General features: G+C 41.2%; 5 protein-coding genes across 15 annotated transcripts; 3 read left to right on the top strand and 2 right to left on the bottom strand.

Annotated features, from left to right (window-relative positions):
- Nucleotides 1–35,929: 35,929 nt before the first annotated feature.
- Nucleotides 35,930–141,315, top strand: WNK1 (WNK lysine deficient protein kinase 1). Of its 4 annotated transcripts, XM_086479356.1 has the most exons (32): nt 35,930–36,712; nt 71,714–71,886; nt 76,739–76,959; nt 79,009–79,166; nt 95,567–95,655; nt 97,097–97,316; nt 97,531–97,867; nt 98,962–99,149; nt 102,308–102,565; nt 104,339–105,559; nt 108,016–108,087; nt 108,728–108,877; nt 109,928–110,401; nt 111,543–111,824; nt 112,506–112,597; nt 113,154–113,316; nt 113,764–113,880; nt 116,100–116,273; nt 117,045–117,096; nt 117,257–117,394; nt 117,767–119,190; nt 121,912–121,995; nt 126,526–126,612; nt 127,291–127,360; nt 128,860–128,939; nt 129,490–130,148; nt 131,097–131,299; nt 132,527–132,721; nt 133,993–134,085; nt 136,480–136,521; nt 139,667–139,854; nt 140,164–141,315. In XM_086479356.1, the coding sequence occupies exons 1-32, from the start codon at nt 35,930–35,932 to the stop codon at nt 140,476–140,478; spliced, it is 8,802 nt and encodes a 2,933-aa protein (XP_086335482.1). In that variant the 3' UTR covers nt 140,479–141,315. The 4 variants fall into 4 exon arrangements, with proteins under 4 accessions (XP_086335482.1, XP_086335495.1, XP_086335488.1 ...); XM_086479369.1 differs by lacking the exons at nt 102,308–102,565; nt 104,339–105,559; XM_086479362.1 differs by lacking the exons at nt 102,308–102,565; nt 133,993–134,085; nt 136,480–136,521 and having other exon boundaries at nt 104,339–104,767; nt 108,737–108,877.
- Nucleotides 141,316–145,034: 3,719 nt separating this feature from the next.
- RAD52 (RAD52 DNA repair protein) lies at nt 145,035–155,265 on the bottom strand. 3 transcript variants are annotated; one of them, XM_086479407.1, is made up of 11 exons: nt 155,179–155,265; nt 154,494–154,595; nt 153,794–153,887; nt 152,030–152,097; nt 151,639–151,757; nt 151,474–151,549; nt 148,300–148,496; nt 147,953–148,095; nt 146,966–147,046; nt 146,152–146,400; nt 145,035–145,879 (listed from the first exon to the last, which is right to left on the bottom strand). In XM_086479407.1, the coding sequence occupies exons 1-11, from the start codon at nt 155,263–155,265 to the stop codon at nt 145,821–145,823; spliced, it is 1,275 nt and encodes a 424-aa protein (XP_086335533.1). In that variant the 3' UTR covers nt 145,035–145,820. The 3 variants fall into 3 exon arrangements, with proteins under 3 accessions (XP_086335533.1, XP_086335526.1, XP_009945105.1); XM_086479400.1 differs by having other exon boundaries at nt 146,954–147,046; nt 147,953–148,089; XM_009946803.2 differs by having other exon boundaries at nt 147,953–148,089.
- An 18,520-nt stretch (nt 155,266–173,785) lies between these two features.
- ERC1 (ELKS/RAB6-interacting/CAST family member 1) lies at nt 173,786–458,687 on the top strand. Of its 6 annotated transcripts, XM_086467298.1 has the most exons (20): nt 173,786–174,521; nt 229,908–230,324; nt 240,017–240,091; nt 243,506–243,661; nt 245,402–245,485; nt 248,139–248,306; nt 255,648–255,815; nt 275,986–276,123; nt 277,413–277,553; nt 278,688–278,828; nt 283,064–283,099; nt 291,441–291,634; nt 302,069–302,080; nt 323,311–323,446; nt 341,054–341,185; nt 358,554–358,714; nt 406,577–406,721; nt 430,240–430,341; nt 446,368–446,556; nt 458,550–458,687. In XM_086467298.1, the coding sequence occupies exons 1-20, from the start codon at nt 173,853–173,855 to the stop codon at nt 458,685–458,687; spliced, it is 3,402 nt and encodes a 1,133-aa protein (XP_086323424.1). In that variant the 5' UTR covers nt 173,786–173,852. The 6 variants fall into 6 exon arrangements, with proteins under 6 accessions (XP_086323424.1, XP_086323417.1, XP_086323430.1 ...); XM_086467291.1 differs by lacking the exon at nt 302,069–302,080; XM_086467304.1 differs by lacking the exons at nt 283,064–283,099; nt 302,069–302,080.
- Nucleotides 458,688–516,514: 57,827 nt separating this feature from the next.
- FBXL14 (F-box and leucine rich repeat protein 14) lies at nt 516,515–518,381 on the bottom strand. Its single transcript, XM_009949660.2, has one exon. It carries the CDS (start codon nt 518,379–518,381, stop codon nt 517,179–517,181), a length of 1,203 nt encoding a protein of 400 aa, XP_009947962.2. The 3' UTR covers nt 516,515–517,178.
- A 21,028-nt stretch (nt 518,382–539,409) lies between these two features.
- Nucleotides 539,410–555,635, top strand: WNT5B (Wnt family member 5B). The gene is made up of 4 exons (XM_086467270.1): nt 539,410–539,504; nt 540,230–540,477; nt 546,765–547,057; nt 555,177–555,635. The coding sequence occupies exons 1-4, from the start codon at nt 539,425–539,427 to the stop codon at nt 555,633–555,635; spliced, it is 1,080 nt and encodes a 359-aa protein (XP_086323396.1). The 5' UTR covers nt 539,410–539,424.
- Nucleotides 555,636–576,716: the final 21,081 nt, after the last annotated feature.

Raw genomic sequence — 576,716 nt, 5'->3', positions numbered from 1 at the left:
CCTCTTGGGAAATGCCTGGGCTTCCTCAGATAACTTTTATATTGCAAATTTCCCCTCCCTCACAACTTTGTTTCCATCTGCAACCTAAGCTCTGGCTCTACTGTGGTTATCAGACTTGGAGGCAAGATGATGTGTGCTCCCATCTGCGATGGACCAACCCTACAAGGCAGTGGGGGAACATGTCCCAGAATTTACTATTATGGGGGACCCAGCTCTGAGTGAAACTTGTATGTCTAGTGCCATGTGTAGACCTGCATGCATCATCACTGTAGACCTATGTGCAACTGTGGCAGAGCCTCTCATGGAGCCTGGGGGGTCTGGGCATCTGTCACCCCTGAGAGGCCAAAGAGGTAGCACCACTCGTATAGCAGCCTCGCCCTCCATTACAGCGAGCCTGGGGTCTGAATGCTCTGCATTCAGTGTCCTCTGGCAGCATGGCCTCCTTTCTGTAGTTTATAGCACTGGCGGGCAACTCTTCAGGTACATCAGAGGAAACGACTGTTCTAACAGCACGTCATTGCCTTTTTCTTTCTGCTGCAGGGTTATCTTAATCCTACCCTAACCCTAAACCCATTGGAGGAATCCTATTTAACAACAGTCCCTTGTAGTCTTCTGTGGAAGGCCTCTGCTGCCTCTTGTTTCAGTGAGAGCAGATTCACTCACCAATGAGTCAGTCAGGCTAATTCACTGTTTTATATGCTCTCTACCAACAGCCCTTTTGCCTCCTTTCCCTTCTCAGCCTTCACATGCAGGGTTTCACAATGGACATGGCCTGCCCAGTGCACAGCAAGGGAATAGGCTCCCTTTCTCAGAAAGACATCAATTCTTTTCTTTCACCACCCCTTGACAAGGTGGAGTGTGAGGGACCAGATCAACCTCTGGTGTAAGGCTGCTGATTTCCATGGGATAACTCCAAGGATATGTTTGACTCCACATGTGCCTCACTTTCCCCAGATACCCTAAAACCTGGGGTCCAGTTCCTCAAGACAAAAAATACCCTCCCTGTGTTTGGGAAGGACATAAGTGAAAGTTCACCCTAAGTGGGAAGGCTGGCTGTATCCATGTAGGGCAGGCAGGTGGAATGTATAGGGGAGAGGAGAAATGCCACATCTGACTATAGAACAAAGGACTAAATAGTGTTGCCTGTAAGAAAGTCTCCTTCTTCTCAGTGTGTTGTGATCATGCTTTTCTGTCTTGTAGTGTGTTACTGGTTTCTGGGACCAGCACAGGTAATGCTGTGCAGACCTGTAGGTCCCTGCGGTGGGGGCAGAAGCGCATAGGATTATTCTTGCCCCTCAGCATGATATACTATTTCACATTTGTCTTTTGACCAACTCAGGCATAGTGAATCTCTGCCTAAATCTCTAGCTAGCCCTGTAAAGTCTTTACTCTCAAGTAGCAGTCTGAAATCTTGCAATCTGAGCGATGTCCACTAGTGAGAGCAACGATTGCTACTCTTTGGGCCTTCCCTTCTTCTTCCACTGGCTACACCCAGACTTGGACCTTCAGCTAACTGTCCTGAAGAGAGGGGTAGCTGCCACTGAAAGGAGAGGTCCTGCTGCCTCTACATGCTGTCATGGCCATGCAGTCCTGCTCATTGGCATTTGTCTGATCCTCCTGGGAACCACTGCAGGACAGCAATCCAGAACACTAACCCTGCCAAAAAGTGGTTAGTTTTCTCTGAGTTTACCTCTCTGAACTGGATTTAGAAGGGTCAAGTGAATGGCACAGGTGGTGGAGTGCACCCCTGGCAGTGGGGAGTGGGATCCTGTTTGAGAAGCTGTAGTAATTGGGTTAGTTTAGTTAAAAACACAGTGAGACAAGTTCCTCAAATTCTTGATGGCTGAGTTGCACACACCATACAGGAATGTCACAGGAATGGCTCTTTCTGAAGCACTTGTGATTTTCATTCTGAAAGGCGCTTTCTCTCTCTCAATGCAGACCGTCATTAATCAGGCCCAAATTACAGAACCCAGATAACACTACTGAAGCCCACTGGCACAAGGATACTGCTCAGTTAGCCATATTAGACTGCCTCCATTCTAGGAGATCGCTGAAGGAGAGTAAAGGTCCTACAGCATTAGAAAGCACAAGCTGGCTGTTGCTGCAGAAGCAGGCAAATACCTGCCCAAGCCACGAACTTGTGAGCACAACACAGCCTCAAGGCACATGTTAAAGCCTCAAAAAAAACACAAAACCAAAACTCTAACCTGGTTGTGAACACACTGCCTGCATCCTCTCATCAGGACTTGACTGAAAGTGGGATGTGAGAGATGGGATTTACAGTGGTAAGTGGGATTTTCCATTTGTTTCATGGGCATTTTGGAAAAGCCCACACTGTCATGCCTATAGCTAACTCTGTTCATCTGCCTGTCTAAATTCTTCCTGCCATAGATCTGGTAAAAAACTGAGCACTGGAAGTTAGCTATCCAATTATTTAAAATCTTTTTTCCATGCAAGTTTCTTGTAAACCTGTCTTTATTTCCGCAGATGTATTTTGCATTCAAAGTATTCACCGAACAGCTTCTGCCAAAAAAATTCAGTGTAGGGTCTGTTTTCCAGAATGATTATTTTATCTGTTTACTCTTTTTGCTTTTGATGTATGAACGATTCCCTAAATGGTGAGGTATTATTTCTGCTTCTCGTCCCCGAGGATTGTAAATTTTTTTATCCAAAGAGTAAGAAACTATAAAAAGAAAGACGCAACATACAATATATAGCCTCTTGTGCAGTATGAATATGGATGACATTCATCCAGCACACACGCCTTAAACACACATTTATACAGAACTTAACGCCCATTCATGAATAAGAAAATATAAAAATACAAACCTAATAAAACTCTGGAGCCGTTTAGTATCAGCCCCAGTCTTTGCTCTGTTCTGCAATATTCATCTGGGGTTCTGACAGGCTTAGTGGTGGCAATAATGTGTGAGTGTTACTGATTTCAGCTGTCCACAGACTTTCCCCTGGTTACTGCTGCTGTGGTGGAAGTGGTGGAACGGATGTTGTCTCAGTCTCTCCCATTCAAAGCCTGGTACTTTAGCTTAAATCACCAATGAAACAGGGCTGTGTTAAGACGCCAGACTGTGAACTGCAGCAGCTGAGGTACACAGCTAAACAGATTTAATGGGTCTTGTGCTGCTGAAAAGAAGGGTCCTGTATGTCTCCCTCCTCCTCTCCCCCATAAAATCTCTATGGAAGGGTTGGAGGCAAGAGTCAGGGGGAATAATAGCAGAAAGAAGTGCAAATAAATCAGTTAGAGTGTAACTATCAAAGCCATACTTCTGTTCTAATTTATAAACCTTTGTTCCCTGAAGTAAAAATAATTTGGTGATGGGATTTTGTTGGTTATCTTACTTGTTTCTACCCCAAACGTGTTTTTCTGATCCCAGCTATCTCAGGATGTCCTCTGTTGTGTCTCATTAGGTTACCAGTCTGCCCGCTTGGTTTCTCATCAATGGAAGATGCTTAATAGGGGAAGGTGAACATTTCACTTGGAAGCCACAAATAGAGATGTCTGGGAAGAAAAATGCATCATTCAAATTAACCAATGTTAAAGTTCTAACTTTTAATAGGTAAATTAATCTTTTTAATGTAAATATTTTACATCAAGTTTTGTCTTTTGTGTCAGCAGTTGGCTGGCTGGCATAGACCTGATGAGGCGGCTCTACAGCCTTGTGGCCTTTTTTTCCATTTCAGCACCATTTCCTTTTAGCATCTCTCTGTGCACAATTTGAGGTTTTATTGGTCTTCCTAGAAGTCAGAACTGGAAAACAGCCTCCTTTGAAACACACAGAACAAAATCATTTTTGTGAAGGAGAAAGTGGATTAATGGGAGATACTTCCTGCTGTTAAAAAGCAGTCCTAGGTCTCACTTATGGACAGTTGGTGTGTAACATCTCTAATGCAAGATATCACTTGCAGTCTGGTCAGCAATTGTGCCATTGCCTGTAGGGAACTGAAAAGCTTATTTATTTTTATCCTGCTATTGGCTTATGGGATTTGAAAGTACATTTTTAGCTTGCATAACTGTAAATATTGTTACTGGACCTCCCAACCTCTTCTCAATGCTTGCTCCAATATTTGACCTTCTAACCTGCTCCAGGAGATGGCAAATTCCACAGGCTGACAACATGCTGGGTGAGGGAGTGTCTCCTGTTATGGAGACCTTCAATTTTGCTGAGTGAGCTCCTGTTCTCATACCTTAGGATAAGCAAAAGAGTTGGGGACTGATCAATTCTCCTTAGAGCCTTCTTAAATCTTGATCACCTCCTCTAGCTCTCTCCTATGCTAGGCCAGCAGCTCACATTGTTTTCACTCTATTGTTACCTGTCTAGCCTGGCCATGTAAACATTGTATAAGAAATGCTAGTAGGTACTGTGCAACTGCTTTGGGCACAGGACCCCCTCTCCATAAATAAACATTTTTATTTCTGTATCGTATCATAGTTAACTTTCATAGCTGTTCCTGCTACTCCATCCAGGAGCTCTTTGAGGAGGAGTGAGTCATGTATTACCACCCCAGAGCGTGCAGTGTACGTTCCCACAAGCTCTTCATAAACCCACAGCTGGAAACTTCCAAGAAGACACCTGCTCTGCATTTAGTGCTCAGAGCAGGGACCAAAGAGGCTTTTAAATGTAGTCTTTTTGCTGAAAGACTCCTTTTTTTCTCTCCTCCACTGATCACTCCTCCCCTCACCTCACGTTGTGATTTGTCAAGTCACGTCATTGCTAGGACCCTCTGCTTGTCTCAGCTATATGCCGCAAATCCTGATTTAGGATCCTGCCGACTACGCCAATTTGTCACGAACGGGTGATTTAGATCACTTAAAGCATCACCAGCAAAGCTGTTAGTGAAAGTGCCTTTAATATGATGTTGTAAAAATGTGACTTAACAAAGTTTGATGGCAAGGTTCACTCTATTACTGTACGGCACAATCATTTGAACAACGATTAAAAACTAGCAAGGCACAAATCAAAGTTACCAAGGCAATACCAAAGTTACCAACTCAAAATCGTAGTTACTAAGTCAAAATCAAAGCTACCAAGACAAAATCAAAGTTACCAAGGCACAAATCAAAATTACCGTACTACAAGGCTATGCGCAATATTGGTCGCTTACCAAAGATCTGCCGTTGGTAAAAGGTTTCTCTGCCTCAAGAAACAAACTTGAGAGGCGTCCCAGCTCAAGGGGTGACCACCACCATGCAGCCAGGCTGCTTAGCTGGGAGAGCTTAAAAAAGGCTCACTTAGGCTGTCATATTTATGGAATAAAGTGGTTGGCTTGTAGTCAAAATCCATGCAATAAGAAAGGTAAGCATGAGACTCCTTGTACCCACAACTTTCTTTGTTCCTTGATAAATGAGTCTTGGAAAAGCCACCCGCTATTCATCTGTTAATCGCATAATTGGTGTTCCAAGCTCATATGCATCGATGCTCACTGTGTCATTCTGCTCCTTTGTGGGTTTTCAGAGAACAGATTGAAACTAGAGGAGTTATTAGCCCACTTACGGCTTAGACTTTTACATCCTTTGGAGCCTGAACCAAACTACCAAACTAGTTTGGTTAAGGGGTCAAGTTCATCCATCACACTACGTGGTTGTATGAAATGCTCTTTCCCTCACCTGCTAGAACTGTGTATTTCCTGTTCATAAGCATGCAGGAATCTGTGTGCATTCGTCTATATTTTGTACTATCTGGTGGCTTCATGAAATCCCTGTAAGGTGTCGCAAAGAAAATCTCAATAGCATGACTTTTCTTGTGGGCAACCTGTGTAGAGGCGGAAAGAAACACTCCACACCTTCCTGCTCTAGAAAGAGATAGGTGTACTCTTTTCAGTTTTGTAACTCAAGGAACCTTTGACCTTCTGGGTTTATTTATTTGAGTATTGTAAAGGCTGAAGATGTTGAGGATCACTTTTGGCTTTTCACTTGACCTCAAGATGAGGTGAAAGAGAAAAAACTAAACCCCAGATTTTTTAGAAGTTTATGAGCATTTTAATCGGTGAAGCTGTTTTTTTCATCTATGAAACTTGGGCTTCAAATCCACAATAGACCTGAAACTTTCCATTGGATGGAACGATTTAATATACAAGGAGTCAATTTGATTTTTTATTTAGCACAATTTTCTTGCTCTTTTTGCCCTTTGGCCCCAGTTCCTGGCTTACTGATGTCTATGTTTTCCCCCTTACTATCTAGTTCTAGGAAAGCTTAACCTCTCTCTTCCTCAGTCCTAAATAGAGTGCATTTTCACCAACTGTCACAGCTACATGTGTGTCTTCCTCAGTATTCGTGACTCTTATCTGAGCATAACTGTTGCCAGGTCTTCAAATACTGCTCTGCACCTCATATCTCAGTGGAGAGAATTTCTGCAGGATCAAGGAGTCTCAATTCTTCTTTCTAATTAGGGATAACTGTCCTGATTATTTCCAAGGGCACAAACCTTTCCATTTTAGTTTCTTTGACATTGGTCAAAGAAATAAAAATTGAGACCCCAAATAGACTTCCCCACTTTCAAGTCTAAGGACGGTTAAGACCATTACAGACAGAAAAATCATCTGCCAAAGTTGGACTCTGCTGCCAGCCTACTGAGGGCTGGAAGCCGTGCCCTGGGCAATGTTTCATATTCTTCCCTTCTCCAGAGTTGTCTGAAGTGTGGATCTGGACTTGAACTTCTAAAATTTGATGGGCGTTTGTGATCTGGGCTTTTGATTCCATTTAACCTCTAATAGTTTCTTTTTCAGAACACTTGGGTAGTTGCCCTTTCCTAGAACACATGCTGAGCACAAGAAACACCCTTCTTAAGAAACACAAACACGCAGAAAAGGAACACAGAGAACTGAAAGAGCTTCACCAAGAAGTTTTGTTTCTCTATAAACCCTACATAGGAAACCCTGGTCTCTGTGCTCCCTCAGCATTTGCTGTATTTATTTCTCTTCCTCCTCTCCAGATTTGGAGCACTTTCTGCGGAACAGAGAAAGGCTTTGTGAGATGAGGAACAGCTCAGATTTTTGCAGCTTGTAAAGTATGTGCTGCCTCCTTCTGAGAGCTGAAGGCTAACTTCTGCCCCTGCTGCCCCTCCTTCCCCCAAAAAGCAGTTCTTTTTAGCAATACCCCTCTTCTTACCCTCTTTTGGAAAAAGGCTCATAACAGCTCCTGGCAGAAAAAGGCAGAGATCCTGCCGCTAGCTGTTCATCAAAGGAGAACAGAGGAAAAAAGCAGAACTGAGTTTTCAAGTGGAACTGGCTGCCAAAGCTGAGGAGCAAATGACAGGAGTAGTGGATATTCCCCCAAAACTGGGCTCTTCCCTCCCGCTTCTCCCTCCCAAAGGTATTTCCCCAAGACAGACTCACTTGAAGATTGATGCTCTCCCCTTCCAAGGCCATCCTTTTGCCCCCAGGTCTCTGCAGACAGCGCACAGAGCGGGACACTCTGCTCCCGAAGACTCTCTCTTCGCTGGACCGGGACACGCAGCTGCTGGAACAGACCTGCTATTCATCTGCCGGCGGCCGGCCGCCCGCCTTGGCATCAGCTGGGAGTGAGAGAGGGGGTGGCACGCTAATTCTTCATTGTCCGGGCAGTCCGTGGAACAAGCATCCCTCTTAGACTTTCCGTGACAGTTGTGTTCGTTACGTGTCCGTGCTACCTCTCTGAGTCCAGCTGAGCCTCATGAGCTCACTTGGGCTGGGACGCAGTGATGCAGCCAGTGTACCAAGAGGTTCCTGGCATGGGCTGTGCAGCCGCAGCAGCAATCCTGATCTCTCCCTCTCTCACCAGAGCACAGCAGAGCGTACAGATGAAAAACTAACAGCTGAAGAGGTTAGGTCCAGAAAGTTGTGCCTGCTAGTTGCTGCTGCTATCACCGCAAGGATATTACTAAATATATTAAATCTCAGATAAAACTTCCACTTTACTCTCTTTATAGTCCCTTCTTCTTATTTTTCTCCCCAGTCAAAATGCCTTTGCTTTCCCCTCCCCAACACTTTTTTTTAGTTGAATTTGATACGTCTGGTCTTAGCTGAAAATAAATCTTGCTTTTTGCTGAAGTTAAAAGCAACTATGAATGACACTGGAATGGAAATGTACGCAGCCAGAATCAAGTCACAGTGTGGAAAAATACATTCTTATTTTTACGTGGAATCCTCAGGCAGAAAAATCAGTGTAATTCTCTTTTCTAGATTTTAGAGAAACTCTGCTACTCTGTGCTACCTGCAGATCAGGTAGGCATGTTTGGCTTTTGAAGGACAATTTCTGTAGTTACAGTAGCATAGAAAACTTACGGTAAGTAATATATACTGTTTAAACAGTTTAGCCAAATGTATGTTCTAGTACTCCAGCCTGACTAAAAGTGCTGACAAGTCTGTCAGTAGACGATCCTGTTGCATTGATGCTTCCCAGCAAAAGGCCTCATTTTGCAATGAAAATACCAGTGCTTAGTACTGCAAGTTCATTTCAAAGTGCTGATGAATTTAGCCTCTCTGCATTCCTCTCAAACAGCTTGCTTTTTTTTTCAACCTATAGATGTACAAGCTGAAGCAGTGATATGTGTTGAGGGACCAGGCTAATGTCACACAGGAAAGCAGAGCTAGGATACAGCTCATTGCATCTTTAGATGAAATTTGGCCTAAGGCTGAAACCCATCAGGAACCATGAGGCTACCCTCATAGTTCCTGCTTTTGAAAATTAAGATCCCTGTGTCTTCTTATCACTGAAGTGATTGTTTGAATCCTACACAGAAATGGAGGTGAGGGGAAAGAAGCTACTAATTGCTACTCTTCAGTGCCTGTTTGTTGGCTTTTCCTTTTTTTTTTTTTTTAACTTAAGGAGCATTTAACCCAAAATGCAGCCTGCCGCTGCTGCTGTTGAGTTGCTCTCCTGATGGGAATCTGTATGCTAACTAAAAACTCCCTGTAAGTACACTGTTGCACAGATGCTAACATAGATAATTACCTGTTTGAATTTACTTTTCTTAGTGTAGTCTATAAAAAGATGATACGGTTGATTGGTTTATAAATAAATATTGCTTGTAAATACATAATTTACACTGGATGGGTGTCCACTGTGTTTGTTGAGGCACTCCTGGGAGTTAAAAAGGACTTCATGTTGTGCAGGTCCTTTGTGAACAGGCTTCCAGCAAACAAGCCATGAAGTCTGGCCAAAGTTTTTTGAGTTCCTATATGTGCCATAAGCTTAAAAACAAGTCTAAAATATCTTCTAGTGGTCAGACAGGAATGAAGTATCTATTATTTTATTTAGCAGATAAACAAACATCACTAGTATACACATTTCAGACAAAACTGCATGACAAATAACAATGTGCCTTTTAAAAACTATTTTTTTTTTTCAGTATATCTAAATGCTATGCTAGGGGCTTTTTTCAATTTTTACAAACTCTCCAGAGAGGTATTGCAAAGATGTATGTCCTCAGAATACCTACGGGAATCAGCCAAAAGTTATAGAAACCCTTGTGTCCTTGTAGACAGTGCAATCAAACCAAGCTCCCAATGCCTTCTCCCAGGATAACATGAAAGAGTCTTTCTGCAAAGTGTATTAGTAGTAATGGTGGTATCGGCCTCCCTTGAAGCGACTGGAGCCAAACACATTAGAATGACAAAACTTCAAATAATAAAATTTCTCTTGGAAATTAATTTGTCTACATCATTAATAGCAAAGCTCAGAGCCAAAAAAAACATGAGAAGAGAGGGGAGTGGGTTTATTTTAACCTGAATTGTAATAGCTGCCCAAGAAAGGAGTGCCTCAATGAACACAGTTATAACCAAAATGTACTTGTTACTAAATGTGATTACAAAGAACTAAATTTTTCAAACTATCTTTCTAGTAACTATTAATTATGATGCAAGAATGCACTATTGTAATGGTCCAAAGATTAAGGCATAGAAAATGCAGCCTAACTTCTAAAAGGGATTGTGTGACACGAGTGGCAGCACTCACCAGCTTTAGACTCAACAGCCTCTGAACTCTTTTCCAGCCTTTTTTTGTAACACAAGACAAGTGGGAGACCTCCAAAACCTGACTGTTCTAATGGATGCTGATTGATTACAGAGTCTCTCCAGTCATGGATACTAAAGACCGGATGGAGAGAGAGCAGTGTTGCTTGAAGGGAGGGTGGGGAGCATCTGGGGCACAACGAAGAACAAGTATGTGATTTCCCTTGCAAGATCAGCCCGTGCTAGCTGAGAGTGGAGGGGAGGCTCTGTGGATCAGCCTTATCCACTTGGGAGGAGCATGGCAAAGTTGCTTCTTTCCACCCCCATCCTATTCCCTCCCTTATGCCAGCCAAAGTGCTTGTGCAGCCACCCAAGAAACCAGACAGAACTTCCAGATGGAAAAAAAAAAAACAAACAAAATTTGCAGGCTATTTTTTTGGCTGGGATCAGATCGCTGACCTGGTTCTGCACATAACTGCACAAACACTTATGCTGGCAGTAGGGAGGGCGCCCGGCGAGAAATGGAAAAAGCAGCTGGGAGTGGAAAAGGGTGGGGACAAGCTGGTTCAAGCAGCATTGCTGCTGAATGTGTAACCACAGCGTTGCAGTGCTGGTGCCACCAGTGGGGCTGGCCGTTGCAAACAGGACACGTGAAGAAGAGCTGCAATTCTTAGGCTTCAGCACTAGCCAGTAGAGACTGCTGACAGCAGAAAGTAGGCCATGCTGTGTGAAGACTGATGCTCTTCCCCACCAATCTTCTCAGATTTGTTGCGGTACTCAGGAGAGAACCATAACCAAGACTGCAAGAGTTTCTGTAGGACAACTGCACTTCTAACAGAGCTACTTCACTTCTTAACCCTTCCCAGGCTTCAATTTTGTGTTATGAAAGTAGTTCGGTTTTGGTTTTGAGACACCTTTTCTCCACCCAGTCATTTTGGGCCACCTCTTCACTGTATCAGGAAAGAAGTGTGCTACTGATCTATTGTGGGTGCATTCACCTGATTCTCTGAGATGATATGAAAAGAGCTTGTCTAGCCTCACAGAATGAAAACCAAGAGGGATACTGATGCCAACTACAAATCCACTAAACTGGAAAACTCTAGGGAGATGGAAATGCAGTATTCGCACAGGAACTAATTAATAAACTGGCCAAGAAAAAATGCTAGGTTAGAAATTAGGGGAAGGCTTTTGGCTGCCTAAATGCTGATGTTCTGGAGAAGTCAGCCAGTGAGAGCAGCAAGGACAAGCAACAAAATAGGACTGGAGATGCAGTTTGCTGAATTTACCAAAAGGATTACCTGATACAGCTGCCTGTGACAGCCAGGGACTGACCCTGTACTTTCCCCAGGTCCTATTTTCTGTGTTTCACTGGTGGTTGGTTGTCTTTAAACCACAAAACTCAGCAATGCTCTAGTGCATGCTGCCGCAAAAGCAAAGCCAAGTGACTAGGGAGACAAATGCCCATTTTTTGTAATTTCTTTAGAAGCATTAGTCCCTTGACTTTCAATTAATGGTAGGGTTATAGCTCCTGGTTGGCAGGACTAGCTTCAACTTTTATGGGAGAGAACCACAGAGCATAGCCTAGTGTTTGGAAAAGTAATAATCATAAGGAAGGCTCTGGAGATAAAGGACACAAAGATGCAAGTAATATTTCTAAAATTCTCCCAGAGGGTGAGAAATGAACATGTACTTATCCAGTGAATCATTAAAATATATGAAAGCAAGGCTAGAAGGGATTTTAAGGAGTCACCAATTCCTTCTCCTGCTCCAAGAGCACAGCAGGTCAGTGCTACCTGTCCTGTTAAGCACAGACGTTGCTCCAGCCTGCTTCAAAAGCGTTCCAGATGTGGAGATGTCCAAGGCAGCCTATCCCAGTGCTTCAGTAACACCGTCCTAACAGCTAGAAATGGTTTTGCTAATATCTAATAAAAAAATGTCCCTGCTGCAATTTTAGCCTGTTATTCTTATCCCCTCCACGTGGGAGAGAAGAGATTATTTCCTTCCTCTTTGCTGCAGTCGTTTACATTTTTGAGGACTGCTATCATGTCTCTGTTCAGTTTTCTCTTCTCTATATTTAAGAAAACAAAAATTCCTTTGTGGTTTCCTCATAGGTTATATTTCATAGATCTCTAGTGCTCTTGCTGCTCTCTGAACTCTTCCCTGTTGAATTATTGGAGAGTTTTGAACTGTTGGCAGTCTGCATTAGCACAGGTGAAAATGGTCATAGGGGTGCAAGTGTGAGAAATAATGGAGAAATAATCTTTTGTGTATTTGGACTGATAATGGGAGTCTGGAGCACGGACTGTAATTTTTGTGGGGTCTGACTAAGTGCAAGTTTTCTGTCTGTCCTTGAGAGAAAATCAGTACTTCCCATTAGAAGGGCAGGACAGATGCTAGACAAGAAAGATTCTTTTAGCACTCTTCAACTTTTTAAAATGTTGTGGTAAGCCACAGTCTGAGTGAAAATAGAGTAAAGGTGGATCAGGCTGTAGGGAGTCCAAGCTCACCTCCTGAGCATCAGCTGAAGCTCATGTAACTAGCTACTGATACTTCCCAGAAATCCTAGCAGCCCAGACTTGCTTTGGCTCTCAAAGGAAGAATTTGGAGTGATGAAACCACATCCCATTTAAAGAACAGTTTCTGAAGCCTGAACACTCTTTCCTGGGAGCTAGATTGTTGAATTTTGTCTTCCTTAGTCAAACATCTCCACTGGAAAGGTAGATTAAGAACATTAATTAATCACAGGCCTGACAGGAGAGGATATCACTCAAGAAAGAGGGAGCTCAGTCAGACTACAGCCTGACTGGCACTTCCTTGAGCTCTTTGAGAGCTCAAGTGGGCAAATAACTCCGATGTCAATCCTTATCTTCTACATGGGAAGGTGTGAGAGGTTAGAAAAGGGTTATGTGCATTCCAATATACACCCCCTCTCTTTAACACCTCAGCCACAGCCTACAGAAATTACAGGTTGCTTCATGCTCTCTTCTCATCTCATTAGTTCAAGATAGACTGATACTTGAAGCTTTTTCAACACCAGTGGCTCAGGAGGCACACACGTGCATGTGCATACGCCGGCACACCCCCCTTACATGATCGTTGTTAACATTGCACGGTCTTTTAGAGACTCATAATACATTCTTTTTTTCTGAGTCCTCCAGTGATTATCAAAACATCTTCCGTGATACTTCTGAACTTAAACTTGCTGCAATCTGAATTTCTTTGTGGATATTTCTGCTGACTTCAGTGCTTACGACCTTGGTCCATATCTGACTTTGGCCTCAGCAGTGTTTCCCAGCCTTGCTGTGCCTGGCAGCATTGAAAGCTATTTTCCAGGGTAAAGCTTGGAAAGCTCATCGAATTAAGACCCCCTCTTACATGCTCCTTTGCTTTTCTTCTGGAAATGTCCTTTGAATCTGGCCCTTGGGAACTGGGCAAAATAAGCATCTTCCCTTCTTGCCCCTTTCTGCATTGGTACTTTTGCCGGTGTTCCTCTCTGCTTGAGCTGAGTCTTTCCTGAATCTGACCCTGGCAGCAGATCTTGCCATGGGCACATTTCGCATGCTGTGAACAAATGCTGCAAAGTTCCCTATGTGGCATTTCACCTGTATGATGTTTTCCCAAGGATCTAGAATTCGAAGCTCAAGCACAATTATGGATTACTCATATAGACTAATTAATAATATTTGGATTGCTCCCATTTGCTTCAGCCAGAGTTGAATACATTTTGCAGAAAGCGAACAAATCCTCTGCAATGAACAACCCCCAAATTTCCTTTCTTGTACTCTCCCTCCTTCCAGGGCCCACCCCCATCTCCCCACCTACTGCTGCAGAGAACTGACTCAACGTTAAGCTGAGGGGCAGATCTGGAAATGGTATGTTAATGGCATTCCCTTCTGCCACCTTTGTTTATTCCTATCTGAATGCCACACACTAAATATAAAAGAAACCCTCAGCCTTGCTTACTCTGTCCCTTCCCCCACCTCTGCCTTCTTGACAAAGTTTCCAAATAAACCTTGAAACCCATTATCAGTTGTAAAACATCTAATCAATGAAAGACACAGGAGCCAGTAATATGAAACCCTTTGCCTCAAGATCTTAGTATTTCTTACTGAACTTCAGTCTTTAAGGTCAGGCATTCTAGCTGCTGTTTGGCTTGATGTTCATTGAATACAAAGTCAAACAAGGGGCAAGCCTGAGTAGGTTATTCCTCTGTTTACAAAGCAAGCAGCCTACCGACTTTTGGCGAAGTGGACATTATAAGGGCATCCTCACCTAAAGGACATTGGAGGAAAATAGGGGGAGATTTTTGTATGGCAGAACCTGCAGCATCATTCTCAGTGGGCTGCTTTGTCCCCAAGTATTGATGAACCACAGACAGCTCAAGCAGCAATGACTGCAAGACAGTGAAAGACACCATTTGCAAAGAAGTGTTTTAAAAGAAAGGCATATGGAGGAAAGCTAGAGCCCCTTTAAATCCACAGAAAGTCCTCTTGTCTACAATTAGGTTTACAGCAGCCCTGAAGGGAGACAGCAGGGGAGGGAATGATTCCACTGATATTTGAAACAGGAGGGAGGAGGGAAGTTATTTAAGGAGGTAAAATACAAATACAATGGGATGAAATTAAAACAGCAGCACCTGACAATCATACCAAATTTACTGATATTTTGGTATCATGTCTCCAGGAAGAGGAAGACCCACGGTTTTATGATAGTTCTAATTTGATGTGATTTAACTCTCAGAAGCATACAGCAAAAAGACAAAATCATTGATTTTTATGGTGGAAGGTGGGATTAGGAAATTTAATGCAGTTATTCGATCTGTGTCTTGAATATACTTTTGCTTTCTTGCTGTGAGGTTCCAAGGGTAAACAGAATTTTCAGTCTCAAAAACGGTTTCTGTACAGACATTTAGGGATGCATTGTTTCTCTCTGCTAGTTTCTCCCTACAACAAATGGCCACTAAGAGGTTTTAATGTCTGGTGTCTTCAAAGAATTTTGTCAACAAGTAGCTGAGATCTTTACATTTTAAAGACAGCTTATTTAGTTAAATTGCCAAGCCTTGCAAGTGCTGTGGTTACAGCAATGCTTCAGGTCAAGACCAGAAATACAAAGTGCAATAATGTAGATTATACAGAAGGTCATGTTACTGAGGACAACCCACCCTGCAGTCAGTGGAAAGACTTCCTCTGTCTTTAAAGGGCTTAAAAGCAACCATGTACTAATCCAGTAACTATGTGCAAAATATATATTTATTTTCTGTCAAACTCCCTTTTTTATGCTGTAAATTGCAAATCAAAAACTTGTGCTTAATCTGGTTTGACGAGTATTCTACATTACGTGGTGCAGACACAAAGGCTACTAAAGTGTTTTTGCTTTAGCTTTGTCGCTTCCTCAGCATTTCTGATATTTGGAAGAAACTCTTTTAAAGATCTTTTGCAGTAAAATTTCCCAGTGGAATGGGACAATTTCAGGCCTGACAGTGAGTCTTACTCAGTTTTGATTCTGAACCAGACACGAGTATTTCACTGGTGTGGTTCCAAACGCTTTGCTGGAATCCCTCTGATTTACACCCATATGAGATCAGCATTAGGCCCCAGTGTTTTCATTTTTCATTTGTTATTCTTGGCCCTAGTGTCCTTTTACCACTCTTGAATACAATGTTCCTAAAATACCAGATGTGCTTGTGAGATGAGGGAATATGGCAAAAAAAAAAAAAAAAAAAAAAAAAAAGATTGCAGGGATTCATTAAACACCATGTGATCATCTATTGCCCCGCAGTCTGAATTCTGGGCTTTTACACCAGTATAACTGCATTTATTTCTACAGGACTGTTTCTGATTACCATTGGGAAATGAAGTTATAAATCTTTCCTAGTATAAGTACTTTTGTTACAGTAGCTCCTTAACAGGATCATTGTGTTATGCTCAGTGTTAGCTTGCATAATGACTAATGCTTAATATACAGTATTGGCCACAGATTTTGTACAAATTCTGGGTTTCCATTCACTTTTATATTTCAATCACTATATTACTTACTGGTTTCAAAGTATTATGGGCTTTGTTGCTACAGGCCAACTCACCTAGTGCTCATATTTGGTGCTTGGAGATCTTAAGTAACATGACACGTAGTTCATACCAGTTATCACATAGTTTATACCAGTCAAAACTGGTGGGAGATCCAAATCTGCCCCAGTATCCAGCTTCCTTTGATGTGGTAGGAAGAACAGGTTCAAATCTGCAGAGCGTTGGCCACTCCAATCTGAAACAGCGAAGCATTAAACAAAGCGCTGAGCTTTAGTTGAATGAGTAATGTGACCAAACGACCCATCTGCTCTTCTACCTGCACAGCCAAGCCCTGTGTGAACAGGGAAGCCAAGGCTGTGTGTAATCACCTGCACTATTTTGTGCTTGAACCTGAGATCTGGCTGCTACAGCCAGGCTACAGCAAGCTACTCACAAACTCATCTATTTAAAAGGTCTGAGGCATCTTCACTGATTATGGAAGTCACAGGGAATTGTTTCTCCCATCTTGAAGTCATTCATGCCACTGAAGACCAGGCTGTAAGTAAGGGAAAGGAATGAATGGAAAAAAAAAACCAACCGGAGAGCATCAACAGCTTTCTACTGTGCTTCCCACCAGAAATTAACTTTCAGTTTGTAAGGGTGAGATGTTGCTAAATTAGTCTTTTGGGATGACAAATGTTTTGAAACACTTTTTAAAGCATTGACAACCATGCAGGCAGCAACAGTAAATTTAGTACTGTAGAGTCATGTTTTGTTCTCATTTATACTGCAGTATATTTTGAGTTGATCACTTGATGTCAGAAATTTACCTCAAATTAGCACTTGTACAAATGATACCAGAATATATTTCAGTGAGTACATCCTACTTTCTGCTGCAATCACTAAATCACATTGAGATTAAGCAACAGGAGCAAGATCCAACCCCTCCCTGCATGTATGTGAATCAAAGTATTGGTATTTCCAAGTGACAGTGTGCCGTCCTGGTTGAGCCATGAAGCAGGAGTCTGCCAAGACAGAAGAGAGAGGCTGCTACCCTTGATACCAGCCTTGCTTTCTGGGAATCCATAATTGACTCAGATCCTCTGGCAGAAGGCAGAGACATTGTGGCAGACACCTACCAGTGGGATTACATCAGTACGGTCAATTTTTATGTCTGTTTCTCCAGGCACAAATCCTTCTGACAAGGTACTCAAAATGTAGGCAAGGTTAGTCCCTCTTCTCCTAAAAAAAAATTAGAAAACACTAGAAATAGAAAACATTGCTCACAGTACTTTGAGCCAATCTCCAACATGTTATTTAGCTAGCAGAGTGTTTTATATGGTGGTGGCTTTCAGCTCAGAAATAAAACCAAGGACTTAATTAATTGTGTCAGTTAAAATCCTGTATCAGTTTCTCTGAAAATCTCTCCTATCCAGATAACATCCTCAATGGGTAATTAATTAATTTCTGTCTAAAACTCCCACTTAGTTTTATTAAGAGCATGATATTCAGTGCTTTATGCTTAGATCCCTCAGGTAATACATGCTGTCTGCCTAAAACACTGTCTTTCATCCCAGAGGTCGCTGAATTGCAATGGTGACAAAAATGCTCTTGGTGTACACAGTAAATAATCAGGTGGCAAATTTCATTACGTGCTTGGAAATCTTTGGACAGAGGGTACAGCATAAAGTCACTCACTCCTTTGCAGGAGTATATGGGCTCTGGATGATGGGTGAAGTGAGAAGGCCAGGAGTGTTGAGAATCTAACAACATAAGCTGAAGGCTTACAGTGAGCCATCCTTTCTCCTCTTCTCATGCTCAGTTTCGCAGTGTTAGAAAATGAAGTGCATTTAAAAAGGATTTTCTATTGCATAAGTAAAAGGTGTCAAAGACACTAAAAAACTAAAATAATCTCTGTGACTTTAAAAGTACTTCCTCATTCCTCCATCTTACCCAGCATATTTCATCTGGGACCTGGAAAGGTTGCTCAAGGAATAAGAGACAACATCATACCTATGTTCATGTTTAAAAAAGTCTACTAGGTGATGGTTCTGTGACACGGATCTTAGTGACAGGTGACTAAATACCTGTGCTCCAGAAGTTTTAAGGACTTGATCGAAACACACTGAAGGTAATGAAAACATCCCCAGTGACTAAAATTAGCCCCAGAACTCTTCACTGTGCTACCACGCTTGTGCAATTTCAAATGTTTGCTCTTTATGCTGTAAATCCCCATTTCCAGTAGGTTAATTATGTATCAGTACTCCTTTACAAAGTGATTGGGATGCTCCTCAAGGTAGTAAGCAGAGGAAAAATAAATACATGTTATTTTTCAGTCCACCATCCCATGCTTAGTTCTAAGCAAATTTCACGTCTTGAAAAGTGTCAGGTTGATGGCCCAGGCGCAGATGTTCTCCTTTCATCTACAAACACTTACTCCAGCAGCAGAACAAAAGCCTTCTCCATACTGATCCCTGACAGTACATCTTCAAACTGAAGAGACTTCAAATGGCAGGCTCTCTAAGTCCTTGATCTGTCTAGCAGCCTCTGTAACAAAGGGGCAAATTTATGATGGTGCTCTTTATGACACGCTTCTCTAGCAGAAACTCGACTGGGAGTCTCAAATTGTCTGAGAGATCAGTGCTGTCTAATATTATTATTCACTGGTGTTCTAAAAACAGTTCTGATTAGGTTATAATAGATAGAAACCCACAGAAATGGCTGAGAATGCTAACAGTTTATTTTGGAATAAACAGAATTTTTTCCTAGTGAAATCTATCATTACGCTAGAAAAAAATTGCTCCCAAAGGAAAATAGTTTCATTTTTTATATGCCCATTAACTAATATGAAGGGTGGTTTGGTTTGGTTTGTTTTGTAATATTATTTACAAAAAAGGCCTGGACTATGGAAGCCAAGAAATATGATAACAAAAGCATTTCTCACAAACATTACCAGTCTTGTGGAAATGCTGACCGTGATACCTGATTATATCACGCATCTGTGAGTGCCCATCCTGTAGGAGTTACAAGGTCACCATGACCTAAACAGGCAAAGGAGAATCATAGCTCTTTCTCAGTATACAATCCATAGCAAATGCAAAGTGTATTGAGGATTACGAGTTAGCATGATAAAGTAACCATCTTGCTTACAGATGTCTGAAACAGGACTTCCAAAATCCACTATTTATAACTATCATCAAACTTCACTCTGACTCACTTTTTTTTTTCTGTCTTTAGAGCAGAATTACTGTTTAAGGAGCAGTTTCTCTTCCTTGAAAACTGGTTTAGAAATTTCTCCTGTCAAGACAGCACCAGCCATCTGAATGAAAACAGCATCCTTAGAAACTGCTATTTTATCCTGGGCACCTGCAGGCAGAGGCTCTGAGCCTTCACTACCTGTTCCCCAGTTTGAAAGATCACAACCAGATATTTTCCCTCATCACTGACGACTGCTGGCAGCTTGTACCCCTTAGTAAGGAAGGAGAAAAGGGAGGGAAGAAAATGGAATAGCTTTACAAGCAGCTTGGATGGAGTGATGCTGATTCCTGCTCTTTGCCATCACAGGACAGTCTTGCCTCTTGCCAGCTTACGGTAATGAACGCCACAGGGGCACTCACCTGAAAGCGTCTCAATTTAAGCTTTTTTCCCCATAATGAATCAAAGGAAAGGAACAATTCAACGCATCAAATAGGAAAAATCCCTGTTGTGCTTGTGCCCAGGCAGAAGTGCCTGTTGGATACCCTAGGGGAAGGGCTGCCTCTGTGTTGATCTGTTGGACGGGTCTGTGTGTCCATCCCCTACGGAAGGATTGCATCTACTCCTCCCTATTTGCATCTCTCATCTGGGACCTATGCCCTCGGGCGAACTCCCAGCACCTGTGCATTTTTCATTACAGAGCTGGACCAGCTGCTTCTGCTGCCTTCTTAGAGGGCCAGCATACCCTGCTATGAGCAGCAGCAGGGGAAGAAGGACAGCATGTCCTTCTGCCAGCCCCTACCTAAAAAAGAAAGTTGCAATTTACCTTTCAATAGCCCTAAAGTAGACATGAAGGGGTACTTCGTACCCGGAGAGGGATGGTGCTACCAGCAGCACTGGGAGATGGAGAAGCATCTTCGTTGGTGTAGGTGGCCTGCTGTGTGCTGTCTCATGTGTGGAGCAGGGTGTGACAACAATTAGCTTTTCTTTGGAAGTAATGGGGAGAAAAAGAGAAATTCCATTCACATCACAAGATTTTATTCTCATTTTTTTTTGCCTCTGTCTAAATGTATCTGTTTATCTGAGGTGCTCCTGTATTCTGGCATAACAGAGATCCAGTGGATAATAAAATCAATCAGAAAACTAAACCACATAAAAGGAATGTAAGGAAACAAAATAGAGCACAACTAAAATAACAAACCGTATTTTACACTTACAAATTCCCTCTCAGACTAAAGGCTAGCCACAAGTACTTTCAAGGAATAGGCAAAAAGAAAATAAATTACTTGCTATGACCCACAAGTACACATCATGTTGTACTTCAAAGGTGAATAAAGACTGGCCAACAGCAGAGGGATAACCTAACTTTCTAAGGAAACTACACCGTAGTCAGAACTTTGGTTTTGAAAATGACTTTTGTGAGTTCTCTGCCCAGTGAGCTGCATGGATTTATTTCAGAGGGTTATACAGGCCTGAAAGCCTCTTGAGCTTTGGACTGTCTGTACCAGAGTTCTGAAAACTTCTCTCGATTGTTTCAAAGATCCGTTTTATTTGAAATTTTTTATGTACTTTAACTGTTTTCCACCTCTGTAAAATTCCTGCTCTCTCCTCAGTTTTTTCAGCACAATTCAGGAGCAACTCCATAGAAGTTGGTAGTGCTTATTGTAAAACCTGCCTCACTGAAACACTGGGGGTTTTTTAAAAAAATTGTTTTTCCAGCAGCATCGGCATTTCCTCCTCCTCCCCAAACCACCTCACCTTTTTCCAGTCATCTATTCTTTTGACTATTATTTTAAGTACACCAATAACAATATTGATTTAAATTCAGTCCAGAGCGCTTAAAATAATAGAAAACTGCAGGCAAACCCTTTGGCTTCTTTTTTGTACTCAGTGTGGAACTGTTAGAACAAAAGCTGATAGCTGATAATGAGCAACCCTATTGCGAAGGATGCTGGAACACTGAGCTGTTTTTGCGGGCTGATCCAAAGTATAAGGAAGTTAATGGATAGCTTTATACTTCAGGTTCCAAGAAGATGGGCTCGTATCAGGTTTTAAGAAGATATATAATAGGCTAATTGTTCTGAACAGGTAACAGCAATTTGCAGCTGGATGGGTATAATTGGGTATTCATTCTAGAATGTTTTTACATGTGGTAAGCAATTTTTTTACTCTTTATAAACCTATTTACTGAGCAATTTTATACAAGAGAAAATTAATAATTTTGGAAGGGCTAGGTTCCTTAACTGGGATATCCTACCTGCACACCTGACAGCACATTCATCTGCTGATTGGAAGAGCAGTTATACTCAAAACGGTTGCAGAATGTACTGTGTAGTGTTGTGTGCTGCCCACGTTACCTACAGAATTACAAGAAAAGACAAATACAAATATAATCAGAATGGCATGACAATGAGGAAAAAAAACATGCAACATGACAAAAAGAATGAAACTATTCTCAGTTACTTATACACAGTGCAATTGGTCTCTGTGGGGGTTGCATAGTTTTAGTGCACAAGAGTGATATTTCCCTCAAAAGATCTAAAATAAAAGTGGAAGGGAATAGCTGATGACTAATAGGGAAGTTCAAGGGAAAGACCCCTATTTTAATAAGAATTATCTAGAGTCGTTGTACTTGGAAAATGTAGAATGACTGAAAATGAAAGTAATTTGATAACTTTATGGAGAGAAGCTCAGATGTTTAAGTCATCACTGAAGCTGCAGGCCTGAGCCCTGGCACTAGCTGCAGCCTCTGCTACCCTGCAGACAGCCAAAAGGGGAGCTCCAGCTGCAAGCCCAAGAGTCCAAGATAACAATCACTTGGAAACATTTGTGCCAAGAAGTGTGGCTCCATTACTGCTCTCCCACTAATGCAAAGGATAATAGAATCAGAAAGATGCAGGTCTGGAAGAGGCCTCAGTAAGTCCTTTAACTGGGTTCCTGCCCAAAGGCAGAATGAACTATACTTATGCTATTTCTGGTAAGTGTGTCTAACCTGTTCTTAAGGGTCCCCGCTGATGGAGGCTTTGCAGGCTCAGAGGACAGGGCAGGTGGTGATGACACCCAAGGCAGGATGGCAGGTTGGAAAGGCTGACAGAGGTGGAGGACCAGTTAACCAGCAGGAGCCGGGTGCAAGAGCAAGAGCAAGTGAACGTGACAAAGAGAAGCAAAAAAAAAAAAAAAATTAAAAAATCTCAGCCATAACATTTATAGGAAAAATCCAAAGAATGTGGGGCATAGGATATAAAAGGCAGAGCAAGGCTGTTTGTCAGGAATTAGTTGAGGAAACCTGGAGGAAATTAGGTAAGAGAAGAAAGACCTCTGTAGCAGGAAAGTGGACTAATGCCGGATTCCCTGCACATTTTATTATTTGATTTTTTTAAAACATTATTCTTCTTGTTGCTTAGCCAATGTTCCTATGAACATTCATGCAATTGTTACCTTGAAGTCTCTGTAGATACCCAGAGTACACTTTATGAATTGCTGTGATCTAGAGATGGTTGTTATAACTGATAGATCCAGAAGTAAGTGTCTCATGATCAGCACTTAGGTGTTTCTGTGTGAAGGTGAGGGCACATTACAGTCAAGTGTGAAAGCCTAGCTAGCGACAAAAAGTTATTTACTGGACATCTGCCAAATAATGCTGTCACTGAGAGACTGCTAGACCATTAGGGAGAACTTCTTTCTAAGATAACAAATTTGATATATACATTTTTACAAGCAATTTGCATCCACTGAAAACAGTAGACCAGTACCAGACGAGGAGAAGAACGTAAAAGAAAGGAGGAGAAAACGGAGGCTGAGCACTTCACTTGGTATAAATTAGCTTGCTGTGCATACTAGCTGACTTGGCAACATCCATGGAGGGCTGGGGATAAATTGCAGAAAGGCTTCCTTAGGACTTTTTTTAGATACTGAACACCTCTGTGATTCCAATGTGGTTCAACCAATCAGGCTTATTATATGGGAGTGAAAGAACAGGTGTCATTCTACAGCTTGGGTTAAACAGGGTGTCCAGGCAGACTGTGGTGATGATCCCTTTCGGCCTTTAAGTTCATGTATCCTAGAAGTGTCCACAACCAGTTGGCCACCCCGTTCTCAGCCTATGCCTGAAATGGAAATTTCCTCAGAACAGTACTTCAGATGTGAGTACTTCAAACACCCGCATCCCACCTAACCAGCACATAGGCCATATGGCCTTTGTTAGAACAGGAGGCAGATGAAAATTGGGAAGAGACCAAAACTTCCTAAAAAGAGCTGAAGTTACAGCACACAGTACACAGCTATTCGTCATCACCAGACATACTGTCTTGACACTGATTGCACACAGGGATGAAAATCCATGTAAGATAGGGTAAAATAAACAGGGCTTTACTTAGTAATATGCTTTTCAAACACACATCTCAGCAGAAACAGACAAAGAAGCAGCATTTTAGAGAAACTCTCTCTGTCTTAAAGGGACTGCACCATTAATCTGTGTAGGTGTATGATGCATTAAAGGTTCCCCAGGTGAGACAGTGATGACAGAAGCTTGATAATAATGCTTATCTTACTTCTAAGTTAAGAACAGTACTATATTACATCATCAGCTCTGGTTCAAATCCCAGCTTCTTTGACAGTGAGATGATGTAATGGCTCAATCCTGAAATGACACTGAGGAACTATAAGTAAGAAAGGATGCTCTGTGCAGGGCCTTGCTGCCCACATGCAAGAGGCTTCCTAAAAAAAAAGAGTTGTGCTCTGCATAGACAGGATAATAATGGTTGCTTTGGTGGGGGTGGGTTATGCTATAGAAAGCCACCCTCCAGCTCATGCGTCAGGTGTTGAATACATTATATGAGTGCAGCAGAATTACGTGATTATTCAGGAGAACACCCCTGAAGTAACAAAAAGCTTTGAGTGAGGCAGAATCTCTAACAACTCAGATGAAAGCATTGCTTTCCTGTCTCTTCTCCATGCAATGGTGAAATGTCACAGCACATTGGCCAGCAGGCAGCTACATCACCACGGTTCAAGACCTTCTGGCCTTTTCTTTCCTAGAAAGCTTTAAGTTAGCCAGATGAAGAGTATAATGCCTGGACTCTCATAAGCTCAACCTAGGATGAAAACAGACAAAAGTGGTCATTCTGGCCACCTCAGACAAGGGGGATATCTGTTTGCATAGCAGCCAAGGTGAACCTGCAGTCCCTGCTGATGAAACCATCCCTGGATTCCACCCACGTAACTTCACTTGTGAGACAAGTAATGGTTGCATGTATTGCTCTGAGGCCAAGTTTGAGGCAAGAGATTCCTTCTCTGTCTCCAGTGTTATTTTGGTATATTTTATTTGGCCCAGAATTTGGGAAAACAAGAGGGAGGTTTTCCGCAGGGAGTGGAATGAGGAGGCAGGAAGGGCTACCATATTTCTTCAGACGGAAACTCCTACAGTGTTAGAGTCCAGCACTGCTGCAAGTGTCAACAGATCAAATATGATACAGAAGGCCCTCTGCCAACTCTTTGCTACTGCAGCAGCAAACTGGGAGGAAAGCAGAAACTAATATCCAGTACCACTGAGCTAGGTTCAGTCTCTGCTGCAGAGGGATGGAGCAGGAAGAAATTAGTAACTACCTTCTCCTTTCCATGCAGCATGACATGGGCTGGTCCAGGGCCCCCCAGCAGGACAGTGCTGACCCAGAGAGGCTCACAGCCAGTGTGCTAGGCCATTTGCTGAGTCAGATACAGTGGTAGCAGCCTCTGTGATAGGATCTTAATGTATGAAGTCCTTGTCCCAGTTGCTGCCTGCCAAGGAAGACCCTGAAAATCAAGTTGCCCGCAGAGCACCGCACTGCAAACTGTGCCACTCCACGCCAGTAGGTGTGATTCAGACCAATAGCTGCTGAGGGCGACAGATCGAGCAGTAATTAGCTGCTGTTAGTCATCCTCTTCCCAAGTACAAGTGGTATAGCATTTGATTATTTCGACACAGTTGGATGTGGGAGGGAAGGTAGGCCTGGAAACATTTTCCTGACAGCATACTTCTCAGCTCTTTTAAAACACCTCTCATGTTGACACTCAGCGCAGCATTTCAAATAAAATGCTATTTCCTCTTGTAGAGCAGTGAGGGAAAAACGCTGTCACAGGTTTTATAACAAACATTGGGTAAGCAGCAATCATACCCATTGTGCAATCGGGGATTCAGATAGGAAAACAATCCATAGACGGCTAAGAGAGAGGTACCGGGTGTCTCAACAATCTGAGTAAGATGTGAACTGCTTGAGGACCACAGAGAAGGGACAGCGTTGAATGGGTTAGTGGGACAACTTCACACTGGTAAGTGTGGAGAACAAAAAGGCATAGTTTTTAGACTGGAAGCTAAAAACTGGCACTGCTGGGGGAAATGTGGGTTACTTGTGCTCAGCTAAGTTGCTCTGTTCCTTCCTCATGACATGACGAAAACACGCAGTGGTCTGCCTTCAGCAATCTTCTGTCCTTCTGACAGAGATCTCATCCACCATGTAGTGTCAGTGGCGATGTTTATTTGTACTCTAAAAACCGCATTCTCTAAATAGAAAAAATACAAAACCTTTTGTAAAGGTTTCAATAACTTTCTTTTTTTTTTTTTTTTTTACCTGCTGCCTCAGTATTTCAATTTCATCCTCCTCCTGAATTCACAATGCCCTAGAAATTCGAAAGCTGCCTTTCTCCTGCTTTTCTCTTGGGCAGACACGTGTGAACTTCCTACTCATCTCTTGCTATAGCACCTGGAACACTGCACCTCTCTCTGAAGAGCTTTATGTTGGTCCTCTCAAAATCCTGGATGTACAGAAGTCCCCTTGGAGGGAAGCATTTAGGGATATGGGACATCTACAGATCCTGAACAAGAATAATGTTCTCAAAATCCATGGAGTAAATTTCTGAGTGGTAACAGAGGAGTTAACAAGAAAAGTTCCCGTATATAATTTTTGGCTTACCTTGGGATGGCTTAATGAAACTCAAGTAAAAAGTAGATAGGATTATGTTAGGATGCTAACATTCTCAATATCATGTGCCCAGACTAAGAGCATCCCCTGCACAAGTAGAGCCTGCATTGCATACTACAAGTTTAGATAAATGCTGTCTGTCTATGATCAGTTTTTTTAAGGCAAAATATTTCATTTTTACCAAGAGAACTTGAAAGAAAAAGGAATCAAAACAGTAAGCTAAATATGCACTCTGAAATCGCTTAGTCCAACATTTAGAGCATGTTGTTGTCAGCTTGCATTTTTAAAAACTCTGAACCAGCCAGCTGAGTTAGCTGAGCTGCTAACAAGCAGGTCAGAATCCACACCACAGTGGCGGTTAGTTCTCTCTCCTGTACAAAGATTTCAACAGCATTGATAAAATGATATGAACAGCTTAATATCTTGGCCTGGTGTACAGGTGTTACCAGTTTTACAGGCACTGAAGAGGGTGTATGTCTTGGTTTTGAAACAGGAGGTGTGGATGACTGAGAAAATGTCCATAATCAGAGTGTGAAAATTAAGAGATGTAAACCAATGTGGGCTTTTTTTCTCAACCAGGTATTTCCAACTATACCATTTCCTGACAATGATGAACTCATTACTCTTGGTATCAGGGTGATGGACTCTGTGTACAGCAGTTTGTGCAAGTAATCAGTTTCATGTTCTAATGTGTCCCTCATCTTACATGTTTTAACACAGTAAATTTTGAATGCTCTTTTGGGATTGTCACTGAAACAATTGTCAAGCAATGCAGTATCAGCTCTGTCTTATTGGGAGATTATTCCACATTCAAATATATTCAAACTTTTCCATTTTTCCATTCCACAACTCACGCTAGTAGTTCTCATGTTCCTTTCCTGTGTTACATTAACCCTCTCTGGGGTTTAATGCTTTAAATATTTATAGACTGTTACAATGCCCAAATAATCATATTTCTGGTCCTCAATAATAACTGTATGGTAATAATACCTAAATTTTAACAGAACTTCAGGCCCTTTAAGGAGGTAAATAACGGCTTCATAAAGAAGAAATCATCACAGCATTGTAATTGTCCTTGTTTTTGTTGGTTTTATGTTGCAATTGACTGTCAATACATGATCTGTCACGTACGATGTTACATATCTGGTAGAGTGAGTGGACACAAAAGATTCAGATTGAAGGAATAACCATAATTTGTCTGATGTGCCTAATAACATATATGATGTTTGAATTTTGGGCAAGAAACAAAGCATCAGCTAGGAAGAAAGCTCATGCAGATGCTGAGCACAGAATTTAGACAAACTCAGACATTTGTGTGATTTGCGCCTCATGGTATTTTAGTCTGCTGCCAAAAGTGTAAGCTCCTCAGAGACTGTTTCGTTCCCCTGAGATTATATACTCCCTGTAATACAAGATGTTTTTAAAAAGTAATTTACTCAATGCGATATTAGAAGTCCTATTGAGTGGATCTATATTTCCTTCTGGGTCTTTTCTGCTTGAAAATCCTGGCAAACCTTGTAATGAATGTTGTGTAATCTCGGTCACTTGACTGTGGATCTAATTTTAGCTACTGATGTTTGATTTGGGGATTTTTAGTACTTTAGGAGAGACCAGAATGATTTGCATTTCCATGACCTGCACTGTTTCGAATCTAAACTGCTGTACCTGTAATCACATCATCACTAAGATCCTAATGCTTCAGACACTGCTGTGTGCAATGTAAAATGTCAATGGGACTGTTCATAGGACTAAGTACTGTTTCCCAGCTGAAGTGTTTGCAGATTTGGGTCCTGACAACGCACATTCATGTGCCTGTCTCCAGCCACAGCGGAGAGGCTACTTACAGGGGTACAAGGTGCCAGGAGTAAACAGCTCACAGTACAGATTGCAGGTACCAGAAGTTAAGCACTGCATCCCAAAAAGGGTGGACAGAACTACAGGAAACGAGTCCAACACATCAAAAAGTTTAAACAATTTGTCCTTTATACTAGTGTTGCTGCAGACAATCTGTCTACTTAATCTTTGTGTAGCTGAAAGTTTTGAAGCCATGGCTGTATCTAAACATAGCTGTTTCCCGAGGCTTTGTCTTATCTACCTAAGGCAGTTGAGGAGTTGTCTGAGCAGAAAGACATCACTCCCACTGTACTTCATAGTCTGGTCTTTAGTGTGATGTCGCTTGTGTCCCCACAGGGCAACATCTTTGCTTTCTAGCTATTTGTGGCAGCTAATAATTTGTGAAGGGATGTATAAGAAGTGGAAATTATTTTCAGGGAACAAGAATATGAAACAGAAATATTTTAAAACACTGATTTTTCAGGACAGAAACAGCAGAACCACATGTTAGTATCAGAGGTAGACGAACTGGGCAAGCTGTTTCTCAGAGAAAGACATTAAAATAGAGGTGTCACATATATGTATTTGAAATACTTCTAAAAACATTTTTGTCACATCCCAAAGAGAGTTGAACTACTAATTTCTGTTCTGCTTTATTTGGGGCTATTTGACGAGTTCTTGTGTACCTCATTACTTTGGAGAAGCTGGTGCTTTGTGACGGAGCTAGTCATCAACAGTTTGTAACAGTCCTATCAGGGTTGTCTGCATTTAGGTGGTATCACATGGATGCAAACAAAACTGAGACATTTATTAGTTTATATCAGTTTTCAAATACACTCAGATCTCCTCTCCCTTCTCACCTTTAAGACACTCATCAGCCTTCTGAGATCTCTAATAAACATGAAGGAGATTCTCTGGAGTGTTTCACTTGAGATCAAGCGCAGCAAAAGATCTAGCCCTATCTGCGAGGCAGATACAGCTCCCTGATTTTCTGCCCAGCCTGGGACACAGATTTGAGCAACATGAGAGCTGCTCTGACCTACGTCATCTGGCAGTGGTCCTCAAGAGCTTGCTTACACTGGATATTTTTTCATTAGACTGTAATTACACCACTGAAACTACATGAGTGTGAAAATTTTGCCCATATGTAGCAGAGGTCATTCACGTAAGGAGCTTTGTTTTAAGTCATTTGTAATACCAACATGCCTATATCATCAATAAACACTTTCCCTACTGACAAACCACTGTGGTAGGCCATGCATCAGCTGCAGATTGCCAGAACGTGTCACGCTTCAACTTTATGCCTTCGCTCCTCGTCCCCACAGACTGCAAGAAGAGCCAGCTGACTGAGTCCGCAAGTGGATAGCTCTGTAATGTGAACAACATGCCAACCGCTCCTTGTGCTAAGCATTTTGCAAGGACAGAAGTGACCTGAGGAGGTTACTCTAGATTCATATTGCTCCCTTCAGCCAAACGATCACACGTTCCCTTTTTCTTTAGGACTCCTGCCCTATCAAGGGCTCGATCCTGCAAGGTGTTGAGCCCTGCTGTGAAGGGCTGAGTGCTCTTGTTTTCCCTGCTGTCAGTGGCTGTGGAGAGCACTTCAGGAATGCTCAATGCCTTTCAGAAATGATGAGCACCTTCCAGTACTGGAGCCAGAATAAATGACACAGGAACAGACTTTGCATTTGGACCAGACTATGCTTTTGAAGGACATGAGGAAGTTCTTTATGCTGGACTATAAGCCTGTTCCTGCTTTGACTGAAGTGAGTAGTATTTTATTTTTGTGCTTTGATGTAGAGAGGAGCAGGACTGGACCTGCTGTGAGAGTGATTGATTTTCATCAGCTTGTGAGCAGCGAACAGCAAGCAGAGCAGGTTGACTGCTGCACAGCATCACTAACAGATTCAGTCACAAACACAGCATCACCACCTTTTTCACACTTCCCTCCACCCACCTTCATCAAACAGCTCCTCTTCATTAAAGCAGTGCCCCTGCTTCTGTGCTTGCTTTAGAAGTGTTATGACACTGCTGTGAAGCACAGAATTCCCTAAAGCCCTAGAGAGAAAAAAAAGATAAATGAGGCATCCTGAGCAATGACTAAAGACACAGGAAAAGGAAGAACACAATGCTGATTTCAGCAATATCTGTGCTTCCACAACACTTACTCACTGTTAGACTACTTCACAAACTTGTTGTTGTGTGAAGACACGTTGCAACAATAGCCATGAAGATGACATAAAGAATGAAGTGAGCAATGATTTTCCTCTGCCACCAATAGGAGTGACATTGAATTTGGTCACAGCACCTGCCATTATGGCTTGATACAGTTTGAAACAGTGCATGAACAATAACTGAGCCTCATCTCTGATAAAATTCAGTGTTTGAGTTATTGTACATGTCCTTTTATCATGTTGCTCTTGTTTGACTTTATCTGAATGGATTATGTTTGAAGAATGTACATAGATAAATAGATATGCTAATAATAAATACAATAGTTGATTAGATGCAAACAATAGGGAGCCAGCAGAGCAGCCTACAATGAGCTCTAGACTAAAAATAGTCACTAATATAACAGAAAATTGTACTTTGGTCTTTCAAAAACACAGATAACAAACCAGCGATATATCCTTCTACTGGTTCTCTCACTGGTTTACTTTCACATGGCTAGAATACATTTGTTAACGTAGCTCCAGAGAACGGTGAAAGAAGGGAAAGAAAAAGAGTTACGCTTTCTATTCTAGTAGCTAGAACGGGGGTGGATGGGTGGGTGAAAGGGACATGTAGGTTTCAATCTGATGAAGAAGGATGTGCCATGCTGCAGTTTTATGGTGCAGGGTTGTTGCCATTTTCTCAAGCAATAAATAAGATGTATCACATAAATTCATCATCTCTGGATTCAGTCTGTCTTATGCAGTCTGGCTGCCTCTTTCACTAGTCCTTTAGTTAGAGCTCATACTTTGCTCAGGTGTCTTGGCCATAGTGTGGACCTGTCTTCCTGCAGAACTAGCAGGCTCTGCAAGCCAGGAGAGCACAAAGAGGGATGTTTAGTTTTGAGCCCTGTAAGACTTGTAGTTCTTGCTCTTTTTCAACGCCCATGGTCCCTGCTTGTGGAGAGACTACCCATGTTCAGATGTTTTGCCAGGACTCACCATCCAACACCATCTAATGGGTCACCTACTACAGAGTCTGAAGACTTAAACTGCCCATAAATCCTAGAGATGGTTACAATGATTTCATCAGTGACCTGATTTCCAGAGCTACTTGCAAGTACAAAACCTCACTAAAGATAAAAGAATAAAAGAAATGTAAGGTTTTAGAACAAGTTTGCAATTAAATTTGATTTGCCGGGGGGAAAAACAAAACAAAATAGAATATCTGGAAATTTAAATACTCTCATTTCTCAAGCACACTGTCTTGAAACTCTTTATTTCACTAACTTCCAGCATTAAGAAACAGAAGTGAACACTGAGGCAGAAGTCTAGATTCAAGAAATGTCAAGGAAAAAGAAGAAACTGTGGAAGAAAAATTTGGATTGTCACTGTCGTTACACTGCAACAGTTACAGTTATACTGTAACTGCAACCCGGTAATGTGCAATAAAACTGAGACGAACAGTTTGCTTTGAAAAGCACTTTGGTTATGGAATAAAATCACATGCATCAAAATTATGGCATAGCCTTCTGTATTGCATAACGTATTGCATAAGAGAAAATAGAGAATAGCTGTTTTACATTAATACTTTGTCACATGGGCAGGTCGTGAATGCCAACAGTGAATGAATTTTCACTGGAGAAAGCAAAACAGAAAAAAAGTTTGTGATTCAGTCAACTTCAAAATCACACTTCATTCAGAGTAATTTTTTAAACTATTATTGTTCCAAGCAAGATGACTGTAACTAAAAAGGCTTGACAGAAGGAGGATATTTGTACTATGTCAAGTGTCAGCCCTTTGGATTTAATCAAAAGATCGTTTAAGAGTCTTTGCCTGTAATTTCTCAAGTACAGTCAGGCTCCTTATTTCTGTGGATTTTTCTTACAGCAATGGGCGAAAGAAGCATTTTTAATTGGCTGAGGAACTCTGGCACTGAAACTGTTTTAATTACTTGTTTCTAAACATAGAATACATATAGAATTTACTTTAACGCTTTATTAAATCTTGCTGCAATACAGAAATTTTCCATTTAGCCTAAACACAGTTTTACAGATTAAAAGAAATAAAATTGAAGGGAAAGCAAGCCCACACTCTCTATTACATTCATCTTTTTTTAGAATGACAAAATTAAAACAACACCCACATAAAAGATAATTGCCAATATCATTCCACTTCATTTTTCAGAGCCAAAGAAGACAAAATCCATCATTCCCACCTCCACGTCAGCTGCTCAGTTTTTTTTTTCCGCCGAGATAATTGCTAAACCTATCTCTGCCCAGAAGAGGAGCCGGTGGGAAGAGCTGGGTGTTAGGGACCTCGCACTGAACAGGTTGGGCTCAGAGGACTAACATTCTTGAACTTCAAGAGTACTAAGGAATGTGCTGGATCAGACACCGCGGAGGCTTTTTTACATAATTACCACAATTTTTCAGCAGAAGACTGCCTCAAGCCCCTTGTGGCTATGCACTGCTGGGCTGCAGGTCTCTTTTGCAAAGCTTTTGCTTAATTAACTAAGGGAAAATATATTTAACAACAATGGGTGAAAGGCACTTGCGTAAGAGAGGGGCTACGCGCAAGGTCTCATTTAAACCACACGTGTAGGCCGCAGGGCGGTGGTTCCCCAGCTGCAGCCCATCTACCATTTGCAGGAGATCATACGGTACGTGGCTGGGCGCAGACCTGGGAGCTGCTTGCCAAAGACTACTGATGATGCAAGTGGAATTCACCTAACAGCTCTGTAGGCTTACACCACAAGGGCTGATTTATCGCCGTATTATTTTAGGTATATGCTCATGAAGTTGCACCAGGCATCAAGCTGGAGCAAGGTTTGCAATCTACTCCTACTTAATCCCACCCAAAGGGCTAGTAAAAATGCAGCGGGCAGTGGAGAAAAGCAGATCTCTGCTTTAATGTAGCTCCAGAAGGCAACAACAGCAGTGGAAATGGAGTGGCACAGACCAGGGTAGGTAATGGGGCCTTGATTGCCAGCCCTTGCTGAAGCTGTGCTGCTATGTCCTATTAAAGAGTCTAAAGCTAGCATGGATACGTCTGCTGATACTACAAACGAGCATTCATTCTGGTGTCTAGAGAGACACACAAATTCCTGTAGCCAAGTGTGGAGTGAAGCTGAACCCTGCTTGGCATTAGAGATGCTGATGGTCAATTGTGGGTGCCATTGGTCCTGGCGGTGCAGCGGGGATGTGGCAGATTGAATTATGCCTTAATCTGTTTCGATCCAGTCACTCTTTGCTGCTAATCAGACTTCTCTGTTCATCTCAGCACTGTTTTGGAGAGTGCCAATTCTTGTGCCAATGCAGTTCAAGTGGCACAGTAATGAATATACTAACTAAACAAACGCTTTCAGGGAAGGCAAGTTCTAGAAGGCTTAAGCCATGCAGAAGTCCTTACTGATGAGTTGTACAATGAAGCACATTTTGTCCTTTTTGTGAAGACTTTATCATTATTTTTTTTGTTCTTATAAAGAGAAGTAGTACAGAAAGATGTACAGAAAATAAAGGTATTCCAATTACTGCGTGGTATTAAGTTTTATATGTGAGGAATACAAGTATGTGAGAATTGCTCGCGTTGGTGTTTTGTGGCTGAGGGCTGCGGAGCTCTGAAAGGGCCATTTGTGTTATGTTAAGGCCTCACACCAGCAACACACAACTTCCTCTAAACTGCTGTTTTAAAAGTAACTTTTAAAAAAGTATTTGAAACGCCAGTGTGTTTGCTGGGAACATATTATTTACATAGGGAAATCTTCTAATTTTTTTTTTCTTAACACCGCTTTTGATTTGTAGTTGCCTGAAAGGCATGGTACCAAATCATTTGCTCCTCCTTCAGTACATTCCCACTGACTTCAAAAGACTGCTCTCATAAGAAGGAAAGTGCTTGGTTTTGGTTTATTAATACAAAAGAGGAACATGATATAAATACACTAGATGACTCGCATATGCCAATGCTTTGTTAATCTGAAAGTTCCTGATTTGTGTCAGTGTTTGCATGGGCTCTCACTGCTCCTCCGGCTGCTTTACAGCCATGATTCAACTGCAGCAGCCACAGCCATAACTGAAATGGCCATAGGATAATGATCCTTTTCAGGGCAAAGGCTGCAAATCCCGTTTCTTTTAAATAGCGGAGAGCACACATTTACACGGCAGTTATTTGTGTTTCAGGTTCCCCTGCCAATTAATGCCTCTTCAGATGACCGGAACTGAGAAAAAACGCAAAACCTCCCTTGTTCATGCAGTACTCGTGTACACAGAGCTATTGCCCACAATTTTAAAGGCTGTTTGAAAACACGAAGTTAGATATCTGATACATTAAGTAGGTGTAACATAGGGCTTGAAGAAACAAGCAACGGGAGCAGGCACAGCGTCTTTTGAACCTCCTGCGGCCCGACCCAGCCCGCCCCTGCCGGCGGTTCCCGCCCAGGCCGCCCTGAGGGCCGGGCGGCCAGATGACGGGGGGCCGGCAGCGTGCCCCGCCGCCGCCCCGGCTTGGAAAGAGCAAAAGTTGGGGCACAGCCTCGCTCCCCCACACCACAGCGGTCCCCTGGGCACGCTGGGACCCTCCTTACTTCCCCGGGAGGAAGCCAGGGGCAGCTTCCCCGGCCCGGCAAGGCAAGGCCCTCCCGCTCACAGATGGAGACTACAACTCCCGTGATGCTCCGCGCGCGGCGCGGGGGACGACGGGAGCTGCCACCTCTCCGCGGCTGCGGAGAGGGAAGGGGAGCGAGCTGCTTCCCAGCGCGGGCGAGCGCGCGTGCGCAGGGCGGGCGCGGACGGGGGGGCGTGGCCAGCTGCGCTGTCCCTCCCCCTCCTGCCGCTCCCCTCCTTCCCTCCCTCCCTCCTTCCCTCCCTCCCTCCTGTGTGTCGATTTCGGGCTCCCGTCGCCATTTAGCGCGGAGACGTCCCCGGGGCGGCCGCGGCGGCTCCAGCTCCCTCCTCCCCGCCGCGGCGCGGGGCGCCACCCGGACTCGGCTCACCTGTGGCGGTGGCGGGGCGGCCCCCGGTGAGGAGAGGCTGCGAGCCGCGGGCGGGGGGCAGGAGGAGGGTTTTCGGCTCCGTGCGGGGCGGCGGCGGCGGCGGCCGCTGTTGGAAGGAGCGCGGGCCGGCCGCGCGCGCGGGCGGTGGCTGCCTGCCGGGAGGTGGAGGCCGCGGCCGCCATGGGCGCCCCTGTGAGGCGGGGCTGAGCCCCCCGGGCCACCTTTCCCTGCCCCCTCGCCGGGGTGAGGGCGCTGGGCCTGCCTAGGCCTCCCCCGCCCGGTGCGGGTGACTGAGCGCGGTAGCTTCCTCCGCGGCCGGCGTGCGGGGCCTGCCCCCCTTTCCCTACCTCGCCTCCCGGCCCTTTCTCCTCCCCGCAGGCCCTCGCTCCGGGGCACAACCGGACCTGCCCCGCTTTCTCTCTGTCGCCGGGGAATAATTGCAGCGCGCTGCCCTCGCCTTAAAGCAGCTGGGCGAGGCACCGGCTTCTCCCCAGTCGGGGGCCTGCCTCGGGGCGCCTCCCTCCCCGCCCGGGCCCGGTGCTTGGGTTTTTCCTCCCCTCGCCGCCCCCATCCCCGCGCCCGGTCTCCGCTACTAGTGCTCCATGTCGGCCCCGCTGCCCGGCTCCCCGCTGCAGGATGGATGCAGACACTGACCGGGGACCCACCCCGCCGGCCCAGCCTCCCCAGCAGCCGCCTCCCAGCTCCGCCGTAAGGAGCCCTTGGGACCCTCCTCTGTTGCAGCTGCAACGGCAGCTGCGGACAGGCGCGCTCCCTGCTCAGTGACCGGCCCCTTCCCTCGCCTTCCTTTCCCCCCGCCGCCGCCGCCTCGCCCTAGCAGCGCTCCCCCGGAGCATGATGTCGGGGGGCGCCGCAGACAGCGGCACCCCAGCCCCTCGCTTCCTGGCTCCCCCGCCGCCGCCGCCCAAGAACGGTTCCAGCTCGGACAGCTCCATCGGGGAGAAGCTAGGAGCCGCCGCCGCCGACCACGGAGCCTCCGGGGCCGGTGGAGCAGGCGGCGGAGCAGGGAGCGGAGGCCGTAGTGAGGAGTACCGGCGCCGCCGCCACACCATGGACAAGGACAGCCGAGGGGCGGCAGCCACCGAGCACCGTTTCTTCCGCCGTAGCGTGATCTGCGACTCCAACGCCACGGCCTTGGAGCTACCCAGTTTGCAGCCCGCAGCGCCCTCGGCCCCTGTCTCGGGAGGCAGCGCCGCTCCGTTGGTCTCTCCTCCCGAGTGTATCAGCCGGACCACTTGCATCGCTGTCAGCGCCGCCCAGGCTCCCTCGCTGCTGCAACAGCCGCCGCCGCCTGCCCCGCTTCCCCTCGAAGGACAGTCTGCTCAGGAGCCCCCTGCCACGAAGGATGCTGCCCCGCTGCTGCCCAAGGAGGAGGAGGACGAGACAACCGCGCTACCCCCCACCAGTGCCGCTGGCAGCGCGTCAGCTGTCAGCCGGGAATTTGAGGAGCGGAGAACACAGCAGGAAGACATCGAAGAGCTGGAGACCAAGGCAGTGGGCATCTCCCCGGATGGCCGCTTCCTGAAGTTTGACATCGAGATTGGAAGAGGCTCTTTCAAAACTGTGTATAAAGGACTGGATACGGATACCACTGTGGAAGTTGCCTGGTGCGAGCTGCAGGTAAAATAAATAAATAAAGATTGTGAATTGCCAAAGCACAGTCACTCTCCCAGGTGCTAGGCTGTGTGCTTGAAGGAGGTGAAATCCATCAACTCTAGGTCTGCTTTATTCAGGCAGGAACTGCAGACCTTGCCTGAGGCATTCCTTTGGAAAAAAGGTGCAGCCTTTCCTTGGAGTCAGTTTGCCTTTTAAGTCTTTTAAATACTCTGTCCTCTGAAAAATTTTTTAGCTTTATCATCAGAAAATATACTACATTTCTGTTTCTTACAACGCCTTACATTTTACGCCTCCAAAAGGTAGCTTGGAGAATTGTAAAAATACTTGTACACAGCTTCAGGGAGGCTGACAGAAAATGTGTAAGTGAATGTCAACTTGGGCTAGCTTTAATTTTCCAAAATTGTTTAGGTGTTTTTCTTAGAGGAAAAAAAATACTAAAATGTTAATTTCACAGACGTTTCATATGTTTGTGGCAGTGGATTCTTGTAGGCGGTAACTCTAGAATATATGCGAAGTCATGTAGTGGATCGCATCGTTCAGTTTTGCAAAGCTGGTGTTTTCATTCTAAGTTTTAGGCTTCACACCTCATACAGGCACAAGGAAAAGAAGAAAGTAGTTGTCTCCTTTCTGAAGCTTTAAAAAACTCCCTGAAGTTTAAACCAAGTTTAACCTTTCCAAATGACTGGTGGATTAAATTGGCCTACAACACTACTTTTCTGCGAAGTTTCCAGCCTGAGCAGAGGCAGAGCTCTGTAGAAGCCCAGTCTAAGGACGGCAAGAACACCCTTAGTTCCCCGCGAGTCAGAGTTTGTATAATCAAGACACAGGTTGCTGTGCAACAACCTTAAAAGTAGTGGGAAGAACTTGGAGTACCAGGAACAAATACCTGGTGTACTAGTTTATTTTCAAAGCCTCAACGTTAACTGAAAAGGGTAGTGCTTATTTTTTAGTGTTGGGTTTTGCTACAATTCATAGAGAGGTTCATGTAGCATGGCTTTATTATTGTGTGTGTTCCTATCCGATTTAGGGCAAACAAAAGAGCATTGGGTCAAAATCTAAGAAGTCTTTGTGGGGTTTTTAAGCCGTTAGCTGCTCACAGATGACTGATTGCAGTAACTGCACCAAGCTTTCTTCCGCTCAAAAGCAATTTAATATCTATTCCAGTCAAACTGAGAGAATTTATTAAGAGATTTCTCAATTTGTATTCATACTTGCTTTTGGATGGTTGCTCAAGCGTTCTACCAGTATCTTGGTTCATTATGTTATTGCCATTATTCTATGCTTACTGACTGTGGAAGTGAACTTCCAGTTTTCTTTGTGACCATTAAGCATGCCCTGCTCCTATATGCTAGCTACATACTTGCTGTGGTGGTCTTTTGAACATTAATTTTAAATTAAAAAATGGAAATGATCTGCTGTTGGGCTCTGCTTAAGCTTTTCATACGCAGTTTGAACTGAGAAGAAATTAATTAATAATGCACCAAAATTATATGACTTTTGTTTGAAATTTTAATCTTTGCAGTTTTGGAGTTCCTTGACTTTAACCTCTGAAATCTGTTTTAATTTTCACACTTTACTTACTGATCAGAAACTAATGTCAGCTTGGCATCATTCAGTTTTCAGTAATGTTGCCTCTGTTGAGGTGTCTTTAATCATCAGCAGTACCATGTGGACAAACTGTCTAAAGATGCACCTTCTTTGAAGTAATTTAATAAAGAAGCTCATTTATAAAGGGCATGTTGCTGAGCTTTCAATTAATCGAAGAATTTTGTGAGTAGTATTTAAAATGACAGATTGCAAAAAGCATGAATGAAAATATTTGTAAGGGGGAAATATTTGATGTTTTGCTTGGAGGTTAGCTACGTTACAGGAGTGTCTCGTGGGTTAAATTATTCTGAAGGCTGTAGGTTTCCTTTCATAAGGAGACTGTGTACAAAATGACAACTTTGAAACAATACAAATTTTGTAGCTGTTAAAAATATTTGTTAAAGGAACTAGACTCTACAGCTAGTAGAATATTTTAAGATAAAGTCTTGTTTTATTGTTTGGGTCTAGAAATGAAAGGAAGCACTTGGTATTTATTGGTTTGATGGGTACATCTGCTTGCTTCTTTAGGAAAATACAATTGTTGACGGGTTAGTGATATTTGTTATAGGTGATTTGCATCAAAATATGGTCTGGACTCGCAAAGATGGACTGAACCTTAGATGTCGTTGGTTTTCCAGAATGTCATGGTTTGAGGATTGGTGAACCTTCAAAGCATAATTATTTTATTAGGGAAGGGTGAATGATTTTCTTCTGTGCTATATTACACTTAACCATAACTAACTGATGGTTACTTTTAATTGTGTTGAAATAATGTTCCTTGGCAAGAGCAGAGCTGTTGTTCTCTGTGTTCGTGCTAGCAAGCATAGGCATCCTGGGTGTCCCACCTCTCTAGAGTCTTCTAAACAGAGCTGCTGTAGTGCTGCTGGAATGAGGCTGCTTAGCATGATTATGCAGACTTAAGTTGTTCTTCTCATGTCTTGTCCAAAATTGATAAAGGTGTATTGTTACAGTTCTTGATTGCAAGATCTATAACAGAATGGGGCGAGAACAGTTTGTACTTGCGCAGTCTTTGGGCCTATGTTCTTTTACAGCTTTTATAGCATACCTAGAATGCTTTAGTTGCTTTAAAATCTCTGCTGTTTGGAAGAAAGCAAGATGCCAGCTGCTTTCAGCTGAGTTAAACTATAGAATTTCAATATTGGAGCAATTCTGTAGTAGGAATCTTGTAGATCAAGGACAACACAGAAGACTTTGTGATGGTCTCTGTCAGAATGACTTTTTAATGCTGAATACTCCAGCTATACCTAATTTTTATGTGTATGCTCAGTAGCAATAAAGTGTAAAATCTGAGAATATCGATATGCTTCCTTTCAAAGGGAGTTTGGATGGTGTTTGTCAAATGCAGCTTACGTTCCCAAGTTGCTAATGACACTTTGGAGAATATGGCTCCGTATCCTTCAGAAGCCTCTCAAACTACCTTGTGCTTGATGTACTGAACTGTGGAGGAAATAGGAGAAAGAGCTGAAATTCTATGGGCGATCTAATGGTGTTCTTAGTATCTCCAGCAAGGAAGGTACTGGCCAAGACTCTAGTTTTTCTTGATCTGTGAAAGAAGGGAAGATTTGGTTTGAAGGAATTGGGTATTTCAAGGTTGCTTATAGATGTGTAACAACATCCTAACAAAGATGTGACTGATGGGCTGTTCTAGTTTACTTTGTGGCCTGTCAATATGAAGCAAATTGTAACCGAACCTAGTTTAAATATTGGATGCAGGTATTTAAATGTGAAATACCTGATCTTGCCATGAGCATAGTGGAGCCGTGAAGAGTGCACAGTGCTCAGCTTCAGTTACTGCAAGGCAATCGTTAGTGTAGTGTTAGCCTTCAAATACTTTTGTTCCCATTGTATATATTCATCTCGACTCTAGTTTTTCTGAGTCAAGTGTGCCTCCTGCTGTTGTCATTAGCACATCTCGTAAATTGAGTGATAGTAGTTAGGGTTACTGCTTTAAAGGTCTTTAAGTAGGTAGAAGTTGGCAAAAGTGATTACTGCCACTATTTTCTATTTTAGTTTAAAAGAACTCTTCCTGTGCAATCACGTTACTGGTTAGTCTTTCAAAATTATGTTTCTGAGCAGTAAGTCTTGTCACCTCTGTACAGTTCAGGTAACATTGTGGCTAGAATGTGATGCCTCTTCCTGTTGCATTAACTTTATCTATGCAAAGTAATACTGTTATACCAAAGGTAGCAAGAGTCACATAGTTGACTCTAAAAGCCAAATCTTCGGGGTAATGTGTCATCCTCTGAGTCCCTGTTTCAGTGTGAGTTGGTTTTGAATCAAGACTGTCATTTAACTTCTGGTTTACAGCACAATACTGGGTGATAAACCCACTTGCTGGACTGCAAAATCTTGTATCTCGAACTACTGCTCTGGGTTCTGTCATTCGAATTAGTAACTTTTCAAATGTGACGGTGGGCTTGATGACGTGGAGGTAAATTGGGCTCTCTTTTGAGCTGTATTTGCCAGGCGTTTGAAGACTTACTTTCTTTGATTTGTCTTCTCTTAAAGGAAGCATGATTTAGAAGTTGTTATTAGAAAGATATTTGCATTAGTTGAAAATGTGTTCCTAGCAAACTGCGTGCGTTGGAGAAGAGCACCACTTGTCTGGTATGTACTGTATCCCTCCTGTCCTTTGTATTTCTTTGACAGAAAGGGTAGGTTGGTCAGTCAGCAGTTACAGTTCATGAGTGCTTCTTCTTGCTGATATGTCACACTGCCATTCTTACACTGGCTTCAGTGCAGTGTTAGCCAGGTTATTGTGCTTAACGTGAGCTGCTGAAGGGGAAAAGGAGGTTAAGGGCTGTCTCTAAGTGAGATAGAGCCTCTGGGGATAAGAAATGAGTTCAAGAGGTGAAAGTGGTGCAAGAAGAGTATGTTGTACTCGTTACTACTTTGAGGGGAAGCTGAACGTGAATTTGGTTACCTTTTAGTTACAAATCATCTCTGTAATAAATGAGTGTAGGGTACACGTATGCAATTCTGTTGCAGACTGTTAACTACTTATCAAGTGTAGTGTACAAATACTCCAACCTACAGATGGATTTTTCTTCTACATAGGCAGTAGCAATGAAAAAATAGTGGAGAGCAAGCATAATGCCATAACCAAATGTGAACCGTGAGATTCTGTAGTGCACTCTGGTAAAAATGCTAATGCAACTGGTCGTCACTTTATTACAGGAAATAGTGAGGTGCTAAATAATGTTTCCATATGTCAGAATTTTTCTGAGTGTAAGGATGTATAGAAGTTAACTTAAAACTGACAGTACAGGAAGCTGCTTGGGTATGATGGACATTTTCACTTTTAGTGACAGTTCAGATTTTACTATACCTATCTTTATCTTGTAGACTTAAAGCTGTGTTTAATACTGACTTTTAGGTCAGCAGACAACAGTGGAATGTGGTTTCTATACTCTGGAGTATAGACTTCACTGCAGGCTCACCACGATAAGTATCAACTGACTGAAGTCAAAGTATAATTCTTAAAAATCTCTTTGCTCTCTGGACTGGCTGAGCTGGGAACATTTCAGAAGCAGCACGTTCAAGCCTGACAACCAAAAAAGGTCTTGTGTCACGTAACTGTGGCATCCTGTAGTGTGTGTGTTGTTTTTTTTTTTTTTTTTTTTTAAAGCCAGTTGCATATTGCTCACTAGGAGGCCTGACTGCAAAGGTGCTAGCTCTGATGCACGGTCGTATAGCTACATTGATGCAAAATGGAAAACCAGATCAAAACCTTTCTGCAGTGAGAGGAAGCTTAGGAGTGTGGACCTGGAATTCATCTGTCAGTCAAGTGCTGTTGGAAAATGATTACATTCTGCCGGTTCTGGAGGAATAGTCAACATCCTGAAACAAACACATCTTTGAAAGCTCTGACTGTGGTTTCATTCTGAATATTTAAAAAAATATATTTTATAAAACTTCTACTGAAAGATCAAGCTCAAGTCTAATGCAGTATGGTGACTCCCATGCCTATCCTGTACTTCACGTCAGTGTTTAAAATACTCTGCTGGTCTGTGAGCATGACTATGTGTGGCTACAGCCACTGTAACAGCAGCAGTGTGCCTCCTGTTCATGACTACTTCTGGGTCAGATGCATCATTGTCACAAATGTAGATTAATAAAGGTGTGTGACCATCTCTGTGAACACCATTCTGTCCTTACTAGCTCTTTTTTCTGTTCTCAGCTGTAAAAATTCCAAAATACTGAAAGCAAAAAGCTGTAAACCCATAAGCGTGTAATCGGTTTATAGCACTTTCAGGTTACACTGGATTTCCAAGCGTCTTCAAGTGTGCACATGTAGAGAGCTTGAAATCTTGTGCAGTAAAGTCTAAATTTTCTGTTGGTTTTCCATATTATAGGGTAGAACAAGTTACTGATACTTACTGGCTTCAAATCTGTGATGTGAAAATATCTCCTTTGGCTACAGAACAAAAAGCAGCCATATTCCTGAGTGTTTGTGCTGTAATTGATACAATTGACAACTTGATGAATGAACATGGGAAAGGAGCCAGACTAATTACCTGTAAAAGTATAAACAGTGGTCAGGCTCTGTCAGACTTTACAAAGGTGACCCTGAAAAAGAGAAGGGAGCTTTAAAGTACATTCTGGAGCTGCAGCTGTTAGGAGACCTCTACTTAGGAAAATAATCTTACCTCAAAGGGATATCACTTTTGGAGATGGCTGTGGTTCAATTTGTAACTGGCTGGTTGTGAGGCAATAAATCTAATCGGATAAGTACATTCTGAAAATGCAGCATTTATTATGGAAATAAACAGGTTCTTATTTGTCGGTTCAGGTGGGTTTGAGAGCTGCAGAATTAAATCTCTTGAATGAGATTGTTTGGGGCTGTTGTGGTTTAAAATAAAAACACTTAGCTTCATAATAAACTTTTGAGGGCTAAGGAAACGTATCAGGACTACAATCTTTCTTTGAAAGGGGCAAAAAATGCCCACCTGATAAAATTCCCTGGAGACACCCTGTACGGAGTCCCTTGAGAGCTGTCGAGTAGAGTAATAAATAAAACAAGCAGTAATAGATCTGTGGTAGTCTCCATGGATGCAGTGCCTGGTGCAGTGTAGATTCAGTATCTTTTGGTTAGCAACATCCCTCTGGGCCACATGTTCTTTCTCTTATTTTGTCATTGTTTTTTGTTTCATACCAGAAGCTTGTTAAACACCACAGCTCCGACTGTCACCCAGGTTCTCCATACTGCAGGTGACAGAGTTTGTGCTAAGCAGTGGCAGCCTTGATGCTTCCTGTCATGCATCTTGTTAGAAACTCTCATTTCCTGTAAAGATAGGCAACCTTTTTTTTTTTTTTTTTTTTTTTTGAGATTGGTATTTGGTTCTTCCACATCATGATTGAGTTGGAATAAAAGTTGAGCATTTTTCTCTTTCAGTCTTTAAGTTCACATTTTCAAGCTTGTCTTAGTCTGCGTAATGGCTGTAACATTTGGGCTATATGAAAAATACTATCATGCAGGTTTGCAGTGCTTCTGCAGCTGAGCATAGGGCTTTCTCTTGGTAGAGCATGTGGGTGTTTTTTTTTTTTAATGGCAGATGGTAGAAAGTTACTAGTTTTGACTCTTGAAACTTTAGATAATGATTCCAGGGTTTTAACTGGATCATGATGTGCATATACCGTGTCTGGAAAAACAATATTCCAGTATACTTTAAACAATTCCTACTCTAAATAGCGGAATTTGTAGTGCTGCTTGAAAATTGGTTTCTCAGAGTAGTTGAAGGCTTTTATTTAACATGACCCATCTGAAAATCTTTTCAAATATGGTGTTAAAATTCTTGTCCTAACGAATGAGACTATTTGTTTTACTGGCTTCATAAGTATTTTTGTGGAAGCTGCTTACAGTCCCCAGGGCTTTATTCTAGCTGGTTTTGAGAATCATTTAAGCTATGTACTGAACCTTAAACAGTGTTAGAATGTCTCTGGTCAAGATACTACAGTTGGCAGCCTTTCTACTTTGTTCCCAGCTTCCTCGGCATGTTTAGAAATTGTCATGCCAGGAATTCTCAATGAGTGGTTTTGGTTGCCCTCATTATTCCCCTTGGGAGAGCTGGGGGAAGTGAAGAGGTGACTAGGATTGAATCTGTGGCTCACTGGAGGTCACCTTTGAGAGAGGTTCAGTTCTCAAACATACTTCTGAACTTCATCCCGGTTGTCATTTTTACCTGATGGCAGCAGGTGCATTGCACATATCCAGATTATTCTAAAGCACTTCCGGATTTGCCTAGGTAATTCCACGCAGCACTGTGTGTTACTTTGTCTGGATTACTAGCAATTTAACATGCTCTAAGTTTATTTTCCAGCAAAGGAAACTGCAACCTGCTAAAAATTGGACTGTTTGGTGTTGGCATTTTTTGTGTTCCAGAAGTTATTAAAGTATTAGTATGTATCTAAAGCAGTAAGCAGTTGTTATGAGGATAACTCATTCTGAATTACTCGGAGGGACAAACTTGCTGAGTTTGGATTTATCATTTTAGGTCTAAGCAGAATATTTGGGAATGTTCCCTGCATACTTAAAATCTAGAAATCCTACAGAAAGTATGTTTATACTTGATGGCCATCTGCCTTGTAACTAAAATACCTATGAGCTTTTAAGTGATGTGTCAAGGACATGGGAACATGCTTTGCCCAGAGCTGTGTGTGTTAATGTAGGGGATCCCGTTTCTCTTTGCACTCGGTATGCCCAAGAACACGGTTCTGAAATCATCTGGTTACTCTATTGGCAACAGTCTGGGCAGTGAGTCTCTAGAGTATCTGTTCTAAGGACAGGATCACTCTGGTGCTTCTCAAGTCTTCTAATTTTACAAGTGTTTATCAGGACTCCTTCTAGCATGTTACCAGTAAGATTAAAACAAAGAGGAAGCTTTGGCAACTGGTAGCTTGTGATGTGGATACTCTGTTCTGAGCCGTAGTCCAGAACAGCTCTGATCCTATTGCCTCTGTTAATAAGCAGTCATTGATAGAGACTTTTGATAGCTATCCACTGAACTGCTATATTTCTGCTTTGGGATAGCAGATGGTGTGGAAAATAAGCTTTATTAGACCCTTTACATCAGAGAGAAGCTTTGTTGTTTCTCTTTAGCTGTTCTGGATCATCTTTTTCATCTGGCTGGTTTCAGCTATTCCTAATTTCATTGCATCAGTAGTTGAAGATAGTGGGTTCTGATAGCAGATTTAGGGCTAGCAACAGAAAGCAAAAAGCTACAAATGGAAACACTCATTTAAGTGATTGAGAGTTTATTACCACCATTTAGAAGAACTTGAAAAGGAGTACTGATCTCTTTGAATGTAATTGGAGTAAATCTGAAACCACTGTGTAGGAATGCTGAGCTAAATGGAAGATAGTACAAAGCTGATACCAGCAATTATGTGCATTTTTATCTGGTTTTGGCCAGTTAATGTAGTCTCATGATAGTCTAAGACTATCCAACTGATGGTGTTACCCAGTTTTCCTTGGATGTTTTCCTCTCTTAAAGTAACCCTGTGTCTTCTTTCTGCTTTGCTGACTGTTGCTGACAAGTTTGTGACCCTGATCTGAATGTATTTTGACTGCTTGTGCCCTGGCAGAGACTAATGACATACAAACAATAACCCACGAATATTGCTATTAAAAGCTTCAGCAATCCAGGCTGATTATCTTAAGGATCTGCAAATCTGTGTGCACTTATGTAATATGCATCTGTTAATGGCAATTTCTGAACTGTTAGTAGGTTTTGCTTCAATGTTGCAAAATGGTGCCACGTCTGTTTTCAAATCTGCTTCTTTTAACTGAGGCTTTTATTCTTACATATATTTTCCAACATAAAGCTATTTTTGGTTTGTCTCTTTCTTTATTCATCTGCTTACGGTATGCTTTCGTTTGGGAAATGCATGTTGTGTATCTATATAAAAATGCAGGATACTAACTTAAAGTGCTCTGTTTTGCTGTAGCTGATTTGGACTCAGCCTTTGAGTCTTCCCTAAAGAAAAAGTATGATAAGTGAGACTAAACTTGGATTGGAAAGTTCTTGAAATGCAGTCTGTTCAGACAAGTATCCTACAGTAAGACATACTGTCTGAAAAGTGATTGATTTCCGCCCCCCCCTTCTATTGCCCTCTCTGGATGCAGACAAGTAGAGATTGACAGTATGTAGAATGACCTTTGAGGGCATGGGTTTTATTTGCATTTATTGTGACTTGGGGTTTAGTGAGTTGTTAGGTTTGCCAGGAACAGTGTGCTGAAAATGGAGAAATGCAGAAATATCTGATACAAAAGTAAGACTTTAAGTTTAGTTTGAGAGTGTTTTTTTCTGTGGTTTTCTCTACTTCCTTTACATGCAGCTTGAGCTTTTTTTCTGCAGACGTGCGACTCAAAAGCAGAATGCATTTCAGGTTATCTGTACCTGGGGAAAAAAAAATTACACAGGGCACTTGAATTTGATTTTTTTTTTTTTTTTTCCTCTTGATGGCAACTGTGAGCTAGTTCAGGTGATGGTATGATCTCTTTTGCTGATCTCCTTATTCAAGCCTGAACCTATCTGAGACCTTCAGTATTTACACTTGGGAACAACAAAAAAAAAAAAGATGTCTCTGGGTTGATGCTGAAGACTTAATGCTACGGCACTACTAGTACATTAATAGATTGTGCATAGCCTATACCTGAAGATCTGACATAAAAAATTGTCTTTAATACTCAAGCTTCTTCTAGGAAAAAGTGCCTGTGTTTCCTATGGTCTTCATTTGCCTGCTTGAATGTTCAGTACTTCTCAGTGGTTGTGGCAGAGAAAAATAATTGTGAGAAATCTGAGGAGGGAGATCAGGGAATTTGGGGTTTTCAGGTTGTGGTTACCTTGTGCTTGCAGAAAGTGAAAAGATCCCAGAGAATTCTGGCTCAGGTTGCATTTGTACTTGAAGTAAGTTTCATGTGCAGAACAAATATAAGTAGTTAACATCCGATTGTTTAGGGACTGCGTTTTTTTCTGTCTATGTAGGAGAACAAATCTTTCCAGTTGCTTTAGAATGTAATTTAAGAATGGTCCTATAGCATGTTATTTCTCCCTTCTGTCTGGGTGTTAGTAATGAAAACAATTTTGTCCAAATGAGTTTCTTGATTTATTCAGGTAGTATGCCTATAAATTGGAACTTGCTACAGTCAGGTTACACTATGATAGCTTAAGATCTTACACTGTTCACTTCTTTTTTTTTTTTCTTTCTTAACAGACTGGTGATCTTTCTTATAGTTGGTGTCCCTAGAGTTTCCAAGGTGTTTTCATAGATGTATCAAATGGGATATAGGGCTTGTTGTGGAACTGTGTATGTATGGGGAGGGTTAAAAAAAAAAAAGTGCCACAACAGTAATACAGCACAAGTTACAGCATATCAGTGCAACAGAACATGACGAAATGTGTGTGACAGCACTTACTTCAAATAGGAAAAATAGCCAGTTGTCTTGGCTATATCTTGGGACTAGGGTTCAAAAAGAGTATTCTTTTTCCTCGCATCCAGTATGAAATCTTGCTTCTCAAATTTGAGCGAATCTCAGAAAACTAAGCAGAATTGAAGTTTGATTTATTGGTGTTCGAGACTCTTAAATCTGTCATTACTGTTGGCTTCAGCAGTTTCTTCTAAGGAGCTATGAGAGTTGAAAAGACATTTACAGGACAAAGGTGAGGAATAGCAAAAAACCCTGTTTCTTAGGATGTACATGACATGAATTTTAAAGTTTTAGGACCAGGCAAGTTTAAAACAATTAATTGATTCTGAAAATTCCCATTGCTGTGAATGGCTAGTTCATGAAAGTATCATTAATATAATACTTGTGCTGAAGTTTCTGAGTTTCTTCACTGCTTTTTGTCAAAATACCTCCCTTTGTAGTCTTAGTTTAGTAATACATGTAACTTACATGAACATGTGAAGTCATTTTATGCACGTATTTAGACTTTGAGCTGTATAAGGGTAATGATGACAGTTTTGTTGCTATTTGTTGTGGGGTTTTTAGTATTTTGTAATAGACTTGTGAACCTGCACATTTTGTCTCTAAGGTAAAACTTTGTGACTATAATTTGCATGTTTGAAAGAGGGTTTTTTTTGGAACTGGAGAGACATCTATCCCAAACCAGCATCTGTGGCCTAGTTAGTGGTAGATGACTAGCTGGCTGTTCCAGAAGATTTTCTGAATCTGTCTTCTAAGATGTATAGGTGAAGAACTTTAAAGTGTTGAACAAGAGTGAGAGAAACTTTGCAGAGTACTGCTGCCCCAAATGTAGAGATATTGGGAAAACTCTTGAAGTACCTACGCTATGAAAGGTTTCTGCCTGATAAACCCATGTGTAAAATTTCATCATTCCTTGGCATCTGAGATAAAGCATCCTTAGATTCTAAACCATGTAAGTGATAGGGTTTTGGAGGTTGCTGATAAACTGATTCAGAAGAATCTGCAAGAAGTCTGGTAGTCCTTTCTTCACATATGAAAACTAACCCTAGTGCAAACAGTAATTATCTCAAATGGTGAAGCAAATAAATGGTTCAGTTTTGTGAAGAAAGCTTAAGTAGCTTTAGATTAGATTGGGCTAACCAGAGGAAGTAAGCCAGGATCAGCTGGGCTAAAGCAGCTAGCTGTACTTTCAACATCAGCAAAATAATTCCCAAAATTCTTTTTGTGGTAGCCTCTGTTATTTAGTAGTATTGCGAATTGCTGGTTGGCATTCTCAATTGCTTAACTGAAGGTTTGTTTCACTACAGTTCTTCAGTGGTTTGACCTCTGTCAGAAAACAGTTGTGGCTTCTAATGTGGCAGCTTATAAGATAATACTGAATGTCTAAAGTATGCTTGTGTTGTGTGATTTTACTGTTATATCATATCCAAGACTGTATGTTGCTCAATTTCTCATCTTGATAACTTTTTGCAACAGACCACATGGTTTGCGTAAACCTGTAAAATTTGGAGTGCAACTACTTTAACTAAAAATCACTGATAAATACCAGGTAATGATGTAACTGGTAGGCATGTTAACCGAGTTGGTGTGGATGAATGCAGTTAAAAAGCATCAGGCTGTAAGCATAGTGATGTTTTAAGTATATTTTGTCACTTAAGAGGAGCATGAAAGCTGAGGAAGTTGGCATTGGAATTGAGAATGGAAAGAGTGAGTTGGTTGATGCAGAAAACTATTTTCCACTTTCCCTTTGACTTCTGTCCTTATCTTCTCTGGCAGTAATATGCAGGGAAATAGTATCTTTTGTTTTTCTTGTTCCTGTGTGGGACTGGTAATTGTTCTTGCTTCTTACCTGTTCAGGAAGTATTCTCATTCCTCCCCCCCTCCAACAAAACACTGTATCAGTCATTGCCAATGTCGTTTTTTTGCTTTATTTTCTAACTTTGGCCTTCCTGAATCCTACTGTGGTCCCTGTGTAAGCCATCTGGCAAAAAAAGGGAGTTTTTTTTTAAACCCTCCCTCTTTGCACTCTGAAACGAAGCAGATTTTGTGTCTGTGTTCGGCTATCCTGTGTAAAAGAATGATGAGCATGGTTAAAACCTGCATCTAAATTTTGATTCCTGGAGCTGCCTTCTTCCAAACTTAGATTTTCCAGCTGGTAAATCAATCTTATCCATGGAAATATGCTTACAGTTCTCTTGGGAATTTGCCTTATACTCTTGCCTTCTCCCTTCCCCCTTCTCAAGCCAAATCTCTTTCCAGGAAGGGTAAAAAAAAATCCATGGACTAGATTGGACTCCACTGAATAGGGTGTCTCATTTCAGATATACCTCCTGCTGCTTCTCAAATGACCAAAATGTAAGTGACAGCTGAGTTGTCTGTTTGTCGTGGGTCAAGGGCAGTCCAACTCAGCAGTTTCCCTTTCCTCTTCCCTGAGTTTTGTTTGGAAGCAGTAGCGATTTGCCATTCTATATAGTCATCCTCTTGTCAGATGGGAATACGTCAGTTGTTTCATGTATAAATACTCAGTCCAACAGCTGTGAGTTTATCAGGAGTCGCTGGGATCACAAGTTGGTGACGGAATTGTTAGTTTAGAGGGCTGTAAGCATTACTTTAACTTGAAATAAAGCTGTACTACGAAACTGTTAAAAACAGTCTAAGGCTCAGTGAAAGAAGGAGGAATGAAGTTGAACCACTTAAATGTAGATTCCTTTTTCAGGTGAAGTTACAATTCTTTTTCTAGAGTATTACAGAAGTCCTCTTATCCTGATGATGTTTCAGCCACTGATGCTGAATTTTGCTTATGCTGTTCCTAAAGTAGCTAAAAGGATTGCTCTGAAATCTTCTAATTGTCTCCTTTCCTTTTGTAGTTTTATTAAGTAAGTAAGTACATTTGTCCAGACTATTGCCCAGTTGATGATCCTCAGTCTGTGTTTCAACATGGGTTTCTAGCAAAAAAGCTGAGATAACCTGATGTGATCCTAGCTAACAATGAATCAAGTGTAATGAGATTTGTAATAAATCTTCCCTGATAATTAAGGGGGTTGACTTGACTTTGCGGGTTGCAGAGGGTTTTTGCTGCCATCCATGTGCAAATAAGCCTTGATTTATTCCAATAATATTGAGAAAGGGGGGTGGAAGTCTGCCAATGGCCATTGGCTATTTGGTTGCGAAATGCAATGTGTTGTATGGGCTGCTGAGCATAATGTGAAACAAAGTGCCATAAAAAAAACTTAAGTGCTAAGTACATGGCTGAAAAAACACTTTAATGGGAGAATGGGCATGGTCATTAACTTAAAATAGCTTCTCTGCAGAAAGCTAATGTAAAGTCAGATTGTAGTTCTTGACTAGTGAAGACTGCAGTCTATAGGACTGAAACTGAATGAGAAATAAAACAAAAATTTGCAATAACTACAGATTTATGCTAAAACCCCCCCAACAAACAGGGAAATTTGCCATGTTTTAGCTAACCACCTGCTTCTCAAACCTTGAGAGGAGTTGTGCTTGTTGCTCTGAGCAGCTTTCTAGTTCAAAGGGGTACTTAAGATATTTTTTTGTGTCTATGGTTAATACTTATAGACAATGCTACAATAAATGGAATTGACCACACTTAGATCTTAGTCTCTGCAGGCCTCAAAAAAAAAAACACCCCAAAAACCCAACAAAAAAAGGAAAACCAAACAAAAATAAAAAAACCCACCCCAACCCTCCAAAACCAACCAAAAAAAAAACCCCTGCCAAAATAACCCAAAACAAACCACCAAAACGTTGTCGGGTTGTGTTGCTTTGTCTGCACAGATCTCACTTTTGCTTCCAGGTACATTGTGTTTCAGAACTGGTTTTCTTCTGGCTTGTAGAATTCACTAATGCAGTGCCTGTGCAATAGAAGCCCTTGCAGCCAGTGTGGAAGAGGTGATTTGCTGTTCTAGAGGGTTGGGGAGTCTAGGAGTTTGGGAGGCTGAAGCTGTTCTGGAGTCCTTTAATGAGGGTTTTGTGGCCTTTGAATTGCACGTGTCCTTCAGTGAAAACTTCTGTTGTGTTTAAATCCCTGTGGTTGGTCTAGATGATGGGAACAGAGAACATGCTTTTCATTGATGTATTGATGATGTTTATGGATATATATTTTAAAAAGCCTGCAATTTCCTTGCTTTAGAATAATGATGGAATTCAGTTCTCCCTGTTCTGTGACTTTCTATAAAAGAAATTGTCTGGGATAGGTCACATTCTGATAAATGTTGGATTTTTTTCAGCTGTGTATTGGCGTGTGATCTCTTGCTTTGGTGTCAAAGCACTAGGAAGTCTTTCATCTGGAACCTCATCTGAATGGTCATTTTCTAGTTTAGTGTCAGGTTTACAGTTTGAGAGTCTGGGAGTCATCAGTGTGTGCCCTTGCAAATAGCAAGTATAGCTGTTAGCCTAGCTGTCTTTTACGGGTTTTGAACAGTCTGTTAGATGTCGTAGGATAGCAAAATATCTTGAGCCTCAAATGAGGACTTCTGTCAAGCAGAGATGAAGGGTCGTGATGCTATGCACTTTATCACATCTTGAGACACATTCATCAAAGATAAGAGAGGTCAACTGTCTTGTTGGGAAACCAAGCTGAATTAATTTGCCTTTATATCAGTTTAGTTTCACTTTTTTGTAAGCATCTGTGGCTATTGTGTTTGGTTTTTAGTACTTCCTGAATGGTGGAAGCGCAGAGGCTCTTTGTATCTAGCCACATGCCCACATTACTCCAGAGTATCTAATAGCGCTATGACTGGTGATGGTATAACTTGGAGACTCCAAATAATAGCACTTTTTTATTCCTCCCCTGTTTCTATTGAAATACTTGCCATAATTTTTGTTTTCTTCAGTGTTCCCACATGACTCCTGCTGTAGCATCTATGGGGAAAAAAAAGTTTGATTGGATGAGGAGTCTTATTTTAATCTGTTTTATATCTTGGCTTCTAATTCAATATCTGACTATCACTAATGATAATTGTATAAGCTAACTATAGGGACCCAACTGGTTATTCCGTGACAAGTACGCCACTTTCCCTGAAAGAAGTGGTGCAGAGGAAACTGCGGGACAGAAGGCTGCATGCCAGTTGACTTGAGTGGCACTGCAGCTAGTTTCCGTAGTTGTTACTGATGTGCGGCAATATTAGGTTGTTGTTCTGTATAGATTGTATGTCAAGTGTGGTTTTCTTTGACGCTGATGGTCGAGGAGATGATGTGTATTGTCTAGTCTCCTATCTTGGTGTTTCCTCTTATCTTCTCTTAAGAAGTGAACTTACCCCACTGGATTACTTGTGGATCTAATTTGGATATTGCAGCTGTGGATCTTTGGATAAAAAACACCTTCTGGAGTTACTAAACAGTAGTTCAAAGGACTGAGCTTCATGTGTTACGTGTGGAGTGTTGTGCTTTAGAAAATGCAACCTATAGAGCATCAGTAGTTTTCTGATTTTATTCAGAAAAAGATCTGAAAATGGAGCAGTAATTGCTGTTAGCTCTTTTCAGAAACTGTTCTAAAAGCATTAGAGGAGTATGCTCTCATGTGGAGTCAACTGAAAATCCAAGCATTATAGTAGCAGTGAGGTGTTGCAAAAGAAGTAGTTTTGGGGAGTTCTTTGGGTAAAGTGACATGAAGAGACATCTTGCTTACTTTTGCAGCCCCTATGGGCATTGCTGGCAAAAATCCTACCGCGACAACTTAGTATTTGAATGTTTAGTGCAAGACTTGGTGACAAAGCCTAAAATGATGAATAAAATTGTTATTAAGCTGTATATAACTGAATTTCTTTGCACTACCACCCATCAGTTGGCATAATGTGCAAGTCGGTACCTAACTTGCTTCTTCGGAAAGTGTGAAAATTCGCCTATTTGTCTTTCATGTTCATGGTGGGCTGGATTCCTTCAGTAGGACTGCTGACCTTTATCCAAGGGACAATGTGTATCTCTTTCCAGATGAGTTCTATTCTTATAAGTCACTGGAAATAGTCTTGAAATAAATTTTGTCTGATGCTGTGAAACCTTTTGGTTTTAACTTGGACTGTAGTGAAATGAAAAGAGTCTGTCTGAGAGCCCACAGCTGAGAAATCAGTTGTGTATGTTGTTGCAATACTCTTGAGTTAGTGCAGTGTGGGTGATGCGTGTGCTTAACATGAATGTCTGTCAGGTGTTTTCTCCTCATGACAGCGTGAATACAGTTCTCACACCCAGTGTTAGGAAGCTGCTTACTGAACTCAGTTACTGCACTTTTTGGTCTGTACAGTCAATCAAGCAGATTGAGAGGTCAGCGCTATAATATAAGTATGTAGCTTTCCTGGAGTTTGGATCTGTAAAGATCTGCAGTTTTGCAAGCTGTCTTTGGAAGAAATGTGTTGGTAATGCTGTATAGTTATGTGGTGGCCATCTGCTTTTAGGTTCTTTACCAGGACACATGGGACTAATACATTAGGTAGCTCGACTTAAGTTTGATTCCTGTCACAAGATACTGCTTTCAATTGCCCAGCTGGTGTATACCTTAACCACCTGGGCTGCAAGCTTTCAAGCCAAGTGTCTGTCTTGAGCTTAATTGTTTAAGAAGCTTCAGCCAAGATGGTACAGATGCTTCAGAGAAAAGCACTTGCTTTGTTGCATCCAATGGTGCCTTAAGCTTTTGTACTTCAGAATTGTGAAGGAGGTTCCTAAAAGCTGTCTTGAGACAGATGGGTTATCTTTACGCTGAGGAGGTATTTCCAAGTAAATAGTTTCAGGTAATAAAGCTTTAAATTAAGTGTCGTTTTCTAGATTAGACTTGCTTGGAAACTATATGTTTTTTAAAGACTTGATCTGTGTTCTAGCCTGCCAGTAGTCCCTGTTAGCATCCATATGATGCCATATGAAGCAGTTTGTTCAACTTACAATGTGTGTTGGCTTCATGTTTTACAAATGCATAATTACTTTTTGTAATGCATGTGCAAGTCAAACCCTCAGGATCAGAAATGCGGGATAGACAGCTATAAAATGTAATTCGGTCCCCTTGTTTGTGTTGCATAAACAGCTTGCTTCGTCAGGACGTAAGTTCCTCTGGAGCGATAGGAACTGAAGTTTCAAGTAGAAAATCTTTTGTGGAACAGCAGCCTCTCTTTGCAGAAGCAGCAGACTTTGCAGCTATTAACCTCAGTGTTCAGATGATGGAGAGCTAGATTTGGTACTGGTGCGTTGTGGTTAGTCAGATGCAAACATCTATGAAAATATACTGCTCAAATGGCTTTAGTTACAGTAGACTTGGATCTTGCAAAGTGTTTTTTTAAATTATTATTTTAAAAGCAAATGCGCTTGTCAAAAATCTGTCAAAATTGCTTTCCCACAAGCCTTGAGGGAAAAATGGTGTGGATAGAATGGAATATTTCTTTTTTACTGGATTTGGTAGTTATAATTTTCTGTCTCATGTATTTTAAAATACAGGTGTTTGTATATTTATGGTTTGGCTCTTTAAATACCTTGTGGCCTTTTCACATCAAGCTGACCTGTTGATGTTGAGGGTTTAAGTAAAATAGGGCCACCAGCAAACACTGCTGCTATACAGACTGCAGAGTTGGAGAAATGTTTGTGGTGTTCTTTTGTTTTTTATTGATAGTAGTCATGATTGTTCAGAGGGAGGGGAAAAATAAAAATCCAAAGAATATGTAAATGAAACAAGTGCAAAAAATCTAAACACTGTAGACATAGCTATAATCAGAGTAGTACTTGACTGCTTTTAGTTTTGTTCTAGTGTTTAACATTTAGCACATTGTGTGGGAATTTCTTTTTAATTAGCTCAGAGCCAGGTCTGTGCTATGTCTAATGTTGTTTGCCCCTCCTAGGAAGTCGAAACTTGAAAGTGCTTTGGAAGGAAAGGTTGGCAGGAGCTTATAATAGGAAGAAGTACTTCTCCCTTGGAATACTTGGTAGTTGTTCCTTCCATTTTTTAAAATGAAATTGAGTACTTCTAGCCATAGTCTCTTCTATGGTCTTAAGATTTCACCGTGTTCTTGCAATACTGTCCCATTCCACTGTCTGTGTTTGGAAAGAAGATGAATTTTGGAGAAAAGTGTCCTATTTCTACAAAGCTGATCACTGCCAGTAGATCTCTTGAAGTTCTTATTTAGACGGAAGCATACTGAAGTCAGTTAACATAAGAAGAGTTCATAGTGGCATATATTTCGGTTTCTACCTTACAGCCTTATATATGTGACTAATTCTGAAATGGAGTCGTTTGGACTGAGTCAGCAATTTATTATGTTGAAAGTGCTCAGGCTAGCTCGGTTTGGTTTGTGTTGAGCATTAATTTGCTCTGCAGATGTAGAGCCAAACCGATGGGTTATGTGAATGTTCAACAGAAGGTGACCAAGTGTGGACCAGGTCTGTCTGGAGAAGCGTACTTTGAAATGGGAAATTACAAGAAAGTTTCTGTGAGATTCAACATGTGTTGGAAGCATAGGAGAGATTAAAATAGCATCAAAAAAACTAGCGGCCTCTGTAGCTGAAGTGCTCAGGGCAAGAGCAAGTGGGGGGGAACTGCAGTTCTTTGTTTGCAGTGCAGTCTGGATTTTATTACTTGCAAAGTGAAATCACAAGGGGGAATGTCTGTTTCTGATGGACAGATATGTTGCAACTCATTCTGAAGAAGCCTGTTGGTAAATTTTTCAGCCTGCTAACGGCTTTGAAGATAGGACTCTGATTCTGAGACTGTGGTTCATCTGTCTAGCTCCTGCGTATTGGACAGTCTCTTGGTCTTATCCCTCTTTCAGAGTTACAGGATGTTAAGTATCGATGCCTAACAACATAAATTCTGAGTTTTAAAACCTGCTGCTCTGTACTCTAATATTATTACTGGCTACTGAAATCGATTTCAAATATTTCTGAGGTCCTGCAGCAGCAAGTGCTTATGCTTGGCCCTCACTTTTGGTAAACATCTATCTTCCCTCTCAGCCTTTTTTGTAATAATTCAATTTTGTGGCCCAAACTAAGAAATGTGAAGTTCTAAGCACAAAACCCTGTGGTGGTAACAAGAAAATGGTCTTAAGAATTTTCTTGTATTTTGAAGATTTAATACGATCTACTGACACTTCTGCCTTTTGATTCCTTAGCAAAAGAGGTTTAGCATTAGACTCCCAAGTGGCTATTTCACACAGCTGTCTGTTGAAAGTACTGAGGGCTCTATTTGGTTCATAGCCATCCTGTGGAAAAATTATTTTTATATTGTCGTGGTAGGGTCTTAAGGAGAAAAAAATTACAAAGCTACCTGAAACACTTCAGGAGGAATTGGCGAGGTTCTCATCAATATTTCTAGATATAAGCATTCAAACATGAGAATTTTGATTGGAAAGTTCATCTCGGCCCTTGGGATTGTTTCTGAGTTAATTGAAGAAAATGTGGCACAGAGGATGGGCAAAGGAACTGGTTCTTGGGTGCTTCCAGACTGCTGCTTGTATGGACTGTGTCCTGCTTCTGCTTGCATCCTGTTGCCTGGTAGTTGGGGAGAAGGCTCTTATTCTGAAAATGAATGTGGCTGCTCTGTTAGATACCTGTCCAGAGATCTGTCTGGGTCCTGTCTCTGACTGTGAAAAAGGGGTCTTGTGTAACCTTGGTTGTCTCAAGAGCGGGGAAAGATAATTTTTGACTGACCTTTCTAGCAAGAGTAAGCCTGTGTACTTACTAAAGTAGTAACTAGTAGATTTCAAACTAAAACCAAGTCTGACTGACTGTTATCTTTATGGTGCTGTCTTTAATTAAAATTGTTTTTACTGAGATGTTGATTTGGGTTGTGTGGTAGGGCAAGGAATGTAATTTAAACAGAAATACGGAATGTCACAAATCTACTTACCCACTTTTATCCCCACAGAAATGTAGCTATTGCACAAGGGGTGCAGTACCAGAACACTTGTGCAGCTTTTCTGACAAACCACTTTCATTTGAATTCCAGCTTCCATGGCTTCTTGTGTATGCAGACTTGCTGAACACATAAGTGTGCTTCCGGTGGAGCCATGGTGCTAAAAATGTTTTTAGATAACTGAAACTTTTCCAATATTAAATGTGATTAATAATTAATAATTTCGGTATATGATGCACAGAACATCAGATATTTCACTATTTGGAAAGAGTATTTGGGTCTTTTAAATTTTTTTTGGATGGGGCTCTTTAGTTCGCAACTGAAATTAATTTTGAACTGCAGGTAGAGTTCCTCAGTGCGACAAAGTAGGAGGTAACTTGAAAACAAGGAAGCCTGTTTACAGGTTGTGATGACCCATTTAAGATAGGCCTTTTGGACCATGACATCCTCAAGTTTGTCTTCAAGAAATTCCTTCAGTGTTCCCGTTCAAACAATTCAAATAAAGTGGCACCAGACCAGGGACAGACAGTATGTGACTAAAGCACAATATAATGAGAAACAGACTTTTTGGATAAGCTGTAACAGTTTGAGTAGCTGATTCATAGATAGATTGTGGTGAGTATCTGAAGTCTTCTAGGTCATGGTTGATCTTCTGGCAGTGCAGGATATTCCCAGCAGTATTCTTCAGAAAAAAAACTCAGTTTAATTCAGAGTAGCCTTGCTGATGGCAGTACTACCATACGTAGTCCCTAAATTCCAAGAAAAAAGTTCTAAATATTTATCTTAAACTTTCCCTAGCTGTCTGCTTTGAATCATCTTAGAGATTACTCTGTTGATAATCTTTCATTTCAGCTGTCCTACAACACTAAATTTTGGTTGTCAAAGCCTTTTCTTGCAGGTCAATCCCACACTTAAGGCTTTATTTTTCTTCAGCTTCTATAAAGATAGTCCTTTTATGTCTGAGGTGTGCATATTATTACCTTGATTTACTGTACAGTAAAACACTCGCTGTTTTTATGTATTATATCCTGTGTTGCTTGAGATAATAGGAGCTGTCTGGTCCCTCCATCTGCATTGCAATTACACAATGTTTTCTCTTACATTTTAGCTGATTTTAAAATTATTCAGGATTGAACTGTAAAGCCAATTATGCTTCTGGATGCAGAGTATGCTTCATCATGCCAGTATTCTTAGTTGTTCATCTTACCGCTTGCCTACTGTTAAATATTTGAATGTTTTCTTCTGACTCAACTAGGCTCAGTTTTCTTGCTCTGTAAAACATAATGTGCATATTTTTAAATTTACGTATTAGTGGTACCTTTGATATTGTCTGAAATATTTCTGACTTTGTGAGTAGCTTTTAGATTTACAGCTTGTTGTTTGTCAAGGAAGAGGTACACACTGCGTTGTAAACATAGGGGTGTCTAATGTATATGGTATCATTGTGAAAGTCTACAATAAACATGCAAGTGATGCAAAAACCTGAGTCAAAGTCAACCTGTCAGGTAAGCATGGAAAAATTATTACTGCTTCTCTATGAGAAGTCTGAGATGAAGATGGGCATTCTGGTAGATCACAGGAAGACTGCATCATTGATGCAGTGAAGCTTAAAAAGATAAAGTGCTCCTCCACTGTGTTCTAGGACTTCATGTCTGTGAAATGCTTGTACTAACAGTAGTATTTATGCAAGGTATTCCCGGGACCTCATCTAGAACACAAATTTTGATCACCCCATAAAACTCTGTTTCTGGAACTCTTCAGTTTTTCCCTTCATGAGATCCCTTTTTGGATTTCATCTATCTTGCAAGAACATCCAGAACACCTGGCAGTTATTTGAGGGGCTTATGATAAATTCCTGAAGGATCACTGAATGAGAGATCTATCTCTGAATGAGAGATGTCTGGTATGGAGTTCCCTAGTGATTATTGTAAGGATTTTCTGTTGGCTGCCAGTACTTGGCCTACTCTTCATATGTCATCCTGTCATAACTGATAGTAATCCACGATTTTGTAAATTAAATAAAGTACTTTTTTAGGATGTGTTTGCAGAAAAAGAAGCAAAGCTGGGAAGAGTAACTCCTCTAGTGCAATCAGGCTGTATATGCAATATATATGCTGATATATGTAAACATGAAGCTGATGCGTACTGTGGGCCAATGTGAGTTCATTTTACAATGGGAGGAGCGCAGGAGGCAGGCTTGCAGGGCCTGCTGCTTAAATACTTGCCTAGACAGTAAGTTTATTGCCTCTAGGCTTTATGGTGGAATTTTTGCAAGGGAACAAGTCAGAGGCACAGGAACGTTACTCGTTCTTGTATACCTCCTCCTTTGATTGTTGTTAGTGAATCTTTGGAGTGATCTTGACACTTCTTCGTGGTTTCCAACCAGCACATTGATGCAACTTTAGCATACTGATGCAAGCATTTTCAGCATGCTGAAAAGTGCATGTAGCTAACTTTTCCTCTGCCCCAATAGCTTTGAAGTATATAGGATGAAGAACTGTAGTATGTTTTTGATTCTCTAAATTGATTTGCCTTTATCAGAATGGGTTAAGGTTCAGCCTAATGTTCCAGACATGTACCTACTCATAAAAGGACTGTTACAGTCATACAGAAATATGTGAAGCAAAAAGAGTTACAGTTGCTCTTTTGATGCGAAGAGTTAATAGATCTGTAAGGTAACCAGAATGGATTGTGGAGGAGGCTTTTTTCCTGCAATATTGTCACCCCCTGAATGGAGAATTAGATTTTCGTAGTAAAATTAAACTGAGATGATTGGATGTGCCTTCCCTCTTGCTGACAAGGTAATCAATTCAGTGCATAATGAGAATTGACGTGAACTTCAAAACTTTTAATGAGGCATTTGAGCCAAGTGACAAGATGGTCCAGCTGGTTAATAGCTCATTAAGAATTCAGTTCAGCTAACACTTCAGTTCTGTAATAAGCTGTATGTAATAAACATAAGCCTTATTGTGAACTGGTATCAGATAGCAGAATTACCTATTTATCTTCCATGGATCAAATAGCAATTTTAAAGTGCAAATAAATAGATGAGCTCTCTGTTCTAATACTGATTATTTTTTGTGTAGTCCAGCATTTTGATTACTGTCCCTTATGTTCAGCCTCTCAGGATGAATAAATTGAATAAAACTTGTAGTCTTCTCTTTTTTTTCCAGACTTCTGTGTAAGGAAACACAAATGCTGCCTAGAGCAACCCTAGAATAGAAATGACTGAAGCCTAAACAGTTGCTTGCCATTCTTAGACCAGATTCCTGAGGACTTGAGAGATTCCAGGGGAGGTCATGTCTAAGCCATAGGTTTCATATCTACTTTTAAAAATTTTTCTCTTATTGGTTGTGTGGAAAGCAAAGGTAAATATGTAATAGATTTGGTAAAGTATGTGTGTAATTCTTAATTTACTTTGAAGCTGCTATGTAGTTTTCATGGCTGTATTCTGAAAAGTGCAAGTTTCCCAAAGGAAGTTGTGAGATTAGGTAATGTACTGATTAGTCGTAGTCATTGTTTTCTGCGGAAGTGGAATTTGGTTCAGTTCTTCAGTTTGGCCTGCTTGCTTTGCCTATGAATGTTTGTGTTGATGTGAGAGAGTGGGGAGAGGAGTAGTATAGATTTGTATTAATGTGTATATTCACACACAGCCCAGCTCTGGAAGACAAGCTAATAGTCCAATAGCGACTCACAGGTGGTATAATTTTTCTAGTTTGATTTTCCTGGAAAGAGAGAGAGGTGCTTTACTGCCAGGTACATCATGTTCATGCTTTTTAAAATGGAAGTGGAAACCTTAAAGTCTGTACTGGTTGAATTCTTTGGAAGCCTATCAGCAAGACAGACTATTCTAGCTCTCTTGGAGTTGTACAGATTCTCTTCTCTGTCATATCTTTTCAAGAGGGACTTGAGGTATAGCTGGCTGCCCCAGTGTCTAAGCAGCATGATTGCATCTGTCTGTCTCTGGTGAGCACTGGATGCAAGCCTTCCATCTGGTGTTGCACATAGTATTAAGGTGCACTAGTGTAGCAGTGTAGTTATCTTTGGCATTGCTGGAAATAAAAATTCCCACAGTGCTACTGTAACAAAAGATAAACTCTGTTATTGGGAGTCATACTTTAACATTTCTTGTGACCTTATGTAAAGAGGAAACATTCTCGTATACTGGTGTCCTGCACAGAAACAAAAGTAGTTTTCTGCTGCTGTGTTCATGATGTACATTGTGCTTGCATGCTCTTTGCACTTCTGATCCCACTTCTGCCATTTGTTCAGTGTGAGGAAGTGAGGCAGAATGGCTTTGTATCTCACCAAGTTAGTGAGCTCATCTCTGATGCAGTGTTCCTAACTTCCTTTTTTAAAAGCATCTTTGTTTTTGTGTGTTCCAGTTATTCCTTACTGCCTGCTTCCTGTACAGCAATAACTGTATTAACAGTAGGCTTGTTCTGAATGTTCTCATGAATTATGGGATCCTGGAAACATGAGGATTTAGCCAACTTTATTTTTTTCTAGCTGAAGACCTGGAAGGACTGTATAATTGTGACTAGTTACAGGTCAGTTGTGTTTAATGATGCTAGAACTTGGTGCAAGCAAGCACCAGCTTCAGTGCTGATGCCCTTTCTGTTACCAGGAGACCCTCGCTGAGGCTGCCTCTTCAAGCTCAGGTTAAGTCTATGACATTGCTGCCACCAGGTGTCTTAGATGCTGCTACTACTACTGCTGGCAGAGGTGCTACTGTGTATGTAAAAGTGGGAAGTGACCACATCAGAGCAGTATAATTATTAGTGGTGTTCTCCCCCTTTCCCCTGTGGCGATGAATCATAGCTTCATCAAAACTGACAAACAATTGCAGGATAAAAAGAGGGGTGGTGCTAGTATCTTCCAGTCACATAGATGGGCTTTAGTTGCACATACTCCCCGTTCAATGTTAAAACAAAATTGTATTATTTTCTGAAGCTTACTCAAGTATCTACTCTTCCAGGATACCTATATTCAACTGCTTCAGACTAAATCCTGACTGATGAAGGCTTCTGTCTGTTCCCCTTCTGTCTGAGAGTTTCATTTCCCTCCTCTTCCTCCTCCTGCTGTCAGTTTACCCACGTATCATCTCTGTCAAGATAGGTGTAATTTGTTTCTTTAATTCTAAGCTTTGAGCAGCAGCAGTAAATTTGCATGCGTTTGGTGTATCACTTACCCGTGTCAATGGTGACTGAAATGGCAAAAAAGCATTTTTTTGTGTGTGTTTTTAACAACCTAACTGCATCTTCTGATGAATTTTATGCTGTGCTACTATTATTGTGTATTGAAATGCCGGAAGTGAAAATAGAGAAGGAAACTGTACACAAATGTGAATAATACCTCAACCTTTCACTTGGGTTGACTACTTGTGTACTTTCCTGAAACTTAAAGCATTTTGAGTACCTTGTGTAAGAGGAAGCCTACAAAAAATGTTTACCCTTAATCAGGAGCTTGGAAAGGTATGACATCATGTTAGATATGTATGTTATACTTAAGTGTAGTCTTTCTCAAGATACTTGCATACCCCACGAAGACTGTAGCTTGTATAGAACTGATTCTTCTTGGGGAGACTTGCCAAGCAGCAATGTGAAATTGTACTTTTAGTAAGTAAGTGTTAACTTGGCATCACATTTCATTCCGCCACCCATCCTCAGGAACTTTGTCTTCCATCTTCAAACTAAGACTAGGAGGAAAGGGACTGAAAAGGTTTTGGGCCCCTCACTACAAGAAAGAGATTGAGTTGCTGTAGCATGTCCGAAGAAGGGCAGCGAAGCTAGTGAAGGGTCTAGAGCACAAGTCTTATGAGGCAGCTGCAGGAATGGGGTTGTTTAGCCTGGAGAAGAGGAGGCTGAGGGGAGACCTTATCGCTCTCTACGACTACCTGAAAGGAGGTTGTAGTGAGGTGGAGGTCAGTCTCTTCTCCCAAGTAACTAATGATAGGATGAGAGGAAACGGCCTGAAGTTGCACCAGGGGATGTTTGTATTGGACATTAGGAAAAATTTCTTCACTGAAAGGATTGTCAAGCACTGGAACAAGCTGCCCAGGGAAGTGGTGGAGTCGCCATCCCTGGAGGTATTTAAAAGACATGTAGATGTGGTGCTTAGGAATGTGGTTTAGTGGTGGACTTGGCTGTGCTGAGTTAATGGTTGGACTCGATGATCTTAAAGATCCTTTCCAACCTGAAGGATTCTGTGATTCTAAGTACTGGTTACCAGCATTCAGAGTGCAGGAATACTGGGATCGTGAGGTTCACTTACTATTTCTTCTGTATTGATATGATACCTACTTTTCTTCCATTGCAAGTCATTGTTTTGGGACTCTGCAGCCTAATGCAAAGGAGAGGGTATGCGTTCACAGAATCACAGAATGTTAGGGGTTGGAAGGGACTTCGAAAGACCATCTTGTCCAACCCCCCTGCCAGAGTAGGACCACATAGAGTAGATCACACAGGAACGTGTCCAGGTGGGTTTTGAATGTCTCCAGAGAACGAGATGCTATTCCCTTCCCTCAAACCATGTGACTTTATGTCGGGCAGAGATTGATCTTGATTTCTGAATTTTTTAAGTGTGGTTAAGAAAGCAACACTGAAGTGGCAAGCAAGCAAACCCTTTCTTCCCCAAAACTTTCTAGAAGTCTTTGCAGACCTGTTTCTGGGGACATACAACCTGGGAGGTATAGTTCAGGAGTTTCAAGGTTGGGAGATACCTAGCCAAAGAAGCTTTTTTTTTTTTTTTGGTGGGATTTTTTTTTGGTTAGGTGGATTTTTTTGTTTTGTTCTTGGCAAGTAGCTTTTTGGTCGTCGTCTTTTTTTTTTTTTTTTTCTTTTTTATCTTTTTTTTTTGGCTTATCTTTTGGCTAATGCATGTGGTTTGTTGGCTGTTTTTTTTTTTTGAGAAATAATACTTGGTTTATCTAAAGAACAAACAGTGTGTAGTAAAGCAGTGTTTTAATAGATTACTCCATACATGTGTGGAGTGCAGCCTGGGAGCACTGACAGCTATGTTCTGCCACTAGTGACTTCTCATGTACTACTTTGGGGTATCCTAATCTGGCACTCACTGTCCTCAGTAGCAGCAGTTTTAATTTATTGCTTTTTCTAAACTCCTTTTACTGAGCAGCTGGCAATCTTGGCAGCTTATGGTGTTCCCCAGTGTGCTGAGAACCCCCAAATTATCAAGTGCAAATTTTAGAATCAACCCCTACAATCTTGTGTAGAGATTGTAGAGAGATGCCCATGAAAGATTGGACTATTGGAAGGTAAGAGAGCTGTAGTAAGAAGCATGCATGAAGCAGGGGTTGTCTGAAGACTGAATGTCTTCAATTACATGTGCAGACCTGATTCTTAACTCTGTGGTTACCTAAAGGTTTTGGTAACTCTACAAACATTCTATTATACAATTAAGTTCTCGGGCAGGGCACTTGAATGCTCTGAGCATTTGAGAAACACTATTGTCACATGAAAAAACCCTTGCATGCATGCTTTTGGAACAGCAGCTGTTCAGTTCCATTTAATCGTTTTTTTTGTGTTCAGTGGTTTGTAGAGAGGTATACTGGTGGAAGGATCTGTGCAGATCCTTGATCAATTTTCGTGTCTGTTGCTGTACAGGGATGCATTTTGAACAGTCTTTTTTCCCCTACCTTTTTTCTCTCTACCTAGTCTTTTAACACTGGAAAGTCTGAAGTGGTTCATGTGTTGACACAGAAAAGTAGATGCAGTTCTTATGCACTGAGACTTCCATTTCTAGGTACCGACTGTGTAATGCTGCATGATTAAGCTCAGTGAATTCTTTGTTGATATTTTGTTAATCTAGCTCAATGGTCACTGTGCTCATTTTTCCTCTTAACTGCTAGATTTTTTCAGGATGAGAACACTGCAGCCCACAAAGCCTCAGTTCCATTAACAGTGCTGAATATCAGAGCGCAGTCTTGCTAGCTTCTCCTCTGATGACCCCTCATTAACCTTGCCTAAAAGGCTTGCAAAGCCTTTCTCATATGCTGCAGAAATGCACACAGAAGAACATTTGTCTCTTCTGTATACTACTTCTTCCTCTGAATAATAGGCTGGGAGCAGCAGTATCTTCCCCTCAAATTTTCAGGCATTTGGAAAGCTTGATAAAATGCTGCTTGGTGTAACCTCATCACAGATAGATAATTTACCTTGGCTGTGATTCAGACTATCTATAATTCAACAGCACTTTGAAGTCTCTCATGGCTGTTACATTTTCAGATCACACCACTTGAAGACAGTTCATTGCTACTAATTTTTCTAGTGTGCCTTCTAATGCATCTCTTTGGATAAAAGCTACATAATGTTGCTCTAGTGTAGTTTAAAAACAAAACCAAAAAACCCTGAAACAACAAACCACTAACTGTCCCTGCAATATAGCTATGTAAAATTTCTGGATCTAGTGGTAGGATATGCAGAAACCTAGTAAAACCTGTCTGTGGTATGTAAAGCGTCCAGTCATTCTCTTTCCTCTTTATTGATCGTCTTCCTAATATTGTGAGAGAGGGAACAGCTTTCTAAGTTGTGTAGCAGCTCGTACACTGAGCTATTTTTTTTTTTCTTTAAAAAAATCCAGTTTAAAGTTGACCTCTATCACCTGGGAGTCTACTTATTTGTAGATAATGGAGACCATGGGAAGGTTTCTGGGTCAGGTTTGTTTTGTTGTGCATAAATGTTCCCAGGCACTTTGACTATGTTAATTGTACTTGATATTAAGAAACAGACAATCACCTTTGAGGACATAGAGCATGAGTTAGCAGATCTAGTTCCTTCCATGTAGAGTATTTCTGTTATCCACTTGCTTGGTATCATGTAGCATGTGCTTGAGAGCGGAGTGCAGTGTGTGTCTCCTGCATAAGTGTTTCCATTTAATGCCAGCTGAATTCTCCTAGAACTTTGCTCAGTCCACTTGATGTCAGTTAGTAAAAAATGGACAGCAGAGGCAAGACCGTGAGTTGAGCTCAGCCTGAATGAAGAGGAGACTCGAATGGTCAGAGCAGAGTACGATGCCTTGCTAAGGTGGCTGTCCTGCTGCTTCAGGTGTCTGAGCCAGGCTCTGCAACCGCTTGCGGTAGTATGATGTGCTTTGCAAGATGTGTGATTTCTTGTTACGATGTTAATAGGACAGAACTTGGAAGGACTGTGGAAAGTTAAAGGGAAACGTATAAGAAATTACTCAGTAGACTCAATGGCTATGTGAGTAACTAAGTTGAAATTTGAGATGAATTTATGTACCAGAAATGTATTTTCTTTCTTCATGAAGGGTGCTGAATAGATATTAAGACTTGGCTGGAAAAATCACCAGAGGAATATAGGCATTTTTTTGCTGATGAGCTTTTTTTTTTGTGGCTTGGTACAATAGCTCATCTTGGGGATGGGGGGTGGTTTTGGATTGAGGTTTTGTGCATTTATATAAGGCACCTGGGTACAGGGCTAGAAAGGGTAGTAACAGTTCTGAGTGTAATTCATGCCTCTGTAATTAAGCACATTAGTGACAGAGTAAGCCAGTACCTGGTTTATCATGAATGACCAAGATCCCTGTTTTCCACTGAATGGTGTGAACACCTCTGATAGCTCTCTTCTGACCAAAAGAAATCAGAGGGGAAGTACATGGATAAATGCAAACAGCCAAGAAAAGCTTATTGAATCGTTCTGAGCTGAACAATTGTTTCACTTGCTGCCTGTCTCTGTTCAGGCCCCTGGCACTGCAAGACTGCTGGTCACGTGCTGGGAAGCCTTGCTGTTTGTCCTGGCTTGTCAAAACAATTTAATGTAGGTGGAAAGGAATGAATGAAATGAAGAGAGTGGGCTTGATGCATCTGTTTCAGTTTGTTTGAAGGACAGCCCAGTGATTGGGATGTGACACTTAAATCCTCTGGGGAAGCTATCGGTTCAGGAAGAACGATGCTGGCCATTTTATAGGATAGTTAAATCCATTTTAGGAAGCAAGCTCTCCTACAGTTTAACAGCTTTGTATATTTTTAAATATTTGGGCTATATTTGCTCAGCATGTGCTAATCGAGATAGAAGAATGTGATTTGCTAACTTCTAGACTTAGGACTTTGTCTTGTCTGCCTAAAGTTGCTTCATTATGGTGAAAAAAGATGGGGGGAGGAGAGAGGGTGTCCATTTTTAAATTTTGTTAGTAGGAATTCCAGACTAAATTGATCTTGGAAGACTAGGATATCAAGCCTTATATTATTAACTGTTCTTAAAGTAGTGCTTTCTTTATAAAATTGTTCAAGTTTCCCAGGCTTGTGGAAAAACGTCTTGCATATCTTTCTATTTTGTTTTGTTTCTGGCTGTTTAATTTTAAAATAAAATAAAAATCAAAGAAAAAGTTACATTTGTTTAACGAATCTTATACTTTGTGATACTGGAATGTTAAGTTGTGAAACTTCTCTTCCAGATTAAACAGCAAATACCTGCTGAAATGATCCATCTGTCTACCTGTTTAGACTGCGAGTTACAGGAAAAAGACTGCAGGGGATAGATGCTTATTTGATTCACCCTCGAGATGCTTTAATCAAATAGAGTGCTTACTTTGAATGATAGGTCGCAAACTTTTTGCTCCTCTTTAGAGGTGAAGATAGAGCTGAGGGTCTTGCTCAGACCCTACAAACTCCTGCTCAAAGGCCCTGGTAGAATGTGAGTATTGCCCCAAGTAGCTGCCTGGCTGGAAAGACACATGTGGGCTTTTGAGTCTCTTGGAGTATAAGCTTATAACTGAGGATTGTGAAAGCTGTCCCCTTCCCAGATTCTTGAGCAATGCTCTTTTTAATTGTCATTAAGTGATGATGGCTTCTTTCTCTCTGCTACAGCTCTGCTGTACAGCAACTTTGTGTGTAGATTTCATGTGATACCAAGATGTTATCATTCCCCTGCCTTTCACCAAGTATTCATACCTAACATGGCGGGTCAGCACCATTTCTCAGTCTCCCAAATTACATATGGTGCTCTATTTTCTTGCTTATCTCAATGTTTTAGTAGCTGCATCTGCTTAAATTGCATCTTTGTACAGGAAAGAGCATAAAGCTGTCACATTTGCCCATACTGACACCTCAAAGGATGCCAAAATGTGGTATTTGGGATGGGCTTTGTTCTAATCCATCTCTGCAGTCTGGGAGATCTTACGGTCTAATATGTTTTAAAGTTCTAACGTATGGAATACTCAGGTTTTGAAAGTGTACTTCTCATTTTTAAATCACATGTTAGCCTGTAGGCTAACTGCAGGTTGCCTTAGAATATAGTTTGTACAAGTATAACCCATCATTGTGTATACAGATTCATTTTGTTGGTATAATTGTACATGAGATACAATATTTTCCTGTATGCTAGGGTTGTGGGTTTTTTTAAAATATATTTACCCTTTTCTGTTACCTAGCATTAGTGTTCCTATAGGGAAAGAATATAAATAACCGTTACAGATGTGTGTATGGGTTGTGAATCCAAGGAAATGAGGGTAGTTAAAAGTAGTATGCATTGCTAGTCTTACGAAACAAGTGGCCTCTCTGTCTTTTTCTTAAAGCTCTGTTTAATGTTCACTTTTGTCACTGCAGTATGCTACTGAAAGGTGCAATGTTTCCTTGGTTGCAAAAACATAGCTGTCTTCCCTGCGTGAAATTTGTTGGCCTGTGTTTGTGTCCAAACTTGTCCCAGATCATTAGGGCACTGTGACTTTCAAAGAAGTGTTGTATTACTTAGTATGTTGTCATGGTCTTGGTGTTGTTTTTTCTTTTTAATGCCAGTACTGAAGTCTTGAGTGTCTGTTTTAAACGTCACAGATAAGTTTGCAGGAACACGATGCTACCGTTGATATAACCAGAAAGAGAAATAAGTCAAAATACGCGTGCCCGTTAAGTCTATTCATTGGTAAGAGTGATTAGCACATTTTAGTTTATTTGGAGCTAGTGGTACAGTGGTAGGGAAAACTGAATAAGGCCCTTATGGAGTATTAGATTTATATAGATTAAGATGAGAACTTAATGTCAAGTGGCATCTAAAACTGGTTAGTAGTGTTAGCGGTACATAACTTGTTAGAGTGCACAAAATAAAGGAAGCTTGAGCCAAATATGTACCTAAAATCTAGGTTTTGGACAAAAACGAGTGCAGGTATTCGTATTACATAGCTAAATTTAGAAGCGATAGAAAAGTAATTGTTGCAGCCTTGTTTTTATATTACCATATAGAATAATTGGATTTACAGCTATACAGTAGTTTTAAGATGTGGATTATATGGATCAAGTGCAAAGGCTGAGAAGACTCTACTTTATTTTACTGTACGAATGATTGTGTTATTGTGATTTTTGTATTGCTTGAAGCACTACGTGTTTCTTAGAAGCATGTGTGTATGGTCTGATGTACCTGTTGCAGGTCACTGCTTTTCTGTATCACGGCTGTTTGTAGCAGTCAAGATGAACTGGTTTTGAACAGAATGCTTGCTGCCCTGTTTATTGTATTGAAAGGAAAGCCATTAGATGGATAACATAGCTCAAATGGAAGCATTCTTCCATATCAGAAAAAAAGAAAGAAACCCAACACCTGAGTGGGTATGAATACTTAAATGTTTGCAGAGTGTTTCTGCAAACATGTTATATTGAAATTTATTTCTGCAACTATGCTTGTGAAGGTGTGAGAAGAGGTGGTAGTGCTAATTTCTGCAAAGTTAAATAGTTGCAGTTTTGAATGCTTTTGGTGTATGTAGAGTAAATCTGTGAGGCTTAAGAATTTAGCATCTTTTGAAGAACTGTAAAAGTATGTGTGAGTGATATTCTTAGGCACTGAGAAGGTAGTGATCCCTGAGGTAGTTTCAAACCTGTTTTTAAACTTTCCCCTGGAAGAATTTTACTCTCCTGAGAATTGGAGCCTCATCTGGAAACGAAGTTTGTCCATGCCCAAAGATACTCTGTGAACCTCTTAGAAAAGGTTAATTATCTAAGTGAATATCAAATCGTTTAGATATTAGCATGGCTAGATGGTGTTGCAAAAACACATTACCTGTAAATAAAGGAATTAACTGTCTGGAGGACACTGGAGGTTGTGAGCAGTCTAAGTAAACCCTGCAGGTTGTTACTACCTCTTTTTAACTGAAAAGGAAATATGAAATTAATATAAATATAAAATTATTACTCAGATTTGACAAAGTCACTAGTTATTCCTAAATAACCATTAGAAACAATTATTCTAAAATTCTGAGCTTTTAAGTATATCCTGAAATTTTTTTAATGCAAACTGCATATGGATCCAATTTATGTCAGTCGATCAGTCTGACTGGTGCAACCAGTGCATTGGTAAGCTGAGAACACTGAACGACACAAGGAGACTTGTTTTTTCTTGAGATGTGCAGCTTATTCTGATAATAGCTGCTCAGAGTCTTGACAATATCTGATAGCCAGTTGTTGGTAGATAACACAACAGTATTGTCCAGGAGTGCTTTTTCATTATCTGTCTCTGGTCAAAAGATTTTCTTCTGTCTGTAGTGTGAGTTGTGGTTTTGTTTTCCTTAATGCTAGATTACAAGAAACTTGCTCAATTATGAGGTCATGCTTTTAATTAAAGAAAATACAGCTCATTCACTTGTTCTTCTACAGTTGTAAGCACATACTATAAGTTAGAGAGATTTGATGCGCTACCCCCTATGTGGAGGATTAATCCCATCTGTTACTGGTGGTCTGGATGGTGCACATGTAGGAATAACTGAAAATTATTGTTATGGAAACATGAGAAAGATGCTTTAAACGATCCAATTTTATCTGCTCTTGAACACTCGAATATTTGAGGACATTATGTTCCCCTTCTACCTCAAGTCAGGTAACAACTAAAATCTACTAAGAGTAGGGGAGGAGGAGACAGGAAGAGGAGATAATCTACAGCCTCGCAGCTCTTACTTCTGAGAGCAATCAGATTGTAAGGAGAAATATATAATAAAAAAAGACTTTAATAGAATGTCTTCTAAATAGAGTATTTGAGGATAATTGCAAACCGAATGGCATGTTAAGACTGGTGATTCTTACTTGTTTACTGACTGTACCAGATGGTTTTCAAGTTGCTGCTTCTCTCAGTAAGAAATAAAGCTTTCTGATGTACCTTTTCTTTTTCATTAGGATCGGAAGCTGTCCAAGTCAGAGCGACAAAGATTTAAAGAGGAAGCTGGGATGCTGAAAGGGCTTCAGCATCCCAATATTGTCAGGTTCTATGATTCCTGGGAGTCTACAGTCAAAGGAAAAAAATGTATTGTACTTGTGACGGAACTCATGACATCTGGAACATTGAAAACGTAAGTAAATTAAGGCATGTCAAAGCATATAAGAATCATTAGCACAAAACCAGAGCACTAGTAATAGATCGTATTTCAGAATAGATAAGAACGGAGCCCTTTTGCTGAGGGCTGTCCTTCTGTAGGGAAATTTTTGTTTAAGAGGAGTTTTACTAGCACTGCAGGGTATGGTAAAACATCCTTTAAGTCAGCAAGCTTGTCAGATTCTTCCTTGTGGTGTCCTAGTAAGCACATGCAGAAAACTTTCAGGTTTTCAGAGCTCAGGAAGACAACGTTCTGCTTTCACTTCCTAGAATTTTTTGTTTCCCTCTCCAGCTGCTTTCCATTTAGCATGAGCTGGTTTGTAAAATTCAAAGCATGAATTAATTCACCTCTTCTGGAAGGTTTTGGGTACTTACAGTACTTACAAAGTACTATAAAAAGAAAAAAAACCCCCACCACCTATTTGTTTAGCTGAAACTTCATGAAGTAGGACCTAGCAAAAATCTGAAAGTATGCAGATGGCTACAATTTCAACCTGTGAAGTAGCTGAGGTGAAACTAGGTCTGTTTTTAAGCCAGAGTTAAAAGTAGACATCAGCAAATCAAACTGCTGCGAGGGCCCTCTAGGGGTATGTGGAGCCTGCGGGGAGTTACACTGAAATCACCCCTTTGCTTTGCACTGTAGAAACTTGCAGAGCTGTGAGCTTGTTCATGAGCATCCAAGTCACCATTAATCTACTGGAAATAAAACTGCCAGCATGTGAAATTCGGGGGTTGTGGGTCATTGTCTTAACTCAGGGCCCATTTAAGTCTTGGAGAGGCATTCAAATCCTTAGTGTGTAAGCAGACTGTAGGAGCTGGAAATAACTTGCAATCTATTTGGTTAAAATAGCCTGCAACTGGCTTGTGTATTTTACGATGCTTATTGATAGCCACAAATGGACGTATTTAAAGAGGGAAAACATGGCTTTTTGGGAGTCTGAACTGTAATTACAGGGAAGTGTTTGTTTCTCGAAGTAGTACTGGAGGGCTGAAGATACTGTAGCTGTATGTTCAGGGAGGACTTTTCTGAGGCTGTTTAGGGTATTTTAGATAAAATAATAGATCTATTTCTTGTGCTGTTTTCAGAGTGATAATAAAGGTTTTACATCTCTGTACAGATGCCTTTAAATAAAATTACCTAGTTTTGTGCTAGAATATGTAGTGTTAGATTTAACTCTTTTTCTCCCTTTCTTACTCCTTTTTTCCCCACACAGGTTTTAATATTTGGATTGGCTTGTTATGTGGTGGCATAAGCAAGATGATAAAGTAATAATAGACAGTTATAAAGTAGGGTCTTGGTACGAAGAAAGAGCTCAGATTTGCTGGCTATAGGATTATTTTGTACTCTGAAGTATGAAGGTCTTTTTATTCAGAAATATGCTCTTAAATTGAAGATCTTTTAAACTGTAGACCTCTGGGGTTGTGGGTTTTTTTTTTTTCCCCACTATTACATAGTTTGTGTTGTAATTGTGATTTAGTTTATTCTTGTACACTTTGCTTGAGACTTGACAGGTAAACTAGGAAATTTCTGATGGGCCAAATTTAGTATCATTCAGTATTTCATGTATCTGTGTCGTATTCCTAGTTTTACACTGCACACTTGTGTTTGCTTATGATATATGGTTATTACTTCCATATCTTTTTTTTTCAGTATGTTTATATTACCTGCATTTAATACAAGTGATGCCTTCCTCATTTTGAGACTTGGGGCATAGACATTGTTGTCACTTGATGTAAAAAAAAATGTGGTGATATCTTAAAGTAAATTTTCTTTTGTATTTGTATACATTTAGATATATATACATATAAATAATGTTAAAATATTGTGGATTCATACTTTTCAATTTCTGTCTGGGCAAATTTCTAATTTTGCATGAAGAAAAGTCGCTGAACTACTGCATACCAGTGGAAAAGTTTTAAATTTCAATTGTTGTAAAGAATTAAACTGCTTTCTGATATTATATGTTGTCATGCAATTAAAATATTGGAGGAAAAAAAGGAGTTGTCGATTTTAAGTCTGAATTACACTGTTAATGAGGATGGCAATTTTTAATCTGACCTAGGTCTCAGCCACTAGTTTTGTCTAAGGCCATTGCAGTGCATGTTCCTGATACACTTTAAATGAATGTGTGGCTTTCTGGTAGGACACATACCTTCATAACTACCTCTGCTAACTTAGTATGGTTTCCTTTAGCTCCAGCAGCCTTCCTGCTTAAAACAAAACAAAACAAAAAATAAACTCAAACCCCACAAAAAAAACGATAACCAAAAAACCTTCCATCAACCTTGAGACAGAAGGCCAAACTCTAGTTCCTGTTTCTCTCTGTTCATTGAAGCTAACTATTAAGAAGGCCTCGTGTTCTCATCATTGCTTGTATTCTGTGCAAAGATCAAATATCTATCTTTTTAAAAATTGACTACCACCCTGTAAAATAGACAAGAACGCTGTTGATTAAGCAGGAGGGCCTGCTCAAGTTCAGTGGAGGGCCACCAGGATGGTCAGGTGTTGGAGTACCTGCTCTATGAGGAAGGGCTGAGGGAACTGGACTTGGTCATCCTGAAGAAGCAAGTCCTTTGTGGGAGACCTAACAGTAGCCTTCCAGGCTGTACAAGGAAGTCAGTCAGGCTCTTTGCAGGGGTGTGTGGTGGGAGAATTAGAGACAACAGTCATAAACTGAAAGAAAAGAGATTCAGAGTGATGTAAGGAGAAGCTATTTCAGTGGTGATAGTCAGGCAGTGGAACGCCCCAAGATGTGCAGGCTCCATCCTTGGAGATACTAGAGACCTGGCCGAATACAGCCCAGAGTAACCATGTCTGACGTCGTGACTGACCCTACCTTGAGCAGAAACTTAGAATAGAAACCTCCTGAGGTCTCTTGGAGCTTCAGTTATCCTATGGCACTAGGAAAACTGAAAACATACTGGCTAGTAGGGTTGTCTGTGTATTTTTTTTTTTTATTTATATACGCTTCCATTTTAAAATGGTTTCTGCCTCAAGTGACATGTGACTTAGTTTATGACAGTGGTGTGGAAAAATGACAGCAACGCTGCAGGATGCTGGGTGATGGTTGGACCCAGGTCCTTTAACAGTGAGAAGCTGGCAGTAGACTAGCATATTTGAAACCAAGAATGTAATTAGGGATTCCAGATACTGAACTGAAGTGCCCCTGCCATGTGATCTTTGGAACAGGCTCAAGAGAGATGAATGAGGGTTGTGTCAATAGCAAGAATTCAAGTGGCAGCCGATGTGATTCAGAACCTCCTTCGGTTTGTCTGCTTCTTGGCTTGGCTTTTTCCTTGCCTGTCTTTACGTTCTGTTTTGAGACTTGATTTCCTTCTGGAACTGGGCCCCGATTGCTTTTAAAGATCTGTTTTCACAGAAGGGTTATTGCTAGCAACTTGGTTTTTCCAGATCTTTTGAACAGGAGAAATTAAAGTGAAAGGGATTAGTATACTGCATTTTATGTTGGTGTTGATTCAAGTGATTTCATCAAGACTTTCTGCCGATGAAGTGGATATGCAGAAGAGACTGAACGCTACTGAGGAATAGTTGAATATGACTTGGTTTTGTTTTAATATTGTGGTTGCTAGACTCCATGCTGGTCACAGAATTTACTACCAGTCTTGCAGTAGTGTGAAACGGGTCTTAATCTGAGACTGTGACTGAGTAAGATTGGCTGAATAAGAATAAAGTCTTTGCTGTACATAGCATACTATTTTGTTTCTCTAAATCTGTTTCAGCCCATACTTTTTCAAAAGGAAGAAAACAGCAGCTCTTCACTTCAAATCATTTTACCCGAAGAGAGATTGTGAGAATGCACTGCTGGAAAGCATTTTAATACTGTCATAGGTTATTCACCTTGTAGCATCTCTAATCTGTTGAAGTTAAGGGGAGAATAAGATCAGTCTTAAGTCACAAGCATTGGAAAATATTTTTGGTGGTTTACTCTTATCATGTGAGATTTTAAAAAGCAGCAATATTAGAACAATTAAAGTTGGGTCACGTTCTACCTGCAAGGGGATACTGATTTTATGTATGAGTCCTTCCATGTCAATTATTTGGCAGAGCCTTTTTAAAGATGTCCCTGCCCTGTCCATATCTGTCCATAGTTTTGAAGTAGTGAGTCATACCGGTCAGATTCAGGTGATCAAACCCTGTCTTGCACCAGGGAAGCGATCTCTAAGAATTTCTAACATGCTTGGCAAGTCAACGAGTACATTTGAAGCAGGTTTAAAGTGTAATGTGGAAATCTTGATCAGAGTGCTTGGGCTGATAGCGATTACTGAGGTATAATGACTTCAGAGCTCTCACACAGTTTGCAAAGACTCTGTACTTGGTTGTTATTAGTGTTTTGGCTCTGGTGCCCCACCTTCCCACCCAGTTAGATTTAATCAAGGAAAAGGTGGTAACTATTTAAGTCCTTTCAGGATAGAAGGGAAGAAAAAAGTCTCTTAAATGAATAGATAAAGAATTGTTGTAATGTATAAGCCTTTAACTCTTTGTCAGGGAAGCAGTGCATTGAAACTTAGCAAGCCAACTGTCTGATTACCATAGGATGACTTTGTAGACATACAGATCAAACATTTCACATTTATCTTTCAGCATTGTAGTCCCCTGGCTAGAAGAAAGGGCATAGATTTTAGGAGGGAGAATAGTCTTTAGATCCTCTGAAGTCTTGAAATGCTCAGGTAGATTTAAAATAGAAGGTGAAGTTGAAATTTGTGCATCTGTAATTGCTGCTTTTTCACTTCAGAACAGCAACTGTTACAGTACAATCTACTACTTGTTAGCAGAACCTGTTTAACCCACTGTTGCTTTTTTTCATTAGATATCTGAAAAGATTTAAAGTGATGAAAATTAAAGTACTACGAAGCTGGTGCCGTCAGATACTGAAAGGCTTACAATTTCTACACACGCGCACTCCTCCCATTATTCATAGAGACTTAAAATGTGACAACATCTTCATTACTGGCCCCACTGGATCAGTCAAGATTGGAGACCTTGGTCTGGCAACGCTGAAACGGGCTTCTTTTGCCAAAAGTGTGATAGGTAAGCTTCTCCTGTTTCAGAGGCTGATGAGCCGGTCTACCTATTTGGAAACTTGAGTCTTTTAAGAGCTTTCCTTAAAAACATGGTTCTGAGGTACATGGTCAAAGCCTGAAAATGTGTAGGCTTTGCTTCTTGGCTGTTGAGGTCATTCTGTGTTCCTGATGAGATTACATGTTGAAATTTTGGTTCTGCTTTTGATATTTGTACATTAATGTTAACTGTTTTCGAATATGGATTCATTGCCCTGCCCAACAGTTTAGTGCAACATTGTTGATAAAACCACTCTTGACGACATATAAATCTCAGCTTTAATAGGATGCTTTTCCAAGAAATGTACAAATGCATTTTGGTGACCAACATTTTGATATTTAGTGTAGCATTAATTTTTTTGTTGTTGTCACCAAGGCTTAATATTAAATCTCTTACACTTTGTGAATAATCAGAAAGTAAGGTATATCAAAGAAAGTGAACATGTGTGTTTATGTGTATATTTATATAATATCGCAGTCAGACTGTGGTATAATGCCCTTACAGGGAGTTTATAGAATGTGATTTATGTGAGTTAGGAGGATGCATTGGGGAAGCGTTGCCGTATACTGGCTCTGTTCTTGTGTATCTGCTAATAACCTATTTTAAGAAATTGTTTTGATCGAAGAAGAATAGTTTGTCTTGTGAATTCTTGAAAGAATTGGTTTTATCAGCTTTGTTTTTATAGTCTGGTGAATTGACTGCAGGGAATGGAGTTGTTTTCACTCTCAGCATTTAGAGCTTGTTGAAATGCAGTATTACTCAACAGTCCTATACTAGATTCCCAGCTGGGATCGATAGCGCATACCTGTAAATTGTCTTGCAAGCTGTCGCTGAAATATTTCCTGCTTCTTAACCAGGTTAAAGTATTAATAGGAAAGAAAAGTGTACAGTGTCAAAAATTTGTATTTTCTTAAGCATACTCATCTTATCCTCAAATTGATCATTGGAAAATTACCACTTCATATCTAGCTAGCTGTTGTTACAGTTAGTCTTTTAATAAATGACTGCAATTACGTTCTCTTTTTTTGATTTTTAGCGTGGTGAAAACAAGCAATGTGGCTATAGAATGAGCTGTAAACAGTCTTGAATCTGGTATCTGCAGGAAATAATTCTGTGCTTTAATTTACAAAAAGCAAACTTGCATCTCTGGCTTAAAGAAAATCTGATCATACAATGCAGTCGCTTTGCTTACAGAGGGGATGCTGTGATGCTTCACTGGGCAATAATTTTCTGCACACTATTTAAATGGGACTTGTTGAATCTCACGCTCTATGCCTGTAACTCAATCTCTCTGTATTTCTGAGTATTTTTGACTATAGGATGTCCCTCACTAATGCCTGTATCTGCAGTAGGCCTATAAATATACTGCAGGTGGGAAGGTAAGTATATGAAGAAAAGGGCTCTGGTGAGTGGCCTTTGCAGAAAATTACTTTTTATCCTTTTTCCATGAAGGTTTATGTATATAACAACAGAGTTTTTCATTGCAAGGCCTTTTGTGAACCATTCTACTTCAAAAAGTAGATGGAGAGCACCGGGTCAGAGACTAGCTGTGGGCTCTTACCAATACTACTTCTTTTTCAGCAGAGGGCAGTCAGGTAATTTTTGAAACGAGGTTTAATGTGCCTCCTTTCTTAGAGGGAGAAAAGGTAAGTGTCTTAACTCTCCTTAGTATTTGGTTTGCAGCCTATGGCTAGTCTACAGTTTTCCCCTCTTCTTATCCCCCCCTCCATTTGACTCCAGCCTTTTGATACTTTAATATAAGTTAATATACTAACACTCATAAAACAGGAATTGCATCAGTCCTTTCGTGACATTCTTCTTCCATAAAGGCCTTGCAATGGAAGACTCACAAAGTATGTTGGTACAACAGAGCGACTAAGGGTTTCCTCCCTCTTCTTTTTGCCTCCACTTTCTCTTGTCTCACAGGTCTGCCCATCTGCTTCCTCCTGCGGTGAGTAACGCCAGCAGCCTCTGCTCGCTTTGAGACATTTAGAGTCTGAATCGTTCTTTTAATTTAAGGTACCCCAGAATTCATGGCCCCCGAGATGTATGAGGAGAAATACGATGAATCCGTTGATGTATATGCTTTTGGGATGTGTATGCTAGAGATGGCCACGTCTGAGTATCCTTATTCTGAGTGCCAAAATGCTGCGCAGATCTACCGCCGAGTGACCAGTGTAAGTCCCTCCCCACTACTGATTCTAAAGCTACTACTGTTAGCAGCAAAGGAGTACAGCTGAGTAGCATGGTGTTGTGCAAGTGTGTGTGGGGAAAAAGAGAAGCTGACGAGAGGTTTTTGGGGGGTGGCTGGAAAGGTATAGGGCGGTTCAACTTACCAGTCAGTCAGAAGCCTGTAAAATATGTGAATGGACATAAAACTTTGTGTGTGCTTATACTCTTCCTTCAGTATAGGAGAAGATACTGCATAGGGTTAAAAAAAACCCCAAACAACAAAAAAACCAAAACCAAACAACAAAACACATTAGAATAATAACAGATTATTTTTCTAAGCCACTGGGGGGATGGTGGAAGTATTTCAGTCTTGAGGATCAGCTGGTAACTTTGTTCTCTGAAATAAAGCTGGATCACAGATTCAGAGAGCTTTGGCTTAGCTGACTGCCAAGGCAAATCATAAATTGTTACCTACAGTGATTTTAAGTTAATAGTTTACTGAATTCCAATGGCCCTTAGCTACTATGTGTCGGGTGCAGCGGAAATATTCCATAAATAGCAGGAAGGTACTCCACCCTGGAAAGCGCTGGTAAGTGTGGTGGTGGTGGTGGAGGCATTGTGAGTGGAACAAGATAAGGCTGAGAAGGCAAGCAAGAGATGTTGAGTTTGTCCATCTGACTATACTAAGTGGAACCTACAGGCCTTGAATGTAGGAAGCAGAACTGTAGTGCTAGAAATGTTCAGTATGGTTGTATTAGATTTACTTCGTGATTTCTAAAACAGTGTTGTGAAGACTATACCAGTGCAATAAAACAAACTGCACATGTTCAACTTGGTCTCTAAGCATTTGGAAAGAATAGTGAGGTGGACACTTGAGGAAGTGAAAACTTGGATTTCTCAGAATACCTGTGCGGATATGCAAAGGGAGGGAAAAAAAAAACAAAACAACTTACCTCTTTCTCTGCTCTGTAGACAACCAAATTCCTGGTAATCTTTTCGTGTGTGTTATCTTGGAGAACTTGAGGATTGTGTGAACTTGTGATAAACAGCTTGATTAACTTTGGGAAAATAAAATGCACACTTATTCCTGATGCCTCACACTATAAAAGGCAAATATAGTTACTGACTTACAGATGGGGAAGAAAGGGTCTTCATGTCAGAAGTAATAAATTCTGAAGGAAGGCTTGGTGAAATGAGAGACAAGGAAATCTTGTTTTCTTTCAGAAGGAAGGTAAATAAATAAATAAAAGTAAATGTACATTTATCTGCTTCTAGGCAGAGGATGAAAGGCTGTGTACTTTGGTATATTTGGATTTGTTTATTTCATTGTAGTTGCAAAGCAGTTTTTTCAAAAAAAAAAAACCCCAAAAAACTAAAAAACCACCCCAACACCTCCCCCCGCCCCCCCCCCCCAAAAAAAAAAAAAAACCCAAACCAAAACAGCAACAAAAACCATCACAAACAAAACTTGACTAACTTCCAAGGAAAGCTTTCAATGAAGAACAGACTATGTTATCTGGAAATAAAGCACAAACCTGTCTAATTCAGTGTTTCTTTTATAATGTGGAAAGCAGAACCATGTTATGAAACTGAAATAAAATACTCTTTGTATTCTTTTTTACCACTCTGTGAAAGCTCTGTGAACCAATGTGAAAAAGAGCCGTGTAGTTTTCTGCCCTTGTCTTTTGCTCTCTGTTAAAGAAAATAGGATTTTCTTTCATTTCAAAGGACACTTCTGAAGTTTAGAGACAGTGTCTGCTGTTGTGGCTTGAGGGGTGAACCAGATGAGAAATTCAGTACTTGCAAGTACTTCAGTACTTAAATGGTGTGTCAACCATCAATAAAAGAGTGGAGTCAGAGAACCTCCTGTGTCGCTGAATGCAGCAGTACTTACCAATGCATTTCTTCCTTACGTATGTTGGAAGGTGAATGTGGTTTGTGGAAGATGTTTAACATTTCCATTTCAACCCCTTAGTTTGCTACATTTCTAGTCATGTTTAGGAATATTTTGAGGTAGCGACTGTAGGTAGCTGCTCTGCCTTAAATGGGAGGATTATTTTATCTAAATGCATACACAGAGACCAGAGGGAAAGACAATAATGGTCTGCTATTGACAGTCATGACAGATCATGCCATGTGGGAGCTTAAAAAGCACTGAAACCCCAAAGGCAGTAAGATCAAAATGTGCAGCCACCCAGTGCAGGTGATAGGTCTTTGAATGAATTGATTTCCCGCACCCCCTTTGCAGTAACTGTTAGGCTTAGTAAAAAGCAGAGTTGCTCCATTAGCTTAAATCCTTGCTATTGCTCAGAACAGAAGACTGTAAAAGGTGTCTTAATGCCCTGGGTGTCCTCTGAGGACTGGAGTTGGTACTGACAGCTTTACATTCTTTTCTCCCATTTTGGCTCTGCAATGGTCCAATAGTCTCTTTTTTCTTTTTTCTTTTTTTTTTTTTTTTTTTTCCCCTAGGGTGGCCTTTAGCCACATAGCGTTTTTGACTTTACACCTTCTGTGAGAAGGATTGTTCTAGCTGATGCCTGGATGCTGCAGCATTGGTTTGGGGCGTTTGCCAGGATTGCTCAGAGTACTTAGTTATGTGTTCTACTACTTCTCTTCAGGGTCTTCCCTCATGGTTTTAAGCAGTTTTCTGTTTAAATAATACAGTTAGGTAAGCAAAGATCTAGATATCAGATCTAAAGGCTGAAGTTCCTCCTAGAGATGAGACAGTTTTTGGCCCAGGCAGTTATTGTTGCATCACATCTTGGATAGTAGCACAGCTGCATGAGTCTGCTGTGCACAAGATGCCTGTCTGTATTGTCTCACTGGGAAGTTCCTGTTTTTCCTTAAAGAAGTACTGGGGAAAAGTTCCCAAATTTTCCCTGGCCCAAGAAACAGAAGTGCAATTAAATTGGTTTTCTGGCTCACTTTAACTAGAGTAACTCTTCTTTCAGTAGAAGAGTCTGGGTAAATGCCTGGCTTAAAAAGCCAACTGCCTACAGTAGGGCTCAAGGTGTTATGCTGAACTTTTTGTTTTACAGTTCTGGTGAGGAAGTTGGCAGGAGTTTGACACAGAGCATTGTATTTTGCCTCCTCTGGCACACTCACTCCAGACCCTTTCACTAGCAGTTTCTTTAGAATGGAAAATGAGATCTGTGTGTCTTGTCACTCAAGCATAAAGGAGCCTAGCCTTCCTCTTAGGTTTTTTGAGACAAAATTGCAACATTATGATTTAATGAAAATGGTTTTCTTAATTGGAGCTATCCTCTGCTGGTCTCTGGAAATGGTTCCAAATAAATTAATAGTACTTAAAGAAATTGTGACTCCTCAGATTTTTACCTTGTTGAGGGAGTGGGGGTTGGGGTGAAATCTCTCAGTTTTAAGCAGTATGTCTCTTCAGCTGAGACTGAATGCATCAAGTGGGCACTTACTGATGCCTGCTTGGCCTCAGAAAAAAAATATCTAAGTCTGTAATTAATTGAAAATAAGCTGCACTATTAAGGTAGTCTTGCCTGCTCCTGTGATTTATTTTTCTGCTCTATTCTCTTGAGCAGATACAACTGTGTGAAGACTACTAGATCAGGGAAAGGGTGTCCCCCCACTTTTTTTTTTTTCCCCAAGTCTGCACCATATCAAAGTAATACAGACAATTCCAAAACAAAGTGTAATCAAGGTACTTAATTCTGCTTCATATTCACTAGCACAAAGAAAGAAGTGCAAGATCTTGGTAAAATTCAGGAAGGTTTCCCTGTCTGACTTTGTTCCTTCCTGGAAACTGGTATTCTTTCTTCAACCTGTTCCATGCATATTTCAATTAAACAATTTGTCACAGGAGATATTTGAAATGTGCTACACGTGCGTTTAAATGAAAACAGAGATATTTATAGAACAGACATCTTAAGTATGATTTCTTAATTTAGTCTGTTTGGGAAGCAGTGCAGTGAAGGCCTAACTAACTGCAGTAGCTTCGGCTGCTTTGTCTCAGCCTCTGGTGAGAAGGCTGTAACCCATGCAGCTGCCTCAAAAGCGGGCTTGGTTTCTTTCTTGCTCATGTTGCAGTTACCACGGATGTAGTATGGACCTCGATTACTTCTACACTGTGTTTCCTTCAAGCTTCCTTTTTCCAGCACAGAGAATGTTTTTCTAAGTGTGTAGAGGTACCAGTTACTCAATCTCTGATACTGGGATGTCCCAAGTCTTAAATTTTCTAGTTGATTGACTAGTCCCAGACTAGTAAAAAGACAATTAATGGGTTGATTATGCAGATTGATATCATTCTTGCATATCTACCATTAACACAAAAATCCAAACATGTTAATTGCAAAAAAGTTAATAAGACCATCCTCAGTTTCAAATGTACTAATCGTCTGTGTATGAACAGAGAACACCCTGTGCTGTTTCGTGCCCTCCCGTTATATAAACTTACCTTTTAAGTTCTCCTGATGGACTTGTGCTCTATATTTAATTTTCTCCATGCTCACTTTGACAAAGTGAAGTTTTGCACTTGTCCTTGCTTTCACCAAAAGTCCAGTCTGTTCGCTGAAACAAATGTCTGCCTTCTGAGCTGGCCTTAAGATAAGAAGAGGGGGGAAAAAAAAAAGGCATTTTGACTTTTTTTTTTTTTAAAAAAAGTTGTTCTGTACTGAAATGTTCCATAGAATGGGCACAACATTTTTGTTCTCTGTTCTACAGAGCTTAAAAAAAGGCCTAAGGGAACAAGGTACATAATGAGTAACCTGACCAGGCAGTGTCCAACTGGTTTAAAAATCCTTAATTTCCCTAACTGGTGGGAACTGAAGCTCACTGGTTAGAGTGAAGGTCATTCTCTTGCCTGGAAACCAGGCAGCTACAAAGCTCTGCAGTTTGGTCAATTGAGATTAAATTAATCTCTTTTTTAGTGTCTTAAAAGTTAGACATCATAATTGTCTAGACTAGTCAACTACTTCATTTTCACTAGAGATGCAATGGACAAAGTGTCCCAGCTCTCTCTTTCTTCTTCCTGAGGGGTCCTTGGCAGCAAATACAAATGCTTAACCTTTAGACTTATGATTAATTTTACTTGCAGTGCTTAATGAATGATTGTTGATGAATGTCCTCTTTTGCTTTCTGGAAGCAATATGCCACTTTTTTTTAGAAGTACATAAAACTCTGCTGCTTTACCTTGAATAACTTATTTTCTTGGCCTGGTTCAGATAGAGACACACTCCTATCAAGCTTTCAAGTGGAAAAAACATTGGAAAAAAATAAATGAAAAATAGAGGGAGGTAACCCTCAAACAGAGCAAGTAGACTTTTGTTAAAGCAGATACTGAAAGGCCATGAACCTTCAACCAAACCCAGGAAATGTTAATTGTAAGACAGGGCAAACTATTGTATTCATTGAAAGAAGAAACTTCAGGTACTTAAGTATCAAATGGAAAAAACTTGCACATCAGATGCAATTCCTGTGCATCATCTACTGAGTGGACTAAAGAACGCTTAATCTTCTACCACTTGCCTCTTGTAGCTGTTCATTCAGTTGCAAGCATTTTCCTGGAACATCTTTAAGAGTGAAGAATCTTACTGAGTGGAGGTTCAGTCACTGACTCATCAGTTCAGAAATATATAACCTTAGAAATAGAAGATGGGAATTCAAGGTTTTGAAGCATTAATATCTTAAGAAGCTTTGCATGTTAGAAGTCCTCTTTGAGAGATGTCAGTGATCTAAGTAAGGAAAAGTAGGGATCAGCTTGAACACTGAGATATAACATGCTATATGGTTTGCACAGATGATATCTGAAGTTGGAAGGAAAAAGGCTTATTCAACTGAATTCCTTTCTAAAAGTAGCTCACTGTTACAAGTTGATCTTGGAGGCATTTGTACCATTCAGCATCAAAAGCTTCTAGATTACAGCTAAAACTGTTTTGTCAATATTGGTGTTGTAAACCAAACTTGGTTTAAAGTGAAAGGAGATACTTCTTATTTATATTGTTCACTGCTGATCCTGGAATGTGTCTCTTAGCAGTTTTGAATTGGATATGATTTTAAAATGATCAGGAATTAAAAGGGGAGAGGAGTGTGAGCTTTGGTTGAGTTGCATAAAATCAAGATTTAATGTGTTTTTAAAATCTGAAGTTCTAAAATTTGGTTGTATTACAGAGTTTCCAAATATATTCAGAAACCTAAATAAGCTCACAGAATACTGAGTAAACAATGTATGAAAATTCAAGTGGTTCCTTATCTATTAAGACAAGGCCTCTTAAAACTGTGATGCTAATATTTAATATTCTGTCCTGTACTGACATATATTTAGCTCTTACATTAATTGAGGTTAATTTAATTTGACAAGAGATGGGAAGGTGGCTGTCCTTGGGAACAGGGAGATGGTGTTTTTAAAATGCCTGGCTTTGCAGCGTGATGAGAACCATTAATGAATCACTGAAGCATTACTGTGGGGAGACTGATAGCTCAATGTTATTTGTCAGTATAGTGGCACTAGTCAAAAATACTGACACTAAGAATGCATGAGCTACTATTTCTTGTCCTGCCAACTGTGCTGCTAGAGTTGCACAGGGGTAGGAATGGGATAAGTTCACTAAAGTTTAAATATTGTGGAAGCTCATAGGGGTGCCTAGTAATAATAAGTTATTTTGAGATTATGATGTGAATCATAGGCCAGAACTCCACGAAAATTTTACATAAACCCTTTATAGTTACCTGCAGGTTACTCAGAGCTGTTTCCAGAGCAGGTGTGACACAAGGGTATGCGTGCCTGTTCGAACGCTTTTGTTTGTTCCTGTGTTAGAAGAGTGAAGGTCACTGAAGTTGAATGTGAATTGGCAGATGCAGTTTATTCCCCAAAACAGACACAACGGGCTAAAATGTATATATAAGAAACTCTGTTGCTTATTATGCATAATCTTTTTATGCTGAAGAGAAAAAAGCCTGTCGCATCTCTGTCCAGCATATGTATTAAGAGGCTTACTAACACTATGAGCTTGTGATTTTGTTGTAAGATAAACTTGTTTCAGAGACATATTTCTACCTTACCACCCATTAGCACCATCATAAAGTTCTCTGCATAGCAGGGATACTTTTTGGGACCACCCTAGGAAACTGTTGAATCTTGTGTTACACAAATAGAACTTCTTTATTCCTATTAGAGTAAGTCACAAAATAAAAAGGACGATGACTTCTGGTGCATTGTCTGAGTTGTGTGCTATTTTTGGTGTTTGCAACATTATCCTAGGCTTTTTAGTAGGTGTCTTCTTCGAAGGGCTAGTTCTGGTAACAAATGCGTTTGTGGCCCATGTTGGATCGTTCTTTTAAATTCAGTTCAGAGTCCACAGGAACTAATCTGTGGTATTTGAATTACTGTTGCTGTGCTTGAATTTAAAAATGAGTACTAGATGATGTTTTGCTGTTAGAATGGTAGCTGATTAAAGCAGAGAATGCAACTAATATAATCTGATTTTTCAAAAATATATTTTCCATACTGAAAATGGAAGACAGACACTTTTAGTATTGTCTCTGCAGCATTTCTAAATTTATAGCACTGAAATGTGTGTCTAGGCATGTCTGTATTTTTTAAAAGCCATTTCTAGCTGAAGTCCCAGTAAAGCAAAGGGTCATTCAGCTAGCTCAGGTTGTTTACCACTGCATATTCTTGTTTGGATCATAAAGGCAGCATCCCTGCTTCGAAGTATGAGGTTAAAGAACTGTGTGTGATAGATTAAACTGATCTTACCTTTACGATCTTGTGCAAGAGTAAAAACGGAAAAGTTAATGCCCAGTCTACTTGTCCCATCAGACTTTACTGTTGTTTCAGAAGAACTTCTGTCCTCGTACTGTGTGTTTCTAAATAAGGCCCTTTTCACTGTTACATGCACGAGTATCCTGATTGTTTGCCAGCTACACACTAAGGAACTGTGTCCTGCCTTGTAGTTAAAAAATTTCCTGTTCTAGAGTTTGAGTAATTTCTTCTGTTCATTAGGATTGCTGCAGTTACAGTAGGTGATGTGATTAATTCGTCTAGTTTTTAACTAAAACCATCTGCTGAGCTAGTCATAAGGCCTCCAGATTCTTAGGACTTTTGAAATAGGTTGGTATTTTTGTTTACCTGGAGGTGCTGAAGTACAGTGGACTTTCATGTCTAAAGTAAAGACTTAAAATGCCTTGTGTGCTGGGCTGGATAATTAGTCAATGGGATGGTTGTAAGCCATGGTGTATATTCATCAGCAGTGCATAGCATAAGTTGCATTTCAATATTATCAGAAATACAGTGGTTTTTTACTTTATTATAGCCTTTTACTTGAGAATGCTGGAAAGGATCACAGCCAACGATCTCTAGGAATTTATGACTAGTTCTTGTTCAAACTTAAGTGTGTGGAAACAAAGCATCAGAAATGTAGCCTACTATGCTAGTCTTGTAAGGCTTTTAATGCTGTAAATTCTCTGGCTTTAATAAGTAAATATACAGTACTGAGACACTGGCAAAGAAGTTGGTTAAGCAGGCGGTGTTAGTGTCCTGCGGCTCCTGGGCTTGGCAGTGAGTTGTAGAATACAGATGTGGAGGTGATAGCGATCAGTGATGGCTAGTCAAATGAGGAGTCTGTCTTATTCTTTTCACCAAAGATTGCCTCATACAAATGACTAGGTGCTGCTTATAAGCAACGTCACAAACTTCAGGAACAAGCAGTTACTATGGATGCATCAAAATGCAAATATACCTTGTGTGTATAACAACTTCAGTCATGTTTGGGAATTTTTTTTTCAACATTGTGACTGGCCTCTTGTTTTTGATTAATGCCTCAAAAACTGTTCGAGAGTAAATTGAGGAGAAAAAGTTTCTAAATTGTGATCAGTCAGGTTGCAGCAAGCGGGCCTGTATAAATATTACAGCGCCTCTATTGTCTTCATAATGTGTTTGTGAAATTTGGGTATACATGATTATCTGTTGGAAGTCATGAAGACAGCTGAGCGGGAGAAATTTAAGAAACATACGACTTAGATTACTTACACACCTGCATCGCAGAGGGTGAAGACCAACTGGTTAAGCTATTTCAGTGACACAGATCTCTCAAATAGCTGAGATATGAATTTTGATATGGATGATGGAAGATCAGCCAAGTTTAAAAGGTATTGGGTTCAAAATGTGCAATCGTTATTTTTTGATCAGAAGAGAAGAAAACTAGGCCTGTCCTAGTGTAAACAGTGCCTCATGAGCTAACTGTAGCTCTTTGGAAGCTTTCATCTGCTGCTACTGCTTGTATTGCAGTAATGCTATTTACTCTGTTAGGATACTGATCTGGTGCAGAGCTTATTCTGCAGGATTTGCTGATTTAATTCTTGGCAGAATTATCAATTGTCCAGAATTAATTGATATGAAAATACTGAAATCAGAGAAGCTGAATTTTCACTTCTATTAAATGTGTTGCGTTGGTTTAATTTTCTTTTTCCTTGCAGTCTCAACCCATGTCTCTTTCGAACTGAGTAAATAGTAAGCTGAAGTCTTCCTTTTCACAATAGGTATTCGATTGGACTGGGATGAGAATTAGCAAATAGTTGCAGGTGTGCCCTGTGTGAATGGAAGGAACTAAATCTGAAAGATTGTTTCTAGGACAGACAACAGGATTAAGATGAAGGATTACAGATGAAAAAGGTGGTGAAAGGGTTAAATGTATAGGTTTTGAGGGCTGGGTGAGTAACTAATGGCAGGTGGTGAAATTTAGAAGATCATGGGGTAAACCAATTTAAATGCTATATATACCATTGCCTCAGGGCTTCTTTGAGACTTATAGGAAAGGAGGTAGGATTGTTGGCTTGTTTTCCACTGGAATCATATGCTCTGGCTAAATTCCTGGAATTAATGGTTTGTGGCAGCCTGGGACTGGCTCAAACTGGAGTGGTAACAACATAGCAAAAAGGAAAATATAGAGACTTTAATTACTTTGTTTGTGTGATTTGACTTTGCTACTGATTCTATTAGCCTCTGGACTGCAATGTTAGAACATTTTGTTTGAGCAGATTAATCAGTTACGGTAGAATTCCTTTCAAGCTCTGCAATTATAGCACCTTTGAAAAGAACCAAGCAAGAATTGTGGTTAGGACTGGGACAGGTAGACTCTGTGCTTGTTACAAGCTGAAACACTTAATGTTCTTTGCAGGTCATGCAGTGTACCCCAGAAAAGTGAAGCCTTAATTAGGTGTGCAAAATGTAAGATTTTTATTCCAGTGAAGTAGATTTGCTTTGACTGCAGGGTGTCTTATTTGGTTTGAGTGCAACTGTAACAACAAAAAAATTCATAAGCAATGGCAAGCAAATTTCCAACATGTGTTATTCCTGATACCAGTAAGCACTGTTAAAATGGAGATGATAATAAACAGTAGGTTGATTTTTTTTTTTTTTTTTTTGGGGGGGGTGTGTGTTATAAAATGTCTAGCTAAGCAGTTGGATTGCCAATCAACATAGCAGAATCTTTAATATTCCCTTTTCCCTTGACCCTTCTAAAGTTTCACAGCAGCTGGTGTAAAGGGGTTTCTAAAATGTCCAGTTAAAGATCAAAAAGCATTGCTTTTGCAGCATTGATGTAGTATGGTATAACAGCAGCGCTGGTGTAATTGTGGTATACTTGAGGAACTAAGTATGCTATTTTTGGGGGTGAAAATTGATCTTGGTAATTTGAATTTGATTATAAACTGATAAAATTCACTAGTTGGTCAAAATTCATTTGCTCACATCACACTTTAAAATGGTGTACATGAGCTTTCTTAGCATTGCTGCTTATGTCCTTTCAAAAAAAAAAAACAAACAAACAACCCCAAAGCCCGAAGCTGTGTACAACTCATTTTTATTAGTGATCGACTTTTACAATGGCTGTTTGATACCGGGGGGGTGGGAGGGCAAAACGTCAGACTTCAGCTTTAGGTTTGGAGTCTAGCAAGAGGTATTAGAAAATATAACTGTGGATTATTTGTGCACATGTGATGTAAAACAAGCAACAATGCAGCTTTCTGACATTGTCCGGTTTGAAAATCATCTTTAAATTCCTAGTCCCTTACATTAGGCACCCAGTAAAAGGAAACCGGAGGATGTTGCCAATGGTGGCAGAATGCGATTGGCAGGAAGGAGGGAGGTGGAATATATTTTATTATCCTAGTGCTGACTTGTGTTTTGTTAGGATTAAATTGTAGTCAGCTGTATGTGTATGGCTGTAGCTCCATGGAAAGAAGAGGAGAAACAGGAGCTGACTTCTTCCTACTGCCAGCGACCTTGGGTCAGAACCACACGCTGACTGACCTGGTCCCCTCTGTTTAAAAGTCATCTTCTGCAACAGCAGGAGTGAACTGGGTAATGATCCTACACTCATCCTCAAGCTATTGCAGAAAACCTGGTGGAGAATAGGGAGGGCAGCCAAGCCGGGGGAGGGGGAAGGCAGAGGCGGGGACATGTGGAAAGTAAAGGATCCCTGCACTGCCTCCTCTTCTTCCTCCTCCTTACAGCTAGCTAGGCAGGCAGAAAAGGACACGCTTGCCTCTTGCTTATATCGACTCTTTCTATTCGTTATTTGAGTAGCGAAAGCAGATATTAAGCTCGAGTCTCTGCAGCCTCATGTACTGGACTTGGAAAAATACAAGAGGTGTCAAGCAGAAAACAATGCTCCCTTCTAATTTTGATGTCTGCTTTCCTTCTGCTGTGCGTTAAGTCCACAGCCTAGTGGATTCCCATCGGAAACTAGCACCTAACTCTTTGGTGTACGCACCTCTCTCTTCCTGATGGATTTTACAAAAAGAGAGATCTGTCCCATATTTGTAATTGTTAATTCCCACTGTTGCTGCTCTCACAAGGACTGTGCTAAAGAGGTAAGTAAGAATTTCAGCTCTGTGAAGTGTGTGTAGCCACAGGACAGGATTCTGGGGGTGAATCAGAATTCTTGACAAATCTGCTAAATGCTTTACATTTGTATAGCTTGGGTCTTCAGCTCTTAAACTTGACTGTGCTTTTTTCCCTGTAATTTTTTAAAACGTAGATTAAAATCCTGAACAGCAAGGTTAGAACACTTATTGCTTCTGCTATTTTCCACCTGTGTTGTTATTCCAAATTGACTTTTTTTAAATTTAGGATTGCTGAGGGTATGTAACACTTCCTCTGTCTTCATTTTGGTTTGGTGTAAGAGTTATACAGCGCTGATTGTACCTTCTCTTATGAAGTAAATGATATTTTCAGTATCTCTTGCATTACAACAAGATGCTAAACCACTGACCTGGTAATCTGGTGATCTGACTAATGCAAAATACTACGTGTTTCCAGGCAAAAATTGTGAAGAGGTATTCTGGGTAGCTTGTACTTTGGTGTTTAAAGTATCTTGAAAATCTAGTGTTTTTAAGAGTACCTAACTTGCCTTTAATGAATCAAATAACCATATAAATTTGGATGTTGAATTTTGGAACACACTTTTTTCACCTGATTAAGATCTGATAAAATCACAATCTCTACCACATCTAAGATAAGTGAAATACGAAATCTCTTAATACTTCTCTTACAGTTTTCATGTTAAGCATTAGTTTTGCGTCAGTTGTGCTTTGTGCTACCTACATATATGCCCATATTTAAGAGGTGCTCTCAAAATGTAACTGTTCAGTGGGTTTTATTTTAAGTTGGCACTTCTTACAGAAGAAGCAGTCCTGCTCTTGTTAGCTATCGCACTGTCACTTTCCTTCTGTAAGTCTGAGAGCTAGCGCAACAGTGTAGGGAACCAGATTGGGGAGCTTTCACTTGCTGGAAACTCCTGCGGGCTTTTTTGGTCGGATTTGTTTCAAGTCTGATAACCACCATGATCTGGTTCATTATGCAGCTGTATAAATGCGTGTGCTGGCAAAAGGGAGGAAATGACCTGAGTGTGGGAATGGGAGATGGAGAACAGGAGACTTGCTTTCATCAGCACTGCCAGTTCATGCTATTTGAGATGGTAGCTTAAGAAAATGTTGGTGGTTTTCACGTGTGCCTGTTATACCTATCTACACTCTTTCTTTTTTTTCTCTGCAAGAGCTCTTCCTTCTATTTCTTTAGCAAACTCAGAAAAAATGCTAGTGGGATTTGAGTGTTTAGTTCTTATCAAACTGTCCCTGGGGAACAGGACTAGTAGATTAAAAAAATGAGTTGTCCTGTAATTCTTCTAAGGAGTTTGGGGACCAGAAGAGGCATACAAGAATGTGACCATCTTGCAGTAAGTGTGGTGAAACCCAGGAAATACTGAATGGCTTAGTATGTACCTGAGTGCCTTTGGGTTCAGAAACTAAGGATCGTATGCTTGGCTGCACAGCTCATGCGCTCTTAAGGACATGTCAAGGTTATGTGAGTTGCAGGCCCTGGCCTCCCTTTGGTTTCTCTGTGATGGCAGATTAAGGTGTATAGGCAGCTCTAGGTAGAAAAGGGTTCATTGATTTATTGATTTTTATCATTCGTAGTATCCTCTGTCTTGTTATGTAAAATAGTTTGACACTTCCCCTGGTGCTTGAAGGAGGGAAAAACCAAAATGTTTTTAAAAGCTGATGGTACTTAAGTGGCCTGAACTTCGTCATAAAGGGTGCTTGGTCAGCACCTTAGTAGACTAGGCTTAGGCAACCTTTCTCGTGGACTGTGGAACAAACTGAGAAATAGGTAGCTGCTTGAACACAGATTCCTCTGTTGGTTTTAGGCCCTAGTGTGAGGTTCTGCCAGATTTTCTGAGGACCAGTTGGGAACACAGAAGCTATGCTGGAGGAGGCTGGCAGGAGCTTCTCTTGTTAACTGAACTCTTGGTTTGGGATTACAAAATGGGATATTGTAAAACGGCCCTTATGAAAGGTCCTGAAGGTTCTGGATAGCTATTTAATTTCTTTCAGGATAGAGAAACACAGGGTAGCAGACTGAATCACTGATTTTAAAATCTGTTCTTAGCTTTACCTTTTCAGGCTTCAAGCAAGAACAGAGCCTGTGGTGAAATAGTTAAGAAAAAATACTCATATTCTGGCTTCGTTATGTTAATATTTTGCTGTACCGGTTGTCTTACTTCTCCTAGCTTTTAGTTTTTCTGAAATGAGATTGTCACAGATCTGACATTTTCCTTCTGCTGTCACAGTGTAAATGAACATACGTGCAGGCTGCTGCTATGTCTGAGGCTTGAGCTATTTAGGAGACTTAGATGTGTTAAACTTTGGTGGATTTAGATACAAGTATATACAATAAGCAGTTGGATGATTACTGCATCTGTTGTATTTGTGTGTGTATGTGTGTGTATATTTGTGTATATAGTAGAGTATTAAATTATGTATAGAAACATCTATCTCTGTATAAAGGAATCTGAACTTGTGGGATCATTTTAAGCTTGGTCATAATTAAAGGTGGGTGTGTCTGAGTAGTCCGCTGTGTGAGCAGAGACACAACAGGTACTTGGTGCCAGTAGTAAACACTAAAACTAGTTTTATGGATCCCTGTAGAGTGTGGGACTCTGTGGTATCCTGCTAGGAAGCTGGAGATTTGTGATATGACCTGGCTACGGAATTAAACTTACCCATCCAAGCTTCGGTCTGGTGTCTTACCAGCTGAAGCATTGATCTCCAAAAGTCTTAAAGTTCAATGAAGTCTTTAAAAGCATCAAGGTAATGTTCACTGACCAACTGTTTCAGGGCTTATTCTAGTCACAATATATTTTCAGTTCTGTGATTTTTCAATTGCTAGAATTTCATTATAGCAAATTTTAGCGCAAAGAAATAGGTAAGCAGAATGCTGTTGTAACAGGAAGTCTTTCTCAAGTGAAAAACTCTCTTTCTATAGGTTTGGGTTTTTCTGTCCTTTTAAAAATTCCAGATACAGCACCTTTGTAAAATGTAGTGACAAATAGTCCTGCTGTCCACTGAAAGACTGGACTCTTGTGCTTCTCCCAGTTTTGTGTTTGCATCTGTTAAAGTTGATGTTAACTGTGCCCTCTCCTGGAAGAGTGTGGTAGGGAGTATTTTAGGTAGTGAACTTACAAAGTCAATGTACTGCCATGTCTGGCCAAGGCAGAGAAAGGTGTCTAAATGTAGATGGAAATTATTGTCGTATTAAGTCTCCATGTTCAGTTAAATGAAGGTCTATAGTTGCAAAGGCTCTGGTACAGAGACTCGAGCCCTTCTGTTTCAAGACTTGTTTCCTGCTGACAGCAGAGGAAGGGTCATGTTATGGTGTCCCTGTTTGGTGGGCAGCAGTATCATATAGGATATTGGAAGAAGTGCTTTCTGGTTAGGACGTGAATCATGATGCTTGTCCTACTATTTCATTTATTTTTGTACTTCAGACTCCATGGTTTTCACTTTTATTTGTTTAGTTGTGATTTACCAGCGACACAGGGACAGATGTATCAAGTGTGTGATTTAAGGATTGTTCAGCTTGAAAATGTGGGCTCTTCATATAACAGAATTTGAACAAGATGTCTCAATCCTCTCTCATTCTGCTGTCTTAAATACAGACTTTGAAGCTAAAGGCTGAATCAAGTAAAATTGAGTGCCAAATTTTGCTGTTGTAGACAATTGCCCCAAAATAGAGCTTCTGGCCATGATTAAGTGATGGAGCTTGGCGCTCTGCCTGCAATGTTTTGCAGAATTCCCAGATGGTCATATCTCATGGCCTGTTTGCTTTACTGATTTGAGTAGCTGATCATACTTAGATATTGTTTTGCTGTCCCCCAATGGCTTTAGCATGTATTGGAGAAAGGATTGCCATGTGTTGTTGAAGGGCTTTTCTAAAGGTCTGTATTGCTAAGCTCATTTTCCTGGACTAACAATAGCAGTGATGCAGGAGTGTAGTTTGGGTATAATAGGTCTTCTGGGGAGACCTAAAATACAGGGAAGTTTTCTTTTTTAATTTCTTTTTTTTTATTGTTTAAACATTGGGGAAGTTATTTAATGATCCAGTCAGATAATTCTGGGTGAAGATTTTTCCTGTAAAATCAATCTGTGCCAAAATTACTTCATATAATGGCATATTGGAAACATTCTGGGAAGTAGCAGAATCCTTTGGACTGTTAAATTAGTCATGTGAGTTCATGCATTAGTGTTACACAGGAAACATTTCCTTCCATTCTCGGTCCAGTCTGTGTACTTTCCTTTAACCAGCATAACTTCTGTGGAAACTAAATGGTTCCCCTATCATAACTGAGAATCTGACAGCCAAAGCCTTCTGTTATGGAAGTGTAGCTGAGAAGTGGGGCGGGGGGGGGGGGGGGGTGGTTTGCAAAAATCAGTAACAAACAGGTGAACGGTAAGATTGGGGTGAGGTTTCTCTATAGTTTGCGCTGGTGGGGAATTCAGGCCAGTTATTTATTGAGTAGAAATAGTTGGTCTGTAAACACACTTGAAACTTAAATCAGGTGGGCCTTCCAGTTTCTCTGTTGTTGCTTGTATGTTCCAGGGTGTCAAGCCAGCCAGCTTCGATAAAGTAGCAATCCCTGAAGTGAAGGAGATCATCGAGGGATGCATTCGGCAAAACAAAGGCGAAAGGTAGGTACTTTCTTTTCAGACAGAGGTATTACTTTCTGTCTGAGGTTGGTGTTTGTTTTTTGGTTTTGGTTTTTTGGGTTTTTTTTTGTCTGTGGCAATAGCAGATCCAGTTAGTTCCTGAGGTCTTCTGTGTTCTGATGAAAGTTGCGAAGTCAGTATTACTTCTGCAGCTTCTATTCTTTGGTAGATTCTTATTCGATGATTGTTTTAGAGAATTAACAGTGTCAGGAAAAGTGCAAATGCTATAGTAACCATCCATGTCAGTTTATTCAGAAATTCTACTGCTTTTATTAAAACTTTGACCTAGTTAGCAAAATAGTGGAGGACAGTTCTTCAGGGTTCTCAGGTATTTGGATTGTTTGGTTGGTTTGTTATTCTGTAATCCTTTGTTTTTCCTGTCCCTTTGATTTTGTTGGCATTTTATGGTTGATTATTTTGAGGGCTCTTTTTGGTTTTTTTAAATTCTTGCTGCTCATTTTCGTCTACATTTTCTGCAGGATGACTTCTACTTGAAGTGATTAACTTATACCATTACAGGAAATCTGTAACTGCTCTGATGGCTTATTTGTGCCGTTTGTTTTGTTTTCTGCTTTTACATAGTTGTTGCTTACTGAATGTCTGATTTAAAAATGCTTCAACCTTCAGTCCTCCTCTGGCCTCCTGCTATTCTGTTCAGAGCTAGTTTTGTCAGTTCATGGATGCTTATTCATCCCCTTCTATTAACTCTTAAAGTTTTACATCTGATGGCAAGGCTGTGTATTTTTAATTTTTGTTCTTTTTCTTAGTTTTAAACAATTTCATATTTTTTCCCATTTGAAGTTACTTTTGTGGTTGCACATCACTTATTTCTTGCAGTTTAGTTTACATGGTTAACTTTTAGATTACTACTGGTTATGAACACAGATCTTTTTTGTACCTTCATGACAAAGCTTCTAATTGTGCCAAACAGAATGCAAATTGAAGTAGTTCAAAATAGTATGAAGTATGAAAGGAATCATGTGGTGCTTATCTAGTGCTGAATTTACTAGATGAGGCTTTTGATGAGATCTTGAAATAGATTGAAATACACGCTTGGATTACTGTGCTGATTTGGGGACTAAGGGTTGCGTCTTGGATGTTAATGTTCAGTAAAACCAAACTGTTTCTTGAAGTTTTCTTATATTTTAGTTACGCTATATTCTGTTCAGTTGGCTTAAATCTGTTGGTACTTCTGCTGACCAATGTGTGGTATTTTTTTTTTTGTATATCTGTAGCATTGTTGCATTTTGTTTCTCCATCATGCTTTTAAATAGAAATTTGAACGATGGGCTGTCAAATAATTCATGGGAGAAGCGTGGAATGTAGAGAATAAATTTGAAGGATCATCAGGGAAATATACTCCGTAATATTTTATGAAAACCTAATAACTGTGTGCTTGCTACATTCTTTCCCCATATGCTAGATATGCTATTAAGGACCTTTTGAATCATGCTTTCTTCCAAGAAGAGACTGGAGTACGGGTAGAACTAGCAGAGGAAGATGACGGAGAAAAAATTGCCATTAAACTCTGGCTGCGAATTGAAGACATCAAAAAACTCAAGGGCAAATATAAAGATAATGAGGCAATAGAGTTTTCCTTTGACTTGGAGAGGGATGTCCCAGAGGATGTAGCACAGGAAATGGTAAGTGTCAGTGGTCTTACAAAACATCGGAAGTACTGGCGTTCTCTAGCAGTGGAGCTTAGTCTGTCAGCCTCTGCTGTTACTGTCTAGAAATAGAGCAGCTTCAGAAGTTTGTGAATGAGAAGTTAGTGTCAGAGAGTGGTAGCTTGTGTTGCAGCACTACAACAGTGGCTGTCTATGACAGTCTGAATTCTGTGAATATATCCTCCTTCAGGTGGAATCTGGCTATGTCTGTGAAGGGGATCACAAGACAATGGCGAAAGCTATCAAGGACAGGGTATCTTTGATTAAGCGAAAGCGAGAGCAGCGTCAGTTGGTGCGAGAAGAACAGGAGAAGAAGCTTCAGGAAGAAGGTAGTCAGAAGCAGCAGCTGGAGCAACAGCAACCATCAAGTGCTTCCCATGCAGGGTCAAAGCATCCCCTATCTGTCACTGGTACTACTGCTGTCCCCACTACTTCTGCATCGGTTTCTACACAAGTGGAGCCTGAAGAACCGGAAGCTGATCAACACCAACAACTACAGTTCCAGCAGCCCAGTATATCTATTCTTTGTAAGTGTGTCAGTTGGTTTATTTAGGAGCTCTTGCACTTACACAGTTCCCCCCCTTAGAGTCTTAAACTTTTGGTGGGTATAGCAGTAAATATCTTAAGATGTTGCTGTCTGCCGTTGCTGTCTGCTGAAGAACGTTAGGCTGCTAGAAAGCACAGCAAAATAAGGTGCATTCCTGTGCCTTAGCTGAGCCAAGTCTTGGCACAATTCACAGTCCAGTGTCTTAGCACAAAATAATTTTCCTGTGTTTCAAGTTAATACACTAACTGGGGCACCTGAAGCATGAACACATGTCCTAGTTTTTGCTGCCCACCTATAGGGACAGTATATTCTGGCCCTGCAGAAGGCTGTATACTCTTGCCCCAGTGCAGTTAAAGCTATTAGAGACACTTAAATCCTTGTTAACTTACATTTAAGGTGGAAGTCAAATTATTGTCCAAGCAGTTCAGCTCATAACTTTCTGAAAAAAGGTTCAATTTTTTGTTTTACATACTATACATGAAAAGATGAATTAACACTCCTAAGTTTTCCTTACCTGCCATCCCAACATTTGAATGGGTATTTGAGTTGGTATTTGAACAACGATGGTAGATGAGAACTTCTGTATTAGCATGGTGAAGTTAGAAAGCAAATTACTGTCTGCTCTTTAGGTAATAGGGATTTTAAGTTCTCTACTATGCCTACATCAGGTGCGTCTGCCAGCCAGTGCCACAGACCTGTTGTATATGTCTGTGTAAAATTAAATAAAAATAACAGAAACCCCTGAAAGTTCATTCATAATGATGTGGAATTTAAGTTTATAGTCTAGCCTTTCACAGGAATCATAGTTCGCTATTAAGTGTCTTCCCAAAGAATGCCTGAATTTACTGATTTTTCCAGATGTTAGGGGAAGGCATATTGGTAAGGAATATGGAGTATTGAGAAAGAAACAAATTTTTTTTTAACCAGCTTAAATATTACAAGAGGTAAAATGCTGATAAAGTCCACGTGACATGGCACGAACATCAATATAATTTGAATGATTATAATATCTTCAAAGTTGTGAATCCAGAATATAGTTCTTGAAATGCAGATTTTTGTCTTTAACTTCTGTAGCTGATGGGACAGTTGACAGTGGCCAGGGGTCATCTGTTTATACCGAATCATGTGTGAGCAGTCAACAGACTGTGTCGTATGGTTCCCAGCATGACCAGTCAATCTCAACAGCTGCAGTCCAGGGATATGCAGCTTCAGTTGGCCAAGTGCAGTCGCAACAGCATGGAGGATATCAGCCATCTGCAGCGGTAAGCCACAACTTACAGCATTGCCAACGCATGGAATTATTTGATTTTGTATTTCTCTTGAAAGGCGAGAGGAAAGTCTGCCAGGCAATCTTCCACGTATGTTTTGTTTTGCATGTCATCCAAATTCTGCATGGAAGCGGTTAAGGGGCTATTTTTGCAAGGTGACGAGTCTAGGCGGGGAGTGGAAAGTGCAAGAGCGTATTTGTCTTTAAAGGTTTTATTTAATCTCGAGAGCACTTAAGCAGAATGAGGGGTTAGGTTTTTTATGGATGGTAGTAACATCATCAGAACAAGACTATCTCACAAACGTAAACATTTAATCTCACTTGGGAAGTTGGTGTGTGTATGTGAAGTTACCAGGGATCAAGCGGTTGGTTTGATTTGAAGAAGGGTTTAATGTAATTTGGGCTACTGCATAAGTATGAAATTGCTGTGTGTGTTCTGTGAGTCTTTGATTACAGATTTTGCAGGTAAGATTTTGGTTTTTTAACTGTTATAGAATGCTGCATGTGAGAACTCAGACTGAAAAGACCCCACACCCCTGTTCCCAATTTTATTTCTAGCTTGTGTTGATTTGCTCATCAGTTGCCATGCGTATTCCTTTTCCCTGGAAAGTCTGCACTGGGCACAAATACTTTTCCTACTATGTTCATTTGTGTTGCCCTTTTATTTTGGTATGTTTTTTTCCTTGGTATGTTTTAAGATCTGAGTGTGAGAGTTCGCAGAAATCTATTCTAACTCTGGAGTAGAACTCTGCTACTGTTATATTGTCTTCAGTGGTTCCCTTGTCACTAGTTTTTTTACACAAATAAAAATCTGAGGCAGGGACATTATGGTATAACATAGTAATACCATAAGGGAGAAGATTGGACACTTAAGGCTGAGGGTCCTCACTTTTTTTTTGATACCTGTGGTTGTAGGTTTATTACAGAATCGTTGGTGTTACTAGCTTTTTAGAAAACATGCTGGTTTGACTCACAAGCAAAGCATCTCCATCTTTTTCAAAGGCACTGTACCTGAAGTGTGTGGTACTGCTAGTCCTTGATCAAATGGGGTTTTAATTCCTCTAAATAAGCTCTCGTTCTGGGTAAGCCATATTTTGGTATGTGGGCGTATGTTGGACCAGAAGCTGTTTCACTGTCTTACGATGGCTAGTTTCCAGGTTGAAAGACCACAGTATTTTGAGAGGGGATGGGTGAACGAGCATATGACAGAGGTATAGTCAGGCTGCTTCGTTCACTGATAAAATGTGCTCTGTGATGATGACAGTGGTACTAGGAGGTTGACAGAACGGAGTAGAACACCACAGGAACTACCAACAGTTTGTTGGGAAGACAGGATGACAAGTCAAAATAATACTGCCAACTGGAGAAATGTCCTTAAAAAGAAATAGAATGCAGTTCAATCAGGACAAGAACGAGGTTCATGCTTAAACAGGAATGATCAGCTACACAAGTACAGGATGAGCACAACTGACTAGGCAGCAATTCTGCCAAAAAAAAAAAGTCAGGGGTTACATTGGACCACAAGCTGGACATGGTCAAAAACATCATGCTGTTGTGAAAAAGGCAAACATCATGTTATATGAAATAGTTCTTCTGCTCTTAGCCATTGGTAAGTCCATCCTGGACACCCCGCTTGAGTGAATTTGAGGGTGAATTGGGAGAGAATGCAGAGGAGAGTGACAAACCAGCCCCCCACCAGAAATACAGAAAACATGGTTTATGTGGGAAGACCGGAATAGTTAAGCTGAGCCTATGAAAGATGAGCTTGAGGAGAGACAAAGCTGTAAAGGCTGCTGTAAAATAGGAGGAGGCTAATCAGACCACAACATTGTTGTCAGATAAAATAAGAAATAATAAACCTAAATTGCAGTGTGGAATTACTATTTGGGAAGTTGGGTGTTTTTTTGAACCAACAGGGACAGTCAAGTACTGCAGTCTCCATCACTGGAGATGTTTTTGAATAGTTTAGTTATATATGGTTATTCCTGACTCTTAATTTCTAACTAGTCCTGCCTTGGAACAGATGAAGATTGAGTGAAGTATTTATATTTAAACATTTGAGTTCCCTTATGCACCTCTCCCAAATTTTTGAGCAGTCTAGCAAGATTTCTCATATCAGAAATCTTTAAAATAGGATCTCCACTGGTTTCCCCTGGAGGTCTGTATTTGATTTCAGTTATGTTAAGAAATTGTGGATTACATCCATAAGAGGAATATAATATTAGAGAAGGAAAACTTGCAGTTGAAGACTTCCTCTTTTATAAATCATCATCTTTCCATTCACTTAAAAAAACCACCCCAAAACCCAAAAACTAAACCAAAAAACACCACACCAAAAAAGCAGTAACAAAAAAACCAAAACAAAACAGCCCCAAACAAACAGAAAACCCCAAACCAACCAACCAAAAAAAACCCACCCCAAACCCTAATTCTCATTCTTCCAGTTTGCTTGGATTTTGACCTATGGCCTTCTGGATTGTGGCAAGATTACAAAATCCTGATGCTTTTATTGGCCCAGCATCTGGAAAATGCTTGTCTAAGACTAATTTTGCTGAATTTTCCACACATTAAACCAATATTTTTCCACAACTCATGTTGTAGGATGTGTAATGTTTAAATTTTTGTGGTAATGCTTTAGTTAATAAAGAGCCAGTTGCATACAGTTAGTCCACTTAATTTAGGCAAGGAGGTGCCCAAGCAGAGGGACTGGGAGAGGTGATATGTGTAAACACACATCCACTCTCTAAATTAAGAATGAATGTTTGAAAGCTCATCAGTATCTGTTTAGGTTTTTTGTCAGACTACCAGATGCTGTGAGTACACACAGTATGGGCTGCATCAGTGGCCCCAGAGAAAATACCCTTTCCTGTCTGTTCTGCCTTCCACGTGCTTCTTGTAAAGGTAGTAGGGAACTTCCCACACTGCTCAGTAACCGAAGGCAAACTTGGGTCCTCAGAGGTGCACATAGCCTGTTCCCAGTGTGTGTTGGCATTCATTCAGCATTCTCATATCTTCCTGCACACACATTAGTCAGTATTGGGCCTCTCATTGTGTGTCGGCATTTCTTTTCTACCTCATTATACTTTTGCTGGTTTTGCTATTCATTTTTTTTTTTGAAGTATTCAATTCTTAACTTTTGTTTTCCTCCTTTAGCCTCAACGTGGTCGTAGCATGTCAGTTTGTGTCCCCCACCTTCCTGCTCTTCCCTCTATGTCCTGCATCCCTCTCAGTGCTCCTTGCACCCCACCACCAGCGCTGTCTGCACCTCTTTCTCCTTTCTACCTTCGGACTGTCCCTGAAGAAACCTTTGCAGAAAAGCTTTCTAAAGCCTTGGAAAGTGTCCTGCCCATGCACTCTGCCTCTCCACGCAAGCATCGACGCTCCAGCCTGCCCTCCCTCTCTGTCAGTCCTGTATGTGTTACCATTAGCCTCCTGGCGCAGTAAGATAAGTTATCATTAAATACATCCTGGGGTTTGGGCATTTTTTAAATGAGAAAATGAAGAGTTGATTGCTTATTCCTTATACTGTGCTGCTGGAATGTTGTTGTTTTTTTTTTTTTCTGGGAAGCAGTACACTTAAACATCATCAGTGGCTGACCATTTGGTTTTTTGTATTTTAGGACAGTATAAATGTAAATTACCCAGTTGTACCACAGAAGGTAAAGGGAAGACTAGCTGTTCTTATCCCCTTAAGTCAAAAGACCAGCTTTTTATTTTCCAGCTTCTAAGCAAGCACTGAATGTTAATTAAGCCCTGCACAAACCAACTAGCTTTTAAAGCTTTGTTGTTGTGGCTGGTTATTCTAAAAGCTTTGGCTAGCTGTGCTAGGGATACTAGAAATTCAGAGTATGAAAACTTTTGAAGATTTTTCTGTAAGTTTTAATCGGAAATGCCACTTCCGCTGCCTCTTGATGGGAAGAAGCCGCAGTTTATTGTTTCTCAGAAAGTCAGATGCAAGATAGCTTGCAAGACAGAAGGTAGTCTCTTTTCAGTTTTGGGGTTTGATTTACACAAAATAAACTTTGAGAAACATTTCTCTGTAAATGAAGTAAGTGGAACCAGTTTTCAGAACGTAGGAAGAGCTCCTTGTCCTGTAGCGCCTTCTTGTTAGTATTGGTCACTATGGAAATTTGCTGCTGCTTTTCCAGAAAAAAGGGGCTGGGGAGAAAGAGAACAATGTGGAAACAGCAACTTGAAATCAAGTCATAAATGCCATCTGTCTTAAAGACAGCATGTTTGCTACTGACTCTTGCAATTTTTTTCGTTGAGGGTAGATAATACATTGTCTCTCAGCATATAGTGTAGGCAGAGATGAAAAAATGCAGAATTACTAAATTGTTTGGTATTCTTACATAGAACTCTTTAGTGAAATTTTCCCTACAAATCTTAAATAAGATGAGCCTCATCTGAAGTAGTACATCAGATGGAGTGGAATTGCCTGAGGACTCTGCTGGTACCAAACCTGTGAATGTTTTATTGTCCAGGCAAGGGTTACATTTCATTTCAGTGAGTGCTAATTTCCTACGTGAAAAGTCATTTTCTGTGCTCAAAGGTGATCAAAGGGATAAAAAGAGATGATCAACTTTGGCAGAATCTGTAGGCTCTGCAGTTTTATCATACTTTTTTTTTTTTTTTTACTTTCAGCTGTGGGCTGGAACGGTTCAGTTTTGTCTCAAAAGGTTTCTCTTTAGCTCTCTGGTTAGCATACAGGACACTAGCACTGTGCTTTTTGTGTTAGAAGATTAAATATTATTTTTATCTAAGTGCAAACTAGATGCTCTGCATTGTTGCTGCTATCAAGTTCTGGATTTTCATATTCCCTATATGGCAGTAACCTCAGGGGTTTGGTTGGATTTCAAGCACTGATCACAATAGATAGCCCATGACAATAAATCTCATTCCATTGTCAGGAGCAAAACTGGTTTCTTTTTGTGAATTATTGAAATTGGACTGGAAAAGCAGCTCTAACACAAGCAAATGTTTCCATTTGTAGCTATGCCTGCCATGGATGTATTTAATGGATATTTACAACTCACCTAAATTTCCTAAGTATTGTATGTTTTTGACCATGAATTGAGTAGTCATTCTATAAAGTTACTTCACAGAACTGCCTAGTGAACTGTGCATGTTGATGTGCTTTCACTTTTAATGTATGAATTACTTGTCTTGTTCATGTCAATACAGCCGCAGCATCCGCGTGGGGGAACACCAACGTTCCCAGATTCACAGATATTTTTCCCAACCGTTCATGAACGGCCGGTGTCTTTCTCACCACCACCTGTCTGCCCGCCGAAGGTGGCAGTCGCTCAGCGGCGCAAGAGCACTTCATTTTTGGAAGCCCAAACTTGCCACTTCCAGCCATTGCTGAAGACTGGCCAGAGTTTAGTTCCACCCGGTGGTAGTCCCACCAATTGGACACCAGAGGCGTTCGTTATGCTGGGCACATCAGCTCAGAGAGTCGCTGGAGAGCCTCTGCATGTGCAAGTTAATCCCGTGTTTGAGCCAGCTCCTGTCCACAGTGACTATAGATCTGGACCAACACCTCCAGAGGATGCTCACTACAGAATGCATCCGGAAGCTGTATATTTGGTGGGCATGCACTATCCATCACAGGTATCGGAGCAATATGATCAAGTAGCTTATAACCCTCATGCGACTGAACAACATTTGAAGCAGGTCTCTGAGTCAAACCATGGGCAAGGTGGTCCTCCACAAAGCTCTGTGTTCGACTTTCAATCGGGGCAAACATACCTGGCAAGACATGTTCAGAACCTGAGGCTGGATTCTGGGATGGGTCCCCTTTCTCCATTATCCAGTGTTTCAGCTCCTCTGAGTGCAGATCCTGCTCAGATGACATTCCACCAGGTATTTGTTCCGCACTCTGCCCCCGCTGTGCTCTCTCACAGTGGTGATGGCAGAGCAAGCTGTGTCTTTGAGTTCCATGTGCACACACCGACTTCTGCTTCAGCAGAAGGGGCAGTTTTACCCCAGCGGGTCTACAGAAGTCGCCGGGGCTCTATGGAGACCAGTCAAGAGGAATCCACCCAAGGCATAGGGTCGCACGGTCGGCTTCAGCCTGTGACAGAGGAGCAGTGTAACTATCTTGGTCCTGAGTTAGCAGGTCCCAGAGGGGGCTCTGCCAGGCGGAGCTGGCCGGAAGGAAGCCCAGAATACTCCAGTGATTCCTCACAACTGACTTCCTCTGACACTGGCGATTTCCAGTCTCCTCCCCCTACAGGGGGATCATCTTCTGCTTTTGGTTCAGACTTCTCATTGCCCATTGTTCAGCTGCCTCAGAAGGTATTGCAAGAGTCGCAGCTCTTCATCTGCTTCCCCCAGGGAGCCTCGACTCAGCAGGCCTTGTCCACCTCGCTTTCATCAGGACCACCTGCACTCTATCCTCAGGTTACAGGAGCAAACCCTTCCAGATTTTCTCTGCTTTTTATAAGTCGTACCTTGCACGTAAAAGGGAGCCTTGCTCTTAGACTTGCTCCATGTGGTTCTAAGCGTTAGCATTCACGGGGGTGTTTTTCCACCAAGTCAGTAGTAAACTAGGATGTCTGTACCAGGTTGCAATGAAATAATGAGGTGTCAGCAACCACTTGGTCTGTGCTCAGCTTTGGCTGAGATATCGGTAGGCTTTTGTGTTGAGGGTAACAAATGGCCAGTGTTCCTCCTGGGACTAGTTGTTCTTTTGGCAAGACATAGCCGGAGTACCAAATTGGCCCTTCAGCAGTGGGTTTGATGAAATGTATCTTCACAGTTTGAATCAGCAGTGATAGTAAAACTTGCTTTGTATTTTTGTTGCTGCTCCTTAGCTATTTCATGAAATGTGTTATTTGAAGTTGAACTTTCGTATGAATAATGTTTCATTAGACAACAACAAGGCTAATTTGGTGACTGTCCAAAATGTAAGAGCTTTTTCTAGGCTTGTGGAAAGAGAGGAATGGAAGAAGCTATGCTATGTATGTGTATACGGATGTGGAAATGTACTTGCAGGATCACTAAAGAAACTAAACAAGCTGAGTAGTAAAGTAGTGGCACAAACAACTGTTTTGCTACCTTATAAGCCTAGAATATGGTGTCCTTTTAAAAAGCAAAATTTGAGGCCTAAAGGTTAGTTTGGAAGTACATGTTTTATCAGTGTATGTGGTATTTACATGTGCAGTAGTCAGTAATGCGTTTGTACGCTGCGACTGTGAGGTGTATGTGTTTATACATTGTGTCTGCACTTGTAGTCTGAAATTTCTCATAAGATAATTTTTTGTGAGAATAGAGGATTTACTTTAAGTAGGCTTCTCTTACTCCTTTTGTTCTTGGAATTAGAGGCGCTCTGACATTTTAGTTACTGGAGTATTAGCAACTTTGGGATTTGTGGGAAGGAACTGCAGGAGAACTTTTTGCTTTTTTGTGGTAAAATCAAGAACTAAGTAATTAAGGCTTTCTGTATGGGATAATAAAAGTGTTTTATAAAGCTGAAACAGCTTTTATCACTGGTCTAATAGATAGTAATGTTTGTGGTGTAGGAGAACTTGTGGAGTGAAACTGCTACACAAGATGTTTGAAAATGACATGGGGATTGTTTCTCCAAAATCCACCTTTGTTAAACTTCAGGAAGTGAATTCTGGTGGATGTAAAGCATATCTGGAAAACACAATGAGGGATCATGGTTATTTTACAGAATATAAGTTATGGGATAATTTATCTGATTCATTAAAAATCAGAATTTGAAGCACAAGCTGAATCAATATGAACAGATGTTGCGGCAGTGGGATGTAGCACACATTTAGATCCTAGCCAATAAAAGCCTAAAACAGCAAAGAAAAAAATGGTTCTTTTCATTGGCAGGCTGCTTTCCCAAAGCTTCTGTAATTAAAAAAATATGTAATTTTAATAAACTTGCTCCTAATAAGCTCCTGCAAGCTGAATGATTACAGCATTTAGAGATTTTAGCAGATATTTCTGATATGATACTTATGCACCAGATACATTTCTTACAAAGGCAGTTCACCAAAGTGGTGCATGCTCAGAGAACTCATCTGGAGGTCTTTGTCTGGTTTCTCCCAGGAGCTGATAAAGAAATATAATAGTCACAAAAATAATAATGAAGGTCCTGGAATCTGATAAAAAAATGTCAGCCACAAAAATAATGAAGATCCATTCCATTTTCCTCTGCATCTTCCACATTCATTTGTATGCCACTCATCCATTTTTTTCGTTGCTTATTCAGAAATTCTGTCTTAGCTAGAATGCAAACCCCCGTATTTTTCAGTACCCAGTTCTTGGTAGTCTTTGAATGGTTGTGAGTCTGGAAGTGATTTCTAGCTTGTAATTTGACATGCCTCTCAAAGGGAACTCGTAACATGTACATGTACTGAGTACTTTGTTACTGGTCTAGAAATCTGTATATCTTTGATTTATTTTTTTTTTAACAGATAGTTTTATTTCCTTCTAGCCTCCTTCTATCCCCCCACCTAACTGTGTTTAAAACACATGTAAAGGTAAAACTTAATGCCTCTGTTTCCAGTTAACACACCAAAGCATCCTGCTCTTAAAGCATCATCAGCGGAGGAAGCAGCTGGTAGGCTGATCTGTCTCGTGTTCAGGGGCATGTGGGTTGCAAAGACTTTCTGTGCTGGTAGTTTTGGAAAACTTAAAATGGAGTTACGTACTTTTCCAGATTGCTCTGTTTTGTTCTGGTTGTCATAGTGGAATTTGGCCAAAAGGACTGCTTGTCCAAAAGGACAGCTAGAGACCTATTTCAACCAGATCGTTCCAGGCAGAAATGATTTTAACTGCCTGCTGCCAAAACCATAGGGGTTTTTTAAGCTTAGTCTTGTCTTTTTCTTTTTCTCCTCCAGACACAGGTGCAAGGCCAGCCAGCCTCAAGCAGTGCATCTGTGCCATCCCAGCCTACCCAACACACTCAGCAGGTAAGATCACAGCTCCTAAACCCAGGACTACAATACTTTCTGTACAGGATTTTGATGACTGTTTAAGAGCAATTGACTACCTCCGTCCCCCCTTCAACCCAGAGTTTTGGACAAAAGCAAAGGAATCCTCTGGTTCTCACCCAATTTAACATGCTGTGAGATCGACTTAATTGAAATTTAATTCTGAAATTTATTCTTAGAATCATGTTAATGCTTGTTTTCATGTGTCTGTCTTCCCTGACTTCCGCCTGAGTTTGCAGTGGCAGTCCCATTCAAGAGGAGGCATGTTAGGATTTGTAAGTTAGACTGTCTAGACAGGCAGACTTTGTTCTTATGGTTTCTTCTAACTGGAAATACTATCTCCTGCAACATCCTCTTCTCTTAACTGCCTTTTCTTCCTTTATAGAATCTTCATTCTTGTTTTCACAGGTGAAATAATTCTGTTGCAAGATTTGGTGCTGATAATGGAGTTATATTAGTAATGCTAATAAGTAATTGCTAAAGCTTATTTGACTCAGCATATTCAGAAGAACCAGTGATGTCATTTATGAGGGAGTAAAAAAGTAGAATTTAAATAGGATATACTTTAATAACTTCTGTGGGGGGAAAAAATAGCTTCTGCCTCTTTTCCCTACTACAGAATGCACAGCAGCCAGCCTCTTCCCAACAGCCTGGACAATACCAGATGCAGCAGCCACCAGTTTCTGCTGGCGCCACCCCCACACAAACTGTCTCTCAAACTCAAACTTCACAGATTTTGCCAATGCCTCAGGCAGCAGCTGGGACACAGGTAAACAAAATTCTTTCTAGCAGAAGATTTTTTTCCTCTTCTTCACAGCTGACAAATTCAACATGTTGCTACTTTCACTTTTGTCATCTTTTCTAATGGTTCCAAAACATTCATCCAGATAATAGTGTTCTTAGTGTACTACAGCTGTCAATTTTGTTGGAAAACGTGTTGGAAACACTTTCACATGTGGCAGTCGCAAGTAATTTGAGGGAGGAACAGCACTTCCATGCACAAAGATCTTTAAATTGTCAAAAAATACCATGAGACGTATTGATGAATGGTATATTATGAATGGATTTCCAGGAACTTGTCATCATTTCTCTGCTTCCCAACAATGTCTATCTTCTGCACCATTACGTGTGTAAAACATGTTCACTTATTTAGGTAGTGAACCACAAGGACTGCCTGCTCTGTCATCTTACTTATTCAGCTCTTCTCCTTTGCTACCTGGTCAAGAAGCTTCTGTTACTGAGTATTACTTCATTTTGGCTCATATCTCTATCTTGAACATGTGAGCCTTGATTTTGTTTTTAAAATTGTGTTTTGTTGCTTGTTCATCTAAACTGCCTTTCCAGTTGCATCGTTGCTGGCTTTAATTGACATATCCCCTGCCATTCTCTGAATGCTGGCACAGTGGCTTTTCATTCTCCATTGCTTTAGTCCCCATACCCAAAGCTGACAGATTTTTTGAAAGATTTGCACTTCTTTCCTGTAAGAAGGCAGGCTTGGCTCTGGGGACAGAGTTGAGGGGAATTTGATTCTGTTTATGCTCAAGTCAGTGCTTGAGGGTATTAGAACATTGCTCTTTCACCCTCTGTGGGTGTCTGTTTCAAGAGCCTGTTGAGTTCTTCAAGGGAAGTGTTGCGAAGTGAGGACCTTTTGGAACTCCAGCCAGCTTCCCAGCCACTCTGCCAACTGTGCTCCCCACTCACTTTAACAGAGTGCTGTAACTTGAATAATTCTTTCTTTGACTAATGTGTAAAAACTCTGCTTTCTGCAACCCTGCTTTAAAAAAAAAAAAATCTATCTCTATTTTCTTTACCTCCCCAGCTTCCTGTTTCCCAACCAGTGTCGATCATCCAAGGCGAGCCTCAATTACCTGTTGCAGCACCTTCTCTCCCTCAGCCTTCAGCTGCCCCATCAGTCCCCGTTGGCTCTCATTTTCTACCCATGGGACAGCCCTTGCCAACTTCCATGGTTCCCCAGTTCTCAGTCTCTCAGTTGCCCGTAGCAGCTCCTCACGTGTCAGTGGCTCAGCCAGGTTTCCAGTCACTGCCCATTTCAATGGCAGCTGGCATGAATCAGCCATTGCTCACACTGGCGACGTCTGCTGCGGCAACCGCTGTCCCTGTAGGATCAACTGGTGTCCCTAGCCAGCTCCCCACACTGATGCAGCCTGTAGCTCAGTTGCCCAGCCAGGTTCTCCCGCAGCTCCTGCAGCCGGCTGTCCAGTCCGTGGGATTGCCAGTCAGCATTGGACAAGCTGCTGAAGCTTCACTTCCTGCTGGAGATGCTCTTTACCAGGTATTGTTGCAAGCCAGCAGAGCTCTTCTCCACATTTTTACCTATTCCTCTAAGGTACCAGGTCTGAACTGTGTGCCCTGGCCAACTCACTTCTCGTAAGAGAGCCATTAAGCCACCAGGATTATTCTGTTGTGTGGTAAAGGACCATTTTAAGGAGGCAGAAAAAAAAAAAGTCCTTGGACACACTGGTGCTTTGAGTTTTTCATATTTGGCAATGGAATTTGTCTAAAATGACAGAATCATAGTGCAGGACTTTGTTCAGCCACTGTGTGAAGGAGGACAGCTATATATCCAAGAGATCTGTCAACTTGGGGGGAAAAAAATTCAAAAAATTCTGATTTTGAAAATGGGAGATGTATGTTGGAAAGAAAATCAATGGCAGCATATTCAACAATGTCAGTATTTCATTCCAAGTCTGAGATGGGGTGGGGATGGGGGGACATGGATTTTCTAGAAATAAGTCTGATGGCATGGACCTTGAACGTGACGTAAGTACCTGATGCTAGTCATGATATGGTAGACTGGTGGGCATAGACTGCTTCAGCTACTTTGTGTGATCACTGTAAAAATGACAATATGAATAGTGACAAAAATAGTGACTCAGCATACGATTGCTCTTCTAGAACAAAAATTGTATAGATATAGAAATACCTGCACTGGGATTATGAGGAGTGCTGTAGAACAGAAACTGTGTGGGAATGTTCCTTGGTTTCCGAGTCAGCTCATCACGAGAGCACAGGAAGAACACAAGAGCATTCTAGCCACTAGTCTCAAGAATCAGCAGCAGTTGCGTAACATCATCTGTGCAGTAGTTGTTCAGCCTGAAAATTCTTCAAACTCGTTTCACGTCTCAGGCCTTAAAATACGAAGCCAAATAGGCAACTACGAGAGTTGGGAGATGAAAATTGTTTTGCGAGACTTGAGGCTTTGGGTGGGAATTTGCTGGTTCAAGCACGGTGACTCGCAAGCTGAGCTTTGGCTACATGAGCAGTTTGCTCTGCTTCTCTGGGAAGATTTTGGGAGTGCTTGAGCAAGTACAGAAGGTTGGAACATGCCCCTGAAACTGATACTATTCGTTTACTCTCTTGTTTCGTAATTAGCTCTGACATTCGCTAACTTGACTCCCTCATTTCTGTTACAGGGTTTCCCATCTCGGCTGCCGCCCCAGTACCAAGGGGACTCGAATGTTGCACCTTCCTCTGCTGTGGCCTCTGTTAGCATTCCTTCTGCTGTCCTGTCCCCTCCCCTACCCGCAGATGCAGTGGCTCAGCCGGGCTATCTTGCTCCTGCTGTGCAGCCGTATGCGGAGCAAAACGTTTTAGTTCCCATGGGCAGCCTAGGAGGACAGGTTCAAGTGCCCCAGCCTACAGTGAGTTTAGCGCAACAGGCCTCATCTGCCTCCTCGCAGCAGGCAGTTTTGGAGGTAAATATGTTGAATATAATGTAACAATACAATTAGGGTGTTTGAATTATGCAACAGTGTACGTCTGTGGGGAACTAATCCTGTCCATGCTTGTCTTCAGTTGGATGTTAATATTTCAAATGACCTTTTTCTTACAGCAGAATGTCATGCCAATGTGGGGACCTTGTTGCCACTGGCTGTTCTGTTGGGAAGTGAGTGTGCATCCTGCAGGCAAAAACCTGTTAACACTTCACTTCTTGCTAGTACTGTACAACATTTTTGCCATATCAAAGACAAACTGCAACCAATAGTCTGTTGCTAATGCTACTAGTGCTGCAGCCTATTCCCTGCAGCATTAATTCCTGCTACGGAGAATTGGAGTTGTCTTTGTCTTCTGCATTGGCTTGCCTTTTGCACATTCTGCTTGTAAGACTGCAGCTGCATGGCAAACTGTAATGACACGTAGGAGTAGAAAGGATGGCTGTTTTCCTCTCCCCACCCCTCCTCAGATGGTGATTTGCTTTACTGCAGTTTGCTCTAGAATCTTTTGTAAAAAGAGCTGTCTAGATGCGTTTGAAGTTCTAAAAAGGTAGTAGTTTTAACTTCACAACTGATTTGGGAGGAAACATTGAAGACTACTGAGTTACTTGAAAAGGAACAGTATTCTTTGGGGGGGTTCTTGATTTAGGTTTCTATCTGTAGGGTACTCAAGGCATCTCACAGACTGCTCCTTCAGAGACTCTTCCAGCAACACAGCCTGCTCAGTCTACCGCTTTGGCTTCCTCTATGGATAGGTAAGCATTGTTTTCTCTTCACCAAACAGAATTTCAATTTCATGTGTTAGATTATTCTTCCTTGGGTGATCTTCAGGTATCTTTTTTCACCAGGGATATTTTTTTTTCCTTAAGGATGTTCTTGAGGATGTGAGGAAATAAACTTCCTAGAGGAAAAATAGGCTTATGAGAGGTGGAGTAAGTTTTGATTTACAGCAGGCTATGGAAGGAGTAAATAGGGTTGTGTATAGTGATTTACCTTCTAATCCTTTTTTATTTGTAATGTCAAATGGGTCATAAGGGATGTTTTTCTGTCCTTTTGACACTTAAACAGAATTCAAACTCCAAGTAGCTTAAAAACATATTCAGAAGATATATTTGTACAACTTGTCTTGCATGAGATACGTAACTAAATAATTACTATTAGAATTGTTATTCAAGCAACCCTAAGTGTTGGCAGGACTCTTTTTCCCTATTCTGTGACTAACAGAAGAGAATACCATCTGGTGGGGTAAACCATGTGGTTGCAGTTTTGGAGTCCATGGATGCTAACGTAAAGTTGCTTTTTCTTTTTTAGTGCGCATTCTGATGTTGCTTCAGGATTGAGTGATGGCAACGAGAATGTTCCAACTTCTAGCGGAAGGCATGAAGGGAGGACTACGAAACGTCATATGAGGAGGTCTGTCCGCAGTCGCTCTCGCCATGAGAAGACTGCTAGGCCGAAACTGAGAATTCTAAATGTGAGTATTTTTTATTTCAGTGACAGTTTGGTAGTGATTATGCGTTTTTTGAGCTTCAAAAATTTATTTTTTTATGAGGAATGTATGTCTTCTGTGGTCTTGTTCTGTGCTGCCACTGCTCCTGGCCCCCTCCATGAGCACACAAGCTATCCCGTGTATTTCTTCTGCTTCTGGAGTCAGGATTCCAAACATCATCTATTAAGAGCATTTTGGAGCATTAGATATGGCAAAATTGGCTTGCTTAGCCACCAGTGATTCCACAAACTGTACCAGAATATTTGATGTATCCTCAGAAAAAGTGATGCTGTATGTAGCACCATTTATTAGACTTGAAAGAGAAAATGTGTTTGTATTAAACTGATACCATTGGCTTGTCTCTGTGAGCTTTAAAGCACAAGTCTTAGATTCTCATGCTTTTGGTTTGAACTATTGTTTTCTTTGCTTTAGGTTTCAAATAAAGGTGACCGGGTGGTGGAATGCCAGCTAGAGACACACAATCGGAAAATGGTTACTTTCAAATTTGATTTGGATGGTGACAACCCTGAGGAAATAGCTTCAATTATGGTAAGGTGTATTCTAGAATTGAATCCAGTCTCTGTCACAGTAGTAATATAAGCAGTCTTATTTTCTCATTTGTGTTTTGGAATTGCTTTTCCATGTAGCATGGCGTGTGCTCACCTTATTGATACGCGAGCACAACTAGAAACTCTGGGCGGGCACAGAGTGTTATGCCAAATTGACAGTTAATATCACGTGCTCAGTTCACATGAAAAGTTGTCCATTTTTACCTTAGAATTGCGGTTTTATCAAGTAAATCTGCTTTTGTTTTTTTTCAATCTTATTTTTTTTTAAAAACTGCAAATAACTTTTTGAAAGCACCAGGTTTAACAAAATCTGTTTGCTTTTCTGAGAGCAAACATTAAACTTACGCTTGAGCTTTGAGATTTTTTGCTGCTGTTCTCGACTGAAATGGGAATCTCTTTCTGGTTTCTGAAAGTCCAAAATGACTGCTGCTGCTTTTGACTTTCTCAAAGGACAAAACCTCTCCATTCAATGTATAATAGTAAAGCACAGAAAAGAACTTGACCTGCAGAGATACATTTAAATGAGAGTACTGCATAGCATGGAATAGAAACACACCCCTCCACCCAACCCCCACTCCCCCCAGCCCTTTTTTCCTTTTTTTTTTTTTTAAAAAAAAATTTTAAACTCATATTCTTGGGCTGGTACAATCTGAATGGAACCGAGATTGTTCTAGTGTTACTGATGTGAGGGGGTATGACAAAGTAATTTTTTTGCTAACTTCTTGGGCACCTGTTGCAGCATTCATCTTTTAGGTTAGAGAGGTGGCAAAATAGTAGGTGGTGTGTGCAGGATTCATACCTGTCAAAAGGAACCAAATCAGTGACACAGAAGAAATTCTCTTTGCTACTAATGGCTTTCTGAGAAAGAGGAAGAAGTCCTTGGCTATGGACATGTATGGCAGTGTAAACATGTCGATACCATGAATTCAAGTACCATGAAATACAGGGAGAATACACAGGTGTCTTACTTCACCTTGTACCTAAAGTGATCCTGTGGAGGAATAAGCATATTGTTGATTTAAAAAAAAACCCACACACACCAACAAAAACAAACAAACCCCACAAATATTTGAAGATGAGTAGAAGCGAAATAAGAGAACTGTGCATCCAGAATGCAGTCACCTAGCTGGAAATGTGCAACCTAGTTTAAACAAGTGAATCTGGAACTTTGTGCTCATTGGTTTCTTGTTGAATGTTGAGGAAACTTTTGATTGTAAGACTTACTGGCTTCCTTTCAATCCGGATACTGTTAAGCATACCCCATATAGGTGTCTGTCATTGCTCAGCTTAAAGCACTGAAGGTTTCTTTAACTAGTAGGTGTTCTGTATTGCAAAGGCTGATCCAAGCGCATCGTGCTTGTCTTTCCTTTTTCTGAACTAGCATCCCGGAAACTTGACGTAAAAGCAATGTTTCAGCAACGTTTACCTCTAAGGCACTTTCCCAGCAGAGATACTGTGACTGACGGTTTTACTTCTGTTTCATAGACTAACTGTCTTTCAGAGTTTTACTATGCCTTGTTTCAGGAGACAAAGTTTTCTCGTGGTTCAGACCAAACTACAAATGTCTTTCTAAATGCCAAGTATATTGTTTAAGCTTGTTTCCTCCAACATAAGCAGCAGAATGTATTTTTATAAAGCAATAGAATGTATTGAAACTAGATAGGCTGAGCAATCTTCCCCTCCCTGTATTTGGAACATAATTAGTACTTGCATTTACGTATTACAGCCAGACTTTGAGTTAGTGATGTGCGACCTGCATAAGGTAGAAGTTCTATATGGCATGGAAGGAGAGAAGCACAGACCATACCTTGCAATGCAGAATTTTCAATTTTTTTTAAGGTTTTGTTTTCCTTTAAATGTGGCTCTTAATTGCACATTACATTAGATAGGAGGAACTGCAGTAAGACAAGGCTGCTAATTTTAAATTTCACTATGCTAAGCAGAGATTGAGGTGACATTTTGATGAAGTAGTGAGATTGAATGTTTTTCCACAGCAAAGAGTAAACCAGGGCAAATATATCTGAGCTGGAGATAATTTTAGAAACAATTACTTTTCTCTAAGGTGTCACCATTTTTATCTTGCACGTAAGGACAGTGAAGGGAGGGCAAACAGTTAACACCAAGAATAAATTATGGTTATTCAATATATTGTTTTGAAATAATTTGTGGAAAATTATTGTTGCTTTGTTCTCTTTACAGGTGCAGAATGAGTTTATTTTAGCAACCGAGAGAGACTCATTTGTAGAACAGGTACGAGACATTATTGAGAAGGCAGATGAAATGCTAAGTGAGGATGTAAGCGTGGAGCCAGAAGGTGATCAGGGTTTGGAGAGTATGCAGACAAAAGATGATGGCTTCTTTCCAGGGTCACAGGTATGTAAAGGGCAGATTGCCTTAGCTCTTTGTGTTTTCCATTTTGGGTTGTATGGTTTTATGAGTAGAGCTAGGTAGAGACTGAAACATTCTTTCATGAGAAATATCAAAGGTTTTAATAACTAAAAGACAAGACAAGTGGAGAAAACTTCGTATTGGAGTGAGAGCCTAAAATTCATTTAGAAAGACAAATAGTGTAGACCTCTTGCTTTTTGACATGTTTTAACACTTCCAAAGCTGCTGAATGTACTAACAGTCCTCTAAATAGACATCTTAAATGCTGAGGCTTCTTGGATTTGAGGTTATTGTGAGGTAGGACACAAACTCCCAGCCCTGTGCTGCTCACTAAACACCGAGAGCCTGGACTCAGGCCCTCTGCCCACTGAGCTGCTAAGAGATTGGATGGCGCAGTCAGGAAACACAGGTTGAATAAGAAGGGGTTGACAGTTCCTGAATCTCTGCCTTGTTTCCACCCAGAACTAGTTTGAAACATCCATTGATCTGCACAGTGTTTAAGGAACTCGGTTGGACTGCCTGTTAACAAAAGAGTGGTTAGATCAATTTTTTGTCTTGGTGGTCACTAAGCTGAGAAGCTCTAAAAGCAGTGTAGCTGACATTTATCTGGGCAGAATTCCACTACTTAAGTAATGGTGCTTGGGTCCAAGGTACTGCTTACCTTAAATGCCCACATTTCAGTAAGCTAGCATTTTAAGAACTATCTTGTGGGTTTCTGTTTCAGAATAGAACTTTAAATTTTATCTTACTTTACAGAAATTAGAGTTCAAACAGCCAGATCCTACATCTTCCATGCCACAAAGAATAGGTAAGTCTTGTGATTTTTTTGAACAGTTACCTTTTTCTGTTTCAGCGGATGGGTGCAGCCAAGTTTTTTATTTTGTATGATGGAGTGCACATTCCATATTGCAGGCTATGTATTTAGTTACAACCGAGTATCACTAAACTTCTAACTTCTTTCTGTTTAGGGGTTCCTCCTAGCTCCTTTACCCAGGTTGTCCATTCTGCAGGAAGACGGTTTATTGTCAGCCCTGTCCCTGAGAGTCGGTTAAAAGAACAGGGCTTTTTCCCATCTGTTCCTGGAGGAAAAGAAACTTCAGATATGGGTAAGTTATCTGAACTCTTAAAATCTGATGGTTAAGACATGTTCATCAAACCTGTGTAGTTAGTTAACTAAACTGTTCCTAAAGACCTCTTAAAGTACTTGAGGAAGCAAGGAACTGGCTGTGCTGGTAAGAAGTGATTATAATTTGGGTGGTGCTATGCAGGATTCTCGGGGGCAAAAAAGTGTTGATAGGCTGTCTGCGAGACTCTGAAGCTTTAATTTGCATTGTAATGTAATCCTGGATTTGTAATTTTTTTTATTATGCTGAGAAGTAAATGTCTAGGGGAAAAAAATGCTAGAAAAAAGTCTAGCAATGCACAATAAAACTATAATGAACTTTTCCAGGTGGACTGACATTTTTCTGTTCTTCCAGTTGCTGCATCTCCACTACATGGTCCTGGAATGAATCTCTCCCACTCGGCATCATCACTGAGCTTGCAGCAAGCTTTCTCTGAGATGGGGCACGCTCAAATGACAGAAGGACCTAGTACAGCTCCTCCAGTTTTCAATCAAACAATACCACCATTTCCACCTGCACTTTCTACCATGGCAGGCAGTGGTGCACCTCCTGCATCCGTGGCTGCTGCTTCAGTATCTGTTCCCTCCAGCACAGGTGTTTCTCTTCCAGGATCTGTTACTTTGCCTTCAGAAAGTGCAGCTGTTGGAGTTGCACCAAGCACAAGCGTGCCAAGCTCTATTTCTCCACCTCCAGCCTCACAATCTGGACAGCAATCAACTGGTGTCCCTTCCAGTGTGAGCGCCCCTGCTTCTTTCTCCTTGCCTACCACATCCCAGCCTGCTCAACCAGTAACTGGAGACATTGCCCCCAGTATCAGTACACCGTCGTCTTTGGCACTGCCATCAACCCAGGTTCCCGGTGTCACTGGTCTTGGTGTCGCTGCACCAGCTGTGACATCTCAGTCTACTCAGATTGTAAGTAGTATGGCAGCACCACAGACATCTGCTGCCTTGTCTCTGGCTCAGAATACGGCTTTGCAGCTTCCTCAGCTGAGTAGCAGCGGCTCTGTCTCCAGTCTGGCAGAAACAACAGTTGTAAGTGCTCCACAGTCACTACCTGAGAGCGGGCAGTCTATGGATAAATCGCAGCTCTGCAATGCAGCTGGCTTATCTCTTCCAATCTCTGCACCTTTATCATCCTCAGTAGCAACAAGCATATGTGGTTCAGTCGCTCAGCCAGCGATACATCCCTTACTGGTCCCGTCAGGAATAACATCAACGCCCGTCCTACCCCAGATTCCAGGTGCAACATCCATGTTGCCCCAGGTTCCCTTACCTGGTGTCTTACCACAGCCAGTCACTAACTTGCCTGCAGTACAGCAAACTTTGATACACAGCCAGCCTCAACCAGCTCCGTTACCCAATCAGCCTCATATTCACTGTCTGGAGGCTGATGCTGATGCTCAGTCTAAAGCTCCTGGTATTGATGATATAAAGACCCTGGAAGAAAAGCTACGGTCTCTCTTCAGTGAACATGGTAATGTGGGAACAGCTCATCCATCAGTATCTCTGGAGACATCGTTGGTCATGGAAACGACAGTTATTCCTGGGATACCAACTACTGTTGTTGCACCGACTAAACCCCTGACATCCATTAGCACTTGTATACCTCCGAGCAGTTTGCCTCTTGGACCAACTGGCTTGCCAGTGCTGACACCAGTTGCCACTCCTGGGCAAGTGATCACCCCAGCCAGCTATATTTCAGCCTCCAGCAGCATTGCAACAGCAGTAGTGAAACCAGGGACCTCTCCTTCAAAGCCCCCTCTTAGCAGGGTACCGGTAAGAAATGCAACATTTGTGTGAATACTCAAGTATTGTAGGAAACAGCCTTCTTGAGCAAAATCCCTTTTATAAAGCAAAATATTTATTCAGGCAGACATGTCTTAATTTAATATAATATTGAAAAATTATGTCCTGGTTGATTTATGGGTCCCAAGAGGTGTTTTATTTTGTCCATATTGGGGAAAAAAAAAAGTCCAATTCTATTTTGTGCCTCAGAGAGCTCTCTAGTGTCACTGTTAATTTTTCCTACTCCTCAACTACAAAGAGTGAAGCAACTGTGGTTTGGTGGTTTTGTGGGTTTTTTTTGATGATGTTTTTTCTTCAAATAGAGTTTGAAAGGCTTGCTTTAAATAGCTTTTTATCTTGTACATGATCACTAGAATGAGACAGGGTGGCTGTCTGTTTCACAAAGTAGTCAGGATAGCTTAGCTTTGTTCTCATCATTAGCCTGTTCCTTGAAGGCAAGGGTGAACCCGACTGAAAGTTGTGGGGGATTTTTTTGGTTTTTTTTTTTTTTTAAAGTCCTCTGCTGCTTATGTGGTGCCTAGATGCTCTTTTCCTTCCAAATGTTAGCTTTGTGAAAGCAGAATTTTGAGAAGTTTAAAAGATACTAGGACATCCAAAACCAAACCTTTTTTGTTTGTTTACTAAATTGTGCTCTCCAAACAAGTGCTCTTTCATGAAGAGGTAGTCATGACTTGTAGTAACAACTTGAGACACATTGTGGATCTTGTTACTTGCTCACTAACCAGACGTATGGATACGTGAAATTAGACTATCTATTTTCTTTTAAATGGCTCCCTGTGTTGGGGGACAGTGCTTTTCAATGTTTTAAACTATTGGTAGCCCTTTCCTTTTCAAAGTTAAATGGAAATAGGTTGAAGAAACCAAAAACCTTAATACTCCCTACTTTTCCACTCACCAACACTTTGTGTTGGTTGTCTTTTAGCCAGCCTTGTTATTAACCAGTTTCAGGCCATTTGAATTGAGCTAATGCTCCTAGAATCTCCATTCATTAGTAGTCTTTCCCCTGTGCTCTTTGTATTAAAACTAAGTAGAAAATTTCAGCTATGGAGGAGCAGGAATATGTGCCAAGGAAGTTGGGTAGAAAATCTAGACACAGAGCATTCATTTATATTGAAATGAAGCTGAGGATTAGGAAGATTAGAAACTAGTAAAAACTGGTATTCGTTCAGGAACAGTTGGAGCAGTTAGAAACCTGCTAATTGCAAACCTGGAATTACAAAGGCTTGGGTTTAAATGTAATAAAAGTTTGGAGTTTTTGATTGTCAATTGTGGAAAAACTACCTCCTCTCTGAAGTTTTCACTTATAAATTAGTTTGGTTTTTTCCAAAGCTTAATTTTAGTTTCACTTTCTGAGTTGGTTTTGAGCTTGAAGGAGCTTATTGCTTTAATTTTCTGGGGTTTACTAAATTCTGTGTGTAACTCATTTTGTTTGTGGCCAGCTTGTTAACCTAGACAGTTAACTATGTTTTGACTTGTTTTACAAATGTAAAGTATGTTTTGCCTCTTATTTTTAAACTAAATGATTAACTTACCACATCTTAAAAATTTATCGTGCCTCAAAACAGGTAATGTATGTTACCAGTGCACAAAAAAGCTGAGGTAATGCAACTTGGCATAGTTCCTGCTGAAACATTTTTGGGAGGGATAGATAACTATGGAGTGTGTCTTCACCCGGCAGTTATTACTGCAATTTGAACCATTAGTTAAGCTGTGGTAACGTGACTGCAAGCTAGAACTGGTTCTGCTTGTTGAGGACAGGAGTAAACTTTGGGCCGATTACCCATATCCAGCAGTGCTCGCTGTCGTACAAGGGAAGCCAGCGCTATAACTCATAAGGCTATCATGTGTTTCTCCAACTTCAAAGTCATGCTCAAGCCTCAAGATTTCAGCTGAGAATAAGAATTGCCGATTGTGTAATGCATCACTTGATTCCTAGAACTTCCCACTTCCCTAACAATGGAAATAACTAACAGGAATGTGCTATCTGACCTGGCAGGGAGGCTTTGATGTCTCCTTCTAACCTTTCCAGTCTCTCTAACCTCTTCCACATAACCTGGATGACTTCCCCCTACCCAGTTGCATGGCCTAGTCATCTTCTGTGGGTTATCAATACCCTTTGGGTTCAAATAAAAGTGATGGATCAAGAGATTCGTGTGAGAGGTCTATAAATCTGCTTCTCAACAAGTGGAGACATCCTCAGGCATGACAGTTCCTGTTCTCAAATCACGTTGCTTGGAACAGTGTGCCAGAAGCACGTACCTTGCTATTGCTAACGGGCAGTTAACATAGATCTGTTGTAAGGAGAATGAGTGCGTTCTTACACGCTTTTATCGATTAAGCTTCTTGGAAACTTCATTGCTTTTTGGAAGAATTATTGTAGCATTTCTTGCAAACTTGAAAATAATATCCCCAAGATACTTTGCTCCTGGACACAGCAGCTTGTTTAAACTGGAAATTGTGGCTGCTCAAAGATAATCGGGATTAAAAAATAAACCAAAAGTAAACAAACAACTTCCCCCAATTTTGTTGCAAAAAACCCTAAAAAGTCTATGCTAACTCTCCAGGAGGGAAGTCTCTACAGAAAAAAATGTTGAGGCTTCTGTTGTATGACATGACTGACTGTAGCTTGGTATCTGATCCTTCTGTTGTTCCGTGTCTGATGGACTCGCGTTTCCTCCCCGTTATCCATAGGTGCTACCAGTAGGTTCTGAACTTCCGGCTGGCACTCCATCCAGTGAGCCGCTGCCACCTTTTCCAGGACCTTCACTAACTCAGGTGCTACAAGACTTGGCAGATTTCATCTGCTGCTTTTCCTTTCAAAGAGCATGTTTCGATTAAACTCTCCATTGCATGTTATTAATGTCTTTGTTTTTCTTTTCTTTTGACTGAATAACCCCTTTTGTGTAACTGTAGCAGTAGCCAGAGTCACTTCAGCACTGGATATGGAGCTTGTCCGTCGGGTCCTGTACCCAGTGCCTGAAGTACAGGAACAATTAATCAGGCTTGGGGTTTTTTAGTGAGTTAACCTGAACTTGAGAGGGTTTTTCTAAAACACAACACAGGTGAGTGTGTGCATAAAATTTGAACCTGTTTTCTTCTTGAAAATGGTGTAATGGGAACATAAAGCCCTTCAGCGAAGCGGTATGTACTGCAGTTAAATGTGAATGAAAATGCAAATTTGCTGACTTTGCGAGTTGTTCTGGGGTTTTTTGCAGTTATTACTACACTCTAATTTCACTAGGCTTTCAGATTTAGAAAAGGCATTTGGAGCTCCTGGTCATAAACATGAGTTGAAATGTAACAATGGCTTCCCTTGCTCAGATTCTGTCTTTGGATGTAATGGTTAGCTTGTATATTTTGTATGTAAATTGGATCAGCTCAAGACCACAAAGATCAAATCTGTCTCCACTTCTGTTTAGAAAATAGAAAAAAGCCCGCTGTAATTGAAAGAACTGTATTAAGACAAAACTTCTAAATGCTGTGTAATGAGCTGTAACACGGGAACACTGCACTTCAATATGCAAAGAAAAGCTGAAAAAATAACTGAAGGAAACCCTTGAGACCATGAAATAGAGTTGTGCTACTTTGGAAAGAAGTCTGTGAATAAACACAAAGATGGCTTTCTATAGAACTATATTAAAGTACAGTTGGCACAGAATTGTCATCCCAATTTTATATTCAAACCTTTAAAGAAGATATGCACATGGGTACCTAGTGCTGCCTTCTTAGGCTCAGAGTAAGTAATTTTGTCTTAAATCTAGTGTTTCCTGTGTACATGTGCTTCTTATAGTATTAACCTCTTTGGCCTGTGGCTTGAGTCCACAGTGAATAGTCTTAGAATATATGTCCAAAAGCTACACTTGAATTGGGGTCTGTGCTTTTATAGAAAGGAATTATTCACTGAAGTCTTAACTACAATTTTAAAGTAATTCCAATAAAATAGTTACAGTATGAAAACCTGTACAATGCTTTTTAGCATTGTGGCCTGATTTCTTTTTTTGTTCTTGACCACTGAGAATTTTAATGCAGACTGAGCTAACCTTGATAAAGTCCTCTCCGTAACACTTTGGTAATATTCTCCCTCTCATCTCTTGCAATGGAGCTCTTGAATTGAAGTTTCACCTGTGGAAGGGAATTAAAAATAACTTTAAAGGTCATTTTAGTTCTTTGCAAGCTGTTCCTTTTTTGGGATTTACAGTAGCTTGATAAGAAGACTTCTATCTGAAAGGGTTTAAGCTGACTGTCATACAAAGGAATAAGGTTAGAAAATTGCAAATGTAAACTGTGCTAAAGCAACTGCGGTTAATGAGCTGTCATGGCTCATGTTCTACAGCTACAACTGTAGAAACTGAATTACATGTATTAGGGTATTAATCTTCAAAGATGCCATTGGAATAATATTTCTATTTCTGTATTTCAAATGTGAGAACCATGGTATTACTTGTCTCTAAAGACATGAGTAGAGTTGAGCAGCAGGGCACGTTAGCTGCTTTTGTATAGTTTTATGTTGGTTATGACATTAATAGTCCCTTTTTTAACTTTTCTAGCTTTTTTCCCCTCTGGTGCTTTCTATACAAAAGCTCTATGTTTATTCAGCAGTTTCTCTAATTCTCACAGTAAATGTCATTGTTTTGTGGTCTCTTAAGAATCTCTCTTAGACTACGTTTGCATAGGGTATGTCCTGGAGGTTAGAATAGGAACAGGCTAGTGGACCTAAGTTACAGTGTGTCAAAAGCTGACATCTTGTCCTGACTGTTCCTACTGTACCACCTTCTTGGTCTTCATCTGATGGAGCAAATGCAAATCGGTGACCTTAATCGAGGAGTCCTCGCCGGTGGCCTCTGTGTCTAGAACTTCTTGGTTGCCTCTCTTTTTTTTTTTAATTACATCTTTAGTAAGCAATGAGTCCACTGCTTGGAAAGTATCATTCAGTGTGAAATGGAAGAAGTTTATGCTGTTTATGTAAGAAAACTATGAAAATGAATGTATGGCTCTTTAAACCTGTCATGGAAAGGAGTGCTGCTGGATTTAGTTTTATGCAGCTTCTTTCCAGCAGGCTGCAGGAGGGCCATATTCCTGCTCTCTGAGTAATCAGGAAACGGGTATCTTCAGGTTCCAAACTGAGCAAGAAGCTGAATGACTCATGCAGAGCTGTAAGGTGGGATGGTAGTGTTAGCAAGCAATGCTTTTTCTTTTTTTTTTTTTTTTTTTTCCCCCTCCAGCTTCTGGAGGCAGGAGCTAGTTTATGCCTTTCAGCCAGTTCTTTCTGAAGCATGGTTTGGCTGAAGAGGAGGCAACAACAATTTGGTGATCATGCATTCTTACCATGAGCCAGGGTAGCAAATGGATCTGGAGGCAGCTGGTTAAAATCAGTCATGTTAAGTTCATAGTCCTTTATATTGTCATTTCTCGGAACTGGGATATTAGTAATGTTTTCCCCCAAACTCAAAGCACTTTTAGTTAGCCACTTACATGACTTAGGTCACTGTACCACTGCACAAGGCTTCTTCCTGTTTGTCATAGGTATTTCTGGCAGGATTTGCGGTATGGAAGAGGCACAAATATAGATCCATTTCTTCTTGTCCTTTGCAAAGAGCTTACCTAATTTCACTTTGCATTTGAACTCTAAAGCCTGTCTAGGAGTGAGACAAAATTGGAGGAGACCAACTAAATCAAATCTAATTGACTGTTAAGAGCATGTGCTGTTATCAGATAATACAATCTGGAAAATTACTGGCTTGTCTTAGAGTAGATCGGCTTGCCTTCCTTACTGCTGCTGTCAGGAGCTCATTACACAATTTAATTTTTCTTTCCTTAGTACCAGACTCCTAATTTGCAGACAAAGTACATGTCATCTCAAGACCAGTTTTGGACAGTTTCTTCCTTAGTCTTAAATACCTGTTCTGTTTATTCCTTAATTGCTTTTTAAAGTGTATCTAGATTAATTTTTCAAGCTTCATTTTGGTACCCTTGTTCTGTAAGGAAGTCTTTATTTCCTGATCATTCTGATTCTTAGGTCTTTGTTTACTTGAAGCAAGTATCTTCTTGTGAGCATGAGTGCTGAGAATTAGGTAGGATTTCAGGTGAAATGTCCTCTTTATTTTACAATATTACTGAATTAAATTACCTCACTTGTCTACTAAGGATTTGGATTTCTGAATGGAGTCACAGATGTCTGCATCTTCTTGTGCCTTTTTTTTAAAAAAAAAATTTAGATAGAACTGATACAGGGTTTATTGTTCTTGGGTGTTTTGGTTATGTTTTGGAATTCACAACTCGGGAAGGATGTCATCCTGGCAACTTGTTGAAAGCTTCTTTATGCTATTGTGTACCTCCTAACTTTCAGTTTCTTGAAAGTGGAAGGTAATGTTTTTGCCATGACCTCAGCTTCAGTTCTAAAAACAGATCTAGCTTTTTAATATAAAAGACTTGGAAAGATTAATGATGTGAAATTTTGGATGGAAATTTCTACTCCATAGGGTCAGAACTGCAACTTAGTGATATCTGCCAACACTTTCATCTTCCATGTTTCTTATGGGTATGGCACTAAATAATTTTGACTGAATCTGAACTTTTCTTATCTTTACGATATTTTTAGGTGATTCTTCTTCTCTTCCCCTCCCCAATTCAATTGGCCAAGTTTGAAAAACATCTTGGATGCCAACTCAAAACAGCTGAAATCTAAGTAATAAGCGTACTTGAGAGAGATTCTGCATATCTCCCTTCTTCCTCTTGAAGACAGTCCATCTAGATAGCTTCTTTGAGGGAACCTGAAAGTGTTTTGGGTTTTGGTCTGTTTGGTTGGGTTTTGTTTTGTTGTTTTGTTTTTTTTTTAAGTTTGTTAGCCTCAATCTTGCTTTATCCATACTTGCTTTTGAAATTGTGGGCATCTTTTTGAATTTTTCTGTGAATTTTTTTTTTTCTAATTGACTTTCTTCAAGATTTTTAGATAGTCCATACTACAAACTACCTCTGTTATCCTCCAACCAAAAAAAATGTAGAACTTGAAGGCTTGCAGCATCTTTGCTCAGCTCTTAAGAGTGGGAACGCAAACTTCATTCTAACTTCTGGAAAAACAGAAGCACCAGTTAATGCTTCTTTTCTGGTTTTTACCAAATGTGTTGGTTATATTTCTTCCCATCTTACTGTGCTACACATGTTAAATGTAAACATGTAGGAAGGGAATGTGATAGGAATATGGAAGCCATACTGAGTGCTTTAAATTTTAGTATTAAATATGGCTGTTTCTCAAATGTGATGTATTTCTCCTGAGCTGGGACAGCTGTTTACTCTTTCCTTTCTCAGTCCCAACAGCCACTGGAAGATCTGGATGCTAAACTGAGAAGAACCCTTAGTCCAGAGACTGTTCCGGTGACATCTGCTCCTGCCTGTGTACGTTTGCGATGTTGTCAGTTTAGTAGTCTCGAAAAACTTCAGTATTTTCTCAAGGTTGTGCTCTTAGGGCACTGCCTGTAATATCACTACACCAGTCTTTAGACTTTTAAAAATAAAAATGAAGAGTCATCCTTCCAGTTTGTGGGACTGAGTCAACCAAAATAGGAAAAAGCTGTATGTTGCAATGGATTACGTATTTCCTGAGGCTGCTGTCAGTGTTAGTTCTTAATCCAGCTTTTCGGGTGATGTCATTAATGTAACCAAACTAGAAGGGGAAGTGGCTGTGGAATAAGGGGAAAGAGACTAAGCAAGCAGTATGTGATAGATGGGTCTTAATTTAGGAAAGATGTTTAAAGTATGGATCTGAAATTTTACAAGACAATAACAATAAATTTTGATATAAAGTTAAGATAATGATTGACATAGTGATCTCCCAAGTGGCTACTTATGCATTACTTATGCAAAGCAAAAGGGAATGTGCTGACAGCCTCAGGGTTTAGGGTGTGCAAATCTCTTGCTTTGGAGGTTAAAAACTCTTGCATGTGTCTTGTCGTGGGTGGCACTTTGACTGGGGTGGAAACAAAGGATTATGTAATATGCAGTATGGTGGATTTGCTGGCATTCAATGAAGCTGCTCATTTTTGTTTTGTTTTGTTTTCCCCCTTGAACCTGTAGTCTGTGCCCTCAGTAGCATCCACAACGGTTACCGGGCCGGTGTCCACAGCAACACAATCTCTGAAGGATGGTAAGACAGCCTTGGTTATTTTAGATGGTTTCTTGGCATGGCGATAGGATCCAAAATTGAACACACTAGCAGCTTGGAAGGATATAGCCTTTTTTAGTAAGTCGTACAGTGGCAACTCCTTAAAGATCGTATTAATTTTTAGTAACGAGACTTAAATTTTCCACTGTAGGCCAGGAGAGAGGAATGATATGTGCATATTATAGTAACTCATTTAGGATTTAAAGCTGTCCAAAATGCTAAATTAAGACTCGCGAAGAATCTCCAGTATGCTGCTAAGGTACAGCTTCAGGATTTGAAGGAACTGTTTTCTGTCTTGTGTTGTGTTCTTGGCAACAACAGTAAAACTTCTCATTTTGCGTTGTCGTGCTGTGTTCTATATGTAGGACACCTCTTCCTAACCTGAGAGTGTTTCCTTTCTATTTAAATAGAGAAATGAAGGTTAAACTATTAAAAAATTTAAGAAAGGTAGTAGGAAAAACAGACTCCCTTCTGGCTGCTTTAGAACAACTGAAGGTTAGCTACATGGTCAACAGTTGAAGTCCAAATGATCAATGACTTTCAAATGTAAATGAGTTCAGTTGTTGGGGGGGGGGGGGAACGGACACCACAACAACCTGCAAAGCAGTCTGAGACTTTTCTGTCAATATTCCCCTAATTATTTTAATAAATCTTCCTTTTTAAAAAGAAACCGTTAACATGGTACTAAAATGATTTCTGACCTGTCTAGTAAATGTTATTTAACTTGGACGTGCTTCTGAAGTTCAATGACAAACCTTCAAAAGCTAATAAAAGCAGTAGGAAAACAAAATATTCTCGCTTTGGTACGTTGGTCATGAGCTATACTGTAGAACCCATTTGTCTGTTAGAAAGTGAGTTGGGTTTTGCCTGCTTAAGTTTAGAAGGTAAAAGTAAACAAACTGGGAAGTCTCTTAATAAACACAGCAAGCTGTCCAATAGAACTGTTTTAAAAATAGAATGTTATTTCTCAGCTTTGTAACCTTATGCTGCCAGTGCCCACAGCAACAAAATTAGGAGCTGACACCTAAAAATCTAGCTCTGAAAGCTTCAGATAGACTGCTTTGAGTAAATGTGGTTTATACCATTTCTTCAAGTTACGACTTCTCTTATTAATAAATTGTCCCCAACAGTATTGAATCAAAATAAGCATTTTCTTATATAAATTTCAGTTCTGTTTTCTTTATTCTTTGGCTATTTCACATCCTGTTTGAAATCAGTGTGCTTTTTTTTTTTACTGCTATCTAAAAGTACACTTTTAGCAAGTATACTGTGTGGGGAAACTTCATAGAAAAATACTTCATTTTAACATTGCGGTTTGATATTCTGTGTGGTAAAGTTGAAAAAAGAGATCACGCTCCATGAATCCAAAGGCCTGTTAGGAGTTAACTGATAGTTGAGTTTGAAGTAGGTAAAAAGAAGTGGTTGGAGTTAAATAATTCCGTTGCTCATTTTCTTCTTAACCCCTTTCTCCTTTTCCTTAGCTTCAGCATCGTGTGGTGGAGAGAGCAGTGCTATGGGTACCACAGCAGGTGCCGGTGTTCTTAAGATGGGACGGTTTCAGGTAGGAGAGGTTAAACTGAGTTGCTTGTTGATAAAGATCTTTGAGCAGTTCCTGTGTAGTGCCAGCTCGGTGTGCCTCATGGTGGGCCTTTCTGCCAGGAGAAAAGGTCCATGTTGAGCTTGTGAATGCAGTGCTTTGTGCAGATGCTGTTTCATTCGGAGCAGAGATTGCACTAGATGATGCAGGTCTAGAATTGTGATTGCAGCGTTTCATCGTGTCAGGCTTTAGCTGTGTAACTGTTGGCCTTGGTCTTTAGTGTTACCTGCTCTTTGGCTAACAGTGCTGAGATTTTCACTGTATTATGTCCTGTTTGTGAAGGAAGTCCCTCTGAATCTGCTGTGTTTCTTGGAGTTAATCCTCCAGATCGCTTAGAAGTACTATTTTGTGTGGCAGTGCGTTACCTGGAGGGAAGCAGTAGCTTGCTTTGTGGCACACAAAGGAAATGAGTTATTTTCCCCACTCAGATGCATCGTACTATTAAAGTAAATAAAAGCATCACGTTAAGGAAGGAAGAACTAAGAAAGTCTGCATGATTGCATTTCTATTCTAGGTATCCGTGGCAGTGGATGATGTGCTAAAAGAGGGTGACAAACCTGAGACTAAGCCGGTGCAATTTGAAACCACCTCCACTGATTCTTCATCTCTTTCTGGCAGTAGCCCAGAGAGCACACTGGTAAAGCAGGCTGGCAGTCGGAAAAGCGAGGCTGTCGCTGACTCTTCCTTGGATGTGGTAGATGGCATTCCTCAGACAGTTCCTGTGCTGCAATTACCAGTAGATGTTGGTCAGCCTACTAAGGTTGGGCGCTTTCAGGTAACAACAACAACGGATCAAGTGGGGCGCTTTTCGGTGTCAAAGACTCAGGATGAGGTCAGCTATGCAGAGAAAGAGCCAATGACTCTTCCTCTCTCTGTGGGCTTGGAGCAAGTTGCTTCTTCAGCTGCAGCTCCGAAGAAAGAGTTGGAGTCGAGGCAGTCCCCACACATGAACGGGCCATCCTCTGAACCGGAGGCCGCCTTCTTAAGCGGGATGGCTAAGGATTTGGATGACGGCTCGGGGAGCCCAGACTCCCTCCAGCCCCTGGGGTCGAAGATCAGCCTCCCTGTTCAGAGCCTTAGCAACTCGTTCAACTCTTCCTACATGAGCAGTGACAATGAGTCGGATATTGAAGATGAAGACTTGAAATTGGAACTCCGTCGGTTACGGGAGAAGTAAGGCTTTTTTCCTTGCGTGCTTGTGTATGAAATATATGTCACAGGGTTAACAGGAGTTTCATCTGTACTTTACTTCTTTAAAAAAAATTTACTTTTGTTCTCTGTGAAGACTCAGCCTTTGCCAAGTGTCAGGATCTGTTGTCGGTGTTTATGTGGGAGGTAAGATTCTTTAGTGGGCAAGTAGTACACAATTAAAACAAAAAAGGTGTGTATGTTTGTTTGCTGTGCTTAATTTTCTAACCTGTAACCTTGTTGTATGTGTTTCTGTGTAGATTGATTGCTGCACTGTGGATAAGACTGCAGATGTATAGAAGCTTTTGTGTATCACTGAAGTTTAGTAGTCAGTGGGGATAGTTGTGTCTCAACTCTCTGCATTTCTAATAAGCATTTCTGGCATTTCTGATGGTTCTTTTCCTGAAGAATCCTTGTTGGTTAGAAAAAATGTTAGACGTCAAGCAGTGTGACCTACTAATTTACTTATACTGAAAGTTGAACTTTTTTTAGGGCAGCTGGCAATTTTAAATCTTGTTTATGCAAGTGCTCTGAAAAGAAAACCTAAGGCAATACCAGTGTAGAAGTCTCCAAGGCTTCCATAAGTCCCGAAACCTGAGTAATCTAGCTATTCTTGTAGCATTTTAATGCTGAATGATTTGATATTCTACAGTATGTTCTTGTTTGTGCTTCCATTAATCTGGTTTTATGATTACAACGTTGGGAGCTTTGTGTTGGAATTCTAGCCAGGGTTAGAGCACAGTAGAAAATGGCAAGTGTTCTGCCATGGGCTTTCAGTGGTTTTTTGTTGAGAAGATTTATTTCCTCCTTTCTTAAACGTTTTAATGAGTTTAACCAAGGAAGCTGGTCAAGCTTGACTGGAGGGGAGGGATTGTATGTATGCACCTATAGACATGTAATTTTCGTAAGTCATACTCTTTTGTAACTTGTTAGGCACCTTAAAGAGATCCAGGAGCTGCAGAGTCGCCAGAAGCAGGAGATCGAGTCACTATACGTGAAATTGGGAAAGGCCCCGCCTGCAGTAATTATTCCCCCAGCTGCACCCCTTTCAGGAAGGCGGAGACGACCTACTAAAGGAAAAAGCAGCAAGTCCAGTCGTAGCAGCTCCCAGGGAAATAAAAGCCCTCAGCTATCAGGTAAGACTTCCTTCAATTTTTTTGAGCAGATAAAACAGACAAGGTAGCATCTCTCATTTCGAGATCTGTGTCTCTGTCTTGTCTTTTGGAGGAGGGGGAGAGTGTCCCAGTTCCTCCACTGCCTGGATTACTAGGTCGGTTTTGAAATTGCTTTTGCTATTTGCTAGTCTTGCTTGTGACTTTTGCAATCTACTGAAAGATATTGTTACATTGTTCTGTAAGAGCAGTTTTAAAGTGTGATTTGTATTTTTTAGAGGTTTTAGAGAAAAGTGTGAATTTACGGTCTGGGGGGAAATTTTAGGGTTTTTTTTTTTTTTTCAGAACAAAAAAATGCTCTTGTTGCCTCCTGCAAGTGATTTTGCAGAATGGGGCTGGTCTCTTCAGTCATCTTCAGAGATTTTTTTTTTTTTTTTCTACCTTAGTAGCACTTAAGCGTGTTATGACTAATGGCCTTACACTTCAGGAACTTAGGCACAGGTGATGGATGTTAAAGCAATGATCTTTTTTTTAATGGAGTTGCAATTTTTTTGTACTTAACAAATTGAGAAACAGTTTCAATTGTCAAGGCTTCCTTTCTTACTAAACCAATTTTTATAATAAACGTAACTCAGAAAAATAGTTCTGCTTACTGTTTGAATGACAGCTGTCAGGTGCTTGCTGGGTAATTGTAGATGTCTCTCAAATCCCGTAGCATGGAGTAAACAATATTGGAGGGCCAGCACTGCAAGCAGAAATATTTGTTACTGCTTCCTGCACATTCACTTTGGTAATTCCGCGTCGTGACACAGTTTCTGTATCCAGTCACCCTGGCTGCTCACTTCTGTTTTGCTATATGATAGGGGAGCTGTGTGTGAGCGTGTGACAGTGAGCTAACACAGAGTTGCCTTAAAACTTAAGAATATTTCTAGTCTTAGTGCTCACTCGGAAACTGGAGTAATTCCATCCCCCTGCCTCCCTGTCTCTTGCCTGGATTGTCATGCTTGACCAGAGGATGATACCCCTTTTTCCCCCCACCACAGCATTTTTTCCTGTATCGCTAGTGTGACACAGCTCAACTGATCATTTGAGTTACTTGGTAGTGACTTCACTCCCTAGCAAATGTTCTAGTCAAACTTTCTTCTGTTGTTTTTTTTTTTCTCCTGTCCCTTGGAACAATGGCAGAAGCTTTGAAAATGATGTGGGGAAACTGAAACATTGAACAACTTTTTGCCTTCCTTCTTCCTCTAGGCAATCTGTCAGCTCAAAGTGCACCATCAGTCTTGCCCCCGCAGCAGACTCTTCATCCTCCTGGTAGTGTGCCAGAGACTGGGCAGAACCATTTGTTACAGCCCCTCAAACCTTCACCTTCTAGTGAAAATCTCTACTCTGCCTTTACCAGTGATGGTGCCCTTTCGGTACCAAGCCTTTCGGCACCAGGCCAAGGTAAGACTTTAAGGGGAATTAGTGTCAAGTCTTGCACCTTCGTTACTGGTGAACAAGTGATCAACGAGTGATGTCGGTTGATTTTTAATTTGTAGCGTAAAGTAGATGGGTAGTCTCCAGCCTGCGCGTGGAGGCTGGTGAGGGTGTGTTTTGCAACTAGATTTCTACCTTCTCACATAGGTGAAGAGTGAGGTTGTTGAAGTAATAATAGCGCATGGCCCTGTCTGCCGTAATGAAAGCACCAAGGAGGCTGCAAAGGGGGTGCAGTGTGGTGGTGGCAAGCAGTGTTCTGCTGAGCTGGGGGAAAGCTACTGGCTGCGAGGATGAGGAGGCAGATGAGAATCGGAGGTCAAAAATGTGAAGTGAGACTAAGGAAAGGGCAGAGCAGCTTTGATGTTAACAGATAATTGAAATGTTAGGAAATTTGTGAATGCTCAGAGTCCTTTTAGCCTTCCAAACTGCTGTGGCCATTTCTGTCAATGGAATTTTTAACAATAAAAGGTAAAAATGGCTCCTGTTCTGCAATTGAGTTAAAGAATCATCCTGGAAGGGTTAGTGTAGGTGGATGGGGTAGTAAATTGTTATTTACTCAAATTACTCAAGTTGTGGATTGCTTGTTATTAGTATGCTATCAAATAGTTTCTCAAACACAGCTCTGATTTATTTGGTAGAGGGGGCTTTTTTGCTTGCCAGTCATTAAGGGGAGGATAGCTTGCTTCCTTTACCTCTCTGAACGTACCTGTTCTGGTGGGGTTTTTTCCCTCTGAACATCTTCTTGAAAAGCTTTGCCATAGACTGACTGAATACATCCATTCTCCAATTTCAGCAAAAACACACACTAGAAGTACTGAAAGAAGATGGAAAAAGTCTTTTTTGGAAGCATTTTTCATAGAGGTTTTTTTAATGAACTGTTTCAAGTATTTTGGAGCTACTTGAATCATTTCCCTGTATCTAGAGTTGTGCAGTACCCTTTTATAATTGGATACTTTTGCCTTGCCAGGATTTGGCTTTCCTGTAGATTGCAACCTTGTTGTTGGGTTACGTACTGGAGAGTAACACTGCAGACTTGGCCTAATGTCTGGAGGTGCTGGAGGGAGTCTCTTCAGTCCGTATATTGTCTACATACTCTTTGGTCCACACTTTGAGGCTTATTCTTGTGTGTCATGTTAATGCATTTCACCCTTCCAACCTCAAGTTGCTAACATCTTGTAGTGGTGTTCTGTCTCTTCTCCTCTCCTTTCTCTGTTCTTCCCGTTTTTGTTTTCTCACAGGCTGTGCGAAGTTTAACTGTGCATCTGAGAGAGTGACGTTCAAGCCTGGTGGCAGGAGGACCCGATTTCTGAGTACGCCCTGCTTGGCTCTTTGTGTGTAACACCTTTACTCCTTCCTTGTCTGTTTTTTGTTTGGTCTTTTTGTTTGGTTGTGGGTTTTGTGTGTTTTGTTGTTTTTTGTTTTTTTTTTTTTTCTGCTGCTTGGATCCGTTTCATGCAGCCCGTTCTCATCTGCCACCTTGTATTCCCTCCCATCCCATGGCTCAGCTGAGCTGCTCTTAGCACACCTTTAGAAGTTTGGGTTCTCGTGTTAGGTATGCTCCTTTGTTAAACTCATAATAACAAGCACTCATTTTCTCTAAGCTTTTGATGGAAACGTTCAGGACAGTTCAGTGAAATGACAGAAACTGGGGAGAGTTAGCAAGTTGTGGGTGCCTGGGCATTTTCTTTTGGCCTGCCTTAGTAATTATGCTTCAGCATATGTTAGCTGACCTGAGGCTTGGAGGGGAGGTGGTCTTTCTAGCGGAGCAGTGAGGAAGATTTTTTTTCCAAATTATTCCTTTGTTGGACACGACTGTAACTGGTGAGGGCAATATGTTGACTTCCTCTAGAAGTGTGCTTGCTGTGCAAGCTGGATGTCTTTTTCTATGTTCTCAGCACTAGTGCTGAGTACAGTGCAGAGCATTGACGCCACCTGTAGGCAGTTAGTATTGACTACTTCTGTTCGTCAGCAGATGGATAGCTAAAGATTGAAGTGTCGAGGGTTTTAAAAGTACTAGAGAATATTTTCAGGCAAACGCAGAAGATACTTACTTACTAATGGGCCCAGATTTAGCAGTTTTTACTGTGAATTGGAGATATGCTAAATGTGCAACAAATAGCAGTAAAGGTGGGTAAATAGACATCTTCAGGCATCCTGTCGACCCTCACAAGTTACTCTGCAGCTCTTTTTGAAATCCTTTCATTTGTGCTTATATTAGGCCAGACATAGAAGAGAGCCTCAAACTTCTGACGTGATTGAAGTAATGATACGCTTGAGCTGAGGCTGCCAATGTGATGCTTTTTATGGGGATTGCTGCAACACCTCCCATGCTGCTTCTGCAGGCTGGACCCTTTAAATGTCCGACATTTGTTTCCCACCCTGTGGAACGACTTGATATGGGAAAGCTTTACATGCTGTAAAGAGACCTTCCGTTGCTGCGCTGCATGACGGTACCACGCATCTGTAGCGTCTGTCTCGCTACAGTTGGCAGTAGCACAGCTGAGCCAGGGAGTTGTGCGCAGGAACTGGGCCTGGCCTTCTGCAGAGACAGCTGCAATGCAACCAGCTCTATCCTCTGAGCAAGCGACTGGCTCGGAGGGAGGGGAAACTTTTTTTCCTGGCTTTTCAGTTTTGCGATGATACCTCTATCCCACTTCATTAGATTTGGGGCTATGAGTATTAATGGTATTTAATTTTTCAAATTGAGCAGCTTTAAATGTTTTTCCTGGGTATGTTAATGTGCAGATGTGTGCTGACATCTGCAATCTTAAGATTTATGGCTCCTTTCTTCGAAGAAGTTAAATTCTTACCAAAGCTAACTTTCAAAAGATCTTTAGTCTGGCCTGTCCTTTTTTGGGGTAGGGAATACAAAGAACAGCTGTTCCGTTTCTAGAATTGACAATGAACCAAATATATGAGAGTATAATTCTCTTAAAGGCCTTGGCTTGCTGCAAATTGGCTATCATCTGGCTATAAGAGTACTTTGGCACGTATATGTCTTGTTTATGGGACTGGTGTGAAGGGAGATGAATTCCTTTTCAAAAGCGTGTTGTAGCTGTCCTGTAAAAGCAGGTAATACTTGGCATGGCGCAGCTTGGCCTGGCACTTGGCTTATTGCAGGTTGCTTGCTTCCTGGAGTCTTGTCCTTGAAATGCTGTTGCAGACTGTTGTGGAGAGTGACAACTGGAGAAGATGCTGGGTTAGAATCAGCGGTGTTGAGGAAACAGTGCAGTAACTGATGCTTTTAACTGTGCAGTTGGAGAAACAGAGTGGTACAGCTTGGCAGGGAGTGTCTGAACAGCTCCACAGATCTGAGAAAATAGGATGACAAACTAAAAGCGTTTGACCTATCAACTAAATCTTTCTCGTGTTGTAAACCAGTCAAAGTGTGATACTTGTAAAATGCTTCCTCCCTCCTGACAAAATGGAAGGTGTACTCGCTTTTTGTTTTGTGACAGTAATGTTTCCTGACATTCTTCACTACCGTTTGGGAATTCTGAAGAATAAATGTAGGAGGCTTGGGCCTCTTCTGTTTCTGGAAGTACAACTGATGGAACTGTCGGAGCAGTCTTTGGGATTTTCCTAGAATGCCCCAGTAGTGACCGCAAGAGCCCTGCTGTGCTGTCCTCTGTTTCTCACCAAGCTTTTTGTACTGTTTGCTGATACTAAACATTTCTCACTGTTTCTCTTTATCTTTAACAAATTACTCTCTCTTTGTGCTTCAGGGAAGATGGTGAAAAAAGTCTGTCCTTGCAACCAGCTCTGTAGTAATTATCTTATTTCTGTTATCTCCGATTCCTGATTGTAAAGCTATTCATCAGCTTTTTCTGGTCACTGAAGCCTTACCTCCCTGACTCTGTCTCCAGCACAGCATCTGTCCGTCTATGTTATGCCCTCTAATGTGTATTCTGTTGTCAGTATAGTGAATAGTCTGGCTATTACTCTTGCAGACAAGTGGAGGCAGGCAGAACCTCACCTTCACTGTGGAAGTCTTTGCTCATCCCTAACGAATTGAGCATCAGGGTCAGTTGCTCACTGTAATGTGCTAGAGTTGTGCCTTTGAGCAGCTGGTTTGTTTACAGATCTGATGGGGCTTGCCACCTCAGTGATGGATCCAATTGCAGACACTCCTTCAACATTTTAAGAGTAAGACATCAGAGATCTCCAGTGTGTCTCCCAAAGCAAGAGATGTTTAGAAAAGCCTGTGTGTGCTCATGTCACTAAAGACTGTTTTAAAGGTGTCCTTTGACTGCTGGTTTATGGGGGGAAAATAAAAGGGCAGAATGAAGGCACTATAGGTAGCGGGCTGGAGAGAGAGAAGCCTGTTGCACTTCAGATCCTTCCTGTCAGAGCAGAACTGGGGACGGCTGCTGTGACCGAGCAGGAATGTGGGGGGTTGTTTCATTGAACGCTACAAGTTGAAGCACTTCCTTTTCAGACTCTTCTGGATGGCAGTTTCTGCAGACGGTGACTGTGTCAGAGCTAAAATGTGAAATTCCTGAGAAGCTGTTTTTTAAATTGGCATTACGTGGGAGCTTTAGTAATTGTATAGCTCACCTATAATGGCGTGGGCTGGCTCCTCCAAGATAGGAGCTCCCTGACAAAATCACTTTTGGAGGACAAAGCTGTTGCAACCTCCCACCTTTCCTGCCCTGAACCAATCCAGTCCTTTTCAAACACTTAAACTTTCCTGAATGATCCTTCGTATCTTCAGCTGAATGCACTGTAGTATATACCTTGATTAACCTTCTCCCTTCCGTGGCCTGAGGAAGTTCTGCAGTGTAGGTCCAGGATCCAGTGTGCTTACTGATTAAAGTGGAAATGTGAAATAGCAAAAGCAGATACTGGCCATCGTGAAGAGGACGAGAGCAAGTGTGTCAATCCCTGCATGAACCTTCACAGTGGAATGTGATTATTACTGGTTTTGGCAGCATCTCCCAAGTACCTCGTTCTTGCTTTTGCCTCATTTATCTTTAATTTCACCTTTCACATCACTGCTGTTAGTAAATAACTGTATTCTGATCCCTTTCCACATGATGCATGCTTAAGGTTCTCGTTATTTCACTGTAGATTTTCCTTGCCACGTTACAGTGTGTTCCTGTTACTCTTCATCCGTGCTGCAGCTGCACACCCTGGTCAGGGAACCTTATTCTCTCCTCTTGGTGTGTACTATTGCATGCGTCTGCCTGCCTGTAACAACCGCTGACCCACCTGTGGGCACCCAGGCCGGGACCCACTTCCATGCTTCAGCTGGAACTGGTGGGAGGGATACGTACCCTTCCCTCCTTAGCACTACTAGAGGCAGTAACACTTTGCTTATTTGTCCTGCGTAGTAAGTACATCACCTTCCTAATTCACTCCTCAATATGAAACATTCCTGCAGGGGTTTGGAGCCAGTTCGTTCTTTGATACAGTGGTTGCAAGGAATGTGGCTGGTAGCCAGAGAAAGTGGAACGGGTGAAGCAGCTGTCAGGCAAGAGACAGCAACTCTGTCACTTGGCCTTTGCAGTAGAGAGATGATTGTCATTGCTGGCATTTTTGATGCTCCACTTTTTATCAGCTTTCTTCAGAAGTGTCTGCCATAAACTCAGGGTTTCTTGTATTTCCCAGTTGCAGTCTTCGGAGTGAGCAAGTAGAAATGGTTGAGGAACTTTGAGAACCAAGTAGGTGAGGATGTGTGCTTGCAGGGAGCGCTGGGTTTAGCACTGCAGTGACCAGATACTGATTTTGTTGTTTGGTTTTGTATCAAATGGATTTGAAAAAATCTAGATTGATTCTGCATTTACTGTGTCCTTCAGAAAAAGTCTGACCTAGAGGTTAACCATCACTTCCCAGAGCTGTAAATGAGGATACTTTGCAGTACTGCTGGGAATTTAGCAATGGAATACACCATTTCTTTGGTTCCTGTTATGAGGTCTGCCTCTGAAAAACCTAAATTTGAGTGCAGTGGCTTGGTTTTTAAGTGTGAGGGGGATAGTGAGGCTAACCAAAACAAAGCTGCTAGGTTTGTTTGGTTTTTTTCCTACAGGATAATGTTCAGCAAACTTTGAAGCAGAACTGAAGTGTGGTATTTCTGTGAAGGGTTTCTTGTGTCCTTGCAGTCAACTCAGTGAATAGGAAAAACTTGTCAAAGCCTGTCTGAGGAGCTGCTCTCATTTCTGCCTTCTTTAGGCTGTATTAGTTGTTTGCATCTGAAATGCTTGTTCTTCTGACATAGGAAATCTGAACATAATGGCAAAAAAAAAATGCTTTCAGAGGCAAAAAGCAAAATTTAATGCAGTGCAGACTTCCCCTGCTGATCCTGGCTGTTTGTTGGATGAAGACAGTCCCGTCTGGTTACCCTCAAGAACATAAGTATGGCAGCTCTTGGAAACAACAGTTGCTGTTTCTCACTGTGGCTTTTTTGTGTAATACGGGTGAATTTTTCCTCTTCGTTTTACAAAGTGGAGATAATTTGCTACAGAGCAGCTGGCGATGCTGATTGTACTGCTCCTTATTCAGCATCCAGCACTGTCCTCCAAGGTGGAATTGACCTGTGCCGATAGTGGTTGCTGCTAGTTAAAAGGTGTAGGATGGGTGAATGACATGACCATACTGTCATTCAGTGCTGAAATCTAATCTCCTTTTTCCCCTCTACAAAGACCTGTAGGCCGCTACCATTCCCCTCTTAAGATGGCTACTTGCAGCACTTCTTGAAAAGTAAACACATCTATGAAATACTCTTAATCTGAGAAAATGCCTGTAGGAGTCCTTGTAGTTCCCACTTCAGCGTGTCCTGGAATTGAAACTTAGAATTAATCTGCATGGCATTTTAACTGGCTCTATTGATGTACCATTACCACAATTATCAAATTTCTTAGAGAAAGATGATCTTTAACCAGATTATTGATTCCTGTTTTTTTGTATTTGTAGGGACCAGCAGCACTAACACAGTCGGGGCTACAGTGAACAGCCAAGCGCCCCAGTCTCAGCCCACTGCTATTGCCTCAAGCCGGAAAGGGACTTTCACAGATGACCTGCACAAGCTGGTAGATAACTGGGCCCGAGATGCCATGAACCTGTCTGGCAAGAAGGTTGGCAAAGGGCACAGCAACTACGAGGTAAGACGCAACCTGTGAACATTTACGGTAAGAAACCACCAGTGTCGCTGCTATCTCGCGAGGGTGTCAAACGCGGCCGGAGTACGGTTGCCGTGTGGCTTGGACAGCTGCTCTAGAAAGCCGTTGGCTGCGTCTTTTATGCATGCAGGGTTGTGTCACCTGCTACGGAAGGGAAGGGGATAACTAAAAAGGAGGGCCGTGGCGTGTTCTCATAAACATCCCTTGGGAACGGCTTGTGGACCAAGGGGTGAGGCTGCGGTTTTTAAGCGCAGTCGGGTAACTCTTCTTGGGGTTTTGGTTTTCTTTCAGGGCCCTGGAATGGCAAGAAAATTCTCGGCGCCAGGTCAGCTCTGTATCTCTATGACATCTTCCCTGGGTGCTACGCCCATCTCTGCAGCATCAGCTACCTCTTTAGGTCCCTTCACAAAGGCGATGTGCCCTCCGCAGCAGTACGGTTACCCAGCAGCATCCTTCGCCGCTCCGTGGAGTGGGACGGGTGGTCCCGCACAGCCCCCGCTCGGCCAGTTCCAGCCTGTAGGTGCCGCATCTTTGCAAAGCTTCAACATCAGCAACTTGCAAAAATCGATCAGCAACCCTCCAGGCTCCAACCTGCGGACCACTTAGCCGCGCTCGGAGACCACGCTGGCTAGACCTCGGGACAGGACGTGGGGAGGGAGATGGGGCCCTGTATCAACTACTAGTGCTGCAATGAACTGGTAGCTTGCCAGACTGGGAATGAATTTCTCTTTTCCAACCATTGCTGTCAACTCTCTGTAAAGGGGGTTTCCCCACACACTTTCAAGGGGGAGGAGGATGATCAGCATCCTTGCGATGGGACGGTGCTTTTGACCGAGGGGTTCTGCTCTTGTATGGAACAAGAGCTGTGAAGAGAAGCCACGGGGTCAGTTAATGCAGTCTTGCTGTAAGATTTCTCTCTGGTTTGAGGCTGAATCCACACGTGTTGAGGTGGGAGAGCTGAATCCTAGCATGAGGCTTTAGCACACTTCTCATCTCTCCCTGAAGAACCAAGTCCAGGAGAAAAGCTGTCCAAATCCCCCTCCTCTCCCTCTCCCCAGTCAATTGTATCTGGCTCCGAAATGGTGGGGCACACGAATGGACTTGCAGTGCAGCCCGTGCTTGATAGGTCATTACTGCTTTAAGTAAGATATTAACAGCTTTGACTGCAGCATTAGAGCAATTTAAATTGTTTAAAAATTTTTAAAAGTTCCCTGCGGACATGTACTTACCATCAGTTTTGATGTGGAAACACTGTGATATATAAATGTTGTTGGACAACAGTAGTTTAAAAATGAGTGGAATATAGAGGGTTAAAAAAGTTAAAAAGAAAAAAAATGGGAAAAAAAGCTAGCTATATCCTTATACTTATTGGAGACACTTTAACTTTTTCCTTTGTATTTTCATTGTATTAGATAAATAAATGTGAATGTAAAATTGTATAAATTAATGTACTTGAATACTTGTCTGTTCTCCCAGTATGCTTGCTGGATATTTTAGTGCCTTGGACTTCTATTGCTTCTGCAGTTTAGCATCGTCTTCCCAGCAGACCCCAGGTGGACAGAGGGCAAGTTCAGAGAGGGACGGATTGTTTGTGCCCAGTGACCGGGACGTCAGTTTGTTTAGTGACACCGTTACTGTCCAGGGTAGGTGTAGAGAGGGGGAAGTCATTGAGGCGGCGGGTCGGAACAGCGTTCTGCGTGTTGGGGAAGCTTGTCCAGGCGGGCGGATCTGAAGTTGCTGGTGTGACAGGGGCCACGTGGGGGTGGGACGGAGCGTTGTGGGTGAGGCTAAACCGAGACTAACCAATATTGTCTGTGGAGGCAGGAGGTCTGGATCGGAAACGGAGAGAGGATGGGGAGAACGTGTATCTTTGGGAAAGGCCCAACTTAAGATGCAGTTTGACTCCACCTGCGAAGTGGTGAAGATGTTTGGTCAGGATGTGACTTGAGGGAGAGGTGCCATTGCTCGTTGGCATGGGCTTGTCTGCTGGGATTGCTTTTCTTACCTTTTTTTTTCTTTCTTTGTTTTTTCTTTTTTTTTTTTTTTTTTTTTTTTTTTGGTAAAATCCATTGAAGCCAGGAATAGACTGTCCTGGTGCAACGTCCATTGCCGGCAATGGATGTACTTGAAACAGCCGGCATCAACAAGTTTCCTCTGTCTTTACTTGGAGGACTTACGATTTTTGTTCACTCTTAACAAATTTCAAGCTGGTACCAGGACTGTAACTGTCACCTCTTGGTAACTGTACTGTACCTTCTGTTTTGGTCATTTTCCCTTTTCGTGTTTAAAAAAAATACTGGTTTCCTCCTCAAAGTAAAAATAATACCAGCCAGTATTTATGTAGTGCTGCAGAAAGCTGTGAGGGATGAGAGTACTGCTTCCCGGTGCTTGCGCGTGGCTCACTGCTGTCCTGAAAGCTGGTGCGTCACAGAGGTGTTACTTGCCTGCGGTTTTTTCTAGGAGTGCTGTTCCCCCGTGGAGCCTTAACAGGGAGTTTTTCTGCGTGCAGACGTTCTCAGTCTTTTATTTTTACAAAGAAATGGGAAAGATCTGTTCCTTTCCCGTCACTCTTTTTTTTTTTTTTACAGCAGCTTCGGCAGCCAGAGGCTGGAGATGAACGCCCGAGGGCGGGAGCTGGTGACGAGGTGGCTAGGCTCCGAGTTCCTCAGAATTGGGGGTTTATTCTTTGTAACTGAAGCGCAGGCTAGGGCTGCGGAACGGGAGACGGGGCTCGTGGTGTGCGTGCAGCGGAAGCCGGCGAGGGAGCAGGGGTCCCGGCGGCTGAAGTGCAAGGGAGAACCTCTGCTCTTCCGTCCGAGTGGGTGCAGGGGAGTTTCCTGAGCAGGCCCCGTGCGAGGGGGGAGGGAGCAGTGACAGACCTGGGGCAGTAATGAAACACGGGGAATATTCATGACAGGGGAACCAACCAGCTGGATGCAGCACGTGGTTATTTAATTTTGATCTGATAAGTTTGAGGTCGTTTTTTCACTTAATGTTATGCAAGAACTGGTTTTATTTACCATTGATTTCCCTCCCCCCCCCCCCCCCCTCCTCCTGTGGATGAATAACTGAAGTCTAGAGGAATAAACTAATGCTACTGAACTGTTAAATTATTTTGTTTAATATTACACTTTGAGTATCTTTTTCCACATAAAATCTGTTTCTGAATTACAAGCGTTTTCTTTTCATTATTTAACAATGTACACTGTAAAAAATAAAAATAAAAAAAATAAAACGAATTCAAACTTTGGGCTTCCCTGGCCGTAGTTAGTTGTATGTTTTGCACTAAACCCAGGCACTGCGCTTCTTGTACGATTGCGCTTCGTGCTGCAATTTGTTACGTTTGTAGAATATTTAATGAAGTCATTCAAATAAACCAAACCTGCTTTTGTTGAGCTGTGGGTTTTCTTGTTGAACAGCAGGTTCCACCCTCTCTCCGTCCTCTTCCTGGAGTGCTTTAACTGTTGCCCAATTTATCAGTTTGTCATAGGAAAGTACAAGGAACCCATTTACGGAGACCCCTGACTTCTCAAAAGCAGTGATCGGTACTGAGCCTTTGGCCCTGTAATAGAATACTCCGAAACAAGGTGCTGTAAGGAATAAGTCATAGAATGGATCTTCTTTGTGAGAGGAGGGGCCTAAGGGAAGGCAGGGGAGGAAGGCTGGAGGGTAACATGTAAGCAGGGCGATCTGCTTTTATGGCTGAGACTGTCAAGAAGCCGCCAAATTGCAGAGAAATGCTCAGCTATGCCAGGCAACGACTTGGCGGCTCCCCCGTCTGAAGCTGGGGTGGAGCTGCGCTAGCACCGGCTCCGTGCTTCCTGCTGGCGCTCGAGCAGGGTGTGCTGCCAGGGCACGGTGGAGTCCTCCTGCTCCTCTCTTTCCCTTGGGTCCCTTGCTCTCCTCTCCGGGGTGGAAGGGAGCAGGGATGGGCGCCTGGGCTGCTGGGGCGGAGAAACTTGTTGGTGTAGATGCAGAATAGGAATTCCACCTCCAAATTTGTGACGGTACTGGTGAAGCGTGGAACTGCTTTCCAGGGTCATTCTCAAACAGCTGTAGACTTGCAGGAATTTGGTATTTCTAAACACTAATTGCTGCTGCATTTCTTTCCATTTCAAGAACAGCTTCTGTTATGAGTCATGCTGCGCAAGGCCTTAAAGGATAAAAAAATGCTCCAAGTTTTCCTGCCCTTTTCAAAGGGACCAATCCGGAGAGGCTCACTGCGGTGATTTAGAGGAGGCACGGCTACATTTGCGCTGTTTCCATAGAGGCAAGAGAGCTGACGCAGTTGTGTTTATATGAGACTGATTTTTTTTTTTTTTATTGCAAAAGTTTGGAGCGGTTTTGAATACCGTAATTCTGCATGTTCCCTTCCTGACAGGTATCTTATTCCAGCAGCGCATGACTCGGACATGCGGTTATGTATTTCTTCCCGGGGCTGTTCTGAAGGCAGCACTGAATGGGAGAGAAACCAGCACAGTGAAATGTGAAACTGTTTTCTAGATGTAATCGATTACAGTTACTTAAAATTTGTCCTGTCTTTCCATAATGCAGTCAGTCCTTGTTCTTTGTCCTGTTAGGGAGGTAAGTGGGTAGTAGAGGATCTTTTAAGGAAAAAGGACCGATTAAGTGGTGAAGGTAAAGTAGGAGGAACAGGAGGAACTGCTGAATACTTCAAATCTATTTACATTTGGACTGCTTTAAGAGACTTGACCAGATAGAGCAGTGATGGCAAAGCACAGGAACAAGGTCCTGTTTCAAGTCTGACATTGATTTCGGGGTTGCACTGATCAAAGAATTTGAGTAAATTTTGCTGGTCCAGCTCTTAACTTCCAGTCCTGCAGTATCCTCCTCCTCCTTGTCACCAGCACCGCGCTTCTGAAAAATACTGCTGTATCCAGTTTGAAATACTGCTCAAAAATCCGTCCTTTGACCTTCTTACTGGAAGGAACAGCTGTTGCTCTGCTCCGAAGTTTAAATCCCACTTGAAGTTTGCTGTTGCCCATCTTAAAGCCAACGCAAGGCTGTACAGATGTGAGGGTAGTCTCTGTAGCTTCTTACTTGTAACTGGTCAGAGTGTGTTAACTTCTTTGAGCTTGTTAAACTGGAATGAGTTGTAATGGTTTGAAGGGTATAGAGGCAGGAACAGCTACAAGTGTGGCTTGTTCTTCAAATTTCATGTTTATTTCTGTATTGAAAAGGGTTGAAAGCTTATTTAAAAACAGAAGTGCAGCTCCCATCCCCCTTACTTTACAGAGGGTCCAAGGAAACAGTGTGAGGTGCTGCATGCGACTCCCTGGCCGCAGCCCCAGCGTGCTCCTGCCCCTGTGCTGCCCTGTTGTGTGGGCACAGCTGAATGTGCTGCTGCTGCTGCACGGGAATCCCGTGGGGCTGAGGAACAAGCTGAGGAGGAGCGATGGGCTCCGCGAACCCCCTTTGTGCAGCCGCAGGGCAGACGGCTGGGCTACACGTCCGTGTCGGACGCTGCCACAGCTTCGCACCCTCAGCCTCGCTGAATAGGCGAGCGCAGCTTGTAGCCTTCGGCACCTGACCGTAACCCAGCCTCTCCCCATTTCACTGAAAATCTCTTTTCTCTGTGCTGAAATGCAACACTGAGGGAGGCAGAAGCTGTGAATTGCATCTCATGGTAAAGATTAATTCTGTTACCATTTCGGGCAAATTACGTGTAACATCAGCTTGTGGTACAGCCACAAGTCTAGTGCTGCAGAAGCACAAAAGAGTGCTTGTTTATACAAAAAGGCATCTGAAACATGTAATAACTTAAAAGTACATTAAGTTCTTGCTGGCTGTATTAAACTCTTCTGTGTTGCTTTACCATGATATACGGGGAAATCCATTGATGCATTAGACTTCCTCACATAGTTTGATCAGCCACCTGCAGCCTTCTGATGTAATCCAGTATGGAGGTAGTGGTACCACCAGGTGTCTTATGTGGGTTCTAGCCTCCTTTTCTTCAAGCTTTGACTTCTCCTGTGGGGGCTGCACGCTGCCAAACAAGGAGATAGTGAGAAATGGGTTTCTTAAAACTATGTTTCTGCTTCTAGAAGTGCCCCTCAATTCTTTTTCTAGCTCTTCCTTGATAGGACAGTTGGATGGAAAACCCAGATGGTTCTCCTAGCCCACTATCACAGCATCTGCAGCCAGGTCCAAGAAAAGAGGAACGTTTCTCCCACTCCAACTTACTAATCTAACAGTGCTGCTTTCACAGCCAAGAGCCGTTGTTAAGACAGAACTCGGTCATTCCTCGGTAGCACGTACCTGGGGTGTGCTGGTTGGCACAGCTGCTGTTGCTCATGATCGTAGCAGATGGCTGCAGTTGTGCAAGTCTAGCGGAAGCTTTGTGGTAATTCATTCTGTGAGGGGTCTTGTTTCGAGCAGTCATTTGATGATGTTGATGTCCATGGGGCGTTTCAGGTGCCTGGTGTCCAGCTGATGGGTCTGCCGTTTTGTGATCCATTATCTTAAGATCAATGGTCTCCAAGGAAACATCCCAAAGTTCAGGATCATCTAGAATGAATGAAAAGGTGATCAAAGCCAAGGCAGCAGTATTGCACTACAGGAACAACAGTAACTCCACGACCAGCCCACTCTTTTCCTATAAGTGGTGGCCAGGATAAAAGTGAAACTGTAAACTATCTTCTACGTCAGCGCACAGCAGGGAAACTGTACTACCCTTGTGCTCTGGACTTGAGCAATTTCCAAGTACCGTGGTGAAAGTGTGACCCAAACAGCCACAGTTATGTTAAGAAAAGACACATGCGCGTGCCCCCCCCCCCCCCAGCAATGTTCTGTTTCCGTGTAGTACCACTTCAGGAAAACGGTTTACTGAAGAGGTAAACAACTCTACTGAAAAGTGTTAAAATGTTAAAAATGTTAAACCCTTAAACCCCTCCTAGTGATGGACATCATTCCCCTGCCACTCAAGCAAGGTTTGTGGTGTTAAGATCAGATTCATAGTTGCACTTCTAGTATTCCAGCCTCTTCAGAACGGTTACCTTTACGCAAGTACTTTGAAGAGCTGATTTAAATGCTAATGATTTAACATGCTATTACCCATCACTTTTTGGCTGACCTGCAAAGAACTCCTCTTCTATCGCTAGCTCCTGTTGTACTGCTGCTGGAGTACTGTGCTTCACAGGAGGATCGGATGTTGCTGGATGGAGGCGACACAGGAAGAGATTAATAGTGGAAATGCAGAAGAACCCTTTTGCTCTTCCTTCACAGAGCACAAGTCTGCAATGACAACCAGCAGCTGCCCTCAGGTACTCTTTCTTCCTAGAGCTGGTTATGTTTTGGTAGCAGTATGTCAAAGGGTAAGATCCTACACCGGATGATGGCTGACGAGCAACTGCACTATTTTTAAATGGTTTTTAGCCTGTTTACCCCATCCCCAAGTTTCTGCTTACCCCACAGCTGTCCAGACTTCCCCATGAGTAAGGAGCAACATGTTAGCAGCCAATGCAATGTCTATTTGCCTGCAACCACCTCAGTGAAGTGCTGCAGCCTCAGCTCAGCTGCAGCACGTTAACGGCACTGGCAACAGCCGCTGTGCTGCATTGAAGCTTTCGGGTGGATGGAAAGTTGCAGTTCTAGCGATGCAGGTTTAGAGCTGCCATTCCTGCCACTGTAAGGACGTGGCAGGGGGTTAAGGTATGATAATCCTCATTCCTTTGGCCTCAAAGGTGAGTTGACAGCACAGTACAAAAACAAATGAAACTGGTCATTGCAACAGTACAAAAGCGAACGAAACTCCTCAACATGAGGAAAAACTTCTTTACATTAAGGGCGGCAGAGCACTGGAACAGGCTGCCCAGGGAGGCTGTGGAGTCTCCTCCCTGGAGATCTTCAAAACTTGCCTGGACCTGATTCTGTGCGACCTGCTCTAGGTGAACCTGCTCTAGGTGAACCTGCTTTAACAGGGGGGTTGGACTAGATGATGTCCAGAGGTCCCTTCCAACCCCCACCATTCTGTGACTCTGGTGAGGCTCCTGTATCGAGGGCAACACCTGCCTGCCAGTACCTATCAATAAAACTGTCTGTTTTCAATGCCAAGCCTTACCCTGCTTGCTGCTAGGAGCCACCACCGGAACCTGATGCTTTTTCTCCATCTGTTCCCGGAACTGTTGCTGTAGCTGCTTTTGTCGCAATTTCCGCTGGTAAGTGGCATCACACTTGATAGCGAAGGAGTCTGTATCTCTGCCCCTCCCCCCCAAGTAAGCACAAAGTTAAATGGGATTTCAGCAATCACATTTTGTGAAGAAAAAGAATGCATAAAGAACTAACAGCAAGGAAAATCCACTAAACTAGTGTTTTATGGCACCTGCTGAAATGGGCTGTCCGTGTGTTTTAAAAGGTACAGTAACTTCCAACGGAGCTCATAAAATACTTTTACGACAGCAGCCTCACCTGGAACTATTTGGCTGTTTCTGCTCTGCTGTCATGGCAGCAGCCTCTGCCTGACCAGGCTTATAGTTAGATGCCATCTCACAATGTTGTCTCCCTCCTGCGTTCTGCCTTTCCAAGCAGCTACTGTATCTTGCTTTCTCTATTTCAGGCTCGTAGTCCTGTCTTTTAGCTTTAACCAAATCTAACTCAGGGGTTATCTAGTAGAGGAAAAAAAAAGAAAACATATTCAGAAATTTTCTTCATCAAGTTAATGAAATATGCACAGACTTTTCTATACAGTACTGTTGAAAAATCTAGTTTGTTTCCTGTAAGTGGAATAGTGAGTTTGTACTGAAAATGCATTTCAGTTTTCTAAGTCATTCAGTTAGTTCATGATTGAATTCACGCGACTTTGTGTTCGTTTAATAGCTCAGTGCTTCAGGGCAGGTAGCCCATGGCTCCTCATACCCTGCTCTCTGCAAACGAGAACAGGTGCAGGTGGTTGATGCAGAATTCTGCCACATTTCAGCCAGTCTCACCAGTCTGTTACTTTTGCTCGTTGTTTTCACACTTGTATTGAAGGACCTGGCAAACCTTTACTCAGTTCTGCAATCACCAGGTCACTGAGGAAGGTACACCACTCTCTTTTTTATTAGAGATGGGATGGTTTGGCCCTCTGACTTTACAAATTTGTGGCAATGCCACTAACAGACAACGACCCTGGCAAAGCAGAGATCTGTGCCACCTTTACTCGGCGAGGTGTCACTTCGGCTCTGCTCCTGCAGCCTTCAGTTAGCTACACAGAACTGTCTTACAGCTCCAGGCTGGCTAGCGGACTTTGGTAAATCCTCATATGATGAAGGCAACTTTACTATGAAACTCCACAGATCGGCAGCTGTAAAAGGTTTGCTTTTTCCTCAAGCAGCAAGGTAGGTGACTGCCTAGAAGCCTACTGCCCCCAACTGGTACCCATCAGGAGCTAACACAGCTGACGTTGGTTACTGAGGTGCAACCTCAATAGCAGCCAGGACAACTTTAATACTATGAGGACTGCTGTGTTACATCACAGAATCCTTAAAGATAGTGATAGCTCTGAAAGAAGGGGGTTACAGTATGGTTGTCACTGATGAAGGGGCACTTCACAATCTCTTGTCTCCCTCTGGACCGAAGACCTCCAAAAGAGGCATTTCTCCATGGTGGTGTTTGCGTCGCAAGGCTCACTGACCTAGTGCTTCACAGAGGGTAAAGTCACTGCAGCTCTTCCCTTGCAAACTGAAACCTAAGGAGTCTGAAAAGCAAAGCAGGATGTACTGTGGCTTCTTATTGTTCGGGAAGGATAAGAACCATAATTACGGCACGGAAAATAAGTGTTCAAGAACACATCAGTTGTACGTGCTAATTCTTCACACGTTCAAGAGTCACAGTTTGCCAGTAGTAGCATATCAGGAATTTAAAACAAATAAATTGGAGTGTAGATCTTCCTAATGCTATTCCTCATCCTTCAGCAGCCAAATCCAGTACATCCTGCTCTCATAATTCAGCTGCAAAACACAGGTACCAACCCATTTTTGAAGTCAAGCAGAGGACATCTGCAGGGCCACTTGTACACTCCTCATGGACCAAAGCAAAATAGTGTTACCTGTTTTGCTGTTCTGTGGTAAAACTTTGAAGTGACTGGCACCAGCTAAAACTTGTTGTGGGTCCAGTCTAAACAGTTTGGTTCACCCTTTCTATCATAGATGCTTCTAGTAGTTTGCAGTGTTCTTTTCTTTTAGGAAGGGCTCCAATTTGGTTAACTGAAAGTTGAAATTACCTTTGAGACCTCAGTACCAAAACACAGGTACAGAACAGCTACTTGTTAACTGTTCTAACAAGAACAATGAGGGGTGAAATACAGGCACACTGTAAATTTTGTTACAAGGACCATGCTGAGTGTATTCTAGCTGTGATGTGCATTTGGGCCTGGTAGAGTTAGTAATAGGTAGAGAATACCGGTTAGTAAAAGGACAAAGCAACTATCAATGCATATATTGACATCGCTGCTGTATGGATTTTGCTTAAAATTAAGAGAAAGTCCCAACTACAACAAGCAGCTTTGGTATGTGACCCATCTGGTATTGTTTCTAGGATATCCTGGGCTATGCATATTAAAAACTTCATTTGAAGGATGAAGTCCTTCTCATGGAAAAACTTCCTGTTTTCTGCCAGAGCTCCCTAAAGTCTAAAGAACACCCCTTTTTCCTGCTGCCCACTGGCTGACATACAGACTGTCAGCTTGAGAGACTTCAGGACTAAATGAAATAGTCCTGATTTTGCAGGAAAGCACAGAGGAGCTGTACCTGCTTTAGGGTAGGTTATACAGATAACAGATACACTGTCTGCCTGCAGCCTCTGGTTTTATGACCTATCACAGCAATTGGAAACTGTGTCACTGCATGCAGTTATTTCCAATCCTTTTCTTTTTCTATTCCTGAAAAAGTTCAGTAATGAGAGAAATATGAAGGGTAAGTTTGATTTTTAAAATTCATAACAGTAAACTGGATTGTGCTACCATGGACAATGAGAACAAACTGAGAGATGTGTTCTGGGTTTTGCCTTATACAGGGCAAAAGCATACAGTAAAGGAACACCCGTGCGGCCTTGGCAGACTGTTCTCCCAAGGACTTCCATTTCTCCCATTCATGAATACCTAACTTGACACTGGTTATCATTGCTGATACAGGTTTAAAGCAGAAGTGGCTAGATGAGGGTGATGAACTGAGTTGCTGCAACGACAGAGCTGCAGCACATGGAGAAATCGGCATCTAGACTGAGCTAGTCAAACAGTTTAGTGTTTCCTGTGGTAACATTTAACCTGCTGTGAACACAGCTGTATGCATCACTGGCAGTGAACGGAGAGACTTGGACACCACGGCCACAACTGTCACATGAGATCTCAAGTAGGATGCTGTTTCTTCACCACTGGAATCCTGCCTGCTGCAAACAGTCAATATTTAGAGGAGTTGTGGTAGGATGTCAGGGAAGAACTCTGTAACAAACAGTTGACACAAGCAGGCAAAGGCTATGGGTCTCACAGCTGGAAACATTATTCAGGGATGAGATGCATTGATATAATTATTCACAATCTTTTTTATATGAAGGACCAGAGGCAGCAGACATCTTGCAGTCCCTGCTCTAACAGCCCGTGTACTGCACCTGACGCGGAAGCTTATTCACGGCTCGTAGGTAGTCTTTGTCTAGGATGCAGTTCCCCAGAGCATTCCCAAAGCACCTGAGAAACAAGAGAGCTCGCTGTGACTGAAAATAACACTTAATTCTCACCTAACTCCTGAAAATGTACAAGTACTGATCTGCACTTACTTGAGTGCTCTCTTCAGTCCATCTGTTACTGCCTCCTTTCTTGCCTTTTCTAGGGACAAGGCCTTAGACTTCAGGCCTTCACTGACTCCATACCCCACATCTTCATGGTATGACCCATCCTGCAGTAAAATGTTAAAAATACTAAGTATAAGGGAATTTCTGCACATACAGCACTTCTTGTGAGATGCTGTGCTTTCCTAAGCCTGATTACTCGCTCTTAGTTGGTTGTTCTATAGCGAGGTCAAGGTTTTGGACACTACTAGGTTCTCTGGTGTAGTGCAGTACTCAAGAACCACAGTCTGACCTATGCGTGAGCTTCCATTCACAGCTTTAGGCAATTGCTCAACTATAGTCAGAGCAAACAAACAAACAAACAAAAAAATCCACTTACCTTAAGCTGAACTTTCACAAATGCACAGACACCCACATAGAACCTGCCATTGTTGAGGTCGACAAAGTCTGGAGGAGGGAAAAGTAACACCCTAAATAACACAAAAGACCTCTGATCTGCATTCAGATCTTATTTTGTCCTCTGAGGACATTCACAAACCTGTACCATACTTGCTGAATGTGTCCAAAATGCTGTATCATCTGCTATGAAATGGAGCATGACTTTACTACATTAACTGTAGTTTGATAATGCTGACTTGCGTATCTGCTCTGGGCAAGTTACGTGACACTGTCTGGTTGTTAGTGGCTAGGCCTGCCAAGCACTCGCAGCCTGCTATTACATGTATAAACTTCAACATAGGAAAGAGGGAAGAGTTGTAAATGTTACTTCTCATTCAGCTACATATCCTAAATGCTCAAAGCATAACAAATTTTTTCAGCTGGAAGGAAAGATCTAAAGTATCAATTTATAAAAACAGCAATGGAAAATAAACTGTTGTCTATAAAAGTAACTTCTTTCCTATTACGTACTATAAGTCTCCAGTTTGCAAAATTTTGCACAAGGTTTTATCCAGGACAGCCTGCCTGAAGAGCTCAACAAGTTGCAATACAACTTGCAATCCAGAATCTCTAATCTACCTTATTTTACACCAAAAGCAACGCTACATAACATACGCAGGGCACTCTAGTTAGCAGTCTTGCAAGTCTGATAGAAACACGACACACGTCTGAAATGAAATGCTTTGAAGTTCAAGTAACTGTACTCTGGGGTGCAAAAGTTCTTCTGTACTCACCTGGTCTACTTATTTAATTCTTTTGTAAACCTGCCAGAGGTGCAAGCCCTTTTTCTAAGCAGGTATTTAAAACCAAACATAACAGAATCCTCTGTCTCTGAATTTCTAGTTATGGCATTATTTGAAAAAGATACAAGTTTGAAGGATGTCAGTCCTTTCTTGACTGAAAAGGAGGGCGTAGGTGGGAAGCGGTATAGAATAGATGGAAAGCAATGAAGTAATTTGTCTTATGTCTAGAATCTACCAGCCTGAGGTAAGAAAACATTTCTGAAGTCAGGGGGGAAGGAAGGAAGTACATTTAAGCAGATTTGTTGAGCTATTTCAACAACCAGCCTTCAGTCTAAGCATAGCAGACCTACAAACAAGGACAATACTCTGCTGGTAGGAACTATTTCAGCTATCGGGATTGAAGAAGGTTATCTTTAAGATCACCTGAATACCATTTCCTAGAAGAAGATTTTTTCCAAAGCTTTCTACTGTAAAAATCTCAGAACCAGGTATTCACTAGAGGAGGAATCTGCAGAAAAAGATGGGTCCCTGAAGATTAGGGGAATATTAACTGAGAATATGAACTTATCAGAATATAAAAATTACAGGTAAGTATGAAAGTTGGCTCAGGGCTGCTGGATGTTAAATAGTTTAACTGTAATTACTCTCGACTGAGAGTTCCCATAGAGATCAGAACACTTGATTAGAATAGCTCAAGAATAATCATAAACACACTTAGAAGAATGACTATGACATATCCCAGTGCAAGATCTAAAAAGCAAACAGAAGCTCCATTATTATCAATTTCTCTCATTCTTACCAACTGCTAAGATACCTGGAAATTCCACATGCCTCTTCCCATGTGCTTTGAAGTGATCAAGTTCTAGGATAGATACCCTGGTCCTTATCTGAGAGACTTTTCCTTCAGTGCCTCACAGTGAAACAAGAGGAAAGGGACTTCTTTACCCTGAAGAGACACTCACCAACATTCTGCTGAGTGACTGAATGAGCCCAGCCATTGAAGCCAAACATCTCATTGGCCAGACTGATTACCTTGTGACCCTCAATGTAACAGACCTGAAAAGAAAAGCATATACACATAAATATATCTATAAATACATACACACGTGCGTGCATCTATATGTGGTTTATTTTAAAGAGGGATTACGCACATCATCGTAAACACTGAGGAAACCCAGCTAAGTTCAAGGTCCAGATAATGTGAACAAAAGGATGATGATGTAGCGTTAGGTTCACCCTCTTCCAGCAACTGTGATAGGGAGTTAATATGACAACAAATATCACTTTGTCAACGGAAAGCAGAGCTAGCGGGCACCAAGGAGGGTACAATGCATCCAACGTTATATAATGCTTCATATATGCCAGTTCTGGCAAAAAATAAGAAAAACATCTCAATGTTCCGTAAGTAGATAAATATTGCCTTGTAAAGGATGAAGCACTGAAAATTTAAGTCTTTTTTTTTAAAGTGTAAAAGGAACCTGTGGCTCAGTAAAAACCAGAATTTATGCTATGCTGACTTTGCTTTCATATCTGCATATTAAACTACTAGTGGGAAATTAACTCCAAAAAAAAAAACCCAAGGATTATTTCACCTGGTATGTTTTTTAGCCTAGTTTTCCTGGAAAAAACTGAGTTGAAACATCTATGCATGTTTGTTCATACCTTTTGTCCTCCTCCAGCTTGCCGACTGCTGATATATTCTGGACCCAGTCTCTGACGAAGAGCATGCTGGATAGCTTGATACTCACTTGCTGTGTATTGATACTTGATAAAAACAAAGTAAGACAAATGTTTTCACTCTCCCTATTTTAGCTCCCCCTCTTCTCCTAATGTCACTTCTTTAACCCATTTTCCCATGTACAGTCCTTCCAAGAGGTGTACAATCCATCTGTAGAATCAGGATGTGAGAGACAAGGAAAGACCTCAGGGGAGGTCTGTCCATTACACTTGTGCATTATATTGGCTTTTTTCTCTTACTTATTTTTAATTTTTTTTTAAATTATTTTTTAATAGCTGAAAGTAGTTGACTTTTCTGAACCAGCACTGAGAATGTGTCTAAGCACGATCTAGGCCATCCAGAAATAAGAGAGAATAAAACGAACCCCAGTTTTAAGGAACTACATAAAAAACCTTTTGTGAAGAACCCAGAGCAATTTATTGTAACTCGAGGCATGCCAAGGCTATCACGGAGGAAAATGTACCGTACAATTAGGAATAGCATAGCTAGGGGAATGGATATGACTCCAGCCTTACTGTATCCATCTTTAAAATGAGTAAACATGCAAAGCAGATTTCCAGGCCTGCAAGCATAAAGCTTCTGTTTCCCTCTCAGGCAAAAGGAACCGACCTGTCCGAAGTGAGCAACCGAATTGCTCGTGCTGGAGCTGTTGCTGCTGATGCAGCTTTCGCTGTCTTTCCCTTGACTTTCAGGCATCCCTAGAGACAAGAGAAAATATAAACGCTGAAGATTAAAAACTAGCAGTCTGTATGAAGACACGCCAAAATGCTGTTGAAGTCCACTGCCCAGTTAGTGTAAAAATATTCTATAATAGATGTGTTGGACATTACAGTAATATTATACTTCTCACTCCATGGCATTTGCCTTCTGATGCTGTTTCAGAACAGTCAAGACTTTTCTTACATTATAAATACGTTATACTAGAAATGGCTAGCTTCATCCTAGAAGCACAGTCACTGTTCTGGTCTTCCTTCCATAGAACCAGTAAGGGCGAGCCTAAATTAAATTCCATGGCAACAATAAAACAATTATTTTATTTGAAAAACAAAGAAATTATTCTTGCTATTAAAAAAAAAAATAATTCAACAACATCTGGATGCTGCATAAGATCAGAGACCAGAACAAAAAAAATTAATAATGTCTCGAGTCCTTACTCTAAATATTACACTGGTAACAAATCTTTTTTTTTTTTTTTCTTTTTAGGTAAACGTGAATGCATCGTACCATTCTAGCTAAGGAAAACAAAATAAGTTCCTCGTTCAGATTCTTCAGCATTGTCTTCCTAGATCACTTTCAACACCCGGTAATACTTAGATTCTGGTAACAAGCAGAGGCAACTTTCTAAAATTCTACTGGTCTATACCATGACTTGTCAGTCTTTAATTCAGATTATTGTTTTGATTGGAATCACACTGTCTTGTGTTACGATGGCATCATATAAACTATACAGAGTTGTAAACCAAACAAAACCTGTAAGAATTTTAGGAAGTTGTGCCGGCAGTTCAGTAGATGGCACCCTTTTCCAAGGCAGTACCCAGTACTGCACTACCACTCCACCCTGCTGCTGCAGAAGTGGTCTTGCTGAGAGCTTACACAGCAGGCGTGCAAGGGAGCTGAGCAGCACTGCTACGGGAGCCCGTAGCGACAATCTCTTACTGTACTTGCACAAACGCTGAGTACAACTGGCAGTCTAGCACTACCACTTTTGTACGCAATACAAATATGAGACAAGACAATGTACGTACAAGACAGCTGGAGATGTCAAAACCGTTTGAGAAAGTCTGAAACCCTCAGTAAAGAGCGTTATTTGACAGTCAGTCAGACCTGGCTAGTATTGTGCTTTTCTACTGTACTCCAGGTTCAGCACTTTTTAAAACAAGTTGTTTTTCTAGTCTCTAAACAAGGCAGCCAAAGTTTACCGAGAACTTGGCAAAAAGTTTTCAGAAAAAGGATGCTAGTTGTTTCGTTGGCGAGTGTGAGCACTGGTAATTATGCTAGGTGTAGCTAAAATTCTCCTTAATTTTGGTTGGCTATAATTATTCATCTCCAGTCCAAAAGTTGTATAATTATACAGTGTTTATACATTTGGATGTGTTTCAATGAAAAGTCAGCTGCAATTTCTGGTAAACACACTTGGTTTTGGAAGAGAGCAAACAGAAATTAATATTACCAGGAGAAACACTTGTGATTTAAGCAGGCTATTTCCCCTGCTAAGCAGAGAGTTCATTGCATTGTGATGGAGACAATTAAAGAGAAAAAATAGTAGGTGTGGTGAGTGGCAGAGGGAATTAAAGTTTGAAGGATAATACTTCCCCCCCCTACTCTAAGCAGTCTAAATCAGATCTTAATCATTGTAAAGCCCTTGGGGAAAAAACAATGCATGGAATGCGTGCATTTGCCTACATAACCCTATTACCAGTTTGCCACAAATCTCTATGCACAGTAGGTGGGTGGCATTTTGAAGTAAAACTTCTTTAACTGAAACCAGTATGAAGTCCTTGAAGTTTTTCTATGGTGTGCACCATTATCAGTCTAAATTCTCTAAAGAGATACACCTTTAATGAAGCTCTGAATTAGACATGGGAATAGATTCTGAATGAGAACGAGGAAGTACAGAACTCTGCTGAAAACAGCGTCACATCACACAGTTTTAGTCCAACAGATGAGAAGCTGCTAGAGAACCCTGGCAAACACTTCTGTGCAACAGGCAGTTTAAAAACATGTTGGGGGTTTGTATTCAAATTCTGTGTTACTCTGCAGCTTGTGTGAAGGAGACAGATGATGCCAGTTTAGTTTCAGGCTTTGCCTGTAGGAAGAGTTTGCTTCTTCAGCTGTGAGCTTCGTTTAAACCAAACATTCTCTTGGAGCAATGTGGCGGTTTCTTCCAGTCGGTGAAGTGCAGCACAGCAAAGCCCCATGTCTCAAAGCAATTGTCAGAGCATTTCAAAGTGACGGAACTCCAATTTCAAAGTTATTAGAGTAGAAGTTCAGAAGAGAGAAATGTTAATTCTGCACATGGAGTTATCAATACCAGAGCCAGGGAAGTCAGGGCGCTTCCATTCCTCGGTAAATGTCTTTTCCTCACCTCCCCCCTCCCCACAGCGTTTTAAGTCACATGAAACATTAATACTGAAGTCGATAATAAACTATTGACTGGAGTACAAAAGAGCCTCAAACACCCTCCAGGGCCAGGGCACTGCCTGAATCATAAAGTGGTGTTAAAAGAAGCTGTATTTTCAAACCATCTTGAAATACTAAAAATTAAAGTTAAAATATATTTGCTCTGTATGCAGGATGATAAAAGCAGTTTATCACCACTTTAAAGACACCTAGGAATTAGAATTTATTACCTCTGTGATTGTGACCATTATTTATTATTTACAGGGAATTCTTTCCAGTTTAGCTGGTAAGGTTCTCACTGAGAAAAACCACACACAAGACTATACAGGTCTTGCACTGTGCTCCAAAACGTTACCTTGATAGACTAGAACAGGCAAAGAATCTTCACAGCTCTTACTACTGCCATGTTTTGATCTTGGTTTTTTTTTTAAAAAAAATGTCAATAACACAAAAGCTTAAAATTTGACCATATTAGGTACACACGATCAGAAAAATGGCTGGTTTGGGAAACTGGTTATGGAATACTAATTTTCAACAGCACCCTAGAAGTAGGTATTTATTTGTACGGTGGTAGTGAACTGAGCAGCTGCTGAGAAAAATTTGGGTGCATACACAAATTCGCATGTAGGAAATACACCAGTCATCTAGAGCAGATAATCCTGAATTTAATCTGTTCAAGTACAACTACTACTGTAGGTTACGGCAGCCACACCTTCACCTTCCATGCTAGTATGCGCATTTCTCATTTTCTAAATTAACATGTCCTCACACATCTTTCTACCCTACTGTCCCTTACCCCAAAGAGACATTTTGGTCCTAAATCACCTCTTTTCCTATCAGTTCCCCTTTGTCTTGACAAACCAGGTTTTTGAACAGTGCACTGTGCCTTAATCTTGCGCTAGAAGTGTCAGTTCCCAGTTCTCTTCAAACTGGGTAAGGTAGAAGCAGGCAGTTTTGCATCACTTCAAAACAGTGCATATCATGGATTGTGTAAGTACCACAACTTGGGAAACACTCAGCTAGAGCATGGCTGTTTCAAGAAATTAATTGCAGCATCACACAGCCTGTAAGATACGACTTTAACGTACCGTGCAGTTTTAGGGAGATTTTTATCCAATCTCATCCCTCTCTATACATTAAGTTTCCTTCACAGCGAAGCTTTAGTTTGCTGAGCAAAAAAATCTTTAACGTTCCTTCAATAAATGCAATTCTGCTGAGCCCACCAAGAGCAAACAGCTACACATGTAGCAACAAGTGATTCAGCAAGCACTAAATACCATGTATTTAACCTAAGGCTCACATTGCTCCAACATAAAAAAATAGAAAAAACTTCAAAAACTGTGTATTTCTGTGGAGTATTCTCTCCTCTGCAAACTTCAAACTGTAAGTTGATTACCCCATGATGCAAAGGTTGCTTTATCCAACACTGAGCTGAGGTGTACCTCTTTTAAGTATAAGATGTTCCTAACCAAGGCAAGCCTGTGCGACACCACAGTGTAAGGAGCGGAAAACAGATTACGAAACTGCTGTGGGAAAATTGCATACACTATAACTCCTCAGTTTTGCCTTCTGATACTATCTCTAGGCAGATAGCCTTGACGACTTGAGAAAAGTGATGTAATGTTCTGTTAACTTCAACAGGAGAAAAAGATATTCAGTGTTTTAGAGATTAAAGAATGAAATGCACAGGGAGGTCATGAGACTGGATGTCTGTTGTAGACTAAAGGTGGTCTCTGGTGCTTGCCAATACCGTATCGATGCATCTTACTGGCATTGATTCAAGCCACATTCTGTAGTAAAACTGCCCCAGCAAGAGAACAAAAAGGTGTAATGTAGAAAGTTTGAGCCATCTGCAGCAGTTTCGATATATTTGCTTTCCAAGCATACAAATACCACTCTACCAATGTCTCCTCAGTTACAGCACGTTTCGGATTTGACACCCCTTCAAACAGTCCCACTTTTGTTTCAGTGGAATCCAGATACCTGGCTCCAAAAGCAAAAATTAACCCCTAGATTTATCAGGCAGTACTATGTTTACCTTCGGAATGTCTAGGATGATGATACCCTCCCTGCACAAAACAGAAAACACTAATTCTGGTTACGCTTTTTACTGATTAACAATTTAACGAACACTGTGTAAAGCTCTTCCTTTCTTATCTTTGTACAACCTTGGCAGAATAACATAGCGCATTAGTGGAGGAGTGTTTCTATTTAGAATGTCTGAATATATCCAGCATCTGAAACAAAGCCTATCTGATCAGTTCCTGCGTTTTTGGAACACAGGATGGGAAACTCCTCTTCTTACTCCTGATGCTGAGTTCTCTGTCATAACAGCCTTTATGAACTCAATGAACATCACTGTATCTCTGGAAAGCTCCTGATTCCCCAGCAATTACAAATCCCAGTCAGAATGGGTTAGTTTAACGCATGTGTTGCTGTGGTTCAGAGCGCGTACTTTCCAAATTTTGCTGGTCACTCCTCCGAACCTGTTCCTTAATAGCAGTGCCATGCAAATTACTTCTCTCCTACACAATTTTGTTCACTGTTTTAAAATTCAGCACCCATTATCACTTTTGCCTTACAAAGGGTCCACAAAGTTTCCTTAGTTAAAAATGCATCAATAGCACCTCATGAAACAGATAATTCTAGACTGGAAAGACATTTGCTTTCCATGAATCTAAATCCTACTTAATTTCTCGCATTACTTCATTTCTTTGCATTAATCCACAATTCTGTACAGAAAATGTTTCATTAAAGGGATTAAGCGGTACTCCTTCGCAAATAATCTTTCAACGATGCTATTAAAAAAAATCCCTTTAACAACAAACAACGAGCTAGGTTTGCAGTAAGAGGTGCTTTGTTTTATTGCACCAAGGGGTAGAACCGAAGGAAAAGAGAAAGGGGTGGTTTGGCATACAGGCTCTTTTCCAGGTGTGAGACAGTAACACCTCACGGTTACAAAACCAAAAAGTGAACAATCCACCCTCGAACAACAGGTTGCCCATTTCTAAAGACGGAGTAAAAGAAAAGAGCTTGTTCTGGAGAAGACCAGACCTGGCAGAAATATTACTCAAATATTGTAAATTATTTATGTGGGTACTTCTTTCTAAAAGCCTGTCAGATTGATTTATAACCACATCATTTATGTATAAGCCACTTTAGTCATTGCAAGGAAAAGAGGGCAGGCTTTTTAACTCAAGAGTAATGGTTTGGGACCTAAAGGGAAAAGCAGCCTGTCCAACGGTAACTGCAGAAAGCCTGTAGCTTTGCCAAACGCAATTACTAGACAAGAAATTAATCCAGGCTGGATTCTAAAACGTCTGAACCCTGTAAGAGCTGGGGGGAATCTGTCAAACCGCAGATCATAAAAAACCATTGTGATTACAGGCACAGATGACACTTCTGGCAGCAAGACCATATGAAGCTGACACATTAATGAAGCTGCCATGAAAAATCTAATTTAGCTCTCAAGCTCTCTGTTTTGGTTTTGCTCCAGGTTGACACTGTTTATTTTTAAATGGAAAATAATCTACGTTTGAAATTGACAGAATACTTCAGGCATGGGTAAGCCTGTATCTGTCTTCATCGTTCTGCCTTCTTAGCAATGTAAAGGATCCCTTTTTTGAGATACTTTAGGCTTGACAGAAGGGCTTGTATATTACAGCACACACTTACCTGTGTTATGTTATTCTTCAGAAATTAATTTAAAATGGATTCTGTGTTTCAGTTGAAAAGGAAGTTCAGGTTATTGGGACCTCCATCTATGACAGCTATCATAATTGTGAGGGGCCTGAATTACTGTATTTATTTCAACAAAATACTAATTTAAATAGCGAACACTTATATGTCATTAACTGTGTCATTCCTTGTGCAGTCTTACCGATCCATCCCATTTACCGTACCCTCTCACTTCAGCGTCCCCTGGGAGTAATGGCTAAGGAACTCATGGTTGCTTTTTGGCTACTTACACCCTGAAATCACAAAAAAATCGAACTAAAAGTCTCCCGAGCAGGTCACTTGCCCTGGGCAGGGCTCAGTTACAGCAGCCTGGAAGAAGCCTTCAACGGGAGAGGCGTTTATCAGGCAAACAGGAGTTCGCCCAAGGTAAGCGCCGCTCGGGGCTGAGCGCGCCGGCTTTGGCCCTGCCTGCGCCAGAGCCCCGCGGGCCGCGACCGCGGTCCTTCACCCGAGGAGAGCCGCGCTGCCTCCCGCTGCCCCGACACCTTGGCGGGGCTCCAAGGGCCGACTGGCCGCAGCTCGGCGGCTAGGGGCCCGCCGCCGCGACCGGCAGGAGCCCCGCCGCCTCACCGCGGGGGGAGCGGGGAACCGGGAGCGGCGGGCGGGGCCGGCGGGACGGGCTTCACGGCAGGGGGCGCTGCCCCGCGGCGGCGGCGGCCGCCGCCAGCGGCTTCCCGCGGCGCGCGGGAAGCGCGCGCCCCTCACGCGGCGGGAGGGGCCGGCTCCGCTCCCGGCGGCGGCCCCGCCGCCACCGGCGAAGGGAGGGGAGGGGAGGGTTTCCCGCCCATCCGGCCCCGCGGCGGTGGGGCGCCGGCCGCAGTACCTGGGCCGAGGGGGCCGCCTGCGTCCTCCAGCGGCAGTTCGCAGTTCCCGCCCGGGGAGGAGGCGGAGGAAAGAAGGGTGGGGAGGCCCGGAGCGACCGCTACGGCACGGGAGAGGAGTCAAACTTCCTATGGCCGCGCTAGGCGGTGACGCACCGGCCACGCCCACGCTCGCGGAGGGGAGGCGGAAGCGGGGCGGGGCGGTGCCCGGAGCAGCCCGCCCTCGGGGGAGGGGGACGGAGAGGGGCAACCCCGCCCGTGAGCGCGCGCCGTGGGCGGGGCGCCGCCCTGCCGTATGAAGGGCGGGGCTGCGGGGCGTCGCGCTTCGGCGGCGGCAGGGCAGGGGCGGGGCTTGTGTGTCTCGCGCCGGGGGGCGCGGGAGGGAGCGGCGGAGCGGCAGAAGCTCGCGCGCGAGAGGCGGAGGCGGCGGACAGCGGCGGGCACGGAGCCGACCTGACCTCGCCGGGGCGCCGCCGCCGCCCGCTGCCGCCGTGGCGCACCCCCTCCCCGCGGGCTGACAGGCAGGTGAGGGGCCTCGGCTCCGTGCGGGGGGTCGGCGGCGAGGGGGGCGGGTGTTAACGTTTCTTACCGGCCGCTGGGGGGAGCCAGGGGCGGGGCGGGGCCTGTGGGAGCCGGTAGCTGCGGGCAGTCGCCGGGCTGGGTAGGGGTTGCGGCGGCGGGGTAGGGGGCAGGCGGCGGCGGGGCCTGTCGCTGAGGGGGGTGCCGCTCAGGTGGGTCCGGGTCCGGCGGTGGCTTCCCCGAGGGCTGCGTGGCCTGTCGGCCGGCCGGAGAGAGGGGGCGCCCGGGCGCGGCCGGGGGCAGGCGGCCGGGGGGGTGAGGGGCCTCGCCCCTACCGGGCCCCGCGCACGCTGTCACCGCCCGGGGGCTGGGTGGCGGCAGCCCTGACCCTGTCCCGGCCGACCGCGGGGACGGCGGCGGGGACGGCCACATCGCCCCGCCCGCCGCCTGGCCGGCGGTAGGAGAGTGGGCCCGCGTCCTGCCGGGCATTGCTGGTGGTGCTGGGGGTGGCCGTGGTGCGCTGGGGCGGGCTGCTGGGCGCCGGGGGGGGGGGTTGGGTTTGCCTCGTACGGTGGGTCCTTCGTGCTCTTCCCATTCGCGTTCCGTGTTGTGTTTTTCCGCCCCTACTTATTTAGCCTGTCCTTGGGAAGCACACGCTTTTATTGTCTTAGTCACATCATCTGAGGTAACGGTGACCGGTGTCTTTCTACCTAGACCCTGCAGCGATGTTGGTTTTTTTTTTTCCCCCTGTGGTCACATTTCATGTATTTTATTGCATCTACTACAAAGTAAGTGTCAGCTGAGGCGATGCTTTGTTTCTGAATCTGCTGCCATCCTGAAGCATGTGTCAGGAATTGCTGTCTTTCCATGTCTGTCTCGTTCGTAACATGAACTCTAAATCTTAGTTATGAAGCATACAATTTATTTTACGTGGAATGTCGCACGCATGCTGGAAGTTTGTGTCATGGTTTGTGCCGATGTGGTGTTGAAACAGTTTAAAGGGAAACCTCAATAGACATGGGAGAGACGAGGAGATGTGAAGGTATAAAGAAACACCTGTGAAGGTGGCAGTGGGGGAAGCAGTGTAGAAGCTGAAAGAATGAAAGCAAATGGATAGAAATGGAATTGGTCCAGAGAACAGTGTATGTTTAATGTTATATCCAAGCTCATTTTGGGGCACGTTGGTGTATGTGGGGTGATTGTAGCTGGGTAATTTGTTACCTCAAATCCAACAGGTTGCAACCAAAAAAAATTGTCTGGTTTGGCTGTAGGGTTGTAATTCTTAAACAATGGCCAACTTGGTTGGGCTGCCTACAGCAGTAACCTCCACCAGCTGCCTGCCCTCCTTTTCTCCCACAGGTTACTGCATCTATGACAGTAGGTGGCTGAACAAATGCTGTCTCCTCCTGAGCTGCTGTGATCTGCAGCCTGTATTTTTTGTTGGAAACTGTTAGCAGCTCAGGTGTCTGCCCCAATTCAGGGTCACTTATGAGTCAGCACCCTTACAGCCACATCAAGTAAGATTAAAAGGCAAAAATCGCTGTCCTGCCCATCCAGGTATGAGCAGAGTTGGTAGTACAATAATTTACTTTTTCAGAAATGAAGTGTTTGGACTAAACCACTGGTTGTTAAATAGCAGAGGCAGCTGTACTGAATGCAGTTTGTTTCTGGAAGCATAGTTGAGAACTTCATCACAGAACAGTAGTTCCCTGAATAGTCTAGTACCTGACTTTATTGTGTCAAGAAATTTGGAATGGTCCAAATCTACCAAGCTGCAAGAGGGGCTGCAGCTAGAAAAAGTTTGGGATCTGCTGGGTAAAACATGGGTTTATCATAATATTTGATATAATTTGAACTTTCCCCATGTTTTCTGGGAAACCAATTTAGCTGTGATCACATCACTGTGAGGATGTTAGCAGCTTTTCTTCACTTTGAGTTTCTGTTATCTGGGCTATGTTAAAGCATCATGGTTTTTTGTAAGTCTTAGCATTGTTTCTTCAATCACATCACAAGCTTGTATGAGATTCTCTTTGCACAGCTTTTCATCTCTAACATCTGGCTAATGGCCTGACTGGCGAAAAAGCAGGTTTGGTATTTACATGACCTGTACCTTTTTACTGATTTGCAAACCTTGGCTATGAAAGAAACCTAGTGTTTTTTGCTGAATCTGCCACTTTCTCAGTTCCTGGTAGCAGTTACCTGTGTTGCTGTATGAATAGAAATATTTCACTGTGCTATTGTAACCAGTGCTTGAGTTCCTTGCTATTATTCTTTGTTTTGGGAAGCAGGATACTCTCCCATAGTTATCCTTCCTCCCTTCACCCCTCCCTGTTTTCAAACCTATTCCCCCAAAAGCCTCTGTTTTCTGAGAGGTTTGTTACAACACTTACCTGGCTAAGCCACTTGAAATTTGTAGTACGTTTAGAAAGTCTGGCTTGTTTTGGCCGAGTGTGGTACGCTCGGAAACGGAGGATGGGTGGATGCATGCAAGCAACTTTTTAAGTAATCAGACTGATTGCTGGAGTTAAGAACCAGTAATATGCTTTCTTGAACCTTGCTGGCTACCCTGCTGTAAGAGTGCTCTGGGTGATGAGGGTTCTATGAATTAGTGGCTGTTTAAGCCAAGAGTTTAACTCTGAGGCATGCAGTGGGCTGCTGTATGGCAGCGGTAGAGCAACAAGATCCTAGAAAATCCAATGCTGATTTAGGAGAAGTGATGTTTTCTAATATGTGAGTTGTGTCAGTATTGTTAACACAACTTTGTTGTCAGGGTGAGATTATGATGGAGATTCTGTAGATGGAGCATGCTTTGCATTGTGCAGTGATGTTACCCGTGGTGACTTTAGGCTAGCTGTCTGCATGGATTCACTGTGCCTCTAGGTACTTCTGGACTTTTGAAATGTCTTCATAACTCTTAGTATTGTGTTTCCACTAGTGGGAAGTTGGTTGTTGGTTGCATGCCACCTGGGGGGAAGAGAGAAACAACCATGCATACAAGCGTATAGTATTTACGAACTCTATACTCTAAAAATCAGGCTATAAACTCTTTAGCCATACAAGGACAGAAAATTACTGTCCACAGGTCTTCAGTCTCCTAGGTCGTTAGAAGAATGAGAGTTAATCAGTTCATCACTGGGAAGTGCATGTGAGTGTTCTGACTGCTCTTGCTTTTTGTGGTTTTGGACTTTTTTAAAAACGAAAAAGACAGGTGCAGATCTTTGCTGTATGTCTCCTATCTGCTTTAAATTTAGAGATTTATAATCAGCTCCTGTTCCTTGCACAAAACAAATCCTGATGCACCCTCCTAGCCTGCCTGCACATGTTAGTGTTAAGAACGCAGGACAGGGAGGTACCATGTGGGTTGTTTGGTCCAATCCCCAGTAAACTCAGGCAAGAACCAGGAATTGAGAATGGTCCACAATGTAACTGTACCATGTGCAAATCATCCTGTAACAAATTCAATGCTGCCAGTGAAATACTTAAAGCTATCGGAGAGAATAGGCGCTGGAACAGTGTCCAAGACTTCTGCCACACCTGAGAAGGCTCTAACTGTGATGTCCAGACAGTGTGAAGAAATATGTGCCCCGGTCTCTGAAGGATGACAGAAGAATTTATATTGGTACACAGCAACCTGACAAAGGGGAAGAGCTTGCTTGTGCACCCAAATTTAGTGACCAGGTTAACTCTTAGTATACTGCGAGCAGAACCATTTTAGTCTGACAAGTGGGCTGAGGTAAGGCCTTTAAAAATACCAGTAGCACCTCATGTTCTGCCTCAAGTTGAGGCTGACCTCTGGAGCTTTAGGAAGAAATCCTTACAAGCAAGTGGTGTATCGCAGAGTATATAAATATGAGTAAATAAAGATCTAACTGAAATACACACATTTTTATAATAATAGTGAGCCTTTTTGATTTTGTGGCCTCATTTTTTGGGAAAGAAGATTTAAAGGAATGAAGCTATGGTGGTGAAAGTATACTCTATGCTGGTATCAAGACATGGGAATTATAAGAAACAAAACCTAGTGTCAGTTAAAACTGCTTTTGCAAAGAAGCTGCTATAGAGTAGAGCATGTTCTGTCACCTTATTCGTGTCTTCCTTGTGGAGTAAGTACATCTCATGAAAGGAAACGTATACTTGTTGGAGACAAATTACCTAGGAAGCTGATGAATGTTTCTGAGAGACGGGTGGGTAGTGTATTCAGGGTGGGATCTCTTGTAGGAGTGGGAGAGAAGAATGGGAAACAGAATGGTGTCTAAAAAGGACAGCTAATCAGGATGTTTCTATGTTCAGTGGTGAAGTGTATGTGTGCCATTTATGTTAACCTTTCAAATTTAAGAAGTGTGTAACAGGAGTGTCAATTTTTGTTTAGAAACAAAATGCTCCTTTGACAAATGACTGCTGGGTTTTTCCTCAAAATGTTAGGGTCACAGTTGATGGCCTTTCTTTTGCAAAACATGATTTTCAGTATGTCAGTCACCTAAAGACTCTAAGGGATTTTTGAGATATTTTTCTGGGAAGATTTCTCAGTCTGTGTGTAGGGGGGAGAACATACTGGCTCCTATCTTCTCATGTTCAGTGAGGCAGAACAAGGGCATTGTTACTTCCAGTGAACTTGGCAGATGTGCAAGTTTCTGGACTTTAAAAAAAAACCAAACCAAAACCAAACAACAAACAACCTACCTTTAAAAAGGATTGGGCGTAAACAGATGTCAGTACTTGGGCATCTATTCATGTGCTATCTAGCAATGAGACTCAATCATAATATGAAAAGTTCCTTTTTTGTCATCTATTCCATCTTAATTTCATCCCTTTTGCTTTCTTGCTGTCAAGGCTATGAGGATAAGAATATTTTGATATGGATAAACAACCTTGTATTCCATGGGTTCAATGCCTTGTGTTCAGCAGTAGCTGGCTTGCAAACAGTTTCCAAAGTAAACTTTCTTCTGTCGTTTTTATGTGTAATAGTCATTAATTTAACATGAAAAGTAGTGAGCTTTCTTACCTCCCAGAACTAGTCAAACCTAAAATGTACATTATAGTCCTAAGATAGATACTTCACATTTTTTAATGTAAAGTAGCGTAGCAGCCATAGCTTTTGTAATTGCGGTGTGCACCAGAAAGTGACAGGAATTAATTTTTTTTTTTTGGTTGACACACCTCTAAGTTGTTGTGAATCCTGTCTGTTCTGTCATCATGCCCACTATTTGCATTCCAAGGTAAAGATATTTGTCAGGGTTTTACTGGAACATAAGCCTGTTCCTGGTTTGGAATTCCATCTTTTTTTTTTTCCTGGCTCTGTTCTGGAGTCCAGGTCCCTTCATATATTCTAGGGTTTTTTTAATTTGTCATTAACTATTAAGGTATTAATTATGAAAATGTGAACAATTGCTACCTCTGTTAATGAAGTCTAATGTGTCTGCTACGCTGCTTTATCAGATTGAGACTGCTCTTGTAAAGGCTGACTTTTCTGTTGCTGTTACTGAACTGACGTTCAAAGCTTTCCTTGTGCAGACAGGGATTGCGGCTACAAGGAAGTTCAGTCTTCTGGGAGCTGGGTATATGGCTTCCAGGATGCTGGTGGGAGGCACGAGAGGGGTCACTGTGCAGTAAGGTGTGCTTGCCTGCCTAGCTTGCGATCAAACTGCCTGACTATCGGGCAGTGATAGTATCAAGGAGTTCACTCTGTAAACGTTGCTGTCTGTCAGCCAGTGTCAAGCCTGAACAGCAACTCAACAAAAGAAATTCACTGAAATGTTACTTGCTGAAGGCTGCAGAAGTTATTCCAAAGTTCGTTCTTTTTTTTTTTTTTTTTTTTTTAACAAATGTAAGCAGTCATTTTCCTGTGTTTCTGCAGTATGTTTTTCTGTATTTGGTTTGCTCACTTACCTAGGAGTAGTTACTGTGGTATTAGTATTTGTCCTGGAGTAGGGGGAGATACGAAAGGCATCACCTATTTCTACGACAGAGATCCTCCAGAGGTTAACAAAACTTTGTGTTAATGAATCTGTCATTACCTGTCAGCTGCAGTCAGGAATGTCTGCTTTCTGAGCCATTGATTCATGTAAAACACTAGATATAGGGGCTGAGTGTGACAGCGTTGGTAAACACATGTCATTTTATTGAATTCTTTATCCTGAATGTCATCCCTGTGGAATTTCTTACCTTTCTACTGTGCCTGAATACAACTCTTTTATTGAAAACCACCAGAACTTTTGGCAAGACTAGTGTACCTATTTCTGGCCTCTCTCATTTCATAATTACAAGTAAATCTGCATACAATAGTGCAGGTTGCATCTGACTGTTCTTTCAGCATGCTGGGTTCTGATGAAGGAGTTACCAGCTTTCATGCTGCTTTTAATTACCATTTTCGTTGGTGTTTAGTTCTGGTTATCGCTATACTACTCAGAGTGGTAGCTGCCTTGCTGTTTTGAAGGAGGCTTGATTCTCCATGGCTTTTCACTGGCTGCGACTAGGCTATTGTAATGAAACAGATTCATTTCAGTTGCCATAAGTTGCACTGTAGTACATTTAAATGTTTACTGCCAGATTATAAACTTTTTTCACAGTTCATGGTGTCTTTGGTTTTGGACAGTTACCTGTGATCTTAGAAGACATTTTTCTTAGCTGGCACTTCAGGCAGGATGTACTGTTATCTGTCTTACCATTTTCATACAGAAAATGTGTTCATAACTGTCTTTTTTGGAAACCTTTTTCTACAATATTGAATAATTTAATCTATTCTTTTTATGCTTCTGGTAGTCCTTTCAAGCTTTTTCATAGTCGCTAGGTAGCATTTTCAACTAACGCTAAAGCAGGTCGATAACGTGTTTCTGTACTTGCAAAGCTACTACGCTAATCTCTAGGTACCTGTATGAAGTTTCTACTTTGGCTGACGTTATTTTTTTTCGGATTTTTTTTATTTGGCTGGCTGATAGGATGCTCTTCGGAAGTTTTTGTTCTCTTAGTGAGTGGTGAACAAGAGAGTTGTTTCACAAATGTAAAGGTATGCAAGCTACCTTGAGGAAAAATGGTTTAGCACTGCCTTCAGTGGTTTTATTTTTTTGAACACTTGTAGTTTATAGTCTCTTTCGTTGTAATCTTAGGTAAGGGTTCCTGTATAGGCAGAAAAGGCCAAAGGTTTTGGAAACCTGTGGGACAGTTTGCAGAGGAAAAAATGGTCAATACATTCATGTCACTGTTGGACAGTGTTCCTTGTGGATACCACTATCCTGTAAGCTTAAGGGATGATTTATTTGTGACTAAATTTAGGGTCAGAGTAGAAGAGGAAAAAAGTAACAGTGCTGCATGTTGGCCTCATGGAAAAGAAGAGACTGTACTTCTGAAATTCTTAGTAAAATGCTGGTCTGGGTCTGGATATTGAAAAACTTTAACTTTTCTGGTTATGTTGGTATCTGAAAGAAATCTTCCATGTAATTTTGCTTGGACTGCTGGAGGGAAGCTAGAACTCTTTCTTCTTCATGATTAATTGGTATTGCAAATGAGAAAAGACGTCTCTGTCACTTCCTTCACTTTACTGTTTGCAGGATGAAAGATGGTTTTCTTAGTGTGAATTGTCTTAATATGTACTTCTGCTTATGGATTCCTAATAGCAACAGAGTGAAATGGCCGGTGATAAATGCTGATAGAAAAATATCAGGGGAAAAAAAAAAAAGACAGACTTAAGATTTATCTTGTAACATGTTTTTATTTTCTCTGGAACCATGACAAATCCCTCCTGTGTCAGTGAAAATACTGATACTGGCTGCCTGGTTGGAAGGGTGTATTTAGTTAGTGTTTGGAATATTCAGATTTAAGTCTAACAACGGTGTAACAAAAGTTCTCATTTCAAGAGAAATACTGGAAGATTACATTTGCTTGTTTCCAAATACTTTTTCTTAATCTACTGCTTTTGTTTGATTTTGCTCTTGAAAAGTGAGTGCAGTGTAACGCGTGGTGGTGATGTCGGAGTTGTTCTCCCTGGGTTTCATGTGTGCCCGCTCCAGGAATCCTTACTGTAACCCTAATCAACAGCTAATTCTAGCAGTTGGCTTTCATAGCTTGAATTACTTGATTTTTCTGGAGTGACATAGGGGATGGTGCTTACCTATGAAACAAAGCTTAGAGCTGGATTAGCATAGGACTGGTGTTTCCAGTTAAGGTGGACAAGAGCTAACCTGCCTACCCGGTACATTAGAGGATGGCCACTGCACAGCACCTGCTGTGCTACCAGCTCCTCACAGCTGCCTGGGAAGCTACTTTTCTGTCAAGGACATTAGTGACTTTCATTCTATGCAAAGCTATTAATGGTTTAATAAAACATTAGTAAAGCAAGGAGAAAGCAATTCTGTGAGTTTAAATGACACTTTTCCATTTTGGGGACGATTAACTCATTAGAAATGATCTAAAATCTTTTGTGCCCTTCTTGGATGTTGTTAAGCATGTTACTAGGTGATACTTCGGCATGCAACAGTAAAGGACTTCTAGCAACATTTAAACTTAATGTTTTTTGGGGAAAGTGCTTTAACTAAAACACACAGAATAAAATATGTCATCTTTTGGTTCAAGTTAAACTTATTTAAAGCTGTTATGTGAGTGCACTGACTTACTGTGGTGAGTTTCTAGCAAATAAATTAAGTGCTGTGATTTGGATTAATTTTCAAGAGAATCCTCGTGAATGCAAGCTCTCAGTTGACTGTACTTTATGTAGTGTCTAAGAAATCATATCTGACTTGTTTTGAGTGCTCAAGTGGTGTCACAGCAGCATTTTTAGCATTTTGATATCTCAAACAGTGAGTTTAGTCTGAAATAGCTTTTCTATTTGGAAGAAGTGTTTTTCTTCCAGATCTGGGGCACAGTGTCTTGCTTATTGAAGCAACTCCAGTGGAACACTGTAGACTTTGTTACAGAGTTTATATTTCTGTACTGTTTTGCATAAGGATACGTAGCTGAAATAGAAGGAAAGTCTTAACTGTAACTCGTATTTAAAAAAAAAACCCCAACCCGTAGGTGGTGTTTTGGTAGATAACTTCAATTATTAATGCCATTGGCTATCTTTCCTTGGCCTATTTTTCTTTACATACGTGTTTTAAAATATTCCATAGCAATATTGTTGCTAGCTTTGGTTGTCATTTAAAACAAAACAGACAGTGAGAGACAGAGAGAGCAAGCACCTGAACTTCTTGAGGACTGCTCGCAAAACAGTATCAGCTTCCATAAGCTTTGTAAAATTACTCATGCTATTGTATCTTCTGTGAAATAGTGTGAAAATGAGAAAATGCTCGCTTACTCTGACCTTGTTTTCCATTTAAAATTTAGGATTAAACATTTAAAAACTATTCCTTGTTGTATCTTTTTCTATACTAACTTGTTTCTGAAAGGAAAAATGTATTTTTTTTCATCAGGCTTTTACTTTTTTTTTTTTCTTTCTACCCTTTTCCAGTATTTTTTGCAGTATTACTTTTTGGTCTGTTCCCTCCACCCACTTTTACTGTTTCTGCAATTTCTTTTGTAAATGTATTCCTCTTTTGAGCCAGATCTTTCATCTGCTTGCCCAATTATTGTCTCACAAACATGCCATGTTTTTTGGTAAAATTGATTCCTAATATCTGGCAAACCTAACTTCTGAGTAGAAGGTGAGGCTAGATGAAAGCTGGTGTGAAAGGGAAGATGTTGGGATATATAAGATGCTGCAGCTCTTTGGACACTACATGGTATTCTTTCAGCTAATGGGGAGAGGTCAGATCAGGAGTGTTTTAGTGTTCTAGTTTTGATTTCAGTTGAGCCCAACAGTGACTTGAAATAGTTTACCCTGGAAAAAATAGGAGAGAAAAAAAAAAGTGAGAACTGTGTAGTGGGAGTCATTTTACAGTGCGTCGCAAGAGTGGATTTCATCCCTGTTTCTTGCTCCTCTACCAGATCTTTACTACTAACAGTGGTCTCAGCCCAGTGCCCCTGTTCTAAAGAGTTACCTGCTAGCAATTGTAGAACAGCATAATGTTACAGTGCAAAAATAAGGAGTTTGATTGCATATGCTACCAGAGTTCTTGTTTAAAGGAGTAGATGGGAGGAGGACCTGCAATGTGATGATGTCATACGTTCTGTGTTTTAAGAGGTCCTTGCTGTTGGAATGAAGCTGTTTAATGGAATTAATCTGAGCTGGTTAATGAAGAGTGTATTTTGTCTGATGTCTTTGCTTAACCTGAACAAAGATTTTTTAAGTCATGTTTAGGACTGAATCCCAGTTCAAGAAAAAATAAGAGACTGGAATCAGTTTGCAGTGCAGGTGTGATTCTCTTGTTCCTCCTAACCTCATTGGTCCTGTTGCTGTGTGATTGCTGTTCTTTTGGAGTTGTATCTATACTTGCTTAAGCTTTGTGGTCAGTAATGATTTAATGATTCTTCTTATTTCGGTTTGGACTTCTGAGTTCGAAGGAGGGCTGACAGCATCACTGAAGGGACCTGCTAGTTGAGATCATGATCAGAATCATTTCAGTCCATCCTATCTTCCCATTTGCAGGGTTATTTTCACAGCAACAGGGTTTAGAAACTGTGTTCTATGGGAGCTAGCAGTCCTTGAAGGAAAAGAATACTACTGAATGAGCTTTAAATTTTGATTGTCTCTCTTACTCAGAAAGGTAGCAGGTAAAGAATTAGGGACAGTTAGAAATAGGTAGGAAAAAAAGTTAGTTGACTTTTATAGATTTCAGGTCATGACCAACAAAATTATGGCTTGAAAATTAATAGGTGGTTCTTTTCTCTCTCTCTTTACTGTGATAAGGTAACAAAAGAAAAGCAAGAAGTGTACAGGTAATAGGAATACACTTTATTCTAATGTGGGACAAAATATTTGGTGATAAACTAGGTATTTAGTGCTTTATTTTTATTGATAAGGATTTTAACATGTTATTCTTATTGATACAGGTATGGTCCTGAACATTGTGAGCACGTGACTTCGAAGATGGACAACTGGATCTGTAATAAGTTGTGATTGGCCTTAAGCTGACTTACAACCGTTGAAGAACTTAACAGGATTTCTCTCATTCCTGATTTATGCCTATCTAATTGCCTCACACCACCAGCTTAATCATGTACGGAAGTGCTCGCTCAGTTGGTAAGGTTGAGCCAAGCAACCAGAGTCCAGGGCGTTCACCAAGGCTGCCACGGTCACCACGTTTGGGCCATCGTCGAACCAACAGCACAGGAGGCAGTTCTGGCGGTAGTACTGGGGGTGGCAGTGGGAAAACCCTTTCTATGGAAAATATTCAGTCCTTAAATGCTGCCTATGCTACATCTGGCCCTATGTATCTAAGTGACCATGAGAACGTGGGTGCAGATACCCCAAAAAGCACCATGACTTTGGGCCGATCTGGGGGGCGGCTGCCTTATGGTGTTAGGATGACTGCAATGGGTAGCAGCCCTAACATTGCCAGTAGTGGAGTTGCCAGTGATACTATTGCATTTGGAGAGCACCATCTCCCTCCAGTGAGTATGGCATCCACTGTGCCTCACTCACTGCGCCAGGCCAGGGATAACACAATAATGGATCTGCAGACACAGCTCAAAGAAGTATTAAGGGAAAACGATCTGCTTCGCAAGGATGTGGAGGTGAAAGAAAGCAAGCTGAGTTCTTCCATGAACAGTATCAAGACCTTCTGGAGTCCTGAGCTAAAAAAGGAGAGAGCTCTGAGGAAAGATGAAGCTTCAAAAATCACCATTTGGAAGGAGCAATATAGAGTTTTGCAAGAAGAAAACCAGGTTTGTCGTCTAATGTCACTGTTAGTGTAGTAGCACAATTAAGTGAGTTTAATAAACTTGAATGTCACATGTAAGCGGCTAAATTATATTGGTGCTTTTCCCAGATAATTGGTATGAATAAGATGTGTTTTCAACTTGCAAGCCTCTTTTTAAATGTTTCTTGTCAAGTCACGTCTAGAGTGCTCATTTCTCCTTGTGTGTCATGTGTTTTTTTTCCTCGGACTGATGATAACCACTCGGTTTCCTTTTGGAAGTATTTTACTCTGTTCATAATTAATATTTCAATAGTGCTTACCCCTTGAAGCGTTCTCAGAGATGCAGAATGTACTAACTGCTGACCCCAGATACAACTGAACTGTTGCTGAATGTTGACAGAGTGCCAGTAAAGCAAAGTTCACGTTACACTGATCTTATTTTAGAGCTCCAGTTAAAACCTCCAGACCTACAGTTTTCACAAACAGATATAAATTGTGTTCTTGGCTGCATTTGAGTAACACTGTTTAATACCTGCTCATCTATTCTTTTGTCATAAGCTGTGCATACTTTCTTATGCAACTATTGTAAAGCACCCTAAAGGTTTTTTTGTAGTGGTCTGGCTAGTTAGAGAATAGGCAGAAGAACAGAGAATCTTGGGCGTCTAGTTCTTTTGTCGTCTCCCTCTTAAAAGCATCCCTAAATTAGAATAAAACTGAGAGGTCGATTAAAATTGAGGTCTCTTTGTAGTCAGCTGTACTTATTAAAAGCTGCTTTAAAATTTTCCCACCTAGACCTTCTTGCTAGCTTAACCCTGAAGTAACTACTTGTCTTTCAGTTAGCGTCCTCCATTTAGTTTTTCTGGCCAAATGTGAGTTAGGCATCTCTCTGGACACTCTCGTAAGAAACCTCACCGCTCTTGTGGAAAACAGGCCCAGTGTCCAACTCCAAAAGTCTCCTGAACTATAAGTCAGCTTTCACCATGACAGAATTACTTTCCCTATTGAGTTTTTTAAATATCCAAGGAAGTTTAATGAAATAGTTTCCATAATTCAAGCATGATCATGTTATTGAAGCTCTTAAGGTATACTTGCTGGTTTAGGCAGTGTCTTTTTTTTTTTAAGATTTGCTCTAGAAGATGAAAACACAGTCCTGATAGTACTTGGCACGTTATACTCTAAGGTGACCTGTCGTAAAGAGTAGATTCCTTTTGGTTAGTGATAATCTGCTGCACTGAAGGTGTCTGCGATTTTCTTTTTAGTTTTTAAAGAACTGAGTTGAAGAAAATAAATTCCTTTTCCTGAGTTAGTATGAAATAATGTAATGAACTTGTGTGGCTTTATAGCTGTATTCTTACCAAATGGTAAGTATCGCAACATGGGATTTGTTAGTGTGTGTGACATTTTGTATTCATTTTCATATGTCTTCTTGGAGTGAAGAAAACCTAAAGTTAAATAATTTTTATTGCAGAAGTAGGGTTTCCTTAAAAGGAGTAATCCAGTGAAAATTTTGGTTGTAGTGGTACAGTACCAGTATAATGAATACATGGAATACCACTCACTTAACTTTCTGATGCTTTTTGTATTTCAGCTGCAGGTAAGCATTTTAATTCTCAAATTCTTTTCAATTTTAAGCTCTGTGTTTATACTGAAGAGGATGTATTAGAATATAATAACATTTTTTCTGAACTCAGTTTTGACATTTGAGGATGCTGTGGAAGTCTTGCAAGCAAAATCCAATGAATGTATGGTTTAGAATGGATCAAGCGGTTACTAAATATGTGTAGATTGGAGAACAGTAATTCCTCTGAGTTGTTTTTTTTTTTCCTTGTCTTTCCTTTATCCCCTAATTAAACATTTGCAGATATTTCCAGGCCACTGTTCTCTAGGCAATCACTATAATTACTACCACACTGGTAGAATTGTATAACTTTGGTCCAAAAAAAGAAGGGTGCAATTTAAAAGTAAAAGGGTATTATTGCAATGAGCTGTAAAAACTAAGAATGCTAATTAATAGATTATAGTTAGCTAACAGTGTGTCCTAATTAAACTATGAATTCATTATGTCTTCTATAGCTTTTCGGAGTTGGTCACTTCAGCCCTTTATAAGGAAGATCAGTTTAATAGGATTTACTGTAATTAAACAGACTTCTCTGTTTAGACACTGAACAAGGGATTTCTCTGATCTGTTGGGGGACCAGAAAAATCTCTTCATTACCCCTCCAGCCTCCCCATAAAATGACTTCCAGTATAATTGCAGGAATTGGTATGTTGTAGACCTTAATACGAGTATTTCAGCACATTGCTTTTAATAACGACTTCTCACATGTGTAGAAGTTGTGCTTTATATTAAGCTTAGTAAAGGCCAAATGCATTGTTAACAATTGACTCAACTCGTGGAGCCAAGGTTCTGTCTGACTCATGGCATTATCTGATAGTCGTCTCAATCTCTTTGCTGTGGTCTCTGCTCTTTATTCCTCTAGCACACTTGATTGTCCCTGATTGTATTATTTTTATTGCTGTTCTTTTCACCTCAACTTTGAATGATTGAATTGCCTCTTGGTTTTGGAAGTTGTTAAAATATGTGAAACTGTGGGCTCTGGTTGGTTGCTACCTTAGCCTCCTGTGAAAAATACATTGTTGTCTTTGGGTTTTCTTTCCCATTTCTTGGGAACATGGGCAAATCAATCACAATTACTGATGTATCGCTTACTGATTTCTAAGAAATTTCCTGGATTCTGTAAAGATCAGAGAATGAATAGGGAGATTAAAGAGCATGCTACATGTTCTGAGGCAGTCACATCTTTTTGTTTGGTTGTCTTCTTATGGCAATAGGTAGCAGGGGTATCTTGGACATAAGACTGAGAATGTCGTGTGCATGCACCTGTGTAGCTCTCACTTGGGTTGAGAGTGCTTTAGTCTTACTCAGTTGTGGTGTTTCCACAATTGTGTGTGTTTCCACCACTCAGCTATGTTGAGCAAATACTACAGCTATGGAGTGTAGCATATGCTGAACTTTATTTTCATCCTTTGTTATTGATCTTGAAGAGCCAGAAAATCCTTTCTTTTCGTAAATGGGGAATGTGACTGTCATCTCATTTTCAAGAGCTCAAAACTGAACATGGAAAGTATTGCTGTAGTTAAAATAGGTTCTTGGAAAAATACAATAGTTTTCAGTGCAGTGTGGATTAGTTAACCAATTATACTTTGCAAGAAGCCAAAAGCACAAATGATTTCTCAAAGGTTGACAAATCCACGCATATCCCAGGAGGAACTGATGGAGCCAATAAACAGGAGCTTGTTTTTGGCATGGTATCACTCTCCTCAGCATGCTTTAGTAGGAACTGTATTTTTCTGAGTTGAAAATTATTTTTTTTTAGTGTATGTGGTTTAAAGTTTCCCTGGGAACTTCTTCATCAGAAGCAGGAAGGAAAGACAGTGAGTATTTTTTGCATTTTGTTGGAAATAATTTCCCTAAAAACTGGACTGTTGTGGACTATGTAGAACTCAAGAACAAAATAACTCCTCTCAGTTGTTATAAGCAAGTTTCAAGGCGATTGTCCCTTAAAATGAGTAGTGCAATGCAATTTTGGTGTCTAACACCCTGCATTGACATTTCCCACGTTTGACTGATCTGAATTTAAGGCCTGATTTATGTTTCAGCTGAAATAATGCAGTATTGCTGAAAGCATCTTTTTACTTTGATGTATTTCTGTGGTCTTTTTGTGGTTAGAGGCCTTGGATGAGTGAGAGAGTTTAACCAAGAAAATATTTCTGAAAGGAATTTCACCTTGCTTGGGGTAAGCACCTGAAGAACATTCTGCTTCACTGTGATGGAGACGTGTGATGGGTGTATCCAGCATTTCATCAGTGTTCTTCTCCAGAGTTAGAAGTACTTTCCGTTTCAGTGTCATGGAATGAGCGTCTCACTTTAAAATATGGTTGTCCATATGTTGGCCTCTGAAATGTGTTGGGTGCTACTGTTGTGAGACTGGCTGAGCTTTTAGTGACTACATTTTTCTTCTGGAAATCAGATTAATTCTCACTTCTCCATTGATTTAAGCTTTTGTTGTTGTTGGGTTTTTTTTTAATTGTATTTAAAAAAATGTTGATTTGTCTTATGTGTCATTCTAATACTAGTACCATTCATGAGTCGGTTATTAGTTGATAGAAAGCTGAACTTTCTCCTATTATGGATGTTTACTTGTGCAATATGCTGTTCCTTAGTCGTTGCTTAAAGGCATTATCTGTTTCCCACAGCATTACATTTAATTCTTTCAATGGCAGATGTCTGCCGGCTGTCTAGAATGCTGCCAGCTTTAAGGTTCCCTCTATCTTTCCCCAGTTGCAGCATGAAATTATAACTTAATTCTCTTTTAGAATAACTCAAAACTGTCACCTCAAGAGTGCTTGATGACTGAGGTATTTATCAAGTTGCAGCAAGTTGTAGTGACTTCAAAAGTTGTCATATAATTGCCCAAGAGATGGGCCTTCTGTGTTCTGTATTTTTGCAATTCTTTAAGGAAATAAAATTAGACTTTTATACATATCTAGGTTCCCCAATGCTTCTTTTCTGCCATGTTTCCTATTGAGGTAGAATCTAATACCTTGAGTTGCTTTGAACTGTAGCATAGGTTGAACAGCTGGTCTCTACTTGATCCATTAAATGTACAAGGGGAATACTACCAACTTAAAAGCAGCTTGTAATAAAACGGGTGACGTCAGCGGTACTGTTGAACTTAATAGTTTAACTGTGCTTTTACTATTAAACTGGGGGAGGGATTACTTTAAATTCTGCAGGACTTTAAATAGCAGACCCTTTCTCCTGTAATTCTTTGTCCTCTATGCATTGAGACTGTTTAGACGTTACACTCCTAACTAGGGTTGCAGTGTATTATTCCACTGTTCAGCATGTATACTCCTGGAAAGTCTTGTCTGTGTTACTGTATTTCTCTACAAGCCATTGTCTCTTTTGGCACTGTTGTAATTCTGGTGTTTAAGTTACTAACTTTTTCCCTTAAGTGTTCTTACTTTTTGAAGTATGAACTAGGTAGCTTGAAACTGTGTAAGATTCTGATTTGGAACAGGCTTCCTTTTAGTCACTCAGTGAACTGTTGAACAATAATAGATGATAGCAATAGCATAGAGGTACTCCTACATTATAGTTCATTTTAGCAGCGGTCTTGGACCAGTATTACAGCTTTTTAGTACCAAATCCAGTATTCTTGTGTGTCTTTCTTACTCTGTGTGGTATTGATTTAAGTAGCAAGGAGAGGAGCACTTTTGATAGAACTGCTAGTCCATGGGAAAAGGATTGCAGTTGTACTAGTAATATGTATGCCTCCAAGGTCAAAAACTGAAATAGAGCTTTTTTTAAAACTCTTTTCAATTTAGTGATATTAGAAAGCCTCATAGACATGAAGATGCTACAGCAGAGTGGGCCACCATGACTAAACTGTTAGTTGGAAACAATTGTGGGGTTTTTTTCAGCAAAGTAGGTATCTAAGATCCTGTTACAGTCTGTATAATGCTTAAAACATTAGTAAGACAGAGAAATTTCTGTATTTAGGATAAATATATATATATGTATATTCTGAGATAAGAGCTAGAGACCAAAAGAGTTTAGAGGAGATGTTTCTGTACTCTGAAAGTGGTTACTGTCTTGGACAACTTACAAAGAGCAGTCATGCCAGCTACCTGAATTAGTAATTAAAGAAACAACTATTGTGAAATGCTACTTTAGCTGGCAGAAGGGGAAAAAGAGAAGCAACTTGGTAGTGCTCTAGTATTCCAGTGTGCAACTCCTTTGAATTCATTTTATATATACACTTGTGTTTAGTGAACACAAGAAAATACCGGTGTTTTCAGTAATAGTGATTTGTGGTGATTTGAGCTCCTTGACACAAATCAGATTACAATGGTTTGTCAGCAGGTAAGCGTAGCTATTTGGGATTAAGCTTTTTTTTTTTTTTTCCCTGCATGGATAATGCTTTGTAGTTCTTCTGTATAATTTTTGCCATAATCTGATGAGCAGAGGGAAAAATGACTGCTTCTGCTAAGTGTAGCTGATCGTAATTGTATCTCCGTTTTTTTTACCTGAAGATAACAATTACTAGACCTTGAAAAGAAGGTCTTTTCATCAAAACTTAATTTCGTAACCCACAAAGTCTATATATCTTTAGTATTTGCAGATGTATATTGCATCCTCTAGGAAAGACCAGAGTCACCTTTTGTAGTGGAAAAAAATACTAGGACCAAGTGTAGTTAGTTTCCTTCTGTGTTGATACCAGTTGTTATATTGAAGTGATTTGCTTTGTACTTGCAGTAAGAACCTTGGACTGCAAAGCAGAAATTGATTTTTTTGGTTGTATTAGCAGCCTTGAGAAGCAGGTAGCAATGCTCAGTTTTTGTAAAGCTCCAGTCTAACTTGGAGATCATATAAATCACCACACCACCCCCACCTTGAATTAGTGATCATTCTTTTTACACTGAAATATTTGTAACTCAGTCATGTCCTGTTGTTATATTGTGTTTTGTACAGTCACTTTTGCTTCCAAAGAATATTAAATGGACTGTTTTCCTTTATTTATCCTGAGGGAGCTATAGTAATTTTAAATATTTTTTTTCTATTTATAACCTTGGACTAAACACCAAAAACTTTGATACAGATTGTGAGAAATTTGGGCATACCAATATATATCATGTTTTGCAATTGCAGAGTCAGTAGTTACGTTTAAACCATAAAGGAAATAAAGACTCCATAGAAGGATTTGTTATCAACATCTAGATCAGTATTTGAAGAGATGTCATGATAATTTGAATTTTTGTCAGTTGACCTCCATTAAGAAAGTCGTCTTATGGGTTCACCGTAGGAAGAGACTGGATTCTTTCAAAAAAAACCCTGGAAACCAAACCAACACACTAACTCCCACCCACCAAACCCACAAAAAACCCAAACAAAACAAAGAAATCAAACCCCAAACCCTGAAAAGCATAAAATAATCTTCTTATTGCATGTGTGCTCATTGAAATGAGCATGATCAGATGCCAAAATGCTGGCATAGAACACCATGAAGAGTGCTTCTAGTAATCATTGCATTAGAAATCGGAGGAGTTAAACTTATGTATAACAGTTACAGGAATAAATACCATGTGACTGGCTTCTTCAGTTTAATTTTAGCAACTTCATTTGTAAACTGGAATGCTAAGTAATGTACTGTTGTTGGTAGATGCAAGATTTTGATGGCTGTTGCATTATAGTCGTCCATATACAAACGTTTAAATTTTTTTTTTATTTCTGTACTACTACTTTTTCCTGTTATTATTTAAGTTATTCAGGTGTGTGTGCAGTGGACTGCTTTTTCCCTTCCCTGGGTGGGGGCTACTGGTCTAGGATCCCCTTGAAACAGAGAGGAAAAAAATATTTAGTCCTTGCTGCTCTATGTTGCCTGCAGTTCCCGTATGGATTGCTTTTAAAATCTAATGATTGTTGTCACTATTTTGGAAAATAAATACTATAGCCAACAAGGGTGAGCAATTGTTTGGATGCAGTTAGATTCTTCCAGAATTTGACTCTACAACATCAAAAGGAGTTTAAATGTGATATGTGGTTTCCTAACCGTCTTGGGCAGTTCATTGCAAGCACACAAAATAAGACCAGGTCATAGGGGTGATGGCTTTTCTAATCTCATGCGTAGCACAATAAATATATACCTTTTCTTGAGGGAGGGAGAAAGGGATGGAGATCAGCTATCCAATAAAAAGATCTTTTTCAATGCTCTGCAAGTATAGCAGAGGTGGAGAATAAGTTCTGCCTTTTAAAAAGGCGCTTCGTTTAACACCTGTGACTGTGTGATACCTGTATTGTTAATCAGGTTCTGTAGCAAGTTGCTACACATTTCTGTTTCTACAGCGGTACCCTTTCCTGCTTCTTCACTCCTTTTCCTGCCCCTTCACATCCTTGCTCCAGTAGGCTGGGGAGAGAAACAGGGAGACAGCCTCTGTTTGGAAAAACAAGTAATAAATGGTGGTCCAAAATTAACTAAGCCTCACTGGTATCTGTATCAAAGCCAAGTATGGTTGCATTTTTTTCCTGGCTGATACATACTACATCATCACCACATTCTTATGAGCAGCACTATCAAGGAGTAGGCACTTCACTAAATACTCTTTTGCTGCCTAAATGCTTCACAGACACAGGCCTTTACATGAAGAAGTATGCTTGACACTGTCTATGGGGTTTTTTATTTATTTTTGGTCCTTCTTGTCAGATGATCAGGTACCAGCTACCTTGGGTTGTTAAATTTTGAGAACAGATGGTCTTCTAATTATATGCTGTTGTGGATTCCAAAGAATAAAGGGCCATGCATTTCTTCTGATACTTTTTGTCGCTTGTTTCTGAGATTAAAACAAGTAAGCACATGAACTATCACCATTCAGAGATGAAAATCTTTTCTTCAGGTACTGTGTTGTTCCAGAGTAGTTGATTGCTCCTGGCATTTTAAAAAATAAAATGAAATATACAAATCCTGCCTTTTTTTAATGCAGTGTGGTGAAGCTTACATACCTTTTTCTGTTACAGGAGTCATGAAATTGTCTGAGTAATGGTCTGGTTTTTAATGGACTCATGTCTCAGATGAGAAATACTTATTTTTGACTGAGGGGAGGGAAGTGCTTTCTGAATATATGTGTTGTAGCATGTTGTCTTTGAGAACCTGTAAGTGCAAGAATGCTCATCTCAGGCTTAACCTATTGGTAGACTTGAGTTAGTTTGGATCAGTAGGAAGTCCTGACACTGAAGGCAGTGGTGTGTGTCCTACAGTAGACGTTCTGTCTTGCTGTGAGAAAACAAAGCTGCTTTTTTAAAAAAAAATCAAAAAAACCAAAAAAACCCCCCAAAAAACAGAACACCCCCAAAACTATAGATATAATTGATTAGACTTTCTGCAGTATAAGTGGATATCAGTTCTCGGATGAACAGAAGCAAATCGTGAAGCAATAAAAGTAGCTTGAGATAACTAGAGCTTTCTTCGTTAGAGAAGCAAGAAACCCACGCGGCCTATTCCAGCATCTGATCCTGCAGCTGTAAGCCTCCACGAGGCTTATTCTTCTGGCTACGTCTCTTTTCAGAGACGGAAACATTTAATACTAAGCATTTGATTTGCTAAAGGATTCAGGGCATCATACCAAAGCTCTTAAGCTCTTACTAGAAATGTTATAAATGTCAAAACCAACACGGTTAAGAAACACCAACCTGCTTGGAAATTAAAGCTTTACTGTAGAAGATGCTAATCCTCTGTAGTCAATTCATGCCTTGGATCTGATCTAAAGAAGCAGTAGATTGATGAGAAAGACCTTGTCTTTAAGAGCGGTCATAATTCTACAACCAAGGCTAGATCTTTTCAGTGGAACTAGGTATTATGATTGAATGTTTCTATGTCATGTCTATGCTGGACACTTTCTTGCTACTATGCTACAAAATGAAATTACTTTTTCTGCTTTTCAGGAACTGGAAGGTGGATCTCATGCACACAAATGGGAAGCAACTGTGAGGGTTTTCTTTTCCACTTAAAAGATGGTCCTAGTTGCGTTGTAGACTTAAAAAGAGTGAAGAAACATGTAGGATAATATTTGCTCCTATCTCTTTTTAGGTTAGGGTTTGTTTCATGGAAGTCTTATGGGACACAATTGTTTATCTAATCCACAAGAGATCCCTCAGTTCACAGTAAGACTTAATTTTAATTATTGGTCTGGATTTTGCATCAACTAAAAATGTACATATGAAGTTCCTGGAAGTGATTTTCTCTTCTATGGCAAGAGGTTTCAGTATTTCTGTGCTGGATTAGAGAAGTACATCCATGGAGAGGATGACAGAAGCTTTAGGCTGAGGATTTATGCTAATAGGTGAAACAAAGAATCCCAGAATAATCCTAGTAAAAGGAAATGAGCAGAAAGAACAAGCGTAGCAATGCCTTTTAATTAGGTTGTTAGGAAATTCTGTGGCCTGCACTGGAGTCAAAGGAAGTAACTGCCTGATTTCCTTCGATTGGATAAATGTTGAGAATCAGATTGTTAAATGGTTCATTATTCATCTGTTTGGTTTAGGAGTACAAATGACAATGTTGTGTTTACTAGGTAGAGCATAGTTAAACAAAATTCCAGTGTTTTTCTGGTTATGCTGCTCAGTAATCCTGATGAAGAAGGAGAGAAGAACTTTGGGAGAGGGCAGAGGTGAAAATCTAGATAATTCTTTGATCTGACAAAGTATGACAATCTTTGTGTGTTTTATATTAGCATAACATATATGTACTTTTCTGAAATCTTCTTTTTGTGTGTGCGTGTGTTAAAATTAACAGATGTGTTTGCTTGTGGAGATTAACAGTTTATCCAGAGTAATTGTACAAAAGGCTTACAACCATAGATGTGCTTTTCTTGAGGGCAGAGGAATTTCCCAGTCTTCATCAGCCTGCGTATCAGTTGAGTAAAGTCCAATTATTCTGTCTATGGAAGCTTTGATTTGGAGGACAATTTCTAAGACTTTCTCCTTCAGCCAGTATCTGAGGAGTCAGGTTTGCCCATATGGTTGTGAGCCTGTTAGTGTGTAACCATTTTAATAGATCTGTGAGCCTAGTCAGGCAAAGGAGGTACCTTTCTAAAGAAGCAGAGGTATACTTTCATATGAGAAACTAAATAGTGTGCCATATAACAACAGCATTTTTTATGGGTGAAGAAAACTGAAAAAATCAACCGTTTTGTGATCCTTTCTGCAGAGGGTGTTTGGACCTTCTAATCACTTCATCACTTCACCGTGCCTGGGAGGTTCCAAAGAATGGAATTATCTGCAGTAATTTATGGGGGGGGGGGGGGGGGGGGGGGGGGGGGAGAGGGGCGGTGACGACACGACACAACCCCAAAAAACACCTTTCAATAAAATGAGTTCATCCAAGCTTTTCTTAACACTGCATTAATTTTGGTTTGAACTAGCAGATGCCTTTGACACTAAGAAGAGTTTTAATAAGTATGCTTTGGCCATGATTCGTGAGAAGATCTGTGCACATACTTGACCAAACAGTTGAAGTAAAAGTGGATACTACTGTGTGTGATTTGTTATACTTTCTGAAGTTGTGTAATGTGCTAGTGAGATCCTACTAGTAGTTCCACGATTAATCCTTTATAAGCCATTTTAGTTGGAAATAGTACACCTTCTAACTAGTATTACAAAACCCGTCTTACCATTTTAGGGCTTTTTGTTTTAAGTCACTAAATATGTTTACAATTTGACTTTAAAATTTGTCTTAATAATTAACATATAACAGTTGAACAAATGTGGTTGTACTGCTGTTACGTTCTCTCTGGCCCATCCTCCTAGAAATAAGATTCAAGATCCAATATTTGCCATTTAAAGAAGGTTCCACGTTTTCATTTCTATCCACGAAAGCTTTTACTTTTTTTTTTGCTAAGGCTGGAAATGTGTTCAAGATTAGCCTTCTAAAACTACATGCTGTGTTTTCTCAAAGCAGAATCAATTCAGTGTGTACTTATTCAGAAATTATTCCTGTCCTTCTTTCCATTTGGCTAAATCAGCTCAAAACTGTATGCCTTTAAGAGGTTTGAGGTCTGTCTCTCTTTTGACTGTGTGAGAATTGTCATTCATATTTAGCGTCACTTTTTGGTAATTAACTGTTTATAGTGTTTCATGTCAGACTGCTTTAATCCGAAAGACTGGGAACTTGTGGAAGAAATCATTAATTCACTTTCTTTTATACTTAATAAAGTTATTAATGTTTCTTTGAACTGCTGAATGCTAGACAGTCTTTGAAGAGCGATCTGGAAAAAGTAGATCTGTACTTCACAGGTTGAACTTGTTAGCGGGTTATTTGGTGCACTAAGACATGATTATAAATAGGCAGTAGTTGATGCTGGGATCCCTTCATACATGCTCTATATAATTTGGCTGTTTAACTCTTGATTAGATTAGTTTTATTCTATTGAACCAAACATTCCCCTGCACATATGGCTTTATGCTGTCTACAGGAGTGATGCTCGATTCACATCTTTATTTCTCCATTATGGATTGGGGTGTGTTTGGTATGCACATGGAGCTGAGCTTCTGTTTTAGTTTCCTCTGATTTCTATCTAGTTCACACCCACCAAAACTGTTTTGTGAAACCAACCAACATATGACAAACAGGAACTATCTGACGATCTTCCAAACAGTGTTGCTGCTGCAAAATAAAAGGCTGTTGGGTATGTAGTCATGTTTGTACAGCTTCTGATGCTTGAGCCTCTGAAGGAGTTTAAATACTGATGGATTAAACATTTCAACACTCAGGAATATGTGTGTTTATTTCCATAAATGAATGCATATTGTAAAATGTTTCCAAACTGGTAAATTGGGTTAGAGATAATGTGATTATTCAAAGTCATGCAGTTAATAGTTGCTGTAGTTTGAGATATTTTTTGTCAGAAAGTTTTTGTCCTCTGTGTTAACCATTAGAAAGCAAAAATCACCTTCTAATTCAAAAAGTAATTGGATATATTAAGTGCTGTGAGGTCTTTAGACATGTATTCATACAAGCTCTATAGTATGCTTAGGTTAGGCTTGAAGCAAGATATCTTCCATTTTTGCCAACTTTTCTTGAAGGGTGTTGAGCTTTGGCTGTCCTGCACAGTTGACATGTATTTCTCTGTGACTAAACAATCCTGTCAGTAAGTTTTGTTAACCTTCTGTGAGTGAAGGTACTAATTTTGGTAGTGCACCGATAACAAGAAGGATCAATATGCCATATAGGCTTGTATATGACTGAAACGATGAGATGAGATTTTAGTGCTGAGCACTTTAATTTTCTGGACTTCTAATCTGCTCAATTAGAACTTCATGCATAGCAGACTTTACTAGAAAAATGCGGAAGTAATATTTTTTCCATGAAAATGGATCATTTTAACTCAATATTTCTATATTGTCATTGCTTTTTCATTTTAAAAGGGAATATACTTTGTTTTTCTTTTTTTTTTTTAAATTCTCATTGGATGGACAAGATTTCTTCCCCTAATCTTCCCTTCAGTTAGGCTTCTTTTGTTGTTCTTTTAAGCTGTAAAAATAATTGGTTTCTACATTTTTATTCATATTTATGTATACTGCAAACAGAAACTGTGATTAACTTGTAAAACTTTTTACCACATGAATGATTTCTTATAAATCTTAATATTTTTGGAGTGATGGGAGGCATGGTAAAAAATTCCACCTTTAATTTATGGAAGTCACTTGCTTGACTGAATTGGGCAATAGATTTGCTCACTGTAGAGTAACTAGTAAGATATTTTGTAATTCAAAAGGCAGAACATGACTCTGTGAATTTGGTGACTTATGATCTCTAATCCTAAAGTAACTGGTCAAGGTTCTGCCAGGTATAACTGATACTTTGCATCCCTTGGACAGTACGTCATAAACCTGAATTACAAGTAATGAGTGACACTGTGTTAGTACTTCAAGTTACAAGACTGCTATTACTGCCATAAACAGATTCAGTTTCCAGTAGGAAAATTCTTCCCTTTTAACTTGTTTTAACACGTTCTGAATCACTGTCTTGGTTGTTTTCAGAACTTTTGTCTATCACATTAGGTTTTTTGTCATTAAAAGGTGCTGTTAAACAGTGCAACATTAAATCAAGAGAACAGGAACTTCGGTAAAACGTGAAGTATAAAGCATTAGAGATGTATTGGCGTTAGAAGTAAATGATTGGTAATTATTAACAGTACCCTCATATACAATACTTAAGTTAGTAGCTAAAATGGGTGGTTTTCCTTCCCAAAGTATTTTATCTCTTAATTTGTGTTCTTTTGGGGTGCTTTCCTCTTCCTTAAGCACAGTTTCTTTATTTCCCCCCTTCAGTGTTGGGCTGGCTGTTGGGAGATGGCTAGTGTAATTGTTCTTATGTCACTTTCGATGTTGGAATCATTTAAATTGCACAAGTTCAGTTTTGTGCAACAGGTTATGCCCTAAGGCGCACACACATATGTATCCAAGCTTCTCACTTACGCGGCTAACATGGAGACAAGAAGGGCCCTGTTTTTCTTGGAGTTTTTATAATACCTCCTGTTCAAAGCACAGTTTATGTTGACTTGGTAGTTGCAAGTGATTTGTGCATCTTCTGAATGGCCAGCGGTGAGGTCAACAACAGGACAGTGTGGACATGGTAAATTGTAGGGAAATGTTTAACCATTTGACAATCAACATCTGACAGAAACTTGCTGGAAAAAATATATAGCTGTTGTCTTAACTGTATTTTCCACTAATTTTCTGCTTGTTCTTGATGCGTCTTTAATTTCTGCAATAAAATTCCAGATCTGTTAGGCAGTATCAGTAATTACTATCACTGTGGGGTTTTTTCCCCCCTCTAGCACCTGTCAGTCTCTGCACCAAATGGGACACAGTTGGTAACTGTAATAATGTGAGCACATATTCAGCATATGGTGAATAAAGCAAAATCAATTCAGTATGAATCCACTCAAATATTAGGAAGTCCTGAACTTCGCACGTATTTTTAATGTAGTTCTGGGATGGAATTTGCTTTAAAAATGCTGTATTTCCGCTATCATTAATCTCACATAACTGGTCATTGTTGCCCCCTTTTGCGGGTACTAGTTTTGGTGAGTTGAGTGAATTCTTCGGGTGAATTGAGTGTCAGGGAACTGTTCTGGTTAGTGTGGCTTGGCAAAAAGGCTAATTTTCACATGACTTTGTTCCTTAAACAGGAGTGATGAGGGAAAGAATCTTAGAACTGGAAAGATATTTTTATTGCTGTAAAACATGTTTTATAATGAACTCTAGAATGAAATCAATCTTGCTTATGCTGACACTCATGAATCATTTATTTCCTGCTCAAAATGTCTATTTCCAAAACAGAGTTGGACAGAAGTAGTAAATGAGGATTGAATTTTCCTTTCAATTTTATAAACTCACTGAAAATATGCTTCAGTTTCTGAAGATTCTCGTTCTTGGACAAGTATTAAGGAAAGGGATAAAGAAGGTTTTTCTCATCTCCTGCTTGTGGAACTGAGGGGTTTCTTCAAGAACTTTTAATGTGAAATGTAGACTAGTGTTGATCCCCTAGACAAATTACTCAATTTCTTCAGCCTTCCCACTTGGCTTCCTACATTCTCCCACAGTATGCAAATAAAGAGATAACGCATCTGGACAAAATGTTTCATCTTTCTGTGCTGTGCCAATCTGTTCAGGTACTCAAGAAGATCTCCCAGGCCTCTGCAATCAGAAACAGGGTTCAAGGAGAAGAACTACCAGCAGTGAATTGAATGAGGGTTGAGTCAGGGACTACTTGAAATAACTTAATTCATATAAGACCGCAGGATGAAACCGAGAGTGCCGAGATTGCTGTAGCATGCCACTGGAAGGCTTATTTCTATCATCTTTAAAAGACTAAAGAAATTGGGGAGAGGTCTCAAACTGAGGAAAGGCAAATGTTCCACAATGTTCAAAACAGGATGAGCCATGTAATTACAGGGTGGTGCTCCTTGCTTCAGTCACCGGAAATATTGTGGGATCAGTCCTTTTGGAACAGATTTCTGTGTGTGTCAATGACAAGATGATGGTTGGGCACAGTCAGCATGAATTCATCAAGGATAAATCATGCCTGATCTCATTGCCTTCTCTGATAAAATGTCTGTATTTGTGGGTGAGGAAACAGCAGTGGGTATAATTTACCTTGCCTTTAGTAAGGCTTTCATCGCTGTCTCCCATGGTATTCTTGTCATTCTAGTTAGAATGCTATGGTCTAAGTGGTTGGGCAGCCAGATGGGTAAAAAGCTGGTTGCACGATCAGACTCGGAGGGCAGTGATTAATGGGTTAATTGCTGCACAGTTGCCTGTGACAAGTTGAGTCCTGTTTGACATCTTTATCAATGACCTTGATGGAGGTGACATGGTCCATATTCATTCAGATGGCAGATGACAGCAAACTAAGGGGACCTAATTGATATTCTCAAGGGCAGAGCTGCCATGCAGAGAGACCTAGTGGAAATGGGAATAAAAAGCCCCTTGGAAAGATGGAGACTGCAGACTGTCTGGTTGGGGAGCAGCTCTGCAGAAAAGGACATGGTGGGCCTGGTGGACAGCAAGTTGAACATGAGCCAGGGGTGCACCCTGACAGTGGAGATGTTTATTGTGAAGTGATTATCTCCTTCAGCTTAGCACTTGTTAAACCACCTGTAGAGTACTCTATCCACCTTCCAGCTGCCCAGTACAAAAAAGACACTGATAACCAAGCAAGTTCCTTAGTGGAGTGGGCTGAAGTACAGACCTTGTGAGAGGAGGCTGAGGGAATGGGCCTTGTTTAGTTTGGAGAAGAGGAGGCTTTTGGGGAGCCTAATAGCAGCTTTCCCATACTATGAGGCAGTTATGGAGAAGAACCACCAGGCTCTTTTCACGCTGCATGGTGGGAGGGTTAGAAATAATGGATATAAATAGAAATGAGAGGTTCTGGTCGAATGTAAGAAAAACCTTGGAGGGTCTCAAGATCTGACTGGGATAGAGTCCTGAGCAAGTTGATTCATTCTTATAGATGACCATGCCTTGAGTAGGAGGTTAAACTAGATGACCTCCTGCTGTCCTTTCCAACCTGAATTATTCTATCATAATTCTGTTTTGAAACACTGATTGGCATAATGTATTATGTTTACTTACGTTTCTAGACTAAATCATGACCTAAGTTTTCCAGTTGTCTAAGCCTTGATAGTGACCCAAGATCTTTTGTTCTTCTATAGTGACTGGGCTTCCCATGTAGGTTTAGTGGCAAAAACACTGTGTAAAATATAGTAGTACTGAGTGGACTCTCAGACAACCAAAGCATTGCACTCCAACACTATATTGAGTATATAGGCAGTGCCAAAACTGGAACTTGTCTGCTTTTGTGTCTGATATTACTGCTGTGTTCTTGCTGGATGTACCAGTGCCAAGAGAGTATCGGCTGCCCAGGCTTACACTCGCTGCATGTCAGTGGCTAGACTGTTCTCTTCTGGCCTGACAGTGGCATTGATACCTTGTTTGTTAAAACTAAAATGGAAGTGTGTCAGGTATGGCAATTGCTATTGTATAGTTGCTAGCGCTATGCTGATTTTCTCCATCAAGCATGCAGGCTTTCCAGGGAGGAGTCGTAGTCCAGATGCATTAGATCCAGATTGACTTCAAGGCTTATGTTTGACAGTATTCCCATAAAACCAAGGTTATTTTAAAAAAGTATAACTGTTATCTGTGCAAATCCTAGGTTTAGGATGTAGATCTTTTTGATTTGTTTTGTCTCCCACCTTTTCACTAGCTTTGATTCTATTGCAGATTTATTTTTAAATGTTGATTAGTTTCTTTACTAGATGCATTTTTCTCAAATTCTTTATAATTTTAGTGTTAACACCTATGAACAACTTTTTTGTGTTTCAAAGCACTGAACTAATGCTCATGACTATCATTTATTTTTAAATATGTCTTTGAGGGAGGAAGTTATTATGTTACAGATGGTAATGGTACATTTAAAATATTAATCAACATGTAGGCATATCTTTATGAGAGTTTGTGGTGAGCCTTATGTTGTCACTTGATCTTTTTTTAACTTCAAGAAGAGTGTTCAGTCTCCATGACACTTCTGTAGCTGCTCCACCTTTGGCTCGCTGTTCAATTTCAATTCAGGTCAGACCATCTTCATGTTAGCTTTTTCAGCAGTCTTGCTATCCAGGTTTCCTGAGGGTTTTCTCTAGTCTTACAGCTTAATTTTTCAGAGTATAGTTAGCCATTTTATTTTGATCTACACTTTGTAGTTCTTCATGCACTATCTGTTTAACCAAGTTGTGAAATGCACGCCTATGTTCAGGTTTTAAAAGTTAAAGACCTGATTTTTTTAAAAAACTTTTAAAATATTTGATATAAATCTTATATGCTAAAAAAACCTATTGCATCTTGTTAAATATCTAAATTTTAACTCAGGTTTTTTATTTTTTATTTTGCAGTAAAGATTTAGCTGAGTTATCACTGCTTTCTTTCTATGTGTTAGAAAATAGATCTTTCTCAGTGCCCCTGAATGCACCCAATGCATCCAAGATGATAGCTTGTCCAACGCGACAGGTGATAAAATTTTTTTTCCTTGTTTCTAATTTCACAGCCTTCCCATTCCAGTCTTTGCCATGTTCATCAACTCTTGCTGTCACTGGGCAGCATGGATGATATGAACTGTGTTTAACTTGCAGCAAATAAGATGAACAACTCTGAGTCTGACTTGCCTTTGAGTTCTAATAAGGTTTCTCATTTCATTCTTATACTACTAGAACAAGGATAGTGAAAGAAGCTCTTTTTTCACAACCTCTTGTGGTGGGCTGACCTTGGTCAGCTGCCAGATGCTCATGGAGCTGCTGTCTTGTTCCCTGTCCTCAACAGGACAGGAGGGAGAAAATCATAGAATGGTTTGGGTTGGAAGGGACCTTAAAGACCATCTAGTTCCAAGCCCCCTGCCATGGGCAGGGACACCTTCCACCAGGCCAGGTTGCTCAAAGCCTCATCCAGCTTGGCCTTGGACACTGCCAGGGAGGGGGCAGCCACAGCTTCTCTGGACAACCTGTGCCAGTGTCTCACCGCCCTCACAGTGAAGAATTTCTTCCTAATATCTAACCTCAATCTCCCCTCTTTCAGTTTGCAACCCTTACCCCTCATCCCATCACCACACTCCCTCATCACGAGTCCCTCCCCACCTTCCCTGCAGGCCCCTTTAAGCACTGGAAGGCCGCTATAAGGTCTCCCCAGAGCCTTCTCTTCTCCAGGCTGAACAACCCCAACTCTCTCCCTGTCCTCGCAGGTGAGGTGCTCCGGCCCCGTAATCGTCTTCATGGCCCTCTTCTGCACCCGCTTAAGCAGCTCCATGTCTTTCTTATGTTGGGGCCCCCAGAGCTGGACACAGCACTGCAGGTGGGGTCTCACCAGAGCAGAGTAGAGGGGCAGAATCCCCTCCCTCAACCTGGTGGCTGCGCTTCTTTTGATGCAGCCCAGGATGTGATTTGCTTTCTGGGCTGTGAGCGCACATTGCTGGCTCATACTTGTTTTTTCATCCACCACAACCTTCAAGCCCATCTCCGCAGGGCTGCTCTCGATCCACTCATCACCCAGCCTGTATCTGTGCTTGAGATTGCCCTGACCCATGTGCAGGACCTTGCACTTGGCCTTGTTAAACTTCATGATGTTTGCATGGGCCCACCTCTCCAGCCTGTCAAGGTCCCTCTGGATGGCATCCCTCCCCTCCAGCATGTCAAGTGTACCACACAGCTTGGTGTTGTCAGCAAGCTTGCTGAGGGTGCGCTCAATCCCGCTGTCCGTGTTACTGACAAAGTTGTTAAACAGCGCCGGTCCCCGTACCAACCCCTGAGGAATGGCACTCGTCACTGGTCTCCATTTGGACATGAAGCCATTGACTATGACTCTGAGTGTGACCATCCAGCCAGTTCCTTATTGCCCACCAAGTGGTCCATCCATCAAATCCAAAAATAAGATGAAAAAACTCATGGTTGAGATAAAGACAGGGAGATCACTTACTAATTACTGTAATGGGCAAAACAGACTCAACTTGAGGGAAAATTATTTAATTTTTTGTCTATTAAAAATAGAGTAGGCTGGTGAAAGAAAAACAAAACTGAACAACACCTTCCTGTCCCCCTTCTTCCCAGGCTCGACTTCACTCCTTCCTTCCTGGTTCTTCTACCTGTCTGACATGGGTTGAACTCCTGATCTCTTCTCATAGAATCCACCCCTGTGGCCCCCCACTACCAAAACCTTGCCATATAAACCTAGTACACCTATGCATACTTGAGGGTGAGTGCTGTCATTGACTCCTGAGTATTCAAATTTATTACAGAAGACTTACACATTAATAGGTCATTACAGATTTCAGTGGTCTCCCATTACTTTCCAGATAATTAAAGTATTCATGCTGTCAAATACATCAGTAGCAAAAGGAAGACCAGGGAAAATGTGGGCCCCCTGCTGAATGAGGCAGGTCTCCTGGTGACGGAGGATATGGAGAAGGCAGTTACTGAATGCCTTCTTCACCTCAGTCTTTACTGCTAAGGCTGGTCCTCAGGAATGCCGGACCTTGGAGGTAGGAGAGGAAGTCTGGAGGAAGGAAGACTGCCCCTTGGTCAAGGAGGACTGAGTTAGGGATCTCTTAGCTGGACTGGACACTCACAAATCCATGGGCCCCAATGGGATGCACCTGCAAGTTCTGAAGGAGCTGGCAGATGACATTGCTAAGCCACTCTCCGTCATCTTTGACAGGTCGCAGAGGACAGGAGAGGTGCCTGAGGGCTGGAGGAAAGTCAATGCCACTCCAGTCTTCAAAAAGGGAAAGAAGGAGGATCCAGGTAACCACAGACCAGTCAGCCTCATCTCCATTCCTGGAAAGGTGATGGAACAGCTCATCCTGACTGTTATCTCTAAACAGGTGGAGGAAAAGAAGATGATCAGGAGTAGTCAGCATGGATTCTCCAAGGGGAAATCATGCCTGACCAACCTGATAGCCTTCTACGATGGCATGACTGGCTGGGTGGATGAGGGGAAAGCAGTGGATGTGGACTTTGACTTCAACAAGGCTTTTGACAGTGTCTCCCATAACATCCTCATAGGTATGCTTAGGGAGTGCGGGACAGACGAGTAGACGGTGAAGTGGATTGAGAACTGACTGAAGGACAGAGCTCAGAGGGTTGTGATCAGTGGTGCTGAGTCCAGCTGGAGGCCTGTAACTAGCGGTGTTCCCCAGGGGTCAATACTGGGTCCAGTCTTACTCAACATATTCATCAAAGACAAGGGATGGATCAAGGGACAGAGGGGACCCTTAGCAAGTTTGCTGATGATACTAAACTGGGAGGAGTGGCTGACACACCAGAAGGCTGTGCTGCCATTCAGCGAGGCCTGGACAGGCTGGAGACCTGGGCAGAGAGGAACCTAATGAGGTTCAATAAGGGCAAGTGTAGGGTCCTGCACCTGGGGAAGAATAACCCCAGGCACCAGTACAGGCTGGGGGTCGACCTGCTGCACAGCAGCTCTGCAGAGAAGGACCTGGAAGTTGTAGTAGACAACAAGTTGACCAAGAGTGTGGCCAGCAGGTTGAGGGAGGTTATTCTCCCCCTCTACTCTGCCCTGGTGAGACCACATCTAGAGTACGGTGTCCAGTTCTGGGCCCCCCAGTTCAAGAGGGACAAGGAACTACTAGAGAGAGTCCAGCGGAGGGTCACGAAGGTAATTAGGGGACTGGAGCATCTCTCCTATGAGGAAAGGCTGAGACACCCGAGGCTCTTTAGCCTGGAGAAGACTGAGAGGAGACCTTACCAATGCTTATAAATATCTAAAGTGTGAGTGTCAAGAGGATGGGGCCAGGCTCTTCTCAGTGGTGCCCAGCGACAGGACAAGGGGCAACGGGCACAAGCTGGAGCACAGGAAGTTCCCCTTGAACACAAGGAGGAACTTCTTCACTCTGGAACAGGCTGCCCAGGGAGGCTGTGCAGTCTGCTTCTCTGGAGATATTCAAAGCCAGCCTGGATGCAATTCTGTGCAACCTGCTCTAGGTGAACCTGCGTTAGCAGGGGGTTGGACTAGGTGATCTCCAGAGGTCCTTTCCAACCCCTACCATTCTGTGATTCTGCTAAGAATTTAATTTTTAGTGCCACAGATTCTAACGGTGGAAATGCTTGGTCTTCTAAGCTTTTTGTATTAAAGTAGCAGGTTTGATGTATCCAAGAAGTACAATTCCTTCTTTCTGGTTTCATTGCCCCCCCCCCCCCCCCCCGCCCCCCCGTTATAATCCATGTTTGGGAAAGGCTTTTGTTTCAAGAAATTAGACCATTTTTGTAAAGAATTTACTCAACAGAGAGAGTGTATTTGTGTTTGAAGTAACTATGTAGTTTCAGACTCTTAAGTTGTCCACCCCCAGAGACCTTTCTCAAGAGATGAGATAGGATTTGAAAGGTTTTTTTCTCAGCTGTTGCTTGAGAAATTAAAACTTCTTCCTCCACTACTGCTCTAAGGGAAGGGGTATTTGTTCTGTTTTCAAATACTGGAAAGAAAATCTAAGATGGATTACTATCCTCATTTTAAGAGGATTGAGAACCTCTCACTAGCATTTCAAATTCGAAATGATAATATCACCACTGTCAGTGCAGTCCTTCCAATGGAAGGATTGTTTCATTTTTCTCAGCTTGCAGGATGTTTGTTCCTGCATAATGATCAAAGTTATACTAAGACAGTATCTGCAATTATTTACTGTTCAGCATTACAGCTTAACCAGCTCAAAGTGTTTTCCTCCAGCCACTCTGTAACATCAAATATCTTCACTGGAATTGCTGAGTTGCCAACCTGTCTTTGGAGGAGATGATGCCCTTAATGGGTTGACTTCCTAAAAGGGAAACGGCTGATTTTATTCTGCCTTTTGTGTTACTTTGCTATTGTTTAATTCTCCAGGGTCTCACAATCGAAAGTCAGGGACATGGGATCAGTAATCTTCTGCATATAGTTCGTGATTTTTCTATTACTGTGTGTAGACCTATCTGAAGTTAGATATAAAATTCACTGCCACTGTGTTTTATGTCAACCAAGAAAGTGTAGAATCCCAATCTTCGCTGTAGAGGGAGAATCAGTGTTGGAACTAGTGCTTCTGACGTATTTAAAAGCTTGATGTCTCCCTGCCAAGACTTCTGAGTGTCTTATATGATGAAAATTGTTCTGCAAGAAAGGGTCAGTGCCACATGAAAGACGCTGGTGGATATTTTGACATGGATGCTTATTTGATCAGTGTGAATGTGTGTGGGCTATCATTCGAAGCAGAAGAGAGATTCACTCATCTGTAAGTAGATGATGTGTATGTAGGCATTAGCTTTCCTTTGATCTTAGTTCAAGACCTTAAAATTCTGAGATTTGGAGTTGAGGGGTATATGGTTGTACCCTATACCACTTTCTAAATAATCTGTATCTCACTCGCATACCTGCATTCTATCCAACTGTATCTTACCTTGCTATCATATTTTTTTCACTCTGAAATGAATGAAGGGGATAACTGGAACTGTCTGGTAAAAGGGCTGGAAAAAGGCAAATACCATGCCCGTCTTCAAGGTGGGCATGAAACAGGGTACAGGGAACTATAGGTCAGTTAGCATAACCTCAGTCTCTGGGAAGGTTACATAGCAAATTCTTGTGAAAGCAACATACAGGCATGTGAAAGACAAGAAGGTGATTGGGACCACCTTGCATAGTTTTACCAAGGGCAAATCATGCCTGCCCAACCTGATGACTTTCTGTGAAGAGATGACTGGCCTAGTGGATGAAGGGACTGCAGTGGATGTTTGCCTGGACTTAAGCAAGGCCTTTGACGTGGTCTCCCATAGTATCCTTGTTGTCAAATTGGCAAAATGTGCATCAGATAAGTGCACTTGTGTGGCTGGACTGCCAGGCTCAAAGGGTGATCAGCAGCAGAACCACAAAATCTAACTGATGTCTGGTTACTAGCAGTGTTCTTCATGAGCCATGCTCTGGTCAGTATTGTTCAGCATCTACACTAGTGACCTCGATAGTAGGATGGAGCGCACTTTCAGCTGATTTGAAGATACAGTGTTGTGGGGAGCAGCTGATATGTCAAAGGGCAGGACAACTCTTTGCAGGGACCTCAACAGGCTGGAAGAATAGGATGATTTGAACCTCACAAGGTCTTGCACATAGAATGGGAAAAACCCCTCTGCTCAGGCTGGGGTTGACTGGCTACGAAACAGCTTTCCAATAAGGGACTTAGGGGTCCTGGTATACACCAAAGCAAATGTGGATCATTACATGTGCCCTCACGGTGAAGAAGGCCAACTGTATAATGTTCTGTGTTAGCAAGAGTATAGTCAGATTAAGGGGAGCAATCATTCCTTCTGTTCAGCACTTGAGACCACATCTAGAGTACTATATTCAGTTTTTGGCTTTGCAGTACAGGATAGTTACTGATGTCCTGGACTGAGTCTAGCAGGTAGCCAAAATGGTTAGGAGACTGGAGCATATGGCATATGAGGAGAGACGGAAGGAACTAGTTTTGCTTAGGCTGGAGAAAATAAGGCTCAGGGCATCTTGTGGTCCTCAGCTCCATATTGGGAAGGTGTGAAGAAAACAGAGGCAGATATTTCATTGATGTGCAGTAGAAGAGAAGGGGCAATGATCACAAGTCGCAACAAGGGAGGTTCGTTATTATTAGGCACAAGGAACAACATGTTCACCATTAAAGTAATTAAATACTCTAAGAGGTTTATCGGCAGCTCCGGTCCTGGAGATGTTCAGAGTTTGATTGTGCAAACTGCTAAACAAACTGATTTTGTTGCCACTGCTTTGAGCAGATAAATTCTTTGAGTAGATAAATTCCAGGTGTCCCAGCCTGTATTGTTCTATGATTCTCCATATCTGTACACGTAAAATATGTGTGTGTGTTTTCTAGATACAGTCCAATAAAACTTGACTCCCAATTTTAGTGAAGTATGCATACCCAGTGTGCCTGGACATAAAGAGTACTTCTCTCAAAAGAAACTAGTGGTAAAAAAAACAAAACAACTTTATGTAAAAATTGAATTCATCCTTACATTTGTAGTACTACATGTAGATGTTAAACAAGTAACACTTCGGTTTGCTAGAATTTTGCTCTGGTGTAGTTATAGCCTTTTATTTAGGATCAGAATGGTTTGGGTTGGAAGGGACCTTGAAGACCATTCAGTTCCAACCCCCCTGCCATGGGGCAGGGACACCTTCCACCAGGCCAGGTTGCTCAAAGCTCCATCCAACCTGGCCTTGAACACTGCCAGGGAGGGGGCAGCCACAGCTTCTCTGGGCAACATGTGCCAGTGTCTCACCACCCTCACAGTAAAGAACTTCTTCCTCATATCTAACCTCAATCTACCCCCTTTCAGTTTGCAACCCTTACCCCTCATCCCATCACCACACTCCCTGATCAAGAGTCCCTCCCCGCCTTCCCTGCAGGCCCCCTTTAAGCACTGGAAGGCCGCTATAAGGTCTCCCCGGAGCCTTCTCTTCTCCAGGCTGAACAACCCCAACTCTCAGCCTATTCTCACAGGGGAGGTTCTCCAGCCCCCTGATTATCTTTGTGGCCCTCCTCTGGACCCACTCAGGAGGCTCCATGTCTTTCTTGTGCTGGGGCCCCCAGAGCTGGACACAGCACTGCAGGTGGGGTCTCACCAGAGCAGAGTAGAGGGGCAGAATCCCCTCCCTCAACCTGGTGGCTGCACTTCTTTTGATGCAGCCCAGGATGTGATTGGCTTTCCGGGCTGTGAGTGCACATTGCTGGCTCATACTTGTTTTTTCATCCACCACAACCCCCAAGCCCATCTCCACAGGGCTGCTCTCGATCCACTCGTCGCCCACCCTGTTATTTCACAAACCACAAACCTGTTAAAGAAAATTTAGAAATGAGGTGCTTGTATGTTTATGTCACGAGATGAAACCTATGCCAAACTGATGCAAATGTAAAGGTGCCCAATTCCTGTTCATTGTTTATACTAACTAGTCAGATTAGACTAGTGAACAGTGGACAGGTGTCTTGAATGATTTTTGGAGATATTTGCCACAGGCACTTTTCCACCTGCATATCTTTTCTGTGCTGCTTATGCTGTGTGTTTACTGTGAAGAAATTAAAATTTAAATGTTATGGCCCTTGGAGCCATGGCTCAGGGAAGTAATGATTTCACACTAAGTGAGTACAAGCACACCTGGTTTTCTGGTATTCAGTTTCCCCGCTCAAGTATGTATCATCTTTAATGGCAATACTTTTGGTAATAAATTAACGCAATTTGAGGGATAGTAACTTTTGTCCATGTGAAAATTGGGTCAGATATAACAATGTTACTGTTACATCTTAGCATAATAATGTTATAATGTCCCTGTGGTGGGTTGGCCCTGGCTGGCAGCCAGGCACCCACACAGCTGCTCCTGTGGTTCCTGCCCCAACGGGATGGGGAGCAAATAGGGAGAACAGGGGCGAGAAAGCTCCAGGGCTGAAATAAAGACAGGGAAATCACTTACCAATTACTGTCATGGGTAAAGCGGACTCAACTTGGGGAATTTAACTTAATTTATTACAAATTAACATAAATATTTAATTACTGGGAAACAAAAAAGGCAAACATTAAAACACTTGGGGAACATCATCTCTCCTCCTTTCCCAGGCTCGGCTTCACTGCAGACACCTCTCCTCCCCCCTTGCTACCACTGTGGGGTACGCTCAGTCCCTTCAGCAAGGCAAGTGGCGGTGCAGGGGCTTGGAGTCAGGGCATAGCAGTTTTTCTGCTGCTCCTTGTTTTCCTTTGCTGCGGTGTGGGTCCTCCACAGGCTGCTGTCCCTTTGGCAGGGAACCTGCTCCAGCATGGAGCATCTTCTCTTCGTCCCCCTCCTCTTCTTCCTCCGACCTTGTTATTCTCTCATTCTGTCTGTTGTTCCCTCCTCTTCTGGTGTTTTCTGCCCATTCTTAAATATGTTTTCACTCAAGCGCCCCACACCTGGCTGAGGGGTTCAGCTGTGTCCTGCTGTGTCTGTTGTGGAGCTGCTGGAGCTGGCTGTCCAGCACGGGGCAGCCCGTGGCTTCCTCCTACAGAGACCCCTGCAAGCCCTCGCTGCCAACACCTGGACACTGGCGCCCAATACAGTTATGACTGGAACTTCTTGTATTTCTCATTAGTTAATAATATTCTGGAAATGTGGGAAAGTGAATGCTGGGCTAAATATTACTGCTAACTGATGTTGGGTACTTATTATTAGAAGCTAATGTTGCCTTCTGCTTTCTTGCAGTTCCATGTAAGACTGGATTGCTTCCTCAATCTAATGTGTTTTTGATGAACTACTTAGTGGCTTAACTTGTACGGATTCTATTTCTAAAATACTTTTGATGCTTTGTGTTTGCCTGACTCAGGCTACATAAGAGTGGTTTTGCTGCAAACAATATTGTGATGAAATCATGGAATAAGGTGGTACGATCAAGCAAATGTGAAAAGGCAGAATTTGGAACTGTATAAAGAATAATGAATTAGTCTCTGAAAAGCAGCCCAGTACCTCCTTGCCCTTGAAAATAAACTAGTAATTAATTTAATTGTTATCAAGGAATGTAATGGAAATAATTATTTTAAATAAATACATTAAAATAAGATGGAAATAAATCATGTTAAGCCTGATCTGGATTTCTGTGTGCCTTTCATGTTTGTGCTTAATGAAACCTTTGATGCTATAGTAAGACACTGGTTAATTGGTTTCTGATTTAACAAAAAATATTCTTCTTTGTGCTAATTTTTTTTTTTAGTTGATTTTAGTATAATGGCCGTATCCCAAAAACTCAAATGCTTTTAGCCACTGTCATCATTAGTCTTTGTCTTCTAATATGCTGTTAAACATTTAGATGATTCATTATAAAATTAAAAAAAAAAAAAGGCTTAGATAATCAGGCTAGCAGATACTATATGTGTACTGGAGTTATTTTATCTTCAGAATTTTTGCTTTCTTCTTACTTATGTAGCTTATTAGTCTTAAAGTTCTGTTGTGAGTTACTCTGGCAATAGACAGAAATGTTTATATGTAGATTAACTTGTGATTTTATTGTGCCCATACAGAAACAGAAGATTTGAGAAGCAGTTGCAGAATCTTATTGATAAATTAGTGGTAACTACAAGTAAAACATTTACTTTGTGAGCAGTTAATTGGCCAGTCTGTAACTGAGCAATATTAAGCATTTTCTAAGAGATGGCACATCTGTACTGAGAAAATGCTCTACAGTATCTTGTGACCTAGATGTTATATTCTAGAGTAATAGGGACTTTATTGTAGTTACTTTCATTTTTGACAGTTTATCAGTATAAATAAAATCTTATTATAGGTCATATTTAGCTAGGCTGGGCAACTTTGTGTTTTGAATTCAGAGAGGCATCTGAAATTTTAAAAGAAAAAAATTTCCTTGGTAGGAACTGACTGTCCTGAAAATAAACAGTATATTACTGAATATTGCTTTTGATCTTTGAAATTATATTGCAAGAAGAAAACCTTATTTAGCAAATCACTTTCAGGTATTATTTTAAGTCTCAAATGTACGGAGGTCTTGTTTGATCTCCTAGAGGCATATATGACCTCTTAAAAAGTAACAGGGCTGTCTTACTAACTAAATGTTTCACAACATTCAAGATGCTGATTAAAAATTTGAAGGCTTATAAGTAAATTCTCTGCTATGTTATATTTGGAATATTATTCAGATACTCTAAGGATGTCAGTTGGAGGCAACTTTGTGGATATAGAGTTCCCTTTGTCTAGCTCCCGCTGACTTACTAGTTCTGTGTTTCTTTAGTTTTAGGTATGAGTTTTGCTGTTCAAGACTTTTAAAAATTAAAGATCTTCTATGTTAGGTTTATCAGCAATGAAAAATTCCTGACCTGTGTGTCTTGATTTATTGCATAAGGATTTATATATATATCTCTCTCTATATATCTATCTATATATACAAAAGGCAATTTATACTCAAGGTGGCAAAAAAAGTAAATGTGTGAGCATCAAATGCCATTAAGTGTTTACCAGCTAATTCACAAAGCAACAGTAAAATTTCAATGACTGCATAGTCAGAGCAGAGGGTTTTCTTAAGGATATTTGCTCATTACAGTCTAGAAAATGGATTGATCTGTTAGCCTGATGCTGGTATTTAATTAAAAAGGCATGTTTCTTTCAGCAGTTGCCTCTGTAATTATGTTTCATTGCTGTCAAATAATGCTGTACACTGAAGCTTTATTTGAATTATTAGCAAACACCCTTTTGCCTTTATGAACGTCTTTCTCTGGGAGGAACTCATGGTGGTAGAGTGCTAGAATTTAAGTTTTCATAACAACTTAAAGTGTGTTCCACAGATACGGATGAGTCAGAGTGCTATTTGGATCTTGATAAATGCATGTACCCACTGAAAATGGACTGATGCACACCATTATGTCTTACTGGTGTTTCAGGGGCTTAACTGAGTTATTTTCACTTCTTAGTGCTCATACTATTACTCTTAACCGCTAAACATGACTGAGTGACCTGGAAGTTAATGTTTTTTTCATGTCACCCTTGCTCTAGCGACATGGTAGAAAATGAGACAAAGAAAAGTTACATGGTTATGAACAGCAGTAATTAACAAAAAACGGTAAAAAATTAATTATTAATGGACATGTAGGTAATTATAAGTGGTTATACTGAGGCCTAGATTTGACATGCTAGGTACAGCTTTATGAATTATACAGATTTCAGAATATCCATATGAATTTTAAATAAATATATAATGTAATTAGTGATGCAACACTTCAGTTCTTCTCACAGAACTAATTGTTAAACAAAATGTATGAACCTTTCAGCTGTTACCTCCTTCTCTGGTAAGTTAGAGATAAACTGACTGCATGTTAAAAATTAGCTGCTGATGGGAAAGTGATCGAAAGCTTTCCTTCCTATCGTTTCTTGTGTGTCTCTAACTTGGTTAGACAACAGGAAAGAAATAGAGAGATGAGTTGAGTTAAGTGGATTTTGAATGAGGTCTTTAGGGCATGTGGTCTCTCCTGAGTTTGTGTGATTTGGCTGTGAATGGCATTTTTAATTCATGAACAAATCAAATTTAGTTCCGCTTTTTAATGTACAGGCGTTCTCCTAGCTTACCACTAAGTGGTAGTCTGAGTGGTAGGCTTTTCAGCTGGCACCTGCAATGCCAGGCAGCCTCAGTAACAGTATGCTTTAGAAGATCTATATGCAAAGAAACTGATAATGTCCTTTTTTGTGTTTGCAGGTGGGGAGTATGCAGCTGCTGAAATTCAGGCACTAGCTTGCTGGGGTTAGAATTGAAGCGATGAGTTTGTTGTTTGGGTTTTTTTAAACATAGAAATGATACTAAAAAAATCCTGTCATCCAAGTACTTAATCTCACAGAATCAGCTTGACTCAAAAATACCACAGGCAGTAATTCTGAGTTAGTACTTATAAGCAAATGAGTCCCAGCACAGTCCTCTTGTCATTTCTGTTGGAGGAAAAAATGGAGTATTTCTTCAGCTGGTACTTTCTTTGCATAAGCTGTGGAAAAACTAAAGCTTCATGCCTCATGGATAAGGTTAGGAGAAATGAAGGTTTTCAATTTATGGCTCGGCTTACAAAAAATGCCTAAGGTATACCTGTCTGATAGAAGCACTGGAAATTTAGCGTGCGTTGGAACATCATTTTTTAGAAATAAAATTTCTTGAACAATATTTTTTAATTTTATTTTTTATTCGTGTATATATGTGAAGTTTGTTCTTACATATGTGTGTGAGAAAGAGGGGAAGAGTTAAAGAGTTCTTAGAAGGTTATATAGGAAAAGCAATAGATGGTGTAAAAAGATTGAGGAAGCAGTAACAAATGCCTTGTCTACATGGCATTACTCATAGCCATTACTGCTATGAATGTGCATTCACTGGATAGATCAGCTTTCTTGGGTACAAAGTGTCTCAGAAGTAACATTGTGAACTTTTAAAAAGCAGCGTTTTCCTGCAGGGTTACAGTGATGGTGGGAGTCAGATCATTCTCAGGATGGAACAATGTTTTGTATGTGTTTTTAATTGCCTATTACTTACTAATTAACTTCTTCCTGATAGGATTTATGCAGACAGAATATTCACCTCTGATTAGTAAGTAGCTGCCTTGAGACCAGCTTTGTCCCATTTGCACTCTTCGCCTGGCCTGCCAGATTTTCAAAAAAGTTGGTGATATGAAGTATGTTGTCCTCAACAGCTGCTGTAAATAGCTGTGTATAGCCTAGCCCGCTAGATTTCGTTGAAGTTAGTCTACTGCGCCGCAATACAGACTCGGTTCACTTGATGAATGAAAACACTTCTTGAAAAGCCGTTTCGGAGGAGAGAGAGGAAGCAGCAAGGTCTTGGGCACATTATGTTAATCTGTAACAAGAAGCCTAAACTGTTAATTGAAGGAAAGCAGAGATCTTTTCTGATTTCTTGTTAAATTATTTGACTCTTGGTATTGAAGCTTGTATAACTTCCCTTTTGCACTGCCTTGTTTACGGGCACATATATTCCTACAAATCCCAGCGTTGCTGATCATTATTCTAGTAAAGTAATGATTTTTTTTTTTTTCCTTTCAGCTCTTGCCTGTTAGGTTGGCTAAACCTGTCTTTTGCTAAGCTGGTTTCTGTTTTCCATTGCATAGAAGTTGGCTGGTGTTCTGAACAGATAAAGAGAAAAGGAAATGAGGTTGCCTGAGGCCTTTGCAAAAGTAGGAGATGGTGCATTGAAAGATGTGGTACTATTGATCTTTGGTGAAAAGTGCAGCATTGTTGTGGTCTAGAAAGCATAAATCTTTATTAACTAGTGGGATTTTTTCTAGTTTTTTTGGACTGGGGTAGTGCTGTTGCTAGGGTTTTAGGAACATTTTTATATGGAGTATCTTTGCTCCTTTTTCTTGCATTGGTTTAATTTTAATCGAGATAAATTGTGAAAAACACTGAGGGAGAAAAGTAACTGAATCTGAATACTCTGTATTCTAATGTTTTGCTACTTTCATACTCTTTTATGATCGGTGAGAATTTTTGCTTTCTTAAGATGGAGGCAGTTCTGCTGTGGTATAGGCTTTTGTAATACGGGTCTGTAGGATAAAGCTTTAATGTATTACAATTACCTTGAACAGTTTTTATTGAGCAGAGATATGTTCTGGTTAATATTATTTCATATATGCAGTACATACAGGATTTGGAATTCTAGCTTGAATTAGTGCGTGTGCACATGAGCGAGACTGAAATTTTTGTCTGTCTTTGCACAAATGCCGCAAAAGTTATTTTCTATTTAAACAAAATAAAAGGAAAATTCTATTGGCATACGTCAAGGCTTGAAATATGTATGAAGTTGCTAATTCACAGGTTATGGCACAAGGATAAATATTTGAGAGGAGCTGACCTGATATAGTGTTGCTACTAGCCCTGCTTTGAGTGGGAGGTTGGACTGGGTTCTGACCAAATTTTTTTATGGATTTGTAAAGTATGAAAGAAATAGGTAGAGCATCTCTCAAGCACAGAGCTGACACGATATTTTTAGTGGCACAGGTCTGAGCGATAGCTTGCATTGCATAGGCTTTGTTTTTATGCCTTTTAGCTGGTTTTAAGTAATTCTTTCTCTTTGCTTTCCTTTCATATGTCTGTCTCATTTCCTGAAGCTGACATATTTTAAATGGCATCCATTATGCCTTTACCCAGCAGGAGTGCCAAATACTTATGTTTCCTTGGAGGACCACATCCCTGAGGAAATGTCTGGTTTACAAAGGCTTCAGTTCTAATGCCTTTCAAGGAAAGGAGGAGAGACTACTTAATTATTTGCTGGACACATACCTCATCTTTGACCTTGAATCAGAGTGATCTTGAATGTTCGAGATCTACATAAACATTCAACTCTGATTCCTCCTCCAACCCGTAGACAGTGAGTCTAGCATGAAGTTACTCCTTTGACGGTCTCTCCATACGGTTTTGTTCCCAAGACTCGCTCACTTCCAAGGCATCAAGAGAAGATCCCTTCCGCCTTGAAAGACTTCAGCTGCCCTTATGGCTGCCACAGATGAAGGATAATAGAAAGTAGGAAGCTGCTCTTTTTGCCAAATAGTGGCTTCTCGTTGCGTGTGAGCTGCCTTCTATTTCTAGGCTGTCCTCTGCTCTGGAGCAGTGGGATTTTCCTTTCACGAAAGACTGAAATCTCTTATTATCTTTTTACATCTTTTCTTCTAGTCGTCTTGAGTGAAGTGGTGCAGGTGTTGTGCAGGTAGAAAAAGACTGCCTGGTTGTAGGCTTCTACAAACAGCTGAACCTTCTTCCATTCTGTTCTTGATGCTTTGGGTAGTGAGCTTGCTGCTTCAGCCATCTGTCTTTGAAAACCTTCGTATCTCCTCATGTACACGAGCGAGCCCGAAGGGTGGATCAGAGAATATTACTGTGTGTCTGTGTCAGCTTTTCCTACCTAAATTGATGACCTTATTAAATGATAAAGACTATTTTTCTTCTGTGTCCTGGACTTGGGGGATGCCTGTGTCCTCTTTCGTGTCTGTTTACAATACATGGATCTGCTGTGGCAAGCGGTCAGTGGACTCTAGTTACATCAAAGTCTGTGCAGAAACCTGCCTTCTGCTCCTTCTGTAGTGCTCTGACCTATTATGCACATTTTAAAAATGTGTGCTTTACCAGACAATGCTGAAACTGGCTTTTTCGCTGTGAGATATTCTTGCTTCCATATGGCCTTGAGTGGATCAGTGTGTTTGAATCTTGGCATGGAAACACATTTCTTTTTTCCACATCTGTCCTTGCAGTTTTTTGTGGCAGTGGTGAAATTAGAGGGAGTTCACTAGATTTACAAGTCTTATCAGTACGGATCATAGGAGATGCAATATGTAAGGAGTGGAGGGGGAACCCTGTCTTCCAGCGTTATCCTGTGTAGGACTATAAAACATATGAAGCTCTTCAGACCTGTTTATACTTACTTTCAATTGGATAAACTCAAAGCGCTCCTGGGTGGTTCCACTGCTGAGAAAGCTCCTCATAAATAAACTCAAGCTGTGAAGGCTTTGCTCTTGTGAAGCAGTTTTAGCTGGGGCAGATACTGCTATACAGCCTACTGCATAGGGAAGCCAACCTTGTCTCCTACTTTAGCCTCTTAAATGTTGGGCAGACATCACAGTTTATCTAAATGTCATCCTTTGATGGTCTTTGTATGTAGGCTACAAGTTACAGCTCGGTCACTTGCTCAGTCTGCGTTCTCTCATTGGCATGTTTTGAGTGTTCGTTGAGAAGCATATGACTCATTTTGCCTGAACCTCTGTGCCCCTTCAGTAGTCACTTTCGGTTAGTCATGTTTCTGGCTGAAATGCCTTTATCTTGGATTCCTGTCTGCTGGATACTGAGAGTCATCCATATAACATCCTGCTTCTTTCTCACCTTTCTTTTTAATAGACTGCTCCTATCAGTGTACAGAAGTACCATACAGTCAGAATCACATTGTGCATCCTGTAAAAGGATACTACTTTTTACTGGTGTCAAAAGAAACAAGCAACTTGACCTCCTGGCAGATGAGGTCATATTACTTGGGACTTTTAGTCTGCTAAAGATGCTTGTCTTGCATAAATGTTCTCAAGGCACAAGGAGTTTGGAAAACATGCCGTGGGTTTCTTTCTGTCATAAGGCATTGATTGCAGGTGATAACTTAACGTGAGTAAAACAGTTTCAGTAAATAAAGACAATTCAAATTCTCCCTCTTATAACACTTGGAGTTCACTAGTTCCTGACATATCTGTAATTGGAACTAGTGGTTGGCAATCTGCTCGCAGGGAACACTGACTATCCTAGTTGTATGATAAGACATTTTAGGTGATGCATCATGACTGAGGCATTCAGGATGCCATTACTGTGTGCTTTTTTTGTTTTTCCATTTGGCATTTAGGGAGGATCTGAGATAGGCCTCTTTGAGATCCAGCACAGTAATGCCGATTCTTCTGTTTCACAGCAAGCCTACTTCCAGAGTCGTCTGGAGTTTCTCTGTACTGTGGGGCTAACCAGCTAATGTGTCTGTCTTCTGCAGGCCCCTAGGGTGGTGCAGAAAGTAATGCAGATTGTGTCTGATGTAATTTCATCTGTATTGGCATGACTGAGTTACTCATGGATTTGGAACCTTCATCTCTTCATGCAGGTGTCCTGACTATTGCTATCATGTACAGCTTTCCGTTTCAGGAACTTGAAGTGCAGGAGATCTGGCCGAAGGTGAAACATTTGCATCTCATACTGTGTATACTCAAGATTGTAGTAGGATTGTCTCAGAATTCCAGAAAGGGTCCTTCTTTCTTCTTTATGAATGATAGGAAGGCATACATATGTTAGTGGTAACATGAAGTGGTAAGGTTTTCTTTGGGTTTCTGGGCAGGTCTGTCGTTATTCAGGAAGTCCTTCTCTGTATGATTTTAAAGTTGATCTCAACAACATTAACCTGTTGGCTTCCTTCAGCTTCTTTTAACCTTCATCTTAGGACTTCCATTTTCTTTCATTCTTGTGTAAAAGAATTCTTTCACAGTCGTTCTGACCAGCTCTCAGGAAATTTCAGTGTCTATTTAGGTAGGTTCTTCAGCGCTGTGTTATGTGCTGGGGAGCCTTCGTTGTTATCACTGCTCATAGAAGATTTTTCTTCCAGCCCTCTACCTGCATGTTTTGTGAGAGTAGTTGTCATTTGGATGCTCAGAGCAGCGTGCTAAGGGCTGGCCACAAGTTCAATTCCTATATAAAATAGTGTTCTATTTACTGTTGTTACAGCCTTAAAGTGAGGAATGATCTGTGACTAAGCTACCTCTTAGACACATTCAAAAATGCTTTGTTAAGAGTAAATAAATGTTGTGAATAAATATGAAATAGCACCATTACAAATGGCTTATGGAAAGCAACACACAGAATTCTTAATCTGTTCATGCCAAAACTGAATCTCAAAGCTCTTCCACCACACATAATCTTTGCCAAGACATCCAGCTGGTACATTCAAGACCTACCTCTTGGTGAGATGGGTTTCACTGGGTAGTTTGTCTCTGCCTAACTGATGCCTCAGTTTGCATGCACTAAGGAGAAATTCATCTTGGTGTAGCCTAAGTTTTTATAATTGATTGCCTTGTTGAAGTCTTCTGTGCTGTCCAGACAGATTGAAATTTTCCCTTTGATTCTTTCATTCAGAAATTTATTTAGAACTTCTGAATAAGTTCTACTGCTCTAACTAAAATAAGCACCATTCATTTTCCTGAGGATGTAAGTGTTGCTTTTTAGACCAGATGTTGTCTCTTGTTCTGGATTGGTTGATCAACTGATTGACTCAGTAAGAGATACTCCTCCCTACATGTATTTTTGGAGATCTAGCACCTGGTAAATGTCTCCATGCCCTGAAGTTGGGGGTTTTTTCCTATCCCCCCGCCCCCCCCCCCCCTATTCATTAGTAAATGTATTTCATAGAAATATATAAATTATGCTAAATGAATGTAGCTGATTACTGACTCTTGATTACCATCTAGACGGAATTCAGCTATGAAATACCAGTAGGCTTGGAGTAAATAAATAACCTTTGATATTTTTCTTCTAAAGAAGTCATCATCCTGTGCTATTACTTTGTGGATACCACAAGTCAGTGACACAAACCCACAATGGATTATGAAACAAATATTAACAACAGACTAACTGGGGTTATGGTCTTCCTCTGTTTATCAGTCCACAGGAGTGGATATCTTAATAGCTGTTATCTCAGCAGGCAGGGCTGTAGAAATTCAGACACTTGAGACCTGATCCTCTTTTCTCCACTGCCTCGTTCCTTCAGTATACAGTTGAACTTTGTACATATCTGAAGCCATGTGGTTTGAGCTGCATTTTTTGTGGAAGATTGTCCTTTGCTGGTTTTCAAAATATCCCATGCATCCTTACCAGAGACAGCATTACGCAGGCTACCTTCTGATAAGCTTCATCACTTCATTGTCTTATTTGCATATAACCTGTCCTTTTTGAAAACGTGGGGGTTTTGGTTGTTGTTTCCCCTGATGGGAAGAATCTGGGTTTAACAGTTTCTCCTCAGTCTGTTCTTCTGGGTCACTAGGACATGTTGTAACAGAACAGAGGGGGAAACTTCTAGTTTGGGGACAAACTCTGTATCATTTTGGAGAAATTATCCTTCGGGAGACCCGCAAAGCTGCAAGTGGACTTCCATTTATACATTTGTTAAGCATGACTCTAATTGAAGTGTCCAGTCAACACTAAAGCTTCAACTAGCCACAGTCTTTGGGTTTTCTGATAATCCATTCAGCATGCAGGTAGTGCACGCATGCAATGACGCATGATGCAGTAGTGCATGATGCACTGATCATACATATGGACAACCATTTAAAGAAAACCGGAATGTTATGAATGGAGATTATTTGAGAGGTTCAGTCTGTATTTATGTTCCCTCCTGTATGTCTTACCTACTTCTATGGAGCCCTTATCTTATTTTTACAGTATCTCTTTAAAATAGGATATCCATGTAGTTGAGGAGAAAGTGGTGGCTGGGAGGAGTGTGGAAATCCTTCATAAAACAAGTGGTGGAAATGAAGGGATTGGGCATGTACTTATGAGGTTCTGTTAGGGTTAACAGTCTCTGCCTTGAGAGATTTAGACAGTGTTTCAGTGCAAAAAAATTGGTAATAGTGATTAGTCATCCCTTACACTTTACATGCAGAGCTGTGTTGGCAAGGAGCATAAGGAAGTTCCCGCTAATAAAATATGTAGCTATTAAACAAAAAAATTAGTATTGATACAGTGTTCCTGGCAGGGAATAGCACAGTATTTTAGCCTTTACTTCTTTCCTGACAAAACAGAATCAGGTAGAGGAATTCTGAACTCATTGTGTCTTTATACTAATCGGACACTCAGCTGGGGATTCAGCTTTGATAATTATGTTGTTTCTTCTCTTAAACTGCCTATAGGCAGTTTTCTTGTATCATTCTCCTGTAAATAGATGGAAACATATGATCTGTCTGTCTCTGTTCTTACTGACCACATTGTGTAGTTGCTAGACTCATTGTAAGTAAAAGAGAGGTTACTGAAATTTCCAGTGCAAGAGTGGTAGGGACTAAGGCTGAGCAAATTTCTTCAGGGAAGTGTCTACACCAGCCAGAATTGGGAAGTCCAGTGCGAGGCCAACGTTTCTTGTTGATTTTTCCAGTATATCAAAAGAGGTAAGTTGGGAATATTATTTTCATCCTTTCTGGGCCTATGTAAGAACTTCTTGCAGTACTTCCCATAAAAGAATTCTTCTGTTATTTAAGGAGCTTTATCTATGGTTTCTAGAGTTGGTTTTGATACTGAAATTGAGAAACTGGCTTTTAAACCTTTGGCTTTCTCTCTACTTTTTTGTTCCTTTGAGTTATAGCCAGTCTTGCTGCTGAGGAGTACGGCTTATCCATGGACAATGTGCTTACATTACAAATGCTTCTAAAATATATGATGAGGCTGAAACATATGTATGTAGGACTTGGTTTCTTAAGGTTTGGTAGGTAAGCAGGAACTGAGGATATTGAAGTGCCTTTTCTCATGTAAGACAACTGCTGTCAAAGTTTCACATTTTTGTCAAACGTGTCTTTTAAATTTTAAAATTTTTTAAACTTTATTTTTTTTTACTAAATCATTCTTTGCCGATATATTTTTTTCTACATTAATTTATAGAAAATGGCTTTATTTTTAAATTATTTTTAGTTTTATTATTTGTATCTTGGGAAAGGAAATGCTTCTTCATAAATTTTAGTGTTGCCTTCTGAACTATGCTGTGGAAGTGAATAAATGGATTCAGATGGAGTCATTTGTTCAGCTTTGGATTTTCATTACTCAGCTGTTACCTATTTATTTTACATAATTAAATCAACCATCTGTTGGTTGTGAGGGAGTTGAGGTTCTTGTGTTACTTTTTTGAAAGATAAATTTTTCTGTCAGACTAATTTTGGATAATTGTATTTTTTTTCTCCTAAAATCACTTACCAAGAATACTTGCTTTTTCATTTAAGACACTGTAGCAGCATAGTTGTTTATTTTTAGTGACTTATGATTCATGATATATTCCTATCTCTGAAAATGTCTTTAGAGCAGACAAACCAATAAAAAGTTGAAACTCCTTGAAATGTTTCATTGAAAACCTTAAATGTAGTTGGTTAAGACAAGTTTTTTATCTTTTGAACTATGGTCCCTTAAACAAATTTTGCTGTGGGGAAGGAGAGAAATAAGAGAATCCATAGATGTCTTTTTGAAGATTTGAATCACATTTTCCGTTTTATTTTAGTAGTATTAGAATGTAGCCAATGCTTTTGTTTGCCTTGAATAAATACAGTTGCTTTTATGTAATAGAGACAAGATATGGGGTATCATCTTTATTACCTGGCTGTGGATGTTGGGTGTGTGAAACTGAGAGTGTAAACAAGGCTGCTGAAGAAGCGGCGTGCACAGAAGCCTGCATCACAGGAAATCTTGGCCTGAGTGAAGTTGCTGGCGAGTCACTGCCAGTCCTAGCAGTTGAGCAGCACAGGAAAGTTATTGTGTCATGCCACTGCTTGGTGTCAACAGTGAGTCACTGGTACTTCTGCTGCAAGGAGAGTGATGGAAATAGATTTCAAGGGTTAAATTCTTCCTCAGAATAAATTATTAAATGTTCCAGTAAGGCTATCAGACTGTCTTCTGAGAAAATTAAGGTATGTTTAGTGTCTAGGTGCCATTATGCCTTAGTGTTACTTTGTTATTATATCCATAACACACAGATTTGGTTCAAGGAAATCTCTTATTTTTCAGAATAGAACTTGGGAAGAAACTTCATATTAGCAACAGCTTTGAACTATTGTTTTTTCTTTAAAATAGATGCTAGGGATTGTCATAAAGTTGTACTACTCATGTCTGTGTTACTGTAGTACAACCTTTTTTGGGTACAATAAAATATTCTCATGATCTGTATGACAATACCTTCCCCTTTTTTGAGGGGAAAAAAAATCTCCAAGGAGGGGCTGATTACCACAGCAAGGCTTGTAGAGAAATAAAACATCTTGCTAGATCAAATGATGTAGCCAAGAGAAGAGCAGACAAACTTTTGGGCTCAAACCATCTTTTTTTATGGGAGGAAAAGCAGCAGAAGCAGCAACTTTCAAGTTGAGAACAAATTGAGAAATTTTGCTCTGAGTAATGCTACTCAGTTTCAGTAGAAAAAATTCTGGCTGGTAGCTGTAGATAAGGGCAGGGGGATATTATAGAGGGAGTTCATTACAGGAGCTAGCTCCTGTGAGATAGAATTGTCTGTGGGATAGTGAGGAGTTAGCTGTAGGCATGATATGGGAAAAGATATAATATGCAGTAAACCAATACTGAATTCTAAAAATCAGAGACTAGATAAAATATTTGTTTTAAAGACATAATTAAGAGGAATTCACTGTATTTGTTATTTGCTTCTATATAGTTTCAGAGATTTAATACAAAACCAGCAAAGCCTGAAGAAGGATTAGTGTGCTGAAAGTTGTTTTTTGTTTATCAGCTGGTAGAGTTATCACCTCTCCATACAAATCTTGTGCTCAGACCATGAGAATGGTAAATGCTTTCATGAAAGCCTTTATTCATTCATTATTTATTGCTCTCAGTCCTTCTCTGCTTTAACAGTTTGATTCACTATTTATATTGTAGTTGTGTTTAAGGGTTAGTGTTGTATTATTCTGGTTGTTATACCAGCACATACATCAAAATGGCAGTTGCTGCCTGAAGGATTGATAATTGAGGAAAGCAATGGTGGGAAAGTGATATAATCGTGATTTTTGACTAATAGAAATGTGATTGTATCATTTGCTTAGCTGCTCTCCAGAGCTTTTTTTAAAATTATTTTATTTTAATCTTGACTAAGGAAAGGTTACATTTGTATGGTTTTAGCCCCCTAATATATATTCTGTTCTTCTGATGGTAGCTGCGACTTGAGATTATAAATCACTCTTACTAGTTCAAATAGTGATTTGGGGTTTTTTTAAAAGCTTTTTTCCACCTATTCTGCATAATATACCATTTGAGCCCATTTAATAATCGGCTGTTTTTCCAGCTGCTGTCACTTAAATTAAAAGAGTTACGTTGCCACTGATTTTTTTTTCCTTGAATTGTTTGTGGTAGGTTAATTAAGAGGAGCTGCTTGTCCTTTTGTTGTAAAACTAATCAAATAATGGGATTTTATTTTCAGAATAGGTTATCATGTTACCAGGTATCCTTTTACATTTATTGAATGTTGTAGATCAGGATCTTTAATGAGGTTTTTCTCAGAAAACAAAATCAGAATAAAAAAATTTAACAAATTACTAACTGTATCAAAAAATAAAACAATCCCAAAACCATGCCTGCAGTGGAATGATGAACTTTAAAAGTGGCTTTTATTTTGTGATGTAGGGATGCAGATGAGTTAAGAAGAATGATATGAACTACAGTATGTAATCTATGAAATTTTAAGTACAGAAATGTGGAGAGGTGTTCTTTTGTGAAAATCAGATAAATTGAAATAAATATTAGGAAAAGATAAAATTGTAGAAATCTTTTGTGTGCATAGCTAGAAACAGAGAGACAGAGGGCAGACTGCCTCTGAGCAAAGGCCCTCTTCCCCCTTTGAGAAAGGTGAATCCCACCTGACGCCAGCAAGCCTGATGCCATGTGGGCCATCCCATCATTGAAAAACCCAAAATTGTGGTGGTGACACCAGCCTCGGAACCATGTATTAACAGACTGGGTCCATCTGTTTCTTCTAACGTCACTGCTTGCAAGCAGAAGGATAGGGGAAAAAATAACCTGTGCTCCAGATTCTCTCACCAACCATCCCAAGGCCCTGAAGGCTCTTTTGATCGCTCTTGGATTATGTGTTCATTGCCACCCACATGAAAGAGCAGTAATGGGTAATAGTCCGAGGGCCATACCAAGGTAGGGAGTGTCCTAGTGATGGCCTTAACACTGGCCCCAGGGAGGCAACAGACTTCCCTAAGAGGAGGGTCTGTCTGGCATATTAGACCCTCTGTTCCCCTCAGCAGGGAGTCTCTTAGAACTTTAACCCGTCTTTTCTTCCTCATGGAGTGGTCATGATAGCCCCATTTCTGACCTTGGGGACACCTCTGGTGTAGGTGGACTATCATCTGTATCATCCATTAACATTCTACATCCAGAGCCTCGTACCTGTTGTACAGAGGGCCTGGGGGCGGGGGGGCAGGGCACGGGGCGAGGTGAGGTGGGCGAGGAGGGGCCCCTGCCTGCCACCCCAAGTGCAGATTTGCCTCCATTTACCCCTTTCCTTTAATCTCCTGCCTTCAGCCTGATGGGGGGAGGATACAGGGTCCCCTTGATCTTGTGGTTTTTGTTTTTTTTTTCTGGTGGGCGTTCCTGTGTCTCTTTCAGGGACGGCGGAGCACGGCTCCACTTCTCAGCCTCCCTGATGCTCCTTAACCTTTCTACTTCCTCTTGTAGCTCTACCACCAGGCTGAGCAGACCATCCACCTGGTCACACCGCACACAACTGTTCTCACCGCTGCCAGCCTTTACCAGTGACAGGCTCTGGCACTCCCTGCAGCCCGAGGCCTGGATGGCTGCATGTTTTCATGGGAGTTCTGTTCTGGGTTGCCACGTCTATTCTAGCGAGCTCAAAGGACAGAGCCTTCTGCCAGGTGGATGCCACAGCTAAGCTTGTTCTGAGAGGGTGATGACTGGCAATGATAATGTTAGGTGAAATCTAGAAGGAACGCAAGGATTATGAAATTCAGGGTTGTGGGGTGGTTTCTTAGTAATATGTTCAGGGTTTCTGTGTTGATCAGGTGTACAAGTCTTCTGTCTAGTAAAGCTCATCTAGGCATCTGTTTGAGTGAGGGCTACAAAGATGAGTAGGGGACTAGAACACCTCTCTTATGAAGAGAGGCTGAGGCACTTGGGGCTTTTTAGCCTAAAGAGAAGAGAAGACTGAGGGGGGATCTTATCAATGCTTATAAATACTTAAAGGATGGGTGTTTGGAGGATGGGGCCAGTCTTTTTTCAGTGGTGCCCAGTGACAGGACAAGAGGTAATGGGCACAAACTTGAATATAGGAGGTTCCATCTAAACATGGGGAGGAACTTCTTTACTTTGAGTGACAGAGCACTGGAACAGACTGCTCAGAGATGCTGGTGAGTCTCTGTCCCTGGAGACATTCAAAACCTGCCTGGACACTGTCCTGTGTAACCTGCTGTAGGAGATCCTCCTCTGGCAGGGGGTTGGACTAGATGATCTCCAGAGGTCCCTTACAACCCCTGTCATTTTGTGACTCTGTGAAAAAAGAGATAAACTGCTGCATTTAACTTTTATTTAACTTTTGGTCTGTTTCCTGACTAATAAGTACTGTCTGCAAAAGTGACAAGGAAGTGGTGTGGAAGGAGGGGGGGGGGGGCATATGGGATTATTTTTCAGGGAAGGCACAGCAAGTTGTTCTGAAGTGTACCTTAAACTTTGCATTTAAATAAGTATTACCATTGGCCCTTCAGCCTTGCACTGAGATGGAGTAGAAAAAGGAATACCTTCCCTAATTCTTCCTAGGTCCGAGAACATACCCAACAGATGAAGAGAATTTAGGTCTTCAGAAGCCACCTTGTTCTGTTTCCCTGAAATAAAACTCGTAACGTTAGACACATGAGCTTTCCAGATTTTCAAAGCCGTTTCCATTTTTTTTTTAGTTATGAATCAACAGACTGTTATAAAACGTGTAGCTCTGAGATTAATATCTGTGTTCAGACATTTGTGCCATGCTTAAGCTCTTGCTAGAGTTGGTGGATTGATGCCTTGAACTCACAACAGGGAATTCCATTTTCTTTTCTGTCTTGACAGTTGTTCATACAGATGTATCAACAGATTAAAATGCTTCTCTGAATAATTTTTAAATGCAGAGCACTTAGTTACAAGATGATTTGCATGAATGCACTCGAACCAGAACGAAAAGACTGTATTGTACAGCATTTCTATCCACTTTATCTCTATTTTTGCAGATCTTGAACAGTTATGTATTCTCAGTCTGGTATATAAAGGAGCAAGGGAGTTCAGTCATTGCTCTGCAAGAAGCCTAACAGCTGACATACTGCTTGAATGACCATGTAGTAATGCATGAGTAAGTAGTTCCTGAAAAGATTTATTAAAGCCAGTAGTCATTCAGTGAGAGATTTACCCTAAATTATTTTACCAACACAGTCTATACCAACTGTCCATTTTGATCCATGGGCAATGCAAGACTATTCTGCTTTAGATTGTTTTACATTTATTACAGTGAACTCGGATTTCCTTTATGTTCTGTCTATTCTCTTGATTCCTAGAGTGATATGCAAGGTTAGACAGGACAGTATTAAAGCTTTCCACTGACAGTAGTCATTTCAGCTGTCAGTCCTATTGCACATACCCGTTTTAGCTTGTTCAATTTGCATTCTGATCGGATGCATTTCTGATGTAAGCACCCAGCTTACTGCACCTGATGGCTTGAGTGCCTAATGGCATCTAAAGCCTCTTGCTTTGAAAATGCTTGTACCTAGCAGAAAGATGTCTGCAGGGAGTAACCACTCTTGTGAATGGAAAAACTTTGATGTTTTTCATCACATTCTAGGATCCAGTAAAGATTTTCATCAAGAAAATCCTTGACTTTATACTTCCAAAGCAGCATGTGAGCTTAGCATCTGTTGCTATCATGGTACCTCTAGCAGAAATTTGAATGCCTCATTCATGTAGGTTGTGCTAGGCCTCCTCATTTCCAGAGCTATCCAAGTTCCCCTTCATGCTTTCCTGTCATTTACCTCTTGAACTCCCTGAAGGGCGTATTGTGTTGCCTCTTAAAGGTCACAGAAAACTCCATTAGAACTTAGCATAATGTGCCATGTTCCTTCGCCATCAAAGGTGCTGCTGTCATTTCAGCATGAGGCTAAATGCCAGAACATTTTGATCAGAGGTTTTTTCTATGTTCTTTCACAGGGACAATGATTGCTGCAGCCATATTCTAAATTTATGCTGAAATTCCAGTAACACATTTGATCTGCCTGTCTTCCCAAAACTGTACTCAGCCTAAGAGACTTGATGTATCCAAAAAAAAACCCTTTTTAAGCCTGTTCCTTTGTGAATGTAGCCAATATGTCATGGCAGAGAGCTGAGAAGATAACGTGTATGATGTCAAAAAGCCATAGGTTTGAAAAGGCTTAGTTGAGTCTCAGTGATGGTTGCTGCTATTGTAAATTTTATTAAGAATGGATTTCTGTTTTCTTCCTCCTTGCATTTCAAAGAAAATGAGAAAAGTTATGAAGATGGAAGGGATGCATATCTTCTATTAGGCAATAACTTGATTTGCTTGTGAGAACTTCAAGCCCTAATCTTGCAAGGTAGACTTAAAATGATTGCTGCCATTGTGGCTGACTGCTGTGCATTGAGAACTCTAAAAAAGCCCATACTTCATGCTTCAAGAAGGGATAATGAATGAAGGTGTGGTTTTTTTCTGTATATAGCAGGGCACAAATTATAGTCCTCTACAGTGGTTGAGTACCTGGGTACTGCTCTTGTTTTGACTACCATTTTAGGCATTTTGGCTTTTGGGCCAATTGAGTATGAAAGTCTGCAGTTCCTTATTGTGTCTTAAACCAAGAAACCCATGTGCAAACGCTTTTCCAGGAAACTTGTTTTACTTTCCCTGAAGAACTGATGATATGGCAGATGTGAGAAGATGCAATGCTTACAATTATGTATGGGGTAGAAAGCAGTTAGGAAGGCATATTGGAGAGACTATCAACAAGTAAAGCAAGAATTAAAGTGTTACCATGACATATCCAAATTGGTTCCATCTTCTTGTGAAACAGTGGAAAGAGGTGTTAGGCATATAGGGCATCTGCACTCTGTAATCATCTCCCTAAGATGACTTTCGCTGTGCAAGGTTACCATCTAATCTGCACAAGATAAGCAGGGTGGCAAAGACTCATTCTACACATGGTCTGTGCAGCTGAGAGGCAGCAGCTAGTTTTTGCTGGTGATTATCTCCCTGTCATGGTTGAACATTGTGCAAAGACTCCATGGCAAGCACTTCCATCTGTGACAGTACAGCCATATGTTGTTTATGAGATCCTGAATGTCATGTGTTCTATTATTTGACAGATCAAGTCCTTCATGCAGTCTTCTCACATTCATGGCCGTGTCTGGTCATCTGATGGTTTTCTTGCTCAAGAAAATGTCTTTTAAAAGCCAACAAACAAAACCCCAGTAAATTTTCAGTTTCAAAAACCCAGATTGCTGGTGAGCCACCATCCAGGTTTTATAGTTCAGTCTGATAGGGCTAGCAAAGATTTAGTTTCTTCAGCTGAGCAGCTGAATATTGGGCTCTTGAAATCTTATCTGGACGATCTCTGGAGGCACAAGTTTGGAAAGAACACTGTGGTCATCATTCCATAGTCCCTGAGCATTGGGTAGCTCATGAGATCTTCCACTGTTGTTTGCAGGCGAAGGATCCCACTATGCTGCATTCCAGATGGACAGGAAGAACAAAGTATTGTATTGCTTGCTGTGGGCAAGCAGAAGTTGAAATGCTTACTGTTTTATATTAAAACTAATTCTTCAAAATATTATCTGTTTATGTGTTACAGCCTACCTTGTAATTGTTCCTTCAATCCTCAGTAGTCATAAACTTGGAGTATTCAAAAAGCTTTAAAGATCAGGCCTCCTCCATATTTCATATCCTTACACGAGACACATAGGGTTTATGTATGCAGATGCAGTTATTCAAAGTATTCTTGTGGAACGCATGCATCTGTGCATTGATATTTATGCTGTAATCTCCCCAAACCAGCTAGTATAGAAGAAGGCTTAAATCTGGGGGGCGGGGGGCTGGAGGGGTTTGGCAAGGGGAGGGTTATGTGGGTGAAGTAGTCAACAGCTTTCTTTGCATCGATTTTTCATATAGTACTCTTTTATGATAAATCATCAGCTATATTTACTATTCAGAGCATAGTGTTGATGTATGCTCATATCTTGGAAAATACTGAACACGAGATCAAAGGTTGTGTAGCAGAGAACCTTTTATCTTGGATTGATTCTTTGCATCAGCTAATGGAAAGATATATATTTGCTGGCCTCCCTAATAGAGGTGACTAATAAGAATATGTTTTTGCAGGAAAGCTCCTAATCTATTAACAAAATGAGTCATGTTTCATATAGTTGCTATTAATTTGAAAATATTAGACATTTATAGATATGTAAATGTTAAAATTCTCCTTCCCTTAAGTACCATAATAATTTCTAATTACTGTCATGTGATGAGGAGTTCACAAGAGCTGAATTTGGCACTTAAGCACCTATTCTTTCTAAACAGATGGAACGTTTAGAAGTAATATATGCTGTGGATGAAATTGGGTGTGTTGTATACATGTGCATAAAATCAAATTCTACAAGTTCTATCATGGCTGGCCTGAACATAGATCAGTTTGATGTTTGTGTGTTGGCTGCTTTTTGTGGTTTGTTGTTTTGTTTTTTGTTTTTTTTTTACAGAAACCTCTTACACAAGGATCCGTTTTATCAACACAGTTTGTAACAAAAGAAGTTTGTGCTTGCCAGACAGGGGAGACAGAAACTGCAAAGAATTATCTTACTGCAATGTATGAAGCTGCATATATGCAAGGACTTCTGTTTCTTTAGCAGCATAAGAACAAATAATCAAAGCTCCTATTTGTGTGTAAATAAAACATGATGTTTAAGTAGCGTAATGCTAACCCAATTTGAACAGCCTAGTGGGAAATAGAGGTTAAAATCAGTATGGAAATTGTTGATTACGATGAGAAATTCAAAACATTTGCCCTAATCCCAAAATGCCTGTTCTCAAGAAAGATGAGTGGCACTGAAAAGAATCTGGTTTCTGCGCTTCAGGATCATGACATGCTACCACTCAAAGCATGTGAAATATAGATGCTAGGAAGATTTGCATGAGAAAAAGCTTTTGAAGCACACTAAACTACTAATGTAGATGTACCTTTGGAAATTGAAACACATCGTAGCTGGAACTAACTGGTAGGACTTTAGAAATAATTTTCCTTTGAATTTTGTGGCGTACTAGACCATGTCTGGTATCTGCCACAGAGCTCGAATTCCCTTAGGAAGCCAGAGAACTGTCAGAATTATATTAATAGTTCAAAAACTGATATATAAATGGATGTTTTTCAGAAGTTTACTGGGTTTGCCTATGTTTAATCAGAATTTCTAGTCTTAACACACAGGTATGTGCACAAATTTCTTTAGAATAAGCTGTTTTTACTGTACATCAGATATTCTATAGAAACTGCCCATCTACATGCTTTATTCCTTGAAAACAGAAATAGCTTACCTTTTTTCTTTATAAGATAAGCTGCTTCATGTTTACCATAAGTAAAATCTTTCATGTGGACACTTACCACTGAATAACTGGGGTGCTGCGTTTATTCTGTTTTCCCTTGCGGCCTTTTTTATGGAAGTACCAGTACACTTAGTATGAGGTGATTGCATTGCAGTTTTGGTTGTTCTGTGCATACAGGTTTATTAGGTTGTTTCTGATCTGCTTACTTTAGGAGTTTAAATTCATCCCTGCTGGTTTACTTGTGATTGGGTTTTTTTGTACAGAGAGGGGCAAAGGAATTAGGCTGCTGCACACTGCCCCCTTAAACCAAATGAGTAATTTTCTGTGAGTCTGGTTCAGCTGACAAATGTATAACTGACATTAACTTAAGCTCTTTATCTATAGCACTTTTTTACCATCTTGCCCTTCTGCTGTCTCAGAGATAATGCAATGTATGGTTGTCTTTAAAATGCAAGTCTCTTTCTTTGACTCTCACAAATTAAATCCTATTAAAATCATAGCTATATTTTGTATCTAAGCTAAATATTATAAAAATCACCCATTCATTTCCATTTAAATAGGAGTTTTGAAGCCCCTGATCCATCTTACAGGGAACACGTAGCATTTCTGGAATCAGCAAGTTCTGTTTCATCACAACCCTGCTGGACACCTGACATTAGCCCTTTTTTCAGTTTCTTTGCGTGGGCTGCAGCTGAATGTCAGCAGGGACTCCCTCAGACAGCCAGGCCTTTGCTTCTGCCATGCATTCAGCAGAATCTTATTTCCCAGAAACACCGCCAAAACATTAACTCTTTGAGAATGGGAGAGAATGATTTCCCATAGTGACCAAATCCTCTGCTAGCATTTGGCATGTGATCTTCTTTGAGCTGAATGTGGTTTGTCCTCTTGCAAATGTTTCAAACATTCTTATTGTGAACATCATGAGATGAATCATCATAATGCAGAAGCTTGTGCATATGTGGATTTGCTGGCAGGAAAGGTGCCTGTAAGGTCTGTCGTTTTCTGGTGCTGTACATTTGAGGGTAGACCTTACTGAATTGTTCTTCTGACATGAATTTGTTATATTTTTATTGTTATTATTGTATTATGTTGTTATTATTGTATCTTTTCTTTCCAGAGTAGTAGCATTGTAGTCATGATGATCTAAAGATAAAAGTAAGGCAGTGTTTGTAGGTACTACAAGTACATCTATTCCAGACCTGGAAGGGCCTTTGTAGCTGAAAGCTTGTCTCTTTTCCCAACTTTAAAAATAGTTGTCTGCATAAGAGATTAGCTGTAAACTGGCATCTTCAGAAACCTAGTTTTGGTCAATTAACCCATTACATCTGTTTCTTCCTTTATTTTTTTTCTGTCTCTGGGTTGGATCCTGAAAAATAAATACAGAAAATGTGATATGTTATAAAAAATGCAAACCTGTCCTATATCTTTCCAAGTAGTTACTGTGTTCTACATGAAGAACAGCTTGATCACTGAGCAGATTTGCAGAAAACTGCCATTACATGTACATCATAAAGCTGTCATTCAATACAGGGTGTACTGGCATTGTGGGTTAATAGTAGGAGTAATCAGGAAATTCGCAGTAGCTAAGTTTGTCAATAATATTTTTATAAGAAACTTTTATTGGATCTGCTGATTTCAGCAAAACTTTTGTTAGGATAAAATTTCTTCCCTCTGGAGTAGAATTTCTGATTAAAAACTAGAGAAGAGTGAGACAAGATCAACCATTGAGCAGGGAATAGACTTGGTCAGAGATGTTCCCTAGGAGATGCTAAGGGACTTCTTGGCTAATTCAGACAAAGACCTTGAGCCAAGATTCACCTTCTCTTTGTGGCACTGAGATGTGAGACGTAGGTTTAAGTTTCTAAGTCAGTCAATATTCAGATATTTATACAAAGCAGAATCTCTCTCAGTTCTTTCTGTAAGAATATCTTGTTAGAGATCCACCCAAGAACAGCTTATTGTCTACTCACTAGAGCCTCATTTGGGGTGTATGATGATAAGAGCTTGAACCTTTATCTCCCAGGCTGAATCTTTTCTAATACACCACTAAGTATTCTAGTAGGACCTCTTTTTTTCTCCTCATCCTTTCCATCACCCCATGTTCTCTTGCTTATGAATATGAATGTCTTCAATGTTCTCCCAGTGTAAAAGGTGAAGTTTTTTTCAGTTGTTGAGTTTTGCAGAATGTAACTGCTTCCCACTTCATTGTGACACATTTCTGTGACACAGTGTCATATAATTTCATGTTATGTTTTCCCTTGTTCCTGGGAAACAGTAGGTTCTTCTCTTCCTTTTTACTGTTTGTTGACAGGCATCTCTTGAACATGCTGAATTTTTTTCTTGGTATTCCAAAAATTAATTTCCCTGGTTAACCTGCTTAGAATTTAAATCCAGGAGATTAAGGATGACTTAACTACAGAAGGGTTCAGTGCCTAGATGCCTTGCCTCTGTTGTAGAACTTTAGTTTTGATTTAGGCATTTAGACTTCTTGAATAAAGTATGGGATGAGTTATGTATCTGACTACAGTGGTTACAAAGACAATATCTGCAGTGTGAATAGCCTAAATCAGGCAACCAGAAACAAATGGACAAATGCATATTGGGTTCTTAGATACCTCAGTCTGGTAGGTCAAGCTCTGCCTTGCAAAAATGACTGTGGAAATCCTTTTTTAAAAAGTCACAATTTAATTTCTCTCAAAGAAATTTGAGCTTTCTCTCAAAGTCATGCTAGTAGCAACGGCTGCCTCCTTTTGATCTAAAATGTAGGGTTAGAATACAGGTCTTGGCTGTAGAGTATCAATTAGATTCCTTTTTGTGTCTAAGTATGTTAAAATGCACATTATCCACTTCATTTGGAATGGTAAGATGATAAACATCTAAGTTAATTGGAAGTATTACTATTGAGGTCTTTCTGCTCTTATGTGTTCTACCAATTAGAGTAAGAAGCTGTGCTCTCTTTGGTATTTTCTGTCAGGCCTACTGAACCTTTAAATATTTCATGCAAAACAGAAAAGCTTCAACGGGGAGACATGAAAAGAGCTGCCTGCAGCAAGGTTCCCAGACTCACCAGTATAGAAATAGGTATGTTGCATTATCCCGAGACTGCAACAACAGGACTACTTTGTGAACCAAATATAAGGAACTTCCGTATCATTGGCTGTAGTCATACTGTAGGTTAGAAACTCATCTAACCAATCTGCCAAGGTGTGGGAAATGTGAATTTGAATCCTGTTGGGTGGAGGCAAAGATTGAATCATGTTCTGCTACATACAGATGTAGATTTTGTGCTGCTGGATGAAAGGCAAACTCTGTCCCTGCATAGAGCCCAGTTAACAAACTTTAAGTTGCCCCATGGAACTGCAAGCAGAGGAACACCTGGTAAGAGGTTATGTTTGCACCTTGCCCTTTTAGCATTTACATTTGAGGTGGGCCTGAAGGTGCTTAGCTCTGTCAAGAGAAAAGTACGTGGGGCATAACCGTAACCAGCAAGAGACTTGCAAGAGAACTGTGCTCACCAAAATAACTTTGTGATTTGCAGGTGTAGATATAGTTTGTAGTGAGGCTTAAAGGCCAATTTTCATTACTTAGAAAAAACAGGGAATCCTCAAGGTCTGAAATAAGGGCTATAAGCTTCAAGCAAAGTACAGGTTCAACGTAATTGCTTTGCCTTTAATTATGTTACCTTTATTAAACTATTTAAGAAAAGCATGGTTGGTACTTATTCAGTAGAGTATGACATCATGCTCAGTGGTATTAAAAGTATTTTTACTTGTTTAGATAAGACAATTTCAATAGTATTTTTCAAGTTTGATTGAGGTCTCTAGTCAGGTCATAGAAATAGGATTAAGCATCAGTGGCTAGTATTGCGTGAACTTGGAAAATATTTTGCCTTTCTGGGATGGTCACTGATTTAAAAGTGAAGTCTAAGAAATGGATGAGAAGCTAGTAAGACTTGCCTGCTCCTTCAGAAGGAAAAGGGTGGTTTCTTTGAAATGATACATTAGATGAGCTATGTTAACTGAAAAAGTAGTGTATTTATGATGCCAACTAAGAAAAGGTATTGTTCCATTGTTCTAAAAATCATAAAAAATTTTTGGAAAGCAGAGGAAATAACCCATTTTGCATACATCTTGCATATTGGAAAGGAGTGCGTGCCAAAAGCATAGAATAATTTTCAGTGGTGTATTTTCCAGTTACCTTGCACATAATGAAGTTTGTTCTCAGTTGAGCAGTTCAGAGAACAGTAATAGTGCTTCATAAGCTTGATGCTAACTCTTCCTCTCTCCCCACCTCTTCATTTTTCCTGGAAACTGAATTCAAGGCAGTTGTTGACCATTTATGTTGGGTGTTGTAAACTCTCTTGGCCTAACTTAACAGACTGATGGATACCAGTAAAAATTTATCACCGGCACTAAATTTTTTTTTCACATCGTGTTTCTGAATCATGTAATAGATTTTGATTCTTTGACCCAAATGTTGCATGGAGGCTTTTCCGGCTTTGGAGGGGATAACTTCTCTATGTCTGAGACACAGCTTTTCCCTACGTAACCTGAAATGAGATTTCACAGCAGATCAAATGATAAAACTGTGGGAGTTTGGTTGTGGTGATTTAGTCCATTGATGTTTATAAATAACCCAAGTTTGATTCTGAGACAACACTGAGTAGAGGAAGTAAATTGATTTAGTAGATGATGTGATTGTTCAGAAGAAGCTTTTTTCTTGCCTGGGAGAAAGGAAATGCTGAAGCGGCAGTATATGGAGAGGCAGGTGGAAGCATGTGGGAATTTGTTTGTTAGCTGGAGGAACAACACACAGCTGGGCTGTGGATAAGTAGGGCTTCTCAAATACAAACGGAATTAACTCATGTGTGGAATTCTAAAGTTGTATCTAGTAAGGTTATTGCTTAAGTTTAACAAAATTTAAGGATATTCTCTCACTACTGGTGTTGTAGTCCTACTGACTTTATTGCTGTTGTATAGGTACAGATGAGGCAAACCTTTTCACAAGTGTGGTAGGTTTTCTCTTACAGCTTGGTCAACATATATTAATAGAACAGATGTGGTAGTTTTGATTGCCTACCTGCATGCTGGCATGTTCGTGATAATGCCTCAGTTTTAAGGCTTGGAGGTTGTCTGGCGTTCTCACTTTGACTGTGGTTTGGCGAAATGGCAATAAATTAAAATTTAAATCTTTTGTTAAAAAAAAAAAAAAGTGATTTCTAAAAATTTTCAAAATCCATATTTATTCCCTTGAGATACTTCTTTTCTTCTCTTATACTGGTAAATGCTGACTTGGAAATAAATCTGATCATCCACCACTATATAAACACAATGTACTGTTTAGAACAGAGAAGTTAATTATTCCCTCACCTAATATACCTGTGCTGTTACCACACAGATTCTATAACCTAAAGGGTAGGTTTTTATTAATAGAATTAGTAGCTGCCAAGTATTGTGTTACTGAAACAGAAGAAAAGACAATTAGAGCATCTTAAATCAATCATGAAGCTACACATTTAAGCTGATTCCAGTTTATACTGATATTGTAAAAGGGGGCTCCATTTTCTTCTACACCACCTCCTTGACTGCACTACACTTCCCTACTTTGCACCAGAATCAGCATTGGTGTGGTCACACCATCACCTGGATCAGAGATCTGGCTGAAAAGATGCTTTGTTTGGTTTTGATGGGGCTGGTGTTCAGACAGGTGAAGTTTTGATCCAGTTGTCAGTGACAGCCACCTAAGGAAAGACAGAGATCAGGACTGTTACTTCTAGTGGCAGTGTGGACTTAGGTGAACTGATTGTGAAACAGCACCTTTATTTTGAAAAGCTCATCTTGGGCCAGAACACAAAAGGAGGGGAAGCACTCTGTCTAAAGTACTGACCTTTGTGAAGGGATTGGGATTGGACTGCGTTTATGCACCATTCTGTACAACCAAACTAAGCCTTAATGTTCCTGTAACAGGTTAAAGGTAGGTAACTGGGCTGCAAATACTATCTTCTATCTGTTGTCTTTTCATAGAATCAGAGGATGGTTGAAGTTGGAAGGGACCTCTGTAGGTCAGCTGGTCCAACCCCTGTGCTCAAGCAGGGCCACCTAGAGCTGGTTGCCCAGGACCATTTCCAGAGAGCTTTTGAATATTTCCAAATAATTTTACATAAGAATTGTCATAAATAAATTCTTGAAGTAATACTTAAACCCAAATCTTTTTACATCTTCTCTTTTCACAAATATTTGAATGAAATTAGGTACTTGGATTTATGTCAAACATACTAATTTGGCACCATCTTTACATCATAGACCTTAACAGTGTGTCTCTTGCATCAAGCTTGATAATAGTTTGTAACTAATACTAATTAGCTAGTACTTTAGTCCTGGTGAATACTGGAAGTAGGTGTTTTGCAGATACTGATTTTTGTAGTATAAAGGTAGACCCCAGGGATCAGTCCTTCTGACTTGTTCACTTTCAGACTAAATTGTAAGCATGTCTGACACTCTTAAGGGAGAAGAGATGTGTCACTAAGTGTGTTTCTTATCCCTGGTAATCAGGTCTTTGTTCACTGTGTTAGTACTTCTCCATTATTGTCTTATACTTCTGTCTTGCAGAGAAGGAAAAAAATGTTTATCTAAATATGAAGTGAGGACTTTTTTCTAGGCAAACTGTGCTTCTGCTATGTTATCCCACTATATTAACTTACTGTATTCACAGTCATTGAGACAGAATTTATTGTCTTGCACAACCACAAATTACTACCGCTCATTTGATTGACTTCACATTACTCTTTCTAAAGTGGTAATTTCTGTTCTGTACTAAAACCCTCATGCATAAAACGGTATGATGTGAGCCTTCTCTCCATATATTGGCATATATCCATTTTTCTAAAGTAGTTCTTCCTGACACACTGAAGTTTCTTCTGTAAGTCAACTGGGAAATCTGTGCTATGTGTAGTGTTAGTACTGGAGACATTGGGAGCCTTCATGGCTGATTACATTTTATTAGATGGTATGTAAATTCTAATAGTCATGTGTCCTTTTGCTTTGTCAAGATAGTAATTCTGGTCTAGAACTTGTGCAGAATTCTTCTATAGGTTAGGCAAACACTAGGGAAAAAAAATTGTAAGCTCTCAGCTTACTGACAAATGCCTACTGATATTTTCCCATTTGGAACAGTGACTCACACGAGTTGGTGGAAGTGGGAGAGTCATCTGAGTAAGAAGCTTCTAGTGTTAAGCAACCTTTACTATGCATAGAAGGAGGGACTTGAAATTTCTGTAGTATAACTCAGTTCCACTTCAGTTCTGCTTTCAAAAAACAACGTTGATCTGTCGGTGTTGCAGTTTCCTCTTGGCTGGTAGTTCAGGATGACTGACGTGGCTCATACTGTTCTCTTTATTTCTCCAGTGGAGAGAATCCTCTGATTTTATTTATTTATTCTTTTAGCATATGCAGATGACTATCCAGGCTCTCCAAGATGAGCTTCGGATCCAGCGGGACCTGAACCAGCTGTTCCAGCAGGACAGCAGCACTAGAACCAGTGAGCCCTTTGTGGCAGAGCTGACAGAAGAAAACTTCCAACGACTTCATGCAGAGCACGAACGCCAGGCCAAGGAACTCTTCCTACTACGTAAAACCTTAGAAGAGATGGAACTGCGTATTGAGACGCAGAAACAGACCTTAAATGCACGTGATGAGTCCATCAAAAAGCTTCTGGAGATGCTGCAGAGTAAAGGTCTGTCAGCAAAAGCCACTGAGGAAGACCACGAGCGAACAAGACGGTTGGCCGAGGCAGAGATGCATGTGCACCACTTGGAGAGTCTTCTAGAACAGAAGGAGAAAGAAAACAACATGCTGAGAGAGGTAAGTGACCAAGCTCGGGGTTCATCTCCAATCTTAAGCTCTTCCCTGTCTCCTCTCCATTTCACAGCTATAAGGAAAGAATCTTTCACCCTCTCTATAAGCTTTATTTTACATTGCAGACTTGACAGAATTTGTCCCTGTTCTTTGTGGCTCCTTTGCATGTGCTTTTTGGGGTTTTGTGCTTTAGGCCCCACTTTTCCTGTAGTCTCCATATGAAGCTCTGCAGGTGGATTGTCACAGAGAATGTGAAATTCATTCTTCCGTTCTATTTTAGGTTGAGAGAAAGTAGCTACCTGTATTTAGGAGAGAGCTGAGAGGAATCTTTGCAGGAGTAATGGATGATTGCTCTACAGTTTCCATGGAAACAGTCGTCTTGCTGTGAAGGGTATTTGATAAAACTATTAGCTGCCCTGGATGCACAGCCAAAAAAAAGATTACTTAAAGGGACACTGCTGCACACATAGTAACCCCTTTCCCCCATCCCTCTGAAAACAGAAAAGAAAAAACATTGTTATATCTATATTGCCTCTTAGAGGAGTACAGTGGTAGGCATTCTTCAGTGTTAATTGTTCTAAACTAATTATAATAGAACACAGGCTACATATAAGTATTTTAGAAAAAATAAAGGAAAATAAGTGAGTTGTGTAGCCAGGGTCATTAAATTTTTGGTATTGTTAAATGCATTTTTATCTTGTCAGCTAGCCTCCTAAAGTATTCTAATTTTAAAGTCTCAGGGGCTGGTAATTCAGCATGTGTTGTGTACATAACACAGGTGTGTACATATATACGTGTATTCACTAATGATAAGAATTTCTGTAAAGATTATTTTACATACAACTGTAGACTGAATGCGTGAATTGATAGCTATACGTGTAGGTGTAATATGTGTCTGTGAATCTAATGACCTGTTTTGGGCACTGTATGTTTATTTTGTGGTTCAGCATTTTTTTGAAAACCTGACAGATACACAAGATTTAAGCCCCTCTCTAAGAAGCCAGGGAAGCAAGGTCTGGCACAGAGGTTTTTGAGATGAGTATTTGCAGCAAATAAATACTTCCTAATACCTCTTATTCATATGTTTTCCATGCCTGACCCATTGTACTTGTGCTCTTGCAAACATTTATATAAGAAAGCTGGAGCCCATTGCATTTCTGAGCCAGATTTAGGCCAGATTTATTTTTTTAGAGCAGTAATCTCTTGAGTGTCTGGAGTGAAGATAATATGATTCCAGAGTTTCTACACTACAGTTTTTCCTTTATTTAGCAACCAATGATAATTCTGTTCCAATTCTTGTATCTATTTCAGGAAGAGCTCCAAATGGCTTCCATTTGTTTCTGCTTTAAGTCCAGCAACATAAATGAAAAGCTGGCAGGAGCGTGTAATTTTTTAGGAATGCAGTTACGTTTGTTTCTGCTACTGATGAGTAGATGCTGAGAGATAAGAATTCTCATTTCATTCACGCATCTCTGGAAATCACCAATCATTTAAATCCTAGCCTTTACGGTAAAAGATTTCCTGGGGAAGGTAGAGATGACTTGCTGACTTAAGGAAGCATTAGTATCTCAAAGGGATTTGCATTTCCTTGGAGGTCAGCATTTATACTTCATGTTCTAACATATTAGAAAAGCTGAGGAAAACTTTAATAGCAGTTTTGACCATCTTAACTAAAGCAAGTTCTGAGATGTCAGAATCCATCAGTACTGTTTCTGACTTTACAACTGTGTTAGACTTCTGGTAAAAATCTTTGCTGGGAATCATAAAAAAGATCTGCATCTTGAAGCAAAAAGTGTGCTTTTCCTGCCATTTTTCAACTTTGGAGCCTACATGTAAATCAAAGCGTGATGTTGAGACTCAAGGTCATAGATGGCTTCTCATACAGACAGTGCAGGTGCAGTGGCCAGCAGTCTCAACTTGAAAAATAAATATGAATTCATTGATTCCCTCAGCTTTTGCTATTACTGTGACTGTACTAAAGTTTGCACTAATTTCCTGAGGAAAGGAAATTCTTAGAGAGCCCAGATTTGTGGTTCTGTTAAGATCATAACCAAGGAATAGCTGTACTAGTTCAGGCCAGTGATCCCTTTAGTCCAGAATTCTGTTTTACATAATGGCCATATGCAGACACCCAGGAAAGGGTAAGAACAAGGTAAACATGATACTTCTCTGTCATGTTGTCCCATCTTCCCAACTATTTACAGATGAGGGTTTTCTTAAACTTTTTGTGACTTGTCAGTTTAGTATCCTCCATGGATCTGCCATCAGAGTATATGGTCAGTGTCTTCTTAAGCCTGTGTAAAGTTTTACAGGTGTAGCATCATTTGGTAAGTGGTCCTACAAGCCTACTCTCTGTTGTGGGAAGAACCTGCCTCGTTTCTTTTGAGTTTGAACCTATCTCCTAGTAGCTTCATTGACAGCCTCTTGGTTTTACACTGGAAGACACAGTGCGTTCACTGTCACTGTGTCACTGTTGAACAGTTACCCATTGGTGATTACTGAGGCTCTGTGTCACTCACAGTTTTAGATTTGTCACATCCCTTCCACATTCTCTCTTTTTCCAGGCTGAAAAGTCCAACACTACTTAATTCTTCCTCATATAGAACATATTGCATATCTTTGATCATCTCCCAGTGTACTGTCTCAGTCTCCCATATCCAGGCTGTGAAATGGAATCTCCTGCAGATAGTGAGAGGTATCTCTACAAGCAGTTTGACTCTCTAGGGCTTTTTGCAAATGCCCTGAGTTCTGGGAAACTCAAGCAATCTCTCCATACAGGTCCATAGGGAAGATCCTGTATCTAGCATAAGATGTATTTGGCAACTCACTGATACAGAGGACAGTCTCTCATTAGCACAAAATAATGGAAAATTAGATGTCTCATTGAACATCTGAACACAGTCATGGATCTGGATGCCCTGACTTCAGCAGATAACAGTGTGGCTCCATCACATTCCTGTACCCTAGAAAACAAGCCTAAGCTTCATAGCTTATAAAAAGATGGCTGCTATTTTGAATACCCCTTCTTAAGTCATAGTGAAAATTATTCATATTATTGTTGGTATTCTGGACTTAACTTTCAGAAACAAGATTATTATCATACCAGCAAGAAATACTTGATGAAATCCAGCAGCTGGACTACAGCTTCCAGAATAGCTCCCAAGTTACATTAACTGCCTCATTGTTCCAGACTCACCTGTTGCAGAATTATCATTGATGGCAGTGACAGCACATAGCTCTAAAGATAACGAAGCTTGTTGTGCTCTCTTTGACAACCTCCTTGCTCTCCTCCCCCTGCCAACTCCTAGATGTACTGAGTAGAAGTATGTTTTTCTCAGCTCCGCAGAGCAATAGATACACCAAATATCAGTGCAGCTCTTGGCAGAATATGATGTGATTATATCCACATCTGGTGTTCTAGACACTTGGAGTACTTTGGTCAAACTATGATTTGTAAGGACAGCCCAACATCTTTGTACCAACTTGGTTAAACCTCTCTTTTTTTAAAATTTCATTGCACTCTCTCTCTTTAAGAATATATATCTGAAGAAAGAACTGAAATCATACGCTTCTAGCATCACAGTCAATAAATAGGAAACTTCTTGAGAGTTTCTGGAGAAAAAAAGTTTAGGCCAAATTTCTCATTTGACTAGAAGATCCGATAAAACCAAAACTGTCTGTATTGGTTCCACCCAAAGGGAACAAAAAGCTGCTGCTCATTATATATTGTTGTAAAATATTTGCCAAACAGCTCTGGCAGTGTTGTCTGATTTTCTTACTCCTTCACAACGGGTATTAGCACAGACTCTACAACAGTAGTTGATCTCATGACCTGTTTGTCTCTGGGTTACTACTGGACATACACAGTCTGCAAGCCAAATACATTTTTGTTCACAGCAGTGCTATGGCATACAGTAACTGGAGTCTCCAAGATATACTGACATATCACTGCATTTCTCCTGCTCCAGTAGGGATATCCTTTGATGCCTCAAATGTCTTTGATGTCTTCTTTTCATTGGCCGTTGTGCTTATTGGTGTGTACACCATACATCTTATGAAACTGTCAGTCACATCATGCCTTGTATAACATATATCAGAGTCCTGATAATTTACATGGCCCTAATCGTTGTTTTTTTCCTGAAAAGATGCAGTAGAACTTGTGCATAGTGCTAGTTCTTCTTCCTTCATAACAGATTTACCACATATTTATGATGAAGGATATGCAAGTCCTGCAAGTGACTTGTGACTGGCTGTATGTGGCTATTGTCAATACCTTCAACAAGAGGCCAAAACCAAGTCTCCCTTTAAGTCACGCTGATCTTGTAGCTATAACATTCTCCTGGGAAAAGGGAGTGGTTGGCTCAGACTTTGAGGCTAAGCAGGTGAAGTGAGGTGTTCATTGAAATATCAGTGTAATAGAATGGCAACATAGTTCATCATAAAGAATGAAACAGCTGTTTGATTTGGCAGACAAAAACTAGACAGTTATTCTCTGAACTGTGAATCCAGTTCTGGGACAGAAGGCCGACCACAGCCTTTTATTCGGAAACAGAAAGCAAGCTCTTTATCTAGAAGGTTTCTTTGGGAGTCAGGTCTAGGTTCAAGGTTTGCATGTTACAGTAGTGCAACAAGGAAACCAACAGTAGCTTTGCACTTTGTGTCATAAAAACTGTTTGGTAGTAAATTACAGTTTTGATTATTTTCTTTTTTAAATAATTGGGCCCGTTCAAACAAGGTGGATTTTTAATACAACCGAGTGCAAAACTGAATTAAGGAGTTAGGCGTGTAGTGCTTAACAAATAAAGGGTGGTTTTGTACGTAAAGCAGTCCCTGAAATGGGTCATTCATAAGGGCAGTCATTTACAATGAACTTAAGGAAAGAGGCTATGGCAGAAAAAGCTATTATTTCTTTTCATCTTCAGTAGTGTTTGTTGAAATGGCAGCTGCACAAAGTCCTGTTTGTGAACTGTATTACAGTTATCTAGTATGGCCTTATTACAAGAACTAATCCCTGTTTGTAGCTATTTTGAATTGAACAGTGCTCACTTTATTCTAGGCAGTAACGCTAAATTTCTGTGAGCACTCTTTATTATCTCTCCACTCACGGTAGATGTCTGTCACAGCAGCAAGCAGGCGCACTAGGTTCTAACATACGTGTGCTTGACTTAGCTTTAGATTATCGAACTTGATACTGTGATGGCCAAAGAGCAGCAGCAAGGAGCTTACTGAGAAAGGATGGATGTGCCAGATAGATGTACCATCGAAGCACTGCTGAACAATGCCCAGTGAAGAGAAAGGTTGTTTGCCTTATCTGAACAGATTTTAATTAACTGTGACAAGTTCTGCAGAGAAGTTCTCTTTCCATGAGTGTGTTAAAATTCTTACCCTTTTCTGCTCCAGGCTCAGAGAAGGATTTAGAAATTTTCATAGGAGCAATTAGAGCTATCTCAAAGGACACTTTTGTCCTGTTCCAAGATTTTGCAACATAAATAAGGCACACTTTTAGAGACAATTTTTGGGTTTCCTGAAGTAGATTGATTCAGTAACTGGAACTCTTACTACCAGTGTACTAGGGGACATCTTTCTGATGCGTTTAAAAAAATTAAGTTTCTGCCTTTTCTGATGCTGCTTCATTCTTTTGAGCTTTCAGAAGAGGACAGCAGGGAGAAGTTATTTAAATCAAGATAATTTAAATAGTTATATCTTTATTAGAATCACTTGATTTGTCTGGAAATAGTTTTAAAACATGTAGAGCTTCTGTTGAACCATATTTGAGAAATTGGGCTATTGCAACTTGAGAGCATGCACGATATGTTCTATATACATTTTGGTTTTTTAAATACCATTGTAGTTTGGAATGTCTTATATGTTACTTTATAAAAGAATGACAGTAAGGCCTGGACTAAAAGTTGGAGAATAAAACCAAGTATTTTTTAGTTAACTAAAACTACACAGTCCACTGAATGATGCAAAGGTCCTGCACAGAACTTCGTATTTGATCATATAAAGACATGGGTAGGCCAGTTAAGATAAAAAAAGGCAGAATTACAGTAGTGCTTTTAATTGCACATCATTTTTTTGTCAATTTTTTTAAAAACAAATTCATTGTATGGAAAAGCATATTTTTCTTACTCATTATGAGATACTTGCTGTCTGATTATGTAGGTTCTGCAGGAAGTGGAAGGCATGTCCTTTTTTGCTTTGGAAAGTACTTATCTTGTGGTGCTACTGAAAGATAAGTTGCTGCATTTTTAAGCATACAGCCTACTCCATTATAAAATTGTCATTGCTTAAAAGTGTGCCTTCACATCTCTTCCAGACTCCATGCGAAATCAGAGGCAGGAATAACTGAGGGAATAACAACGAATGACATGGGCAGGTCATGAAGGAAGAAAAGGATCGGATTAAATTCCTTCCTTCGCTATTATGCGCATGTGTGTAACTTGTTAATGTTTTAAAGATGTAGCGCTGATACTGCTCAGTATTGAGGACTCCTTCAATTCTAAATTATATTCTCTGACTTCAATTATTTTGGCATTCCTTGGTCAAGAAATAAACCACAAAGTTTTTCATTCTTTATGGTGCATTAAAATCACTTTATCACTGCTATTCTTTACATATTCGATGTTCTTAGTGCATTAGGTGAGCTGTTCTATGTAATTATGCTGACCAGAAAATTACAGTATTGTTTCTTGTTTCCAATAGGGGTACTGTGCACCTCGCAGACTTACTTGGCAGATGTAAGGGTAGTATGATGCACACCTTTAGTTTCCATCTATTTTGATGTAGATTTTTATTTTTTTAACGGAAAATAGCTATTCGTAATGAAAAACTGGTAGTAGTGAAGTACCAACCCCAACTCTGGTTAAGGTGGCCACACTGCTTAAAACTTACGAGTATTTCTAGCCTTCAGTTTCTGGTTGTTGAATCTTAATGAATTTTGGACATAACAACCCATTTTGAGTTTTGGTTGCCTGTGAAGGTCCTTTAAAGTTTTGATCAATTTGCACAATAACTTTTTGGTTTGTTTTTTTTTTTTTTTTTTCTAAAGGCAAATTATGCTTCTACAGTCATTCTTTGAACTTTCTTCAATATATCAATATTGTTTTAAAATTGTTGACATACGAAGTGGACATGGTATCCATGTAGTGGTAGCGCTATTGCCAAACAGGTAATAAGGTGTCCCTCCACGTAAAGTTTTTCTTCTTTATGTAGAAATTCTGCTAACTTGTGATAATGGGGAATTAAACATAAAACTTGGAATAGAAATTGGATAATTCTTCAATACTCTTGTGAATGTTGTGATGATATCTGGTGGCTCAAAGTTCCCACTGGCTAAACTGAAAAAGAAATATGGTGCATATTTTTAAAGTAATAATACTTAACAGTGAAAGCATGGATGTTGCACAGAACTTGGGAACAAATCGCTTTTTTTCCCTTTTTGTTATCTTTTTTAAAATTAAGGCATTATTGAACATATAAAGACATTAAAAACATAAGGGCTGGCTCATATATATGTTTTGTTATAATAATTTAAGTTGCATTCGAAAGTAAGAAGATGTTGAAGTTTACTAGTCTGTTATGGAACAATATCAGTTACATGTGAAAGTTCTTTCTGTATGAAAGTAGAACAAAAGAATTAAGCTTTATTACTTTATTAGAACTGATATCTTGCAAGGAATGAAGGATTAGTTTTGTATTTTCCTGATCCTGATATCTGTGTGTGGCCCTATGCTTTTAATTACTGTGCAAAGTCCTGTTTTGAAGATGAAAAATAGTAATATATTAATATTTCTCCATTCTGCCACTGAAAGATAAGTATGTAAACTGTATTATGAAGGGTATCTATGCACAACCTTCCTTCAGCAGCCACACTTAAATCTGCGTTCTAGGAGGTTCAGCCTGCCTATGGCCCCGTTTTCAGGCTTTTTAGAATTGTAGGCATGTTGCCAAAATTAAGTCTTTACTTACGATGCAGTCGAGAGGTGGGAGGTGTTGTTTTTCAGCCGGTTATGTCATCCAAATCACAGTGGAATTACTTAAGATGATAGAAGTAGGACATTTCCTTTGCTGAAGTACAAAGCGTCACTTCAGACAGTGGAGATACAGGCATTTCTTAGAAGAATTTTCTATTTGGGAAAATGCTGTGCAATGTAAAAAGCAGACAAGTTATCTGTTGACTATGGGAGAAACAAATGTATTTAGAAGTTTTCTGGTTTATTTTTTCAGGAGGGTGCGTTTTTTTTGTTTTGGTTTATTGTTTGTTTGTTTGTTGGTTTTTTGGGTTGGTTTTTTTTTGGTTGTTTTTTTTTTTTTTCAGAAAATACCACCCTACACTGTGATCATACTTGTAAAAATAGCTTCTCAGGAAATGTACAAGTATGGTATTTAAAGACAGACAAACCTTCTACTGGATTTTCTTGTTGTTACCGTGCACAGGCATCAATTTATGTAAATGGCCTTGTGCCAAACTTACGCAAAATTCTTCTTGCAGCCCTCGTCTATCACTACACATTTCTATCTTGCTCACTTCACAGCTATGTAAGAACACTTAACAATCTTACAAGATAAGTAGTGTTTTCAGTATTTTGAAAAGCACTATACGACCCTACCTTTCTCATTCAAATAATCATATGGAGCAAGTTGCATGTATGACTACCATACAAAATGTTATCTCTTCACCATATGTGTTGAAAAGCCATTTGTGGATGGCTTTTTGGATTTGTCTTTTAGGTATTTGAGGGGAGTATGTGGCTAAGCTCTGTGTGTGTGCACGTACACAATTTGTTGTTAGGTTAACTGATGTCACAGTTCATACTCTATGGGCACCAAATTAATTTTATGCCATATAATAATAACATTCTAGTAGTATTCACGTTCCTACATCTAGCATTAGTGTGTGGCATAAGGACAGTACTATTTTAAGACAAATAATGAAAAAATGCAATAGTTACTATATTGTTTCTCCTGGGTTCCCACTTTTTGCTTTGAAACCCCCAACTACTTTACACAGTAGAACAACTTGTTTCAGCTTTCTATCATTTTATTCCTTGGCATCTGAAGCATGCTAGTTCTGTGAATTCACAGCAACAGAAATATCACATGGACTTTTGTGTCCTTCTGTCTGTGTATTCTGAGCTTCTAGAGCAGTGTGCTATCCAGTCATGTACTTTCAGCTACGATCGAGGCCCAGTGGAGAAATATTTTCATCATGCATAATTAAACGTTGGTACTCTAGGGTAAAAAAGTTGGAAGAAGAATCAATGCAGCTGCACCCTATAGCCTGTTGAAACACAAATGACAGCATTATTGTTTTCATTAAGCATCTAGTCAAATAAATTGAGTGTGTGCCTTCCATGAGAAACAGGTAATAGTTTAGATGAGTTTAGCAGGCAGATGATAGGGTTTTTTAGTAGACTCAGCTGTCATTGCAAACAGTTTATTTTGAGTAAGCAGGTAGTCAAAGATGCAGTTTCTGTTGTGCCTTTTCAACTGAGGCTGTGATTCTGTTGAATGACGTTTCACCTATCCTTTCTTTGATATGAGAAATAATAAAGTGTATGCATTGCTAACATCAGAAAGCAGCACTGAATTATGCTATCTGTTAGAAAGAGAAGCTTCTAGTAATTTTGTTTTTATTTGATAAGTTGGACAAAATGCCATTAGGCTAACTCTTGCTTTCTTTTCTGCTGGTATAGGAGATCCATCGTCGATTTGAAAATGCTCCCGACACAGCCAAGACAAAGGCTCTGCAAACTGTTATTGAGATGAAGGTAAATGATTGCATATATGCAGCAGTAGAGTTTGTTCTCTGGAAAATGGGTTTTCATATGAGAGGTGACTCTACCACATATCGTGTAGTTCTGTCAGTCTTCTAATTTAAAATAGGTATATTTATTTTATACTATTTTTTTAGCTATTACTATTTTATTTTTTATTATTGATCAGTGAAGAGGCAGCTGCTTCATGACACAATAGACACCTGCCTTCTGTCTGCCTGCAGCAGCATATGCAGCTTTCTTTCAGTTAACAAAGAGTCTATTGTATTACAAGGATGGGAATGATGAATTAGTAGGTTTTGATGATGATGTGTGTTGTTTTTATAGTATCAACATTTGAAAAACTGCTTTGCGTTCTCTGTGTCAACGAAGTTAGCAGTTTGCAAACTCAAAACCCACTTAAAGAATGGGTCATATAGCTAGAAAGATGTCTGTATGTCATCGTAAACCTATCTTCTCTATATGAATTCGTGATTGAATTCTTAAACCATTAACTCAAGTATCTAATGGAACAATGGCAATTTGCCAAGAGCTCAGGAGCCACAGGTGGAGTGTGTGGTTTACACAGCTTTATGCAGTCATATTTCATGTTGTATGGTCCGTAAAGTACATCAGACAAGGTTTGGACAAATGCAGTTAAAAAATTGGAAACTACCTTTGCAAACTGTTCTCTCCATTTTTGTATCCTCCCTTTCTCCCTTCCTTATCTGTGCCTTTTTATTTTCCTTCTTTTTTTTTCCCCTTCAAAGTCTTCCCATTCAATCTCAATTTTGTATAGTCATTTCCCATCTTTCTACTCTGGAGCTTTTCATTTACTTTCTGTCTTTTATTAGTCATCTTTGTGGTCCATAGTAATGAAAACTAATTGACCATCTGGTAACAATAAGCCATCTTGACTATCAAAAGAGAAACACCGATATTTCTGGGAAATGATGTGAGCGCTGAAACAAAATACTGCTGTAAATTACAACATATCACTTCACCTTACTACCTCTCTAATTTTTTGTTGCAAAAGTCCGCTTTGCCAATTTTAACTTGAGTATCAAAAATTAAGCAGGAGATATGACTAGATCTTCATAACGGTCTGTAATGGGTTTGTGTGCCAAGGCTTTGGTAGCGGGGGTGCTACAGGGGTGGCTTCTGTGAGAAGCTGCCAGAAGCTTCCCCTGTGTCCGATAGAGCCAGTGCCAGCCAGCTCCAAGATGGACCCACTGCTGGCCAAGGCTGAGCCCAGCAGTGACAATGGTAGTGCCTCTGGGATAGGGCATTTAAGAAGGGGAAAAAGTTACTGCCCAGGAGAAATTGCAGCCAGAGAAAGGAGTGAGACTATGTGAGAGAAACGTTTCTGCAGGCACCAAGGTCAGCGAAGAAGTGGGGGGAGGAGGTGCTCCAGGCACTAGAGCAGCAATTTCCCTGTAGCCTGTGGTGAAGACCACGGTGAGGCAGGCTGTCCCACTGCAGCTCATGGAGGTCCATGGTGGAGCAGATATCCACCTGCAGCCCATGGGTGATCCCATGCTGGAGCAGCTGAATGCCCGAAAGAGGCTGCGACGCCACGGGAAGCCCACACTGGAGCAGGCTCCTGGCAGGACTTGTGGACCTGTGGAGAGAGGAGCACAGGGTGGAGCAGGTTTGCTGGCAGGACTTTGGACCCCATGGGGGACCCATGCTGAAGCAGCCTGTTCCTGAGGGACTGCACCCCATGGAGGACCCCACGCTGGTGCAAGGTGGTTGGCCAAAGGAGGCTGTGACCCTGTGGGAAGGCCATGCTGGAGCAGGCTTCTGGCAGGACCTTGGACCCGTGGAGACAGAGGAGCCCACACTGGAGCAGGTTTACTGGCGGGACTTGTGACCCCGCAGGAGATCCATTCTGGAGCAGTCGGTTCCTGAAGGACTGCACCCTGTGGGAGAGACCCACGCTGGAGCAGTTCATGAAGAACTGTAGCCTGTGGGTAGGACTCATGTTGGAGAAGTTCATGGAGGACTGTCTCCTGTGAGAGGGACCCCACATTGGAGCAGGGGAACCATGTGAAGAGTCCTCCCCCTGAGGAGGAAGGAACGGCAGAAACAGTGTGTGATGAACTGACTGCAACCGCCATTCCCTGTCACTCTGCACCACTCAGGGGGAGGGGGTAGAGAAATCGGGAATAAAGTTAACCCCAGGAAGAAATGAGGGGTGGGGGAAGGTGTTTTAAGATTTGGTTTTATTTCTCCTTACTGTTCTCTGATTTAATTGGTAATAAATTAAATTAATTTCCCCAACTTGAGTCTGTTTTGCCTCTGACGGTAATGGGTGAGTGATCTGCCCGTCCTTATCTCAACTCGTGAGCCTGTCATTGTATTTTCTCTCCCCTGTCCAGCTGAGGAGGGAGAGTGGTAGATCGGCTTTGGTGGGCACCTGGCTTCCAGCCAGGGTCAATCCACCACATGGTTCTTTAGAAAAATCTTATCTCATGAATGAAAACCTTTATGTGAAAATCTTTCATGCTTTTTTTCATCTGTGCTTTGATTATTAGACAAAAAAATTATGAAGGATTTGTCTACAGAAGCATGGAGGATAGTTTCAAATCCTGCCTGTATTTCAGGAAAGATGAAATATTTTGGGGAAATGAAATTTAAAAATAGACTGTTTTAAGAGATTACGTTTCATAAATACATATCAATGTTCATGAGTATGCCTGAAGCTGTGTGTGCTGTATGAATCTGTTCTTACTGTTCGTAACACATAAGACTTCTAAAGAAACAGTAAACCAAGTAGACTGAAAACCTCTGATCATCCTGTAAAACTGTGAGGATAGTGGTAGATTGACTTTTTTATTTTTCCAGATGTATATTTTTTAACCATGGAAATGTTTTGTATGTTTTATATATGAGCCAGAGTACTTGAAGGGTCTTCTGCTGCTTTAGCCACTCAAAACTAGATTGTCCACTCAAAACTAGGTTGTTGCATCTTTCTCTCACTTATCATGCTTTTTATGTTCTCCATTTGTGACCTCACAAATTACCCATTTTTTGGTCATTCTTTGCAGGGGTTTTTTTTCCATTTTTTGCAGTCATGTTTTGCTGTTCATTCAATTAGAATTAAGTTTCTCTGTGTTAAGCTGGCTTTGCATTACAAGGCAACCTTTTTTCATGTTCCTTTATTTATTCATCATATACTGTGACCCTGCCCCAGCCATGTTTTCTTTCAGTACTAAACTCTTGCTTTCCTTGAAGGGTATAAAAAATTGAAAAATGAGTACTTGAGCGCTCAGGCAGATGCTGTGTAAAGAGGCGTAGACTGATTTCTGTAGGAGCTTCAGGAGTAAATTTCAAGGGCAGGTATATGTCCAACAAATTATTTCCTTTTTCTTTTACTCCAGTGGTACGTTAACAAATCATCTAACTGTCTCTTCTGATCATTTTCAGGATTCAAAAATTTCTTCCATGGAACGTGGCCTCCGGGATTTGGAAGAGGAGATTCAGATGTTGAAGTCAAATGGAGCTCTTAGCACAGAGGAGCGTGAAGAGGAAATGAAGCAAATGGAGGTGTACCGTAGTCATTCCAAATTCATGAAAAATAAGGTATTGAGAAAACAAATTGCAGTAGTAAAATAAACTGAGCTTAGCAAACAGATGAGAGAAGTTTTCATATTTCAGTAAGGAGTTACGGTCTGGGCACCCATTCAAGTGCTGAGAAACAGAATTTATTTGTATTCTGCTGTGAAGCCACTAAAATAACTTAAAAATATTTAAGAGAATTTTAAATTCAAATTTGAAAATATTATAATGGTGGATCAATAAGGTCAAAGGCCCAAATTCTGCTTTTACTGTCACACCTGACTTTCTTTTATTTCAGAGGAATTTTGTGTTTATCTTAGGCCATTGCTAATCCATTACAGTTTTAGAGTGGGCTTTTTTTGTCCAGAGTCTTTTCAAATGTAGTCTATTGAAAAACGAGTGTTTCTTTTTGCAACTGTTGTACTGTAACTAGTAGTTGTAAAGGCTGAAAAGAGCGTGAACTGTGACCGTAACAGCTTTCCATTACACTCTCCCTCCAGTAATGGAGTCAGAAGGAGAGTAGATTCTACAACAGTGGTGGTGCCAACATTAATTTGTTGGGAATACAGGACAAATACAGCAGTGAGACATGTTGGTCCTCAGGTATAAAGATGGACACTGACTACTGAATTGTCTGTAGCCAAAAGCCAATTCATTCCTAGTTTCTCCCAAAGAAATATTTCTCAGCCTTTTAGTGGCCCCTAACATTTTTCTAATGAAGGTTCAGGCCACGTTGTACAGTAAATTTAAGTATATTGTGAGAAGTCCTGTTTTTCTTAGGTAGCTTTTATGTACCCCCTGCAAGCAGTGTACAAATTCCTGGAACAGAGGTTGAAAATTACTTGACTAGGTCCTGAACAATTGTAACCTACTTCATTTGTCCTGCTTGAAAATATTTGTCAAAAAAAGAATGCTGGAGAAGGTTTCTTGGAGAAGTGTTACTTAACCTAAAGTAGAAATATATAAGAAGCATGTTTTTCTTTCACTTCCCTCATGCCCGCTCACTGATTTACCTTGAGATAACCACATATGTTCTTTTATACTTTTTCCCTTTATCCCACTGACTTGCTTCTAGGAATTGAAAGATACCGCCTTTAAATTAAGAACGAAGAGATGGTGGTAGCACCTCTTCCTTCCATCCTTCTTTCTTTCTTCTTTCCTTTTTCCCTCTTCAGTTTTCCCTTCTCCCTCTATGGGCCTACAGATCTGTTCAGCTACTTAGTTTCTGGATCTCTTCTGTCTGTTGTGTCTGCTGATTTCTTTTCCTGCAGAAAGTTTGCTCCTTTTTAATAACTATTCACTCATGACTCGTAGCCAGCTCCATTCCTGGTATCTTGCTGTCCTATCTTGTTTTGTAATTACATATTATTTGGTTTTCAGTATTGTGTTGTATAGTCGTCTGTGGCTGTGTCTTGACAAGTAACTTAATTTCTCTTAAACTAAAAAAATGTCCCTTTTCCTGTTCTAGTTTCCTCATGAATTCCAGTTTCAAAACTGTGGGTGTAGTGCCCCATACTTGACATATATAAACATAACCTTCACCATAATCTGTGTTTCACTATTGAATTCTTGTCTGGCAGCATATATGAAATTACAGAGACATTAAACTTTTGAGAAGACTTAATGAAGAATGGAAGAGAAAATGAGTGACCAGTGTTGATCCTTCTGTTCAGTTCTTTGTCAGTTTTAGTTACTTGGATTGAAACAGGCTACCTAGAAGCTGACAAATGATAAATATTTAAAAGCATAACAATGTCGTGACAGGTAGAGCAACTGAAGGAAGAGCTAAGTGCCAAAGAGGCTCAAGGGGAGGACCTGAAAAAAAGAGTGGCTGGTCTCCAGGCCGAGGTCTCTGCAGTAAGATTTATCTTTTGTGTGCAGTGGCCATTCACTGGGGCTTGCTAGCTCTCTGGGTTTCGGGATAGCTTTTCTTCTCTTACCTTCTCTACAACCTGATATAACAGTAGAACTAACAGCCTGCTCAGCCTTGTAGCTGCCTTTTTGTTCACACGGTTTTGGTGTCCATAACATCACTCTTCAATGGAACATCTGTATTTGTTTTGTTACTGTTTTTTTTAATGGTTATGAGCTGTTTTAGCAGTAACTTACTCTTCTCTGTTGAAGCAATTTTTCAAAAGTATTCAGCACCCATTTTGGGGCCAGACTTTCAAAGAGATTTGCTTTCCCTAGTAGAACAAAAATAATTTGAAAACGTGTGCTGAACCCTCTTAACATTGTTTCACAAAAAATAACAAAAGCTGGATGCTGAACGCTTTTTAAAACTGATTGTTTAATTTTAGCAGCATGAATTTAGGTTATTCCTTTGCTCTGAAATTAGTGTATTTGCTGGGTGATCATAGTGTCTCACTGAGAAGAGAGATGTGAGCACTTAATGTTGTCTTAACTTCTCTTGCAACTTGGAATGGTGTGCCCTGCGTTCTTCCTAAAGAGCTTTAGCACATTGGCGGTGTGGGCTTCCAGCTCTGAAATGGGGATTTCTAGAAAGAATGATCTTTAAGGTGCTACTTGGGAGTTTTAATGTAATGAAATGTGGTTGTGTTTAGATGAGAACATTTCACCAAAACACAAGTATTTAGGGTAAACATCTTGTCTGAGATGACCCCAAAAAGAATTTATCTTTTCAAAGAAAGACCAAACTAGAAAGTTTTGCTACAATTCAGGCTACCCACTAGTTGAAAATGTTTGTGTCATCTGACATTTTTAAGGAGGCTTATTTGTTTAGAGAAGATAACTGGGAGTAAATAGTTCATCTATACCCAGCTATTCTGCTGTGCCTAGCAATATTGTGCAACTGGTTGTATTGGCCAGTAGCTGACAGCAGAAATAGTGCTGCTAACATCAATACTTTTGTATTTAGTTTAAATAATTGGTGAAATCATTCTGTAGACATACTTGCTTTTAGTAAAAATATGAAAAAAACAACCTAGTATGTTTGAATTAAGTGAACAGTAAACTATTGAGTGGTTCTAGAAATTAAATTCTTATACTCCTTCCCATAATTCCAATTAAAAAAAATTGTTTGTGTGAGGTTTTTTGAGATACATGTCCTCCTTCTTCCATTCCCCTTCTTCCTTATCTCCTCAGGTAGTACGCTGTTTCACGTTGGAACACAGGAGTCCTTGGATATCTTTTGATGCTAGTTTAATACTCTTCAGTAAAAAGTTTTCTTTCTTTAATTGCCCATTGTTGAAACAGTGTTCTCAAGATAAAACCACGTTTACCCAAGCTTTTCCTCTCAGTTATTTCTACTAGCACATGGATTTATTCTAATTAAAAATAAAATTTAGAAACCTAATATTTATAGCTTAAATCAATTTAATTTTGTTCTTGATTCATTCCCAAAAATGGAGGATGACCTAGACAATTTTTTTAGCTTGTCATGTCCTTTAATTTCTGTTTTGAAGCTCTGGACAACATACTTTTGGGATGGAGGGATTTTTTTTTTAATGTCACAAACAAAATTGTTCAAGTTAAAAAAGGGAAAACTGTTTAGTTTTTAGAGATATGTCCACCTCTCCTATGTAATATGTAAAAGCAAAATATTGCTATTTTACTCCGTGAGATGTATCAGAGGCAAATCAGAAAGTTGGTTATAAACTTGGATGTAATTCTACATTTAGACTTCCCTGTCCTCTTTAACTAAAAAATTCTCTTTTCTTCAGATTTACATCAAAATTGTCCTGGGTGATGATTGCAGTTAGAATGAGATTTCCTCTCACTTCAGTGCTTTACTTCTAACAATTCTTACTGTTTGTCTTGTTAAATGATAATCCAATCTACATTTGTTAAAATAAATTGGCATTTCCGTGCTGATTTAATTCACTAAATTAAGTCTAGGAAATTGCTTTCAATGAAGTGCAATTCCATAAGGAGTTTTCATGTTGGTTTGATGTATATTTGCATCTCCTTTAAGAAGCTTCCATAAATTAAAAGGTATTTCTTAGAAGATTGACATGCTGGTTTTGTAAATAGTGGGAAAAGTAAAGGTATCTTTACATACTCTGTAAGCACAAGGATGGATTGTTAGATGGAGAGATGGACGGAAACTCGCTGGTTTGACATTTCAAAGCAAACATCATGCTTCTGAAAGAGACCTGTAGATGTCTCATCTTTTATGATGTTACAGGGTAAGGGAACTTTCTTATTACAGTTCTGTCTTCATCTTCATTAAGAACTTATCCCTGCTAAGTAACTGGTTTTGGTCAGTCATTTGAGAGATGACTAAGAACAGACTGACTCTCTTAAAAAGAACCTCTTGACAAATTGATGCTATTGCTTCCCCTTTTTTTCCCTTGTATCTTTTGCTCATGACACAAATTTTTCCTGGCCTTCCATTCAAGATAACTGGAGGCTTCACAATTTCATGGGATAAGTTTAGAGTATCATACTGTTTCTTGGTAGTTACATGAATTTATACTTGTTTTTGTAAGGAAAGGTATAAATTATTTTTTCCTTTGCACACCTTTTCTTTCTTTTTCAGATCGGTCAGGTGAAACAGGAGCTGTCACGCAAAGACACTGAATTGCTGGCCTTGCAGACAAAGCTGGAGACCCTCACAAATCAGTTCTCTGACAGCAAGCAGCATATTGAAGTTCTGAAAGAGTCTCTTACAGCTAAAGAGCAAAGAGCTGCCATCCTGCAGACCGAGGTGAAATGGACAATTCTGTACTTACTGATTTTTCATAGAGAAAAAGATAAAAAGCGTTATTTCATTTCTTCTTGCTTAGGTTATACAATCCCATAGCCATTCAATACTGCTTGTTCTGAGCACCTTGTATCTTTGAGTATATGTTTGGTTCTCTAGGCCAGGGGATCGATCGTAAAGCCAAATATGTGTAGATAAGTGCACACCTATTCCTGTGGGCGAATACACACTTGTTCAACACGCTCCACTAACATACAGTCACTAATACTATTTTTCCCAGGCACAGCTAAATTGGAAGTTGCAATTCCTGAGCTGGGAGAATTTGTTTTCAATGACGTTGTAGGTAAAAGAGAGCAGAGAAAGGAAGAGCATTCCAGTAGTATATAACTCGGTGAGGCTTCACTACCACTACTGTCAGCATATATGGGAACTCTTCTAAGCCTGTGCTTACACCTGAAATATGGGCTTTCATGCTTTATGATGCATATTCCAAGATAAAGGAAAAATATTTTCAAAACTGTTTTGATAAAAAAAAGCTTGATAAGTTCTCATATTATGTAAGACACGAGTGTATATCTGAACATCAAATGGGTAATAAGTGTAGCATAAATTTATTGCTTCTGGATATTCTTGGAGAACAAGCACGAAATGTGTGAAGACAGTGTTTCAGTCCTCGGGCTTCGAAAATTGTAGTGTTAGTAGAAGTCCAAAAGATGGCGGTCATGCATCAAAAAATATTTGTTACAGCTGTTGTTACAGCTAAAAAGTAAAAAGCCAAACAAGCTGTGAAATAGGCATGCAGAAAATTTGTGGGTAACACTGGTAGAAAGATTCCATATTACAAGAGTGTAAGAGAATTTATTTGAACTTTTTACCCTCATGTAGCTTTCCTTTAGCAATGTTCCGTGAATCTATGGATGCGCATGGCCTTGTCCACATGCAGAAATCAAGTTATGTAATAAGTATCTTTTGATGTGCTAAGATGACTTTTCTGATTATTCTCAGATTTGAGCAGAAATTGAAATTACAGCAGTCACTATAACTGTGAAATTGTGCTAGTTTGCAGTGATAAACTTCTTGTTAAATTCGTTCATTCTTTTTTGCTAGTCAGGAGTGTACTCTAGATTCATATGTGTTTATTTTAAAAAATATTTACATTTCAAAATATAATTGGAAGTAGATATTAGGTAAATAAACATTTTAATATGTAAATTGCAGGTTTTGATCCATTACAGTGATTGAAAAGAACATAGATACATTAAATCACTGTGCAGTATTGTGACAAACCTACAGAGCTAGAAACACATTTTTTGTCTTAATTTTAAGCAGTTCTTTTCTGCCCATGAGAGATGAAGTTCTTGAAAGAACGTATTTTATTAACAAGTTAAAAGGCTTCAGAAGATGGTCATCATTTCAGCTGTTAGGCTAGATAAACAGATTTATTCAAATAGAATGTACAGAATTTAAACAAAATATTTAAAACCAAAAAGGCTTAGTTATATACCATTGATATACTCTTGATAGTTATTCAGCTAAATAACTATCTGAAGGCAAAAGTAGTTTTTTAATATAGAAAATTGTTCTACTCTCTAACTTGTAATATTACTAAATAATCATTGAGAATATTTGTTCTCCACTGGGTTCTTCCAAATGAGATTCTCATATAGCACCACAATACAAAACCAAATTGAATTCTTCCTCCGAAACATGCAAACTCTTTTTTACTGATAAAGAGTGCCTGAAAGGCAGCAGGTGGGGTGGAAGAGGGAGAGATTTTCTGCTTAACTGCTTTTAGGTTATTCATATAGTTTGCTTCCAGGGATCGTAAGTGAAACGTATCAACTACGGTAACAGAGAAAGATGATTTTCTGTGTGTCTTTTGGTAAGGAGTTGCTGTGGAGCTAAAACATTAATAGCACTGTTTTAGAGTAATGTTTTTATGATAGATTTAATGGATTAAATACAGTCTAGCATGCTCTCCACAGTAAGATGTAGCAATTGGTATGGATTTAACACTTTGTGTGTGGTGTTGAATATCAGGCTATTCCATTGTATCAGAGCAGATATTTAGAGTGATCCATTTATGTTCCTGAGAATTTTTGTGTAATTCCAAGAAGATATTTATACTTTTTGAAAGATAATCACATCATTTTCCTCCTTGCTGATGTTCATGACAGAAAGCTCAATTAAATCATCAAACACAGTTACCTTTCTTCTGTCTTCCCAGGTGACCCTTTCAAGTGTAAGATTGAAACACGTTGATAAAATACAGCGTTGAGATGTTTGCCATTGCATCCTGTGATGTATTTGGTTTGAGTTTTTTTGAGGAAAAAGTATCTTTCTATACAAGAATTTTCACTGTGAATAGGGTACGAATGCAAGATCCTGCCTGGCCTCACTTGTTGACAGCACTGGTCAATGTTAAAACGTAACTAGCTTCTCTCAAGACACCTAGAGAGAGTTGTGAGGAGAATGAGAGATGCATTTTCTGTCATATGTTGGCAGACATCTTCATAGGGGATTCGTATTTTAAAGCCATATTTAAATAACCATTTTGAGAGAAAGGAGAATACCTTCATAAGTCTCTGCCTTTTAGTCCTCTGTTAAAGAAAACTGAAGGTATAATATCTCAAACAAAACTGTTGGTATAATATCTCAAAAATGGATTTGTCATCTGCCACACTAGAGGTATGAAGAACTCTGAGCTGGTTGTGGGGTGTTTATCTTGAGGGTTATTGGGTGGAGAGGATATTGTGGTTAACTTTTCAATTTGTGAAGGAACCTTTAAAAATAGTTCTAAAAATGTATGATCTCTTTGTAAACAAAACAAAAAAATTAAATCAATATTTATTTTGGAGTTAAGGCTTCATCCATATAAAGTTTGTGTTTTGCCCAATGAGCCCTTTAGCTTAGGTCAGTGCCAGAAGGTATGTGGCTTTGGTGGGAGGTTAAATTCATCAGTGAGAACATTCCCCTTTATTTTTGTATACTGCCCAAGCTGGCATGGTTCTGCAATTGGTCTGTTCCATATGGTAAATTCAGATTAATATTCAGTAGAAAAATGAATCCAGTCCTCTGGAAGTATTTTATTTGCTCTGAATGTCGCAGTAGAACATAAAATTCTCTAAGGGCCTCTCTTTATTGAGGCTTGTACTGGTGTTTTGAAACTATAGGAGACTCTCCCAAATCAGAGACCGTTAGGGAGTGGATCACCTATAGTGAGCAATGTGCAAATGGGAGGTGGATGTCTTTAACAAGCCTTGTTAACACCAGCTACATGAAGACCTGTGGTGACAGGCACCTGCAAACCTGGAGCTCAGCTCACAGAACTGAGGTCACCATCTTTAGGTATTTGATACCTTGTGCTAGAGATTGTGGAGGAACAGTTGAACTGATTTCTGACCTGAGCAGACCCTGGAAACAGTATATCTGTCCTGCATTGAGTCTATAACCCTAGCGAGAACCAAAAATGCTCTGCACAAAGCCAGGTGTGTGCATCTCTGCTCCATGGCATAGTCACGTAATCTGACAAAGTTGTCCAGATGACTGGGAGCTGTATGTTCATAAAGAATTCACTCTCAATTCTTCTACAGAGTGTACTGGAGATTGCTGCAGTTTGTATAAAAAGGTGAAGAGTCACCTCTAACGTAATTAATAATAAAGATCAATGTCAAAAATAGAGAATTAAGTGTTGTGAACTACCACTGCATTCAAAATCAGTCAGTAAACATAGCTTTTAAGTCTTAATTACAGACTATACGATCAGGAAAACATCTTACCTCTTTTTTGAGTTCATGTGATATGTTTGCAAGATAGTATTAGAATGTCATAAAACATGATCTTTTAAAAAATGTGCTCATTTCAGGTACTTAGAGCCTTCACATAGGAGTATCCACAGTAGAATAAAAGCCATCTTTCACCTCACGTACCAAATATAAGATTATGTCTTCCTCTGTGAATTTCTCAATTATCTTTGTATTCTGAGTGCTGACATAGATAGAATTACTTCATCATCTACTTTAAAAAGCAGCTGGCTCTTGTTAGAAACCGTAGCAAGCTCTAAACACGTATTTCAGGATGTTCCTTTTGCTGCTGTTAATGTAATCATACCAACAGAGAATAAAAATTTTTAATTTTTCCATTTCAAAGAAATTGGGGCTTGGATATAATGTAGGGGAGATTGTACCTTCTGATATAAGTGAATGTACGGCTTGGTTTACTGATCTAAATCAATAGTTCAGCCATGGTTTGAACAAGTGTCGGGTAGATGGGAAGAATCACTCAGTCTCAGGAAAAGAGTAGAGCACTGTTTTTCTAAGCATCACTGACATCTTCCTAAACCTGACTGGGAGACACCAGTGTCATACTACCCTACACTTGCTAGTGTACAGTGGAGAAGATAATAAAAATGGGAAAAAAACACGTGTGCAACCTAAGTCCTATTGACTCAAGTTCCTGAGTCAGTTCTGAAACTCACTGTAGACTTCTGAACATTTTAGTGGTTTCCCTAAGCTATAAATTGGGAATATTCTGAAAGCTGATTACAGAGTCCAAGATTTTGTAAAAGGCTTCAGAATAAATTTAAATGAAATATTTATGTCATTTATTGTGTTTATTCTGGTATTCACTGAAGCTACTAATTTACTAGTTTTTCTTAGAAATTTTGAAATCTACATGCTTAGTGTATGGCTATACATATCAGGAACAGAGTCACAGAGTATTACTTACTGCTGGTGGAAAATTCTGTGAGGACAAGTCAATGGTTCCCAACACAGTTTTTCATATATTGTTCTTACAGTGAAGAAATTTAAGTCTTATGTATGGTACCCAGCGAAGATAGGTACCTGTTGCACCTGTAGCTAGTAAGGCTATTGTGTTGAAGGTGGCAACAAATGTGCTTCTTTTGCTAAAGCTTCATGGGAAATTGGATGGTACATGCAGGTCAAGTTAGCAAGCCCATTGTTATACAAAGGACTAGCAGTTGCCAGAGCTGTACTGTAAGATTTTACTTGCCATGCATAATTAAAGACATGGCAGTCTATTACTGTGAAAGCAGTTAGGTTAACCCAGGGTTAAGATAACACCATCCAAGACGCAGAAGTCAGGAGAAGGGACGTCAGCACCTCAGTAGCTGTTTGCCTAGTCGTTTCCATGTGCAGAGAAAATCTTAAGCTGACTTTGTTGAAGTTGGCATCACCTGACTTCCACAGACCTCAATTCTTGTCACTGTGGGAGGATGCCATACATAAAGTGAGCTGACATGAATAAACAAGTGCAGTGTTCTGCCAGGAATAGTGCTAAGGTGAAGATTGTGTGTCCTGCCAGCCTTTGAAAATACCTTTGAAAGTGTTTTCTGCGGTTTCCTAGGCAGGGACCTCACACAAATAAAACCAGGAATGCAATTTACCCCAAACCGTAAGCTAATATAGAGTTCAAAGAGAATAATCAATCAGAAAATGGAAAGCATTCTGTGGATAAATCTATGTTTGCAGATGTTCTCTTTTCACGTAATACTGTGCTGTAGGCATCTGGACTGTCTCAAATATTTTGCAACACCACTGTTGAGAGTATGTGGATTTTCTTGTGAGAGAGATTTTCAGTTTCTCTTCAAGAATTAATAAAAGTGACTCTTAGCTTTAATGTTAGAGATATCCAGAGAAGAACATACCTAATCAATCTATAAAACTGCATGTTTTTAAAAAGAAGACAAACCCTGATCTACCTGCTAAACTTTTCATTACAAACACTAGCGATCCCATAAATCATATTTGGGTAGTACCTGGTACTCTAATATCACTGTGGAATATACTCCATGCCCCACTTGCTGGGTGAGAGGTCAGGAATGTGATTTTAATAACGTATGTGTAAGTGAGAAGGCTCCAGACATAGAGGTGGCAGCAGGGTTGCAGTGCTGATGGGGAGAGCAGGGCAGTTCTTTTCCCTGCTGGCAAGTGCTTATTGCTCTGTGTAAAAGGAATCAGACAAAACAGCAAAGGATTCTGTGGACATAACATACTGTAAATGTAGAGCCTTAGAGGCAACTTTTCCATTAGCAAATTGAAATAAAGTGAAATTAGAATAATGCGTTAAAACTAAACGTTGCTCAAAATGCCATAAGCATAGGGGCTACCTATCCTTTACCTAGCTGGAGTTGTCCAAGTCACCTTTTCACTTCGTGTCTCTGCTAGCCTGTGATGTGCAGAAGGACCAAGACATTCATTGATCACCCTATTTACTCTGTGAGACTGATGTCCTTTAATGAATTCAGCTAACAGGAAGCAAATCTGATACTGTCAAATAAGATTAGCAACCAAGCTGGCAGATTTGAGCTCTGTCTGAATGCTGAGTGGATAGGGGTCAGTGGGTTTCTTTTGGTATCTTGAGTAGGTTGGTGGTGTTGGATTTTGTATTCCACAATGGTCTTTGAGATTAGTCTGAGCTCTGTGGTGACCTTATTCTTCTCATCAAATTTATATTCAGATAGCTCTGATTCCTTCTCCCGTTTCTTTTGTCTTGTGAGCTCTGTGTTTCATTTGTGTAAGAGAAATGCAGAAGGAAAAGTAAAATCTTCTCAACATGCAGTTTTGGAGTTTGGGGATACCATAGATTTATTGAGGCCATGGGAGCTCTAAGTATGTTTATGTGTCGAAATTGCACGAACAGTATCCTGTATTGTGTCATTTGTTCCATTTTATCTTTAATCCTACTGATTACGCATGTTACTGCATCCTACTGAAAACACATGTTACATTTCAACTACTATGTTGCTATTTAAGCCAGAATATTCTTAGCCATCCTAAGGTAACCCTCTTTCCATGTTTTGATCTGCAATGGCCACAAAGACCTTTGCTTTCATTACCTCCTGACTCAACTAATACTCTGATTAAAACCTAGCATATAAAATGATGGTTAGGTATGTTAGTCAATTTTAAATCTTTGAACATTAGTAATGTTTCAAATAAAGGGGTCGGTTTTCCTACATATGAGAGAACTCAAGAACACATTGTGTTGGCTTCTACTTTGAGGAAAGAAATTCCAGAGTTTTGTCTTACAAGACTGAGTTATATCAGAAGGATGATTTGAGATTTTCCAAGAAGGACCATAAGTCTCATATAATTTGGGAATAAAACATTGGATTATTTTTACTTTTAGTCTCCTACCACTTGTGATAACTGTTTTATCACAAGTTTATGTATGTTTAAGTCTGAAAATAAGGGATGATAGTTTTCTGAATCTATTTGTAATTTGACAGCACTCACTCCCTTGTGGAAATGTAGTTCAGCTTTTCTGAAATTTCTCTCCTTCAGTCCTAAACAAACCCTGTTTCTGCATGTCTGAATCTAGGTGGATGCGTTACGATTACGTCTGGAAGAGAAGGAGACTATGCTAAATAAGAAGACAAAGCAGATTCAGGAGATGGCAGAGGAGAAGGGGACTCAAGCAGGAGAGATTCATGACCTCAAGGACATGTTAGAGGTGAAGGAACGCAAAGTTAATGTTCTTCAGAAGAAGGTAAGATTGTAGAGGTCTGAGTCAGATACACATCTCTGATACATCTTGATTTCCAAGTCTGTCAAAAAGTCTGAACTAGAATTTACATTTTGGAGAATAATGATTGCATCCATTAATGTAATGGGAGATGGTGAATGATTAATTTCAGTTTCAAGTGTCGGAGAAATAAAGGAAAGAATTCAAAGCAGAGGTTGTTACCTTTCAGTGATTGCATGTGCTGCTTCTGCTTACGTTTCGCTATTAACAATGACTGAAGTATTTGTGGGAGGGAACATCGTCTGAAAAATCAATCCTTTCCCACCCACCACCTTAACAAAGTCACGCTGATTTGAAGCATAGGGCACTGGGTGACTACGACTTCAGTATGTGACTAAATGAATGAGGGGTTGTAGCAGTAGAAGCAATTAGGGTGATTCCTTTGTAAATTACTGAGAAAAGTTCAGGAAGAGCTTCGTATAACTTTCATTAGAAACGCTGTTTTATCATACTTAATATTTCTTGGAACTGCTAGGATAGGATAATCAGGGTTCAGACTATCCTGCATATCTTTCTGGATAAGAAAATGTAGACCTTATCAGTGAAATGGGGGAGGTCTGGATAAGGAAAAATAGACTCTGTCAGAGAAACTAGAGAGGTTTCCCAAAGGGCATTGAGTCCTAAGGCAATGAATGTCATTATGGATGATCATTTGCAAATTGCACACGATATATCCCAAATTGCTGCTACACATGGTAAAAAGAAAGAAATGCATGTATCATAATAAATTTTACCTTTACAGAATACTTTTTTTCCTCTGTATCTTTAGAGAAGCTGCTCTTGGAGCTTGTATTCGATGTATTAAGATGCGAATGTGATTTGTTTGGGGTTTTTTCCCTAGACTTTTAAGCGATTCTTGTGATTTTAATAGTTCAGAATATTGATTAATTTCTGATGCCTGGCCAATGCCTTTTCTTCTAGTATATAGTTATGAATCATTAGGCTTTAAGTCATGTTCAGTTCTGTTACAGCAAACATTGTTCAGGAATGGAATTTCAGGCATGGAGTTTAGCCATAAGTCAGTCATTAATAGTTCTAGAGCAGAGCCCTAATTCCCAGTCTTCATGGTCTCATTTTTTGACTATTCATCTTTTTGGAAACACTTACAGATTTCTAATTTTTGTTCTGTGCTTTCTTTTTGTTTTCAAAATTGGTCGTGCATGCTCCAAACATTGATTGAGATCCAAGCGGAATGTTTAACCAAGAAGTGGGGAATCTGACATTTGGGAAAATGTTGAATGTTAGTGAGGTTGTCTTACTTCCATTTACTCTTACACTTTTTCACATATTTTCTTATTTGCTCAACTCTTTAGAATGATCTTCTATTGGTTCATTTATAGACAGTCCTAAAGGTTCTTTTTTACTGATTTTTTTTTATACTTCTTTTCTTGAAACTACTGTAAACCATGTTAAGACAGTTTCACCTTCATGTGGCTAGCCTATTTTTTGAGGTTCGTTTGCTGCTGCTTTCAAGTAAAAGTACCTGGTCTATTCAGATTGGAAAGTAAGAGCCCAGGCTTTTAGATGGCTTTGAGGTCTTGTTGTCCTAGGTAGCTCAACAGAGGGTAACACTACCATCATAAACTGCAATTTGAGTTGTTTTGTAAACCTGTCTCTGAGCTTCTTAAACAAAAAAAAGTGCAAGGTACCTGTAGAAAAGTATCTATTTCCTGCTGCTAACTAGAATCACATGCAGAGATTTGAATTTGCTTCAGCCTTGGAGTTGTTGGAACAATTTCCTGTAACATGAACAGTTAAATTGTGAGATTTTTAAATCCAAAGATTATTTTTTCAGTTCCTATGACTAGCAAACCTAGAATACTTTTATGGACAATAGAGCTGACAATATTTTTACCTGAGGCTTGTGGTGCAATATGGAATTTCTTTTTATTTTTTGTATAGCCTATAGTAAATGAACACAAAATCAGTCCTTTAGAGTTTTAGGATTGATGTCTTTAACTGAATTTTTTAGTTAGTTCTCCAGACCTGGAATCCAAGACTAAGTTTGGGATTTTCTGTAGATTTGGCTTTGCATTTTCTTGTTCTCTTTAGCATTTTTCCGCAGAAAAGCTGAGCTTGAGAAAATACCTAAGGAATGACAGGTCAGTTTTTCTGTATATACTGTGGAAGTCATGAGAACTTGCTTAAAATCTGTTTCAGGTGCTAGAGAAAATTATGAAGTCTCATTTTTATCTGGTACATACGCCTATCCTTTAACTGTACAGATAGGTATTTCTGCCCTCTGCTTGGAACTTTAGAAGCTTGTAGCTCTTCTCATGTAAATGTATTTCTCTTAAAGCTCATAAACTGTGATTTTCTTTTTTGCTTTTCTAGAGTGCACCTTCTTATTAAAGTGTGCAGCCTGTTTTCTGCTTTATCCAAGTGCTGTCTTTCAGACCTTCCAGGACAATTCAGAATTTTATTGTCATTTTAAAAAAATGTGCAGCCTTTAAAATTTTGCCTCCATGCACAATAGTCTTTTTATTCCTCCCTCTGATTACAAACTGGTGTGTTCAGACAGATCAGGTTGTAATCTGTATATTCTAATCAAAGCTCTCGATGGTACAGGTTCAAGTACCTTCAGAGGTCATAGATAGTATTTTTATTTTTTTTTACTGGCTTAGTCATCTGATATTGAACACTTGTTTTAAGTTTATCAACATGATTTGAATGATACTTAGCCATTTTAATTGGATCCAGTGAAAGACTATGAAAGACGTGTAGTAAGAAAAAAAGCTTTTCCTCTTGTGTACTGTTAAGAACTACTTTTCTATGGATATTTTGAAGCAGCAGCAGCAGCATGTTACTGCTGCTTGCAGGTATGAGGAGGTATGGCATACAGGTGTTAGCATGTTGAAGGAATTTAACTAAATTAAGAATTGGATTGTAGATACTATTCAATCAGTTTTTACCAAGTACTCTTCCCTCAGCATATACTCAGATTTGAGGATATTTTTGAAGTGGGTACTCTAATGAACTAGGTTTTGAACACTTAATATTTTTTTAATGCTAGGTAAAAAGAAAATTTGTAACAAAAGCTGAAACCATAAAGATGTTGAAAAGAATTTATTAAAGAATCATTAACTTGCATAACTTACCCATTTAGGAGAAGTTTTTTTACTTTCTTTTGAAATTTAGAGCGATCATCTCTACTAGTAATGTAGCCATAGCCAAATGATATATGGCTATGCTGGGCATTTGGACTTCTGTTCATAGTTTTTTTTAATTTTTGTGGCTGTTCTGGATGTGTAATCACCTATTCTGATGACACTGACAAGACATTGTTTGATGTGGTGCCCAAAACTGTGATATACTACATTTCTGCAATTTCTGTTGTTGAAAAAAAAAAATATTTAAAGTGCACCCTTTACTATTGGGCCCTGTTTGGATTCATTGACGCAGCCCGCTGCATAATTTGCTTTATGAACTATTAGTATCATCATTGTATTGATTAAAGGTGGTGAACTAGAAAGTATACTTCTGGTCGTTCTAAAATCCAGGTGAAGAAAGTAATGGAAGTTTACTGTCTGATTAGAGATCAAATAAAAGACACAGAAGATTATGAGCCACAAAGATCTGAAAAATTAACATGACAATTGGCATCGCTACTGATACCCAGTAGGCACCAAAATACATTTTCCAGGTTGCTGAGGAAACCACATGCTTCACATTTTAAATTCTGGGATCTTTCCAGTTCTAAGCTCCTACAATGATGCTAGTACCTTTATCTGTGACAATAGAAATAGAGCAAATGCTAGAAATTTGGAGACTACAGAAATTATTTTTAGCTTTATGTCTGAACATTTAATGTCAGAAAATAAAGTAGGGACCATGCTGAGCAAATTTGAAATCTGAACCTGAAAAACATTAAACTGTGCTTCATTATTCTCTTTGCCACATCTGTCTTATCTGTGCTGGTAGACCAGGGTGAAAAGGAATAGGAAAAAAAAAGAAAATCAATACTTTGCAATCAAGGCGTTTTAGAGAAATAGCACTTGGGACAAAAGATAACTAACAGCTACCCTGAAAGAACAAAACAAAAGCAGTGAATCAGTCACCTCTTGCTTTGGAGGGAGGTCATGTTTTGTCTTGGGGAGGGGAGTTAACACTCCCTTCATTGCGCAGTGCAGCTGCAGGCAAATAAAATGCAAGTTTTAGTGTCTGAACATAGCAGGTTTTTTTGGTAGCTCCCCATGTACTACGAGGTAATTGACCTGTGATAAAGTAAAGGAAGAACACGGTTTGTTGGGTGCTTGGTTTTTTTGGTGGGTTTTTTTTTGGTGGGTTTTTTTTTTCTTTGTGGCTGTGCTGACTTAGCTAGTATTTGGAAGACTCCAAATGCAATTTGCTGCTCTTTCGGATAAGAAGCATTGTCTTTCTGCAGAGGAAATAAATGTCCTCTGCTTTTCAAAAAGCTTAGAAGGCAAAATAAATATCTCATGCTTAGTGTTAAGAAATACTGTGTGGCAGGAGAGAGGGACTGCAAATGGAATTTATAATTCAGTTGTTTAAAATAAGTAGTGATCATAGTTACTACAACAGCAGTTTTGGTTTAGTATTCATAACTTTTAAAGTTCAGTGTTTATACTTTAAAGATTATTTTCTTTCCATTCCCTCACCTGTGAAGCAGATTTACCTCCTCAGGCAGATCTTCTGCTCCAACCCTGAAGAGATGAGAGAGCACAGAGAAGGAACTGCATTTTCAAACATTTAACTCAGTTTATGGTAGTTTCATCTTCCCTGGTGTGACCTTGAACTTTCCTACTAGATGAATGCATATATGGTTTTCTAAGAATTAATAAAATGCAGGACAGACTTTTAGATATCCTTTTGAGACTCTCTACAATGGCATTTAGTGCTTAAAAATCCTATGGTATTAACACTGCGGGTGATGGCACGTTCAAACCTGCAGCGTGTGTCTGAGTCTCTGGTTGTGCAAACTACACAGAAAAGAACAAAGTAAGACTGTTCCAACAAAGATGGTCCACATGTACCTTTACAGACTGGGTGAGCATACGCCCTCTCATTTAAGACTGGATAATTTTTTGCCTCTGTAATATACTTGTGGGCAAGCTTATTCTCTGCTTTTTACACGCTCAAATCATGAACATTTAAGGAGGAGCACCATGCAGTTGCTCCAGGATCATACTAGTCTGCTCATCAGCCCAGATTCTCTAGGGAGGTAGGAGGAAGGTATGCTGGGCTTTCTGCTCAGCTAGGACTGATGAAATAGCTACTTTTCTTCAGGAACTCTGTGGCTTAACAAGCAGTGCAAATACAAGAGTATTTCTGTAAATATCTCTCTCTGTCAGAAAAAGTGATACTTCTGCTGCTTTTACTCCAGGTCTCAAGGCTTGCCATTGAACTGGTTCCAAACCCAGTTCAGAGATTTCAAACACCACAAAAAAGACCTAACATCCCCACAGGCTTGTGCCAGCTTCTTTATTAAAACTGACAGACATGACCTCGAAGATGTGTCCTCGAGGGTCATGGGAGACTTGTCCCTCCATGTCCCTGAAGGGATATCAGACCTCTTCTGCTGCTGCTTTTTCTTCCATTCAAGCCTTTCTGTTATAGGCTTGCTGACTGCCTCTGAAGGTAACAACAAAGTTGACATCTGTGGCTTTTAGAAATTTCCAGAAGCTGTTCTGTCTAATTTGTTACCCTGTGTCTCCAAGATGCTAGAGTCTCTTCTCTTTTCAGGAATATCCTCTCAGAATGGCTTTACCATGTGGGATGCGTTTTTTAGATAGAGGTGTTATCTTCAGTTAGAGTAATAATAGGAAAAATTAGGCAAGCTTTTAATCCTTCATCTCTATCAAAATACCACTAGATAAAATCTTGTGGTAGCAATGTAAGTGCCAAAGAAGACTGGAGAGGCTTCAGTATGTGAGTTCAAATTCAGCATAATTATCCTATGAAATTTTTTAGTTTCTACCATTCAGGAAGGAGATTAGTTGTTTAATTTCCACATGGGAAATGAGGACACAACACAGAATTTATTTTCGTTTTACAGTGAGCCGTGACCCCTCTGAAAATAGGATCCTTACCCTTCTGTTTTGACTTTCCACTTCTTTGAGAATCCATGGAGACTTTTTAGAACAATTGCAGCCCAGGCCAGATGGTGTCTTTTTTTTTCTTCTATAAGTGTACGGCTAGTAAGACATTATTAGGGCAGGGGAGCACCTTGGTTTCTTCATACCACTTTTCAGCTCTTTGCTACTTTAGTTTTAAAGGTGACTGATTACTATACGGATCTTAGAGTTTATTACAGCAACTCCAGGTTTGGTGTCAGCAAGATCCCTTCTGTCTCAGGAGAGTCTTTAGGTCATGAGATTTTATCTTTTTTGATTCTTTCTGAGCCATATAATAACATCCATTTTTCTGATTTGGAATACAGGTCCTAAAAGGTCCACAAGCTTAGCTTCAGACAGTATTTTCAACGGGAGATAGTCCATAGTTTACAGGTGCTGGTAGAGGTGACAGTGTGTTCCTCAGGGAGTGACCCAAGGAATATACTTCTGATCTTCTTGCCTAATCCAAATCAGTCATGGCAGATGCCTTGTAGCTTGAGGAGCGTGTCAGCATCCTCATTGTAAGGGCTTTTGGTTTCCAAAGGAACACACATTTCACAGCTCTAAGTTAGGTGCTGTTATGGCCCTCACCAGAAAATTCATAGCCTATAGTAACAGGTGTCTTGTGTAGGTTGTAATAAACAGTACACGATCACGTATATTAATTGCTGAAATTCTCTTTGTCTATTGGATGCTTCATACTTAGTTTTTGGAAACAACAAGTTACCTCCTGGGCAGTCTTGGCACTATAGTGGAGTTTGACTTGCTTTATGTCACTAAACCAGAAGTCAGTGACAGTACAGTTGTCCTAAGCACAGACTTCTACTGCTGAAGAATGTAAGATGTTTTTGCATTGAACATCGATAGAGGAAGCATGAGACTCTATTCCTAAGGGTCTTTGTTCAGTTCATTTATAGTTTCATAGCAAATTGTCTTCACAGAGTCATGGAGTGGTTGAGGTTGGAGGAGACCTCTGGAGGTCATCTTGTCCAACCCCCCTGCTCAAGCAGGGCTGCCCAGATCCGGCTGCCTAGGACCATGTGCAGACAGCTTTTGAATAGGATTGAATAAGAATCACTTTTATTAAACTTCAGAGCAGTGAAATCTGTGCATGAATTTACTCATAGGTACCTAACATGCACTTGAAGAGTTTAGTAAATTATGTGGGACGTCTAAACTAGTGGAGGAGGCATAAGTTAAATTTGAAAAATTAATTTTACACAAAATTAATTTTATGCTATTACAGTAATTTTTAGTGCACAGTTATGGCTACCAATGCAGCAGTTATGTTAGAGGAACCTACTGGATTCAAAATAAATTTTTATGCCTGCCTATATTATAAATTAGAATTTGTAAATGGAGAGTATGCTGCTTTATTTTTATATAACCCTCTCTTTTGCTTGGAGCGTTTTGTGACACCACAATAAACATAACATCTGGATCATATGTAGCCTATGTACCTATATTCCCAAATGTACGGTAATATTCTTTTAAAAAATTGAATGTTGTTCTGATTTGTGTGAAAGATATCAAGCCAATTTCTTATTTCGACATCTAATAAAGTAAGGAACGTTCTCTCAGTTTCTATTGATGTTATTAGAGAGTCTTGTCTGTTGCATTTAGTAACTAAAGTACTTAAATTTTATTTTCTTTTTCTGAAGTAATGAATATCCACTCCTCCTTTTAGATAAGTAGGTTCAAACGAAGAAGGAAAACAGGACTGTGAGGTTAACGATGTAAGTTCTGTAGTTCAGCTATTGTAACTGGCTAATGTAGGGTTTTAAACTGATACACATTGCTGTAATAGTGTCACATAAGATTGATAGCAATAGCGAAGTTACAAGAAAACTCCACTGGAGTTTCTGGTATTATCTGTGCTCCAGTGTTCCAGAAAACTGAAACTACAATTCAGCAAATCTGTCAAGTGCAGAAGTAATCTTTTTTTTTTTTTTTGTATCCCTCAAAGAGGAGCAGTCATTTTAATATTGTGTCTTTCTTGTGCCTTGAGATAACCTCTTGATTGGCAAGATGGAACATTACTCATAGGTAGTGGGACTGACAAATTCTGGTTTCTTGAAGGGATCTGGGAAAATGGCCAACTGTGGGGCCTCCTGGCTTCATTATAAATTAAACGTGTAGTTTTTCTGGCAAGATAAAGCTAATAAGCTTTGTTGGTATATTCACTGTCATGCTAGACAAATACAAAGTTCCCTGTGATTGAAGAGGCAGGAAAAGCAAGGGCGTATGCCATTTTTGAGGTTGCTTACATCAGTTTTTTTCACATGGCTTTTCATTGCTCTCTGGGTTGCAAGGCTTCACAATTTCCAGTGCTTTGGTCACCAGGCGTCCAGGCGATTTCTGCCCCTGGGGGGATTGTCTGAGCTGTGTCTGGAAGAGACATTAGTGATTGCGTTTGCCAACTTAGAGATCTTCACTAGAACAAGGAAGGAGTAATTTTTCACTTTAAATCAATAATTTCCTGAATTCAAGAGTGAAGGCTAGACAGCCTTGTAAGCTGGGTCTCTGCACAATATTTATACAGTCATTAGACTGTCATAAGGCACAAGTATATGAACAGCTTTCAAGCCTGTGATTTCACTTGTCCAAAGGATGAGAAAACTGGTCAGTATGGAGTAGTGTCACCAGGAGAAACTGGGATCACCTTATCCCAGAATAACGTGCGTTTGATAATTAGGATGCTCCTCTGCATGATGAAAGGCTTACATACCTTCCGGCAAAGATAGGTGGAAGATAGTTTTAAACACAGAACTTTTGGATAAAGGGGACCACTCTCTGTGCCCTCTAGCCTTTATTTTCAGTAGAAATTGGAGTGTTGATTTGCCTAAAGAGTCTGTGGTATAAAACGGGAAAGAATATACCCAAATGATGGTACTGATTTAATATATTGGGTTCTTAAAATCTTTTATTTTACGAGTACAGGCCATGGAAGAATTTTGTTTGAAAGTTTTGTATTTTGTCACCTATCACAGTGTGTTCTCAAGTAATTCTGTCAGAACAGTGGTAGGTAAATACTGAAGAATACACGCACACACTCTCTCTCTCTCTCCATCATGTTACGTATTTACAGTATGACTACCTAATCCCTTCCTGTTCATCACTCCATATCCTTTCAAAGAGAATGAAACAAGACAATCACAGTTGACTGGGCATGTTTTACACTGGAGTTAGAAGCATCCCTCCTTTCCAGAGCTCTCCCCTCTGGTTTAGGGCAGTTTTACCTTGCAGTATTTCTTGGATCATTTTAATAAATCAGTGATTTGGATAGATTAATTCAATGTCTGAATCGAAATCTCATTTAAAGTCTTGGTTCAAGTTGTGCAGCCTTCTGCTTCAGTGATCCTAAATGATAATGTAAATGGAATTTAGTTTGCTGTGAGGATTTCCTTTGTAGTCAACATTAAATCCCACGTTCCTGTCCTATCTATTGGTCTGCCTCAATGTTTCTGCTCTCTGATTTCCATTCTTGAGTGTCTGAGTGCTGTGATGAGTTAAGCCTTTCCCCTCTTCATGTCTTTTCTCGTCACCCTTTCTTCTGTAACAAGCACTGTACTGCATGTGTATCTAAGCAGGGATGTGTCAGTAGTTATAATAGCCTTACTCTTTGTAGAATCAAAATCTAAAGCAAGTCCAGAAAATAGCATCAGTATTCCTGAGTATATGAGATCGAGTTGTAGAATGAAGAGCGTTTGTTTCACAATAATAGCAAGTTAAACACTGTACTTGGTTTATCCAGGTAGAGAACTTTAATCAATAATAAAGTAAGTTTTTCACTTGACACTTTTTAAGTGTTGTATAACCTTGTGAAGCTTGAGCTATTCTAAAAGACATGTCAGAACTTGGTAGTTTTATTCTGCTGCTTACAAAACGGAATATCAGGTGTAAGTTAACGTTTACTGGTTCAAATTTTTTCCTTTGTTTTATCAGCCTTCCACAATGAAGTAGTTTTGGTTTTCCCTATTTTGAACATTTGGGAACCATCAGTATGAAAATACTCTGAATTATTTTTTTCTGTAATGAACTTTCCTAAATCAAATCTGTGCACATTTATTGTCAAAGTCTGTTCTGGGACTTGGAACAGGAGTGAGCAAATGTCCCAAAATAGTTGCATTTTTTAATCCATTTGCATTTGGTAGGTGTTAGGAGTAAAACTTTAAAAAGCATAGTCACAGAGATTGCTTCAGAATATCAGGACACAGCTGAAAGGAGGATTAGCATTATGTTATTCTACATGCTTAGGCCAGAATTTCAACTAAATTGATGTTATCCATAATTAGATTGTGAAATATATTGCTAGATTATTTCAGTTGTGGTTCTCAGCATAGGTAACATTTTAACATATATGAAATAAATGATTAATGTATAAAGTGACTGTTTCATTGAAGAGGAGAAGCAGAATCTAAATGAATTTGGTTTCCTATTTATGTTAGCAGTGTTCGGTTTTGAATTACTTGGGTGAATGAAAGTATTGCACTCAAGTTGAAATCAACAAATTGTCTTAACGAACAACCCAGGTTGAAATCTTATTGTTGGTGGATAATGGATACCTTCTTTTACCTGATGAATACCAGGAAAAACAAGGGGTAAGCCCGCGAAGGTTTAAGATAAACCAGTGATAGAGGGGGTTTTTTATGGATTATGTAATTAACCATATGTACTTAACAACTGGCTCACATGTTGCTGAAACAAATCTCTTGTGACCAGCTTTTATACTTTTGTTATTTAATTGCATTTTACATAAAGGATTGTCCATTCATATTCAAACGTGAATGCTCTGAGACATAACCAATATCAGTGGGTTGGAAAGAGTGCCTCCTCCAGCGCCCCTCACTACAAAATCCTCTCTTGTATTGGACAGTGTCCATGACAGGATTTTGCAATTCAAAGACTCTGCTTTTGACTAGGTTAGGGTATTGATGTTACTGAACCTTCTCAGAATGAAGCAGTTTCTTAACTAAATTTAACTGTTTTACAGCTGTCTAAGGATGTGAGTCATTGCTAATGCGTAATGGCAAATGCTTTGGAACTGAGACAATGCTTAAGAACATATACATTGGCTCCCCTGAAAATGTGAATTTCAGGTCATTTACCAACTCAAAGATCAGTCTTCAATCATGGAGTCCTAATCTAATGTCTTTTTTTTGTCCTTTTTTTTTTTCCTGACTTGAGTTATGCTGGAGTCTCCTTAGAAGCCTGTAAGGAAAATGCCTTTTAGTATCAGTTTTCAGAAATAGAAAAATTTAGCGATAGGATTGTGTTAGAAGGTTTGCAGGAAATTCAAGCTATTTACTAGCAGGACAGAGAGTAATATTCTGAGAATATGATTTGAAACATCTGGTTTAAATACTGTTTGTTATGGGGAATACGACAGTACAGAAAATATTCTTTACTATTTGGAAGATACAATAATTTCAGTTCATGGTGACTGCTCTTGTTAGTTCCTTTTTGTAGTGATCTGTCAGCAAACTGATGCTACCAGAGGATGATTAGGTATGCAAAAGAAAGGAAGACGAAAGGAAGCAAAGAAATGGAAATAAATGTCCTTAGAGATTATTTATGAAAACATAGATGAACTATTTTTCCAGCTGATATAAATCTACTTGCAAAGCACTTTTGTATGAAAAAGCACTGGAAAGAGAATAGTCTTTTGGATCCGTGTCAATTGTTTGTTGCTCCTTCGTCAAAGGTACAAAATAATTAACTGTCTATACAAGTTAAGTCAATTTCTGTTGTAGCGGCACTTCTTCCTGCGTACCATTCTTTTCTCAAGTCAACCTTATTGCGTAAGTGTGCGTGCAAAGTTAGGTCAAGAGCAAAGCATTAATTGCATTAGGTGTCCTGCAATTCCTAGGTATTTTTTTTAAGCTTTGTTTTCTCTGTGTGCAGTTTCTCCTTTTGAAGCAGTAGCAATGTGCCTGTTTGTGGTCCATGCATTTATTTGACAATTAAGGTATTATTTTAAGCAGAAATCACAAGAATAAATTCTTTGTGCTTTCTAAGCTGCACAGCAACAAAATGCTTTATTTGTAAAACTGAACACTGTAGAACTTCATGCTAATTTCAAAGGACTTTTGCAGATTGGAAAGCATGAGAGTAAAAATTACAAAAATATTTTATCTTTTGAAAAATGAAGCAACTTTTTTTTTTTATGGGAGCTGTTCTGAATTTTAACTAGACCTGAGTAGCAGTAGAGAAGTGTGACTGTGTAAGATGTACCACTATGCTGGAGTTTCTACATCTCAGGTTCTCTTTTTGTCCTGTCCTTCTTGACGCTCTCCCCACCCTATCTGGTGTGGTCCTCTTTCTTAAACCACTGTATGCTCCTCTGTAGCTCGTGGCCACTGAAGGAACCTCCTGGTATAAGATTCTCCATACCAGTTCAAGGTGTTACAGAATCCCCTGTGTTAGGTTCAGCAACATCAGGGCATTTCCAAAGTACACAACGATATTCCAATGTGATGTTGCAAAGACAGTAATGTTCCAGATAAGCACGAAGTGCAGCAGCAGTAAAAAAGAAGAAAACTTTCTTGGGAGGAAAAATAAACATTAATCCTCTCTTCACTGGGTAGCAAAATTAATGTAAACTGAACAAATGTTTATCTCTTAACTAAACAGTTCACCATCTCTACACTGACATGTTAACTGGGACTCCAGAATTTAAAATTCTTTAAGAAGAGAGAGACCACCAGTGCTATCTTGCATTTCGTAGTGTCTTTACTTTATGCTTAATAAACTTTATGAAATTAACTGATATGCAAACTACTTGAAGGTGGTTTTTAGTATGATGATCCAAGAACAAGAATCTCTGAATATAACTTGACAACAATTTAACCATATTTATATCAATTGATTGGATCATAAAGTAAAAAAGAGTATACTGAATGCAACTGAACTTTGGAAGGGACTCTGACTTGTGTTTGCCAAAAATGTTACTGAAAAAAAGGGAAATAATTTTGATCTATCCTGAACTTCAAAACAGCTTGAAAAAATCTCACCCTTGCAACAAGACATGGTATGCCTGAAGCTTCAGCATTCATTCAGCTTCAGCACGTTGTTGCTAGTCTTGGGAATTTACCCTATAAAATTAATGGCAAGAACGTTACTTTCAGTCTAATTGATTCAGTAAGGTAATACGAATGACATTCACTCATGTGGCGGACCTTATTTCACTGCAGACTTTAAAAGCAACACCTGATACTGTAGATTCAAATGGAGCCAACACACATATGAAAGGTGAAATTTTATTTCCACGCATGCAGTGGTGAACTATATACACACACCCCCATGCCCCAAATTTGTTAATGCTTAACTAAACTTAGATTTTTGCATTTCACACAGGAGTGTTGTAGTGATACTTTTGCAAGATCTGCAATAGAAAGACAGTTATAATGATGAAGTTTTTAGCATGACATTTATAAAACTGGAGCTTAATCTTATACAACTGGCTAGTAGTATCTGTTTATAGGCTTTCATTATGGTCTCCATAAAATGACTTTCAGAAACACGGTAATATTTACAAATCCAATAGTATAGCTTTCTTGAGCAGTCTCTCAGGACTTAAGGTGACTGCTCATTAATACGTTTTAGGAACAAAATTTCTTGAATTCAGATCCATCTCAATTTTCTAGAATAAACGTCTTGCCCCTTCTCCTGAAGCAACTTTTTTTAAATTATGTCAGCTAGAGTGTGATCATGTCTATTGTAACTGTTATATTCTCATCCTGATTTTGACGCAAGCCCACCTTTCTCAGCTTCTCAAATACTGTGGTATTCTAGCAAAATCAAGTATGACTGCAGGCTGTCAAATTTTTGTTGTGGTATTATTATTCTTACATTGAAGGCAGTGACAAGTGTCCAGATAGACAGAATTGTAGCTGTTCTGTCATCACGTACCTGCTTACTCGCCCACACTGTCTTCCGCAATAGCTTTTTTTGTCCTCATGTTAATATTCCTGACAGGGACAGAATCACCGCTGCCTGTGATTGGTGAGAATCCATCATCTCCTTGTAGTCGTTGACCCTGGAGCTGATGTGACCAATAGTGCCTTTACAAAACCAAGAAAGAATTGTTTGGAAAGCACTCAGCTTATGTGAAGTTTTTATTTAATTGGATGGCTATGCCACAGGAATAGAACAGAAAACCTCTCAAATCACTGAATTATTTAGATCCTTTTTACAGTACTGCTTCCAGCGGGTGAAAGCTAGGATGGAAAAAGTGGGAAGCTTACCAGTACCCTGAGATGTGCTTTTGTACATCTGCTCTTGTAAGACAATCAAGGAATATTATTGAGTGTTAAATTGATTGTCTTCTGTGTATTCGGTGTATAGTATGATGAAGATGTCACGTTACCAATCAAAACAATCTCTTTGTGGAGCTGCACTGTGGAAGTAAAGTGCAGAGTATTAGCAAATACGTTTTCATCTGTTTATAGAAAAAAGTACAGTGAAATATTTGTCTGCAGGTAAGTAATACAGCCAGTTACTACATATTGGAGATACACACAAACAGTGGAATATGCAATGAACTTTCTCAAGTTGAAAAGTATTTTGAATTTAGAATAGCCATTTTAATTTAGTAGATACTTAATGCCTTCTTTGCCTCAGTCTTTAATAGTCAGACTAGTTACCCTCAAGGTAATCGGCCCCCTGAGCTGGAGGACAGGGATGGAGACCAGAAGGATTCCCTCATAATCCAGGAAGTAGTAGTTAATGACCTGCTATGCCAATTGGACACTCAAAAGTCTGTGGGGCTCGATGAAATCCACCCGAGAGTGCTGAGGGAGCTGGCAGAGGAACTTGCCAACCCACTCTACATCATTTGTCATCAATCCTGGTTAATGGGAGAGGTCTCAGAAGACTGGAGGCTTGCCAATGTGACACCCGTCTACAGGAAGGGCCAAAAGGAGGATCTGGGGAACTACAGGCCTGTCAGCCTGACCTCAGTACCAGGCAAGATTATGGAGCAGTTCATCTTGGGTGTGCTCACATGGCAAGCGCAGGACATCCAGGGAACCAGGCCCAGCCAGCATGGGTTCATAAAAGGCGGGTCCTGTTTGACCAACCTGATCTCCTCCTATGATCAAGTGACCCACGTAGTGGATGAGGGAAAAGCTGTGGATGTTGTCTGCCTGGGCTTCAGTAAGGCATTTGACACAGTCTCCCACAGCATCCTATTGGGCAAGCTGGCAGCTCATGGCCCAGACAGGTGTACTCTTCCCTGGGTTAGAAACTGGCTGGGTGGCCAAGCCCAGAAAATCGTGGTAAATGGAGTTAAATCCAGTTGGTGACCAGTCACAAGCGGTGTTCCCCAGGGCTCAGTACTGGGGCACGTCTTGTTTAATGTCTTTACCAACGACCTGGATGAGGGGATTGAGTGCACCCTCAGCAAGTTTGCAGATGACACGAAATTAAGCAGGAGTGTTGGTCTGCTCGAGGGTAGAGAGGCTCTGCAGAGGGATCTGGACTGGCTGGATCGACGGGCTGAGGCCAATTGTATGAAGTTTAACAAGTCCAAGTGCCGGGTCCTGCACTTGGGTCACAACAACCCCATGCAGCGCTACAGGCTTGGGGACGAGTGGCTGGAAAGCTGCCTGGCAGAAAAGAACCTGGGGTTGCTGATCGACACCCAGCTGAACATGAGCCAGCAGTGTGCCCAGGTGGCCAAGAACGCCGACAGCATCCTGGCCTGTGTCAGAAACGGTGTGAGCAGCAGGAGTAGGGAAGTGATTGTGCCCCTATACCCGGCACTGGTGAGACCACACCGTGAGTACTGTGTCCAGTTTTGGGTGCCCCAGTATAGGAAAGATGTTGAGGTCCTGGAGCGGGTCCAGAGAAGGGCAACGAAGCTGGTGAGGGTTTGGAAAACATGTCTTATGAGGATCACCTGAGGGAACTGGGATTGTTTGATTGTTTGATTGTTTAGCCTAGTGAAGAGGAGGCTGAGAGAAGACCTTACTGCTCTCTACAGCTACCTAAAAGGAAGTTGTAGTGAGATCAATGTTGGTCTCTTCTCCCAAGTAACTAATGACAGGATGAGAGGTAATGACCTCAAGCTGTGCCAGGAGAGATTTAGATTGGATATTAGGAAAAATATCTTTACTGAAAGAGTGTTTAGACATTGGAACAGGCTGCCCAGGGAGGTGGTGTAGTCACCATCTCTGGAGGTGTTCAAAAGACATATAGATGTGCTGCTTAGGGCCATGGTTTAGTGGTGGGCTTGGTAGTGTTAGGATAGTGGTTGGACCTGATGATCTTAAAGGTCTTTTCCAACCAAAATGATTCTATGATTCTATGATTTTTAAAATATTTTGAAACATTATTGACTCTTCATATTTCTAAAAGGATTGTTTCACTTTTCTCTTTTTGACTCGGAGTGAACTAAGTTAAAGGGCTTTTACCACTTCGAACTTTTTTTTCTTTCACCACTTTATTCCTTTTACAAGTCAAACAGAGTAGCAAGAAGAAAATTCAAGTGGGAAATGAAACATAAACACAGTTCATTGTTACAACCCAGGTGATGAAAAAAGTTACCATTGTAAAGTGTCCATCTTTGATTAAAAATAAATATTTTGAAGGAGGAAGAAGGTTCTTTTCCAATAACAGGGTGGGGGAAAAAATGAGATTGAATGACTAGTTTACAAACCCACTTGGTTTATTCTTATTTGGAAGTTACTGGTACAATAAAAATTGTTTTCCAAGTGTTCAATTTCCACATACCCTAGGATTGACGATGGTTCTACAGAAGGATTTCTTGGTCAAAGCATGATATGAAGGATCTACTAGCAACCTCTAACTAGAGGAATTTGGGAATCTAGTGGCTTTGATGGGTATTAAATTAGATGCCTCTTGTTTAAATCCTTGGGCTGTTTTTAATTTGCATTTGCTTGGGGTTTTCAGTGAGACTGGTAATTGCAAAAAAGTAGAATGCTTCCTTGCCTTTGGAACAGAATGCCAGAGGAAACTTCTCTTGCCTCTCTGCTCCTGTGCTTCAGGGCTGGAAGGCAAAATAATTAGTTCCACACAACTAGGAATAAATCACACAGGTTGAAGCACGATAGAGCCTGCAACTGGTAATGTTGGAAAAAAAGTATTTTGGTAAATCATTATTGATGAGAAAATTGGTATGCAGAGCAGACGATTCCAGTATATGTATGTGTACCTTTACAGTAAGCTTAGTGTTGCTAACTTATAGATCGTTGTCCTTACCCTGCGAAAGAAGTGTATATTGCAAGAATAAAGATTGTTAATAATCTAATAATAGCATATATTTTTTCATTTTCCTTTTTTTTAGAAAGAGAGTGCAGTAATACACATATTCCTTAGGTTTGTAGAACATTTCAGAGGAGATTTGTCATCTTCTGAATATTTCAATACTACACAGTGCTGATTCAATCCTTGTCCCTTTATGCTTTCCAGAGGATTTGGAGATTCCGTTGCATTTTATTTCATCTTTTGTTGTGGAGGAAAGACACATTTTGGAGAACCTATAGTTTAGTTGTTGTTTGTTATAGTAGTGCAGGTTTGGGAGAAAAATTGAATAAAGGCAATTATTTTGTTGTTGACTGTGATTTTGTAAGGAAATTTTGCATCTTTTATTGTACAAATGTTTAAATTTTGATACATTGCACCAGTTCCCATTTTCTGTAGTTTAAGGATCATGTCCTTGTTTGGGGGCTTTCAGTTATCTGACCCTGCAAAAGGCACAGTTGTAAGTAGAGTGGGTTTTTTAGGTAGTGCCTAGATGTTAGTATGACTTAGAACATTCCAGTGTTACCTGCTGTTCCCCGAATGATAACAAAAAACATCATTCATTACTCCAGACTGAAAAGTGTGCGTATAGACTGAAGGAACAGACAGGTTCACGCTTTCTACGCGTTACATTACATTATTTTTTTGTATACAGGAGGGTGTGGTTGCAATGGGAAGATGCAGCAGTCATATATAATACTGTCGTACAGCTGTCTTACTCTGGTCACAGTAAACAGCGTTATTGAAACATGAACATGCATGCTGTGCTTGTGCAAATACTTGTGCTGCCTTGGCAAGCATCTTGATATATGCTGAAGCTGAATTATTTAGCTGTCTCTTCTATGTGGTTTGCTCACAGCAGAAAGTCACTGCACTATCCCCTCTTCAGCCAGTTGGAGCCTTTGCAAGAGTGTTTCGCCTCCAGAAGTAAACACGAGTCTAAGAATAGCTCAGCCTTCTTTGTAGTATATTTTCATGGTTGGCTGTCTAAACAGCCAGCCTGTCTAGACAGCTGACGACACTGAAAGCTTGTAAGGTCAAAAGCAGCCACGTAGGCTACTCTTGGGAATGTTGCCTCCTCAGTAGCTGTACGTGTGGGCACCAGCAGAACTTTTCAGTCGGAACTAGTAGGGTTCTTTCTGAAGCTCCATAGGCTACAAGCATATGCTAATAAAGCATTAAATAATAGATAAGAGAAGGAATTTTAAATTCTTACAGTTATTTCTGACTCCTGTGATATGTCACCGGTTATGGTTTTTTGGTGGTCTTTAAAATTTGTTTTGGAGTGTCATTTGTGTTATGCCCATATTTTAATTTTAAGCATAACTTGGAAGCCTAGTACTTTTTTCTAATAGAAACTAATGACAAAGAAAAACCAAAACCAATTTCAGTCCATTCCTTAAACAATAACAAAAAACCTTACATAGTTCTTCTGCTATCAGTAATATATAGAATGTGTAGTACAAAGCTGGATTGAAAGTTGACATGTGCTTGCATAAGAGAAATAAAAAAGACTGGTATGAAGAATCTTATACCAGGACACTCCTTCCGTGGCCATGCGTTACAGAGGAACATTAGCAAAGCTTCCACTTGTAACACATCCACCATTATTTGTGACTAGATGTTCAGTCTCCTGCAAAATCTTTTACATTTATCATTATGGATCTAGACCATTTTCTAAAACTGTGTTCCAAATGTAATTTTAATAGCGATAGCAAAGTAGTAGTAGATGTGTCTAAGTAGCCGTTTGCTCTTATAATCACAGCAGCTCAGTTTTTCCAGGGTTGAAGAGTAAAACCTGGGGGATAGTTGTTGTATTTCCATTAACCGAGGAGCTGCTAACTGCTGTTCAACAGGTGAAGCAAAAAGGCTGGTTAATGCTTTTGTTTAGTGTACTAAATACTGGACTAGATAGCCTTTGGGGTTGTCTGGTGACATTATTTCTTCCAAATGCCTTTGAAAGAATATCTTGTTATAAGTGTTTTGGAGAAAGGTACCTGACATGCCTTGTGTCATTCACCAGTTTATGATGTATGCTTGCTGATACAAGAAGAACTCCTCAGCAACAACAACAAAAAGGAAGCAACTGAGATCTGTACCCAGTTTAAGCCTTTGCTGATAATTTTGTTTTCAACAGGTTATCATAATGTTAATGTGTCTTGTGATGTGTATGTGTGCATAAAATGGGTTTAGCATTAAGGTCTTCTCAGTCTGTCAAAAGATGCATGCAGAACTCTTAAGTTGGTTGAGTTCTACACCCACAGAAAACAAGGCTAATGTATTTCTCTACCCAGGGAATGGTGCTTTGTGTTAGTCTATCATATAGCAAACCACCATGTGACATGAAAAAGCAACATGCCAGTACAGTGAAGACTATGGCAATACCAAAAGAAAAACTTAAAATAATACTTCTTCGCAACTTCTTAATTACCAAGTGCCTTTTTTGGTTTACATATGCAGTAATGTTTTTCTCAGCTTTTTTTCCTTTAGTGTTGTTAGTACATTGATCCTCCTTTAGTCACACAGTGCCAAACACCCTTGGGTATTAGGAATAACACCCTTTCTTTATATTGTTCTTGTAAATATTATTTAGAGTTTCTTGCTCTGAATTCTTCCCTGATTATTGGAAAGGTTACTGATTTATTGTTAATATTTGATGGGTTTGGTTGCATTGCTTGGTGTTTTAATGTAGGATTTCCTCTGCTTTGATAATTTTTTTAAGGGTTTAATGTACTCCTAGATGGTTTTGGATGGTTTCACTTGCTGTTGTCTTAAAATTTATTCCTTTCTTTAAGATTGAAAATCTTCAAGAACAGTTAAGAGACAAGGAGAAGCAAATGAGCAGCTTAAAGGACCGAGTAAAATCCTTGCAGGCTGACACCACAAATACCGACACTGCCTTGACCACGCTGGAAGAAGCTTTGGCAGAAAAAGTGAGTAGGGAAAGACCGAGTCCCTTCCTTTGAAAGGTCCTTCTGCTAATAACCTCTCTAAAGTCGGCTTTTCCATGTATTTCCTGGACGTTGTGTACAAGGCATCTCTAACGCAAGGCCATGGTGACATCCTTTGTCTCTGGCGGTTGAGGAGGGATGAGGAGGAAGCAGAGGCTGCCGAGGGTGTCCCTCACTGGAGGGCACCGCAGGATGCATGGAGCGGCAGCCAGGGCTGCCCTCCCTGAGCCAGCCCAGGGTGCGACTCCTGCGTGGTGAGGAGGGCACAGCGGAAGAGCCGAGCCACAAGCTCTTGTTGTAGTCATTAGCTACTTACCATCGGTTTGTGTGAAAGAAATGGGTGTTCTCACCTTGTCGTCTCTTTACGTGGTGCATCTCTGGTGCGATGCTTTACATTTCAGCTGCGGATTCTTCTGCTTTGTGCACCACACCTGCCCCCTCCCCCATCCCCCATCTTTCTTTTTTAAAGTCTGGCTAATGTCTTCTTTTATTATATCTTCTTTGCTCAGTTATTTTAACGATAAATTTATTTTTAAGTTTTTGCTGTGTGAAATGGACTTGTAGTTCCCAATACTGAATCAAAATGAATCGTTATCCTGATAACTAACATTTTTCTATGCTTGCTTTCTTAGGAGATAACTGACTGAGGGAACAGCCTTGTCTATTCTGCTTTGGTGGGGCAACTTTTTGGAATTACTGTATATTTTTTCTTGATTGCCAGAGAACTGGGGTTTCAGCTCCTTTAGTCTGTCAGTTTCTATAAATGTAAAGCTATGGTAAAGCTGATTGGGGATTGCGTCCCATCAGCTTCCAAGATAGCCAAAGCTCCATCGATGTCTGGTATAACAAACCGAAAATTCGGTGTGTTGCCTTTTCTTACAGCATATTGATCCTTGTGTCACATACACTCTACACCCCTTCCTCTCTGAAGGACCACAGACTTAACTGTACATTTTGGAAAAATAAGATTTAAATAACTAAGGAAGCAATATGTAATGTATTCTGGTCTAGGTTAATTTTGATTATCAGAACCGGATAAATTGTGTTGCACTGTAGCAGTACTGTGAACTTTCAGAGATACAGAAAGCCTAGTATTCCTTATCAATGAACCCATAGATTTCTCAAGTTTCCTCCTTCTTGAGGATCTGGTTTACAACCTTAAAGGTATGAAAATGGCAGTATCCTACGCTCCTTGTCTATAGTGTATAAGAAGTCTCAGAAGTTGAACTGACTAAGAAGGATTTTCTTCACAGAGTGCTTTCTTTTGTCAGGAAAGGACCATTGAGCGCCTAAAGGAGCAACGTGACAGAGATGAACGAGAAAAACAGGAAGAGATCGACAACTACAAAAAAGACATTAAGGACCTGAAAGAGAAAGTCAGCATTTTACAAGGAGACCTCACAGAGAAAGAGGTTGACCAGCAGAATGAATCTATTGTGTTAGACTTGTTTGTGGTATATGTATGTGTTACATTTGAGATTAAAAAAAAAAACCTAATCCTTTGTAGTAATGGTCCTTCAACAAGTTTATCTGGTAAAATATATTGTCTGAGAATTTCTCAAAGCATAAATATTTCAGAACCACCTTTTCATGGATAGCACGCAGTCCCCGTGTTTGCAGCAGTTAATCGCATTAGCAGTGGACGACTGATGGTCAATGATAGCATTTACTGGAGCTGTGCTTATAGACAAATGAAGGCAGAGAACAAGCTTGTTCCTGTCTAAATATAGGGAGGAAAGGACAGAGGTTGATCAAAGCTGTGGGTGCCAAAAGCATGCAGATAATGTTTATTCCTTTATGCAAACAATACAGCTAGTTCTTTTGACTCTGAAGAGTCCTTTTTTGATAATTAAGTTGGTTGTTGGTAATGAGCCAGTTGACTAGATGAATTAACCTAATTATATTAGAGAAATATAAACGTTCTCCATTCCTCTCTTGGAATTGCAACATTCAAGTCTACTTACATCTTTTTTCAAAACTTAATCAAAGTAAAACAGTACAAAAAATATACACCCAGGAAGTGCTAAGACTTTGTCTACCTGGAAGTCTACATTTGACAGTAAAAAAAAACAAACACAAAAATGGTTTGGAAAACAAGAAGTTGAGAAGATAGTCTTTTGAAGATCGGTAGCATGAATCAATTTCACCCCATAGCAGCAGCATACAGAAAAGTTTTGAAGGGTCTCAGTTATAGATACAGTGTCCACATCTGCTAACCACATATGATTTTCAAATACAATTTTATTTAAAACCACTTTTTTCTTAAACAGAACTGTCACTGAAGCACAAGTTCCAGTTTACAGAATCTTCCACATTTTAAAATTATTCAAAAATTAATTTAGACAAGGTTTTATTTTGATCTTGAAAACCTGGTTAAATCAAGCGGTCTTAAGTCAGTGACATGAACATCCTGACAAAACACATTGTTCTAAGTTGGATTCTGAACATAGTGTGAAGGGATAGAAAGAAAATAAAGACAAAAAAGGAGCTAGCTATTGCACATAAGGAGTATTTACTTGATAGTTATTTTATATTTTTTATTTTAGTCATCCTTACTGGATCTGAAGGAACATGCTTCATCCTTAGCTTCATCAGGACTAAAGAAAGATTCAAGACTCAAGACACTGGAAATTGCATTAGAACAGAAAAAGGAAGAATGTTTGAAGATGGAAACTCAGTTGAAGAAGGTAATTTTACTTCATATTTACATGTGTGGTGTAAACATTCGGTGTTAGACAAATTGGCCACGTCTACACAGAAAACTTTGGGTCTTAAGTTTGAATTCTGTGAATTCCTTTTCAGCAAGAACTGTGAAGTTGCCTGTGCTGTAGTTTGGTACTCTGTACTAGTTCCTCAAATGAAAATGAGATCAAATTTTGAGTCATCAGTTAAGACCTGTTTAGGATTTCTGTTGTGTGGGTGCAGGGTGGGTGTGAATGCACCTGAGAACTCTGTGGAAGTGGAACTCCATATATGCCTATCTAGACCCATATTTGCCCTTTTTAATTCTATTACACATAAAAAGAGTTCTGTTACTCAGTATCAACAAAGCACAATAGCAAGAAATGGTAGCTGTGCACACTTAATTGGTCTCGCAGGCTGTTTTCAGTGTACTGTACAGTGAGTGAGTATTTCGGAAGTCCTGAAGGACCCTTTCATTTGAAGTCTCTGTAATGAATTGCAGTTTCACCCTTTGTCATGTGTTACTGATAATGAGTTGAGGAATATATTGTAGCTAAGATTTGCCAGAGATTGTTGCGGCAATTGGATGATAGTATTAGTTTGTAGGTAGGCAGCTGGCGTGGGGAACATTGTTACAATTACTTTTAAGAAAAAAAAAAAAAAAGTACTAACTGGACTAACTGGGAGAGCATGTAACAAATAGATTATGAAAAACCAGTCGCAGAAATTCCATTAATTAGGGAATGTGTCTGTATATTTAGCATTTGTAAATGTACTGCTTTTCACTGCTTCCCCTGAGACCTCTTTCCTCACTATAAGCAGTGAGTGTATCAGTAGTATAAGTGGGTGTGGAGGTCAACCAAAATCTGGCAATGCTAAGAGATGAACATGCGGTTAATTTGCACTGCGATGACAGCTCTTCGGTATAATTCCTTCGGGCCTATCTCTGCTCATTCCATTTTAGAGAGGATTGTGCTTAATAGCTGGTATCCAGGAACATTACATAAGGACACTGAGCCAGTTCTTAAGACCATATATTTTTATAATCTAATCTTTTTTTTTTAGGACATAAATAAGGGGGTGAATTAAAATGGCAAAATGGGTCAAATGTAAAGAGTACTATTAATTGTACAGACCAGCTATGGGACAAATAACGGTATTCTTCAATTGATTCTGAGAAAATTAATGAGTATAAATTCGTCGTATTGTAAACACAAATAGATTCATATCTTCTCATCCAAAGGAGCTACCTAAATAATTCAGTCCACATGGTTTCAGTTCTACAAGCAAAGAAAATTGACAAGCTACCATTACCTATGTGCAGTATAAAGCCCTTCCATAATACTCTAGATATCTGTTCCTTTGCTTCAGGCATTATTGCTTACTAGGGCATTTGGACAATTGTTTCCTGTGCAGAGACTCTAATGTACTCTCTCAAGTCCTACTGAGTCAAAATCATCCATACCTTGTTCCTTTTTTAAATACTGTGTCATGTTGGGCTACTGCATTCTTCTTACTCAAGGGAAAATTTAAATTCAATGGAGAGATTTTAATTTTTTTTTTGGGCTATAAAAAGTCAGTCCACAATGGCTTTTTATAAAGGAATCAAAGCTCTAGGACCCAGGTATGGTTTCATGTAAGTAACTGTGCATTTGCTTTCCCTAAAGAGTATGAAAGAGCCCACTTCTACCACTGATCCTCCTTGCTTTCTAGAACCAAGTCACGGTTACTCTTAGTTACTCAAGACAATATAGTTAGCAACCACTTGAATGTGTTTTATACTTATGAGTAAATTTAGATGTTCTTTAATAACCTTTTTTCCAGCTGTTTTTAATTCGTCAATGTTTTTCTGTCACTTGCAGAAAAGTAGAAAAATGTATTTTTAAAAGGCTTTCCCTCTTTAAATGCATTGCAGATATTTATTCAGGCAGTTTGACATTTTCAAGGTGGATTAGTTCCTTGTCATCCCTGAAACAATTATGATGGATAATACAATTCCAATTTAAAGCTTCTGAAAACTCAGGTTTAGCACCTGCATTGTTAACCATTTCAAATAACTGTCACAATTAACCTTAAAACTTATGGGCTACATGAGGGTGTTCAGTTTAAAATTGAATTAGAGGTTTATTATGTTGAATTTTACTACATTATCTTAGTGCTGTTTTGCAGGAGACACATGCAGGAAGGTCTCTTGTGTAGCTCTTAACAGCAAGTGGCAAAATGCTTTTTCTTTTAAGTTGTTTCCCTTACAGTTTGAACGGAGATGTGTCTGATATCAGTCTTGTTTCCCTTGCCTTCTATTTCCACTGAACAGTTTGAGTATTTTTGGTTAAATCTATTAGCCTTAGAGCTAAGAAGCTGACAGAAGAGACTGAATTGGACTACTGCTAAGCCATTAGATAAAAAAGATTTGGGCAGTCCTTGGAAAAGACTCTTGCTAATCTCTAAACAGTGAGCCTTTAAGAAATCATGAACAGTGCAAGCTTCCGCTTTTTCTGTAGAAGTTATTTATATGAAGAACTTTATACTAAGCTGTAATATAATTAACCAAGTGGAGTGCAGGATGCTGAAAAGTTGCTGATACTATTTTTCTTTCCATGTAAGCAGTCTCCAGTGTCCGACTCAAGGTGTCCACTTCTCATTGTTACTCTTCCTCTTCTTACTAATGACTATTTTATATTGATCTCTGTCTTAGTTAATAAAACTGCAGTGTTTTTCATATTCGGGGTTAGGTTTTTTTAATAACGTTACTATGGTTATGCAAATCTGTGTGCTTAATCTTCTAATTATTCTACTGTCATTGCTTCTGTGCTCAATTGTCAGCCTGCTGCCAGCAGGAGATACTGTGGGAGACTCTGAATGCTGAAAGCAAGTCCTAAATCCCTGTTGAGTTTACATGGCCTGGTGTCCTGCCTTAAATAGTCTCCTTTTTTGCTGAGATGGAATCATTAGAGGGAAATCACACACAAGGGGTTCTCTCTCTGTTTTTCTGTGAAGTACTTTTATGCTGTGTGGGTTTTGTTGGTTTTTTTTTTTTTCCTTAGGAAACTATTTTTTCAAACTAATATTTTAATAGTTTTAAAGTGAAAGTTTTCTTCTAGTTGTTTTTCTTCAGGATACTCTTCCTAGCTTTTTCCATCTTGCCTTTCTCAGCCAATATGCTTTCTTTCATTTTGTTTTTCTAATTGGGAAGAGACCAACTAATATTAGCATTTGTTCCAGCAGAGATGAGAGGATTTTTGTCTGTCTTCATTTCCCGTGCATAGCTTTTTTCCCTATAGATATTTTCCTTATTTAAAAGGGATCAAGGTTAGAGAAAAGAAAGAGTCCAAAACCATATGTTAACAAACTTCCCCTTGGTGCAGTTCTAGGAACTTTTCAGCAGAGAATGTTAGCAGTGATTCCCTGCCAGGAAAATACCTCAAGATTCAACAGGCTCACTCAGAGGATGGGGATTTTTTTCTGCTGTGGTCATCTTCCTTCAAGTTCAGGAGGACAGTATCTTTCAGAAGACAGAAAAAAAATGACTGAATGACGTGTTGACCTAAATTCTATGTTTCCCAAGATTTAGTTCGGCTAGTTTAATACAGGCTCTGGTGATTTTTGTTTTTGTCAACATGGATTTCCTGCCACAACTGACAAATATTACTGATAATATTGGTAGATGAGATAGAGATACTGGGTTTTGTTCTCAGCTGATGATTTATTTTTTCAAAGAAGGGATAATAAATTATGTACTCAGTGTAGCCACCTAGAAAGAAAAAGGTTACCAGGGAGATCAGGATGTAATGTAAAAATAGAAGTAAAAACCCAGCAATTGTGTTCAGTGTTCACATAGTGTAAGTTACTGAATTAGTTTTCTAAACCATTTAGCTGTCTTGTAATTGGTATAAGTTAAGCACTAGAAAGTGCTAGAAGTCGTGCTCAACCTGTTAAACTGTCGTGTGTAAACCCAAACACAGGACTATGTTAAATATTTGAGGACTGGACAAAGCTGTTAAATTGAGAAACAAAGACCAAGTTTGGAACTTGCATGAGGGTAACTCTTCATGTTTTTGACGTTTCAAAAGCTGGCTATTAATGCATGCTAAAATCACAAATTAAGGTTCTGTCATCTTACTAAATTAATGTTGCAGCTATTATTTTAAATTCTTTTCTTGTTGCATCTGTTTTTTTTCTCTCTCACACTGTTCCTATCCCAAATTTTCCCCATCTTTTCCTATCTTCTTTCTCCCTTTAGCACCCTGAAGTTTTATTGAGTCATCCATCCAAGCCAGTAAGTTCCCTGGCAAACTGAGTGGCTATTGCCAACCCCATTTAATTTTTCATGTTGCATGTGTGTTCACCTGTGCTTTTATATTTGGGCCAACACAGAGTATATTGGGGAATTACTTTAGTAGTGGGTGTGGAGAGTATGGATACAAACAAAATGCTGTGGTGTGTCTGACCAGTCATGCTCAAAAAAGCCTTCTAAGATGCTTTTACTTTTTAGCTGTGTTGGTCCAATTTCATTTTTGTTTGGCCAGCTTAATATTGTGGCAATGTTTTTGTTTCCCTTTGCTGCAGTTGCGTGAAGTGTCCTGTAGCTTTTCTTTCATCTGCATTGTCTGTGCATTTTCAGAGCAAGAATGTAGAATTTCCTTGCAAATCCAGCTTCTTGTGTGAAAATAGTCTGTAACACTATGTACGGCAGCGCATTAGAAATAATAATTAAGTTACAGCAAGTAAAAAACTGCTTAAAAACTTGTGTAACCATTAAGCTTACTGGTGCTATGTCAGTTTTAATTTTGGATCCTGTTACCAGCCTTCTCTTTGATGTCAAAGAGCACTCCTTTCAAGAAGTGTTTTTGTAATAATATCTTGACACCATAAATCACATGACCCAAGGTGTTTTTCATCAGAGATTTCTTTTGTGACTGTGTGCATTAAAAAACGTGTTACAAAACTTGCAGGAGGCTGATACCTGTGTTATTCTTGACAATGCTCAGGGTAAATGTAGCTGTCTATCCTGACAATCATTGTCTGAAGGTCAGAAAATTGCTGGTGCTTTTAGTAGTTCAGCTTTTGTGACATCCCACATTAGAAATTATTTTAATAGAGCAGATAATACAATGCATTTATGGGACTAGTTTTGGAAAAAGAGTTCTGGTGTGCAATAAGTGTTTTGTTAGGACTATCAGAAATAACAATGAGTAGTGAACTATGGCATAAAAACTACACTGCATTTTGTGTTGTTATATGTAAAAACCTTCATTAATAAATATTCTAAGGTATTTGGTGCACAAAGATTAGGGAAAAAAACCCATAATTTTCTTAAAGGATATAAGATTAGTGGATATGGCATTTGAAGGATTTCATTATTTGGTATTTGACAACAGATAATATTTTTTCCCCAAAGGTTTTGTTTGTGTGTTCAGTTAAGAAAAACAGTCAAGACTTTTCTGGTAATTTGATACATTCTTCCACTAAAAAATATTTGCCAGCCTCCTAACCCATAGATTACACTGGTACAGCCCATTACTAAACTTGTTTAATGTATCCTATTAAATAGGTTCTTTTATCAATTGCTTACGGTTTTGCAAACCTTTTAAATCTTTTAGCTGAAGTTTCCTGTGCTGTTTGATTCAGTCTGAGACTTTGTTTGCTTTTGTGTCTTTTCGAAACTCTCAGCCATAACAACTCGCTGTTATCCAGAACAAAATATAATAATATGTTGGTTTTAATCTTTTTTTACCACTAAGAATCTTTTATTAAAGAATTTTGTCCTTGTACCAGATATTTTTGATGCCCCTGTTTAAAATCTATCTGGATTGGTTAAAGGTTAAGTCCATTGTCTATTTGTATGTGCTCAGTAGAAAGACAGATTTAGCAACGAAAATTCCCAAAGATTCCACCTGCACTGGTTATACCCCATCCTGAAGAGGGAGGAAAACCTTCCCGTTGTCTCTCTCTGTTGCCACAGCCTCTTCTAGGTCTGGTCATTTGAGCAGGCAGCAGCACTACTAAGTAGACTCTTTACCAAATACCATACTGGTTCCAAGCAGCTGCTTGATACAAATACAGCAGAAGCAAGAACTGGGATCTCAGTGTGCAGAACCTATCAGGACAAATGATCTGTTAGGATTGGAAGCCAATACTAAAAGTTAGCTGTTGGGAGGAGAAAAACAGATTGGGTTTTTCTGGGAGAATAAGTAGCTAGGATTACAAGGAGAACTGTACTGAACCTAGGACTCGGCAAAAACATGGTGTGAGGAGAGGGTTGTATGTGAGCAGAAGACATGGGACTACAGGTGCTTTGGTTAGAACTAACTGTGCAAAAAAAAAAATCCCCCAAACCTGAAAAAAAAGTGGCAGGAGAAGGGTGAGGAGAACTGGTAGATTAGTGGAATCTGCCTGGATAAGAGAACTGGAATTTGAACCTGGCTAAATAATGTTGATAAAAGGTTGGGGAAATAAGATATAGTACAAGAGGATTGTACTTGGTGCAAACAGGCAAGAGAATTTGTGCCCAGGAGAGCATATTCTCTACGAAATCTGTAATAGCATGCAAAATTTCTGAGATTCCTCATTACTCTGACGTCAAAAAATACAAAATGTGGGAACAAACTGTATGTTTTATTCTCCAGTATGATATAGCCAACGTACAGCATAAGGTGCAATAGGCTGTGTGGTGGCTTTTAAAGTTCCAGTCCTGCTGATGGTTCATGACAATGTCAGCATCATCTCATGCAGTGGAAAGTTGGGAGGAGTTTCTCTCTGATTTTCTTATACCTAAAAAATTAAACTTACCTACTTTACCCCTTCCAGAGACCTTGTTAAGGTCTTGTTAACACTCATTTTGAAAAATTAGGTGTCCAAAAGCTAGGAAATGGCCAATGCAGCATTGTGTGGCCTTTCTCATTTTCTATTGGGAGGTAGTTCTTACAACGTTTTATAACTAAATTATCGTCTGTCAGACTCTTGCAGTGTTCAATATTGTGTGAGAAATGCTCCAAGAATGAGCCAGAAATATATAAGGAAGGTGATAATTATCTAGAGAAATTAGGTGATAATTTTTTTTTTATAGTAGGAAAGCATTGAGCAAATAAGGCAGGATATTTCTGCATCTCAGTTTTTCACCTCCATGGCAGGTATAATAACGCATCCTCGTTTCCCACTGGTGGTGTTATGAAGTGGTTAGTCACCATTTGCCAAGAAGCAGTCTGCAGTCATGATTAGCATGATAGAAAGAAAATTAGGAAATTTTTTTTTTTCAGTGTCACTTTGTAATTTGGAGTAAACAAGGCATCGACCTATACACTGAATGTCAAAAAACAAGTAGTGAATATCTGATCAGTACTTGAGTAAATGCCTTCTTCGCATTGAATGAAGCTCTGCTTCTGTAGAACAGTAGCCTGTGGTCAGGTGAGTAAAGCCTGGTTGAGAGGAGGCGTCGGTAAGGGGGCTGAAGCACGCTCAGAAAGACAGCTGTCACCTGGGCATTTCCCTCCTGTCTTTGTATACTGTTTGTTTTGGAGTAAATTCCAAAGAGAGCAAATTGTTAATGGTTAATAACAACTATGGGAACTCATATCTTTCTGAAGAGATCACTTTTTTCAGTAATGGGTTCCCTTGAGGCATCTTCCTCTTATTTAGACTTTCAGCCTTCTTTATGAAATGAGTCCAACCAAATACTTGCTTATTCAGTGTCAAAAATTGACAGTCACATTGACAAAGACTAAACATTATAAAGATTTTGTCAGTAATAACTTCACTTTTTGTGAAGGACTCAAGTTTTACAGTACACAGTATATGAGAAAATTCACTGAGTCTTTCACTTCCAGTACAGCCTTTTTGAAAAGCTGTGTTACAGTACACGGTGTTTAGAGTATTGGAACTAAAGGAGAAGCAAGTCTGTTTTTTTTCAAATCTATAATTTTGTTGAAACTAATAAAAACATGATAGAAGGCGGTGCACATGTTTTATCATTTGAATTGCTGTGGTCACAATAGGAAAAATAAAGAAAATGTTTATATGTGTTTGTCTTTTGCAGTAAATAGTCATCATATGTTTTTTTATTTGTGCGTGCATTTACTATTTTTAGGAGATGTGAGGCACACTTGGAGGTAGGAGGGTGGATTAAAACTGGATTTCAGATTCTTGGGACCTTCTACTTTGTGGCCAAAAGTTCTTGGCAACATTTGTATGTGAAATGTTAAATTGAATTTACTGTCTCAGTTCATAGGTAAAAGTAGAAAGTGTTTGCTGTGAATTATTTGCTGTTTGATTTGGTTAATTTTTTATGAATATTGATTTGGAATCTTAGTCATAATGTTTGGAATTTTTATTTACATTTTAGAACTTTTAAATTAAATCTGTGCTATTCTTTGCTTCCCTGCCTCTGGCACGCTTTAAGCTGGTTAAGATTACCTTTCCTCTTAGTGAAGAGTTTTTTGGCATGAGAAATATCAACTTAGAAAATTCTTTTTCATGTGTTTTGTCTTCCTCTCCTCTCCATCTGCAAATAGTGGTTATTTCTGTGAAACTTTGGTCATTTTTGTTTTAGTTATAGAAGTTGGCTTTGTCAGCTGATTTTCTGTGGAAGCAATAGAAGTTGTAGTACATGTATTTGAGGAACAATCATTCTTTCTTTTATTCTTTAGGTACCTGAAGCACTCACCTCATCACTTACCACATTCCAGATGGGAAATGGTGGCTAAGAGCAGAAAAGCAGAAAGCTGTTAAACCACCTCTTAGTTTATAGTCCCTCTTAAGACCTTTGAGAGCATATCCAGAGTAGTAAGCTTAAACTGAGTAGTAACTTTAAACTATTCTCAGTCCTGAACCACTTAGAATTTGAAATTAAATTCACACTGGCAAAGGTTGATACTGATCAGATAAACTTTGCTAATAAAAGCATAGCTTAAGAAGGTGCTGCTTTCTAGCTAAAATATGACTGTGTTTCTTATGCATATCAGTGCAGAATCAAACATGCAAGTTTGGTCATGCTCTTGAAAGTAGCTTAAATTCAGCTGTTTGACTCCACACTGGAACAAACATGGAGAGGGTCAGATAGGGTCAGCAGTAGCAGTTAAGAAGTTTAAAATAGCCTGTAATCAGGTAAACTCATTGGCCTGCTGGACAGACCTTTTCTTATTTCTTGTTTGTCAGAGGAGTAAGTGCAATGTTCCTTTCACCCTAAGCAAGCTGCTTTTAAAATTTATTTAATTTTTGTCATACTTTTATAGATTTTCATGTTTGTTTGTAATTATATTAAGAGGTTGCAGATTAAGAATACTGTCTCAGGCACAGCTGAAAGTTGAACCTATCAAAATGCACTTCTTATAGTCTCCTAACACAGCAGAAACTGTCTTAGTGCATTTGTCACTTTATATGTCCGTTTTGTTTCAAAAATTAAATTACTGACTTATTTTGGAATTTTTGTACACCTTTGGTGGGTAAGGGAAGCGATATGTGTTTGGGTTTTTTTACTGTGAGTATATGAATTCATTATTCATGTTTAACTTTCTTTTCTGTTAAAAAATACTGCTGAATTATTTTGCACAATGTTGCATTGCGAAGGTAGCCAATTTCATCTGTTCCAGATCTTGATGTGAGTTTGTGGGAAACCTCTAAATGCCTTCGTTTTCTCCCCTATACAGTGAATGAATCCAGTAGGATTTTTAGATATGGTCACGCAACACGTAGTTTGTGCATAACCCACAAAATGGACCAAAGTCACTCAGTCAGTAATTCACAACTCAGGAAGTGGTCTCCAGTTTACACCGTATCACATAACGTTCTCTTTGTGTTAGGTGAAAGTATCCATACTTATGTGCATTTATATACAAATAACACATGTTATGTGTCTCAAATAATAATGTATGCTGTGTAAATAGCCCTTTCATTCTATAAGAACCAGATACACTGACTTGTTGGCTAATTTTCTAAAAAAGAAAATTGATTTCCTTTTCTCAGTAATGTCTCTTGGGTTGTTGTGGAGATGCTTTTATTAGCACAGAGTAATATAAATCAGGACTGTACTGACAGTAGACTTGCATTAGGTCTTATAACTTATTTTGAGTTAGAGATTTTAGTAATCCAGGCTAACAGCCTAGCTTTGGTTTTTTCTAAAGAAGTTTCTTGATTATCTGATTATGTATTTTGGATGACTTTAAAGAGCCTGGAGGAGTATTTGTTAAAACAAACAATTTGAAATGTTGGAAACATACCTCAATCCAGTACAGAAGAATTCAGGCTCTGCGTCTGGTGAAAAACAGAGTTAACTCTATACATGGTGTCTCTTAGGAAAATATAGATACCCTCCAGTAGACTTACAGATGCCTCCCAAAACCAACATTCCCGGTTCCTGCAAAACAGTATTTGGGAGGGAAGGATGGATTTTTTTGTTTGAAATTTAGGTATAGTTGAAGAGGAAATGAAATAAAATATTTCAGATTTCCTGCAGGCTGAAAATCCCAATAGGGCATTTCAGGAACACCCAGCACTCTCCTTCCAAAGCAAAGCATGTTCCCTGATGCTTGCAGCTCTTCATGGAACGAACATGCTTGTCAGTCTCGTTGCTGCAATGTCCTCCTGTAGTCCACATCATCTTGGCAACACATTAATTGGACTGCAGCTTGCTGTAGAGAGCCCTTTCCAAGGCTGTATGAATCAAAGTGCTTGTGGGGCAGGAAGGAATCTGGAAGCATTGACAGCCCGAACTCCAAAAGGCTTCACAAAGCCTCCAGGCTCACCAGGGATGCACTTGGAGCTGGGTGTTAGTCAGAAGCTCAGAAGCAGGATTTTCAGACTTGGAGCTCAGTGACAGGGAAGTGGCAGGGTTTGACTTGAAAGTCACTCAGAAGTAGGGAGCCTTTTGAATCTTCCTAAGTGCATTGCTTCAGGAAAGAGTTCTGTTCTTCCAGGATCTATGGTTGTTGGGCACTCCTGCTGAGATCTGCCTGGGAGACCTGGGGATTGCCAGGCATTTTGTTCTAGGAAAAAATACTATGCAGGTTATGCAGCGCCACCCATCACTCTCAATGAACTTTTTAAAAGTCCAGTTCTGGAATTTCCACTTTAAAAAAAAAAAAAAAGAAAACAGTGTAACATTGACCCTCAGTCAGGAGCTGCAGGGCCAGGGCCTTGCAATATGAAGTGTTCAAGTATTTGGGAAACCCAGATCCGTCCCAAGGTCATAGTCCCAGTAAAGCCAGGCATCAGCATGTTCTTCAGTCCTAGAATATTCTGCTCTGAGATTCTCCTGGATTTCACTAGAATGTTGGCTTTAATGGAGCTAATTAAAAACGGGAGACTTCAAGGCAAAAATGTTGGGGTCAATGGACAGATATTTTCCTGCAGTTTTATTTTACTGAATAACTAAACTGACTTAGCCAAGTGTATTTTTGGTGTTTGGATCTTTGGAAGCAGCAGCTTCTAACCTTGAGTTTTAGGCTGCTGCGGTTCTGTCCACTTACCTTTAAAAGCAACAAAGTACTATACTATTGGATTTAGACTTACAGTGCTTTGGAGCATTGGCAGCTTGGAACACAACTTTCTGCAGCTGCACACAGGGGAAAAAAAGTCTGTGGTCTTTTTCTTCTGTTGTAGGTTTGTTTCAGAGAAGAGAAAGGCCTTGAGTTTGCAGGCAGTCTTGGTTGGCAGAATAGCTCCACCAAACCTGCTATTCACTAAAGAAAATTTGAGCAATTCTGAAATAGCTTTAATTGATATCAAATAGCAGTTCAAGATCCAAGAGCAGAGGGGCAGGGGGATAATGAAAAGATAATCTTTAGTCTGCTTGTTTAAATTCCACCATAAATACTGCCTTTTATTTGTCTCTAATATGCTTGGGAACTGTTGAATTAATTTTACTAATAAATTGGTGATTTTTATAACAAACCAAGCCATTAAAAAAAAAAAAAAAAACAAACAACAAAACCAAAACTCAAACAAAAACCCAAACCTACCAAAACCTCTTAATTAGGGTCATTTTATCCTCACTCCTTGATGGTTTTTGTCCCCATAGCCTGATTTTGAAAAAACGTATTTCCTAGATAACTAGCAAATATAATTTTAGTTGGTAGCCATACTGATATTAGTCCTAATCTATATGGCTCAGATAACTATCAAGGGCTTCAGTACATCAGCACTATCATTACAAATCTATCTGACACTTAGCATACTGATGTAGTTAGTAAAGGCTATTAACCTGTGATTTATTTTTCTAGATTATCTAGGTGAAAAATAACTCAGATAACCAATTCTGCAGTCATATCACTGTTTTAGAAGTGTATTTTAGAAACTTTTATACCCACTCACACTTCTTTTTCTTTCAAAAAGTTTAACTTTTTTCATACATTTACTTCTTTCTTCTGTTGATTCTGTTTCAGATAAAAAAAACACTTATGATTTTTGGACTGATTTAAAAAAATTAAATTTGTTTCTGAATTTTTCTTTTCCTGGAAAGTGTTTCCTTATACTTAAAAGAAGCATATGCACTGTATAGTTATTTCTGTGTAATAATTAATCTTGCCATTTTGAAATAGATATCTAGATAGCATTTTTTAGTTGTCGTAGTATCTGTAAAATGCATATGTGTGAATGAAGGAACCACTTGAACCTTTTTCTTACAGGCTCATGAGGCGACACTGGAGGCTAGGGCCAGCCCAGAGCTGAGTGATCGTATGCAGCAGCTGGAAAGGGAGGTAACACGGTATCGGGAAGAATCTGGCAAGGCTCAAGCTGAAGTGGATCGTCTTCTGGAAATCTTGAAAGAGATGGAAAATGAGAAGAATGATAAGGATAAGAAGATAGCAGAACTGGAGAGGTGAGAGTAGTATAAAGTTACTAGAGGAGCGAAAGAGTTGATTAAAGTTAGAGATAACTTAACTTGTCTTAAAAACCTTAGAATGCCTATTTTGGGAAAGTCTGTTTAGAGTTTTTCTGCCTTCAATCCTTTACTTTGGTAGATTGTAAGCTAAAAGGTGTCTTACTGTGTGCTTTCATTACCTGGTTGCTCAAAAATAGGGCTGATATAGATAGAAGAGTAGATAGAGCTGTAAGGAAATGGAGATGTTAGGAAAAGTTGCCCACACTATGGTGTGTTTGGAGAAAAATTTGTTCTTTGGCCTTAATAAATTCCTCAGGCATAGTTCTTCAAAAAACAACTAAGAAATATTACTTTTAAGAGTTTGTGTTACACTAGTTACTCAGGTTCTTCTGACAAGTGGCATTGAAACTCTTTTTACTGATAGAGACACAGGTAACTTTGGCTCATGTGAGGCCAAATGAACAGATTTGCTTTTGTCCAAACGAAGTGTGATTCAGCACTTTTCAGCATTTTCCGTCTTTCTGTTGGAGCCGCGGTGCTCAGATATTTTTTCTAAACATTTTATCTAAATGTCCCAAACAAAAATTACAATTTGTTACAATTCCATGACATTTATATCACAATTATAAGTAGTTGGTCTTGGGAAAGACCTGAAACAGACTTTGTTTTCTGTCATTTTCTCACCTTACAGTGGGCCAAGAGGGAGTTTCTAGACAGTAGTATCTGTTTGGGGATTTTTGTTTACTTTACCATTCGCAATGAAGAATCACTAACTTGGAACAGCAAAATGGAAATTTCATTATTCCCATTTGCCTTGTGCCAGAATAGTCTTTCTAATTTCTATCTTATCACTATTAAACTGCTCTGCATTTAGTGTCAGGAAGACTAGGGCAACTGAGTAGAGGACATTTCAAATTCTGTGTGATGGCAATAGTTATCATTCATTAGCTTGATGGTAGTCAAATTATGGGCCCCTCTGAACGACTGAAAATCTCTAAGAAGTCCATTTGGGTTTCCTTGAAAGTGACAGAGCTCTGAAAGAGTTAGCTTGTCAGCTGGGTTTCTTCTCTCTTTGTGATTGTAAGCAGCATCCTGTTAGTTTCCTTTAAGTTGTTGTTTTATTTAACCAGAATTCTCTATACCTACGGCGTAAACTGGAACACCCAAAAGTGAGGATGTGTCCTTTTTAACCGTCTTTCCTTTTTTTCTAAGTGATGTAACTTTCAGCCCATTGATAAATGATGTATTCAGCCAAACATTCAGGTGATAGGTTGGTAGAGTACGTGCGTTAAGTATAGACATGAAAAAGCTAAATAGCAGTTACAAGTCGTGTTCTTCTGTGTGATTTTTTTCAGTCCCTTAGAGGTGCCCATCTCTGGCATGAAGTTCACCGTGTCATCATCTTAGGGCATGCAAGTTGACTAGGGATCAGGGTATAAGCAACAAACTTCTATTAAAAGTAAGGTATGGGGAAGAAGTGTGTTCGTAGTGCCTTATTTTTTTCTGTGTGCAGAAGTAGTTACTGTTTAGGAAAAGCCAGTCAGAAGTATTCATCATTCCTCAACCTGATTCCTAGAGGAGATTGGAATGGCAGGAAGAGAATTTTCTTATGCACACTTTAAATGCAAGTTGATTTTTTTATTACATTAGCATTCAGAAACTCTAATCAAGATTGAGGCTTGCAGTGTCAAACACTGAATAAACACATGTAAGTGGCCTATAAACAAAGGAGTTTATACTCTACAAAGCAAAAATAACAAAGAAGAGAAATGAAGGTGAGCCTCCTTCTCTTTTACAGATAAAAGCGTTGGCACCCAATCTTCAGAGTTAGAAAGGAACTTTTTCTTTGAAAAGATGCAGTTCCGGAGATCTGCAAAGCAATTTTTGTTTTTCATGTTACAGTGATAGTTTCTTTCTGTTTCAATCACAGGCCAAACTCTTTACTATAACAATGAAAGCATAAAACCCCTAGATGACTGGACATCATTCCATGACAATCTGGTGAATACTTTGACTATTTGGTGTTATCCATTCCTTCTTACCACCTGATCTTCGCTCTAACAAAGAAAAGTCTCGTCCTCTTCTCTTTCTAACTTGTCTTTTCTACCAGTACTGAGATAACATAGAATATATCTTCTTTTATTTCTAGTAATTAGAACAGGTATTTCAGCTATGTCAAAGAAAAGACTACTTCTGTTATCATGTGATTGCCAGGAGCCGTCTAAGTCAAGCAGAAAAAAAGAATCTAAGAATATTCATGTTTGCTAACCACTGTAAGTGGAAATGGAAAAGGTCTTCAAGATCTAGAGACTGAAGGTGCATCCTGTTAGTGTGGTGAATTAGTGAAATGATGGAACTGTAATATAATACAGCACTGAAGAAAAACATACAAGGTTTCAGATACTTTGTAGTGAGGTTTTGACTAGTAATTTCTCCTTTCCTGAAAAATTGTTGAAATTTCTATTTGGCCTTAGATGTTTTCAATTGCTCCCCCAAACCCTTGTTCTCTGGAAGCTTACTTTGTCCTTGTGAGTTTTTACACAGAGCAGAGATTTTTTAACATGCTCATTAAATGTATAGGTTTTATCTACCATGCTTGTTTATAAAGTATTCTTTCATGGCTGAACTGATATATCCAGGCATGTTACATAGATGTCTTAGAGCTAGAGTCTTGGTTTCCTGAAAAGAATAGATGATTTTGACTTGTATTGATTTGACTTGCTTCCTAAACTGTGATCCATGCAGAGTGAGCTAGAAACTATCTTGACTTCTAAGGCTTCTACAGCTATTCAAACTCTGCTGTGCAAAGCAGAACCCTAGTGCTTGCAGAGGCGTTCAACAGCAAGCAAAAAAAGTGAATATTGCTGTGCCTATCAGGAACCATTATTATTCCATGGAGGGCAAGATGAGAAGAAATAAGTCACATTTAGAGAATAACTGTACTAGCAAAACAGGGAATCTCTCCCTGGATTTTCTCCTTATGCTTGTTATATGTGACAACTAGACCATATGTCATCAGGAGATGAGAAATAGTAACACGGTTTCATCCACAGAAGAGGAGTTGCCTATAAGGGAGGTATGTATAGGGGAACAGAGAAGGAGAAAAGATAGGGGGAGACAAAGATTAAATGAAAAGCAGAAAACTGTTCTCTTAAGCCTTATCAGTGATGTCAAAGCTATCTTTTGTTCGAATTAAAGAGGGAAATGCTTCCGCTTTTCAGTGTTGCAATTACTGGGTGGGGGACGTTGTTTTTCAGCTCTAAATGGTAGGAAAGATATCAAAAAATAATGTGTTAAATATGGTGCATGCTACGCAAAAGTTTGAAAAACACTCTAGAGTCAACATGAGATTGAAAGCACAAGCTCATTAATTTATATTCTCTGTGGGCAAGATTTTTCTTACAGGAAGGTGGACCATAAGTCCGCATTTCTTCTGTGGGTGAACAGTCCTATAAGTTTTGTTTCTGTCCCTGGATTGTGGTGTTGTAGAGGGGTTTGTAGCTGTCTGGCTATTTGTTTTCTTTATAACTAACTGCTTTTTGTATTGCCATTCCATAATTTCCTATCTCTCTGTAACTTTTCATTTTGTGTTTTGTTTCCTTCCTCGCTTTTTCTTTCCATTTATACTGTCGTGTCCTGGTTCCACGAGTTGTTTTGTTTTGTACGTGCGGGGGTTTTTTTGACTATGCTTTTTCTCAGAAAGCACACCTCCCGCAAATTGCACCCTCCCTACCAGGTGTCGGTCCCTGCACCACAACACGTAGGGGGGTTTGTGTGGGACTTCCTGGGAAAGTGAGTGCTCTGTAAGGCTTCTGTTTCCTACGGGGTGGAATGTCACCGCTGGCTGCCCGGCTGCTGCTGCTGCTGTTTGGGTCTGTTGCAATTATGCCTTTTTCCTTAGGTCAAACAGGAACTGGTTATGTCAAGTACAAGCTCTAACAGTCTCTGCGTTCAAATCGTGTCGCAGTGGTTATGACCACAGCCCAAAGGATGTTTGCTGCTATTCTCCCCGATTTAAACTTGATAGAAGCTGTTGCTTTTTATTCTAATTCTCTAGCCATGTGTTACCTTTGGTTCTAATCTCTGCTATCAATTCTGCCTGAACCAGTTAAACTCTAAGTATTCTAAAATATGTCATTGGTAGAGGTCAGTATTGACTTATTCTTGAGTTTTATTGTGGTTGTTAACCTGTAATATGAAAAATTAAAAAAAAAACCCAAAAGCACGTGGCTATCACAGCCTTCAGATGATAGTTTACACACAGAGTTATTTGTGTGCATATATTCTGCAAATAAGAACTGACTTCGTACTTGAGAAGTGGCAGTAAATATATATGCGTATGTTGCTTCAGAAGTAAGCACTGAGTGTATATACATGGAAGTCCTGGTTCCAGTTACAGACTTGAAATTGATTTTAATTTGGCATGCTCGCTATGCGTGATAGGTGGTCCTTGTAAGGACATAGGGCACTACAGGAAGACAGTACTCGGCTTTGGAAGACCAGCAGTCCCGTTAGGGACACATAGAAATGGTGGCTATTTTAAGAGAGAGATTTTGGGGAATTTTTCTAAAAAGAATTTAGGGGTGCCTTGTTCAAGAAGCCTTCAAACTTTTGATGTGTAGCAGCCAAAAGATATAGTCCTCGTCTTAAGTATTTCTTCTCAACAGTAAATAAAAATAAAAGATGAAAAAACATAGGGTCATCTCAAAGGTGTGCTGAAAAATATGGACAGAAGAAGGAAGTATCGTACTCTCTATGTCTTTAAGACAGTGGAATGTTGTGCAACGGTCTGTGAAGGATAGATGGAGGAAGAAATTAACTACATCTTCCTAGATTCCTAGAATACTCTAAAGGAAACTATACTAGTCAATTATGCCCTAAGCTTAAGTCACCAATTTGAAGTTGAAATACATATTTTCAAACGACTACTTGTATCTTATAATAATTGTCTTTGGTTTTCAAGTTATTTATTTCTGTGAATTTTTAAATATTTTTTTTTAGAGAACTCCTAAACAAGAATAAAATCAGGGCATATAAGTAATTTAAAATAAAAGGGATGTTGTCAAATTAAAGAATAAAAGCGGTTTATAAAGTCATAATCATCACCATCAAAGTTAACCATGAGAGATGGTATAATTCTGTATTATAGTAATTAATTAAAATCCTCCAAAAATAAATTGAACACTCATTCAGGCATAGAAAAAACTGAAATAGTTAATTATTGCTTTAAAATACTTTAAACCATTTTGGTACCATAAATCATGAAAGCAAATTGGATATATTTATCTCATGGTTGCATGGTATTATTACAAGGCAGAATTTGTTATTGTTACTCAATTAACTTTCTCATCCACTTCCCTCAAAAATCCATAGGTTAAGTGAATATTAAGATTCTAAGGTTAATAACTCAAAACTTAGGACATTCCAAAATGAAGATTGCAGTGTAATTTTAATTCACTTCTTAATGTGAGCCTATGTGTCACAGTAAATTGATACAATGTTTAACCATGTGAACAATTTGTTTCCACAAGAATGGTGCCTTTGGTGTGTGAAGGATGTAGCAGAAATTGTCCCCAAAAAATCCCGGGTGAAGCTGACACGTCATGGAAAATTTCAGCAGAATTTGTTAATGTTCGGCAAGCAACTGAGAACCAGGTTTTGTAATGGAAAAAGTGGTTAGGCCTATAGTTATTCCAACTCCACCTCTGAGCACACAGATCTATTTAATATTAAGATTTTCATCATTTCTGAGTTAGGAAATGAATTAATGATTTCTTTCTTCTCAGTCTTGCTTTATCTTCATACAAAATGAACATTACACCTGAAGTCCCACATCAGGTTTCACAGAGGAAAAAATAATACATTTTATATCAACATAACTGCTCTAAACAGATAAGAATATAAGATGCAGGCACCTTTACTTACAGGTATTTAACTTCGAATGTTTGAAAGTATTTTCAAAAGGCAAGTGTCTGCCCTTTGAAAGTGAACCTTTGTTAAAGTGCCTTAAGATCGACACTGAAACTCACTAATCGCTTTTGAAACCTACATCTAAGGGTAGGGAGAGAGAGAGAGAGACGCTGCCAGTAATTGTAAATCCATCTGTAGAGAGCACCAGATAAAAAAAACATCATAGTGATTTTACGGTGACTCCTCAATCCGTCCTTACCTTTTTCAGATAATAGGATATCCTTTTTCCATTTGTTCTTTATTTAGCTGTCCTTTATTTCCCATTCTCTCCGTTTTTCTGTGTTTTGGGAGAAACTGAAACTTTGTGATACTGCAGAAACAGCTGTTCTAAAAAATAAGGTCAAAGAACTCCAATTAGTCCAGCCCTTGACATGGTGAGAGGTCAAGGCTGGTGCAGGCTTTGGCTGAATGACCGTACTGTGTTATCCCATCACTGAACCATCTAAGCCTGGGTATTTGCCCTGGTGTCATTTCCATGTTCAAGCAGGCAGGACTGACACTATTAAACAAGAGTGATTCATCTCTATGGAACTGGATACAGACCGCCTCCATTGTTAAATTCAGCAGTGGGCCAAAAGCTTGGTTTGGCTACTAATCCAAGAGTAAGGATCTGATCTTGGATCCTCCAAGAAGGACCCTACACTAGAGAAATACTTACAAGAAATGAGACACACTAAATGAGTTCACTAATTGTGAACTTTTTTGAAGACTTCTTTTTCTGCCAAATTGCCTGTAGCGTTAAAGCCCTGTTTGTGCTTATCATTAAATCCAGGTGGTTATCAAGCATTCCCTCTCACGCCTAAGTCTATTATCTGTAATGAATGTAGGGCTTGTCATCTGATGATTTATACTCTGCCTGCATTGGAGCAATGATGGGTTTTATTTAGCAAATCAACTGCTAGATCAGTAGAGTGTAAGAGCTGTGATGTAATTAAAATAATTATAAAACCGGAGGAGGAAGAACATCATGTAAATAACGAGCCTAGTTTGCATATCAGGGTTTCATTGCTGCCTGCCTTGACTATGTCTCTTCAAAAGCTGTTTTGTATCTTTGTTTCAGTCAACACTGTTGAGCAATATGAGGATATTCATACTCACAAACTAGTTTGTAAGGACTAAAAAACAAAACAAAACAAAACAAAACCAAAAAAACCAAACCACCAACACCACCACCCCCCTTTTATACAACTAATAGAATAAAAATTAAAGTGTCAAATCATTACATTGTCTTCTTGGATTACATTAGGAACAAAAGGAAACTCTAGTAAAAAAAGGGAAAAGCCAGTGAAATAGCAACATTACTGTTCCATGGCTGTCTGTGGTCATGTTTGTGCTCTTAAATCCATGCATGCATGTGCACATGGATGCACACACAAACCTGCTCTCTCTCTGTCTCTCCATCTCTTCCCCACCCCTCTAAATATCAATGAAAAAGAAAGGACCGGTCATCATTCTTATTACCAAGAAAAGGTGTCAAAAGTGGCAAACATAAATAGCCTTTCTGCTTTGACTGACACAAGGAAGATCAAGTGCATATTATTCCCTGTCAGACCTCTTTGAAGGAACGACGAAGTTGTAAATACACACAATCACTCACTGTCAAACAAATGGAATTCAAAGGTTGACTAGAAATCGTTGCATAAACTTCTCCCTAAGTACATCTGAGACTAATGTATCAGACTCATTCCACTCCCTGTAATATACAAGCATGTGGACAAAATTATAGCTGGAATAATTAACAGCTTTTTAGATACATATATATATTTTTTAATTAAAATACTGAAATGTTCATATCTTGCCAACTTCTTTGATCTGCACCCAGTGATCAGATTTAAGTCAGCTATATCTTGAAAATTAAAGAGGTGGCATTTTAAAAGAAAATGGATTTCTCCGAGACTACCCTTTGGAGCTACAATTGTATTGTCTCCCTGTGTGACTGTTGCATCAGAGTACACAGTTAGAGGGGCTGGGCAGAAACGCTGCTGCTGGATCTCGTAAGGAATGCTGCAAGTGTGTGTTCTTGCTCGAAGGGAAATAGTGCAAACTAAAGATTATTATTTTGCTCTGTAATGAGCATGTCTCGATATGTGTCTGATCCTGCTTGCTTGGGGCTGCTTCCTGGGGCAGATGCTTGCTGCGCTCCTCTGCTCAATTTCACTGATGTAGCCCTGTGCACTGAGGCTTTACCTCCAGTCTGTGGCAGATCTCCATTGACTTCCTAAGAACTGGCAATTTCAAGTCTTTTCCTCAGTTTTAGTTTGACAGCACAGTTCCAGATTTTTTCTAATTTTAATGTGCTTTCAGACATATTCCTCATTTTTGTTTGGATAAATACTGTGATTATTCTAAAAATCCACATTTTAAAAAAGTATTTTGAACTCCTGTAAAAAAACGTGGGAAAAGGGGCTAGAAATTACACAAAATATATTTTTCTTTGGAAGATAGAATTTATTTCGTGACAAAATGAAGATGTAGCAGTAATTATTCTCCATTCAAATCCTGTGCAGCTGGCTAAATAGTACTTCTGTAGCGTGCAGAAAATTGCAAGTGACCTAAGCATAGTGTCTCAGGTGCTGTTTTACTTTCATCTTGTGTCATCAAAAGATGCTACCTTTAGTAGCAGTTGAAAGAACAGTACGGTTCATTCAAATTCTACAGGGCTATTCTGAATTCTTGCCTGTACTTTTTTTTCCACTGTTAAATTGAAGAAACAATGTCACAATATCATTACAATAGAACCAGAATCTACAAAGGGTCCCTGAAACACAAAATGAGAAGGCTTGAACTTTCATAGTCTAGATTCAATAACAGTCATGAAAAAGTCAAACTTTTTTCCCCCACCGTATTTATTCCCGTATTTAACCAAGTGTTTATTCTCACTTTTTTGTTGCCTTTTGTTAAGTTTGCTTGCCTAGTCAGAGCAGCTCAGCATAGAGAGTGTACTCTTGGATTTCAGTCAGAATTGTTAGTGACACGCTTTTCTGTATGAATTAACTGAGGCTTTTGGAATGTTATAACTTACTTCAAGATCAAACACTGAGATGTGGTATTTGACATTTTGCAAGTCTCATCTTTCCCAAAATCCCCAAATAACGCAGCCTTTACAACAGCTGTCATGGAAGAACTTGATCTGAAGAATGTTTAAAAGCCGAAGAAAAGTGTCTGTACGCTAGTTTATGTGTTACAGACCGTACACTTCTTAGTGGTAACTTGCTCTGAAACTGCTGCTTGTACAAATTCAACATCCTACACTGTTGTTTGTAAAATTTATGCCAGAAATAAGGACTTCAAATTTCATTTACATGGTTCCATATACCAAGAGTAATAAAATATATAACAGTTAGCCTGTCCTATGGCAATATTTTTCTCCAGAGCCTATCTTGCCTTTTTAGAGTGAAGTTGTGCCATGAGACAAGTACAACATACATTGTAGAAGCCAAGTTGCCACTTTGGACAGGAGGACAGTTACTTTTCCTCTCTTCTATCGACTGAAAAGAGTAAAGTTTAAAATCAGATGAAAGAGATCTGTATTTATGGCTCCTTGTTGACTTACCTTGCTGTTATCAGTGAAATTGACAGCAGATGCCTTTGAAGATACTGGATATATTTGGGACAAAAAAAAAAAAAAAAGGCAATAATGAACCGTGGGACCTCATGTTATACAGGGAACTCCAGCATTTTGTCTTGGTCAATCCTACTGTTGAACAATGTTGGAGAGAACTGTCAAAAATATGCCTGTTTGGTCATTATTGCTTTTAGATTGCACCTTCTATGGGAGAATTAAGAGAGCAGCACTACAGGAGGAAGAGACAGATGCTATTTTTGTTTGTCTTTGGAAAGGTGACTTCAGTGTTAAAATGAAGAAAGGTGAACTTTTAGCTTTGACAAGTCTTCAGGTCTTGAAGACTTTACTCCATGGTTGGGGTTTTTCTCCCTTCTATTTATTCCCTTTTGACAAGTCTGGGTCATCTGCAGGAAAAGGGAAAAAAAAAAATGTCTTGCACATGGAGCTAAAATAAGGCCCTAGAAAGTGCTTAAAGGAACACGTTAGAGTTTATCACAGATAGTCAAACTCCGCATTTTCAAAATGTTGGTTAGAATTCTGGAAGAAGGATACTTGCTGGTGATGTGGTGTAAATCCAGTTTTCTACAGTTGACTTGTTTCCCTTTAACAAGAACTCTTACTATTGGAGACTATTTTCTCAACAGAAGGTTGCCTCTAAGTGAAACGGTGTAATCTAATGTAAAGGTCATTTTTTCTTTTTTTTTTTTTTTATTAGATGTCTGTAAGACATGCAGCTCTGTGTTTGTGAAGGATTGTGTGTCTGTGTGTCATTACCTGATTTAGATCTGCTTGTTTTGTCCTGTATTCTTGAACTGCCTTATCTCTGGACACTGTTTTCACAAACTCTTAACTCTTTTTCTTTCGCATCTCCTTCCTGGATTTGCTGTTTCCTTCAGCCTCACCTCAAGGTCAGTATTCACTTTTAATAAGGGTTTTTATAAGACTGTTGTCCGCTCAGCTAAAATTGAAATCTCACAGAAGATTACATATCAAATTACATGATCTACAAAGTAGAAGACCAGGGATTTGGTTAAGTCTGTGTAGGAGGATGGGTTGGATAGGGTGCACGTTTAGAAGGAACTTGTACTTGAAGGAAAACATTCCTATCAAACCACTGTAAGTCAATGTTGTAGTGCACTGGGAAGAAGGGGGAAGACTTGCCAATGAAGTCTTTCAAGGGAAAAAACTACAGGAACAGGAAGCTGAAGCAAGACAGTTTAAATATTATTGGTTGTTTCTGTTACTTCAAGAAGAAAGAAGATTGAATATTAGCCATATGCTCTGATACACGCTGTTGAATGCAAAACTAGTTCCTTTAAAATACTAGTTATGCATACTTTTAACTGTTGGATTTTTGTCATTGCATCTGTGTCTGAAACCTTGCGGTGGTGTTGCAGAACTGGTTTTGGTACAGTTTGAGTGTGTTATGCTGTCAGAGAGAACCAAGGGCTGAGGGTTAAAGATAAGTAAGTTTGTAAGAGGATAAATTTGTTCAGGGCACAAAGTGATAAACTACTGAAAAAACTACTGAGACACAACATGTTTTGAAGTCTTTCAGCCATGATTCTATTTTTTATTTTTATATTTTAAAAGCAGTTGCTAGACAGAGATTTTTGGGATTTCAGTAGAACAGTTAGGAGTAAACGTCTATGGCCTACATCAACACAAGTCAGAGTATTATCTAATGACCACCAGTTGCCTTTAAAAGGCTCTGAAACCATTTTGGATTCTAGTCTTTGCTGATAAAATCTGTTTGGTAGAAAGCGTCGGTGACTCCTGATGAAGGAATGATTATAATTGTTTCAGACAGTGTCTTTGGCCAGAAAGCCACTACTTCATGACTAAAGTTCTGAGTTGTCGACCAACATCCGACATTTCTATTCCTGATTAACACTGTGAAAAATGTGGTGGTGAGCGGAATGCCACGATGCTGCGATGCTGCTGACGCCTTTAAATTGCATCGGCGTTCTGACCTTGGTTTGGCACGGATGTTGCACTTGTGGCCTTGGCTGCCTATTTTCCTTCCTCCCACAAACTGGAAAAAGATTGGAAGTTAATCATGTTGTCCATCAATACCTTCCATATTCAGTGTATCGTACTGGCATACTTGTAATTGTTGGGGAGAGGAGGGCTGTCCTTGAATGACCCTCTTTCCTCAGATCCCAAAGAGCAGAACTGCCAGGAAGTTTTTCTGCCCTGTGAGCATTCTCCTCTGAAATACACAGTGTCTTTTCTTGCATGAACAGGACTTCTGTTGGCTAGTCTGTATTTGCTGGTTGCCACCACGAGTGGTGTTTGATGTGCTTTGCCAAGAAAGATGTTTTAGAATCCATCTGTCAAAGATATTTCTTCAATCCATATGGCTATAGGTTTTTATCAATAAATGTACCCATGGTGGAATTTGTGATGAACAAGAGGGGAACTATTTTTACGTTGTGGTTTGAGTGTGCTTTTTCTGAGACCTGGCATGATTTCTCTTTCCCCATAAAATGTAACCATAACTTTTATTTCTCTCATTTAGAGCATATTATAAAATTTGGCTAGGGAAAATATGACTGTGATTTGGGTTGGCAGAGTTTTAGGATCTTTGAAGAATTTTCTGATAAAACATTAAAGATATTGTCTATTCTGTCCTAGTTTTTTAGTGGCTTTTCAAGTTGATTGCTATGATGGATATTTGCTGAGGTTTTCATGTATTTGTTAAAATAAACTAAGAGTGTAAGGGAATAGGTGGAATGACTGCTCTTGGAACTACAAAATCCCTGCTGACCAGAAACACAATGAAAGGATTCTCCTAAGGACAAGCAGAAGAATTGCAGGGGTTGCAGTATCACTTGTTTTCTTTCCTGTGCATTTGTGTTTGCCTAATGACCATTAACTGCAACATATGGAGAAATAGCTGTTCTGTGAATTTAGTTACATTCTACATTGGAAGCTACTATGGGAGACATAACTTTATTTTTCTCTTGATGGTGTAAAGCCGTTATTTTTTTCAGACATCAAAGCAAATGTGTCTTTCTGTAAAAGAACTGAATATGTGAAAAAATGTATTAGGTATGTCTGTCTTCTAGAAACAGGGAGAAATACTCTGAGTTAAATCTGTTCTCATCAAGAACAGCTTCGCTTACTGTAATCAGTGCAAAACCTTGGAATTTTCCAATCTGTCTATTAAGCTTTCATCATCTCTCTCATGTTGATAAACTCAGTGAACCCGAACGTAATAGTGTAATCCACATTGCTATTGCTGTTGTGACATCTTCTTACTGCTCAGAAGTCTAAGGGCCTAGAGTGGATGTCATACTGATTCATAGTAAATAAAATGGTCTTGGAAGGCATGGGGATTAAAGCAGTTTTCTGTTAGGAGTTTTTGCTAAGCATCTCTGTTGATGATTGCTTTACATAAAGAACTATCCAATATCGAGTTCAAGAGTAAGCCCAATAACCCTCTTCTGGTCTCATTACCTGCAGCAGTGAAAAGAAAATAGAAAAATACCATGAAGTCATATGTTATAGTTCTTTTAGGTAGTTCTTATGTATACAGGTCACAAAAGTTGAGATGGAAAAAGATAGCAAGACTGTCAAAATCAGGTGCTATAGTGAGCAGCTGCATACTTTTCAAGGAAAGAATGGGCTTCATTGATAAAGCAAAAGCAAGGTTTCTAATTTCAAATTGGGTAACAAACAGCTTAACTGCTTCGATTTTTAATTTTTTTTTTTTTTTTGCATTTAGCTTTAATTTCTCACCATTATTTATCTCTTGTCAGCTGAATAACGTTGAACATGCTGTTTATCAACAATTTGTCTTTGTAGCATAGCACTGGAATGGAAAAATAGCTGGAACAGTAAGACAGGAGACCTTCCACAGGAGGCTTATCTTTTAGCAGCCTGCTTTCTACTGTCAGATTTTCTAACAGTTTACATTACATGGTTAATTGTACTGTCTATCATCTTTTCAAGCAAGTAATCCAGATCTTAAGAGAAGGAGGTTTTCTGGATTTTTTTGCTATACCAAAGAGAATTTGATGCAATAGGAAGTAATAAAAAATACTGTAAACCTTTTTTCCACACAGCAAAGTGGCCTGGCAATTAGGTGAGTGCAGGCTGCTGGCATGAATCCAGATAGGTCTGCTATGAGTGTCCATGTAAAATTAAATTATAAAATCAAAGTAAAAACAAAATACTAAATCTGAGGGTTTATTTCAGTCCTTTTTCCAGAGTCCTAGATTTACGTTAAGCAGAAAACATCTAACCACCAAAGAAATATTTAAAACATATCATCCTTCTATAAGAAAATGACAGATGATACTGCATAGAAAGTTAAGCAAATACAGGAAACTGAGGATATTATTCAATAATTGTTTAAAAAAAAAAAGTGCAGAGTACTTGGTTACAGGCATATAGTCTATGGTACCCATGGGTTTTTCGTTGTGATGGAAATAACTTTATAGACTGCGCCGTATACTGTATCACCAGGAAACTGCGTATCTGAGTACTGAGAAAGTGCCTGAGCAGTCTGGAGAAATTTCACTGGAAGTGTGGCTGGCTCTTTAGTTTCATACCTTCAGGAGGCTCTGGTCTTCATTCTGCCACCATGCTGGTCATTAACCACATCAGGAAATGATAAAAATTTCAAGTATGGCGAGTCAGCAGTGGTTAGTTTTAGCTCAGCAGAGCCAGATACATTGTTCAAAGAAGGTTCCATTTAAATTTCTGTGGTCATCTCTGAAAAACAGCCACCTTTAATAGTTGTTTTCTATTTAATATATTTTTTCCTTTAATTCTACATAGAGCAAAACGAGCTCTAAGTACTCTGCTTATAAGAGTTGTTTATTCCCTGTAAGTGAGAAGTAAGGTATCTGCAGGATGATGGTGGGGAAAGGAAGAAATGAAAGCTTGTTGGCTGTGAAGGTTGGGTGGTGATGAGTGTGGTTTTCCTTAAAACAGGTCACTGGCATAGTCTTTCAAATTTGCTTTAGCTGTAGTGATTTATCAGAGCTTTCTTCCTCTGTTTAAAGTGGAATCTGTAGCTCTTCTGTCAAAGGTCCTTTTTTCTTGCCTCATTTCACTCCATCTTAATAAAGCGGAATTATTCACAGCTGTACATCCTCTCAGAATTCTCACTTTTCTGTAGTCTTGCATGATCCAATTTCTTTCCTGTTACCTGCTGAAATTATTTTAATTATATGAGACACTGATGAGTTGTTTTTATTTTTGTGTTACTGCTGTTCTTGGTACATATATTCACATAGGGATTTGAACTGAGGTAGCATCAGAAAGACACGTGACTAGACATGGCACTAGGGGGGATGTTTGTATGTCAACAGTACGCTGTGAATTTTGAAGAGCTCTGAGTCAAATGCTCTGAGAGATTAGATTAGAGATCTCTCACAATTTGCTTTTTTCAGATATAACAAAAAAAGATGCCTGTTTACCATACTATTTGAAACATCAAAATCGATTATTTTTAGAATATACTTTAAAATATGTCTTTATGTTAATACATCACAGTTAACAAATTACCTAGCATGTCATCTTCAGAAGATTAACTGAAAATATCATTCAAACTTCATGCAACATTAAACATTTTGACTAACCCATATGTGTCACATCACATTTAGTCAAAGGAATAAAATCTGAAGGTTATTTTTCTTCTTTAATGGCTAATTTCTGTGCAAAAATTTTTCACCCCAAATGGTTAGATTTTTATTTCTATTAAAACTCTTAAAGCCTGGTAAGTATATGCACAGGCATGAATTTTATGTGTCTTTGTTAAAATAGTCTTGGTGCAAACATTTCCATAACGGATAGTACCATAAGCTTTAACAGACCCTGGATGCAGCAATAGTACAATAGTTACAGAGGACTCAGTTGGGCAGGAGACCTTTTTAACAGGTCACTGAAAAGGATGAGTAGCTCAGTAGCTTCTTTTCCTCCTTTTTTACTGATAAGGCCTCCTTTCAGATCCCTGAGCATAGTGGCAGAGTCTGCAGGAGTGAGGATTACCCACAGAAGTGGAAGACCAAGTTACAGACCATTTAAACAAATTAGAAATATGCAGTTTGATGAAATCAGATCAGATATATACCAGGTTGCTGAGGGAGCAAGCTGATGTCATAGCGAGGACTCTTTCTATCATCTTCAAAAGCTCGTTGCTGTCAGGGCAAGTTCCTCATGACTGGCAAACATCACACCCATCTTCAAGAAGGATGAGAAGGAGGATCCAGGGAATTGCAGGCCAGTCAGTCTAACTTAAGGCGCTGGGAAGTTTTTGGAGCAGATTCTCCTGAAAGCCATCTGCAAGCACCTGAAGGACAAGAAGGTGAGAGGGAACAACCAGTATGGATTTACAAGGGCAAATCATGCCTGACCAACCTGATTGCCCTCAGTGATGAGATGACTGGTTCAGAAGGCAATCAACACTCTGTAATGTCGTTTTAATTATGTGGATGGCAAAACGCAATGCACTTTCAAAAATTTAATGGATGATAGCAAACTAAGGGGAGTGGTTATGAGGAGTATGTGCTGGAGGGGAAGGCTCCTGTTTAGGGTGACCTTGACAGGCTGGAGAAATGAACTGGCAGCAACCTCATGAAGTTCAGTAAAGGCAAGTGCAGAGCTCTGTACCTGGGGTTGAATAACCTCTGTGTCTATACTGACTGAGGGCCAACTGATTAGAAGGCTGGTTCATAGATAAAGACCAAGGGGTGGCTGAGGACAAGTTGAACTTGAGTCACCAGTGTCACACTACTGTGAAGAAAGCCAAATGCATACTGGGCTGTATTAGCAGAAGCACGGCTAACAGGTCAGGAGAAGTGGTTGTTTCCCTTTACTTGGCCCTTGTGAGACTACGTCTGGAATACTATGTCTAGTTTGGGGCTTCCAGGTACAAGAAAGACCTTGGGATAATGGAGTGAGTCCAGCAGGCAGGCTGGTGAGATGACACGGTGCTATTGCACATGACATGCAAGGAGGGACAGAGAGAACTGGGTGTGTTCAAGCCTAGGAAGAGGAGCCTCATGGGAGGTCATACTGTGATCTTTCAGCTGTCTAATATGAAGCTCCAGAGAAGACAGAGCTAGACACTTCTCAGAGGTCTTCAGTAAGAGGTTGAGAGGCAACAGGCACAAATTGCAACACAGTCCAGTCTTAAGTTGCCATGACATAATCAGCAGGGAAAATTCACAGTGATAGAGTCAGATACTGAAACAGGCATGCGGAGAGGCTGAGGAGTCTTCATCACTGGAGATATTCAAGCCTTATCTGAACAAAGCTATGAGCAATGTGCTCTAATTTGGTCTTGTTTTAAGGAAGAGATTGAATCAGGTGACCTTCAGAGATCCCTCCAACCAAAATTACTCCATGACTCTAACTTACTATGGTAAGTTAATCTGTATTCTAGGCTAAACTCTACAATTTTGGGGTGTTTTTGATAAGAATTTGGTGCATAATATTGTCCTTGAAAAACAGGATAAACAGTAATTGTCTTGTTATTTTATAGTACTACAGCTGTAAGAATCTGCCTTCTTATAAGGCAGGCAGGCTGTCCTTAATTAAAAGAAATGTTTTTTCACATCCTTGGAGGACAAAATATTTCCAGTTGTCACTTTCTGTTCATGACTGCCTAATTAACACCTAGCTTTAAGGGGTAAAATGCCACTTATCCCTTTAGCTACTCAGCATACTCAGTTCAAAGTAAAATGTTTTTACATGGAACATTATTATGTGTCTAATTACGACACTGAATAGACTTGGTAGAAATTGGGACCAAGCATGATGATAGTTTTGGAGTGACAGTGGTGTTGGAGTGATTCAGTTCCAGCATGCTTCTTTCAAGCATTCTGGAATTAACTTGATCATTACAAGTAACCCATCTCCTTTTTTAAAAACCAAGAATGAGAAAGAATTAGAAATTTGAGTTGCAAAATTCTTTCTGTAGGTAGATCAGAAGAGCCTCATTTGGTCCTAAAAATTATAACTGCCAACAGCTGGGTGGTGCCAAGCCAGCATGCCTAGTGCCAGCCTTGACAAAAGGTCACAAAAGGTGCCAATCCAACAGAAAATTTCCTACTAGTTCCTGGTACCCTGTGTTGCTCAGCTCCCTTCTAGCCTGTAAACTTGTGACTTCTCAAAGCCATGGATCTACTGTAGCTCACCAGATGGTGGCTCTGAAAAGCGTGTATTGTCTTCCTTAGCTTTCAGCATCAGTCCAGCTTTTAGCTTTATCAGTCCCACTGGCACTAATAGCACTGACCGGATTGTTCCTTTCTGAATGCCAGCAAAAGTCAGATTGTCTGCGAACATCCCCTTGCTTTTTTAATGTCTTGAGTTGTTCGTGCCATGTGTGATGAAGTCACATGTGCTGGGAACTAAAAGAGAGGTGATGTAATGCAACTTTACCCTACAAGTCCATGTAAGGGTAAAGAATCTTAGCCATACAGGCTTCAGTGGGGATGCTATATCTTTGAAAATATATTCTTTTGGGGCATCTGCTGTCATACATTTTCTGTTTTACCAATATTGTGTTCAGTGTTGTTTGGTTCCTTCTGTAGGCCTGCCTTACTCTGTACTAATCTGAATTGTATGCTCATGTAGTTCCTTTAGTCTGCAATGTTTAAAAAAAAAATTTAAAAATTCTGGTTTATTTTTGAATTTTCAGCTGGTAGCGTTCTTGGTTTTGATGGATGTGCCTGAATTCCTCAGGTAATTGTACCAAATAAATAACAGCATTAACATTGTTAACTTGTAACCAACTACTAGATACACATGTTCACTTCACTTCTCAGTGTGTGATTTTTCAAATTACGTAGATAATGCCACCAGAATATGTTAGCAATGTGTCACATAGAGACCTGAATAAAGAGTTTAGAAATAGATCATTTTTTTATTGCTAACTCCTTCTAGCAATATATATAAAGGATATAAGAGCAAACACTTTTTCGGTATTTGACATGTCAACATATTTTGGGTTGATACCCAAGTAATCGACATAAGGTGTCTTTTCTTTTAGCCTTGCATTCTTGTTCCCTGTTCTTCTTGCACCTTGCACAGAAAAGATTTTTTTTTTTTTGTCATTTACTTTTATGAAAAAAACTGGGAGAAAGCGTTAAATGAAATTACTAGTAAATACTTTATTAGGCTACTGCAGAATGACACGTCATACTGCAAAAGTGACCAATGACTTGGAATGTGGGGAAAAAAAAAATTCTGGAGCATTTGGAGTACAACACTTATGCAGTAACTGCAACATTTTATGTAATTTCTTCTTAAAGGAGATGTTTCATGATCATGTCTCCCAATCAAAGGGGCTGAAGGGACTGTTCACTACGTCATATATAAGTAGTAGACATAGTTTTTGTAGAGACTGTGCAGTGGCATTATGTAAAGGTTATCAGTGAGATGCAAATAACTATTGGTTTTTACTCCTTAGTTTATGACATGCCTTATTCCCTTTCTTGTATCTCTTGCTTTTAGCATAGATTTCATATTTTAATATGGAATATGCAGATGTCCTTCCTCAAAGAGATGGGACATGGCACACAGTTTTTGACAGTTTGTTTCCTGTGACTGCTTATTTCCGTGTTCTTTTTGAGTATAATTGGATGACATGAACAAATGACAGCTGAAATGTACCTGAAGGAGTCTGCTTGGTATTTTTGAGTGCTTAAAGCTTCAAACATTGTTGGAACTTGGGCAAAAAGGTTATAGTGTGAACAAAAGCCAAACATTTGCAAGATCATTTTAAAGTATTACTATGTTGGTTAACATTAAATAGATGGGGTAAGTACATGCTATTCCAAATTTATTCTAATTTTTCTCCTAAATTACATTGTGAGGCTTTTGATAGCATCATCTGTTTTGGTTGAATTTCCCACCCTTACTTCTAAAGGTACATAATATTCTTGTTGAATGCATTAAATTTTCCTAAAAATTACTTCCTTTCTGTGTCTATAAAGAAATAGCAGAAACTCAGAACCATTCTCACTATCAAGTTTAAGTTTATTCTCCTCAGAATAAACACCTACTGAGGCAAAAAAAAATTGCTTTATAATAGCTGCAGTTAGATACCATCCAAACGAAACTCCTGCCATCCCTCAGTCTCCTTGTGCACCCCGATCAGAACCAGATTTCCTCAGTGCCTCTAAAACTGAAACTTAGCACCACAAGTGAAAGTGTCTTGATGTTCATGTGCCCTTGATTTGGGAAGTCTAGAAGGAGCCACACGAATCAGCGCTGCATAACCTGTAAAAATACGGCAATTCTTGCCACTTGCTGGTCTCAGTAGCATGTCTTGTGCATGCTTCTCCAAAGCTTAAGGCTTTATTCCTGAGTAAGTTGGATGTTTTGCTCATGCATGTGGCTCTGTGCTAATTTCCTTCCTTGTGAAAGAAGCCTTTGAAAGATTTTTAAAGATTTTATTTTAAAAGACACTATTACTCTGAAGATTCAGGAAGAGTGGGTTGTGCATGAAGACCTGGAAGGCCAGCTCTGAGGAAAGCTGCAGTTTACCGTGGAAGAGCACATCAGGAGTACATTCTTGACAGATCAGCTTCTCTCCTTCAGAAGGACTGAAGGAATTTTGGGAGCCGTTATGAATTGCTAGTACTTTTCCATTACAGATGTAATCTTCCCCAGATCCATTTTTATCTTTTTATCTTTTTTTTTTTTTTTTTTTTTTTTAAATGGACAGAAATGCGTCTTATTGGTTTGTAAATATCTGCAAGGGAAAAATCTAATCTTGAGCTAAGAGATACTGAGCTTGATTAAAGCAACATGGCTTTTTAATTTTTTTAATTAGCTTAAAGGGTTGTACACTGCTACATTCTTCCTTACACCTGTCTGCACAAGCAGAAAGCAATCAACAGAAAAAACCCCAACAAAACCTTTAAAGGAATTTCAGCTGATTTCTTGAAAATTTCAAAGAGGAAGGAGTACATATGCTTCTGTGTCTTGGAATAGTGGAGGATGGTTTTTGAATTATAGGTAGGGAAATTTTGTTTCAAAGTAGAAGGGGACTGGAACTCTCCTCTTGTCTTTCTGTATCCTGTTTTGACCATAGCCTTAGTAATTCTTTATTGTATTTTCAACAACCTGCAATATCTGTCAACCTGCAATGTATGTCTTCATATAAAAAGACAGATAATTTTTAGAAAATATATGAGATCCCCGTTAGTAATATTTTTCTTGACAGCAAAGGGTATTGTTTGTTGATCTTTCCTGATGATTACAAGTGTTCCTGAATTATTTGGAAGATTAATTCATTGAACGGAGGCAGAAAACATCTCAGTGACAGGCTACGTCAAGGCAGTTGCCCTGGTAAGGAGATCAGCTCAATTAAAATCTTAATTTTGCCTCATTTGTCTCAAGGTCACCAAATAAAAAGTAGTTCACTGGAGTAGTGTAATTGTCTAGAGAAAGACTTTATCTTCCTCAGTAGATACTCCAAGCTACAGGTAATTTAGTTAATGAACTGTGTGATCACTGAGTGTATCAGTGAGTGTGTATTTCAGATGTCTGAAACATGGGGCAATGGGGCATCTTGTCTTTTTTTTTTTTTCCTGTGCTCCTTCAGAGTATGTTAAAAAATTATTTATTTATTCAAAACACTCATGGACATACTTACTAGTTCTGTAGCAGATCCACTTACTGTGAAATGGTAGAAACCCCTCCTCAAATGTGTAAACCAGTAACCTTGTCCGTACACATTACCAAGGCTACTACAGAAATCTCTGATGAAGAGATACATGTTGCCTGCAACAGTCGCTGAGTTCTCCAGAAACCCAGTGGCAAGACTGTCTTACAGCTATTTCTGAGAAAGAGGAACTAAGCCATCTGGACTATTTAAACAGGCTGTTCAGCCCCGTATGTGGTATATTTATTACAAATTATGCTGCTGCCCCCCATTTTCCAGGCAGTCAAAAGTCTGTAACAAATTATCTCAGTAGGCACTCTTCATATTAACCGGGTGTGAGCTGTCAAAGTCAGTGCTACAGAATATATTTCATAAGAGGAGATACCTCTTAATAAATCTGTTTGCTAAGCACCCAAAAGAAATATGCCAAACATGCCATTCTGAGAGACGTTGTGGTTGGCGTTCATTACCAGAAATTGGTCTCACCCAGTGGATACCAAAATAGAGCTGTATACTTCCCATCTCAGATTCTCATGATAATGAAGAAGCCGTAGCAAGGTCCAGTTTGATGAGCATGATAACATTGCTTTTCAATCAACTCCATCCTTTTTCCCGGTATGGTCTCTGGGAATGGCCAACTTTGGATTAGATTTGGTGCAGCTTCTTTATAGCTAACAGGGTAAACACTTTTCACATCTATAGAGAGGCTCTGCTTGAAAGATTGTTCTCAAAAACAATTTTGTTTTTAAGGAGATAAGCTAAATTAGATAAGGTTTGTTTGGGCGTCTCAGCGACATAAAATCATCAGGCTTTTAGCCCTGAAATGGACCAGTCTACGTTTTTTCAGAAAGGTCCTGCTAGCATCAATGTCCTCACATCCTTTTCTTAGAGCAAGACTCTGAATGTTCTCATGAATATTTTTCTTTTATATCAGAAATCCTCTTCCACTGAGTTGGTACATTCACTGTGCTTTCTTTTTTGTCCTTGGCAACTGCTTGGTTTAATGATATCCTTTACTGAAGACTGGATTTTCAGTAGCAGTCAGCTTGAAAGTGTAAGATGTGTCTTGATTCTTTAACATACACTATATGAAAATGACAGGATAATATTCAACTGTTATCCCAAATTTCTGCAAATTTTTAGGAGGGGGCTTTTCTATCTTGATAGCTTATTCAGTATATGCTGTAAGGCAAACATAAGCTACTCTAGCATAATTCTTAAATGCTTTTAAAATGTTGTTCTCCTTACATTATATTTAATTTTTGGTTTTGTTTCAATGGCCGATTTTTACATTTTATTTTTCTTTTAATTATTGATTGTATCAGGTATTCTTCTAGAAGGAATGAAAAGATCACGTACCCGTATGAAAGAAAACTGCTGTATTGTGATTTATTTTGTTTTCTGGCTGGTGGGACTGCAGTTAAGAGATGTGTGTGATCTTAGATCACAAAAATACCCTCTGAAACCTCAATAAAATGCCATTCATAGGGAAGATTTTATTGCTATTTAGAAAATACTTTTTTCAGCCAAATGGTGCAGGCCTCTTGAGCAGAGAGTGACTGGCTGTGTGTGATCTGTTCACAGGGTGGTTGGCTTGTGCACTGGAGTTAAAGGTAAAAAGAACAGCACCTTTGGGAATTCTTCCCACACTGTTAGGGCCAAATTCAACTAACCCAGCATGTTGCAGGGAGAAAGAATCCACACTGAGGGCTAATCAGCCATTTTATAAATGTCGTTTTTGGCTTTGCATCTGTTTGCTCAATTAACAACAGAAAAAGAAAAACAACAACAGAACAAACTTATTTGTTGAACTACTGAATGCTTTTATTAAGGTCCTTAAAGCTTAGTGTGTTTCTTAACAAAGGAACACCCATATCATTGTCTTACAGATCTATTTCAGAGTTCACCTTGAGTTTGTATTTTTAATGCTCTTAGCTTCAATAAAAACTAAAGGTTTTATTGGTTAAAGGTTTATTTTCTAGTTCAGTTGACATCGGCTATCAAAAATAATCGTAGAACTTGATATGTAATTAATTTAATATTTAATCACTGAAACCTGATTTTGAATTTGACATCATATATGAAATTATGGTAATGTATTCATTATTTTGATCACAAAACTTGCCTCCTAGTAAATAGATGCTGAGAATTTAAATAGTTGGGAAGCTGCACATTAGTTTAATTAAGGGGTTTTTTAGCTGCACATTAGTGGGGTGAATAGGTGTAGTGGATTATATCTACAAAACTGGAATTATAGATTAGTGAAAACATGAGGTGCTATAGATGTTTACCTTAAGTTTATAGAGTGTCTTGGTTTTAGTGTTCTGTGTCTGGCCCTGACTGAAAGCAAACCTTTGGTTTGCTTAGTTTGATATGGACCTGTTGCACTAAAATGAAGACACTTCTGTTAATCTCTGTGGTTATTCCCTCAATTTCATCTAGTTGGTTAAGGCACCTTTTTCTTTTCTTCCAACTTTTTGAGAATACTAAGACAGCAGTGTTCATGTGTAATTGGGCTACTGCCTCATGACTGAAGGACTAGTTGTTCTGGTTTTGTTGGATAAAGGGTTTGAAAGAAAAAATAAGTCTATTTTCCCTGAAATAGATTAGTTTGATAGTGCTTAGAGCATGCATTTGAGACAAGTGCTTCTCATCCTTAGTTAGGTTTCTCTTTCTCTTAATGTACTTATTATGTGCCTTTCTCTAAATTCACTGACTCTTGATGCTGCATCATTTCACTCTTATAATGAGAAAAATTGTTGCCATAAATGTCTGTTCCCTACTGATAGCTGAGAAATAACATTTCACAGGAGAAGCACCTGTAGCATTCAAACTTAGTGTGCATGGTTTTGATTATCTGTCCTGGACTTCTGCTGGACTGAATCAGAGACATTAATAAGAGAAGAGAAACACTTTTCAAAAAATTGCATTAACTTCTAATTACGCATTGTGTGGCCAAGTGTGGGAGGTTGTTGTGTTTGACAGTTGACGCTTTTTACCTCAGAGAAGCTTGGACCCAAGTTTGAAGGCCTGTAGTTACTTCTAAAGAAATTAGATTTAAAGGTAGTGCGTTAGCGCAGTTATCTGTAGTGCAGGCTGATAGCTGTTTCTGGTTAGGACTCGCTAATATCCTCTCATGAAACATGCCGTATAGCATTAATAACTTGTGCGACCTCACTACTGGAAATATGTTATCTATAAACTTTATGTATTGCTAATGAGTCAGGTGATGGGGTTTCTTTCTGAGGTGTTTCTAATTTATAGGAGGGTTTGGGTTACATTTTTTATTATATTGAGTTTCTAGATTCGTATGCCATGTGCTCCCCTTTCCCATATCTTCCCATCAGATGTTTGTGGAAGAAAATCTTAATGTTGTTTTAGCTAGAGTGAGCGATGCGCTGGCTAATGTGCTAACTGCATCAGGAAGTGTGCACTGATACCATACAGATAATTCTTAACGCTGAGGAAAGACAATGACCAGTGTAGAGTTGAGATCTGCTTCTAGTCTTTGACTTCCACACCTCTTGATTCAGACACTGTTAGGCTCCTGTTCCTAAAATTTGGGGCAAGCTGGTTTCCCATAGCCTTTCTAGTCTTCGTCCCTTGCCCCCTCCAGTGCTGATCTGAACACACACTTTGTTTTTAAAAATCAAAGTTTCCTAGCTTCAGGAAATGAAGTCCACCCTCCCCGTCTCTTAAAGCCACTGTGGGACTTTTTGACTCACATACAGCAGACCAGTTACATTTTCAGGGTCTGTTAATATTTTCATTGGCATATGTTACCGTGACATATAAATGGCACAGAACAGCGAGGAACAGTGTAACAAGATGATGAGAGATTGTGGGAGGAGAGGCTCACAAGCAGAAGAGGTAACTGAGTGCTGGAGTTTGCCAGCTGTGCATCTGAACAAGAGCAACTCACTGAAAGTACATTGATTGGTCTTTTAGCTTGGATGCAGTGTGCAATGGAGGCGATAATATTAAACCAAACTGTTTGAAAAACATGATGGAGTTGTTGTTTCTTTTACTTAGTAATTTAATGCACCAATTTTTGACCTTAATATAATGTTGAGGAATAGTGACAAGCTACTTAAGAAGCTGGGTTGATAGTTACAGCCCAACAAGGGAATGAAGAGGCCCAGATAATGCTTACTGTTCTAGAAAAAGTAAGTTCAGCCATAGTAAATTCCATTTAGATCTTTAGCAGTGTGTAACTCCCCTGATCCTAATTTTTCAATGCATAAGATAGAGAACTTGGTTCAACCTTTGGCAGCTTTCCTTTGACTTTTTCAGTCAGACACCCAGTTGTGGTGATAGGACCGTGTGATGTGGTCAGTCCTGTTTCCCTCGTCGCTTACTTAGCTACCTTTCATCACTTTCTTTCTTGAGGTTAAGCAATTAAGCTTTCCAAATGCTGCCATTATTCTCCGTGGTTTGATGATCAACCACTGGTAAGGTGAAGTGAGTTTTGAGCATAAAAAAGCTAAAGCAAAACCTTCCAGAACAGGGGTTTTTCTTACTTTCAAAGCAAAGTAGCATTTTGGGGAAGAGTTTCTCCTTGGCTTCCTTCTGTTATACTTCCCAGAATGTAAATGTTTTTCTTTGTGTACCAAAACTATAAAAAAACCCTGAAAATCCAACAACTCAGCTTTGTCACTATGTTTGTAATCTTTTAAATTGATAGGTTAAGGTTAAGGACATGGCCAGCTAAAATATTTGATGGGGCAGACCTTAAAAACAAAGAAGTGATGAAGGAAATGGTGGGGGTGATGTAGTAATGACACTTTCCTGTGAGTTTTAAATTAGTCCAACTTGATCACTAGCATCCCATTGTGTTGATTTTTTGCAATAAAAATTTCCATTTTTCCTGAAATCATTCATGAACAAGACTGTTAATAAAGGTCTGGACAGCTTAGCTGATTGTTTCCTGCCTTCCAACATCTTCTTCCGGAATTTTTTTGTGTTATAGTGTGTTTTGCACTCTGACCTAAATTGCTGTAGTATTAGAGTGTTTCAGGTGACTGCTCCATTTCATTCCACAAGTAAATAAATATAGTCCTCTGTGTCTCTTAGAACTACAAAGTGCTTTGAGGCCTCATACAGTGATATCAGTTCCTCAAAGAGGGCAGCAGAGGGGAAAGTGCTGATCTCCTCACTCTGGTGACCAGTGACAGGACACTAGGAAATGGAATGAAGCTGAATCAGAGGAAGTTCAGGCTGGGCATTAGAAAAGGTTCTCCACTGAGAGTGGTCGGTCACTGGAGCAGGGTGCCCAGGGAAGTGGTCATGGCACCAAGCCTGTCAGAGTTCAAGGAGCATCTGGACGAGGCTCTTAGTCATATGGTTTAGTTTTAGGTAGTTCTACAAGGAGCAGGGATTTGGACTCAATGATCCTTATGGGTCCCTTCCAACTTGAGATATTCTATGATTCTGTGTTATACATTGTAAAATCTAATATAATACAAGGCAGACTGGCAATTTTAAACTAAATAATATATTACTTCATTGCATACAGTTTTCTTTGCAGTTTTTTTCAGTAATGTTGACTAATGCATCAGTTTAACTTACGCGGAGGAGCAAAGTGTGATTTAGAGCAAATGAAGTTCATCTGTCCATCAGGATTAGTAGCTGCAGCAACAGTGGACTGTCCTGTGGGTGGTGGTAATGCTACATCAATGAAGGCTCAAGCTAAACAATCATTCTGACATGGCTGACTGACACATAGAAATATTTTCTGAGTACCTAACTCAGGTGAATAAAACAGCCTGTTTCTATAGCTGTAAACAAGAACTGTATTTTTTTCGTAGTATGTATATTTGTTAGGTGAAATATAGTATATATGTATACATTTTATATTGAAGGTAAGCTTCTGTGGTGCTTTGAAGGCATTGTAAATGTATATTATACTTGCATTATTATAAAAACAATGTTGTGTGTTAGGCACATAACTGTGAAGAAAAAGTATATTGAAACATAATTATAGAATTCAAATTAGCTTGTGCATATTTTCAGTTAACATTTTGTCACCTTTTATTTTACAAGAAGAACATCTGAAATTATGCCAGAAAAGATAAGTAGATGAGGTTAATAGCTCGCGTTACATTAACATGTAGCATGAAAATCCATATGAGGAGTTAACAGCTATGTATGCTGACGTGCATTACAGTAAAAGATAGTGAGATTAGTACTAACACGCAAAAAATTTTCGCGTTAGTACAGAAGACATTAATTTCATGAAACTCTTAATAAATAAGATTACTTGCTTTATAGGCTCTATTATTAGGGAGGAAAACTCTTCCAAAGGATTCACAGGTAACAAAGTGACTTTTCAGGAATGGTTGGTGGTCTGCTAGTTTTCTATTGCTTATGTTCATCTTCCTATTTAAAATTATTTTAAAATGTGCAGTCTTCTCATTTGAAGTTTTTCACTGCTTATTGCCATTATTTTAATTCATTTCCCATGGTGTTTGGCTATACTCATCACTGGAATTTCAAGAATTTCATGGAGAAGTGGAAAGGTGTGGCTTTTTTTAAGTGATGCAGCTTTGTTTTATTAAAAAATGTTAAAGTAATAGAAATTAATAGTTATTTTCAGTGTTCAGATTGAGAAATCTTATGGGTTTTTTTCAGCAGGCATATGGGGACCCAAAATCAAAGGATGTGGAATGATTCATTCTGAAAATCTTGGCTTGTCTTTAGTTGGAAGACTTGAGGTTTTATTTTTTTTAGATCAGAAGTCTGATTTTGATTCTACTTCCTTTTTTCTAATATATTCCATTGTAACAGTATTTGACATGACATACTATGAAATGGAGAAAAATTCTAAGCAATGAGAAAAAGATTTTTTCCCTTTTGAGTGCTAATTTTTTTAGGAGCCATACCTCAAAAAAATTATTATCTGAAAATTGCTATTAAAAAAATTCAGAAGAATGGGATTCTTCACTGTAATTCAATGTAATAAATATTCCCATTAGAAATTTCTTCTTTTATATGTCACTAGAACATTTTTTATTGTTTGATTTGAGGGTGACTCTGGCAGTAAGTGTCTTCTGAGATTGAGGTAGTTTTGCTTTTGTTAGTATTGTTACTGTTTCTGTTAGTTCCAGTGATATCCTTCTTTAAAGCTCTATCTCATTGAATGTGCACTGTCTCTCCAATTTTTATTAAAATCACCAGCATTCTTTCTCTCCCTGTAGTCCCATTTTAAAAAGATGTTTCAGTGGGAATATATACTTACTTTTAATAGTCTGTGTCTCTCAGAAATTTGTGTGCTTTTTATTTTACGTTGAGAAGTCCATGTACACATTGCAAATCGGTGTGTTTACTCGGTTGCTGTACATGCTAACACTAATGCTTTCTAGAAAACATAAGTCTCTAAGCTGTTGCCATCATTGTAATTAATTAATTCTCGTTTTGCTATCTTTAATCTTTTAAAGATTTTTTCAGTTTTAATAAAAATACTCTTACTGATGAATGGTTTCTCTAAAGCTTTACTGTCCCTTTGACTGGGTTATATGAGATATATATATATGTGTGTGTGTGTGTGTGTGTGTGTAATTGCATTCAAAAGAGTTAAAATAACATTATGTTTACAAAGTGAAGCTCTCAAACTGAGGGAATTCCAGAGCTTTGTTTCTTTCTGCAGTCCTAGTTACCTTCCTTGTGTACATGTATTATGACAAATCTGTATCTTCTTCTTGACTGTCTCCTTCTAGAATGTGCTCACTTAGGGTGCATACTTTCTGTACCTTATTTTATTGGTCTAGTTCAGTAGGTGGTCCAATTCTGCACGTTGTTCAGTGGTGGTGGGAAGATGAAATTGTTCTATAAAAATCATCAGTAGTAGTTCAGTGTTCAAAATAGCAACAGAACTGTTTTACTGAGCAGTGAATTGCTTTTCAGGTCTGTTGATATTAAAACTATGTGTGTGGGTATATTTAAATATTTTTAAAATATTATTTGTATATATAAAACCTTGATTCCCTGACTTTGGCATTGAAGACTGAAAGTTATCTGACAGAAAAGAAAGAGGATTCTTTGCAGAATCACAGTATGGATTCTTTACAGTTTCACAGGACTTTCATGGTACAAATGTTCGAGGGCACTGGGCTTGTAGATGCTAAACATTTTAAACAATTATCTGTATGAACTATTGTAAAAGTGAGAATTATCATTTGGTACCATGGGCATTGAGATCAGATGAGATGTGTTTTCATTCATCAAATGACTACAAGCCTTTCAGATTTATAGATTTCAAGTTTCACGTGACCTCCTTGGTTTATATAGTTAAACAGTTGGGGAAATTTTAGGTAATGCCATAGATACCTGTATCATTTGAAAGGTTTACTGACCAACTTTTGTTGCTTTTTGACATCAAAGGTGTAGAGTGATAGTAATGGTCTGCACATGAATTCAAGTTTCCAAACAGTATGAGAGTTAAGAGGATTGATCTGAGTATTACAAGCGCTAGGTAATTTCAGGACTTCCATCTTTTAAACTGCATTAGGAAAGCTTGAGTTTGTCTCAAAAGATCTACCTAATATACTGGAAAGACATTAATTTTGATTCAGACATGATAAGGTGGGTGTCAGTAGTTTATATCCTTATAATTACTTCTTTCTCTGAAATACATATTTGGTTTGAAAGTGTTTTGGACCATGTGGGAGATTATCTACTTCAGACATATTTTGATGAGGGTTGTGGCTTTATTAATATTGTTGTATCTTATCTAACCAGTAGATTACAGTAACACAGACCAGTCTCCCAACAGGTGAATCTGGGTTTGCAAGTTTATAAAAAAATAATTAATTCCCCTACTTTTAATTTAGAAGTTGAATAAGAATTCTTGTATGGAATTGAATGTGTTGGGCTGACATAGTTTAATTTTCTGCGTCGACTTAGCTGTACTTTCTGTGTTTATTTTATTGGACAGATAGAACTGTGTATTGTACAAGCTGAGTTGGTGCCAACATAATATTTCCAATAAGTTGTTTAATCACTGAACAAGTCTGCTTTCAAAATGGGCAATGTGCCCATTGCCAGTGTGCAGCACTGGGTTAGAATAACTTAACAATTACACTGGTTGTGTTTAAAAAGCATCCTGACTCAAATCAGCTGTAACTGTTGGACAAAGTAGTTAAGTATGCCAGTAATTTTTTAACATCATCAGAAAGGGACTTTCCTTTTTTTCCTGGTCTCTGAAGGCCATCAGCACTTTTAAACACTAATAAAAGTTTGTTTAGCACGAAGGAAAATTTGCTGTCTTTGCAATTTTCCCAGCTCCAGTTGGCTTACATTGCAAAAAGCAGAGCTCAGGGTTGAACCTACATTTTCTTTGGAAGAACTCAAAGCACTGACTAGCCATATGCCACATAATTTGAACTTGTATATCGCAAAGAGATATGTTCTTGATCATACTTTTTTTATGAGTTCTGAAGAAAATATTAAAGCAATAAGAATTGTTTGTGATCTGTTCTAAAAGTATTTCTGAAATACAGAAGAAACATTCTTCCCTCTCTGTGTGGATAACATACCAGATATGAAACTAGTATATCATTCTGCTTTCTAAACGGTAAATTAAAGAGCCGTCTCTACTACTTGCATGATGTTTTAGGGAAATCTTGCGACCAAAGAATCTGTCTTTTATTCCAAAATCCAAACTCCAGATATAATTATGGAGAAAAGGGCTGAGGAAGCAAAGCTAGCCTGTTTTGTTTTGATTGGACTAAAAGTTTAGACTTAAGTTCTCTGTGGTCAGGAGGCTGAGATTAAAGGGTCTGTAATTAGATTCAATACTCCATGTGTCTTAATGCCCAGAAAGGCCAAACCCTGTCTGCAGGCAATGGTAGTTGCCAGGATCATCAAAAATAATTCATAGATGCGAGTGAAAAGGAAATTATGCACGCTTTCTGAAATAGTTTGTTCTTACTTGCTCTGTCTTGTTTGTGTTAAAAGAAAGGGTAGGAAATCCCTCAAAATATCTAGTAAACAAGTAGAACTTGAGGTTGAAAAGAAATAGTTTTACTTCTGGAAACAGATTGCCTAGGTCTTGTAGGTAGTCCTCTATATTCCAGTCACATTTCATTAGTTTTTCCTTTTGATCCTCCTGTTTTCCTTACGTTAGATATAGTGGTACCCCAAGCAAAATAGGCTGTTGGATATCTGCATTTTTTATATGTACATGTGTGTATGAACAGAGAAAAGATTGTTGCTACATGGTAACAAGAGGGCAGCTGCATCTTTTGATTAATAATTTATACCAAGTAATAATTAAGGGTTTTGTTTTAGAGATTTCCACATTTAGGTTAATAGTAATGGGCAAAGCAAGCATCCTTTTGGCTGAACTAACAGTTGAGCATAACACTTGAGGATGTGTTTGGTCTTCAGGCCCTTCTGCAAACACCGTGATGGTACTTGATGGTTCCACTCTTCCCCAGTCCAGCTGCCCATTGCGGAGGCTGACATGAAGTATACTCTGGACTGCTCTCTGAGTGCTCTTCTCTTTTACAGGCAAGTTAAAGACCAAAATAAGAAGGTAGCAAATCTGAAGCACAAAGAGCAAGTGGAGAAAAAGAAGAGTGCACAGATGCTGGAGGAGGCCAGGAGACGAGAGGATAATCTTAATGACAGCTCCCAACAGCTTCAGGTAACATGGGAATTGAATTAAAGCAATTTGGCCAATCAGCCAGGCTTAGCTACCTCGCTCTCCACTGTACCTCTTGATCCATTTTCATAGCTATTACCTAAGAAATTTGCTATTGGTTGTTTAAAAGGACACATCTATCCCAGAGCACTTCAAAGAAAGCAGCTTCTCTCAGCTGCCATCATAGCTTACTTCATTTTCATGGAAGGGAAAAATAGTTTTAGCTGTCAGCTCTGTTACAAAGTGCATCATTGAAATAATTTTGTCATTTCGGTATTGAGATTGGTGTGGCACTTCTTTCTTCACTCCTCTTCTAACAGCCTTTTTCTTTAGCTGTTTTGTGTATTTTCCCAGCTGGTTTTACCTTGTATCGGTGCCCTTTCTTCAGTAAATGAAAGCTACCCAAGTAAGTATTCTTACAGTTAATTGGAATTGTTGTGGGGTAACTGGAGGACCGTGTTTTCTATGTTTACTCATCCTTGTTTGACAATGAAACCCTCTACCTCGTGAATTCTTGGTATGCTTACTAGCCAGTGTACTTTATTTCTGAAATGATAACTTGCTTCTGCCTCACAGAATTATCTGATTACTTCAAATCTACCCAGGCAAATGAAATTCACCAGTATGAAAGCAAGTAAAATATTTCTCAGTATGCTGTATGTTGATCTTAAGTGTAGATGGTTTATTAAACAGTAAGTTTTCAAGTGCTGTCACAAAAATGTTAAGCTATTGCCATGAAATAAAGCAAAGATACTGTGATGCTAAGTAAGGACATAACAGATATTTTGCCTATGATTTTAATTTACAAAAATAATTTTCCTTTTGGTGAGTGAAAATAAACATGAAAACAGTAATCTGCCATTGCAATCTTTTCAAATTATTCTTTTAAATCTTTAGAGAACAAGCCTTCTCCTAGGTGTTTTCCTTTGTTATCTTACGTTTGTTGTTACCAGCTTACATATCGTTAATGCATCTACAATGAAGACACAGAATAAATCCTAGCAGTTCAGTAGAAAAGATAATTTACTCAATGCTCCTTAATTTAAACAGGTACTCTGTGGAATTCCAGGGGGATGGTTTCAATTTTTTAAGAACTTTTGAAAGAACCACAGAAACATGTGTCCATGTGGAACACTCTCAGATGCACCATGTTGTGGTTTTCCCCCTCAATTCCAGTCCTGTTTGTGCAGGGCACTGAAACAGTTAAGTTCCAAGTGTATGAAAATTATTTCATAACTGCAGACTTTTATAAAAGGCGGGGATGTGGGATTTCTACATCTGCTAATGGGTTTTGTGGCTGCAATGCTATGGCAATCCACAAGGCTCTCGTTATGTGGCAGCTTAAGTTTAAATAACACAATCCTCCTTGTATTAGTGAAATGTCTTTAAAGATTCCTACAACTAATACAATATTTGGTTAGATATCTAATCTGTGTTTGAGTAAATCCATATTTTATGTTTGCAAAGATAAGTGGTAGTTGACATTTGCCTGGCAATTATGTGTATGGTGTATTTATTGAATGACAGCATCCCACAAGATCATCTTCTTTGTTTTTATGTAGCATTTTCAGATTTTGAAAGGTATGGCATTCTTTTCTGGCTTTTTTCCCCCACAATTATTCTTTCCCTTTTCATTTTTCTTTCTTTTAGACAAATGGAATGCATTGGAAAAAGCCCGAAATTTGTTTTCTCTCAGCTCCTATTTGCACACTAAAATTGCTCAAATTGCTCTTCTTTTTTTTTTTTTTTTTTTTTTTTTATTAAACAGTAAGTTATGTAATGTGTTTGTACAACTACACATCACAATGGACAGACAGTGATATTCTGGTTTCTGATAACTTTAAGTGTTGTTAAAACTATTTAACACCAGTTTCTGATACTTCAGAGAGATTGTACGGCTTTGATGGCAGTAGTGGGGCAGCTTTTGCTCAGAAATTAGGTGGCGCATACTGGTGCTGCTTTATATCAGAGTTCTTTAGGAATATATAGCTGTCCTTGCAATGTCCTAGCCAATTCTTTACATAGAAAGTGTTTTAGCAGTGGAGAGATCATAGATATAAAACTATGTATAGCATAGTTAGCATAATTTTACTCTAAATATTTCCTCTTTTATAATTTCAAAGTAGCCAATTTACATCTAGGAACGAGAAAGAAATAACCAATTGTCTCTTTTGAGGAAGCCAAGTTGTTTGATGTTTTTCTCTTTTTCTGCAGTTACTTTGTTGTAGGCCAATGGTATAATAGAGAAGCTAAAATTGGGAACAAAGATGTCAAAATGGATAATTTTATTATCTTTACCTTTTTACATTCAGGTTTTCCAATTAGAGATGTCTATACAGTATCACATACTTTTTTCCACTTTGCTTATGTTGTGTTTCATTCTGCACTGGTCCCCGTTGCTTTCTGTACAATTATATGCAAGCATTTCTGAGATTAAGAATAGACATTATTACATGCACGTAAGAATTGAAGATTGAAGAGGGATGTGATAGTCAACACTGAAATGTGTAAGTTATCATAGTATTAGTATTTACTTGATTTTCTCTAGTGCCTTTTCTGCTTTTGTGAACATAATTGTCCTGTTTGGGTGGGCTCGATTTTAGAGTCTCTCCCCATATTCAACACAGGGCTGAAGGGAATGCTTTCATTCACAGATGAAAAAGGTCTGTATGCTCTAACGAAAATATCAGGCTAAGGTAAAATATGGAGTGTTTAATGACAAGTGACAGGTTCAATAAAAACTCCTTCCTTTAGAAGAGCCCTCTGCTTATAGCCTCCCTCTCTCAAGAACTCTAACGTTTTGGTTTCCTGGAAGGAAAATTTACCCAGGATTTCAATTTGTTAGTTATGGAGACCTGTCTTCTCCATAGACTCTAAAGGGCACTGCTTTTTAATTGATTAAAAAAAAAATTAAACCTGAGAGGAACATAGAAATTTTTTTTTTTCTTTTTTTTTAATGCAACCATTGTTGGCTTTGGGGTCAGGACACACAAGCACCAATTTCAGATAATTTTGGTCTTGGTGGTTTTGGCTGGAATTAATAATAAGACATTATGAAATGCTTAAAAATATATGATCTGCATGTTCTTCGGTTGACCGTCTGCAATCCAGTCAAATAAACACGCTCCCAAGCACATACTCCACTCCTCCTCTCTCTGTCCCTAACAGGCATGTGGTTTCTTTCTTCCTGAGTCCAGTAACAAAATGTGCGTTTATTCAGAGACCTCTGATGATGGAAATTTGGTATTTTGGGGAGTGGGGGAAGAATGAAAACCATAATGTCTCAATTCTAGTGAGATGGATAAATGTCTTTCCAAATTTGTCTTTTCCTCCTGGGATCCCTTAAACCACAACTCTCCAGAGATCTGAGAGGTTAAGGAGTGTCTGGTCTATAAGCAGGGTAAAACAAAAACCCAAGCCTTTGGGCTGGAGTAGAAAACTTTTGCTTCAAGTAACTGAAGCTTGGCTATTGTGAAAACGAACTGATATACAGTCTTGTCCTAGAAAGGTAACATTTACTGAATGGGTACTTGGAACTGACATCTGAAGGTAGTCTGCATATTTTCTTATTCTGTCACTCCAGCATCTTCCAGAGTTTTTAGGAGGAATTTTCAGAATATCTTGTCGCATGGAGTTGTGTACTACTGCATCTATGTTGCAGCACCTGTCCATCAATCTCAAATTGCTGCTGACAAACTGTATGTCCAGAAGCTGTCTAAAACATGTTTGAATGCTTTAATGAACAACTGTAAAACCAAGTAAACTTATTAATTTTTTCATCTTTTTCCACACTCAAGTTTAGTTAACTTAATGTATAATTCCTAATCTATGGATTATATATGTAAGTGTATGTTGTTTGTCTCTTGCGATTATATAACTCTTTTATCATATTGAGCATTAAATAGGAAAAACATCCATCTAATGGAAAGAACTGAATTTTCAATCTAAGCAAATATGCAATTTTTTATTCAATAATGCTTTTACTGGGATCCAGACAAAGCTCGATAAAATGGATAGGTAGCCAAATACCTTCTCATGAAATGAACCTTCTAAATTCGTTAAGTATCAACCTTCATGCCACAAGCCTGTCAGTGTTCAGGAGGCATTTGGACAATGGCCTTAACGATATGCTTTAATTTTTGGGCAGCCCTGAATTCATTGGACAGTTGGACTAGATGATCATTGGAGGTCCCTTCCAGCTGAAATAGTCTACTCTGTTCTAATTAACTGTTTGTTATGGGGCACCATAGCGTGTACACACAGTCAATATCAACATTGAAATTCTGAAAAGGGAAGCCTGGTCCATCTGGTCTTAAATTACTGAAGAATTTTCTCTTGACTGTGATTGGCTCTTGAGGGTAGGGGGGCTGAAGTTTTTTCATCAGATCTGTTGGTGATGATACCATGCCATGATAAAAATGATGGCTTGTCATCTTTTGGTTGTTAGTAAAGAGAGATCGTGCTTCCCTAATTAAGCTATGAACTTGCTTTTGGGCAGTGTGTACCAAGCTTCTGAAGAAATGGTTAAAGAGAAGCTTTCCAAACTTAAAGTGCAACATTTTCTCCATAACTTTCTAGGCATTGTCAGCTTTGAAGCAAATTGGTTATGCTAGTTAAATGGTGTTACATGTTTTCCTGGGATAAGTGAATTTCAAGCGCTGAGTTCCTGTCTATTTTCTCTTCTATACAGACCACTGCCATATCAGATTCCAGCCTTGCCTGCCAGCTGAGTGGAGTGTACTTTCTTTATCCCTTGGATAGCACAGCTCAGCATGTTCAGGCCCATGAAACTGTCAGCTACTCCATTTCAGCCTGGTAGAAGTCTATTCTTTAATGCCATCTTGCATCTGCAGGATTTATTCCAGAGAACAGTCTGACTTCTCAGACCTGTAGTTTCTCATTGAGCTTAGATCCATCTTTTGGGAATTACTCAGATCAAAATGTTCTTTTTCTGTTCCTTCCTTTCCCATACTTTTTAGACATTAATTACATCAGAGAGGAGTTTTGGCCTCCCTGTCCCTGGATAATTCTCTGTGCTGCCCAGCCTTGTAGGTGTTAGTGTTCCTTGGGCCTGACTAGGTGCCAGAGCACCTACGCAGGTGGCTATCATTTCATTAAATGGTATATTCACTTCTAGGTCATTCTCCTTTTGTCCTTTTGGACAGAACTGACATAAAGCACTGAAAGGATATAAATTCACTTTGCAATTCAGTTTTTAAGGAATTTGTTAGCATTTTTTGAAGGGATAAGTTTTTCTTGTCAGACATCATAAAGGATGAAACTTAACGTTGTTACGTGTCCTTACTAATCAAGGTAAATGTGATTCTGAGTTCAGAGATGATGTGAATCAGTTTTGTACTGTCTGCCTCTCAGCCTTACATAGGACTTTTGTTAATGAAAATGCAGCAGGTATGAACAAATACAGGCTCTGAAGAACAACCATAGGTCCTAAAAAATCTAAATGGAATAAATGTATGCAAATTATTCCTCCTGTTTTATTTGGGCTAAAAGCAATGGTAGCCAGTAGGTAGTTTTGGAATCAGCTGACCCTCCCACCCTTTCTCTGAGAGATTCTGTGACAGCTGGCTGTGCATTAGAAAACAGGATATACATATGCAGTAGAGATTTAATATGCATCATGATTTGTTAGTGAGGTGATATTCCAGTAGCAATTTTGATTTCCATCGGGTTTTATAATACGTTACAGAAAATACAATGTTCCACAAACACTGCATTCTATACTTGCTTGGAAGGTTGTGATTTTAAGCACGGTGTGTGCAGTTACTATAGACACAAGCAAATATTTAACCCTGGCGGATGCTTCAAGAAAAACTTGTTCTTGTTCTTGTCATGTCATAACTCTCCCTGTCAAGAGGGCTATTCCTAACTTTCCTGAATGTCTGGGAGAAGTTACAAAAACAATAACCTTTTAGCTAGGCTTTCTGTGACGTATAGTGAGGGGAAGTTTCTCAGGGAGGGGGTTAATTTGAATTTTAGCCTTTTTTTCAGGAATTAAAAATTCATATTTAAGCATTCCTGGTTACATCTACGTTTATGACATAGATAATGTATGGATGATGAATACACAGCCTCACTTCGTATTTTCTTATATCTGTGTGAAGTAATATAGTAGTAATGGACAACATTCAGGTATTCATTTGTAATGCTCTCTAATGGAAAAAAGACTTGGGAATTTTCACAGTGTTAATATCTTAATAATTTTTATCATTTAACATCACAGAAACAGGATTGGAAAGAAATGCTAGTTCATTGAACAATGGAGGAATACTGCACAGCACCAAAAATCAGTGCATAGCATGAAACAGCAATATCGTGAAATTATATTTTAATGTAAAAATTACACAGTTGGATTTCTATCTCAGCAAGATGGTAGCGTACATAAAAATGAGCTTCTAGCTAAAAAGGAAGGCTTCTTCCCTTTTCTCTGCTGAAGTCATAAAATACAACTTTATTGCGAGGAGGGGCATGAAGACTTGCTAACAGATCGTCAGATAGTAAACATGAAAAGGTAGCAAAAATATCTTGACGAGAAGAAGGAACGAAGTCAAGCCCTGCAGCATCTGCTCAGATGAGGTCCTGTTCTTAGGGATATTAGTCCTTTTCGTCTCTTACCCTTTCAAACATGTGGATCTGATGGACTTCGCAAGACAGTAATTCTCCATTTACTTAAAGGAAGCTCATCAAGACAAGCTTTTGTACATAGGAAGCCTGAAGAGTATTTACCTGCGTCTGTTTCTAATACCAGTTTTCCCAATTTTCCATCCAGAAATCTGCTACCTGTTTCTCCAAACAGCTGCGTACAGGCAGAGTGTATTAGTAGTATGGGTTGCTGTTAAAAAAAGTGTAAGTTTACCTCCCATTTCTTACTTTTCTTGGATTTGTGAGATTTTGATGTTTTAACATTCTTACAATGTGAGCTGTGGGCCATGTGCAAATTGTGGGGACAGATATGTCTCCAGTTTTAGTAAAACCATTTTTTCTGATGAGTGTTTACAAGGTCCGACTAACTTTGTTGTTGCTCGTGTGTACGGTGTTGCATGTTGAAGCAACAACAAATGTAATATACTTTTGGACATGAAAATGATTGGTCTCAGAAACAGATTTCTCTGTTGTTATATAAATTGTTCAGTTATGTTATTAAAGAAGGAAGATGCAGGTTTTTCCTCCATCTAAAATATAATAAACATTTCTGAAAATCAGAGTAAATACATGACCTTGTTCTTACATTTGGTGTGGCAGTTCTTACAGAGACAGAATCTGTCATTCTACATAATCAATGCTTATGACATTAAGTACATTGTTAAGGAGTTACCTTCTCCTGTGTCTGACCAGAACAGAGCACTCCTTACAGAATACTTGTTACCTTAATGTGTACAGAAACTAAGCTTGAAGAGACCTGACATTTGGAATGGATAAGCATATCCCTAGATAGACAGCCATCTGCTCTATTTGTTTTCACTTTATGGTTTAGTTTACCATACATTTATTATGTTCAGGTTAGGTGTATTCGCTGCCTTCACGTCTTTAAAAAAGATGAACCACTTGACTCGGCCTTCTTATATAATGTAAAAATGTTCTACAGTTTTGAACAGACAGCTGGAAAAATTTCGTACAAGTGGCTTTTTACAGCTATCATTATGCAGTCTCACAATTATCCCAGTATTGCCTTAACTGCAAATTGAGATTTGTAGTGAGAGAAAGCCATTATGTAGCTTGAGAGTTTTTAATAGAGGAAAGAGGACTCCCTACATCCTATCAGTTCTCTGTGATCCATCAGGAATATTATTCTCCAGACACACTTTCAAACAGTCTTTTCTGCAGAAACATTAGGTGTCAGTGGAAGATGAAACCTGCTATTTGTATTCTCTTGCCTGTTAGGCAATGAGCAGCGTTGGTACCCTTTGTGATATGCCAGAAACTAAGTACGGTGAAGACTGGACAGCTGAATGTCTGCCAACAACCTTAACCACTAGATGTTTTTAGCATGGATTTTTTTTTTTCCAAGATTAGCATCTGAGTTCAAACTCCTTTCCTAAGAGCTGTCAGAGAGATTAATGTAACTGTTGACAACATGGTGTGGTTCCTATGAGGAGGTCTCTCCTGAGAGTAGAAAACATCGAGGGCCAGATTTAAGCAAAACAATAGGAGTACATTCAAGGGGAAGAACAACGCTCTCTTCATTTTGGTGTCTTATTTCATGAGCCTGAGAAATAGTGATAAATTTGCTTTTTTTTCCTCTTCTGATTTTTTACCCCTCTCTCTCTGTCACAAGCTTTTTTTTTTTACTTGCTATGTTGAAAATGGTTTCTAACTCATCTCTCCCCAAGAATAAAAATGCCTGATTATTGCGGCTCATTTCATAGTCTCATTGTTTAATAAAATTGCTATTCTGCCTTATTCTTGTTTTGCCCACTAGAAGAGGAAAGGGATGGGGTTATGATGGGGACCTGAAGACAGAATTCAGAATTTATTTTTAAAAAAATACACATGGAATTATTTTTAATTTTATACCTGTGGCAACAAATGCTTATTTAGCACTTCTACTAAAGTATCCTCTTTGGCAAAACTTTGCACACTCTTAGTATATAGCAGAACAACTGCTGTTGCTGTGATGATATTTGGTCAGTAGCTGAATCCAAGTTATACCAAAACAGATTTTTTTTCCTTGAAATTAACTTCACTTGATGCATCTGATTTCTTGGGGGATTGTGGGTGGATTTGGTGTGTTCCCAGATGGTGTGAGAAATGGTGATATTTCAATTCTGATATGAAATTGTTTTGATGATCTCTCATTTGAAGTTGGGGAGGTAGAAGAGCGTCTGCATGGAGTAAAAGAAATAATGTTGGGGATTCTTTTCATTAAGTGAAAACAATAGAGGTTAGCAATAGCATCTCGCTAGACTGTTAGTCCTATCCCACAACTGATGGCTGCTTTAAAGGAAGCAATTCCTAGCACAGATACAAAAGCTACTACTCTACTGTGATGAAAATCAAGAAAGAAGCATCAGAGACTAAAATGAATGTACGAGACTGGAGGTGATTGCAGGAATCACCTTCAAAATTGAGAGTGGGAGAGATTCAATGGCATCAACTGCTGAGTAAACATTTCCTCGGTGGTGGTGTATCAGTAGCAATTTTTGTCATATGTTCAGCTTTGAAAAAGAGGGAAGACAAAAGAAGTGAACTTTTATAGCTGGCTATCCATGTGTGCTGCTTCTGGTGCTCTTTTTTTGCTGAGTGATTGAAAATGAGCAAAGAAAAGTAGGTCTTACAACTGCTGTGATATATTAGTACAATGATGATGACAGGACTGACATTGGCAAGGAGACTTCAGAGGAATAGGGCTGTATCAAGGGAATAACATACAGGTTCGAGCTTCGTATTAATAGTGCAGTTAGTTAAGACTGCCACTGTTCTTTGCTGTAAGCCCACACCAGTTTGAGTCTTGACTCATAGTATTGATTTATTTGTGAAGAAGAAATCTTTTCATAGTAGCATTTCCCCATTTAGCCTCTCAAAAAAAGCCACCAAACAAAAAAACCCAACCAAAAAAAAAAAAAAAAAAAAAAGAAAACCCACACACAAAATCAACCACAAAACCCCATAACAATTAAGGTATCTATTGCTTTTGCGCACTTTAGAACATTTTCACAGCTGTATTGTCAGCCTTGTGTCTCATTCCGATAGTCCGTGCAGTGACCCACTGTGGTTAGATAGAAGCGTAGTCCCTGTAGCTTTTAAGAAATACGCATGTGGTAATTTGCAACAGCTGCAGCAAAATGTTAAAGCTGTTGGCACCCTGTGTGAGCCGCTAAATGATAAACCTGGTTGTTAGTATTGGCAAGGTACTTTAGTCCGTGTAGGTTGTTGCTAATGAAAAGTGCCTACAAAACCAACATACCCAACTGGTTGCTGTGTTGGGAGTGTCAATCTTAGAGAAACAGGAAAGAAGTGTCAAAAGCATGGCAGCGATGGGGAAGAGACGTTGCCCGTTTCTCCTAGGAATAATCCGTTCTGCCTTTCCCTTTTAGGGCAGTGTAATAGTGTCTATAACTGTCCTTTTCTTCTCCTTCCTCTCTGTTCTCCTTTAAGAAATGTTTAAATCACCTAGATTGCAATGGAATTCCTTTTCAGTAGCAGAGGAGGGTGTTGGAAGTACAGAGCTTTATGATGGACATAATTCAACTAGTATTGATTAGGATCTTTTCTTACCATTACCACAAGCTCTGTGTATTTCAGATTGCTCCTGAAGGTGAACAAAACTGTTATATATTTTGGAAACACATTTTGAATGTAACACATCTGAGCGGTAACACATAAAATATCTTGGAAGAAAAAAAAATATTAATGGCTGGAGTTGTTCACACATTTTTATAGACATACTGTGTAGTGTTCAGAAACATTATACAATGAGTACAATGTATTCAAATGTATACAATACATTTGTAGCAATTTTCCAACAATAATGGCAACATGCACAGGTTTTGTTATGGACTTTACATGTGTTCAATAAATAGATAATGTAAAAAATTAAGCATTTCTCTTCACTAAGTTTTCACTAAGGTTTTTTTTCTCCCCTTTCCTTTCATGTAAGTTAGAGCCATTAAGACTAATATATATGTATCTGAGTAGTATGTGTTACAGTCTATCTTTAGAGTTCATATATTTCTTTTCCAGTTTTCATGGATTTGGGGGGAGGTCCCTGTAAATATGTTTTAGGGACAAATACATGCATGTTTTGCCCTTAGGTTTATACGTGTGTCACATATGGAACATTATTTACAGCTTAATGTACCTCAAATTTATTTCTTTTAGTAATAGCTATCATTCAGTGCTAACTTCATTATATAGCATTGCCATTTCGTTTGTATTTTTTTTGCTTCCTCTTTGTGACCTATATGTTTAAGAATAGAAGTGAGCTCACATAACTTCTGATGGATGAATTAGTTCTGTATTTATTTTCTTCTTAGCATGTAGAGAAAACCATTTTTTTTACAGATGCTTACCACTTCAATTAGCTTCTATATAAGTAATCTTGATACCAACGTTTCCCATCATAAATTTGTCATGTTATTTTACAGACATATTTATCTGTCTGGGTGGGTTTTTTTCTTTCTTCCGTAATGGGAAGAAAGCCACAAGGACTTTTGCAGGGTAGAGCAGCTGCCTGCCTGGTTTTAGTCTTTGTATGTTATTGACTTCTGTAGTTGAGCACATTTTATGATTTTTCTTTCAAGTGATTGTCCATACCTATAACTTTTAAAGTGCGCATCCTTCCATTTACACAAGAGCAGATATTTTTGTCAGCGGTGTCATTTATAGTCCTGCGTCACTTTTGAGTGTTCTCCTACACTGCAGCAATGATACTCAAGGGACAATGCTGTCCAAACGCCACTCCAATTTCTACCTTCCTATTTCAAAAGAGAAATTCACTGGCCATTTCTCATGAATGTTGGCTTCCTTAAGTTTTTTTTCACCGTTCCAATTTTAATGCACTGGTTCAATTACTTTTATCATGTTTGGAAATAATTTTTATCCATTTTTTTCTTTTTACTATAAATACGTTTTTTGTCCTTTCTCCAGCTGATGATCCGCAAGTGCATACATATTCTGGATGTACACGTCTTCTCTTTTTCCATTGTGGTACTGTTAGGAGAAGGCACTCATCACCTTCTGCTGTCCCTCATGTTTTCAACATGGCAGTTGAAAACTGAAACTGAAAACTGCTGTGCCCAGCTTTGTTGCACTTCCCTCTCAACCCCTAGTGGAATGAAATTCTTCTACTGCAATTTTTCTCCTTTTGTCTCCTGTAGATATTTTTCTGCGTTTATGCAACTTGTCAGGCTTGAATTCCAGTCCATGTGTCTTATTTGGCAGATGCAGTTTTCCAGATGTTGACATAAGTTGTCCTAGTGACAGAGTCATTGTGCATCTCAGGTCTGATCTCTCCAAAGATGAGGAAATGTTGGTTGAGGAGCTCCTGTTTGGCAGTTTCTGTCTCTTTAGCTCTCAGACCATCAGACTATTCCTTTCATTCAGGAGCTCATGATAATTACATATGCTGTTGTGTTGCTGTACTTACAAAAAAAGCCCTCTTCGGCTCACTCTGTGAGAAACAGCGACTTTGTATAAACCTAATACTTGTATATATACAGCTTCTGCCTAGACAGACAGATGTTTCCCCATCACAGGTAACCATCCATACTGCAGTTCTTTTACCAGTTGAGAGCGTCAAGACAGCTGTATGCAGCATTGATGATACCAGAGTTAGCATTTGTAGTTATTCTGTAAACTCCACTGTTTGTTCATGCCCAGCAATATATACAGCAGCAGCTGTTTACATGGTAGGTTGCCTCTCTGTTACTTTATTTTTATTTTCAATATCTTTAGTAGTGTATCTGGGTTTATTTGCAGTTCATGCTACATCTTGGTACCAAGCTATACACTACCTTAAAGGTATTTCCTTCTTCAGGAATTCATAAAGTCTCCTTTTACTCCACTGTTCAAGACAGGATGCCTTTTTTTTTTAATTGCCATCTTATTCAGGAAATGGTAATGAATACAGAGAGAGAAATGATTCAGCATGGACGTCTCCTGCTTTGTATGAGTTGCACAGGGACTCCAATCACTCTTTTTGAGCTAGATTCTATGGTAACTACCATTCAGGTTATATAGCATGGTGTTCTGGCCTTTAGCGTTTACCCAGTGTGTATTCCTGAAAACCCGTTAAGTCAAAGTATTGTCTCTTCAGCATAAGTGGTATTTCTCTATTTATGAGTGACAATTTTGCACACTTTTCTTGTTCAGAGATTTCTTCAAGTAGTTGATAACATGTGGAACCAAATGAAGGAGATCCACCATGCTCACCTGATCTTTAAGGCCCTACAATTGTTTGCTTCTGAAATCAAATGAAACTGTAATACTACCTTTTGGTACCACCATGTTGTATATTCCTTTAAAGCTTCAAGACCTTCTTAAAAAGGTCTGCAGGTTTTTACAAGTATTTTTTGGAGAAAAGCAGAGGTTAATTAACAATTTGATTTATTTTGGTCAGTTGTCCTCTTCTGAAGAGTAGCTTTGCGATTTTGGTATAGCATCTTTCCTTCTGGGTTCAGCAGTGCAGTAGTTCAACCAACACTGCATAAATTCACCTTCCATAACTTCGTGAGTCTTTTGCCATCTTTTGTTAGACTCCTGAGATGGCAAACCAGAAGTCCTCAGTAGTGGGCCAGCTACAGGAGAACCTATTTTTCTTCTTCACATTTGGTACTGGTTATGGCCGAAGACAGGAAGCAAGGGAACTTCATGGAAGAAACTTAGTAAGATTTCATTTTTTCGTATTAATCAACCAGTATGCTCTTTAGAGTTGCAGTGAATAAGGCCCTCATATTTTTTAACTGTGAAAAATTCCAAACATTTGTAGATGGGCTGCCTCCATATGTTGGTGAAGAATTTGTTGTATCAATAACTAAATGACAGTTTGTATCCAGCAGGAAGCTTTAAGTAGTACTTGGGGGCAGCTGATAGTCCTGAGGTCCCAGATTCCACTGATCAAGTGGAAGGTCAGTTCACAAAGGAGGATTTTTCTTTCTGGAGAGAGTTTTACTTGATCTGGAATGGACCGAGATCATTATCATTAGGTTCTTTATGTAGGTTAAGGCTTCTTGAGGAAATACATTGTAAGAAAGAGCAATAGTTCACAGGAATAAGTGCTTGTAATGGTGTAATGATTTCACTGTTTAAGAGGAATTGATTCCTAGTTTGAAACACTTCCAGTACTGTGTTCTTCCCTTCTGGTCTATGAAAGCACACAGGTAAAATGTGCTATTGCATTAATTACAGGGTTGTGTGAAAATGATCTTTCCATACCTAGGAGATTGGCTAGTCCTGGAAATAATTTTAACAGTTAAAAGAAGCATTTCATTGCCTTCTCAAACTGTTAACTAATCTTTCCCAAGAGATAACTAGAGAAATCCACCTTAATTCCAATTCAAAGAGTGAAATTAGGCCATAACGATCTTTGTGAGTCTAGTTCAAGACACAGTTATGAGGAAGTTTGCCAGGATACCTCAGATTTAGTTGAACCTAAATGCCTCAGTGAAAACGTGTATCCTGTTTCATGCACTTTAATAAAACTTCATGGCAGATTACACATCATATGAATGCAGGATAGATTAAATTGATACATCCTTTTAACATGCCTCACTTGGACATCCTACCACTTCCTTCCTGAAATGAAAGAAAAAGCCCAGAAATGTGCATCAGTCACACCTCCTTTTCCTTTCAGGTTTTCAGACAGACATGTATTGGAGTGAGTTTTGCATACGAATCAGCTACAGGATCATAGTATAGGTAGCAAAAATTTTTATTGTGCCTGAATTGTTGGCACGCCTGCAGTGTTGAATGGGTTTTTCATTTTCTTTGTGCCGCTACCACTAAGCATAAAGGCCGAGCTATTTCCTCTATCCCAGTTTAATTCCATCTCTGCCATGGAATCTTGCGCATATGGGACTGAGGAGGAGAGGGAGGGAGGGATGGTCATGGAGATGTTTGGGTAGGTAATGTATCTTGAAGAAACCAGTTACTGTAAAGGTAAGTAATATTTTTCTCTTCTTTCTGAATAGTTGTCTGTTTAAGCTTCATGAAAGGAGGTGGCCACTGTTTATTATTCTGCAATTTTATCAAAAAACAGGAAGATAAATTTGCCCTCGGTGTCACGTGCTGATGTATATATGAAGCAACCCAAGTTGTACTCTAGTCCACTGCCTCAGAGGATCAGACATTGCAGGAAAAACTGTAGTTGTAATTAACAGAAGTTTTTCTCCAGAGTTTAATGCTTGTCACAATAAAGATAGGATACTTCATGTAACTATAAAGAGGAAAGTGACAGCAGCACAAGTTGAAGGTCAGCATAAGCCTGTCATGTTTCAGAATTTAGAGTCAAACAATTGGAAAAACATGCTGGTATGTTAAAAGACAAATGCCAGTTCGCTTTTATTTACTTTTTCTCTATTAGTACATTTTGTTTGAAACAGCAGCTTGTATTTAAAAAACAAAACAAAACAAAAAAAACCCACAAAAATCAAATGCCAATCAGTTAGTCATGAATCAAAGAGCTAGAACCTGAATAATTGTTTAAAAGTTTCTTGAGACTATTCTGCGCTGGTGGAGGTGCTATCTGGTCAAGCTACAATCTGCTACTCCTGCCAGGCATCAGTGTGGTTTTGTAAGGTGGTTACATGCATTGTGACACCGTTACAAGAGTAAACTTGTGCTGGTTTAGGTTTGTCTGAGACAGAAGGTGAAAACTTGTAACTAATCTCTCCTTACTGGATGGGTTATTAGTATTAGACTAAAGTTAAAAGATCATAATTTCTAGCCAGTTGGTTGTAAGTCATCACTGGATTTTTTTAACTTGCAACTCTGTACTGTGTATGTAAAAAGTTTGAATATTATTTTAGGAAAAGTGATTATATATTAATATAGATTTTTCAAGTACAGACAATGTGCCACTGTCTTGATCAGCTTTGGTACCACCAGTTGCTCTTCCTCCTGTCCCTCAAGAGTTCACCTGTGTGAATAGAGCACTATATGGTGTCAAGGTTAATACAGTGTCAAATTCACCTCTTAAATGTTTGCCTGGGATGAAGACGCAACATATATTGTGTGTTAGAATGGTTTATTCTGCGTTGTTATTTTAAAGCAGTTTGCATTTTACATGCAGCTGCTGAAATGAACTGTTCCCATTTCTGTTGTTTGAAATGGAGAGCTACACTTCTACACTTCCTTGGCTGTCCATGAATAATATATCAAGAAGTACAGTCAATATTTATTGTGTAATGCAGATAGGCAAGTTAATATTTTTCATGTCTGGCACAGTTAATATTCTGTGCTGAGTTTTTTGTGAACATGTTAGTCATCTTTTTGACGAGTCTTCTGTTAGGCTAATCAGTAGTTTTGGAAGATATTATCAGTGTTTCAGAAAGATTCAAAAAGTATGAAAGCAGGTTCTGCAACTCCTGTTTTTGAAATGAAGATCTGTCCATTTATTTCTTTAGAAATCAGCAGTTACTTGCCCTGTGAATCCACTTTGGAAAGTAACCATCAGGAGAAAGCTCCTCTACCTGCAAAGCCTAAAATCTACTGTTGCCTGTGCTAGTGGTTGAATACTAGCCTTTCTCTACACAAGGGCAGTGGTGCCAAAGGTCTTGCACTGGTCCAATACAAAGCTTTATATCGCTGCTGGAACACATGCGTTGAAAGTGGCAGTTTTGAGACTGCCAGAAATCATGTTCATACAACAAGTATCCTTGGTGATGTATCCCAAGTCCTAGAAGGCCGGAATTGAGGAATAAGTCAGGTTCATTCTTTAAACTTTAATGACCAATTTTTGCATTATGAAGGTTGCAAAGTCAAATTTTTTCCAGGTCAGTCATCTTTTTCCTGATTCTTTATATGGTGTGGAAAATTTCAGTCCTAAATACAGGACAGAAGACAAAGGGGTAAATCTGACAAAAAGCAAAATGCAAAAAACCAAAGGGAAACATTTTTGATTCTTCCACTGCCGCTCAGACTGCTAAAAAGCCCGTGTGGTAATTTACATGTGCATTAATATCTCATCTGAACCCTATGATCTAAACCAATCTGCAAGACAAGAAATGCAGAAATCTTCCATCAAGCTGCTCATTTCTGGTGGATTTGTTAAGCAGCCATGGTCCAAGACTTTCGTATATACCTGTCAGGACAGCCTGCTTTGCAGGGTTTTGTCCGCGCTGCTACAGCAGAAGCAGGAGATACACATTTATTTTCCTAACAATATTAGATTAAGGAACATCTCCTTTACAAATAATAATACCATTAATTTTGTATATATTTTTTCTAAGTTCTACTGTTTGTATAAACTGAGGACCAGTATGGTTTTCTTCAGTGGTCTTTGAATATATGTGGGACATCTGAACTTGCAACTGTGAAGATGCTCTTAATCGAAGAATAAATTTGAAGGGAGTCTTGTTACTCGAATGTCTGAGATTCAGGCAGCCCAGATGAACTCTTCATAATTCCTAGAGAGTTTTTGATTAAAAACTTCCTTAAAGACTTAATCTGAACACCGGAAAACTCTGTTGGGTTAATGTTTGCTTTTCTCCCCCTTAACCTGGAAGTGGCAAATTCCAAACTGCAGTGCTATGTTTCGCTTCTTACCACACCTACTGGTCAATGTGTGAGCAAATGGGCAATGCTGAATGCCTGCTACCTTCCCACCAATTCTGGCTTCTATACTTCTTTGGAACCGCTTACTAATCCTTGTTTACCAACAGCCCTTGCTTATCTGTGCTGTATAATCTGACAGGACTGTGGTATGTCCAACACAGAGGGCATGCACTCTTGCTTTGAGGTCCTGCTTCACTAGCTTCTGCTTCTCTTTACTCCTACTCTTGCATCACTTCATCTTTCTTTCCTTTGTGCGAAGATAATTTGCCTGCGGTTGCGCCTTGGGAGGGAGAAACACATTTTGGTTGGCGTAAATCTGGTTGATTAAAAGGCTGTGGTTCCAAACAAGTCATCTTCACCTAGTCTCCCGTCATTTTCCAGGACAATCTACGCAAAAAGGATGATCGGATTGAAGAATTGGAAGAAGCACTCAGAGAAAGTGTTCAGATAACTGCAGAGCGGGAAATGGTGCTGGCACAAGAGGAGTCAGCCAGGATCAATGCTGAGAAACAGGTCTGCAATCTTATAAAGTCACGGGTAGTCCTCTTAGGAAAGTAACCCAACAGTAAAGTATTATTTTCTCTGCTTTACTGTGACACACAGCTGGTTTTGTTTGATGATCCTGTATCTCTGTTCCAACATTAGGTAACAGAACTCATAAAGTCTGCAAAGCCTCCATGATAAGTTGTATTTCATAGGTAAGATTTGCTTGAAATTAGAAAGAAATATAAGGTGTCCTGAGCTTTAAAATATTATTTTAAGTAGTAATTCTTCTGATCTGTCTTGCCTATCAAAGCTGTCTTCCCACGTGTAAGCATACTTAGGTTTGTTGTTGTTCATTGAATGTATTTAAAGACAATGATTTTTATTAGCGTAGTTGTGTTTATGGACCACAGTCTCGTTGCACTTGCAAAACAACTGGATAAACAAATCCCTTTGCTTGAGCCAAGCATGCACACAGAAAATACACTTGTGTGATGAAGCCACAAGTGTAAACTTTCATACATGAATTGATTCTGTGCCACTGACAAGATACTCTGAAGAATCATGTGTGTGCCTCATTTTAACTCACGTAAGTAATCATCAGGAAAACATACCATAAGTAGTGAATAAAATTCTGGGAGATTTTTATAAAGCTTTTGAAACAGAAGCTGAACCTGGCATTCTTACTGTGCTTTTTGTGAGCCCCTTCAGTGTTTTTCACTGTTCCTTACTTGACCGTAATTAGCAAACAGGAGCATCTGGTCAGTTGCATTGCAAGGGAGTGATCTCCTTCTCTGTTATTTAAATAAGAAAAGTTCTGACTAAGTGCACTTTAAAAGGTTTTAAGAGGTTTTTTCCGACGTGTATTCTTATATCACGTACTTTTCAAAATAAAAAAAATAGAAATATCTTAGTAATAATCGAAGTTTTCAGGATGAAAGCAACTATTTCTCTTCAGGCTAAACTCAGCTGTTTGCTGGTAGAGGTATTGAGGATAATTCTGGATGCTGTACCCTAAGATCCTAGACAATGTTATGGAATTAATTTTCAAGAATGCCTTCTTTCTAAACTTCTTGTAGCCTTTAAAAAAATTGCATGAAATAGAAATGTTAACTAGGTAGCAAATACCACATCAATGATTAGATCTCCTTGAAAGGAAAATATATATCTCAGAAAGGAGCAGGTTCTATGCTGAGATGCAAAGGTAAACAAAATAGTATGTGATTTGATGCCTAGGATGTCATAATGTTTTAATTTCTTTGTTACAAGACAAAGTGACCATTTTTACATTCTTTGAGCACCTAGAAGCCTGTAGAACTCACCTATTGTGATGTCTGTGCTCAAAACACAGAACAAGATGCATAAGGCTTCGTGATTTTTTTGAGGGAATGTTTTGAAGAAGGTAGTGTGTTAATTCTGTAAGGGCTAGAAGTATCTGAAGTTAGGAAAGTAAGCATAAAGATGAACATTTACAAATTTTATGCATACATAACATTGTCTTGAATTAGAGGATGATCACAGGTCATCTCAGTATTGAAAGGGGGGTGGAGTACAGTTTGCAAAGGATAAATAGCTTACATTTGATTCACTAGGAAAGAGGCATACTGGTAGCATTAACATGATCAAAGCTACAAGGAGATTGCTGCACAAATGGGCACAACCTGCACAAGAAAGATTTTTGCAGAGATCCAGACAGAGGAGAAAACCTACCAAAGAACTTCAGTTACATAGATACAGTCAGAAAAATCTTATATTGGAGATACTCCATAAAATAAATTCTGCAAAAAATTATTTAAAAAATAACCTTTTAAAGGAGGTTTGAGTCAAAGATACTATCAAGATTAATAGAAGTATGACAGTTCTGTCCTAGATGAAAAGAAATGAAGTAGTGAGGAAGAGTTCAGTCACAGGATGGAAAGGTCGACTCTTTTTTTAGTGTGTTGAGCATGAGCTCCTCATAGTTGTCTCTCCACTGTGAGCTGTTAGCAGCAGCTTTATTATGGAGAGGAGAGGAGATAAGTCTTGGTCAGTAAAATAGGGAACTGTTGTGATAGAAGTGAAGTTTCATTTATACACGAGGCATCCTAAAACAAGAATGTGGAAAAATAATAGTGCTTTGGGAATATGCACAAATTGCAGGTCTGTCGGTCAGGAGGCTTTTCAAAAGAATTCACAATTCACCAGCAAAGCCTGATGAGAGGCACACAGTGAGATCAGATGGTCAGAGCTTGTTGAGAAAGGGAAATAGCTGGTGAGTACGGAGTTGGAATTGGGTGTACATTCTGAAAGATGAGGCAAGGCAGGGAAATGTGCAGCATGAGGCTCAATAAGCCATATAGATCAGTGAGAGAGATTGAGAGGAGAGGAAGAGAGCCAAGACAAGTAAGATTTGTGGGTAAAGATTAGTGGAATATGGTGGGCAACAGCATCGTGAAAAAAAATGAGTATGAATTCAGTAGTATGTACAGAAGTGAGGAGGAGAAAGAAGGGTGGATTGAAAGCACTGAGATCAGAAGAGGGAAAAGTTAAAAGTCCGTACTGTCACTGATTGACAGCGATGTCTTGCTCCAACAGAAGAACTAAACTGCTGGCTTTGACCAATCATAGTTTTTAAAATATGACCAACAAGCCAGCATGAAGGAAAAGCAACTGGAGTGTCTTGTTCCAGTCAGCACTGGGAGAGCTGCTGTGCCCTGTTTTGTCCGATAGGATTTTGTTTTGGTATCAGTTAAATACAGTCAAGTAATAGAGTGATGGCAAGTAGCTGTTTTTCCAAGGTGAGGAGGAGACTTTCCTTCAAATGTTTTTCAGTTCATATTCCTTCAATTACTTTAAAAGAATGCTCTCTCTGTTTTGTTATGTTCTGTGGAGGTTCTTTGTAAAAGTGTAAAAGACACCCTTAGAAATCTTTAGAGTTTTAAAATGCAAGGCTCTGTTTTCTATACAATATTAATGGCAAATCCATTGATTTTTACAAACAGTAATAGGTTAGGATCATTCTTAGACCAAGTATGAGTGATATATGTGATTTTTAAAATGTTGATGTTGTCTAAACTGATTATAATTTGCCTTTAATTGCATGCTTTTTCTTTCCTCTCTTCTGTTTATCTTGTTTTCTACCATTCTGCCACTTCACTGCCTGTCTGAAGCTGTTTAATGAATCAATGCATGAGGTCAACCATTTTGGCTTTAAGTGGTTCAAGGTATGAGGACATCTCATTTGTGTGTACCTCTGCCCCGATATTTAATGTTGTTTTTGTAGCCCTGTGTTGTGCAATCCTACCCTCCATCATCTCATGATATATGTTTTCCTGCTATTTTACAGGCTTCAGATTTGAATTACAGTCCATGAAGCTACTCAGGATTTCATGGTTCTCAGATAGCTGTTTCAGATTAAAATCTTGCTCTCTTTAAGCCAGTGTTTGAAAATATCCTGTGTATATATAACTGTGTTAATACACAACCTAAACCTATATATGGCAAGATGTCTCCAGCTGCCTAAAGCATTCTATTTATTTCAGGATCTTAGACCTGTTCTTTCTTTCATCTATCAGAAAAATAAATCAGGCATTTCCTGCTGGGATCAGTGGACCCATTGAATTTGGCATAGTTTCATTAACCTTATTGTTCTGTATGACAGAAACCCTACCATACAGAAAGCAGATGAGGGAGTCTTACATAGACATAAAGATATAAAGTTCTTCAAGGTCGGTCTTTCTAACATGTTCACCTGGTTTTGTTGGTGCACCTGCTGAATCCTGTATGAAAATATTCTTGTAAATTCCTTACAGCCCTGGGGTTATGTACTACTGTGGCTGATCCCACTAGTTCAGCCCTCTAGGTGGAAGTTCAGAAGGTGTATGGAGACTTCTTTTTAAGTACTCTCCATAAGGCTGAAGGTAGGCTTTCTCGACTAAACACTTCTATCATGAAGTTCTTTCTATTAGAGATGGCAAAACCAAATGTGGATCCAGGTCCTTTTTCTGAATTAACCAAATGTGAGTTTACTTTTATAACGTTCCTCAGGAAAAAAGAGAATTAAATATAAGTTTTTCCCTGTTCAAAAATACAGTGATAGTTTTACCTCCCTAGGAGAAAGTGCTGGACATCTTCTTTGACAAAAGGCCCTGTCCTGCTCACAAACATTCTTTCACTGTCCTGGTGCATCTTAGCATCCCTTCTCCTGCAGCGGGAGGCAGGAGGTTATCTTCTGTGTCAACTTAGTCATAATCAGCACAATTCCTAAGACAATGCTGGAAACATGTTTCAATCTTCATGAAAGAATAAGGCCCTTTTCGTGGAATAAAGTGAAATGGAAGGTCAGGTGCTGTGATTTAATGCAAATAGTTAGTGTCAGATCCTTGACTCAAGGAGCACAATATTAGAATTACTTGCATTTTGAACCTTCATTATTGGAGAGGCATAGTTCACAAATGTGTACTGACCTAAGATACTTCTGCCCTCCCTCTCTTCGCTCACTTTCATCCCCAAACTTCAGGGCACATCCCTTTAGTTTTCCCAGCCTGGGTCTTTCTGGGGCTGTGTTGTGAAATGGAGCAGTGACCTAATTCATGATAAGAATTAACTTATTTTTTAAAAGAATTTTTTCATGTGAACCAGTTTACTGATCTGCTTCATGTATCCCCATGCAGAACTTGAGGCATGTCTGAGGAAGCATTGAACTGCGGGGTTATGAATAGCTTTGTATTATTACTGAAAACGTTTTTACCGGAAACTGTTACTGTGGCCTTTACAATAGGCTACTATTTCTACGAGTACTATGGTGCACTGCCTGACCACAACGTATGTTTCTCTATTGTATTTTATTTCCTTCAAATTTGAAAAGCAGCAAGTTTTAGAAATTTAAATGGTATTTCTGCTGATAGTAGAGCAGGTCTGTTCTCTCATATATATCATCTACTGCTTAAATGCACTGTCTGTATAGTATTAGCTAACATCTAACTCCTTATCCTAAAATGTTATGGCAAATAAATACACAAAATACTTACTATTACGTGTTCATTCCTTCCTTCCTTAAGTAGTTACTTAAACTGAAATTTCTGAGTTAGCAGTCTGATCTTGACACCTTCCATCAGCTTTTTTTGAAGTTATGTTTCTCAGTGGGAAATTCTAAATGAGGTTAAATGTGTAGACCTATAAATAGCTGTGTCTGTGTTCATACACTGTATCTTTTTATCCTACACAGGGCAGATTTCACTGCTTTGCTTTTTGAGAAAAAATAAATGACTGAATATTGTCATGTAATGTATTGTTTAAATGTATTTGCTTATACTAATTCCTTTCTCCCTCTGTCTCAAAGTTATTTCAGCAGGATTTAATATTCTTTCAGGTACATATCACATGTAAAATATGTTGATAACAAGAATCCTGAAATTATCTATCACATATGCCTACTTCAGAATTTATATCTGTTTATTAAGGAAAAATACATACGAAAAGTTAATAACTGAACTAGAATCTCCTTCACAGTTCTCTCCTTTTCCCCCATCTCCTGCTCACCGGGATTTCCTTGTTGTAAGTACAAGGTCTGCAGAGGTTTGAATGTTGAGTACAGCCCCCAAAAGCCTTTTCTCCCTTACCCATAAGTTACTGTACAGAAATTCTAGACAAGTTTTGAATGATACCTCTCATTTGCACTTCCATCAGACCACCATTCTGGTCCTGTTTTAACTTTTTAGCATTTATTACTTAGACTGCATTTTCTTCTAAGGATAGAAACTGCATTTACAATAGAATGATTATATATTGGACCCTATCCTATCAAGTACCTGCTAAAAATGAAAAATAAATTAAAACACATACCCTTTTAGCTGAGCATTCTGGTACTGTAATAGATCTAAAGTATTTTCTACCATGTGTTGAGTGTTGGAATTATTTCACGTGCTGAGTGTTGAAATTATTTCACAGCACAAATTCTGACATATTAAGTTACTTCCTACAGGTCCCTGTAAACAGAAAATATAAAGTGAAATTTCTCATTAACCACTTACCTATAGGTGTTTTCTGAGCACCATAGAAATGTCAGAATTCTGACTGCTCTGTAATAGATGCTGGACAGTTTGCTTTTAATGAATTTTTCTGTCTCTTCTTCTGTATCTCCTAATGAGAAGTTTGATAAACTGAGTGATTGGAGATCAAGACAGTAATCCAAGGTATGCTTTGGGGGTGAAGGTGCTGGAGCCTCATTGCTTCCCACTGATTTTTCTAAGCAGTTTACATTCTCTTTGGCTGAACTTCTCTTGAGTATGTTCTGCAAAGCTCCTTTCTATAAAAGTCTGCCAAACTCATTTTAGTTTTTGAGTGTATGTATATACATACATGTACGAAGTAATTTGTGTATTTAATTCATATTAAGTGAAAGAATCTTGCTAAAATCTAACCTTTTAATTTCTTTTACTGAAACAAATTTTTAAGAGCTCTTTAAGTCAGTCTTCAGCCTGAAGTATGGTCTTGCCATTTTTTTTCAATAGATATGTTTTTTTCATTCTTTTGTCTGATTCTTTTCCTTTGGTTAGAGAAAGCATTTTGGCTAGGTAAAGTTGACTGTGCACTGTGTCCTTGTCAATGAATATGTTTGCAATCGTTTTTAGAAGCACTGCTTCTCCCTAAAGTTACTACTTCTCCCCAGGTATTTAAATGCATTACGTAGCCTCTTCCTTTAAAAATACATAAGTTTTTATTGAGTCACAGTCCTTACATGGGAAGGGTGGTTTGGTTTGTAATTCCTTCTGTGTTCAGTAACGTACCTTTTAAGAGGTGTAACAAAGTGGAATTGTTACTCTTTTTTGTCTTAGATATGCTCAGCTGTTCCAAGTTGAGGGCTTGGAGATTTTTTTTTGCCTCCAGTAGAGAAGAATGAATAGGTAAAAAAAAAAAAAAAGATTAATAGAAAGTCATGCCCAAAGACTTTGAGACAGATGTCTTTTTCTAACATTATAGGGGAAAAAACTTCTAAATCCTTTAGAATCTTAGAATTGTTCAGGTTGGAAAAGACCTTTAAGATCGTCAAGTCTAACCGTTAACCTAGCACTGCCACATCCACCACTAAAACGTGTCCCTAAGCACCACATCTATATATCTTTTAAATACCTCCAGGGCTGGTAACTGGTTTTGTTTAATTTGTTGCACTCATTTAAGGTTGCAGAGTGGGCAAAATTTGATGACTTTCAGGAGAATCGGGGACACTGAAAGGATCATTAACCTCTATTCAAAATATACATTGAGCATTTCTCCATATAAGTCACCTTTTCAGTTAATGAAATGAGAAATACTGATGGAAACTGTTATGTAGAAATCTGGTGCAAATGCTGATTTTAAGATAATTTTGTCTGGATTTTTATCTCTTTTTATTGTTGAATAGATAAATACTGATTTCACATTACGCCTTTTATTGTACTCAAGTATTCCAGACAAAGCTCTATCTTGGCATTTCTCTGTCTGTTATATTACTTTCTCAAGTACCTACCTCTAGACAGTACTTTATTTGTTGTGACTCAAGAGAAAATCAAAGTTTTTGGTTACATTAGTGCTTGCTTGGAATTGTAATGACACAAGCAAATGCTGGTGTTAATATTTGTTTAAAGCTAGTACTGTGGTTTTTTAATTTGGAATTTCTTTTACGTTTTCCAGTTGCATCCTGTAACCGTGATCTTAGGTGCGAGTGTGATACAATAGTATGTAGATTAGAGCATTAGAAAAGTTCAGTAGACTTGTGCATTAGATTCATAAATTTAAAAACATATCCTCTTTTTCTGACATAATTGATTTTCCCCCAAAATCCATGAAGTGCAAGAAAATAAATGGTATTCCTTTCCAGACCATTCTCCTATACAGAAAAACGCAGAAGAGTGACAGAGTTGAGATTCGTTAAATTGAGGATGTCTCCTCTTTTTGAAACATTTCCTACTCACACAAAAGCTTCTAGATTTTCCTGTGCTGCTGTATACCATCGGATTCCTTCAAACCTTTCACTGCAATTCAGCCTGAGTTCAGTTGGCTCAGTATAGTGGGATTACTTTTTAGTTATTGTGGTTAGGTTCTGCTGTTTGCTTTCAGTTAACTACAATGCTAAAAACATTTGGTTCCACAAATTAGTAGAGGTGGAAACTTTCCTGAGCTTGCCAATGAGACTACTTCTTTGGTTAGCCACATGTTCAACCTTCATGTGGCAAGGCATGTGCTTTCACATAATAACTGTGCTTTTGTGTATTTATGTTCGTGAGTCTTAATGTCTTTTGGGAAAAGTGTTAATGTTGTTTGTGGAATTAGCATAGCATTTTTTCTCTACTTGCAGTGACTTAATACATCATCCCAGAATTTTTCTCTTTGGAAAATCAGTCTATGCTCTATAAATTGACAAGCTGTGCTATGCTATGTAGCACGGCATTAAATATTTACGTTGAATATTATTCAGTTATGTCTAAACTGTCTGCAATGGTGACATATCCTAGTTAACCTGAAACTGTCTAAAATGCAGCAAAATGGAAATCAGCATGGTCTACAGAAGACTTGTAAAAAACTGCTGAAATCCTTGGGCAATTAGTCTGAGCTTCCTTTGGCCCAATTGCTATGGCTACCTTAGCAGCAATTGCAGAGTAGATGTACCCTAAGAACGGTCAAGTTATTTTGAAGATGTCCATGTTTAAAGTTGTTGCTGGAGTATCATTAATTAACCATAGTTCCAGAGAGCTTTGTTTGGAGGTAATAAACTGTGCTAAATGGGTGTGTGCAAAACTGTGCAGAATGTGCTAAATATGCCTCTGTGGAGATTTTTAAAAGGTGATCAAAATTCAGATTTGTGCAAGATTGTTTGTATCCCTAGTAATCACTACTGCTGTGTACCCAAGGGACTGGAGAGATTCCTTGCTAGCCACAGAAGATAAACGCAAGACAGTTTCTTAAGACTGTAGATCCGTGTAAAGTAAAACAGGACAGCTTCCTTTGGTATGGTTGCAAGGGTTCAAAAGTGTAATGAGAGTATTTCACTGAGTAATGGTTCCAATTGGAGGAAATGCAGAAATAACATGTAACTTATTATAGTCTTCAGGTAACAGAGACTACAACAGGTTTCTGTCCTCAATAGAAATCAGAATTCAGTTTTTCACTTGTTTGTTCTAGGTCTGACTGAAATATTTTGTATGTGTTAAGCAGAGACAATTATTGCTTCCTTCTCAAGAGCCCTTGTCCCAGCAGTAGACCATTGCTTATTTATATGGCTTATGGCCCTCATTTAGGAGTTACAACTGTCAAAGCTACCTCCAGACATCCTAACAGGACACAGCTGTGACGTAGTCCTGAAGTCTGGTGGCTCAGGAGTTTTATCTTTTCCAGACATCTGTGAATTTTGATTCCTTCTCCTTCATACAAGAGCTCAGTGCTCTCAGAGACGAGCAAAAAGCAGTCTTGATTGATACTCAAGTAACGTACTCCTTGACAGACTCCTGTATTTCTATTTCTGTGGGTTCTGCAGGAGTAACACGGTCACGTCAGACATCTGACCAGTCTAATATTAGTGCTTTTCGTTGCTTAGAGCCATCAGTGGAAACAGTAAGGTGCAATACAGAGCATTGACTCCTCCTCATTATCAGATTATTTTTTTGTAATGAAATTTTTGTTGAGAGACCAACGCACGGAAACAAGACACATCAGCTGTCTCAGTGTCTCACATTGATAAGAAAATTCGCATTGAACTACATCTTTTCAGACCACATTCTTTTGTTCTCTCTCTTTATCTTTCTCCTCTACTTTTTCCCAATTAATAATGTAAGAATGGGACAGTGACACCAGTTCTGTTAAGCCACCAAAACTCTGTATTTTATCAGGGATGCTGAAGTTACAAAATCATAGTAACCTAAAAAACAAAGGTGCAGAGACTTAAGAAAGTCACATCCTAATGCAAAGAAACGGAAAGTTCATCCCTAAAATTACTGCTGTATATTGCAGATGATCAGAAGATCCTGCCTTTTCTCTGGAGAACTGATAATCCGCCAGCCATTTTCACAGTTTTTACACTAACTCCCCTCTTCATTGTAAACAAAACAGAACTACTCTTCTCTGTGTGCAGTCTGCTACAGTACTTTAACTGAAGGTAAATGTGATGTATAGAAACATCTTAATTGTTGCACAGTATTCTGCTGTGTTTATTTCTGAGTGTCTTTAGATAGGATCTTCAACTAAGGAATTCCAACCTGTGATGGGAAAGAAAAGAAAAAAATGAGTTTTTCTCTTGTCTACATGGGATCTTATGGCAATGTTCATTAACAGTGACCACACAGAACAACTGAAGCAATTATATAGGTTGATATGTGTAGCATAGGGAAGAAGGCTCTCTTTAGGTGAACATCTGTTCACCTTAGTGATGCTTATAGTGCCTACAATTACAGCATAAAAATGAAGGTAAAGGCTCTGAACCACTTACGTATCTGCTTCGAAAGTGTTAGTGGTGGTCACATTGTCATAGTAGAGAAGCTGGTACCCATGATGCATTCCTCTGTCCACCCACAGGGGTCTGCATATTCATGCACTGATGGTGAATAAGAGGGACTTGAATTGGAGCTAGAGCTCCAGCCTGTGTGATGGGGCAGAGCCATTCTGCTTTATACCCTTCTGCTGTCAGGGTGGCAGAGCTTTCAGCTCTTCTCCTAGTTAAGGGCTCGCCTTACCTTACAAACCAGAAATTACATTTTGATTTTATGGAGGGAGTAGGGGGTTGGATTTTTCTTGTTACTGCTTGCTTATTTCTCTTAGTTTCCTCTGGTATTTTTAGCTCTCAAAAAGCTATGCCTAACAGCTTTCCCAATATCTATAAGAATTTGAAAGTTGTTCCCTTAATTCAGAATAGCCAAGAATTTAGTTAAGTGTCTTGGACATAGTCTTTAAGAGTACCTAAAGCCACCCTACTGCTTTAACGAAAATGGGGCTATGATGAAACCATAATTCATTTCCCTGTTATTTTGTGTAAAGGTTTATTAGCTTGTGATTTAAGCAAGCCATCTGGTCCTGCTGGCAATCCAAGTTATGTCAGACTCAATGCTTTCTCCCTGTAATATGTTACTTGAGGCAGTTAAATTACATACTTAAGTCCCAAGCCTGGCCTGTGCTTTTTCCATGTCTTAACATCTGTTCTGGGAAATTTTTCTGGGTTCCAAACAAGTTTTCATGGAGCCAGAACTCTTGTCTTTGTCTTTCTTTTCATGTCTATTTCTTTTCCTTCCCTTTGTCCTGCAGTCTAATCAGTTCAACTAAGTAAAAGATAATGCAGAAATGTGCAGTCCCTTTATCACTGCAGTAATGTACATAGTGAAATGAAAAAAAAGTTTAAAAACTTGAGAGCTGTAGAAAAGTAGAAGTCTTTCCTCTGAGAGAGTGTGACACTTTGAGAAGTGTTATTTTTTTAAGTCCTTGTAGTGTTCTTATTACTGACTTGTAATTGCAGGACTTTTTGTTTTGCTGGCCTAATTAATTTTGGGCAAAAGTACAGATTTCTAGTACCTTTTGTCTTGTAATGCTCATTTCTTGTTTATACAAGACAGGTCTATGTTTAGAAAGCCAATAATTTTACATATAGAAATTAGACTGCTGAGGTGGTTTTGAAAATAAGATCTCTAGTGATTGAGTTATACAATGATCATGGAAAATGACTTTTTTGTGTTGGTATTTGTTTCTGTATTCTCTAAAATATCATCATTTTGTATTCCACCTGAAACTTTTGAGACACAATAATTAATATAAACAGCTATCCTGTAGCCCACTGTGTCTGTATGTATATCGAAAGAAATACAATTTCTTTACTTCAATCAGAAACATAAAAATGTTTCTGTTTTCAGGCATGTAATTAAACATTGAACCATAAGTTTCATGTGTATTGCTGCACCTAAAGTATTGTATCTCCAGTTTAGGAGTAGGGTTTTTAGTGTAATAGTCAAGTCTCTTTGTCGTGTCCTTTGAGACTTTTAATTATGGTCTGATGTGCAGTCTTTTCTTCTTGATCAAAAGGAAAAAACGAATGAGGAAGGAAAAACCACAAGACTAACAGATACCTTGGACTATCTGGATGGCTGAAACTTTAGCTGACTCAGTGAAAAACCTCAGGAAGTTCAACAAGACCAAGTGCAAGGTCCTGCATCTGGTTCAAAGCAATACCAAATATCAATAAAGACTGGCGAATTAATGGATTGAGAGCAGTCCCATGGACAAGGACTTGGGGATACTTGCAGATGAAAAATCGGACATGAGCCGGCAATGTGCGCTCACAGCCCAGAAAGCCAATCACATCCTGGGCTGCATAAAAAGAAGCGTGGCCAGCAGGTCGAGGGAGGGGATTCTGCCCCTCCACTCTTGTGAGACCCCATCTGGAGTACTGCGTCCAGCTCTGCAGTCCCCAGTGTAAAACAGACATGGACCTGCTTGAGCGGGTCCAGAGGAGGCCACGAAGATGCTCAGGGGCCTGGAGCACCTTCCCTGTGAGGACAGGCTGAGAATTTGAGTTGTTCAGCCTGGAGAAGAGAAGGCTCTGGGTTGACCTTTCAATATATAAAGGGGACTTGTAAGAAAGAGAGAGACTTTTTACCAAGGTCTGTAGTGACAGGACAAGGGGCAAAGGTTATAAACTGAAAGAGGGGTAAAGTTCAGACTGCACATAAGGAAGAAATTCTTTACAGTGAGTGTGCTGAGACACTGGAATAGGTCGCCCTGAGAAGTTGTGACTGCCCCATCATTGGAAGTGTTCAAGGTCAGGCTGATGGGGCTTTGGCCGACCTGATCTAGTGAAAGACATCCCTGCCCAGGGCAGGAGAGTTGGGCTAGGTGATATTTAAAGGCTTCTTCCAACCCAAACCATTCTATGAAAAAATGAGTAACAGAGAGAAATGCAGTCTCTTCGGCAAAGATTGTAATATACAGGTGGGGAAAAGCCTTATCTAACATTAACATAAAACATTTTTTATACCAGTGATTTGCTATCCTTATTAAATATTATTTAAGCCAGTCATGTACATTTGAACTGTGGCTGCATTCATATCTGTTACTTGAGACTGGAAAATTTTCTTTTGCAGTGTCTATGTAGGGCATTCTTTAGCCTTTTCCTCATTCTTATATGCACATAGCATATAGATGTGGATTACGTGCATCACCATTTCCAAATAGACCCTATGCCCCTGCAACTGCTTTGTCAAGTGCATAGCATTTTGCTCTTTTTTTTTGTTTCCATGTTGATGACTTTGTCCATTGCCTCTTTACATTTGCACAGTACCACTGTAGCTAATTACATCAATTTACTAGCATTCGTGATGCATTTGTTGCTTGGATGATGACCCAAATTTCTCTGCTTCTCTGAAAAGATATAAGCAGAAAATTAAGTTCCAGAACTATCTTCCTGAGAGGGCTGTGGAGGTCTTTTTCAATTTTCTGTAGAAAAGTTCTCTTCAGGTGGTAGTTCATCACTGAGGAAGAAGTTGAAAATGGGAAGAAAAAGGTAGCTGCCACTATATGGTTATTTAAACACACTGAAGCATTTGGGGATCCTGAGGCTGCTTTAGTTAGCCTGTCCGTCTGGTTTTACCTTAGGTATTGAAGTCTTTGGGCTCTGATTTTAAGAGGTGACCTATACCAACCACATCAGTTAACGTAGCCTTCTTCCTGGCCTGAAATATCTACTGTCTCTCAGAAATTTTCAGTAATGCATTTGTTCTCCTCACATAAGAGGTGGGAATTTGAGCTTGCCTATCCTGATCATCAATAATCTTTCCAGGAACTAGGACAGAGGTTGGTAGGATCCCAAGCCTTATTAATATTTTGCATACCCAGTCCCTTTCTGAATTTTACTGTCTTTTCACTGACTTTTGGGGAACTTGACCAAGCTCTTTGGAAGTCCCTGGATACACATTACCCAATGGCCAGAAAAGCTTACCAGAAACACCACATACTTGATAACTGTATGTCTATGCAACAGCCTGTTTTCTGATTACAGTTGCATCAGAGGAGGCTGAAATTAGAGCTTGTAGGAGCAGGGAGGTTAAGAGAGTAGACAGACTCCTGAAAAGGACTTCATTTTTTTGGTAATATGTAATTTCTTCTATTTCTTTACAGGATGCTGTTGACACTGTAGATAAATTTCTGTTGTAGAGCCTTTTCTCTCTGCCTTGCTTTCATGCTTTCTAAGGAGATGTAATACTATGTAAAAAATCTGTCCTATGTTGACATTTCCCTTTCCAACTGCTGTGAATCCCATACTGATCCATTTGACATAGTTTACCCTCTTTCACATAGTTTGTTCAGTCTCTCAGGAACTCTCTCCTCTAATGGAGACTTCATTCAGCTTCATGTTCTTCCTTAAAGATAAGCTGTCGCCTGGTCAGGTCACTTAAGGCCTAAAAACAATGATAGAATAGTCTCCATTTAAGTTCTCTGCAGAGCTATCCTCCTCAGAATACATGAGGACCTTTCAGGCCTGTCTACAGAGAACTGAATCATGGGTAAGTCATAAATAGTCAAAGATACACACTGCTTTATATACTATTGTTTGAGCAGAGAGAAAAGAGCAGCAGAATTGCACTCTTTACACTTTCTGAAATGGAAACTTTCTAGTTATAACTGACAGGGCACAAGCTTACCTGCAGTTAAATTGAAAATGTCAACAGCATGTCTCTGAAAATGTCTCAGTGTGCCAAGAACTCTGATTCTTGGCAAATATTTTTTCTTTATTATATAACTAGCTGCTCTCAGGGAAAAAAAAATCAAGTAAATTTGAAGTTTTTTGTGTAGGCTAAATTAGATGTGCTTTGCAAGCAGTTTGCTTCCAGTGAATATTCCTGTATCATTTCTCACAGGACTGCTTACTGGGACATATACAGACAGGTCTGCACTAAGATTCATAAGCTGCCAAATAAAATGTTTTGTTTTGTAGAAGTTTAATTGAAATGGTGCCATGGAATATCTATAACTTGATGAATCTGAACAATGAAGTCTTTATTGTGAATACAGTCATCACTATTTTGGTGAATTTTGTCTTTAGTAAATCGCATGACGAATGGTACTTGCTGGAGAGGATGGAAGGTAATGACAGTTTCGTAAACTAAGTTGTTGGCACAGTTTAAAAGCTACTTGCATTCCAGCCATTCCTAGTGCATGATTAGATCAATTTTCTGTTAACCTGCAAAAATACAGAGTATAACCTTAGAATGAAAAGAACTAGCAAACAGAGCAATAAGAAAATGATTAAGTACCTGCAATAACCACTACTACAGAGTACTGCTGCAGAGTCAGATTTTGACTCCTAGCACTAGGAGCCTTGGCTTGGATATCGGCCTCTAGCCTTGCTGTGTCTTCTTAACAGCCCAGAGTTTGCTACAGATCTGCATCAAGCAAACCAGTCCTTCAGTGTTAGCATCACAAATCTTGATGACTGGGAGGATGTCAGAAGTCTTTCAAATCTGATTATGGAAAAGATGTGGCTTCAAAGATTGTTTTATCTTGGCAACTGACAGATTGACACAAGCCATTTTGATTATTGCAGCTGGCTGAAGTCTTGTTTATTTGAGATTGTTTTCTGTTATAAGAAGAGGGTTTTGTAGTTGGCTTGCCTGTTTTCTTCCCAGTTTAAAGGAAAATTTTTATGTAGGTAATTGTGATCCACCCAAAGGAAGTAGAAGCTGATACACTTCCCCAGCATGTTACTATTTTTCCCTTTCTAGACATCAGTTTCCATCCTAATAGTATTTTTGCTGTTCATTGTTTCTTCAGGAGTTTTTTGCATTCTTTTCTGATACATTGTTCTATTTCATTTTATGGGGTTTTCTCTTTGTTCTAAAAGCTAACAGAGTTTCTTATCTTGACCTGAGCACTAAACACTAATAAGAGAGGAGAAGTTTGGTTACTATATGCATGCTAGCCAGTTTGGACTGCGTGTCACCGAAACTCTCCTTTGGTCTGTTGATTACTGGATATATTCTTGGCTGTACATTTGGAATAGTTTTTGATAATTGCATATTCTAAATTTTTCTTAATTTGCTGAGCGTAAGAAGAATGGTTATTTTCAGCTGCATTTGAGTGGAAGGAGATAGACTTTCTACAGTAAACACTGCACAGTGTCTATGCTAGATTTTTATAAATCTGCTAATTCTGAATTAGCTCTATGATTGATTGAGAATGAAAACCAGTCTTTTTATCCATGTTTGTCCTGAGTCATCAGCTTTGCCTTTAGGAGTACAGGATTTATTAAAGCAAGGAATGATGTGTTCCATACCTTACATCTTCCAGCACCTGTATAGTGAGTCATGTACCCAACTCTTTTTGTAAAATCCTGTAAGTAGAAATAGAGCTTAATATCATTTCAGTAATTCACTTCCAGGATGGAACACAAGTTGATTGTTATGCAGGCCTATAAATGCAATGCAGTGCTGTATTGTCATATTAAATTTATACAAATGTTTGATTATGTGCAACAGTAGCATCAGAAGCACATTATAAAATTGTGAACAGTTGATTGTGATAGAAAGAGAAAATCTATATGGAAGAAGTCAGTGAAAGTATTGTGTGCCATCGAGCATTATTATAAAATTATTAAAGAATATACAGAGAGTTTTGTACGTTACATGTAGCTATACCTAAACATGCAAAACCACAACAAATGCTCAATTAGTGATAAATTTTAGCTGAGACAGAACCTGCTCCAAGTGCAAAATAAAATACTATGATCATCTGTGTAATACCTATGCTAGAATTTGCCGTCATGTTAATTCTGAACCTTTCCCGTTTGCCGAAGATATGAGCATTGTTCTGCTGTACTTGCCTGCCATCAGCAACTCTTTGAATGCTTTTTATGTTGCTAAATCATAAAACATGACTATGAACATTCTTCAACAGATATTTCGAGGGAGGTAGCCTCACCTACGTCTTCATGGGAACCCAGTCCTCTCCCTGGTTTGGAAACATTACTTTTGTTCTTGAAGTGCATATGTAGTTTTTGTTTAGGCGTCATTTACAAAGAAAGCTTTTTATTCTTTTGGTGTATTATTGCTGTATTCCATTTAATACCTGGCATTTTTGTGGACTAATTTTGATATATACAGGCCATCCTTTTATCCTTGTGGTACATTTTCTGAAATAGAGATACTGAAGAGTCAAACATTTGTAATTTGGTATTGTAATGGTAACGTTCCAGTGACCAGACTATGTTTATTCACAGAATATGATGTTGCTTCAATCAAGTGTAGTTCTACTGTCCACAGCACTACATGATGCTTCCAGTCTGCAGGAGTGTTACGCAGTGTACATGCACTGGTAACCTTTGTGCTCCAATTTAGTTGTGATATTTAGTAAGTTCCAGTTGATCACATTACACTGTTTTTCTCTCCTCTTGTCTTCCCCAAAAATGTTTTAGGTGGAAGAGCTGATGATGGCCATGGAGAAGGTTAAGCAGGAGCTGGAGTCAATGAAAGCAAAATTGTCCTCTACACAACAGTCTTTGGCTGAGAAGGAAACCCATTTGACCAACCTACGAGCTGAAAGAAGGAAACATTTGGAGGAAGTCCTGGAAATGAAGTAAGTGTTTCTTTTCATTGTGTGTAGTCATGTTTTATTCATATCTCTGAATTCTTCTCTGATCCCTGGTATTCAAATGACAACCACTGCATGAGTCTGTCTCTGTAGATAGCAGCTATCGGTGTAATCAGTCGAGCCTTCAGAATTGTCTTCTCACCACGGATTACCTACATGGCTTTCACACTTTTCTTACAGCTCAAAAACATTTCTTCCTTCAAATAGTTTGCAGTAAACTGCTATTATTTGGACTCAATTTTTTTGTGTGTCTTATGAACGTGCCATCTTGCTTTGAGTAGCCTATGAGACATGATTAAGTGTAACAAAGGATAAAAAAGAAAGAGGGAAAAGATAAACATGGTAGGTGGTTGTAATGCTAAAATCAGACTGCAGATGTCTGGTCTGCTAAAGTATTTTTCAGACTCATGCAGATGATTTATTAGCACTGGAACAGAGTTTGAAGTTCTCTATCAGTCAGGCTTCTTTCGTCATCTTTACATAAGGAGGCCTGAATAAAACCAAGGTTTGAAGAGGAGAGAAGAAGTGAGGAATTAGACTTCTAAGGCTTAAATACTTCCTAATTTCTGATGGTGCATTATAGATAAATAGTTATCCTTAGTTTACGGAGACATGAATCCATTTAGTGCAATGATGGATAGTGCTGCCAGCAGTTCATTAGAAACACTTTCAGTTGTTTAGCCAGCCCTGAAGAGAAGGAACATTTTTATTGGCAGGACCAGCAGTGGTTCCTCCACTGTGGTTTTGTGAGCCATTATTTATTTATTTAACTTTTCTACACTAGTGTCTTTCCTTTTCTTTTTTTTTTTTTTAATGAAAGGGTAGAAAAACAGCTGTTACAAAATGGAAAGAGAGGTGGCTTGGATCTTGAAACTCTAACTTAAGAGTGCTGTATAAAGTGGGCCAAGCCTCCCCAGCTTCATATTCAGCTACAAGAGTCTGATCTAGACCTGGCATAAGGACATTGGAAGACTGCAGTACTTAAAAGCCACACTTTATTTTTAATAAAAAATTGTATTGAGCTATAAATTTGACTGCCTTGAGAGTTGGTGATTGGGGGATGGGAAGAATAGCTCTTAAGGTGATGTGGGAATCCAAAGCAACTGAAGATGTATCCCATATCCAATCACTTGGCAGTACTTTCTTCTGCCAAACCACTCTGCCAAGCCTTCTCATTAAAATACACACGTAGTATACAGTATATCCTGAAATGTATTTGGAATTGTGTAGCTCTGGAGCCTTTAATGTAACTACTCACTACTTCTAAACGATGACCTCTCTTAGCTGAGTAAGTTATTGTTGGAAGGTTGTTGTACTTAAACGTGGTATCAGGAGTTGCATAAACTGGTAGATCCATTGTGCCTCAGAAGGAAGAAGAACACTGGAGAGAATGGTAATGCTGTCAGCACGTGGAGAGAAAGATGGAAAAAATATTATGTTTGCATAGTTAACTAGCAGAGCATGTTTTGTTCAGAGCTGGTCTGTCTTAAAGTTCTATAAAGCAAACTTCAAAAGCCTACCCTCACCATGAGGCTCTGTTGCAAACAAGTCTATACTGAGGACTCCCAATCAATTAAATATCTTGTATACTGAAACTCCAGTGTATTCTTTGTTGCCCTACTTTCCCAGCCTAATCCTTTTATGAAAAGCACTCTTGTAATCTGTTTTCTAGTTTTGCAAAAAGTTTCTAATGTTGTTAAAATGTTTCCTACTATTTCAACTCAAAAATAATAGTAATTGAATGAGTGGTCAATTTTGTGAAGCAGTTAGCTGGTTTTGGTATCCTTAACAGAAAACAATAGCTGGTGTACAGATACTGTTCAAAGATACAGTAAAGCAACATTTCCCAAGTTTTAGGGCATGCTTCACTGGGAAAAGTTTGAGGTGCTCAAAAGCAGCACTGGTTAAATTTGAGATTTGATGGAGGTGTAAGTTTAACAGCCTGGGCTCTGCAGTCAGCTGATGGGACAGGGGAGCATACAACAAAAATAGCTTAGGAAATGTTGCTTTAGGAGTTTCTAGATATGGACTGAAAGAAAGCGTTAAAGCAACAAGAGGACTCCAGAAAGTTACCTCTGGGTTTTAACAGGAAGTTTTTAGATACTTTGTTAGTGAAAATATATGTTTAAAATACTGTTTCTTAGAGTAGAACTTGTGTTTACTACTGACTCTGTAACCCTGAGAAGATAATTTCACACTCTTTAGGGAATACTGTGGCACTAGAGTAGCTCAAGTGTGAATTATTCCAAGGAAAAATTTTCACTTCTTAAAGAAATACTATGTATTTTGAAGCCCTCTGCCTTAAAGTCTAATATTTTCATTTTCTTTAAAAAAAACCCAAAACTTTGTTGTAAATAATTATGAGAGAGGTAGATAATGGTCTTTCTATTTATTAGAGAGACCAAACCTGATCTACTGTAAAAAAATACTAGGGAACTGCTAGGATTTTTGTTTTGTTATGTTTTCTTTAAGAAGTTCTAATGTTTCCATCATTCACAGCAAATCTTTTAAATTAGGCAGGAATAAAGTGCTGTCTACAGAGAAATCTCTGTTCTTTGTCCCATAAAAACCTGCTTAGGCTGAGCTGAGTTATAAACTGTTGAAAATCACCAGTTTTCCTTTCCCTTTTTTTTTCTTCTGGTGTTGTCAGCAAATTTTGGCAGTGTGTGAAAATAACCGAGCACAAACAGTCTAATCTGGGGCCGAGCTCATGCAATTGCCAAAACTGTAGCAGCAGACACTGCACTTGCAGGGAAGGGGAACAGACACTGTGTCTGCATATAGGGAAGAGATTTTTTTCTTTCTTTCTTTCTTTCTTTCCTTTTTTCTTTTTTTTTTTTTTTTTTTTTGGACTAGGCAGGCCTTTTGTTATGGTCAGAAGGACCAGAAGGTTCTTCCTAGTCATCTGCTTCAGGGTTGAAAAGTCCCAGTTGGAGCGTTTCTCAATCTGTTCTTTCAGACCTGGAAAACTGTCCAACAGCCCTTGCCTGAATTATGCCTTCTCCTGCTAATTGCAATTGCTGCTAGCCCTATAATTCAAGGGATGCAGACTTACATAATGTAGTTGGCGCTTCAGAGTTGAATCCTTCATCCTGCTGGCACACAACAGAAAGATTATTACTTGTCCAAGAATAATTTACTATCCTCTTTTTTCTTTAAAAATAATCAAGGATATTGCAGACGAATGAATTGTTGTAATAGAACATAATTTATGTTTCAAAATCAAGCTGTCAAAAACATGTCTCTTGATTTCTTATGTGACTTTACATGAGTGGTCTTTTGAATATTTATCACAGTGGTCTCTAATTACATGAATACATCCCACAGATAGTGTTTCATTTGATACAGACTGTAGGCAGTGATCAGAGATGAACCAGGACTGTGTAGCTTTTATTGTATTCCTTCCTTATTTCATCTCAGATTTGGAAGGCCTGCTGAGAACTACGTGAGGGCTACTATTAAAAATAAGATGCCAACCTAGGCAGTGCTATGCAGGAAGACTGTTCATCCTTATCTCTGCTACAGTTTTTCTGCATGATATAAAGTCCCTTAAAAATATTTGGTAGGTGGTTGATAAGTCCATGTGTTCATTTTCTGGCTATCAGGTAAGAAAGGTACAAGCAGACATACACGAACACTCACAACTGAAAACGAAGTCAGTGGAAGCTGAGGTGGTTTATCTTCTGAAAAGTTCATCGTCTTAGCAATAAAGAAGTATTGTCTGGACGTATGAGGTTGAAATTGAAAGTAGTCCAAAAGAAACTGATTAATTGGCACATAGTTTGTTTGCCAGAAAAGTAATTTCAGTTGATCCAAAATGAGGTGTGAAGTAATTTCAAATGCAGCAAACAGTTTAAGCAAATAAAAGTATTTCAGGTTATGTGCACCCATGGTGAACAGAACCAGGCAGAAAAAGTATATGTATATATCAATGTCCATCCAATGATAACTTGTCAGCTCATCAGAAATTGCCTTCTTGGAAATTAAAGAACTTTTTTTCCCTGTCAGAGAAATTATGGTTTATGCCCATGGTTTATCAGCAGTTCTCCAGAGGAGAAGTGATTCCTAGTTGCAGAAGTACATATATAGTCTCTGTATATAAACAGTTGTCTCTGTAGTTTGAAGTCGCTTTGCATTTCTTGTCGGTGCTACAAAGCAGTGATATGTTAACCTTGCATCTGCAAGGCATGGCTTTCTAGGCCCGACACAAACTTTTCATCGTATTGAACTGGGCTATAACTTCTGTTGGCCATTTGGTCTATGAGGCCGTCATGTGATTGCAGCAATGGTACCAAAGCATCTCCTATAATTACTTTGTGTGAAATTAAATAAGGTAAAATCCCACAGGGGGCACTCTACGTCTGTAGGATTTACTGTCTGGGGCAAAGCTGAACAAGTGCATCTGTGTCAATACCTCTTTTTGCTTCTATAAGCTTAGATTTTTTTCTTCAAAATATCTTTTTCAGGGCACACAGTGAAAATGAATACAACAATATCCTATTAACATTGTTTTGTCCTTTTTAATTTCCAAGCATAAAATATATAATTATATATGTTTATTTTAATTATATATGGCCACCCAGTTACATTTTGACGTTTAAGTTGTAAAAGCATCAGTTGCAGTAGTCTGAAATGCAAAATAATTATCCATTCCTAATTACTGAACAATACAGACATCACATTTAAATAATTGGACATAAACTGACCTTGGAACTGCTGTTAATCTCCAAGTGAATGACACAGAACCTGATGGAAAAGCTGAAATACAGCATATGGATATATTCTGTGTCTTTTAAGGCTAAGTTTATTGAAAGGCCAGAAATTTTAATTTTTTTTTAACTTCACAGTTGTCCTCACTGTAATGAAACACTAGACTTTTCAAAAAGGTAATTGTAGATCTTGGTTACTTTCAAATTTGGTAGTTTCTCCTATTATTTTTTAATTCAGGTGAAAGCTTGAGAGAAAACATAATCTCTTTTGCACTTTTGTCTCTTGCCAATTAAGGAATGAAGCCTGTTATCCTTTCTGTCCTCCTGTGTTGTCAATGAGCCTTTGAGCGCTCTGAGACTCTCAGTGTTGAGGCAGCGTTAGTGACAGCCTGCTGCTTCATTTTCAGTGCAACTGATACTAGATGTCTTGAATCATGAAATAAGAAAAGCTTAACCCATTTGTGGGCAGCAGTACAAAACTGGTCGGTCAAATGATTCATGTAGGTGAGAGAGCTATTAAACTTGAATCTCAAAGTTTCGCAGAAAGGTAAACTGCAAAGCAAATAAGTGAACCTTTAGGAAAGCCTAGCCAAATAAGGTGCTTCTTATGAGCACACACAGAATTAGGTTGTTGTGGTTTACTCTGTTTCTTTAAGTATTGGGAAGTTATGTTCATCTTTTGTAACTGGTTTGTTTTTACTCTTCACCTGCCTTGAAAAACTTTTGCTTCTGTGGCTTTTTTGGATATTAAAATCTTGGCACAATATGTCACAGTCCTGTTCTGTCTTGTGATAAAACCTCCATATCTCATTTTATCTTGAATTCTATGGTTCCCGAGAACAGTCTTGCAGAGAGAAAGTACTATACTATCTTAATGAGCCATGACAGGCCTGGAAGCAAGACCAACTGCTGAAAAGTACACCAGGTGGTGTTAAAGGGGTTTGTTCCACTCGGTAATTTCTAAGACTATTAATGTTGTAGGGAGGATTTGGGAAAAGGAGGGCCAGTCATTAACTTCCTGAGAATTTAGCTACACTGTGCTCTTGTTTTCGTGCCTTTCCATGGGAGATTTTTTTTTTTCTTCTGGATGTGTTTTCTGGGGTCTGGATTTAGTGTAAGTGATCTCTTCGGTACTTCTTGGGACATAGTTTTGTAGCTGGTGAAAGGAAATTAGAGCTCTTTCAAGTGAGAATGTGAGTAACATAGCATATAGCCTCAGTGTTAAGAATACACAGGTTTTGTTATGTTTTTCTTTTCTATTAATAAATTACAGCATTCTTACAGAAATTGCCATGAGAGATCTCATCAGTAGAGATCTTGGCGTACATACACAGAGTACTAAAAGGTATAATTTTTTTTAGGCTTACACAATCTTAGCACTAGTGAATTATTACTCTTCTTGTCTTTTCTCATTTTGCTAGTTCATTCCTGCAAACACACTTAGAGAGCAGGTGCAGCACAAAGTAATTTCTTGGAAGTCATTAGTGCCCCGTGTTCTTTACTGCCCAAAAGACGTTGCTTTGGGAAAAGTTTGTTTTTACCATAACCTGCATACAGATCATCTTATCTAAAAGAATAATAAGAACTATGTTTTTTTCTAGAAATAATTACTCAGCTAACCCAGTGTTAAACTGGTAGAGGAATGGAGAGAGTGCTGGTTTTATTTTGACTAACATATAGAACAGATTGCTTGTAAGATATCTCGAAGGGCACCAATATACCACCTTCTCCTAGCTAATTCTCTATGCCTTTTCCAGTACAAAATACTGTTGTTCTGCTATATTCTAACATACATTCAGAAGATCTGCCAGAAGTAAAGGTTTATCTGCTGAAGAGAATCTGTGTAATTTCCCCATGAATGTATCCTCCACTCCACTTATTTCTAGAACAACACTGATAAAAATACATTTCCAGGTCTTCAGCATGCCTTTTTTAATGTTTCTATGTACTTCTATACACAACAAACATAAATACGACTGTGAGTTTTGTTATAAAATATGCAGGAGAGTTTTGGCTCAGGACTGGTAGCAATAGTACATTTCCTATACTAGCTGTTCCAGCTGCATCAGTGATTCCTGTCGCCATCCCTAATCCAGCTATAAGATTCTGGGGCTTCCAGGGGTGTTACTGAGCTAAACCAAATCAGGCATTTTTTACTTTCTGTTAAAGTTAGAAGAACCATGAGTTCCTTAGGGTGCTTTTTCTTCTTTTATAAATGTGCACTGTAAATAGTGATGCATATAAATCAACTCTGTGAGCACTACATATTTCATTAAATACAGTCAAGTTGTGGGTTAATAGAAGTTCCAAGTGAAAATATTATGGTATCTCATTGCATATATTGTAGATTTAATGTAGTGTGAACAATAGTAGCTTTGAGCCATTGTAAATCCCATCCGGACATCGTCAAGATAGTTCAAGATACAAGGAGGGAAATCTCAAGTGTTAGATGTGCTCATATGGCACATACAAGTCATTCTTTTATTGTTTTTAAAATAACAGTGTAGCTTTGCGGGGTGTAGGTAAGGTGAAATCTACCTTGAGACTATTTTCTGGAGCTGAACAGAAATTCCTTTTTTGAAAGTCAGGTCAATTTGCTTTAATCACAGAAATAACCTCTGAAGCAAGTAATTGCTTCCCTACAATCCTGGAGGACAATAAGTGGGAGTTGTGAATGAAAAATTGGAGAAATGAGTCAAGTAGTTGGCAGTCCCTACAATATTTGTCTTTATACTGAATGGGAGTAATCAATATATCTTTTTGTTTTCTTCCCTTCCCAAACAATACTTTTGAGTTCTTTTAGGCAAAATAAAAAACACCATCTGCAGGTCTATGGAATTTCTGAGAAAGCTCCATAATGAGAGGATTTGGGCTTTGTTGGTATCTTGTGTGCAGCGCAAGTGACTACATGTAACAGGAGTTAAAAATATGAAAATTGACCAGAACTGTTCATTTTAAAATTCTAAAAGATGACACTGAGCACTGTAAAAGTGTCTTTCTTAAAGGTATAATGCTGTCATTGAGTCACTTCTCCCCAATCCAATATCCAGTGTCATAGTTTATGCGGATTACCTGATAAAGAGAACTATCTCTCCTGGTACTAGGAGCTAGTACATGTAAGATTGTAGGGAAGACTGAAAAATATGACATAATGTCCTATTTGGTGTTCCCTAAAGCCCCTTTTACAGTCCTTCCTCAAGCACTAAATAGCTAAGGCTATAGCTTTCTATAAACTTATAGTTCTTTTTCAGTCTGCTAGCATTTCACAGCTTTAAAATTGATATCAAGAAGACATTGAAAACTAAAGGATCACACTGGGTTTTTCCACTATGTAATTTAAGAATCAAGCTTTACATATGAGGTTAAACTAAATGATTTAACTGGTATTTGCTATACAATCTAAGAATCAACTGGTTTGATCATTTAGTTTAATTTCATGAATAAAGTTTTAAGGCCACCAATACTGTTGTGAAAAGACGACTGCTTAAGTAGCTTTGAGCAGCCAAGGATTTCATCAGCCTGCCTTCAGTTACTAGAAAGTTTTTGGACTAAATGATCAAAAATTTTATTTGTAAATGCTTAGAAAATAGTAAGGTGTTAATTAACGAGAATCTAAATTTGTTGAGACTAAATCATGACAAATCAACCAGGTGTCCCCATATGCCAAGTTGTAGTTGTGGTAATACAGTAGATGTGATGTGTTTTTATCCTAGGGAGTGATTAGTAGTTCACTGTCAAAATGGAAACCTATGTTACATGGTTTCCTTAGAGGTCTCCTCCAAGTCTGCTGCTGTTCAAAATGTCCATTAATGAAGTGACTGACAAGCCAAAAGGTATGTATTGCCAAAATGCCATGGTGGGTGTTCAGGCACTTTGGAGAACAAGAAGAGAATTCAAAATTATCTTGATAAAGTGAAGAGGGGTTCTAGGGAGGCTGTAGAATACTGTTCCCTGGAGGTTTTACAGACAAATTACACCAACATATTACAAATAGCTGAAATATAGCTGAACATGCTTTGGGGTAGTTTAGATGAAATTAAGGGTAGAGAGGGTGTTATCTTGCAGGTTTTGTGATTCTTCAGCCCAGGTCATATACTTCCCTTAATGAATGTATGTAAGAACCAAAAATGTATCCTGTAAATATATATATATATATATATATATATATATATAAAATATGCATGAACTCATTCTATATTATGTGGACTATGTTCCCTTCGTTAATACTGACTTTGGCTTGCAGATTCAGTTTCTAAAGAGAAATTTTGCTCTTGTAGGTAATACATTTTGAGTATTCTTTGTGCAAAGGAAAACTTTTTTTTTTACTGAAAGAAGTAATCATTCAATTTGTTGGTTCAAGGTAGATGCAAAATTCTTGCTGCCTTTCAAGCCCTTGTTAGGCAGGAAATCTGAAAGGGTTAAGTCTGGTTAGGTTATAAAGAATACCAAGCATATCTTCTGATATTTGGAGAAAGCCTTTATGACCTCAGCTAGCCACATTTTCTTCAAAAATGTTAAGAATGCAACTATTAATAATAGTACTTTGCATTTTAGTTCTTTTCATTGAAGGATCTTACATGTCAAAGTTCTCCTTTTTATAAAACCAGAGAAGTACTATTGTTATTCCTCAAAGGAGTAAACTGAAAACAAAGACAAGAAGTTACTCATTCACCCATGGCCACTGAACTTCCATCATGTCAGGAATTAAATTCTGAAGATACTAGGTTTGTAGGGTTTTAAATATCTTAATGTTTGAGGCCCAAATGTTTAATATGAAATGTTGTACATATAAGATAAGTACTTCTTCATTTATTTCTGTCTTCTAGCATGTTCTCATACAGCTCCTTTCTACATCCTCATTTTTTCATTATAATATGTCTATACCTAAAATTGAGTATGCTTATCTTACCACTTTAGTGCTGTAATTGGAGAGAAGCAATCTGTTCTCTTTTGATAAGCTGATCTTCAGATTTGCCTTGCTTGCTAGATTCCCATTGTTAGTGAGGGCTTTGGTTTGGAGTTTGAAAAACTAGATTAATTTAGCCAGGAGATGTTAATTTAAAACAAAAACATTTTTGCCTTGCCTTGAAAAAATGAGGCTGGTTTTGGACTACAGTTTGATAGGTTTTGTGATAAATGAGGCATGAAACAAATTGGCAAACCCACAATGTCCAAAGTACAGTGGTACAGTGTGCTCTCTAATTCCCAGCCCTAAAGATCTCAGCAAAGGTCGCAAATTAAACGAAGTCAAAATTAATCAACTCTACAATCAAAATACAATTATTAAGGCTTTCGTTTACTACAAAGAAGCAGTTGTGAAAGAGGCACTGGAGCAAGTTCTTTTGTGCAGTAAGGGAAAATCAACAGCTAGGTGTCGAACAGAAAAATGAAACCCTGCATGTGAAGCAGTCTTTGGAGCCAAAAGAAACCAGCACTTATGCAGAAATGCAAGTAAGCTGTCAGAGTATGGAAAAGGGGTTTGGTGCTGAGCTGCAGAGTGTGTCAGCGTTGCATTTGGCCCAAACAGAAACTGCCTGTGGACTAGAGTCATGCACTGTAGTAATGCACAGCTCCTTCAAGCAGCGTCTCACCAAGGCTTCCCTCCGGTGATCTCAACTGCTGTAGCTTTTGCCTCCTTTACAACATGGAGAATGGGAGTAGCACTTCCTCTGTACAGTCAGGGGTGTCTAGAGACACCATAACTGACAACACCTTTCTTTATACATTTTGTGCCCTCATTTTGAGCAGTCAGATTGCTCCAGATGACTTTGTGGTGTGTATGGATACTTCTCCATTGTCTCGAGTACATTGTTTATACAAATACTGAATTTCTTGTTCCATTTTATGGACGAATATGTTCTCAACACAACTTAAATGCAACTAAGTGTAAGAAATTCTCCTTTTGTTAACTGTTTCTGGAACAGAACTTGTAGACCTGTAATGAGAATAGTTTTAAAGGGACAGAAATTAGACTGGGCAGCTATATGGTTTTCATCTCGGTGATATGAATAACATAAAAGCTTTATTCCCATATGTGGGAGATTAATTATCCTTTAATAGATCTCTGTTCTGGTTTCATTTTCTGTTTTACTAACTAATAAAATAGCAATGTGGAATTAATATGTAAATATTGTAGTCGCTTTGTTTACACCAGTGAGTCCTAATAATGAAGTACATGCTTTTTAGTGTGCACCTACCTTAGCCCAATTGCTGTTAAGCTTTTTCCTGGTGCAGAAACTCATGTGTATGCAATGTGTATGCATCATGTGTTTTGTTTGACCTGCCGAGAGTATGGCTCATTTTTATTTTATAAATAAGTATAGTTAGTTTTCTGTAGATTCTCATAAAGCTCTGTAAGTTTCTTAGCAGATGACTGATTTAATGATAATTTAATGTATTTGCAAGGTAGGAATACTTCTTTAAGAACTGTCAGGTTATAGTCTACGACATGGAATAAAACCCTCAACTCTTCTTTCAGAGTTGCTCTACCCCCTGTTTCCCACTGCCAAGTCATTTTTGAATCAGTTGTACATAAGTCAGCAGACCATCATCAGGAAATGCCTGCTTGGAAAAGATGGAAAATTTGACTCCTCATGGCCAGCAGTCACAGGCTTTGAGTTAAACTTTCATCCCTATTCTATATGCTGATATGGCTAGTCTGGAACATGCATTGTGAAGGACAAAATCTACCATTTTCAGTTGCTCTATTCCCAAGGAAGTCCTACAAGTCTTAGAAAAAGTCTTTTAAGAATATTAATTGAAGGAACACGCGAAAAAAATAAAAAAATCACATTCCTCTTTGCAATTCATGCACTGCACATTTTTCTAGTTTATGTCTTAACTATGTGTTTTGATTTGAGATGAGAGTTAGGATAGTCTAGAGGAAGTATTTCATTACCTAACTTCTCAACTCTTTCAGCTGAACTTGGTGGCAGTCTGCTGGGACTTGGAAATACACACCTACACCTTTAATGAATGAGACAAGTTTGCTGATCAAAATGGGATACAATAACTTGTCTCCACATGACCTTAAAATACTTCTAGGAATAGAATTTTTTTTTAGTTATTCAGCCTTCTATAATTTCAATTTATGCTGTGGTATTCAGTTCTAATTATGATACTTCACATAATAGAGCACTTTCCATCTGTGAATGTTAAAGCACTTACAAATGCCATGTTAATTCTCAAAATACTCCTCTGAAAAAAAATAGTAATTCTCTTATTTAGGGATAAGGAAAACTCATCACAGAAAAATTTAAATGACATGAAAAAGTTGCCTGGGTTGCTTGTAGCAGAGTGACCTCCACACCACACTCAAGTCCTTTAACTGTATCTGGCACTCCAGTATAAGATTTCATTTGCTAGGAAATGAGATTTTTTTTTTTTTTTCCATAAATACAGTTTAGAATCCATTGCATATGAATAAAGGACAGTTATTAAAGTATTGTTTAAAGGGCAATATTAAAATTAGTTTTGTTGTTAATGATAGAAAAATGTTTTGAATAGGACAGAGACCAGGAGATACACAGCTGGGTTGTTTCCCATCTTCTCTGTTCCAGTGACCATCTGATTTACATTTGACTCCAAGAAACATTTTTCAAGACTTCCACCATTCTACAGACAAGATATACGTGGGATAAGAAAGGAGCTCATTTCTAGCTCTGAGACACATGTTGATCGATTAATTGTTGGTTCTAAGGTGAACAGCAGTGCATTGCCTGAACCTAGGAGTCTATTGCCATTTCAGGTGCGTTAGATTATCCCACTGGAGCTCCAAGTGCCTCTTCAGAAAGGCATGGATCTTCCATATATTCTGTGTCACATAGCTGGCCTCTTGTCTCTTTTATCCTAGGACAGCTAATGTGGCATTAGATACCATTATTTGGGCAATGAAATCCCAGAGCAGGCACCAAGAACCACTGAATCACCACAATTCCTATCAGTATTGGTTAGAGAGACAAGACTGCAGTCTGGTCAGACAGCTTCTCAGCACTGGCAGTGGTCATCTTGAAGTGATGCTGAATGTATTAATATCCCCAAATTTGACATTGTAAACAAATTCTATGCTGCAAGACCTCATAGTTTCAGTCGAACATCCATCAAATCCTTTGTCCCCTCTAAAGGTTCATGTTCTCAGTCAAGGTCCTCTGCTTCTTATTCAGGAACACAGCACTTCCCAGGCCCTTTGGGATTAGGAGTCATTGTTCTCATGACATTTCAGCTCACATACTTTCCTAAAAGCTTTGGAATTATTAGTTCCAAAACACTTGCGGTCAAGCCACTTCCACACTGTAGGTTAGTCATAATCATTGAGGGTGAAAGGGTCTTTTAGTGAGTTGTTTCTTTTACATATTGTGGAAGAATAATTTATTCCTAAAACATTGCTAGTAGCTTTCTTAACTTTCACCTTCTACTTTGAGGATAGTTCATTGCATGACTGAACTATGTAACTTTGGGAAAAAAAAAAAATACTATTTTGTTCTTATGTAATTTAAGTACATTATGATTTCACAAAGAACAGTAGATTCTCTGTGTCATTCTAACATTTCTTCTGGTTTTGCTACATAATTTTGCCGTCCTTGATTGTCTTTTCAGTGAAAATTCATAGAATTATAACAGGCACATGCATGAATATTTTCCCTGTCTATTTCACAGTTACAATAAACTCATCTGTGTTTTTTGTCTTTCTGACTGTTACTGTAGTCATACTGAAAAAAAACCCTAACTTTTAGTGAGTTTTTCTATAGTTACTAAGCTTTGTAGTTGTCCTTAAAGGTGTTTGGGAGTGAGTTATGGTTTCATTGGCCAATTGCCAAAATCGTCCTTCTCCTCCTCACACAAGGCTGGCAATTCCGTTGTCCAGAACCACCTTCTAATCCTGCAAATTTTGGCCAGTGTTAGCTAAGGAGCAAAATTACAAATTTTAACAAATGGTACGTGGAAAGCCAGTCTTATGAATGAAGATGTGCACTAAATGCATTGCGTTAATGAATAAATGGGCTGTTATGATATATATTCCTCATTTATAACTTTTAAAGTTGTCGATTATAAAAGTAAATGCAAACACTTACAGAGATTTAGCCTAAAATTTGACTGCATGTTTTATAAGTGAAAAATTAAAATGCAAAGAGAAGGGCACAGTTTTCTTATCAAAGACACAGGGACAGGATGGTCTTTATTAAATTTACCATTTATTCAAGAATATTTGTAGAAGTGGTGAATTTTTTTAATTTTTGTTTTAAGCTTTGCTTTCCATTTCATGCTTATCAAACTCTCCTGGGTTCAGGAAACTGGTTTTTCAGTTAGGCCCTTAGGTAAACAGGAGGTACTGTTTACATGATACAGGGCAAGATGCTAACTGACTCTTACGTTTCTCTTTATTATCTTGCTCCTTACAACAGAGAAGGTATAAAAGAGAGAAGCTGCGATCACACAATGATTTTAAAAAGCAGGCTGATTGAGAGAAGGATGATTAAGCTGCGTTGATGCTCCTAATAATTCGTTGCATGCGCTGATCTGTATTCAGAACCACCACTTTCGAATTTTTCCCAGGTTTAGACTTTGGTTTTACAAATACACGATCATTTTGTTACTTCTCTTTGAATTTGTTCCTGTTTGTCTTTTGTTACTACTCTTTGAGTTTGTTCCTGTTTCTCTTCTCTTTTTTATAAATAAGATGCTCCAGAATGGCAAGACTGAAATCTAGTCATCTAAATGGCATTCATAGATTTTTCTGGGTGTGAAATTTTACCTTAACCAAGTCATTTTATGAAGTTTCTGAGCTCTAAAATGAATATACAGCTCCTTTTTCTCATATATTTTTCTCATCACTCGGTGAAGGTTTTCTTTAAGCCTTTAAGTACGTAAAACTATTGGAGATGCCAGACTAATACAATACTGTTTCTTTATGCATGTCTTCTGCAGCAGGTCAAGGAAAGCAAATCATACAGAGAATCTTAAAAACAAAAAATCTTTCTCTCTGAGTATTATAATTAGCCATGTTCTTCACACAGTTGTTTAGGCCTTGTTGAAATACATGAACATGAAAATAAAAAGAAGAGTTCCACTTGATGTTATGATTCAGTAAAATCCCCTTTAAGGAGCATTTTAAACTTCATGTGCAATTTCTGATCGTACCCTATTGTATGAATGAAGCTGTGCTCTGTGGTGTACAGGCAGACCTGAAAATACGTTCTCAGGATCATGAGGAGTTGTGTTCCGGCTGCACAGCAGGCTGAGGTACTGACCCATCTGGTCCTGCCCACTTCTCCCAGTTCCTCCTTTACGCTGTATCTGGCACTCACAAAACTCCACTGAACTAATTCAGCACACTAACATAGTAATAAAATGTTCACATTATTCTGGAGTTAGTTTTCTGTGGGCTTAGTGCACTGAAAAGGCAATCCATGGTTAGGTGAGTCTCGGACAACACAAGGCAAGGTCTGAGATGTGTGTCTTGTGTCCTGGGAAAGAAAAGAATGACAGCAAGTTGTTAGATTGGCTTGAACTGCAACTTCAGTTGCAAAACCGAAAGCCACCTTTGCGTGGAGTAAATGCCTTCTGGTCTTCATTCATAGCTTGTATAATGTGATGAGATCCTTGTGCTGAGATCTTAATGTTTAATAATCTTCTGCTTCGTAATCCCTTCTTCTGCTGCTTTCTCCTCTTGCACAGAAGTCTGTCCTACTGCTGACCTGATAGGCCTGCTGCCTTTGGCCAGCTGCCTCCCTTATCAGCTGAGTATTGGAGGTGGAGTGGTGTTTTCTGTTAAGGATCTCAGCTGCAACAGTTTGGTCCTCCGTCACTCTGCGTCTGTCAGTCATTCCTTGTTCTGAGTTGAGTGGGTTGATTAGACTGATTAAAGTAGGTGTCTGGATTGAGAGGGTTAAAGAGCATCCATCTGTTCTGGATTTACTGCTGCTTCAGTGGAGGCAGGAAGGCCAGGAATTAGTGAGTGGCTTAGTCCTTTCTCACTGCTGGCAGCTGACAGGAGCACTGATGAGGTGATAATGAACTAAAAAGTCTGCCCTGTTGGCTGGGTGGGAAAGGGACCCAGACAGTGGGCAAGTCTCACCCCAGTTCTTGCCAAGATTTTCACATTTTAATAGAATCCATCTAGAGCAGAATTAACAGGTATACTTTCCTGGATGAATTTCAGTAGTATAACTTATCACCGGCGGGTACGAAAGGAATATGTATTGTGTTACTTGCAGCATGGCAGCTCTGTAGGGTTCAGGCACCAAACAGCCTAATCAAATAGGAGCAATAGCAGGAACAAGAATGTTTATCAAATGCAAAATAAAATATAACTTCTTTTAAAATACTATCTGAAGTTCTGCAGAAGGTATCTTCCATTTTAGTTCTGACTTTTGATGGCTCTTATTAACAGTTCTTAAGCCTAAGATTTAGTTGTCAAAATATTCAAATCAGGATTTGCAGATACATCCTGAAGGCATTGTTTTGTGTTTTCCCTTGTTGCTTTAGGTGCTACAAAGCATTAATATTATTATGATTATTATTATTCTTTAAACCTCTGTCTTTCATCAGAACATATTCCAGATTCCCTGTAACCTCACACTATTTTACTTTTTACAGAAGTCCAGCTAATGCCAAGCACAAGTGTTCGTTGTATGTATACACTAACTCAGTATAGATATACTAGCATATCAAGGTGTAAGAAGTACTGTAAGCCAGTCGGATAGCTGAGGAATACAATGTAGGCACTCAATGGGCTTCTTAAATTAACATGTGGTGTTCTTCTCAACTTGTTGCTGACAGACTTAATAAAGGTTCAAGATTTTACAGGCCTTTAATTTGTAAAGAGTCTACAGAGAGTATGAATATGAAATCTCTTAGTAAGAGTTTGTGTTTTTCTTAGAAAACAATGCTAAGAGTTTTGCAAGCTGTGTTAGAAACTGTTTATTCTGTAATCAAAGCGTTTGGAAGGCAACTTCATTCATAGAGGGTAAACCTCTCTGACCTTTATGCAGAACATTGAGGGGGTTGCGTACAGGGAGGATCATGACCCCAGAGTCTCCGGTGGCTGTTGATTGAAACCTTGTGTTCAAGAAATAAATGTTTAAGAACACTTCCTTATAAGACCTGGGCTGCATACACAGACTTTTTTTATAGTGTTTTAACTATTTTGGTAAAAGGTGTTTCTTCCCCTACCCCCCTTCTGATCCTAGCAGAAAAGGGCTAACTCAGCACAATCGTTAGTACAACATTTAGACTAAATGCAATTTTGTCATTATAAATATGACTTAAATTGGTATAGCTTCTTTTCCTAAGCCCATAGGCCCAAACTGTCTCTGCATAAGTATGTCTGTATGACTGTAACAATGTCTGCATTCATGGAGTTGCGTACGTCAGTTGCAGTGATATGTTTTGTAGGTACAAACCAGTCCAAAAATGAAAACGTAGCAACTTCAACCTTGAGAAAAGACAACAACTCTAATGGGTGGGATTGGACATGAGGGATGTTGGGAAACATGTCAAGACCTTATAAAAACTTCATTTGCTTATTTAATTGTTAGCAGTCAGACAGATTGAAGCAAATACTTTCATACAATTTATTTGATGCCTGTATATGCCACTCCATTCACAGGAAGAAATTCAGGGATTTCAGAAATTCTTACTTCGTCAGCCTTATTCACACAGACCTTTAGCAATGCTAGGAAAACGTGGGGATGCAAATAGTTCTGCTTATCCAGTCAAAGCAACTAACAGCTTTCAGATTAGATCTGTCCTTTCTTAACTGGTGAACTGTTCTGCTTTGTTAGCTATACCAGTACACATCATATGAGATACAGTCAGGGCTCTAACAACTTTCATTGCTACCGAAGGAATGCCCCTCTTCATGGTGCCTCATTTGTAACATGAATGTTGTGATTCAGAAGGGGAAGGAATGATTTTTAACCCAATATATTGGGAAGGAGTTAGCATCATGGACTATTATTAGTGACTAGCAAAAAACAGATTAATTTTCTTTATGCATGTTATGGTGTAGTTCATAGTTTTCAAATTAATTAAAATTAATATATCTCTTTTCTCGTTCTTTTATTTTGGAGGGGCAGGGTATTTGTTCAAAAGCTACCCCATTTACGATAAAATGAGATGTGGTTGATAACTGCCCACTAATGAATCTCAAAAAGTCATCTGTCCACTTACAACCTTTTCTCAAGAGTCAAATAAAGCCAGCAGTGGTGTTGAGTAGAGTTGCTAATAATCTTCTAGCCATACTATCTTTAAATGTTCCTTTTCTTCCTATAGAATGGATGGAAGGTTATCAAATGGCATTCTTGAATCTGTCACAGGAAAGGCCTTTATCTTCATTTTTATCACATGAGTTTGGTCAAAATTTTTTCCCAAAATGATTCAGAGCGACAGGTTCGAACGTTCTTGTCTGAACAGAATTAAATTTTCTCATCTGTTCTGTAATTACATAGTAAGGATGTGTTACTGCTGTTTTATTTTGTGTTATGACCATTCACTCACTTGTGATGTCTGCCTATTATTAATGTCTAAAATATAAAACATTTTGATACAGAGAACACAAAATAAATTTTTGCCATAGTAAAACATGTACACTTCATGTACACTTCAGAATGATACTTTTGATCACATTAGCTTTATGAGTCTTGTCTTCTCCTTCCTCTCTCTTTGTACAAGGTCTGTGGGGAAGCAGACTCTGGAAACTGGAGCCACTGCATAAAAAATAAAAAGTCATCTCCAGATTTCTTCTATGCAAGCTTGGGCATAAAGACAGTCAGCTTTATCTTCTATCTAATGTCTCTTTCTGTTTTCAATATTTTGTGGGTTTATAACCTCTAGGTAAGGTCTTCTAATTCTTGGGAGAACTAGGAGAGCTATATGTTGTAACAGAAATTTGAGTAGAAAAACAGATGTATATTGATTAAAAGTATTTCTTAGTGCTCTAGGTAGCAACTCATGTTGATGAATATCACCAAACTTTCACAGCCCATTCATACTTAGCTTCCCGTATTTTTTCTCTCAAGGAAACCAGGGTGCACTGCTTTTAAACTTGATTGTGTGTTAGAAAATACCAAGTAATTATCTGCCCAAAAATCATTTTTACATTCACTCCTTTTTTCTTCCCCCCCCCCCCCCCCCCCTGCCTCTTCTCATTTTTGTTGACTACACTCACAAGTCAGGGTGTGTCAGAGTTGCTGGTCCTGCCCAGGAACTATTCTAATCTGCTCTAGTTTCTTACTACTGTTTAATGAATGTTTCTGTCCTTCTGGAAGATCATCCTCAGAAACCAAGGTGGCTGCTTGTCCACAGGAAGCATGTCAATAACGTGGGAGAGAGCATGTTTCATGGCATTGTATAGAGCTAAAGAGAAGCACTTTAGCCCAGGAAACATTTTCTTTTCAATAAGGCTGTACAGAAACTTCTTTGGCTTCTTCCAGGGCTTTATTGACATTGCTGCCATTGTGATTAAGTTTCTTGGTATTGCTGATTACAGCGATGGCGTAGAGCCAAAATCACTGTTGCTTTTGGCTGAGTAGGAAAAAAGAAGGCATGGAAATGTTTGTGGCAAAAAAAAAAGAGGAGTACTTGTTAGGACTGCAAAGTTGGTTGTTGTATCTTTGTATGATATTAGAAAGGAGGCTAATTTTTTAACATCATAGTTTTTAGTATGTGGGTGAGGCAGCATTTGAAGAATAACATTTCCTTGCTGAATACACAGAGTGGGTAAAAAGTAAACTGACTGAGTGCACTTCCCTGCTGTGGTTCATTGCTTCTTGGGAGTTTCATCATGGAGAGCAGGTGCCCCTGATCTTTTCTACTGGCTCAGCTGCATCTTGCTTGATCCAACACAGTTTTCTTTCTGTGCCAGGGTGCATGGTGACAATTCTTTCATTTCTTCGCTTTCCATGATACCCATGACTGCAATTGGCCTCTTTTTATAAAAGCTGATCTTTTTCTCCTCCAACCTGAAAAGTTAAGCAAGTCCACTTCTGAATGGGGATTCAGAGCTAGAACTTTACCTGCAGATTTAAAAGCTGCCTCTGGAATGTGAATGTGCAGGTTTACTTCCATTGAGACTTTACCTTCTAAAGGTATGTTTCTAAGCTAGTGTTTGAACATAAAAATATGTCTATGGTGTGTTAACTTTGGCTAAGGGACGAACTCCCAACCAGCTGCTCTCTCATTCTCCCTCCTCAGCACAACATGGGGAGAAAATAGGATGGAAGGGCTCCTGTGCTATGATAAAGACAGGGAGATTGCTTACTGTCAGGGGCAAAACAAATGAGACTTGGAGAAAATTAATATATTGCCAATTAAAATAATTTGTGTAGTGAAAACCAAAGTCAAACAATACAACAACACCTTTCCTCCCACATTTCCCATGCTCAGCTTCACTCAGTCACTCCAGACTCCTCTACTCAACTCTCTGAGTGGTGCAGGGAGGGATGGGATGGGTATGGTCAGTACATAGTTTCTCTCTGCCACTCCTTGCCTCTCACACTTTTCCCTTGCTCCAGCGTGGGCTCTCCCCATGGGGCTGCAGTCCTTCAGGAAAAAATCTGCTCCAGCATGGGCTCTCAGAGGACTGCAGTGGATATCTGCTCCAGCATGGACTGTCCACGGGACAGCTTTGGCACCTGGAGCACCTCTTCCACCTCCTCCTTCTCTGACCTTGTTGTTCCCACTGCTGTTTCTCACTCTCTTACCAGGCGCCTCCCAGTCTGCTTCCTTCCTCTGCCTGTGTGGTGGGTTTTGCCCTTCCCATGTTTTCCCAGAGCTGACACCAACTTGGCTGAGGGGCTCAGCTGTGCCCTGCAGTAGGTCCATCAGAGCTGTCAGGAACCAGCTGTGTCCAGCACAGGGCAGCCCCAGTCTCTTCTCACAGAGGCTCCCACAATCCCCCCACTGCCAACACTTCACTGCGGACACCCAAGGGAGTGTCAAATGGGTTTTTTTAATTTTTTTTTAATAGGGGAGGCTATGACAGCATAACAATACTTACTAATGCAGTACTGTGCCACTTGCTGAGTGAAAAACAATGTTTTCTTCATGGGAAGAAGGGATTTATTTATCACATTAGGCTTTAACTCTTGCATGGATGTAGACAAGGCTGCTTGTACAGCAGGACAGGGCTACTGTGGGGAGGCTGTACTCCTCTGCTAAGTGGAGGACTGAGGTGAAGATGAGTATTTTCTGTTTTCAGCTCAGATAATGTTTCTTGTGGGCTGATGCTGCATTTCATTGCAACAGAATTGGGCTTTACTCAGTGAAACTAGAGATTGGTTTAAAACATGTAAAAACGTTTCTTTATGCAGCAGGTAGTGAGGCTTTGTGGCCTCAGAGCACTGTACACACAGTGCCAGCAGGATCACGTGTGGCTTAGACAGATTCATGGACAATAGGTCCATAAGTGGATATTAGAGTGAGATTAGACAGGGATGTCCTCTATAATATCCTTAATACTATAATTCTCAATATTTGAAGAATATGAGGTGAATAGACCAATAGGCTACGTTATAGGTTATATTAGAACAGAAGCGCAACCAAGAGAAAAGCATGTCAGTGAGGTCTGAAAGGTTGCAATTACAAAAGGTACTCTGGAGAACACTGAGAGATTTTAAAAGATTGTGTGAAAAAAAAAAAATCACAGAATCACAGCATGGCAGGGGTTGGAAGTGACCTCTGGAGATCATCTAGTCCAACCCCCCCGGCCAGAGCAGGATCACCTATAGCAGGTAGATCATCGTATGTGTTTCTGGTTTTGTTACGCGGATTAACTAATGCAAATACAAAGAATGCCAAAAAGATCTAAAGAGGAATATAGCAAATGGGAAGAGAACCAGAGATACAGGCAACGAGGGAAGGTTAGTCTGTTTAAGGAGGAGACACTGAATATTAGTCAGAACAATAGTTTTAGACTGTGAAAGAAAAGTTTGTGTTATGTAATGCAAAGTTAACAAATAGACCCAATTCATGGGAAAGCTGGAGTAGATCCCTGTAGGTACTGAAATTAAGGAGACAACACAGCCCAAATGAATTTGGAATTAGTGGCATAGTTCAAGGAAGAAGCTGAGGAAATAATGGTTTTTTGCCTGAAAAGACAAGGAGCAGAATTCTGTTTCTCCCGTAGGTGGGTGTGGTATAACACTACAAATCTGGAGCTCTTTTTGTCACATGGCTTTAATCCTGTTTCTCTTAAGAATGCCTCTTTCTACAATGCTTCTGTGTATTATCAAGTGTCGAAGTGGATCAGATCTAAGTGGTTAGTTGGAGTTGAGATTGCTTCAATTACCCTGATCGTTAGTAAAAACAGCAAGACTTGATTGGAGGAAGCAGATTTGTGGAGGAAGCAGAAGTGCCTACAAATAGTTTTTAAGCAGTTTGATCGCACAGTGATTCTTTTTAACCCCAAAATTATGTTTGCTTTAGGTTTCCCTATAATGGAAATATTTCTCCGATTCCCTTTTGCTACAATTGCAATCACTGTTTTCATTCCTCCTTATTGTAACTTTATCTTGCTTTACCTCAGATTTTTCCATTTATTTCAGGAAATAAGAGACTGACATGGTAATGCTTGTGAGTGAAGCCTGGTCCTTGGCATCCTGATGTTTGAACTTTATGGATTAGAATTGTTGACTCACAGCAATCAGGTTCATTCTTGTTGTGTCTGACAGGGAACAGAGGGGACCAAGCCAAAACCAGAGCCCCCAGAGTAAGGGCATTAGTCCTGTCGTTTCCAAAGTGAATGGTTTCCCTTCTTCTAAACAGACTCTGGAAAGAAGCTTAGTAATTCCTTAGGGAGGCAAGTTATAAAACTTGAGATGCAGATATTTAAATCCTATGAGCCAGCCAGCAGTAGTGGAATTGGCCGTCAGAACTTGTAAAAATCTCAACCAATCTCTTTTATTGTCTTGTGGCTGCAGCAATGAGACATCTCAGCTTTTGCAGGGTGAACCTTCCTCACCATATCCTGTTTGCTACTGTTTATGTGTATCCAAAAAGCAATCCAAGTTGTATCTAAAAAAAGCATCTTTAGGGTGTGAAAGGTTATCACAGAGGTCCTTTCATCTGCTGAAGTGTAAGAACATGATAATTTATAGCCATGATACTAGAAGAGCTACAGAATTGACTGGAGCCCAATCCTGGATTTATTTTATTTTAGTACTTAAAATTACTGCTGCTGCAGGCAGTATTTCACATTCTTGTATACAATATTGAGCTGTAGAGTTTTCACTGGAAATTGTCAAACATATGGAGGATTTGCCATTTGCATGCCAGTTAAGTTTTGCAGTGTTTTGGAAGCATTACCTCTCTGCTGGCATATGTATCTAGATTAGTCAGGGAACTTCATAAGAAAAATTCTTCTACCTGCTGTTGCCCTTTTTATGTATGATGCTACCACAACTTGCAGTATAATGTGATTCTAACTAAAAATATCCCTCCTAATCATAAACTGAAACTCAGAGTGAGTAGTTCTGAACGGTAAACCTCTCCATCTTGTGCATCAAGCCTCAGAAAATCTTTTCCCGTTCAAGCTATAGGCCCCAGTCTGGTTCTAGTTAGAATTCTGTTGTCTTAGACAGCAGACAGATGTCATTTCTGGAAGTCTTCTGATAGCCATAGTGGGCTGAAGAGGAAATTGTACTGCACTTAAAAGTGATTATATGGTATGGTTGTCTGTGACGGCAAGGGATTGAACTTGTTGAACTTACTAAAATAGGGATAGACAGAAAAATCAATGTGGGTGGCAGCCATTTAGATGATAAGATGTTAATCATTCATGTGGTCCTCCTTTTTATGCACTGACCTGTGATTTAGATGAAGGATATCCATACAGAGCCACATGAAGTGTCTGTTACTTGTTTCTTTTGAGACACATAAAAATCATGAATACTGTAGCTTCTTAGCATGTTAATTAGATCAAATTTCGTCTGCATTATATAAATATATTTGATGCTGGAACATTGCTGTAATCCTCAGGTCCTGTGCCAGTTCAGGACTTTGTTGTACCATTTCAATTTCAGGCATATTGCTGTTATCACATATGCAACTCCAAATGATGCTGCCCTGGTAACTTTGGTTGATTTTGGAACTTCATATAAAAGGAGATAGAATGATAAATTTTTGCAGGGGTTGCCCCTTGATTCAAAAAGAGAAATGTTTGCGTACAAGATAGCTAGAAGAAAAACAAATTCTAGAATGGAAATCAGCATGTTAGACTATTGCTCTTCAAAACTTGCTGGAATCCATTTAATACAGTTCTGTATTTATAACTGGATCCATTTTTTCTGTTGAGTTGCGTTTGCCATACAAAATCTCCTGTCGTGTTGCAAAAATGTTCTTTGGCATTTATAAAGTCCACTACACTCACTGATAACTTGACTACTCTTCAAGTCTTCCATCTTTTTAATGACACTGGCTCCAACTTTTGTCAGAGCTTCATTTGCTACATTACAGCAAACTCGCCTATGTGGTGTTTCAGAGGCCATTCGTGATGCTTCTGGAGCTGGGTGGAACAGCTTTCATTATGCAGTTGGGGTCACTACGGCTTGAAGCAAAGTAGGGAAGTTGAAGTCTTAATCCTTCAGAATTAATCAATAAAACAATGTTTAATCTAGAAGATAACCCCGAGGAATAGAATATTTCTAGTGGCAATTCCTTATATGTGATGCATTTGTTTTCAGAATGCAGCGGACTAACTTTCAAGCTTCACCTTTGGTTGGATGTACAAAGGAGACTTTGCAGAGTCCACCTGTGCTTTTACCATTCTTAAATGCAAAACTGTCTTCCACATTTTCTTACAGAGGGCATTCTCTTTACCTGGTATGAGCTTGTTTAACAATGTAGAGATCGCAAGTGCACCATCAAAAGAATAAAAAAATAAAATATCATTTAAAATAGCTTAGTATGAAGTGAGGAACCTTGTTGTGTATTGCCAGTAAAGGTCCCCAGTTTTGTATTTCCTTCTCCATAGGAAACGTAAAATCATCCTGGAATACATTATATAGCCTGGTTGCTCCAGTAGCCATCCTGCAGTGTGAGTTTGAACTTTCTGAGACTGAAAATTTCACTGTTCCTGGGCAGTGTTATACCAAACAGATTGCTGTAGGTAAGGTGATCACTACCATGTCCTTCCTCTGACATCATTCAGTTCTCACTCGTATGCTGTAAAAGTTGATGCAGTCAGTTGTATGCAGATGCCTGTCTTAGACACATATCCTCAGGAGCACTTGTGGGCTGTGGATCCCACTTTTACAGATAGATCCTCCCATGACAATAGTTTTAGTTCCTAAAACTAGGAATTAAACAAGTTCTCTCTCTCCTGTTGACTAAAGTGTTCCTCCGTTTTGTGCCTGACATTAATTCCACTATGAGGTGCAGGACTTTCCTTATTAGCTGCAAAGGGAACCTGTGTATGTAATTCTGGGTGGTGAATTCTACTTCTGGAGCAGGTGCCTGGTTTGAGGCAATGCTGAGAGTGATAACATAAATAAATAAATGCATTTTTAAGTGGGCCAGAGAGCTTGCTGAAGGCCTTTGGCATAATGTGTGCTTCACAGGTGTATTCCCAGAGTGCTGTATAGACCATTAGCTTGAAAAAAATCTGGTAATAATATTAGCTTAGTATTTCTCAGGGTATTGTTAAAAACCATTAAATTAGTTAATCAGTATTAAATCTCAGAAATTGTTAAATCAGTCTATTGCGTTATTAGAATTTTTATTAAAATTACTGCAATGCCTAAGCATTGTTACAAATTCAATATTTTGTACTAAATAATCATAAAATGTCATTATTTATTGCCTGTACTATTTGAGCTACCCTTGTAATTACCCATTGTCACGCCCTCTGTAGTCTTTAGACGTATCAACTATTGCTAAAATAAAGAGGTGTGCTCTAGTAGGAACATACGCCGCACTGGATTTAACAAGGTGTTTGTTTTTAATTAAAACTTTTAATGTACATTTTGAGACTTCACAATTAACCTTTATCAAATATAATAATAATAGTAATAATTGAAGACTTTTCTGGTTTGAGAAAAACAAAAATATCTTAAATGCCTGCAGAAGGTTTTTTGTAAAAATCCATATACGAAACTGCCTGGGAAATGAGAAGGGGCAGAGCCCCGCTTTGCCGCGTTCCAGCCTGGAGTGAATTTTGATGGCAAAATTCCAAACCCCTAAGACCCTGGGACTTCAAGTAAGCGTTGACATTGATGTAACCTGAGCAGTACAAACGAAGTTGCTTTAATACTGTGGATGTTCAGGAGCCATGATTACTGATGGAAAATACAGAAGTGCAGATAATGTACAGGAAGAGCCATTATGAATTTGCTTCACCAAGTCCTTCCTGAAGGGGTTTGTAAGGGGCTGCTGCTGTGGTTGTCGATGACTTACATCTGCGTTGCCTTTCTTAGCCGTGCTATAGAGGTAGGAAGTTGTAAGTCACATCCTGAACGCACAACTAATGCCTTCTGCCACTTTAAGGGTCTGTGAAGAGTTTCTCTAATTGCGAAAGACACCTGAAGCCTCGCTCTGTTCTGTGCTCCTAATTTCCTTCCTTTTTCCCTCGTGCCAACTCCGCCTGCTATCCCCCTGCCCCAGCCCTGACATTTCTGTGTGCGACTTCATGCAAGAAGTGTTTTTTATAGAGTTCACATACTCAGGTGTCTGGGACCTGCACAGGCTCAGCCTGTGTACAAATCCAGTAGATGATCTCATGATGTGGTTTGAAAAGGCTCTGTGTGGTCAGCGCTGCTGCCAGCACCTGAGGGAACTGGGTCTGTCTTTCCACATTACCAACACAGAGCAGGCTGGATTTGAAATAGGCTTGCTGTGAAGATGGAGGTTCTCGGAGCTCTAGTGCATAGGAGGAGCCTCAGAAACTCGCTGAGAGAGAGGGCTCTCGGCACTGGGTGCAGGGTGTACTGAAAGGGAGTCACCTCTGTGACTTGGGAATCATTTCGCTGTATGAACAGCTATGCTCAAGGAGCAGCTCTGGTTTCTGTACTGATAACACCTCTCTGGTTCTTCGACTGGTTCATGTTTCTTACAGTAGGAATTCAACATTATTGGTAATAACTTCTTCCTACTGCCTGCTTCGCTTCCAAGGACAGGAATTCTCTTTTAACTCAGAAATTAAACACTCTCGGGATTGTTTTAATGAAATCAAAATTTTGTCCCCAAGTCATCAATTTTGCTCTGTCTCTCAGCCATCCTCCTTATACTGCTCCCCAGAAAACCCCAAACTAATCAACTTAACATGGGGCATTCTGAAATGTTTGCTGAGAAAACAGCTCTGTTTTGAAAGACAGCAATTATAGCACCTGGGCCATAGGCAGACTTTACAGCTCTTCTGGGGATCTCGTATGAATAGTCGCCATGAGGCCAGCACAGCTCTGTGCAAACAAGCTTTGTAACCAAATTGCACTGAAAAACCCCCTTCTTCTCTACCCACACCCTCCCCTCCCAAAATTACCGAGAGGCATGGGTGTTCCTCCTTTACCTATTCTGAATCTGAAAAAGTTCTCAGGCTTTGTAAGAAAATGCTGGATTTGAATGTTGGATTTGAATTAATTTTTTCATGATTGTGACAACTCCGCAGAATGTGTGAGGGCTTGGAGTGATTCAACTTCACGGAAAATCAAGGAGAGGATGTCAATTAATATAAACACAGCTTTTGTCTGTGTCCTTTGGGGAGGCAAATTGTCTTTCTCATGGTTAAATTGCTCATTGGTCATAAATTGCCTTTTTTTTTTTTTTGAGAGGAAGCGTTGGACTGTCTGAGGTCACACAGTTCTCTGCTACCCATTTGAGTCTCTCTTGGAGAACCTGTGATCTCTTCTCAGCTGCCATTTTTTTCTTCCACAGCTTATGCCTACATAACTCCTTCCTCTGAAAGGGTTTAATAGAAACTAAAAATTCTCCTGTGGATAGCATTCTTTCACTCCTTTCAGTGGTCTCTACTAGAGGAAAAGGGAAAGAAAACGTCTACAATTAGGTAGCTAACTCGAGACATCATGATAAAATACTAATCTAGGCAAAATAATATTGACTAGACATATTAATGAAAAACTGCCGTTAACTTTAATGTTGTGAAGCTGTTACAGTGCGATAGCCTTCTTGCACTAAAACATTCTTTTTGCCAGAGGGTCTTTTGGGCCGGTACTCTCAGCCGTATTTTCTATAGGCTGGAATAGGTTATATTTAGTGTGTGCACTTTATTTCCGCTTTGAGAGCAGACTCCCTGCTCTATTTTTAAATTAACTACTTCAAAATGTTTTGCAGTGATGTGTACAAGACCAAAAACTTAAATGACTTACTTTTCTGTGAAGAAGGTGTCTGTTCCAGGCAGGTTGTTATTGCTTTCCTCCCCTCAGAGTGACCTCTGCTATGAACGTGCACTGGCCTCTGTCAGCATCTTGACGGGGAAGAGGGGCTTTCATACATCTCTGAACACACTGGTCCCTTTGCAGCCAGACGAAAAGGCGCTGATCTCTCTGAGGAGCACAGTGACGGCTCTGGAGCCACATGAAAGTCAGCGGTGTTAATCCGCTTGCCATGGCTTGTGGTACACTTTGGTTACCATGCTACACCACAGGTAACGGTCTCATAGGTCATGCTCGTCTGGAGGGAAGAGGGAAAAAAAAAGGTTTCCTTCGTATTTGCTATAACCTAAAAAAATCACCCAGAAAAGCTGGAGAGTTTGGCATGTTACTGAGCTTTTCATGGCATCCCTGGCATGTTTGCTATTGTTACACAAAGGAGCTCTCAGAGGTGAACACCATGAACAGATGTCTTGATTGACACAGATGTGATATTGTTACGTTTGAATAGAAGATCATAAAGAGTACCACCATCAAGTGGAGAGGACAGAGTAGATCATTCTCATTTCTGTCTTTTATTTCTACTTAGTTGCCAGTATCTTCCCTTTGTCCCTATCACACCAGTAAGTAAAAAAGCCAAGATGGGAGGGGGCGGCAGGGAGCTTATATTTCCTTTTGATTCTCTACTTTTTTTTTTTTCATTGAAAACAAGTTAATAATAAAACATTACCTGTCAGAGTTTTTGAAAATAGGATTGAGAATTACACATTCGAGATAAAACCTAAAAATCAAACCCCACTTTTTCAGTCCACCCTGGAAGCCATTCTGTGTGTCACAGTTAAGCACTTAGCTGCAAATGATTAGCTGGAGAGTTCTTACGGATCTGCTGGTGCTGATTTCTATTTTATCTGAAGATGATTTTGCGAAGCACTTAAGGTGCTCTCCTGCCATAGTCCCTCAATATATTGCTATCAGGGGTAAATGAGTTTTTCAAGATGAAATGATGTATAGGTTCTTTGGTCAAACCTGTATATGTTCATCTAATAAAAGACTGAAACAGCATAAAGCATCCCCACAAGTAGATAATGTTACGATTTCTCAGCCTCCACAAATTTCACTTTGCAACTGCAAAGTGTTTTTTTATTAAGTATGATTTTATGTGTGGGTTTTTCAATAGGTAGATGGAATGCTGAAAGTTTTTCAGGAATATTTAATGAATATTTAAAGCCATTTAGAAGGCAGAGGGAATCCAGTCCTTTGATACAGCTCTTACTAGATGAAGACAATGGGAATTTTGTCTTTGGTTTCAGAGAGAATACCATTCATATTTGCTGTGGTGATGAAATGACCACTGTTTTTTCTTAATGCCAGCATTCAAATTACTAAAAACCTGTTTGATTATAAAAATCTGCCGGTTTCTGTTGGTAGTAATATAGCCAGCATAATTACTGGAAAAAAATAAGTCAAGAAACATCTATTCCTTTTTTTTCTTCCATTCCTTAAGCCATTTGCAGTATGGCTAAAATATTATTTTATTGGTTTGTGACATCCTTTATTGTTAATTTGGATCACCCAGGAACTGAACAGAAATGGTTTTGCCTTTCTTCTTAGAAAGGCACTGTGGCATTCCATACCTCTTTCTTTTCAATATACAAAACTGCCAAAGATGTTGTACATGTGTTGGGGGTGGCACGCCAAGATTTCTGATATCTAAGAACACTAAGAGAAGTTGGCTGAAGGGAATTTTGACTCCTTGAAAGTTTAATAAATATTGGAATTCTGGTGAAATTCTAGAAGTTAAGGAAATGCTAAAGTTCTGGAAGTGTTGCAGAATAGCAGGCAGGATGACTAACTTGCTATGAATTGATTCACTGTTACAATTTGTGAGCAAAGTAATGAATAAACCGATAAAATATTCTGATAATGTAAAGAATTAAAGAATAGGCTTTTAATTAATACCAGTCAACTTGATTTGTGTAAGATGTGTAATGTCAAAAAAGTGATGTGATTCCCTGATTATCTCCAAAGTTTGATTTTAAAAAAAATTACCTTGTTTAATAGAAATAACTTTTTGCATTAGATATAAATAGACTTTTGTAAATGACCAATTCCCAACATTATGTATTAACACTATATAGACAGTATGCTTAAAGTGAGCATTATCTGTCAGCATTTACCAATTACAATTAAAAATGGACAGTGATATTTATATTTGAGCTTCATGGATTTTGGTACTAGGCTTTGTGCTAATAATAATTTTGTCAGTGAGCTGTGGGTAGGTGTAACATGACAGTCAGTGGAACCTGCAGGTGATAAAGAAAATGACATAGTGTTACCTAATGGTGAGAACAGACATGTTGGACAATTTAAATTGCTTCTTAATGTGAATTCATTTACATGAAGTGCATCTGAACATTAGGCATATAAATTAGAACAATATGGAGACTATTGTACACTATTTTGAAAGGAATGACTTGGAAAAGATGTGGTGATGTTATGGAAAAAAGCAGTGTGACATTGGCTGCAGAAGGAATTTGGCTACATAAAAGCAGGATTAATGAGTACAAATAGAATGAGGATGTTACTTCTATTATATAGAGTAGTTATAGAATCATAGAACAGTTTCAGTTGGAAGAGACCTTCAAGATCATCAAGTCCAACCTTTGTCCTAGCTCTACCAACACCACTAAACCATGTCCCTAAGTACAACATCTACCCGTCTCTTAAACACCTCCAGGGATGGTGACTCCACCACCTCCCTGGGCAGGCTGTTCCAATGCCTGACAACCCTTTCAGTAAAGAAATTCTTTCTGATATCCAGCTTGAACCTCCCCTGGTGCAGCTTAAGGCCATTTCCCCTTGTTCTATCGGTTGTTACCAGGGAGAACAGACTGACCCCCGCCTCGCTACGGCTTCCTTTCAGGAAGTTGTAGAGAGCCATAAGGTCTCCCCTCAGCCTTCTCTTCTCCAGACTAAACAGCCCCAGGTCCCTCTGCCGTTCCTCATACGAGACATGCTCCAAACCCTTTGCTAGCTTGGTAGCCCGCCCCTGTACCCTCTCCAGCACCTCAATGTCCTTCTTGTAGAGAGGGGCCCAAAACTGGACACAGTGCTCGAGGTGCGGCCTCACCAAAGCCGAGTACAGGGGAATGACCACCTCCCTGCTCCTGCTGACAGCACTATTGCTGATACAGGCCAGGATGCCATTGGCCTTCTTGGCCACCTGGGCACACTGCTGGCTCATGTTCAGCTGGGTGTCAGTCAACTCTCCCAGGTCCCTCTCTGCCTGGCAGCTCTCCAGCCACTCCTCCCCAAGCCTGTAGCGCTGCTGGGGGTGGTTGTGGCCGAAGTGCAGGACCTGGCACTTGGCTTTATTGAAACTCATGGAATTGGCCTTGGCCCAGTGATCCAGCCTATCTAGATCCCTCTGTAGACCTTCCTTACCCTCAAGCAGATTGACACTTCCACCCAGCTTTGTGTCACCTGCAAACTTGCTAAGGGTGCACTCCATCCCCTCATCCAAATCATTGATAAAGATGTTAAACAGTTGATACAGTTGTCACAATAGTCTGTACAGTTCTGATATCTAGAAAATTAAATAATAGTGATATTAAAAAACTGTTTATTCCTGTAGAGATGGTCAAAACAAGGATCATTATCTAGAAACTAAGGCCAGAAAAAATTAGGATTAGAAAGAAATGTGAGTTTCTGACAGTGAAAATTATTAAGCACCAGGACAAGCTCACAAAAGGATAGCAGTCAGTTGCTCGTGGCTTTCAGTCACAAGTGGATGTCCTTTTCCTATCCACCCAGAATAAGTTGTTGGCTTCAATGAGAGCAACTGAATACAATATAAGTATTTGTTTTATACAGGAAATCAGACTGGATAAAATCAATGAATAAGCCTTGATTCTGCCTACTGTAAGCTCTGAAACAATCCACAAAAGTGAAGGAGAGATCCTTTTAGTAGGATGAAACAAAATAAAATAAGCAGGTGGAAGAAGTAGTTTTCCCCACAACTGTTTTTGCTTGTAGGAAAAGTAATCATGAAACAAATAGCTTCATGAGAGTTCAGTCTTGTACAGATATGATGGGTTTAGCATTACTTGCATCTGTTTTATCAGTTCTCTTTTCCTCTTTCCTTACCTAGATTGTTTGGTTGTTGTTTTTTTTTTACTTTGACCAGTTCAATAGCATTCTTAAGTGTTTGATGAATTGTCACCTAAATTTTCCCAAAACTTCCCTTTCTCTATCACTTTCTCTGATGTTCTTGTCCTCGGAAAGCTTTTCAGGTGTGTCTCAGTATATGTAAGCTTCTCATTCCTAGCTTTGTTTTCCATGAAGCAGCTTCCCAGGGACATGTTACCTTGTTATGTGTATAGTTTTAAGATTTGAAAGAACTTCAAAGAGTGAAAATAATCAGGATCTCTTCCACTATTTGCAGAGTGATTGTGCAGAATGACTTACTGTTAGCAAAGCCATAGGAGAGTCTTGCCTTTTGCCAATAAATGTTCAAAGGGAAGCTTCCTTCCCTTTTCTTACTCATGCTCCTCATTGTTGAATGATGCCTGCTGAAAAAATGTACCTGAGTGAAACTCTTATTCACCGGTGATCCATTATGGCTCTGAAGGAGGCAAAGCAAGTTTTTCTTCTGTGCCGCTTTGTGTGAACGTGGGAAGCCTCCATTTGAAGCGTGTCCTGTTGCTTCCAAGGAGAACAGCAGAAGTACAGTCAGCACATGCCTCGCCTTTGTCTGAGGCACAACTAGAATACAAGGCAGTCATGGCAGGTTGCTCCTCTACAGCCCAGAAGGTCTGTGATCTAGGTGTTTAGAGATAAGGCTCCCCAGAATATTTAGAGCTGAAATTACCCTCTGGTTTGTTTCACAGCTTAAAATGAGTTTTCTGTTGTTCTTTCTCCTGAGAACATAACCTGTGGCCTAAGAGCAAGATTACTCTTAGCTGAGAGTTTTCAAGAGTCCAACAATACTGTCACCTCTGTCACCACCTCAGTTTCTTTCCAGATGCCAAACCCAAAATTCAGATCACAGTGAGAACATCCATATTACAACCTAAATTGTACAGCAAGTTCTTCTTCAGCTTGCAAAAAAAAAACCTCTCCGTGAAGGATCTGCTTGCTAACAGAGAAACCAATGAGTTACCTTTCAATTTCTTTGTTGCCTTAATATTTTCGGTCAAATTTTTACAGTGCAGAAGAGACCTAAAAGCTAAAACGGAATGAAAAACAACAGATGGAGAATATTTATTTCTTGCGTGGGGAGCTATGGCTGAAGAATAGGATTATATCAGTACATTGACTCTACAGTCTTGTCACCACAGTAATCTCTTGCAGAAGGAGGTCGTTTCTAAAGGTGGTATTTAGCATTAAACGCAGCAGGCCCCGGGCAGCGCGGGACAGCAAGGAGAGGCAGCGGTGGGGCTGAGACCTATTGTTTCTGTAAGTGGTTGCAGGGCTGTCCAGGTGTCCTGATTTAAAGGCTGCTCCTTGAGACAGGAAATTGTATCTTGTTCTGAGGTTTACTGTAATAAAGTACATAGTCCTGGGGGAATGTGCTGCTGGGCCCATGAATCACTTTATGGGCTGGCTGTTCTGACCTCAGCCCTGTGATTTATTCACACCATACCGCAGCAGGAATGGCAAAAATGTAACCGGCGCATGGTCTTCCCAGCCTCCCCCCGCTCCAACCCAGATGGGCCTTTAACTGGGAGGCTGCCATAAATCCATAAACGCAGGTTTGCTCAGAGCTGGCAGTTTCACTTGTTTTGCCCAAGAGCTCTCTGCTATGTATCTGCTGGGGATTTGGTGGTAGGGGAATCCTCTTGCTTCTCCGCTGTTTCCTTCGTAGTTCTTGTGTGAAGAAGCGAAAAATATCGGTGCAATCGTAGTACTCTTAGCAAAAATAAGGCAGCTTGAAGTGTCCAAGATTTTTGTAATCCCCTTTATCCTTTAACCTAACAATAAATAAAAAAAAAGAGACCTGACTGTTTTCATCTCAGGATGTCACCGTTTTACAGATGTTGCCAGATGAACTTGTACAATTCTTCTCTTAAGTAAATAGTACTGTTTGCTTTTGCAGAGGTACGTAAATGATGTGCTTTTGATCGAACCACAAGTGACAGGCATGAAGAGTAGATCCTGACTTGCAGCTCCACTAAGCCATATTTCTATTTCAATTGACTATGTTTGTTTACATGTTTTGCAGTTAGCAGTTGTTAGGTTTAAAAATCTAACCCTTGTCTTTGCTGGTGGTCTTTCCATCTCAGTTTTTATAAGGATGCTTCATGCAGGACAAATCCTTCATTTTCCTGTAAATTCATTGGTCCATACACTTCAGAAAATGCTCAGAATTTTTGTTGATATTATGCAAAATACCTATTTCTTAAGGATAGTTTCAGGATTTAAAGTTGCCCAACTCATGGAATCATGGCATCGTTTAGGTTGGAAAAGATCTTTAAGATCAAGTCCAACCACTAACCTAACACTGCCAAGTCCACCACTGAAGTATTTAAAACAATTAGATTAAAACAGACAAATTCACGGCAAGAATATACAATGGAGATCTACACTGAATTGTACGGAGATTCACAGGGAAAAGGGGCAGAAAATAACCACGAGGCAGGGTGACTTGCTCTCTCATTTTCAACATGTTGCTTAAGGTTTATGTAACTTGTGTCTCATTACAAAACAGACAATAACAGAGTACTTTGAGATTGTTAAGCTTTTTTTTTTTTTTATAAAACTCTTTAAATCTGTACATGAAAAAAAAGGCTTTGTATAACAGAATGTATCATTATGTTTAGCAGGGCTCTGATAATAAAGGGTTGTCAAGAGTCTGTTTCCATGGTTTAGATCAGGCTTAACAGTGCTTATTCTGGAGCAGAGTACACATGCTCAGTCTCCTAAACTGTTTTTACGGCATGCAGCTCCAGTTTCTTCTCATGAAAAACAGGGACTGGATAGAGATACAAACAGAAGAGAAGATGGTAGGATGCTCCCCATTTACTGTAGAATGCCAGTTGCTTTAAGCATCTGGAAAATTGTTTATCTTCAGAGCTCATCAGAATATACTATAGCACCAATTCAAACAAATGTTCTGCATTAAGACACTGCAAGTAGCTACACCTACTTTCAGACCTGGATCTGAAAAAGGAAATTAAATGAAACCTCTCAGGCCCTTTCTGCTGCAATTATGGAACTATATATATCCAGTTTTTATCCGTAGCCCGTGACACCTGCTCCTCAACGCTTTCAACAACTTCTGTTTGCTTCGAAACACTTTCTTGGCACACTTACGTAGTGGTCATTGGAGCTACCAGGAGCAGGAGGCAAAGTGATGCCTTGGTGCTGAATGAAACTGCTTCCATCCTCTTTTTCCCATGATGCTGCTGTTCCTGGCCTTATCCAGACACTTGGTGTTTCTTGTGCTCCCTTTTCAGTTCACCTCCTGGGTGGAGGCAGCAACCAGAAAAGACTGAAATACAGGTAGTAAGTGTTAGGAGTAGGATGGAACAGACGTCAGTATTAGTGCTGCTGTTGTTACTACCACCAAACCCTAAGATATCCTTTGCAGAATTAGTGTAAACAGTCCCATATACTGTGTCTGACCTTATAGGAAATATATCTTTTTAGAAATCTGACAAGGTGGTTCTGGAAGAGAGGCTTGCATAGTCGTACAAAAGAACCCTCAGAGTAGAGGGAGGAGGAAGTTAGGTGAGACACATCCAGGTTGGTAGTCAGATAGACAATAAATAATGAAAGCAATCTGTAACTCTAGCAAGAAAATTTCTTGAAATGCAGAGGAAAATTGAGATGTTTGTAACAGAACAATAAAATCAAGTAGCTCTACACATCTGGCATGTAAGATGAAACCAGATGTCACAGGGATAATGGCAATTAATGGGAAACAGAATAATATTCATAGCTAGAATGTGTGCACAAATTGTTCAGGAGAGCTAGAAATGAAAGTACAGGTGGTGTGTGTTAATGATACTGGAGCTTCTGAGAAAATAACAAAGTGATAGCATGAATGAAACAGCATTACTTTGAGTCGAAGTAACGTAAGGACCATAAAAGGACTTATACAAAGAGAGTGGATGGTAGCCTGCTATGGACTTTAGGTGTAGAGCTGTGGTAGATGTAAATAACAATGGAGAAATGTGTTTTTATGGGAGACATCTATTTATTTGGTACAAATTGGAGAAACTGATGGACTTCTTAACTCAGTATTTACTAGATCACCAAGAAGTAATGTTGGTTTAAGACTTCAGGACTGTAGTAAGTGTTGCTGATACTGGAGAAGAAATCATCACCAAAACATTCAGCTGTAGTGACCACAAATTGAGTACACTTGTATTTAAATAAAGAAAAAACTATGCTAAACAAGTAAAGTTTTCAATTTTAAAGTAGTAAACTGAAAAATTAAGAATATTAGGTAACAAGTACATTGGACAGAAGGACTCTGAGATTTGAGGGTAGAGGAAGCAAGGAAATTATTTAAATCAAAAGTCCAAAACTATGAGGTCTTTTGCACCCCAAACAAAGGGGGGAAGGTGTAAGGAAGAGTTACAAACCTAACTGGCTGAGTATCTGCATCCAAAAGGAAATTAGCAGCAGCCTTAAAAATTGGTTGAGAGAGAGATGTTTCTGGGAAGCAGAAATTACAGGAATAAAGTGAGAATTGTGAAAACTCATGCTGAATTAGACCTTCCAAAGGAAATCAAAACAAGCAAGACAGTAGCAACTGATGTAAAAAGATCAGGAAAAGAAGTGGAACCATAATGCACTGAGGACAGGGCCAGGATTAGTGATAGTATGCATATGGTCCCAAAATTAAATTAATGCCTTTGCCTTGGTTTCCAATGAGCAGACAGATAAAATATAAAGAAAGGAAGGTATGGTGACCTATCAGAATGAGTATGTCAAGCATGGAAACAAGACAAATACAGAAAGAAGTGAGATGAATTATTCTAGTCAGAAATAACAGTCATGATAGTCATTTAGCGAGGAGGTGGATTCTCTATCAGTTTGTATCTTTGATTCGAGTCTAAAGGTTGGATAGTTTTTTAAAAACAACTAGGTTATAAATCATGACTCTCACGTGATGAGAAACCACACTAAGACTGCAGTATTGCTGTCATCGTTTGACTGATAGAGCTGAATGTCGTGGTTTAACCCCAGCCAGCAACTGGGCACCACACAGCCACTCACCCGCTCATCCCCCCACCCCTAGTGGGATGGGGAGGAGAATCGAAAAAAAAAAGGTAAATCTTGTGTGTCAAGGTAAGAACAGTTTAATAAATGAAATAAGATATCGTAATAGTAATAACTGCAGTGGAAAGGAAGATAATAAAAAGAGAGAGAAATAAAACCCAAGACAGACAAGTGATGCACAGTACAGTTGCTCACCACCTGCTGATTGATGCCTGAGCAGCAATCTACTCCCCCCTCCAGCTCATAGCATGATGTCCTATGGTGTGGAATATCCCTTTGGCCAGTTTGGGTCAGCCACCCTGGCCATGCCCCCTCCCAGCTTCTTGTGCACCTGCTTGCTGGCAGAGCATGGGAAACTGAAAAAATCCTTAAACTTAGGATAAACACTGCTTAGCAACAACTAAAACATCAGTGTGTTATCAACAGTAATCTCATACTAAATCCAAAACACAGCTCTGCACCAGCTACTAGGAAGGAAATTACCCCTCTCCCAGCTGAAACCAGGACACTGAAACCTCTTCCTACCATCTTTCACCTGAGGTCTGATTCATGAAGACATAATTTAAGAATAGTTGTTTTCGCTCTAGTAATTGTGGTTGTTTGCTATGTTACAGTCAATGTGAATTCCATGATTCACTTTCCATTCTTACGTTTTGGCAGCGCTGGCTTTGGCAACTGAGTGTTTGATACTGTCACAGCATCTTGAAGAACTGCAGTTCTTCTAGGGATAAGGAACCTGTGGTCAGATTTGGGTTACTCATGTTTATTCAGCACAAGGTTTTAACTGGATCGCTAGGCTGCAGGGATGCACACTCAGTGATGCTGACACCATGGAGGGGGCAGGAACCTGAAAATGGGAGGGAAGAACCATCTCTTTCAGCGAGAGTCCTGTCTTGTGTCAACTTAAGCCGATTGTGAAACCACATGTTAAGCTAAAGCACAACCTGTACTTGACCGTGTCACAGGAAAAGAAACTAGAGCTGCTTTTCTTATAAGGTCATTTTTCAAAATCTGCTGGATGTATTCTGGTGGCCTGTATTGCCTGAATAAAAATTGTATGTTAAGTTTGTGCTGTATTTGCACTGCTGTTAAACTGCAGATGAAGAAAGGCAGTGCAAGTCTCAGGGCTTCCTTCTCAGAAAAGCCAGCTCTGTGGAACTCCAGAGCCTTGTGAGTACTTCTGTCTCTTATCTAGCTTCTGCACTGAAGGCTGGTAAAACAAGGAAAGTTGTCTTAAAAAAAATGCTACCCTTTATAGGGACCAATCTCCCATAACATCAGGTGCCAGGATTGAAGGCTCGTTCTAAAATGTACCATCTTCAAGAGCTCCCACTCTTCACAGGCAAGTAGGTAAGGCTCATGTACTATCAGTTTTGCAGCTGTGATATGCAGCAGCTGCTTTTTCACTGGAGGAATTAATCAATAAAAATAGTTCAGGAAATTAGCAGTGGGTTGGAAAGTCCCTCTGCGAAAACTTTGGATTTTTTTCTGGACGTGCTGGCAGACAGAGTCTGTAGCTGCACTGCAATTGTGAGTGCTCAGAGCTCAGACACGAGCAGGACTAGGAACTGCAAATCTTTGCCTTAGGTGCCAAAGTCATAAAATTAAGATGGAAAGCTTAAATAAAAGAATAAAATATTGATGGGAAAGGTAATATAAAATATTTATAAGAATACTTGTGGCTATATCAGATACGTTGAAAGAACTTTGAACAGTATTGCTTATCAATCCTAGTAAGGAATGATGCTTCTATGGTTCTAGATATTTAGGATATTAGAGACAGTGTGTATAGGAAAGTAAATATGTTAGCAGTATCTTTTTTTTTCTTTTTTTGTAAACAAGGGCACCACAAGTGGTAATGCTTCCTGTGTCTAAAATTAACATGGATTATTACCACACCAGTCATACAATGGAAAATTAAAGGGGCACCTCTTTCGTGACCACACAACTCTATTCACAAAGGATTTATATTTTTATCTCTTGTTTTCCAGCTGTGGTCACTTGTATGTAATGACATTGAGAAGAACAGTAAAAAGGCACAAGTTCAAGAGGTTTCAATTTGCTGATGACAAACAACTTTTTATTTTCTTCTCACTTGGTTTGCTTAAATTTGCAATTCTTTTTTTGGTAGCTGTGAGAGTGTAGATTGGGGTGAGAAAGACTGCTGACATGCCATCCAGACAAGGCAAAGGTAACTTGCTGATTCAGGCAACAAGTACAGGAGTGGAAGGAGTGGTATTATCCCCTTTGACTGAGGCTGTGTTTGGGAAATTAATTTGCAGCCTGAGGGTTGCTTATTCCCAGCTGTAATTAAAAGAGCAGATAGTACATATTGCCAAGTTACATTTTTTTCCCCACCTTTTTGCAGCAAGGGGTTGCTACTGTTTCTTTTGGATAAATGTTCTGCTCACTTTGGGATACTTTGTGCTTTTCATACAGCTGCATCTTAAATACTGCAGAAATTGTAGCTGGTGCAGAATTTGGCAACTTGTGTATTCAGTAGGGTACTGGTCAATTAGCATCTTGAACTTATGTTCTCTGGTCTGACCCTCAGTATTTTTCAAAGTTACCTTTAAGAACCAAATTCTGATACCCAAAGCTCTGCAAGGACTGCCTCCTCCCTGCGGGGTGCTGCAGGTTCAGTAACCACACTGACAGGATGGTGGCTGTTAATTGCCAGCGTCTCAGGATGTTAGAAACTGGAATTTACTCTCCATGTGGTTCGGAGCAGTTGGAGTTTCTTAATTTTCTGATGATGTTCTAGAACGAGCAAAAAAAGTAGAAAAAAAATGTTGTATTTGGAACTACCACTGCAGATGTGTTGCCGCAGTTTATGATGAAAGGATGATGTTAGCAGCAGGGGAACTGTCCCGTTGGATCAGCTGTTCGTGTGTTGTATTACTCATTATGTTTTAAGAGTTTATCAAGTGTGACCCACCAAAACAGTGTCATTCTACCAAATTCATGAAATTACTAAATGCCATGTTCTAACACTTCTGTGTTCTAAGCTGTTGCCTAAATGTCTGTCTAGCTGTCATAATACTGCAGCGTTTTATCTGAATCTCTTTGCCTGATACTTCGTCATGTTGTTGTCACTTCATGGGAGTTTTTTTTTAATTCATATGCAAATAATACAGTTCTTATTGTGATGGTGATTTGCCTTGTTAAGTCTTACAAATACCTGTGATAGAAAAGCATTAAAAGCTTATTCAGCATTTTCTGTAGGCTTCGAGTAAATGAAGTGAACAAAAGTCAGACAACTGAAGCAAGTACTATGCAAGTAGCAGCTCTTTCTTTCTGTGGTTACTGATACCCTTACCACTGGAGTGATAAGAAACAGCAGAACTTTTCCAGTTTGAAGCCTTGTGTATTAAAGGCATAACAGTCATAATTACAGTTTATCTTCATATGCCAAGTTGAAAACTCTTGGCAGGTCAGTGATCCCTCACGGAAGAGCAACAGTCTCTGTTGAAGGAACTGACTGGATTGCTATAAGCTTGTAGCTACCTGAGCTCTCCAAATTTGTGTCAGACCCTTAAATGTTGTAGTTTAATGGCAGTCGTAAGGAAAACAGATTAGATCCCTATAATGAAACCAGGCCTGATGGAATTATCCCAGTTTCTCGGTGACATCAAAAGTCAAAACTGCTGCTGATCTCAATATTGCTTTTATATTATCTCATCCACACTTTCAGAAATACTTCACATAGGAATAAATCTCATAACTTGAAACAAAATTATATAGAACAATTATTTATAACATTTCTGTATGGAATTTGTGTTCTCTCTGACATGTGTAAACATTTAATGAATATGTATAGTTTTTATGTTTTGAAGCATCATTAATTCAGCACTCTTCGCAGCCTGTTATTCTTTCTAATTATACAGCTGATAAATATTCCAGCATTGTGACCCTGAGAACTGTTCTGCAAAGTACAAAACTGCTTTTTAAAATTCGGTTTCTGTTATGTTTAACCAAAAGGATTTCTCTACCTTTACTGGGAAGGAGCTGTGAAGGAATTACACAGTCTCCTGAAACCAAGTGCTGTAGAGAACCATTCAAACACATCTTGATTATATTAGTATTCATAATCCAGAGGACAAACTTGGCTACCCTGGTAGTTAAAACACTTTTAGTGTTGTGGATGAACCTTTTTTGTTGCTACTTATTGGACTTACCCTGCTACAGCTTATTATCTAGAAATACAGTATATTAGTCCTGCAGTGCTGAGGGTTGCTGAGTAGTTAGAAAGTCTCATGTCCCCATTTGCAAAAATATGCTGTGGTTCACCAAAGAGGAAAAAGAGGAATGAAACAAGGCTGGTGGCTGCAGTACTCTAGGGAGATGTGTTACAGTTTTCACTACATTGCACACTGGGTGTTTTGGTGCTAATGGGACTTGGTAAACTATATGAACTGTAGTTCCTTATTTTCTAGGTTCATTCAAATACTTGGTCACTCAGACTACCAAATCACTTATTTATCCTCATCCAAGCTCATAAGTGACGTCTCCTCTGTGCCATGTATGTCTTTTCCTAGGGCCTCTGTAAGCATGTGCATGAGATGCTAGTACCTGCTGTTTCTACTAAAGTCACTGCAGCTGAAGTATTCTCTAAGAAAAATATTGTTCAGCGCCTGAAGTTAAATGCTGTACAATTCTTTAAGCCCTATCTTCTCTACTACAGAAAGATTTAGAAAATACTTCTTTGCTGCATGCCTTCTATTTTTACAGTTTGTAGTATTAGTAATATATAGTACTATGATAGTACATTTTTCTGATTTTTAAGCTTTCATTCAAAAAAAAAAAAAAAGACTTTCTGTGGTTGAGGGACATTCTTAAAGCTCTGCCTTGATTCAAGGCCTGTACTGAAAACCAAGCTGCAATTTAAACTGTTGCAGTCTTGCCAATTATCTTCCCAAAATCAGACATTTCCACTCAAGGTCTGAAGGAGATGTGCCTTTGCACACTGTTGTTTGTTGTGTGTTGAGAAAAGTATTAGAATGGCCAGTAAAAGCAACAGGATAACCTCATCAGGAACATTGCAAAGGCTCACAATATTTGGCATAAAAAGAATTCATTCGTGGCAATTTTCAGTGACTTCTCAGCTCTGCAGTCATCACTGCCTTCCGTAAGACATTTCAGCCCTCTGGATCCATCAGTTTCTCAGAGCTAGAGTCATTCATTATCACTATGTCCTTGGCATTAGCTATAAGAACTCTCAGTCCCAGCTGAACTGCAGAGTGGAGACCATGGATGAATCAGAAGTACTCCAAAGGCAGCTCTACTGCTATGCAACTATACTGTAGCCATCTATTTAAACAAAGGCAAACCCATCTTTCTTTGCATTATTTTTTTTAAGACTTCAAACAGAGCAAATAACGTTGATATTGATCTTTAGGTTATGCCCACCATTATCTCTTAAGAATTGAACCTACTGGTCTTTGTACCACTCCATTCTGTGGTGATCATGATCCACATTAAGTAAAAGGCTTCAGCATGTACAGGAGAAAAAAAAAATCCCTCTTTTAGTCCAATTCAGAGTTAATCCTGAAACCTCTTTTCTCTAGATTTTCTACACTTGTACCATTTTAGGTTTCCCTTGGTAATACTCAGTCTGTTTTAAGTCTTCCTACCTCTGATGAGCTGCTATACAGCTCCGTTCAGGCTACAGAACCTGCCCAAATGGAGAGATAAACACGCAGTTTCCTCCCTACCGAGTTGCTGTTGCCACAGCTACACTACTACCACTACCTGAAGTGCCTGAACTAACTTAAGTGAGCTGTGTTTATGTAGTGACTCTGGTGTTGGCTAGCATTGTAAAAGATCAGCATCTTGGGTTGTGCAGCAAGTACCTGCTTTGCTTGCCTATTAGAACATTTCAGGACCTCCAGTGGTGAACTGAAGACACGCAGTTTGCTGAAGAATCACAGAATGTCAGGGATTGGAAGGGACCTCGAAAGACCATCTAGTCCAACCCCCCTGCCAAAGCAGGACCACCTAGAGTAGATCACACAGGAACGTGTCCAGGCGGGTTTTGAATGTCTCCAGAGAAGGAGACTCCACAGCCTCTCTGGGCAGCCTGTTCCAGTGCTCTGTCACCCTCAGTGAAAAAGTTTTTCCTTATGTTAATGTGGAACCTCCTGTGCTCCAGAAGAAGCTAAGCCTGTACCACTGACTGTTGCCTAAACTGAAGCTGAGCCTCCACAACTGACTGCAGCATTCCTAACAGATAGGTTTGTTCATGTGCTACTAGCGCCATTCACACAGCAGCCCATTTTCTCCTTGCTTCATGTTCTTCTGGTCTCCTTGGGGATGACAGCTCTCAAGAAGGGGAACACGTCAGTTCTGTAGTGCTCTTCAATCACAAACCTTGTCTTTTGCTTGCTGATATTTGGTTTTCATGTTTTTTTACAATCATTTTAGCAATTCCAAGCTCTGTTGAGAACAGCAGCGTGCCATTACAGACATACTTGCTTTCAGCAGAGCTGACCGTGACACCTGCATTTCTCCCATATGAAACAGTATACATGCAGCTACAATGCACATGTAACATCACAGGATATTTATCTTACTTTGGTTCAAACTTCATCTTGTTTCAGTTCCAGAAAACACTCAGAAAGCCACAATGCCCTTGTCTCACACATTGTATAGCACTGAAGTTTTGGGCAGTAGGATGTTTTTTTGAAGGCATGCTGGTGAAGGTTATTCAGCAAAAAATAAGTAACAGGCTGCTATCCATATCTCGTTGTCCTGGTCCTGGAGTTTTCACTGAAGTAGAGATGAGCAACAAAGGATTTGATTGCAGAAGGTATGCTTTACGTGCTATTTGAGGCACCTCCAATTTCCATACCAGAGTAATGGCTATATACATACTGTTACAGAGATATTCTTGGCTCTGGTCCTGAATTATCAGCAAGGATTGTGGGTTTACTATTAAAAGAATAAGTGTTTCTTCAGAATCAAAACAGATTACTCTGAAGAAAGTGAAAATGACCAGAGCTCCAAGCCAGCCTGTCTTTCCCAGGATACCAATAGCTAGAAAAAAACCAGAAGTCATGGATCATGTTCTGTCACTTCACTCTGTCGAAATTTTTCATGTTTCAGGCAAACCTCCAAAATCGGATACTTTTTCATAAAGCAAAAGCAACAGAAACAAAGTGGCAATAATAATGTGCCCATTATTGGTTGTTCCCACACCTACAGTCTTGACACTACAACTGGGAATCTGATGTGCACCTTTTCCTTTCTTCTACTCTTTGTCTTCATTAAGGCATCAGAATATCTGTATTTCTTCATAGCATAAATGCATTTAGAGTATCTTTCAATTATCCCAAAGTGTCTAAAAAAAATTGCCCAACTTTGTGATATCATGTCTTGAAAGACAAGGAATAATTTAAGGTCGTAGTTTTTCTAGGCAGGATGCAAGTACTCTCTGAACTGGATCTGTCAGTTTTTTGATATGCTGGTAGTCCACTTAAAGCAAGCTTAGTCTCTTAGTGTGTACAAGAAACACCTGTGTAAATCCAGGGATAAATTCCACCCGCAGAAAATCCGTTGTGTAAGTCCATTCTGCTGTCAGATGGTGAACAACTTTGTCTGTTGAAACACAGATTTTCCTCTTGAAATACAAGATTCTTTCACATTTTTTGATACAGAATAAATGGCTTCAGTTGAGATCCTGGTAACAGCAAGTTTCTGTGTATGGGTAGCTTCAGCAAACCTCTAGCAATCATTCAAGTGACTGAGGGGATGAACAGAGAGCACATCTTAGCGGGTTTTTTATGCTCTAGTTTATTCTGCTGTGCAGTGATAGAGGTCTTAAGCTTTCACTCACATAAATATTTCTAAGAGCTCCGTCCCTGGCTGGGATCAGAAGGAAGCCAGGTCATACATCGCTCACCCTCTTCTCACCAAAACCCGTAATGTGTAAGAAAAAGTTGCTCTTCCATCCCAGCTGATCACTCATCTAAAAGCAGTCGTGGACTTTCTCATCACTGAGTCAATTTTCACCCATTGTCTTAGCAAAACTTCACACCTTTCAAGTGAAAGCAGTATATTTTTTTCCACCTGTAAAAAATAACAAAAGCTTTTTAAATGTGGTATCTCACCCATACAACTCTCAAAGAAAAACAACCTCAGAACCTGGCGATTTCTGCTCCGGGGCCATGGAGATGGCGTGATTTTCACATAACTCCGTGGGCAAAAGTGCTGCGCTGGGTACTGCTGAGCCGGGTTGAAAGGTTGTAGCTCTGAGCTGCTTCTCAGAGGCTACTGTCTTCTCAGATCTGTCAGCAGGGCTGCACATGTAGTCGCTGCCTGGTCCTAATCTATTAAAATAATGTGTTGAGGGTTTTTTTGAAGAGGCAAACCAGTATTGTTCAGACTTTTTAGAACAAGGTCAAGAAGCAAATGTATTTGCAGTTATTCTTACAGATTGGAGAAGGGATTACTAAGTAAACTAAGTAAGTATCCAGGACAGCAAATTCTTTGTCCAGCTGAGCTGCAGCGAGTGTAAGCTATCTGACTACATCCTACATATTTAGGTATGCATCTCCTTGCACCCTTGATCTAAACACTGAAGTACCTCGTGAGGCTATTTCACTCTCCGTCCTCAGAAACATTTCAATATTAAGTACATCTTCATGCTCACCAAGGTCATAAAATTTTTAGTTTTCAGCATTTTAGCAGGTAAACATTTCTGTACTCCAGTAGTACCAGTCCTTCTCCTTTTCAAGTGTTCAGTTTAAAAGTCCAGTATGTTAGATGCATATGTTTGAAACATCAATATGCAATAAAAGCATTGTCCATCTATCCTGTTCTTCTCGAATTTTCTTGGTCGTGTATTCTTTCACATGGAGCTCAATGAGTACTTTTTGGAGCAAGTGTTTTTGTTTTAGCCACAATTACAAATTCCTAACTAAGGTTAAGTTAAGCTTTTCAGGAAGAAGATACAGGAAGAAAAAGAGAAAGCTATTGTACTACAAATAAAATCTGCTGAAGTAGTGCTAACAGGTGAATTAGAAAAAGCAGATTTAGTGTCACTGCGACCCTCAACAGTTTGCCAGTGTGATCCTAAGTCACCAGATTGTAAAGGGTCTGTATTAAAAAAGATCTTTACAAGAAACAGAAAGATATATTGGTATAATGAAAAGCAATCTTAATAGTTTACATTAAGCTTCTATAACTTTTCTTACATCTTTAATAAAAGACTAACCATTATGTCAATGTTATTGGCATAATACTTGCTACTGACATGATAGCAGAGTAGTTTTAACACATTTCATTATTTTTAAAAAATCATTCTCTGAAATTAACACTATTAATATGCTTTTGTTTATAAACTAGAGCAGGTAAAAGTTTGGATTATTTCTGAATTTGGAATTTTTACTACCTTAACTGCATCTGCAACTGAATTTTTATATGAAAGGTAGATAGGAAATCTGTAGTGTCTAGACTTTGTTTTTCATCATCATTCCTACATGATGCCATCTTTCGCACTGTCACAAATGATTAGGACTTCATTTTATTCCTTCTTTGTACAGTGATGAGAGCTGGCACAAGCCACCCCTATTGGGTAATAAGGCCAAAGTTTTCTTTTATGTCCTGTTGCATATCCTAATTTGGCCGCACCAGCTAAAGGTGAGAATTAAAGTCAAGACAGAAATAGTTGTTTTCCCTAACATGGTACATTCCTTTGAGTTCATTTGAGAACTGCTGTTTTATGACCAGGGATATTTGTCTCCTCTCTTCCCATTATCTATAAAATATTTCTGAACTCTTTGTAAGAGTTTTTTGCTATTGGGAAAGAGTTATGGCAAGGTTGTGTTTCTGTATCTAGTTATTATAGTGCTTGAGCTTCAAGATCTTTCTACACAGTGTTCTTGCTTACCCAATTTCTGCAAGGCTACAAAAGGTTTGTGATGAGGGCAGGCCTACCTTTGTCCTGGTTACTCAGGACATGCATCCAACAAGCTCATTATATTGGTTACTCACAAGAAAAGCCAAAGAATAGCTCAAGCAACATTGAAGGCATCTGTTTCAACTTCTGTCATGCAGCACAAAAGTGTCTATGTCATCATTTCCTTCTGGGAATACACTGTATTGTTCAAGTGATTTCAATAAACTTGACACATGCCGCCTTCTTTCTGAAATAGCTGCAGGAATAGGCAGTATAACTTAATATAATTTAACACAGAAGTCTTACAATTAGTCCAGTATTTGTGCCCATATTCTCAAAATCTGTTCTGGAAATGTTTCTAACATTATAAAGAATGAAAATGTTCAGCCAAAGTAATAATAAATGGTAGTTATTAAAAACTGAGAAGCTGAGTGCAGAATAATAACATATTACATATTATTATATGTTTTTCTTATCCTATAAGCAATAATTCGATATCAGCACAGTTGTTTAGGGGAAGGCAGGTGCGTCTTGACTTCCTGCCCTACCAACAGATGTATGACCATGACAAACGTATTTATCACTGCTCTTCGGAGTTGCATGCCGCTACAGCATTTATGGTATGTTCAACTCTTTGTAGAGGCTTCCTCTAAGTTTTGCAGGATAATAATGTATTTGTATGTTTTTTCAGACAAGAAGCCCTTCTTGCTGCCATTAGTGAAAAAGATGCCAATATTGCTCTGCTAGAACTTTCATCCTCTAAGAAGAAGACCCAAGATGAAGTGGCTGCACTGAAACGAGAGAAGGACCGTCTTGTGCAACAGCTCAAGCAGCAGGTGGGTAGAGGAGGGCTAGGAAAGAAAATGGTTGTTAATCTGGTGAGATTATTCTCTTGATTTATGGAACTAATAATGTATAATCCTGTTTTATGTTGGGATAGAAAGTGCATAAATAATGATTTTAAACTAGCTACCAGTCACGAAGCTTGTAAAACATGGTGAGTTTTTTGTTGAGGGAAGTTTCTTTGTCTCCCTGCGTGAGTAGTAAATGTGTCCTATACAATGTACAGGGAACTGTGAATGAAAAGGACATTGGTTATTATCTTCTATGGGCACAGATAACCACAGATTCAGGGAAGTGTAGTGATACCTCTCTTGGTGGTTTTTATGTGCCTTGTTGGGGAAGAAGCATACATTGAAGAAAATTCTTCTCCCTGTAAAGCTCAAACATGAATGTGTTACACCACACAGTCTCTACTGTGATTTCTAATCTGTGACAGGAATGGGAATGCCAGCTACTAGAGTAGGATTTGGGAGGTCTTGTGCTGGTGAGGAAGTTGGTCCTTTCCTATTTCTGGCCTCTCCCATTTCTAAGATATTTTTGTGTCAGCAAAGCAGTCAGAAAAGAGTGTGTTTCTATTCAAGCATTTAATATTGCTTTTTAGTATTGAATGCAATGTGAAAAATACATTGCCGGTAAAATGCAGAGGAAGCAAAAGGCATCCCTGGCAATAGGAGATTTAGAATCTGAAAAATCTGTGTAGATTTTTCACTTCAGCACTTCTGGTGGGTTTTTCTGAGTTATTCCCTTAATACATTCTCTGTAATAGCACATGTGATGCTGCCAATCCAGTATCAACTTCTTCAGTGCCACCGTTTCCATCTTGATAAAGTTTTATGTGCAACATTTCATCTGTCAACCAGATGATTTCTGTTGCTGTCAAAGACAGCAAGAAAAAAGCAGGTCTGCTTTCTGATAAGTGGTTTCTCTGCTTCTTCCTTAGGAAACACAAGTAGTTTATTGGCCATGTATTTTTAAGATAACAATTATTTTAGGTTTAATTTAAGAACAGTAATTTAGATTGTTATACCAGCTTCAAAACAAGCAAGAAGTATAGTTTACAGTCTTGTATTATTTGCTTTTGAGCAACAGTTGTAATTCCTTTCACTTGTCAGCCAGATGACCTCCTGCTAGACCAGGACTCAGAAGGCGTCACAGCAGCATAAAGTACTTATTTTCTTCATTTAATTGTCTGTAGATGTAGCAGCCTTAATATACGTTACCACTCATTCCAAGATAAATTGGAACTTTATTATCAGTTCTTATTGTCCCAAGTTTAAATTCTAGTACTTTCATGCCCCTTACCCTTCCCAGTTTCCTTCTGATTAGCCTTTGTGGGTAGATGGAACAATCTTTAGTGTTTTGTGATGGGTTTTCTTCTGCTGAAAATTTGTGTGTATTACTTTATGTATTAAGGTTGTGATTATCTGTAATGACCTAGGTTTCAGTTAGGTGAGTTTTTTAACATTATTATAGTTCATATTGTTATTTATCAGTGCTAATAAGTCTTACAATGTCATACGCTGTTCCTAAAAAGACATGTCCATCCCTTAAGGATGCCCATGCTAAGTGCTATAGGTGTGGGATACTTAATTGCCCAAATAAACTAAAATTGCAAAGGAGATTAATTTTAAATTGTTCTTGCTGTGAAGTGAGATCAGTTCTGGGCTGACGTTGGAGCAATCGTCCTTTTTCAAAATTCGTTAGCATGTCCAAATGCCTTTGAAGTTTCTGGTTCCAAAACTGCCATCAGCTATAAAGACTCGCCATTGTTTAAGATTGTTTAAGACTGTCATGTTAAAAAAAAGTGAAGAAAGCAGAAAGTAATCTCAACACATCTGTGCTGTGAGTAGTATAAATATAAGCTATGTGTAAGTAGTATAAGAACAGTTAAATACATAATCACAGATAATGGGGCTGCAAGGTATTCTCCAGTGCATCCCCAATCTCAGAGGCAGAATATATGTTTGTATATAAACAATCTAAACTATATTTAAGCCATACCTGAGAAATATTTATTTGACCTAATAGACATTTGACACATCCTCCCTAATATCTATCCTACGTCTTAAGGATGCATCATCTTTTATCCTTTTTTTCTGTGCAGCTTTCAACACATTGAAAGAAAAGCTCCTCAAAGTTACTTATTATGGGATAGTAATACCCACCACCTCTATAAGTTGCAGGGGACCTGAAATCGCATTTATTTTTTTCAGTACCAGTAGTTTTGGTATGTACTTTTTCTGCATCAATTCAAATCATACCAACTCTGACAGCTCCAGACATAGGAGATGGGTCAGAAGAGAAGGCTGTGAGATTTTACAGGATCCTCATTACTGATATAGTCAAAGGGAATCTCATTTTTCCACATGCTTTGCAAATAATCTGTGTACTTGGCCCTTGTGGTCCTCTTCAGTTTGTATAGGGCACCAGCCTTGTATTTCCCAACAAAACAGCTGTGCTGCTTCATCAATTTAAGCTTTCTCTACATCAACCCTTTTCTACATCGTGAGAGCAAAGGTCCGTCTGTGTTTGCCAGCTCCACAGGACTATATAGCACTTCAGGAACTTCCTAAAAGTTTAGCCGTAATTCCTAAATTTACAGTAGAAATTGTGAATGAAAAATCTTTCAGACTTGCAGATGTATTGAACGCAGCTGTTCAAGAAAGGCAAGTGATGCTAGTTAATCTGTGATCTCCTGGAAGACTTTGAGAAATGGTTCTGGAGCCTAAAAAGTTTATTCAGCCCTTCAGATTCAGAGCTGAGATCCTGACATCAGTAATGTCTTCCTTCTGGCTTTGACATTGTTTCAGAGCTGTTGAGCTCCCTGATAAGTATTTGGTATTTCAGTTCATTCCATTTCTAGGAAATGCTTAGACTTCATGGTGGGAAAGCAGCTCTTTCAGTTGTCTGGGAGGCACAGCTGACTAAAAGATTCCCATTTCCATGTACATAGGATGCAAATAGAAGTACTAAGCAATATCGGAAGGGGGTGGTTTGTGTGAAGAGTTGTGCATGCTGTGGTAGGTACCATAGGCCTGATTGCTGAATGTCACTGCAAACTGGAAAGAGCCTCTGACAGAGATAATGCTTTAGGAAAGCAGTTTTCTGACTACGCTGCAGTAGTGAGTGTGAATGGATCCAAGTGTGCATGATAGGAATCAGATTATGCCTTTTCATTGCTTGTGCTGGTTATCATTGAGTTGCTACAATATCTACCACTGTTAGCAGACTGACTTAATTGACGTTTCTTAGAGTGTACAAAGATGCAACTCTCTCCCAAAACAAAAATTCAATTTACTTCTTTTTAAAAAAAAGACTCCCAACTTCTTCAGCCCTGCAATTTCAGGTGATTTTTTTTTGTTTAAAAATATTGGTGAAGACACATAGATTCATCAAGCAAAGCTTGTACAGATTCTGGAGGACCCTGCGGTTATTCCTTGCTTTAACTCTCCTTTCTCCCTTCCCAACACTGTCACGTTCCTGGTCGCTCACACGGGAAGGGTATTACTGCGAAAGAGAGGGAAGGAGTCCTGCCAAAGACGTTTTGGTTCTTTAATTTCTTTAAGTATGTGTATTAAATTTTGGATGAAGAGAGGCATTTCAGAAAGAGGATATGGCATCAATGTTGTTTTAATTTAGAGTTTCTAGGCTCTGAATTGCAGGAATGTGCCTCAATATAGAGACCATTTCCTAATGAGGCACTCGGCATTGACCAGGCTTTCCAGTAAATAGAGCTGCCTGTTTCATATTGGTTGTCAGTTTGTATGAGGGATTTCCTCTATCATCGGAAAGGCAGGCCAATTGCAGGGCGAGGGTCACCAGCTAATGTGGTCCCAATTTACTTCCTCCCAGAGTACTTTGTCTCCATGAGTAGTTCATGGAGAAGCAGTGGTTGGGAGGCTGCTTCACCAGAGGGGCCAGGGCTGATGCAAGAAAACAGAGCTGAAGGTTGTCTAACAAAGTCCAGATGTAGTGTGGCGAGCGCCAGCCAGCGTGCTCGGATTATACGCCATACAGAAGCCCCCACGATGTGTGTCATGCTGGAATTGACAGAGACCCAAGGAGCTTTGGCCTGCTTTGTGGCAGCACATCCACCGCTCATCTGTTAGAAAGCAGCCTGTTTGCCGTTTATTACTTTCCTTGTCAAGCTGAGTTTTAATGATCAGGATATATTTTTTCGTAATGGTGAAGCGCTACTTTCCCGCTTTGAGTTGTAAAGGGAAGGCATATCTGAATGGGCTGAGGTTTTCCTGTCTGTGGGCTTTGAGTCTCAAACCCTTGGGGTTTTCCACTAGGAGCTGTTTGGAGCAAAGATGGTTATTTTCTCTGTTTGTACAGTGTCTAGCACAGCGAGGGCCTGACTTGACCAACATCTCGAGGCACTACTATGCCATGAATGTTAAGGAATAGTGGTGAAATTTTTAGGAGGCTCTGAACTGTATCAGTGTTTGTTTTCTGACAGCTTGGAATATTATTCAATTGAATTGTTTGTAAATCGCTGTATTCACTTGTATTGTTACATAAAGTTTCATAATTATTCCCAATTCTTTTGTAATACACTGTAGCAAAAGTTACTAGGAACTAGCTTGATTCAGCATTATTGATGATGGGATCTCAAAATTTTCATTTTAAGTGGTGCGGCTCCAGGATAGATTAATACTGGGTACGTTTTTATTATGCTGCCTTTTCCTAAATAGAAGTAATTTTCAGATCAGTTCCTTAGTCTTTTAAGAACATGTTGAGTTTTGATCCTATACTTCAGCATGCTTACAGAACAACCGAGCTTAAGCTTTCTTCACGTATTTCCTAAACATATATTTTTCTTCTATCACATGGATTGCTAATGAAAAATACTGAATAGTACTGGGCTCAGGACAGGGCTCGGTTTAACCCACTTGATTTATTCAGATGTAGCTGTAATCTGTTCTTAAAGACAGTTAGTGAAGGAGACCTTCAGTCTTGGGAAGTTTTTTTTATGGCTCATCTGTCTTTATCGTTATAATGTCGCGGTGCATCTGGAATGTCCCTGCAATTTGAGCTCACTACTACTTTTTCTATCTGTTACGGGCATAGAAAAAAAAGGCTATTTCTTTGTATTTTTTAGCAGTCCTTAGGGTTTACACAGAGGTATCTCCTCTGTGTTATTCTCTGAATGGGGCAGTCTCAGTTCTTCCAGTTTTCATATGTCTTGTTTTCTACATATCTGATCATTGCAGTCGTTCTTTCTTAGATTTTATTTTATTTGTCTTTTTCTTTCTCCAAGTGTGGTATCTGAAACTGGACAAAGCTCAAAATGAGGCCTTGCCTTAGCTGAACTTGTCATGAGCATGTCATGTGAGACAGTGTCAGAAACCTTAATGGACTCTTCCAAAACCTCACCAGTTCCCACAGGTTCCCAAAAATAACCATTAATAGCTTTCATTATAGTAGATAAACTCTCTTAGTATAGTATAGTCAGAGCTGGAAAATTTGAAGACATCAGATTTTTTTTTTGAGTACCATCTAATTCGTTCTTTTCCTTTTCTGACCTTAAATTATATTCTCTGAGTATCGAAATAAATTTTGTTAGTCACCTGAGTACAGTTTTTAGTAAAGACTGACACTGAAAAGGCATGAGCACTTTGAGCTGCTTTGCTTTATTTTTTGATGGCTTTCACTTTTGACTAAGTAGAAGATCAACCTTTGTCTCCAGCTTCTGTTTCATTCTGAGGTGCATCTCCAATGTGTACTTTTCCTCCCTTAGTACTTCCATGTGGTAGTCCCTTGCTTTTCCTCTTCTTGCCATATACACTCTTGCTGTTTGCTTATTCTTAACTTAGTGAAAAGAGCTCCTCTCTATTTTAGTGAAGGGAGATAAGAAACCTCATGCCATTGAAAGTATGGGTTATGTAGTCGGCTTGCTTGCCATTCAGAAGAATCTTTAGTACCTGTCATTCTCTTCTACTTCTATATCCTCATCATGACCATTCCTTCTTTTGTGGGCCAGCATGAATTTGAGGGGCTGTTATTTACCATTTCTGTAAAATGAGAGGAATTATTTGGCAACAACTAGTAGTATTGATAGCGTTTATGCAATACTGAATATGTATTTCATCTAGCCATGCAAGTCCCAAAGCTGTTTTCTCTGTGCTACTTCGTGCTTCTTCCCTGCAAAGATTTTGGCTGGTTTTCCTTATGAGGCCAAGGTACTGCAAAGATTTGTTTCTCAAGTAAGTGTGGTTCGTGGAATCATGAGGAAAAGGAAAGAATTTTAGATCAGAATAGCTTCTCCTCCCAAAAATGCTATTTTTCCACTGTTACTTGTTTCCCTGGAAACCCTGCACACTGACACCTGACACTCCTCCACTGCAAAGTTTTCCAAAGTGAAGTCCCACTGGTTTTAGTCATTTCTCTTTGTAACAGGAGAATGTAAAACAGGTCAAAGGAGACTGACAGGGAAGCGTTTTCCTCTTACTGCCATGGAGCTGCATCAGCATGGCCACACTTCTGGCAGATTTTATAACCACCCTGCCTGATGAAATAATACAGATTCTGTAGGCATGCAGTTAGTCTTTGCTTTGCCTCAGCTGCCCTGATTTGAAACCATGTCTGATGAGAGTGATTACCCCATTAGCATGCAGATTTCATCTTCGGGTCACATGGATACAATCACTGCAGGTAATTGCTGAATGCAGTGCTGTTTCTGTGACAGAACTACCGTTGTTCTCTGAGAGCATCTCAGAGGTCCCAGCAGTGTGGTGGTGTCCACTGAAGTTTAATGAGTAGAGGAACCTCTCAAACCACTGTCAGAAGGGTGGGAAGTCTGGGAAGATGTATTTAAGTTGTCTGAGTGTGGTGGTGGTGGCTACTTTATAGCTGAGAAAAAAAAGTAAAAGTTAATGTTTGAAACAAGTGATGAGATTCAGGGTGCTTAGATCCATCTTTGCTTATTGGTCTCTTCACCACAAGGCCCACATACTTGTGCTAGCAAGAGTGGAAATAGATGCAAAAGTGGGGAAAGAAAACCTTTGTGATAAGAAAGTTAAGAACAGACAAGTTTGAAGGGGACTTGCGTGTCAAAGGTTCCTGCCTGTGTTGGGCAGAACAGAAGGTACCCTGTGAATGCTGGCATTCTCTGAATGCCAGGTCAACCTATTTGAAACAGTGACAGACAGATTAATGCACTTTGCCAGGAAATTTTCAAGGAATAGTGAAACATTTTGAGAACTATTGTCACTTCTGGTGGACTTGTTACCTAAACAGCGCAATCACAGCCTCGTTTACACACTGTGTGATATGTAGAGTCAGTGTAGAGTCATCCTTTTTCAGGTTCTTGTGCTGCCACTATCTGTAGGGTCAAATGCAGCTTTACAAAATTTGAATCCTCTGGCTTTAATACACAAAGGTGCCAAAATATGTAGTTTTCATTGTATATTCTTAGCTGTACTGACAGTGTAGCTGGCATGCATGTGAGTAGGCAGAAGTGGGGGAAATCACTCTGTGCACTTCCTATTCAGGAAGCTATTGGACTAGAAACAGAAGAAACTTCTGGCTGAAGTGAATATATATCCACTAATTGGCTCTCATCAAGCATTGCCAGCTGTCAAATTTAAGCATTGTGGCTTTTGTCGAAGGCCTGTAATCCACCCAGATTGATATCACAGTGCTGCTTGTTTTGCCAGGGTTTGCTCCTCAGTAATTGTTTTTGTCAAGGGGGGATCTCTGCCAGGAGCAGACCCCAGCACCCAGCCTAGCAGGCACAGAATGCGAGGCGCTGTCATACCCTTGAACACCGCTTCCTGAAGCACAGTACAAGAAGACCTCGCAGATTAAAAGAAAGCACCTTCTCCCTGCCATGTGCTCCAGACTTCTGTTCACATCATTTTTAATCATTGATTACCACAGTAACAGCACTCAGTGCAGTGTCAGCAGTCTTTTCTGGGGCAGCATTTCATCTTCCTGTGGTATTATATTCTCGTTCCACTCTCCCTCCTCCTTTTACCTTTACCCGCTGCCTCTTGTATTACTAAACAGTGATGTACGTTCAAGTGAGCTCCCTGCTGTTGCTGGCCTCACGGTGCTGTAGAAGGCAACTGCCTGTTGGCCCTGCTGCACGTTGGCTTTCTGTTTGTGCCTTCACTCATGTCTCAGCTGGTATTTTTTAGGGCACTGCAATGGCAGCTACATAGGTTCACCTGAAGGGGAATGTTCTTTGCCTCACTGAGAGACGGAGCTTTAAGGTTTCTAGAAGTACTTTGGAACTCAGATGACGATATAGTAGTTGCTACTCTTTCTTTCTAGACGTTCGTAACATTTGAAAAAATACTCTATGGACAAATGTTTTCCAAGTTCAATTTCAGTTTTCAAAAACCTGTTTCAGTCTATTAGAACTACTCCTTCATTTATTGATTATATTAAGATTTTCATATCATGGTTTTACAGCTTTCTAATTCACTAAAATTTTGCACAAATAATTGTAAATTAATTGGATAGTTGCTGACAGCATCTACTGCCACATATTTACAGTATCTCTCATTCAAGGATTATGAACTCCTATACTAACTTATTTAAGCACCATTGTCCCTGACTAGAAAATCAGGATTGCTGGAGAGGTCTAAGTTAGCAGTTGAGACACCCTGTATCCCATTTCTGTAAGTGACAACCAACCTGCTAGTGTTTGGTATTAGTTAAAGTTGTTAAGCCTACACTGGGAGGACCAGGCTTGTTGGTGGTATTAAAGAGGTAAGAACACTGGGGGAGCTTGGTTTCTCCAGAAGACTGGACTAGGAAATCTAATTTTGGGCCTAAAATATAATAATTCCTTAGTCCGTGAATAGTATTTCTGGACATTAGTACAATGTAAATGTAGTCACTGTCATTTCATGTAACGGTTGTACCGTATGGTGGTTTTCTGTAGTTGCCATGGCACAAACCACTGATCTGATAGGCAATGTTTTTCAGTTAAATAAAGAGAATATATGAGAACAGGTCTTTTTAATACATACATCCAACAGAACACTTCTGTATTTATTTCTATGAGACTTCTGTGCTCCAGATTTTATGCTGAGAACAGTTACCCTCCTTCAATTTCTGATAGTCTTTGTGTTAGCTGATGAAACCATGAGATAGATGGAATAGCTCAGAAAAAGCAGTTTAGAAGAGCTCAAGATTGCCAATAGTTGTTCATTCAAGAATAAAATTATGGGTGCATCTTCTTTTGCTTAACTTCTACGGTTTGTGGGGTAGCTGGGAAGGACCCGTACACGACTGCTCCCTGTTTGTTGTCCAGTGGCAGGATGTGCCTCAGGGGTAAAATATTTGAGACTTTCCGACAATCAGTTCTTGTGGCTGGGTTGGTTTGGCATCACTCTTTTGGTATTTGAATTGACGATGTTTGAAGTCTGACCGGAAAATACAGGGAGTTTATGATCACATTTAAATCTTGTCATTTAGACACATTGTTTAAGGAACTCTGACGTTTTGGTGACAGAGAGGATTCCACGTAAAACGTGTAAATAATATTGATGAGATAAACGTGTGAATGTATTTTTGGTGAAGAAACAGGAATTTCACACCAAAATTTCAGATACAGGAAGTTTTCAAATTACTTGTTTGAACTCAGTAAAATTACTGTGATTTTTCAAGATGAGCGTGTAACCATCCTAATCATTGATTAGATGCGGCTTTTTCTATGCTAAATTATTCCTGTTCATTTGGGCTGTTTTACCTGACACTGGCAATTATCTAGAAGACACACGTGTCACTTTACCTCATCTCCATTCAAAACGTGCTTGGTACATTATGCTTATCCGTTCCTACATTTATTGGTGTTCTTCCCCAGGGAACACACAACACACTGAACAGTTTCACACTAAAGCTATAAAGTAAGACTTTGTTTGTGGTAACTTATCTTTGGATGAAAAGCCTGATGACCTGTGACTTTAAACACTGTCTTATGTAAAAAGCAATTCACATATTGATAGTCAGTAGAATGGTAGTGGCGGAAAGCTGAAAATAATTTTACCAGCTTTAATATTGGTTTTAATTTGTGTAAGATCTGTGACTGGTGATGTGATAGATGATGCAAGGTGAGTTCCAAAAACCTGTGAGAAGATGAAGTCAGAGATATGAGGTGACTGATTGGTTCCATAAACTAAATATGTAGAAGGTTTCAAGTAGATTACAGATTAACAGTTGTATGACTTCATATGTCAGTGATGTGTTCTTTACTTAAAGGAGGAATGATGGAAAGAATTGTGCACCTAGAAATATGTAATGAAAATTAATGATCTATAAGATAGAATATATTGCATGTTTGGGATTTTACTGTGTTATTTTGGGAGTAACATAATAAATCAGTGCGCTTTTTTTGCTTGAGAAGAGAAAAATACATAGTCTGCAATAGAGAATTTTAATCCCTATGGTCTTAAAAATTGATAATGGAAAAATGAATTCTTAACTGTACAGAATGAACTTCAGCTTCACTAAATAGTGAGCTGTTGATGAACAGTGGTCTCAGGTATTTTTGACCTTGTGCACTGAAATACCTCTCAGTCTACAGATTACTTTTTTTCTCATCCACTGTATTAAGCTCCTTAGAATTCTGAAAATAATTTACCTTTTTCAAACAGTCTGATTGAGCCCAGTCCAGTACACCATGTCTCAGGCTGATGAATAGGTAATGCAGAGGAAAATAGAAGTGTCATGCTGCAGTTGGAAATCTAAGATACATGTCAATTAGGACCAGTTTCTTGATGCTAACCCTTCACTAATTTACTTACAAAGTTGTGGAGAGTGATAGGATAGTATATCAGGTTTATTAGAAGGAGACACAGATTTTTGAAATGAGGCATCCGTTACTTATTATAGCTTCTGCAAATGGGTGGGTGCTGATGGCTGCAGATTCCCCCCAGTTCTGTTAAATTCACGGTGTTACGTTCTAAAGCACCCAAGTCTTTAAAAAATTACTATTCATGTTTTGGTGCTGAATAAATTATGCATTTTACTCCTTAATGAGTACATGCTGTTTTCTACACTCCTTTTCTAAGATGAAAAAATATTCACAATCAAAGAAAAGGTGTGTAATTTTTCCCTGGAGGTAACGTTTTTGCCAGTTGACATTTGTGAACGTGTGTAGGGAGGGGATAGAGATTTTTCTGCGGGCTGATAACTTGGGAAGCTGTGAGGAGTCTGGTAACAGTTGCCAGCTCCGAAAGATACAAGATGAGAAAGTTGATACCGATGGAGTTTCTCCTTTTAGTCCCTCCCTTTGATGGGGCTCTGCAGACGATGGTATCAAATACGAGGTAGTGATTTTGGCAGATGATCTTCGGGGCAATTGTGTTCTGCTGCCTCTGAGCAGACCTGTATTGAACACAAAATAAAGGAACAGTTTCTGTCTGCTCTTCATTGCCTTAAATGTGGTACCAAAGGTTTGAGTCTTTTCAGTCAAAAAAATGCTTTTAGGGATTAGTCCAAGATTGTGCATAAAGACAAAATAAACTCAGTTATCGAAAGACTGCTGTCAGATTTTACTTGGCAGAATCAAACATTTATCATGTGGATATAACATCAATTTGCTGGTCAAGAATCCTTTGTTTCAAATATGAGTAAAATTACCTTTGCATATGCATGTTGCATAATTTTAGGTTGTCAATAGCGTAGATGAATTATTTGTCTCTCAACTTGCTTACAGCTTTAGTCTCCAAATATATATTAAACTCTGATCACAGTACTGGTGCCTGGGGGAAGTAATAGTCTTTTATCTTGAATACAGCCCTGGCTAAGGGATAGCCGTTTTATTAGGGGTTTCGTTCTCTTTGTTTGAGCACAACTTTACAGTCACAGAACTCAGTCTTTTGTTCTCTTTCTTTCTGTTTACCGCCAATTCCTGTCTCTCTTAATGTGAATACAAATATTTCCTGTAGTTGAGTAAATAAAAAATAAATGGAGCTCTCGGAGCTGACTCCAGCCAAGTTGTTCTTTGGATCTGAACAAGATATCTCTTGTTTTTACAGTGGATATTTATTGGGAGGGGAAACCTACCTTTTTTAAACATTCAATTTTGCCATTGTACCACACTTAATCCTTTTAATAGTTTAAGAAATTACTCTTCTCACCTTTTTCACGTTAACCTGAAATGTAACTAATTTCTGATACCAAGCCGATATGCCAACCATCTCCAAAATACTAGTAGATATAACCTTGGCTTCACCTCTTTTGTTACAGCTAGCAACCCAGACTTCTGCCAGTGCTGACATTAATGGTGTTGAAAAATAATAAAAGCATAGTGATCCTTAAGAACTCACACATACAGAAATTGTTTAAAACTTGGAAGACTGCATGGTTTTATTTGCCCTGTGAAAGCATTAAGTACTGTACCTTCTACTCTAGGGGGGTTTCTTCTTTTTTTCTAAGGGGACATATTTTTATACACACAGATCTTCATTTTGTACACCTTTCAAGTCTCTCCCCTATCTCATAGAGAGACAGGCAAGGTATCAGTATGTTCTTCTGAACTGGAAAAAGGATTCACAGATTTGTTAGGAAGGATCCGCAGACTCAGATGTGCAGACTAAGACTAGTTCCTTATTGTTCATCTCTGTCCTTTTCATCACTATCAAATGATGAAAACATTTCTTGAGGTCTCTTCCTCTTTTCTCCTCCCCCTTTCCTGATTACCAAAGCTAGTCCTTCTCCATTATGAGCCAGCAATGTGTTTTATGGTACAAAGAGGGCTTAAAAAATATGAAAGCTTAATATGAAAGCTTTCTTGTTTCTTCCTAGGTCTTCTAGTTGCGAATAAAACAGTTGACGTTGCCCCTGTCCTTCTATTCATTCATCTCTACTTCTTCCTCTGCTTTGTCAGGGCTCTTTAACATGTGGCATCACCTATCTAAGTTTGATGACTTTGCAGTAAAAGGATTGTTAAGGAAAAAACACCAGAGGTGTGACTTTCATCTTGTTCAACAACCTTTTTCTTTTGGTGGTTCTATAGCAGAGACAGAATTTCTGAGATTTTTTTCTAAGCTTTAAAGTGTACTCCCTTGTGCCCATTGGGTGGGCCTCTACTTATATGGCATAATATGATGTAAATCACAAAAAGATTAGGAATAGAACAGGCAATGACGGGAATACTGTCTGAAATGCAGACACCTTGGAGAAGTTCATCTGATCAAACTGGCACATCTCTACACATTTTGTGCCATGAATTTTGTAGAAAGGAAGATAATTTCTTTCCATGGTAAAAATAATTTTAGCATAAATACAGTAGAAAACCTGAATGTTTCTTCAGTCTTCCCGGCTAGTACTGTTAACTAAGCTTTGATGCAGACTTAATAGGAAAAATCAACCTCTGCAGGAAGAAAATGGAAAAAAAAAACCCAAAGTATTGGTTTATTGTGATCCTCCTTGCTTGTGTACTGCATGCAAGAGCAGGGCAAATGGACAGGAATCATCTGTCCAACTCTGTACTGCACATGTGCCGCTGTGTGCTCGGGCAGGAATCCTGCCTCTGTGGACCAAACACAGGGACAGTGTGGATGGACAGGAATCCTGTGTCTGCAGACCACACGCACAGACGGTGTGGACAGACAGGAATGTAATGTCTGTATGTTTGCATGGATCTTACAAGGCAGGGCTCTTCTATGTGGATGTCAACCCTAATAATTGGCCATACAGAGAAAATTCTTAGGTTTAACTTAGTTTGGGGTAGGAAAGCTCTGTTGGTTGTCAAAGGAAATGCCCTTTCAACTCTTCCCTCCAGCAGTTACCGTGGAGGATTTTGCCTAGATACAAAGATGAAAGTAAGGCAGAAAAAGAGTAATACTGGTTTTCTTTTTCTTCTATACGCAACAGCTTTTAAAATTAATTTCAGAACAAGCATAAATCGTCTTGAGGTTTTGGTGTGTTTTTTTTAAAAGTTGCTATCAACACTGTTTATATCATGTAGACACAGACACATTCATGTATACACCCAGAGCTGGGTTCTGGGCAGTTACAGACAGTCTGTGTTGAGATGACACTGAGCAGCTCACATCACTTTAGCATCTAGGAATTTGTATCTGTACAAAAACAACTCTTTTTGCAAAGCACAGCATGTATAGAAGGGGATTGCTGTTAACAACTCTTTGAAGCTGCAGGCAAATGCAACTGAAGTGGTGAGTCACATAACAATAAAAATATGTTAAGGCTAAAAGAGCTGTAGTAAAAACACTGGCATATACCTTCCAAAAATAAAAATACCTGGATAAAGAAATGCTATTGTAAAGACACAATAGACACAGATTTGAAAATTTCCGAATTATATCAACTAGGAAAGGTGTGTGTAGATACAGGTGAGCAAATGGCCTACAAATGGTTTTGTCAAAGCAGGGGATCATGACTAGGTTTGAAGATTTTACAATAGGATGTATCTTGTCTATAAATTCCTAGATGAGATTTTGCCAATCAGTTTTCATAGGTGTCGCTGGACTGAGAAAATTTCTGAGTTCAGACTAGGAGAAAGACTGAGACACAAAAGCAGAGTTGACTAGGGCAGTTGTGTTATACAGGCAGCTTAGTGAAGTTGAGCATACGCAAGTGGATTTATTTTGGAAAGGAGAACCAAACAGAATAACAAAGGAAAGAGGGACAGAGTAAGGTAGACAAGAGTAAGATGAGCAGGGTGTGGAGTGAAGCTGAAGTGAAAAGGGAAGGAGAAATTTCGAGTAAATAGTCATAACAAAACAGGAGGAGTCCCGTCCACAATGTCAAACAAAGCTTGTTCTATTTTTGACAGAAATACATGCCTGTTCTATGGGATACGATGTAGATAATTTAGAGTTTTGCCTTCAGGCATTTATCAATTTTGTAAGACTAACCTTATCTCTGGTGCTTATTTTTGGTGCTTAAATTGCACAAGTTTAAAGTAATTGCAGGATCATTGTAATGTAGGAATGCATTTCAAACTTCAGCATAACCTGAGATATCTTTTACATTTTGCTTTGTAAACCACATGTATCACCATCCTATCAAAGTTTTTAGGGAGTGTTTATGCTCCAGAATATATTTCAGCTTGTTTTTCTCGCTACTTTTTTGTATTTGTTTTTCTCTCAATTGATAAAACAGAAGATGAAATTTTTAGCTTGCACCTGCAAACACACTGTGAGAGGGGAAAAATGATCAAGGGAAGAAGTACAATCAGGAGTTTTCAACAGTTTGAGTAATGAAGACCATAACAAAGGCTGGTATTTCCTTTCACGTTATTATAGAAGTAACATTTCACTTTTCTGTTCAAGTGAGTTGTCCTTAGTGGTATGTATCAAAGCAGGTTAAAGAGACTGGATAAACTATACATTAAACATTCAGCAGACACATGAACTAAACATGGGAGGCTTGCTGCTGTTCACTTGAGAATTTGTAGCAATTCGGCCTCCCAGAATCTTAAAGAAAGGCATGGAGCACAATATCAGAAAACTCCACTTCTATGCAACATTTAATGAAAGGATCTATTGAGAGATTACATCCAAACTCTTACAACTTTAACAAAACATGCTAGTTTGGACCAGCTTTTATCCTAAAGTCCTCCAAAGAAGAGTTTAAATGACAGTACTATCCATCTGCTTAGCTGAGCTGTAGTTCCCACCAAGTAACTTTTCCATTTATTGACCATTTTCAACCAAATTTGACAGAGGGAAAGAAGTCTCAAAGATTGTGTAACTTACAGGAACTTAATTAACATCCACAGCTGGGTAGAGGCTAAAAAAGCCCAAAGTAGCGCTCCCACACAAGGAAAGGCAAGAATTGAGCCATGATATATTTTGTTTGGCTGTAGCATACGCATATGGCTGGCCATTCAGAACATGCATACTTTCACACTGGTCCCAGCTGACTCTTGCCTGGAGACACCATGGGGGAGGCAGGCTGGAGAAAGAGATTATTATAGGGTTGAAGGCCATACTTAGAAGATGTAGAATGCAAATCCAAAGCATGTAGAGTTCATTAACCAGCATAAAATGGGTAATAAAGTGGACTCTATGCTCTTCAAGGGTAGCCATGCTGTCTGCAAAAGAAATCAGTTCTTAACTGATGAAAGAAGTAATGAAGATGGCACAATAGATGGAAAGTGGATGTAGCAGAGTGATATAGCAAAAAACAGTTGCTGTTAAGCTAATTTAAATAAATGAGTCTTTTCTGCTTTCAGGGCATGTGGCAGCAAGGGATGCTGATCTTACTTCTCTGGCAGGGAATTCTGCAGTAAGGCCTTTCTTCTCTGCCATGATGTGGAACTGAGATCAGACCTACCCTAACAAACTGCACCATAAGGCAGGCTCATTACACAAAAACTACTTACCTGCTTACTGTAAGCCTGGAGTATAGAGATTTTATATGCTCACTACTGGAAGGTGAATATAACCAGTTCTCTTATTTCATCTTGAGAATGAAAAGAGCAGCTCATTTTGCTTGCTGTTGCTGTCTTCAGATCAATGTCAGTAAATAATTTCTTGGCTTTTGTGTAGTGTGAGGGATCCAGGATTCTTTGAGGATGTTGTCACAGGATACCATTTGTCCTTTTGATCTTGCCTGAAACGTTTTTTTGATGCATTGGCCACCCAGCCAGTATAAATTAGGTTTACAATATGGTGGTAAACGTTCTCAGACTCCAGCCCTTGCTCAGACATCTCTGAGAGACAAGAAAACGCACCTTAATGATATTTCTGCCAAAGACCCTTACATATGCAGTGGAAAGATGCCAAAGAACTAACATACTTGGTTTGCTCCTGAGTAGTTAACCGTGAAAGAAGGAGATATCTTTATTTTAAATTTTAATTTTAAACCTGGGACTGGGCAGATTCCAGCTCTTGTGAAACAAATGATTGAGGAAGACAGTTCTATTGCCACTGATCGATCAGTCTTAAACACAGCTTGAGGTATCTTTTGAAAGAGTGCAAGAGAGCTAAAGGAAGATATACTATAATGTTCATGTTGTGTAACACAATAAGGAATCCCAAACACAAGATCTGATTTGGATTGCTTTTTGTGTCACTGGTTTTCTTTATATAGGAATCAGAGCAATAAATTTCACTGAACTTTGTCACGAGGCAAACCCATAGTTAGTTGTTTGTTCATCTCCTAAGGAACTAATAAAGTTCCAAGAGATGCACTTCTGTAAAGGGAAAATTTCAGTTCAAAGTTTGTTTTTTAAATCCATCCACATGTGTCTACATATGTCAAGCATCGGAGAGAACTCCATATCTAGATGATCTGCCTCCTTTAGTTTAGTTCAAAGCTTTTGCTTATGAATTCTTTAGAATGAAGTTTCTCTGTAATCATCACGCATGGGGAGATGAACAGAAAAATGAAATCATTAAGCACAGAAATTAACTGGACTGATAAAGTTTTTCACTTTATAATGAACTATAGTCGTAACGTTGCCAACAGTCAATGCAGAAGCTGGTATCTCAGGTAGAATCTGTGTTAAATCCTGCAGGCTTTGGTAAACTCCAGCAACTGCACACTGCACATGCTCTGTGTTGGGCTCACAAAAACATAGGCTCCAGGATGTACAGAACTGTAGTAACCGGAATGTTTTTCGTTTGTATGCAACTGAACATTGTATTTGTTTGTTGCTAGTAGAGAAATCTCAGTTGCTAATCTTAAACACAGCCAAAAGGAAAACCAGACCTAACTAATGTGTCTTTTAAACCTTACAAACAAAAATTACAACTCAGCATGTACCATCTCTTTACAAATTTGAAAAATGTCTCCGGGATGATTAAATATCATGAATGGGAATGGGGCATCGAGTAAAATACTTGAAACAATCTTTCAGAGACCCTGTGCTCAAGGGAGGTATGCACTCAAGGTCAGTATATATTCAGGGTAAGTATAGATATACTCAAGGTAGTGACACAGGGCATCACATTCTAGTAACAGGCAAGGAGGGATTATTCTCTCTGTGTTTCTGACAGCTAGATTCCATCAGGGAGCTGTCTGGGTATTTACAGGCTCACTGTGTGTTTTCAGCAAATAGAAAAGGACCATCTGAAAGTCTTTGCAAGAACATAATTTTCAGAGATACTGAATTTGGCACGACTGAGGAAAAAAAAATTACCTGAGTTTCTCCATTATATTTCTGTGTTATTAGTGGTGAAAAGGTTTCTAAACTGTTGTATTTGCATGTGTGTACTTCCAGTGAAACATTCAACTCGGATTGAAATGGGATGACTCCTTTAACTCACTGACACACTGTCTCCACCACGTATCCATTTGTCACAAGTACAGTCATTATATTAATGTTTGCTTCGTGTGGGGCTTTTTAAACTCCACATTGAAGAATTAATAAAGCTTGTTTAGACTGGTTAGCAAAGCCAGAAATTGCCCTAGTCAAATATTTTACAAAAAATGAGAAATAGTCACTGATGTCATTGTTTCTCCTGTGTTGCATGGTGGAGAAACAGTTTTGATGTGAACTCTTTGAATGAGTTACTGCAATGAGAGTATGAAGCAGACTAGATTAATACAGAGAATGCACAGCTGATGAGCTAGTATCTGCTGTTTATTAGAGGTCTTCTCTAGAGATACAGAAATGTGCGATTCCATTGGTTTCAAAACCGTGCCAGGGTAATGGTTACCAGAATACTAGCTATTCTGCAGAAACGCTTAAGAAGGGTATGTATTCTCATTACAACATACAACTTAGTGAAAGCTTTCAAATAAAAACATTCTCTAAAATATATTATAAACAATGTCTGTAGTTAAATCTGTGGGTTTCAAATTTATATGTGGAATTCCACTCTGAAGAGTTTGTCAGACCTGGGCAGGACTCCTCTAGGATTTACCAACTATATTCCAAAATATGTCTCTGACTTTCCTCCTACACTTTGTGGATCAGCATCAGTTCTGTTTTTTCTCATGTAATAATTTAACTGTGATAAAATCTATTAATTTGGTCTTTAGGGTGGAGATGCACAACCAAGCTACCAGCATAGCCTGCAGAGAACATAAAATAACTTACACTTAGGACATTACAGGTGAAAGTATGCTTTGAAGCAGTACATCCATGAAGGAGAAACCTGGTGATTCTTAAACAAAATTCACCATGGCTACAGTTTTGGCAGCTAAAATATTATATATGTGCTGTTTGGAATTAAAGTTTTCAGGTGTTGGCTGCATTAGAAATAGTCTACTGTATGGTAATTTCCTTGTTTAGCCAAACTTAGTGATTATAGAACACAGGCAGAAGTAAACTATATGATAACCAGAAAAATCACCGTGAAAATATAGTGAAAGCCCTGCAGGACCGCAAAACAACAAAAGAAAAGAGAGCACGATTAAAAGAAGTGTTGATGCTGACCGTTCAAATTTATGATTAAAATACATTTATCTCATATTTTCTTCTGGTGCTTTCTTCTTTTACTATAACTGCCTGCTGTAGCGAGGGATAGGGCAGACACCAGGCTTAAATAATGACAAGAAGCAAGAAGGGCGTTACAAATAAGTGTATCAGAGAGGCAAAAGGACAATTGCAGAAGTTCTGGGGGGAAAAATGGGAGGGTGGGCAAGAGCTGATAATACTGGAGTATAGTCTAATGTATAACTGAATGAAGTTGGGTGTTTTTTAGACACAATACCCTTGCAAAAGTTAGGAATTAGACCTGCAGTTCACAGACTCTGATCTGCAGACATTATGTGGCAAGTTCTCCACAGTCATTCCTGGCTTTCAGTTATGAGTTTGAGAGTGTGCAATGGCTCTTCAGTAGTTTTGAGGACTGACACTAGTCTAAAGGGTTTGGGACTCTTTTGCACAGTGATTATTGGGATACTGAAGAGCGTTGTTAAGGGCTTTGACAAGGTATGGGATGTAGGGGGCTGTGTGTGATTGGAGGGCAAGGAATAAGGTTACAAAATCTGTCAACAACAAAAAAAAAAAAAGAAACCTATTGACTTGTGGAGTTTTGTCCTGGTTTTTTCATTCTAGAATTTTTATCTGCTTTTGCATGAAGAAGGTACCTGTAATGGCACGTGGTATTTTTTAAGCAAAATTTGGATCTGACATCAGGTTCTTATCATCACTGGTTCTACTTACAAGCTCTGGGGGTTTTGGACAAAGGCAGTCCTGACACAACCGATTTGTCTGCACTGCTCATTTATTTTCTCACAGGACACAGTGGTTAAACCACTTTGTTGTTCATACTTTTTACAGTGATGTAGAAATGTTTGCCCTAGGATCTGAGCCATAACCTCATAAGGTGGGAGAGGATTGTATAATAGCACCGTGACAAAGCAGTTCAGGACTGCAGGATGTTGAAGTGGTTCCCCACAGTAAAGCAAACGGTTTGCTTTTGAATCATTGCAACAACCATATGCTCTAGAAATTTCCATCCTTTTGAACATTTTTTTCTGGAGAGGAGCAATAGGAGAGAAACTGGGATCATGGTTTTCCAGTTATTTTAAAAATTTCCAACTAGAAGTTCGTCAGTTAGTGTTCCAGTCCTAAGCAGAAGCTTTTTATTTCCATGTTTGACATAAAGACAATTAGAAAAATACTGTAATATTATGATATATATTTGCGACACTAGTTGGAATTTTAATGTTGGAAAAATTATTTTTAGTGGTATCTGTCAAGAAATAAACTGCTTTTCTTCTGTCTCTTGATTTTTGCCTAATTCAAATGATACATGTGTAAACTAGTTCCTATAGTGAAATCACAATACTGATTTAGTGTTTTCTTGCCAAGACTTGTATATCACAAACATGCAGTCTTAGATTAACAGCAGAAGCAGTGGAAGGTCAGGTTGGATTAAAGGGGGAACATAGAAAATGTGCTTCTAGATGAACTGATCCTGCATGATTGTCATCATCACGATGCTGCAGAGGTTGTTCTGGGTTAAATGTTCAAAGGGCTGTAGTGGAGCTAAGCAGCTAAATCATATTTAGCAACTAGGGATGAATTTTGGAACTTTGTTCCCTCTTCTATTGAAAACGGCAGCCTTGATAGCTATACAATTATCTGAAGATGAAAATCCCAAATAATAAGAATTGCAGCATATTTTAGATTGGGGTGGACCTCTGCATCCAACCACCGGCTGAGAGCACGACTAACTAGAGCAGCTTGCTCAAGGCCTTGTCCAGTTGCATTTTCAGTATCTGCAAGGATGGTGATGCCACAGCCTCGTGGCAGCCTGTTCTGGTGTGTGATCAGCCTCGTTGTGAAAAGAATTTTCCTGATCTCTAACAAGAATGTTCTGTGTTCTGATTTACATCTGTCATCTCTTGTCCTGTCCCCTCCAGGAAGAGTGTGGCTTCATCTTCTCTATTTCCTCCTATCAAGTAATTAAAGGAGCCTCCTCTTTTTAAGGTTAAACCAGGCCAGTTCTCTCAGCCGCTTTTCATACCTCCTGCTGAGTATTAATAGTGGATTATTCTAGTTGAAGTTAATTGACAGAAGTACACAACCTCTTCAACTCCACTTCAGCATTTTCTGTGAGGGATACTGTGCTTTAAACATTTAGATCTTTATATTCTTCTCTTCCTGTATTAGAGCTAACATAGAGGGGTTTATGCAATATCACAAAACAGGCTGCCTCTCTCTGGGAAGAGCTGCTTTTTCCCTCTCAGAAAGGTTAATGTCCTGTACTAACATTCTGCTAAACTTCTGCTTTTTAATAGTTTTTTTCCACGTACACACTGAAAGTCATCTAAGAAGTTATTATTTATTATCAAACCCAAAAATTTCCAAAGAAATGTGAAATCATTTAAAATCAGTAGCTCTCATTGCAAAGAAGAAATTTTGTTAGAGAGCCAACCTTAAATATAATAATAAATATGGAGAAAGCGCCTTTACAATAAACTGATTGTTTAAGCATTAATGTAGCATGTTTCAAGTAGTGATTTATGAATGATGAGTCAGACTTGGAATTCAAAACTTGTTTGAAAAAGTAGAGCAAACAATATAAAGATTTTGCATGATTAAATTGCTCATTGCTTAAGCTCAATTTACTATTAGCTTTTGTTAAATTAATCCAAAATAAAATCAAATCCAGATTCGAACCCTGGACCTTCTCTATAATGATTTGAGTATGGTCAAGTAGAATCTGCATTCTCTAGCCTCAAGATGCTCATTAAAATTAGAGTTTTCAGTGAAAAACCGTGCAGTTATGAAGGGATTGAATCAACAGCTGGCATTTTTACAGTGAGCTTTGAGCTTTCATTTAAGACATTTAATTTTAGTGCACGTCTGATGATTTAATATGTCTAGCTGTACATAATTTACTGTGTATCATATCTAACATAGGTCTGGCTAGCCTTTTTATTTTTTTGGAATACAAGGATTTCACAAAGCTCAAAATGGGGCTTTGTCTACCTTATGAGCAGGGAGGAAAAATGCTGTCACTCCATTTTGGCTCTGCTTCAGGTGTGAGTGCCCAATGGCAGTGGCACCCAGATAACTTGAAGTGAAGCGACTGGTGCAGGGACGGCAGTTTGCTTTGCAAGACCGTAGACCCAGCTCTTTCATAGTCCCCTCCAGGCTGCTCCTAGAGTGTCGTTGCTGCCTGAATGGTCTTTGTAAGCCCTGCTGGGGAGTGGGACATTTTGCCCAGGTGCATTTCTTTCCTTGTTTGTGTATGTGTGTGTCTGTAGGTGCTTGGTGCCCTCATTTCGGGATAGTATGTTAAAAGGGTTTTATGTCACTAACACTGTCCATTGCAGACACAGTCATGCAGCATATTTTAATATGCATTGCAATTGCTTACCTAGAATAGTAATGTTAAGTATGGTATTCCATTTGTTCTTATGCAATTTATTTTATATTTTGTGGTTTTAAAAATTATACATACTCTGGAACTTGAAATTTCATGAGAAGTTGAAGAAAAGCTAAGAAACTTGTTTCATATTTTGTTAATTCTTTACTTGACTGTGTGCAGTTTTTAATTTGATAAATCTTTATTTTGTCACCTTATCTTCCCAAAGACTTATAAACTTTTTTATTTCCTCACAGGAAGGGTTTTCTATAATTCATGTTTTTCTGACCAGTCTCAGGATTTTCCTACTCTTTGGTATATCGATTGAAAACTGATTTGCCTATTGAAACTGGATGAACTTCTTAAGTAATAACCTATTTTCAGCTTGTTTATGCCCTTTTTTAAAAACTGATTATTTTTTTTTAACTGACTTTTAGAAACATCTAACTGATGTTTTCATTGAATTGTTCTCCGAATTGGTGTTTGAACCTTAATCCCCAGGGTCTATAAGAGTACATTACTTTCTTTGTACACACATGTACAGCACAAGTTTTAGTAGGTACAGGTCAAATGAGCCACTGAATTGCAAAACTAATTTAGTCTCAAAGTGAAGTGGTTGGAATGTCTCTCCCAGTTTTTACCAATTTTTTGTAGTAATACCTACTAATTTGTTATGCATATGTCTTTTTTTTTTCCCTACGTATGTATTTTGGATACACAGGGTAGCATAAATACTCTATTCTCTTTAGTCTCTATGATTACGTTAGAAGGTAGACTGTGATTCATCTCTTTTTTTTTTTATTAATAGACTCAGAACCGTATGAAGCTGATGGCTGACAACTATGAGGATGACCACCTCAAATCCTCATCCCATTCCAACCAAACCAACCACAAGCCCTCCCCTGACCAGGTAATGTGTCTCTCTTTTTCGCTTTTAAAGTAGTTTTTACTATGGGGGCTGATTATTTTGAGTCATATGTAGTTTTCCCTGACATGCTTGCAGTACATTGGAACAAAAATAGCATGCTAGAGTGCAGTTACAAACCAGAAATGGATGTTGCTGTTGTGTCGGCTTCATTGAAAACTCCTGAGATGTGAACAAACAGTTCTTGGTACCAAGCTGTTATGAAGTGGGTGGAGAAGAGGGGGCAGACAATGAAAGGGAATAAAGGATCGTTACTCTCTTAAAGTGCAAGACTGGAGTCCTGTCTGGCATATTCAGATTTTAGTAACTCAACTTTACTGCTTGAGTGTGTGGAGTGTCCAGGACTGTTTCTTGTCTTCAGTAGCAGGAAATCGTGCTCCAGGATCAGCTTTCTGATCTATGGATTGCATACGAGCAGTTCCCTTCATTTCCCATGAGGAAATCCCAGCCTCTGTGCCAAATGAGCACAGACTGCTCCCTCACAAACTCAATGGGCCATGAACTGAAGGAAAATCAATTTACCATCTCCAAGGCAGCGAGGAGCCTCCTGTGTCATTTACAAAGCACAGCCGCGTGCTTGATAACTATCAGAGAGATTACCTATCCCTTGGGTAGCACAGAAAATGCCAGCATAATTGCATATCCCGTGTTGTAATCTCATCCATTCCAGTTTAATTAAAATATTAGTGATCATTAATCACTGCCTTGACAAAGTGAAGGAATTTTTAGTGCTCTTCTTTGCCCCCTGGCTCATCTAAAAATTGTTGAGATCTGAAGGAAGGCATCTCACTCTAGACCTTTAAGCGCCAGCCTAGTGAGATGCAGAAATTATGAGTAAGGAACAAGAGGAAAATGGCAAAAAACAATTACATATTCACCATGCAAAAATAGGTCATTAAAAAATCTCTTTTCATGTCTGTGTCAGAAGGTACAGAAGGGTTATATACAATGGAATGAACAGAAAAATTCTTGTTTCAAAGTAACTTCCTTTTGCATCTTGTTTTAATACCCTCCTCCACTGTAAAAGGACTGGCTTGAATTTTCTGCAGTGTTTTTGGAAAATGTTGGTCTTACCTTCTTCAGGAGAGTGCAATTGTTAATACTGCAAATTAAATGCCTTTCCAAATCTTAATTTGGAGGAAATGTTAGAATATCTGTTGTTTCTACACTGCAAGTCTATAGAAAAAAGGAAGCCATTTCCAGAACGTGAATGTACATGCTTGCAAATGAGTGCAGCATAGCATTGACAGGTGAAATGAAAAGACAAAACGTAAAGAAAAGATAAAATTTAAATATGTAAGGAAATTCTTGCAAAGACCTCACAGGGGAGGGCAATAGGGAGGAGGGGGCAGGAGGAGGGTCTGATTGCACTTTTGCTTTGCATAGGGGCATTTCAAAAGCTGACTAAGCCTACAAGAGAGCAAAGCAAACTATACCTCAAGGTGGCTCAGAATATTGCATAAGGAATGTAACACTTTGTACTACTATTTGTACTTACGTATGTGCTCGAAGTACTAACCAACTCTTTATTTCATTCCCATGCTGCTCTGGGGCTTTTCTCCCATTGCCACCTCTGCACCGCTAGGATGAGGAGGAGGGTATTTGGGCATAACCAGTCAGATGCTCTTAGTTCAGCCATTTTGTTCAGAACGGTGAGAATCAACTTCTCTTGCCATTAGAAAAGTTTCTGAAAGTCACTCTCACGTCTCGCTCCCCTGTGCTTTGTGAAACCTGATTGTGCTCCTTCCCCCTTGCTTGTGTAGTCTCTGCATGAGGGTGTTTCTTGTGTGTTTATGTGTAGTTTGTGATTTTCTTCTTCTAATCATCATGTCATTGTCTCATGATGTTGTGGGGAGAACTTTCCAGGGCATGTAATTGAGTTTCTATGCAAAGCAAACTCTTAATGCTTATGAGAGAACAGGAAATGTCTCTCATATCATTTATCATTGACTTCATGGAGGAAATGTTTTCAGTCAGATTCTTTTTCAAAGTAGTTTGCACTGTAGCCAAATCTAAGTATGTTTTTTCGATTCTGGTTAGTAAAGAATTTGCTCAGAGATAATGTTCCTCCTCAAGGTTTTAAGCATGTTGAGATCTGCTGCTGAGATTGCTGCCATGCGTGCTGACCTAACTAGTCACAGATATTTAGCAGCTCAGAGTAGATGATTCTTGATATGGACTAGGAATATAAATTTTCTGTAAATTTGAAGGCAAAGAGGAATATCCCCTTAACCTTCCCCTCTCCCTTCCATCTCTCTCATTCTCTCAAAACAATGAGGGAGAAATTGGTAGCTATTTGTCATTTAAAGTACATTTTGTTTCTGTATGTCTGCATCCACGGTTTTCTCTTTTCTGCCATCAAATTGTCTCCACAACAACCCCCGTTTCCAGAAGAGGAGGCCGTACACAGGACAGAGCCCTTCTCCTCATGCCTATAGAGATACATATAGAGCTACAGAAGTCAAATATCGATTATTAGGCTACCGTACATAGGATTCATTTATGCCTTGTAGTATCAGTTTTAAAGCAGAATAAATTTATTTGAAGTACTTAAAGTATTTTAAAGAATTGAGATGAGATAACAATATTTTAAAAATTTATATGAATTTTTTTCTTTCTTCACTTATCGTTTTAAGAAAAAACATTTCACACTAGTTTCTTTGCAGTTTTTCTTACCATTTGATTTTTCTTTATCAACTATTTGAAAGAAAGCTCTTTTGAAAATTTCTGTGGGAATCTTGGACCCTTATATTTCTGAAAATTATTACTTTATATCAGATTTGTAAAACATTCATGAAAGAATAAGCTGCTCTCTTATCTCTTCACACTTGCTCAATTAACTGCAGACTTACATGTCTGTCTGACTGTATAGATCAGATCCCTCTTTTCAAGTCAACCATCTGAAAAATTTAATCCAACTGTGGCAGTGTCAAACTTGAATTTCATGCCTTGGGGTTTGAACTGAGAAAATCTCTTTAGTGGAAAAATTGATAAAGTACTTCATTAATTTACACTCACTGTTGATTTCACATTCTTTTTGAATCACTGCTCTTGCAATCGTTGTGTGTTAGTATATGGTGTTAAAAGTTTTAGAGATAATGCTTGTAAAGATCTGCTGAAGCACAGCAATTAAACAGGAAAAATCAGGTAAGTAAATGATGAAAAAGAAGATGCTTACTATGAAGGTAGGAGTAATTTGATTTTCATTCTAGAGCAAACATGGAGATTGTGTAGAAAAAACTGATAGAACTTTCTGGTTTTCCTCTCCCATCTGCTGATACATTTATGAATGCAACTGTGTTAAGAGTATGGTTTCTCTTAGTTTATTGAATTAATGCATGGTTCACACTAAATACAATATATATCTCCACCTTGTACTTGAGGCATTTTCCTCAGGAAAGCGTGTTAGAGAATACGCTAGTCAAAATAATAAGGCAGCTAGAATCCTTGCCTTACATGCGTCTCATCTGTGAAACATTTTAGCCTCAAGATTGTCTTGCCTACATCAACAGGGAAAGTATAGAGGTGATTGATACTTCCCAAGCCAGTTATTCCCAACAAAATACATGCTTTTACCGTGTACTCTATGTACATTTAAAAAAAAAAAAAAAAGGTCCTTATTCTCTTTGTAAAAGTGAAGATGTTGTGAGTCAGTGACTAACCTGCATGTGTTAAATTAAATGTATGTATTACAATGATAAAAAAGTGACTAATAGCATAGGACTTGGTGATAACTTTTTTTTTTGAAGTTCCTTTAGGTCTGAGGATGTAATCACCTCTGGTCAATTCTGAAGATAAAATGGAGACCATCAAAATATGTACAATAGCAGACTACATTATTTTGGTTTTATATTTTGGGGTTTAAGGCTTTTCCCTACCTGCATACTGGAATTGACTGAATTTTATTTTTAATTATGCCAGTTCTGTACATGACAGCTTCATCAGATATAGCTCCCCTGAAATGGGACACTGTTTCTAAACATATGCACCCTTCCTGTAGTTTCAGAGAATAGTAGTTACATTTCAGTTTACAGTTCAATGTAAATACCATCTTTCATCCTGAAACAGTCTCTCCTAGCCTTTTTTTCTAGGAGTGTTTCCTTGCTGTCCGAATTTCTTATAACTCCTTTTATTCCCCAGATGGAACTCTATCCTCCTCTGTATCCAAACATATTCCAATACACTTTCTCATGAGGATGCCCCTTTGTCTTTGTCAAATGCTAAAATGGTCTGGCCAATGGCTTACTCAGTTATTATTCACATTTTCCAAAAATAATACAAATTTACACTTTATGGCATCTAATACATATGAAAGGATATGTGTGTATGCATGTGCATCTTCTTGTAAATATGTACCATGTATGTGCTGTATGGGTGAAAGAAGTAATAAAGCTTCCATACATAAACTTTCCAAGCTGTTCAATTCATCCAGTTTTCTTATGAAGCACAGCCATGCTACCTACGATGTGAGAAAGTGTGGCTTTGATTCAGAAATCTGCTTGTGTCACCTCTGCCCATCAGAAATGAGGACTGCTTTTGTCAAATGGGTGTAGTGGGCATAGGACCACAAAAAAAACTGTTGGAAGAGTGAAAGACAATCAAATTAAAGGACACAGGGAAAAACGAGGACAAAATAAAACTGCTGAGGGCAAGAACAGGGGAAGAGCAAAATTGAAACTCTGAGAACTGAGAGATTTATCCTGGTATGTAATTTATACATACTGTATGTGCATTTGTAAGTATGCATGCTGTTGTAGAGCGTTTTTCTTCCCATCTTCCATGGCTCTGGCTTGTAGTAGGATTTGGAGCCTAGTAGATGCTGTCACTATACAAGCTTTTTGAACTCATTCTGTGGAAGCATTTTCTATTAACTGTTGCCAACAAATCCTGAAGTCACGGATATGCCTGCTAAGGAGCAAAACATTTGGTTTCGCTGTGCTTGAATTCCAGGAACAAAATCTTAAAATTAATTTTATGCTTATTAGAGTAACAGTGGAATGGTCAAAGAACTAGCATTGAACTGGAGTGCATGAAAATGGGGCTCTTTCAAGATGATGAAAATATTGGCAAGTTCCTATTACCATAAAAATACTGCAAGACAAAAAGCCTCTTATTTGTGACATTTTTCTTTAAATACTTGAGTTTGACAAACTCAAACATGGAAGCAGGAAGTTTGTGAGTTGACTACTGAAGACGCTGGCATAATTTAACACATCTCTTAAGATTTCAGAGGTGGTGTCTGTGGTGGGTAAGTCATAACAGGAAAATATTTGAGTCATTTTTAAGAACTGAAAAATAGTCAATTCAAGTAAATTTCATAGACTCCTTGTCAAAACCAGTATAAACTATAATTTGCAACATCACCAGTATGCATTGTGTACCAAAGGCTCCATTGTTAATGTTGTAATTTGACTTTGCCAAGAGTTTTCTGTAGATGAGCATCACCTAAACCTAAGAACTGAAATAGAGAGAAGGTCATCAATATGAAGAATGATTAATGAATTCAGTTTGAATTTTTTAACTATAGTTTTTAATCAAGAGCTTATAATAGTCTAAAAGACATCTTTAATGAATATATTTTTTCCAAAACCAGCCTCATCCTATGTAGCCATTTGTGATTATTAAAGGGTAATGGAGCTTGGACAACATTTCTATCTTACATTTATTAGGACAAGGGTATTAAACAGGATTACATTAAGAATGATAGAAACAGCTAAATCTCACAGAGAAGTTGATACTAGTAGACGTGTGCAAAAACCAACTGAATGCTCAAGGTTGTAAGCCATGTGTTTCTAAATGGTACCTGCAGAGCGATTCTGTCTCACCCCTAGGAATGCCCAAGATGAGCATTCACAATTTCCTTTCTGTTGTGAAGGGGGTATTTATTATCCCATTTTACAGCTAAAAGGAAATGCACAACGAATAGACACCTAGTCAGCCAGCATACCTAGCTATTCAAACAGATTTAGAGGAAAGTGGCAGAAGTAGGTGACAGGCCACAGTCTGAAGAACTGTGACTACTGTGATGGTAGAGTGAGGGGGATAGAAATAATGACATTGAGAGCAGGACACTTAATTTAGCCTTTGCCACAACTGTCAAACCCCATGAACTTTTCATTGAGATCACTACAGAACTAAAAGTGTCTATACTTGGAGAAGTTTGAGAAGAATATTGATTTTTCCTATGTTATTTGGTGCTTGGGTTAATATACTGATCTCTTTTAGCAAAGTAAATATCTTATTCATGGTGAGTTCCATTTTCAAATTATTACAGAGACATTCAGTCGCTGCATAAATGTGATCTTTCTCTCCACAAGACACATTTTACACTTGCAGAATGTTGAGCTGCTCATCCTACTGTCACACTTCTTTTAGGTTCACAGTACTGTCACTTATTACACTGTGACTTCATAAGCCTTTTAAATAAATTTATTTTCAATATGGTCTTTTTAATTGTTAGATCATGCAGAATGGTCAAAAACATGAAGCTTTCATGCCTGACTCGTATTACAATGTAATTTACTGGACATAGACTAGATCACGATTCAGAAGATAAATTCTTTCCTGGCATTGTCTCCAACCACTCACTTGTTCTCTTTCTTCCTGTCTCAAATTCTCTAATTGTAAAATGAGCTGCAGTTTTTTGTAAAGTGCAAGTTCTGCTTGGGAAAAATGCTATATAAGTGCTAGGTAATATTATTACACAATATTCTAAAATAGTGTTGTTACAGTGATATGGTGGTGATTCTAATACCTCATTCTGAATTTGTTCCCAAAATTATGTTAGATTTGTATTTGACTCAGTTTATTAATACTTCTTATTTTTCCATCCAAGATCCTGTTCCTTCCCAAGAAAGGGAAAATAACCCATGTGTTAAACACTTCAAGGAGTTGCCATTCCAACATGCTCAACAAAGCTCTTTAGACCACTGCCTCTTCTTCTTCATTGTCATCTTTTGTCCTTTGAAGAGTCATTCACCTCTCTAAAAGCCAACAAACTAATCATGTAGTTATAATAATCTGTTACATATCTGTTACAGTTCTTCATTCATATGTGTAAAAACACTGTGAAAGAATGTGTCTTATGCTTGCCTTAGAGACACACCCTGTGCAAAATTTGAAGGCAGCTACATGAAATAATCTTACTTTACTTAAACGTTATCACTTGGCCTGACTGAGAGATAAGGTGCCAGATTTGTTGTCATACTGGTGACAGCCAGGGCTCCTCACTCCCACTTTCCAGACGGGCAATCTTTAGTAAGAAACCTAATGTGATGCACTCAAATAAGGTGATGTAACTAATTAATCATTACGAGGACAGCACTTTGAATACAGTTGTCCCGGTTAATCACAGGACTTGTTTTCCATCCCTGCTTTTCTGGAGCCCTGCTTATGTGGGCGTCATAGCTAATTATGGCCCTGAAAGACTCCTGTGCCGTCAAGTTCAGGCAAGGAGACACAAAGAGTTCATGGACTGACAATTACTGCTCTGAGGAAGTGCAATTCAAAATCGTGGTTTAGCTGACATACAATTATCTATTCTTTTCAAGCCTTTTCAAGCCTTTCCTTTGCCTTTTTTTCAGAGGATAGCCTTTTTGCCTTTGGTTGTAGTAACTGAATAATGGAGAGCCTTTTGTAGTGACCTTCTCGCTTTAGTGTAAGTAACAATCCTGTTATGGTGGAGCGAACAACTTAAGTATCGCTTAATATTTTGCTTTATGATTAATCTTCTGCCATTCCAATTTGGAAACTGTGCCTTTCCACCTTCTCTCTTATTCTATACCCATACTGGCATGTAATCGTTTACCCAGTAAGTACTGTTAGACTGGGATGGGCCAGCCTAGAGAAGAATGCTGTCCTTAAAGTTATGTCAGCTGCTACTCCTGGTCCTTTCCCTGTTTCTGGGAACAGTTCTTTTGCTCGCTTGTTTTTTTTTAAAAAAAAAAAATTGTTATTTTGCTATCTTAAGAACTATTTTATGTTTGAAGAATATATTCTCTGTCCAAGAATGTTACATCTATGAGCACAAAAGAACTGATCTTGATACACTGTTCGTCTTCTTTCTGATCCCAGAATGATAACACTAAGGCTTCCAGATGGAATTTTGTAATCTGCAGCTCTGGGATGAATTAAGCACTCACAACAGAGGTGTAACTGGATTGTATCACTGTCTTCCTATTATTCTTATAGATCAAAGAAGAACACAAGTAGATACTTATATTCTACAACATTCAAAACAGATGGCTGGTTTCTTTTTGTAGAGATTTGTGCTTTTCAGCAAAACAAATGCAAAAAGGCTATCGTTCACTTCTACCAAATAAGATTATTCCAGGTCTGTGTCTGTCTTTCTTTTTTGATTTGCAGCTGAATGTGATCTTCTGCTAGTGGCTTGGTCTTTGTATCGAGTAGGAATTCTGTACTCAAAGATTTTTGTTTCTGGCCACTTCCAGGAAAGTGTGAGAGCCTGTACTGTCTCCCAATTACTCTGCCGTTTAGATTTCTTATAGCACTCGTCCACACCCCAGAATGCAATCACTCAAGGCCAGAAGCTTCTGCAAATTATGAATACACTGTTGTTGACATAAAGGAGAGGGAGCTGAGCCCTGGCACTCATAGACAGGATAGAGACAGAAGAGGAGTAGCTGCAGCCAGGCTGGGGGTGCCACTGCCAGCACCTTTTAGTTGTCAGTTAGGAGGAAAGAAACTGAGGGAGGGGGGAGATGAACAATATTAGAGTAGAGGAAGAATCAAGCCCCAACCTGCTTTCCAACATATTAAGTATGAAAATAAGCTCAAGAGAAATATAACTAAAATAAAACCCGATAAGGGCGTGTGGCCAATCTAGACGCTATATTTTCCTGGCTGGTAAAGTTCGTAATTACTGATGGAGATGTCAGGATTTACAGTTCCAACTCATAGTAGGCTCACCACAGGCAATCCAACTACATCTGATTGTTTAATGCAACATACAGATAAGAATTTTTATATATATATATATATGTATAAATAGATGTATTTATTAATGGAATTTTGCATTTCAATGTGAGAAAACAACTCTAAAAAGAATTCCTAAAGATGGATAAACCAGCCGTTTGGTGCTTTCATGTGACTTTGCTTTGAAAGTGTCACGTAGCAGGTAGAGAGCTGGAGCAGCAGAACGAAGACCCAGTGTTAGAGAAGGACGAGACAAAGATTCCTATCACCTGCGGACAGGGAAGTTATAGTTCATCTGAACAGGAAAAGAACTGATTGTGTTCTCTGGTAGACTACTTAAGAAATACCTTCTGTTTTCCATTAGCAATGGAACAGACAGCAGGGAGGCAGAAGAATGCAGTCACTGACACATAAGCATTCCCATGGACACAGTCTCCCAGTGTATGTGCTACAATGTTCTGCTTTCAAACAAAAGCATATCAGCCACTGTTCCCTTTTATCCCTTGTAATAGGAAGAAGCAATAGACAAAATACAGTACAGCAAGGAATGTGTGTGCCTTCTTGCTCACTGTTGTAGAGATAACAAGTGCTAGAAAGCTTGAATGTATTAAAAATATGAGCAGGTTGTTCTTATTTTCAGGCTACTATGGTTTTGTAGAGGAGGAATCACCATAAAATCTAATGGATTCTGTGAAATCAAAACTCGCTTAATTACACCTACAAAAGCTTGATCAGGAGGATGCTATTTAAATCCATAGTGTCATGTACAAGCTGTGAACAGTTGTTAAACTATTTTCACATGCTGTGGGAATACTTTTTTTTTTTTCCTTCATGATATTCTAATTGACATTATCTAAGTCTGACTACCTGGTTTCACAGCTTTCTGTAATTTAATTTACTATTCAAAATTTTAACCTGATAACTAACACAACTTACAGGATTGAAATTCTCAAATGAAGGAGAATTTACTGTATTGAAGTGGAAGATTTTAGGTTCTCTGCAGATCTTGCCCTACTTTGCCCATCCTGGTTTGCTCCACAACTAAGCTGTTGAGTTGCTGGATTCCCAAGAAATTTTGAAGACAAAACAAAACTTAGACAAATAAAAACAACATTTGAATACGTATGTTCTGATCTCATCTTGCAATTAAGTCACAGATTTCTCTCCTCTGCCTCAGCTAGGAAAGAGGCATACGGGCTGTAACAGAAGAAAAAGATGCAATGTGTGCGCAGTGCAATTAGTTGTATTTGGGGTGAGGGTTTGGGCAAATGCTTTTGAAAGTAAAGGACTGATGAAACAGGTAAAATTCAAGCTGTACGTAGACACCCCCTTCAGCTGTGCCGAAGTACCTCATTCTTGAATGTTCGTATTCCCCCATGGTCCGATTACAAGCTTCTCACAGTGCCACCGGTGTATTTCAGTTCTGATCTACAGTAATCCCTGCTATTCTGCACAGGGTTCCCTGCAAACTTTTGCTCAACAGCCCATGTAAGCAAAAGTTGCCAATGTCATGAAAAGGCACTTCTGGATTTGTTATGTAGAAAAATATTTTGTTAACTACTCGTTCATTTTCAATGCTTTAGGAGTTCTACCAACCCACTGCAATTCTTTGCTTCACCTACGTTATGAGGAAAAGATTTTATTTAAACAGGGGGAACTAATGACAAAACTGCTTTCCCTGTTTTGTGTTTTCTCTGTTCTTTTTTTCCGGTCTGGATTTTTCCCAAGGTGAAGAGGGTGAACTCTGGAAATCATTAATCCATAGGATTTGTTCATGGTGTATAAAAATTTCAAAAATAATTTGCTCTATAAAAATGATTTCCTAATTGATTCTGTCAGAAATGAACTAAGACAGCTCTGTCAAAATAGCCAGAATGTCTTTCAGCTCCTCACGCACATTTTTTTGTTTTGTTTTGTTTTGTTTTATGAGGAGAAAATGATGAAAGTTAGATTCAAATCCATTTTTTTGTCTTTAAAACAAATCTAAAGAAAACTGAGCCTGTCCCCGAGCTTTTGTCTTGTGGTCTTCTGAAGAAACCAAGTATCTCTGTACAGCAGTGAACTGAGCTGAACCGAACTGAGGTCAGGCAGTGTCTTATTGAGAACTTTCTTCTGTTTCCATTTAAAATAATGAAGGGAAGACATCAGTGATAAATTGTTCTGAATTTGGGAAAGCTTTGCACTTTCAGAGCCAAATTCATGCTTCATAAAACTCCATTGCATTCAATGGTTACAAGATGATTGTAGTTGAACCCTTGCCGTTGTTGCCAAACACACACAAATGGTCTGCTCCAGAAGGCGTAATTCAGTTTGCCATGCAAATATTTCCAGACTATATCATTCGGTATCTTAGTTTATTTTCTTATCTTCCAATATAAGATATTTTGCTATATAGGCAAAATTTTCTTGTCTGGTAATATCTATAGTAAAACCCAGATACAGGGAGGCATCTGAGGACCCACGATGATCCACTCCATCTTTTGTTAGATTTGTCAGGGCCTCCTTTGAATAATTTCTTTTTAACAAACATATGTATTTACCCAGACTTTGAGCCCATCTTCTCCTTCTCAAAATGGTAGTTTGGGAAGTAGGTTTTGTTGGGTAGCATAGTTGCATCTGTATGTAACAAAGTTTGAAAATAATTTCCCACGCTTACATGAAAAACGTGATTGATAGGAGATGAAGGGCTACTTCTATTTAACTTGTTTTCCAAGCGTATTTGTTATGTCCAGTCTGAACTTTTGAGGGGTTTGGTGGTGGTGTTTTGAGATTTTGGGGGGGGGGTGTTTCAGAATTCCTTGGGGTTTTGTGCCTTTGCGGGGTCTACAAAGAGCACTCAAGGTCCATAGACCAGGCTATCAAGCTAGAGCATTTCTCAAATTAGTTAATTCCTTGGAAACTTTCCGATTCATTCTCTTTACACTTCTTTGTAACACTTATAATACAAAAACAGTGAAATTTTGACCTCATGTTATTTGCTTTGACCCTGAGATTACTTGTCAATTCTATTTTATTTTCTTCATATAGCTGTTCTTCCAGGGATTTTTATCAAGCATTTAAAGATTTATGGGTCAGTTGAGAAAAATTGCTGAATTATTTGATTGCAAAATGAAGACCACTCATCAGCATTACTCTGCCTTTAGTGTTCTGTAGTGAATATACACATGCAGCATATGTGCGAGCAGAGTAGTCAAGCTAATAGGGGAGTATGACAGCAGTCATGGCAGTGCCAAGTGTATGTATGGCGCTTTGTATTGGCATTACTGTGTCAAGAAGACGCTATTTTCTCCTTTTTTGTGATCGCAGAGAAATTATAGGCATATATCTGTAAGAAAAAGAATACTGCTGTTGATCCATGATCAACATGCATGTTGATGCATGGTTCTGATGAATAAGGCAAGTTGTGGGGGAGGTAATTTTTACAAGATCAACAGATGTAGCTGGAAAAACAGACAAGCTTTTAGGCATGCATCTAAGACTTTCTTCAAAATGGGAGCTGCAGATTTATTGCTCAATAGAAATTTAGAAGGTGTTCTCTGAAATTAACTTAAGTAAAGTTAATTACTTGGTTCTGCAAAAGAAAAGTGGTTGCTTCCTTCAGAGAAGAAGGGAATGTTAGCAGGGAAAAAGGTGACCAGGTCATTAGCCCTTCTGCCTGGAGGACCCATAATTCACAGCTGGTGGTTGTGGTGAATGAGTCTTATTACACATTGATGAAAACCATACTTTATTCTGCAGACATATATGGATAGTCAATACCACATTTGTCTCAGATTGACGCTGCTGCGCTTATACCACCCATTCACTTTTTCATATTACCACCTACCTGCTTTTGTGTATTTACATTAGACACTGCTTAGACAAACTTTTAGACACCACAGTCTCTGTATGGGAGGTGTGTTCATCTTTCACAGTAAAAGTGACCAAACGTTTATATAGGTCTCTCCAGCCCCATTCAGTTGCAAGTTATCTTCTTACCTATGCAGCATATATGTACATATTTAAATGCAGACTTTTGTCATAAAAAACTTTTAAATACAGTTACTCATATTTCAGCTGACTATTGTACAGCAACAGCAGGACTACCACTGAAGAAGTGGTATTAATTTCATTCTAAAGCATTTTTTTGCCCCAATGACTTGCAAATCTGCAATTAGATTCACATTTGTCATGCTCAAAGATAAAAAAAAAGAGTCTCCAAAATGTCAGAAAAACTGAACGTGTTGTTTCTGAGCTGCATTTGTTTTGGAAAAGGTTCCCAAATGTCGTTATCAGTTGGTAGAGATGGTTTGGGTTTGTATCAGGCATTTCATGTTTCTCCTTCAGCATTGTAGTGATTGCCTTTTTAAGTGAAACAAACTTAGGGTACATTAAGCAGGCTTCATTCCATGCATTGATGAGGATGGTCTAAACCTATCAGGGCCAATAATGAAATGGGGCTGCTTTAGAAGATGTTCCTGGATTTGGTCTGTTTACCCATTGTTTTCCTAGAAAGCTCTACAGCTCTGAGCTGATCATGAGAACCGGGATGTGGTTTATGAATCCAGCCCTGCCCTGCCTTTCCACTTAGCAAATGCTCTTACACCCTCTTGAGATAAGGCAGTGGCAGCTCTGCTGTGTGGGAAGCACAGTGCCTCTTGCTAAGTGGCAAGTTCAAATTAGATATGGCAGGAACGCAGATATAAGGGCATTTCCTACTTGACTGGCAGGGTTTAATGGATCCCAAGTGAGAGGAATGATTGCTCTTCGAACAGCTTTGGGAGGGCTGCTAGTTAAGAACTTTCACACGCCTCATTTGGCCTGTTTCCAGCTTGAGGTGAGGGGGAAGGGTACAGAAGGAATGTGCTTTGAAAGGGGACTTGTCCCCAAGCAATCAAATTCAACTGTTGTATGAGAATCTTCCATTGTTACTTACTAGATGGCTCTGCTTTCTCTCTACTGGGAAGAGTTTCTGTTCACAAATAGCCAGGAAGGTTGGCAAGTCAGTTCTTTTCAGACTGAAATCTGCACATCTGATGGATATTCAATAGACTGTGGTATCTGAAAAGAGTCAAGGCAGCTACTACATTGATTGTACAAGTAGTTATTAGACATTGACTACTAAATTTTCACATTTTTATGTGTATTTTTTTAGGATATGATATTCCATCACTCTACCCTCTGTGGGCAAACCAAACAGTAAGATAGATAGGAAAGACATCAGTTAAATTAGAAACATCACTTTTTTACCCCTGCACAGGCAGTGCAGTTTCAGATCATAATCTAGGTAACCCAAATTACAATAAATTGGAGTAAATAGCACAAATTCAGTAAATAACCAAAGCTGATGGATATAATTGGCTAAATACAGTTGTGCTTGGTGATGGAAGTGAAATGTAACTGTGTTGATGCTACTAAAATATCCCTTCCTAGTGCCCTGTATACAGGAGAGCAGAATATTCTGCCCTGCTGCAGTTTTGCAGTCTTGATCCATCAAACCGTTATTTTTATATGTGTGTTTATATCTGCAAACAGATGTTGCTCCAAGGCTGCACATAGCAGTAGGGTTTTCAGTAAAGCACATGAGCTCACTCTCTCTGCAGGTTTCTTGTCTGTCTCCTCTACCACAGCTGCTGTGTCGCTGGGGCTTTTCATAGCTGCTGCCACCCTGATGTTCTGGTGTGGGCTGCTGAGTACAGCTACGCTCTGCAGGACAAGGAGCCTAACATTAGTTAGCTGCTTAGCCATGGCTCTCAGATCCTCTCACTCTACAGAAATTAATCCATGTAGAACAGTGTTAGAAGCAAAATAAGTGAGCCTTGACAGCCTTATTAAAAGGGGTCGAAGTCAGAGTCTTTGTTGAAAGTAGTGCCAGCACCCTGTTCCTGTTGACTCAGAGATTATCTCACTCCTTATTCATTAGCAGGGTCAGAGGTGTCCTATTGAAAAGATATCCCCAGCCCCCTAACAAACAGCAGGTGCAGCCCCTGCCTGGGAACAAGAAGACAAGTTGCCAGTATTGTGGCAAGGCTTTCCAGCTCTCCTAGCTGGTGCACATCAGTGCCTGTAGCTTCAGCACCTCATTTTATGGAGTGGAGGCCCTAAGCCCAGTTTTTCCTTGGTTTTTCATCATCTGCAAACCTTAGAGTGTTGTATTACCACAGTTTTGAATATATGCCCACAAACACCTAGAACAATGTGAAGCAGTATTCTTGTGGGAGGGCATAGTGAGAGATTCGTGGTATATATTCATGCACTTGAGCTCTATATTTTTGTGAAACATATGAAAAATGGCTTTTCAAATACTTTTTATGGGAACTAGATGACTCCAGTTTGGACTGTAATGAGGAGCCAAGGATTAAATTAAGATTGGGTAAAGTATAATGAAATAAAATATACTTATTAAAGTCCTTTGATTTTAATTTTTTAGTCTGTTGTATAGAATCTGACTTGCATGATAAACAAAAGTCATTGCCTTTTCAAAACTATAGAAGACTGTATCTTAACTATAGAAAAATTTATAGAAAACTGTATCTTAAGTTACTGGTTAAGATATGTCTCTGTCCAGTTTCTACAGTAGAGATACGTTCATCTTAGAAACGAACATCTTGGCATCATTTGAAATACTCTCTTTAGAACATGTTTATTGCATACTTAAGTTACAATGAAATGATTGTTGGCAAAACAAGTTAAAATCTACATTGCTATTGCCTTTGTTACGGACAGACACCTTTTGTCAAAAAAATTAATTTTCCTTAAAGCGGGGAGTTGAAATAGTTGACTGAAGCACTGCTGAATAATCAGTACAGTTAATGCATTCAATTTAATACTGTTTCATTTTTCACCCATATCATCATTATTTCCTATATGCATCAGACAGCTGTCATCACCACATCCCCTTCCCCTAGTGTACTTGCTTTCTTTCTGCTTCAGCTGGATGGTTTCTGGGTTATGGATAGGAGTACTGGGGGTGAGAGAGGGTGTTCAGGTTTCTTCCAGTATGAAGCTGAACAAGATTGTAACTTAGACGTTGATCTTTGCCTTCACTACTGCTTGGGTCTCAGACTGTTCCTCACTGCTTCTGTTCTCTTATTTCAGATAATTCAGCCCCTCTTAGAACTTGATCAGAATCGCAGCAAGTTGAAGTTGTACATTGGACATCTGACAGCCCTCTGCCACGACCGTGACCCCCTGATTCTGCGTGGACTCACCCCACCTGCTTCCTACCACCTGGATGATGACCGGGCAGCTTGGGAGAAAGAGCTGCAGAAGATGACCCAGGAGCAGGTGAGTTTGGCGTCTGAAGCTCTGAACAAGGGCCTGAACTGTTGATGTAGGTCTTGCTGGTGTGCCACACCAGAATGTTGGGAAACCATTCTGTAAGTGGTGAAAACAGGTAGCAAAGATCCACTCTTCAGCTGACAGGACGAGTCAGTAATTTTTTTAATCATTGGCATTTAATATTTCTTATGGAATTTCATCTGTTCTTTTGTTTGTACTTGAGGTCATGCATCTACACATTCATGGAAAATCAAACTGCAAGATACTACTTTTGCCATTTTTTACCTGTTAACAAATTTTAGCTGCTCTTTATAACTTAATGTAATCACAGGGATCGTAAGTCTTCTTTTGATTACGTTAACCATTTACATTTTAACTGGCACATTTTTATGAGTCACTTTATGTAAATTAGTACAATGTCCTTACCTTCCATTGCAGTATGTTCTGCCAGTAATTTTTTTTGCTTATCACCTTACCCAGATACCTAGCTCATGGACCCAGTGTGCTAGATGCAGTACACCTATGGTTATGCACACACATGCACAGTGATTTCAGAAGTCCACCAGTGTATTTCCAGGAGTTTTGGAATACAGAACTGAAAGGGTTTAATAACAGCTTGTCTGATGAAGTCTCTACAGAGACTGTCAATCTAGCTGTAATTCAACTACTGAAGTTTCCCCCAGCTCTGGTGATGTCTTGCCTTCCTTAATGCCTTCACTGGCAGTTTTTATCTCTTGGTTTTGGACTATAATTCATCATTCCCTGCAACCCTTTTTTCTCATTCCTTTCTATTTCTCTTTTCAGTGTTTTAATTTTACTCCTATATTACCGAGTTTGGGGGTTGTTTTAACTACTGTTAAGGAACTTGTACCAGAAATAAATGTGACTAATTTTGTCTTTTTGACCGTGACTTTGGATTAGAATGCAAATTCTTTCACTACATTATTGACTTTCATATGTCTATACCAACCTCTATCCAGTACGCACACAAACTAGTGTAAGGCCCATATAGTTAACAGTAGATTTGCAGGTCAGTGAACACTGTCTTGAGTCTATCCTGAACACTTCAGCTCTGGTTTTCTTCTTCTGTAATGTTTAAGCTCATTTCCCTTCAGTTTCAACTCAAAGCTAAATTTTGATCCAAAATTAGAGGAAGCCAACAGAAGCATGTCTAACAGTTCAGAAAGAAGAGCAAACCTCTGGAGATAAAAGATGCCCATAACAGGGTCTAGGTGGTACAGGACAGCTGATCTCTTTGTACCTGTCTTCATTTATTTATTTGATTCAGTGTGTGCTGTGTGCCTCGCTCGATATCTGCATTTGCCTCTATAGGCCTGACACATTCCTTCTCCCTGCAAAGCTTACTAGCCTATACACACTCAGAGTCAGCATTTTATTTACCTCTTGGCTTCTGTAATCACCGATCCAGGATTAAACATTTTTCAGTATGATGCATGCCATCCTCATATATTACAGAGGTACAGCTCCTAGGTTATAGATCAAAACACAAGGCATACCATTTTGAACCGCCATGTCAGTCAGATTGGAATGAAGCATTGGATGACAAAACCTGTAGCATGTGTGGGAGGCACCTCTGAAAACAAAAGTGAAGGCTGGATGTGGGCAAAGTTTGGATATCCCTGAAATAAATTTAGTTTGTTATAGCTGTGATGGTCTTTGAATATAATCAGGATCTGTGGGGATAGGTGATATCTTCTATCTGATCAGGAGAACGTAGGCGAAGAAAATAAAAAAGGTTTCTTTGACAAGTTCTTCTGAATAGACAGGCAGCCCGAAACAGCATCTGTTTTTCCGGTTCTGTTTACTGGTCTAATACTAGATAATATTTCTCATTCAAACTTGGCTAGCCCATTAGCAACATTTATGGGTTATACAGTAAAGAAAGCATTTAAGTATAAATTGTGAGAAAAAGGATTACTTAAGTTGTCCTGGAGAAGAGAAAAAACGTATTTTCTCCCATTATTGTCTTAATTCTGCATTGCTGTTGCCACAGTTGTTTAAATTTACTACTCAATTTGTGATTCCCATGCATAACTAACATCTGCTAAAATAAAATGTAGCAGTCTTTTCTGCTTTCCCATACTCACTTAGATTGTATTTAAAAGCTTCAGTTGAAAAACACAAACCAATGATATATTTCAATTTACAAAGCGGAGTTTTCATTTAAGTCGTGGAGCTTTTCTGTTTCTAACTGCAGAATTTCCTTTGTGCTTAAAGTATTCCCATGGGGGGTGGGAATCAGTTCTCCAGATTCGCAGAAGCCCATCACAGAATACCCATTTTGCATCTTTGGAATTTTAATGAGTTTTGTAAATTACTTCAAATCCAGTGCATTAAATTCACTCCTGTCCCTTCTAATATGATCTTCTGTAGATAATGCTTCACAAGCCTCAGTGGGAAAAAATTAATCCTCTTGAATGTTAAGAAGTGCTAACATGATTAGGAAGGATACATTTAACTGAACACCAGTCATATTTAAGAATGATGCCAGTGTATCCACTTCTCACCAATGAGATTATTTAGTTTGGTTTAAGGTTGGGTTTTTTTTTTTATAAATATTTGAGAATTAATTTTCATACTGCTGCTTTTGGAGCTGTGATTTCCCATTGCAGCAGCTATTATTGGCAAATGTTGGTCCTGCTGTGTTTCATCATAGCCAATATACCCCGTAGGTCTCTCATACCTGGTGGGGAGGCCCAGACACAAATAGTAGGAGTTTTCTGTCACCTCTTCTGGAAGGTAAAACTAGTATATGAAGTAGATGTAAGCTTTTCACTCTTCAGACACATCCACAGTGACCCACAAAAACCGATGTACAAGTTGTTGGAAAAGCATCTGCCAGCATCAACGCCATGGCTCTAAGAGGAATTTGTTGCCACATAAAAAATTTTGTGGACTCTCAAAGTTTGGTTGTTAGTTGGTACCTCTCATGTATAATTATTTCTTTATGCTGCCATTAAGTTCAGCTTTATTCCTTAGTGACTTCAACTGATTTTAATCAAAATATGGGGCCGAGATGCTATATCATTCTTTGTTGGCATTTTGTCAAAGACGTTTTGTAAAGATGACTTACTGTAGTAAAATTTTGGTCCATTTATAATGAAGGCCTGAAGCCAGGATTTTATGAGTATATGGTATCTCAAAACCTAATCTAAACTAGTGTACTAGACTAAGTTGTGGACAACGAAGAATCTACAGTGCTTGGAACAATGTCATTAAGTTATTCATGTGGTGGAAAATATTCCTTTGAGTCAGTTCTGACCCAATGTCCCCAAAGAAGTTAACCAGCACTGTGTCTGGAACTGTCCTTCTTCAACCGGTTCATGTCCTGTTCAACTTTTCTTATTTAAAAAATTGAAGTTACCAGAAGGAAGGAAGAATGTTCCAATCTCAACACTCAGAAATAAAAATTCCATTCATTCATTATAAATAATTACATTATCCTAGCAATTTCTATTAAATACAATATTTTCTTTCACTTTGTCCTAAACGTATCATTATGTTAATATTCTTGGTCTCTTTAGAACTACTGCGACGTTTCACGTTTCACATGGTTGCCTCTTAAGTGAGGGATTTTATTCCTATGTGAAAGGAAATGACATTAAGAACGTAATGATATGGTCCACATTTTTATTTATAGTTTAGTTTTTGTTTTTATCAGATCTTTGCAAGAGGAAAGAATGGAGTAGAAAGTAGAACTTGCTGAAAATCATCATTTAAATATGTTGGTAGTGGTGTGCTGCACTGTGGTTGCAAGGAAGCAGTACAAGAAAGTAAAAAGTGACAACCAAACAGAACAACCAGATATTAGTAGCAGGCAACAGTGTTTGTTCCATTAGTATCTTAAGCGCTACTATAAATGTTTCGAATGCTTCAAATCCAGCTCTAAAACGTGCGGAACTTCCTATTATGGAGAGTTTTGTATTTTCAATAGGTCCTACAGTGACAGTCCTTCTGAAAAAGTATTTCTTCCAACAGAAGAGAACCGAGGAGGAGGAGGAGGTGGCATTTTGCTCCCTGGCTCCCTGCCATCCCTGGCTCTTTCCAGCCGTGTCCAACATGTCCTGGCTTCGTCCAGGCTGCAGGGGGTCCTGCCTATTTCTGCTAACCCCCAGGCACTGTTTTTTTCCCACACAATCAACCTCTTCCTCTTTCCCCAGAGGTGTTTCAGGCAGCATTTGTGTTATGACCTGGGCATCAATGCCAGCCTGTAGGACCTGGGCAGATGTATTTCCATGAGATGCTCTCAGAAGACACCTTCTCTGAGAGCTTGTCTCACACCACTACTAACATGGTGTTGCACCTATGACTGCGTCAGCTGTGAGTTACAGAGAGGCATTTTGAACAATCTTTGTGGTCATAGAAGAGACTTTGTAGTGAAGAAGCGTTGTCTTCCCTCTCCCTCTGTACCAGCTTCAGCCAAAGCACAGACCATCTAGCGATTCCTACTTACCAGTCCTCTCCCAAGAAATTAGGAATGTCTGTTCTGCTCAGCTACTCGAAGTAGAGGAAGGAAAAAGGTGATAATGTCACTTCACTGAATCAGTCACAACCTGCTGTATCAGCGAAACGGTCATGGCTTGGTTTCGAGGAGCATAATTTACATTGCACATAATTCACATTTCACTCTTAGCAAATGTTAAGGTTCTCGTATGAAAGGGCACCAGACTGCATGTATGTAGCTTTCAAATTCCATTTTAAAATTGCATATATGCTTTCTGAATTTTGAAAGTATTAAACACATGATTTGTTATACAAATAATGTTGTAAACTTTAAATTACAAATAGCTGATCTATAAACATCCTGTGTACTTCATTCAGATTCCACTTGCGTTCTTGCTGCTGTATCATCTATGAGAAATTACTCAACTTACTTAGTTTCTGTAAAGAAATTGCTCTGCTATGTTTTGCATTTAGTCATTCTAAATTACTCTATTACTTCAGAGTTTACCCTGTCTTTCTTCTCTGACTACTCTTCCATTAGCTTGTTATCTTCCCCACCTGATTTATGTCATTTATTTTTAATTTGTAATCTTATGGGAATGCATAATGTATTTTAAAGTTAAACAGCCCACTTCTGGTCTCTGTTAGAAATTAGAAGTAATAATTGCAACAATTTATATCCTTCGTCGTGTGCAAATGTATTTCCTGAGTTTAGTTGAGAAAGTAATGGATATAGGAACTCTCTAAAATTACTAAATCCTGTAGCATTTTAAACTTTTATATTAAATTGATGTTTTGGGTGAGGATGAGAACTTGAGATCAGTGTCATACTTCTTAAATACTGGTTGAAGTCACAAATGTTATCCATAAGTTGACCATATCCATAATGCCATAACATTATCCATTTTTATTTGTGCATGGAATTGTTAATTTTAAAAATATATGTTATCAATCAGTAACATTAACTATTCCTAACATGAGAAGAGATACAAAGGGAAAAACATTGCTTTCAGGACATGGTCAAGCGTTTCGTGTATGTGTGTAGCATGTCTGAAATTTACTGTGGTCTCATTTCAAGCAGATCCTACAAGCAGATGGTGTACCACCTGAGCTGTTACCTTATTTTTTCGAGGGCAGCTCACCTTTCCGTATGTTTTGCTATTAGTAGCAAGTTCTGTTACTCTGTGCCTTGCTCAGACACTGTGGTCCTCGTGGAAGCTTTTTGCAGCATCTCCTGGCATGAGCTACTGCTATGGATTCTGCTTGGCTGTGTGGGGGTCACTAGGGAGGCCTCTGTGGAGATCCTTCCTGGATAAAAGGAACCACAGGCAGGAGCACCTCGGTCCTCTGTCAGCTTGTCAGGCTCACTGCATTGTATGGACCAAGATAATTCCATGGACATTTCTTTCTTGGAATATCTGTCAGAAATTTCAGAGCTGATGATAGGATTCTCCATGACTTCGTAATACACAAAATGAACTTCCTCTTTATGAGAAATAAGAAATGTGGAAAGAGTAGAAAAGGGCTCCAGCTCTGATCCTGAAATAACTGGATGGATATAACTTCATCGTTTCATTCAAGTACTTCTTGCTTTGTCCTTGCGCTGTGCAGGTACAAAACCGTAACTGCCTGCCAACCCTCTGTCCTAACAGTTAAAAAGTCATCAGCTAGGACATATAACAGAGTATATAGATGTGATGCTTGGGGACATGGTTTAGTGGTGGGCTTGGTAGTGTTAGGATAATGGTTAGACCTGATGATCTTAGAGGTCTTTTCCAACCAAAATGATTCTGTGATTGAAGATTTGCCTTGTAGACAGGTGAGTTTTCCCTGTTGTTCTGACTATCAAGTGCTGCCTTGACTAAACAGGCAGAGTGCCTGTGGGGACAGGGAGGCCTAACTCACCAGCAGAGAAAGCAAGGAGCAAGGTACAAGCCCAGCATGAAGTGTGTGGCACAGTAATTCTGACAGTGCCTACCAATCTGCCCTCAAGAGAGTAAACTGACGCCTAAGGTAACGCGTTGCAACTGGAACTAGGAGAAGCAGCCGCCTGACTCTTTTTCACAGTGACTTTAATGTGCAGAATTGCGAGTTGTTCGGGATTAGGGTTGTGGGGTTTGCCTGCGTTCTGGGCGCTCAGCTCAGCAGGGCCTGGCCCTAGCAGGTGGCCCTGTGGTACAGGCAATAGTTGTTGTTTGTTCTGCTTAGCCACAGAATAGCAGCTTCCTGCACGCTATAGCAGCATTGATTTTCAGTGAATAACATACACCAGAATTTGTATGAACGGAAAATTGTCCTCTGATTGTGAAATGATTGCTGCTGTTGCTGGAGGATGGACATACTACCTGCAAGTGCAGGATTTGCAGGAAAAATTCTCCAGTCAAATGCAAAATTTGAAGGAAAAAAAGGAATAAAATAAATGTCTGTAAGTTACACTTTTTCTTCCCATTTATATAATTTTGAAATTAATTCCTTACCAAGGAAATAGTACTATTTCTGCTATTCACAAAGCTTAGAGACGCTCAGGAATGCAGAATAAATCCCATGTGAGAAAATTATTTCAAATACATGATGCAAGAGCCCTTAACAAATTTTTTCAGGGTTTTTTGTCAAATTGGTTGTAAAATCTATTCAAATGTATTTAAATATATTTAAAACATATTTTAAACATTTATGTTATTTTAAAAGACAAGACAGAATGTTTAATTTGAAATCTTACTTTAATTTTTAAATGCACGTGTTTTGAATGTTTTGAAAAAGCTAACATAAAAATAAAACTTACAGATAGAGCAAAAATATTTAAGGGTCTACATATATATATTTTTTTTTTTTAAGTTTGGCAGACTGGGATTTCCATATTCCTAATCCTTTCTTCTGGCCCTTTTATAGGTCTGTAGTTGAGAAATAAAGGTCTGTATGTTATTGGCTCTCACTACTTCGAATATACATATTTACTCTGGTTGGCCTGGGAAGATGCAAAAGTTCTTGACCATTTGCCTGAGATGCAGTGTAGTTTAACTTACTTTGAGACAAAAACAAAGTTTAAGATTAAATCAGCTGAATTTCTTCTTGATGCTTATTTCTGTTACTTTAAGCTGTAAAGGTATTTTTCAGCCTAACTGTAGCCTGGTCCAGAAACACCTAAACTTTGGAGAAACATATTCCAGATCCCAGTGTGGTAGCCTTATAGAAGTCCTGCGGTTAACTTTCTTTTCACGCCACTCTATGAGCACCTCATATTCTGTATTCAGTTTCACCCTCCGTAGCCTGAGATGAGATACTACTTCAGTTTTGTTCGCCTTTTTTCATCAATTTTTGTGGAATTGTTAGCGGGAGGAAAATAACACTTTGGGGAGTAAGCCTCCTCCATATAAATAAAATTTAAAGGGTCTTAGCTTAATGTTGCCTTGTTTAACTTATGGGATAAGCAAAGGCCACAAAGGTTCTGCGGAGCAGCAGCACAATTCACCTAGTGTCTGTATAAAACCATAGTATCCTATTTCTTAATTATGAAGTTACCATCTCTCTGAGTGTCAATTAGTCTTTAAATAAGTTCTGGAATATCTTGGACCAAAGAAGCACAATGCAAGCTAATTTCATGGTGAATTGTTTGGGATTTTTTTTCACTGATGGAGTTTAACTATAAATGGAAAAGTATTCCTATCGTGACTTGCTCTAAACTCAGGAAGGAAGGCAGCAGTGGTGAAAAGTGTCTGAATCTATTGCAGATTATCTGCAAGCTTCTATTCCCCTGAGATGCTGAAGGTCTTTTCTGTTCTTCTATTCAAAGATAAAGTATAAATACTATGAAGCACTTCTGGGGTCCTTGCTATCCTTTTCTTTCTAATCTGTCTATTTTTACTTGTCATCAACTAGGCAAACATATCTGGCCTTGCCTTCTCTTTTTTGATAATTTGTATGAGGCAAGCGTATGAATGTCTTCATCTCCTCAGCTGAAAATGCCAACAAAAAAGGACTGTCGAGACTCTTTTATTTTCATAGAAAAATGGCATGGGGAAGATAACACCATTTCCATTTGCATTCACAAGACGAAAATCTAGGAAACCAGGAGCAGAATCAATAGTAATACTTACAAAGAAATTTCCCTAAAATTTGGACTGCCAGACATCTAAGTGAATCAAGTTATACCATGGAGAACTGGATGTTCCCCATTAAGGAGCTTGTCTGAATGAGGAGTGACGTATGCTGCTCACAGCTGTTTCTGAAAGGAATGACGTAAACAGAGATGACATACCTGATATAGAAATGCTGCAACCAGCCGCATAGTCAATTAAGATGTCTTTATTTAAGTAGAAATCCCATTATTAAACCTAGATGTTCTGAAGCTAGCAAGGCTATCATTGCTGCTTTTTTCAGACGTTTCATCACAGACATCTGCCAGCCAGCTGTGTAGACTTTCTGTCTGCACTAATTTGCAAAGTACCATTGCTGGCCTTCAGCATTCAGAGCCGTCTCCTTTTAGGCTCTCGATGGTCAGAAACTTGTTTCTTGGAAATATTTTCTTCATCTGGTTAAGTTGGTTACTTTTGTTTGATTACATTTGATTTATTTTGGCTTTGGCATGGCCTTATTTTGTTGGGCTTACCTTGATTTTATAAGGAATCCTGTAAATACAGAAATGCTGACTAGTACAGCAAGAAACTGAGACAATCCTGAGTTTGCAGTAGTGTCCTGCTGAAGACAACATCTTGCAGGGTTCTCCCCTGTCCACCAACCTCCTTTCAGTTTTGAAGGTTAATCTCTTCGAGGTACTTTTGTATTTGATCAATTGCTTTGGCCTTTCCTGGAGCTTCACCAGGAGGGTTTGGCCGGGATGCCCGGCGGAGGGCTGCTGGCCGGGCAGGTGGTGGTGCAGGACCTGCAGGCAGCCGGCCCCTGCTTTGCCTGCTAACAGTGCCCTCTCCTGGCTCTCCTCCTGTGGACAGAGAGCCGAGGGCCCTTGCAGGAGCCGAATAAAGAAAAGGAGAATCTCATCGTTGGCTTCTTCTCCCGTTACTTGGCGTCTCTCCCGACCTCCACGACCCCCCACCCTTCTGACGAATGGCACCGTGACATCTTTGCGCTGGCCCAAGAAGCCAAGGCAGCCCTGTCTCAGAGGTCAACGTTCAAACCAGTCCCGTGAATTCACCAGCAGTTAGGTGGTTTGCAGGCTGCTGGAGCTGGGGCCACCTGAATCACTGGGGTTTCACTGGGCTGAGCAACCTGAGACTCAGAGGTAGTCCCTGAAACCCAGTCTGCTGGCACTTAATATCCAGCACTGCTCCTAGCTGGCTGTGCTGACTCTTTCAATCCTGCTTGCTGACTGAACCTCTCCTAGGCTTATCCATCCATTGCAAGTTTCCGACTAATAACTCTGCCAGGCTGTTGGAACCAGGCTAATCGCCTATCCACAGCGTGCCATTTCTGAGCCATTATGGGTTACTGCTGAATTCCCCCCCTTCTCCCGCGAGAGCCCTTACAGAGCCCGGAGTGCTCCCCTCCCTCTCGTTTTCCCCACTTCCCCGGCTCATGTCACTCCGCAGAGCAGGATCAGGTTGCTTTTGCATTGTGATTCTTGGCATGAGCCCCTCTCGGATTCATATAGCTGTTCTGTGAGCACGGCAGCCAGTAGGAACAAAGCACATAAGAACACATTAAACTAACATTCAGCATGCAAAGCCCAAATAATTTACTATATGCTACCCTGCCTAGTAAAGGGAATAGTGTAGCAAGCTTACCCTTTTAATTTCCTTTCTCTCACTTTTGTCTATAGAAGTCTATATACCATAACTTCCTTAAAAAGCATTTATATTTATTCTAAAGTTGTTCTTAGGCTGTTTGCTTTCATGCACTATTTCTCGCAGTAACAATCTCCTGTGCTTTGCTTGATACCATCACTAAACAGAGAGACATACTGTTGTATCTGATTAGAATTTTAATTGTAGAAATACAACCTTTCCCACTGCACTGTGCTCTTACAGTGGTAAAATGATCCCTGTTGTCCTGCTGCCTGGCAGTTCTTTCTTTTTGAAACCTACAACAAGCAATGTTACAGAAGTACAAAATATAGATCAAGAAATGTGTATACTGATGACCAGTTATCCCTTCAGGGATGATAGGTTCCAATTTGACATTCTTTCCATGACATATATTAACACAGTTGAGTTCCAATAAAAATATTAATCACTTAGGAAGAAGAAATGTTACAGGACTGACAGATAATATTAGAAAAAAAAATAAAAGAAGGTTCCAATGTAGATAAGCTAGTTGCTACAGCTGCTCAAAATGACAAGAAACTTTGGACGCAGAAGCTTGCAACAGACTTCAGACTCCATCCAAGTGGATGTGCATACCTGCTACAAATGTACTTGTCTTATATTCATAGGGAATATACTTTATTAGAAGAAAATCATGTTGCTGAAAAAACTTGAGAGTTTTTTCAATATATAGTATATGAAAGAGCTATCTGCTTGAAAGCTTATCCAATCTATCTGTCTGTATCGTCCGGTCTAGTAAGAGATGCTGCTTCTCCTTGTTCTGTTAGATCCTTAGACCACTGTGAGTACAGTAATCCCTAAAATGCTCGCACAAATTACAGCCTTACTTGGGATTCTGCACAGTTCACAGGCTAGCATGGACTTTATCAATTGCTAGGCAGATAAACAGGTTACTGAAGGCAGATGTTTCCTGCTCTTCATAAAGACTCTGTGGGTCCCTAATTCTGGCAATGGCGTTAGGCTCGGAGCTAAAAACCGTGTTCGCATATACTCCAATATGTTGTGTGGCATGGTTTGTAACACCGCTTCTTGGAAAAACAGTTTATAGACTGTCAACAGAATGATAAGATAAAGTTTTGAAGTTCCATGTCCTGTTCTGAGCCGATTATAGTAAACTGAACAACGAATGATCCAACAGGAAATGCAGAGTTAGTAAATAAAAATCCTGTACAGTCATCTTATGACTCACTTAGGAAACACAGCCTCTGAAAATTATTAATTCCACAGAAAAATTAGAGTGCTGGTTAACTCTGAGTGTATTATGTATAATTACATAACATTTCTATTGATTTCCTATAGTAAGTAATTCTGAAGTAATGACCTGTGAAACATCCTGTTGTTTGTGATTAAAAGTCCAACATTTAAAATAACACGCTAGCAAAATGCTGTATTGCTTCTGGAATACAGTTTCTTTCAGATAAACATTCTACAGAGGAAGTTTTTCTAATATTTGTCATAGAACAAGTTATTCAGGTGTAGTTAAGCCCGTTAGTTTTCCCATGTGGACATAACCTTAACTGGGAAGGTCACAAGCCTGGTCCTATGGAATGAAGAAGTGAAATAAAGAGGGGGGAGAAGATCTGGTTTCTGGTGAGGGAGTCACCAAGGGAAGATTCCGATCCTGGAAGTGCCCAGCATGTTACCCCTCCACTAGCTCCCTGTCTAAAAGTGGTGGTTTAGCTTGGAGCTGAGCCTGCTGGGCAGATGTCGTTGTACAGTGTAATAGAGAATGACCATGCCTCTGTGTGTTTCTTGCAGCTTCATGACGAGTTAGAAAAGGGCGAGAAGGAGAGCGCAGAGCTGCAGGAGTTTGCCAATGCCATCTTACAGCAGATCGCGGATCACTGCCCTGACATCCTGGAGCAAGTCGTCAATGCGCTTGAGGAGTCGTCATGACCTCGGCCACTAGCCCCACCAGAGCAGCACACCAGTGGCCAAGCCCAGTCAGTCCAAGGAGCCACAAAAGTGGAGAGGAATGTGAAAGACAAAAAATGGAATAGAAACTTCTGGTGCACCTTTTACAAAGAAAACAAAAGCAAAAAAACCCTCTAAAAACTACGTGCTCTCGAGGTTCTTCCGGTCTATGATTATTCGCTCATGTTTGCATTCATCTTCTCACTGCCTTTCCACTTTAGAATCCAATTCCCCATTGACTTTGTTGATAGTGACTTTTGGATACAGCTAAGCAGAGCTCTTCCAAGTCTACTGAGCAAAGAAGAGGGGATCCTCTGAATACAAGCAGCTCTAGTTCTCCATGAGGTTGTAGAAGGGTAGCCCTTGCCTTTCATTCATGTATTGCTTTTCTTTTTTTCTTTCTTTCTGTCTTTTTTTTTTTTCACAAAAGCTAAAAGCCAGAAATTCATAGTGCTAAAACCAAATCTGAGTGTGCTCTGATTATGGCTTATGACTGGCCAGCATCAGCTAGCTAGCTCAGGTCTCGCTGCCTGTCTCAATGTTTCTTATGTTCTTAAATAACAGAGAGAGGAAAGGAAAGTTTCCCTATTTGTTCCTGTTAGTCACTTCATCTAGCAGCTGGGAAACAAGGTAAGCATACTGCTGCTTTCTGTTTACTTAACTTTGATTTTTATTGTTCTGAATAACTCTGAAGTGCTTAGTGCAGCATTTTTTCAGGTAACTGTTTTCATCTGTTGATTTCTTGGGATTTTTAGCTGAGGTTTCTCATCTTAGGTCTACGTCTCCTAAGTTCTTATTTTGTAGAGAGCTCTCTCCATTCAAGCAAGTGTGGTCAACAGGTCAGCTCCCAGCTTTAGCTCGTGTAGGTTGTCCATTTCCAATTTTTCAGGCCACAGCTTTGTGAACACTAGCTGCCACCAGAGTAGTCTTAGGTGTTTTGTAAATGAGAAAATTGCATCATTTAGCTTAGAACTATTAAGTTAGGTAAATCGGTAATATAGTTCTTACTATAATTATAATTTAATTTATTTTGGTTTAGCTTAGGTTGACAAGGAATGAGCTTCAGTTCAGAGCAATAACCTGTTCTTATAAAGAGGAGCATCTCTGCTGGAGTTGGCACCCAGCTGAGTAGATAGGTAGGTATGAAATCACAGCTTTAGTTAAACCAGTGCAATTCTTATATGTATATGAGAGGCCTTAGTCTTGTTCCCATCCATCTTTGACACTCATTAAAGCCCCTGCTGATAGGTAATAGGACCTGAAATATCAGGTCCATTTGTCATTGTGGTAGCAAATCAGAATCCTGTTTGATGAGTAGGATTTCGGTGTTCATTCTTGGACTATGCATTAATGGGGAGACACGTTTTTTCCTGGCTACCAGTGGTTATGTGTGTCTGGGGGCATCTGCAGGACAGAACCCTTTAACACGTCCCCATGTGCTCCTTAAAGGAGTTGTTCCCCTTTAGGTTTCTCATATTACTTAAGAGAACAAGGGGAGGGCAAATGAAGACCAAATATCAACACAGCAGTGGAAGAAATCTTGGTTTCCTAGTCACTAGCTAATTATGAATCCTTTCGGTAAACCTCCCATTCAGAGCCTGCAGTTTAATTCCATATGACTTACTACATTTTGAGCTTAGTCACTAAACTTATGCTGAGGAAAATGTTCCAAGCCCTTTCAGGAAAACTGCATTTCTTATGTCTTTGAAATCCACAACACAGATCCCCTGTAGGTCTTTCACACCTTATTTTTATCTTTAGAAGTGACCAATCACTTCCAATAGAAAGAAGATCAGCAAAAGTTTGAGTAAGGGAAGATGTACCCTGTCTTTTTTTCAAACAAGCACTGAAAATTGGGCAAAACTGAAACCTTATATACTTGTAGACTCTATTGAAAACAACTGATTTAAAATAAATCACATGCCAGTTCATTCTACTGTAATGATTCAGCAGAAGGAACTGGATCCATAACCATGGTGTCCATTAGGAAGAAATATGTAAGTCTCCAAAGAAGAGGTGATTCACACCTTTTCTGTGTTTTGAACTGCCAGTGCTTTGCAAATCAGGAAATGTAACTTTAGTTCTTGCTGTAGTAGCAGCCTGCGTGTGAAGCTTTTTCGTCATGGATGAGGAGAGTAATGAGAACCTGAATGTGTGCAAGGGGGGAACACCGGAAGGCATGTAGACAGTGTACATACCACTCAGCCGTGCCTCATCCCAGAACCACCCCTTTGGTCCCATTATTTGAGTCAGCACATCTCGATAGAAGCTGTTGTTTTGAAATCTTCCCTCTTCCCTTTTCTTCATCACCCCTAATTACTCACTCAAGGAATTTAATGCCGCCTGTAAAAGCATCAGAGCCATCAGCCTAACATCATCGCGCCACCGCCACCACTCCTGACTATCTCATTAACTTATATGGTCAAATCTCCAGCTGCCCTGGTTCCCTGCTGTAAAACAATCCCTCCTCTGTGAGAAGCTGTGGAATTTCCCTTATCGATGGTTCGAATGACTCCTGCTTGTAAACCTCTTACTGAGATGTTCCTTGATAGCGTTTCTGCTGCAGGCAGGGGCAGGGGGAGGGGATGAGAACGAGGGGTGGTCACTTCGGCCTGTCATTTTGGTTCCCTTGGTGTACTGCGTTGCCCACACATTGGAGGAAAGCGCTGGTTCTTCTGCCTCTTTGACTCAGCTGCGTTTCTAGAGTTGAAAGTGCCCCAGCCAAAGGCACAGTGCTGTCGTGACAGCGTGTGCAAGACCCATGTGTCAGCAGCCGGGTGAATCTCACTGTTTACACATCTCCCGGCCTCTTCCCTGAGAGCATTTGTCAAGCCTGGCTAGTTTTCACGCTGGCCATTTGGTCTTTTATCTCCCAGTCACACACCTGCTGTTCCTCCCATCTGGATTGTGAGGCCTTTGCAATTTTTCTTGTTAACTGCTGTTATCTTCTAGGTCTTCTAGGCTTCCCATCTTAAACCCTGATCTTAGACCTCCGTAAAGTGCTTTCAAGGAGAGAACAGATCTCATTTAGGAACAGACTTGATCCGACTTGATCTCCATTGAACTATTTCAGGTAATCTCTCTGATCCTGTGTTGACAAGAGGTCTTGTCAGGGTGAATAGCTTGAGGAACTATGTGATCTGGGAGGTACTGCTGGCCGCAATTCAATGCTGAATGTGACCAGTGAAAGCTTTTTCTTTTCTCTCGTATGGAGCGCTGCACCGTTGGCCTTAGGGCAACAAAGGGATTTTGTTATCATAATCCCTCACAAAATTGTGTATCAGGCACATGGCAGAAGGGCCATATGTGTGCGCGTATGTGATGCTCATCCAGTTGCCTAACCCACCACTGCTCTCTTAAAATCTTATACCCAAGTGTCAGCAGCCAGGCAGATGCAGACAGTTTCCTAGCACAGTGGTCCTGCAATGCAGCAGGTCTAGGAAATCAGGGGCCCTTCCCAGGGAGCCTGGGGAAACTTACTTTTTCTTCTCCTGTTGAATGAAGTTCCATTTGCTGAGGGAGCTGTGAAAGTTTTAATTGCTTTAATTTTTTTTTTTTCTTCAAGCTGTCATTAGTAGAGAAACTGAGAGATGTAAGGACTGAAGGAGCTGTCTGTAGAAGATTAAATAGGTCATTTTAGCTGGGTTTGGGCTAAAAAATAACTCAAGCTTGAAGCCCACATACCGTGTAAAAGCTGACACCCCAACCACACTTGTTCATGATATCCACAAGCCCAAGTATGTATTTTCCTCTGAATCCAGCCTCATGTAAAACACTAAAAGAACATTACAACACTAGAATTGCAGGGTGAGGACATGAGCACTGTTTGTGATTGGAACAAGAATTGCCTGGCATGCTCCCAAATGAAGTTCTAAGCTTCTAGTATTCTCTCTCATTTTGACTGCCTTTAACCAGCTTTCCCTCTAGAAAATGCCAAACCCTCTTTGAAGTATCTGATTTTTGCCAAGTCCGGGGGACAGAAGGTGAAGGTCTGACGTGATTCCCGAAACTCTTGTGTGCCCTTTCTGGTTGCACATCTGGAATATCCCTTCTCTAGCAAATTTTCTGGTACTCTGGGGCTCTCAGTATTTTGCACAAGGGAGCATTAATGTCATAAATCTTGTAGACATAACCCTGTTTTTTGAACCAAAGGGGCACCTCTTTTCATTTGCCCTGTAATTCCCACCCATTCTGCTGCTAGTGCTCAATTTGTTGGGAAAATTTCTACATCTGATAAAGGTTGACAGGGTTGAGTCCCCCACTCCTGTACTAATTGCCAATCGTTGCCACTGAAGGGGTCTTTACAAAGGATGTAGAGTCACGCACTGATGCCATTTTAAAGCAAAAATGTCACTACATAAGTAACGCCTGTATTCCTCAAATGACTCCAATGAAATGCAAAAGGGAAATAGTACAGTCACGGCATCTGATGTTTAAAGGAAGCCTCTACTCAGCTCGACGCCCACGCTGGAAGAGGGAACCGGAGAGGACACAGAAGTCTGTGGATAACTAACACTGCCCCAGCGAAGCCGGCGGGGTGGGAGGGTCAGGCACGGGGCATCGAGGGGGATCTCACCTGGCAAGGCCAGCTCTGCTAACCCGCCTTGTCAGCGTGGTGAGGAAAAGGAGTGTCCGAGGGGGTTTTTTAAACAAAATAATGTTTTTAATTGTTTTTTCCACGTAAATGGAAGGAACCTTACGCAACAGCAGATCCTTCTGAACAAAATGGCTGCGTCCGCTGACTTTTTAAAAAAAAAAAAAAAAGAAAAACTGTTTCAAAACTTTTTAGTGTCAAAAGCATAAACACAGAAATCCTGACTTTTTCCAGTGTGTGTGGTGAGTGCTGTAACCCTGTCATCAGTACCTCTCCTGACTTTTTCAGGGGTGTTTTTTCCTGTTTTGTTTTCTGCTTGTCGATATTGTCTGTGTGGTCCTAAGGCTGGGGCAGTTACCAACAATGTGTGTCTATTGTCGGATTAAAAAAAAAGATAGTAGTAGAGCTGAAAAAGATGTGTTTTTAAAAATATATAAAAATTAATTTCATCAAAAGGAATTCAAGTAAGGAAGCAACAAAGCCGTGACTCCTCCTCTCGGGATTGTACGGAAAAGGATTTGTGGGCTTATAATTATAACCAGTTGCCTTTCGCAGGCTTTTGAGGACCAAGGCAGCTTGGCCTCTTAGGAAATGTTACAAACCCTGTGTAAATTCCTGCTTTCCCAGGTTTATTCTGTACACGTGTAATACAGAGATGGGCAGAATGAAACAGTATTTTGGAACTCAGTCTTTTCTGCTGATGGTTGTCAACACCAGGTGTCCCTTAAGATAGAAACCACTATTGTAAATGGGCCAAATGCTTCGGCCAGATTTTCCCCATCAATACCAGGGACATGTGCAAGCACAGATCTGCTGGTGCAGGTGGTCGTGTGTAGGTCCATTTTGTATTTCTTCGTGTCCAGTATTGGTCACGTAGCTCCAGCGGGTTATGGTACAGGAAAGGACTAGGAGCCACCTTCTGCTGCGATTGCATCAAAGCCTTGCACTGCTTAAAAGGAACAACCTGAAGCTAAACCAGCACATCATGTAAACAAAAAAAACATCACAAATCACATTGCTTATGAGACTAGGTAAAGAATTTCATTAAATGAATGTATATTTTGTATCAAAGTTATTGGATGCGGTTTGTCCCTGTTTTGCACTTGTAGTTTGGATCTTGAAAATCAAGCCAATCAGTTTTGCTTTTACGTAGATATTTCCACTTCAGGTTGTCAGTGCTTTGGTGGGGTTTTTTTGTTCAAAACATTGTTTTTCCATTTGGAAACTGGCAAAAAATGGATCTGTCAGTCACGTGTACTCATATGTGTTGTAAAATGTGGTTATCTAAAAGCCAAATTTGAAGCCAGATTTTACAAGTAGGTATTGTTCCTTAATCTACCCCATCTTTCCAGCACTCCATGGACATGGCCAAGTCTCTGTCCTCTCTGCCTGCCCAGGGACAGAGTTTGGCCCTTACTGACATGCTTATAGTATATCTGGTGAGGCTTTAGTAGTAGATCCCTTGATCTGCTCAGATGGTGAAGGAGGATGAATCAAACGGGACCATGAACAGGGGAATAATTTCTGTGCTAGCCCATTGTGCTGCTCCAAGCCCACTAAAACAGTATATTGCTGTTTCCCTCCGAGTCAGTAAATGAGGAGAGCCACACACCAGGTTTACAAATGGTTTGTGGGGTTAAAAAAAAAAAAATCTGTGGGATGCTCCATCCACTCCACAGACACAGATCCCTCATTTGCTTTGGAAGAGACATGTTGCACTTTAGCAGAGGGGGAGAAGGGCTTTGGGGATGGGATCTAGTGTACTTGAATTCCTTTTTGAAATAACAGCAGCGGGAGACATTGATGTCTGTGTTGCAAGTGCGCACGCTGCCTTCAACTTGTATGTGTTTTATTGCTGGAGTCATGTTACTGACAGGATAACGAAATTGCAAAGAAAATGTGTTATATTCAACTTTGCCTTGATAATATAAACACTTTGTTCATTTTTTTTTTCTTCTTTTTTTATTCACAGACTAAGTTCATCAGGAAATTATAAAATTATTTAAAAATTCTGTGCCGTGTCTTCATTTGGGTGAGTTTTAGTGTGTCTTGCTCGGTGCCCTCTCCTACGTGCCAAGGATTGGAGGTCAGGTAGGAGGGCTGGGCGGCTCTGGGGCAGTTCCTGGCTGTGAGGCAGTTCCCCGAGACCAGGTTTGAGGTCCCATTGGTTGCCCACCCGCGCCACTGGAACAACCCTACTGGGGGTCTCGGCTGCACCACGTACCTGGCAATGCTTGTGGGCATAGCTGGGGCTGCCTGCAAGGTGGAGGTGAGGGGGCTGTCAATCACAGGACTGTCCCAGTTACTGCAGGACCTCACGGGTCAGGTAAGTGGAGATACAACTGCGTGTACAGTCAGCTGTTTCCTTTGTCTCTCTCATGCCTGTTTTCCAAGTGAATGTGACTTGAGTGTTGCTAATGAGTGACTGAATCCCAGATGTGCATCCAGTGCGGAGTTAATGTCAGGATCACGTCTTGCAGAGTAATGCGCCTGGAAAGCCTTGCTGTGCCAAGGCCAGCCAGGCTGTCCCGCGGAGCGTGTTCCTCCTGAGACCCAGGCACAGGTCCTGTCCCCACGGGAGCCAGAGGAGAGCCACCACTTTGTGGTGCCAGATGAGCTGTGCCCCCTGCAACGCCAGAGGAAACGGGCTCTACCCAGCGTCCAGTCTCCAACCGCATTTTGAGGACGTGGGAAATTGCCTGAGTAATGTCACTATAAAATCTCATTTTTCTGGCATTTTTAACTGTTCTAAAGAGAATAGCATTGCAACACTGGGTCCCACTGGTAGAACAATGTCCATTTTAAACACACTCCACCAGATTCTCCGCAGCTATCCTGAAGCCCTGGGAGAGCAGACCTCCCCAAGTTGGGACACTTTCTAACCAATTTCTCTATCAAAGCCTCTCTGTTTCTTCCTTTTGTCTCTCCGAGCAGCCAGTTTTTCTCTGGGCTTTCTTGCTAGCCTTGTCCCTTCTGCTTTCTGTAGATTTATCATTTCAAGGGGCTCTTAGGATCCCGACTTGCTGTTTCCATGCAAGTGACTTTATGTGTGACAGGAACAGGCGTCCTGAAGTCAGTGCCTGGCCGTTCCCCTCCCTCTGCTAACTGGGTTTCAATCACTTGGGGTTCAGTCAGCCATGCACAGCAGTGTGTGGAAAAAGGATACGTGGGGATTAAGGCTCTCGGGAGCTTTGAAAGGAAGAGTCCATTGGCCTTTTTGGTTCCCAATCTGGTTTATGTTTGCTTGAGCGTCTTTGGCTGAGAAGGGGATTCGTGATTCCCGTCAGGCCAGGGTGTGCCTGGCTTTTACAGCGCAGTCCAGATCAGCTGAATAAAACCACATGCTACATAAATTTAACCAGTTACTGTATAACAAGGTATCTGTCGGTCTGAAAGCGGTACAAATCCCATTTCTGAATGGCTTGTCCTTTCTAAAGAGGAGGACAAGTGAAAGGCAAGAGTTGCAGCCACCGCCAGCAGGAGAGCACATCTGCAGGGAGAGCAGCACATCTGCAGGCAGAGCCGAGCCGAGCTGCCGCAGCCCACGCCAGCTCTGGCTGCTTGGTATGTTTCACCGCCGTATCCCCACAGGCTGACTCATATTTTGGATGGCCCATAACAATAACACTGTTTGCGCTACAAAGCGAAGATGCCAAATCCCTTTTGTGCGTTATCAGGTTACATTTTATGCATTGTGCAGTAAAACACAACAAGGCATCTGAATAAAATTGTCCATGCTGACTGCTGCTACTGTGACACAGAACAGGCAAGGCAGCAGTGGAAACGGCAAATGGTCAGCCCTGGGATCAAGCACACGCAAGTGTAAAACGTTTTCCTTTGCGCATATTGCAGAGATAGGTTCATAGGGGTGTGCGGAGCCCCTGTGTTACCCAGGCTCCTGGTTAAACACGGGCCTTCTGCAGTATTCTAGTCAGGATGACTACGTAAAATCTGCTTTTCTAGATTACACTGGTAAGGGAAACTCTGCTGAAACCGTATCAGTGATCCACTGGGCAGAGCAACGTATTTAGGATCTCCTGTTTCCAACAGCATCTGCTGCGCTTGTGCTGCCCAGATGCCTTCTGTTTGTGTGGATTGATGCTGTAAGCATGCATCAGCTGTACCATGCAGGATTACCCAAAACAGTAATTACAAACTAATTGCCTGCCTAATGAAGTGATCTGCATATGACTAGTGACCTTTAGACTGGGACTTTGAGATACCAGGTAGCTGCTCTTCTCACTTCAGGATGTTTAGAAATCTTGTGGCAAATGGCCAAAGTCCTCTTTTTTTTTACTGTCTTTAAAGACTTAAACTCAAGAAAGGGCATATGCCCTGGAAAACTACATGTATCGTAGCTGCATAGAATAAAATTAAGTGCAAACAATTTTTTTGCTTATCAAGCAAACAGAGCCATGCACCTTGTGTTGGTAGACTTTACTTTTGAATATACTGGTGATCCGTTATAAAATGTAAGTGGAACAGCTGGAACCAGCTTGGGTATAGCTGTGGGGTTACAGCAAGTGATTCTCTGGGCGTGGGCTTTAAATCTGCCTGGTTTTAAGTAAGTGATCAGTAGCTTTTCCCAGTGGTTACAATTGCAAACATTAAAACTGTTCTAGATGAATGACTAGGAAGTTAAATATTTAAGCCCAGGTTCTGCAGCCTTTTTGTGTGAAGGTGTCACTTCAGCAGACATTCAGCTCCAGGAACATCTATGGATGCAAAACTTGTAACATGGCAAGTTAAAAAGCATTTGGTTTCTTTATGTATTGGGAAAAAGGATGGGTTGCTGCTGCAGTTCAAAACCCCTCCTAGAAGGATTTTTGTTCAGCTTCAGTAAACCCTTCATTTTCTGTAAGGGTGCACCGTTTTGGAGAACCACAAATCTTGGAATATATATGAACACTCTTAAACTCTCTTGTATAATGCATAGAAACTGTTTTTAGCTTTAAACAGTGTATCATCTTGTAGCCCAATGTATTGAGTGCACGTGTGCATCTATGTGTCTGTGCCCATCTGTGTGATAATTTATAAATACATACAGCTGCACGCTGAAAACCGTGTTTCAAGAATACTAAGCTTGCAATGCCAAAGGTCTGGAAATTAGAAAATCTACATGACTTCATGCCTAATGGGTCCATGATGCAATTTTCAGTGATGTATTTATGTAACTATTTTTTTTGCCAGACCTTTCCTTCATTAAGTGTGCATGAATTGATTTTTTCAAATCAGTAATTGCATAAACCCTAGCATTGCTGCCATCCATGCTTCTTCCAAGACCACCAGTTCTCTGTTGCAAGGCTCTTGTTACTTTGATTCTGTAAATTGTCCCTCACATAGTGACCACTTAGGTGTCAAAAGGGCTGCTGCTGCTATAAAGAAGGAATTGCCTCAAAGTCCTTCCATATTTTCAAGAGACACAAGCTCATATCTGCTGTAATGTGATTCTTAAAATGAACTAGATCCGACATTTGGGAAGACTCAGACTTCAAATGCCACATTCTACAAGTGCCCGGAGCAGGGGATTTGGTCTAGCACAGCATCCACATCCAGAGCTAACTTTGAGGTTATCTCTTCTATCTGTACATGTGTTCCTTTGTTTAGGTCAACAAGAAATATCTTGTTATTCCAGGAATATGTGCATCAAGCACCTATTTGGGTACTTGGCCCAATTTCATTTTGCAAGTGTAAAAATGCGATCTAGTTCCCTTTAACCATACACTGCATTTGCCCAAATCTTCAGTTTCTGTGCTCGTCCCCCTCTCTTGACAGTGGTATCTGACCCTTGTCTACAAAACATCTGCCAAGGGTGCTTAAGGCCTGCAAAGAACCTGCAGTTCAATGCTGCTTGTGAACAGATCTCTACTTCTTCACACCTACACCACACACAGACCAGCACCAGCTTGTGCTGTTGCCCCCTGGCCAAGCTGGCATTTCCCCATGCGACGAATCTTTGAACTTTAATTGCCCCCACTTCTTTCTAATGGGATTGATAATTGAAATCTTCATCTAGCAAAGACGACTCGTTTCTTGAGACACATGGCTGGACATTAACTATGATCAGACACTATACACAGCAAAGACTGCCTGAGGGTTGTTAGGGAGTCAAAGACTTAGAGGGAGGTCTGGTTTGACATTAAAATGGAGGTAGCAACGCGCCTCCTCTGTTCTTCCTTGTTGTCCACAAAACGTATTGCCTTTCTCAGCCAGGTCATTCCTGGCAGCAGCACAAGTCTCTCACAAGATCCTATATAAAATATTTGAGACTCTACCTGACAGCTAGAGTGACAGATGTATCACAGAAGGGGCACGTGTTTGCAGACATTTGTAGACTGCAGTTGCTAAGAACTGCAAGGTGCTGTGTCAGATACTTAATGACCTGGAGGACATGTGAAATACATGCACATGGGATTTAAAGACGAAGTGCAAAGTGCAAATTGCAGAAGGAGGCAAGTTTGATTTCAGCATCTCATTTTTTGGTCCGCATGTGACTTCAATCAGCAGTTCATGTCATTCTTCTATGAATTAATTAATTTAGCATTGATAGTTACTAATAGTGTTTTGGTGGTGGTGGTTATTAAAGTTTGAGAAAGCAAAGGGTGCAACTATTAAGGACATTTTGAACGATTGCCACTTTTGCTGATATCCTTCATTGCTGTAAAGTAGCTTATCTTGGCTTCAGGCATGCTTTTGCAATCCAAGTAGTAACTATAAGGTTGTTTTCAGAGGGAATCGGGGCTCTGCAGCAGCCAGGGCAGAAGCAGCTGGGGAGCTCCATAGGCCTGTGGCACCCACCAAAGCCAAGGAGGCTCAGCTATTTGTAGGGAAGGTGCTTTATGCATCACTTAGAGCAGAGCAGATCAAACATGCAGGTACAATAAAACTGTTACTTTACCTGGCCCAGGCAGCTTACCACCTGAGCGTTATCAGCTGTTGCTTGATATTAAATGTTAAACCCTCTTGGAGACACTGCCAGCCAAATTAGAAAACACCATGATTTTTACCAGAGACTGTAAAAACTGCCCTTATCTCTCCTCCTAGGAAACGTGGCTTTGTGTTAAGTTACTGTGGGTGGGGATCAGCATAAAGTTCTGGCCAAAGACAGCAGTTGGTGGCTGCCTTTGCCTGTGCTGTACAGAGCTTACCCAGTGCAGGCTGGGCTTGTTAAAGGCTGATGTTCAGTAGAAGATGGGAGTTAGATCGCTTGGTTCTCCTGCAGTACCAGACATGGGTGTCTTCATCAGTGCTTTCTCACCTGATCTGATGCAGAGGGAAAAACTCGGCGGTACTGAGTGGCTTTTTCTGTATAATTACAACTCTACTGAGAAATTTATTTGGGGGACTAATCTCTTATGCATAAATCCAGCAGAATGATGCTTGTACAGGATATCCTCTTGTCTCTTTTTTTTTCCTTTTTTTAACATTTTTTAGTAGGATGTAGCTGAAGTGTAAAGATATTAACAGGTTTGTGCGGAGCTTGGCTCTGTTCCCAAGATGTCCTCTTTACTGCGCCTGGTGTGACTGGTGAACGCTCACGTTTTTACAGACTCTCGGGGCTCCAAAGATGTAAAATGAACCAAGATATGTGGGAATTCATGCTGGTTCTTGATTTTCTGCATAAGAAGAGGCCCTACAACTGGGGATTGCATGGAAAACCAAGAATCTCCACTGAGAATGATATATGACCGTGGCAAGGTCTTTCTGATACTCAGCAGGGAAGGAAAGGACAATGGTAGCTGGCAGCTGCTGTTTCAGCTGACATACTTGACTTAGATTTGCATTGGGCTAAGAGCATGCATACTGCTAATCACTAAAGCTCGACTAACTTGCAGCAATTTGTTAAGCCTAGCAACTCGATGGCTTGCATTGTCTCTTCAGATGACAACTCGCAAAATGCTTTAAGGCAGTAGCACCCTATTTTTCAGTACTGTCAACTTTCTGTGTGTTTCAGAAAGCAGCACCCATTTTTGTTATCTTTGTTGTTTTTTTTTTTTTAATTCAAAACTGTTAAACATGGCAGTGGGGGGGGGGGGGGGGTTGCTGGTTACTTTGGACAGCCTGTAAAGTTTTCTGAGGGGCATGACAAACACAGGAACCGGTGCCCCAGAGCCTATGGTGCTGCTGGTCCTTCATGAGGAGCTGGTAGGAACTAAGTTGCTCAATCCACCCTGGCTTCTGCAAACTGCTTTGTGACCATTTCTAATACAATATCGTAAGGCCCCTATTTTTCCTGCCCCAATGACATGAGGAATATGAAACACTGTTTTGAGCACAGATAAAAGAAACTCTTTCCCCTTGCGCATTTAGACCAGCACTCAAAGTCCTCCATTACCACAATGACATTGCACACCATGAACTGTGCTTCCTACCAATGCCCTCTGAAGGGTGCCCTCCTGTTAGTTTGGCAGCAACATGACACCTCAAATCCAGAACAGATCCCTTGCTAGACCCAGGGCAGGAGAGATACAACAGCCTGGAGGAACCCCAAGGAAATGACAGAACCAGGTTTGTCAGCAAAATATAACACAAGTTCACAGCTTCCGTCAGGAATCCGTGCCCACAGCCATCCCTGGGGTGGCAGGGAGAGGTTAATGTCTTCAAACACCCACTCTCTGTTTGTAACCCACGGTTCCCCATGGACCCGAGGAGGGGTTTGGCGGCTCAGCCAGTCCACGAGCCCGGTCTTCCGGGGAGAGGCAGTGGCTTCTGGCCTCACGCCGAGGTGCAGGAATGAGCACTTTGCCAAATGGTGGATGTTGGAGACGTAGTTGCACCTAATGCAACATCAGTCCTTACAATCTCCCCCCCCAGTAGGCCAAGTTAGGCACTATGACTTCAAGGTGACAGTGAAAGGCTTCTCCTCGCCCGTATGGTTGGAGGCTTTAATTTGATCCCTTTGTTAACGAACTGATGACTCTTGAAAACAAGAGCAGTAACACAATTATTTATGCTCATCTGTCAGAAGAGTAGATCAAAGCTATCTATAGAGCTGCAGACAAATATCACCACGGATGACCCAGAGGCTTCCTTTGTGTGAAGTGACAGACCGGAGCATGACTTCATTGGGAAACCAGTCTTAGATCCATACAGCAAAGTCACCCAGCCTAACGCTGACCCAGAGCTTTCCTCTGCGTTTGCTTACAGCTGAGTAGTGACAGGGCTTAGAGACGATGACGCCAACTTTCCCTGTTTTTGTTTTTCTGGTAAGAGACCTTATTCAGCACAACAGTATCGCTTATGCTCATGGTTACATGTGCAATCTTAAGATGATATCTCGGCAAGTTCAGACACGACGGAGACCTTTGGGTTGTGTCGCTGCAGGGTGTGTTGCACCCTGGCGCTGTGCAGCGAGCGTGTCGTGGATCATTGGGAACCTCTGTGGACGTGTGAGGAGTCAGTGGCATAGCAATCACTTCATGTCCAGCTTAGAGCCAAACCTGACCCGGTCCCTGCCGCCCAGGTGTCTCAAAGCACATCCTCACCGTAGCACTGACACCATTAACTACTAACTTCTTCTCAACAAGGAGTAAACAAGGAAATGGAAGAAAGGATAGAGAGCAAATCAGCCAAAGATGTTGAAGGCAGCTCCCCCCTTGCCTTCGGTAGAGCTTTGTCGGCGCATACCAGCTGCGGCTCAGGCCTCTGAAAGGATTACTGATGCCTAGAGGTTTAGCTGCCGTGTGCTTGGGAAGGTTCCTGTTACTCACTGACAATGAATGATGTGGTCACCCCTAAAGCCCAATTTTATCTACTCATTAAGGATCAAGAAAGGCAGATCTGGGCCCTCTACACCACACAAAAGCCCATTTGCTCTCCATAGATCTCTGTGCACAACATTATTCATGCTACTATAAAAGGGATTACATACAAGCCATATCTTGAAGGGTGTGGAACACAACATTACAATCTTCCATTACATTTTGTTCTTCCAAACACAGCCCCTGAACTCCTGCAATGCAAAGGGGGTCCCCATCTGCACTGACCAAAAAAAAAAAAAATAAATTAAAAAAAGAATCCCAGCTCCCATTGCTGAAGGGAAATGAAGAAAAATGTAGCTTCAGTAAGCACTAAAGGCTCAGAAACAAGAACCAAATCCACCCCAAAAAAGCCTCCTTGAGTAAAAAACAAGGTCTTATGCATGTGAGCAAATATGTTTTGGGGCATGAATCATGGTGTCTTCAGTTTTTGTGGGGTTTTTCTTTTTGGTTTAGGTTTTTTGGGGAGTTTTTCTTTGGTTTTTTGCAGGTGTGTATAATTACAGTCCCAGGATGTGTTGAAGCATTTAGTGATTTGGCATAACTTCAGATGCCACAAGTGGTGTTAGCAGGTAGGTGATCTGCACATCCTGGAAAATCAGTGTCTCCAGCTGAAAATTCAGAGTCATGACTTAAGGATGTTGACCACAAAAAATATAGAACGCATACACAATTAAACTTAAATTATATGGGGGAACTCTATGTCTTCAATTTTACCTTTGCAAGAGTACATGACAGCAATTTGAACCAGAACTCACTAGTTTATATGTCTTTAATTTCTTGCATGTGTAGATACATACACACACACATTTTTTCTGTGAACCAGCCCTTGAAATGTGCCAGGGGCTGCTTGTGCCACAGGAGCATCAGAGCAAAGGATGCCACTTTGTCTGGTGGCCAAGCACCAAGACCACATTCAACACAACATCTGAGTGCCTTAGAAGAAAACCATCTATTGCCACGTGGTTTCTTCCCTCTTTGTATCTTGTGACTGCCCTGGTGCTTCAGTTATTATAGTTTCCTTTGCTGCCTACTTTGCGTGCTTTAATGGTGATGTTTGTGTAAGCCCATATATTACCCATGCTATATATATATTTGTTTAGAAGCCACAGTGTCTAAGGATTGTATTTATGTTCCCTTCAGCTTGCACTGTGAAGGTGAGACTATTAAGCAAAGGCATTTGTCATCAAAGGACGCTTTGGAGCCTACAAAACATGGTGGTTTTCATACAAAGGCTTTGCTGTCCTCAGGTTGGTTTGCAGGAGGACTTGTGAGCAGCACAGCCAGGAGCTGCAGAGGCCATCCTAAGCCTCACTGATGCTCTTCAATTTGTCCCCGGGCTTTGTGGGACCCAGAAATAAAAGCAGGAAACGCGCTGTGGTTTCACTAGCTGTAAATAGCGACCGTTCCTGGGCTGTGTGAGATCCATCCCAGGGCAGCGTCTGCCTCCGGGCAGCAGCACCAGCAATCACATGCCTGGCAGACGTACATTATATCATATATATTATCTCTTTCCACGCATTGTCCTAAGCCCGCTGGAGCCCTGCAGTCCCAGCAGCTCTGTTGCACCCTCCCGTTCTGCATGGTGACCTCCCTGACCCCATCAAGCCTCTGCCCACTGTCCCAACCCCCTCACGGCAGGGTGGCACTGGTGGCAGGGTGGCACTGGTCGCACCCTCCTGGCTTGGCATCTCAGCACATTTCATTCCCCTCCCTTGCCGCCTGCCTGGCCGCGGAGCGTGTGCCACCCGCCCCAGAAGCCAGCTGCATCACCTGCGTGCCGCCGAGCAGGGCGTCGGGCTGGCCCCACAGCCGGGAGTGCCCAAGCCAGCGGTGACACAGAGAGGCACCGAGCAAGCCCAGGAAGCAGTTCTCATGTTGGGTTGGGGGGTGGATTCTGTCCCTCACACATTGGCAGGGGAGAGGGGCCTCAACCCTATTAGCCCATCCTCTGCCTCTCCCCATCGGCATGAGCCCACTCGTCTGCACAGTGCGTGGGAAAGCTGGATGTCATGTGTGAATTGTGTTTGTTTCCTCCTTTAGCTGAAGTTGCTCTGCAGTATTAATCCCCTTTCACCGTATCAGTGCCAGATCCAGCCAAAGGCCTGCCTTGCTTTCGAAGAAATAAATTACAGAAGAACGTTTGAGAAAATGAAGAAAGAAATTAGAAAAGGAGATGATCAGAAAGAAGGGGAGGGGGGAGAAAGACAGAGGAAAAGAAAGATGGAGGAAAAAAACAAAGGAAGGAAGGAAGGCAGGAAGGAAGGGAGGGAGGGAGGAAGGGAGGGAGGGAGGAAGGAAGGGAGGAAGGAAAAAAAGGAAGGAAGGAAGGGATTACATAGACAAATTAGGGAGCACATAGTGGAGCAAGGTAAATCCTTAGCATCAGCCTGGTGCCATCATGGGGAAGGGGCTCCGCTGCAGTAAAGAGCAGCACAGTGCGGAGGGGCACGCATCCCCTCCCACCCTGGCTGCACCCCCTGAGCAGCCACAGACCGCAGGAGAGGGTGATGCTGGGGCTCGTCTGTCTGTGACAGATCCCAGCTAGAGCCTCACATGCACTTTCCTCAAAAGCATCTGTGGATGCTCAGCTGTTCCGGGACATCTTCTTTGCCAGATTTGTGGGGCTTCAACATCACTCCACTAATCCGGGGGGAGGGGGCTGGTGAGGCGACCACCCCCTTCTGACTATGCGGGGCAGGAATTTGGGTTTCATCATCCTCTGACAGTCAGGTGATGGGGAGAGCCCTCTGACACAGCACCTGGGGTGAACAGTCCCAGCACTGTGACCCCAGTGCCCCTGTGCCCCAGCCCAGCTGCGCCCTGGGATTGCTTCTGTCCTCGCAAGGCAAGGCAAGCGGGCAGGGGTGTGCTGTCACCTCCTGTGCACCCCAGCCTGCTCATACACACACACACACACAGACACATACATGCACACCCATGCGCTGCTGCTGCTGGTGAAGCCTGTTGCATGGTCGCTATCACAGACCATGTTTAATTACACTGTGGAGCTCACTACCACAGGAAGCAGCCGAGGCCAAGAATTAAGTAAGACTTCAGAACAGGATTGGCCATTCGAACAGACAATAAGAATATCCAGAGTTGTCATAATTCATGCCGATAAAAATTTTGGAAAGGATGTACAACTCTTCGCCTCAGGGTTTAAGCCAAGTAGAAGAGACCAAGAGACTTGGTCTGAGAGGAGGGGAGTTGGGGGGCAGATTACCTCACCGTCTGGCTATGGCCGTGGCCTCGCACCTCCCCGAACCGTGTAGCCCTGGTCCTTGTCAGTGGCAGGGCATGGGGCTTGGTGCCCCCAGCTGGCCCCGGGAGCGTCTCCTGTCCCCCTCGCCTGGCAGTGCCACGGGGCCAGGTGATGCTTATCTGCCCATGGGAGGGAGGGATGGGGAAGTTTTTCCCAGCTTCACGGAACAAAACCTGGGTCCTGGTCCATCCCCACAGCCAGCATGGGGATGCGGGACAGCTACTCCCACACCAGCCTGCAGTTGGGGCCAACCCTGCATCCCTGCCTGAGCCAGCAGTGATGGGCCTGCCCCAGTCACACGAGCCGGGGCTCCTTGCTGGGGGGCCGCCGAGCAGGGCAGTTACAGTTTAACTCGCTCAGCCCACAGAGCCTGCTGTCGGGAGTGCCTGTCTAATGATTAAAGTGCTAAACGAGGAGGCATGAACTCTGCGTGCTCTCACCAGCCTTGCTACTGAGATACGTGGAGCCAGACAAGTCAGGACTTCACCCCACCGCAGCCACCAGGTCCGTCTGGTTACTGCCGCATCCTTTAAATCCTTGTGCCTTCACAAGGGTGTCTCGTTACTTGATTTCTTGGTATTCAAAACATAGTAAATGGCTCGGTTCACTGCTTTGTTCAAGGACCGGGAAGGAAGAGAAAGGAGTTGCAAGGTGGAGGGCTGCAGCCACAGGAGAGCTGTATCCAGATCTGCCCTCCACCCTATGGAGCTCGATGTTCAGAAATGCAGCTCCAGACACTGAATCCCCTGTGGGCACCTTACAGGCTTCCCAGAGCTGCACTTTGGAGGACCAGGAGGGCAGGGGCAAACCGGATGGAGGATAACATTTGTAGCCACTGAAGGTGAAGAGATAGCCTGCCGTCTGGCAGGGCAGCACACATCAGCCAGCATTGCGGGCTGTCTCCATCTGACCTCTGGAGCAGCTCTCCAAGCCAGCAGCACCGTCCAGATGGGAGATCACTCCCAGGGACCCTACTGGTGCATCACCGAGGTGAGAAAAGGCAAATGCACATCACACAGTTGCTGCATTGCCCTTTGTGCCCTGTGTCAGCAGAGGGGAAGAGCATGCTTGGAGATGTCCACCTCCAAAGGCAGCAGCTTCTTCCCATCCCATGGAGCCCCTGTCTGGCTCCTGTCTCTTCTCAGCGGGGTGTCCCTGAGCCCAAGATGGATTTTACTTGGTGATGTCAGGCCAGATGAATCCTGGTTTAATTGACCGTGGGTGAAATCGTGCTTCAATGGTTAATGTTATACTTGGGGCTGGGAAAACTACTGCAAGATCATAGCAATTAGAGCTGGAAATGATTCAAGTCATCTAATTTATTTCCTCTCTCCCTCCCTCATTGTCTCTCCCGGGGATGGGGGCAGTAAGGTTCCCAACAATATGTCTCCCTGTGCGTTGTCCGGTCCTGTCTCCCTGACTCAAGGAGCAGAGCATCCACGTGTCCCTGGGGAGACGATTCCACCGCTTGAAAGACGTCAACATTAGAAAATGTTTCAGAAGTTTAGCCTATATTTCCTTTTGTGGAGTGCCACAAATTCTCAGGTCATGAGTTTTACGCCTCAAGGAAACTGGCTGCTTCCCACGAGGGCAGCGGCTGGGAATAAGGTGGTGTTTTTCTTTGGTGTTTGCAGGGGCAGGTAGAGAACATGGGGGTGGGTCAATGAAAGTTTTCACACCTGTGAGGCAGGTCAGATCAGGTAACTCATCTGGAATGAGCCCTCCTTTGGCAGGAGCTTAAGATTGTTTTTTTTCCATTTCCAGATTTTTATTCCATGAATTCCACCTTGACTCATAAAAATTTCACTGCTGGAAACATGTCCAGTTCCTCACGGCAAATTTACTCCTTTTGACTTGCTCCTACTACTGCTACTAATCCCACCACAAGAGTGTGGGGCAAGTGGTAATTAAAGGACAAAAAAAAGCTCCATCTTGATGAAAGAAGTATAGAGTGCACTCCTTGAAAGCTGTCGCGAAATAGGCACCATCTCGGGCTCAGCTCTGCCCTGCATGCAGAGGGGACGCAGGACCATCTGACTAGAGGGAACCTTACTGTGCAGATGCAACAGGGATGGAAGAAACTGCCCAAGAGATCAGAGCTTATGAACACCATGGAAATGCCAGACTGGGCCTACATCTGCATTAAGAAAAGTTGGAGGCACATAACTGCCTTTCTAGTGAGAATGTTTCCTCCTTCTGAACATATCCTGCAGGATCATGCCATTAACTGAGAGGGACTTACGTTCCTCATACATTTTAAATCGCTCTTCTCCTCAGCCAAGTGAGCTGAGTATTTCCATATCTCAAACAGTTTGAGCACTTCCCCACCCTCTTCCTGCTCGCCACCAGCAGAGGCCAGCCAGGTGAGAGACACGACAGCCATTACTGTAGTAAAAGAGAAAGAGGAGCGTGAGGGTGACTGGAGCCATAGGAATGGCAAGATAAAGAGAAGTAAAACGGCTTGTGGTGTCCAGGAGGCTGCACGGGTTAAGCTACTTTTTGCAACTGATCAGATGTAACATTTTCCCTGGTTGTGCTGTGATAGTGTCTCACACCAATATTAGTCACATCAGAGACTCTGGTCATGGACTAAAGTCCACGCCCTGCCCAGTTCTAGTTGTGGACACTGCTCATTATTAAATCAGTGAGGTTAATCATGTTGGGGCATCTTATAAAGGACATCTGGATGACAACTTCAGCAGCTGAGACTAGACGGGAGCCCCTCCCACTGGCAGCTGGTGCCCCCAGTACCTAGTGAGGCTCACCTCTTTCCTCGTCCATCCTCCTCCATGGATGGAGGAATAGCTTCAGTGGCAAAAACTATGGTACGATATTCATAGTGCGGTGTTTTGGTGGAGGAGAAAGCAAACTTGTGTGGGAAACTAGAAGAAAAGAAGACAACCAACTTTTCTCCTTCCAGAAGAAAAAAAAAAAATCAAAGACATTTCAGCAGAGAGGACAAAGTGAGGTAAAGCAATAGGTGATGTCCTGTCCTCATCCACTCATGCAAGCACCATGACCAACTCATTCTGTGGTTTTTGTCCCCAGTGCTGTCAGACGGACAAGTCTTCCCACTTGTGAGACACACACCCTCCCAGATGGGCCACACACCTCGTTACTGCTAGCTGAGGACCTCTTGCCTCTTCAGCCCTTTGAGCAGCTAGCCAGGGACCCACTCCCACCCAGCTTTCGAGGTGCACACCCCAAGCTGTCCCTCCTGCCCTTCCTGGCACCCAGCACCACCATGGCACTGACACACGCCTACGTGCCTCATGACAGCTCTTCTTGTCCCACCAAAACTGGAGCGGAGACAGCAAAGAAGTATTGCAGCTGCAGGAAGTCCCATCTTCCTCATGGACTGTACTGAAGCCAGCGTGGTCCTTCAATAAGCTGGGCTCTTTTTTGAATAATCCACACAGCTCATAGCTGGAGGTTTAAGGAGCACGTGTATCCAGTCCTGCCCAGCCATCTCTGCTGTTGGTCCTACAGTGGCTCTGCCTTCCCCTTCTGCCGCCTCTAACCCTGATGTAAGACACCAGCTCGGGGTGTGAAGCAGTGCCAGACCTGGGAGGATTCCTGTGAGGACTGATGAGGATCTCTGGCCTGGTGACCCATTGTGGCCAGCTGTCCCTTGTAGCACCAAAAGTGGAAAAGTGCGTTACTCAACAGCTTCAAGCAATTTGTTACCAAGCGTCAGTTAGGTGCCACTCCCCTTCACACCTCCAGGTCCCCAAGAGGGGCCCCTGCTGTTTGCTAGGTCCCCAAAGGAGCACCCTGCCCCAGCCCTCCGCAGCCTTAACATGCAAGTTAGAATTTCAACAGACAAGCAGGGAACAACAGCCCACATGGTAAACCGGCTTTACCTCGGAGCAAAAAAGCTGGCACCTAAAATTTCCTGCAGCCAGCTGCAATTTCAAGACTGCCTTTGCCCTCTAATTAGTTGGTATTTGCTGTACCAACTATTATCTTTCTAGTTACATAGTGCTGAGGACAATGGCTCCTTATTTCCTACCACAAACACTGGGTTACTATTTACCTCCAGCTCTAGCTCCTTTATCTCCTATTCCCATTAAAAGAAAGCACCATTAATGACTACAGTGATGGGAAACACTGGCACAGTTGGTCATAAATTAAGACACTTCGAGCCTTCAATTATTTGTACTGTGTAGCCTGTATTCAAACATTTACCTGCTCCTCTGAACATCCTCACGTGAGTATCTCCACTCCGACCCTGAACGGATGCTCAGAGCTGTTTGAAACCAGGCACTCGTGCAGGAGTGTGTGCCTCAAGCTGCGCTCCCAGCCTGGTACAGGTTTCAGTAATTCCAGGGGGCCAAATGCCTCCCTGATGTAACTCCCTTCGGAGACTCATCTGCGTGTGGCTGTGCATGTGCAGGAGCAACACGGCGCTCCTTGCACTGCGCACAAGGCTCTGCAGCTCCTGCCGTGCAGAGACTTTGGATGCCTGACGCTGTGGGGCCCGGAGATGGGGATCCGGACACAACGAGTGTAAATCCTGGCTGCCACCAGGCTCAGAGGCAGCCGGGCATTTAAATCCTGCCTCTGTGCGCTGAGATGCCCAACGATCCGGAGGGCTAGGCACCCCTCTCAGTTATGCCAGCATCAATTTGCAGTGATCCTGCTAATGCCTGTGCAGCTACTCCCTACTTCTGCCAGGAAAAGTGAGAACAGGATCTGGCCGTGAATCTGTGAAGTTTTATGGGGGGAGAGGCGGGGGAGAGCCCCCGGTGTGATTCCTGGTGTTGCAGGCAAGGGATGGATGTGCTTGTTGAGAGCCAGCCCCATCAAGAACTTTATGCAAGCTGTGCTGCACTACCTCCTCTGCCAAACTTTGCCAGCCGCCTTTAACAGCGTCCCCCGACCAGGCTTTACCTCATTCGCACCTTCCCTGCAACTCCCCCCTTCCCTGCAACTCCCACCGGGGGGCAGATGCCAAAAATCCCCGCTCGGCTGAAGCAGCAGGTCACCAGGTCAAAACCCCTCCTCTGACCAGAGTCAGAAGCCCCACTCCCTTACTCCGGAGGGGCCTTGGCTTCCAGCACGTTGGCCCTCGGGCCGGGGGCCGCGTAGGCAGGGTGCCCCCGCACCGAGAAGCGTTACGGCGCGGTGCTGCCCGCTGCCCAGGGCGGTGCCGGTGGCAGCCAGGGAGGGAGCGGCCACCGCAGCGGTGTGCTGGGAGCGACCCACGAGTGACCGAGAGCCCCCTGAGGGGGCTGAGCTGCCGGCTACGGTGGTGGGCGGCAAGGACCGGAGAGCTGCAGGGGCCGGAGGGAGGGAGCCAGCCCGGGCCCCTCCGCCGCACAGGGCCGCGGCGTTTCCCGCCCCCGGCGCCCTCCCCGCCCGCCGGCGCGGCCCCCCCACCCCCCGACGGCAGCGGGCTCGCACCTCTTCCCCGGCCCAACCCCCGCCCGTCCCATCGCCGGGGCCGCCCCGGCGGGGGAGGCCGCCGCGCCCCCTCGAGCGAGCCTCATCCCGGCGGCGGCAGCGGCGGCGGCGGTGCCCGCGGCGGGGCGGGCGCAGGGCGCGGGGGGCGGGCGCGGGGCGGGGGGAGGCGGGGCGGAGGCGGCCGGAGCCCCCGGGATCCGCCGGCACCTCCCGGGCCCGGCACTCGTCGCCGCCGCCAACTTCGGCCGGGAGTCGCTTTCGGTACCGCCGCTCCCGGAGCCCAAGCGCCGCCGCGGCGACGGGGAGGGCAGCGCCGGCAGCCTCCCCCCGCTCCCCTCTCGCTGCCGGAGGGGGGCTCGGCGCGGCGCGGCGACGGGGCCGCGGCCCCCGGGGCAGGTGCGTCCCCTCGCGGTCTCCGGCCGCCGCGACGCCGCGGAGCGGGGCGCGGAGCCCCGTGCCCGCCGCGGGCGCCCGCTCACCTGCCGCCGCCGCCCGGGGACGCGGCGCCCGGGAGATGCAGGTAGGAGGCGGCCCCGGCCCGCGGCGGCGGCGGGGGGGAGGAGGCCGGGGGGCGGGAGGTGTTTCGCCGTGCCGGGCGGCGCGGCTCCCCGGGCCCGTCCCGTCCCGTGGCCGGCTGTCTCCCCGGGCGGCCCCTGAAGGGGCGGGAGGCGGCGCGGGCAGCGCCGGGGGGTCGCCTCTTTCTCCCAGGCCGGGAGGCACGGCCGCCTTTCGCCGCCGGCCCCCGGCTCGTTAACGGGCGCCGGTCGGGGCAGGGCAGGGCAGGGGCTGCGGGGGGCGGCGGGAATAGGGCGGACCGGGCTGCGCGGAGCCCCCGCGGCGGGCGGCCCCGGCCGGGGAAAGGCGCCGTCGGGGTCCGCGGCTGTCGTGGGGCCCAGCCGCGGCCGCCGCCGGGCAGCAGCCACCGGGGGAGCCCCTCACGACACGGAGCAGCGGAGGGACAACCAGAGCACGGGGCTGGGACCGGTTTCGGGGTGGCTTTGGCGGTGTTCCTGCGGTGGGAGAGACCTGCTGTGGCAGGAGAGACGCTGCTGGGGCGTGAGCGGCCACACGCTGGGATGAGGGACATTGCTGGGGTGCGAGGGATGCTCCTCTGGGGTGGCAGACGTTGTGCTGGTAAAACAGATGTTCCTTGGGCATGACAGACATGAGTTTGGCAAAACAGATGTTACTCCGGTAAGATGGACGTTACTCTGAGCGGGGGGATGTTACTCTTGGGTGAGGGCCCTTTCCCTGAGTGTGACCACAGCGGCTTTCCCGAGAGCACCCAAGCCCCTGGCCCACGTGCCCGCCGTGTGGCAGCACGCGCCGTCACCGGCCATGGCATGTGGTGTGGGAGAAAGTGCTTGTGCGTGTGGGAATGCAGACGAGTAGCAATGGTGTGCCCAGGTCTCAAGGTACCAGGGTGCGAGCATCCCAGTTATGTCTGTAGCAAATACACTGTTTCATTAAACTTGAGGGTTTTTTCTGGGAAATATGGTGCAATACTTCCCTTAGCGGTATGGGTAAAATAACTTCCCCAAACATATTTTTGTGTGCTGTGACGCACTTTATTGCCCCATGGTTTTCGTACTTTTCCTCCAGACGAGCGTCACTGTCAGTCTCTCTATCCAACTTCTACCTGCCCCTTAATGCTTTCCTGCCCACACTGCAGCGTGTGATCATCATCACCCTTGCTCCGCTGCCTGCACCCATGTACTCACCTGTTCATCTTTGGGGTTGGTTTTTTTCTTTGTATTTGGATTTCTCGCACATGTACCAGCATTTTATGTTCTCGCTTCATTTTCTTCCTAGCCAAAACCTCGGGTACATGCGCGTTACGTTCCTTGTGTGCACCTGCATGTTTCTGATACAATCCGCTCTACCGCCATGTAATCTACTTTACCCACACGTGTGGACTGTCTTTTGCACCAATGCCTCCTCATCTGCTTGCAGTCAAGGGCTCTTTCCTGTTGCCCTTTATTTGGGCTTTGATGTCCGCACAGCCTCGGGCACACATGTATGATGGGCACACAAGGTATCTCCTTCCTTTACACTCATCCATCTGTCCCTTCAGAACCTGTCTGGTCTCTAACATCTCCCCCACCTTCCCCTGCAGGTGGGGGGTCTGCAGGGGGGGCACCAACACTCAGGCATGAGTCTGTCCTCGCCCTTCCTTCCCACATTTGCCGATGAGCATCTACCCATGAGCTGAAGCGACTGCTTTTTCTGGTGGTGGCAGGTTTAACCTGCGGGTGCCTGTCTTGTGTCACAGGCACAGATGCTGTTGTAGATGCAGAAGCAAGTAGGGTACATGCTTTTCTGCCCAAATGAGAAAGAAGTGGGCTTTCTCAAAGCTGGCAGGAGAGACAGACTCCTCTTAAACCAATATCCTGTGCATGGACACCTGGGTTTATCCAAGGTGAAGGTTGGGCACTGCAGGAATTCAGGTGGAATTTTTTTACCCCAAGCGTCCAACATATGGGATAAGTTGCTGCATGTGGCAGTGAAGCCAGCCCAAGTATTCAGGGTTTTTCCTTCCTTTTTTAAAGGAATTAGCCAAGTATATGAAGAAAAAGGCATGAGGTTGAACTGCCAGTGTGGGGTAGGAGGCAGAGCTGAGGAGGCGAGCTGGCCACATTCCAGCCATGGGTTTCCTCTGCTTCCAGGCTCCGTTGCTTGCTCGCATTTCTGTGCCCAGGTGTGTCCACAAGAGATTCCTCACTTTTGGAAAGGAGTCCTTCCCTAGCTCCTTCAGTGCCTTCAGTATTAGCACACCTCTCCTCTCGGTAGCTGTAATGTACAATGAAACGTCCTTCTATGTGTGACTAACCCCTGTTCAGGGAAAGCTGAAGCTGAGATCGTGGCTTCAGGCTTCCCAGCCCTGTCTTCTTTCTCATCCCTTCCCTCCCAAGCTGCTAGAATTCATTACATAAGTTGAAAAAAAAAAAAATGGAAATTTTGAAAGAACTGAGTCTAAAAAGTTGTGAGTTCCTATTTTTTTTTCAGGTAGTAAGGTGTGTCCTAATCGTATTTTCCTGACTTACTCTGCAAAGACCAGAAACACACCTTTTTAAAGAAAAATTCACATTTGTGTATAGTGAAGTCTCCAGGAGCTTGGACTTTTAGAAAGAGATCAAATATTGTGAAATTAAAAAAAAATTAATGAATCAGTACAGTTGCCTTTAATGCTATTTGTTGCTTTCTCCAGCCCACTAGGCCTCTCTGTTTCTGCTTCAGATATTAAGTCTTCTATTCTGAAGTTGTTGGGTTTGGGTTTTAAGGCGCGCAGGGAAACCAGTTCTTTTCTGAAAACTGCATGATTGCTCATTCAAATGAACATACATTTTTTCTATTCATAAGATCTTTTTTCTACTGGCTGATCAAAGTTTGAGAGAAAACCATTTCATCGTTTCCAAATTAATTGGACACACACACACACACACAATAAGCATTTCAGAGAGACTTTTAAACACAGTACTTTTAAAATCAGGATGCGGGTAGCCAAGGCATGTTGTCATGTAAGACAGGGCGGTCTGTGATTTGCATCCATTTTTTTTCATAGAAAAGGACCTTTGCTTTTTGGAAAAAGGCATACAGACTTCATTAAAACTGAAGGCAGTGCAGAGAAGAGTCACGGGAAATTTTCCTGGACTGGAAAAGATCCTTTTCTAATGGGAGATTTAAGGAATGAGGACCTAGGTAGCGTTTCAGAAAGACAATTAAGAGGTGGTGTGGTGTGATACCCGAGTGCTTTCAGCAGCACTGAGAGTAGCTGATACTTGGAGAGCTTTCTAATTCAAGAGAAGAACTTAAAGCACGTGGCTGAGCGTTTAAACTCCATGCATTCACATTAGAAACAGGCAATGTTTTTAACAGCAGGCTGATTAACCGTCGGAACAAACGACCAAAGGCAACATTAGCTTCTCCAGCTCTTAAAATCTTCAAATAAAGACTGAATGTCTTTTTGGAAAAGACGCTTTCCTGGAGCGCGAGTTCTTGGGCTCGCTGCAGAGATAACTGGCTGAGACCGTATGCACAGAATTACAGACGAGACCAGACCCTGTGATCAGCTGCCCCCTTCCAAGCTTTGGCTTAGGCCTTGATAAAGCTTACGCAAGCCTTCCCCTGCTCTGTGTGAGGTAGAGCAGTGGGGTCACTGAAAGCAGATTCCCGCTTTTTGCAGTTTCCACACAGTAGGGATGCTCTCGTGTGCCTCGTAATCACACGGCCGCTCCCTGCGAAAGCACTTTGCAAGGGGAGCCTGTCGTAGATGGCAGGCTGTCCGTGTGTGGGGATCCTCCGCTTGTCCTTGGGAGCTGTGAAACGGGCAGCGAGGTTTGATGGCTTGCAGCGGGGCTTCAGGCAGCACCGGGAAAGGAGTGCAGTCTGTCCCCTCCAGTCCTCAGCATCTGGACGACTCAAGATAGAGTTTGGCTGAGTTTGCGAGACTTTTAACTCCTTGTTCTTGCATTAAGTATCACAAGCAATCACCAAGCCTCTTCTTTTCCCCCTTTTTCGCTCAGAAAGGGAGCTCAGCAGGGCTCTGGCACCCAAATGGCTACACCGACGCTGTGGTCCCCATGTTTCTGGTTGGGTTTTCCCTGGAGCCTTTCCTTTGCACAGTCCCCGGGCACCGTGCTTACCTGGGACTGCGGCTCTCCTCAGGCTGCAGTGTCCTGCACGCTTCTCTCAGCAGCTTTCCCACTTCCCAGGGACGCTGCCTGGCAGGGAGGCTCTTGGAGCAAATGATGGGGAAAAAAATGTCCATGCAGTCGAGCGCTCCCCCACCTGCTTGCCCCCAATGGCCCTATTCTGGGGTGCCCCAGCCCATGGCTATAGCCCCCGAGCAGTTTTTTTCCGGGGGTCCTCCCCAGGGTTTGGCAGCGGTGGATGGTGAGGGCTATACGAACCCCATCTCTTCCCCTTGGTATGTTTACCTGTCTAAATTTAACTCCCCAGCCGGCTTCATCCATCCTAAGCCGACCTGTTCTCTTGTGGCTGAGCTGTGGGTCTGGCTCCCGCTGCAGCGTTTCCTGGCTGCCTCGGGCTGGTGGTTTGCTGCTCGCTCCCTCTCTCTGGCGCTTTCGAGGTCCCCAGCAAGCCAGTCCTCCCTGCTTGAAGGTTTTATTTTTAAATCTGGCTACACAGCCCTCGGGACTGGAGGGTCCCTTGTTCTCTCATCCCTGGTTGCACTGAGTATTTACTCCACAGTGGGCTTCAGGAAATGTCCTCTTGTCCCACTACAGCCCACAGCCATTTTCCTTCTGGCTGTGGTTGCTCCCATATGGAGACCAGGCATGCGGAGGAGCTCCCTGGCCATCTCTAAAGGGACGGTGCCTCTTTCTGTCCCTGTTGGGACCCCAGTGGTGGGGCCGGTAGGTGCTTCCCTGTGAAGGCATCTTCCTCATTTCACTTTGTTGAGAGCTGGGCTTCCCTAAGCTGGCTTTCATCCCAGTTTGTTTGGGAATCAAGTGATGTGCCCCTCAGCTTCAGAGGAGCTGGATGGAGGGAGAAACAAGGGAGAGGGAGTGCTCCTGTTTCTGTCGGGCTGGACAGAATTAGCTTTCTTTAGAGTTTCAGAGTTTGGGACAGTAAATATGGCCCAACCTGGCAGCTGCCTTCATCTAAATAAAACCATCGGGATCAAACTGTTCGTGTCCAGCATAACCCTGCAAGAGACCCCTAATTGGTCTCTGCTTTTCCAGGCATGCCTGCTTGTCATGTAGCTAATGCTGTGGTCTACCACATGAGAGCGATGGTTTGAATCCTGGCCTCCTCTGTCACTCTTTGAGCTAACCCGGTGGCCTTGTGTTTAATACTCTCACATTCAGAGGAAAGGTAATGAAGGCCAAGGTTTTCAGCAATGACTAGTGATTTGGGGTATCCGACTTGAAACGCTGTGAAAGGTCCCGATTTTTTTCCAAGGGTCAGCTATTTCTGCTGCTTGGGCAGGCTTAAGTAGTCTGGACTTGATTGCTCAAAATGACTAGTCCGTTTTGCAAACCTTCATCTCAGGATCTGGAGCAGAATTAGGCAAAACAAAACGAGATAAAATAATGCACTATGTAGGTCTCTAGCAAGGTTACTCAAACGGCGTGAATCTTCCTAGGGTGGGAATCGGTTCGCGGCTGGAGAGCTCATGGCACCGTTGCATGCAGAGATTTGAAAAAGAGTTCTTGGTTTAGTTTAATTTGTGGTTTTCGATAGCTCATGGGAAAGGCTTGAAGGGTTTGGTAGTTTTATCTTAGGGAAAGAGAAGCCGAGCAACATTGTGACTTTATATAGAGAGAGAGGTGTGGGTATATATACATATATGAAGCTTAAGTCTTATTTTATTTGAAGCATTTGGGGAAAATGTATTTTCTGTAAACTCTCCCATCTCAGTTCGAAATGAAGGAGACTGAAGTGGTTGGGTGGAGCACATGTTTTGGGTTGTTTCATTCATCATTAAGGGCAGAGGATTAACAAAAGTCACACCAATACTAGTATTTCAGTGGTCTTCCTAAATTTATCTTCCTTTTCCAGTTCTCTGTTCACCTTCTTGGCTGGTTTGATGTTATTGTTTCACTGAGTTCTGAAGCATTGCAGCACCTCTGTTATGGACAAGTTGGAATTCTAAAGCAAATTAAATGAGAATCTTCCTTGCTTAGCTGTGAAAACATTTCTGAGCTTTGTTATGCATCAGAGAATGGCAAGAGAAACATATCAGCCCAAATATCTCTTCATTAATGGAACATTTTTCAGAAAACATAATTTTGTGACTGTTGGGTTCATTACTCTCTGAGGTGTTCCTAAGTACTCTGGAGTTGTCTCTAATAACAAAAAATTGGTACTGTACAAAAGAAAATTAAGTTCTTTTTTTTTCCTCCTCTTTTCACAGATAGAGCAATTCTAGAAGTTTCCTTACTCTATTCCGTGGCCCAGATTTGTTAATAATTACTGTAAATATTGGTCCTGGAAGAATGTCAGGGTTTTGTTTAGTAAATATTTTGCCATTATCATTTCTGTGTCACAGCTGGGAAGGTTTGGACTATCCTGTGGCTGTCATCACTGTTGATTCGGCCTGGCTTTGCATCTTTGAAAAGTAACTGGAGCTTTACAGTCTTGTATTGAGATGATGCAGGTATTCATGGAGTAGCCCCATTACTCTACATGCTGTAGTGGAGGCTTCTAGTTTTGGACCAAAACATCAGCTCTTTCTCCAGTGCGTGGGGTGTACAAACCAGATTTCTCACCAACATCTGGAGCCTTGTGGGTGGCTGCAGCTGTTATTCCACCTGTGGAGATTTTGCAGCCTGCCGTACAGGTAGAGTGGAGTAAGTGCTCCTGTGAATTATGACCAATCACCTGTCCCAACTTCTTTTCTGATTTTGTAACTATTCCCCATTTGCACCTATTCTTAACAAGCTGTTTGGGAGTTTTGCCAAAATACAAAATAAACTTCTATTCATTTTTTATTCATGGCAAGAAAGTTTTCAGCTAGGTAAGCGTGGTAAGTGCAGTGCTGTTTATGTTCAGTTTTTACTGTAGCTGCACATGCTCTTTCAGCATCTCTGCCATTTTCCAAGGAGCTTGTGCAATCCTGAAAGGCTCAAGAGCTGCTTGTCTTTTCCATAGCATGCTGAGATGATCTAAGAGTGGGTCTGTATTTCTGCACAACAGTTCCACTCCAGTGGCATAAAACCCCATTGCACGCAACAACCACACTTTTTGTCCACAAGGCATGTAGAACTTCTGTATCTTCTAAGAAAATTGTGCCATTTAGGTCAGACTCACACACCAGGAACGGTCTACTCCGATCAGTCTCTGTCTGAATTTGGCTGCTTGTGTTAGGTTGTGTCTACAGTGGAGCAGTGCCGGCGTGGCTGGGCACTGCTGGGCTTTTCTGCCCATGTAGCTGTGACACCTTTCCAAAGACCATGAATGAAGGCAGCAACAGCTCCTTCTGTGGGCTCAGCTGTGCCACGTGTGCATCTTTGCCAGCAACAGTGTTCACTGAGGTGTTAGGAGGCTTGTGGTTTTATTATTTTTTTTTCACTCCACGAACTAACAAAGTTTTATAGGGTAAACTGGACCTGGCCTTACTTATAGACGCCAAGTAACAATTCTAAGTCAAGCATAAAACCAAGCTACAAGCAATAGGAAAAGTGGTTACGTTTAGACAGAGTTAGTTTGTGTTAGTTAAGCCTAACTTTAGGTTATGGACAAGGCTGAACTAGGAAATGTCTTTTAAATACATTAGAGATAAGGCTCTTGTCAGTTTGTTGCCACTGTAAATCTGTATGAGATTTGAGCTGGTGAACCTCATGCAATCCCAAGATGAGCAGATGGAAGGTGATTGTCACAGCATGCCTCTGAGCTGTCAGGGACAGCTTTGCCTGTCACCTGTACCAGTTCCTGCACATCCCTGAGACAACAGGGAAGATTATCCTCTTATTTCCCAGCTGGTCCAGTAATTCTTTCTTCCTCCTGGTAAAAGATGTGGTAATCTTCACAGAGCCCAAAACCTTTGTCCATAGCCAGGGAGGGATTATCCATCAGACCTGTGTGCAAGAGGACATGTGTATGCTGGCCCATAGTGGTATGCTGGAGCTGGATCAGAGGTGGAGGAGGTTACAGCCCTGTGGAAACCGTGGCTTATTAACATCTTGGTGTCAGAGGCTGCCATGGGGAGGGCATGGCATTCTTAACTCCGCCTGGGATTGAAAGAGCTCAAAAGCAACACCTGTTCCCAAGTTATGGATCATCATCCAGAAGGTCCATCAATCTAGCAGGTGCTGATGTTGAAAGCCATGGAGTCGCTTGAACATGATCCGTTCCCCGTTTGGGTCTCAGGCAGATGTTGCTGCTCTGCTCAGTCACAGTTGTGACTCCACCTAAATATATTTTACTTTTCCCTTCAGCATCTCTGCCTTGATGTACAAGAGCCTTTGGCTTTTAATACCAACATCATCACATCAAATTCATCACTTGATCTGTTACTCCTTGGTAGGACTTTCTCTCAGCGTACCTCAGCATTGTGCTGAGTGGATCTTCCAGACTGTCTTGATGACTTGTAATATGAGGTCCTGCATCTGTGACTAGTTGCCATAAATCGACTTGCTGTGCATTTTTTGTGCTGCGCAGACCTGCATGTTCAGACCCACCATCCCATGTGTCCAAAGCAGCAGACGTTGGTGGCATAGTTGCCTTTTCAGTCACAGTTTACAACCCCATGTTTGGGATATACTGCTTTGCCTCATGCTCCCCTCTTCCACAGAAAACTGGCTGGTTATTTCTGCACAGGACAGAGGTTGCTGGTAGTCGTACTTGTGCCTAAAGACGTCTTCAGGAATTTTGTGGATTCCTGGAGTTGGGGTTAGGCTTTTGTTTGTGTTTTTCTGCAAAGAATTAATATTAAATAAGTAACAAGGGATTAGAGGTAATTCTATGTTTCCAGAGGTTTTGCAAAGCTGACCTTTGGAAAGAGGTCTGCAATCTTGTATGCTGATGAAGGGATGCTGCTTTGAAGGGCACCTATGAGTATCCTCAGACCCCACTCCTCATCTGTGTGCAAAGTGGGTTTCTGTTTGTCCAGTACTCATCTGACACCGTGGACCCTTTCCCCTAAATTAACATTTCTAATTGCTCTGTGGTATTTCAGGTTCCTAAACAAGTCTGGGTGCAGGTATGCTGAATTCCTGGACTTCCATAAGGAATCTCCGGTGTGTCCCCAGTGTGGGTATGCCCATTGCTGACATCCATATACTTGGAGCAAATGCCCAGTCCGCAAGCAGCAAAACAAACATGGAGCTGGTAAAATAAAAAGGCTTTCATAAGAAAACATGGTTTGGTCTAAACTGAAATTTTCAGAAGAAAAACTTATTTTTCCATAGTGATGTTTCAAAACCTGATGATTTCTGTTTCCACTTGACATTCAGACTTAAATGTTATTTTAAGTTGAAACCTGAAACAGGAGTTTAAATTTCAGGTCAACATCCCAAAAATCTCTTGTTTTGGATCAACGTTTCATTTTGATAGAGTCATAGAATACGAGGTTGGAAGGGATCTCAAGGATCATCTGGTTCAACCTTTCTTGGCAAAAGCATGGTCTAGACGAGATGGCCCAGCACCTTGTCCAGCTGAATCTTAAAAGTGTCCAGTGTTGGGGAATCCACCGCTTCCCTGGGGAGACTATTCCAACGGCTGATTGTTCTCATTGTGAAATTTTTATCTCTTGCGTCCAATCTGAATCTCCTCAGGAGTAACTTGTACCTATTGCCCCTTGTCTTTTCCATGTGACTCCCTGTGAAAAGGGAGTCTCCATCTTCTTTGTAGCCACCCTTTAAATACTGGAACATGGTGATAAGCTCTTCCCTAAGCCTTCTTTTCTCAAGGCTGAACAAACCCAGTTCTCTCAGACTTTCCCTGTATGACAGGCTTCCCAGTCCCCTTTGATCATCTTTGTGGCCCTTCTCTGGACCCTCTCCAGCCTGTCCACGTCTTTTTTGTGCAGCGGGGACAAAAACTGAACACAATGTTCCAGGTGTGCCCTGACAACCACTGAGTAGGGTGGGATAATGACTTCTTTATCTCTGCTGCTAATGCGCTTGTTGATGCAGCCCAGCATCCTGTTGGCTTTCTTCGCTTCAGCAGCATGCTGTACACTCACATTGAGCTTGTTGTCCACCAGGACCCCCAGGTCTCTTTCCACAGAGCTGCTCTCCAGCCAGGTTGATCCCAGCCTATGCTGAACTCCTGGATTATGTTTTCCCAGGTGCAAGATTTACATTTGTCCTTGTTGAACTTCGTAAGGGTCTTGTTAGCCTGCTCTTCCAGGCTTCCTGCAGGGTGGCTCTCCCTTCCAAAGCATCCACTTCCCCACTCAGTTTGGTATCACCAGCGAGCTTCATCAGTGTACACTTGATCACACCATCCAGATCACTTATGAAGATACTAAGCCGCACTGGGCCCAGTATCGATCCCTGGGGACCCCACTTGTGACAGGTTGCCAAAAGGAGCTATTTACCACCACCTTCTGGGTGTGGCCTGCTGGCCAGTTCCCCACCCACCGCATGAACTGCTCGTCTAGACCGTTACGCATCAGTTTCTCTAGGAACAGGCTGTGTGAACCATATCGAAAGCCTTGGAGAAATCCTGATAGACAATGGCCACTGCTTGCCCCACATCAACTGAGCAGGTTACTTTGTCATAGAAGGCGATCAGGTTTGTCAAGCATGATTTGCCCTTGATGAATCTGTGCTGGCTTTTCCCGATCACGTGCTTCATTTGACTTGTGATAGCCCCCAGAAGGATTCATTCCATAGCTTTCCCAGGGACTGAAGTAAGACCGATGGGCCTGTAGTTTCCTGGATCCTCCTTTAAGCCCTTGTGGTAGATGGGGGTGACATTAGCCTTCTTCCAGTCTTCTGGGACATCCCCTGATCTCCACAACTTCTCAAAGATTATGGAGAGCAGTCTCACAACGACGTCAGACAGCTCCTTTAACACCCTCGGGTGGGTAACGTCAGAGCCCATCGATTTGTAGGGGTCAAGCTCCTATAATAGTTCACATACCAACTCTTTCTTCGCTGATGGTGGGTCTGCGTTTGCATCGACCTGCATTTTTGTTCCCAAGGCCTGGGGCTCAACAGTGCTGGTAAAGACAGAGAAAACGCTGGTAAAACATTTTGAACATTTTGTTTCTATCAATAATGTCTTGGGTTTTTTCCCCCCACATTTTCAAATTAAAAGCATTTGGAATTGTTCATGGCATGATATAGTATGATATTTTGACCTTTCATCCGTATTTGGGATGCAGGCGAATGCTGAAATCCCAGCCCTTCTTGGGGAACAGAGATTCCATTCTCTGACCAGATCCACAAAAGTGTATTTCCACTGGTTTTGCTGGCCGGCTACTTCAATTCTTGGTGTGTGATGACTTGTAATTCACTGCAGATTGAATCTGTGGCGCGTCCACATAGCTGGTCTGGAGAGGCTGGGGGCAGTTAATCTTTCTTGCTCTGTGTTGTGCTTTCAAATTAATATCCAGATTTCTTTTCCAAGATAAATTTTCCTTTCGAACCCGCATTTGATAGTGCACTGTGCAGCTGCCTGATACATATTCCATGCACAGATGAGGACTCTGGTGCTCTCTCAGTCTAGCTATGAGCTCTTAGATGAAACCAGGATGTTTTAAAATTTGAGACAGCTTCTTGGTTGCCTATTGTCTCACAGACTGCCATATATCTTTCTACTCAGAAGTTGCTTTTTCCCCTTCCCACCATTGTGGGGAACTTCTTCCTGCCGAGCTCCGTGCAGTGTGTCTCTGAAGCAGTTTTTATGGCGTTCCCCAGAAGCATGCTTTTGTCAAGCTGCCTCAAAGCATAATCCAGAGAAAAGTCTCTGAAGCAAGAAATGTCCTTTTCTGTTTTGCTTTGAGGTGTTATCTCCCCTGTTCCAAAATGCAATTGGCCCCATCTACACCCCTAAGCTGTTTTGTTTGGAGCGAGGAGAGCTCAGAAAATGAAGGGAGGCCACACACATAAACAACTGTGTGTGAAATCAATTAATCTAAATGAGCAGGAGACATATTCTTGAAGTAGAAAAGACTGGTTCTCACAGAAACCTCCCTTGTGTATGGCATTGGCGGAACTGTTACAAACATTATGTCACTGGAACAACGATGAGCTAGGTGAATATTTTAAACTCTTTGGCTAGTATTGGCCAATATTTAGAGGAAAAGTGGTGTTTAATTGTGTTTGAAAAGCCTTATGCACTCTTTGAGAGTATTTTAACAAATTATTTTCATAATGGAAATGCTCACAGATAAAGTGTTAGCATGCTAAAGCAAACACTATTGAAGGGACCTAAATTTTGACATCTTAATTTCTAATATTTGCATCATAAATTTGGTTCCAGGAATTGCGCTCAACCAGTCAGGGATAAGAAGCTATACCTGTCATTCTTGTGTATTCAGGTAGCAGATATTGTCAGCGATATGTACACAGGCAACCCATGGACAGGAATTACTTGTGGGAGTTTTTTAAACAATTTTTAATCTCAAATCAGAGAAAAATCTTACGTTGCTTTTTGAAAATCTGATAAGAAAAGAGGTTTCCTCGAGCTGTACGTTATAAACTATTATTCACCTCTGCGGTTGCAGGACTGTGAAACAGGACACCGATGTGCAGGGATTTCTAAACCTGGTTAGCTCTCGGACGTGGTCACGCATAGCAGCAGGAGGAGGGTCATTCCCGTCTCAGCACATTGCAGTCCTGTGCTTTAGTGTGCCCAAGGGTCAGTGATTATGATCATACCCCAGTTCCTCTCTGCACCTCTTTAAATAATAGTCTCTGCTCTTAGCCGGCTGGCCTGGGGCAGCAGTAACATGCGCTGGGAGCAAAAAGATGTGCTTGGCCTTTCTTGGCTGAGGGAAGGCTGTGGAAAAGAAGGCCTCGAGAGAGCACTCCTTAGGGGCAAGGAGCAAAAGATTGGGAAATCTAGGAGACAGCTACTCCACGCAACCTCCTAAATTGCCAGAGGAGAGGATGAAGCAGTGCAACTCTGAGAAGTCGAAAGTCTTTGTGCTTGTAGTGTTACTCAGACATTAAAGTCTTTTCACGGCCACGACCCTTCCCTGCCTCTGCCCTACCTCCTGTTTGGGGATGAGAAAATAATAAGAGAAATTGCTTTGTGTTTTGCACTGAGATCTCCCTAATGAATTACACTCTTCTCAGTCTGGCTCTTAACTGAAAGTTCATGTTATGGAGCAAAAAGTTCCCAAAGTCTTGAACTAAAACCAGCTGTGTTAGGGGAAGCTGCAGGCTAGGGGCCTTGATACGATGCTCCTGTTCACACAACCTTGTCGTTAGGTTTTGCCCTGTTTTCTTGTTTCATTTCTAGTAAGTAATGGATTATTTTCCTGATTTGAGAAGAAAAGAAAGTCCTTTACAACTAAGACTTTGGTGTGTAATTTTTTTTAGTTGAGGCCAGGAGATTGTCCAGCATGGAAGCCAAGAAGATGCCCTGTGTTCCTGTGCTGCAGCTGAGAGCCCTTCTAGAGAAGGCAGCGAGCCCTCCCTGTAGCGTTCTGGGTAGAAAAGCATCATCACCACATACAACCTGCTGGTGCCAAAACCCAACAGGTTGGCCGATGCTGCTGAGCAGCCACTGCCTTTTTTGTGTTGTGATCACCATAATTTGTTTTATTTGCTATCTGATTTGATGGAGGCTGAGAAGATCACTTCCTAGGACCCTTAGGGCACAACCTGAGCTTCCTAGAGCTGACCTCTCTTTCCAACCCTCCCACAGCCCTGGGGTGACCCCCGGAGGCGTCTTTCCAGGGAGGTGTCTGCTGAAATGTACCAACTCATTTGCACGTTTGCTGGCTGTACCTGCTGAAATTCATCTCCCTCAGGCACTTTTATAAATCCCAAAAGCAACCGGTGTGCTTCTTCTGGCACCCAAATATCACTGTTAAAGTGGCTTATTGTCCCTTAGTTTCACATCCATGAAAGGGGAGTCCCAGCACATGTTCGTATGTCCATGATGCTCATGTGGTGCTTACACCATTTTCTCCCAAACAAGCCTGAGGAGGAAAGGTAGATGCCATTCTCATCCCCTACATTCCCACCTGGCGCCAGGATGGAAATACAAAGAGCAGCCGACAACACAAATAAATTAAACTGCTAATTTCCAGGACCTAATTACAGCTCTTAGGTTTGCTGCCTGACCTGAAAATAAAACTCTTCTTGCGAAGTTTCCTTGTTTTGTTTTGTTTGGGTTTTTTTCTGTTTGTTTGTTTTGTTTTAAACAAAGCAAGTAAACAAGAGCCACACGACTGAATAGGAGAGGATGGTTTGCCCGGTTCATTTTCCTGTATTCCTCCCTGAGTCCTGCTTGGCCAGTTGTGCCCCATGCTCCACTTTGGGAGGGGCGTACCAGGCTAAATATATCTGTGCTGCCTGTGAAATGCAGTATGGGGTGCTGCGTCATTTGGTGGAGTTTACTTGGAAACTAAGGTGGGAAGCCAGCTTTTTATTTTCAGCCTTGGGTCAGATGCATTGGTCAGTCGTCTCACCCAGAATTTCAGTCTCGATCAGGAGCTTGTCCTTGCAAGACAGACCTAAAACCTACTATCTAAATAAAAAGCCAAGCTAATGGCAACAACAAAATAATGTGGGGGCAACTGTATTTTTCTTGTTTAGCAATAGATTTACAATCTGAGAGTTTCTTTGGATAGGTCACCTTAAAAAAGGCAAAAAAAAAAAAAATTGTAGCTCAAATATCATGGCTTAATGGGCAGAGGAGTTGGTGTGATGCTGTGTGCTCTAAATATATCATAAAGAACTCCAGCGCTGGCAGTACCCTGACAACTGGAGTCCTTGGGCTTTCGTTCGGTAGCTTTGTATCACCTTGGCTTTCTGGTACTTTGTTCCTTGGTGCTTTACATCTGCAAAGTGATCTGTTCTCTTCCTCTTGCTCTCCATCAGTAACTCTGCCTCAGCCCCAAGTTGTTGGCACAGCTTCTGTAGCTAGGATTACCTGGTTTCAGTGGTGGGATGGCAGGGCTTGGGGAAGGGTATTTTTTCTGTCAGGGGCAGGCAGCATTCACAAATAGCTGTCCCACAGCCTCGTGCTCTAGCTCCACATGCTATGGCGTAGCCATATTCATGGCTTTTATTCAACTGTTAGGTGAAAAGTAAAGGCTGTCTGCACAATATGCCGGAAACATACCTCTATTAGGTGAGGAGGTGGTGGATGGAAGCGTATGTCTCTCTCTAGTCCACCTCAAATTAGTAACTAAACCATAATAACACGTAATTAGCCTTTAAAAAGTAAGCATTGCTCCTGTGTGAAGTTTGCTGCTTTCCTTCTTTCCCCCTTAAGCCATTTTTCCCTACACCTGTTACCACTATGGACTGTGTCCTGGCCAGGCACTTCAGCTGTCTAGTATTGGTGGGCAGGTTGCAGCCTGAGTGTCTGCTTTTTGAAGAGCATCTGTGGCCTTGCCTTGAATCCAGCTGCAGAAGGTGAAATTGGCTGAATTGGTCACTGTGCCTGCACAGAGGGCAAGTTGTGGGAAACCGCCAAGTGGTAGCACTGCGCTCGTAAGGACATGGCATTGACTGCAAGGGGATGGGGAGGGGGGGAAAAGCAGCCTTGGGACTGGAAAGGGCAGGGACAGAAAAGGAAATGAACAGGGAGAGAGCATGAGGTAACCCAGCTGGGATATGGCACAGGAGAAGGAGGGTGCAGGTTTGATCATCCACCTCGCAGTATTGACGCTGCACTGGTGTGCCACGCTGGTGTCTCCGGCACAAAATCTCACATAACTGATGGGCAGTGGTGCGTGTGGAAGGAGATGGGGAAGGAGGGGATGCGGTAACACAGAAGATTAACCCCACTACTGTGAGCTTTTCTCTGTTGGCATCTATCTCCTGTCCTGTATTTTCTTACCCTCGCTTAGCTGAGGGCTGTCATCTCCCAAATAAAACCTGCATGTTGACCATATTCTGTGTAGGAAAGATGCAAAAAAACACCATGGCTGCAAAAAACAAAGCAGGAGATCACTTTTTTTTTTCCTTCCTCAGTCATTACTGCACCAATGCTCCAGGAAAGAAGAGGGGAAAAAAAAAAAAAAGTATATTGTGTCATTAGAGAAACGATCTTTCTCGTGGGATACACAGCTTTGTGTCTGACCAGTGAAGGTCTCCGGGCACTGGTGCTAATCCTGCCCAGGTTTTACTGTGCAGTATGTAATGTAAAACATGCTGTAATTCCTGCTATAGTTTCAGCAGAAATTTTTCATTTCCTAAACAAACGTGCTGTGTTCCTACGTCCTGTTGAGCTGCCGCTGTGTGCCGCTCCAGCAGCCCTACCTTAACAGCTCAGCTGGTTTGCTGGGTGGTTTGGAGCCTTTTGATGGAAGGCGCTATTTAATTATCAGCGGTGTTATGTTCCCGGAGCTCGCTACATGAAAGCAAAATACCGGCAGTCTGTAATTAATCTGAGCTAATGTGCCACTGTTTACACTCCATCTCCCAAACCAGACAGATGTAAGAAGACACCCAGCCTTCATCTGGGATCCTCCCAGGTTATTTCTGAGCTATCTTTGGAGAACTGCAGCGAGCGTATCTACCCACCCCGCAAGTCCCTCAGAAATGAGTACCTTAACTTTTCTAAGGAATGAGTGGGAGACTTTGTTTCCTCACAGGGATCAGGGTTAATGCCTTTTTGTTTGCATTACCACAGCCGACACTGGCTGGTGTGGTATAGGAGCACATAACTCCTTCAGTAGTCATGAATTTTGCAGTGTGAAAGGGTTTGATGTAACAAGCCCTGCTTCCTCCATTGCTCCCCTCGCTTTGCGTGAGGAAGAGGCTGCTGGCAATGGGGATGCGCTGGATCTCTTTGGTGGAAAGACGAGTGATTCTGTGGGAGTCAGGTCTTAAAAATAAAATATGATGCGTTCATTTCCGGTCGCTGTGCTACAAATATTTAGCAGAAGAAGCTGATGAAAATGCTTAGAGGTGTGGAGAGACTGAAAAGGTTACTCATCCTTAGTTAGAGTGAAGAGTAATAAAAAACAACATGACAGAAGTATATAAACTTTGAAGTATAGAGAGGTAAATCAGGCATTCCTGTGTATACTTTTACAGAATATAGGGTTTTCAGTGAAATTGAAATAAAACATAGATGAAACTTAATTTTTTCTTACAGCACATAAATAATTGAGACCAAGAACATAGTAGAATGCAGAAAGGATTAGACATTTATATGTTTTATACAGTTTATGAATTTTATTCTAGCTGGTTTAGAAGGTATCAGGCCTCCTGCTCCTGGACAGTCTTCCAGCTGCAGCTGGTTAAGTGCTCTTCCTGGCCCTGCAAACCTTTAATACCTTCCTTTGAAACATCTGACAGTGGACACAAGCTTAGAGGAGTCGTTGCCCAAGCCTTGCGTTCCTGAACATCTCTGCATTGAATGATTACTATAAACCTGGCTGGGATCAGAGGTGACCACAACTTTCTAATCACCCGAAGGCTGAGAAGAAGAATGTGAGGATGTTGTTATTGTCCTCCTGGACTATAGATTCAAGATGACAATTACCCATCTTGTCAAACCACCAAGTCGGTTGTCTCAATTACCTCTTTGCTAGTGTTGTGGTGGATAGGTGACCTCTGCAGGTCTGAGCCGCAGTAGGAAACGTTACAGCATCGAAGCCTGTACTGCTCCTGTCCTCTCAGGATGCGTTTTGGGTGTTATGCCAGCATCTTTTTTCAGCAACATCTTTTATTCAGACTGAAGGGAGTTGCAAGCAGCTTAGTCATGTGGGGAAGGCTTTTATTTGGTTTCACTTGTTATGAGTGTGTCTTTGGGCTCTGATTTATCCTGCTGCGGAAATACCAATGCAGAGTAGTCCCCCCTGGTGCACTGAGCATGTTGTACCCTGAGCCACCCCGGGGATACCCAGGACAGGCTCCCTGCTTCCACACTCCAGCTTTTTGCTGGTTTAGCAGTCAGCCTGCTAGCATCGCTGGCCTGGAGGGAAGAAAAAAACTGTAACATCCAGCAGAGGGTGCTCATAAACAGATATCCCAAGTAATGGGGTACTGCTCGTACCTCTGCACTCCGGTTCTGTGGTGGCCGAGCCCCGGTTTTCCAGTGGCCATGTTAACAGACAGAGTGGGCCAGGAGGAGCAGGGCTGGAGGGTGAACAGTTGATGCTGAAGACCTGGCATGCACGCGATAGCACTGTGGGGTGGGGGGGTGTTATTTTGGACTAGCCCTTGTTTGGTCCCATGGATGTGGAGGAGGCGTGTGAGGTATCCTCCTCAAGCACAGTCTCCTGTGCAGTTTCATCCAGAGGGAATCCAGTTTGCAAGCTCCATGGCTGCTCCAAGATGCAAACCATCGCGTGGGCAGTGGGATTGATGGGGGATTTGCTTCAGAAGCGAATCCCTAGTTGAACTACAATACTAGCACGCTCATGGCTGTCTCGGTAACGATAAGGTCTGTCGAGTCCCTGTCACCCATGTTGAGCTGATCCTTTTTGTGATGCAGGTGAGTGTGGATACTCCAGCCGCTCTCCATTCAAGACAGTTTCCAGCCTCTGAGTTTTGAACTGAGTTTATGCCTAAACTGAACTGAAACTCTGCAAGTACGTCTCAAAGTTTCCAAGTTTGCTTAGATTTTTTTTTTTTCCTTGTCCAAGCGGCAAGTTACAGTGCAAAACTGTAACTTGGTCCCAGCTGTGGTCAGAAGGGTCACAAACCTTTCAGTGAACCTGGGCTGAGGTTGTGCCAAATCCTAAAACCAGGTGTATTTTTCATGTGTTTTTTGGACTGTATGTTGTAAATGTCACATGGCTCTGAAATGGAGTCCCCAGAGCAAGTGTAGCATGTGATCAGAGCATGGGGATTAGGGAAGAAGAGGAGGAATTTTTCTTCAGATAATTATAGGCAGCTGAGTTGCCTGTGGAAAAAATTACTGCTAATGCTCAGCACCTTTAGAGCACTTACTGTAGAGTAGGCATCGCTGAACTCTGCATCAAAGGGGGAAATACCTGTCTGGTCTGTAATCCAAGGCAGTCTTGGATTAAAGAAAGATCGTAGGTCGTGCTTATATCAAATGTGGACAACTTCACTGCTGCCTTCACAAATCTCTCTTATTTTCCCTAACACCTTTTCTGCTGAAAAAATCCCAGAATGTTTAATCAGCATACCTAATTAATAGCTCTGTCTTGCATAATTCATCTTTATAGTGCTCTCTGACATGGGGTTTTCCACTGGTAGCTCTCAATGCATTTTACAGAGATTCTTCTCGTGATCCCCCTTTTGCACATGGGGAAAGCAAGGGAGAAGGGAAGGGAGAAGAGATGTGCTTGGGTTATATGGCCAGCCAAAGGTGGGGTCAGCAATAAAATTCTAGGTTCTTAGTTTCAGGCTCTGCTGGAACTGTTCCTCCAACCATTGAAGTGAGTTTGGAGCTGCATGAAACACAGCAGCTATTGAAACAATTCAGGACAGAAAGTGGAGGAAGGCAGAAATGTAATTACGCACATAGGGAGCGGTCACGTAGCCAAATGCCAATGTTTGTGTAAAGTGACATGTTGCCTTTAATAACCACAAGTGTGGTCAGGCACCCATTTATTTCCACTGAAAGACAACGTGCTGAGCAGGTCAGCGCCCTCTGGCATGGTGCTGAAACACTAGGTCAGTGTTGACTCAGAGGAAGGAGCTCCGCTGCTTGAGTCACCCACATCGCTTCCTGAGGGACCCTGGTTTCCCTGGGAGTATCGGCAAGACCCAACGCTGCCGTCCTGCTGAGATCAGATGAAATCATGACCTGAACTGGTCTGGCTGCAGTTGAGTATAAAGAGATAATGAAAAAAAGCCCATTTCAGAGCTAGAAGGGTGGTGGGGTTTTGTCCTTTTTTTTTTTTTTTTTAATGATTTTGTCTTGAATTACAGATCTTCTCCTGTCCCCGTGTTGTGTGTCTCCCCCCACCCCAAAAAAAAAAAAAAAAAGGAAGAAAAAAAGCCTTCTTTAACTAACTTGGTAATAATAGTATGGTTTTAAAAGTACTTGTTTAGCCAATGCTGACTATATGCTTACACAGCTACCTCTGGCCTGGGAAAGATCAAAACCACAATGGCTAAGTATAGAGACCTCTAAAATATCTTCATATATACAGTGCCTGAATACACAAACAGAACTGGTCTCTGCTCTCTCTACAGCAGCAATATTTTCCATAGGATTTGTATTGACAGAGGTTTTTTGCCCTGGAGTTATGCATATTTATTAAAATAAAAATCCCCCAGAACTGCATCCATGTGCTGAACCCCATTCCATGACCACCTTCAACTCGATATAAGAAATATAATCTTTTCCTGAAGAAAAGTAAGCACTTTTTCATTCTGTGGGGTAGCAGGCTCCTGACTAAGGATTGGGTTTTTTTTGTTTTTTCTTTGTTATTTTTTTTCTTTTGTTTTTGAATAGAGGGGGGAACTGTTGCCAGGATTTCAGTCTTAGCTCTTGAGAACAGCTAGTGCGTGAAGGAGAGATGCTCCCATCCTTGAAGTGTGGTAGGAGCTATGGACTAAGCAACCAGAGCCGCACTAGATGCTGGGCGTACCAAGATGCATTCGCCCCTGTAAAGAAATCCCGTCTGTACACAGCGTGAAGCTCGCTGCTGGGATAAACTCCTCTTTGCATTTAGTGCTTTGTAGCCTGTTTTCTGGAGTGTGAGTCTTTGTGTCTCTTGGAGCCTGACCCCTAACTTCTCTGTGTGCCTCCCTTTAAGTCTTTGACTTAAACTGCTGCAGTTGCTTTTGGGCAGTTGTGGGCAGAGCAGTTTTTCTGTTCCTCCTCTGTGAGTGTGATACCTCAAATATGTTCCTGCCAATTCCCAGCTGTGGGCTAGTTTTGTACTGACACAACATATTCTTGGGTAAATGACAGATTTCTCTGAACTGGGGTTGGCGCTACTCGCTTTGCACGTAGCTGTAGGCAGTGCGTGACATTGTTCTGTGGGAGCCAGAGGGTGGTAGGAGTGGCACACTGAATGTGTGCCCAAATTATGTGCTCCAGGGAGCAGCACCTGGATTATGAGACATGTGCAGATGTTGCGTAGGTGGTCCTCAGGCGCTTGTAGATTTTCCTATCGTTTCTGCCATGACTATCTATCCTGGCTCTGGATCATTTGCTGGCACATCAGCAACCCTGGAAACCCCCCAGCTTTCATAATAATAAGGACTTGTCCTTCCTTTTTGGATACAGCAGCTTCTTTAAATGTTTGTAACAATATGCAGCTGAATATATAGACAGTTCTTTCAACACCGAGCCCCTGTCTGACACAATATGTCTGTAGTTACTGCACTCAAGCTGTGTTTTGAAACCCTTCTGTCTACAAGGCCTATTCTTCAGGGAAATGGTATGGAGAGAACAGAAGTGAACATGCGCTGAGACCTCCTCAAGCGTTGTTGGGAGGCTCTGACAAATTTCCTGTACTGTCCCCTGGGCACAGGAATATTAGTGATTGTGTTTGAGACTTCTCTGACTTCCATGCGGAGGTCTTGAGTATTTTTTCGAACTTCCCAAAATAGGCTTTTCTATTCTGATTGGTACGTACTACTCTCAGTTTGAGCATGAAGCAGTTGAGATGCAGAGGGGTGGCAGGACTTGCCTGCAGACATGTGGCGAGCCTGCAACAGAATCCACCCAGTTGTTTTTCCTGAGAGGTACAAGTCACCAGAAGCTCTGTAGCACGCTGGGATGTCTGAGTGCCTAGACTTCTAAAAATTCAAGCCATAAGCCTCTTCAGTTGCCTCACTCCACTGCTGCCGATGCCCATTGCATTGCATAGCTACGCACGAGGGCAATACACCGCGTAAGACATGGAGTTGTAATTTCCTGGATGAGCAATGTTATTTCTGTACTGTATTGTAGCTCGGCACTTCTGGTCTGTTCAGTGATGAGCTTGAAATTGTGTCTCAAAAATAGTAGTGATAGTGCAAGCAGGAAACAAGTACCTACCTGTGCACCATACCTTCTCTGAGTACAGTGACAGTCAGCACAACTACTCTGCTGAGAGCTCGAAAGTGTTTTTTTTTTTTCATGCTGTTTATGGCTGTGGGACATCCTACACTGGTGACGGAATTGAGAAGAGCCCATGAAGTTCAAAGGTCTGTCATGGTTATGATAGAACAGTTTTGGTGCAGTGTCCACCTCGAACAGGAGTGGTTCCAGTTGTCATGGCCTGTCAGTCCCCTCTTCTCACCTGCGTCATAAAGCTGCGCTAGAAAAATAAGATCCTTCCACTCTGTGCAGCTGCATGTGAAATGCTGGCTCTCTTCAGTCTTACCGAGCTGAGCACATCTCTCATGTCTCCATCCTCAGTAGGGGACAGAAATACAGTCCCTGTGGACTCCTGTGGGGAACGCTGCTGTTAGATCCATGGGTATGAGAGAATACCTCTAAGGAGGATAAAGAAGCAGGGCCGGCAGGTCTATAAAAAGAAGGTAGTGGGAGTGCTGGGACAGAAGGCAATACCAAGTTAACTACGCGTCTTAGGGCGCTTTAACTATTTACAAGTGGCAAGTTGTATCTTTGTAATATCTTTATGGTATATGTTATAATAATACTATAAAACATAAAATCTTTATAGCATCCCAGTGAGTAAATGACTTTACGTTGTTGGGATTCTGGATTCGAGTCTTGCAGGCCACAGGTGTTTGGGAGGATCTAGAAATCCACCTGTATAATGCAACATGATAACTGGGCTCTTCTCAAGGCAAACCCTGCACAGAGGTGGAGTTGAAGCATGGTGCATCTGCAGGGAGCTGAGCATGATGAGGACTAAGGGAAAGGAGTTGCGGTCCAGGCCATAAGAGGTTGCCCTAAACAGGAGAGTCCTCAACTCGTTTGTTTGGTTGGTTTGGTTTTGGTTTTTTTTGTTGATGGTTGTGGAGAGCATTAAAAACACAGCTGAATCTGGAGGAAAAAATCGAATATTTAAGGTGGATAGGGGTAAAAATTATTAGAAGTAGACTGGAAATAGTTTGGTAAGGGTGCTGCAGGCTGTGCCTTTGGGAGAGTTTTAGGAATGGGTAAGATGAAACCTTGTCAGGTTCCTTGTCAGGAATGATCCAAGTATACATGATCCTGCCTCCGTGCAGAATTTGGACAGTGATCCCTGGAAGTCCCTAGTGTTTCAGTGATACTGTAAGTAGGGCTTTTCAAGGTTATCTGTGGACAGCAGGCTGTGTATAAACAGAAAGACTCAGGACTCCAAGAGTGAGACTCGCCAACAGTGCTCAGGAACAGCAGGCTGGGGGAAAGATCAGCTTCCTTGGAAGTAGTAAAGGATGTCTTTCCTGTGGTGCTCTGCCTGCCACTCAGTTTATTAGGGTGAGGAGATGGTGCTGGAGCCGACTCCTCAGCTGACCTTACATTTCTAGTGCTGCTAGTGAACCACACAGGTCACATCCTACACTGCTAGTTACTGGCAATTCTGCATCCCTTATCTTTGGATACTGAAGGTCTCAAGCTATCTTGGAGAGCAGACTCATACGTCTTCCAGAAGTTAGACACGTACAGAGTATCTTCAAGCATATCTGCCTTAGTGAGCAATTTTGAGCAGGCAAGGCCATTCATCTTTTCATCTTAAAACTCTACAAAAACAGTGTCTGTGTGTGGATGGAAAGAATGAGGGAGAGAGGGGCAAAAGACCTGATCCAAGAAAAAAAAAACAAAAACAAAAACAAAAGAAATGACATTTAGACGGTATTCAAAATTGCAAAATCAAAATCCCCAGCTTAGGCACCACCTAGCTCCTCGAGGCATCTAAATTCCACAAATGCCTCATTTTCCTTTTTCTGTGTTTGTCTGGGGTTTTTTTAATTATTTTTATTTTAACACCCCTCGGGTGCTCAGCGTTGTACTTAGGTGCCTGCCCAAAACTTCTGGAGTCTGATCACGATCCAGAAACAAAGCACCCTGGCCCCTCAGCCTCCCCAGGCACTTTCCGAGCACACCTAGCACACACGGACATGGTGAGACTGAAAACCCAGTGGCAGCTGCCACTTTTCTTTTCAAACATCTTATATGGCGGCCAAATGGTTTGAACGCTCAGGGATCAAAACCTGCTTCTCCGTTTTATCCAACAGGTGCTTTATGCAACACGCCAAGAGGTTTTGGAAGGAGAGACTGGCCCCAAGAGTAAATGCTTGTGGTCTATAGGCATTGCTTCCTTCATGTACTCTGTTTCTTGCACTGAGTCTGGAATAATCATCCACACTGTAGCACAGCTTATATGGAAATAGTGAAGAGTGGCCCTTTCTCATGGCTCTCACCTGAGGGCCAATGGTTAGTGCCTTCTCTGGGAGGGGTAGGTTTGAAGTGCCATGAAGGGAGAGAGGAATTAAAGCAGGACTCCCACTTCTTTAGGCCACTGTTTAAAATCAGAGCACGCCACTTCCTCTGCTTATGGCTTGCTTGCTTGTACACAAGCGAGAGCGTGGCAATTTGCTGCTAGAGGAGAAGCACCTAATTTTGGGCCACGTGTGAGCGTAGGCGGTTCCCAGTAGCTCTGAGCAAGGTACAGAGCTCCTCAGGCAGGAGAGCCAGCGGCGTTTCTCCTCTGGCTGGCCCGTGCTAAGTGTGCTAACAATAAGTGGCTCCACGCCCAGCAAGAAGTTGTTTTGGAGCCTCCGTGGTGTCTGACTCTTCTCGGAGGCCGTGAAAGCACTGAGGACCCTAACCCCAGGGTCCACCCTTGGAGCAAGGCCCTTAAAAGCTGGGTGTTGCAGAGCATGCATCTTTGGTGCCAAGTCTTTTTTGGAGCTTGCTGCAAGTAACTTGTGTAAGACCTCCTGCATAATGGCTTTGCAGAGCCAAAGCCCAGCCTGTCTGGTGGACCGCATCCCTGCCTGCTCCTTGGTTTTTCAGTTCGGCAGGGCTCACAGAACAGGAATCAGCTGCATTTTCTCAGGTTTTTCTTTTAAAAAACAAAACAAACCCAACTTCTAGTGTTGCTGCTGTGGAAGAGCATTTCTGTTCATTGCATGGTGCTGGAGTGAGACTGGTCTAACCTGGAGGCTGTCCCATAGGACGGAGAGGAGGCGTGCCACCCAGCTGAGCCCTGGTTTTGCTGGATCCAGCTGCGGTGGTTCAGGTTTCTGGCTGAGTCTGCCTGAAAGCGGCACAGAGCAAAACACAAAGAGAGGGAGGGTCGTAAGTACCCCCATTCTCTCCTGATAATCCCTTAAAAAATAATTGCAGGCCTAAACCTCTGGCCTCCAGCAAATTTTCCACTCGATTAGAGGCTTTTGTGAAGCTGGGGAAAGGGACACGCAGACTTGCACATTGTGCTGCTGCCCGAAACTTCCAGCTGGGATTTTTTCCATCAAAAGGGGATTTTAGTAAAACCATTATAAGGGGCTTAGTCACAGAAAAGCAGTTGAGCTGAGACAGGGGTAGATTAGCTTTAACATGCTTGTTTTTGGCACTAGGGACAGGGTGGAAGTTACACCCAGCCGCTCACATGCAGCCTCCCCCTGTCTTGCTGACTCCCTGGCAGGTGTGTGCAAGAGATGATGTCCCCTCCGACGTCCCCCCAGCACGCTGCATCTGAAGCCAGCGGAGGTGAGGGGAAGGGAGCGGGCAGCCCAGGCACAGCTCCTCGCGCCATGTGGTCTGGGTCTGGAAACCAAAAGTCGCTGTTGCTCGGTCCGTCTTTGGTGTGGTCTGGGCGAGTTTTTGCTAATGGACAGGTGCCTCTCGGGAAGGAAAACCGTGAGGGGCGATAGCGTTTGCAGCCTTAAGGACCGTGGAGTGCCCCCGCGTTTGATCCGCATGGGTGGTCCCCCAGCGTTGCCGCAGGGACAGTCCTGGTGAAGATGTAGACAGAGCAGCTGGGAGAGCTGCAATCCGAGCTGTAGTACCTGTTGTTGTGACGGGACCTCGGCCTTCAGGGCTGTCAAGGCGGCGCTTTTTGTCAGCTCCGCGTTTGTTTGGTGGGACTCGCCGTTGCCTGAAATAACAGCCGTGACGGCTGAAGAGCCTGAACGGATAGGGGTGGCTCGCTGGAGCGGTTCCTGCTGCTGGGAGTTCTTCCACAGCCCACGCTCGTACACCAGCGCTTCTGGGGCTCTGGGTTGCAGAGCCTGGTGTGAGAAGAGGAGGAAGACGTCCTCTGCACTTAAGTGTTTCTCTGTCCTGACCCTCCCTCTCCAGGGCTACCTTAGGCTGGAAAACTCATTTCAGCTTTTGCTGCTCCAGCTGGCAGAAGTCAGCAGGACTGGAGACAGGAGAGGTGGACGCCAGGCACTTTTTGGCCACCCATGGATTTGGGACGTAACCTTAGTCAAGTTGCTTCCACCTCTCTTTCCCCATTAGTGATGGCACTTCCCTTTCTGATGTCTGTGCATGTAATGAGCCCTGCAGAAGCTAATTATTAGTTCTAGTAAATTATCAGGTATAGCTGCTTCTGAAAAAGACACTAGCACTATATCCGTAGCAGCAGTGTGAGAAGAGGATAAAAAAACCTACCCAAGTTTAGGTGCTAAAAACGACGTGTGCATACAGCTCCAGGTACCTTCATCACTATCGAGGTATCCTGTGGAGTAACCGTGTCAACAACATAGCAAAGCCCTGCACAACAAAACTGAACTAAAGTAATAGAAGTGTTAATTTAAGTTCGATCCTGCTCCATGACCATTCTCACGCTTGCATGCTTTTAAAAAAAAAATAAATAAATACACAAAATAATTTTCTTAGTGTCAAGCAATAGATGTCAAGAGATGCAGACTTCAGGGAGAAGTACTAAGTCTAGGATGGAAGTTTTCCAGAAGGCAAAACATCAGGCTGGGATGTGCGCGTCTTGCACAATGATGGGGTATGTTGACCACTGGTCCAGCCACGCCGGCTGTGGCTTCCCATTTTGGTTTACGGTGCAAACCCTCAGGACCCTTCCCCACCGTCAAGTACTTGATGATGATGATGAGCAGCAAGAAACCTCAGCAGCCCTTTGCAACTTAAACCTCGCCCATCCCGCACTGGTTCGTGCAGTTGCATGGATCCACTCGCCCATCCAATTTCTCCCCCCACCCTTGTGCCCCAGGTGAGCGACCACCGTGGGACAGCAAAGGTGGGGAACCTTGGCCCGGGATGAGTCAACCCGCCCCCGCCCCCCCCCCCCCCCCCCCCCCGCGCCAACCCCGTCCCGGGGAGCCGGGGACGGAGTGGGGGGTGGCGGCGGCACTCGGCGGGCAATGCTGCCGCCTGGCGGAACGGTGCCGCCCCTGCAGGCGGAGCCCGGCCCGGGAGCGGCGGCAGCAGTGGGAGAGGGGGGAGCTGAGAGGGTTTTTGGAGATGCTGCGAGGTGGGGAGAGAAATGTGGGGTTTGTCGGTGGCTGTGTGGCTCCGGATAGGGGATGGGGATGCATTTCAGGGACGTAGATAGGGGATGGGGATATTGGGCATGCGGATGCGTATTGGGGATGCAGCTAGGGGATGGGGATGTAGGGGTGCAGGTGCAGATAAGGGGTGGGGATATAGGGGATGTGGATGCCTATGGGGGATGGGGATATAGGGGATGCGGATGCGCATTGGGGTTGCAGCTAAGGGATGGGGATGTGGATGCCTATGGGGGATGGGGATGTAGGGCATGCGGATGCATATTGGGGATGCATCTAGGGGATGTAGGGGTGCAGGTGCAGATAGGGAATGGGGACATAGGGGATGCAGATAGGGGATGGGGATGTAGGGCATGCGAATGCGTATTAGGGAATGCAGATAGGGGATGGGGATGTAGGTGTGCAGGTGCAGATAGGGGATGTGGATGCATTTAGGTGGGTGGGGATATAGAGGATACGGATGCATTTCAGGGATGCAGATAGGGGATGGGGACGTAGGTGATGCGGATGCATATAGGGGATGCAGATGAGGATGCTTCACGCAGCCCACGCCAGAACCAATATCATAGGTAGCATTCGCTTTTCTGTCTTACTGTATTGTCCCAGTCTGGTTTTACTGGGTGTTCGGCAGATGAGCAGCCCAAGGGATCTCATTGTCCCCATTACCTCTGGCCAACCCACATAGGGATTGATGGCACGTAGGGTGCTTTGGCCAAGAGGACGGAGATTTGCTGGAGCTGAGGGGCAGGCGCTGCATCCCAGGTGGCTCCATGAGGCTGGAGGAGCCGAGGAAACCAGCTTGCCTGTGGCACGAGCAGCCTTACAGGACTTCTCGCAAACCAACATGTGGCAGGAGGAGTTCGTAGCGCTGAAGGATGCTGAAGGTGGGGCACTGGGCATGCCACTGTGGCTGTCGCAAAAGGAGATAACGGCAGGGTTTTATTGCTGCTGGGTGCTTGGTATTTTAGCTCACCAAACAAGGAGAGAGGCTGCTGGCTGCAGAGCCACGATCACCGTGCTCGTGTGGTGCTGTCTGTATGCCTTTGGTGCCGACCCGATGAGCCCCTCAAGTTGCCCTGGGGTTGTAAAGCTGGGGCGTTTTGGGGGAGAAAGAGGATGAACCTCAGGTATAATTTATTTTTTTTCTTTTTAAAGCTGGGAGGGGAAATTGCTTCATCTTCAAATCACTAAACCGTACCCAGAGACACAAGGCTCAAAGAAAAGAAAATAACTAGGAGGAGTTGCTGATTTCTAGATCTGAATTAGTTTCTGTAGCAGAAGAGGAGTTTGGTTTATGTCTCAGTAACCCTCTCATGTGGAAATACTTGCTTAGGGCATGTGTCCAGGCCGTGGTATTAAACTTTTGACACTCTTTCCAAAACACGCCCCAGATTTTAGGAAATCTTTTAGGAAAATCCCATTTCCGTTCATCTTTCTGTCATAAGGACAGATCAGATTCGGATCTTTCTAAATCTCCATGGTGCTATTTCAGGTTGGGCTGCCATTGAGCTAATGCATTTGGTAGATTTAATTAAAGAAGGGGGAGCAGCACTAGTGTCCCTGCCAAATGTGGCTGGAGTCTAAGTTCTGGCACAGGAGCCCAACGAAGCCTCTCCAGCTCTTTCTTTCCTGCAGCTTGGGGCTGGGGAATTGAGCGGGATGGCCTCACTGGCTGGCCACGGCGAGGAGAGTCATGCAGCCCAGCCAGCAGCTCTGGCATGGGGCCTTGCTGATGTCCTGAGGGGTTCTCGCATCCAGCCCGTACCACCCAGTTGAGTTTGTGGATTATCTTTTCCCTCCAGAGAAGGCACTATTAAAGAGCTGCTGGCTAAAAGAATGGGATTTAAGGTAGAGGAGGGAGAGAGAGTGAACAAAAAAGGGTCCACTTTGCTAGAAGTATCCTGCATATGTATATAGCGAGGCTGCCAGATCTGAGGGACACCTACCCTTGAGCTGTTAATGGCAGCCTGTACTAACTTGTACCTTTGGTTCCAAAAACTTTGGGTGTCTTGGCCACCCAGCTCTCGTTTTAACTCTTCCCTGACCACCAAAGGGCAGGTTCAGTAGTAAGCTCTATATGACTTAGCACAGACATTACGTCTCTTCCTAGCACGGGCCCCAGGCAGTTTGCGTGACAGCTGCCCCGTGACCCCGTTATTTATTATCAGGGAAACAAAGGACCCCAGAATCACCACGACAAACTGATTCAGTTGAACCCACATCATGGGGCGGGAAGGTATAAAATGTATAAATCTGTCATGCACGGACCTCCCATATGTTAGTCCAAGGGCAGTAGGACCCAGGTGGAGCCTCTTTTTTTTTCCTCCCCATCTCCCAGGGAGAGGAGCCAGCCACCAGCTCCGGCCAGGGGAGCAGCTGCTGCAGCAGACCAGGGACCCCACGCACACGCAGGATTTTGCTGCAGCTTGTGAGCTGGCATCCCCCATCACTACCCCTCAGTACCCAGCCTCCTCTCCTGCCTAGTCCCTTCATCCTCTCTGCTTTCTGCCACCACCTCTCAGGCGTGGCTTCTCAGCTCCCCAGAGCCACTGGTCCATAAAGCAGGTCCCGGGTTCATCCTCCGTGCCCTGGCTTGCATGGCTGGGTGGGCTGGGAGCACTTTTGCTGGGCACAGAGGCAAAGGCTGGCACCAAAGCCACCGCTGAGGCACGGCGGGCTCACTGACACAGACGGGAGACATCCAGCTCGCTTCCAAATAGTGTGTGTTGGGGGGGGGGGGGGGGGGGGGGGGCTGTTTATGGTTTTCTACCCGAGTTGCCAACTGAGTCGTGTTCAAAAATTCAAGAGCAGCTGGAGAGCGAAAATTAAGTTTTCTTGTTACCCTGAGGAGTCATGTGGTAATTGGTCTATGGTTGTTGGCAACGGATTATTTATTTTAAGGAACCCTTCTCTTTACTAGTAAACACATGCGTTCCCCCCGCCCTGGCCTCGCTGGACAGGGAGGCCTGCGTCTGTGCCTGATGAGGTGGTGTCGTGCTAGGGCATGAGAGGAAGGCATGAGGAGCGCTTGCTCCATCTATGGGAACAGCCAAGGGTGTCTAAACACTGGGGTTCAGGGAAGCTTTGGTTTCGGCAGCTTCCTTTGGCTTGGGTTCCCTTAAAGAGCATGCCAGGCCATGTGGGCAATGCTCTTGGCATGGTTTTTTTAAGTGGGGAGAGGCAGTTTGGTGGTTTGGGTTTTGGTTTTGGTTTTTTTTTTTTTTTTAGGAGAAAGAATCCTGTCCTAGTTCTCATTATAGATTACATGTTATATTTAGACATAGATGTCCCACCGTTATCCATGTGAACATGGGGCTTAATAAGGAGATGCCATTTGCCCTCAAATCCGGCAGAAACAAACCTACCTTATGAGAGATGTATCATTCCCCATCCCTGGCTGGAACTGCTGCCTACCCCAGGAACATTTACATTTTCAGTGGTAATGGGAACCTGATCTGGAATTCCCGTTGTTTATAACATCCATACATACATCCTCTTTTTCAGTCAAGAAGTTACTGTAAACTTTTTTTCTTAACGCAGGAAGGACAGACCCCATACCTCCCTCCAAGGAAAGGAAGATGGATATAGTGTCAGGCTCAATTAGATCCAATTGTGGTGGCTTTCCCTAAAGTGAACAATGCAGCTTTTGTGATGGACTCCCAGCAGAAAGCTTGGAAGTCTTGGAAGTAGGGAAAAAAACAACACACACCCCAAAGTCCAAACCTTGAGATAGTCCAGGTCCTCAGGATGCAAAGGAGATAGCATTTCTTTTTAAGAGGGCCAGAGTTGGGCACTATTTTCCCCTTTGAAACGTTGCACTGACATAAAAAGGGCTGAGGTGGTCAGAGCTGGCAACAAAGAAGTATGCCCAGTCCACCCTCCACCAAAAATACCTGTGGAGGCAGAGGCTAAGCACCTGGGGCAGGCCAGCCCTGGATGCGGAGGGGACCTCCTTTGGTAGGGCATCCGACCCACCTGGAGCAGCACCCCAGCGAGGGCTGCTGGAGCGGGGTAGCGCGGGGGGGGGGGGGAACAAAGTGGCCAGCTCAGCGCTGGAAGTGCTTAAAATGCAAATGTACAGGAACTTCAGACCATCCCCCTCCCTCCTCCTCGGCGCGGAGGAAAGCAGCTTAAATACAGCCAGGCCTGGAGAGGAATGTTAAAAAGAGGGGAAGAATCGCCCTCCTCCTTTCCATAGGGACCCGGGCCCGGCCAGATTGAGTATGCATGACTGAGCAAGCAAGCAAGGACAGCTCCTCTTTTAACTTTCCTGAACAATGGCTCCGGCTTCTTCCACCATTTCGCATTCCCCCTCCTTCGAGGCAGGAAGGGGGCAGCCGGGCAAGCGATCCCCGCCACCGGGCTGTGGGGAGACGGGCTTTGTCGCTGCCCTGTAAACACCGCGTAAGCTTCATTTCCCACAATAATAAAAAACTGACATCGTGGAAGGCTAAAAAAGGAACCCTCTCGGGTTAAAAGTCATGCGTTGAGGAGAAAGATTTCAGTACAGGACAAAGGACACCTCAGATTATTTGAACTTGGTTGGGTTTTTTTCCACATGTTCCCACTTTATTTCCTCTTTAATCTTTGCCTGGGCTGTGGAAACCAACCAAGACATTTCGGATTTCCCAGGTCCTCATGCGCCAGCAAGGGCACGGTTTTTCTTGGCTGTCACTGCTGGGAAATGTTTTTATTTGATGGGTCTTCCACCAAAGGTGGGCCTCAATTTAAATCACAAAAAAAACCCCTCTGCTGTCTACCTGGAGCTTTAAAAAAATTAAGAAACACAGCCCTTCTGTGCCCCCCTCCCCCCAGATGTCTTCCTCTACCACTGAATACTCAATTCACTTGCTAGCAAGCTTCAGCACTTTTGGCTTGTCTGACCTCAAACTGAGCTGACACTTCACACCGATGGGCAGCTGAACTCGGTTTCTCCCCGCAGATGCTGCGAGCGCCCTCGCGGACAAGGCTGGTCCTACCAAACCCCTTCCTTGCAAACTCTTCGTGATGATGTTACTCAACATCCTGCACAGGAGGCACCAGGCTCTCTTCCTTCCTTCTCCTCCTCTGTCACTGAGTGGAACAGGAGCGAGCAGCCCCAAACACCCAGCATGAGCCACACAGCATACTTACCAAACCCAACAGATAAGATAAATAGATAAATATATGTCTTTAAAAAGCACAGACCACACAGATACAGCTTTTTTTTTTTTTTCAAAAACATACTTCATATTTCCTCTTTTATTATATAAATATGTTTAACCTTTTACTGTAAGAATATAAAATGTTTTAAGAGGATCTTTGTTATTTTTTATACAAATTCACAAACAGTACAATTAATCCATAGGGGTCTCTGGGTTTGCGTTAACTCCATGGTCTGGCCTGTTACTGTGGAGGATTTGAGATTTTGAACAGATGAGCAAAAAAAAAAAAAAAGCCAAGATATTTTTCTTTAAAACAAAACAAAAAACAAACTTACTCTTCTTTAAAATAATTAAAAAAAAAAAAAATCTAAAGACCCAGCTCCATTTTATTGACAGAACAGAGATAAGACAGATGAACTTCAGTCTCCTCCCCTTCACATTGCAGCCTCAGGGCCTGCAGGCCAGCTCTGCTCCTCTCCACCTACAAACAGGAAGCCTGGCATAGTGACCTTTTGTAGGTGATTTGGGAGGGGAGGGGAAAGCATTTGCATATATCTATATATAGAATTTTTTTTTTTTAAACTAAGTTGCATTTTACACGTTTCTGTTAACAGTAGCCCAATCCTCAACGTGGATTCTCACATTACATGTTTGTGCTAGAAGAGTAAAAATGCAGAAGCACAGTTCAGGTCCCCAGTCCCCAGTGCAGAGGGAGGGAGAGGCACAACCAGAATGTGAAGGTGGGACACAGTAGGGTAAGCTTAAAATCAAAAGTTTTAAAAAAAAAAGGGGGGGGGGGGGGAGAAAAAGAAGAACAAACCCAAGGGGCATTATTCCAGTCTAGGCACAAAAATGTTTCAGTCTCAAAATCTCTTTCCTGTAAGAATTCCAGGGCTTTTGAGGAGGGGGGGAAAAAAAAAAAAAAAAAGTAACAAATTAAAACGAGGTAGCCAGACATCATATATATATTTATATATATAGAATATATTCAGCAGAAAAAAAATGTACTTAAAAATCCACAAGAACAGCAACTTCAAATGTCTTTAAAAATAAAACCATGTGAGAAAATGAATACTGTAAAGAGGAGAATGAGTGAGGAAAACTGGGATCAGTTACAGGATGTAAGCAAGGGATAGATGGGAGTAAGAGGCTGTTTTTGTAGCAGTAATTTTTTTTATGCATTTCAAAATAAAAACAGGTCACAGTATCTCAAATGAAGCAGAAATGAAGCTGGAGATTCTTCCTCAAGACCCCCGGGTAGAGGGGAGCTAGCAACCCCGTCTACCCACTCACCCCCGACCTAAAGAGGAATGGATATGTAGCTGGATATGTCTGTCCCTGTTGCCAAGAAGGAGGGGGGGAAAAAAGAGAAAGATGAAAGGGAAGATGCGTCTCGGTAACTCTCGGTGTCCCCCAGTGCACAGGAAGGCTTAAGAGACTGGGGTCCGTGTCCAGTCCCCACAGAGACAGGAGAAGGAGGAAATGGTATCTTCATCTCGAGAGATGGGGGGAGAGAATGGAGTGCCTAGGCTCTTCCATTCACCATAGTGCAGGATGACATGGAAACATACTGACAAAAGGAAAGGCTGTAGCTATCCCTAGTCTCAGTGCAGTGGAGAACTGGAATAGTGGGAGGTTGTATCCACCCACAGCAGAGAATAACATGGAACTGGAGATTGAAAACAGATTTAAAAAAAAAAAAAAAAAAAAATCAATGTACCTAGGGAGCAGTATTTCTGTCACAATTCCCAGCTGACAGAGGAGGGGCAAGCGCAGAGGTGGAATGGTTATTTTACCAAAAGCTGTGTCTGTGCCCAGCGCAGGATGACTGGGTGGCCACATACATAAGTGTAGCTAGGAAGCCTTTTCTGCTGTTGTTATTGTTTGTTCCCATCTCCATTCCCACTCTCCTTTATATAAACCAAAAATAATCTATTCTGAATACATGGCAGAACAAGGGTCTGTCTTTATCCATCCTTAGTGCACGAGGGGATGGAATCGGGGAGTGGGGATAAAGAGGGGTGTCTCTAGCCCCAGTGCATAAGAGTGTGGGCTTCTGCCTCTTCCGCAGGGAAGGATGCTGCGGGGGAAGGGGGAGCTCCATCTCCCCAGCATGGAGCTGGAGGCATGACCTGGAAAAAGGATAGGTGCTTTCTCTCTCTCTCTCTTTCTCCCTCTCTGCCTCCCCCTTCCTCCTCCTCCTCCAGAGCAAGGGTAGGCAGACAGCACAGAAGGGTCAAGGATATACTCTCTTTCTCTATGTTCCTCCCTCCAGTGCCAGGGTGCGTGGGTAGCATGGCTCTGTGCGTGCCCCTCTCTCTTTCTCTCCTCCATTGCAGCAGTCAGTCAGTCAGTCAGTGAGTCCCTCCAGAGGATATGGAGGTCTCAGGGCGCCCCCCTCCTCTCACCTGACCTTTTCGCTCTCAGTCATTTCCCAAAGTCCCAGGTTGAGCACCTTGAGGCAGGGCAGCTGGGTGATGCGCTCCAAGCCCCGCTTGGTAATGCGGGTGCAGCCGTAGAGATCGATGCCCGTGAGCTGGCTGAGGTGTTCGGCGATGAGCTCCAGGCCCTTGTCGGTGATGCGGACGCACTGGCCGATGTTGAGGGTGCGGAGCCCGTGCATCTGTCGCACCATGCGGTTGATGCCCTCGTCGCTAATGTGGCAGGAGCAGAGGGAGAGGGAGCGCAGCCCGTCCAGGCCCTGTGCGATATAGGCTAGGCTCTGGTCCCCCACCTTGTCGCAGAAGGAGACGTCGAGGCCGGACAGCCGCAGGCTGCCCATGGCCAGGTGCATGATGCCCGTGTCGCTGATGTTGTCGCAGGAGCGCAGGTTGAGGCTGCGCAGGCTACTCATGTGCGACAGGTGCAGCAGCCCCGCGTCCGAGATGCCCCCGCAGAAGCTGAGGTTGAGCTGGCGGAGGCGGCCCAGCCCGCGGGCCAGGTGCTTGAGCGAGAGGTCGCTGAGCTTCTGGCAGTCCTGCAGCGTGAGCTGCTCCAGGCCCAGGCAGCCCTCGGCCGCGCTGCGCGTCATGCCCGCCAGGTGCCCGATGCCCACGTCGGAGAGGTGGCGGCAGGAGCGCAGGTTGAGGCTCTTGAGGCGCTGCAGGCCCCAGGCGATGAGGAGGAGGCCGGTGTTGGTGATGTTGCTGCAGCCCCCCAGCTCCAGCACCTCCAGGCCCTTGAGGTACTGGGCGATGCGGCCCAGGCTGCTGTCCGTGATCTGCTTGCAGAGGCTCAGGTTGAGCGAGCGCAGGGAGCTGATCTCCGCCACGAAGGCGTGGCCCAGCCCGTTGTCGGTGAGGTTGTAGCAGCCGCTGAGGTTGAGGCTCTCGATGTCCGCCATGCCCTGGATCACGTAGCTCAGGCTGCGCCGCAGCGACAGGATCTGCACCCGCCGGATGCCCCGCGCCGCCAGGCTGGGGAAGAGCGAGGGGTTGGCGCGGCGCAGGTGCAGCTTGGCCTCCACGCCCCGCCAGACCGAGCGGTGGTAGGCGGCGTCCCGCCAGGCCGTGCACACCTGCGCCGCCCGGCCCTTGTCCCGCACCTCCAGGTACCCGAAGATCATGGCCAGCAGCTCGGGGAACAGGCACGAGATGTGCGTTTCCATCGCACGCCCGCGCCCGGCCGCCCCCGCCGGCGCCGCGCTCCCCCTCGCCGCCGGGCCCGGCCCGCTTCCGCTCGGGGCCCGCCCGCCTTCCGCTCCGCGCCGTGCCGCGCCGCGCTCCTCCTCGCCGCCGCCGCCGCCCTCACATCGCCGGCCCGGGCGGCGCGGCCCGGACCGCGGGAGACGCTGCTGCGCGACCGCCGGCCCGGCCCGGCCCCGCGCCCTGCGGCCGCCGCCGCCGCCTCCTCCTCCTCCTCTACCGCCGCGCCGGGCGGGCCGCGCCGCTGCTGCCGCCGCGCTGCTGCGGCCGCGCCGCCCCGTGCCGCATCGTGCCGCCTCCCGGCGGGCGGGCGGGTGCGCCCCGGCGGCGGCGGCGGCCCCTGCGCTCCGTCCCTGGTGCCGGCCGCCGAGCCCCGCCGCCTCCCTTTGTCTCCGCGCTGCCGCCGCTCACAGCCCGCGGCCCCGGGCCGCCCGCATCCCGCGGCGGCGGCGGCGAGAAGGCAGCGAGGGCAGGGGGTCGCGCCGGCCCGGCCCGGCCCGCCCCGCCGCCGGTACCGACTCCGCCGCTCCGGGCCCGGCCGCCGCCGGCCGCCTGCTCCGCTCCGCCGCGCGCCGCTCGCTGCTGGGCCCCGGCGCCGCGCTCCGGCCGGGCGGGAGGGGGAGGAGGAGCGGCGAGGCGAGGCGGGGGGGAGGAGGAGGAGGAGGAGGAGGGAGGGAGGGAGGGAGGAGGCGGCACTGGGCCGGGCCTGGCGGCGGCGGCGCCACTCGCCTTCCCTCCGCCCTCCTCCCGTCCCGTTCTCCCCCGCTCCCCCCCCCCCCCCCCCCCCCGCGCCGCTTGCGCAATGGTACGATCCGGAACACTCCGAGCCGTCGCCCTGGAAACAGCGCGGCCCATTCGCTGCGCCCCGCCGTTAACCCTTGCTGCGCTGCGGCGCCACCCCGCTGCCCGCCGCCGCCGCCGGGGGCGCCACCGGAGGGGGACCTGCGGGCGCGCAGGCCTCTGCACCCTCCCCGTCGGGGGCGTCCGAGGCACCCCCCGAGCGGCGGCGGCCGTCGCCCCCCTTCTTGCCCTGTCAGTGTGGAGAAGTCGTGGCTGGGCGCCGCGTTGTCACCCTCGGGTGGCGGCGGGGGTGGGCGCTGCGTGAGGAGGGCCGCAGCGCAGATGGCAGCCCCGCCGCGCCTCGGCCCCGCACCGCCTCGGTCCAGCCAGACGCCTCGCTTCAGGCCTCCCTGCCCACCCGCTCCCCGTGAGGCCCTGGCGTCTGCCACCGGCCGGGTTTGCCGAGGGCCGGCTGGTGAACCAGCCCTTGAGCGCTCTGCGGACCCCCGGGCCGCCGGGCCCTGTGCGGAGGGACGGGGGCTCACGCCGCTGCAGAGGGCGGCGAGGGGGAGAGCGGGCCGCTGCCTCGCCCGTGGCTGTTGGAGCATAGGCTGCGGCGGTCTGCGGCTTGGCCTTGACACTGCGCGGTGGCATTGAGGACCAAAATTTGGGAACTCCCTGTCTAGGCATCCCTGCAGGAGCGATAGGAGCATGGCTGTAAATAGCTCGGAGATCTGGGTAACTGTCAAGGTTGCTGGATCTCTGGGTGGACCATTTCAGGGCCTCCGTGATGGGAAATGGAAAAACTTCTGGAAATGGCTTTCAGCTAATGGTCTCCTTGAACTAGCTCTGAAAGTAGTTGAAGTACTCGCATAAAGTGAGCAATTTCCAGCAATTTCAGGAAAGAATGTTTGAAATCCGCATTTCCTATGTGTCTGTAGCCTAGTGTAATGGTAACTGTGCATGTTTCAACACTGGGCAGCATTGCGGCAGTGTTAAAAATGGGTTAAGTTCCACCAGAGATCAGGTAAAGCTTTTCAAAACAGTTTCAAAAGAGCAGGACTGCCTTCCTGTGCCAAAGGCCTGTAAAGAAAAAAATAAAGTTCAGATTTGTTCAACACGACAGGGCGCATTTTTAATGCTGTTTGGATTAGTAAAATACTACCAAAATCAGCCTAGTTACGGACGTGTTTGCTGTACCAAGACTTTCACTAACCTGAAGGAATAGGTTCTATTTTAATCATTATCTAAATTTATATGCTACAGAAATGCTCTTGGCTCCATCTTCACCTGCAGATTCCACATTAGTTGACTACTTAGAGGTTAAACATTTAGTTTTCATTTTGCTCTTTTCTTTCCTTTTTGCTTTAAGTTGGAGGCAGGGCAAGTTGTAGGACTCTGAGGCCCTGATCCTGCCATGAGATCCCCGTGCATATAAGCATCACTATCGACACTAGGCTGTGGTTTGGCAACGCAGAAAAGCCAGCGGTACAACTCCTAGTATTGGCTCAAAAATCGGGTGGCCGCAATGATGTGAAGTGCTGACCTGGTATTCATTCACTCTGCCTGCTCGAGTTAATTCAAGAAGTTTTTGACAGGTTAACTTTTTACTAGCAGACTTTATGCCAGATCAGGTATCACTGTACACAACTCCAGCCAGATCAGGTATCGTCTGCGCCCCTGTGGCTGGCATACGGCCAGCGTAAAATTGGCGTTGGCTCCGTATCGTGCGCTCTGGCTCATTCAGCAGACGCGTGATCACGTGCCTTGGCCCGATCCCGATCAAATTTGTACTCCTGGGTGATCCAGCAATGTGTAGACCCGGTTTTAGTGAGCCGCAGTCCCACACAGACACTGTACTGGGGTGTCACCCAGTATGAATTATCTCTGTAGCATTATTGATCGAGTTTTGCGCTGTCGGGGGCAGCAGGGATAGTTAACCATCGGGTTAATAAGAAGAAGATTAGGGGCAATAGATTTTGCTGGGCAGCCACACTGCAGATCTACTGTGCTCAGACCAGTCGCGGAGCACTGCAACCGAGAAGGAGAACTTCCATGAAGCGAGGAGTGGGTGAAAGGTGCGGCGCCTGGCGGGCCGCGTGGGCCTGCCGCGGTGAGGATTGCTCGGCTGAGGACAGCGGGATCGCTTACAAGAAGGCTGAGTCCGGTAGACATCAGGCAACGCGTGAAAGAAATGTGGTACAAAGGTGGTGTTGGTGTATCTTAGTGATTGTTGCATTACTCATAACTGGCAAAGCTACAAGCAAGTTGCACAAGTCATTCTGAAAGAGTGCTAATGAAGTCTTTTACCGTATTATCCCAAATTCGGCTGCAGAACCGTACCGTGGAAATAATGCGGTATTTCCTCCCTCTAAGCCTTTCACCTTCAAACCACATTTGAGGGGGAGTAGGGAAAGGCATGCTCTTTAAGGCATAAAAGCTTACCTGAAATACTTTTTCCTTTATGCACGTTGTGTCCGTAACACCGGTCCTGTGTAACCAGCAAAGGTTAGAAACAGACGATGTGTTTTCTGGAGACCCTGAAGTTCCCTTTCTCACATGTTACATACTTTGAGCATCTGTGCTTCCTTGTGAACAATTAAGATTCACATGTTAAATGGAACAGCCCTGGAATTTGGACTCATAATCCTAATCTACTGTGGGCTTGGTTTGGGGAGGGGACACAAAAAGTATTTTTCTAGTCGATTTTTATTGCTCGCTTTATCTAAGTGACAGATGTTTGGAAATGGAGGTTTAGAAAGACAAAGTAAAAGTGCATGAAAAGCGCCGATTTATCACATGGTTGTTCGGTGGACTTTGTGTTTGCAGGAGTAAGGAAATATGTGTCATGTTTTTCATGATCTCATATGGTATAAATAGGAGGTGGTAATCACCGTGCGATAAACTGTATTTTATTAAAAATCCCTGCCAGCCTCATATGCACTCTGACGACTGATACGTCCCCCTGGAACTGTCTCCAGCATTCCAGCCCCTTGAGCAGCTCCCAACAGCCGCTTTCTCTTTTTGAAAGCATTTGACAGAGAAACGTTTCATTCTGGTTTTTCCCCAGTTACACCGGTGTTCAGCGGAGGCTGGGCAGCTTTGCTTGGCAGAGGTTCAGGAGGATCCGATAAAGCTGCACCATTGTCTATCCTGTATCTTTTATTGCGTGATTTGGCATAAAGTCCAGCAGGTCTTTCTGCAGCTCCCGTCTCAGTCTGTCCCTATTTGTTTCTTTTGCTTCTCAATTTGCAGGGTAACTTTTGACTCGATTTAATCATTTAAGAGAGAGCAAATACAGAGTCCTTCCTTACCTTTCCTTTTCTCCTGCCACCCTGCTCCTGTGCTTTCTGCATTTTTACTGCTTTAGCCGCGGAATGGAAAACTTGGAATTTACCTGCAGGAATGTGGTTGGCATTTGGCTTTTTCTTACCTATGGGCGGTGGCCACTGGGACTGCAGGGTAGAAATGACACAAAACCGCTTGAACCCGTGGTCCCCTAACCCTTCTCTCTCTTTTGATCCAGTTAACCTTAAATTAATTCCTAAAGTAATGTATTTTCCTGCCTTGCCTAGCTAACCGTACTCCTTTCCCTGAACTGGCTCCTTGAGAGACTGCGTTCCTCCTCGCCCTCTCTTGTGCCCTGCAGTCGCTAATCCCTCCTCCTATGCCCCACCTGACCGTGCTGTCCCACAGCCCAGCGCCCGGGAGATGAGAGGCAGCTTCATCCGAGGGAGCAGAGAAGACGGGGGGGTGTGGGGTATGCAGGCAGCTCGGATTTGTATGCTCCACTCGGTACGGCTATGGTGATCAAAGGGATATTAGGGAGGTAGGAGCCCAGCAGGATCCTCATTCAGGCAGACAGCTCTGGAGAGCTAGGCTTTCGTTTAAAACAGTGGTGCTTTACTTCCCACCCTTGAAAAAAACAAGGCATGGATGGCCTCAGCCTCCCTCGTCTGTGGCGGAGGCTGCAGGCTGGTGCCGTTTGGGGTGTAGCCTGATACAATCCGTTAGCTAATTTCCTGTGACTGGCTGATGTTGGGGTTTCAGTCTTTTTGTCCAGCCCACCACTACGTTACTCTTTGGTTTAAAGCGTTTTGCCGCAATCTAAGCTACAGTGGGGAAATTTGTCCTCTCCAAAAAATGCAACTGGCTTAATGAGTAGTTCAGCTAATGCTGGTTTGGGGCTGGTTCAAGTTCCAGTGTCGGCCATGCTCCAGGGGGCTACAGTTGTCCTTCACAAACTGGCTTCCAGACCTTGTCCATCAGATTTGAAGCATGTCCACAAAAATCAGCTAAGCCCGATAGAACCCATGGTCTTAAACCGGGTTTAAAGTTGGCTTAGTGGAACTTCTTAAAAGTCAATTTGAGGAATGTTTTTTGTGTATGAATGAGACCAAAGTGGTCCTTTTGCATTGCTGACACCTAAGCCACCGTGTGGCTTCTGACATGGCTCAGCAAAATGAGGGTGCCAGCTTGTTGTGGAGACAACATGGTGCTCCTCAGCATTTCACCCTGAGTGGACTCCTGACTACTACTGTAGAGCTTTTCTGCTCATAGCAAGGTCAGAGAAGCCGGTGTCAGAGAAGTGTTTTAGAAGTTCCTTTCCTTTCTTGAATGTCAAGCAAAAATGATCCCCTAGAACCCTTCTGCGAGCACAACCAGTAATTACATGACAAAGATCTCTATTAAGAGTTATGCGTTTAAGTGTAGGCAGAACAGACGTGTAATGTGCACATTTTGGATGCGTAAGCATATATACATATCTATGTAGAGGCATACACACCTATATAAATCAGGATTGGGCTGTTAAGTGGATGGATTCCCTCTGGAATTCGTGCTGGTCACGATCTTTTTTTTCACCAGAGATTATAAAGAAAATCTAACTAGTTGGTGGGTCATTTGGAAATTGTAACGTAGGATCCTCGTGCATGCGGAGCTTCATTGTGAAGCTTAGGTCGCTATGGAGCTTTCCTTAAAAATAAAAACCTGGTGTTTTTTCTGTACTTTGCAGGTATCGTGTCTCTAATAGGTGCTGCATGAGAGTGTATTTTAGGATCACATGGTTCCTCCTGCATGAAGTAATTCTGATCTGCATTGTGTATTTCTTGGTGTTGGGGGTGGCTTATTCAAAATGCAGTGTACTGTGAATATGTGGTTAGGTGCCGGGGCAAAATTCAGAGCTAATGTCTCAGTGCAAATGCCAGCTCTAAATTTGAGCGTTTGGGATTTGGGTATTTTCTTCAGGTTTTGATTTTACTTGTCAGCCAATAGCTGACAAGAATATAACTATGCTGATACAAGGAGGAATGGTCAGAGGATGTGGAGCGTGGGAGGTCTGGATTATATTTCCAGTTTTGCCATTAAATTGGCCAGCGACTGTTGCTGCTGTAACAGATTGAACCAAGCATAAATGAAAGGATGGCTTGAAGAACCAAAATAATGTATTATGGTCCAGGCAACTGCGCTTGAGTGCCGTGTGCCTATCGTGTATGTCTCGTCTGCTCCTGTGGGACAGGACTGGCTGGTGGTTAGAGCAAGCGACCTGGGCCCCTGGCCGCAGGCGATTCTCTGACTCCACCATGCATGTCACACCCTTCGTGGCTTGTACAAAGCTCGGTACTCGATGGTTAAAATCATCAAAGGGAAAATGCTCTGGGAAGGCAGGATGTAAAATCTCAAACCTCAGCACTTGCAGTTCATTGCATTGGGTGCTGATTTAAGTGTTGGGCTTTGTCATTGCTTTATTAGCAGTACCAAAGACGATGGAGATGGAAGAAAATATCTGATGTACTCATTATTATTAAAAGCAGTGGCACAAAAACAAAGAGACCTTTCAGGCAGTAATTGCTTTCATAAGCCATTCCTGGGGATTGAACTCTGAGACCTCTACAACTCGATCTAAAAGGGCCAGCCCCTGCAGTCACAGCAGAAACATGTGTGTCCAACATGCAGTGTGGTACCTGTTACAGCAACAGGTTTGTGAAATCTTCCTCTGTCACAGCTGTTTTGTCCAAAACCCAGCAGAGACGGCTAGATGCTGTGTGTGTGTGTGTAGCTCCGCTGACAGCCAGCACATTCAGCCCGGGATGGAGATGTTCTGGCCTCTGGCTGAGGTTGGAGAAGAGTGGGTGCAGCCTCCCCTCTGCCGAAGGTTTCCATGCAGTCAGGGCAGATGTAGCAATACTTGCCAGCTTGCAAGTAAGGATAATTTGGCTATCGGGGAAGCTTTTTGCTGTCCTCTCTGTCAGAAACTTCAAGGAAGAAAAGGCATCCGTATCTGGGCTTGTCCCTCTCCAGTCAAGCCTTGCATGGGGCCCCAGGAGCGAGGTCCAGGGACGGGTAAGTCCTATGTTCTTGCGATAGCGAGAGTTAGAGGTAACCTCTCAAGAAGGTAAGCTGGACCCGGGGAGGGTACGGATGTAGCTGTGTAGTTCTTAAAACACAGGATTTTTGTACCCGTGGATTACTGCTGCATTACTTTTGACTGTTAACTCCTCCCCCTCTGGACCGTGGCCACCAGCACATTTTCAGGTAGTAAATAGCATTCTAAAATTGGCAGTTCACTCAAATTGGACAAAGTTATGTCACCTACCCTACAAGCATTGGCTCCCAAGTAAGTTTTTAGAGAAAACCTGAAAAATAGGGCAGTACTGTTTTGGAAACATGCTGTGAACATCAAAGCCACAGTTACAGCCCAGCACAAACTGCAGGTGAGAGTTACAAAATGCAGTTTTGTACGGGAGGCAGGGTAAAGACACAAAATACAATTTTATACTTTTTGGATTTGCATTAGTTCTGGCCAAAGGGAGGTTACTTTAACATCTTGTTCCTAAAAGTAACAGCGCAGAAACTGTTGGTGCTAAATTCACCAACACATGTTATCTACCTCTGCACGGCAAAAATCTTGAAAATGCTCTCTGCAAATGCGGGGGTAAAATTAAGGGCAGACGCAAACAGGGTGGGAAGAAAGTATAGAGTTCACCGTGTTGGAGGTGGAAATACAAATGGGCGAAACACGATCTGTGTTGTACACTCGTTCGTTCAACTTGTTTCTACAACGTTCAGAAAAAACACAATAATCCTTTGCCTACAGTGTAATGTAAATTAATCTTCTATGTGACCAGCCCCTGTCATGTACAATGAGAACAACTTTCTTCAATCCAGATGGTTCCAAATGTTTTTTAAAAATGTGTGATGCACAGGAAAACGTAAGCTAGAAATACTGCTTTTACTCCTTTTTTTCCCCCAGTGTACATGCTGACTAAATTATGTGGAAAAGCCACTTTCTTTCCACTATTTCACCCCTGAGATCTAGTATTTTCCTAGTCTTGTCGGTGGTGGTGTTCCACACTTTTTGCCAGCAATTCTGGTCTATATTCTTTATGTTCCTTTTGGAACAGTGAATCCTTTCGTAAGAAGGTTATTCCTTGATGCCCTGAAGCAGGAAACATAAACAAAAATCTCAGATGTATCCAAACTGTGAAAATATTTATAGAATTACGGTGGTTGCAAGGAGATGGGAGACAGCAGGTCACTAAATAATACTCCTTTGCATATCCGTAGCACCTCTCCTTTGGCAAATTGGCAGGCCTACGTAATCATGGGACACCTGCAGCTTTGCAGCATTTCAGGTTGTTTTGCAGGTTTTAGCCCCATCGCACCCGTGGTGAAACTGAGCCCCAAAACGTATCTTCTGCATGGATGGGAAATTAGTACCTGCGGCTTAACTTTGTTTGAAATCCTGGATGTTTGGGCTCATGCTGTCTCACGCTAGGTGCCCAGAAGTATAGGCATGAAATCAGTTTTTGGAAACTTAGGGCTGAATGACTTTCCAGCGTCACATGCTGGGTTTGTTGCAGGGCCAGGAATACAGCCCAGATCTCCTGGCTCCCTACCCACTGCCTGAACAGCAAGGCCAGTCCTCAGCTCCATTTCAAGGGATCCTAGAGAGCATTGGCATTTTAGCAAGTCAGCTGGCAACTTAGCTATGTTTTGTTTAGAATGGTTCACATTCTTCCATCTAATTCCCACACTGAAAATTTCCAGCTTCCTATTTTTCCCGAGCTGTCCCAGCAAGAGGTATTGAATATGCAGATGTGATGGCACACACTCACACACGTGCTTTTCCTGAAGCAACCCTCAAAGTTTGTTCTGGATGTTTGTTTTACTCTGGTTCCTCCAATCCCCAAAGTGACATTAAACAGATTTTTTTGTTTAACCTTTGTATGAAACGCTCTCTCTCCCTTTATTTGTAAGGATATGCGGTTTTAGTTGCATTTTGTTATATTCCCTTGTACGTGGAGGAGACACTGTAAATGAAAACATATTATAATTATTACACACCACGCACAAATGTCTTCTCAGACATCTCCCTTACATGCCTTCTCTAGAACGTATTTTTGAACGTGCACGTCACTCCATTTTCAAACCCATTCATGTAATCAATAACTGCTTTCACTCTATGAGTGTTCAGCCATATGAGGGCTGTTCACTCAAAGCCTTGGAAATGCCTCTCAAAGGCAACTGCAGTTGTGACCGAGAGCAGGAATAGGAGCTAAGGAGGCTTGGTAGCCTGTTTCCTAGTGATGAATCTCTCAGTACAAAACCAGCACTGGGCTTGACCGAAGAACTGCACGCTGTCAGCACAAGTGAAGTAAAGACAATGGAAAAGCTGGCTTCTGCTTCAAGTGAGGAAGTTATTTTGCTGCAACAGCATAAATCCTTAATAGCATTTTTTGCTTTCCCTGCAATATAGAGGCTCAGGCAATTTCTTCTCTCCTCCTACACCCTGCCCAGGGTAGGGATGGGTGCATCTATCCTCATACACCAACTTTCTGTGTGCCACACCTGCAAACACACATGCAAGCATAACCCTTCTATGCAACACAGCATGCTTCCCTCACCCACAAGACAAGCAATTCTTACCTTCTCTGCAAATACACTATTTTTTTTGCAGGACAAATACATTTTTCACTGCAAGAAAGTTATGTTTGTCCAAAAGAGCCAAGATTGCATTGCAGATGTACAGCTGTTCCACCTACAGAAATTCCCTAGTCCTGTCTGGTCAACATATTCAATAACATATTGCCAGAGAGGATAAATATATTCAAGACAATGGGGGAAAAAATCCCCAGTACTGTAAATGTCCTTTTGAGTGATAGCATTAAAAAATCAATCATTTAAGTTTTCTCTATTTGAGTGGCAATTGGAACAACTTAACCCACTGGATTTCTCCCACTGGGCACATGTTTTCCCTTTAGCTTCAACGGAAGAATAAACACATTTTTTTCTTTGAAAAAAGCTGTGTCCTATAGACTGTTCTCTTGTGTTTGGCAAGTTCTGCCTGAGGTATTACTATGAATGTGGAGTTAATAATAACTGTACATGGTTTCACTGAAGGGTCTTTAAATGCATTAGAGACTGTAACATATCACAGCATCCACAGGCAGGATCACAATACCAGTCCTGAAATAAATTTACCTCCCCTTGGCAGATGAAGGAACTGAATTTCAGAGTCTCGGTTAGTTATAACCAAAATGATATGGCTAAGCAAATCAGCAGTGGGAAGACAAGGTCCCGACCTGAGCCCTTGCTGTAGTCACCAGACACAGGGTCAGATCCCCACCTTGCCTAGATCAGGAGAGCTCCAGACGAAGTCACCACAGCGAGGACTGTTTGTGCCAAATCGTCGGCTTTGTACGTGCTCCTCGCTGGAAATGCCAACGCAGTGCAATTTAAGTGCCACGTGTTACATGGCCACAGAGGACCATTAGCATAAAGGTGTGATGCAGCCTCGGTGACCGGGGAGGGGAGGCAGGCTGTGCCTGCAGGGGACCTGACCTGATGTCCACCCTGTTGCCCAAGGTAACGTTTGGCCACAGGAGCGGATTTTAGCCGCTGTCTCCCAAGCTCTGGTAGCTTCTGAGGAAAACGCCCTTCCCTCTGCTAAACTCGTGCATGATCATATACCTACCTGAATTTTCACCAGGAATGAGAGTCACTCAGTAGTTACTTGTTTCCTTCTTTGATTGTGATTCTGAGACCTGGTAACAATCTCACGCCATCTAGAACACTGTAGGTGTATGATCATTCAAAGATGACATCAACCCACATTGCATCAAAAAAAAAGCATTCCTGCCCTCCCTCAGCTCTTGATAGCAAACTGGATTGAAAAACTGGTTGGCATTAGAAATCAAAATATCCAAGTGCCTTTCTGAAGTTTGCAGGATCATAACGATCTGACTCGGGTATCCTTATCCAGCCCAGCTGCACTTGCTGCAGGAATGGTAACTTTTAAATCCGTATTCAAAGGGCTGCAAAATGTGGGTACTACCAAGTGGGCTCGCAGAGCAGCTTAGGGCCAAATTCTCTCATGTCCATCATTCATGGGCTTGTACACTATTTTCTGAGTAGATGAGGTGTTAAATAAGCACCTACATTTTCCAGATAATTTAACCCCTTGGAGTTTTGCTTCTGGTGGTTACAGTATTTTTCATGTCAAAAGCAGGAAAGGCAAAGCGCAGTTTTCCACAGGCACCTCTGAAATCTGATTCCTTGTTTTGAAGTCTAGGTGTGGGCTGAGCTCTTTGGAGGATAAAGTCCCCGCCAGTGGAGTGCAGGATGTGCTCAGAAAAACCTTACGATGGGTGGAAAGCCAGTCTGGTGACAACTTGCAGTGGCTGTGTTGATGTAAAGCAAGTTTTGACTTTTGTTAGCCTTGCTGGGCAAGCAGAGCTGTGGGAGGAGAAGATGGATGCTATTCTCGTGTCTGTACCATTAGTAAAAATGTCACATTACAGTTCACGTTCATGTTGAAGAGAGAGGCTTTTGGATAGCTTTGTCGGTTAAAATATCTATATAATATGCTTCAAAAACTGGGTCAAATTCAAAGTCATTGAAAAGGAATGCATGGTAGCGCCTTTTAGTTAGTTTTCTAGTTCTTTTTTCTTTCTGCTCAGGGAAGGATTTACAAAGCAGCAAATACTAGCTGCTACACTGGAAACCTCATCTGTTCTGAAAAGATAATTTTATGCAGAGGCATCTTTCAAATTAATGCTTTGTTACTAATTTTTTAAGACTTAGATTTAAATAATTATTCTTTTTTACTACCGTGTTCTTGCACTTCAGGCTTTGCCCTGGTAACACAGGCAGCAATATGGGTTTAAGTAGTTGCTATCCAAGAAGATGATGTTCGCCCTCTGTGCAGTTGTGCCCTCAGCATGTGCCAGTGAGCTATGAAATCGGTCAGGGAACAGATCCATGATCAAAAAACCTCCCAGAAATACAACTTTTCTTGAAGAGCCAGTGTGGCTCCCTGCGAATTTAACTCAGGCGAAGCTGGTACTGCTGTGGCTCAGCCCTCCCCAGCCAAGTGCTTTTGATTCCCTTGTGAAAGTTAGGCAGTTAAATAAGTAAAACCTAGTCTTTTCTTTTTGTAAGTTTAATTTCGAATCTTTTTATTCCTCATACCGTCTTTTTAGCTGCTTATGTTGTCAAGGGGCTGCACCTTGAAAGAGCAGTATCCTGCAGCACAGGGCTGGGCTGGACCCGCGGAGTGGGGGAGAGAGGTCTCTATTACCCTGGTAATGCTGCCAGCAGAACCATATTGTCAGGCTCCGGCCTCAGTTTTGGCATCCTGAGCTTTAAGGGGCAAGCTGGCACATGAACAAATGGGCGTGAGCTGACCATGAATAAATTTAGACTGGAAATTAGAGAAAGAGTCACAGCTTTTTGTACGGTGAGATGCCAGAGAGAGTAGGGACCCCAAATAAACCACAGCTTTGAAGATGCTCACTGAGTTTATATATGGGGTCATATGATGTGTCACTGAAAAAAGGTACAACCCCTTTTTGCTAATAGTAGACCTTATCTATTTAAAAAGAAAAAAAAATGCAATGATTTAATTGAACAGTCTAGTTAAATCAGTACCAATCTTGATTTTGAAGGCTTTGCTTTTGGTTTAAAGGGTAACTAACCTACACAACACTGATAGACTGATATAACTCTTCCAGATTAGGTTTGCATGAATGCGCATTTTACTGAAAATGTGTATCTGGAAACTCTTTGTTTAAGCAGGTAGCAGTGTTCTAAGAGCATTTTACAAACAAGATCTAAACCAGGATACTTTATTTTCTACAGATAGAATTGCACATCTGTGATTGGCGCTAGAATGAAGGTGAGATATAAAATGATCTTTTTGGTACAAGTGTACATGCAATCTATTCCCCAGACAGTTCGAACAGGTTTAGCTTAAATCTGTTGCGTGCAGAATTAACAGGAAATTCCTTCACTGAAGTGTGATGGTATGGAAGATAAGTTCTGAAATTGGTTAAATCAGTGTAATCTTCTGATATAGACAGGGCTTTATTTACAGTGTTTCAGCCTTTTCTACATCTATATTTTAATATTAAAATGTAATAAGCGTGCTTGGAAAATTTATTTTTTTTTTTTTGTTTGGAAGCTGTTTGTGATAACTATATAGATGATACAGTTGATACACTGGGGCATTATTCCCAAAATGTTTTGTTTATTATTTGCACTTCGAATGCACTGGATTTGAGCAGGAACAGCATTTAATTGATGGGCAGAAGTATTTGGTGGTTGAAAGAACAGAAAAAGCAAGCAGATTTTAATTTTGATCCTGATTCAGCAAAAATGAGTAGGCGTATGCTTACTTTCAAGTACCTAGTCTAATGCTTTGCTGAATGGAGGTAAATCTGCACCACAGATTTACTGTTTTGAACCTATTGCTCAGCCCTTCCTGCACTTCTCTTTCCCTTTCTGTAAGGTAAGGGGAAAATAGTGGCTGTTAGGGTTGTGGGGACTAATGTATGAGGTGTATGTGCTTGCTTTGCAATTCTAGAGTGGAGGAAGAGCTGATCATTAATATTATTTTCATTAGACTGGACTTTATAAGAACATCTTTGAAGACTCTAACAGGAAGAAGAGAAATTAAATTCAATTTGAATTTATTCCATGGCTTACTGTTTCCTTTGGAAATGTATATATCAAGCTTTGCTGGCAGTGATTTAGCTGACAGGAGGCTATTGATCCGAGTCAGTCTGACACTGGTCCCTGTGACCTACACCGAGGTGCTGAATGTCCAAGACAGAGCAGTAACCGTGCATCTCGCTGCTTCCCCTGGACATTTTCTCCTGGAGAGCTAAGAACCACTGCAGCAGCAGCTTAACTGTATTTTAAATATTTTAGTTTCTTTGCCAGTTGATGTAATTATTACAGAGTATGGAACAAGCTAAGAGGAATTTATACTCAGAGCGAAAATGAGGCCTGTGAGATGCAGAGACATAAATCTTCTTGGTTTGGGATGACTCCAGTGGGACTGGGAGAGTTAGACACCCCTTTAGGGAGGATGAAGGGTGCTCCATGCTTTGCAAGATCAGAGTAAGGAAGAAAACCCTTAAAGTCATCCAGCTGTTTCCATCCCCTGGCCTGTTCTGAAATCTCTGCAGAGAAGTTGCTTTGACTTGGATTGCCTTTCGCTGCCTCCTTTGCTCACGCTGTCAGAGAACTTTGTCCTCTTTTCCTTCCTAATCTTCAAGGAGGGCTGACGTACGTGCTCGTAACCACCATAACCCGAGTCCAGAGTTCTCATGCAAATCCTGCAGCCAGCATCAGCTCTCTAGCAGGACGAGGGCTGCCCTCCTGTCACTGCTGGAGGGGTCCGTGCCGCAGACAGCTATGGCAGGTAACAAACCAGCTCCCAGGGTTGGCCCCTGGAAAACAAATAAAGGAGGGATGTACTTTCTTCTTTTCACTTTCCTCGTGTCTTATGCCCCTCTAGGATGGTTAATCCTCCACGTAAACTTAGCACTTGGGAAAGGTGTTGGCTAGATGGCCTTAAGGTTTGGAGTCTTTCACTCCTGGAAACCTACAATGTTGGGGAGCAGCAGGGTGGGCTTCTTAACCCTGCCTGGGCTTGTGTTTCAACCTGACCTCCCATGGCTCCTTTGAGGGGGTCTGGGGAACAATTTCTGAAGGGGAAATCATTAGTGCAGATTAAGGAGATGGGGTGCCTATTTGGCAAGTAAGCTGTGACTCTGTGGGCATGTTAAATAAGCCCCTGAACGGTTAGCAGAGGATAACGCGCTGGTCTAATTTCTTGTAGGGCTTGCCCATATGAATAAAGTATGCTAAGAAGGTTTCAGTTTGTCATTACGGATGATTTGCTGCAGCCCCAGAAACCCTGGTATTCTAGTAGCCGTTGGAATAAGAAAATTTGGGCCAGACATGTCCCAGTTCAGGTCTCTGGCTCTCAACTGTGGTCACCAACATGCAAATAGAGTTCCCATGGAAAAGGAAACCGGATGGCCTGGATCTGTCCCTGGGAATATCGTAAATATGGATGGTTTCCAGGTAGGTGTGTACCTGCAGGGATGAGTCTATGTTGTTTTGTTCTCGATTTCAAAAAATTGAAATCGGTCTTGTTTCAGCACATGCAGCTTCTGCAGGTGTTCCACCGGTCACTGCTGAGTCTCTTGCACTTCTCTTTGGGACAGCTGGTGGTGGTGTCAGTGGACCAGGTTGGCTCAACACTGGGATTTAATCTGCTGTAAGAGTACAACTACCGCTGAATCTCCTTGAAAGGGAGGAGGGTCGTATCTGGGTTTATCCTGGAGTTTGCTCCTTTTTTTTTGTAGTGGGAGGGATGATCTTGCTCCGGGTGAGCTCATTGCCTGTCATGTGAAATATTGTGGCATAAATGACAATGTTCATAAGGCTTTACATATATTCCGTATCTTTCACTAGTGAGAAGCTGTTTTATTCATAGAATCGCTATCCTTTATACCTCTTCTTGTTTTAAATGGTGAAAATATTTAGTATCTGGCCTCTTCTGTTTTCTAATACTTCTGCTTTACTTGCAACCTTCCTCCATTCTTGCTTTCCTTGGTGAGGCACTTCAGGGACAGCTGTCACTGGGTCTGCTGAGACTGGCAGGTATATCTTGGCATTTGCTGCACTACATGCCCTGGTGACAGTGAGGCTGGATGTCATTGGCCAGGGGAGTCATGGAAAAATGAAAGAGCAAGGTAGTGGTGAAAGGAAATCTGGATCTGTCAGCGGGGGTGACAGGTGATGAGATGCAGAAAAGGTAGCGCATGAGCACATCAGGAGATAAAACGGAGTCTATAAGTATCAAAAGAAACAAGCAGGAATAATCTGCCCTTCCAATGGAGACAGACAGCGCGTAACAATTCAACAAGGCAGGGCAACGTCAAGACAAAAGAGGTGGACACAAAGGACGGATGCTGGGATACTTTGAGAAGGTTTTATTACACCTTCTGTAACACCACAGTGGATCTGGACCTATGGAGGTCACTCCAGTTGCTGTTTAAGTAATAATCACAATACAAATAAGACATTTAGGTCTGGGAAGGTTGACACCAGTACAGCAATGGGGTGGTACTGTCCTGAGAGAGGGACAGGCTGGCAGCGGGGGAGCAGCACAGGACCAAATTGGGGGTGGGGGGGTGGGGGTGTAAAGGATTATTTAGGTTTCTGTGTGAAGGCTACATTTAGCTTCGAGGGGCTTTTTTTTTTTTTTTTTTTTTTTTTAATCTACACTCCTTCTAAAAATGCTTCAATTGAGTGGGCAAATATGTGACTTTAATGAGATTCCTGAAGTCTTCATAAGAACTGTGGTTAAAACCAAGCCTGGCTGCCAGAAGCAGACGTATAGCAGGGCTTTACAGTACATCTCTTGGTGCTGTCAACCAGCAGGTCCATGGCACAGAATGAGAGGGCAGGGATTCCCTTTCGAGCAGCACGTGTAAACCCCTTCCTCCATCTCTACTGGCTCCTTAAGTAGAGGAGACTCCAGTGAGTATTTTTCCCCTCTTGAGTGTCTTATGTCAGAGAGAGCAATAAATGTTTCTGGATGCATTGGACATTGTGAGGCGTTAAAAACAAGCATTGAACCACAGTCAAGTTTCAAGAATAAACAGGAACTTGAAAGACACTCTTGATCATTACAGGAAGAATGTATGTCCAGTTCTCTCCAGCCTGGGAGAAAGCAGACAAGTTGCAGAAATGAGGATCATTTGGGTTACATGGAAAGAGACCTACATTTTCTTTCAACACTCCTTATAGCACTTGATAAAGATCTGTGTCGCACTTGAGGACATCCCAAATTTTTGAAAAACAATAAGGGTAGGACAAGGAATTTGCATGAGTAACTCTTCTTTTATCATGTATCAGGGCTCTCTTCCAGCCAGGGTTCAACTTTTTTCATGGTCTGCCAAATCTTTTTTGCCTGTTTGCAAATGATCTCATGGACATGACCTCCCCTTCTTGGAGTCTTGCGTCTTCCCTCCAGTAAACACGGCAAGGACGGTATTGGGAAAGCGGTGATAGCTCCCCAGCTGCTGCAGCGTTACTTTGGGAACTCGATGTGTAAATTTGTGCCTTGTGCGCAGTTGTCACCTCTGAAAATTGAACAAAGGCAAACACAGGTACTAATTTTAGGCAGTCAGGCAACACCGTAGACAGTTGCCTAGGGCAGCGGACTGTCGAATACAGCAGAATGCCAAGGCTTTATGAAGATGCAGGTTTGCTGCCACTGCTCTTGCCTCTAAGAAGGGAGCATTAGACCTTTAATCTGAGAGTTGAGATTCATGTCCCATTTTCAGGCGACAGCTCCATGACTGGCCTGAGGTGATCCTCAGAGGTCTGGGTGCAAGCATCAGACCTGCAGTGCTGGAGCTGCCGTGTGGGTTCATGACTGCTGTTTGAGTGGGCCAGGCCCACTGGAAGGGGTGGGATGGGGCCTTTTTCAGCAGAAGCGAAAGCAGCCCCTGGTTCTGGAGTTCTTTCTACCGCCTCTTCTTCCCCTACTGTAGCAGGAGTGGTGTGAGTTGGTGCGAGTGGACTGGTGCGGGGAAGGGATGGTTTGGGATGAAAGTGGGAGTCACTTGGGTGGCAGGGGGTGGACAGGGGTGATGGCCAGGAGGGGTGGTCTGCCTGGGTGAGTCTGTCCTGGATCTGAGACAGGGGTTAACCTCGGAGCAGAAAGGCAGGTGAGACCAGCTTTCTCCAGGGCCTTCCCAGTACCCATTCGCGTAGTGACCCCCTTCATGTCACTTGTATGGAGCCACCCCAAAATCCTGCTCGCTCCTAGCCTCCTTCCCCTGAACCCCCTAAGCCCTGATGACCCTGCCACCATCCCAGTCGGTCATCTAGGATTACCTGCTGGCAGCTCCTTGCCCCCCTCTCTTACCTGATGCTTCACTAACTCCATTCATCCCAGCCCACCAGCAGCCCCACTTCACCCCACCTCTCATCCTCACAAAATTTCACTGACTTCTCCCACCCAGCCCTGCTTTGGCAAACAACCTTGCCAAAGCTGTTTGAACCAGCCCTGCAGTTGAGCTTAAAAAATAACCCAAGCTTTTTATTTACAAAATAGAAAGCTCGCTTTCAAGATTTTGGTGGCAAGTAGAAACAGGCACAGGGAAGAGGGATAGACGGTATTCTTCGGACCACCAGCCAAGCGCTTTGCAGCTTTCAGTCTGGAAGTTGCTGGCTGAGGCTAAATCCCTCCAACAATGCCTCACCTGCTATTATCTGAAGTCATAAACACAGCCAGTGAAGAAATTATTTCCAGCATCTTAAAAAGGACTCACTTTCATAATGCACAACTTAACTCAATGGCGGTCGCTCTCACCAGCAGCAGAATTTAGGTAGAATTCAGAGTTTCAGACCTTTCCTGCTGAAGCATCTCCTTCAGTTGCCGCCTTTGACAGGATAGTAGGTTGGCTGGATAAGTGATCTTATCCCATACGGCAATTTTCATGTCTTGTGTTTCAAAATAAGATCGTCGCCTTGCTCGTGCTTGTTGGCGGTCGGGTTGCTACTAGCAGTATTCACAACACTTTGCTGTTGCTAATCATCAGCTGCCTTCTCATATTAATACATAAAATAAGAAATTTAATTAATGCTGTGTGTTTCTGGACCAAGTTTCACGTGAGCATCTCCCAGGCTTTACCAGGTGGAAAGGTTTTTTGTTTCCACCATGCCACAGAGCCGGAGGTGGACCACCAGCCCAGCGCCACGCAGTGGTACCTCCTTGTTGCCCCATGAAGTGCTGTGGCTGCACACATGGGCTAGGAGAAGCTCACAGGAACACGGACATGGACATCACCTGTACTTGTGGAAGTGCCTCATCGGCTGGTGCCGTCTCACATTCCTGACTGGGAGAGTCACCGGGGTGGCTCACCACGGTATACTTCTTTCTCAGAATCCATAAGGAGGCTTTGTGAGGACTAAGTTGGAGATACACCTCTCCCATCGTGTCATCTATTTACGTGGCATGTGCCTTCTATGCGTGTATGAGACAGCGAGGGCTTCTCCACACCCCCCCGCCCTAGTTCTTCCTTCTGGCTGTGGTGAGATGGAAAGGTGGGATGCTCTCATCTCTGTCAGCGAGAAGGTTTTCTGTATCTGAAGGCTGGCTTGGAAATTCTTTAGGTGACATCACACCATGTCTGTGCAGACGCATTGTTTGTCATGGAAAAGCCATTCATCCATACACAACTTCCTTCCTCCCCAGACTCCCAGAGATAAACTTTCCATTCTGTCTATTCCCTATAGAAACAGACCCAAAACATGTATGCGTGGCTACGTACACATACACCTCGCCATCCCTCCGTCACGCTCAGGGCTGTGGGAGGAGGAAAAGGGAGGATATAGAAGATGTGAATAAAGTCACCCTGTTTTCTTCAGACGTGGATCCTGCCGTGCCCGAGCTGTAAAACTCCCCTCCCACCCAGGTTCTGGGTCACACAAGGCTTTTTTGTCCTGAGGCTAATTCTGGCACTTGCAGCCCCACATCTGCCTGCCAGGTGAGATGGGCCACCAGCTGCAGGTACAGCACATCTGGATGGGGGAAGAAGCGAAGCGTGCTGCAAACAAACACAGCAAGTCCACCGTGGCGGGCGCGAGGAATTTGATAAAAAATATACTTCAGCGGTCTGAGCTGCCGAGTGGGGTGATTCATGTCTCGGGCGCTGCTCGGGAGGCAGAGTGAAAGGCTGGGTACTTGCGGGTCGTGGACCACGTACGCTGTGGCCACAACCTGGGGGGGACCCGCATGTTCAGCCTGTGTTCGGGGAGCCGCCGCCTCAGGGGCAGGGTCAGGGGTGATGCCAGTCCTGGCGAGGAGGCTGGGGCGGGGGCATTTGTCCGTGGTGGAGAGGTGGGGACCGTGTGGCGCAGGGTAGGACAGGACGGTGGGGCACCGTGTAGAGATGGAGGCAGCAGCAGTGGTGTCGATGGTGTGATACGGTGGCTGCTTCCCTGCGGCGTGAGGGAGGCAGGGTGCGAGGAGCGTTTGTTCCCTGTACCCGCACGGGTCCGGGGTGCCTGCGTTTGCTTTCTGCCGGTGTCTGGCAGGGGGAAAGGGATGAGGAGCTGCCAGATTGCCTCCGCCTTTGAGGTTCCCGGTGGGTCAAGCCGGGAAGGGAGAGGGGTGTTTGGACAAGAGGAGCCTTTGAAGCTTTTCTCCTGTCCACCTCCCCTGCCCATAAAGCCATTAGGCGCTGGTGCCAGCCCTATCTGCGCTCGCCGCCGGCAGCCCAGCCGAGCCCCGCAGACCCCCCGCCCGGGGCGCGGGGCTGGGGCCATGGCGTGGGGCCCTTCTGGAGGCCGTTTTGGGGAGGGGGCAGCTCATTTCCGAGCCGGCCCTGCATTACAAAGGCAGCGGGGCCAGCGCGGCGCTTTGATGTGCTCCGCCGGCTCCCCGCACACCTGCGGCCGCGGGGCTCCCCGGGCCCGGGGGCACCGGCGCATCGGGGCGGGGGGCGCATCAAAGCCGGCCAAGCCGGAGCGGCCCGGAGGCTCCAGGGTCCCTTCCCGGCGCCCCTAAGAGCGCGGCCAGCCCCACGCGTCCCCTCTCTCCCCCCCGGACGGGACGGTGAGGCTCCGCCGGTGGTGTCGGAGCCCCGGCGGCGCGGCCCCTACCCCGGGGCCGAGGGTGGGGGGGAGGCAGGGCCGCCGCCGGAGCCCCCGGGAGGCGGCGGCCGGGGGAGGGTCCTGCGGGGGGCGGCGGGGGCGGGGTGGGAGGGGGCGGCAGGCGGGCTGTGCTCGCCGCGCCCCCCGCCGCACGCAGGCCCCGCTCCAGGGTTTCTCCTCGGCGCTTCTCCGCAGGGCGCCCCGTCCCGGCGGCCGGCTCTGCGGGGGCTGCCCCAGCGCCGCCGCCCGCAGCCCACCATGACCGGGCCGAGGCTGGCCCTCGCCGCCGCGCTCCTCTGCAGCTGCACCTCGCCGGTGGCCGACGCCAACTCCTGGTGGTGAGTGAGGGCGCGGGGGAGCCCGCGGAGCCTTTGTCCGCCGCCGCGGGCCGGGGACGGGGACCCTCCGGGGGCGGGCGGCGGAGCGGGAGCGGGAGCGGGGGGCGGCTACCCTGGCTTCCCCGGGGGAACTTTCTTGCCTCCCGGGCTACTTTCGCAGCAGCTCGCTTCTTTCCAGGTTCCCCGCCTCCCACCGTCCCTGACCAATTTGTGGGGACGTGGGACGCAGCCCCTCTCCCTCCTGGGCTCCTTTTGTGTAGGCTCGTTGAAATCCCGTCCGGGCTTTAGGATGTGGGGAATGCGTAAGGAGAGGATGAGTAAGGTTTCCTACCCGCTGCCAAAAGCCCTGGGAGCAGCCGCGGAGCCCCCTTCCCCTAAAGAGCGGAAAGTAGCCTGGCTGGAAGGCAGGCATCGCTCGCTGGAGGTCTGTAAAAAAGCAGCTCGCTTTCTTCTTTCACAGAGAAAGTGCTGAGCTTTCTCTCTGTCCCCCCCTCCCCATCCCGGGTGTCCTCTGTGTTTAAACTCAAGTTACAAACGAGCTGTGTTTCTCCCGCTAGAGTCCTGGAAAAGCCTCGCATCTGGCAGAGCCGTAGTGGGAGGCAGCTGACATGAGAAATGCGCCCGGGCTTTGGGAGCGGGGCTGGGCTGGCGGGGAAAGGTGCCGGGCGTTTTGCGGAGGGGGGCTTTCTCCCTCCAGACTCCCTTGGATGTTTTTCTCATCGTAGGTCTTTGGCCATGAACCCCATCCAGAGACCTGAGATGTACATCATCGGCGCTCAGCCGGTGTGCAGCCAGCTGCCGGGGCTGTCCCCCGGGCAGCGCAAGCTCTGCCAGCTCTACCAGGAGCACATGGTGTTCATCGGGGAAGGGGCCCGCAGTGCCATCAAGGAGTGCCAGTACCAGTTTCGGCAGCGGCGGTGGAACTGCAGCACGGTGGACAACACCTCTGTCTTTGGGCGGGTCATGAAAATAGGTAGGAGCACCCAGGACGGGGAGGTGCTGGGCGCTGGGAGGTGCTGGGCGCAGGCCGGCTCACCCTGCGCAGCTTTCTCCCTTTCTTCAAATACACATGCGGGACTGATGAGCCCCATTAGCACCGCTCCTAAAGCTGCCTTTAATGAGCTTTTCCATTCCCTGGTGTGCTGGTGCTGCCCGTGTGCTGCCTGAGCGGGTGGCAGCAGTGCACCTGAGCCACAGCAGGAGTCAGCTGGGGCAGCAGGGGGGACGGGGAGGGGGGCACACTTTCTTGGGAGGGGGGGGCATGGGAAGGTTCGGAAGACGGGGGCTGCTTTTGTTTTGTGTGCTTGTTTAAAGGTAGGGAGGGAAGAAGCTGTGGCCAGGAACAATGGACCCCTGTTATCATTCCCAGCATCTGGAGTGCCCTCAGACAGGCAATGCAGCTCTGAGATGCGGGAAACACGGACTCCCCTGGCATGGGATCTCCCCCTTTCCCTGTTTTGCCACTTTCTGTGTAAACCTAAGAGATTTTTATAATTCCTGCCCTGCTGGCCGTAAGAGGCGCATTGACAGGCCATTGCTGCACTTGAATTGAGGTGTGACCTGGCCACATTGTCCCAGCTCCTTTTGAAATGCAATCATCTGATGGCAAGAAACTGAGAAATCCGGGCTTGGTTTGATGTGTCCGACAGCCAGGACAATAAAGAAAAGGTGTCAAAACAGCCGCTTGCACACACACACACACACACTCACACACACTCTCCAACCCCAGGTTTTGTTTCCCACCCACAAAGCCGATCATTTACACTGAAGAATCCAGTACCAGAACTATTTCTCGGTTGTAAGGTCAGGGGAAACCCTTAGCAACGGATGGAAAAAGACCTCCAGCTCCTGCACCCCCAGCTGCCCCCCAGATTGCTTCCACCTTCTTGGCTTCACTCTCAAAAAAACCCACATAGGCAGCAGGACACCAAGAGATGCATCTTTAATACCTCTGGGGCGTCAAGGTGATAGGGCACCAGAGTAGCCAGGTCCTGTGATCCCATCCATTTGGTCCTGAAATTCTTATGTGTCGTCCTAGAGAATTATAGGGACTTTTTTGCACGTGTTACTGAACCTTTCAGAATCCCGAACTCAGCCCACCAGAGCTGTTCTAATTCCTCCCTTTCTGCCCAGCTCATACCCCAACAAATCCTGGCTTCTCTGGGGTGCATCCCTGGGAAATGCTGTTTCCTGACACATAATTTCAGCTCCTGGCACACATTCAAGGCATCTGCGCATCCTTGATCTCTTGCTTTCTGGTAGCAAGGGCAGGGGCCAGATGGGGCTGCATGCAATCCCAGATTGTTGAGACTTGTGCTTTCATAGAGAAAATTGAAACTTCAGCCACCAAAGGGAGAGGACAGAAAATACACCTCCATCTCTCCGTTCTGATGTCCCTCCCTCACATGTCGCTTATCCCAAAGAACAGGATAAATTTCAGATCCCCCAAAAGATCCTCGTGACTCCGCAAAGACACAAGAAAATAAGAATCTCCCCTCCTGGAGCAAACCTCGTCCTTTTCTTTGGTACCTTCCTGCAGCCCTGGGTTGGTCCAGTGGGTGAGTCCACACCTGCAGAAATGAAGTAAGGGTGAACTAGGAGAAAGCAAAGATCAGAGCTGAAGGATAAAAAGCTACTGGGAAGGATCAGAGTGTGTGTGGGAAGAAGGGACTAGAGTGGGTATTGGAAGAGGGAAGATTCCTCCTCTCTAAAATGAATTTGATCCTGTTACTTTAGATTGGGAGTAGATTTGGGTTTTGATGAGGAAAGAAGCAGTGTGGGCATGTGATGGGTATGTCCAGTAGTCCTGCTGCTGTTGTTTGGTTTGTGGGTGCATGCATTTGTTTGTTAGGAGTACTGTTGTATCTCTAGTAGGAATCTGCTGATGGTAGTGTCTGTGAGGTGACTGCCTGTGGTTGCCCACTGCGTAAAAACGTAACAAAGAGTTTTGAACCCATCCCCTTTATATTCTCTGTTCAGTTGGTGTTCAGATGTTTATACACCAGCACAAGACAGCACAGAAGGAAGTAAAATGTCACCAAAGGTGGCCTGGGTTTTACAGGGTCTGTGATGATTCATCGCTGTTGTCTACATGAGTGATAAGCTGCTGTGGAGGGGGATGCTGCCTCTTCTCTTAGTTCTATCTTCTGCTTTTACTTTTTCCTGCTTTGTAATGAGGTATTGCTCATCATTTCAGCAAATCTATTTTCCACACCGAGGAAGAAAACAAAGCCTTCCAGTCTCTCAGGTTGTGTCAACTAGAAAGTCATTCTTCCTGGGTTCATACTGTATGCCTGTCTCCTGTTTTCAGCCTCTGAGCCCCAATTCTGGACCACAGCCCTTTTTCTGTACTCTGTGCCAATGGCACTAGAAAGGTCTGGAGACCAGAATATCTGCAAGAGTGCAGAGGCATGCCAGAGTGTTGTGGAGAGGGGGGGAAGAGATAAGAAGGACCCAGAAGGTGTATAGTGTGCCAACAACCCTCGTCTGCCCACCCACCGATGCCGGCATGGCGTGTGTTATATGATTTCTTGAGCTGCTCTGGATTGTGAGAGGGGAGGAGAACCTGCCCTGGCCAAGTCCAAAGCCTGTGAGATCCTCGAGAGAGCGTTCACTCAGAAACCTGGAAGATTAGTTTCCTTTCCCCCTCGCAGAACTTGGCTCAGCTCGGAAACGGGAGACCCGGTTGGTCTGTGTTTAATCATTACACCTTCATTTTGTGCATTTCATAGAGGTGAGGCAGTCCAATGATACAAAGCTTTTGTGGAGGCATCCGTAGCACTGAAGTAGGCTGCTTTTTAGCATTGTTTTTTCCTGCTGTTTGTGGTGGTGTAAGAGCTGCTCTTACCTCTCAAATGTGGTTTATTCAATAATGATGTCTGGCAATGTACAAAAATTATCCTTCTGAAGCTGCTTCTTGTTCAATACAGATTTTAGACTGCATGTGTGTGTGTATATATATATATACTATACATTATATACAGACACATTCCTTACTTCTGTGCTTATGAGGGAGAGGACAGAGCACCCAAGAAGGTCGTGTTGGAATTTCCTCAGGGGAGGAGAGAATATATCTCCTTCAGTGCAAACCTAAATGCAAAGCTGGGGTTTCCAGGTTAGTTGAGTCATTTCTGGAGCCAAAGATCTTATCTCTTTTGCCTTTCAAATGCAAAAAGGGAAAAAGAAAAAAGGAGTCATAAAAGAAGAGAACAAAGAGAAATATTTTTCTTTGTTTTTCTTCGAGATTGGCAAACTTTAGAGAAATGCTCTTTAAAAGAAATCCGTTGAAACGAAAACTTTTTCATCAAAAAGTAAGTTAGAGCGACACATCTGTACCATCTTTGTGTCAGTTTCCTCACTGACATGTCCTTCTCCCCTCGCCTTCCCGTGCAGCTCCAGAGAAGCAAGCCTTGGGGACCGACCCCTTGCCTGGGCACAGCTCACCCTGGCACCGTCGCCGGTGCCCCCCGAGAGCTGCCGCAGCCCCGGGCTCCCCGGCGGGCTGCCGGTGGCGGCTGGCCGGCAGGCACAGGAGGGCAGCAGAGCTCCGCGGAGCTCCACGCCGGCGGGCAGAGCCTCCCGGGGACGGCGGCCCCGGCATCGCCCCCGGCCCAGCGCTCCGGAGAGCTCGGCAGAGGCGTGGGAGAGGGCGGAGGGGGGAGAGTTACTGCCTGAGCGTCTCGGTGACCTCTGTGCACGTTTGCACAGATTTGGGGAATAACAGCCCTGTCCTTCGAGATGACAGCACAGAGAGAGGTGTGGAACTGGAGTGAGCTTTGAGATGATGGGCGAAAACACAAATACTTTTACGAGGCTGGAAGGTGTGGCAGGAGAGCAGAGCAAACGAGGACGTGTAAGCCCACAATTGCCAGCTACAAATCTGCTTTGGAGTAGCAGCACAGGGTTTCACGCACACGTCCCATCCCGCCTCCCAAACCAAGCTGCGCTCACCCAAACCTACATCTAGCGAGTACCGTGTTTGGTTCTGCTTGGTGGGCAGCAAGGGTGGCGTGGGGGGGGGGGAACACCCCTCTGGGTCTTGCTTCAGCCTCTCCCACCACCATCCTCAGCAGCCCAAACAATTCATGCAGGTCCAGGGGCTGCCCATTGAGTTGTCGTGATGCTACATCCGAAACCTGGAGGTGGTTAAAACATGGCCAGTGAAAGTGTAACTCCTGTGGCCTGTGCTTTCAGGGATCTCAATCAAGCTGTAAGGATGCTAAGCACCCGGAGTCATGCAGGCTCTGTTGTACAAGCGGTAACATCGGGAGGTCCTTTCCTTGTGCGTATTTTGATCTCTGTAGATGCAGGGAGTGCTCTACTTAACAGGACAATTGGTGTGTCCACAGGGCTCTCACCATGCAGGCACAGACTGGTAGGGGCACAACTGCGCATTGAACGGTTACCTTAAAATACCTGTAACGTGCCAAACAAACTAGATGAGTAAAAGCTTGATTTTGGTTGCTGAAAAATGACCATAACTCCCTTATGGTCCAGTCTCAGCTGAATTACCTTAACTAAGAGTCACTCCTCTTTATCTCTGGGACCAGGGAGGTGTGGGGGGCATAGTCCTTGTCCTTATGACCTGCTGGTAAGGCCCTCCCTTCTATATTAGCATGTTGCCAGCCTTGTGCTGTACTCCAGAGCAGAAGCCCTTAGTGTACAACTCTCATTTAGGGGGGAGAAGAAAAAAAAAAAAAATTACAAGTTGTTCTGCAAGGTGGATGCCATTCACAGCCTTGCCTTTGTCTTGGGTCATTACCACTAAGCTGGTGATAAGCTGCTATTAATTACAGATTGTCAGCACATGCAAATTGGAACAAGAGCCTACCAAAAGCATCAGCTCAGTCCTGCTGAGGGAGCTGGCACTGAGTGCCTCGTGGGCTGATGACAAACTGTTCTTGGAGGATCTGCCCTCTGGAGTCACTCAAATCTGCTTGAGAGCGTCTTGCTGGGGTTTGGTGTTAGCAGCTCTTCAGAACCAGATTGCTTATTCCAGTGGAGCTTTGGCAGTTGTTCTCTTTATCACCTGAAAGTTTGGTGGCGCACACAATGACTCTGAAGGTGTTGGGTTAGCCATTTGTTACGCGTGTGGTGAGAGTGCAGGTGTGGATTGCCTCCTCGTCCCCCTCTGCTCCCCCTCCTCAGACCCACAGCACTCGCTGGTGCAGCACACTTGGCCTCATGCAGTGTTCTGGCTGTGTTGGTGCCCCGGTCAAATTGGGGCTGAATCACTGCCAGGAATACATAGCTGGAGACCTGCTCCAGCTGCTTGGCTCAGGCTCTAAGCTGTTATAGAGCATACACTCCAAGCAGGGCAGTCTCTAGTAAACCTGCTAATGGAAAGTCTTTTCATTTATTATTGTCTACATGGGAAAGTTTTACTTGTTCCAGTGCTGCGGTTCTGAAGGCGTTAGGAGAGCCTCTGCCTTGATGCTTTAGTGTAAAAATGGGTTTCCTCCAGTTTGACACAAAACAATTCTCAGCTGATCTTATGTAAACCAAGATAAGGTCGACGAACTGAGAAGCCCATAAAGAGTGCTTGTCCCTATTAAATGAAAATCATTCCAGAGTGGTATCAGGCTTAACCAAAACTTTCCTTTTGCACAAACTTGTTAGATGTTCTCAATGTTTATTGGCAAATTCAGTGGCTAAGACAGCAGCTGTATTTTCAGCAAGTGAATAACCCTCTTGCTGCTTAAGAGTTTCCTCCAGGTTGAAATGAGAGGATACTGAAGGGGAAAGAGGCCGAGCGGTCCCTGCCTATGGTGTTGCTATTTCTTTTGGGCAAGGCCTGGAGTTTCCAGGGCGCTTAAATGGGCAAACATAGGTGTAATAAAAATAGTAACCCTTGACGACCAGCACCTACAAATTCATGATGAACATACTTTTCCCAAGAATACTCTTCCAGGCAACAGCAGGAATCTCAGACCCTTCCCTGGTGTGTGTCAGAGAATCGGATGTGGGTTTGATCCTGGTTGCACAGAAACTGCCAGCTCTGGGCAGTCAATTGGCTGGAGCTGTTATTGTGAAATGAACACAAAAACGGGATTGCAAGCGTGTGTTAGGACAGTTCCCCCTCTACCAGAATAGGGTGCCCTTGTGCTTGACCACCCCATTCCTTTGTTCCAGTTAATTCTGTGCACCTTCTCAGAGCACACCATGTCCTACTGTCCAGAGCCCGTTTGCTTGCTACTTGCTGCACGTTGTGTTACATGAGATCTGTCTCTCGTTAATTTGCCTCTCACGACTCTCTCACAGGGAGCCGAGAAACGGCTTTCACCTACGCCGTCAGTGCTGCTGGGGTGGTGAACGCCATCAGCCGGGCCTGCCGTGAAGGAGAGCTCTCCAGCTGTGGCTGCAGCCGGACAGCCCGGCCCAAGGACTTGCCCCGAGACTGGCTGTGGGGTGGCTGCGGGGATAACGTGGAGTACGGATATCGTTTTGCCAAGGAGTTTGTGGATGCCAAGGAGCGGGAGAAGAACTACGTGAGAGGTTCAGAGGAGCAGGCTCGCATGTTGATGAACTTGCAGAACAACGAGGCTGGTCGCAGGGTAAGACAAATGCTGACGCTTTCGTCTTTCTCGGAGGCAGATTTAGAAGGCTTGAGATAGCTAGATACCAAATTGCTTGGAGATTTGATGACGGATAGCCCAGTGATACCCCAGTAACCATGTATGGTCACGTTTTCTGCGTTTTTGTGAATGTTACAGGCAATATTGATGATATTATATTCCAGTTTTAATGGCAGGCTTCCATTGCCAGCTAAAGTCAGTGAGTTTTTGGGTCTGTTGAGATACTGTATGGCACACGTGTGCAGACATGTAAGCCCTTTCCAAATAAACTAGGTGCTGTCACGGCCCACTTTCAAAGTTTACATCTCAGAAACTGGCTTCCCAGAGCTGCCAGTGTGACAGGCTGGTGGAGAAAAGAAGAATCTGTTGGCATGTGAGTTCTCTTCTACTGCCATCACTCAGATTTTTGGGAGTGTAAGGTCAGAAGCAAAAGCTGAATCAGGCTGCCTGGCCATCTCTGAAACTTACACCTCGCTCAATTACCTTGGTATTGGGCAAAATAAGTAATTTGCATCTAGGTGACATTCATTTTCTGAGAAGATACACAGTTTTGATCTGGAGACCTCTAGGGATGGAGAATTCATCACTTCCCTTTGTAGTATGCTACCATCATTAATCATCCTGTTTCAATAATGTACCTCATTATCATTTGAATTTATCTGGCGTCAGCTTCCAATCAGTTATTTTTCTGACTTTTACAGCTAGATCCAAAAGCCTCTTAGTAATCAAAATTTCCTCTGCATAGAATTATTTATCTTCTGTAATTTATTCAGCACTCTTCCTTGACAAACTAGATTGAGCAGTGAAGACTCTCTTACTTTCAGAGGTTCTCATTAGACATCAAGTCATTTTCATGTCACTTTAGTGTACCCTTGCCAGTTTTTCCATATCCTTTAAGAAACTGGATACCAAAATGACATGCTGAGTTCTGGTATTGGTTTCGCTGATGCATAAATGTAGGCAAAGTTGCTGGCTTTGTATGCATTCAGTGTATGCACATTTGCTTTTTACATAATTTCTCTGTCTGTGGTTAATAGCCTGGAAGGTGTAGTTGTAGTATCATTCCTATGCAGTATAACTATGTAATCCTGCCTCTTTCCAAATGTAGAACAGGAATACTTACTTGAACATTTGTGCCTTTTCCACAGGGTGTTTAAAATTTGTATCATTCTTCCCTAGTAGGGAGCTTTTCTAAGGTTAATTTCATTCTAAGGAATATAAAAAAATCATATTAAGTGTACTTAGCCTTGCTCTTTTGCACATTCTTAACTAGTATCCTTAGTTTCCTTATCAATTTTCTGCCCTTCCTTCTAACTGTTACTGCATGATGTTTCCCATGTATGTTTGTCTTTTCTACATGTCATTTTGGCTTCATTTTGCCACCAAAGAAGATTTGCTCTATTTTTTTGATTGAAATCAACGTGACAGGCTGAAGCATTGAAAATACTCCATGGTTCTTTTGGAAAATCAAATTGGGGTAAATTTGCAGTAGGTGGAAAACTGTGGACTTGAAAGCTGTAGAATTCAGTGGGTTTTGGGTTGGGGCTGTGGTTTTTTGGCTTGGAAGGGCAGAGGGTGTGCATTTGCTTAGAAATGGGCGGGGGGGGGCATTCCTCCAGGGAGTAGTAGCTTGAAAGTGACATTCTTCTCTGCATTACTTCCTTTGAAAATCTTTTATGTCTGGAGTCATGAACTTAGATTACTACAAATAAATACCCTGCCTAAAATAAGAAGTGAATATGTTCTGAGACTTTTAAACAGCCAGTCCTATTGCCTTGAGGGATCCAGAGACAAAAAACGGTCAATAGTTTGAGGTACCAGTTGAACTGTAATAAAATCTGTATTAGAAGATGAGGTGAGAAGATACTTGCTCTACAGCATGGCTAAAACTACCCTGTCTTGTTGTTCGTGTTATATGGGCAAGAATCTCACTGAGCTGTGATTTCAGATGATGATATGGTTTTAGATGGAAGGAAAGCTTTGTCCTGCTTTAAGGACAGAGCTAAAAACAGTTACGTCTTGCTTTTACTACAGTGCAGAAAGTTGTTTGAATTGTGCTTGGAATGCCACAGTGCCCGTGCTTCTTCGGACTCCATAGACAAGCTCTCAAGGCGATTTCTGTGTCTCCAGTTAACACAGGACCTGGACGAAAGCTTTCCAAAGGGGCCAGCAAAAGACAATGTTATTTCAAGCTTGGTTTTTGTAGACTCTGTGGAACAGATGGCCATAGAAAATAACTTAGATTAAATGAACACAAGTCATTTTAGATTAAATTAAATGGGAGTATAAACCAGTGTGTAATTAAGCTTGTAGATTTCAAAGAACAAACTTGGATAAAGTAAGGGAGCCTGTTAGTAAACTCAGCCGAGCAACTCGATGTGGAGGAGGTCTGGAACTTTTTCAAGTCAAAGATGCTAAAGCCATTACAATTCTGCATGGCAAGCAAGAGGAAAAAGCTTGTAGGAAGAATATCCAGACCTTACTGAATGACTAAGTATCACAGAGATGCTGTTAGGAATAGACCAAGAGCCTACTAAGAATGAGGAAAAAAAAGAACTGATAGCAAATAAATAATGAAAAGCTCTGTCTTAGAGGTCAAGGAGTGTAAAGATGAATTGAGAACAAAAAATCATGCTGAGTCAGACCTTGCAAAGGGTAGTAAAATAAACAGCAAAATTTTTTTAAACTTTGCACGTTGGAGGAGATTAGAAGAAAGGAGACTGCTAGTCAGTGAGGATGGGGCTGAGTCTAAAGACAGAATAGTTTTGGTTCCCAAAGTGAGTGAGTACTTTACTTTGTGTGGGGCTTCAAGTTGGAATGGGGGGCATTGCTCACCGGGAGGGGTACCGTATGTCCGCCGCACAACCGAGGTGTCTTTTTCTGTCCTCAGCACTTCTGCCTAGGGGAATAAGTGCTTGTAGTGTAGATTTTTAAAAGCACCCTGGGAGTGTGCTTTTTGGGGGAAGCCAGGCAGGGTGCCCTAGGGGCAGGCAAGGTCTGTCACAGTAGGCAGTGGCTGATGGTGCGGGCACCCTGTGGGAGTGAGGAAGGGAGAGGAGGCAGCTGGCGTGTTCAGACTGGTAGAGGAAGAGGAGCTGAGCAGCAAGTACTGAGTTTTGGGGCTAGCAGACCTGAGATGGGGGGGGATGGTGCAGGGGGCCGCTGATGGAGGGATGCTTGGGGTCGGGTCAAATGATTCAGATGGGAGTCAACTGGCAGCAAAGGGCTGGAAGAACGGAGGGCTGTGGAGCAACTGAGAGTGGGGCTTTGGGTGGATTGAGTGGATGAGGATTTGGGGGTAGTGAGGAACGGAGATGCTGGGACTGGGAAAGGAGGTGAATATGAAAGGATCTGGGTAGAGATGAGACCTGGGGTGGCTCTGGGATGGCACTGCTACAGGTTCCAGGGTTATCTGGTCAGGGTGGTTATTTGGCCAGTGCAGGGCAGCCTTTCCTCTTGTCTCTCAGAAATATATTAGCATGGGAGCAAAGGAGAAAGGCTGGAAATGGAAATTATCGCAACCAAGGTGTTGAAGAGCAAAACCCAGGTAGCGTGAAGCTCCCAAGTCCCAGGGAGTAGCCACTTTCTTTCCTGGCACTCTGAAAGAGCTGGCATCCGGCAGCACAGGCAGTGTGACCTTGGCAGCGTTTACAGGAGGACCTGGGGGAAAGGATATCTCAGAGGAAGAGGAGAAATGGGAAATAATTTGAGAAGAATTTCTCAAAGATAGATCACACAATCATTTAGAGCATCACTGGTTCCCTAAAAAGCAAAATCTGTTAGGTCTCATTTATCTGAACTTCTGTGAGACATTTAATCTATTTCCTACATGGGAAACACTTGGTTAAATTGGGAAAGATAAGGAAAAATGCAGCAGCTACGAGGTGGGCAAGAAACTGGTTCAAGGAAAGATGTCAGTAAGTTGTGTGAAAAGATGTATCTTGATCTTGACAGAGCTTAATTAGCAGAGTTCTTCACGGACTTGCCTCAAGACCAACACTTAGTATTTTTGTTTCTCGGCCTGAACACAAGAATTAGGAATGAGCTGATGAAATTTGCTGCTGAGGCAAAGGTGGCAGGTATTATGAATACAGAGGAGAATCTGCATTTTGTACAGCAGCTAATGACATCCAATAAAACTACATTAAGACCATCATCTGAGGTCTTGTATGAAAAACATTTTAGTCATTAGGAAATGAGTAGAAAAGAACTGGGCGCAGCAGTCAGCTGCAAATGACTGCAGATGTAATGTGGCTCAGAAGGTGGTAAATATCCTATAATGTACTAGGGAAAGTCTTTTCATAAAACATGAGGGAATACTAATGCCATTGTATTAAGCCCTCGTGAGGCCCCAAAATATTGTATGTTCTCATATTCCCAGGCAAAATGACCTCAGACTAGAAAAGGCTTGTTATGGTTGACCCAAGGGATAGGAATCTTTTCTTAAGAAAGGGGGCTAGAATAGCTTGCCATGTTTAGCCTAGCAAAGTGAAAGTTGAGAGAGGATATGACTGATGTCTGTGTTAGTGGGAGAAATAATAGGGGAGGAAAAGTACTTTTAAAGCAAAACGCCAATTTGGCACAATAGCAAATGGGCATAAAGTGAATACGTTTAGGCTGGAAATTAGAAAAAGATACTTTATCATTGGAATAGTGATCAGAATAATGGTGGCTGAAAACCTAATTGCTTTTTAAAGGGCACTCTATACATTTAAGGAAAATACTATTTGAAGCGGTGCCTACAATAGCAAGAGATCATACTTAATAACTGAGGAGGTCCCATCTAGTCCTGCATTCCTAAATGTTAAGTTTTCACTTCTGAGATTCTGGGTTTGGAAGTAGGAAGGTGCGCGTGTAACTCCATACTCCTGAAAGTTGGTGCTGAAAGAAAGGAGTACTGGAGACACGGCAGTGAGCATTGCTAAGTGACCGCCAGGTGCCATCCCATATACGGCCTTGCCCTGCGTTCCCAGCCGGTGTTTCAGCTGATGTCTTCTGATTTCTAGGTAGATTTTTGGCATGTCCCCTCACTCAGTTTCCTGTGGGTGAGAAAGTTCTTCTTGAACCCTGTGGAGCTCTGATGGCAGGAGAGAAGAGTGCCCCTGCTCTCTGTGGTTCTTAGAAGGAACTGGGAGGGATGGGAGGGGACCAGAGGTCTTTTATCTTTCAGGCAGTCCTGACCCCATCACCCCTTCACTCCACATCGGAGCCCTTGTGGTGGTGGCTTCTTGCTTTATTGCCCTTGTTTGTTTGTCTTTGGCTGTTATCTCAATATGTCCTTTCTTTCCATCTGTCTTTTTCTTCCAATTGGTCTCCATTACTCTCTCTCATTTCCCCCCCTTCCTTATCTGTCGCCCTGTCTGGCAGACTGTGGCGGTCTGTCCTTCCATGCTGTTTACCCAGTCGGCATATGGCAGGCCTCAGTCATCAGTCACTCGAGCCACTGCCAGAAGAGCCTGGAAGGGAGTCTGGCTAATTGACCACATAAGAATTCCCCATTAATTCTCTTCCCATTGCCATTCTTGCAAGGAAAGAATTGGAAGAGAACTTGGGCTTATGGGAAGGGGCTTTAAGCCTTTCCATTAGAGGTGTTTTCAACCTGTTTAAGTGGCATAGCCATCGATCAGACCCTGCCCTTAGAACTCCATGTGGGGTCTGTTATTCTTTACCTTGACCCGAGCCTGGCTAGAGAGGAATTCTCCAATTTCCTCTGCTTTCTCCCCATCCGGGCAGCAAAGAGGGAGAGTGGGAGAGCCATTTAGCAGCTGAAGCTTTGGTTACCTCCATGGGACATTGATAGTGGGAGCTGCGGGGGGCTGAGTGGCGCCGTGCTTTACCTGTGATAACTGGTAGCGTTCGCATTCCCCAGCACAGCTACTACCCACATGGGCCAGATGTTTTGAGCATCAGTTGCTTAAAGCCAAGTCAGAGTGAACTCAGTCCCTTGACATTAACTGAGAGGGATCGAGTTGCAGTGTTTTTCTAAAGGAACAAAGCCCGGGATTAGGAAGAATCATAATACTTTATAAAAACACATGCAAGGGCAAGGGAGGCACAAGTGGCCTGGGATTTGACAGAACCATAACCAAAAAGTGCTAACACAAGCTTATAACAAGCAGGCTGGCGATGCAGCGAGGATATAGTAAGTGTCTGGGGCTCGGGAAATTCAGCTGTAGCTCTGTCTGGTTATAGTACAGCAGGAATCCTTAAGTAACGGTGTGGTTGGTCCTCCGCAGTTGTAGTTTGATCCAAGACAAGTGCTTAACTCCCAGCCTGTAGCTGTTATGTTGCGCCGTGAGGGATTGCCTCAGTAAATTGAGCTCCGAGGAGCAGAACTAAAGCTTCTCTGTTTTAAGGACTCACTCCATTGACTTTCTTGGGAGCTGGACTGGCCTCCATGTGATTTAGTCATTACGCCAAATTGAATCTTCACTAGCTGTCAAAAGCACTAGACGTTAGTTAGACCAGGAGCAACCAGTTGTTGTAGAACTCTGACCTCTCACTGCTGGTCCAGGACATAGTCGTAGGCAGAAAGTTTTGCTTGCAGTATGTTCAATTGCCTTGTTCACCTACTCCTCAGCAAGTACATGCAGAAAGCTGGGGAGCTTTCTTCTGTGTCGATGAGTGAGGCAGAAAAGAAACCTCAGTGTCTGGCTGCTTTCTTCAGCAGAAAAGCTGGCTAGAAGACACATTGCCATCTCCTTCAGAACATACTAATTTTTTCTCCTGTTCCTTGATCTCCCACACCAGATACAGCTAGCGGTAATTTTGCAGCTGATGCCAAACAGCTCTGTTTGGCACGCAGGGTCTGGCAGGGGCACTGCCCCGCCAACGTGCAGGACGCAGGATAGTCATGGGAGAGCACACGTGAGCCTGGTGGTGAGAGCATGAGGAGCAAGGCAAGGGCTGGGGGAGTAAGCTGCTGTAACACGGAGCAGCTCTGATTGTGGGGGGATGCCAACTCTTCGCTTTGCAATCTCTTGTCAGAGCCTGCGTTGACAGGATCTCGTGTAGCATGCAGTTTCCTACCTGTCTCTGAAGTTAATGAAAAGAACAAAGCTAACCTGCTTTTTCAGTTTATTTTGAGCATTGTTATTCTAGAATATCTTTCAATATTTCCCAGCTAGTGCAGGGAGGGGGAGAGTAACCGCTGTCATCCTTCACACTGTTGTGTACTTGCTCCGCTCAGGGTTTAACACTCACTGGCCTGGATTTTCACGACTATTTGTTAATCTTGACGCCGGATTTTCAGGGGTACGATGCATCTACAGTCCCCGCAGACTCCTGAAAACGTAGCTGAAAGTATCTCGGAAAAGACAGCAGGGAAAGCGGGCGTTTGCCGTTTAAAACGTAGGCCCTTCTGCGTGGCGGCAGCCCTGTTAGCGCAGGGAAAGGGCTGGACACAAGATGGCGCAGGTTTGCGGTCAGGGCTTGTGTCTCGGCCCGGCTCCTCAAGGAGGGCGCCTGGAGACACCTCGAGCAGGGGTGAGGTGCCCTGCCCTAAGGCAGAGGTGTTCATCTTTCTCGTCACCCCTGGCACCCTCTCTGGAAGCAGTGACTCTGCCCCGGAACGAGCTCCTCTCAGCAGAGGGCGGAGGGAAAGGGTGCGGGTCCCGGGATTTATTTCAAAAGGATGCAGATGGATGCATCCCTACAATGATAGCGTCGGTTCCTGGTGCAGGGAGTAGGAAACGGGCAGGTTCCCAGGTGTTCCCTTGTCGCAGCTCTGAAGGGAAAAACATGCATTACCCCGGTGGACCGTGAGACTGGGGGAATTTCCAGTGTCCACGCGGCGAGGACTCTTTCTCTTTTCCTTTGCTGCTCTCAAGTCAGAAATCTGCCAGGGCAAAAGCAGGTAGGGTGGGGAAGACAATGGCAGAGGCAATGTGACCAGAAATAAACATATTTATGGAACAGGAATGCAGCAGTCACAACCGGAGGAAGAGGAGACTTTTGTCTCTTCTGAAGGGCGAAACAAGAGAAATTGGGGGATAATCAAAGCGGTTATGAAAGCGTGATGAATTCACTGTAATTAAGCCAGCTGCCAGTGCAGCAGGAATAAACGCAGCGTTGCCTGATTGCATTTCTTTTCCCGCAGGCTGTGTACAAGCTGGCGGATGTGGCCTGCAAATGCCACGGCGTGTCGGGCTCCTGCAGCCTCAAGACCTGCTGGCTGCAGCTGGCCGACTTCCGCAAGGTGGGCGACCTGCTGAAGGAGAAGTACGACAGCGCCGCTGCCATGAGGATCAGCCGCAAGGGCAAGCTGGAGCTGGTGAACAACCGTTTCAACATGCCGACGCAAGAGGACCTGGTCTATGTCGACCCCAGCCCGGACTATTGCCTGCGCAATGAGACCACTGGCTCTCTGGGCACCCAGGGCCGACTGTGCAACAAGACCTCAGAGGGCATGGATGGGTGTGAGCTAATGTGCTGCGGACGGGGTTATGACCAGTTCAAGAGCGTCCAGGTGGAGCGTTGCCACTGCAAGTTCCATTGGTGCTGTTATGTCAAGTGTAAAAAGTGCACAGAGATCGTCGACCAGTACGTCTGTAAATGAAAGCCACCAAAGCAACAAATCTATATTATATAAATCTATATAAATATATTTTATATTTGTATAAATAAACAGATGATGATAATAATTAAAGAAGCTTATTTAAGAGACATTTTGGGTTTGAAATTTCCCCCATTAGGCCAGCTGGTTTGCCATTCCTTCAGTTCTGCTGGGGAGTTTGTCTTTGGGTGCATCTCCCCTTGGATGTTTCAGTCAGGGTGAAGAGGCTGAGGAGGTGCTGATGAAGTGAACTCCCCGCTGCACACAAGCACACACTATTTCATTACAGAAACGGAGCCAGCAAGAAGGGGAAGAGTGGATTCTTTCTGCTCCCTCATCGGTAAATCTCAGCGTTTTGCATAGTTATTGCACATCTGAAATTACAATCAGGGGTGGGTGAGTCCTAGTTACCTGATTTTCAAACTCTGCCACCCCACTAAACCCACTGGGGAATGTGGAACCAATTCTTGATCCCTCTAAAGGGCTGTGTCATGTTAGAGGGGAAGTTAGCCAGGGCTCCTCTGCAAGAATATGGCTTAAAATCCAGAGTCCTGTAAACCATTCCTGGACGCTGCATAGACCACAATGTGGTGCAGGAAGGTTTACAACCTGCTGTTGTGAGGGAGGAAGGTGTGACCTGTGGCTGACCAGTGCACAGCCTGGGAGTCCCCGTGAAGCCGGCACTTAGCTTTTCTGTACCGCCTGGGCAAAGGAGAAATCTGTCCAGTGCAGGCTGCAGGGCTATGGGCATGAGGGAGACTTTTTTTTTTTTTTTTTTTTTTTCCTCTTAAACCCATGCTAAAACTGAATTTGTCAATTGTCAACCAGAAGAAGCTGCTGGTGCAAAGGCAATATATTTCATATTTTGTCATTAGAAAGAAGAATTGCATGCACACACATGCACATGACTGCATAAGCACTCATACTGCTGCTGGTTTTCCTCTTTGAAGTGGATGCAGGTGGTCACCTTGTTCAGCTCTATTAAATCCTCCTCACCACCATCCCAGATGTATAGTTTCTCTTTAACATTAAACACCCCTCAATGACATTTCTTTCCCTCTGTTGCTTGTGTATATGTGTGGTTTTGTTTTATTCTTTTGGTGGGGTGTCTTATTTTGCTGCTCTGTATTTCAGAGTCCACGGGCTGTGCTCTTCCCTGGCATAAGCTAACCACAGATACGTTTGCTCCCAGAATGTGGGTGTATATTCACCGATGGAAGTTTTTTCTATGTTTTTCCTTGGTAATAAAAGAGTATAATAAAATTGTACTAGGGCAGAAGGCATTACCAAAGTCTGCTCATCAGTCTTACCACGTTGGGATTTTAGTAGAATCCAATTCATAAAGCAGGGAACAAATGCTGTTTCTAGCACAAGACGTTTCCTGTGTCTCTCAGCATCTGCAGAGTTCATTTGCAGTCAGAACAATCAAGAGAAGCCAGTCGCCAAAATATAAGGGTTTGCTAATATACATCTCCTTTGTTACTGACATTCCAAGGGCAGTTTTTTTCCCTGTAAATTTTAAAATGTGCAAAATATGCCAATAAGCAAAGAGCCAGTCATGAAGATTATTATTTTTATATTAAACCTCTGTTTCTTATAAAGCATTGCAGTTTTACAGATTCCACCATTTCAACCACCAGAGAAGAATTTATATGTACCTTTCATACTTCAAATATTTGAGGACTCCAGAAAAGCACAAGGAAGAAAAATTATGTTTAATAATTAGGAGCTCTTGTTTTTTTAAACCAATGTGTCCAGGTTTTATTTTATTTTTTTTAATCCAACAGGCAATATATTTGCTGGCATCCCAGAATGCAGTTTCTTGGAATATAAACAGTGGCCTAGATTTATTTTATTATATAAAATCCAAAGCCAGTGGTATTGTAATTCAAAGTAACGGAAATAGTTTTCCATGCATGGAAAAAATGTGAGTGCAATGGCCTGATCCAAGTCCCATTAAACTTCAGTGGGAGCTGGACTGAGCCCAAGATCAGATCAAATGTGTGAGCTATTCACTCCTGGGATACTATATGTTTCTAGCCCAGCAATAAAACGTACTCTACCTTGGATACATCTAAAAAAGACCTTTCCTCCCACCACCATCACCTTATGTTCTTGTCCATCCTTACTGTATCAGTACTTAAAAGTGTCGGCTACTTGTATATGACACCCTCAGGCATTGTTAATGTGTCTAATAATTCAAAATTATTTCATTTGGCCTTTCAAAAAAAGACCACACATTTAAGAGAGTTGCAACTCTCCTTCCAGTTTGGCACCACCAATAATTTTGTGGGTGTAAACAACTTTGGGAGCAGAAAAGTTGGCGTTGTTAGGGCTACTATTCATCTGGGTGTCCCTGGGTATGTCCTTCTTTTTCCACCTAGAATGTTGCCTGGATGGAAAAAAGATGATTTTTGGCCTTTTGTCCCAGCACTGTGGACCTTTGGCAGCCTGGCTGGAGCCAGCAGTTCCTGTTGGACTGGGACCGTACAGCGATAGGAGAGAAGTGACCATTGGATTTCTTTCCTTCCTTGCCTGCCCCCACTCTCCCCCCGCCTTTTTTTTTTTTTTTACAAGACCTAGGTTTCAGTCTTCTTGACTTTCTGGGAGTTTTGTGTCCAAAAATTTGATCCTGCTAAACTCTAGCTTAAAACTTAATTTCTATGGCGCCCACACATAAAAGCACCTCCTTAGGGTGGTAGTAAGTATAAAATAAGAGCACAGCCGGTTTGGTTTGATGCAAAGCCAAAGAAAGTCAAACAGAAAGCTGTAGCAGAACTGCTTCTTTACCATGAAAATTAAAAAGTGGTGGATTTTAAATTGCGCCTTGTACGATGCACAAAGTGGTAGAGGGATGTGGGGGTGGGGAGCTAAGCTTGATTCTGAGCTCTGCCGATTATCTGCTTTGTAATCTTCAACAAGTTACTTGATCTTTGCATTTTAGCCTCCAGCCTCCTCCTGTATAAAAGGAGGAGCAGAATACCTCCTTGTTCTGTAAAGGTCTTTGAGAAATATGGCTGAAAAAAAAAACGTAATTGAAGGCCGACCCTCTACGCTCATTAACTCTGGCAGGCAGACAGCTGTATCCCCATTGTGCGAGGACACGCTCAATTCGGGACAAAGAGGCTCAGCGGCACCTCGGAAGGTCAGATGCTCAGAGGTGGTTGCAGGGGGGCTCAGCAGGAGCCTCGGAGAGTCTGTTGCAGCAAAGCCCTACTCTGGCACAACACTGAAGACCATTCTACAAAAGAGGTGAACTTGGGGCTTGTTTATTTATGGGTATTGAATGTCTTGTAGCAAGAGTAAGGCTTAGGGAAGTTAGCCTGGTTTCTGAATCAAATACCTGCCTGCTCAAATTCTGTTTGCAGTTCATATGGATAAGATATTCACACAATACACTTTTATATAGTGTGTGCTGGTAACCAGCTGCCACATTCCAACCCTGAAGTCACTGCACTTCAAGGCTGATAGAAATGACCACCCGTAAGTCATGTAAAACTAAAATATTTTGGAGTTAAAGGCACTATGCAAATACACGGTTATTGCAAGTCAGTGAACGTCAGCTCCTAAACGGAGCAGAACAGGATGCAAATCTGTCATCATTTTCCAACTGGCTAGTAATACATAAGTTATAACGTGAATGAATGAGGCCTTAGTATGTTCTGCTGCAAGGTAAGCTAAGCAGTAGCTGACCCCAGAACAAACAGAAACTTTCATTTTATATTAATTGTGGTAAAGAGATAGTGGCAGGGTTGTGAGAAAATTTAAATGAACCTTTTAATACTGCTGGACTCTAGGCCATTTGCATCGTTTGGAGGCTCCCATTCTTTGTCCCCAAAAGGTCTGTGCCTACCCAGAGCTCAATCTAACAGAGAGACTGCTGCCTTTTGCGATTCCAAAAATGGCAAAGCTGAACTCAGACACGCGATGTGAGTGTAACATATACTTTCTAGATGGACCCAAGTTTTGTAGCCCTGACAAAGCACAAATGAAGCAGATCTTTTTCAGTCATATAAAAAGCAAACATGCAAGGGTCTCACTCTGCTCACTTGACCGTAGCCAGAGAGAAAGCCTAGTAGGTTTAAATTATGCTGTGGGAGCAATTCCTAATCACCGGTGGCTACAGAAATATAGACAGTATTTTCATCAGCTGACGCAGATACAGAAAATCCCAAGAAGATCTTGGGAAATACCTTCCAGCGACTAAAGGGCATTTCTCAAATGTCTGTCACAAGGTTTTCCAGAACCTACTGCTTCCATGGTCATTCACTTTCATTTAGCTTTTGTTTAACTACATTTCAGGTTAAACAGTTGCTAGAAGATACTCTATGAAATCAAGTTCACTGAATGTCAGGCTCTGAAGGAACTGTCATACGACAGCCGGTGAGCAGATATGAACGTAATATTGGATCCCCTTTTCCTCAGAGGTAGACTCTGGCTATAGCTAATCCATGTGACCCAGAGATGCATCCCATCTCCCTGGTCCAGATGTGTGTGCTGGCCATGTCCTGACTCCCTGCCAGGGCAGTGCAGGCACCAATACCTCATGTGCAAAGGTGGATGGATGCAGAGACCGTCAAGTGGGTGGCCTGTCCCAGCTCCAGCTCCAGTGTAGATAACTGGTGGCTTTGGGACTGGGCCATGGCGTGAGCATACCAGCTCTGAAGCCTAAATATAACCCGCCTCAAAGATAAGCAAAACAGATTTCCGTAGCCAACAGGACACATACCAGAAAGGACAAAAAGAATCATGATCAGCCGTTGTAAATCCTCAAATAACAACAATAAAAAAACCCCAGAATAATACAATGATCACAGCATGCTCATCATTCCGCCCATTGTCAATCTTCTCCTGCAGAGCCTGAAGCTGTTAATATACCCTCTTCTTTCTTAGCTTTGTTAAATGACAGTTGAAATCTGGGGTTTTTTGGGTATTAAGATTCAAAAAGGCATGACTTACTCACAGCATTTCCTTAAAGAGAGAAAGGGGGAACTAACAGTAGGGTCAAGAGTTTTCTCTGTGAGCAGGGATAAAATACAGCAACCATAAAACGGACACTCAAGCTAGACACTGCCCTAAGTGTCACAGTCACCTCTCCACGCTGCCCACCCAAAGCAAGCTGGGTCTGATGGCTCCGTGGAAACAGCAACACCTCTGGCTGCTTGGAACGTGGCTGCTGCAGCAAGCACCAGTCTTCGGCAGCGTGACAGAGCGTGCAGCGAGGGTCAGGCCCTCTGTGATTTGAGAGGGCACGAAGACTCTGATAAGGATGGAAATACAAAGAGAATGAGCAGGCAGTGCTTTACTGGGAGGCAGGGATAGTATAATACCTCCCCCAGGCCCTTTCCCCATTAGCGCTGCCCCATGGTGCTGTCACATGGTGGCAGCCATCCTGGGGAATTCAGAATGGAGCCACAAAGTGTGTTTGCCCATAGAGCCGAACCAGTTTAAAGGCTTGCAGCCAAAAGGCATGTCCTCAAAAAAAAACCAACAACCAAACACAAGGTCCAGGCTCTTCCTTACCCTAGGGCAATTTTATTCTGAATCATAATTTGTCTTTTGGCTTTTCCTAGAGTGCCATATAGTTGTGTCAGTCCTTCGCATGACTGCAAGAGCATGGTGATCACGCGGGATGAACAGGACGAGGCATTGCCATGCAAGGGCACATTACAATCCTCTTTTCAGAGGGGGGAAAAAACCCCCAAAAATGTGGGGTAGACCTGGAGTCACTTAATGACTGTCACACTCACTGTGCTGGAGTTAATTGTAGCTCTGCCTGGTTCACAGCCCCAGGGAGCTGCACAAGTGCTTAGCCTTTCTTGGGCTGAGAAATCAGCTAGACCAGGTTTTTAGAGTGGCAGCCCTCTGCAATTCACTGTGATGAGTCTGACCAGTCTCAGTTTCATTTACCACAGGCAAATTTGTTCTCTCTTGCTCGGGAACAACAATGGAGCTAACTAATGACCTGCCAACTTTCACAAAGCACAGGGCTATGTATGTAGGACGAAACCATTCAGAGATGGAATTAAGGCAACGAACATTTTCTATTAATGATACGATTTCTAGGAATTATCTATAAATGCCCAGAAAGTCCGTAACTCAGTTTTTTAAAAATGTGTCTTTCTGAACGAATGCTTTGCTCTGTATGGCAGAGCACAGCTTTCCTTTTTGATTTCCAGGCTCTTGAACCAGAATAAACCACCCTAATTCCTTTTATTTAATAGTTAATGAAACAGTATTCCTATCTCAATTTCCTTCTTAATTGGCTGAGTACATGTTAAGTTATGGTGACAGGAAATGACAGACGAAAATGACATGCAGTTTTTATATATATTTTTCGTCAGTGGAGCTCAAAATATTTTAAAATCATTAGCGCCATTTTACAGATGAAATACTGAAAGATGGGGCAGGAAATACTTCATTCGATAGGCACGGGGTGGAGCTGAAGCAGGCACTGCAGCTGCTACTCTCGGTGCTACTGCCCAACGGCTGTCAAAATACGTTTTGATTGATGAGAGAAACTGTAAATAGATGGAATGGTGCAACTGTGATCTTCAGCAACTACCTTGCTCCCTTCAAAATAGTAGACTTCAATGAATGTGTGAGATGGGGCATATTTTAAAGGAGACAATAGAGAATCATAGTTTTATAAACAGGCTTTTAAGGAATGGGCAGTATGTATGTAACGTTGGTGGGTATTAGGGATCAAAATGATTGAAATAATAATTTATAGGGATACTTTTGCTTCCATTAACTGTCTTGTTCACAGTCACTGGTTTGAGCTACAATTTCTGGCTGTGGGTACAAATGTATTGATTGGAGTGTGGCTCAGAAAAGCACTCAAGTGCATAGAGCCACAGAAATTACAGACAGACAAGTCCTCCCAGATCATCCAGTTCTCCTCGGCAATTGATAAGGTTGTCCCCTAACTGGGTAGTGTTTCCTTAGTGTTTTGACTCGTCTCACTGCACAACATGCAGGCGTAGGGCTTCCATCGTTTTTCCCAAGGACACGATTTCAGAAGCTGAAATCTCCCATGTCACACGGGTTTTCCTGCTGCTCTGCCTACGCTTCCCACTACTTAACAGATGGACTTCTCGTTCTCTTCGGTGTTCCCTCTCGGTGCCTCTACACCACACATAGGTGTTCGGGCCCTGTCCCATCAGCCAGGTTTCTCAGATGCCTCCAGCCCGGTAATGCTGTCTGGTTATCATCTTTCTGGTGTGTCACCAGCTGCGGCCTCCCCACCCCGTGCCGTGCCCCGGAGCACGCAGGTCACGCCGGAGCATTAAACCCCGCTCCAGTGGGGCTTCTTCCCCCGCCCCCAGCAGGACCCGAGACAGCTGCTGTGGCCCCCGGGGACGCTTCATACCTTCCCCCCCCCCCCCCCCCCCCCCGGTGAGTTTCACAGCGCCTCTCTCAGCCCGGATGGCTCTGAGCTGTCCCCAGGGGAGGCCCCTCTTGGGCCCCTTTCCGTCACGCCTGCAGGAAGGGCCGCGCCGCCTGGGGTTTCCTGCGACACCGCTTTCTGTGGGGGAGGGTGACGCCCCGCCGCCCGCTGGGGGCCCAGAGGAAGCGGTGCCACAGGAGAACCGCCCCCCGCCATCCCCGGAGCCCGCCGCTCGGGGCAGCCGGCCCCGCCGCCCCCGCTGCCCCCCAACCCCACACTGCCCGGCGGGGCCACACCCCTCCTTTCCCCAGCCTGGGCAGCCCAGGGCGGGCAGGCGGGCGGCCTGTGCGCCTGCGCGGCGCGGTGGCGGCGGCGCTGCCTTCCCGACTACGTTCCCCGAGAAGCAGCCGCGTTCCCTGCCCGCGTTTCCTTCCGGCGCGCCATGCGCAGGCGCCGTGGCGTGTCCCGCATTGGCGGCGGCGGCCTCGTGCGATTATGACGCTGTAGGGCAAGGAGGAGGCGACAAGGCCGGGGAGGCGGCGGCGGCAGCGGTTGCCGCAGGAGGGGGGCGGCGCGGGGCGGCGGGCAGCACCTCGCGGGCGCCGGGGCGGGCGCCAGCCGTTGCCAGGTGAGTGACCGAGCCCCCCCCCCCCCGCTCCCCCATTGGAGGGGCTGCGGGGCCCGGCCGCCGCCCGCGGGGCCGGGGGTCCGCTCGGCGGGGCGGCGAGAGGGAGCCCCCCCCCGTGGCAGGGGGACACGCGTCCTTCCCTCCCGCCGCTTCCCGGGGCCGGCGGCGGGGCGGGGGTCGGGGTGGCGGCTGCCCGCGGCGCGGGCGGGTGGCCGGGGTGCTGTGGGGAAGGCTGGCGGTGGGCGCTGCCGTCGGCCGGGGCCGTGTTTTGTCGGCGCGGCGGGGAGCGGGCCCTGCGGGAGGTTGGCCGGGGGCAGAAGCGAGCCGGGCTTGTGGTCAGGGTGTTTGCTTAGGGGCACGAAGGAGCACTTGGAAATGGTCGGCTGGAGGAGGCTTTAGGCCAGTAAAGCGCTCTAAGTGGGTCAAGAGCGCTGTAAGTGGGTCTTGTTTGCAGCCTTCTGTACACTTGTTGCTTGTCAGGACAGGGAGATCTGCTGCCACTCCTAAAATCTTTTTACAGAGGCGATAAAAATAATAACTTCTGTGCTTGCACAATATGGGAACCTTGCCTTGCCTGCAGAGCACTCTGTGTGTGTGTGTTTATGTGTATATATCTATAAACACTGGAGTTGTCAGCGATAGATAATGTAAATACTTGACACTAGTGTAACCAGAACTTGGATATTTCCGAGTGACAGTTAAATAAACGTTTTTAAAAGTATTTCCCCCCGCCCCGGGCAAATCAGGTATTTGTCTCTTGTTTGCTTAGGATGAGCAGCAAAGATGTTGAAACATATGGTAATCGACTAGAAGACAAAGAAGATATGACAGCTGTTGTTCTTGCTGAGCTTTTCAAGCAGTGTTGGTTTCTTTTTGTGCCTGTCTTAACCTTACAAGTCAGTCGATTTGGTGGCTTTAGTAGATGTGTCTGTTGGCATTTGCTTAAGATGACTATTAATATTAAATTATAACTTTTTTGACACGCAGGGTTTGCCACTCTGTATAATGTCAACTGTCGCATGCACCTGTTGCATAGCAGAAAAGCTTTTATTTATTATTCCTTATTTAAAGATACATTTTGTTCTTCATGCAGCATTGGAGTTCTTCAGACAGTTGAATTGCAACTGTGTTGTGCTTTTTTTAATAATGGACCAGGTTTTATAACACTGGCCATGTCCTCTGGGCTAACCCTTCTGGGCATAATGTGGTTTTTAAGAGTTGAGGTCTTAATGTGTAATTTAAACTCTTGTTTTTACTCCCTTGCTGTAGTCAGTGTCAGGGAGTACTAAATTCCTGGTTCTGTCCTGGCTGTGGTCTTCACAGGTCTGTTCTGGAAGTCAGTGAAGGGCCTGCAGTACTACACAGTCCTCTCAGTACTGTTACAAAAATCCTCAGCTCTCAAAGGCCTTTTTCTAGTATTTCAGTAGCGAGGTCTTTGCTTTCTACAGAACCTTAATGAGACTAGTTCAGATTTGGTGGTAGCTGCTGTAACAGGAAAATACGTTTCTGATGTAGATGTTGTGTCATGGAATTACAGGTGCAGCGCTGTCGTAGAACACAACCTGTTATCCTTGTTATCTTCGGCTGTGAACTGATACTGTTTATACAAGAAGGGAAGTGATCATGTTTTGGGTTTTTTTTTTTTCCTTTTCCTGTAGGAGTACTAGCTAGTTCCAGTTATGAAGATTTTACGCTGTGGCTTTTATGTTACAGGGTTAACTTGTTATGTGTAAACTTCATCTGTCCTGTGACAAATCTGTATGAAGACTGAGTGTGTGTTAGTAGGCAACTTGAAGGAAATTCATTGTGGTGTTAGAAGTGTAAGATCGGTTGAAAAAATACAGGAATGGCTCCCTTGTCTGAGCTGGCGACTAAATATGGTTTAATTAGCCCGTGGATAAACTTGTTGGCAGCTTCATGGTGAAAACCATGGAGAATAGTTACTAATGTGAAAAACCGAGTCGGAATTAGCGATGGAGGCATTAAAAGCTGCATCCCAACTCAGTCCAGGTTTTCAAAATGATGCTTTCTGAGTATAAATCAGATATGAAAAAAATGATCTGGTGTGAAGGACAACAGTGTATTTTGGCATACTTCTCAACCAAAGCCTTCATGGTGAAAATTCCTTCAACAGATTATATGTACGTTCTCAAGCATAAATATAAAATGTGATGAGTGTAGGAGTTTAAGTTGTGTTGGGTCTTGAAGAGAGATGGACACAAACAAAGGGCTCCCCCTTACCCCCCCACTGCCCCAGTCATTGCACCGATAGAGTTGTATCGGCACTATTGAACTGGTGGTGTTACTACAGGTTTGCTCAGGTGACTAGTGAGGGGTGGTTTTGGCAATGTGGGTGAGATTCAGGCTTGAAGCCTGACTCCTGGTTACAGGATAAAAAGGCTGGAGTTTGAAAAGCCTGTGCTTGCTCTAGGCAAGAGTTTCTGTTGATTTATCATGAAGGAAAATTAATGGGAATTGGCAGGGCATGTAATGCCAGTGATTTTTAATGCTTGGATCTCTGCTGTTATGTCTTCAGTTGCATGTTCAAGGAGCTGTGTCAAGCATTCATGTACAAAAGATACTTGATATTAGGCACTAAAAATTTTGCATATTTGTGTAACCATATTGTCCAAGGCAGCGTGCAGAGAAACAAGGCTTGCTTTCGTCAGTGGAGCTGCTGTCTGTGCATGAGGAAAATCTTGATAAGGATACTCCAGGAGATAGTTGGATTATTATGCCATCAGCACTTCAAATACTTACATGGAAGTAGTTCTGAAATGGAAATAGCAGTTTTGAGTATTTATCATTTGAAAGTGTCTGTGTCTGAGTCATTCAGTGAATTTTCTGGCAGACGGTGATGGTGGATTTGAAAAGATGTTATACAAGATAATAGTAGTGATTACAAAAAAGTATTTGGGACAGTGTTTAAGGGGAAGACTATTACTTTAAACTGTGTCGTTCTCTGATAAAGCTGGTTTTAAATGCCTTATCCTTTCTCCAAGGCATTGTATTTCAGCTGGTTGTACTTGATGTGGTGACCGGCTGTCTTTGCTTTTTAAAGAAATATGTTTGTCAAGGCAAGTTCAGTAAAGAAACTGGTTTCAAAAATTAAGAATATGGAGACAAACAAGGCACTAGTTCTTCTTCAGAAAAAAGATTCCTGAAAACATTTCTTTTGCTTGTTTATTTGAATAATATCCGGTCCTACTACGGGAACATTTTACTTTTGAAGTGGGATGCTGCAGATCAGTATGTAAACTATTAAGAAGCAGGAGGTGAGTTGTTTCCACATAGCTCCTGTTGCAGTGCTTTGAGAAGAACCTCCTGCCTTCTGTAGAGCAGAATGAGAGATTCAGACTTTTATCATTAGGTAACTGTAAAACTGAGCTGGAGTTTTAACTTGCCCAGTGATTACATATATTTTTCTGGAAAGTTTGTCTCAATGGTTTGATGTAAAAATAAAATCTTTGTCTTAGTCCAGTCTGAAGATGAACCTCAAGGTTTCCTTTCAGGGCACAGTGACGATCTTTTTGTGTACAGAAGACTGCATGACCATGTTGTGATGCGGCAGCTGCTGTGCTGATAAGCAGCCAGCCTTTTTCAGGAAAGGAGGTGCCACAGTTTACACTGCTGCTGCTTGATTGAGAAGTAGCAAAGAACTTGAAGCAGGAGGTGTTGGCAAAATGAAGGGGCTCAGAATTTTGAAGAGGAAATATTGTATGTTTAATACCCATTTGCCCTCTGATTTAACGTGATCTTCAATTGCAACTTCTTTGGAACTTTCAGAACCTCATGGAACTATCTCTGTCCTTCACTGGGTTTTGTGAAGTGCCATCTGTTTGAGTTAAGATATGGCCAGGGTAGGTAGACAATTACTGTCCAGGTTCTGTTTGAGGTGGCTTTTCTTTTTTTTTTTTTTTTTTTTTTAATTTGTAGCTTAATGGTCTCTTGAGCAGATGAAATATGCTGTAGGGATGATAGGTATAAAATAAAATTAGATGGCAATTGTATTTATGATTGCATGTAGCCATGATTACTCTTGTATTTTAGAGTTACAGATCCCTGCTGCTCTGTTAGTGGAGGAGAGAGTCTCTTTTTCTGGCCATGCAGGATTCTTTGGCCTTCTGTGAACTGTACGTGTGTCAGAGAATGTTTTGGGACTTCAGGGCTGCCTTGTGGTTAAATTGCTTGCAGAAAGATGTCCTCAAATGTGTAGGTAGATGTAAGGTTCCCAGGACATGTAATTGTCAGTGTAGAAAAATTTGCAGCATGGTTTGGATAGATTTCAGTAGCTGTGAAAATGCAGTGGAGTCTGCTGGGATGTGCCAGCTGCTGTAGCTCTCTGAGCAGGACTAATTAAGCCCTTGTGAGAACAGAAAATAGTCAGACACTATTTACAGGAAGAAAGTGTTGGAACAGGCAGAGCTATAATCATTGGCTTGGAGGTACCTTTAGACAGCAGTAAGCAAGAGAGTACGACGATTTACTTGCAGAATGGGTTGAAAGTCAAGTCTGCTTAAAATGGATATTGCAGCGTTCTGCTGGCAGATCTAAGTCCCTTGCAAACTTCTTGAGACCTGCTGCAGGAAAGGCTACTTCCTTCTTTGCCCTGTCTTACTCTCTTCTTTCTGGCAGTATTTTATCTCAGGATGGTTAGCATTCAATTTTTCTTCGTCTAATGCTGAAAACCAAACTGGATATAGATGTCCTGATGTTACAACATTGCCTGCAATTGAAGAGGTCATGTAACAGTCTAGCTGTCTTTGCCAACGTGAATTGCTGTTTTTCTAAATGTAGCTATGACCATCTGCATATATTCAAAGGTAACGTGTGGCTAGGCTGACTTACCACAAGTACACGAAAGCCATTTTTCCTGTTTTTTTCATCCAGTGTTCCTCCTTTTCTTCTTTTTGACCAAATTAAATGTGCTTTTCCCCAACTTTTTTGGTTCCACCTGCTTAGAGGATTGCAGAGACTGTCGTTCCTTGCCTGAAGCCAAGGTCAATTGTGCTACTCTGTTTGGGTGTCAAAGATGACAGTTTATATGCCACAGATTTCGTTAGGAGATCACTGGATGTGTTAAGCAGTTCTCCAGCTTTTAGATAAGGGTCGTTTTGTTGGTAGGAACCTTTAGTGGTCTCTTCTCTGTTTTAATGACAGCATTCTGGTGAGGTTCATGTTTTAGCTCCTTACTGATGGATATGCTTAGTGCTTGAATAGTACGATTTTCTCAAAATGTTGTCTTAAGTGTAAATTGGATGTTTATGGATATTGGAATAAACAGGCCGTTCTTCTGAAGGGAACATGCCGTGGACTTCCTTGCTGTATGAAACGTTTCCTTCATGTAAGTCTGCAGACTTTATTAAAGGCAGTAATTTGTGTTCTTTTGATTTGTTGTGCAAGCTGCTTGGTGGTGATACAAGTTTTGGGATCTGTTGCAGTGATAAGGGCTTCAAGCCCACATATGTCTATACATTGTTTCTGAGTGTTTGTAAAATGCAGGCTTCTGATGAAAATGGAATAATTGAATCGAGGTACTTAAAAGCTGCTTTCTGAGAGCAAATACCACCTCTGGCTTCTTTGATTAAATCTGCATGGTGAAATTCCTCTAGCTAGTGGTAAATTTCCTTTAGCTAATCTTTAACTCCTATTTGTACTAGAAATACTTTTATCTGTGTCTCCCAGTCTGCAGTGGAAGCTGTTTTAAAAAGCCGTGCAATGCAAAGGTAAGTATAACTGAGACTGGCTATACTCTGTCCTGAGAGTATTGGCAAGCTTTTACCTGCAGGGAAAGGGATTTTGGCATTTGGAAGGAAGCATTTGGAAGTGGCTGGCTGGTAGGACTTGAGATGAAGAGCCACTGAACTTGCGGTTCAGCTTCTCTCCGCTGACAGTTAGGTGTGCTTTGTTATGAAGCATACTGTACTGCATTTCCTAGTGGGCTGCTCCTGAGATTTAGTGGTTGCCAGTGTAGACTGAAGGATGTATTTTTTCTGTTTTCCTTCCTAATGCTTTAATTTATGTCTTGGTCTTTATGGCTGGTGGAATTTGTGGGCATGTGTTATTTAGACAAGTACTAGTGCAATGGAGATAAGCTATGGTGGTGGGATCAGGTACTTTCTGACATTATGGGATGATATAACCAATTTGCTTGTGAAGAACAGTGTACTTTGCAAATTGTGTTAGTTTAAGCAATTATTTGTGTGTCTATTCCCTAGAACAGCACACAGCATTGCAAGTCTGATAACAGCAATGTTCTGCTGTTCTCAATATTAATCTTTTAGGCAAATAGGTTTTTGTTTTAATGGAACACGACTATAGAAATAAAAGGAAGAGCCTATTCATAATTCTTATTAAAGTAGCTATGTGACAAGGTGCCAGCTATTGACTTTCTGCCTGCTGTACCTTCAGTGGGGAGGAAAATGGATTATTTTCTGATGTGGGTGTCCTGAGAGTTGAGAAAAGCATAACAAAGTCAACAAAAGCTTTACTTAGTGGTTTTCTGACCTTTATATAGTCCAAGCTAAGAGGAAGATGCTGAAAAAAGACTTGTGTCCTCATGATCTTAATGTCCATGGTTAAGTGGCACTGCTCGTTGACTTCCTGCTCTGTGACTCTTTAATAATTGTCAACCATATGAATTCTGCATCATTACAGAAATAGTTCAATAATGGAGGTATTATAAAAATCCCTTCCTTTTTGCAGGCTTCACTAATGCACTGAAAGAGATTGCTAGGTAGCTTGGACTTGATTTGTAAGATATTTCTTAAGGGGCAGTTTTCAAATATGTTTTTGGTATAGAAGAGGAATATTAAGTTTCTGTCACCACCCAATAATTATGAATTACTCATTTCACTCCTATGAAGGATATAAAGAAACAATTTTTGGTGGGTTTTTTTTGTTTGTTTGTTTTCAGGTCATCCTCCAGAAACACAGAGCATAACTTGCCAAAGCCTCCGTTTCTTTTTATTGGGATTTTTTTATAAGTGTTCTGGCATTCTTATGTCAACTAGGACTGTAGAGAAAGAAGATTAGTAATAAAACATTAAAACTTTCTGAGTTACAAAAATCCAGTGTTTGATCAGTTGGAGGTGACTTATTGCTAAAATAATTGAGAAGATGTGTATTGGTTTTAGCTACGGTATCTGTAAAACTCTTCTAATTTGGCCTATACTCTGGAGTTTAAAAGTAGGATATTCCCTGTCCTCTTCTGTGAAGGCAAACTTAGAATTTCAAGTTAAGCTGGTCCTTGGTAGAGAGCGAGAGAGGCTGACCAAGTTCCTCAGCACTTGCATAAATGTTTCTGTCCATCTAGCGCGTGATGCGTTGAAAATGTCAGTTATGTCAACTGATTTGGAAGGACTCCAGTGTACGGGTCAGTGTGGGGAAAGGGAGGTGATACAGAAGACTGTGGGAGATGATACCGAAAAATCTCAAATACTCAGATGAGGTCAGGGTTGATGTAACAGTACACCTCTGCATGACTGTGGGGAACTTAGGTCCGCTTTGGATTTTGAGCAGCAGAGTCTTAAGATGCTATTGGAAAAGCGGTACAAGATGCTCTCAGAAGGACATTAGGTTTTGATTCTTCCACGTAGGCCCTTTCCAGCTGACTTTTTCTGTATCAGTTAACCGGTTCAAATACCCCCTTGTTACACATCACAGTAAAGTCATTGTGAAAAACAAAGCATGATTACAGAACCCATGACTGTTTTCCTCTGAAAACTCATGTCTTGGCTCTGTTTCAATAGCTCGTTATTATGCAAGTGCCTGAGGGCTTATCTGCCTGCAAGACTCACATGAATGTTTTGTGCAGTCTAAGGTCATCCTTATAAAGGTACAATTCCACATTCCTGTTCTTTTAGCAGTAAGTATGATGTGTCCAGTAGTTCTTGCAGTACCACCTGAAATCTTACTACCTTTTGAGAGGCTTTATCCTATGCAGAGATTAAAACTCCCTTAAAACTCAGTGCTCCCTTCTTGGAGATCCTGTTCTGAGGTAACAGAATATTTGAATACTTTCTCATTTCAAGCCAAAGGGACTCCTGAATTGCATGGCAATCGAAGTAATGTCTTTGTAATAAATGAAGACTTTACAAGCATATTATTTGTTACAACATTCAAAGTCACAGGTAACAGTGGTGGTATTTGGGGTTGACCAAAGCGTGGTTGCATAATTCCTATCATAGAATGACGTTTAGTCATACTAATGATGGAGTAGTTGAGAATTACTGGCACTTAAAGTTAATTACTAGGCAGACATAAAAAGGAAAGGTGTAGAATGTATGCATTACTGCTTCTTCAGGGGATGTGACAGGTAATATACCTGTATCAGCATATTGTGCTTATCCAGCTAAGCAAACATGCAGGATGTGTATGCTAAAACTGCTTCTCTTCAGTGATTGTCCAACTGTCTTTATTTGTCTTTGAACTTTTGATTTGATTGTGCTGAAGATCTTGGATCCTCTGGTAAGTTGTCTAGAGAATTGGTTATAGTAGGCAAGCGGTCTGTTAGTGAAAACGGATTCTGCTTTCTGATGGACATATTGAATAAGGAAGCCGTACCACTGGAAGGCTTTAAACTGTTGGTTGTAAGACTTCATATAGAAGTATTACAGCACTTATTGTACATAATGTAATTCGTGTAGTGTTTGAGTTAGCTTTTCTGTCGTGTGTACTACTTGCAGTATGGATCAAGTAGGTTCTATAACTTACAAACCTTCCCTCCTCTGCTGGAGTGCAATGAATGTCAGTTTGAAGCTCGCGTGTGAGTGCTGTATGCTTTACAACTTCGGTGACACAAGATCCTAAGATAAACCCAGCCTTCATTTAGTGAAATTTGTAGGCTCTAACAACATGCCATAAAGTGCAGCAGAGAAAATGGAAATGGATTACAGAAGTAGTCTTCTGCATTCCTTGCTGTTTTCATGCTGCAATATTTATGTCATAGAGGACCTCTCCCAAGCTCTGATTTCAAACTCCCCTGTGGACCAAAAGCAACATTGTATATGGCTTGACAAAAGTCCTTTCTGACTAACTTTAAGTGACCTGAGACAGATTAACATGTGGATTAATGTATTTGACAGTAATAAATCAGTTTTAACAAGTATTGAGGCAGAGATTTGTTTGGCAGAGAGTTTGAATAAAATATGGTATCTGGAGTTCCACTGAACACTTTATGGCCAATGATGTGGCTGAGATAGTTACAGCTAAAATCTATAAAGGTGCATTAGCACAAAATCAAGGAAAGCAGGAAATTTTTTAACTATGTGGAGTTTAAGTCAAAGTTGTTATCTTGATGAGTGAGCCTACAAAAATCAAAGAATTCTAGTTTAAATGAATGTGTGCTTTTTGTCATCCACCGTAAATGTTTAATAGCTGCTGTATTAAGGACATTTTACCCTGCTGTTTCTGTAAATTTATTATCTAGTTTTAAGCTAACTTGGAGAAACAGCCTTTGTGATGATTGCACATCTTTGTAGGAATCTTGGTCTGTGACCTTCTCAAGCTTGAATACAAACATCAACAACCAGTGACCAGTTTGAGACGAGAGAAATTGATCTATACTTCCTCATAAGTAGCACAGCTATTTGTCAGAGAGCGGTAACAAGTTAGGGATTAAGAATGCTAGGTGGTTTTGGGAAATGTATGTTAGTGGTTAAGATAACTGCTGTGTGTTACTCCCCAGGGAAGGTACAAGATCTGCTTGTTTCATTGTTCTAAGTTGTATTTCCCAGGACTGAGGCTTAGAAGATACTTCTACATTTCTGAAACGAGGTGACACTTAATGTCACAGGCTTGGCTTCCAAATTGGAGTTGATAGTGGAGGGTGAGTGCTAGGTACATGCGTGAGAGTATAAACCAGTCTGAGATAGGACTAGAACTAGTCATTCTTTTCCCCTTCAGGAGGGAAACTAGCAGTGTGTCATGTATTTGGTAGGGTTGTGGTTTTGGGTGGGGTTTTTTTTTGTGTCGGTTTTTCAGGTTTGTGTTGTGTTCGTTCTGTTTTTTTTTTTTCCTATGGTTGTGTGTTTTTTTTTCCGTTTTGCATTTGGTTTTTTGTTTTGTTTAGTTTTTCCTTAAACTTTTGCTCTTACCGTTCTGACTTGGACGATGGAAATCAGTGGCATCAGAGGGCTGTGTGACAGTTTAAACGCTCTTTGTGGAAGAAGGTAAAAATCATAGTCAGTGGTTAACAGATTTTATCTGATCTGTATGTAAGAATCAAAATTGTGGCACACTGAGTGTTTTGGTTTTCTTGAGTCTCTGGGAAGAGGCGAGTTATTCCGCTGAAACCTGGAATTCCAGAATAGATAGAACATAAACCAGCCAGGGTCAAACTAGAAGTCTTTCTGGCTCAGTATCCTACCTTCGTTGTGGAGCTGCTGCTTAAGCTTCTGTCCCATGAGGCTCTCTGACCACCACCTTGTGTGTCACCCAAGTAGGCCGCGTGATATCCACCCAGTTTGCCTCCAAGCCATGCCACAGAAACCTCTTTACGTTTTCGTGCTCCGCTTGCTCAGTTCTCTTGGCCTTGTGTCCCAGCCGTGCACAAAGTGATGAGACCTCCTGCCTGAAGTGAAGAGACCTAGAAGCTTTGGGCTGGCTTGTGCTCACCAGATTTTGTGTTTCACTGGGGATAAATTGATGGTAGTGTGAGAGTTGTGCTACGGCTGTATTCGTGGTATGGTTCACTTAACGTGCCCCACTCCTGCAGGATGAAATCCTGACGTGCATATGCCAGACGTGCCAAGTGGCAGCACCTCTTATTGAGGCTTTGACTGTGCTTTGTCCCTAACCTTTCTATTTTTACCCTTTGAGTCTGAAGCCTGGCCAAGTTGCAGGACCACCTACTGGTCCCAGCCAAGCTGGCCATTCAGGGGAGAAGGAAGAAACTTGCCAAATGAGATTCTGGCAGCTATAGGGTTTTTCTGTTCCCTTGTCCTCTTATATAAGTCGCTGGCCAGAGCGTCTTAGGGCACTGCCTACTAGCTTCTTGGATGCCTTTGGGGAGTTATTGGCATTGTTAGGGCGCTTTGCCTGGTATCCCTGAGAAATTTTTCTATTTGAGCCCTCATCCTTTCTTCTGTGGGGTTTTTAATTTTCTGCCTCATAATCATTTGACTTCTTCCCTGTTTTGTTTTTATTGATTAGGCTCCTTGCTGTCCTTCCTCAGAGAAGACTCTAAGGTTTTAGTAAGGATGCCCATCCCCTAAGGAAGAAAATAGTTTCTGAGCATGAATATACAAACAATATATGATAGACATGCACTAGTATTTAGGGGCTTCTAGAGCTAGAGGTGGCTTCATGTGCTTGACACTCTTTGATGGATTTATCCTGTGTGTTTGTCCAAGTTTCCCTGTAAATCGTGCTCCTGCTGCAAGGAGTTCCAAGGTTTATCTATTTGCTGTGTCAAGGATAACTTCTTTTTGTGTTTGAGATCGCCATCTGCTAAGTCTGTGACCTTACCTTGGCTGACAGGCAATGCTTGGAATTTTCAGTTGTTCCTGTTGTTGTTTTGGGTGGTGGTGGTGCTGCTGTTGTAGACATGAAGATTGGGAAACCTTGTGCTGTGTTGAAATCTTCCTGCAATTTTGGATGGTCAGCTCTGGTTTTAAATAAAAATTTCTTTGCTATTGCAAAGCAAATACTTTCTCATTTAGTAAGTGTGTAAAATGTGATGTAAAACTTCTGAACTATTACTCATTAACTAGCACATGATAAAAATAGTTATCGGATTTTGTATTTCATAAATGCAAGGCTTGTGTCACTTGATACTCTTGTTTCCTTAGCTACAGCTGCTTGCTTGTCTACATAGGTCGGGGTTTGCCTGATCATCTGGGCAGGTCACTTGTCCTCCAAGATTTTATTTCTGCTCTCTTCTAATGTATTAAATTCACAACACTGATTATTGACTTCTCTTAGGACTTACAAATCTGTCAGTGTCTGCTTTTTTTTTTTCCTGAAAGCATGCATGCCACTACTGTGCTGTCAATAGTGGCAATACCGGAAGAACCTTTCGTGCTTTTCATAATGGTATACCTGGGGATTTTAGAAGTGGATAAGGCAGTATTTATGCTCTGTTTGCATCTGACCCCCTGTATAGAATTCTCGTCTGGGTTTCCAAGTACATCTTTGGCATACAAATGGGTGGTTGGCTCCTATGTGTAGCACTCTATCTCTACCGAGAAGCTTGGCCTGCATTTTCTCAGTGTTGATGATAGCTGTCTGTCTGCGCACATCAGATGAATGTGAAGAACTATGTTGCCTCTCAGTCCTAGCTACAGACATGGTAGTTAGTCTTTGCATCAAAATTATACCAGATAGCTTATTTTTCTTATACTGGAATGAGATCCCGTATTTGCTGTCTCCATTGACAGTAGATATTGTGTCAGCATGAGGTATTTTTTCTTCTTTCCAGAATAGTTTATCTGAATATTTCTACATGTATTAACACCCCTTACAGATGCAGTTGGGTAAGAGTACCTTCAGTATTTGAGAACTGGGACAAATAACTGTTCAGTAGTTTGCTGACCCAGTTCTTGCTCTATGCTCATATACCTTCTGTCTGGGCCCTTGTTCAGGAAATCACCCCAAATTCCTACCCCTCCTACTCTGAAGAGTTTGGATGCCTTATCAACTTGGCCATGCTTCCTTCCTGTTCTCAGAGTTTCTTAAAGAAATCAAGAGTCTTCTTTGATGTCCAGAAGTTCTTTCTGCAAACAGAAAGTGCAGTGACTGCTCAGCTCACTGGTGTTTGTGTTTAGGTGCTGTTGTGGGAGCATATATATGTGTATGAAAAGTCCTTTGGCACGAAACAACATTGACCAGGTCACACTGGCAGTAAGAGTAGGGAAAGAATGTGTTACAAGTTCAGATGGCCCGTTGAGTTGGTTTTCCTAGGGCTGTTTCAGATTTTGTTATTTTATTGTAATTTCCCTGTAACACTTTGAAGACTAACAGTGCTCTTCAGAGTTGCAAAATGGGAGAAGGAATGGAGGACTCTATCCATATGGTTACATTCTTGTTTATGGGCACAGATGAAGCACCCCTTGTGCATGTGTGT

Source organism: Leptosomus discolor, chromosome 1 (assembly GCF_034619465.1).
Source record: "Leptosomus discolor isolate bLepDis1 chromosome 1, bLepDis1.hap2, whole genome shotgun sequence".
Lineage (NCBI taxonomy): Eukaryota > Metazoa > Chordata > Aves > Leptosomiformes > Leptosomidae > Leptosomus > Leptosomus discolor.
This window is presented reverse-complemented; position numbering and strand designations above follow the sequence as displayed.

Bases quoted from the DNA above. Each gene is read 5' to 3' on its own strand.
- RAD52 (XM_086479400.1), bottom strand. From the start codon at position 155,265: ATGCCTGAAAGTCAAGGGAAAGACAGCGAAAGCTGCATCAGCAGCAAC. The intron at 154,596-155,178 runs GTCGGTTCCTTT...GTTTTTATCAAG, and splicing joins CGGTTGCTCACTTCGGACAG to TATCAATACACAGCAAGTGA. The intron at 147,047-147,952 runs GTAAGGCTTGGC...GCCTCCATCCAG, and splicing joins GGCTCCTAGCAGCAAGCAGG to CAACATCCGATCCTCCTGTG.
- ERC1 (XM_086467298.1), top strand. From the start codon at position 173,853: ATGTACGGAAGTGCTCGCTCAGTTGGTAAGGTTGAGCCAAGCAACCAG. The intron at 174,522-229,907 runs GTTTGTCGTCTA...TTATTCTTTTAG, and splicing joins TTTTGCAAGAAGAAAACCAG to CATATGCAGATGACTATCCA. The intron at 430,342-446,367 runs GTAATGTGTCTC...CTCTTATTTCAG, and splicing joins ACAAGCCCTCCCCTGACCAG to ATAATTCAGCCCCTCTTAGA.
- WNT5B (XM_086467270.1), top strand. From the start codon at position 539,425: ATGACCGGGCCGAGGCTGGCCCTCGCCGCCGCGCTCCTCTGCAGCTGC. The intron at 539,505-540,229 runs GTGAGTGAGGGC...TTCTCATCGTAG, and splicing joins GCCGACGCCAACTCCTGGTG to GTCTTTGGCCATGAACCCCA. The intron at 547,058-555,176 runs GTAAGACAAATG...CTTTTCCCGCAG, and splicing joins ACAACGAGGCTGGTCGCAGG to GCTGTGTACAAGCTGGCGGA.
- WNK1 (XM_086479356.1), top strand. From the start codon at position 35,930: ATGTCGGGGGGCGCCGCAGACAGCGGCACCCCAGCCCCTCGCTTCCTG. The intron at 97,317-97,530 runs GTAAGTGTCAGT...ATCCTCCTTCAG, and splicing joins AGGATGTAGCACAGGAAATG to GTGGAATCTGGCTATGTCTG. The intron at 119,191-121,911 runs GTAAGAAATGCA...CGTTATCCATAG, and splicing joins CCCCTCTTAGCAGGGTACCG to GTGCTACCAGTAGGTTCTGA.
- FBXL14 (XM_009949660.2), bottom strand. From the start codon at position 518,381: ATGGAAACGCACATCTCGTGCCTGTTCCCCGAGCTGCTGGCCATGATC.